General features: G+C 39.6%; 1 protein-coding gene across 2 annotated transcripts; it reads right to left on the bottom strand.

Annotated features, from left to right (window-relative positions):
- Positions 1–6,705: 6,705 nt before the first annotated feature.
- On the bottom strand, positions 6,706–337,123 carry LOC149182193 (ABC transporter A family member 7-like). Of its 2 annotated transcripts, XM_089416796.1 has the most exons (12): positions 336,774–337,107; positions 248,657–248,825; positions 174,162–174,543; positions 173,328–173,407; positions 173,080–173,218; positions 172,864–172,983; positions 172,635–172,759; positions 84,422–84,580; positions 9,213–9,375; positions 8,989–9,114; positions 8,765–8,848; positions 6,706–7,158 (listed from the first exon to the last, which is right to left on the bottom strand). In XM_089416796.1, the coding sequence occupies exons 2-12, from the start codon at positions 248,768–248,770 to the stop codon at positions 6,785–6,787; spliced, it is 1,866 nt and encodes a 621-aa protein (XP_089272922.1). In that variant the 5' UTR covers positions 248,771–248,825; positions 336,774–337,107; the 3' UTR covers positions 6,706–6,784. The 2 variants fall into 2 exon arrangements, with proteins under 2 accessions (XP_089272922.1, XP_089272923.1); XM_089416797.1 differs by lacking the exons at positions 8,765–8,848; positions 8,989–9,114 and having other exon boundaries at positions 336,774–337,123.
- Positions 337,124–490,416: the final 153,293 nt, after the last annotated feature.

Here is a 490,416-nt window from a genome sequence, read left to right as displayed (position 1 = left end):
ATAAGAGGAGGCTTGAGGGTCACTTGGAGGGTACACCAAATGATTAGTCATTCTATTCTCTAGAGTGGGGTTTGCTAAGAGAGATGGAATCAGTATCGAGTTGCAGCTGAGGGGTAGTGAGTACAGAGAGACAGAGAGGCAGAGATAGTGTCGGGAGATCAGCGCAAGTGCCGGAGACGTTGACGCAGTAGCAACCAAGGCTCATGCAGGGCCACACAGAGGCAGCCAAAAGCTGCGCAATGTTTCAGAGAGGCCATCGTTGCAAACGCAGAGGGCCAGAAGGCTAACGCAGGGCCTATTGAGGCTGACGTTGACCCATTCAGGGTGACACAGGGCCAGCGTTGGGCAAAGAGAGGATGACGCAATCCAGAAAGGCTGACGCTGGGGTTTCTGGGGCAAATTGGCGCTGAGAAGCTGCCGGATTTTTTATCCGGGGTTTCAGCTGGGACATTTGTCTCAGACTGAGAGGTACCACTGCCAAGGGCATTCTCCGTTGGGTAAGCCAGATTTGGCACCCAGACTTTACTCTGAAATTGCTTAATAAGAAAACCCTCAGATAGTTGCACTGGTGTTCCCGCATTGGGTTTTTCCGGGGACATTGGTCCAAAATAACGATGTCATTTTATGTGCTTGTTTCTGTTTCCTTCAGTTGATGATCTGTAATATGTTGAGCATGCACTAGTGTTTATTTCCAGTATTTACATTGTAAATAACTTGTTAAATAACGGAACAAGTAGGTAGGAATAAATCAGTAAAGTGCATGGAGGGTTTCTAACTAGTAGACTTAGAAACTTCAACATGGTATCAAAGCGTGGTTGCAGATCACAGGACAACTGAGGACATCAGTTGAGCGGAGCAATAGCAGCAAAAAACAGCTGTCCTGAGTGACAAAAGTTGTTCCTAGCAGAGCAACAACAAGGAAAGGGTGACGCAGTGTATGTGTCATAAAGGGTGAGCCAAGGAAGGCAGCGCAGAGGCCAAAGGAGGCAAAGGGAGGCTAACGCAGAGCCATGTAGAGGACCAGAGGGTTGTGACGCAGTTGGCTAAGGAGGCCAAGTTGCTGTGTCGGGATTGCGCAAAGCCTAGGAGCTCTCACCTTCAGGTTGCTGGGGTTTAGGAGGTTGTGGAAAAGTTGCAGAGTGGAGTTGGTGGGGTACTATAGCCAGAACAATACTTGACAGGGCAATGCCAAGGAGGAGGGAGTTGCTACCGAGGGTTTCTAGTCGAGAAATTCGAAACAGTGGTGCGGTTGCATAGACGATCAAAGTAGGGGCATCTCGACATCGACAGAAGGATTTCTAGGAGGGAAATCGAGACTTAGAGGAAGTCACATCAAGAACTTCCAGGAGGGAAGTAGAAGAGCAGCATGGCACTACATGGAGTAAGAGACCTGGACAGACTGGACGGAGCCTCAAACTTCGCATTCTGGAAGTCTAGAATCTTAGCCGTACTTGATAGAAATTGTGTCAAGCACTTCGCCTTGAGGACGATAGCTATCCCAGTCGACCCAGTTGAGAACGATAAGTATGAGGAGGCAATGGCGAGGGCCAAGAGCATCATCCTTGACGGGGTCAAGGACCATGTAGTACCACACGTTGCCGAGAAGGAAACGGCAAATGAGATGTGGGAGGCCCTAAAGAAATTGTACCAGCATACTTCTGTGCAAAGAAGGATGTTACTAGAAAATCAGATGAGCTCATATCAGATGAAGAAGGGAGAACCTATTGACACCTTCCTCGAAGGACTGAATGAGATTCGAGACCAGTTGACTTCCATAGAAGCCACGTCGGATCAGGAATTGATGGTGAGGACAACCCTGAATGTAGTCTTAGAAGACTAGGAGGTATTTTTCGAGAGTATACTGGGCCGAGGGACACTTCCACCTTGGGATGAGATGTGGGCAGCTCTTCGCCAAGAAGAGATCAGATGACAGACAAAGGTGAGAAGCCGCAGTAAGGGGATCAAAGTCAAAAAGGAGGAGGAGGAAGATGTTTCCCTAGCATCTGAGGGAAAGCAAGAACAACAGAAGAAGAAGGATCTCTGCAAGATCAAGTGCTTCCACTGTGGGGAGCTGGGTCATTATGCGACCCAATGTCCAAGGAAGAAGGTAAGGGAGAGTCTTTCGAGATTAAGGCTGCGACAACAAGGGTAGAGAGAGAAGTGGAGATAAACAATGACTGTGCCATGAGTGCACACGCACCACTTGAGCAGAAGTGGGGAGACATCAAGCTGTAGTCAGGCGGACTATAGGTGATGAGGGGCAGGATCCTCGAGGTACCCAGCCCCTTGGATTAGACCTTGCTATGGGAGCCCCGAAGAGGAGTAGCAGGATTAGCGGATATGGGTAGAGACAGATGAGGATGAAGCGGTAGAGAGAGCTACAGTGCAGGATTCCCAGGACAGCGCGAGGCTAGCAACTTGCAGCAGTGCAAGAGGCACAAGAGTGTTGCACCAATGCAGGATGGCACAGAGAGGTGTGCAACAGTGCGAGATGCAGGGAGTTGTTGCAGCAATGCAGAGGTCAGAGAGGGAGCACTTGTCAACAGCAGAGGGAGCTTCATCATCAGCGGGTGTCTCTAGCCCAACAGGGAGGTCAGAGTTGGGAGATCAGTTACTTACTTCTCAGTAACTGAGTTGCAGTGCAGTAGTGGGCAACACGATGCAGCATGATGAGAGGAGTTGTAGTGCAGATGTTGTGGTGGGAGAAAGGACCACCAGCAGCACAGATGCAGTAGTGGCAGTGGCAGGCCCATGGGTAGCAGTACAAGATGCAGCAGTGCAGAGGATAGTGGGCAGTAGGCCTAGAATCATCACAGGGATCGATGCTGGATGACCAGAGTAATACTCAGTGAGGAGTATCGCTAGAGCACAGTCCTCGCTAAGAGGGAGTGTTGATTTGTGGTAGCATCGGATGTGCTGTAGCCATGAAATTTGGTGGAGAGGTTGGGGCACATGAGATCTCCAATACCCAGAAAGGGTTTGGGCAGATTCTAAACAGTTTAGGATATATTAAAATAATTAATATTTTTATTGGAGTCCCTAAGTCTAAATTTAGGAAAATTAAAATATTAATGTGGATTAATATAAAACTGTGTTAGAATGGTCCAAAAGACATGGATCAGGCCAAATCTAATCTTAGCCGTTGATTAGGGACTTAATCTCGGTCGTTGATATGTCAATGAAAAAGTATAAGAGGAGGCTTGAGGGTCACTTGGAGGGTACACCAGATGATCAGTCATTCTATTCTCTAGAGTGGGGTTTGCAAAGAGAGATAGAATTAGTGATCGGAGTTGCAGCTGAGGGGCAGTGAGTACAGAGAGGCAGAGAGGCAGAGATAGTGCCGGAGATCAGTGCAGGAGCTAGAGAGGGTGACGCAGTAGCAGCCAAGGCTCACGTAGGGCCATGCAGAGGTAGCCAAGATTTGCGCAGTGCTTCAGAGAGGTCGCGTTGCTGATGCAAAGGGCCAGAAGGCTGACGCAAACCCATTCAGGGTGACGCAGGGCCAACGCTGGGCAGAGAGAGGCTGACGCAGTCCAGAAAGGCTGATGTTGAGGTTTATGGGGCAGATTGGAGCTGAGGAGATGCTGGAGGGTTTATCCAGGGTTTCAGCCGAGACATTTGTCTCAGACTGAGAGGTACTACTGCCAAGGGCATTCTCTGTTGGGTAAGCCGGATTTGGCACCTAGATTGTACTTTGAGATTGCTTAATAAGAAAACCCTCAGATAGTTGCACCAGTTTTCCTGCGCATGGGTTTTTCTGGGGACATTGGTCCAAAAATAACGATGACATTTTGTGTGCTTGTTTTTGTTTCCTTCAGTTGATGATCTATAATATGTTGAGCATGCGCTAGTGTTTATTTCTAGTATTTACATTGTAAATAACTTGTTAAGTAACGAAACAAGTAGGCAGGAATAAATCAGTATAGTGCATGGAGGGTTTCTAACTGGTAGACTTAGAAACTTCAACATTTGCTTTATATCACTTGTATTCCTATTTAGGATCATTACACAGTGATATCAGATAAACATTTGCTTTATATCACTTGTATTCCTATTTGGGAACAAAGTTTACAATGCACAAAAATGAGGGGAACCTGGGTTTTCACTTCAACAATTATATTCTTCTCATATCAGTCCCTCCAGTAAGCCTATCTCAGCCACAAATGTAGAATATTAACTCAGAAAATTATTCTGCACAAACAACCCCTTTCCATTTAAATAAAAATATATAATGTCTAATAAGAGTGGAGGAACTTGAAACTCATTTTAGTGAATAAATCTTCAGCATATTAGTCATATAAATAGAGTAAATCTAGCAGAATATGCTCACTAATATAAGCTCCAGAATGGCTATAGCAGCGGCCTTTAATTTTGATATAACACCCAGAAATCCTTCAATAGGTCAAACTAAATGTTGAAACTTGAAGCAGAGAAACTCGTCCTCCACGCTCACTGTATAAAAAATATGACCTTAGAGAGAGCTCAAAAATATACACACAACCAACAAGGAAGGGAGACTTCGTCCTCTGTTATGCCTGACACCAGCAAGAGATAAATTCGACTCAAACTTCCAGAGATCACCAGAATGACATGTCCCTTTCCTTCAACATTATGACCACATGATTAGGGACTGAACTTGGTCATCTATTAGCTTTAAGTACGCACTAGCAAAGAGAGAGAGTCCGTCCAGCAATAAGGAGAAGTAACTCGACCCCTCTGCAGTGAGGAACTTCTCCCTATATGAACAGAACTCGGCCAACCTAATAATGAATAAACTCTGCCTCTTTAAAAGGAACTTGACCCTTGAACTTATGGTTGAGCTTGGTCCCTCTTCAATAGTAATATTGTCTTTAGATTTGGCTTGTAACTTTCACCTATAAGAAGATATATAGAATGCACAAAATTAGAAGATAAAATCAACTAATAAAACCATAACCTTCATTATCTTCCAAAACGCACAATGGTGAAATCTGAGTGATCCCGCTCTTCAAACTACCAAGGGTGTATGGTTTCAACACCGAAACTAGCAACCAGACTTAGGGTTTCCAAAACCCTAGAATCTTCTCCAAGAGCTCTCCAAAAATTCTTTTCCTCAAATGGCAAAATGTTAGAATGAGGAGAGACCCCCTCACTTCCCATTTTTTATAGCTCACTTGATTCTTTTGCCGTCCTTTTTACTATTCCCTCCAATTAAATAATAAAAGCATTTTTCCTTTCTTATTTAATAAAGTAACTTTTATTAACTAATCAAAGTCAATTTTAGTGCCGGAAAATGCTTAATTCACCTCCATGGTCACATTGGCCACCCAAAGCCCCTTTTCATCATCCTTCTCTGTAGATCTTTTTCCCCCCAATTCTAATGAGCTATTACACTAAGGTGTTTCTCCAAGTAATTAGCCCGAAACAACACTTGAAGTGAAATTAATTAAAATATGTCTATTAATAACTTTGGTTTATGGGAATCATCATAATGCAACAAAACCAATAATGCACTGTGTGAGACTGATCCTGATGATCAAATATGGTAAACGATCCCAGTCAAACCCAAAAAACCTCCTCTAAAACCCTTCGGGCCCACCAATGGAGTAATCTCACTCCTATGACCAGGCTGACACAAGCTCTGGAAATCTCTCCTAATCGCCTCACAAGGTAATCCAATATTTGGGGACATTACAAAGGGGTAACACATTGATAGCTCACTCAGCTGCTACTTTTCCTTCCAAATATTGAAGCTAATTAATATTTATATGAGCTTATGTTTGTTTTTTACAATATCTTATTGTTTTTTTCTGAAATGAAAAATCATTGATTTTTTTTTCATATGTAATTTTGAATATTTTATGAATTTCTTATCTACCGAGTTATTGTACAAAGTCGTTGAGTTGACTCTTTTTGGTGCATCTGCTGAGCCCTTGCTAAGCCCATCATATGTCACGCTCATTTCTCTATGGTGATATTGTATTTCGAATATTTTATGAATTTCTTATCTACTGAGTTATTCTACAAAGTCATCAAGTTGACTCTTTTCGGTGCATCTGCTGAGTCCTTGCTAAGCCCATCATATGTCACGCTCATTTGTCTATGGTGGTATTGTACGCTGTTTTCCCATTTTACTCCTTGACTAACATGCAAATCTGCAAGAGACATAATTGGCTGTCTAAACTATTTTAGGCACTACTGATTCTTTGATTTTTAGGTAACCCAAAACTTCATATCATGTTTGGCCTTTTTGACCTGAGAAATATAGAATTTGCTTATGCATTGAGAGACTTTCAGATTTTTCTGTGGATTTCACTGTAAAGGCCTTATTTTCTTAGTTTCCTCAATATCTCGACGAGATCCCCTTCATGTTCTCAAAACTGAAAATTCGATCTTTAGCTTAAGGATTTTAGGTTTATGTTCAATATCTGAAGCTTTTGTGTTTCTAGTTAATATAAATGATGAGGCCATATCATAGTACGTTCTTGCTATAGCCATGTAAACCTTCCAAATAAAAAATTTCTGGACCGTGAGTACAAAGATACGAGAAATTTTCTCAAATGAAACACAAAACAGTAATAGTTCATGTTTAAAGACGTAATGCAAGCTAATAATGATAGCAAAAACTCAGGTAGCAAGTTTTATTATAAATGCATAAAGCCAATGATTTGTATTTACGATTTTTTCACACCCAAAGCTGACTGTGTCTGCTCTTCAATTGACGTGTTAGACAGAAGAATGTTTTTATTTATTTCTTGACAAATAAAAGATATGCACACATAAGGGGGCACAAGGAGTGATAGCGTCACACCTCTTGTGCAACATCAGCTTTCTCCATCTCCACTGCCACTGTAGAACTTTGTTGTTCTAAGCTTGGTCTCCTGATGGACTGCTTACTTTTCTTCCTCATGTGATCTAAGAAAAATAAAGGATGCCTCCTGATTCCACTTCCTAATGAAACTACTTGATCTAAATAGTATGCACCTGGAAGTATAATAAGCCACTCTACTGACATTATGATCAGAGCTTCCTTCATGCCATTGTCACGATCATTCAAGTTTTTCCATTGCATACCCACAGTGCCTTGATAGACCCCCATTAAAGCATAATTTGCTAGCTCAGAAAGCCCTCGATACAAAGAGAACCCTGGTATAATCTCCATAACATAGATCCAGATTCCTGTTTAAAAGAATAAAGAAAATGAAATTCTTTGAAGGTTTTAGTCAAAGTGCTTGAAATTGAAATATTTGTTTCTTTCAAAGCATACATAGATAAATAATCAAATATTAATAACATACATTTGGTATGTAATAATATCATTCATAATTGGGAGAGTTTGTTACAATGAACAGTATTTTATTTAAGCTCTAAAAGTTGAGTTGTTGAAGCATGAATAAAGCAACATCATGTTCAAGACATATTTTACTACTTGGCAGTCAGGTAATAAGGATTAACATAGGGAAAAAGTATAATAACCAGGATACTCTGGTTTTTGTAATCAGCCATATTTGAAAAATCAAGCCTACCACCTTATTTACAAAAGTGTTTCAATGTTGCAATCTGTCCCTATTCCAAAACCTTGTAAGTTTGAACCTAAGTTGCAGGAAACGTGGGCAGAGGGAAATCTGTACGGTACGGCCCAGAGACGCGTTTCCGGCCATACTGGCCCATTTCTCGAGGAGGAAACGTGGCCAGTACGGCCAGAAACGCGTTTCTGTGCAGTACGTTGGAGTTTCCTCTTGTAACTTGACTTTTTCTTGTATTTTTATTTTTATTTTTTCGCTTCTAATTTTTTATTGGGCGACTCAAATATCCTCTAGATGCTTCTAGATGTCTCTCAAGTTATAAAAAGGAGTTTTTTGAGTGGGGCAGCCGAATGTTCAAGCCTATGGCCCTAGTGTTGATATGCAGTTCATGGTAATGTTAAATTCTTAAAGTAGAAGTGATATTCTCATTTATTTTAAAAGTGATATTCTCAAAGGAGAATATCACTTTTAAAATAAAGGAGAATATTACCTTTACTTAAATTTTTAACATTACCATGAAATGACTCAGGATGTTTGAGAGTGCTTTCGACCTCATTGGATTTCATATGGAGAAAGTAGAATTTTAGATCTCACTCAAAATCCAACAGACTTATCTGTTTTTCAGGATTTTAGGATTGGGGGGATTGCAATGTTTCCATTAGATTTTATCATGTACTAAGGTATGGAACTTGTATTTAATCAAGAGAACCAAACCCTCTATGCAAGGGAGACTCCCAATAATCAAGAGCATGTAGGGTACTAGGGTATGAAACTTGTATTTAATCAAGAGCACTAAGGTCGTTCGACTATGTAGGAGGAGACTCCCAATCAAGCATGAGACAAGAAATTAGAAATTTCTCGTGGCTGATTTTGGATATTTCTATTTTCATTATGTGATCATTCATGAGTAAATGTGATGTAAATTTAGAGACTTATAATTTATGTATTGACAATTGACAATTTTATCATAATGTAATAAACTAGAATGTATCATATATGCTTTATGATTGCACATATTTCTTAAATGTCTTTATATATATATATATATATATATATATATATATATATATTCACGTTTCCCCGTTTCCAAAATTTGGAGGGGTCACGTTTCATACCCGTGCCCGTTTCGGAAACTCGTACCCCGTTTCCCCCCTTTGTTTCATGCAACTTAGGTTTGAACACTTGTAATCCCCATAGTATTTTAGAGGTTGGATTACTTTCTATAACTTCAACAAGTCCTTGAGCATTCCGAGACTTACTTGGAAAACTCATATCCTCTGCAAAGGTTATAAAAAGGAAGTTTGCCAACAGTCCAACGCCAAAGCTATAAAGATATCCAACAACTGCCAAATTAAAAAATAAGATCAGCATAGACATCATAATGTGTGAATAGAAGCAAAGTACCCATGCTGGTGAACATGTAATCCATATAAATTTGACCAAATAATGAAAAGAGTTTCATTTCTGACATAGACTGTGCTACCTGTAGCCGTTTTAACATCAGAGAAAGCATTTGCTGCTAAAAATCCAAGTGCTATCTGTAAGTTTATGTAGATGAAATAGAATACAATCTGTATACTGTAATCATTCAACCTGAAAAACTTCAACCCTGCACCAAAGGAGTTGGTTTACATGAAATCTGAACCCGGGATAATATTTATTATTTCATGATTCTATTAAAAAATCTGCAAGACAAATTTAGCTTACCTACAGCACTGCCAAAACCCACGAAGCATACCATATAGATAATTGAAAGGACCAAAAAATAACCATATGTAATTATCCAATATGGCCCATCTCCTAATCCATGCATTTTCATCATAATCCGCTGATTATTTTGCTTCTCGTATACCAATGATGCTAAAATAACCTGAACCAATGTATGGCACCGAATTTTGTAAGTCAAGCATGCAAAGCGAATCTTATTCCAAAACTAGAATTTCTTTGCAACATTATCAGAATGTATGTTACGAGGAATTTCCCACTTTCTCTGTAATATTCCAAACGGAAAATTTTGGTAAATTCTCGGAATTTAACTCAACAAAATGCTTCAAAATTTTCATCCATTTAATAGAAAAATTGCCAGTAAAATGCAACAAACAAAAGACGGCAACTGATAAATGGAAATAAACTCAGCTTTATGATATTAACTAGATAGGGTATACATGCTGATACAAAATAGCTGAGATAAATAACCTGGCCACACCAAAATAATCTGCTCCAATACTGAAACTGGGCCTCCAAAACTGAACTGCAGAATCAATACGTGCACCTGTGAATTCTAAGTGAATTCACCAAGGGGAGAGATGGGTACTCGTCCACTCTCGTTGAATCACGAGTGTTTCCATTCTAGGGCTACAACTGAAGTTGAGAACTTTAGGTTCTCCAAACCTCTCCACAAGAAAAATACTCAACTCCAAGATGTCCCAAATGATCTTCTCCTTTTAAAGATCCAATAGATAGATCTCCAATCTTCTAGAAGTGTCTTATTTTATTATTTTATTACTATTCTAGAAGCTCCCTCTTGATTCCATCTAAGTGACATTTTAATTTTAATTTACTTAAGTCACTTTTAGCCTTTTTTTTTCCCAACTAGTCATTTTCCCATTTTATATTTAATTAATTAAGTGACTAATTAAAGTTACTTTTAATCTGGGGAAATAGAAAATCACCCACCATACTTTCTCTAGTCACTAAAAGCAACCCTTAGCATTCCATTCAGTAGATCGTTTCGTTCCAGTTCCAATGAGCTATTATATTAAGGTGTTCCATCAAATATTCCTCCTGGAATGCCACTTCAAGCGTACTTAATTATGTCAGGCCCAATAACAATCATGTTTTAGAAAAGTTGTCGGAATGCAATGGTACAAAGACAAGTTGTGCAGATGATGGAATATGCCAAGTGAATGCCATCAAATCTCATAAAAAGTTAAAACTCCTCAAAACTCCCCAGGGACCTCTTATAACATAATCCTACTCCCATGACCTGACCATCCTGTGCCCTAGAAATCCACCCTGGTTGTACTATAAATGAAAATAAAAATGGGGACATTACATTCTCAAAGACAAGTGTTGCAAAGTGCATACTAATGGCTATTTAACTTTATGACAGACATTGAGAAATCATTTTAGAGATTTGTTACTAAATTGGAGAAAGAAATAATACTAAAATGTAGGTTTAATTTCTTTTTGCATATTCATTTTGTGGGTTTCATCATTCCCTATGAATTGAATGGTCACAGACTTTCCCAGGACACAACATAAGAAACTTTGCAATTTTCATAGATTTGAAACAATTGAGCTTCGCAACATCCAATCCACTGAGAAATGGGTCAATTCTTTAGAATACCATGTCATTTCTCATTTAGAACTAGGTGAACCCTTACCTAAAATTGTATAGAGGGCATGGTTATGACAAGAGGGAGGTATATAAAGGAAATCTATGAATCATAATTACATACATTTTACTTTTCTCTTTCTAAAATTATCTCACCTCATCTTCTTTTGTCTCCTAGTAAGGCTTCAATGTGCTTGGAAGAGGATTTCAAGACACTTCAACGTGGCTAATTCAAAATGGAATGGTGTTTATTGTTGATTTGGAGTAGCATCGGATGTGCTCTAGCCATGAAAATTGGTGGAAAGGCTAAAGCACATGAGATCTCCAAGACCCATAAATGGTTTCAACAGATTGTACCCGGTTTGGGAGATATTAAAATAATTAATATTTTTAATGGAGTTCCTAAGTCTAAACTTAGGAAAAATAAAATATTAATGGGTATTAATATAAAACTGGGTTAGAAGGTTCCAAAAGTCATGCATCAAGCCAAATCTAATCTTAGCCGTTGATTAGAGATTTAATCTCGGCCGTTGATGGACCAACCAGAAAAGTATAAGAAGAGGCTTGAGGGTTAGTTGGAGGCAATGTTGCACGAAGCGGGAGCGAAGCGAAGCGCGAAGCGGAAGCGCGAAGCGCGGAAGCGTCATTTTCCAAAAATCTAGGGAGCGAAGCGTCCGCGGAAGCGTCTGCTATATATATATATATATTTTATATATTTTTTTGCATTTATACTCAAAACAAACATCCCAAATACCAAATTAATTGTAGAAGACATGAAAACATGTATATTTTTGCATAAATCAAGATAGATATGGCATCCATGATTCCATTGTAGTTACTAGTATGTACAACAATCATCTATATTCTAGCTATTACAAACATACATCAAATTTTTAAGCATATTATAAAACATAAAACATTTAAGCATATTATAAAACATAAAACATAGAGCATATTATGATTTATCTAGCAAGTGAGCAACTGTCAACATTTGTCATGTCCAAAATTCAAATAATAATGTTTACAAAATATGTCACTTGGTCACCGCCAAGCCAAAAAGGTTCAAAATTCAAATTCACAAGTCTACAAGTCTAATGAGTAATCTATAGACTATGACAAAAAGAAGTAGATTGTGAATATATCTACTAATCTCTCCTCCTTCCACCACGAATAGAACGTGATGGCGTGCCTCCACGTGGTGGCAATGAAGAAAATGGTCCCTGTGTAAGTCGTGCACTGGAACTGATGAAGAAGAACCCCCTGCTGTTGGTGTTGAACCATGGAACCTAGGACCAGATGGGGGTGGGGGTGGTGGCATATCAACACGGTCATCATCATCCTAGAATCGCTCAAAAAATTCATGCAAAAAAAAAAAAACACTAGTTAACAAAAAAATTAAAAACATGAATTAGAGAAATGCTTTATAAGGGAAAATTGGAAAATTCATACCACAATGGACATACCTGGATAAGAGCATCCTCTAATTGCTCTAGTTGCAACACTCCATCCTCCAAATTGGGCTCCTCTGGATGCTTGTCCCAAGTCAACAAGTCTTTATTAGACTTTGCATCTTCACAGTAATGGGACAACAATCGCAAGTTGTAATGAACATAAACCAAGCTCTCTGCCCGGTCTAAACTCAACCTGTTCCTTTTAACACTGTGGATGAAAGAATAAGAGCTCCAACACCTCTCTGCAGAAGAAGTGTTTACCACCTGTGATAGCACCCGCAATGCCAAACTCTGTAGAAGTGGAGTAGGCCCTCCATGCATGTTCCACCACTCAAGAGCAGAAAAATGCTCTCGATCTTCAATTGAATGCATGCTCCCAAATGGACCAGTGTTGAGCGTATAGTTGCTCACCTGTCTCCGTACCAATGCAGCCTCCTCATTATCAGGGATTAATCTACTCAATGCAGCCATATATTTTTCGTGAACCTCTTTATCTTGGTGTGGTTTTTTCCTGCTTCCCCCCCCAGGTGCTGGTTTTGAAAGCCATGATGGATGATAGTACCTAGGTGTCAAAACATATGCTAATGCATGCAATGGAACATTTAGCATATCCCATCGCTTTTCCACCTCTTCACGAATATAATTGTACAAGGTGGTATCTCTAGGCTCAACAATGTCTTTAATCTGCCCCAACATGCTATCCATTTGCTCATACACCTCCCCAATTACTGGTCGATCTGAATCTGCAAACTTGATCATGTAATAAATTGGTTTGGTGAATTGCAAAACATATTTAACCTGTGACCAAAAGTAAGTGTCAAGAACAGTGTCCTTGACTACATTAGCAGTAGCACCATCTGTACACTGGTTAATTTCATCCCATGTTTCAGCACACACCAGATTAGTTAAAGCTTGTCTCACCTTCACTAGCCGCCTAAAGGTGAGGTAATAACTAGCAAATCTTGTCTTTGCAATTTTAAGCAATTGCAACTTGGAGTAAGTGCCATAGAAGTAGTTTACCCTTGTATGCCCTGTGATGAATTTAATGAGCTGCTTCCCTTTCCTGTAAACCTCAGCAATCCACCCACATTCTTTGTGTTTCACAATATCATGCATCAAAAGGTTCAATGTGTGAACCAGGCACCCAGACCAAAAGATGTGTGGATGAGTACGCTCAATAATTTTTCCTGCTGCCTTACAATTTGCTGCATTATCTGTGATCACTTGAACCACATTATTCGGACCAACATCTTTGATTGATTTCAATAGGAGATCTGCAATGTTTTGTGCAGTTGCACTGATGGAGGAGGAGTCATGACATGCAATAAATACTGCACCCTTAGAAGAAACACCAAGAACATTTATCAAATGTTGGTTTCTAATATTTGTCCACCCATCTGATACAATGGATACCCCATAATCCACCCACTCATGTGTAAAACGTGTCAAAGCTCTTTGAACCTTAGCTTTTTCTCTTTCTAATAACACTGTTCTAGCTTTCTCATAGTTGGGGGCCTTGTATCCTTTTGGGGCTTCATTGATGGCCTTTACCATGTCATGCCAATAGGGAGAGCGAAGCACATTGAATGGTACACCGCAAGCACAAAGAAAACGGACTACCTTTCCATCCACATCATCCCTCCCAGAAACATTAAGGAAATCCCCTATTGTTTTTCTACCTCCAGAGGTTGCAGAAGTACCATGAGGAGATGGGCAACTACCAAATTTAGAGTTTGCACTTGATTCTGAATGAGTTTTTTGTTTCTTGTTTTTTTGTTGTGCAACCATCTCTATTTTGATGTATTTTTGTCTTTGTTCACTTGAAATTTTTGGGCAAATGGCTACCCCCACAGAACCCTTTTTTTCATCACTCTCTAGCACCCCACAAAAGATGCCTCCTCAGATGGGTATATGAACCCGTATATGGTTTTCCTCCATGACAATCATGAGGGCACATCCATTTGTAAGATCCACCACCCTTTCCCCCTTCAAGTTTGGTCACATAGTTCCACAAGGGATTTGATGTACCTTTCCCATCTTGTGCTTCAGTGTCCTCTTCAAGTTCATCCCCTTCCTCTTCAAACCCTTCCTCCTCATCATACATTGGGTCACTACTATTAGGACCAAGTTCATCCCTTCCTCTTCCCTCTATTCCTCACCCTTGCCATCATTAAAACCAAGAGTGGAATGATACATAGAAGCCAAAAGAACACCATCTTGGAATATGGATATAGGTGGTGGACAACCTGTAAATAAAGGAGCAAGTAGAAACAATGGGAAAGAGTAGGAGAGGGAGGAGAAAAATACAATTTTTTTTCAAAAAAACAAGGGAGTTTGGGGTTTGAACTTACCTCTTTAGCTCTTGTAGATGAAGTCCTCCAAGCTCTTGCTCCAAGCTCCTCCTCCTTCTCCTAGCTCCTCCTTCTTCACTCCTCCAAGCTCTCCTCTCTTCTCCTCTCCTTTCCTCTCTTCTCTTCTCCTCTCCTCTCTTCTCTTCTCCAACTCTCATAAACTCAAAGTGAGAAAATGAGAAGAGAATGGGGGCTTTATTCTTTTCTAAAGTCACCCTAGACTCACCCTAAACTCACCTAACCCACCCCCTCATGCTAGTTAAGTTACATGTTAAAACAAATTTAAAAAAAATAAAATAAAAATCCGCTGCCGCGGGGTTGCGTCCGGGTGCGCCTGGGTGGCGTGCGGGTGGCGTGCGGTTCCGGGCAGGAAGCGTGGCGCCACCCCGTGCCCGAACCGCCCTCCGATCCGCGGTTCCGGGCGGCCGCAACCCAAAATGCCAGGAATCGTTTTTTTTTTTGCGGATCCGCGCCACCTCCAAATCCGATCCGCGCTTCCAACTTGGATTCCGGGACGCTTCGCTCCGATCCGCGGTTCCGGTTTGGATCCGGCGGGGGGGGGAGGCGATTCATTTTGCTAGAGCAGGGTAGCTAAGAAAAGTTGAATCAGTGATCAACAATGAGGGGCAGTGAGTACAAGGTAGAGAGGCAAAGACAATACTGAGAGACCAACGCAGAAGAAAAGAAAGCGAGAGCAGCAGCTAGTCCAGGCCCAGCAGAGTCAGCGCAGAAGCCAGAGGGACTGCGTCATCCACGCATAGGCTGCAAGAGTGACGCAGAGGGTCCCAGAGGTTGCGGAGTGTCTCAAGGGGTTGACGCAGAGGGTCATGGGCCTGAGGCAGGTCAGCAAGAGGCTGACGCAGAGGCCAAAAGGGCCAGCGCTAAGCTTCAGTTGTGCTTGAGAGGGTTTCGTGGGACAGGTTTTCTGAATACCTGTTTCCGAATATAGAGGTACTGTTGCCGTGTATTTTTCTCTGTCAGGTGAGACAGTTAGGCACCCAGTTGTACTCAAAAAGACTGCATAATAATTTAACCATCAGAATTAGCTGCACCAGTTTTCCCGCATTGGGTTTTTCCGGGGACATTTGTCCAAAAATAATGTTGTCACTTGTGTGTTTGTTTTCTTTTAGCTATTGATCTATAGATGTTTTGACTGTATTGTGTTTATTTTGGTTATTAACTGTATTAAATAACTTGTTCGAATTTAAACAAGTAGAAGAAATAAATCAGCAAAATACAGATTAATTTTCTAATGGATAAACTTAGAAAATTCAACATTGTATCAGAAAGTGGTTGCAAATCACAGGAAAACTGAAGGCATCAACTAGCAGAGCATTTGCAGCAGATTCAGCTGTCCCGAGTGACAGAGTTGATCCTTGCAGAAGGTGACAGAGGAAGGAGTGACACAGAGGGACTGCATCATCAGTCTAGGCCAGAGAGAGGCCAGCACAGAGGCTGAGGGAGGCAAAATCAGGCTCACGCAGAGCCACGCAAAGGCCAGGGGGGCTGACACAGTTGGCTGAGGGAGCTGATTTGCCGGTGCTGGGATTGCACAGAGCCAAGTGGCTCAATCCTTCAATTGCTGGGGGATAGGAGGCTATGGGTAATTTGTGGAGTGAAGCTGGTGGGGTACTGTAGTCAGAACAATACCTAACAGGGTAAGACCAAGGTGGAGGGAGTTGCTGCCAAGGTGGATTTCTAGCCAAGGAATCCGGATCAGTGTTGAAGGGAAATCGAGACTCAGAGGGAGTCTAGAAGAGAACTTCCAAAAGGGAAGTAGAGACTCTCGGAGGAGTCGAATTGAGAACTTCCAGACGGGAAGTAGAGAGACTTGGAGGAGTCGACCGAGAAGAGCAGAGAGATGGCCGTGAATGGGCCGAGGGATCAGGATAAGCTGGACGGAGCGTGCAACTTTGTGGTCTGGAAGGCCAGGATCCTATCCATTCTGGACAGATATTTCACAAAGGCCTTCGCTTTGAAAGCAGTGGCAATCCCAGTTGACCCAGCTGAAAATGAGAAGTACAAGGAGGCAATGGCCAGGGCAAAGTGCATCATCCTTGATGGGGTCAAGGATCATGTGGTCCAACATATTGCTAAGAAGGAAATGACAAATGAGATGTGGGAAACCCTGAAGAAATTGTACCAGCATACTTCCGTGCAGAGGAACATGTTACTTGAGAATCAGTTGCGGTCATACCAGATGCAGAAGGGGGAGAAGATAGATCACTTCCTCGGTTGATTAAAGGAGATCCAGGACCAGCAAACTTCCATAGGAGCCACACCTCATGAGGACATGTGGGTGAGGACCACACTTAACACAGTCTCCAAGGAGTGGGGACATTTGTCCAGAGCATACTGGGCAGGGCGAGTCTTCCAGATTGGGAAGAATTGTGGGCGGCTCTTTGCCAAGAGGAGATCAAGCGGTTGAACAAGGTGAGGAGTAGCGGGAAAGTGGTCAGGATCAACAAGTAAGAGGAAGAGGATGCGGCTCTGGCATCTGCGGGAAAGCAGGAAAAGAGGAAGAAGGACCTCTCCAAGGTCAAGTGCTTCCATTGTGGGGAACTGGGTCACTATGCGAACCAGTGTCCGAGGAAAAGAGTAAGGGAGAGGCGTCTAACTCTAAGACAACGCCAATGAAGGCAGAGAAGGAGGTCGAGGAGGATGACGATTGTGCCATGAGTGCTCATGTACCTCTAGAGAAGAGGTGGGGAGACATCGAGCTGTAGTCAGAAAGATTACAGGCGATGAGGGGTAGGATCCTTGAGGTACCCAACCTCTTGGTTTATGCCTTGCTACCGGAGCCTTGAAGAGGAGTAGCAGGACTGGTGGATGTAGGTAGAGACAAATGCGGATTAGGCGACAGAGAGTGCTGTTGTCGCACAGATTGTCACGACAAAGCTCAGACCGAGGGTTGTCACTCTGATCCCCGATCTCTCCGTTTAAGCTGTCTCCCGAGGCTAAGGTAGGTAGACCCTATGGGATGAATGAAAATCAACTGTGGACTAGTTGGGTTGGGAGACACAAAAAGGCAACTTAGCACTTGATTGATTTTAGAAGTTAATGGACCAGTGCCTTATGGAGTTAATGATTAAATAATTGTTTATCAAATGCTGAAAAAATATGATCTTTGTAATTCCACCATTAACAATCATTTATCATTAAAAAACCCAAGCAAAATGCAAGATATTCAACAAAAGTACAATGCTTTAATAATGATCCAGCAATTAAAATTCAAAGGATTATATGCTTAAAATAACCACGCAATTTTAAATGCTAATCAGTGATCACTTTCATATAGCTAATCTGCAAATGAACATTTAAGCATGTTTAACCACATGAAAATGATAAATTTTAATCCCACATCAGAAATCTGTTAGCCTTAGTGAAATACATCAAAATTTGGAAAATGTGGCAAAATATGCTAAGACAGAAAAATATTTCATGAAAAACAACTTTTTTATGATTTTTATATATGTTTTTTTATATTTTTATATTTTTTATAAAATTTTAAATCTAAAAAACAAAACTAAGATCCTAAAGAAAATCTAATCTAAACTAAAGTCTAAAAAATAAAAAGAAACTTTTTAATCTTTTATGATTTTTATTTTTTTTATTTGATTTTTTGATTTATAAAATAAAACTAAATTTTTAAAAGAAATTCTAAATGTCAAAACTAAAGCCTGAATAAACAAAATTTAAATCTAAACTAAATATAACTAAACCCAAAGCTAACACCCTAAAATAAAACTAGAACTTAAGCTAAATAAATCAAAAGCTAAAACTAAAATTTAAAATCTAATCCGAATTAAACTAACATCTAATATATGTGAAACAAAATGTTAATTTAGCAAATTAAATAAAAAAAACAAAATAAAACAAACGAAAATGAAAATTCGAAATCTTTATGTTTTTATGATTTTTATTGTTAAAATCTAAATCTAAACAAAATTAAATCTAAAATGTTAGCACAAAATTTTATTCTACAACTAAACCAACGGAAGTAAATGTGAAAGCCAGCAACCCTAGCCCGTAAAATTTTTTGAAAGGTTGTTTGCCTGGAAGTTTGCTTGACGGCGGTTTGGTTTGCAGGTGATATTGCCGCAGGTTTGCGCGGAAATGGACACAACACAGGTCAGCGTGAAGGAGCTGGAACGGATTTGAGGGACTGAGGGAGCCGAGTAGTTTGAGGAGGAATGCGGGTGTGCATTGTTTTCAGGTGAAATAGGCGGTGAAAGAAGCACGACGAAGTAGCAAGAGGGATGACGGATCACAGAGAATGAAGGAAGCTACGGGGAATGCAAATGGAGATGCAGATAAAGCTGCGTGGGGATAGATGACTGCGGCGGATTTGGTTTTCTGGTTCGCTCAGCAGCTGATGGGAAACTGAGGATCGATGAGTTTGCTGACTTGTTGCATGTGCAGGTTCAATGGCAGCTAAAGATCATGTGCAGGTACGCGTGGAACCGAGGCAGCTGCGTGGAGGTGGAAATAAGAAAGCTGCATGAGGTTTCTGAGTTGCGTGGGTAGCACAATGGGCGAAGGGAGCTGAGAGCTGGACACAAATTTGGACTGCGTATGGAGCAGAAAATACTGGAAGGGATTGCTGAATGAGGAAATTGAGTGAATTGCAGGTTTGAAAAAACACAGAGAAAGGTGATGAAATGGCTGCGGATTTGGAGTGTTTTGCAGCCTGTTAAAAAAAAATAAAAAAAATAAATAAATTAAATTAATTTTTTTCCTGCAATAAAAATGAAACCCCGAGTAGTAGAGAAACCGAAACTGGTGGCCCAGAAATCCCAGGATGCCACAGCATAAAAAAAAAAAACGAAAATTTCTGTCAAAATGAAATCCCAGGCAGCAAACAGATAGCTTGGAAAAACCCTCGAATTTCTTCAGAAAAACCTGCAAATTCTCCAGTAAATTTTAAATTGCCCTACATTCAGATTTGTCTAATGAAAACCCTGAAATTTTTTAAGATCTGTACCTGCAACCTGCAATGGCAAAAACAGAACACCAAGAGGTAAAATGTGCAAGAAACAAAACTGAAAACCCTAAAACCAGCTAAAAAAATACAATATTACAGATTTTCGACTCTTAAGCAGCCAGATTTGTCAATATCCACAGTAATATTTTCAGAATTTAAATTTAATGTGAGATACTTCAGAAAACCTTTCATGCATTCATAAAAATTTTCAAATGATAAGCCCGGGATCAAAACTAGCTGGGTTCTTTCAGAAAACACAATCCAGGAGTTGGCTGGTTCAGCCGAGAACTTCCCCTAACGCCTGATAAACTCAAAACTAAGATTTCCTGCACAGCTTAAAATCAACCATTAACATAGAAAGAGAAAACAATAATGAAATCCAGATCAAATGGAGATACATGCCATTATATTTCAGAATCTAAACTATCATTCAAACCCCAAATATCAGATAAGATACCTGTGCCTAAATCAATCTTCATCAAGCTATTATCAATAGCTGAAAATAAAATCATGCAAAAAAATAAATCATCTTACAGCACTTTCAGAAGAGTAACACCAGCAAGATTTCAACCCCAAAGTCTTTCTTTATTGCACAAAAAATGACTACAAGAGAGCTTTCTTTAGCACCAGACTTTCAGATCGAATCTGATTTCAAATGATCCCTAGCACCCTATTTAAAAGAAAAATTCCCAATGGCTAGTTCGAGTGATTCATGTCAAACTAATCTCGACCGTCGATGAGGGTCAAAATTTCTTTTAATCTCATCCGTCGAATTTTTAAATGCATTTTAATATATTAAAAAATTAAAATTTTGCATTTATTTACTCAAAAATTTGACTTATTATTATTTTATTATTATTATTATTATTTTAATTTATTTATTTTCATTTTTCATTTTTTTAGTTATTTTTAAATTTTTATTTATTTATTTATTTTTTATTTTTTTTTTAATTTCTTTAAAATTTTTTTTTTTTGGATTCTTGAACTTAGCCTTTGGAAAAATTACCTAGGACCTAGGACTTAAGACTTATGAGGGGATTAAAACATTTTCTAACCCCCAAGACACTTTACATCATGACTTTTACAATTTTACATCTCAAGGGGGAAAACCCATAGACCCTCATAGACCACCCAATTCTGCGACACAAATATAATCTAGCAAATCAACACACTAGGATTCCCCTAAAATTATAATGACAAAATTCATTCCGGCTTTGGGGTTAGGTTGAAAGAAAACTCTGCCGATCATCGATCGGTGAGACAAAAAACCTTCCGGAATGTAGATTATCACTAGAAAATTAGGTCCACCTAGGCAATTTACATACATGAATCAGATTTGCTAAGATTACTTACAATTTACACATGCAGACTGGGTTTACAACATAACATGATTAGTTCGACGATGACTGTCGAATGGCACGGACATGTCGATCAAGCGCTATCCCTTTTGCGAAGAAAAGGGGGTGTACTGCTATGGGTAGTTGACACGTAGTGGTCAATAAGTGCTACAGTGCAGGAGTCCCCGTACAGCGCAAGGCTAGCAAGTTGTAACAGTGCAAGAGGCATAGGAGTGTTGCACCAATGCAAGATGGCACAGAGAGGTTTGCAACAATGCGAGATGCAGGGAGTTGTTGCAACAGCGCAGAGGTCAGTAGAGGGAGCACTTGTTGGTGGCAGAGGGAGCTTCAACATCGAGAGTGTTTCTAGCCTGACAAGGATGTCAGATGTTGGGTGGATCAGTTACTTACTTCTCAGTAAATAAGTTGCAGTGCAGTAGCAGCATGATGAGAGGGGGATGCAGTGCAGATGCAGTGTTGGGAGGATGGACCAGTAGCAACACGGATGCAGCAATGGCAGTGGCAGGGCCATGGGCAGCAATACAAGATGCAGCAGGGCAGAGGATGTTGGGCGGGGAGGCCTAGCATCAGCACAGTTACCGATACCGAATAATCAGAGTGATGCTCGGTGAGGAGTATTACTAGAGCACAATCCTCGCTAAGAGGGAATGTTGATTTGGGGTAGCATCGAATTTGCTCTAGCTATGAAAATCGGTGGAGAGGCTAAAGCACATGAGATCTCCAAGACCCATAAATGGTTTGGACAGATTGTACCTGGTTTGGGACATATTAAAATAGTTAATATTTTTAATGGAGTTTCTAAGTCTAAACTTAGGGAAAATTAAAAAATTTTGGGTATTAATATAAAACTGGGTTAGAAGTTTCCAAAAGTCATGGATCAAGCCAAATCTAATCTTAGTCGTTGATTAGAGATTTAATCTCGCTCGTTGATGGACCAACGAGAAAAGTATAAGAAGAGGCTTGAGGGTCAGTTGGAGGACACACCAAAGTGGTCAGTCATTCATTTTGCTAGAGCGGGGTTGCTAAGAAAAGTTGAATCAGTGATCAGCAACGAGGGGCAATGAGTACGAGGGAGATAGGTAGAGAAAACATTGGGAGACTAGCGCAGATGCAGAGAGAGTGAGAGCAACAGCCAGTCCAGGCTATGCGAAGCCCAGTAGAGTCAACGCAGAAGCTAGAGGAACTGCATCATCCACGCAGAGTCTACAGGAGTGACGCAAAGGGTCTCAGAGGCTGGGCAGTGCCTCAAGGGTTGACGCAGGTCAGCAAGAAGTTGACGCAGAGGCCAGAAGGGCCAGCGCTGAGCTTTAGTTGTGCTGGAGAGGGTTTTGTGGGACAGGTTTTTTGAATACCTGTTTCCAAATATAGAGGTATTGTTGTCGTGTATTTTTCTCTGTAGGGTGAGCTGGTTAAGCACCCAGTTGTACTCAGAAAGGCTGCATAATAATATAACCCTCAGAATTAGTTGCACCGGTTTTCCTGCATTGAGTTTTTCCGGGGACATTTGTCCAAAAATAATGGTGTCACTTGTGTGTTTGTTTTCTTTTAGCTGTTGATCTGTAGATGTTGTGACTGTATTGTGTTTATTTCGGTATTTAACTGTATTAAATAACTTGTTCGAATTTAAACAAGTAGAAGAAATAAACTAGCAGAATATAGATTAATTTTCTAACAGATAGACTTAGAAAATTCAATATTTATATGGTTCCTTCTAGGTTCTAACCTACATGTTCCTTTCCAACCTTTGATCTATATGCTTATGCTAGGGTTTTGCATGGAAATACTATGCAGTATAAGCATATTGTTTTGTAAGGATTTTTATCCTTTTTGAAATAGTTTCAAGTCTGGAATAAACATGAAATTTGTTTAGAGGAATGGGATTTTACATTAGAATTTAGAATGATGTTAGGTTTTGCATCCAAGTTTGTTGGGATGGATGCATTATATTTACATTTGTTTGTTGTTATGAAGGTTGTGTGTAAGATTTATAGATGTACTCAATATAACTATATGGCATGCTAATGACTATCTAATGCATTAGTAGAAATAATACTTGAATGATGTGACTATATGAAGGTAATTGAACTTGAAAATGTGTTGAATCATACTATTGTAACAAAATAATGCATATATTGAACAAACTTAATATATAGGAATTACTTTTTGCAATGATATATTTAATGATGAATTAAAACCAATGCCGCGAATATTGGCAATATATCACGATTCTCTCATCTCAACGTTACCGCTACAAAATCATGAATTTTCAAACTTTAAATCTATCAAAATATATTCAAAAATCATGTTTTAATGGGAAAAATCACCAAATCCATTATAGGTTGCTTATAAGATCCGATTTTTTTACTTTTTAGACTCAATTTGAAAAACAAAGCAAGGAATTGAGAGCAAAGGAGAAATTCAACATTTTTCATTGTTAGGGCATTACAACAATGTAATATAATCACATTCATCATATAAGTGATCAATATAACAATAATCAAATATTATAAAATACAATAGTTAAGTTATAGGGGCAGAACAACTACTAACCAAATAAAATACAACGAGGAAACCCAAATGTATTAAATGATTTCATGAAAATAAATGTTATATTTATAATTGGAAAATAATAGTAAATACCAACAAGTTAAAACATGAACTAGGAACAACAATTAAAATTAAAGTCCAAGCACTCAAATCAGACGACCATAGAAAATAAGCAAAATAACTGTGTCATTTTATTAATCAATGGGAATCTAAGAACATAATGAGTAAGAACAATGGAACATGGGCTCGCTATGCAAGCTATGTAAACCCCAGGTGAAATCTCGCCGACCCGACTTCTGAAATGGCTTCAAACTGATAATGAACACTTCTCAAAAAATCTGCTATTGCTGCCTAAAGGAACTGGAACTTGCAAGTTTTGCACAAAATGCTCGGAATGCTCTGAAATTGCAGCCAGGAGCTCCTCTCCTCAAACCCGAAAACACCCAGAAAAGGTTTGGCCTATCACCAAGCCAAAATCGAACCTACAAAGTGATGCAAATTCCCCAACTAACTAGCAATTCGCCCTGTTATAAGAATGAGTATTTCAAATCCGAATATCGCAAAAAAAATTCTATAAAATTAGCTAAAGACTCCTCTCAATAAACCCACAAAGACTAAGAAAGGGTTTGGGATGAATCCACTGACCCCCGGTGACCCCCAACAAGTGCAAATTGCCCAATTTGGCCAAAAAATGCCCCATTGCCTTGATACTACTAAATTAAGCCCAAATACACCACTGAAAATCTCTCCCAACTCTAGCTAAATTCTCCCTTGAGGTATACCTCCAATATCTAACCCTTATCTCTCCTCAACCTCTATTCCTCTAGTCCCATGTGCAAGACTCACTGGAGATCCCTGTGCACTTCCAGAAATGTAGAATTTTGGCCCTGTTACCCACCATTTTGTGGGTAATACCCCTAGAATTCTTTTTTTCTTTCTAGAAGATGGTCCACAGTCGGCAGCTAACAGTCCCTTACAACCACCAAATAGCTCGTTGTGTCATTACTCCACCACTTGAGCTAGCTATGTGGTCCCTCACCCATCTATCATGGTCGTTTGTTTGAAGGTGGGCCTCCCAAAACTGAAGGTATGCCTTATCATTTGGTAATTGAGTATTGTAGTTTACTTATCATGGAAACTTTTGGGCATGGATTAATGGGGGGATTCGCCGGAAAGAGTGAGCTAGGTCTATGCTCTTGTCCCCTAGACCTCTTTTGGATGTTAACCTTGAACCCTAGTCCAGTGGGATATCTTTTACTGACCTATAGGATTTAGGGATGGTCCTTCATGGAAAACCCTGATTTTGGTTGCATGGTCCCGCTCCCTCATCCACATATACCACTCCTCTTCTGCTCATTATAACCCCATTCATCATTCCTCCCACCTAGGTCCACATTCCTCCACTGGGTCCACATAGGGTTAACCTTCCCCTTCCCCTTGTCCACACTTTAGGTCGGGCCTGGAACGATGCCCCGGAGGTTGAAGCGATTGAAAAGAAAAATAAAAGCATAATTGGCCACATTCAATAGGAAAATGTACCACAAAATGCAAAAGATGGTTGGGACAAACACATTTAGCATGTGGGAAGAAGTCAATACATGAGCTCTACCTCATTATCATGGCCATCACCCTAGTTCCTACAGGCCCTAAATGAGTCTCCTTTATCATTCAGGAACCCATGGTTGTCCCAACCCCTAGTGGACAATGAATTGCTCTACCCTAAAGGGGGTATTCACTTCTATACCTTACACATCATGTTCTTATCCCTTGAGCCCCGAGCTGATAATCAAAGAAAAATCATAAAAGGAAAAAGACATATAAAGAAGGGTGGAAAAATCAAGGTCGAGGCACCTCATGTACCACGATTTCTCTCTCCTATACATTATATACACAAGTGTGGGCTTCTCTTTTGCTAGCTACCCTAGTACCTCCACATGTGGCCCAGGGTTGCCCCTTTTCATTCCCTACATTCATCTCTTTATCACATGCCACCACCCTTTAAAGGATGTACCTTGGGCATACTATCCCCTTTAAATGTAGAAACCACCTAATAGGATACTTGGTTAACCCCATTTGGAGCTTGGAGACATTAGCACATGCCAAAGCCCACTATGGAAGGGCATGTCATTATGAAGTGCCCACCTATTGTCCATGGTTTGTAAGCTCTTTAACTCGATTTCCTTTGATGATTTGTTGTACTGGAAGGCTAGGGGATGCATTGGATCTTATGCAAGATTGCAAATGGTCTCCATTTTGGGTTTGGTCTTCCTATACGAGGTCCTAACCCTCGTGAGGGCTATATTGACACATGTAGGGTGTGTGTTGAGAGCCATGGACCTCCACAACAGTAGACAACACTCCATGGATCCCAGAGATATTCAAGATTGCTCGACATTCACCTATTAGATGAGGAAGATGCACCTGGTTCACCATGCCCAACTGACCCCACAGTTGTACCATACACTTGGCAAATGACCCAGGAATTGTATGCTGATGTGGCATCACTTACACCATCATTTGAGCCCTTACAGATGGTCTACAGGCATCTTCGATCTACTTGGAGGCCCATGAGGTTACTTGTGTGCCCTCATACCCATTGGGAGCACCACAGGTTTATTATTTGGAGAACAAGGGGCCAACCCCTTGTACACTAATTTTGGGAGTCCTATTCATCATTATGGCACTTATGGACTTCACGAGGCCTCTTAGAAGGCCCAATGACATATATTATTGATTATTCGACCTCTTGAGAGGCTTATTCTTTTGTTTATGAGCTTTAGCAAGTGACCCTCTAGGACCCCCTGCTAGTTTGAGTCATAACAGGCCCCAAGAATTCCCTCAAACTCAGCCCTATTAATCACGACAAAATCTCTAGATAAAATAATGGAAAACACTTGCAAATCCTCCGATGTTTGGCTCCTTCTTAATTGATCTCCACAAAAGTAATTTGAACAACTTATGGGCCCGGGAAGAAACACACACTGGCTGTAATAACCTGCAAATATGCCCAATGGAAACTCTAAATTGAGATACCCAAATTTTCCTCACTAGGGAGACACTCGAAGTTCTCCAAAATGAGGGTGGAATTCCACTTGGAACCCATGTGTTAAACAACACTTCTCTTCTTGTGTTAAACAACTCCAAGAGAATTTGTAATGTGAAGTGTAATAGTCAAAAAGATGTTCAACAAATGAGTCCCTTCTTTTATAATTTCTCCCAATGCTTCTAGACCCCCATTTTAATTATTATTTTAATGGTGGGGGTCATTTTCCACTGACTTTTTCCTTTTTAATAAATTAATAATTTTCCTCTAATCTCCAATAAAATAATACTTGTCACCTTTCTCCAAAATAATATTTGTCCTTTTAATTAATATTACCAAAATTAGGCAAAATTCCCAAGCTCACTGTTGTCGTTCAAATTGTACAGGCACGGTACAACAATGACTCAGGGCAAGGGTTGTCACTCTGATCCACGACCTCTCCGTTCTAGTTGTCACCCAGCAACAGGTTATGAAGGATAGTCCCTATGGAATATGAGGGTGTGAGATCTATGTGAAAATTCCAAAACTGGAATCCTATTGCCGCAACTGGAAATTATTCTCCTAATTGTTAATTTTATTTAACAATTTATTTGTTGTTTGCTATGGCAAATACTAAATAAATCACACTACAACCTTCACAAATAAAATATTGCGGAAAAATAAAATACTGGAAACTAAGAAATGTTAGCATACATAAAAAATAACAAAATTACTTTTGGACAGTCCCCAGAAAAACCCAACTTGGGAAAATCGATGTAGCAACTGAGGGTTTTATTATTATGCAGCAGTGAGAAATTTTGAGTACAACTGGATACCGAAATCTGGAAATCCTATAGAGAAAAATACTGGCAAAAATCTAGTGAGGAATTTTCCTCACCCCATAGGCAAACTCCCAACACAACTTGCCTTCAGAAATTTGGCCCTTTGACCCTCTGCGTTGCTCTATGCAGCCTACTGGACGTCTAGTCTCAAAATGGTCTTTGATGAAGTTTTTCTGCCTTCTACTAACTGGAAATATGCTTCTTCAACACTCAGGGACTCATTCCCAACCTCTAGAAATGAAGACGTCTCTCCCTCTCAGCGAATCGATCTTACCTCTAGAGGATGTTGCGCTGCCCCAGCGTCAATGTCTCTGTGGCTCTTCTACCTCTGCAAATGAACTCACTAGATCTAGAATGCATCCTCCAGCCTCACTGTCTCTGCCCCTCTCACTGCTTCGATCTCTGGCTCTCTTTCCAACAACTAAATGTTGCTACTGTGGAAATCGATCTGCCAAGAAATCAAATTGCTAAAAGTATATTCTCCATCACCACATCGACTTCCTCTTATAATCTTTTGTTGGAGCACAAACGACCAATATTAAAACATAATCGACGGCTAGGATCATCTCTGGATCAATCCGTGTGAGTTTCTAGATGATTCTTGCCTTGACTTAATTAATACTGATTAATTAACCATATTCCCTAAGTTTAGACTTAGGAAATATTCAAAAATTGGTTGATAGTCTAATTAAGTCATTTTTGGGTGGAATCTCAAGAAATGATTTCTAAGTTTTTGAGATCTCATGTATTCTAGCCTCTACACCAAATTTTGTGGCTAGAACACATCTGATGCTACAAAAACTAACACTCCCTCTTAGCGAGGAATGTGTTTTAGTGCTGCACATCCTGCCACAACACCCTATCTTTGCATCATCTCCTGTCACGGTGTTGATGTATGGCCATACTACCCACCAACCATTGTGCAACTCTGATATACGCTACATCTGTATTGGTGTTGACCTTGTACTGTTGCCAACACTGCATGTGCATTGTAACTCCCTCTCACCTGTTGTTGTTGCAACTGCAACTGCAATATCTGCAATTGAAAAGCATCAAAAATACTTAATCAACTGTGATCAATACGATGCTTTGTCTCTTGAGTCTCTGACTACTACTAGCATTTGCACTTTCACTGAAGAATTTGCATCATTGTTGACTCAGCGTTGTACCAACTGCACTGTGCTCCCCAACATCTCACTACTACTAGTTTCTGCGACTGTAACTCTATCTCTGATTGCATCAACTCCCACTGATCCATCCTGCTACTGAATATTGTGGGCCCCCGTAGCTAGGTACTAATCCATGAGGTGGACTCCTCAAGGATCCTACCCATCTGTAGCACTCTGGGGCTACAACACCAAATCTACCCACCTCACCCCTGGAGGTATATCAACAAACATGGCGAAGTCTTCCTCCAACCTGGAGGAGAGTCTATCGATCTTTGTTGAAGTTGTCTGTCGTTCCTGCTTTTCCTCCTTGTCCTTCTTCCTGGGAGGACACTGGGTACTATAATGACCGATCTCATCACACCTGAAGCATTTGACCTTTGAAAGGTCCTTCTTCTTCTTCCTATACTTCCCTTTCCCTGACTAGGACCCTTAGATGCGAGGGCCACATTATCCTCCTCCTTCACCTGCTTATGTCCTCCACCACTGTTGCCACTGATGGAGCTCTTTAGAAGAGCTCGCCTCAATTCCTCTTGCTACAAGTCAGCCCACATCCTATCCCATTCTAGTAACTTGTCTCTTCCCAGTATGCTTTGGACAAAGACCTGCTAGTCCTCAGAGACACTATTGAGTGCCAATCTCACTAGCTCTGTGTGTTGAGGCGCTGCCCCAACAACTGAAAACTGGTCCCGGACCTCCTAAATCCGAGTGAGGAAGGGGTATATGCCTGCCCCATTCTACAGCTCAACTTCTCCTCGAGGTACATCTTTTGTTGCCCGGAAGTACCCTAATATAACGTGGAGAGAGCATCCCACATCTGTTTGGCAATATATTTGCCAACTATATGCAATACTATATGATCCCAAACTCTGTCTAAGATCAACCACTTCGTTCGCGCCATCTCCTTTCTGTACACTTTCAGCCAATCTGCATCCTCAGGAAATGCCACCATTGCATCAATATAAGCTTTCAGGCCATATTCAACTAGAAGGAAGCACATCCTTTCCTTCCAGATGATGTAGTTGGAAGCTCCATCCAACCTATCTTGATCACGAAGCCTAAGAGTGCCCATCTCAACAAACCGTCAAAAAATTCCTCTTTCCTTCTGCTTGGCTATTGCTCTACTACTTGCACTCCCTTCTAGAGTGAGAAGATCGAATCACAACGACTGTTGATTTGCAAGGAAAAATTGAACTCCTTGAGACTAGAAGTTCCCTGAGGAAAATTTTCCCTCTGTGTGTACTCTTCTCTCTTCCAACCTGATGCTGGCTCTGCTCTAGCGAACTGATGCAATAACCACTGCGTCTAGCTAGAGATTTGCCAGACATAAAATTTGGGCTGCTCCCTCTACCTTTGGAATCACTCGATTTGGTACGGTCAAATTTTTCTGCCTCTCACTTAGAAAAATCGAACCTCCACAAGTATCTCGGCCTCCTAGCAGAATGACTATGTTGCCCTTGGGAATTTTTGCCCTTTGCCCACACCGAGCGGCGAAATTCGTTCTTTCCACCTTTCAGCTCTTCGGTTGATCAACTGCGCTCTGATACCATGTGAAAATTCCAAAACATGAATCCTATTGTAGCTACTGGAAATTATTCTCCTAATTGTTAATTTTATTTAATAATTTATTTGTTGTTTGCTACGACAAACACTGAATAAATCACACTGCAACCTTCACAAATAAAATAATGCAGAAAAATAAAATGTTGGAAACTAAGAAATGCTAGCACACACACATAGAAAATAACACAATTATATTTGAACAAAAGTCCCCGGAAAAACCCAACTTGGGAAAACCGATGCAACAACTGAGGGTTTTCTTATTATGCAACAGTGAGAAATTATGAGTACAACTGGATACCGAAATCTAGCAATCCTATAAAAAAATACTACAAAAATATCTAGTGAGGAATTTTTCTCACCCCACAGGAAAACTCCTAGCACGACTTCCCTTCGGAAATTCAACCCTCTAACCCTTTGCGTAAGCCTCTGCGCAGCCTGCTAGACGTCTAGCCTCAAACTGGTCTCTGATGAAGTCGTTCTACCTTCTACTAACAGGAAAGATGCTTCTTTGGCACTCTGGGACTCCTTCCCGGCCTCTAGAACTAAAGACGTCTCTCCCTCTTAGCAAATCAATCTTACCTCTAGAGGTTGTTGTACTACCCCAACGTTAGCCTCTTTGTGGCTCTTATGCCTCTCTGCAAATGCACTCATTGGATCTGGAATGCCTCCTCCAGCCTCACTATCTCTACCCCTCTCACTACTTCGATCTCTAACTCTCTCTATGAAAACTGACTGCTACTACTCTCGAAATCGATTTGCCAAGAAATCAAATTGCTAAAAGTATATTCTCCATCGATACATCGACCTCCTCTTATAATCCTTTGTTGGAGCACCAACGGCTAAAATTAAAACATAATCGATGGCTAGGAATATCTCTGGATCGATCTGTGTGGATTTCTAGATGATTCTCGCCTTAACTTAATTAATACTGATTAATTAACCATATTCCCTGAGTTTAGACTTAGGAAATATTTAAAAATTGGTTAATAATCTAATTAAGTCATTTTTAGGTGCAATTTCCAGAAACGATTTCTAGGTTTTGGAGATCTCATGTATTCTAGCCTTTCCACCAAATTTTGTGGCTAGAACACATCCGATGCTACAAAAAAAAGCAATCTCTTGGTAACCAACAAATTTGGGAGACACGATTGAATGGCCTAGCCACTTGGTTGATTTTAGCAAGTTAATAGGTTAGATTATTATGTGAGACTAGTGCCTCGTGGAGTCAACTACTTGCTTTATATTGATTAAGTATCAAATGACTGGATGAGCAATCGCTACTTACGAGAGGCTTAGCTATCCTATATGAGATGCCAAGTCTCACAATCTAGGTGAGATGCAAAAATCTTGGTTTATTTTAGTTAAATGCCTAACTAGGTAAATAGCTTAATCTTTAGTTGTTTTGAGGCTAGTCTCTAAAGTAAGTTGTAGAGAGAACTCAAGGCGAAGAAAGCAATGGCTTGCTTAATGACACCTCCCTTTGAAATCTAACTACTCGGTGCATTCGGCACTGCAGAGACTAGCTCTGACGACTGCAAGGTCACCGTGTTAACCACTAGAGAGGGTTTATCCTTCGCAAGCTACAAGATGAAGGGTGGCCCTATATGTCTATCAACCAAGCTTATGCTTGGATGTTAATTAATTAATGCAGGTCTAGGCCTAGGATGCAAATGCAAGATGATGAGTGCTTCTTAGGGTGAGATTATTTAATGTTCTTCAAGTACTTAATTACAAATGCTCTTTAGATATGACAAAAGAGTACTTAAATGACGAATGAAGGATAATCTCAACCACAAGATAGAGTGCTCAAATTCAACAGTGCCCAAAAGATATATTCAATGTAACCAAGAGATAATTGCTCAAGCGATAGATGGAAAACAAGATTAATGCTCTTTAAAATTATAACAATTTACCAATATGCCAAAGATAAATTATCATCCACAATAGATATTCAATTTAATCATGAACAATAAACCCAATGACAATAATGGCTATGAGAAAGATTAGAGCACTTATCCACGATATTACTTAGAACAATTAGTCAAGGTTCTTTAGAGACAATGCAAGGATGAAAAGGATACCAATAAACAATTGCTCAAGAGATTGACAATTTAGATGATTTATGTTCTTTACACGCAATTAGCAAATTTTCAAAAATATGACAACAAATTATCACAATGCCAATTTCATGTAGAAGAATTAGATCTCCAATTCAAATGTTGATATGCCCAAGTCCAATGACCAATTCAAACAATATTAACCATTCAAGGAGATATTAGATCTTGAGATTAAATTGTCAAGTGCTTTTATGAGTGAGTTACTTAGTGCAAAATTATGACATCTTATATTATGAAACTCACAAGAAAGCAATATGTTAGGATTCTTATTAAAGAAAAATGCAACAACTTAACCAATTTTCCAATCACTTCAACAATCCAATGTTATCAATGTAAATAATCCTTTCCACAATGTGCTATGCTTATCAATAGAGCATTAACCAATATCAAGAACCTTTATGCAACTTATGCTCAAATTTTATGACAGCAGTAAACAAAAGATGCCAAATTATAACCAATACTTATCTCTTTAAATGAGATCACTTTAAGATGAAAATGCAAATAGTGAGAAATGTCTAAAATAAAAATGAGGCAGCCAATGAAAGACTTAGGAAGCATCGCTCTTAAACTACTTTGCCAATGTGTAATATTCCTAATTGGAATTTAACAACTAATACCAAGCAATGGACTAGGAACAATAAATAAATTGGAATTCATACACAATAATTAAAACACCAAAATGTCCAACAACACAATCTAAGCCATTTTATTTAATTTTATGATAAAAGAGTACATAAAATGAGTTCAAGTTTTGGAACCTTGCTATGCAAGCTATGCAAACCCCATGTAGTACAACTCTAATCTAGAGGAAATATTGGCCCAAACTGGTACTGCACGCTACCCAGAAAATCACTGCTACTTTTGTTGGAATGGAACTAAAGATTTTGCCCTAAAGAATGTTCAGATCACCCTAAAATTGGAACCACATACTCCCCTCCAAAACTCCAGAAATGCCCAAAAAGGGTTTGCCCAACTCCAAGCCAAAATTGAGCCCACCAAGTGATGCAGATTCCCCAGCTAACTAGAAATTCGCCATGCTATAAGAATGAGTATTTCAAGCCCAAATATTGCTCGAAAAATTCTATAACATTAGTCGACGACTCCTCTCAATAAACCCACAAAAACCCAGAAAGGGTTTGGGCTGAATCCAATGTGCCCTGGTGACCAAAAGAAATGTGTATGGTACTAACTAGTTGGAAAAAAGCCTTGTAGAAAGAATTCCGCTGTAGAAGACCAATCAATTAGTGGAAAAATCTCCTACAACCTCAGTGTTGTCACTCAAAGCATTGTGGATTTCAATTGGTCAAGGTTGCCCAAGAGCAGTGAAATTTGGAGCCACTATCCCAGGCCACAGAAGATCTCAGAGCTCGATCAGCCCCCCTCCAATGCCTAGTGCTCAGAAAAATCTTTCCAATGGTATATAGAAGTCCAAAAATGGACTCTTGGAGCAGTAGTTAAAGCACTTTGAAGATTACCATGGAAAAACCTAGCACATGAAGAAAAATGGCTAAGTATGAGAAAAATCTGCAAATCGGTTGTCACTGCAGGCTCGCAGCCACAGCAAACCCCAAAGACTTTGCGGGGGCCGATTTGCGACAAAGTGTTACACTGTCGAGGGAGGGCCGAAAGAGTTCAACACAGGAAAAACAGGCAAAACAAAGTCTGGCCACCCTCCCTTCTCTCTCCTCCACGTGGCGGGTTCCCACATCCTGACAATCCCGCAACTCGTCACATGGGCAGGTTCCATACTTAACAAACCTTTGCGGGGGCCGATCTGCGATATAACGTTGTGTCTCTGGGGAAGGGCTAAAGCAGTGTAACACAGGAAAGTGGGACCAAAACAAGAATGGGACGCCCTCCTCCTCTCTCCTCCACGTGGCAGGTTTCCTGATCCCAGCGACCCCGCATCCTGCAATCCCACAATATCTATGGATCGGTGGGGTTATGACACTCTAAAACCTTGCGGGGGCCAATATCGCGATGTGATGTAAAAGTTTCGGGGGAGAGCCGAAAAGGTCTAACACAGGGATGGGCGGACCCCCTTTCTCTCTCCTTCGAGGGGCCATGTGTCACTCTACCCACAGGTCCGGCATCCCACATCTCGGTGACCTCGCAATCCCACAGTTACAGCAAAATCCAAAACATCGCGGGGCACCAATATTGCAATATAGAGCCAAATCGTCAGGGAAGTTCTGATGCTGAAACACATAGGAAATGCCTACAAAACAGGACCTGACTGACCTTTTTCTCTCTCCTCCAGGAGACCACGTGGTGGCCTCTGATTGGTCCACCGAGCTGACATGGCAACTGACGTCACCAGTGACGTGGCGCGTACAGAGGATGACAGGGTAGGTGGAAATGTCTCACTCATTTTTTTGGCATTTTTAGGGGTCCTATGTGGCTGTTTCCGGATGCCACGTGTCACCACTCACAGGGTGGCATGTGGTAGTGATGACGTCAGCAGTGATGTGGCAGTGATGATGTCAGCGATGATGTGGCAGTGATGACATCAACAGGTTCATCGCAATCAACGATTGCATAATGTAAAGCTTCTCTATTTCCTCCTCAGCTACGATTACGATAAAGAAATGGACCCCCCCCCCCACAACCTCGGTGATCCAGGTGGATGTTGGTGGCCACCCACCTATCCCATTTGGACCCCCACAACTGTCTCCTTCAGTTTTTTAGTTTCCTTAATTATAGCACAGTTTACTATTTTTAGCAGTTTTTCGGGTCCTAAACTTCCGGAGCCGTTTTGAGGCCCTAAACGACGTTTTTTGGGAAATCTACCTCCGCGATTTTTTAACATAAAAAATCGTCTTTTCCGTCGTAGTCCTCGGAGAGATCTTTCCAACGGGCTATCATGCGCGTCAAACGGAGATCATATGCCAAAGTTACGACCCCGGGAAGTCGATATACCAATTTACGCAAACGGGGCCCATAGTTTGGCGTTTCACCTTCTAGGGTTAGGTTTTGGAATGTTAAGGGTTTTCCATTGTTTCTCAATAATAAATAGGCCTTCGAGCCTCATTGGAAAGACAGTTCGAAATAGTTTAGAGACATGTAGCTGACACATCTCTTCTCAGAGATAAGCTACCATCGCCCTAGCTGGGTTATTTCTATTTGTAAGCATATTTCAGTATTCTCCATTAATGAAATGAAGTATTATTTCTGCTGCATCTCTGTTTTTATGGTTATCGCATCTCTGTATTTATGGTTATCTCTGTAATCTATTGCGTTCCTGCTTAAATCCGGATCAGTGGTATCAGAGCCGCCTTCCCTACAGCATCAAGCACTTCACAGATGAGGTATTGTGTGATGTTACACCTCTGGATGTTTGTGATGTACTATTAGGCCAGCCATACTTGTGGAAGCGACATGCTGTGTATGAGTCAAGGCCTCGCGCTGTCATTATTTCTTTGGATAATTCAGTATACAGGATACCAGAGGTAGCTCCACCTACCACCACCTCTTTGATCACTGCTAAGAAAGGCAGCAAGCTCATCTCACAGACTAGGAAATTTATTTTCTGTCTGGTTCGCTCCCAAAGTAAGGGGAAGATCGTTGCTACATCCATGACCCCTGCAAAGGGTTCCTCCACGCAGCAGCAGCAACATAGGGATACCCGGATTCGTCCAAACCCCTGGACGAATCCCGAATCGGACGAATCGGACACGATTCTGTCCTGACACGTGTCATGTTGCAAGGACTCGTCGTGTCATATTCGGGTACGTCGTGTCCTGGGCGTGTTCAAAAAATGAATAACGTGTCACGATTTTGGAATCGAGTCCTGGTTTCGGATTCGTTTTTCGGGCTGCTGCTAGGTTTAAATTCGCTGTTGTCATTCCCATTTGACCGCATTTGCAAAGGAAACAGCGATTTGGAGCGATTTGCAAACCGTAACTTCATTACATCATTGCAGCGAGGAGCGGCGGACCGCATTGCAGGTTAGTTTGCTGAGCTGTTGTGCGATGCTACTGTTAATAGATGTAATGACTTGTAATTTTTAACTGTACAGTGTATTCCTATCGCTATAACTTTATAAGTGTATAGAACGGAACCCTTATCACGCCTGCCACTGTAATACGAACTGTAGAGGGATCCAAATTCCCTACTTATCCAAACTCTGTCTTGAGTTCTGTTCACGTGCAATGGCCGGCATCAAAAGGTGGATTTAAGTATATATTCACGTGCAATGTCACTGTGCGATCCTTAGAGTGAATCACTGTAATGGTCCTCAGAGCTAGGCACTGTAATGATGTCACATAGTCAATTTTTTTGTTACAGCCGTGACTTGAAGTTGATACTAATCAAAGGGTACTGTGAAGGTTTAAGAAGGAAAGAAGCATTACTTTGTAGATCCAAGAGGCTAGATTAATAGCCCTTTTAAGACCAAATCCCTTGATGAAAGGATCAAAGACCTGGGCATAAATACTATGATCTGAAACCTCTATTGGAAAAAGATCTGAATTCGCTGTGCTATCTCAGAAATCCAAATTCTGTGCACTTCTGTGGATGACCAAATTTACAAGTCAAAGTGTGTTTCAATAGGAAGATCCTGAAGTTACAAGGAGACTCCCTCAATGTTCTGAGGATAAGTGTGCATCTACCAAAGAAGCTGAGAACCTGTGCATAGAAAAGGACCCATATTTGGAGTTAATTCACAGTTCTATATCTATCCTAAACAGTTGTATAAAAGCCAAGATATCTGAGACAAATGTTGGCAGTCCTGTAAGTATCACTGTGGGTACCTGGCACATATCTGAGACAGTGAGACCTATGCGTTGAACTGTCAAGAAATGTGATTCAATGATGTACCTGTCCGTGGATCAGCACATTCAAGACTTTGAAGACCTAGTGTGAAGCCTACAAATTATGTGAATTCAACGAATAAGTAACTTCTGCACACAATCTCAATTCTGCACCAGACTTATATTCACTACAAGTTCTGCTCTTGACTACAAAAATACTTAGACCTTGGCCTGTCCTGGCAGTGTAGAACACTGTCTTTTATAACACTCAGACCTTGGCCTGTCCTGGCAGTGTAGAACACTGTCTTTAATTTTTTATACAGCAACATAGAATACATTATACAGCCAGTGAGCCACTGCTATATACTATAAAATGAACTTGATTCTTGTTCATTTCTTTTGCTGTTTGCATTTTTAAATTTTTACAGCAGTTTGACTGTTTGTTCATTTTTTTTACAGGTTGAGGTAACATGGCTCAATCAACGGCAGGGGCAGCAAGGAAGGGCAAGAATGTCATGGGTAGAGATGCTCTTCCTCCCCCAATATCATCAGAGTCTGCTGCAAGTAATCTTGAGGGAAGAGGAGTTAAAGACAATGAAAAATATCCATTGTGGAAATATGTCGCAAGAGAGGATGGGTCAAACAACAAGGGAAAGGGAGGAGGCAATGTGCAATGGAAATGCAGCTTTTGTAACATTTCTTTCACAAGCACATATCACCGTGTGAGAGCACATTTGTTGGCTATACCTGGTAAGGGGATTGGAGCTTGTAAAGATATTCCTTCACAAAAGAGAAAAGAATTGGAAAAGGAGGCCCATGTTGGTATGGAACATGTGGCACTGGCTTCAAAATCAAAAGCACCCAAGGGCAAGAATGAAGACCCCCTTCCATTTTTGAGGAAAGCCACCACCAAATTTCCATTTGAGAGTTCTACTTCTACTGGGGGACAAGCATTAAAAAGAAGATCACTTAGTCCAATGGACAGGATTTTCCAAAAAGAGAGACGGGACGAGCTTGATCTCACCATTGCCTTCTTCTTCTATCAAAACTTCATATCATTTAATGTTGCACGTTCACCTTTATTTGTTGAGATGTGCCGAGCTCTAACTCAAGGGGCTCCAGCAGGGTATGTGCCTCCCGGGTCAGAGAAGCTGAGAACCACATTGTTGACGAAGGCAAAAAAAGAGGTGCAAAAAATGCTCGAGCCTATTAAGGCATCATGGCCAACATCTGGGGTTAGCATTGTTTCTGATGGATGGACAGATCCAGCACGACACCCAATCATCAACTTCATGGTGTCTTCCTTGAATGGTCCAGTTTTCCTGAAAGCAGTGGATACACTTGGCGAATACAAGGATGCACAATTTATGGGTGAGTTATTTATTAGAGTTGTTGAAGAGGTAGGTGTTGATTCTTGTGTGCAAATCATTACAGATAATGCACCTGTTTGCAAGGCGGCTGGCATGATTGTGGAAGCTAAATATCCACAAGTGTTTTGGACACCTTGCATTGTCCATTCATTGAACTTAGCACTGAAATCCATTGCTTCTGATGTGCTTTGGATTGGAAGCATTATTGAGGATGCAAGACATATCCGTAACTTTGTGCAAAATCATACAAATGCCCTCACTATCTACAAGGAGTACAACAATCTATCATTGTTGAAGATTGCTGATACACGGTTTGCATCTTCATTCATGATGTTGAAGAGGTTGAGGGAGGTCAAGACTGCTCTTGGGTCCATGGTTATTTCTGAGTTTTGGTCTTTTTGGAGAAAGACAGATCAGGCAGCCTCTAAAAGAGTGAAGGACACGGTACTAGATGATGCTTGGTGGGAGAGGGTAGATCTAATTATTCGGATCATGGACCCTATCATCTCTTTGCTTCGAGTTGCAGATACAGACAAACCCATCCTAGGAGAGGTTTATGAGGGATGGGATTCCATGATTGAGTCTGTGAGGAGCATTATTCTACAGAGTGAGTGCCCCCCGTATGAGACATCACCAGAGGCCTTCTGCGATACCATACATATATTCTTGTCCGCAGATGGGACAAGAATTGTACACCTTTACATTGTTTGGCTCACTCATTGAACCCCAAATACTACAGCCATGAGTGGCTGAATGGTGGACCTTCCCGCAGATTCCCTCCTCACATGGATGGTGAAATCTCACAGGGGAGGAAAGAGGCATTGAAGCGGATTTATCAGGATAGTGCATTGCTTGCTGAGGTGGAGGATGCCTTTGCAGAGTTTTCCACTGGCACTGGTCGATTTGGAGGTTATGATGTGATTAGAGACAGGGGGCTTAAGAAGCCCTACTCTTGGTGGGCAAATCATGGGGCAACAAGCCCTCCTCTTCAGCAGTTAGCCATGAGGCTCCTCTCTCAGGTGACTTCATCCTCTTGTTGCGAGAGGAATTGGAGCACATATGGGAATTTGCATACTGTGAAGAAGAACAGGCTTGAGCAGTCCAGGGCAGAGACAATGGTGTATGTGCACACCAACCTTCGTCTTATTTACAGGCAGAGGGAAGAGTGGTTGAGGGGAAAGACAAAGATGTGGGATGTCTTTCCTGAAGATATGGGTCTGGACGCCACTGTTGAGTTGGCATTGGCCAACATGGATCTCGGTGATCCAGTGCTAAACCCTAATAGTTTTGATGACTTAGAGGGGTCAACCTCCATACCAGCAGATGCAGAGGCGACTATGGATACAGGGGAGGAGGAGGATGCAGAGGAGAGCAGTGGGGACCATGATGATGGGGACAGTGATGCTGATTCTGATGCTGATTGATGCCTTGAGGCTTGTATACCTATAGTTGTTTTATATTTTCTATTTCTATTTGCCATTGGCATTGCACCAACACTACCTATGTAACAGATTTTGATTTGATGACTTAATGAGAAAACTACAGTTGTCAGTGTGTTTATCTTACTATCTAGTATCTTGTAGTTGTAAGTTGTCTTTAAGTTATGAATTATGAATCATGATTTAAATTTTTAATAGATTTATCATTTATCATTTATGTGACCAGTACCACTGACATTTATTTGACTTTTGTATGACTATGTACTATGCATGCTAATAGCTATAGATGGATGAAGATCTATGTTTGAAATCAATAAATTTGTATCATTAATTAAAATTTGTGTAAGAAATATGCTAATAACTAATTTTTAATATATATATATATATATATATATATATATTTTTAAATATATATATATATATTTTTAAATATATATATATATATATATATATATATATATATATATATATTTTTAATAAAATAATATATAACGTGTCCTAACGTGTCATGTTCCGGGGGTCAGCGTGTCCCGAATCTGACACCACGAATCCCGAATCCTACGTGTCCCAAATCCCCGTGTCAGGTGACTTAGGTCATGACAGAACACAGGAACAACTTCTCCTTACCCAGAGGGGTACCACACAAGTTTCAGGTGGGCGAAAAAGTTTGGTTACATCTGCAGAGAGAACGCCTTACCAGAACCCATCAGAAACTCAGACCGCTTCGACATGGTCCTTACACCAGTAACAAGGTTGTGGGAAACAATGCTTTGAAGCACAGCATTCCTCCATTCCTTCGCTTGCACCGATTGTTCAATGTGGACCATCGCCGACCATGCTTCCCACCATTTCTGGACACATCAGAGATTGCAGAACAGCTCACTGGAGACCCAGCTCAGCAGAAGCTTCCTCATCTCAAGGAGGAACTCAACGCAATGGGGACCATTACTTCCTAAGGGGGGAGGAATGATCCAGGTGGATGTTGGTGGCCACCCACCTATCCCATTTGGACCCCCACAACTGTCTCTTTTAGTTTTTCAATTTCCTTAATTATAGCGCAGTTTACTATTTTTAGCAGTTTTTCGGGTCCTAAACTTCCGGAGCCGTTTTGAGGCCCTAAACGACGTTTTTTGGGAAATCTACCTCTGCGATTTTTTTAGATAAAAAATCGTCTTTTCCGTCGTAGTCCTCGGAGAGATCTTTCCAACGGGCTATCATGCGCGTCAAACGGAGATCGTATGCCAAAGTTACGACCCCGAGAAGTTGATGTACCAATTTACCCAAACGGGGCCCATAGTTTGGCGTTTCATCTTCTAGGGTTAGGTTTTGGAATGTTAAGGGTTTTCCATTGTTTCTCAATAATAAATAGGCCTTCGAGCCTCATTGGAAAGACAGTTCGAAACAATTCAGAGGCATGTAGCCGACACATCTCTTCTTAGAGATAAGCTACCACCGCCCTAGCTGGGTTATTTCTATTTGTAAGCATATTTCAGTATTCTCCATTAATGAAATGAAGTATTATTTCTGCTGCATCTCTGTTTTTATGGTTATCGCATCTCTATATTTATGGTTATCTCTATAATCTATTGCGTTCCTGCTTAAATCCGGATCACTCGGATGCAATAGGTGATGTGTTTTATTGTATAAGGACCTCATGTCCGGACTATTGGCCCACTCCAAAGAAAAGGGTAAGAGGCCTTCTCCTCTAACCTACGATTGCAATATGCGGGCACTCCCTTCGGATGCAATAAAGGATTAAGGCATGGTTTATAGGGACTTCGCGTCCACACTGTCAACCCAAGCAAAGGAAAAAGCGTGGAGCCGGGTAAAACAGTGTTGAAGCGTCGATATGTGGGAGAAATCGATAACAAAGGAAAAGGCCTCCAAACATGGGTCTGAGAACCTTAGCGCTTGAGGGCTCAGCCCCTGGTCCCAACTCTCGGTCATATGAGGAAAGGCACATGAAGGGCTACGATAAGGGGGGCTAAAGGGGAAATCCAAAAAACGCTTGTTTTCACCTGTTTCAGAGGAAAAAGCCCGCGCCCATGTGACTATGTTGTTTCCATGGAATGCAGCTCACCCACCATGTCAAGGCACTAGTTGTGCAGTACAGAGGCTTAATGGGCGGATGGGCCGGCAGCTAGGAGACTTTAAGGGAGCATGGTGTAGCGATGGAGCGGTACACAGGATTCAGGAGGATTAATGGTTCAGCATGGGGCCTCGTCCCTCTGCACAGCAAAGGACTGCAAAGGCAAGCGCTTTCAGTTGACCCAACCCCCACTTCACAGAACAAGGCATCTCAGCAGTAAAGGCAGAAGCGATAGGGGCAATTGAGCAGCACAAGAGGCCATACCATGAACAAATTACAGCCTGAGGCTGATGTGATCACAGGATGGGCACGAGACTTTCATTTACTGTTATGTCTGGTTATTTACTTAGTTTTGTCCTGTAACATGCCTTCCTTCCAATGAGGCATTCATTTTTGTAATACCTTTTTGGGCCACAGAGCCATTTAGGATTGATACAGCTAGTTGACTTGACAGCTGAGTCTAGGGATAGATATTTTTGTTGTAATGTAGCTTCTTGTTCCCCTCTGATAAATAGGGGAAAGCAAGACTTAGTTCAAGTTCAGAAATTCTAGTGAAAACACTGCATGTTATAATTTCAGACTATATTTCCTTTACGATACAGATATTTTCAGAATGTCAAGGAAACAGTGGTGATTCCCTCTTCAAAGGATTATAGTATGTTTTCCCATTTGTCTAACTCATTTTATGTTCATGCTTCTTCCCTAAATTCATGTAATTATTGTTGCTAGATGTGTTTCAATCTCTCTCACAGATTCATTAGTATCTATATGTTAATGAAAATTCTTGTAACGGTTTCACAGATTCATTTGTCTAAACATTGTTTACATATATGCTCGTGAGGAATATTGAGATTAGACCTTTAAATTTGCAGCACATGAATCATAGCTTTCAACTCCCTCTTCATTCATTATTTTTGCTTGTAGCCCAAATAAGCATAGAAATCCTTAAGGTCTTAAGCTCTGTGTGTATATAGATGTCTTGAAGCCTTATGCTCTATGTGATGAGTTACTCTTCTCCCTTCTTCTCTCTCACACACTCTGCAAAAGATTATTAGATGTACGACCTTAAAGGTCTCGGCCTCCGTTATTTTTATGCTTATTTCTGAGATCTGAACGCATGAAAAAATACTAGAAATCCATGTTTTATTTCTTTGGATTAATGAACCAATCCATTTCCTATGTACATATGTATCTATAGATCATAAGTGTTGTCTCCAGTATCTTGTAAATCATTTGAGACACACCATTTTAGATGTGCCCAGGCATTGGTCTTGAAGCAATCCAAGGTTGTCTCTGGGAGATACAACATCTTTTGGCGTCATTGTCGGGGAGCTTATTGAAGGATTCTTTCCCCTAGGATACGACAAGCTGAAACACTCTTTGAATAGGTGATCAAAGTCTGTTATGATTGCATCCATATCACCTTGGCGACTCCACACCCCTCTCATTATCATTCATAACCCTAGATTTTAAAAGGCCTCATACTCGCTCAGATACATCCCAATAGAAAGCCCCATTTGTATTTGACCCTGAAAAATTGATTTTTAAGAAAGTCTAGAAAGAGAAAACTCCCCCAGACTGTGCTACCATCTCATCAGCCTTCGAAGTTCCCTCTTCTAGTTCTTAGCCTGCTACTGCTCAGTATTCAGGACTTACTCCTAAGGCCCTGACATACCCTCCTTCCCCTACAACCCCTGTGGTCTTAACCCTAGTCCCTCAAGCAAATTTGAGTCTTCCTCCACTAGTCCAGATGGCTCTCCCAGGATTTTTGCTCAATAAATATGCACCCCTTGACCTTCCTCAACCTCTGAGTGCAATGCCCCAAGACTACCTAAAGCATCTACCTAGGTTCAATGGGGAAGATGATAACACGACACAAAGTCACATTGAAACCTTCAATGCTTTTGCCGAGAACATAAATGTGGAACAGTTGGATGTGGTTATGAGACTGTTTGTACAATCCCTCGATGGAGAGGCTAGAAAATGGTTCAAATCCCTACCTGATGCCTCCATCACTACATGGGAGCAACTTGAAAACTCCTTCACCCAGAAATGGGGAGAAAAGAGGAACCATGAGTACCTCCTTACTAATTTCAATGCAATAAGGAAAAAGCCGAAGGAGGATACTACATAATTTATCAAAAGATTCAATAAGTAGTTCAATAACCTACCAACTGACATAAAGCCTCCCCCAGCTACAACTCGAGTGGTTTTCTTGGGAGCCTTTGACTCTGATGTTGGTTTTACCCTGAGAGAAAGGAAATCTACCACTCTGGACCAACTTCAGATCAATGCTCTCGAAGTGGAAGCAAATCTGGCCTCGGCAGGGAAGTCGAGGGCAAAGCAAGAACCTGCCGAACCCAAAAGAGGAAAAGAAGAGGCATCCTCCTCTGGTCGAGTTGGGGAATCATTAGACCCAAAGTGGGATGATCTAGATAAATTCATCAAGATCTTATCCTGCTGCACATCTGTGGCCTGGTGCCCACGACTCCTGACAGGTGAAACACAATTTCCTCCACCAAAGGTTTCTCGAGTCTCCTCGTCTAGCTGCCCACGCCCCTGATTGGCCCTCGGTGGTGGAGCCTTGGTGTCTCTTCCCCTCTGCTAGAAACCCTGTCTGGGGGGTAGTGGTGCTCAAGCCCTAGGTAAGGCATCTTGTAGGTCTCAGGCTCTCACTACTGCGTCTTGTAATGTAGTGGGCCTATTGGACCTCACTAACCTTCGGAATGGCTCTGATATCCCCTCTATAAACATGTATATCCTCCTAGTGTCTGACAAATATGACACCATCACACACAACCTCAGAAACTCTGAAATATATGCCTCAGCACTCTCGGTCTGCTTGAGCCTTGTAAGCTCCCCAAAATACTCCTCAAGATCTTTCCTCTCACACTGCTCCAACACCCTCTTGGTGAAATCATCATAAGCGGTCACTCTTGCATGTCCCAATGCGGTTAGCCCATGCAACAACCAGCCATGAGCTTCCCCTTCCATATGCAATGTGGCAATCTTGATTGCCTCTCCCTCTGCCATCTGATTCAGCTGGAAATAGACATCCAACTTTTTGACCCACGCTTTGGCTGAGATCTTGGAAGAGCCATCGAAAGTTGGGAGAAACAACCTCCCCATAGTGCGCTGCAAGTCTGTCCCCTGCGTGTAGCCTCCTCCACTCTGTCCCTTGGACCTATTGTTGCCCTTCAACTAGTGGAAATCCCTGAAAGTGATGGCCTTCCGAAAATCAGGTCCATAGGACTGATACTCCAAGAAATAGTCCCCATAAGGCATATCCTCCTGCTCCGGTTGCCCACCAGTGCCAGATTTTAGGAACTTGGGAATGGTAAACCTATGGGGTGTGTTGGGAATAAGGGGTATGTTGGGATTAAAGGATATCTGGTGCTGCGAAGTGCCAGATCCTTCCCCAATTGGAAATCCCCTTGGACTCCCTTACCCTTGTTGTTGTTGCTATTCCTCTGGTCCATTTCTTTAATGTTCTTGGACAAGTCCTTCACTACCTTCAATAGAAGATGAGGAAAATCCTTTTCCTCGCTCCTTTGGTCTCCCTCATTGTCCCCCATGCTTGATTCTACAACCTCTGGTTTGATTGTCACAAGATCAGGGGTAATCTGCAACTTCCTTTCTCTGCTCCTATACCTTTGCCTTCGGTATGTCACGTTTTGCCTATCCTCCAGTGTCATAAACTACGCTGCTCCCACAGTTTGTGCCAAATCTATGAGCTCTGATACCACTGTAATATTCCTAGGGAAAATTTACAATAAATAAACAAAGGAAACATAGACAAAAAGCCATAAAACAGTGAACACACAATTAGATCATGAACTGTACCAAAAACTGTGATGTTGAGCTCTTTTATTGATAAATAAAGGGCATACAATATGGTGCTGGAAGGAATGCACTTGGGCTTGCTCAAGGCAAGCTAGCAAATCCCCAAATGATAGATAAGTCACCCCTCTCCAATCTGTCGCTACGTTGCTCTAGCTTTGCACTGAAGATGCCCAAAAATACGCTGCTAGTTGAATAGTAGTGCTGCTAGGGCCCTCTTCGGTGCTCAGAAAATTCTAGGAAATTAATCTCGACCTCTCCACCAAATACCCAGAATAACCCACGAAGGACTTGGCCAATGATTGACTTCGGAAATTCGGACCTATTTTCCCTCAATGGCTCAATTGTTGGGTGATTCAACCCACCTATAAATCCTGCTGCAAATCATCTCCAAAATAGTTGCAATGCTCACCAAAATACTTCCCTGGCCTTCTCCCTAAGTTTCAGCCTCAACCACACCTCACTCCTCAACCTCCCGGAGTGCCTCCACCATGAATTGCGTAATCCCTACACTGTTGTAGTTGAATCTCTCACTAAAATTGGACTTCCTATTGCTGGTACAAACTGATAAGGGTAGAACTCCCTCCTTGGACTAGCACTCGAAGTCCACTGAAGCAAGGGTTGAGATCTCCGCTCAAAGACACTTGTGTGCTAAACAACACTTGTAGACTTGGCTTCAGCGCAAGCGTGCTATTGTCAAAAGACAGTTTTGCAAATGATGAATGAATGAGGAATTGAGTGTCTCTTCATCTTTTTGTCAAGAAGCCTCCAAAATGCCCACGTGGGCCCAGCTTCATTTCTCCACACCAAATCTGCTCCAATGAGAGTGCATTCCTCATGTGGGCTGAAATTCCCATGAGGTGGCCCCCACAATCCACTAACGATGCAATATTTTGTCCAAATCTAATGTTTGGGTGTGATCTAAGCCAAAAATCATGTGTGGGACATCTAAACCCACATTTCCTACATGTAACCTTGCAATATAGCAAAACTGATCAAAATTGATATTTCACTTAGCAAAATGCTAAGTGGGAATATCATAGCTAGGGCTTGTGATATCTCACAATCCCATCGTTGGAATTTCTTCAAATTTGGAGGGGACAGTGAGGACACCAACTCAGGGGAGGCTAGGGGATTGAGATTTTTCTATGGCTACTTTGTTGGGAAAGTGATGTCCTAGATGGCATAGCGTGGCTAGACCTATAAAGGAGGGGGACAAGGTGAGGAAAAAGGTTTTAAGGTGATCACCTTATGGTGGATCAGTGCCTATTCCTTTCGGGGATATGGAGTTGGGAAGAACTACGAAGACATGTCTCATTTCTAGCTCAAGGAGGCTCTAAGGGAAACTTCGTCAAATGTTAGGGCAAAAAAGGAATGTGTTTATACTTCGCTTGCAAATGAAGATGGCTTATCAAGATAAATTTGATCTCCACGAAAATTCGTTCAACAAACATGGCGCATACATAGAGATATGCTATATAGAAACATAATTCCACAATGAAGCAGTAAATGCATGCAACAATTAGCCCTAAAATAGCGAAAATACCATGATCAATGTATGTGATGGATTAAAAGAAAATAGCATCAACATCGTACTTACATGTAAGAGAATATATCCAACCATAAATGCATATGCCAATAAAGAAGCTCCGGAGAATATATCCAACCATAAATGCATATGCCAATAAAGAAGCTCCAAGATAAGAATATCCAATCCAAACATCAAAATTCATACATGCTCCAATTTGTCCTCCAAGAAAGAAATGTGAAATTCTCAAGAGAGAGAATGATCCAACCCAAGTGATGATACAAATGAATTCATGTCTCTCCTATTTATACACTCATTAGGAGTTCAAATTACCTAATTTGAGCCTACATTAACCCATCAACTAAAATAATGTGCAAATAACTATCTATTGGTGACAAGCCCACCAAACTAGCTTTTAAATAAAATAATAAGCCTCCCAATAGCTCAAATGATCAGTAATGCATGTCGTTGGGCTCTCTAAGAGGCCTCATGAAGTCTAGAAGTGCTAAAATGATGAGTTGGACTTCCAAAAGTAATGGAAAAGGGTTTGGCCCCATGTTTTCCACATAATAAACCTGTGGTGCTCCCAATGGCTGTGAGGCAAGACAAGTGACCTCATGGGTCTCCAAGTAAGCCGAAGATGCTTGTAGACCATTTATAGGGGCTCAGATGATGGTGTAAGTGATGCCACATCAACATACAAATCCTCGGTCATCTGCCAAGTCCATGGTACAACTATGGGACAGGCTGGGCAAGGGTGAACCAGGTGCATCTTCCTCGTCCAATAGGTGAATCGCGAGCAATTTTTGAAGATATCTAGGGATCAATGTGTTGATTTGGGGAAGCATCGAATGTGCTCTAGCCACGAAATTTGGTGGAGAGGTTGGGGCACATGAGATCTCCAATACACAGAAAGGTTTTGGCAAATTCTAAACAGTTCAAGAGATATTAAAATAATTAATATTTTTAATGGAGTCTGTAAGTCTAAACTTAGGGAAAATAAAATATTAATGGAAATTAATATGAAACTGTGTTAGAATGGTCCAAAAGACATGGATCAAGCCAGATCTAATCTTAGCCGTTGATTAGGGACTTAATCTTGGTCGTTGATATGTCAACTGGAAAAGTATAAGAGGAGGCTTGAGGGTCACTTGGAGAAGACACCAAAGTGATCAGTCATTCTATTCTCTAGAGCGGGGTTTGCTAAGAGAGATAGAATTATTGAAAGGGAGTTGCAACTGAGGGGCATTGAGTACAGAGAGACAGGGAGGCAGAGATAGTGCTGGAAGAGCAGCACAGTAGCTAGGGAGAGTGACGCAGAGCCAGCCAGGGCTCACACAGGGCCACGCAGAGGCAGCTGGGAGTTGCGCAGAGCCTCAGAGAGGCCAGCGTTGCCGATGCAAAGGGCCAGAGGGCTGACGTAGGGCCTCCTAAGGCTGACGTAGACCCATCCGAGGTAACGCAGGGCCAACGCTAGGCAGAGAGGGGCTAACACAGTCCAGAAAAGGCTGACGCTAGGGTTTCAAGGGCAGATTGGTGTTGAGAAGCTGCTGGAAGGATTATCCGGGGTTTCAACGAGGAGATGTGCATGGAGGGTTTCTAACTAAGTAGACTTAGAACTTCAACATGGTATCATAGGGTGATTGCAGATCACGGGAGGACTGAGGACATCAACCAAGCGGAGCAATAGCATCAGAAAACAACTGTCCCGAGGTGACAAAAATTGTTTCTAGCGGAGCAGCAACAAGGGAAGGGTAACGCAGTGCCTGCATCATCAAGGGTGAGCCAAGAAGAGGAAGTGCAGAGGCTAAGCAAGGCAAAGGGAGCCTCACGCAGAGCCACGAAGAAGCTGGAAGGGCTGACACAGTGGGCTAAGGAGGTCGAGTTGCTGGTGTCGAGATTGCACAGATCCTAGGAGCTCTCACCTTCAGGTTGCTGGGGTTTAGAAGGCTGTGGGAATATTGCAGAGTGGAGCTGGTGAGGTACTGTAGTCAAAACAGTATCTAACAGAGCAAGGCCAAGAGGAGGGAGTTGCTACCAAGGGTTTCTAGCTAAGGAACCCGGATCAGTGATGCGGTTGCACAAGACAATTAGAGTAGGGGGCATCTCGACATTGCAGAAGGATTTCCAGGAGGGAAATCGGGACTCAGAGGGAGTCCAAAAGAGAACTTCCAGACGGGAAGTAGAGACTCGGAGGAGTCGAACAGAGAACTTCCAGGAGGGAAGTAGAAGAGCATCATGGCACTACACGGAGTAAGAGACCAGGATAAATTGGACGAAGCGTCAAACTTCGCAGTCTGGAAGGTCAGAATCTTATCCGTACTTGACAGAAACCATGTCAAGAACTTTGCCTTGAAGGTTATAGCTATCCCAGTCAACCCCAATGATAACGACAAGTACGAGGACGTAATGGCGAGGGCCAAGAGCATCATCCTTGACGGGGTCAAGGACCATGTAGTACCACACATTGCCGAGAATGAAATGACATATGAGATGTGGGAGGCCCTCAAGAAGTTGTACCAGCATACTATTGTGCAGAGAAGAATGTTACTAGAGAATTAGTTGAGGTCGTATCAGATGAAGAAGGGAGAACTGATTGACACCTTCCTTGGAGGACTGAACGAGATCTGAGATCAGTTGAATGCTATAGAAGCCACACTGGATCAGGAATTGATGGTGAGGACGGCCTTGAATGCAGTCTCAGAAGACTGGGAGGTATTTGTCGAGAGTATACTGGGCCGAGGGACTCTTCCACCTTGGGATGAGATGTGGGAGACTCTTCACCAGGAAGAGATCAGACGGCAGTCGAAGACAGGTAGCAGCAACAAGGGGATCAAAGTCAAGTAGGATGAGGAAGATGTTTCCCTAGCATCTGAGGGGAAGCAGGAGAAGCAGAAGAAGAAGGATATCTCCAAGATCAAGCGCTTCCACTGTGGGAAGCTGGGTCATTATGCAACCCAGTGTCCAAGGAAGAAGAGTTAGGGAGAGCCTTCTGAGACTAAGGCAGTGCCAAAACAGGCAGAGAAGAAAGTGTTTGACAGACAATGATTGTGCCATGAGTGCACACACACCACTTGAGCGGAAGTGGGGAGACATCAAGCTGTAGTCAGGAGGACTACAAGCGATGAGGGGCAGGATCCTCGAGGTACCCAGCTGCTTGGATTAGACGTTGCTACGGGAGCCCCAAAGAGGAGTAGAAGGATTGGCCGATGTGGGTAGAGACAGATGCAGATGAAGCACCAGAGAGAGCTACAGTGTAGGAGTCCCGAGATAGTGCGAGGCTAGCAGGCTATAGCAGTGCGACAGGCACAGGAGTGTTGCACCAGTTTAAGATGGCACAAAGAGGTGAGCAATGGTGTGAGATGCAGGGAGTTGTTGCAGCAGCGCAGAGGTCAGAGGGAGCACTTGTCAGCGGCAGAGAGAGCTTCAGCATCAGTGGGTGTCTCTAGGTCAACAGAGAGGTCAGTTGGGAGATCAATTACTTACTTCTCAGTAACTGAGTTGCAGTGCAGTAGTGGGCAGCATGATGCAACATGATGAGAGGAGGTGCAGTGCAAATGCAGTGCTGGGAGAAAGGACCAGCAGCAGCACGGATGTAGAGGGAGTTGTCGTACAGATGCAGCAGTGGCAGTGGCAAAACCATGGGCAGCAACATAGGATGCAACAATGCAGAGAATGTTGGGCAGGAAGGCCTAGCATCAACACAGGTACCGATGCCGGACAATTAGAGTAATACTCAATGAGTATTGCTAGAGCACAGTCCTCGCTAAGAGGGAGTGTTGATTTGGGGTAGCATTGGATGTGCTCTAGCCACGAAATTTGGTGGAGAGATTAGGGCACATGAGATCTCCAATACCTAGAAAGGGTTTGGGCAGATTCTAAACAGTTCAGGAGATATTAAAATAATTAATATTTTTAATGGAGTCCCTAAGTCTAAACTTAGGGAAAATAAAATATTAATGGGAATTAATATGAAACTGTGTTAGAATGGTCCAAAAGACATGGATCAAGCCAGATCTAATCTTAGCCATTGATTAGGGACTTAATCTCAGTCGTTGATATGTCAACAGGAAAAGTATAAGAGGAGGCTTGAGGGTCACTTGGAGAAGACACCAGAGTGATCAGTCATTCTATTCTCTGGAACGGGGTTTGCTAAGAGAGATAGAATTAGTGATCGGGAATTGCAGCTGAGGGGCATTGAGTACAGAGAGACAGAGAGGCAGAGATATTGCCAGGAGATCAGCGCAGTAGCCAAGGAGAGTGACGCAAATCTAGCCAGGGCTCACACAGGGCCACGCAGAAGCAGCCGAGAGCTGCACAAAGCCTTAGAGAGGCCAGCGTTGCTGACGCAGAAGGCCAGAGGGTTGACGCAGGGTCCCAAGGCTGACGCAGGCCCACTTGGGGTGATGCAGGGCCAACGCTAGGCAGAGAGGGGCTGACACAATCCATAAAAGTTTGACGTTGGGGTTTCTTGGGCAGATTGGTGCTAAGAAGCTGTCGAAAGGATTATTTGGGGTTCAGCCAGGAGATTTGTCTCAAACTGAGAGGTATTACTGCCAAGGAAATTCTCTATTGGGTATGCCAGTTTCGGCACCAAGATTGTACTCTGATATTGCTTAATAAGAAAACCCTCAGATAGTTGCACTGGTTTTCCCACACTGGGTTTCTCTGGGGACATTGATCCAAAAATAATGGTGTCATATGGTGTGATTGTTTCTGTTTCTTTTAGTTGTTGATCTATAACATGTTGAGCATGCACTAGTGTTTATTTTCAGTATTTACATTGTAAATAACTTGTTAAGTAGTGGAACAAGTAGGTAGGAATAAATCAGATAAAGTGCATGGAGGGTTTCTAACTAAGTAGACTTAGAAACTTTAACACAATGAAATGTTGTCTATTGTTGTGGTGGCCCATGGCTCTCAACACACACCCTACATGTGCCAATGTAGCCCTCTAGAGGGTTAGGACCTCGTATAGGGATACCAAACCCAAGATGGAAACCACCTGCAATCCTGCATAAGATCCAATGTGTCCCCTAGCCTTCCAGTACAACAAGTCATGAAGGAAATCGAGTAAAAGAGCTTACAAACCGTGGACAGCAAGTGGGGATTTCATAATGGCATGTCTTTCCATAATGGGCTTTGGCATATGCTAATGTCTCCAAGCTCCAAATGGGGTTAACCAAATATCCCATTAGTTGGTTTCTATTTCTAAAGGGGATAATATGTCCAAGGTACATCTTTTTAAAGGTGGTGGCATGTGATAAATATATGAATGGAGTAGGGAATGAAAAGGGGCAGCCCTGGGCCACATGCTAGGGTACAAGGGTAGCTAGTAAAAGAGAAGCCCACACTTGGGTATATAATGTATAGGAGGGAGCAATTGTGGTACATGAGGTGCCTTGGCAATTGTGGTACAGAAAAACTCTATCCCCGGCAACGGCGCCAAAAAATGTTGTCGCGCAAACTGACACGACAACGCTCAGACCGGGGGCTGTCACTCTGATCCCCGGTCTCTCCGTTTAAGCCTGTCTCCCACGGCTAAGGGGGGTAGACCCTGAGGAAAGATGAAGGCCAACTGCCAAACAGTTGGGCCGGGAGACGAGATGCACTAAAATGGTTTTATTTATTTGATAGACCAGTGCCTAAATGATTACTTTCTAGGTGATATAAGAGCATAAATCATAAACAGCAATCACCATTCATCAAATGATCGGAACAAAGCTTTAAATATCCAGCAAAAAAAAAAAAAAAAACACAAAGTTCCTCGAATAACGATATCCGGCAAACTAAGAGAAATAAATTGCTTCAAATAACAATGAAAATAGATATCAATTTCGTGCTCAGATCTCAGCTTAAAAGGTACAGCATAAATGAAAAGACTGAAACTGGCAAAATGAATTTTCCAAAAAAAAAAATTATTATTATTATTTTTTTTTTAATTTTTTTTTTTTTTTTTTTTTTAAACTAAAAATAAAAATATATAAAAAATATCAAATCTAAAGAAAAAAAAAAAATATATTTAAAATCTCTAAAACCTAATTCTAAAAAAAAAATTTACAATCTAAATTTAAAAGCTAATAAAAATATTTTTCCCTTTTTTATTTTTTATATTTTTTTTATTTTTATTTTTTTTCGAATGAAAATTCTAAATCTAAACTAGACTAAAAGTAACAAATTAAAATCTAAACAAAATAAATAAATGTTAAAATCTAAAACTAACAGATAATCTAACTCTAAACTCTATGGAAACCTAACATAAATCTAAAGTCTAAAACATAATAAAAATAAAATCTAATTTAAAAAAAAATCAAACCCTCCTAAATGGAAACCTCACGACGCCTCTAAAATTAACACACAATGTCTAAGCTAAATAACACCAAAACGATGACTAAAACCATGAGCGTGAGGAACTATGGCCGCAACAACAAAAAAAAAAAAAAAAAAAAAAAAAAACGTGAAACGCAATTGCTGGGGGTAACTCGACGGCAAACAAGGATGCGGTGATGGCTGGGGAAACACGCAGGGGATGGCAGGCAGGACAAGACCGCAAATGAGGAATGGCACCAGACCGAAAACCCAAAAAAAAAAAACACGCCTGCGTCTAATCTGAAGCCGTGGTGGAAATACGCCTGTCCAGAAACACTCAAGCTAGAAAAATACGCTCGTTACGTGACCGAAACACAGCGTGTAAATTCGAAAAAAGATGCAGACTCTGAGGTCGAACGGGTTTCGCAGGTATGCTGAACAAAGGAGGGGTGACCAGAGGCGTTTAAGGGGGCTAGCTGAATGCTGCAGACGGAGAGGGAAAAGCGTATTTCCTTTAAGCTGACAGCCCGAAAACACAAGAATGGAACTCAGGGATGCGTGAGTGATACGCCCAGTCAGCAGACATTTGTGCAACGATGGAGGGCCTGAGGAAAGGAAACTGCGCCCACGCTGGAGGATTCACCACTTAAAAAAAAATGAACAAAACTAAAATTTTCGATGAAGCGAAACGACGACTGCAGATGAATCCAGAACCTGGAACGAAAATTTAAAATGAAATGCGGCCGCAGGATAACAGAAACAGCCAGGCCAGGTACACGAAGCTAGAAGAAGCAAAGACTTCGCTGAAGGGAGCAAAGATTAGATTTCGTTGACGGGCTCGGAGGAAGATTTATGCTGACATTCAAGCTAAAGACATGAGCTGGCTTTCAAGTGTTAGGGAAAGTGAAAGCGTACCTGGCTATTGGAGATTAGACGTGCCACAACCGCTGATGAATTGATTTATGCCACAGACACGCAAATTTCCCAGATATCCTTGACAGCAACACGTTTCAAGCTGGTCTTTTGCCACTATTATCTGCTGATCTGGAAACAAGAGCCTTGTCTCTGCAAGAGGAAAACAAAAAACCCCGACAGATAATATGCAAAATTTAAAAGTGAAAACCTTCAAAATTTACCAAAAGTTACAGAAATTTACAGCTCTAGACAGCTAGATTTGACAATAATTGCAGTAATATTTTGAAACATCAGAAACTTGAACTTCACTGTGAACATAAGAAGATCTCTCAATGTAAAACACGCAAGAAAATTCAAAAGATTAACCCAGGGCACAAAAATAGCTGGGCTCTGCACAGAAAAGCCTGTGGGAGTCGGCTGGTTCAGCCCAGAACTTCCCCAAACGCCCACAAATACCCTTCACCTAAAAATCTCCTGCAGACCTCAAGCAAACATCAGTAAAGAGGGCAAGAAACGCTGCTAGATTTCAAGAAATAATGGAGATACCTGCCATTATTTCAGAAACCCTACAACATTCAAACCCTAGCACATGAGCAAGATACCTGTACCCACAATGCTCTGAAACCCAGCTATTATTAACTGCTGAAAACTGAAATATGCAGAAAAATGAAAACCTCACAGCAATTCCAGAGAGTAACACCAGCCAGCTTTGAACCCCAAAGTCTTTTTATTAATCAGAAAATCAGATTACAAGAGAGCTTTCTCAGTACAGACTCACAGATCAGATAAAACTGTAAAATGACCCCCTAAGACCCTATATGAAGGAAATGATCCCAACGGCTAGTTTTGGGTGATCCATGTAGAACTGATCTCGACCGTTGATGAGGATCAAGACATCTCTTGATCTCATCCGTCGATTTTATTTGAAAATGTTATTTTGCATGTGTTCACAAAAAATATTATTATTTTATTATTTAGGGTTTTTGCTTTGTTTTATGAATTTTTTATTATTATTATTATTATTATTATTTTTTTTTTTTTTTTTTTTTTTTTTTTTTTTTTTTTTTTTTTAACTTTAATATTTTATTTATTTTCTAAATGGATCATTTGAACTAAACTGTTGGAAACATCCCCTAGGACCTAGGACCTAGGACTCACGAGGGGATTTAAACATTTCTCAACCCTCAAGACACATTACATCATGACTTTTACAATTTACATCTTAAGGGGATGAACCCACTTAAACATAGACCCTCATAGACCACCCAGATCTGCGACACAACTATAATCTAGCAGATTAACACGCTAGGATTCTCCTAAAGTCCTAATAACGAAATGCATCCCGGCTTTGGGGTCGGGTTTGAAGGAAAACTCTGCCGATCCATGGATCGGTGAGACTAAAAACCTCCCGGGACGGAGATCGTCATTAGAAAGTTAGGTCCACCTAGGCAACTTTACATACATGACTCTGATCTGCTTAGATTATTTACAATTCAAACATGCAGACTGGGTTTACAACAGGAAAGATCAAGCTGTCGATGACTGTAGGCTGGCACGGACATGTCGCTCAGGAGCTACCCTTCTCTGCCAACAGAAAGGAGGTGTACTGCATGGGTAGTTGACCAGTAGTGGTCAACATCTGGCTCTACTTGGGGACACGTTGCTGCACTGGTAGGAATGTGAGAATCCAGAATCTGCATCCATACAACACACAAATAAAAATAAGTAGCGTCCATTCCCAAATCATCATATGCATTAAGTACAGGAAAGATAAAAGCTCTTCATTTATTGACTAACTAATAACATGAAAAGTAAATCTAATCTTAAAAACAGAAATGAAATGCTGAAAAGACAAGGAGTAGGGATAGAAATACAATACAAAAGATGCCCCATGGCATCAGATATCATCTCTGAAGAACAACTTGAGCATTTGGCCGTTCGCTGGTAGATGAAGTGGCTCACCATCCAATCTGCTCAAGTGGAATGAGTTTGGTCCAGCTTTGTCTCTAATGATGTACGGTCCCAACCACAAGCTGTCAAACTTTTTATGCTTTCCTGGTTTTTCATTTTTGCGATCCCAAAGTAAAACCATATCTCCAACCTGCAAAGATCTAGATCTAGAGCATTTATCAAAGCTTTTCTTAATATTAGATTGATTTTTGCATATAGTTTCAAAAGCTGTCCGACGAGTCTCATCTAATTCCACAATCTGATCTATCCTATTCTGAACAACATCTTTATCAGTGGAAAAATTTTGGAGAAGCTGATAGGCTGGCAATTTTAGGTGCACAGGTAAGGTAACATCCAAGCCATAAACCAATTCAAAGGGAGATTTACCAGTAGATTTCTTCTTAGTAATTCTGTCTGCCCACAAAGCATACTTGATTTTGCTGTCCCAAGACTTCTTGTTATCTCCTACTATTTTCTTGATAATGGTTATGAGATTTTTATTACTTGATTCAGCCAAACCATTACCCTGAGGATAGTAATTCGACGAATGAGATAAGACAATGCCATATTTGAAACAGAAAGATGTAAACTCTGAAGAACTAAAAGCTTTGGCATTGTCCGTAGTGATTTTAGCGGGGACACCAAATCTAGTAATGATGTTATTCTCAATGAAATCCATAATCACCTTTTCAGTGGCATTCTTAGCAGGAATGGCTTCTACCCATTTAGTGAAGTAATCAGTAGCAGTCAAAATCCAAGAGCAGCCATTGCTAGAATTTTCATGGAACTTCCCTATGAAGTCCAGACCCCAATGCTGAAAAGGTGCCTCTACAATAACAGGCTGTAGAGGAAGGGCAGCAAGCTTCTGCTTCCCAATGAACAGTTGACAGGCTTGACACGTTCTAACAAACTTGTGCACATCAGAAAAAATCGAAGGCCAATAATAGCCAGCTCTCAGGATTTTGTGGGCAGTAGTTCTAGCGGCATAATGACCACCACAAAATCCTGAATGAAATTCGGAAATTAATCTTTTGGACTCAACATCGTCAACACACCTAAGCACTATGCCCTCTGGATTTCTCCATCCAAGGCCATCCTTCATAAGGCAGTACTTAGTGGCTTTTAGTCTAAGAGCCCTTCTCTTATGAGCGACTAAGTGATTAGGACATGCAAGATTTGTTAAGTAGTAAACTATGTCCTTATACCATTCATGCTCAGCTAACCTTCTTAATTCTGGTGAAGAAAGATCGTCAAGGCAGAACAAACCAAGAGTCTTTTCATTACTTTCAGTTAACATTTGAGCTAAACCTTGGCCTTTGATCAGCTTGGTGGGTCTAATTTCTAAATCATACTCCTGTATCTTAGTAACCCACCTAGCACGAGTCCCTAAGCAATCAGTTTGAGTTAATATGTCCTTAACAGCAGAATGTGGGACGAAAGCAATGATCTTAGAATAACCCACATAAGTTTTAAAATGCTTAAGAGACTTGATCAGGGCATAAGCCTGCTTTTCCATGGTATTGTACTTCAATTCGGAGTTTTGAAGTGCTCTACTCATGAAAGCAATAGGCTGCTCGTGACCCTCTCTATTCTTTTGAAGTAAGACACCGGCAATGGTATCCTCAGAAGCGAAAGAAAAAATCATGAAATCTTTGGAGTAATCAGGACTAACAAGGACTGGAGCCTTCGCGATAGCAGACTTGATTTCTTGGAAAGCCCTTTTGCCCTCTTCTTGCCAGACAAATTTCACATCCTTCTTCAGAAGACTTTGAATGGGCTTAGCTATTTCCGCATAATTCGGGATAAATCTTCTAATAAAATTTATCTTTCCAAGGAAAGACTGAAGGGACTTGAGGTTGTGCGGGAGAGGAATCTTTTGAATTGCTTCAACACGTTCAGGATCGACCTTGACTCCTTCCTTAGAAATGATATGACCCAGAAGTTTCCCTTCAGTTACCCCAAAGACAGATTTAGCCGGATTCAAAGAGATTCCATATTCTCTGCATCTATCGAAAACTTTCCTAAGATGATCTATATGGCTGATACCATCTTTAGAGAAAACAGTAAGATCGTCTTGGTAAATTTCGATAATTTTCCCGATTAATCCTTTGAAGGCATAATCCATGGCCCTCTGGAAAGTAGCCCCAGCATTTGTTAACCCAAATGGCATTCTGATGTATTCAAAAGTGCCCCATGGTGTTGTGAATGTGGTCTTGTGTCGATCTTCCTTTTTAACCCAAACTTGATTATACCCCGAAAAACCGTCTAGCAATGACATCATCCCAGACCCAGTTACTCTTTGCAACAAAGTTTCCATTTTTGGCAAAGGGTAATTATCCTTTTTGCACGCTAGATTAAGGTTTCTAAAATCGACACAAAGTCTTATTGTACCATTCTTCTTCCTGACAATCACCAAATTCGAACACCATGTCGAATGCCTAGTTTGAGCGATGATTCCTGCTGCAAGCATCTTCGCAAGCTCTTTTTGGACCAGGGGGGCTAACTTAGGATTAATCTGCCTAAGTTTCTGCCGAAAAGGTTTAGCATTTTCGTCTTTTAAGGGAATAGTATGCTCCATAATATCTTCCCTATAGCCCTTCAACTCATCATAGGAAAAAGCCAAAACATCTCGATATTCACGAAGTAAATCAATTAACTTTTTCCTTTCCTCCAGACTAGTACCTTTACCGATTTTAACCATTTTCGGATTTTCAAAAGTACCAATGTTAACTTCAAGGTACTCGCCTGGGTCCGACTTGTCTTCTTCTCTCAGCTTCGTGGCATCATGCCGATCAAAATATTGCTCTAAGGCAACTACATTTCTGGGAGTGGGATTTATGATATGTCCTTGATCTAAAGACCCATCCTCGCCAGAAACTAACCGGAAATCCTCAAACTCATCTAAACTATTGAGAAAACGAACGACTTGCTTTTCATCATTAAAAATTTGCCAATGCTCTGAGTTGTCTGGAACAGATGGTCTGAATATTACTTCCATTTTAATTTTATCGTTAATTAACTCGTCAGACAACTGGAAAGTGGTAGCAGCTACGGCAAGCTCATCTGCCAAACTATTTAGACCTCTAGGAATTGCTTCAAGGTTAAGGGCATCGAAGTGCTCCATAGTATCCCACACAGCATTTCGATAGTTTCTTAATCTCTGATTTCTACATGTGAATTTGTTTTTAAGCTGCATGATAACCAGATCGGAATCCCCCTTGATGCTAAGCAATTTGACCCTTAAAGCCTTGGCCAATTCAAGACCCAACAATATAGCTTCGTACTCAGCAACATTGTTGGTTGCTTCAAATTCTAAACGATAGGCAAACTTAAATACGTGACCGAGGGGAGATTTAAGCACAACTCCCGCACCTTTACCATGACTAGAGGACGCACCATCGAAATACATATACCAGACTTCATCCTTAAGATCTTTAGTCTCATCATCGGGAGGAATTATGAAATTGGACATGATAGCATAGTTCCCGATGTCAGATTTTTCTTTAATTATTTCGTTATGAGGCTTTTTAGGATTTTCAACATGAAATTTCCTCTCAGGCTCTCTATTTAGTCTAACAAAACCGTCACCGCTAGGAGAAGGAATCATAGCATATGACCAATTCATCTGAATGCTTCCCCCTAGATCAGAGGCCCACTTTCTGGATAACAGCATACCCCAAGCATCAGGTACATCAACGACAACAATATCCATAACAACCATGATGTCTGGGTAAACCGAAAGATGGACTTGCAAATCCTTGATTAAACCATGAACTTCGATTTTCTTAGAATCCATGGCACATATATTATAGTAGGGTCTGGAAACTCTTAAGTTAAGCTGTTCCATAACCCTTTTAGTCATAACACAAGCAGATGCACCTGAATCCAACATGCAGTTATTCAATTTATACCCATTGACTAACAAGGTGATAAAGAAGGGTTGATGATCCTTGTTATCAGCATCCACGCTTTGCAGATAAATAGGAGCATCATGATAGTCAACCTCACGAATCTTCTGTTGAGAAGCGTTGACTTGAGGACCCTGAATTGCTTTTAGTAATTTGTCTCTTTGGGAAGGGATCTTAGCGATCTCAGAGACGGGAACCCAGATTTTAGCATTATTAAACCAACTCCCCAAATCGACATCTATTCCCGAATTTATACCAGGGTTTAAAGTTCGAGGAGGAATTTGATTCCCGCTCTGATCCTTATCCCTTCTCTGGTATGTCAAACCCTTATCTCTAGCAATTTCCAGAATTTTCTCAGGAGAAGGCTTCTCACCATATAACCTAGCCAAAATGTCATCTTCGTCTTCAAGGTTATTTATACTAAAAGCGGATTGAGGATTCACAACATCATAGCTTCTTTCCTTAACCTCTATCCAATCATTCATGGGCAAAGGAAACTTGCTACCTACCACGTTTATTTGCTCACCTGTCCCAATCATTCCATTATCGAAAAGTCTTCTGATAATGGGACAAGAGGATTCTTCGTGAAAATCAGCACAAGCACGACAGTAAGGAGGAGCATCATCCACCAGATTGGTAAGCGGATTAGGGGGCCTCTGCTCACTCGATTGACCCTTTCTTTGCCAGTTACTATTTCTGTTATTATTATTTCGAGGCTGAAAATTCTGCGGTTGCGCTCTTTCCATTTGAATTAACCTATTCTGCAAAGTGTTTATCTCCTTATTATGATTGATTTCCATGGTTTCAATTTTTTGAAGCAATTTAAGAACAAGCTCACTTTCTGGCTCCTGGGCTGCTTTTCCCTTAGGTTCCTTTAGTTTCGTAGCAGCCCTATCAAACCCTGGGATTTCAGACTTCCCAGAAGCTGCCTTGTCCTTCTCAAGCTCTACAGCTAAGGTTTGGCAAGCTCGATAATCAGTAAGTTTAGCACGCCTTAACTCATAAGATGGCTCAGGACCAAAGGCATCAATATAAAAATCTTGGAGAGTTTTATCTGAAGGTTTATAGTCTTGAGGTAATTCTCTAATAATGCTATTAAACCTTCTATTAAATTCCTCAACAGTTTCGTCTTCTCTCTTTCTCATCAGAGTAAGAGCTCTTACAAGATGTCGTCCCTCTCTTTTATCTCCATATCTTTCTCTAAATGAATTAATGATTGATTGTAAAGAGTCAAACGAATTAGGAGGTTTTTCTGTAAACCAGTCATGAGCATCACCTCCTAGAGTCAAGATAAAAAGGGTCATCCTGACATCCTCATGATCAAAATCAGGAGATCTAGCGTACTTAGCCATCCATATGTTGAAATCTCGCAAATGGGAATTAACAGTAATGGCATTATCTCCATGAAAGCTAGGCAATTTGTCTATCCCAACAGATGGAATATCATTGGGGGCTCCAGGAATGTTAGAGAAATCACAAGGACCCAACAGACTCATGGTGTTGCGCCTAACTTGACCTTTAAAGAGCAAATGAATATCGGAGAGGGCTTCTTGTCCAAGATTTCCAAGAAGTGTACGAGAAGCGAGTTTGTGTGATCGCACCCTATAAACCTTTTCAGGATCAGGAGTAGGATTGCACAGACTGCTTGGATGTCTTCTAGTGTACACTCTTGTAGATAATATAGGAAGTGGAGTCGCCACTTGAACAAGAAGCTAAGCACAGAAAAGCTTGAAAAGCAAGAACCAAGGACAGAAAAACTCTATCCCCGGCAACGGCGCCAAAAAATGTTGTCGCGCAAACTGGCACGACAACGCTCAGACCGGGGGCTATCACTCTGATCCCCGGTCTCTCCGTTTAAGCCTGTCTCCCACGGCTAAGGGGGGTAGACCCTGAGGAAAGATGAAGGCCAACTGCCAAACAGTTGGGCCGGGAGACGAGATGCACTAAAATGGCTTTATTGATTTGATAGACCAGTGCCTAAATGAGTACTTTCTAGGTGATATAAGAGCATAAATCATAAACAGCAATCACCATTCATCAAATGATCGGAACAAAGCTTTAAATATCCAGCAAAAAAAAACCACAAAGCTCTTCGAATGACGATATCCAGCAAAACTAAGAGAAATAATTTCGCTTCAAATAACAGTGAAAATAGATATCAATTTCATGCTCAGATCTCAGCTTAAAAGGTACAGCATAAATGAAAAGACTGAAACTGGCAAAATGAATTTTCCAAAAAAAATAATTATTATTATTATTTTTTTTTTTATTTTTTTATTTTTTTTTTTTTTAAACTAAAAATAAAAATATATAAAAAATATCAAATCTAAAGAAAAAAAAAAAAAATATTTAAAATCTCTAAAACCTAATTCTAAAAAAAAAATTTACAATCTAAATTTAAAAGCTAATAAAAATATTTTTCCCTTCTTTATTTTTTATATTTTTTTTATTTTTATTTTTTTTCGAATGAAAATTCTAAATCTAAACTAGACTAAAAGTAACAAATTAAAATCTAAACAAAATAAATAAATGTTAAAATCTAAAACTAACAGATAATCTAACTCTAAACTCTATGGAAACCTAACATAAATCTAAAGTCTAAAACATAATAAAAATAAAATCTAATTTAAAAAAAATCAAACCCTCCTAAATGGAAACCTCACGACACCTCTAAAATTAACACACAATGTCTAAACTAAATAACACCAAAACGATGACTAAAACCATAAGCGTGAGGAACTATGGCCGCAAAAAAAAAAAAAAACGTGAAACGCAATTGCTGAGGGTAACTCGACGGCAAACAAGGATGCGGTGATGGCTGGGGAAACACGCAGGGGATGGCAGGCAGGACAAGACCGCAAATGAGGAATGGCACCAGACCGAAAACCCAAAAAAAAAAAACACGCCTGCGTCTAATCTGAAGCCGTGGTGGAAATACGCCTGTCCAGAAACACTCAAGCAAGAAAAATACGCTCGTTACGTGACCGAAACACAGCGTGTAAATTCGAAAAAAAATGCAGACTCTGAGGTCGGACGGGTTTCGCAGGTATGCTGAACAAAGGAGGGGTGACCAGAGGCGTTTAAGGGGGCTAGCTGAATGCTGCAGACGGAGAGGGAAAAGCGTATTTCCTTTAAGCTGACAGCCCGAAAACACAAGAATGGAACTCAGGGATGCGTGAGTGATACGCCCAGTCAGCAGACATTTGTGCAACGATGGAGGGCCTGAGGAAAGGAAACTGCGCCCACGCTGGAGGATTCACCACTTAAAAAAAAATGAACAAAACCAAAATTTTCGATGAAGCGAAACAACGACTGCAGATGAATCCAGAACCTGGAACGAAAATTTAAAATGAAATGCGGCCGCAGGATAACAGAAACAGCCAGGCCAGGTACACGAAGCTAGAAGAAGCAAAGACTTCGCTGACGGGAGCAAAGATTAGATTTCGTTGACGGGCTCGGAGGAAGATTTATGCTGACATTCAAGCTAAAGACATGAGCTGGCTTTCAAGTGTTAGGGAAAGTGAAAGCGTACCTGGCTATTGGAGATTAGACGTGCCACAACCGCTGATGAATTGATTTATGCCACAGACACGCAAATTTCCCAGATATCCTTGACAGCAACACGTTTCAAGCTGGTCTTTTGCCACTATTATCTGCTGATCTGGAAACAAGAGACTTGTCTCTGCAAGAGGAAAACAAAAAACCCCGACAGATAATATGCAAAATTTAAAAGTGAAAACCTTCAAAATTTACCAAAAGTTACAGAAATTTACAGCTCTAGACAGCTAGATTTGACAATAATTGCAGTAATATTTTGAAACATCAGAAACTTGAACTTCACTGTGAACATAAGAAGATCTCTCAATGTAAAACACGCAAGAAAATTCAAAAGATTAACCCAGGGCACAAAAATAGCTGGGCTCTGCACAGAAAAGCCTGTGGGAGTCGGCTGGTTCAGCCCAGAACTTCCCCAAACGCCCACAAATACCCTTCACCTAAAAATCTCCTGCAGACCTCAAGCAAACATCAGTAAAGAGGGCAAGAAACGCTGCTAGATTTCAAGAAATAATGGAGATACCTGCCATTATTTCAGAAACCCTACAACATTCAAACCCTAGCACATGAGCAAGATACCTGTACCCACAATGCTCTGAAAACCAGCTATTATTAACTGCTGAAAACTGAAATATGCAGAAAAATGAAAACCTCACAGCAATTCCAGAGAGTAACACCAGCCAGCTTTGAACCCCAAAGTCTTTTTATTAATCAGAAAATCAGATTACAAGAGAGCTTTCTCAGTACAGACTCACAGATCAGATAAAACTGTAAAATGACCCCCTAAGACCCTATATGAAGGAAATGATCCCAACGGCTAGTTTTGGGTGATCCATGTAGAACTGATCTCGACCGTTGATGAGGATCAAGACATCTCTTGATCTCATCCGTCGATTTTATTTGAAAATGTTATTTTGCATGTGTTCACAAAAAATATTATTATTTTATTATTTAGGGTTTTTGCTTTGTTTTATGAATTTTTTATTATTATTATTATTATTATTATTTTTTTTTTTTTTTTTTTTTTTTTTTTTTTTTTTTTTTTTTTTATAACTTTAATATTTTATTTATTTTCTAAATGGATCATTTGAACTAAACCGTTGGAAACATCCCTAGGACCTAGGACCTAGGACTCACGAGGGGATTTAAACATTTCTCAACCCTCAAGACACATTACATCATGACTTTTACAATTTACATCTTAAGGGGATGAACCCACTTAAACATAGACCCTCATAGACCACCCAGATCTGCGACACAACTATAATCTAGCAGATTAACACGCTAGGATTCTCCTAAAGTCCTAATAACGAAATGCATCCCGGCTTTGGGGTCGGGTTTGAAGGAAAACTCTGCCGATCCATGGATCGGTGAGACTAAAAACCTCCCGGGACGGAGATCGTCATTAGAAAGTTAGGTCCACCTAGGCAACTTTACATACATGACTCTGATCTGCTTAGATTATTTACAATTCAAACATGCAGACTGGGTTTACAACAGGAAAGATCAAGCTGTCGATGACTGTAGGCTGGCACGGACATGTCGCTCAGGAGCTACCCTTCTCTGCCAACCGAAAGGAGGTGTACTGCATGGGTAGTTGACCAATAGTGGTCAACATCTGGCTCTACTTGGGGACACGTTGCTGCACTGGTAGGAATGTGAGAATCCAGAATCTGCATCCATACAACACACAAATAAAAATAAGTAGCGTCCATTCCCAAATCATCATATGCATTAAGTACAGGAAAGATAAAAGCTCTTCATTTATTGACTAACTAATAACATGAAAAGTAAATCTAATCTTAAAAACAGAAATGAAATGCTGAAAAGACAAGGAGTAGGGATAGAAATACAATACAAAAGATGCCCCATGGCATCAGATATCATCTCTGAAGAACAACTTGAGCATTTGGCCATTCGCTGGTAGATGAAGTGGCTCACCATCCAATCTGCTCAAGTGGAATGAGTTTGGTCCAGCTTTGTCTCTAATGATGTACGGTCCCAACCACAAGCTGTCAAACTTTTTATGCTTTCCTGGTTTTTCATTTTTGCGATCCCAAAGTAAAACCATATCTCCAACCTGCAAAGATCTAGATCTAGAGCATTTATCAAAGCTTTTCTTAATATTAGATTGATTTTTGCATATAGTTTCAAAAGCTGTCCGACGAGTCTCATCTAATTCCACAATCTGATCTATCCTATTCTGAACAACATCTTTATCAGTGGAAAAATTTTGGAGAAGCTAATAGGCTGGCAATTTTAGGTGCACAGGTAAGGTAACATCCAAGCCATAAACCAATTCAAAGGGAGATTTACCAGTAGATTTCTTCTTAGTAATTCTGTCTGCCCACAAAGCATACTTGATTTTGCTGTCCCAAGACTTCTTGTTATCTCCTACTATTTTCTTGATAATGGTTATGAGATTTTTATTACTTGATTCAGCCAAACCATTACCCTGAGGATAGTAATTCGACGAATGAGATAAGACAATGCCATATTTGAAACAGAAAGATGTAAACTCTGAAGAACTAAAAGCTTTGGCATTGTCCGTAGTGATTTTAGCGGGGACACCAAATCTAGTAATGATGTTATTCTCAATGAAATCCATAATCACCTTTTCAGTGGCATTCTTAGCAGGAATGGCTTCTACCCATTTAGTGAAGTAATCAGTAGCAGTCAAAATCCAAGAGCAGCCATTGCTAGAATTTTCATGGAACTTCCCTATGAAGTCCAGACCCCAATGCTGAAAAGGTGCCTCTACAATAACAGGCTGTAGAGGAAGGGCAGCAAGCTTCTGCTTCCCAGTGAACAGTTGACAGGCTTGACACGTTCTAACAAACTTGTGCACATCAGAAAAAATCGAAGGCCAATAATAGCCAGCTCTCAGGATTTTGTGGGCAGTAGTTCTAGCGGCATAATGACCACCACAAAATCCTGAATGAAATTCGGAAATTAATCTTTTGGACTCAACATCGTCAACACACCTAAGCACTATGCCCTCTGGATTTCTCCATCCAAGGCCATCCTTCATAAGGCAGTACTTAGTGGCTTTTAGTCTAAGAGCCCTTCTCTTATGAGCGACTAAGTGATTAGGACATGCAAGATTTGTTAAGTAGTAAACTATGTCCTTATACCATTCATGCTCAGCTAACCTTCTTAATTCTGGTGAAGAAAGATCGTCAAGGCAGAACAAACCAAGAGTCTTTTCATTACTTTCAGTTAACATTTGAGCTAAACCTTGGCCTTTGATCAGCTTGGTGGGTCTAATTTCTAAATCATACTCCTGTATCTTAGTAACCCACCTAGCACGAGTCCCTAAGCAATCAGTTTGAGTTAATATGTCCTTAACAGCAGAATGTGGGACGAAAGCAATGATCTTAGAATAACCCACATAAGTTTTAAAATGCTTAAGAGACTTGACCAGGGCATAAGCCTGCTTTTCCATGGTATTGTACTTCAATTCGGAGTTTTGAAGTGCTCTACTCATGAAAGCAATAGGCTGCTCGTGACCCTCTCTATTCTTTTGAAGTAAGACACCGGCAATGGTATCCTCAGAAGCGAAAGAAAAAATCATGAAATCTTTGGAGTAATCAGGACTAACAAGGACAGGAGCCTTCGCGATAGCAGACTTGATTTCTTGGAAAGCCCTTTTGCCCTCTTCTTGCCAGACAAATTTCACATCCTTCTTCAGAAGACTTTGAATGGGCTTAGCTATTTCCGCATAATTCGGGATAAATCTTCTAATAAAATTTATCTTTCCAAGGAAAGACTGAAGGGACTTGAGGTTGTGCGGGAGAGGAATCTTTTGAATTGCTTCAACACGTTCAGGATCGACCTTGACTCCTTCCTTAGAAATGATATGACCCAGAAGTTTCCCTTCAGTTACCCCAAAGACAGATTTAGCCGGATTCAAAGAGATTCCATATTCTCTGCATCTATCGAAAACTTTCCTAAGATGATCGATATGGCTGATACCATCTTTAGAGAAGACAGTAAGATCGTCTTGGTAAATTTCGATAATTTTCCCGATTAATCCTTTGAAGGCATAATCCATGGCCCTCTGGAAAGTAGCCCCAGCATTTGTTAACCCAAACGGCATTCTGATGTATTCAAAAGTGCCCCATGGTGTTGTGAATGTGGTCTTGTGTCGATCTTCCTTTTTAACCCAAACTTGATTATACCCCGAAAAACCGTCTAGCAATGACATCATCCCAGACCCAGTTACTCTTTGCAACAAAGTTTCCATTTTTGGCAAAGGGTAATTATCCTTTTTGCACGCTAGATTAAGGTTTCTAAAATCGACACAAAGTCTTATTGTACCATTCTTCTTCCTGACAATCACCAAATTCGAACACCATGTCGAATGCCTAGTTTGAGCGATGATTCCTGCTGCAAGCATCTTCGCAAGCTCTTTTTGGACCAGGGGGGCTAACTTAGGATTAATCTGCCTAAGTTTCTGCCGAAAAGGTTTAGCATTTTCGTCTTTTAAGGGAATAGTATGCTCCATAATATCTTCCCTATAGCCCTTCAACTCATCATAGGAAAAAGCCAAAACATCTCGATATTCACGAAGTAAATCAATTAACTTTTTCCTTTCCTCCAGACTAGTACCTTTACCGATTTTAACCATTTTCGGATTTTCAAAAGTACCAATGTTAACTTCAAGGTACTCGCCTGGGTCCGACTTGTCTTCTTCTCTCAGCTTCGTGGCATCATGCCGATCAAAATATTGCTCTAAGGCAACTACATTTCTGGGAGTGGGATTTATGATATGTCCTTGATCTAAAGACCCATCCTCGCCAGAAACTAACCGGAAATCCTCAAACTCATCTAAACTATTGAGAAAACGAACGACTTGCTTTTCATCATTAAAAATTTGCCAATGCTCTGAGTTGTCTGGAACAGATGGTCTGAATATTACTTCCATTTTAATTTTATCGTTAATTAACTCGTCAGACAACTGGAAAGTGGTAGCAGCTACGGCAAGCTCATCTGCCAAACTATTTAGACCTCTAGGAATTGCTTCAAGGTTAAGGGCATCGAAGTGCTCCATAGTATCCCACACAGCATTTCGATAGTTTCTTAATCTCTGATTTCTACATGTGAATTTGTTTTTAAGCTGCATGATAACCAGATCGGAATCCCCCTTGATGCTAAGCAATTTGACCCTTAAAGCCTTGGCCAATTCAAGACCCAACAATATAGCTTCGTACTCAGCAACATTGTTGGTTGCTTCAAATTCTAAACGATAGGCAAACTTGAATACGTGACCGAGGGGAGATTTAAGCACAACTCCCGCACCTTTACCATGACTAGAGGACGCACCATCGAAATACATATACCAGACTTCATCCTTAAGATCTTTAGTCTCATCATCGGGAGGAATTATGAAATTGGACATGATAGCATAGTTCCCGATGTCAGATTTTTCTTTAATTATTTCGTTATGAGGCTTTTTAGGATTTTCAACATGAAATTTCCTCTCAGGCTCTCTATTTAGTCTAACAAAACCGTCACCGCTAGGAGAAGGAATCATAGCATATGACCAATTCATCTGAATGCTTCCCCCTAGATCAGAGGCCCACTTTCTGGATAACAGCATACCCCAAGCATCAGGTACATCAACGACAACAATATCCATAACAACCATGATGTCTGGGTAAACCGAAAGATGGACTTGCAAATCCTTGATTAAACCATGAACTTCGATTTTCTTAGAATCCATGGCACATATATTATAGTAGGGTCTGGAAACTCTTAAGTTAAGCTGTTCCATAACCCTTTTAGTCATAACACAAGCAGATGCACCTGAATCCAACATGCAGTTATTCAATTTATACCCATTGACTAACAAGGTGATAAAGAAGGGTTGATGATCCTTGTTATCAGCATCCACGCTTTGCAGATAAATAGGAGCATCATGATAGTCAACCTCACGAATCTTCTGTTGAGAAGCGTTGACTTGAGGACCCTGAATTGCTTTTAGTAATTTGTCTCTTTGGGAAGGGATCTTAGCGATCTCAGAGACGGGAACCCAGATTTTAGCATTATTAAACCAACTCCCCAAATCGACATCTATTCCCGAATTTATACCAGGGTTTAAAGTTCGAGGAGGAATTTGATTCCCGCTCTGATCCTTATCCCTTCTCTGGTATGTCAAACCCTTATCTCTAGCAATTTCCAGAATTTTCTCAGGAGAAGGCTTCTCACCATATAACCTAGCCAAAATGTCATCTTCGTCTTCAAGGTTATTTATACTAAAAGCGGATTGAGGATTCACAACATCATAGCTTCTTTCCTTAACCTCTATCCAATCATTCATGGGCAAAGGAAACTTGCTCCCTACCACGTTTATTTGCTCACCTGTCCCAATCATTCCATTATCGAAAAGTCTTCTGATAATGGGACAAGAGGATTCTTCGTGAAAATCAGCACAAGCACGACAGTAAGGAGGAGCATCATCCACCAGATTGGTAAGCGGATTAGGGGGCCTCTGCTCACTCGATTGACCCTTTCTTTGCCAGTTACTATTTCTGTTATTATTATTTCGAGGCTGAAAATTTTGCGGTTGCGCTCTTTCCATTTGAATTAACCTATTCTGCAAAGTGTTTATCTCCTTATTATGATTGATTTCCATGGTTTCAATTTTTTGAAGCAATTTAAGAACAAGCTCACTTTCTGGCTCCTGGGCTGCTTTTCCCTTAGGTTCCTTTAGTTTCGTAGCAGCCCTATCAAACCCTGGGATTTCAGAATTCCCAGAAGCTGCCTTGTCCTTCTCAAGCTCTACAGCTAAGGTTTGGCAAGCTCGATAATCAGTAAGTTTAGCACGCCTTAACTCATAAGATGGCTCAGGACCAAAGGCATCAATATAAAAATCTTGGAGAGTTTTATCTGAAGGTTTATAGTCTTGAGGTAATTCTCTAATAATGCTATTAAACCTTCTATTAAATTCCTCAACAGTTTCGTCTTCTCTCTTTCTCATCAGAGTAAGAGCTCTTACAAGATGTCGTCCCTCTCTTTTATCTCCATATCTTTCTCTAAATGAATTAATGATTGATTGTAAAGAGTCAAACGAATTAGGAGGTTTTTCTGTAAACCAGTCATGAGCATCACCTCCTAGAGTCAAGATAAAAAGGGTCATCCTGACATCCTCATGATCAAAATCAGGAGATCTAGCGTACTTAGCCATCCATATGTTGAAATCTCGCAAATGGGAATTAACAGTAATGGCATTATCTCCATGAAAGCTAGGCAATTTGTCTATCCCAACAGATGGAATATCATTGGGGGCTCCAGGAATGTTAGAGAAATCACAAGGACCCAACAGACTCATGGTGTTGCGCCTAACTTGACCTTTAAAGAGCAAATGAATATCGGAGAGGGCTTCTTGTCCAAGATTTCCAAGAAGTGTACGAGAAGCGAGTTTGTGTGATCGCACCCTATAAACCTTTTCAGGATCAGGAGTAGGATTGCACAGACTGCTTGGATGTCTTCTAGTGTACACTCTTGTAGATAATATAGGAAGTGGAGTCGCCACTTGAACAAGAAGCTAAGCACAGAAAAGCTTGAAAAGCAAGAACCAAGGACAGAAAAACTCTATCCCCGGCAACGGCGCCAAAAAATGTTGTCGCGCAAACTGACACGACAACGCTCAGACCGGGGGCTGTCACTCTGATCCCCGGTCTCTCCGTTTAAGCCTGTCTCCCACGGCTAAGGGGGGTAGACCCTGAGGAAAGATGAAGGCCAACTGCCAAACAGTTGGGCCGGGAGACGAGATGCACTAAAATGGTTTTATTTATTTGATAGACCAGTGCCTAAATGATTACTTTCTAGGTGATATAAGAGCATAAATCATAAACAGCAATCACCATTCATCAAATGATCGGAACAAAGCTTTAAATATCCAGCAAAAAAAAACCACAAAGCTCTTCGAATGACGATATCCAGCAAAACTAAGAGAAATAATTTCGCTTCAAATAACAGTGAAAATAGATATCAATTTCGTGCTCAGATCTCAGCTTAAAAGGTACAGCATAAATGAAAAGACTGAAACTGGCAAAATGAATTTTCCAAAAAAAAAAATTATTATTATTTTTTTTTTTTTTTTTTTTTTTTTTTTTTTTTTTTTTTTAACTAAAAATAAAAATATATAAAAAATATCAAATCTAAAGAAAAAAAAAATATATATTTAAAATCTCTAAAACCTAATTCTAAAAAAAAAATTTACAATCTAAATTTAAAAGCTAATAAAAATATTTTTCCCTTCTTTATTTTTTATATTTTTTTTATTTTTATTTTTTTTCGAATGAAAATTCTAAATCTAAACTAGACTAAAAGTAACAAATTAAAATCTAAACAAAATAAATAAATGTTAAAATCTAAAACTAACAGATAATCTAACTCTAAACTCTATGGAAACCTAACATAAATCTAAAGTCTAAAACATAATAAAAATAAAATCTAATTTTAAAAAAAATCAAACCCTCCTAAATGGAAACCTCACGACGCCTCTAAAATTAACACACAATGTCTAAGCTAAATAACACCAAAACGATGACTAAAACCATGAGCGTGAGGAACTATGGCCGCAACAACAACAAAAAAAAAAAAAAAAAAACGTGAAACGCAATTGCTGGGGGTAACTCTACGGCAAACAAGGATGCGGTGATGGCTGGGGAAACACGCAGGGGATGGCAGGCAGGACAAGACCGCAAATGAGGAATGGCACCAGACCGAAAACCCAAAAAAAAAAAACACGCCTGCGTCTAATCTGAAGCCGTGGTGGAAATACGCCTGTCCAGAAACACTCAAGCAAGAAAAATACGCTCGTTACGTGACCGAAACACAGCGTGTAAATTCGAAAAAAAATGCAGACTCTGAGGTCGGACGGGTTTCGCAGGTATGCTGAACAAAGGAGGGGTGACCAGAGGCGTTTAAGGGGGCTAGCTGAATGCTGCAGACGGAGAGGGAAAAGCGTATTTCCTTTAAGCTGACAGCCCGAAAACACAAGAATGGAACTCAGGGATGCGTGAGTGATACGCCCAATCAGCAGACATTTGTGCAACGATGGAGGGCCTGAGGAAAGGAAACTGCGCCCACGCTGGAGGATTCACCACTTAAAAAAAAATGAACAAAACCAAAATTTTCGATGAAGCGAAACGACGACTGCAGATGAATCCAGAACCTGGAACGAAAATTTAAAATGAAATGCGGCCGCAGGATAACAGAAACAGCCAGGCCAGGTACACGAAGCTAGAAGAAGCAAAGACTTCGCTGACGGGAGCAAAGATTAGATTTCGTTGACGGGCTCGGAGGAAGATTTATGCTGACATTCAAGCTAAAGACATGAGCTGGCTTTCAAGTGTTAGGGAAAGTGAAAGCGTACCTGGCTATTGGAGATTAGACGTGCCACAACCGCTGATGAATTGATTTATGCCACAGACACGCAAATTTCCCAGATATCCTTGACAGCAACACGTTTCAAGCTGGTCTTTTGCCACTATTATCTGCTGATCTGGAAACAAGAGCCTTGTCTCTGCAAGAGGAAAACAAAAAACCCCGACAGATAATATGCAAAATTTAAAAGTGAAAACCTTCAAAATTTACCAAAAGTTACAGAAATTTACAGCTCTAGACAGCTAGATTTGACAATAATTGCAGTAATATTTTGAAACATCAGAAACTTGAACTTCACTGTGAACATAAGAAGATCTCTCAATGTAAAACACGCAAGAAAATTCAAAAGATTAACCCAGGGCACAAAAATAGCTGGGCTCTGCACAGAAAAGCCTGTGGGAGTCGGCTGGTTCAGCCCAGAACTTCCCCAAATGCCCACAAATACCCTTCACCTAAAAATCTCCTGCAAACCTCAAGCAAACATCAGTAAAGAGGGCAAGAAACGCTGCTAGATTTCAAGAAATAATGGAGATACCTGCCATTATTTCAGAAACCCTACAACATTCAAACCCTAGCACATGAGCAAGATACCTGTACCCACAATGCTCTGAAAACCAGCTATTATTAACTGCTGAAAACTGAAATATGCAGAAAAATGAAAACCTCACAGCAATTCCAGAGAGTAACACCAGCCAGCTTTGAACCCCAAAGTCTTTTTATTAATCAGAAAATCAGATTACAAGAGAGCTTTCTTAGTACAGACTCACAGATCAGATAAAACTGTAAAATGACCCCCTAAGACCCTATATGAAGGAAATGATCCCAACGGCTAGTTTTGGGTGATCCATGTAGAACTGATCTCGACCGTTGATGAGGATCAAGACATCTCTTGATCTCATCCGTCGATTTTATTTGAAAATGTTATTTTGCATGTGTTCACAAAAAATATTATTATTTTATTATTTAGGGTTTTTGCTTTGTTTTATGAATTTTTTATTATTATTATTATTATTATTATTATTTTTTTTTTTTTTTTTTTTTTTTTTTTAACTTTAATATTTTATTTATTTTCTAAATGGATCATTTGAACTAAACCGTTGGAAACATCCCCTAGGACCTAGGACCTAGGACTCACGAGGGGATTTAAACATTTCTCAACCCTCAAGACACATTACATCATGACTTTTACAATTTACATCTTAAGGGGACGAACCCACTTAAACATAGACCCTCATAGACCACCCAGATCTGCGACACAACTATAATCTAGCAGATTAACACGCTAGGATTCTCCTAAAGTCCTAATAACGAAATGCATCCCGGCTTTGGGGTCGGGTTTGAAGGAAAACTCTGCCGATCCATGGATCGGTGAGACTAAAAACCTCCCGGGACGGAGATCGTCATTAGAAAGTTAGGTCCACCTAGGCAACTTTACATACATGACTCTGATCTGCTTAGATTATTTACAATTCAAACATGCAGACTGGGTTTACAACAGGAAAGATCAAGCTGTCGATGACTGTAGGCTGGCACGGACATGTCGCTCAGGAGCTACCCTTCTCTGCCAACAGAAAGGAGGTGTACTGCATGGGTAGTTGACCAGTAGTGGTCAACAAACCCCAAAGTCTTTCTTTATTGCTCATAAAAATATTACAAGAGAGCTTTTCGCTTAGTACACGATCAAGAGATCGGATCCTCTCAACTGACAAATGACCTCCTATTTAAAGATAAATCTTCCGACGGCTAGTTCGAGTGATCCTCATCAAAGCAATCTCGATCGTTGATGAGGATCAAAATTTCTTTAATCTCATCTGTCGAAATTTTAATGTAATATTCCTAATTAGCCATGGCTAATTAGAATATTCAATTTTGCTCGATTTTGCCTTCTATAGTTATTTATAAGTAAAAGGGTGAGGAAAAGGGGACATAACTCACTTTTAGAATAAAAGTCACTCCCTAGTAGCACAACGTTGTGACTTAAAGGGGAGCCAAGGGGGCCAAAGGACCACGTAGATATGGGGCCCACGCAGACACTTGGAGGTACTGCGCAAATGGAAAAGGAACATGTGGCAAGAGGAGATTACGTTGGAGAAGGTGAGCCTTGGGATTGAGAGAGGCCAATGCTATAAAGGAGGGAGGAACCTCCTCATTTTGGCATTCGATTATGTGCATTTGAGCTAGTCACTTCGACTTAGAGCACGCTAGCTGTTTCGCTGGTCTGCAGCACTGTTTAGTGCATTGAGTGTCTCCGTTCGAAGATCTCACCCTTAGCCCCGGGGGACTTCGAGTGCCTGCTCGGGTAAGGTATTTCCATCATTTTTTTGCAGTAGTTTCATCAGCATTTGGCAGGAGGATTGAGCATCTTGGATGACTGCGTAGTCTTGAGAGGGATGACGCAATTCATTCTGGCAGGAGTTCTGGATTGAGGGTTTGTGGAGGATTTGAGCTGGGAGATTGAGCATGGGATCAGCCCTTGCATATTGGAGGATCTTGGCAGAGTTTTAGGCAGAGTTCTGGAGGATTTTCTTCAATGGCAACGGAGAGCATTTAGGGACTGCGCAGATCCCCAAGGGGGTGATTTTTGGGGATCAGTTATTTCAGAAAAGCTTTCTGGGTTTTTCTGGGTTTCTTGAGTAGAGTCTGATTCCAGAGTTTCAACATTTTCTGAGGAGGGGAACAGCCCCAAATCCTCATTTGATTTCCAGCAGTAGCAGCAGCACGACAGTTCTCCAGCAGCTTGGACGCAGTTCAGAGAGAGGCCATTCCTTTACTATTCTGAGTGTATTTCTTCACTTGCCTTGTGCAAGTCGAGGTGCCATCTTTCTGATCACCTCCTGTACTCATTCTATTACTCAGTATAATAAAATGGCTTAGCATTTCTCTCTGCATTTCTTGAGTATCTGCTCATATTTCATGTTTACATTATTCTATGTTGCACCACTGTTATTTTTATCACTTTGAGCTTTCCGGTTACTATATCATTTGTACATATCTGGTTGGAGTTTGCTTGGGTTTGAAGGATATCCCGGTAAAGGGATATTACAGTGGTATTAGATCATAGATCTGGCTCAGCCTGTGGAGCTAGCAATTTATGACACCGGGGGAAAAGCCCTACATCTGTTACAGAGGTAGGAGATACAAAGACATTGGGCGTAGGTTGGAGAACACTTACAAAGAGGGAGACTGTGTTCGGGTGATGGACACAGAACAGGAGGCGCCTGCAGTAAATGCAGAATAGGAGGAGCCTGTGGTGGACGCAGAGCAAGGGGATCCGATGGCAGATGATGACGGGAAGAGATTTGCGGATATGCTCCTCAAATCAATGCAGGATTTGTCGAGGCAGATTGAGGTGATGGGGCAGAGATTTACGGCAGTAGAGGCTAAGCAGCGTGAGAGCCCACGGGTTTTCCAGGTTGGTGAGGGATCGGGTACATCCCACCATTGCTAGAGCAGTGTGATACTACACAGTAGGTGGCCTCGCATGCCCCTACACACTCTACCATACCCACTTTCTTAGGAGCAAACACAGGGGTCGGAGCCCAATAGGAGGCAGAGCCCGGCCATATGGGCGATTATTTTGCAGAGTACCAGGCCTATGGGCAGGAGTTCAGGGATGCACTCTCATTCAGAGACTTTGTTCAACTCCAGCGGGATAGTAGACCCCGCGACCATCACAAAGGACACCGACATTATCACGATGGAGACACCCACCGCACAACTAGTAGATTCCACTTGCCTGCGTTTGATGGTTCATCAAACAGTTTCGCAAGGTCTTGGGTGGAGAAGCTGGACATCTATTTCCAGCTTAACCAGATGTCGGAGGTAGAGGCCATCAAGGTGGCGACATTACATTTGGATGGTGAGGCCCAGGATTGGTGGTTCCATGGGATGGTTACACTCAGACATTCCACAGTGACGACATATGTCGAGTTCACCAAGAAATTGATGGAGGATTTGATCGGAGGGATCCGGAACAACACTTTGTTGAGCTAACAAGGCTCAAACAGACAGGGAGCCCAGAGACCTACATTGCAGACTTCTTGAGGATTTCAGTGATGGTGCAAATCTATCCATGGCACGGAGGATCTACATGTATGTTGAGGGGTTAGTAGAGCCACTTCAGGGTCTAGTTAGATCCACCAGACCAGCCACACTCCAGGATGCTATTAGCAGGACCCAGGACTTACAGGATGCTTCACCCAGGACTCGGACACCTTACCCCCAAAGACAGACTTTCCAGCCTAAGGGGAAGGATGTGAGGATTCTGCCTCCAAAGAGGAATCCAGGATGAGCACAGATTGATGATGATGCCAAGAGGGCGCTGAAGAAGAAGCGGTTGTGCTTTACCTGTTAGGAGCCGTGGGCACCGGGACATAGATGTGCTGCTGGAAAAGCACATTTTATTGAGGTTTTCTCCGAGAGCAGCGGGGAAGAGGATGAGGAGTATGATGTGGAGGCAGGAGATAGTCATGCAGCGCAGGATCCTTTGCCACCTCCACCACCACCAGCAGGTGGTGCAGCTTTTGCACCTACCGGAGGGGCCCTTGCAGCATTGCGAGGAGTTCCCAAGTATTTGACGCTGCGCGTACGAGGGACAGTCTGTGGCCAGTGAGTGTCAGTTTTGGTTGACAGTGAGGCAACCCACAACTTCATCAATGCACAAATGGTTGAGCGAAGAGGCATACAGACAGAGAGCTTCGATGGGTTTTCAGTTTTGGTCCCAGGAGATCAGACCATGATGTGTGCTCATTATGTTCCAGAGCTATCAGTGACGATGGGCACCTACACATTGACTGACCAATTTTCGTGGTCGATATTCCTGACACCAACATGATACTGGGTGTTCAGTGGCTCATTACTCTAGGGAAGGTCACGACCGATTGGAAGACCCTAGAGATGGAGTGGGATGATGAGAAGACAGGGAGGCATGAGAAAATACGGGGACATCACACATATTCACTTCAGACTATTTCGACTCATCGGATGGAGGCAGTCTTCCGGAAGGGAGACATAGAGTGGGCAATGGAGCTGCGTGCATCAGATGCAAGGGCCACAGGGCAGACGGTGCATCCGGAGATACAGTCCATCCTTGACCAGTATGCCATAGTGTTTGGGGAGATTCCGCCGGGACAGCCACCGGACCGGGGGTTTGAGCATACCATTGAGCTTGAGCAGGGCATACAGGCAGTGATTACTACCCCCTATAAGCATCCCAAGGCCTATCGGGATGAGATTGAGCGGGCCATTCAGGAGTTGCTAGCTCTTGGGCACATTCGGTTGAGCACGAGTCCTTTTGCTTCTTCCATGGTGTTGGTGAAGAAGAAGGTCGGCACATTGAGGATGTCCATTGACTACAGGGTCTTGAACAAGAAGACATTGAAGAACAGGGACCCCATACCCAGGATCGATGAGTTGATGGATGAGTTGAGAGGAGCACAGTTCTTCTCAAAGATTGATTTGAGATCTGGATACCATCAGATTCACGTGAGGGAGCAGGACATTCCCAAGACTGCCTTCAGGTGTCACTATGGGCACTTTGAGTTTTTGGTGATGCCCTTCGGGCTAACCAACACCCCAGCTACATTCCAGTCTTGCATGAATCACATCTTCGTAGTCACATAAGGAAGTTTGTGTTGGTGTTCTTTGATGATATCCTCATTTATAGCAGGACTTGGGAGGAGCATCTCCAGCACATTGAGACAATATTGCGCATCTTGGAGGAGCAGCAGTTCTATGCCAAGCTCTCCAAGTGTGAGTTTGGGTTGACGGAGATGTTATACTTGGGACACATCATAGGGGTGGACGGAGTGAGGGTCCACGAAGAGAAGATCAGGGCCATCAAAGATTGGCCGGAGCCGAGAAACGTGACAAAACTTCAAGGACTCATTGGTATTTGTACTTACTACCGGAAGTTCTTCAAGAGTTTCTCACAGCTTGCTGCACCCCTGACAGATCTGACGAGGAAGGGGGCATTAAGTTGGTCGGATACAGCGCAGCGAGACTTTAACAGGCTCAAGGAGGTTATGAGCAGCTGCCCAGTGCTTGCATTTCCGGATTTTACGCAGCCATTTGTTTTGGAGTGTGATGCATCAGGAGAGGGGATCGACGCAGTGTTGATGCAGGGAGGTCACCCTATAGCCTTTGAGAGCCGGAAGCTCCTTCCACATGAGAGGCTGTATTCTATATACGACAAGGAGATGCTGGCCATCATGCATGCATTGGCCAAGTACCGGCAGTATTTAGTGGGTAGCAGGTTCAGAGTGAGGACTGATCACAACAGCCTCAGGTTCTTTTTGGAGCAGAAGCAGCCACAGGAGAGGCAGCAGAAGTGGATCAGTAAGATCCAAGCGTATGACTTTGACATTGAGAATGTCAAGGGTAAGAACAACGTGGTAGCAGATGCCCTTTCACGTAGACCAACCACGTTGTCTCTTATGAGCTTGGACACAGACTGGAGGGCTCGACTCTTAGTTGAGTACTCCAAGGACAGATTTGCATGTGAGGTTCTGGATGGGCATGTGGCGGATGATAGGTACAGGGTGATAGATGAGATCATCTACTATAGGGACCGGATCTTCTTGACTAAGGGATCTTAGCTCAAGAAGAAGATACTTCAGGCATCACATGATTCAACATTGGCCGGCCATCAGGGGTTTACCAAAACCTACAAGGCCATTAGAGAGAGGTTCTCATGGAAGGGCCTCAAGGAGGACGTACTCTAGCATGTCCGGGAGTGCAATGTTTGCCAAAAGAACAAGGGGGAGATGAGCCATCCTGCAGGATTATTACAGCCTCTTCCCATTCCGGAGGGCAAATGGGAGAGTATTTCGATGGACTTCATCACAAGGTTGCCCATGGTACAGGGCAAGGATTGTATCTTTGTTGTCGTTGATCGACTGACAAAGTACGCACACTTCTTTGCCATATCCGCACACTACACAGCAACACAGGTGGCCGAGCTATTCTTCAGAGAGGTCTTTAGGGTACATGGTCTTCCTAAGACCATCGTCAGTGACAGGGACAGCCGTTTCATGGGTAGGTTTTGGCAGGAGCTTTTCCAGTTGGTGGGGACGGAGTTGACACCGAGTACTAGTTATAACCCACAGACGGACGGGCAGACAAAGATAGTTAACAAATGGTTGGAAGGCTACTTGCGTAACTATATCAATGGGCAACAGAGAGCATGGCTGAAGTGGCTGCATTTGGGAGAGTACTGCTACAACACTACACATCACATATCCATCGGTATGTCACCATTCTATGCTTTGTATGGATATCATCCTTTATCTTTTGCTGACGTGATGTTTGGTGCTAGCAAGGCTCCGAGAGCCAAGATTTGGATCCAAGAGAGTCAAGATATTCTCCGAGCTCTCAAGGATAACATGGCTACAACGTAGAACCAGCAGAAGCTGTATGCTGACAGGGGTCGGGTGGAGAGACAGTTTGAGGTAGGAGACTTGGTCTACCTATGATTACAGCCATACCGACAGTCGTCACTGAAGCAAAAGGGGGCTGAAAAGCTCAAGCCCCGCTTTTATGGGCCATACAAGGTGATACGCAGGATTGGACAGGTTGCTTATGAGTTGGAGCTGCCCCAAGGCAGCAAGATTCGTAACGTTTTTCATGTATCATGCCTGAAGAAGGCGTTGGGACAACATGTGATAAGTGACAGATGAGCTACCACCCATGGATGATGAGAAGCATTTGGTGTTGCGCCAGAGGCTATTATTGATACCAGGGAGAGGCAGCTGCGGAGCAGGACGGTCCAGGAATTTTTAGTGAGGTGGAAGAATTTACCGGATGAGGATGCAACTTGGGAGAGCGAGAAAATTTTGCAGCATCCATCACTTCAGTTGCTTGAGGACAAGCAACATTTTACCGAGGGAGACTGTAATATTCCTAATTAGCCATGGCTAATTGGAATATTCAATTTTGCTCGATTTTGCCTCCTATAGTTATTTATAAATAAAAGGGTGAGGAAAAGGAGACATATCTCACTTTTAGAATAAAAATCACTCCCTAGTAGCACAACGTTGTGACTTAAAGGGGAGCCAAAGGGGCCAAAGGACCACGTATAGATGGGGCCCACACAGACACTTGGAGGGACTTCGCAGATGGAAAAGGAACATGTGACAAGAGGAGGTTACGTTGGAGGAGGTGAGCCTTGGTATTGAGAGAGGCCAATGCTATAAAGGAGAGAGGAGCCTCCTCATTTTGGCGTTCGATTATGTGCATTTGAGTTAGTCACTTCGACTTAGAGGACGCTGGCTGTTTAGCTGGTTTGCAGCACTGTTTAGTGCATTGAGTGTCTCCGTTCAGAGATCTCACCCTTAGCCCCAGGGGACTTCGAGTGCCTGCTCGGGTAAGGTATTTCCATCAGTATTTTTGCAGTAGTTTCATCAGCATTTTGGCAGGAGGATTGAGCATCTTGGATGACTGCGCAGTCTTGAGAGGGATGACGCAGTTCTTTCTGGCAGGAGTTCTGGATTGAGGGTTTGTGGAGGATTTGAGCTGGGAGATTGAGCAGGGGATCAGCCCTTGCATATTGGAGGATCTTGGCAGAGTTTCAGGCAGAGTTCTGGAGGATTTTCTTCAGTGGCAACGCAGAGCATTGAGGGACTGCGCAGATCCCCAAGGGGGTGATTTTCGGGGGTCAGCTATTTCAGAAAAGCTTTCTGGGTTTTTCTGGGTTTCTTGAGTAGAGTCTGATTCCAGAGTTTCAGCATTTCGTAAGGAGGGGAACAACCCCAAATCCTCAATTGATTTCCAGCAGTAGCAGTAGCATGATAGTTCTCCAGCAGCTTCGACGCAGTTCAGAGAGAGGCCATTCCTTTACTATTCTGAGTGTATTTCTTCACTTGCCTTGTGCAAGTCGAGGTGCCATCTTTCTGATCACCTCCTGTACTCATTCCATTACTCAGTATAATAAAATGGCTTAGCATTTCTCTCTGCATTTCTTGAGTATCTTCTCATATTTCATGTTTACGTTATTCTATGTTGCACCACTGCTATTTTTATCACTTTGAGCTTTCCGGTTACTATATCATTTGTACGTATCTGGTTGGAGTTTGCATGGGTTTGAGGGATATCCCGGTAAAGGGATATTACATTTAAATTATTGAGGAAATTTCAAATTTTTCAATTAAATGCATTTTAATTTTTAATTAAGTCAAAAATTAAAATTTTGAATTAATTTCTTCAAAATTTTGACTTTGACTTAACCCCAGGGACCGAAGGCTTAAAATTTAGAAAAAAATCAATTAACCTTAGTCCCTAGACCTCTTTAAAATTTAATTTTTAAAGGACCCGCGAATTTTGTCTTTGGAAAATTTAAATTTACCTAGGACCTATTATTAATTAAAATTTTGGATTAGGATTTTAATTAATTTTGGCCAGAAAAATTTAATTAATTAACCTATGAGGGGATAGATTATTTTTCTAGCCCTCAAGACACTTTACATCATGATTTTTACATTTTTTACATCTCAAAGGGGAAAACCCATTTGAAATAGACCCTCACAGACTACCCATTTCTGCGACACAAATATAATCTAGCAGACTAAGCAATTTGTAATAAAATAACCTAACCAAATAGTTAGGATTATTCCCAAATCACTTTTATAGAGACTCGATCTATAACATGAGGACTCCCCTAAGATCCCAATGACAAAATCCACTCCGGCTTTGGGGTAAGGCTGAAGGAAAACTCTGCCAACCATCCGAGAATGGATCGGTGAGAGAAAAAACCTCTTGGAATGTAGATCGTCACCAAAAAAGTAGGTTTACCTAGGTGATTACATACATGACATGGATCTACTTAGATTATTTACATTATACACATGCAAAATGGGTTTACATTATAACATGATCCTCAGGCTGACGATGATAGCAAGATGGCAGGAACACATCGATCAGGCGCTATCCCTTTTGTGAAAAAGGGGGTGTACTGCTATGGGTCATTGACACGTAGTGGTCAACAGACCCCGTTAATTCAAACCCCCTTGAGCCTCTCCCTCCTTGTGGATCAAATTTCTCCTAAGGATTCGATTTCTCCCTTTGTGTGGCCACCGGTACCCACCAACCTTTTAATTTTTCATTTCCTCCTAAGTTGGACTTCCTTCCTTTCTGCAAAAAATAAATTAAGTTTCCTACCCCTTTTCTCCTAAGTCCAATTGCCAAAATACGCATCAAGTGTCAAAGTTGCAAAATTGGGAATTTATCTTAGCTAATTTATTTGTTGGGGACATGACTATAGTTATAATTGTAAATCTGATTCACAAATAAATTTAAATGCCAAATTATTCATGCCCAAATCCTTATCTGCCCTCTCTTCTTCAAACCAAACTTTAGCTTATTCTATTTAAATATTTATAAAACTTCTTAATGGTTACTGCCTACAGTTTTGGGGCAGTCCTTTCTCTAATTTTTTTGCACAAAACCCAAAGAAACTTGTTATAATAAAAGACTCCCAAAATAATGATAATATCTCATAGCCATGTTGTGAACGATTCAACTCCACAGTTACTATCATCAATATTACAATCTTTTAATCCTTTTTCAGAAAATCTCTAGTCTTGCGTTCAATATTATTTGAGTACATATAAAATCCCCGTAAAATAGTTTTAAGTCTGCTACTAATTTTGGAAGCCAAGCAAAACGTTTGTGCTAATGTTTGTTGTTGATCTCTACAGTAACTGATGTTCCTTCTATGGCCAGCTAACTGCATCAAGTTTATCAATATGATAGAAACCATCATCCCAACAAGAATGATTGTTTAGGTGACAGACTTTGAAATCAACAAGTATTTTAGACATTCTTTTAAGAATATATCTAGTAATAGAATTAAAATGAAGCTTTTCAAAATTTTCAAATGTAAGTACGAATTGGCGCTTGTTAGGTGTACACCAGTTAGCATTATGCATGCCTATTTGTAAGTTTCATCATATCCACCTTACGTAAACCAAATATGTAATATGCATAAGCATGCAATATGTGTGAGAATTCTATTGCATTCTGGACTCTTTTCATTCACACTTCTATACCTTCATAAATGCGTGTAAAAGAATTCAACTTATATCTTTACTATAATTATTTAATTAAACTTATAATTCAGTATATTGATACTTACAGGAAATAGTAGCTCAATAACCCATACGAAAAATAATGGTCCAAGAATTGAAGAGAAATCAATAACAGTTCTTGTTGCAGCTTTCGGCATCTCCTTGACAAACTCAAGTGGCATTTGCACATTTGCACCTTTCACTAGATGAAGAAAGGCTTGTGAAACCTGAATTTGAAATATGAAGAAATATTACTACGAAAGCATATTCCTGCTCTTCTTTCTTCCTCTTCTTTAATTACATGTTCCATGCATAAAGAAAATTCCTTTTTCAGCAGAATAATTATTGTAAGACAGAAATGTTATAACTGCTGGATACCTTGACATGTTGAGAAAAAACCAAGAGATTGACAAAATAAATGAAATCTAATGTGGCAAGATTGCCTCATGTCTAAGAACAGAAGGCATAAAATGTGATTTTGCCTGAAAAATAACTCACTTTCATCAAAAAAAAATAGGAAATAGCTACACTTGGCAAAGATATGATGCCTGCCTGCATAATTACGAAATGAGGTAAAACATTTAACCCACTCCTATGAAAAAAATTATGTGCCTTTGTAAGAGGTTATTTTCTAGGAATGCTGTTCTAGAGATTTGTTTCGAGTAATTCCATGACCGCAGATTGCATTGAATCTGGAAATACAATTCAAATTTCATATACTTTTCTACCAGCAATCAGGTCAGAATGTTGTTGAGCTGTACATAGGAAGCCTTGCTGCTTGTAATATCCCTTCCCATAAAAATCTGCTAAGTGTCTTTCTCAATTTTTTTAAATTATGGATGCGGAAAATTTTGGATACAGACTTAAGAAAAACAGGTGGACATTAATTAAATTAATGTTGTGTGGTAGAGGAGGCCACAAACATTAGACAAAGGGAAGATTCATCATGTAGTGGGATGTGGGGGCCACCCCATGATGAAATACGCAGCCCTTGATGGAGAAATTCGAATGGCTAAGGAGGGCGCTCGAATTGCTTGGTGAAGGGGCCCACCTGAAGGAAGAGAGCAGAAACTATAAATAAGAGGAAGGCAGCATCATTGAACACTTTTGATCATTTGATATTTTACACTTTGTTGCTCAAGTTGTTCAGCGGAATCATAGGTGTTGTTTGGCACTAGAGGTTTCCAAGGGGAAATTTCATCCTCTTCTTCGGTGGACAACGAGTGCCACCCTAGGGAGGAAAATTCTAAGCATTTTTGGAGTTGGAAGGAAGACCAAACATGCAGCACGAATTTTGAATTAGCTGGGACGGAGTTTAGGGAGCCACGCAGAGATTGGAGGAGAGAAGAGTCGGAGTGGGGAGTTGTATTGTTGTTGGGCACTCTTTGATCAATTTATCGGCATAGGAGGGATATTTGCAGGGACAGAAGCATCACACCACAACCATTGGAATTCTTGGAGAAGGGCCTGCGTCATCTTGCTTAGGAACTACGTAGTTTTTTGTAGGGGCCAAGTGTGGGGTGGCTTGTGGAAGGAATTGAGAAGTTGGAATTGCTTGGAATTAGATTGGGGGAGATTGTAGGGGATTTTCCAGCATTTTGGTGGAGCAGAAAACCCGGAATCTGCCGCAGGTTACATTTTCTGCTTGTGGAGGAGGGCCAAGCATTTGGGGTCAATTTTGGAGCATCAAAACTATAACAAACTATTTTTGGGTTTTCTGGGTTTATTGAGGAGAGGCCAATATTAATTTGGCATAATTTTCTGGGTAGATTTGACTAGTCAAACAAGGGTCCTAGCTCAGCTTGCAACTAGAGGAGCTAGGGAAAATTGGGCTGAAATTCCGAGGTCAACATTTGGCCAATTCCTTCGTGGGTTTTTGTAGGTTATTGGTGGAGACCCTGGGGTTAATTTCCTGGAATTTTCTGAGCACCGGAGGAGGCCCTAACAGCTATTCTTTGCAGCTAGTAGTGTAGTTTTCACTGGGACACACAAAGATTGTTAAGGACACCCACATTGCATGTTAGAGCACCTGATTTCATCACCTGAACATTGTTAGCTTGCCTTGGGCAAGCCCAGGTGCATGCTTTCTGATTTTACTTTCATACCCAACAATTATATCAATAAAATGGCTCATCTTAGCACAGTTTATGGATATTTCTGGTTGTTTAATGTGTTTTAAATTTTGTATGTGTTTTTGCTATGTTTGATTTGTTTATCATTGTAAATTTCCATTAGGAATATTACAGTGGTATCAGAACCATGATCTTGGCCAGCTATGGGGCAGCCAACTAGATCAGGGAAGATTCGTACATTTTTTTTCCCCTGGAAAAATCGGGAAGATTCGTACATGTATACACAGTGACGGGTTTAACCATAAATGACCCATGGCTCAAACGGGGTTTAATATGCGCGAATTCATGATCCAGTGGATGCAGGTGTCAGACCAAATCTATCCTCTTCCTTACAGAAGAGACACAAGAGTTGCACAGGCCGCGGGGGTACAACCATCTACATAGGATTGTGGGGAGTGTGAACATTCCGCAGATCGGAATTCCTACTGCAGCAACTGATTAAACATATCCTATTTGTTAATTACTGAAACAAATTATTTATCACTTCCTACAACAAATATCGAAGCTAATACACTGCAGCCAGCACCAATTAAATAATATGCCCAAAACAAGAACAAAACAATAGAGAAAGATACAACACAAATAACACAGTTCCTTTAGGACAAATGTCCCCGCAAAAACCCAATGCGGGAAAACCAGTGCAACAGATTTGAGGGTTTTATTATTATGCAGTAGTAAAATACGAATACATCTTTGGAAGCCTTCCCGACAATCCAGTTACAAAGAATAATCCTGACAGAGAGATTTGTTAGGTTACCTCACACTATCACTGGGAATCCTTACTGATCCAACCCCCGAAATATTGCCCCCAACTTTTTTGGCTGCCTTTATGCTGCCTCTGCGTAGTGTCTACGTTAGCCCAGTGTCAAGATCACTAGGGACAATGTCAATCCTCTGGCTGGTCGATTTGCTGCCCAGATGATTCGATTTCTGCCTCCTGATCTCACACCCCAGCTCCCAGCTTCTAAAACTTGAATTCCCTCAGCAAATTTTAGACTCCCTCTTGGCTTCTCCGCTGCCTGTGCATGGCTCTACGTCAGCCCCTCTGGCTCAACGCTAGCACTGCTAGATCTCCCTCTCCCTTCTTTGTTGAGTATCCTCCGACCGGGAAAGATTTCCCTTTGGATACTATCCTTGCTCCTCACTGCAAAATCTCACTATCGAAATTCTCCCGACAGCTGCTCTGCTTCAGAAAATCAAACTTCTGAACTCACTCTCTGTCTTTCCAAGTGACCCTCAAGCCTCCTTAAATAATCTCCTTGTTGACATTCAATGGCCCAGATTAGAAGTTAATCAATGGCTAAGATCATTTACGCTTGATCCTCGTCTTCTTCTAGAAGTTACACCCATAGTTAGATTAATACCCATTAATTATTTTATTTTCCTATGTTTAGACTTATGATCCCATTAAAAATAATTATTTTAATAAAATTATTTTCGGGTGGAATTTCCCAAAACGCTTGCTGGGTTCTTTGGAATACATGTGCCTAAGCCTCCCTGCAAAATTTGAGACTTAGAGCACATCCAATGCTACCAGAAATCAACACTCCGTCTTAGCGAGGAATGTGCTCTAGCAATGCAACTTGTTGAAGCATCACTTTGTTCTGTAACATCTCCTCTGCACTGCTAATGTTTGACAAGTTGTCCACCAGCCACGGCGCAAATGTTGCATCTATACAGCTGCTGACCCTACGACTGCCAACCCTGCATCCGTACTGCAACTCCCTCTGAATTTTTGCATCCGTGCTGCCACTGGCACTGGCACTGCCAACTGCCCCTACACTGCAAATTTTGCTGCTACTGCATCAAAAACGGAAAAACATCCCAAATTACTGAACTAAATGTGTTCAGTGCAATACCATGTGAATACTGGAACCTGGCTGCAGCTAGTCTCTGTGCTAACCCTTTGAATCTTTTGCGTCACTGCTGACCTCTGCTCTATGCCATCTGCATTACTACCAACTCTGCTCTACGTTGTTCAGTCTCTGGCGCTCCTAGACACTGCAACTATCTCTCCAACACTCCTCAGCACCATCCGACACTAGTCCATCCTGCTACCACAAAACTGGACTCCCGTAGCAAGGTAATGATCTAAGAGGTGGGCTCCTCAAGGATCCTGCCCATCTGTAGCTCTTTCGAACTACAACTCCAAATCAGCCCACCTTCCTCTTGGAGGTATCTCGGTTGTCATGGTGAACTCCTCTTCCTCGATCATCACGGGTGCAGCCTTCGGGTCGTGCTTCTCATCCTTATCCTTCTTCCTAAGACGACACTGAGTTGCGTAGTGACCCATCTCACCACACCTGAAGCACTTTATCTTCGAGACATCCTTCTTCCGCCTCCATTGCTCCTGCTGCCCCTTCGATGCAAGGGCTACATTCTCCTCCTCCTCCTTGGGCTTCGACCCACTGCTGCTGCTTTCATCAAGCTTACACTTGACCAAGTCTCTCCTCAGCTCCTCTTGCTTGAGAGTTGCCCACATCTCATCCCAATTCGGCAAAGTCGCCCTGCCCAAGATACTCTAGACAAAGACTTGCCACTCATCTGAGACAGAATTGAGGGCCAGTCTAACCAACTCAAAATCTTGAGGTGTAGACCCCACAGTTGATAACTCATCTCGGGTCTCTTGAAGCTTCGTGAGGAATGGATCTATGCGCTCCCCCTTCTGCATTTGAGCAGATCTCAGTTTTTGCTCAAGGTACATCTTCCGCTGCTCGGAAGATCCCTGATACAGCGTAGACAATGCATCCCACATCTCCTTAGCAGTGCCTCTGCTAGCGATGTGATAGACAACATGATCCTTCACTCCATCAAGGATCATTCTCTTTGCCTTTGCCATTTCTGCCTCATACTTCTTCAACGGATCTGTATCTGCAGGCACAGCCACCACGCTATCGACATATGTCTTGAGAGCATGCTCATCTAGAAGGAATGACATTCTCGCCTTCCAGATGACGTAGTTGGATGCCCCATCCAACCTATCCTGATCTCTCAAGCCACTGGTTGTCATTTTTGCCACGAAAATTGTCGAAATCTCCTACTGTTGCTAGTCAGCCAATAAGAAAACAGACTTCTTGGTGAGAAGTTTACTAAGGAAAAATTCCCTCACTGTGCTTCTCTTCTCTTCTGACGTCTTTTTGCCCAGCAAAACAGCATGTAGAAAAACTGCGTCGCACCAGCTCCTCACACTGATACTTCAACGCTACTCCCTCTGCCACGGCAAGATTTCGATCTAGTAGCCCTTCTCTCTGTCAACTCACTCAAAGAGAGAGTGCCTTGAAAATCAGCCCTCCGTCTAGGACTGCGCAAACCCCTCTGGAGATTCGAACTGTTGCCTTCTCCAGCTTTTTGACCTCCCTTTTCTGCTCAACGATGGGTTCTCTGGCACTGTTCTTCTTTCTTCACCTACACTAGCTCCGGTACCTTGTGAAAATTCCGTAGACAAGAATTCCTACTGCAGCAACTGATTAAACTTCTCCTATTTGTTAATTACTGAAACAAATTATTTACTACTTCCTACAGCAAATATCGAAGCTAATACACTGCAACCTACACGAATTAAATAATATGGCCAAAACAAGAACAGAACAATAGAGAAAGATACAACACAAATGACACAGTTCTTTTTGGACAAATGTCCCTGGAAAAATCCAATGCGGGAAAACTGGTACGATAGATCTGAGGGTTTTATTATTATGCACTAGTAAAATCTGAATACATCTCTAGAATCCTTTCTGACAATCCAGTTACAGAGAATAATCCTGACAGAGATATTTGTGAGGTTACCTCACACTATCACTAGGAATCCTGATTGATCCAGCCCCAAAAAGAGTGCCCCCGGCTTTTCTGGTTGCCTCTGCGCAATGTCTGTGTCAGCCCAACATCAAGCTCACTAGGGATAGCATCAATCCTCTAGCTGGTCGATTTGTTTCCCAGGTGATTCGATTTCTGCCTTCCGGTCTCACACCCTGGCTCCCGACTTCTGAAACTCGAATTCCCTCTGCAAATTTCGGACTCCCTCTTGGCTTTTGCGCTGCCTCGACATGGCTCTGCATCAACCCCTCTGGCTCAGCGCTGCCACTATTAGATCTACCTCTGCCTTCTCTGCTAAGTATCCTCCGACCGAGAAAGATTTCCCTTCGGATACTATCCCTTCCCCTCACTGCAAAAGCTCACTATCAAAATTCTCCTGGCAGCTGCTTTGCTTCAAAAAATCGAACTTTTGAACTCACTCTGTGTGTCTTTACAAGTGACCCTCAAGCCTCCTTAAATAATCTCCTCGTTGACATTCAACAACCCAGATTAGAAGCTAATCAATTGCTAAGATCATTTCTGCTTGATCCTCATCTTCTTCTAGAAGTTACACCCACAGTTAGATTAATACCCATTAATTATTTTATTTTCTTAAGTTTAGACTTATGGTCCCATTAAAAATAATTAATTATTTTAATAAAACTGTTTTCGGGTGGAATTTCCCAAAACGCTTTCTGGGTTCTTTGGAATACATGTGCCTAAGCCTCACTGCAAAATTTGAGATTTACAGCACATCCGATGCTAGCAAAAATCAACTGGGAGCAAGTAGATACACCCAATATGGCACAGAGGTCACTCGTGTTGGAGACTTCCTTGACCGTTCCGATTGACATCTTAGTTGACATGAAAGATCCCCTCATATAGCAATATTGGAGACATCAAAGTGATGTAGGTGATAAACTCATTCTCTAAAGATGCAATGAATCTATTCTTCATAAAAGTAAAAAGGATATTAAGGGATGTAAGATATCTTCATAAGATCCCACCTACAAGATCTAGGAAAGAAGATAATCATCATCGTTCTAACTGATCGGCAAAGTACCAAATGTCCATAAACAAGAAGGTTACCTCATTCAACAACTTGTGGTCTCTATGCTAGATAGAGAAAGACAAGTTGATGGCAAAAATATTGAAGGTTAAAAGAACTCAACCATGTGCAAAAAAGAAAGGCAAGGTTGGTCCTCAAGCAAGACAAAAATAAGTATAGTTAAGATTCAATGCTATAGAAAGATTTTGGAATCTCATATCACTGAAAGATGGAGGAAGCTGAAGAAAAGGGCCAAGGAAAGAGGGAGTAACAAATCTCTCCTATGAGTAAGATAGTATCCCTCACAAAAGGGTCCTATCATAAGCTCCTAAATCTTGTGTTATAAGATATGACAATGATAAGAAGATGCATCATGGCATCATGGAAACATTAGAAACAAGAGCTCGCAACATCTATATAGGGATCATGAAGGACAAAAATTCCATGGCATACAACATGTAGGATATATATCTCTTCGGAACCTCAGTGGACATTGAAGGAAAGAAAGGAGTCATCTAAGGCTCATCATACATCAAGTCAAAAAGGAATCATCCGCCAGCTAGGGATATACAAGATCCTCAAAATTCTTTGATGGAATCATCATCGTAGGGTTCACTAATCTAGAGAGGAAGCAAGTGTTTCAAGTTTCAACAAGAACTCCAACGTATGGAATCCATGAGATGATGATATGACATGAAGCAGATCAAGGGATTGAAGATCTTTTCAATCAAGGAAGATGTTGGAAGAAGCCTCGATGACCTGAAGGTAAAATAAGGTATGTATGCTTGTGTTTAATATTATAATGGCATTTCGTATGGTTGCAGGTAATATGGATCTTTGCTTCTATCTTAAGAAGCATGATCAAGAGAAAATTGATCTCTTCCTCTCAAAAGATGCAAGAAGGCATAAGTAACACTAGATGAAATCAACATAATATATCCTCATATGAAGTATGAAGTGATTGATTACAATAAAGAAACTCTAATTGAAAGCTATGGAATGTGTGGGGAAGGAAGAGATCGTGAGATATGCAACCATGATGAAGGCAATCAACATCCAAAAGACCAAGAAGATTTGACTAGGAAATCTCCTAGAAATATATGAAGACTCTGATGAAAGTGTGAAAAGAATGAAGACCCTTTATAATGGATATCTTTGGGAGATGTGATAATATGTGTGCAGGATGCTGATTGTAGTGCCCACTCTAGTTTCTTGACCCTAATATGACATTATCTTAGATACTTTATTCTTTGAGGACCTCAGGTTGAGGATCCGGACACATGACTCTATTAGTAGTGATTGTGATATTAGTGGTTGTGATGTTTATGTATGTTCTCCATTGACATTATGATGATGATAGTATTAATGGTTAGGTATGTTCTCTATTGGTATTATGATGATTGTAACATTAATGGTTATGCACGTTCTCTATTGATATTATGATGAGTGTGGCATAAATGGTTATGTTTGTTCTCTATTGAATTTATGATGATGATAGCACTAAAGGATATGTATGCTCTCTATTGATATCATGATGATGATAGCTTGGATGGATAGGTATGTTTTCTACTGATGTTACGATGTTGATAACTTTGATGGATATGTATGTTTCCATTGATGTTATGATGATGATAGCCATGATGGATGTGTCCCCTATGTTACCTACTTGCATTAGTTCTAGTTCACAATGAACAATGATACGAATGACTAGGTGATGGCGATGATGTTATTATGACAATGGCTAACACTGAGAAACCTTGTTATTGATGGTTATTGAGTATGGCAATAAATCACCAGAGGCACTCGCATATGACGAGTTGATGACACTTGGTTTGATGAAAATTTATATTATTTTATCTTTGAAATACTAAGTCAATTTTGAAACCTGCTATATATGTTTATCTATATTCTGATGATATGTTAGTGGTTGTAGACACAGATTAGTTGCTTGGCCAAATGACTCACATGTGGGTGATGGTGTTGTACAAGTGGATGGAACTACATGGGAGGGGTGGAACAGTGTCCCTGATCTCACCCACTAGCACTCCCGCCGTGACTTAGGCTGGAAAGGTTGAAACACCTTCACCTTGAAGATCACGATGTCATGAGGGCAGGTCCCAAAGTTGGGTCGCTCATGAGGATTTTACCGGGGGGGCGCGCATCAAGGCGGATTCCTTGATCCCCGACACCATTAGTCTCACTATAATAGGCAACATAAGAGATGATAGCAGTCTATGACGTTGCATCTATACTTTCCCATCGTAGTCACTAAATGCTTGAAGGGCAAGTGGTGTGGCACCCTTGGAACTTCAAGGGAATTTCTTGAAGGGCACGACCAACTTGGCACCCTTGGCATCACAAATAAACTATTAGGCGTGGCACCCTTGGAACTTCAAGGGAAGTTCTTGAAGGGCACAACCAAACTTGGCACCCTTGGAATCATTAAAAATAAATAAATTAATAAATATAATCAAGAAATGAAAACTAGGTAAATTTACATCAAGGGTAAATGATGTTAGAAACCGAGGTAATTAAATCAAAAAAAAAAACTTGGGTTAAGAGAATCATAGGAAGAAATACAATGGGTTACCTTAAAAACTCTACCCTTCCCATGTTGGAAAATAGTAGGTAGATTATGTAGTTTAATTAGGTAAAAGGGGAAAGAGGGACATAATTGTAAGGATAAAGATTAGTCCTAAAATAGTTAAACTAATTAAGAGAAGAGGATGGTAAATTAAAATAAGATTAATAAATTAAATTTTAGAGAAATGTAGATAACCTCCACGTGGCAACAACCAAAATAAGAATATCCATCTAAGAGATAACTTGAGTTAAATTAGGGAGTAGATAGGGGATCAAATCTTGACTCATTAATTGACTTTAGTAATGAACACAAATTAAGGAGTAAAAAGGGGGATCAAGAGGCAACTAGGAGAGAGGTGAGGAAAACAGTAGTTTTAAATTAAAATTTAAGTAAATAATTTTGGAGACCCTTGATGAGAGAGTGACACATGGGTGGGTGAATAATCAAACTATTGAATTATTAAAAAATAATTAATTATGCATGACATGCCAATTGTCACCTATGAGAACTCCTATAAAAGAAAGGGCAAGCCATGGGAGAGGGGACTTTTGGGAACCCTATTGTTGGATGGATGAGACTATGTCAGTGCAGTGATTACAAAACTATAGTGAGTTTGGTGAGGTAGAGGATTTTAAAGAGGGGACTCTTGAGCCAAAAAGTGCTCTCCTATACCAGCTATTGCATTCCTCCATTGTACAACTCCATTGCAGCTCGGGGGTCCGCAGGAAAGAAGAGTACCCAAGGAGTAGGTTGGGAGGTTAACCGGTGAGTCATCACATTCAGATCAAGTACATCGTCATTCACTCTCGAAGGTAACCGACAACAAGGGAAGACAAGTAACGGCAAATCAAATGGAGTCTCGTCTTCTAGTGAACGGTGCATATGTGTTGCAATATTATTTTTGTATGATTTCTTTATGGCCTTAGTTAAATATATGTAATTTTATGATATGTTCAGTGAAATAAAATTTAGGGATGTGTTAGACAGTGTTGGATAAATTTGAATTCCCAATGTTTTCCCTCTTCTGGTTGTATTTTATTGTGATATATATATATATATATAGAGAGAGAGAGAGAGAGAGATGGTCCTTACACTTGGTATCAAAGCCATGTTGAACTCTTGAGACCTATGAGCCCATGCATGTACGCCGTAAGTATCACAACATTGTTCAGGTAAATAATGTTTCTTGCTTTTAGGTATTTGAGGATGACAATGAGCTCAGTGAGTATGACGACATTGTTCATGTGAAAAATGTTTCTTGCTTTTGGGTAGTTGTTTATGTACGAAACTGGCCATTGCTACTTGTAAAAATAAAATCCATGGATTGGCGTTTACATATACAGAAACCAATGCGAATACACAGGACAATAATTGATCAAATATGTGACCTATGGCTAATTTTACACCTTTGGGGTCGAGGAAAGAAATCCCAGAGGAAGAGGTCAAATTAAATTAAAAAAAGGTAGCATGGTTACAAAAAAAAATAAAAAATAAAAAATTGCTCGTGAATCACATGACTCCCATAGATGTTGATGTTAGAATGTGCCAAATGCGCCATGTTGTTTGATCTTTGGCCATAGAAACTGGGTGTTAGTTAACACACAGACTGTGTGGGGAGAGCTTATGATCCTGTGAACTCACTGAGAACAGCATTGCATTCGACTGTGGGAAGAGTCTATTAGTGTTTCTGTTGCTTTCCATGTTGAGAACCGTTTTAAACTGTTTTATAGTTCTCATCTGGGGGCTTGGCTCAGAATTCAGAAGTTTTTTGAATCAGGCTGTTCCTAAATATACCTATGTGTTTTTGGGTCTTGGAAATCCGCATTAAAATTTAAACTCTTCTTGAGGATTTCCAAGGTTCAAAGTTACGAACACTAAGAATTATGGAGCGTTGCATTAATCGATGCCTTTTACAGAGCCAATCTATAGTCTCTGGGTCGTATGGAGTTTTCCAACCAATTACGAAGGCCAGAGTTTACTCATCTACTCTCCCGTCAGATGTTCCCGACCCCAGTTTAAAGCAAAATCAGTTGAGATTTTGTTCTGCATCGACTACGCCTTTCAGACACAAACATTTGCCCAAAAAGAAAAAAAAAAAATCAAATGGTGGCCTCATAAATATGCCCAGACTTGCAAATTAGTGTATCCAGAGCTCATGTTCTGAATCTCTTGTGTTGATCTGAAACGCAAATCAATTCAAGTAACCAAGGTGACTGCAATAGCTGTGTATTTCACCTGTAACTGTCTTGAAGTTCTGGCCATTGACTGAGCTATGTATCTGCAATAAAAAAATGAAACCACATGACTAAAGTCTAAAACCCAAAATACTATGAATGAATGCCCTGTTTAAGCATTTCAGAGCACTTTAAGAATGATATAGTTGCAATGCAACTGTAATGGCAGGGGTTTGAGTAGTGGCATTCTCTATGTAGATTGCTACCATCTAATGCCATAGCCTTCTCTCCCAAAAGTAGGATCTTTCAGCACATATATTCATCTAATGCCATAGCCTTCTCTCCCAAAAGTAGAATCTTTCAGCACATATATTCAAACGTGTAGCAATGTTTCATTTTCAATACTCATCAAGAAGTTTTGCTGCTTCAGTTGTCTTCTGTCCCATTCCAAGAGCATAGCGAGCAAAATTTTTGTTAGTTTTTAAGCATAGAATCATGCACCTTCCACCATCAAGCATGGGCAACATCACTGGAAAATTTTTAAAGAATGTCCAAATTCCAATTTGCAATCATAAAATCGAAACTAAAGCCATGGTTTTATTTCCTTAGTGCAGAACATACAAGATTGGAGGATCAGCTTCAAAGAGATATGTTTTAGGCTTCTTATCTCCTGAGTTACTTGACCAGAAATGTTTCAAAAGATCATGGGTTTTGGCAGACAATGTCACCATATCAATATTTCATTAAGAATCCCTAGTCACCACCATCGTATGGCTCTATGCCATTGATATGATCCATAAGCAGCTAGATGGAAGGTACAAATTGACGGTTCTATTACTATCACACCATCGTTGAAGAGTGCTCCATTATTTCCTGTGGCTGTTAAATCCGGCATACCAAAAGGAAAATCTATGTTCCGAAGATTACGTCAGTCTGCATCAACAGAAATTATCATTCCATAGTTCCACTCATTGTATGCATCACGCTCACCCCACTTTGGATTTTGAATCCTTTCAACTTGCCGCAGTTTCGAACATGTCCCTTGAAGTGCCTCCTTGCGCTCTGGACTAATTGACCCATACACAAGTGTCAGTAGATCTCTGTTAGAACCTGTTAGGAGAATGCCACAGACATAAAATTCTTCCGAGTGCAGAATTAGAAATAACGTAAGTTTCAGCAAGATAGGTTTTGGTTCTGGTTTTGGAAGGCCTTTAAAGGCGCAGGTGCAGGCACAGGCATCTCTGTTTCCCTTCCTAAACAAGAGAAAAGACACAACTGTTGTGAAAGAGGAGCTGTTGGAAGCCATCGGACCATTGGACAGAGGAGCTGAAGCAACTCCCGAGGACAAGTACCGCGTCGATCAGATTGCACAGGAACTAGAAGTGATTAATCCAACTAAAGAACCTCTTCAGTCTCCCTTGTTAAATGGAAAATGGGAGCTTTTGTTCCTGAGATGGCCACTGTACTAATTTGTTCATCAAAAATTGCAGGCTTGAGCCTTGACCTGCCTCTCCTGCTGCAGATCTGCCCCAACAGAAATGTTGTAGTCTGCTCAGACAATACCAGCCAGCCCTTGAGATTGGTCTACTCCAAAACAAGGAGAAAAATACGCTTGACAACTCAGTCCCTTTTCTTTAGTTAGCACAGCCCTCCACCAACTTGCTGTTGCTGCTACCAAAGGTGTCTGAGGGTAGGCCCTGTGGCCCGCACACCTGGGCTGCACCTGCGGTCTACAAACAGGTCTATGGTCCCAAAATTTCGGCCTAGATGATCACAGAAGTTCAGCGTTGTTCTTTACTGTAGAGAATATCCTAGACAGACCTTGCAAAACTCAGATTTTGCACCACATAATCACAGAATATACCTGAGAAATTCTTCTTTAGAACAAACCCTCAAAATTTTCCGCGAATTTCCTCACTGGATTGGGCCGAACGCAGTGACCTAGGGTTCAACTCCATATCAAACAAAATCTAACAATGGCGTTGCGTGTGTTAAACCCCAATGCCGAGATTCTGAACAAATCAGCAGCATTATATATGAATATCAATGCCGCCAAGGGCTTACAAGACGTTCTCAAGACAAATCTTGGACCCAAGGGCACTATCAAAATGTATTTATATGCATTTCTCATCTCTGTCGTTGTTTCTGTTCTCACTTCTAATCTAAGAAGTTAATGCATTTGGCCGCCCTTAATATCAATGGTTTCAATGGAGCTTGTTGTTTATCCATTTTTCTTTTAAATTTAGTGCGGTGTCTTTTTAGCCTGTCAATGGCGGAGAGAAGAGCTGTTGGTTAAGCTAAATGTAATTCCATAAGTGGGGTGGGTGATAGAGTAGTACATTTTGATGCATCTTTTAAAAATTTAGCACATTAAACGGTTTGAAAGTTTCGGTCTGTTGCGAGGGTAGTGTCTCAGTCTTTGTAATTTTTAAATTCTTTTTCCGGAAAGAGAAGTCTCCATCTGGCCTCTTAGTCTTTCAGTGCAAGGAAGCTGGTACCTTGCTAACGCCCCTTGGATTTCCCCTTTTCCGCTGTCCGCGTATTAAGCATTCAGAGTGGGGAAGTTGGTACTTTGTCAGCCTCAAGCATCTTGTGGATTTTCCCTTCTTCGTGCCTCAACAGGTCGAACCAACTGAACCATCCCTCGTGCTTTTAGGTTTTAGATACATTTTCCTTTTTTTTTAAATCCAGTCTTCTTCTGCTCACGGTGTAATTGTCATTTGGACTGGATTATAGCGCCTTCGCATTTATATTACAAATTATGGCTTTCATCTTATTCTTTCATGTTATGCATTCAAGACCTTCATGGAAGAAAAAACTTTCCAACATTTTTATTTTTATGTTTTGTACATTGATTCACTAGGGCTTATTCTCTCTGCTCGCATTTTATGGTTATAGGTTCAATCTTATCCACATTAATATCATTTATTGCCCCAGTCACTCGCAAGTACCAATGGGACTCTTTCAATGAATTTAACCAATTAAGAAAGAAGCTTTATTTATGAATTAATGGATTATGGAATTTATTTTACTATTGAACTGCTAAAGTTAAAGAATCATATACTTTGCTTAAGGTTGTAATGAAACATACAGTGGAAAAGCATTCATCCTTAAAATGAATTGGTTAATGCACAAGTTTTATGACAGCTAAGGACGTCTAAGTGCTTAATATATTTATAATAATTAAATGATTAACAATCACCAAAAAATAATAACAATAAAATAAAACATACAAATAAGTTTGACTAATGAAACTAGTTCCATCTGATTTCAATAAGTTGTCTTTTTCATCATATAATACCAAAAACTTAATATTGACCTTGCCATACGTTAATTTTCTTGGTTTAGGGTTTGAAATTGGATGAGTGGTTGGATGTGAAGCATTTTTAATGCTCTAACACTAATCAAGCCATTTTTTTTAAATTAATGGCGAGTTACAAGTGCCACACTATAGATTGACATATGGAAATTATGTTTGTGTAGTAATATCTTCGTTAATAAATTTAATATTTACATCAATTGTATAGAATTTTTATATAATGGTATGTATTAAAGAGAAGAATTAAATGTTCATTTCAAAAGGATTTTTTTTTTTTACATGCGTACAGGAAAAGTTATGAGTATATTTTAAAATATTATTAAATTTATTTGTTTTGAAAATTTTAATAATAACTTGAATAGCTTTCATAAATATAATTATTGATGTAAATATATATTACAATTTGGACATAATAATTTTAATGTGTTGTCAATTTATTTAATTATTTATGCATGAGTGAGTGAAGTTTTAATTATTTATGTATGAGTGAGTGAAGTGGAGTGGTCACTGGTCATAAGTTATGACCACTTAATAGTATCCTTGGGTTTTCTTTGAGAGAGGTTGTGATTTTTCTTTTGGGATGAACCTTAGTGATAGTAGGGGATGTCATTATCTCTTTCTTTATAAGTGAGGCATGGTAGGTGTTATAATCAATTTGATTCATCTCGATAGTTTCTATGTAGCTAAAACAAAATTTTCCCACCTTTGCAACTAGAAGACAACTTCCTTGGATTGGGAAGTATGCTTTTCGTTTGATTGGCATAAGTTCCTTATTTAGAGTATTCTTGTTTATTTCTCAATTCAATGCTCGATATATTATCAACTGCATGATTAGATCCTTCAATTGTTAGGTCATGTGTCACATCATCTCTAACTAGTTGAGACACTAACATCATCGCTTACTAGTTGGTGTAACAAGGATATTATCTATAATCAATTAATGTGGTGATGTTTCAAAGAGTTTCTTGGTTGGCTGAACTCATAGGAACTATTCCTTAAACACTACATCTTGACGCACAATCACTTGATTTGTACGGTATCTATTTATTCATTTATTTACAACTGCTACTAAAGATGTTTTAAGTTTTAGCACTTTTGACATCAAAATCATTCATCTTTTTGAATAAAAAAAAGACTCATTGAAATAATTTGTATGCTCTTTTCTTCTATGACAATATTATTGCAACATCTATGACAGTGAACTTTAACATATGCAATGATGATCATACAAATCACTTTTTGTTACATATTGTCCCCGACATTGTCACTTATAGGGTCATGTAGACGTAGTTTGAAATGAACTACTATAATTGGAAGCTACAGGAGTACAGTGTGTGAATGACTTTACTTGGTTGAATGCATCATATATTAATTGTACCATGAGATGAATATTGATTGTGATTGTCCTGCTTCTTGTTTTGTTGTTTCTTAATACATAAATAATTGTGGGTTGCAATGATCACCAGATATAGTCCTTTAGTTTATAATGGAATCCATGGTATAGATACCTTGGGAAATTCTAACCTGCCCACTAGAAAGTAAATCAATTTGGATATTCACTTACTAAAGAGTCATTATTTCTTGGAATAACCCATATTCAGATTCCAAGTCAAACTAAAATGGTAGATAACTATGACGTCTACCAATGTGAGCTTAGATTGGAGGGATTGCATACCTACTATTAATTTCCTTGAGAAATGGCCAACAAGAATGAAGAAAATGGGGAGCAAACTTTTGATGAAGGAAAAAAAAAAAAAAAGAACTTGCATTATGAACATAGTATGAAGGATGATCATAACAAGGACAATTGTTGGACATTACATCTCAAGCTCATGTTCGAAGGAACTATACTAGAAAGACATTCTTGAATATTCAAGAGGTTAAACGAATGAAAATGAGAAGCATTAGATTTTATGACAATGTTTCATGAGGGCCTAATAGAACTAATTAGGTAAAAATAATAAAAATTAATATATAAATAAATTTGTTGAGAAAATTACTTAATCCAAAAGATGAAAACAATTTTGTTGATTGATTTTAATTCATTAGCAAAAATTCGCTTAATTTAAAAATTAGAGATACCTATTATCAGAAAGTTAGCAAGAGTTTCAGGAAGGGTTCCTAGGATATGTCATCGTTTTTCCTTTATGTTCTAAGCACTTCGAGACGAAGTCCATTGTTAAGAGGGGGTGTATGTAGTGCCCACTCTAGTTTCTTGACCCTAATATGACATTATCTTAGATACTTTATTCTTTGAGGACCTCAAGTTGAGGATCCAGACACATGACTCTATTAGTAGTGATTGTGATATTAGTGGTTGTGATGTTTATGTATGTTCTTCATTGGCATTATGATGATGATAGTATTAATAGTTAGGTATGTTTTCTATTGGTATTATGATGATTGTAACATTAATGGTTATGCACGTTCTCTATTGATATCATGATGAGTGTGGCATAAATGGTTATGTTTGTTCTCTATTGAATTTATGATGATGATAGCACTAAAGGATATGTATGCTCTCTATTGATATCATGATGATGATAGCTTGGATGGATAGGTATGTTTTCTATTGATGTTAAGATGTTGATAACTTTGATGGATATGTATGTTTCCATTGATGTGATGATGATGATAGACATGATGGATGTGTCCCCTATGTTACCTACTTGCATTAGTTCTGGTTCACAATGAACAATGATGCGAATGACTAGGTGATGGCGATAATGTTATTATGACAATGGCTAACACTGAGAAACCTTGTTATTGATGGTTATTGAGTATGGCAAGAAACCACCAGAGGCACTCGCATATGACGAGTTGACGACACCTGATTTGATGAAAATTTATATTATTTTATCTTTGAAATTCTAAGTCAATTTTGAAACCTGCTATATATGTTTATCTATATTCTGATGATATGTTAGTGGTTGTAGGCATAAATTAGTTGCTTGGCCGAATGACTCACATATGGGTGATGGGGTTGTACAAGTGGATGGAATTACATGGGAGGGGTGGAACAGTGTCCCTGATCTCACCCACTAGCACTCCCGCCGTGACTTAGGCTGGAAAGGTTGAAACACCTTCACCTTGAAGATCACGATGTCATGAGGGCAGGTCCCAAAGTTGGGTCGCTCATGAGGATTTTACCGGGGGGGCGCGCATCAAGGCGGATTCCTTGATCCCCGACACCATTAGTCTCACTATAATAGGCAACATAAGAGATGATAGCAGTCTATGACGTTGCATCTATACTTTCCCATCGTAGTCACTAAATGCTTGAAGGGCAAGTGGTGTGGCACCCTTGGAACTTCAAGGGAATTTCTTGAAGGGCACGACCAACTTGGCACCCTTGGCATCACAAATAAACTATTAGGCGTGGCACCCTTGGAACTTCAAGGGAAGTTCTTGAAGGGCACAACCAAACTTGGCACCCTTGGAATCATTAAAAATAAATAAATTAATAAATATAATCAAGAAATGAAAACTAGGTAAATTTACATCAAGGGTAAATGATGTTAGAAACCGAGGTAATTAAATCAAAAAAAAAACTTGGGTTAAGAGAATCATAGGAAGAAATACAATGGGTTACCTTAAAAACTCTACCCTTCCCATGTTGGAAAATAGTAGGTAGATTATGTAGTTTAATTAGGTAAAAGGGGAAAGAGGGACATAATTGTAAGGATAAAGATTAGTCCTAAAATAGTTAAACTAATTAAGAGAAGAGGATGGTAAATTAAAATAAGATTAATAAATTAAATTTTAGAGAAATGTAGAGAACCTCCATGTGGCAACAACCAACATAAGAATATCCATCTAAGAGATAACCTGAGTTAAATTAGGGAGTAGATAGGGGATCAAATCTTGACTCATTAATTGACTTTAGTAATGAACACAAATTAAGGAGTAAAAAGGGGGATCAAGAGGCAACTAGGAGAAGAAATAGGAATCTTGTTGAGGTGAGGAAAATATTAGTTTTAAATTAAAATTGAAGTAAATAATTTTGGAGTCCCTTGACGAGAGAGTGACACATGGGTGGGTGAATAATCAAACTATTGAATTATTAAAAAATAATTAATTATGCATGACATGCCAAGTGCCACCTATGAGGACTCCTATAAAAGAAGGGGCAAGCCATGGGAGAGGGGACTTTTGGGAACCCTATTGTTGGATGGATGAGATTATGTCAGTGCAGTGATTACGAAACTATAGTGGGTTTGGAGAGATAAAGGATTTCAGAGAGGGGACTCTTGAGCCAAGAAGTGCTCTCCTCTACCAGCTATTGCATTCCTCCATTGTACAACCCCATTGCAGCTCGGGGGTCCGCAGGAAAGAAGAGTACCCAAGGAGTAGGTTGGTAGGTTAACCGGTGAGTCATCGCATTCAGATCAAGTACGTCATCATTCACTCTCGCAGATGACCGAAAACAAGGGAAGACAAGTAACGACAAATCAAATGGAGTCTCGTCTTCTGGTGAATGGTGCATATGTGTTGCAATATTATTTTTGTATGATTTCTTTACGGCCTTAGTTAAATATATGTAATTTTATGATATGTTCAGTGAAATAAAATTTAGGGATGTGTTAGACAGTGCTGGATAAATTTGAATTCCCAATGTTTTTCCCTCTTCTGGTTGTATTTTATCGTGATATATATATATATATATAGTATAGAGATGGTCCTTACACTGATATCTACAAGAAGATGTCATGATGAAGAGCCATCTCGTAAGGTACGATTTAATTTAATATAATATTTTAATTTCCTGAATAATATCTAGATGAGTTCATGCATGGCTACTAGAAAAAGACTTGTAAGTACAAGTGCAACCAACATTCATGTGATGGATGGAAACTCCTAAAAGAAGCATGCAGATAAAAGTAGTCATATGAAGAAGGTTCCAAATATGTACCAAGAAGGCCACTTTCCATGAAGAAAGGAATGACATGATGGAATGAGAAGGAGAGTGATTGATGGTTGTTGCCCTAGAAGGAAGAAGCAACTAAATGACATTACATCAAGGAGAGAAGTTGATCAAGCAGCTGAAGGACCCACAAAGAAAAAGTTGTTGATATATAGAAGAGTCCCTAGCTAAGAGGGAGTTCTGATAGGTCCCTAATCAAGAGGGATTTGAATTAAGATCACCCCTAATTACAAAGGAGTGACAATTGTGTTTTTCCATGTCATGTGTCATGCACTAGACCAAGACTAATAGTCGTAAGTCTAGATGAAGGCCATGAATGGAAATGTAGACACATGATAGACACAACATTCTTGTCTTCGCTTGGGAAGAAAGAATGGGAGGATTGGGTAATCATCTGGCATCCGATACTCTTTGAGGATGTGTAGGGCATCCAAGATAAGAGTAGGCAAGAGGATCGATATTCTTTGAGGGTTGGGAACCCAAGATAAGAATAGTCCTAGAAGGTCATACTCATTGAACACCAGGGTGGGTATGTACCTTGAGAGACAATGATGAAGGTGTCTATAAATCATTGGTCTCGCCAGCATTGTATGGTCTCGTGGAGAGATGGAGCTGTTAGTCAAGGCCTTGCACTATGACAATGTTGATTGATATGATGCTATACAGATGGGATTACCAATCCGATTCTTCTTATGAGAAATTCTTCAGATTGAGAATAACCAAGTACCATTGTAAATACCTCCCTAGTTAAGAGGGAGTGTTGAAGAAAAGTGTAACTAGGTTCGGTATTTGTCAATGTAATTTTGATCTTTGTACTTGTCAAGAAAAAGAAATATTATTTTTATAAAATTATATGAATGAGTTTCTTGCTCATTCCATAGGTCTAGGAAAGTCAAAGAGTCAAGATTATGTTAAAGAGCTCTTTATGAGCATTTATGTAATGTACATGGGTCAACCTAGTGTCAAGAAGCCCTCCAAGACAAGCACCATTCTTCAACAAAGAAGACTACAAGCAAAACGATGAAGAGAACATCATGTCAGCCTGCAAAAATGAATTAAACAACTAAAAGATGACATGTCGGCTCATATAAATGACACAACACTTCACTTGTTCAAGTCGGCTAAAAAATGGAGGCATAACCACTATATATACCCAATTAGGGTCACCGAAAAAATGAAGTACAAAACTCGCATTTTTTTAGATGATTCGGTGAAGAACAAGGACTGTAATTTGAATTATAGGAAGGTATCAATTTTGGACATCTATGAATTTCGGATGGGTGCAGGACTGCAATTCCGTATGGGTGCTAGACTAAATTTCAGATGGGTACAGTGGTGCAGGAAGAACAAAATTTCGAACAAGGTACAGTGGTGCAGGAAGAACATAATTTCAGACAAGGTACAATGGTGCAACAAACTCAGATCACTGTGATTTTCGGATAGGCATTACAGTGTTACACTTTCTCGGCATAACTGTGATCTCGGTGCAAGGAGAATACAATTACAGTCTCGGTGGAGCATGCTACTAAATGTTGTCACAAGTCTCAGTGGAGTGCAGCAGTAGAAAGAACTCGTTGACATGGTGAAGCAAGCAATGGTGCAACAAGTAAGGACCTCTGTGGTACTACGATAATGATCTCAATGAAGGTGCAAAGATGATCTCAGTAAAGGCACAATGGTGATCTCAAGTAGTAGTCATGGTGCAACAATGATGATCTCGATGAAGCAATAATGATGATCTCAGGAGTTAGAAGTGGATTGGTGTCTTGGTCTTGGAGTGGCTTAATAGGTCAAGGGTCATGGTCTTGGTGTTCGTCAATTGGAATCTCTATAAGAAGAATTATGTGTGAGTTTTCCTCTCCAAGAAGGAGAGGTTTTGAACCTGGCAGAATGCCCACATCTTGTGTTCTTGTCTCTTTATTTTTGGTAGCAGTTTGATGAAGAAAACACACACACTAATAATAAGAAGAAGACTAAGCTAAGATAAATTGTAAAAGCACTTCACAAATTGTTATCAAGTCTAGAATAATCTTACTAATGGGTTCACCGATGTAGATTGGGTAGGTAATTCAATAGACTGAAAAAGTTCCTCAGGGTACTGCTTCAGTGTTGGATTAGGGATGATATCTTGGTGCAACAAGGAGCAGAAATTAGTAGCACTACGTTCAGCAGAAGCAAAATATATGGCAGCCAGCACAACTACTTGCGAAGCCATATGGCTCAGAAAATTACTTGTGATCCTATTTAGAAAAAGGATTGAAGCAACCAAGGTTTACTGCGATAATCAAAGTTGCATCAAACTCTCTGAGAATCTAGTATTTCATGATCGGTAGAAACATATAGATATCCATCGTCACTTTATTAGAAACTATGTTCAGCGTGGGGCAGTACAACTACAGTATGTTCCCACAAGAGAGCGGGTGATCGATATACTCATAAAGGCTCTCGGAAGAGCTAAGTTCACTCAGTTCAGAGAGAAGTTGGGTATGGTTGAAAATATGTTTCACTAGCAACAGCGGTTTGTAGTGCAAGGACAGTTGGCAGTGACAGTGCCAGTAGCAGCATAGATGCAGAAATTCAGAGGGAGCTATAGCACAGATGTAGCATTAGAAGTGGCTATGTCAAAGGCAGCAGTACAGTTGTAGTAGCAACAGAGTAGTTGGTGGACAGCATGTCAGACATTAGAAGCACAGAGGACGATGCTTTAGAGTCAGAGCAGTATGCAGCAGTGGTATATTGCTAGAGCACATTCCTCGTTAAGAGGGAGTGTTGATTTGGGGTAGCATCAGATGCGCTCTAAGCCTCAAATTTTGCAGGGAGGCTTGGGCACATGCATTCCAAAGAACCCAGAAACCATTTTTGGAAATTCCACCCAGAGATGATTATATTTAAATAATTAATATTTTTGATGGGGTTCCTAAGTCTAAAATTAGGAAAATTAAAATATTAATAGGTATTAATCTAATTGTGGGTGAATCTTCTAGATAAATATGGAGATCGAGTCAAAATGATATGAGCCTTTGATTAGGAGTTAATCTAGGTCGTTGGTTATCGAACATGAAGATATAAGAAGGGGCTTCAGGGTCATTTAGAAAACACACCAGGCAAATACTCAGTTGCCCAAGTAAAATCATTTTTTCTCACTGGTCGAAGTTCGGCAAGAGAAAAATCGATTCAGAGGGAGAGTTTCAGGTGGAGGAGAGACGGAGAGGGTCCAGCGTCAGTCAGAAAGACAAGGACAAAGATGCAGAGCATAAAAGGGGCAACGCTAGGCAGATTGATGCTGGGAGAGGCAGCGCTAGCTTGGGTGACGCAGGCATTGCGCAAGCCAATCCAGGGGCTAGAGAAAGTGACGCTGGGCAATCCAGAGAGATGCAGAGGGTGGAGGAACTTCTCTCTCGGGTCAGATACTTGTTCAGGAACGTCTGTAAATTTTTCTCATAAAGCCTTGTTCTATACTGCTGGGTGTAATTTGTACATGAAGATTTTTGCTGAAGAATAATAAAACCCTCATATGCTACACTGGTGTTCCCGCATTGGGTTTTTCCATGGACGATTGTCCAAAACTAATTGTGTCATTGTGATTGTATTTGCGCCTGCATTTTACTTTCTACAATGTTTTAATTGTGAAGGCTGCAGTAGAATATATTTCAATATTTACTGTAAGAATGCAATAGATAACTTATTTCCGAGGTAATAAGTAGAAGAAATAATATTAATCACTGCAGTACGATTTCTATTTAGATATTTTCATATTCACAAGGTTCCTCCAAGAACTTGTGTCGTATGAGAGCAAGCATAGCTGGTTTTTGAGCCCAAATAAGTTTCTTCCCTTCTAACTGGCTCACTTTGGAAAGGAGGGCATCTAGTTCATCAAGTTTGAAGAGAACTTTCCATGTGACCCTCATGTGCTTCAAATATGTCCCAAGAGCATAAATCTTGTGTCGTATTTCCTACCCCTTCTACACATCCTTTGGTTGTTCTCTCTGAAGAATGACATAGACCTTCTTTGAGAACGGTTTGCTGACTTCTGCTGCTAGTTTATGAAGGGTGTTTATAAAGGTTTGATCCATGTTTTTGCTGGATAATGATAGGTACATCAAGTTGTTTTGGATGATAGACTTTTCTCAATTCACAACACAACCTTTAGCAATATTTACAAGGGCAATAAGACACTTCACTAGATATAGCAAGCAACTCTAAACAGACAAACAGTTCTGAATCATGCAATCAGCATTAATGGTGTCAAGATAGACTCAACTATATATACTCTGTTTGTGGCATCAGACAGACCCAAGGACACTCAAATAAGACTCAACAGTACGCTCATCATTCAACCATGACATTTCTATAATATGACCAACATATCACGTCAAGGGCATATTGCAAGTAGCTACTCTTCATCAACAATATGACTATACAAGGCACATCAACAACAGCGTTACCCAACAATCTGCCAAACCCTCACTCAATCAACCAACACCAATATTGTTAATATACTATACAAGCCAAAACATTGATTTTCTAAGAATTACTCTCTCTCTCTCTTGCAACGTTAGACCTTAATAGAGAAATGATTCAATACAAGGAATTAAAGGAGAGAACCTGACTTAAAGATAGATGTCGATAGAAATGCTGACATCCAACAACTTGATTTAGAGATGCGATGCCTAGGTGGAAGTTAGCATACTAAATTCCCATACTTTTAAAAGGTAGCAGCTCAGTGTCCTTATTTGGTTTTGGAATGAGCTCAATATTGCTGAGTGAGTGAAAGACACCAACCTTGGCCCCACCAAGAGTACGCAGCCCACGCAGTCTTCCTGCTCAGTTTAATCATGTCAAACTTTTGTCTCGACCTTCGGATAATAACGCTGGCTTGAATACTGAATTTCAGTGACACGACTATGGAGAGGTCCCACTGATACGCAGCGCAGCTCTCATAGTCCTGAGAGAAAATGACACTAGCTTTGATGCCTCACTCACATGTAACTTTCTCGGGTAGTGACTCCAGCCCTCCAGATTCGAGCACCAAAACTCCACTTCAATAGAAATCCTTGCGCCCAAGTCAATATTCCCATACTCCAGGTGAACAACACATTATGTCAATCGCCCCCTTTGCTCTTGGAGTGCGGCCTTCATGTTGAGAATGACTCTGTTCCTTCAAGAAATTCTCTATTAATTTCCAGGCAGTTCACCTAGCGGCCTCGGTTGTTCTAACAACAAAACGTGGCACATTGATATTCATAGCAATATGAATATTTGGCCAAATCAAATGTGGCCTCCTACTCGCACAACAACACAACTTCAACTTCAAAAATGGTGGCTGCTGTAAATGAATTTATCGGTCCTTCTAGTGTCTCCTTGTGGCTTACACCCTCTATACGAACATCCACATGCACACAATTGACTCCCAAAGTCGTAGCCAGATCACAATCCCTCCTTTGAAATGGGATCCGATCCTCCGATCAAGCCACGAACACTTAACTTCTCCGGAAAATTAATACTTGGCCCGAATTCAATACTGATCAAGGCCGACGTAATTGGGATGTGACTCCAGTCAACCTTTGAAGGATTTTGATAGTCGTGCTGTTGCCCAAAAAAACTCAGCTCCAAATGAATTCTGTCGACAGTGACGTGGAACAATTGATCAATAATTTAACTTTGATCAATGGATCAGCGTTGATAGGTCCGTCGATACTCAATTTGGCACAAAAACTGATCTACAGGCGCACACGCAGATCCACAGCTACTGTTACTGGGATCGATAAAATTTACTCGCCCAGTATTCTCGCAATGGACCAGATTTCTCTGCACAAATTTGGTATTCTTTAATACAGGCATATATAATCGTGTTCTCTGTTACACGATGGAAGTCCATAGTTCGAACTCTTCCTAAAAATGCGGCTTCCTTCCACCGCCCAATCAACCGATCCATCTATACTTCCTTTGCTCCAACAATCCACAACATGACAAATCCATGCACGTCGTTCGTCACACCGCAAAAAACGTTTCACACACACACCATCTTTCAATTCAATGCCACATGTGCTTGATCTGGACGTGAGGAATTCGGCTCGAGATGGCTTTGAGTTTTGTTTGTCCTAGGCAATGGATCATACTCAAGCAGAAACACGGATTTAAATTTGGAATGGCGGCATAAGAGTAGTTTGATTGATTTGCTCAAAATATATTTCTGAGCTCGACTGTCGAATTCCTATCACATTTGCAGTCGTGCCTTGCAATCGACGCAGATGAAATTTCAGCCCAATGGTGTGTCACAACAAGAATTGGCACATAGAATGGCCTTCACTCTGTCATGAACAACGTTTGATCTTCACAATCACCACACACAAGCACCATGTATGCTTCAGATCCTGGGCATAGGCACAACAATTTGACCCGGTGGCTTCCAAAGTATTTTCACGGCTCTCCAATACAATTTTCACAGCCTTGCAATTTAACAATGGGCCCTTTAAGCTTGGACAAAATTTTGACTGATGACTTCTATCAACTCATCATTAAGCGAGAGACAAATTCGACAAAACTTCCTTGATCGAGCATATCAAACTCTGTTACTAGAATCAATTTTGTCCCATGACAAGATTAAAAATTCAGTTATCAGTCCCAATAAAACTTGGAATAATAATCTTCTCCACAAACTGAACTTGACCAAAATTAGTAATTAAATTGGCCTCTTGCAATAAACCCTAGGATCATAATAGCTGTGAGTCGTGACTAAAACTAAGAAACCAACAGGCTAAGCCAAGAACTCGACTCGGATACCACTGTAATGTCCCAAATGTAGAAAATTTGGAACAAACCCTTCAAATCAAATTATCAAGCACTTGACAGGAAATTGCCATAAAAAACCCAAACACTAGAAATTTGATTGAAACCATAAACCCACAAATTGCATAAAAATCTCATTAAAAATCACAACATGAGGAACAATGAGAAATGCAACAACAAAATCCAACTTTATTATATATAGATATATGCCAATACAATAGTTGGGAATGACACTCAGGTCTCTAAATTGGAACAGAAAAACAATCACTACACCTGTGGATTTTGAATGAATCCACCAAGGGGAGATAGGTGCTCACCCAATCTCTCTAAATCACCCTAGGGATTTCTGTCTTGGGGCTACCAATGGAGTGATCGCCCAATCTCTCTAAATCACTAGAGGGTTTCCATTCTCACCCTCTCATACAAGAAACAATACACAATCCAAGACATCCTCCAATAGCCTCCCCTCCATTTTCCCTCTAGAACCTCCTATTTTATTTTTATTTTAATCATGGAGCACTTTTCCCTCTTATTTTAATTAAAATATTCCTTTTAATGAGGGAAAATGGTAAATTGGTCAGCATGTCTACCCTGGTCACTGAAACTTCAATCTAACATTCTCATCATGTAGATCTTCTCGTTCTGGTTCCAACGAGCTATTACACTAAGGTGTTCTGCAACATATTCCTCCCGGAATGCCACCTTAAGAATAATTAATTAAGTCAAACCCATTAATAACTCAGTTTTCTGAACGTTGTCGGAATGCGTCGGAACAAAAGGAAAAATGTGCGGACGATGGAATATACCAAACGAATGCCATTGGACCTCATAGAAACTCCTCAAAAATCCATCCAGGGCGGTGATGGCATAACCTGCTCCATTGACGTGGCCATCCCCTACCTTGGAAATCCACCCTAGTTGTACTATGAAGAAGAATAAAAATGGGGACATGACACTAACCTTGAGAGGGTCAAGGCAATCCAAAAGATTCCTCTCCCTCATAATCTCAAATCCCTTCAGTCTTTTCTTGGGAAAACCAATTTCCTGAGAAGATTTATTCCGAACTACATAGAAATAGCTAAGCCTATTCAAAGTCTTCTGAAAAAGGATGTTAAATTCTTATGGAAAGACAACGATAAAAAGGATTTTCAGGAGATCAAAGGTGCTATTGCTAAATCTCGTCTTAGTTAGTCCCGATTATTCAAAGGAATTCATGATTTTCTCTTTTTCTTTTAAAGATACCATTGCTAGTGTCCTGTTACAAAAGAATAAAGACGGTCACGAACCACCTATAGCTTTCATGAGTAGAGAGCTTAAATTATACTACCATGGAAAAGCAAGCCTATGTCTTAGTTAAATATCTTAAGCATTTCAGGACTTATGAGGGTTATTCCAAGATTATTGCTTTTGTCCCACACTCTACTGTTAAAGATATATTAACTCAAATTGATTGCTTAGGGACTCGTGCTAGGTGAGTTACTAAGATTCAAGAATATGATTTAGATATTAAACCCATCAAGTTAGTCAAAGGTCAAGGTTTGGCTAAAATTATGACCGAGGGAAATGAAACAGCTCTTGGTTTGATTTGTCTTAATGATTCATCTTCGCCTGAGCTGCAAATATTAGGAGAGCATGAATGGTACAAGGATATTATTTATTACTTGTTAAATCTTACATGTCCTAACCATTTAGTTTCTCATAGGAGAAGGGCTCTTAGATTAAAAGCCACTAAGTATTGCCTTATGAAGGATGGCCTTGGATGGAGAAATCCTTAGGGCATTGTACTTAGATGTGTTTATGAGATAAGGTCTAAAAAGTTGATTTCCAAGTTTCATTTGGGATTTTGTGGTGGTCATTACGCTGCTAGAACCAATGTTGCATTAATCATTATCGGGATTAAATCGGCACGGGGAAAAAATAGTAAAAATCAGGAAAAAATCAGTAAAAATTGGGAAAAAATCGTAACATACAAAAATATTCATTTTTTTTCATTTTTTTAATATCTAAAGCATCTACAACATAAAATAAATACATTGACACATAAATATGATAAAATAACTAATATATAAGATGTTTAATATCATTTCTCGTGCTACATCACACATAACAGTGAATCATGCCCTGAATAGTAAGTCCTGAATCATGACTCCCAACTCAGCCTCAAAATATCAACAAAAAATATAATAATGTATCTCATGAGTCATAATGTCATATACAATGAAATGAACCAAATAACTAAAGTCTAATACTAATGATTTCCTCTGCCCCTCTTGCGAGAAAATGCAATAGCTTTCCCTTTCCCTCTAGATGTAGATGTCGATGGAGTTGGCAGTGGACTCTGCTATGCTCTAGAAGCTGAAGAACTAGGAGTAGGAGCTATAGGAGGTAGACCACGTCCTCTACTAGTGGCAGGGGTAGCCCGGGTAGGTGGTGTCACCTCCTCCTCCTGTTGCTCTGCCTACTCCTCCTCCTCCTCCTCCTCCTCCTACACTAACCAATCATCAGTAGACTCCATGAGAGGCCTCTCCGCCTCAACCCTCAATGCAACAATGGTGTCAATCCCATCCAATGAGATGGCCTCCATATCAGGTGTCCTCTCAAGTTGCCTCACCCACAATCGAAGATTGTAGTAGATGTAGACCATGTCATTAAGTCGCTGGGAGTCCAACCTGTACAAAGATCATGAAATAATAATTATAAAAAAAATATTGTTTAATGAATTCAAAAAATTATTTGGAAATTTGCAATATTTTAAGTGTTAACCTGTTGCGCTTCTTGTTGTGTATTTTTTCAAATACACTCCAGTTGCACTCACATCCTGAGGAGCTACATGTTTGGTTGAGGATTCGAATGGCAAGCTTTTGCAGAAGGGGTACCCTAGCACCATACATTCTCCACCATGCATCTACAACAAAATTACAAATAAAATTTTAAATAAACATAAGAAAAAAATGAAATTTGAAAGTTGAATCAAAGTATGAAGTTATGAACTTGAAGAGACAATGAAATTTGAAACAAACTAAAAAATACCTGGCATTTTAGTCGTCCTATCAGTCACAGCCATGTCAAAGCCAAATGTGCCACCTGCCATCCTGTATGTCTCAATTTCTTTGGAGATTTCTGTATGTTCTGCTAGAGATTGCACCATCCTCTGAACATAGGTTAAGAATCCATCCATGATCTCAGCATCAAATATGAACCCACATGCGTAATAAAATGCAGGGTTTAGGTACATCCCTGCAGCGTGAATGGGACGATGGAGTGTGTTGTTCCATCGTTCATCAATCACTCTCCATAGGAGGAGTTGTCTCTGAAACCCCTCATCTCCATTATCATCATAGTAGGCCCGAATGGATTCTTTCGCCCTATCCATGGCCTCATACAAATAGCCCATTGCGGGCTTCTCACCATCAACTAATCGAAGAACCTTTACCAAAGGTTCAGTAACGGTGCACACCTCCTGCACTCCTGCCCATAAGTCTTCCTGGTATGAAACTAATCTACATATGGCCTCTCCCTCTGGTTTGTGGCTCATTGTCAAAGCACGCCACTCCTCTGAAAAGAAACATTCTCTTCACATCCCACATAGAATTCAAGAGGGATTGAAGAGATATGAAACTGGTGGCAAACCATGTAATGGCAGGGCGCACCAACTCTTTTTTGTTGGTGAATTTTCTCATCAAGCTAAGCAGAGATGTATGATTATATATAAATTTTGTAATGTTTTTTTATGACTCAACAATATCTTTGACAAAGGAAATTTTCCCTATGTCCTCCGACATCAAATCAATACAATGTGCAGCACAAAGTGTCCAAAATAAAGTAGGATGCCTCTCCATAAGCATCCTGCCAGCAGCAACATAATTTGCAGCATTGTCCGTTATGACTTGGACAATATGTTCCGCACCCACCTCCAAAATAAACACATCCAGCAAATCACATAAGGTTTTTGCATCTTTGACATGTGCAGATGCATCAACAGATTTCATAAACATAGTCCCCTTGAGATAATTAACCAAGAAGTTTATAAGGGTTCTCCCCTTTTGGTTTGTCCAACCATCTGACATCACAGCGCATCATGTCTGTGCCCATGATTCCCTAAACTCCTCCAATCTTTTGGTGCAGTCAACCTTTTCAATTTGAAGAATCCGGCCTCTAAAGTCATGATAAGAAAGGATTTTGTACCTTGGGCCAACAGTTGCAATAGCATCAACAACAAGCTGGAAAAATGGATTATTCCTTACAATGCTGAAAGGAATATCACTCCAAAGGAGAAATTTGGCCAACAACTTGTCAGCTTGTTCTTTCTCAATTTTTTTAATCATTGAAGTGATAGATGGCTGTGAACCAGGCATGGTTCTAGGAACAAAAAATGATGAGGCAGCTACCAGGTTGGTTGATGCTGAAGTAGAACCAATGCCACTTCCTTGTTCACCTGACTTTGTTAGTTGCTTCTTCATTTCTACTTTGGCCTCTCTAGTGTGCTCTAAATTTTCCAATGATCTCATGGCTCTTCGGATGATTTCCGGATTTGTATTTGAGCAAGGCCCTACATCAAATCCAGGGATTTGTGCAAGGTGATACTTCAATCTGTACACCCCCTCGACATATGCTGCCCACACAACTTGCAAGACAAGTTCATTCTATCAATCCCTCCATCAGGGTCACCAAATTCCCACAGAGGGTCCAATTTCCTTGGCATGTTTGACTTTGAACTTTGAACTTTGAACTTGAAGTTGAATGGTGATTCGGTGAACCTATGGCAAAATAAGGATTACAATTTACAAGTTACAAACTTACAATTTACATTGTACAAAAACTAAAAAAAAATTCATACATGAGTAACATAAGTTATAACAAAAGTAAAACACATGGAATTTTTGACAATTTAAGAAATTTTAACAAACAAAATGAAAAATCAAATGACAAAAACCCCATCAAAATTCAAATAAATTCAAAAATATTTGATAGCCCATTGAATTCTTTTGATAAACAATGGGTTATCCAGATTCCAAACCCAACCAAAAACATAGAAAAAAACCAAAACAAAGTTACAAAACAAAAAATGTTGGTGCCCATACCGGGTTGATGGAGAAAATTCATCTCCTCCTTAGCTCTCACTCCGTTTTCTCCTCCAATCAGCGGATTCAGCTCCGTTTTTCTCCTCCAATCAGCGGATTCAGCTCCGTTTTTCTCCTCCAAGTCTCCAAAACCCCGTCGCTGTTGGTGTGCCACTCTCTGCTATGCAAATGAATTACAAAAATCGTGGTATTTTTTGTTATATAATGTGTTGTTGGCAAGGCCAGCGATTATTTGAAATCGAATCGCAATTTTTTCATAAAAATCACCAAAAAAAATATGTGTATTAATCGGCCGATAATATTGCCGATTTACGATTTAATCGCGATCAGTGCAACACTGGCTAGAACTACTGCCCACAAAATCCTTAGAGCTAGTTACTATTGGCCTTCTATTTTTTCTGATGTTCATAAATTTGTTAGAAGTTTCCAAGCTTGCCAACTGTTCACTGGGAAGCAAAAGCTAGCTGCCCTGCCCCTACAACCTATTGTTGTTGAGGCACCTTTTCAGCATTGGGGTCTAGATTTCATCGGGAAATTCCATGAAAATTCTAGCAATGGCTACTCATGGATCTTGACGGCTACCGATTATTTCACTAAGTGGGTTGAAGTCATTCCTGCTAAGAATGTCACTGAAAAGGCCATAATGGATTTTAGTGAAAATCATATTATTACTAGATTTAGTGTCCCAGCTAAAATCACCACCGATAATGCCAAAGCCTTTAGTTATATTGAGTTTTCATCTTTTTATTTTAAGTATGACACCGTGTTATCTCATTCATCTAACCACTATCCTAGGGGTAATGGCCCAGTTGAATCAAGTAACAAGAATCTTATAACCATTATCAAGAAGATAGTAGGAGATAACAAGTGGTCCTGGGACAGCAAAATCAAGTACGCTTTATGGGCATATAGGATAACTAAAATGAAAGCTACTGGTAAAATTCCCTTTGAACTTGTCTATGGCATGGATGTGACATTACCCTTCCATCTTAAATTACCAACTTACCAACTCCTTCAACATTTTTCTAGTGATAAAGATGTTGTCCAAAACAAGATTGATCAAATCGTGGAGTTGGATGAAATGCGCAGGAAATCTTTTGATAGTATATGCAAGAATCAGTTTAACATTAAGAAAAGCTTTGACAAATCTTCTCGGTCTAGATCTTTGCAGGTTGGAGATATGGTTTTACTATGGGATCACAAAAATGAAAAACCAGGAAAGCATAAGAAATTTGACAGTTTGTGGCTGGGACCTTACATCATCCGAGGCATTGCTGGTCCAAATTCATTCCATTTGAGCACATTGGAAGGCGAACCACTTGACTTACCTGCAAATGGCCAAATGCTCAAGTTGTTCTTCAAAGAAATCATCTGATGCCATGGGGCATCCTTTGTATCATATTTCTAACCCTACACCTTGTCATTTTAGCATTTTATTTATGTTCTTAGATTAAGTTTACATTTCATGTTTGTAGAATTGTTACAGAGCTTCTATTTCATAAATATAATGTTATATGATGATTTTTGGATTATATTTGGATGGACGCTACTTATGTCATTCTGTGTGTTCTTTGGGTGCAGATTCTGGATTCTCACATTCCTTCGATGAAGAAACATGTCCCCAAGTAGAGCCAGATGTTGACCACTCCATGTCAACTACCCCATAGCTATACATTTTTTCGCGCAAGGATTTCCATCATGTCTGAGCACTCAAATGATCCACAGATTCATCATTATCAACTATATGTACACTGGAGTTTTGTAAACCCATTCTCCATTTGGTAATGTAAATGATCCTCATAAGAAAAATGTATGTAACAACCTAGATAAATTTATTTTTTTATGATGATTTCTATCCTAGGAGTTTTTTAGTCTCACTGATTCATGTGTGTTTCTAAACACGGATGATCGACAGAGATTTTCCCTTCAGCCTCACCCCAAAGCTAGGGTGGATTTTGTCGTCAAGATCTTAAATGAGTCCTAGTGTTATTTATCAAGTCTCTGTAAAAGTGATTTGGGAATAATTCTAACTATTTGGTTAGATTATTTTATTACAAGTCACTTAGTCTATTAGATCATATTTTGGGTCGCAGAAATGGGTAAATGTTGAGGGTCTATAAAGAACGGGTGTTCCCCCTTCATGTATTAAATTGTAAAATTTTGATGTAAAAAATATTTAGTGCATGGTCCCTCATATTTAGACACCATGACTAAATATTAGAGGGTTGAAAAAATTATTAATCCCCTCATGAGTCAATTAATTAATTTTTCTGGCTAAAATAAGTTAAAAATGCTAAGCCAAAAATTTAATTAATTTAGGTCCTAGGAAAAATTAAATTCTCCAACATTTAAAATTTGTGGGTTTTTAAATTTAAAATTTGTGGGTTTTTAAGTTTTGGAGGTCTCCGGCCAAGGAAATATTGAAAATTTCAAGATATTTTGGACCCTTGGGCCTTCGTAGTTAAGTAAGTAAATTTTTTGAGACAATGAACTCAAAATAGTCATTTTTGAATTAATTAAAAATAAATTAAAAGTGAAATTTCAATTTCCTCAAAAAGTAACTTAATTTCGACGGTGATGATTAAAAGATCATTTGATCTTCATCAACAGTTGAAATTACTTTGACAGGGATCAAGCCATCTAGCTGTTGGAGAATTTATCTATAAATTAGAGGTCTCTCTCCATTATTTGGATCCGATCATTGAATCATGTACTTACTTTGAGAAAGCTCTTGTAACTTTTTTTTGGTTATTAAAACGCAAAGACTTTGGAGTTTCAAACCGTGGTTTTCCTCTTTCAGATTTATGTGGTAATATTGCTCTTAATACTCTACTGCTTTTATTTGTATTTGCTGGATAATAGCCTTTGAAGATTGATCTGTGCACATGTATCTTGCACAGATTTCTAGGATTTTTTAAAATATCCTTTTGATTTGATATAATTAGCAGGTATTTCTATTTCTTGATGATTTTATGGTTATTTTGAATCTCTATTAATCTAAAAATCATATCTAAGTTTGCAGAAGTTATTATTCAGGATTTGGGCTTTTGGGGAAGTCCTCAGCTGGACCAACTAACTCTCAGATTACAGAGTCTAAAGCGCTAACTGTTTTTTAATTTTTGAAGTCATCTTACAAAATATTTTATTTGCACGGTTGTTCTTGGGCTTGTGTAATGTCTCTTCCTAAATTATTTTTGAACAGGATTAATCTCTACATTTTGAGGCCAATTTTGGAGGTGATGGGGCCCATTCGATTTTATTAAGAAGCTAGATTTAGTAGAAGTTATTTCAATGTGTTTAAGTTATACATGGGACGCACCCACACTAGGAGAATAAACATTCCCTAGTTCTATTTGCATGGAGGGAAAATCGATGGTTGAGTGAGGGACCCACGATAGAGGGAAAATGGAGGGAAAAGTGCTCCACAAAATCTATATAAGGAAGGTAGCTCTCCTCATTTCATCATCTTTGACATATAGAACTCAATCTTAGTTGCTTGAGCTGCTTAGCCAGGTCACTGTGATGTTTAGCACACGAGTGTCTCTGAGCGGAGATCTCAACACTTGCTTCGGTGGACCTCGAGTGTCAGCCCTAGGAGGGAGTTTTTCTTCATCTCAGTTCGTAGCAGTAGCAGGGAGACGAGTTACAACAAACTATGGTCGATTTCCAATAGTAGTGAGACAAGTTACAACAGTTGTAGTCGAGTTCTAGCAATAGGGGAAGTAACAGCAAGGAGGCCGAGTTACAGCCGCAAGGAAAGGAGCAGCAGGAGGATTGAGTTACATTAGCAGGAAAATAGCAGCAAGGAGGCTTAGTTTCAGCAGCAGGGAGAGTAGCAGTAGCGCGGAGTAGGGAGAGTAACAACAGCACAAAACAGGGAGAGTAACAGTAGTGCAGGGACAGTGCAGCCATTGGAATGAGATTTGTTGGGGCAACATTATCCCGAGGATTTGGAGCTGGGGAGTTGGAGAGCTGGGAGATCATTTGGAGGGCCATTTGAGGAGTATTGTTGGAGCTGGGAGTGCATAGATTGAGAGGATCAGTCACAACAACAAAATTCGTATTTGGAGGAGGGCCAAGCTCTAAAGGATCAATTTTTGAAAGTTGGTACCAAGAGAAACCCTTTCTGGGATTTTCCGAGCTTTTGGCAAGGACTACACTCCTAATTTTATAGAATTTTCTGAGGAGATCTGAGGGGTTGAATAGGGGTCCCAACTCAGCCAACAACTAGAGGAGCTAGGGAGAATTTGGGCCAAATTTCCAAGGTCAACATTTGGCCAATTCCTTTGTGGGTTATTCTGGGTTTCTTGGTAGAGGTTGGAATTAATTTCTCGGAATTTTCTAAGCAACAGGAAGGCTCTAACAACAGATCATTTCAGGTAGCAACACCTTTATGGGCAGTAACAACGCAGCTCTTGGGCTAGATTACCAGCAAATTTGAGGAGGGTGTTCCATTGTTCATTTTTGTAAAAATTTCTCATTACCCACCCCGGTTTTCAGTTTTACATTATTTCTCCAAAATAGTTAAATTCTCTTTCCCATATCCATACATTCAACAACTGGAAAATAAATTTTGCTGAAAACACAAATTCTGAAAAAATTACAGAATGCTGGAAAATGCAAAAATAAATATCAGCACATACAAACAGCCATTCAACACATTTAAACACAGTGATTTTTGGTTAAGGTGACCCTGGAAAAACCCCCTACAACTCTTGGGGAAAACCAGTTCGAAAGCTCCTTCTTATTTCTGGAAAATGCTTGTTACAGTGAGAGAAAGTATTCAACGAAAATTAGCAAGCAAACTTGTACAACTTATCTCGTTTTCTGTGCCTCACAGCCAATTGGAAAAACTTGCAAATAGCAAAACTGAACAGCAATAAACGCTATATGGCCTCCTCGATTTGTGTGCCAAATTTCAGCATTAAATGCTGTTGTACGACCTGCCTAGAAAAGCATGCAAGCTGCCATAAATGCTGTTGTACGGTTTCCTCGATTTCTGTGCAGAAAAAATAGCAGTACAATGTACGGATTTCTGCCTAGAAATGCATGCCAAGGTACAGCCACTTGCTGTACGGCCTCCCTTGAAAAATGTGCCAGCAAATTTCAGACTTTCTGCTCCTCGATTTCTGTGCTAACTTGCTATACGACCTCCTTGGAATTTGAGCCAAAACTGTTGTACGGCCTTTCCAGAAAAACATTCCCAAAACCTGCCTTTCACTGTGTGCTAACTCAGCTATACGGACTTGTTGGAATGTTGCCTTGGAATGTGTGCCAAGCTGCTGCCTCCTTCTCCTCACTGTCCAGAAATCTCCCTTGCTCTCTTGCTCTCCCTCTCTCAATCTGCTCATGAAGGAATGAATGATCTTTTCCTCCTTTCCCTCCTTTAATCTAACCCTAAGTGACTTTTGGGAAATCTCTAAATCCAATGAATGAAATAGATTGAGATCTAGGGCTGAGATTAAATGCTCATTTAAATCTCACTTTCTATTTTTTAATTCACCCCACTTTAATAAAGACCCACTTAGTCATTTATTTCCAAAGTCACTTTTCCTTTCTAATTTTACATTGACTTTATTAAAGTCACTTTAAAATTAGACTTTAGTAACTTTATCACTTAAAGTCACTTTTAAATTCGATTTGACTTTATAAAAATTATAAAGTCACTTTAGGAGAAAAATTAAATTCTTTTGGACACTCTTCCCTAGGCCAAAGATCAAAGCCTTAGGGAACCACCTGTCCTCCGATACCAAATTTCAACACTCCCTCTTACCAAGGAAGGTGTTCCTCACCACACCCATCTTGTCTCTGAAGTAGGCATGCTTGCCTCGTGGTAAGGCTTTGGTAAGAATATCTGCAACCTGCTCATCAATGGGAACATACTCAAGCTTCACAGCTCCCTTCTGAACATAGTCTCTGATGAAATGATATTTGATCCCGATATGCTTTGACCTGTCATGAAATACTGGATTCTCCGTGAGTTTAATGCAACTCTGATTATCACAATAAATCACTGAAGGTCTCAACGGCTGACCAAATAAGCCAAACAACATCTTGTGAAGCCAGATGGCATCACAACTAGGAATATTGGCTGCCATATACTCTGCTTCCACTGAACTCAATGCTACTGACTACTACTTCCGGCTGAACCATGACACTACTGCCAAACCCAACCCAAAACAGCACCCTGAAGTGCTCTTCCTATCAGAAGCACAACCTGCCCAATCAAAATTAGTATAACCTACCAATCTCACTCCATCCCCCTGCCTGTAGTCCAGACCATAATCCACTGTCCCCTACAAGTACCGCAAAATGTGTTTTGCAGCCACCCAGTGAACCTTCCTAGGCTCACACATAAACTGACTCATCGTGTTGACTGCAAAACAAATATCTAGTCTAGTGTTGACCAAATACATCAAGGAACCAATCAACTACCTATACAATGTGGGATCCACCAACTCGGAATCCGAAGCATGAAGCTTCTTCCAGTTGGTGATCATCGGTGTCGACATGGGTTTACAATCCTCCATGTGGAATCTGCCAAGGATGTCCACAATATGCTTCCCCTACCCCAGGAAGAAATGCCCCTCCTCCTGCCACACCTCCAAACACAAAAAGTAATTCATCAAGCTGATGTCCTTCATCTCAAACTCCGCCGCAAGATCTCTCTTGCAGTGCTCTATGAGTCTCTCTGCACCTGTAGTGACCAAGTCATCCACATACAGCACCAAAATGAGAGGCTCCTCACCTATCACAATATAGTAAAGGTTCAGATCTGCCTCACTCTTTGTGAAACCCATCCCCTGCAAGTATGTATCTATCCTGGAGTACCAAGCTCTGGGAGCTTGCTTCAGGCCATAAAGGGCCTTCTTCAGTCTGCACACATGGGACTCCTTCCCATGCACCTCAAAGCCCTGTGGCTGCTCAATGTACACCTCCTCCTATATGAAGCCATTGAGAAATGCAGTCTTCACATCCTTCGGGTGGATCTTCCAACCCATCTCTGCTGTTATCGATATAATGGAGCGTATCGAAGTATATCGAGCCACGGGAGCGAAGGTCTCCTCATAATCAACTCCCTCTACCTGGGAGAACCCTCTAGCCACAAACCTCGCTTTGAATTTCTCAATGCTACCATCTGCAGCATGCTTTACCTTGTAAAGCCATCTGGAAGTAACCACGGATTTGCCCTCAGGCCTCGGCACCACCTCCCAAACATAATTCTTCATGATAGAAGAATACTCGTCCTGCATGGCCTCTCTCCAGACCTATTGGCTAGCTGCCTCCTCATAGCTAGAAGGCTCAGAGTCAAGGATGCTGGTAGCCATTGCCATATAGCTACAAAACCTCTCAGGTGGTCTACTCTCTCTGACCGGCCTCTTAGGCTCAGCGACAGATGTGGCATCTCTCAAGGTGTCCTGAAGCCACTTGGGCTTCCTCTGCCCTGAGCGCACTTCTCCCATTGGAGAATGAAACTCCTCCTCTTCATCATCATTAGGAGCCTGAACTCCTAACAGTTTGTCTGATGTCCTCCTGCCTGCACCTGAACCTGTAGAAGCTGAGGTACCGTGTGAACTGTACATCAGTGGACTCCCTAGTGAACTGCTCTATGAACTGCTCTGCATGCTGCCCGGAGCACCACCCCTCTGGCTCGGCAAGCCACTGCTCACTCACGGACTTGACATCCTCATAGATGTACCTCCGGAGCCTCCTAATCCCTGCCCACTGGATCCCTGCGACTGACTCAACTGCTGCTGAGGGTCTGGCTGATCCAGATACTCTAACTCCCGTGACCTCCTAAAGGCCCTGTCCTTGTCGAACTTCACATCCCGCCTGACAACAACTTTCCTCTGTGCAGGAATGTAAATCCGAAAAGCCTTTGAGGTCTCACTGTAGCCCACAAAGATACCCTTCTCTGCAGTGGGCTCTAGTTTGGTCCTCTTCTCCTTGGGTATGTACGAGTATGTAATGCACCCAAAGATACGAAGATGACCAATATCAGGCTTCTTCCTAGAAAAAGCCTCCTCTGGAGTCATGTGCCCCAAGGCATGATGCGGACTCCTGTTCTGCAAATAAACATCTGTGTTGCAGGCCTCTGCCCACAAGAACAATGGCAACCCCTGATCATGTAACATGGCTTTGGCAGCCCCTCCGATGGATCTGATCTTCCTCTCCGCAACCCCGTTCTGTTGGAGGTTGTAAGGAACAGTGAACTCCCTCCTAATGCCTGCCTCCGCGCAATAGTCAAAAAACTCTCCAAGGGTGTACTCTCCCCCATTGTCCGACCTCAAGGACTTGATCTTCCGACCTGTCTGTGTCTCCACAAGATCTCTAAACTCCTGAAACCGCTTGAAGACCTCACTCTTGGTCTTCAAGAAATAAATCTCGGTCCTCCTAGAGTGATCATCAATGAATAAAACATAGTACTCATATCCACTCAAGGAAACATGAGACATCCAACCACTCACATCGGAATGAATCAAATCAAGTATCCCAGTCGCTCTACTGTCACTGCTGGGAAAAGGGGATTTGGCAAACTTGCCCATCGCACATCCTCTGCAAGTATCAAAGTGATCAGTACTAAAATCTGGCACACCTGTAGTGATCTCCCGCAAGGTCCTCAAGGTTCCATGATACATATGCCCCATCTTGCGGTGCCAAATCTCACACAGCTCAGAACTGCTAGCTCTGCTATCGGTACTACTGATCAATGCCAAAAGGGGCTGGAATGCAAACTTGTACACCTTTGCATGGTGTACACCTATCACTCTAGCTGAATCAGCTGGAGTGCCCCTACGATACATCAACACCTGTCCTCCCCTGAATAGTAACTCATATCCTCTGTCCTCCAAAGCTGAGACGGATATGAGGTTCTTCCTCATCCCTGGCACATAAAGAACATCTGACACCTTCAAGGGAGGTTTGGACTCTCTCTGAAATGTCAGTGTCCCCACACCGACTGCTCTAACAACTCTGTCATCACCGAGTACTATTTCTATATCAGTGCCACTCTCTGAAAGCTTTGAGAAGTACTCACGGACTCTTGTCATGTGACGTGAAGCCCCACTGTCCACATACTAGATACCTGAAGATGCTCTGTTAATTGAGGGAAAAGCATGCTCCCTCTGAACCTGTGTGGCAGGTGATCCTGCACTAGAGGAATCATACGCAATGAACCCAAACTCCCGGTCAAAACAATCTGCAAAGTCCTCAACCTCTGCTGAAGCTGCCATGCTCTGGTTCTTCCCCTTCTTCTTCTTCTTCTCCGGACACACAACTGCATAGTGTCCCATCTTTTGACAATTCCAGCACTTCACCTTGGAATAGTCCTTCTGTGTGTTACCCTGTTTACCTTTACCTTTCCCTTTGCCCCCACCATTGCTTGTGGAAGCCTGCTTCTTCCCTTTGCCTTTCTTGCCTCCTGCCAACAGTGCTACATCCTCATCCTACTCAACTGGCTTGGCTGCCCCAAGCTGACCTTTCCTGATCTTTGTCTGAATGTAATCATCCCAAAACCTCTCCCATGTGGGAAGGGTCTCACGTGCACAAACCCCATCAGCAAAGTTCATCTATGAACGGGGAAGGCCATTCACTGCAATCCGCACCAACTCAGTGGGTGGAGTGACCTCTCCAACTGCTGCCAACTCATCTCTCACATTAGTAATCTTTGTGAGATATCCAAATGCACTATCATTACCCATCTTAATGGTCTTCAGCTTCTCCTTCAGGACCATTTTCCGGTTCTCATTGGTACTCTGATAGAGATTGGACAATGCTCTTCACATCTCATGGGCATTTCTCTTTCCTCTCACATGAGGAATGCAATGGTCTTTGACTCCGTCTAGAATTAGTCTCTTACCCTTGTTGTTCTTTCTATTATAAGCAGCCAACTGAGTGGCATCAGTAGGCACAACAACAGGGCTCTGTGTGGTATGCACCATAATGCCCCAGACTTCTGCCTCCTCAAAGATACTCTACATTCTCTCCTTCCAAACGCTATAATTGGTATGCCCATCCAACCTATTCTCCACCCTCAATCCTAAAGACATCGTGCTGTCCTAAAACTGAAAAATAGCACTGCTGTAGTAAAGATAAAACTATTGTTTGTGAAAAATCAGCTTGCTGGAATTTTCTGAGTGAAAAATCAGCAGGCTGTAATTTTCCTCCTTGCTGTCCCAAACTGCACTTTAGCACTCAAACTCTAATACCGTGTAAAAATTTCTCATTTCCCACCCCGGTTTTCAGTTTCACCTTATTTCTCCAAAATAGTTAAATGCCCTTTCCCATATCCATACATTCAACATCTGGAAAATAAATTTTGCTGAAAACACAAATTTTGGAAAAATTGCAGAATGCTGGAAAATGCAAAAATAAATATCAGCACATACAAACAGCCATTCAACACATTTAAACACAGTTATTTTTTGTCAAGGTGACACTGGAAAAACCCCCTACAACTCTTGGGGAAAACCAGTTCGAAAGCTCCTTCTTATTTCTGAAAAATGCTTTTTACAGTGAGAGAAAATATTCAACAAAAATCAGCAAGCAAACTTTTACAACTTATCTCGTTTTCCGTGCCTCACAGCAAACTGGAAAAACTTACAAATAGCAAAACTGAATAGCAATAAATGTTGTACGACCTCCTCGATTTTTATGCCAAATTTCAGCGTTAAATGCTGATGTACGGCCTGCCTAGAAAAGCGTGCAAGATGCCATAAATGCTGCTATACGGTTTCCTCGATTTCTGTGCAAAAAAAAAAAAACAGTACAGTGTACGGATTTCTGCCTAGAAATGCATGCCAAGGTACAACCACTTGCTGTACGGCCTCCCTTGAAAAATGTGCCAGCAAATTTCAGACTTTCTACTCCTTGATTTCTGTGCTAACTTGCTGTACAGCCTCCTTGGAATCTGAGCCAAAATTGTTGTACAGCCTTTCTAGAAAAACGTGTCTAAAACCTGCCTTTCACTATGTGCTAACTCGGCTGTACGGACTTGCTGGAATGCTGCCTTGGAATGTGTGCCAAGCTGCTGCCTCCTTCTCCTCACTATCCAGAAATCTCCCTTGCTCTCTTGCTCTCCCTCTCTCAATCTGCTCATGAAAGAATGAATGACCTTTTCCTCCTTTCCCTCCTTTAATCTAACCCTAAGTGACTTTTGGGGAATCCCTAAATCCAATAGCTGAAATAGATTGAGATCTAGGGCTGAGATTAAATGCTCATTTAAATCTCACTTTCTATTTTTTAATTCACCCCACTTTAATAAAGACCCACTTAGTCATTTATTTCCAAAGTCACTTTTCCTTTCTAATTTTACATTGACTTTATTAAAGTCACTTTAAAATTAGACTTTAGTAACTTTATCACTTAAAGTCACTTTTAAATTAGATTTGACTTTATAAAAATTATAAAGTTACTTTAGGAGAAAAATTAAATTCTTTTGGACACTTTTCCTTAGGCCAAAGATCAAAGCCTTAGGGAACCACCTGTCCTCCGGTACCAAATTTCAACAATTTTGGGCTAGTGTTTCTAGAGCAAGCCCAGGTGCACACATTTCAGCACCTTGTTGTACACCTCTTCCCATTTAATAAAATGAGTAGACAATGTAGTTTGGTTGCCAATTTTGTTGTCTGATGGTCTGATTTAATTTTATGGTGTTGTTTTTATTGTTCACTTTGAATAGCACTATTTTTCCTAGTTTGAAACATTACAGTGGTATCAGAGCATGATCTTGGCCCAGCTGTGGGAAATTAGCCAGAAGATCATGGAAGCTTTGGGTATGAGCGCATAGTGACAGGTGAAACCGGAGACAAACTCATGGCTCAAGGAAAATCCAGTATGCAAAATTTTTGGGGTAGAATTCATTGAGACGATGGGAGGTTGGCCCAGTTGAGGAGGGTGACAAACCAAACCCATCCTCACCCTTAAAACAAAGACGTTAGAGGTGAGCAGGTCGTGGAGGTGCAACCATCTACATCATGTGGGGAAAGCCAACCAGATCAGGGCACCAGATCTCCTAAAAAGGAGTAGGCAGGATAGAGACGGTTAGAGGGTGAAACCAGGGGGCACTTTTGCTAGTGGAGACCTAGCTTTAGATATCAGGAGCTTGAGGAGGAAGTTGAGCATGATGCTGAGAGCCTATAGGATGGTGAGGAGCACATCGATATACCCGGTGTGGCGTAGGAGTCACCTGTATTAGAGACCTCTTTCATAGCCTCAGTTGATACTTTGGTGGAGAGGATAGAGCCTACACACATAGAGCCATCTATTGAGGGGGTGCCACCCATGGACAAGATGCCAATAGTTGCTAAGGTATCTGGAGTTGTGACCGAGTTTACAAGTGATAGATGCCCATGGCAGTTCCACTAGTTTCAGGCCGACCATCTAGAATTACAGAGGAAGGTCGCATTAGTGCGTAAGGCTATTCTACAGCAGAACGAGGAGCTGGAGGGCATGAGAGCGGTTTGTGCCAAGTCCACAACCAAATTGACTCATGTTGGGGAGTGGTTGGATTCCCTACTGGTGCAGCTAGAGTGCACATTGGGGCGTGAGAGCATCCCTCTTCGAGCATACATAGACAGGGTTGGCAGCAATATTAGGTTACGTTGGCCCATTGGACAGAGAAAGAAAGAGCTACCTAGTTAGATCTCATGTATTGACCTTGATAGCGAGATGAGACGACCTGGGTTGCATAGGGTGCAACACCTGCATGCTAGGATTGTTCTATGTGCAAGAGTTCGTGCATTAAATCCTTCTCTTGGGGTTCGATGGTGAGAGATTCTGAGTTGGTACCTTGTGGAGTGGGCTATGGCGATGGTGGTGGACCTTGGTGTAACTCAGCAGGAGCTTCTAGGCATTAAGGATACCGACAACGCAGACTGGTAGCGGGTTCCCGGTGGGACTACTTATCATTTCCCAGGTATGTCGGTTGACTACAACATGGATGGTACATTTGACCTAGCAGTTGAGCATGCACATTCGCTAGGGGAGTCTTGGTTAGCACCAGTGGCCAACCAGTTTATGGACAGACTCTTTTGGTTGTCCTGGTATGGCATTTGTACACGGGATCATTGGGGATCATCATACTCTAGCAGGAGTTTTTCGGAGGAGGTGGCATTGGCAAGCCACCAGACAGTGCCTTGTATGGAGCTAGGGATTCTTCGTGTGTGGGACATAGAGGAGCATAACAGTGGTGGCATCACTACTGACACCTAGGGAGATTCAGTGCTTGGGTCCCTTAGGGAGGACTTGGATGGGAGGTCACCTCATCAAAGAGCATGGTGATGCGACAGTGGAGGTGATGATATGGGTTGGATGCGGGCCGACACATATGGACACAACTTTAGGCCATCTAGCATGGAGCAGTGGTCTATAGATGGACATGGAGACACATGGGGGTGTGTCGTAGTATGTTGGATTGCGCTGTGGAGTGGGAGTGCCTCACATCGCATTGAGTACATTCAGGGAGTGATAGGTACAGTGACACAAGACGGTACAGGATGGCATAGTCATAGCCGAGGGTATCGAGCGGTGTACAAGGTAGGCCACGGTGTATAGTAGCATGTCCAGGAGTACTGGAATGATTGGTGGTATACAGGGGTGTATAGTGCTGCACAGTGAGGCCTTGGTGTATTGCCTCCAGGGAGACCCTTGGACGGAAACACTGAGCATACCTTTGGATGTACTTCACTCAGGATTGACTGGGACATAGATGAGAGATACTTGATGGTATTTGGGGGACTCACACGCCTGATCCTCTTCTACATCCCTCACAGGCACAATCGATTTTGTTGTCGACTTTCTGCACTCTGGGCATAAGCAGTAGCAGACGAGGAGCTCACTCGATATATTTCGGTGACACTCATCTCACTAGGGGGAGAATTTTCAGTAGTGGCATTGGGTTGGTGCGTCAGTTGACAACCACAGGTTGGGGGATGAGGTGATCATCTGCCGGGGTGGCATATTGTTCATCACCGAGCCTACGTCTAAGGAGCTAGTCATCAAAGATTGTTAAGATTAGGTATGTTCTATGCTAGAGCAATTTATTTAAATTTTCACAGTTAGCAATCACATCAGCATTACGATAAACTGCAGATAGAACATAAATATAAAACGCAAAAGACAAGCCAAGACAAGAGGACACAAGATATGGCGCGAGCCAGGGACAAACCCCACAATGTGTGGGGAAACCCTTGATCAATTCTTCTTTTATCTTCAAAGTTCAGCAGAGAAAGAGAGAGAGAGTACATTTACAACAGAAGTCAACACTTTGACTTGTCTAGATCTGAGCATAGATCATTTCGTATCATGATGAGATCAGTTGAAGACATTCTGCTTCAACTGATTCTCAAGGTGACTCCTTCACTTATCATCGTGTTGCATCTCGTCCATTTGCTACACCTTACTGTGTAGCACCATCATGCTGCCCATGATGCTCATGCTCTCATACATCACTGTACTGCCCATGATCTTCATCATGTTGCGCATACATCATGTTGCCCATAATCTACATCTTCCATCATCATGATGTTTCATTCATCATCATTCATCACTTGATGAAAGGATTTTACACCATGACTATTCCGAGAGGCTGAGATGATCTTTGTGCCTTCATATTAGTGTCATTGAGATCAAGTTTGCAAGATCATCTTCTATACCACCATTCACTGAGTTATGAGAGTTATATCGAGATCAAGTCATGATCTTATAACTATCATAAGACTGTAATTAATAACATATCACGAAGATAATTCCTTACCATTAACATATACATTGGTCACCAAGTATAAGTAATCATATGTACGTTAATATCCTTACAGATCTGACTGGGAGATCATCATGATCTTCTATACTAAGATCTGTCGAGAACGTGCCTCTGTTTACTCATGCGAAGATCTCAATGATTGTCTGCGTTGGAGGTGTATTTAATCCGTCTGTCCTTATATGCATCCGAGGTGGAGATATACTCTTAAGCACTTGCCCTAATGCGGATCTGCTTCTGAGTTCTGTCCCTTCTTGTTTGTGGGTCCTGGCATTCATATTCACATGAAATTTCAGAGATGAAACTTCTCTGTTAGCTTGAACAGGTTTCCTGTGAACAGGTCTTTCTTTTGACTGCGTTCTCATTTATCTGCGTATTAGTGTTATCATGTACAGCACATATGAGACTCATTGATCTGCGTATTAGTGTCAACATGTACAGCGTGAATATTGACTACGTGAATATCTCCGATGACGACGTGAACATTGACTGTGTGAATATCTCCCATGACTGCATAAACATATTTGTTATGACTGCGTGAAACCAACGTATATCATCCACAGCCGATATCATTCATTATAAGCAGTGTGTATGTACACCGTATAAGGTCTCCATGATTTGCGTATAAGAAGTCTTCATGATCTGTGTAGAATCCTGATCATGAACTGTATATAGGTTTCCATGAACAACGTAAGAATGTCTTCCCTTACTGCGGCTAGGAGACTCCATTACAGGACTGTGTTTAGATGTGTTAGGGCTTCTTGAACAGCATGTAGGCTAGGGCATCATCTGCGTATAAGTTAGGGCATCATACTTGGCCCAATGTACTCTTTAGTGTTTCTCCTTCTCCAAAAACCCAAGACGTGGAGAGGAGATCACTTAAAGAGTGTGTCCAAATGACTTCAAATCCTCTTCTATTTATACTAAAGGTGGATGATCGAATAGACATGACGTTTGGGCTTCTAGAGCCTACATAAGAGCTGGTCGGTTTGATAATAATTATATAAACAAAATAAATTCATATCTCCATAAATACTTATCGGAATCGGATGATCTTTGGATCAATCCTACAGCTCTCGATGAGAGGGATCCAATAAAAATATCAGCTGCCATAAATAAACCGACGCACATGGAGTTTGGCCCTAGTTTCCAATTTAACAAAGATACATGTGTCACTCTTTTATCAGGGCATGTCAGGACCATGCATGAGCAGAGGATACCAGGTATGGCTGAGGTAGTTTCCCAATATGTGTTCGGGCTCCAGACCTTATATTGGCACATTATTGAGAGGGCGAATGGTAGACCCAGGGGAGATGGTTGGCAGAGACAGGAGGGATCCACATACCCTAACTCAATTACGAGTATCAGATACCCATATTTTGGTTGCATTTAGGGGGTAGCTATTTGGCACACGTGGCTTCCAGCGATCATCAGTACTACACAGTGGCAGGCACAAGGCAGATTAGCATGCATTAGATTAGCCCACGATATATGGAGCCTATATATTGATCACATGCAGGGACTAGAGATGAGGCATGGAGGGATTCCTGTAGTTGTTAGAGCTATGTTGCAGCAGGTCCAACTAGGGGATGCAAGGATTTAGTTGAATGATAGATAACTCTATCTCGTGATGGTCGGAGTCATGGCAGAGAAAGGTCTAGTTCACTCTGGAATTTGCACCTCGAGGTACACAGTGGCCTTCATCGGATGGTGAGGCAGGCCTTCTTTGTGGCTGCACTGGTTCAGTGTTAGATTTAGATGGGTAGACTTTGGCATCATGGATATGTCGAGGCAAGATGTTTCTCGCCTCTATCAATGATCCACCATCGATTTCCAGGAGAGGAGGATACTATATGTGCACGATGGGAAGTATGTTATAGTCATAGTAGCGCAACATTAGCATGGTGACACCACTCCGGGGCTAGCAGCGAACTGGAGCATCACAACTCTTCACGCTCAATAACCTTTAGGGATGCGCTGGCTACTAAAGGGGGAGATCATACAGATCTTCCATTGGGCCTTAGCGAGTCACTGATGGAGTAGGGGACTTCTGGTACCTGCACCAGGCAGGATAGTGAGTGGAGCGAGGGGAGCTTCATGTTGGACAGGATGGCTTGGGATCCGAGTATTAAAGGATTCTTTCATATCAAGACAGTGCCGAGGTTAGGGACGACTTAGTGGCACATATAGGGACCTAGCACATTTTGCAGTGACAGTGAAGAGTAGCAGTTAGAGAGGATGCTCGTTCAAGCATTGCTTGAGGACAAGCGATTTTTGGTGCATTGGAGGAACTTGCCAAATGAGGATGCTACTTGGGAGGGCGAGCACATACTTGAGCATCCAGCACTGAAGTTGCTTGGGGACAAGCAACATTTGGGAGGGGAGGACTGTAATGTCCCTTCCTAAATTATTTTGGAACATGATTAATCTCTACATTTTGAGGCCAATTTTGGAGGTGATGGGGCCCATTCGATTTTATTAGGAAGCTAGACTTAGTAGAAGTTATTTCGGTGTGGTTAAGTTATACGTGGGGGCCACCCACACTAGGAGAATACACATTCCCTAGTTCTATTTGCATGGAGGGGAAATCGATGGTTGAGTGAGGGACCCACGATGGAGGGAAAATGGAGGGAAAAGTGCTCCACGAAATCTATATAAGGAAGGCAACTCTCCTCATTTCATCATCTTTTGACATATTGAACTCAATCTTAGTTGCTCAAGCTGCTTAGCCGGGTTACTGTGCTGTTTAGCACACAAGTGTCTTTGAGCGAAGATCTCAACCCTTGCTTCAGTGGACCTCGAGTGCTAGCACTAGGAGGGAGTTCTTATTTATCTCAGTTCGTAGCAGCAATAGGAAGACAAGTTAGAACAAGCTATAGTCAAGTTCCAACAGTAGGGATACGAGTTACAGCCGTTGTAGTCGAGTTCTAGCTGTAGGGGAAGTAACAACAATGAGGCCAAGTTAGAGCTGCAGGGAAAGGAGTAGCAGGAGGGCTGAGTTAAAACAACGAGAAAATAGCAGCAAGGAGGCTGAGTTCCAGTAGCAGCAACGCAAAGTAAAGAGAGTAACAGCAACACAGAATAGGGAGAGTAATAGCAATGCAGGGACTGCACAGCCATTAGAGTGAGATTTGTTGGGGCAACATTAGTGCAGGGATTTGGAGCTAGGGAGTTGGGAGATCATTTGGAGGGCCATTTGAGGAGGATTGTTGGAGCTAGGAGTGCATAGATTGATAATATTAGTCACAACAACAGAATTCATATTTGGAGAGCCAAGCTCTAAAGGGTCAATTTTTAAAGGTTGGAACCAAGGGAAACCCTTTCTAGGTTTTCGGCAAAGAGTACGCTCCTAGTTTTATAGAATTTTCTGGGTAGATCTTAGGGGTTGAACAGGGGTCCCAACTCAGCCAGCAGCTAGAGGAGCTAGGGGGAATTTGGGCCAAATTTCCGAAGTCAACATTTGGCCAATTCCTTCATGGGTTATTTTGGGTTTCTTGCGTAGAGGCTGGGATTAATTTCCCAAAATTTTCTAAGCAACAGGAAAGGCTCTAACAGCAAATCATTTCAAGCAGCAACACCTTTTTGGGCAATAACAACGTAGCTCTTGGGCCAAATTACCAGCAAATTTGAGGAGGGTGTTCCATTGTTCATTTTGGGATTTTGCTAGCTTGCCTAGAGCAAGTCCAAGTGCACACATTCAAGCACCTTGTTATACACCTCTTCCCATATAATAAAATGAGTAGACAACGCAGTTTGGTTACCAATTTTGTGGTATGATGGTTTGATTTAATTTTATGGTGTTATCTTTATTGTTGGCTTTGCATAGCACTATTTTTCCTAGTTTGGAACATTACAGCTTGTGCCTCCTTAAAATTTCCAGTTTATTTATAAATTTGTGCAAAATTGTTTAGATCTGGATAATAGAGGGCTTTAATCTGCTAGATCCATAGAATATTGTTGTATATTTGTAAATTTCAAATTTTTTAATTCATTGGGGTTTTGGGTATTCCATATTTTTGTATATACATGTTTTGGGATTTTTTATCTTTTGTTTGTGCAGGAACAGATTTGAAGATTGCAGACGATTTTTGTGGATTCTGGAGACAAATCTAGGCCCTAGAGGGCAAGATCAGATCTCCATTTTATTTGCAGGTTGAAGAAAAATTTATAGAAGGGAAACTCGTAAGATTTCAATTCCGGTGCTGCAAATCTCATGGAAGATCGTGGGAAAAAAATTTTTAGGGCTTGGAGGCCTTGCACTGGTCATCTCTAGCCCCCTGCTCCCCTTCTTTCCTCTTGGCCTAGCTCTTGGCCCTCTTCTTTCCTTCCCTGCCTAGTGTACGACTTCCCTTTCTCGGCCTCCCCTCTTCTCCTTCTCATCCTCCCTTTCTTGGCCTCCCTCTTCTCCTTCTCAACCTCCCTGATCAGGTGTTTAGTGTTTAGCTCAAAAATCAAAGTTCTCATACTGGCTTGAAACCTAAACAGCAACGTCCCTCTTGGAAAAACGATCCTAATGCAACTCGTTTCGTCGAAAACTGAGTTCGTATGAGAAATTTATTGTGTTCTGATCGCTTTGCTAAACAAGCGAAATTTGCAAAAAAATGCTAGTCAATGCACAGTCAACAGTCCATATTGCTGACGTGGCGGTGACTAGACATGGTCAACGTGGGTCAACAACAAATCAGGGATGGACAAGTGGCAACGTTTGGTTGGGTTGTACAGGTGATGTGTTGGCGCGTTTCTATTGGTTTAATTATGGACCATTGGAAGAATGCCACGTGGCAAGCCCGAAGGCCGCCATGTGGCACCCCTCAAAGGTCGGGTTGGAGGTTTATACAGTGGAACAAAATTATGGTTGGAGGCCGGGTCGAACCTGCAACCTCTGGCCTACCGTTGTAATACCTTAACTGTCTCTGCTACCATCGTGGTTCTTACCATGAAAGATCTCCGCATTTATCTAAAGTCAAGCGGTTTGGAGGTTGGCAATTAGGGGAGGGCCAGCCTGCACCCATGTGAACGCATATATATAAACTATTGGCGGTTACAGTTACAGAAATCAGCAGCTATACAACCCACCAACTCCAACGGTTAGCGTTACCACGTGTGAACATGTTGTTACAAACCGCAAATGGTTGCAATCTATTTCGACGGACCATCACCACAACAGTTAATGCGACGTTAAAATTGCATGTGAACAACTCATTAAACCGCCAAACATAATGGTTTCAGTTTGCGTTAATCCGGGGTTAAAAAATAATTAAGTGCAATTCACCTTAATTAACTCCGAGATTAATCTGGCAGAGGTTTTGGCAGTGCCCCCAAATTCGGGCTTGCCTCCAAATTTAGTGCACTAACTGGAGTCATTCCAGATTTAGCAAAGCTTTTCTAGGAAAAGACTGACTGATCCATAGAAAAGTCAATTTTCGACCAAATTGACCTCAGGAAGAGGTGTTCTTGGCTAATTTGGACATTCTGAACACATTGGTGCAGGTATCAGGAGCCATAGAGCTTTGTAAAACAGCATTTTGCCACATTGAGCTAATACAGAGGCCCAAGCCATGGAAGTTGGACGAAGGAGATTTAGCCCAGGAGGGGTGAACTCCTTCATCAAAACACTGTGTTAAAGTATCTCTTTGATGGTTTGTTGTACTTTGAATGTCTGTTGTTTAGTATTTTTTTTAGAACCTATTTTGCTCATGAATGTCATTTTAAACTTAAGGAAATTTACCTGATTGCATATACAAATAGCTAATGAAACCTTAGCACAAGAAGCAATAAGCAAGCATATGTTTAGAAATCTATAATTGTTATTAGCACAACAAAACTAATCATACAAAAACAGATCAAGTTGGTATCAGAGCAAAGGTTGAATTGCTTGATTGCTTGAGTTTGTGCAATTAGGGTTTTAATGGTTGCAAAATTGTGATGCTTACAAGGTTAAAGTTGCAGAAAGGAGAAGGGAAGCTATTGGTTGCAACTCCTGAGGTAATGCCCAGAAGAAGGAGAGCCACAAGGCCATAATCTCCACCATCCAAAGTTCCAATTCCAGCTGCACTTGAAACTCCTCAAGTTTTGCCTTCAACTGAGATTGAAGAGGTACAAGCAGTACCAATTTCTGAGCCTGAATCCATAGCCATTATGTCTAGAGAAAGAGAGCCTGAAGGTCCCTCTTCAGAAGAGGAAGAATTCAAGAAAGCTTTCTTCACTTTAACTGAGATGGTTAAAGTCCTCTATGAAAAGAGGAACACTAGAATGGTTGGAGAGAGTTCTAAACCTCCACATGGAGAAGGAAGCTCAAAGGACAAAAAAGATGAGAAGAAGGATTCCAAAGGGAATGGTGGAAAGCCACTTCCATCTCCACCATCCTCATCATCTTTTTCATCATCTTCATCATCTCACACAACATCATCTTCCACTACCACCAATGAAACTGCGCATACTCATTCAAAAACCCCAAAAGGAAAGACTCCATTACTTAAATTGGACATAAAATTCGAACTTCCCATGTACAATGGAGAGGTGAATGCAGAAAAGTTGGACAACTGGATTCGACAGTTGGAGGTATACTGCAAAATTCAGAACCTTCAAGAAGATGACATAAAGATCCAATTGGCTTCATTGAGACTAGAAGGAGATGCACTAGTTTGGTGGGAAGCAAAGACTTGAGAGGAAATGAGAATCCATGGTAAGATATCCATTACTTGGGTTGAATTTGTTTTTGCAATTAAAAGACAGTTTTATCCTTTAGCCTATATGAAAAAAGCCATTATGAGTTGACAGAATTTTAGGCAACTTAAAGGCCAAACAGTCCAAGATTATACACAGTATTTTAGGAAAAGGGCTTTGTTATGAGGAGTGAATTTGAATTCCCAAGATACACTGTTGAAATATATTGGGGGTTTACATTCTTATCTGTAACATACTATCCTTATGTTCAATCCAGACAATTTAGATGAGGTATGTGTGCAAGTCACGCACCTTGAATCTAGAGGAAAAAACATTCAGGAAGAGGTTAGTAAAAGGAAGCCATTCAAGGGTAAGCAAAAAGAAAAGGATGGAAAATGGAAGGGAAAGAAAAATGCAAGTGTGAAGAAAGAAGGGGAGAAAATCACATGCAAACACTGTTCCAAAGAGGGGCATGATGAAGCCCACTGCTGGAAATTGCATCCCGAATTAAGGCCTAAGAAACAAAACAATAAGGGAAAACAAAAGATGACCGCTACCACACAACATGACCTTGGTTTAGATTCTGGTGATGAGACCAAGATTTCAGCCATGGTTAGAAAAGGAAAAGAAATTGTTGCAAGCACTAGTTCATCACATAGTCAAAACAACACTCCAAATGAAAAGTCAAGAATAGAGTTGTTTCATGTAAGAGTGATTTCAAATCATACAAAGATTGATGCATTATTTGATAGTGGGTCACAATCAAACTTGATTTCAGAAGACTTGGTTAAAAAACTAAACCTTAAAACTGTATCTCATCATAAGCCATATCCATTGGGTTGGAGAGTTAACAATGCAAACTTACAGGTTACAAAGAAGTGTTTATTCAAGTTCGCCATTATTGAAAAGTTCATTAATGAAGTTGAGTTAGATGTAGTTCGACTTTACATCTCAGGAGTCATTTTCGGTAGTCCTTATTTGCATTATAGGAAAGTAGTATTTTATCGCCATGAAAACAAATACATATTGCTCAAGAATGGGGTGGAGTACATAGTGAGAGCCCATCACAAAACGCTGAACATTTCTTTGGTTAATGCAGGGCAGATGAAGAGACTAGTAAATGCAAGTAAAAATTTTGTGCTTCTCATGATCAAGAAAAAAATTGATATTGATTATAAATATTTTGAAGTTTGTGATGATAAATTGAAATCTGATTTGTTTGATGTGGTAAGCAAGCATGGCGAGATGTTTCAGGAACCAAAGGGGTTACCTCCCAAGAGGGGAATTCAGCATGAGATTCAGTTGCAACAGGATGTTCCACTTCCGAACATAGGCATGTATTGCATGTCGATTATGGAGAGCATGGAAATCAAAAAGAAAATTCAAGAATTGCTTAACAAAGGTATCATATGCCCATCTACTTCGCCATGTGGTTCGCCCATTGTCTTGGTTCCAAAGAAGGATGGAACTTGGTGCATGTGTGGATTTCCGTGCACTGAACAAAATCACAGTAAAGAATCGTTATCCACTCCCAAGAATTGATGATTTGCTTGATTAGTTGAGGTATGCAAAGTATTTCACTAAGTTAGATTTACAAAGTGGTTATCATCAAGTTAGGATAGATGAAGAAGACATTTGGAAAACCGTATTTAAAACTAAACAAGGATTGTTTGAGTGGCTTATTATGCCTTTCGGTCTTACAAATGCTCCAGCTACTTTCATGAGGGTAATGAATGATGTATTGAGACCATTTCTAGATGATTTTGTCATTGTCTACTTAGATGATATCCTCATATTCAGCAAGTCAAGAGATGAACATGTCATGCATGTAAACAAAGTACTTGATGTCTTGAGAAAAGAACAGTTGTTTTTAAAGATGTCGAAGTGTGAATTTGGCAAGACTTCTTTAGTGTATTTGGGACACATTGTTGGAGGAGGTGAGCTGAAGATAGACCCCTCTAAGGTTGAGGTCATTCTGAATTGGCCCAAGCCCAATACAGTTACAGAGGTAAGAAGCTTTTTAGGGGTAGCACAATATTGGAGAAAGTTTATTGCTAATTTTTCTTCCATTGCAGCTCCATTACATGCATTGACAAGTGTCAAGAAAGTCTTCCATTGGGGAGATGTACAGCAAAAAGCATTTGATGCTTTGAAGCAAAAGATAAGTTCAGCATCGGTATTGGCACTTCTTGAGCTTAGAAAGCCATTCAAGATTCAAATGGATGCAAACAATTATTCCATGGGAGCAGTTCTATTGCAGCATGCTAAGCACATTTCATTTCATTCTGAAATCTTTAATGGAGTTGTAACTAACTATCCCACATATGACAAAGAACTTTATGCATTGGTACAAAGTGTTAAGAAATGGAAGCACTATTTGATGGGGAAGGAGACCATCAACCATTGCAGTACTTACAGTCACAGTCAAAGTTGCAGCAGTCACGACATTTCATATGGATGGGTTTTCTACAACAATTTCATTTGGTTATCAGGTATAAAAAGGGAATCTACAATAAGGTAGTTGATATGCTTTCAAGGCCTATTGTAAATTCATCTGTTATACTCAAGCATAATTATGTTTTGCATGAAAGTTACATAGAACAATATGCAAATGATAGTGACTTTCAAGAAGTATATGCAAGCTTGAGTCAAGGAAATCAAATTGAAGAGTTGGATTATCATGTACATAACAGTTTGTTGTATCACTTAGGAAAGCTATGTATTCCACATGGAGAAAGAAACAATATCATAAGGGAGGCGCACACTTCATTGATTGCTGGACACTTTGGTGTAGGCAAGACAATAGCGAATCTTCAAAGGTATTGTTATTGGCCACGCATGTTGGATAATGTTTCTCATTTCATAAGAGGATGTTCTTTATGTGCTACAAGTAAGCCTAACAATAGGAAACTTGGTTTATACACTCCACTTCTGGTACCTTCACGTCCATGGGAGAGTATCTCAATGGATTTTGTAGGAGGTCTTCCATTGTCAAGGAAAGGTCATGATTACTTCTATGTAGTTGTAGACAGGTTCAGAAATATGTGCATACTAACACCACGTAAAAAGAAAATTATAGCTGAACAAAAAGCTCATCTTTTCTTCCAAAATATTTCGGTTCATTTTGGTCTTCCTACTTCTATTGTAAGTGATCGATATTCTCGATTTGTTGGGAAATTTTGGTCAAATTTGTGGGACATGATGGACACAAAGTTGAAGAAGAGTATAGCATTTCGTCAACAAACAGATGGACAAACCAAAGTGTCAATCGAACAATTATTCATCTTCTTAGAGGATATTGCAGCAAACATCCCAAGTTGTGGGATGAACAGTTGCATTACATACATCTGTTGATTTGGGGTAGCATCAGATGTGCTCTAGCCATGAAAATTGGTGGAAAGGCTAAAGAACATGAGAACTCCAATACCCAGAAATGGTTTGAGTATATTCTAAACAGTTTGGGAGATATTAAAATAATTAATATTTTAATGGAGTCCCTAAGTCTAAACTTAGGGAAAATAAAATATTAATGTGAATTAATATAAAACTGTGTTAGAAGGGTCCAAAAGTCATGGATCAAGCTAGATCTAATCTTATCTGTTGCTTAGGGACTTAATCTCGGCTGTTGAATTGTCAAAGAGAAAAGTATAAGAGGAGGCTTGAGGGTCACTTGGAGAATACACCGAGTTGATCAAGAATTTGATTTTCTGGGACAGGGCTTGCTGAGGAAATCGAAGCAGTGATCAGAGTTACAACTGAGGGGCAATGAATACAGAAGTAGAGAGGCAGAGAGGGTACCGGGAGCATCAGCGCAAAAGTCGGGAGAGAGGGACACAGAGCCATCTAGAGGCCACACAAAGCCAGTCAGGGCCCACGCAGAGTCAGCCAAGAGCTATGCAGTGCCAGAGAGAGCCAGCGTGGGTGACACAGAGGGTATAGGAGCTGACGCAGTGCCTCCAGAGGTTGACGCAGGGCAAGTTGGGGTGACATTGGGTTGACGTTGGGCCAGAGAGGCTGACACAATCCCTAGAGGCTGACGTTGGAGATTTCATGGGGTAGATTGGAGCTGAGAGTTGTGGGATTGTTCATCCGGGGTTTTAGTCGGAATATTTTTCTTCGACTGAGAGATACTACTGCCGAGATCATTCTCTGTTGGGTGAGCCGGTTTGGCACCCAGATTGTATTTTGAAACTGCTTAAAAATAAAACCCTCAGATCGTTGCACCGGTTTTCCCACATTGGGTTTTTCCAAGGACATTGGTCCAAAAACAACGGTGTCACTTGTGTGCTTTTTTTCCTTCAGTTGATGATATGTAATGTGTTGAGCATGTATTTGTATTTATTTTCAGTATTTACATGGTAAATAACTTGTTAATTAAACAGAAGAAGTAGGCATAAATAAATCAGAAAGTACATGAAGGATTTCTAACAGTTAGACTTAGAAATTCCAACAACAGCATGCGTACAATAGGCAAAGCATTCTTCCACAAACACATCGCCATTTGAGACATGTTATGGGTACTTGCCAAGATCGCCATTGGACTTCATCTTTAAGAAAGATGTCACCATCGATGGTCACAGTGACATCGATAAGGCAAGGAAGTTCATAGAGCAAATTCAGTTGATACATCATACAGTGCAAGAACAACTTGAGAAAAGTCAAAGCAGCTACACGGCAAGGCATGACAAACACTGGGTTGATCACAAATTTGAAGTTGGCAACGAAGTTTGGTTATATATTAACAAAGAGAGACTTCAAGGGGAAGGTAAAAAGCTTAAACCAATCCGTTATGGTCCTTTTAAAATTCTAGAAAAGATTGGTAACAATGCATTTAAGCTTGATTTGCTTCCTTAGATGCAAATATACTCTGTTGTTAATGTTGAGAATTTGAGATTGTTTGAGCCTCCTTTGAATGATGATCAAGGAGAGCATGTTCAGCTGCCATCAATAGATGATTTTTTGGCAGAATATCTTGATGAACTTCAGCAGGATCTCATACTTGACAAAAGAACCAGGACTTCAAAGAGAGGGGATGTCGAATACCTTAGAGTGGGACTCAAGGGACAAAAGCCCTCTCAAGCCAAATTGTTGCAGACCGAGAAGGTGAAGGAGTTGTACCCTCACTTGCTGAACAATTGATAGTATCTTTTGGTGTCCAAAAGGCTTCTAGTGGGGAGGAATGATCAGGTACTTAGTATTTAGCTAAAAAATCAAAGTGCTCAGAATGGCTCGAAACCTGAATGGGCGCGTCCATATCGGAAAAACGATCCTAACGCAACTCGTTTCATTGAAAACCAAGTTCGTATGAGAAAGTTATTGTGTTCTTATCGCTTTGCTAAACAGGGGAAATTTGCAAAAAAATGCCCAGCCACTACACAGTTAGCAGTCCATACTATTGACGTGGCAGGTGACTAGGCATGGTCAATGTTGGCCAACGACGAATCAGGGATGGAAAAGTGACAACGTTTGGTTGGGTTGTACAGGTGATGTGTTGGCACGTTTCTATTGGTTTAATTATGGACCAATGGAAGAATGCCACATGGCAAGCCCGGAGGTCGCCACGTGGCACCTCCCAAAGGTCGGATTGGAGGTCTATACAGTGGAACAAAATTATGGTTGGAGGTCGGGTCGAACCCGCGACCTCCGACCTACCGTCGTCATACCTTAACCGTCTCCGCTACCACCGTGGTACTTACCATGAAAGATCTCCGCATTTATTTAAAGTCAAGCAGTTTGGAGGTTGGCAGTTAGGGGAGGGCCAACCCTCCCCCATGTGAATGCATATATAAAAATTGTTGGCGGTTACAGTTACATAAATCGGTAGCTATACTGTTGGAAATACTAAGAGGGGGGGTGAATCAGTATTTCTTACTTTTTTATTCTAGTGATTACCAAAAGCATGTATAGATATGTATATGTATACACAAAACACAGAAACCACCAACTGGAACAAATGCTTTTATCAAAACTCAAGAAGTACAATGAAGTAAATACAATATAAGTATATATCTGACTGTGAATAGTTGCCAAGCTCCAACTTGGACTTCAGTGAGGCTCCAACCTCCAAAGCACCAATTCTGTTTAGCAATGGTTCTGCACTTAGGAGCACCTACCCCTAATGACTTTAGTCTTGTTCAGTTCTGAGGCTCCAACCTCTTGGGCTCCAACCCAACCTTGATATAAACTGTTCTGCTGTTGTTCTCTACTCACAAGCTTGCTGGGCTTCTGCTATTCTCCTGTTCTCTTGCTTTTCTAGCCTTTCCTTCTTCTTGCCTGTTCTTCAGCTTCCTCTTTCACTATTATCTATCCATCAAAAAATCACCATCTTACTTTGTTTTTATGTTTTTATGTATCTCAGACGTCCCTGACTCTTCGTTTCCGCTTTTCCTCCTCGGTCGCTGTCGTTTCCTCTGACTCGCTTGATCTTTCAGCTTCCCGATCCATGGATTCCTCTGTCAATTTGGATTCATCAAATTCTTACAAGTCACGTTAATGCGGAAGAGAGGCCGAATTACAATTGTTAGCTCTGCTATAATCCAACAATTCGAGGATCAAATAAACCCTGCTACCTCCATTTTTACTCTATAACTCTGTGAAAAGTCACCATTCCTCGCCAAATCCTCAAATTCACTGTTTCCCTGTCATAACAGTCGGAAACCCATGCGATTGAACCCGCACAATTTGATCATCGCATCACAATCCGACGGTCGTTAAACTTCTCTGTCGTTCTCCTATCACATCAATCAAATAAAAACACGTGAAGTTAAACCCAGTTTATTTCCCCCCACCATCGATCGCGTTCACCACAATCTAATGACGTTCGCTCCTCCCGATGCCGTAACTTAACCGCATGTTAACACGCGATAAAGCGGTTTTCCGCCGCGTCCCGTCATCCACGTGTCGTGCAATGAATGGTATCGCACGCCATGGTACGTTTACCACCCACCTCCGAAAGCGGTGCGGGGAATACCGCTTACCGTCGTCCCCGCTCGCTATCTCCCGTGCATCTTCATCGCCCGGTAGCCGTCGGATCTTTTCGCTGGAAATCTGATGGCTCATGTTTGTTTGCTGTTAAATGCGTCCACTGCTCCTCCGATGGCACCCGATAGTGCAGTTGCACGCATACATGTGATTTCTGCTCCAGTAGTTGTTAAATGCATGCGTATAAGCTCTTTGATCGCTCTGTTTCTGTGTTTCCTCCATTTGCTCTGTGTGCTCCTCTTCATTGGCATATATATCTGACATATACATATATATGGCTCCTCCAGCTGTTTGCGTCCTCTGTTGCTCCGATAGCTCTATGTGCTGCCTCCCATGGCTCTATTCTTCTTTGGCATATATATATATATATACATATATATATATATATATATATACATATATATATATATATATATATACATATATATATATATATGTATATATATACATATATATATCTATATCTATATGTATATATATATACATATATATATATACATATATACATATATATATATATATGTATATATATATGTATATATAGATGTGTGGCTCCTCTTGCTTTGATATGCCTCCTTGCTCTGATATGTCTGTTTCCACACACACACACACACACACACATATATATATGGCTCCTCCTGCAGCTCCTCTTAGTCCAATGTGGCTCCTCTGGCTTGGCAGTGTCTTTCAAAGACCTCCTTGCATATTGCCATATTGACATCAATGACAATCCGTGTCCAACAATCTCCCCCTTTGTTATTGATGGCAATATTCTTCTGCTCTCTCCCCCTTTGACATCAATGGCAAAGGAATGCATACGGACTCCCCCTGTCAAACTGCATCTTTATGAATGAACTTGAGTGATGATAAAGAAATAATCCCCATCTTTTGACGCAGATGTTTGAATGCTTCTCGAGGAAGAGGTTTTGTGAAAATATCAGCTATCTGCTCCTTTGTACTGATATATTCCAGGACGATGTTTTGTTCAGCTACTTGCTCACGGAGGAAATGATACTTGATTGGTATGTGTTTGGTTCTTGAGTGCATCACTGGATTTTTGTTGAGACTGATAGCACTTGTGTTGTCACAATAAACGGTAATTGGTTGATCTGTACATATGTCGAGATCTTTTAGAGCTTCCTTCATCCATAGTATCTGAGTACAACAGTCTGCTGCAGCAATATACTCGGCTTCGGCTGTGGATAATGATATGGATGACTGTTTTTTGCTGAGCCAGGATACCAAACAGTCTCCTAGGAAGAATGCATTTCCACTAGTACTTTTCTGATCATCTATACTTCCAGCCCAATCAACGTCGGTGTATGTAGTTACAGTCAGTGTTGAGTTCTTTGGGTACCAAAGACCAAAGTCAGAAGTTCCCTTCAGATATCTAAGAATTCTTTTTACAGCTAATAAATGGGATTGTTTGGGAGCAGATTGAAATCTTCCCACCATTCATATTGCTTGCATTATGTCTGGTCGTGTAGCTGTTAAGTATAGAAGGGCACCAATCATTATCCTGTAATGAGTTGCATCTACTAGAGGGGAGTCATCATCTTTGCTCAGTTTGCAGTTTGTGGTCATATGTGTGCTCATGGGTGCACAATCCTCCATTCCATTTTTTTTTAGCATGTCTTTTAGATATTTGGTTTGAGATATACACAATCCTGCTCTGGTTTGAGATATTTGAAGTCCAAGGAAGTGGGACAGCTCTCCTATCATTGACATCTCAAACTCTTTTGACATGTTTTGAGAAAATTCATGGCTCATTTCATCATTATTACTAGCAAAAATCAGATCATCGACATAAACAAGAGCAACTAGTAACTTACCTTCATCTGTCTTTATGTATAGATTACTTCCAGCCACTCCCTTTCTGAAGCCTTGTTGTTGTAAATAGTGATCCAGTGTTGCATACCAAGCTCTAGGAGCTTGTTTCAACCCATATAAAGCTTTTTTCAACTTACAAACTAAGTCCTTTCCTGCTGTTAGATCAAAACCTTCTGGCTGCTCCATGTAGACTTCCTCCTTGAGTTCCCCATTTAGAAATGCTGATTTCACATCCATTTGATAGATTTTGAATCCTTTTGAGCAAGCAAATGCCAAGAACATCCTGATAGCTTCCATATGAGCCACTGGTGCAAATGTCTCCTCAAAGTCAATTCCTTCAATTTGTGAATAGCCTTTGCAGACAAGTCTTGCCTTATTTCTGATAACCTGTCCTTCCTCATTCATTTTATTTTTGAACACCCATTTGGTTCCTATTATGTTTTTGTCCTTTGGACGAGGTACCAGCTCCCATGTCTTGTTCTTCTCAATTTGGGTCATTTCTTCTTCCATGGCTTTTACCCAATGAGGATCCTTGCTTCTGCAAATGTTTCTGGTTCTATCATAGATAAGAGGGCAATGACTTGTCTCTTGGGTGTGATTGTTATCCTTCTTCGGGTCTGCACACCTTCATCTTTATCGCCAATGATCTGCTCCTCTGGATGATGTCTTTGGACATACTTCATCTTTGAAGGGGTATTAGGTGGTTCTCTTTCCTCTTCTTCTTCTTCTTCCTCATCTATTTCTTCTTCTTTAGGTTCTTCAATGAGAGAGTCATCTTCATGTTCTTCAATTTCCCTTTCTAGAAGATCTTCATCAATCTTTACATCAATGCTTTCCACTATTTTCTTCAATCGATAATTGTAGCACTTGTAAGCCTTGCTCCGTGTAGAGTATCCAAGAAATATCCCTTCATCAACCTGAGAATCAAACTTTCCGGGTGAGCCATCATTTATTTTTATGAAGCACTTGCTTCCAAAGATCTTGAAGTGCTTCACCGAAGCAGGTCTTCCTTTCCATAGCTCATAAGGATTTTTTTCACAATTTGGTCTTAATTGAGTTCGATTCAGTGTATAGACAGCTATTCCTACTGCTTCTCTCCAGAATTTAGGTTGTAAGTCTGCTGCTAATAGCATAGTTCTTGCCATTTCTTGGACTGTTCGGTTTCTTCTTTCAACTACCCCATTTTGCTGAGGTGTTCTGGCAGTCGAGAATTCCCTTTTAATTCCATGAATATTACAGAACTCACTAAACTCGTTTGATGTGAATTCTCCTCCTCTGTCTGTTCTGAGGCACTTAATTTTTGAATCTTTTTCATTTTCTACAAGGGCTTTTAGATTCTTAAAACACTCAAAAGTTTCAGATTTATACTTTATGAAATATATCCACATCATTCTAGTATAATCATCAACAAATAACACAAAGTACCTTTCTCCTTGGAGTGCTTGATTTCTAGTTGGCCCACACACATCAGCATGGATGATCTCCAAGGGCTTCGATGTATAGAGCTCCTTTGTCTTGTGGCTAGTTCTAGTCTGCTTTCCATGTTGACATGGACCACACACTGCTTGATTTGGTTTGGACAGCCTTGGGATGTCTCGTATAGCTTTGATCTTGCTGATATTGATCAGATTTTCGAAGCTTGTATGTCCAAGTCGCTTGTGCCACAGCCAACTCTCATCTGTCTGACTTAAGTAGCATTTATTTTCTTGAATCTTGTTTAGAATGTAAATGTTGTCTGATGTTCTCACCCCTTTTGCCACAAGTTTCCCTGAGGCAGAGTTCCTTATTTCACAGTCTTTGGTGCTGAAAATGACCTTATGTCCTTGATCACAGATTTGGCTGACACTCAGGAGGTTGTGTTTGAGCCCGTCAACTAGCAGAGCATCTTGAGCTTTTCCTTTTCCATTGATCAGAGTAACTGTTCCTTTTCCTGCAATTCTGCCTGATCCGCTTCCAAAAGACACATTCCCTTCCTTTTTGCTCAGTGAGACAAACTTCCTTCTGTCTCTTGTCATGTGTCTGGAGCACCCACTATCTACAAACCACTGGTATTCATTATTTTGAGCATATAGAGCCAGGCCGCATTTGTCCATGCTGGATTTCTTGCTACTCGTCTTTCTTCCTTGGAGTGGGCAGTCTTGTTCATAGTGTCCATTATTGTAGCAGAAAGAGCAAATCAGATCAAATTTGGTCAAGGGATCAAATGAATTGAACGTTTTGATTTGTCCCTGCCTTTTGGGGGCATATGAGTTGATTATTCGGTCCTTTAGATTTGTCTTTTCACTTCTGCGAGCCATACAATGTCTGGCTTGATGATCGAAGTTTTTACAGTGAAAGCAATATCCAAGAAAGATGGTTTTGTACTTGTTGAAGCAACCACGATTTGAGTCGATTTCCATCCTGGGAATTACTCCTCCCTCGTTCTTCGGATTTGCGATGGGCCTTTGGTGGAGTATAGGTTTGTATTTGCTGTAGTGTCCATGATTCGACTCCACATTCTTCTTTGAAGCAACTCTCTCTTCATTCTTTGGATCCGGGATGCACTTTTGATAACATATTTTTTTATCTTTTGGATTCCAAGAAAGTGCATTGGCATAGCTTTTCACATTATTCTCAGTGCTTGAGGATTCTCCTATGAAACCTATTCTAGACTTGTCATGTTGAGGTTTTTGATTTTTCATAATAGTCTCAAGTATTTGAGAGCTTTTACAACCCTTTTTAATTTGCTCTAACTCCTTTCTCAGAGACACTATTTCGACCTTGCGTTCTTCACAAGTCTCTTCCTTTTCTTTAAGCTTTGCTTCAAAGAGATCTTCTCTCCTTCTTATTTCCTCGTTTTCCACTTTGAGAGAAATGATTTTGTTCCGTAGTTTCTCATTTTCTTCAATGGCACTTATTAACAATTCATCTACATTTCCTTCCAGCCCTAAGTCATCCTCATCTGCGAGTGCCATGAATAATGCTTCTTGGCTTTCATCATGATCACTTTCCTCATCTGATTTCCTTTTGATGACCATAAACTCATCCTCATCAGACTCATCTTGCTTGGAGAAGAAGTTTTTCTTATTGAACACTTTCTTTTTATGTGCCATTCTTTTAAAATTTCCTTCATCATCACTGTCATGTTTATGAGGACATTTTGCTGCATAATGACCTATTTTACCACATTTAAAACAGATAAGAGGATACTTGCCTTTAAGCTTAGATCCTCTCTTCAACTTTCGTACAAATTGAGCCAATTCGGATTCCACATCTGACTCATCACTACAGTCATTCCTTTCTTTCCCCTTCTTTGACTTTGAGGCCTTGAATGCTACATCTTTGGAGCTTGGGCCACCTTTCCTCATTTCATAGGTAGTGAGAATTCCATAGAGTTCATCCATTTTGAGGGTATCTAGATCCTTTGCTTCTTCTATAGCGCTTATTTTGGAGTCAAATCTGTCTGGAAGAGACCTTAATACCTTTTGAACAATGGTACTTTCTTCCACTTTTTCGTCCAATCCTTTCAGGGAATTTACCACTTCAGCTACTCGAAGGAGGTATGCTGCAATATCTTCTTCATCTTCCATCCTCAAACTTTCAAATTGTCTTCTGTGAGTTTGAAGCTTTGCCTTTTTGACTTTTGAGTCTCCATCATACAAGCCAACTAGCTTCTCCCACATTTCTTTGGCAAAGGTACAGTGCATGATTTTTGTAAACTCGGAATCAGTGATTCCACTAGTGATGGAGTTCATGGCCTTTGCATTTGCGATGTAGGCTTTCCTCTCATCTTGGTCTGTTGGAAGAGTGGAAGTAGTTTTGTATTCATTTTTAACAAAATGCTAGACTTCAGGTCCAAGGGACATTAAGTAGTAGGTCATTCTTTTCTTCCAGAAGCCAAAGTTGGTGCCATCAAACAAAGGAGGTCTTCCTAATGCTTCGTGATTTCTCATCATGGCTGCGGATCCTTCTTCAAGCTGTTAGGCTAGTATGAAGAAACTTGGCTCTAACACCAATTGTTGGAAATACTAAGAGGGGGGGGGGAATCAGTATTTCTTACTTTTTATTCTAGTGATTGCCAAAAGCATATATAGATATGTATATGTATACACAAAACACAGAAACCAGCAGCTGGAACAAATGCTTTTATTAAAACTCAAGAAGTACAATATAAGTATATATCTGACTGTGAATAGTTGCCAAGCTCCAACTTGGACTTCAGTGAGGCTCCAACCTCCAAAGCACCAATTCTGTTTAGCAATGGTTCTGCACTTAGGAGCACCTACCTCTAATGACTTTAGTCCTATTCAGTTCTGAGGCTCCAACCTCTTGGGCTCCAACCCAACCTTGATATAAATTGTTCTGCTGTTGTTCTCTACTCACAAGCTTGCTGGGCTTCTGCTATTCTCCTGTTCTCTTGCTTTTCTAGCATTTCCTTCTTCTTGCCTGTTCTTCAGCTTCCTCTTTCACTATTATCTATCCATCAAAAAATCACCATCTTACTTTGTTTTTATGTTTTTATGTATCTCAGATGTCTTTGACTCTTTGTTTCCGCTTTCCACCGCCTCTTTGGCTTCCTCCTCGATCGCTGTCGTTTCCTCTGACTCGCTTGATCTTTCAACTTCCCGATCCATGGCTTCCTCTGTCAATTTGGATTCATAAAATTCTTACAGGTCACGTTAATGCGAAAGATAGGCCGAATTACAATTGTTAGCTCTGCTATAATCCAACAATTTGAGGATCAAATAAACCCTGCTACATCCATTTTTACTCTAAACTCTGTGAAAAGTCACCGTTCCTCGCCAAATCCTCAAATTCACCGTTTCCCTGTCATAATAGTTGGAAACCCATGCGATTAAACCCGCACCGTTCGATCATTGCATCACAATCCGACGGTCGTTGAAGTTCTCTACCGTTCTCCTGTCACATCAGTCAAATAAAAACACGTGAAGTTAAACCCAATTTATTTCCCCCCACCGTCGATCACGTTCACCACAATGTAACGACGTTCGCTCCTCCCGATGTTGTAACTTAACCGCATGCTAACGCGCGATAAAGTGGTTTTCCGCCGCGTCCCGTCATCCATGTGTCGTGCAATGAATGGTATCGCACGTCATGGTATGTTTACCACCCACCTCCGAAAGCGATGCAGGGAATACCGCTTACCGCCATCCCCGCTCGCTATCTCCCGTGCATCTTCATCGCCCGGTAGCCAGCGGATCTTTTCGCTGGAAATCTAACGACTCATGTTTGTTTGCTATTAAACGCGTCCACTGCTCCTCCGATGGCACCTGATAGTGTAGTTGCACGCATACATGTGATTTCTGCTCTGGTAGTTGTTAAATGCATGTGTATAAGCTCTCTGATCGCTCTGTTTCTGTGTTTCCTCCGTTTGCTCTGTGTGCTCCTCTTCATTGGCATATATATCTGACATATACATATATATGGCTCCTCCAGTTGTTTGCGTCCTCTGTTGCTCCGATAGCTCTATGTGCTGCCTCCCATGGCTCTATTCTTCTTTGGCATATATATATATGTGTGTGTGTGTGTGTGGCTCCTCTTGCTTTGATATGCCTCCTTGCTCTGATATGTCTGTTTCCACATATATATATGATATATATATATATATCATATATGGCTCCTCCTGCAGCTCCTCTTAGTCCAATGTGGCTCCTCTAGCTTGGCAGTGTCTTTCAAAGACCTCCTTGCATATTGCCATATTGACATCAATGACAATCTGTGTCCAACATATACAACCCACCAACTTCGATGGTTAGCGTTACCACATGTGAACACGTTGTTACAAACCACAAACGGTTGCAGTTTATTCCAACGGACCATCACCACAACAGTTAATGTGATGTTAACATCGCATGTGAACAACCATTAAACCGCGACATAACGGTTTCAGTTTGCACTAATCCAGGGTTAAAAAATTAATTAAGTGCAGTTTACCTTAATTAACTTCGAGATTAATCTGGCAGAGGTTTTGGCGATGCCCCCAAATTCAGGCTTGCTTCCAAATTTAGCGTGCTAACTTGAGTCATTCTAGATTTAGCGGAGCTTTTCTAGGAAAATACTGACTGAGCCATAGAGAAGTCAATTTTCGACCAAATTGAGCTCAGGAAGAGGTGTTCTTGGCTAATTTGGACATTTTGAACACATTGCTACAGGTATCAGAAGCCATAGAGCTTTGTAAAACAGAATTTTGCCACATTAAGCTAATACAGAGACCCAAGCCATGGAAGCTGGACCGAGAAGATGTAGCCCAGGAGGGGTAAACTCCTTCATCAAAACATTGTGTTAAAGTGTCTCTTTGATGGTTTGTTGTACTTTGAATGTCTATTGTTCAGTATTTGTTTTTGAAACTATTTTTCTCATGAATGTCACTTTAAACTTAAGGAAATTTACCTGATTGCATACACAAACAACTAATGAAACCTTAGCACAAGAAGCAATAAGCAATCATATGTTTAGAAATCTATAATTGGTATGAGCACAACAAAACTAATCATACAAAAACAGATCACCCCGTTTCTCAGCCTCCCTCATCTCACTCTCGGCCCCCTTCTTCTCAGCATCCTCCCCTTCACTTTCTCAACCTCCCTCATCTCACTATCGGCCTCCCTTATCCCCCCAGCTCTCGGTCTCCCTTACCTTTTAGAATTTGCACCTAATTGTTGTGATCTGAGTTTAAACACTTAATTTAATTCCTGAAGTGAATTTGTTTTTACATGCTCATTCAAGAAGGACTAATTTAGTTTTACTTATGCATCAAATGATCTCTGATTGAGTACCTCATAAAAATGGATTTCTAGATATAAAGTGTTTTATTTCCATAATTTTACATTGGTTTCCTATTGTGTTTTCAGTAATTACTTGTGCAAACTTCATATTTTACATTGTTGGTATAAATATTTGCTTTCACATTAAGATCATTTTTTTGAGCCTTAAGTTAAAAAAACACTCACGAAATATTTCAGAAATAACTCATATTTTAGGCCCTCCTTCCACCATTACATCATTTCACTTTGCATTTGCATACTAAGCTAGTACTTGCACATTAAAATTTTACTTCCAAGCATAAACTTGGTCGATAGAAACATTAAGGGATCAAACTTAGAACAAGCATTTAACTAAAATTAACCAAGTCCTTGCATTTCACATAGTTTTAAGTTTTTCATTTGCATATAAGATAGTCGAATCATTTAGCAGTAGTTTCCCATCCATTACATGGTCTTCATTTCCTTCGCAAGATAGTTAACTCCACAAGGCATTGGTATCATTTTCCTCAAATCAAATTGAATCCTTCAAAATCTTGCAATATAAACAAGTATTGGTCGCTTAACTATGTCTCTCGGATTGGTTGGTTCCCAACTGATCTTCTCCCATTCCATTTCCATAGGGTCTACCCCCCTTATTCTGATATTGGGAGAAAACTCAAACAAAGACATTGGGGATCAGGGTGACAACCCCCAATCTGAGTCGTTGTCGCGGTGCCTAGACATTATGTGCGACAACACATTGCATACTGAATCAGAACTGTTTACACTTCAACCAATATGCCAACGCTAATGATGCCAATACAGAATTAATATTGAATACCAATATTAATCATTGAGCGTTACTATGTCCATACTGTCGTGCCACATCAAAGCAAATCACTATTGCAAAATCTGATCAAAATCCTAACTTGTTATCACTGTGAATTCAATCAATCCATAAGCCAAAACATATCTATGAACTTGTCAAAATTCCAATACTACTCATCTATATTAAGTCAAACCAATAAGCTAAATCTTTGTCAAACCCTTGCACTCGTAACCAATTACTTCCATATACTAGAGTCAATGATCAAATCAAGACAAATGACATATTGATATGCATACTACAGACTTCTGCAAACACAAGATGAGTCAAGACATTCACTTTCTCTACAACAAGTCAAACATTATGTAGATTTCAAAGTTCCTTGCTCATAGAACTCTATCATCTACTTCATGTTTGTAGATATGTCATCCTCTTGAAGCGCTTCTGATTTTCATGCATAGGTTTTAATTTTTGTATCCTACAGGCTCAGTCGCACCCATAGGCCTACTTCTGTGCAGTTGGGAAGCCTATAAGTGCACTCTTATGCCTTTCTCCTAGCGGTTGGGGCTCGAACTAGGAGAAACCTTTTCTGCTCAGATAAGAGCTTGCCAAAACTTCTTCAACGACAACGACATCAGATGGTTATTTATGTCTAGTCATCTTGCTTCAATGATCAAGAGTCATCTGCAAATAATAATAGGTATTGGAATCTTAAGGATTGTTTCTCTCTATGGGAAGCCACTTCAATCAACATTAATCAAGGCATCAACTTGTCTATCATAATACCGCTATGCATCACCAAAACTGTTAGATCATGGAGTCAAACTATATCAGGTTCTAAAACATATATTCATCATAGTCACAACAAATCATCATCAACTGCTTCATGGACATGTCATTAAATATTCATCAAAGGTTAGTTTCATATAATTAGGGCAGCTGACAAGAGTATCTTCATACTACAAGAATTATAATCACAACATCACTTATTCATCATATTACTCAGCCATCAAGTCAAGGCATCCAATTTTGTCACATTGTCAAAATTACTAAGCTTATCAAAACCTAACCAAGAAGATCTTGAATATCAATCTTATTGTTACACTTCGCCCATCAAGGTTTCAATGCTTATCACAAGCATTATCAATAGAATTAAGTTTCCATATATCAAAATCAAATGTATCTAGCTTGCTCCAGGAAATCCATCATGTCTAAAATGTAAGATACTTGCCAAATATCAAGTGTACCAATATATCACATGTATCATAAATCAAACTTTCATATGCATACATGAGTCATTGATGAAGGTGATATTTTCATCATACCTTAGGGCTTACCTTGCCATCCAATATTGCAGCTAATAATGTACTATACATACCTTGTAATATTAATCTATCTTTGTAACTTGTCGCTTTTATTTGTCATTGGCAGTTGTAAGACTTACATATTGCAATTTCTAGATGCTACTTTGAAAAACTTTCCTCAAGTACTTCTTTCCCTTTATAGTACCAGCTCTTCTCTACCTACACTAGCTCTCTTTTCCTACACCTTAGATGATCCTCAAGAAGGATCTACTTATCACATCTCATTTGGAGGTTGGAAGCATTTAGACACTTCAATATTCATGCAGGAAGTATAAGAAATAATCAAAACAATATGTCTAGTATCACAAAAAAAATAACATAAATCTAAAAGGTACTTATCTTTAACGAAAAGTGATCATCTCCCTCTTGAACCAGCCTCCAAGAGTTAATATTTTCCATTATCCATGTAACAATGTTTCCTTCAATATATCCAATCATCTTCATCAACAACAAGGCCCAATTGAGACTAGCCCAATTAAGGTTATACTGAATCTATCACAAGTGCTAGAACAACTCCTCATTGATCATGCTAGGGTTTCAAAACTGCAAAAGTCAAGCCTTTATCATATTCTAGGGTTTCTTACAAACCCTAATCTCAAGATATCCATCAAACTCTAATAATCAAATTACCTAGGGTTTCCTTCAAACCCTAACATTCTTTTAGGTCTCCTCTATCTTCTCTTGCTTCCATCAATGACGTATTCACAAGGGTGATCTTCAATGACTTTTATTCAGCCCAACTCTAATACCATGTTAATTTTTCTTAAGGCTATATTGTTCTTTGCTTTGATAATAACATTTCATTATTTACATATTGAATTCACCCTACAACATTGTAACATCATTAACAATATATGTAATTATATAGAAATAAAAATATCATCATCAATACAACAAACCATAAAGGAACAATAAAAGAAAAACATTCACACATAAAAACACCAAGATTGGTCGGATACTAGGGAAAAACCCCACAAGGAGGAAAACCCTTTCAAATTCTTCTTCTTATTAGATTGTCATTGAATATTTCAGCAAAGAGAGAGTACAATGATCCATTTCTTCATTCACAAGACTATCCAGTAAAACCAACCAAAAAATATCCCAGAGATGAACCTAGCAATAATATTAATCAAAATCATGATTCGGAAGCCCGTGGTCAACTGTCAACATCTGTAGTCTACTATTCAGATCTGCGATCAACTGTCAAATGAAACCCTAGTTTCCAGCCACACAGAGAGAGAGATAAGCATGCGGCTGAAATGTTCCAACCGCACACAGAGGTTGGTGTGTGTGCGGTTGCAATTGAAAATATCTTGTGGCATACGTGCGGCTGCGAACCAAAAACCATAATCACATGTGTGAGCTCTGAACCCTGCAATTTCAAACCTATGCGAACCAACTTTAGACTTGTGCGAGCCAAACCAAAGCAATAAGAATGATTGACGATCTCCAATGAGGGTCACTTGACTTGTATTTATAGCCATCCAAGGGTGTCCAAATTCCTTTTGGGCCAACCTGTCCTTTTTGTGCACATGTGGGTTTCCATATTAAAATATATTTTTCCTTAACCAAATTAAATTTTTCCAAGGGCTAGTAGGGGTCTTCCTTTATGAGGAAGATTTTCCAAAGGTGGGAATTTGTTCTTAAGCTGCCAAAATTAACATTTTTGAGGGCTTCTTCATCATCTAGATTTATCCCAAACCAATTTTGGGTTTTTGTGGGTTTGGTGAGAGGAGTCCGGGTTAAATTTTCGGAGCATTTCGAGCAGTATTCAGCCCTAAGATTAGTATTTCAACCAGTAGCCAACAATGGATTATTTTTGGGTAGTGTGCAGATCACTCTAAGGACAATTCCACACTTGGGTTCGGGCTATCTTTTTTGGGTTTTGCTCAGTTTGCATAGCAAGCCTTGGTTCTATCATTTCAACTCATTTTATGTGCCCGTTCTCAGTATATTAATAAAATGATACAAAATCCTTTACTAGTGTCTATTGTGTTTTGATTTGGGCTGTGATTCTTTATCAATTTCGTTGTTCCTTTGACATTGTTTTGGTATTACGGTTAATTTTTCCATTAAGAATATTACAGCCAACTTGTGGACTAATGACTCAATAAAAATTCAAATTCCTTTTTCTTACAAATGTCCAAATAGGACATGACTCAATTACATTTTCTTTTGACTCATAATAAATTCTTTTTGACTCCTTTTGATTCTCTAATCATGAAGAACATTCTTTGAAAAAAATATAATAAATATAAATATACGTCAATGGAAAATTTACATTATGAAGACCAACTCTAGTTACAACATCAACAGTGAATGCATCTCATAGCATTCAATTTCACAAAGATAAGTTTATAGGTTTAGGTTTCCTTTAAATTATTGTGCATAAATTTCTAAGTGTTTATATAGTTATAATAATTTCAACAAATATATAAACATGTACTTATATATGTGCTGGTATACACATGTTAGTCATAAGATTATTGTGCTTTCATAAGATATTTTACGGTTTTTTGTCTAAATTTTAGAAAGTTATTGGACCGGTCCATTGAGGGGCTACATATTCATGTGGAAAAGAAAGGTTGGAATACTAGGTCTCACCTTATTCTTGATGGACTAGGGTTATTAAAATCCAATTTTTGGATGAACCCTCATCAACGGTTCCTCTTTAAAGGATTATATCCCTCTTAGTTTTATAGTTGATTCATTGGCTAAAGGTATTCCAAATGGAATTGCTCCTAGTTGAATTTGGAATCTATTAAAAGTATTAGACAAGAATGGGGCAACTAGTGCAAGAACTTCAAACTCACTACCTTTCCAAATAATAAAGAGTTGATTTAGGGAGGGTTGTGATCACAATCTGACACTGGAAGAGGTAATTAAAAGGGCACAAGGTAAGCCTTATCTTCACCTCATCAAATTTCAAAATTCAAGATCTTTTTTCAAAATTCCTTGTATATTATTATTTGAAAATAAAAATCAAAAACAAAAACAGAAAAGATAGTTAACTAGCTTGAGCTTAAGTTTTCATCATTTAGCTAGTTTTGGCACTTGGCTTTTGCTTCAAAGATTTATTTAATTGTCCCAAGAAACGTATATTGACTTGTTGTGTGCAAGAAAAGCTAATTTCAAACCAAACAAGTTGTTGTCCAAGGGTTTTGAAGGTAATTAACAACAAATTACAGCCACTATTTCACATGGTAAGTGAAGCGCTTTCAAGGGGATTTTGCATCTAAAGGTATATCTCTTCAATCCTCTTCATTTCTTCACTTTTGGAAGTCTAATAAACATTATTTGAAGTGAATAATCAATCCCAAGATGTACTATTCCTCTTATATGATTGACTTAATCTCTATAAATTTAATGGCTAGTTGTCGGTGATAGAGAAACTTGTAGTGGATATATGAAATGAAATGAAATGATATTTTAAGGTCCACGAGACTGAAAATAGTCTATGAGACCATTAGTTCCCTGTTTTTTGCTCTTTGCAATTCAGTCCTTTTTCGATTCAAATTGATGATGAGCTGACCCAACTTTCCAACAATCCCCTCGCTAAAAAGACAATGCCAAGAAACTAATGCTAACATGTTCTCATAACTTTCTCTGATGTCTTTGAATGCATCACATTCCAAAACGAAATGTTTTTCTGATTCCAGAGCCCCAGACGTGCAAAATGTACACACCCGTTCTTCCCATGCTTCTTTAGGCCTTTTCTGCCGTCTTGTTTCACACCGAAGTTGATGTGAGTTGGTCCTTAATTGAGCAATAAGAACCTTTGCCCTCCACAAAATGCTAGCTCCAATGAACTCCTTTTGTTGTAAATCACACGTAGGGTTGAATTCCTCAATGTAATATTTCTTCTTTCTACCCAACTCTTTTCCCCATACCCTTTTACGAAACTTCTCCATAACAAAATTGTAACGACCCATCTATATATATTATATATTCCAGATTATTGATAAAATGATATTAATAAATTAATAAAATAAATGTTAAGTATTAATAAATTAATATTTTAAATGTTAAAATATATGTAAGTAATTAATTAAAAAAAGGGGGATCCAAGTATAAAGTTTATAATGTTTAATATATATTAAATCCTAATGTGGTACATACGATTTATAAGATATTACAAGAATATTTAATAAAATATCATAAGGTTTCAAAACATAAAATATATTCATTCACGACATTAAATGAGACAAGGGAGGGATACGTAAGACAAGGCGTGTCATCAATAGGTTGAGCGGTGGCTGCAAATGGGAGGGCGGCCACCGCCAAACACGAGAATAAAACCACGGGACATGGATTTGGGAAGGAAAAAAAACGAGAGGGAAGAATTCTGAAGGAGGAGGTATTCAGCCACAAGAAGAGCTTGATAATTCTGAGGTTCTAGGCACGAGGGACAGTGGGCTTCTGTTAAGAAGCTTATTGGATTGAACAGCCAGGTCCTGCTCAGTTTGGCTAGGTGGTATTGGTCATTTGGTAACTGTAGCAGCGCAGTCGGAGGCATCTTCAACAGCAGGGACACAGCTTATTCAACCGCAGCGACACAGGTAGGTAACTCAGCAGTTGTGTTAATTGCTTTGTCAATTACAAGAAATTGTTTACAGGTTCGTGATAAATCCCTTACTGTTTTCTTTGCATCTGTTCTCGGCTCTTACATTTGGTATCAAAGGAAGGTTGAAACCCTTTGACCTTACAGGCCTTACACCCACCTGCGTTTTCCTGATTCTTGACTTGAATACTGTCTCTAAATTCTTCAATTCTTCACTGCCCTGCCCTGCCTGTAAATCTCGTTCTCTCTCCTTTGCTGCCATTCGGGCCACCTTCTAGGCCTCAAAATGCTGCCCTACAGCCCCTTGTTCACTCAATACCTGACCTGCGGCCTACTGCTGCTCCTCGCCCTCCTGAACAAGTCACTTTAGGCCTGCGGCCTAACTATAGGTGCTCCTCCTAGCTGCGGCTGACCTATAGAAGAAAGATACCATAAAAATCAAGGCAAAACACCACCCAGAACTGCCCTTAAGCAATGTGGCTGCCTCTGTGAGGACTTGGAGCTGCATTCAGAAGATAAAAATGCCAGAATAGCCCATGACTCCAGGATCAATAATATTGTTTATTAAGATACTCAAAGAGATTTTGTCCTGCTTTATCTTATAATTGGTTAGGCATGATAGGTTCTCCAACAAACTACCAAAAAACTACATGATGGATCGTCTCTCTATGAAATTTCTATTTCTTATACATGAGAATGGATCCATACGAGGAAAATATTTGATACAGCACCTCCAAAACCCTAAAATAAATTGGTTTTAGATACAACACCTAGCTTTTGGTTAGTCCAGCCCTTGCTTGAGTACAAGAAAGTCAACCAAGAGAAAGTGGCTAGCTTGTCTATCAAACTAACCAAGAGAAGGCATAAAGAAGCTCCAGGCCTTGTCCTCAAATCAACTCGCTAACTCAGAGATGTGTTATCACAAGAATGGGTGCTCAAAAATGATGCGAAAATGGCTTACAACTCTCCTTAGATGACTTGGAGCTGCATTCAGAACTGACAGCCATTGATAAAATGTGTTTACTACCCAGTTTTCCCCAACAGCAACCGTGACTAGAACTGTAGGACGAGATCCATCTTTCCTGTGTTGTGAGCTACCTCAAGCAATCACACAGAAATCCATTTCCATAACCCGAATTTATAATAAGTGGAATGCGTGGAATTTAGGAATGGTTGGTTGAATTTCCGGATATAAATCAAACTAAGAACCTTTTGTTTAACTTCTCCAAAGTCCTCGAATCTTCGTCCTTTCGTCCTGGTGACAACATCAGGGTTACGTGGAGGGTGGATAGAGTAAATACCGGGTACTATGTGACACAAGGATTCATTTTTAGTGTTTTCGAATGTGGCTCGGAAACGCGTTAGGGTTACAAACACTCCTTGCGTGGATTGAACCTGTGCGATAGAGCCCACATATTTACGTCCTATGCAACCAAATACCAGTTTTATACATCATAGGGTATGTCATAATAATAGGCATTCATAGTAAGCTTCTTCTTAATAAACTTGTAAGCTTCTTCTTAATAAACTTTAGTTCTCCTGTGGATAAATCATTTTTTTCTATAAAAATTTGAGCGTGTGCAGTTTTGTTAATTTATATTTTGAGTTGTGCCACGATAAAGCACCATCTTAATTTTTGTGCCTCATTTTTGTGATTGAATGGATGTAAAAGTTTAATATACAATAAGAAATATAAATAAATTAATATTTAAGAAATTAATATAAAGTTACAATCTTAATAATATTTTAATACCGATTGATGTGTATATATCATATTCTAGAGCCACCTGTGAAATATGAAACAACTATTTTGACGCAGAAGTGGTTTGTCGAGGCTTTCGGAGCGTTGGAGCCCAGTTAATGTAGGCCCATCGGGCCTCCAAAAATCCCCTGACAGTCGATTTTTCCCTGAAACCGGACAACCCACCTCTTTTCGAGGGCACGAAGAGCCTTTGGATGAGTAGGCTACTCTCATCACTAAAATTGAGTGTGGAATAAACAGTATTCAAATCGTTTCGATTTTATGTTTTTAATGAAAAATATAAAAAATATTCAAATCGTTTCGATTTTTTTTTTTAATGAAATATAAATCGTATTCAAATCGATTTTTCGTTTTTAATGAAATTTGAGTTGAATTATGATAAAACTCAATATCATCTTATCTGATATATACGTTCTGCAATAATGCAAACAATAGATTGAATTTTGTCCTTCAAAATTTTGTCTATTCGTCCATAATAGTAATTTTGTCATATACCTGTGATAGGAATCTTTGAAATTTTTGCCAATATGACTGTGATCATTGAAACAAGAACGATCAACGAAACATGAACGCGTGAAATTTTGACATTAGGAAAAGAAAATCTTTGAAAATGGAGAAATTTAAATGTTGAACAGTCGGGGCCGAAATAAATAAATATATATATATATGAATGATATTTTGTTTAAATGGGTACCAAGTTTAACCTAAAAAAAAAACGTTATAATTGATATTCCAGTAGCATACATTTAAGTAATTGATGTTGATGTTGTTCATTATAAACAAGATAATTAATATTTAAAATATTTAATTTTGCAATTGTTACTTAGTTATTACTTTTTGGATGATCTACCCTAGGCGTTAATAGCCATACCCTTCTGCATTGTTTCATCTTAGGATAGAATACCCTGCATTAAGACAAGGAGGTCGCGAGACCACCCTCCTTGACCTCGGTACTAGTAAGATCTGCCTAGTAGATAAAAATAGAAAAAACTATACCCGTTTATGAATGTGAAATTGCAAAAGAAAATTATATGTTAAATTCGATTGTCTACCTCAAAAAAAATTAGAATTTTTATTATGTACACAGGAAGCATTACAATGGTAAAGACATATGAGCGATGACGACGTGATCGAGTAGCATCACCGTCATTAATGCCGCCACCGTCGCCATCATCATCCCCATCGCCACCACCATCACCATCATCACCACCAAGACCATTATCAACATCAATCACTCCAGCACCAGAGTTGACCGTGATAATAAACTCATTGGAAGCCTTATTGGAGACATTAAAAGAATCAACTAAGGCTAAGACCAAAGAGGAATTTCAACCTTTAGCTACCAATTCAGCGGAACCAAAGAATTTTGAGCCCAAAAAATCAAAAGAAGACATTTCTAGGGAGCTTCAGAAAATTAAACTCCCAAAATTCTCAGGAGGTCGAGCAGGTGAACGCGCTGAAGCATGGTTAGAAAGAATGAACAGATGCTTTAGATTAAGAGAATATTCTTCTTCGACAAAAACAAAAATTGTTGTATTTCAATTAAAGGAAAGTGCCTTGATTGGGTGGGGAAATCTGGAAAAGCAGCTGCACCTTACATCGGATAATGTCCCTTGGGAATTATTTGGGGAAAGATTTCGCGCAAAGTATTTACCTCCATACTTTCAACAACAGCAAGCCAAAGCCTTCCATACCTTAGTTCAAGGTAATAAAACAGTGGAAGAGTACGAGATAAGGTTTATGGAGCTTGTAAAATACATTCACTACTTAGATTTTGATGAACGTCAAGTTGAACGCTTCATATTTGGGTTAAATCCTCGCATCAGAGCCTTGGTAAGCATGTGGAAACCATCATCAGTAGCTGAGGCGGTTGAATGTGGTCGTTATGCAGAAGAGCACCTTGGAATCAAAAAAGATATAGGGCCAACAAAACCTTTACAATCAGGATTTCCAGGAAAGACTCCCCGAAACTTCTTCAGAGGAGGTAGCTCGAGGCCACCTTACGGTAACAGGTTTACCCCAAGAAATATAGGAACAAGAGCTCCCATGGCAGTAAACACTATAGCTGTGGAATCATCAAACACCAGTCCATGGACATCTCGAGGGACTGCCAGTAGAGGAAGAAATTCGAGAGGAATCAACATGAGAGGACGAAGCTCTTTCTCTAGAAATTCACATCCTGATTCAAGAGGATCAACGCAGCTTAATTGTTGGGGATGTGGGGGACCGCATTTTCAACGTGATTGTCCAGAAGCTTCGTCAAATATATTGCATAGGACTGGAAAGGAACCAATATCAAACAATCAAGGTAATCATAGAATTCATGCAGTAGTCAGCAACGACCAAGCAGTGCATCAATCCACTGTAGTGGAATCTTCAGGTATTATCAATGGTATAAAACTCAAAATCTTATTTGATACTGGTGCCACAGATAGTTTCATTTCGTCATATGCATTAAACAAATGTGGGTTGGCAGCTCGCAGACAAAATGATTTCAAACAGGTGGAAATGGCCTCAGGAGAACTCCAATCCGTGGGCTTAAGTGTGGATCAATGCAAAATTGACCTAGGGGTCTGTACGACTAAACTGAAAGTTTATGTCACAGCCTTGGGAACTTATGATCTTATCATAGGTATGGATTGGCTAGAAGCTCATCAAGCTTGGGTAGACTGTTATGGGAAAAGAATTCTAGGTATAAATGATGAAGGAGAAGTAATCCAAATTCAAGGAATCAAGAGAAAGGTATCTTTACGCTACATATCAGCAATGAAAATGAAGTGTTGTTTAAGGAAAGGTTGTCAGGCTTATGTAATTCAAGAAGTAAGCGAAGAAAAAGGACCATCCTTAGGACAATATTCAGTGTTAGCCGAATTTCTGAATGTATTTCCAAAAGAACTACCAAGATTACCTCCTGTAAGAGATCTAGATCTCACCATTGAATTAAAACCTAGTACCCAACCGATCTCTAAAACGCCTTATAGAATGACAGCCCCAGAACTTCAAGAATTGCAAATTCAATTGAAGGAACTACTGGATATAGGGCATATTCGGCCCAGTATATCACCTTGGGGCGCTCCTGTAATTTTTGTGAAGAAGAAAGATGGATCTTTAAGATTATGCATAGATTATCGAGACTTGAATCGAGCTACAGTAAAGAATCAATATCCTATGCCTCGAATCGATGATCTTTTCGATCAAATGAAAGGAGCTGTTGTCTTTTCAAAAATTGATCTTCGATCAGGCTATCATCAGCTAAGGATTTCTGAAAACGATATTTCTAAGACTGCATTCTGGACACGTTTTGGACATTATGAATTTACTGTGGTACCATTTGGATTAACAAATGCACCAATGGTATTCATGAATCTTATGAACAGTGTCTTTCGCGAATATCCTGATCAATTTGTACAAGTCTTTTTAGATGATATTCTCATCTATTCCAAGAATAAGAAAGAGCATGAAGATCATTTACGGATAGTATTGTCTTGCCTTAGAGAACGTCAGTTGTATGGAAAACTATCAAAGTGTTCATTCTTTCAGGAAAAGATTCATTATTTAGGTCATATCATATCAGGTGAAGGGATTTCTGTAGATCCTGAGAAGGTAAAAGCGATCATGGAATGGCCAATACCGAAAAATGCACATGAGATACAAAGCTTTATGGGTTTAGCCGATTATTACCGAAGATTTGTGAAGGGATTCTCCAAAATCGCAAAGCCGATTACAACCCTTCAGCGTAAAGGTATTAAGTATGAATGGACTGAGGAATGTAATAAAGCATTCTCTGAACTCAAAAGACTATTCACCAGTGCACCAATCCTAAGAGTCCCAAATATGGACAAACATTTTACGGTATGTACTAATGCATCCACACAAGGGCTAGGTGCAGTGTTGATGCAGGTTAGAGGAGTGATAGCATATGCTTCCAGAAAGTTAAAACCTCATGAAGAACTCTATGCTACTCACGATTTAGAATTAGCCGCTGTAGTGCTAGCTTCAAAGATTTGGAGACACTATCTAGTGGGACAAAGATTTACACTTAAAAGCGACCATCAAAGTTTACAATATTTGGTCACCCAAAGAGACTTAAATGCCAGACAAAGGCGATGGAGTGAATTCCTAAGTGAATATGACTTCAGAATATCATACATTAAGGGAAAAGAAAATGTGGTAGCAAATGCTTTAAGCAGAAGACCTCGGATATTTTCTCTCATACCCATTAAAATAGACTTAAGACAACGAGTACTGGAACATCTCATAAAAGATAGCTGGTATTTAAAGGTGAGATCTAGTCTTGAGGGTAAAAAACCAAAAGAATCTAAATTTGAGGGATATGAATTAGAAAACGATGGAATCTTATGATTCCATGGAAGGATGTATATTCCTGATAATAAGGATCTTCGAGACACTATCCTTAGGGAAGCCCACAGAGCAGTATATTGTGCACATCCTGGAGTAGGGAAAATGTATGCGGATACCAAGAAACTCTTCTTCTGGTCAGGCATGAAACATGATATCACTCAATTTGTTGCAAAATGTTTGGAATGTCAGCAAGTAAAAACAGATCATTGTCACCTAGCAGGTCTCTTGCAACCTCACGACATTCCTATGTCTAAATGGGAGATCATTTCTATGGATTTTATCACTGGGCTACCTCTTACTTCTCAAAGACACAATGCCATTTTGGTAGTAGTGGATAAATTAACAAAAAGCGCCCATTTCATTCCCGTAAGAGATACTTACGATGTTGCTGACGTAGCTCGAGTATTCATAAATGAAGTTATCAGATTTCATGGAGTACCTAAGAAGATTATATCCGATAGAGATTCGCGATTCACTTCTAGATTCTGGACTTGCATGCAATCAGCCTTAGGAACTCAACTAAATTTAAGCACCACTTACCATCCTGAGACTGATGGGCAAACAGAAAGAGTAAATCAAGTACTTGAAGACATGTTGAGAATGTATGTTATGGATCAGCAATCACACTGGGAAAAGTATTTACCCTTAGTCAAATTCGCATACAATAACAGTTACCACAGTTCGATTAAAATGTCTCCATTTGAAGCATTATACGACAAACCTTGCAGAACACCGTTAAGTTGGGACAGGTTAGAAGATCGAGAGATGATAGGACCAGAATTAATCCAAGAAATGAAAAGCAGGTAAGACAAATTAGACAACGATTAAAGGAAGCACAGGGTAGACAAAAGAGTTATGTTGATGCTCACAGAACTGATAGGAGGTATGAAGTAGGGAATTAGGTTTTCATCCGCATCAAACCAAATAAAAGTACTATTCGATTCGGAAAAGGGACAAAGTTGTCACCCCAATTTATTGGACCATTTAAAGTCGTGGAAAGAGTTGGACCTGTTGCCTATCATCTTGCCCTGCCACCTCACCTGCATAGAATTCATAATGTATTTCATGTTTCTGTATTAAGACATTATATAGCTGATCAATCTCATAACCTTCAATGGAAGGAATTGCAGGTATCGGATGAGGGAGTCGTATCAGTCGAACCATTACGTATACTGAACGTAGGGTTCGACAGCTCAAGAATCGCCTGGTGAACCAAGTTAAGGTCCAATGGGACAAGTATAGTCCTGGATCAGCTACTTGAGAAGATACAGAGGACATATGTCAAAGATACCCTAATCTATGTCAATTTTGAAGAACTTTAAACTATGTTTAGTATATATTTACTTCACTGCAAATCAGAGACTCAGAACCATTTTGAATGATTATATATAAACGTGAAATTTTGTGACATAATATATGTTTAACTTCTGCTGGTACATGGATACTAAAACGATATATGTTGTTGATCTTACTAAATTATAGTTGTCAAAGTAAAGTTTAAGACAATAAAATGATTTTACTTCTGATAGAAATTAAGATATTATAAATCTGTTTTATTTATACATGTCAATATAATCAATGGAATAGAAATTAGGAAATAATTACATTTTAAATGAAAGTCAAATGACATGCATAGAATATGGCAAAATATGTTATACTGTAGTTGACATATGTGAATTATACATGAGTTATTTTGAAATGCTAATGCACATTTTATGAATGCATGGATAAGTGTATGATTGCAGATAATAAACAGTTACCAGAAAGACCACGTGATGACAGAACCTCAGAACAATTAAAGTTCAAAGAGATTCTATGATAGGGTATTAACCCTAATTCTACTGGGAGGGGTGGAGGTGTTGCCCACTGTTTATCCTCCGAACCCTAGAGTCATGGGAGGACTGTGCGAATCATGCTCCCCTAGACGTGTGATGATGGTTGTCGAATGCCTACTGGGAATCAGGTCGATATAACTGATGTTGTCACCTTAGAGTTTATGAATGGTTAGGTCAGCAAAACTGACGCCATGGCATACTCCAGTAGAGGACGGATAGGATGGGAGTAGAAGAGATTAGGAAGGATAGGATGATTTTAGAATAGCTTGGGAACCTAGATAGGGCAAGGCATGGCCATTAAAATTGTAAACCTAAAACACTAATTTTATAGTCTCCTTATCTTAAAATAAGAATTTTAAACCTCGGTTTACAAACCTAAGAAGGATGTACTAATTGCTATTATAAGTAATCAAATAAAGATAAAAACTCTAACTTCGGGACGAAGTTTTCTGAAGGGGGAGTGTATGTAACAACCCATCTATATATATTATATATTCCAGATTATTGATAAAATGATATTAATAAATTAATAAAATAAATGTTAAGTATTAATAAATTAATATTTTAAATGTTAAAATATATATAAGTAATTAATTAAAAAAAAAGGGGATCCAAGTATAAAGTTTATAATGTTATATTAAAACAAATATATACTAAAACAAGGTGATATGTTAAAAATAATGTTTATAATGTTTAATATATATTAAATCCTAATGTGGTACATACGATGTATAAGATATTACAAGAATATTTAATAAAATATCATAAGGTTTCAAAACATAAAATATATTCATTCACGACATTAAATGAGACAAGGGAGGGATACGTAAGACAGGGCGTGTCATCAACAGGTTGAGCGGTGGCTGCAGATGGGAGGGCGGCCACCGCCAAACACGAGAATAAAACCACGGGACATGGATTTGGGAAGGGGACACAAAAATGAGAGGGAAGAATTCTGAAGGAGGAGGTATTCAGCCACAAGAAGAGCTTGATAGTTCTGAGGTTCTGGGCACGGGGGACAGTGGGCTTCTGTTAAGAAGCTTACTGGATTGAGCAGCCAGGTCCTGCTCAGTTCGGCTAGGTGGAATTGGTCATTTGGTAATTGTAGCAGCACAGCTGGAGGCATATTCAACAGCAGGGACACAGCTTATTCAACCGCAGCGACACAGGTAGGTAACTCAACAGTTCTGTTAATTGCTTTTGTCAATTTTAGGAAATTGTTTACAAGTTCGTGATAAGTCCCTTACTATTTTCTTTGCATCTGTTCTCGGCTCTTACAAAAATCCTTTAGCTCCTTGCTATTTTGGGGACAGGCATTGAGGTAGATATTCCATTTTTGCATCCATGTGTAGTTTTGTTTCATCCATGTTTTTTTTCTTTCACTGATGCCTTCATTGAAGATAACATTAGGCCATCTACCTACTCTCATTTGTTCAATTCTTTTTAGGTATCTTATGAGCCACACCATAGCAATTTACTATTGATTATGAAAAAGCGAAGTGATTTAGAATACGAAAAGACATGTTCAAAAGACAAAATCGCAAAAACGAAAACAAAGATGCGTAGCGTACCTCGATCCAACGCTCAGTCGCAATCACGAGTTGTAGTGGCAAGGGCGATCTGCGACGGGAATTTACACTGAGCATTCAGAGGCCTCAGAGCAAAATGACATGATGAAAATGAAATGGGCGATGCCCCATACATATAGATTTTATCCACACAAGTGTTGATAGGCACAATAAATGTGCCCTCGTGGGGAAAATTGTGACTTGAGCTAGGGCGGTGCGAGAGGTTTCTTTGGTGCAAGTTAGTATTGCAAGATGTGATTGCGACTAGGTTGAAAAAGTGCGTTGAATGAATTATGAGTTGAAAGTGCGATTGTGACTAGTCGCAAAATTTTTAGATAAGATGTGATTAAGTTTTTGTGCAAGATTTTGCTAAGTAGAAGGGACTTAGAAAATTGAGAAACTTATTCCTTTGAATGTTCAATATGGGGGGGGGGGCTACTAATTTTAATGATGTCGAAAATTTGGGGAGCCTGTTGTAGCGTCTGCAACAGGTACCTCCCAACAGGTAACAAGGCATGACAATTGTTCATAAACAATGTATGGTTTTGACTACAAAATGGGTTGTAAAAGTACTGCAAGTTGATGCCCACAAAAAAGTTCTTCTCAGCCACTGATTAGTTCAGCATCTCAAATATTTGGGATTAAAGGAAGCTATAGCCTGGCGAATATGGTTTCTAATAATTTGTTCTTCATCATTAAGAGCTCTGCTATTCTGAAGAGCATTTGGAATGCTTGGCAAGTTGCCTTATCTTTCATGGAAGTTTCAAGCACTCAGAAATGATAGACTTGGGCTTCAATAACATCTGGTGCTATAAATGTTTTTCTAGTATTGGGCCTCTCTTTAAGGGTGAATAAAATTTCTTACTGCGAAAGGCATTTTTACAAGGCCAGATCTTTGGGAACTTGACAAAGGGGATTTGTTTTCCTAAAGGAATATTTCTAGGAATTCGTTACTTCATGCAAAATATAATTATATCAGGTTTTGACCTAGGTGATAAACATTATTGGATTTAATTTAAAATTATCTTAGTTGAAGAGAGAATAAGTGGCCTGATGGCAGGCCCAATAAAAGATATAATACACAGGCACAATATATGTGGATAAGAGTCAAAACAAAGACTTTTGATTTCTGACATAGTAAAGTAAATGGTGGTTGAATGACTCAGAATATAGGTGGCTAACAAGAATTGATGTTATATGGATATCTGACATTACATTGCTTTTTTATCTAGGAGATAATCTTAGCTGGATTGAAATTATAATTATCTTAGTTGGGGAGAGAATATCTCGCCTAATGGCAGGCCCAATAAAAGATATGATACACATGCACCATACATGTGGCTAATAGCGAAAACGAAGATCAGTAATTTCTGACAAAGTAAATTGGATCGGGGTTGAATGACCCAGAATATAGGTGGCTTACGAGAATTTATGCTCTACGAAGATCTCCATTTGCTTTTGAAATTAGAGTAACTGATTGGTGTATTTTTGTTCAAGCTATGTTGATCAAATAGAAGTTATCTAGTATATAACTTACAAGTGGTCTTTGTGTGTAGTATGGAAGAAAGGAAGACGTCAAGCATGTCATTTTGGAAGACATATTCCTTCATTTTTTCTCTCTGTTTTCTTGGCTCTCCATTGGAAGGCAGATCTTGGTGATTCTTCTTTAAGAACCACTGTCTTCCAGAACTTATGGTCCATATTTAGATTGGAAATTCCCTCTTTTCTCTGGTCTAATCAACGTAAATATACTTTTGAAGGAAGCATATTTTGTGAAAGTCATTTAGTGTCTCATAGGCTCTTCCATTAACAAGCAATTCAAATTTATAATAATGACCACCTTTTTAGTGTTGATTTTGTGTAGCATTGGATGTGCTCTAGCCACGAAATTTGGTGAAGAGGTTGGGGCACATGAGATCTCCAATACCCAAAAAGGGTTTGGGCAGATTCTAAACAGTTCAGGGGATATTAAAATAATTAATATTTTTAATGGAGTTCCTAAATCTAAACTTAGGGAAAATCAACTATTAATGTGTATTAATATGAAACCGTGTTAGAATGGTCCAAAAGACATGGATCAAGCCAGATCTAATCTTAGCTGTTGATGAGGGACTTAATCTCAGCGATTGATATGTCAACGAGAAAAGTATAAGAGGAGGCTTGAGGGTCACTTGGAGAGTACACCAGAGTGATCAGTCATTCTATTCTCTAGAGCGGGGTTTGCTAAGAGAGATAGAATCAGTGATCGGAGTTACAGCTGAGGGGCATTGAGTACAGAGAGACAGAAAGGCAGAGATAATGCCAGAAGAGCGGTGCAGTAGCCAGGGAGAGTGACGCAGTAGCAGCCAGAGCTCACGCAGAGTCATGCAGAGGCAGCCAAGAGCTGCACAGAGCCTCAGAGAGGCCAGCGTTGTTGACGCAGAGGGCCAAAGGCTGACGCAGGGCTTCCTAAGGCTGACGCAGGGCTTCCTAAGGCTGACGCAGACCCATCCTGGGTGACGCAGGGCCAGCGCTGGGTAAAGAGAGGCTCACGCAGTCCAGAAAGGCAGACGTTGGGGTTTTGGGGATAGATTGGAGCTGAGGAGCTGCCAGAAGAATTATCCGAGGTTTCAGCCAGGAGATTTGTCTCAAACTGAGAGGTATTACTGCCAAGGAAATTCTCTGTTGGATAGGCCAGTTTCGGCACCCAAATTGTACTCTAATATTGCTTAATAAGAAAACCCTCAGATAGTTGCACCAGTTTTCCCACATTGGGTTTTTCCGGGGACATTGGTCCAAAAATAACGGTGTCATTTGGTGTGATTGTTTCTGTTTCCTTCAATTGTTGATCTGTAATATGTTGAGCATGCATTAGTGTTTATTTTCAGTATTTACATTGTAAATAACTTGTTAAGTAACGGAACAAGTAGGTAGGAATAAATCAGATAAAGTGCATGGAGGGTTTCTAACTAAGTAAACTTAAAAACTTCAATACTTAGAAGTATATTTTGGACTCTGAGTATGGGACTCGGTCTAATATGTTAGCTTTTCTAGCCTGGGTTGGAAAAGGGTGAAAATATGTCAAGTATACATAATGCATTTCTGTAATTTGATAATATAAGATTCAGTTTTTGCACTGCAATAAATTATTAGCTATGTACTCTGCAACATTATCCTACTATTTAGCTTGTAAAAAGGCATACCAGATTTACAGACCGCGGTAACCGCAGCAGGTCATATGGGTTATTTCCATTTGCATTATTAAATGTTGCATTGTACCCGACAGTCACATTGAAGTTCTTTGTGTTTGAGTTCATGAAATCATAAGCTGCAAATAAGTAGCTAGAACAATTCAATAATTGAAATAATACAAACTAAAGCAGAGAAAAATCCAAAATTAGATGACATGCAGCTAGAGTAAATTTGACTTACCAGCAACAAATTCATTGATTTTCCTAGCATTATTTCCTTTAAGATAACCTTGGAAAAGTTCGTCGTTTATAACTGAGGAATTATCACGCCATAGCACTTGACTTTCCACACATTGGAACTCTGCATTTGCAACAAAAAAGCTATAAAATCTTAAAATCCTGTGAAAATCGAACATGGGAGAAATCTTAAGCCACAAAGGAGGCAGCAAAAGCATACCAATAGTAAATGTATCTTGCTGAAAGGAAACTGAAGAATGCGGACTTCCTAAGCATGAAGATTGAACCACATATGATGGAGAACTGGACGTAAAAGCAGGCTCAATGTAGTTTGTTTCTAGAGTCGTGCTATCAGTTCCCTGAAATAACGAGTCAGTCCTAAAATTTCTGATTTCTTACCCCCTAGAAATTGCTTTAACAGTAAACAAGGCAATTCAATTACAGAAGCAAAGAGAACAAAAAACTCACAGGAATCAGAACTGAGAATGTTTCTAGTAGACCTGAAGAATTTGTCAGTGAAGTATTTGTTACGAGATTCCCAGCCAAGGCTGAAAACATAATTAATTATATCAGTTATCATATTGATCACCAGGAATACAGATAACATGCTAATCCATGGTTCACATGGCCAATTGAACATCTCTTGAGTAATAATTATTTGGTGCAGACTCCAAAGACCCAAGACATACAAAAAATAAAATTGTCAATGGTGGCTTGCTGGGTTGGTAAAAGCAGTGATCTGTTAAGGCCCCCACGAAGGTTCAATTCTCACCTAGGACATGCCTGTGCTTGTTCTTGCATTTGTCGTACTAGTACTTGCAACAGCAGTTGGGGGCAGGTGCAAGCCCTGGGAAATTTGGCAGAAGAGATACCCCCCAGTCTTGGCAGTTTAGCCAAAGGCTTGCTTTCACATGTCAACATACATGTGTTCATGTTGACATGAAACATCCATTAAAAAAATGGGCAGCATCTTATGATGGGTTTCCAACAAGGGTGAGTGGTATTTATTTGGTATTTCAAAATACTATAATGCATAGCCCCCCATATTTCAGTCATAGAGGATAAAAAAATAATATTAATAGATCAAAAAACTCACAACGTTCCAGTGCTAATTTACAATTCACTCTACATTTCTGTAGGCTAGTGTGAAATATCTTTATACCATATGCCAAAAAAGAGCAAATATCAAATAACTACAAATCTGTGCTGTGGTGATAAACATAAATAGCAGATCATGAACGAATAAATTATTTCCATCATGTTAATGAACAAAAATAGAGATTATCTGCCAGGAAAACATACTTTCTGCCATTGATTTATTCTGCCCTGTGTAAAGTAAAGTCACAGGGCAAGAATTGTTTATCAAACAAGAATCATCTGGCAGGCCTGTGAACCTGCTTGAATTAGTTTTTACAGCTCGATACTGAGGCCCTGGAACTTGTAGGAATGCAGGCCACTCTGAAGGGCGTGGTATGGAACAAAAGCCAGCTTGATCTAAATTTGAGTATTGTCTACCACAAATATCTTGAAAGACACCAGTCCCATTTGTTTGTACATGTTTGCAACCACAATGATTACTTGGGGAAATCAGTAAAATGTTAACCACCACTTCCAGGATGAAGAGCACGAGACATAGTAGAAGTGGGAAGATGATAAGACATGCATTTGTTCTCAAATTGCGCTTCTGCAACAAAAAGCATTCTATCAATATATGTCTTATTGCATAAAATACAACATCCTTCTTAGCATTAGAGTCCAGCCAATACACTAACTTACCATGTTACCATACCCAAAATTTCTTTACATTTCAACCATTGAAAAATTGATAAACAAATTAGCCATGACGAATGTTGCTTTAGCTGTTCTTGACAAATATCTAAATAGTCTATGATTATAATATGAATTATTTTTATGATAAACATGTTGTATTCCATGGACCATGGATTAATATTCTTAGACATATTGTTTAGTGTAGGAACATAAAGAATTAATTGGCAAAATTTGTATCATTTCATATTGGCAAGCATTATTTTCCACAAATAGAATATAACACTCCATTTTGAGTTCCCATATTTTCTGGGTGATGTATCAGCTTTTCTTGTTCCAACCCTATTCTCAAAAATGTTAGGGTTTCCTATCTTTAGGAGTGTCTATTTTTACACTATTGATGGACTAGTGATTAGCCATAGTGTCTTTCATTTCTTATTTTTTATAGTTTTCTACGTTCAGCAATTATATTTTTAGACTCTGGTTCATTGTTTGACTAGTTATTAGTCATTGATGAGTTATTCATAACTAATGATGAATTGAGTTCTTTAATTAGAGAGACTATAGCACCGCTCTCCTCATGCTTCGTGCATGTTGTTTGAAAGGATCTCAGATCTACCCAAGATTACTCAATACATATCAATGAATGTTTAGTATGTTGATCTCTCAAGTAGGGAACCCCTCTTAGAATGGCTACTCTACGAATGTAGAAGTGTTGAGTGTGACTTTTGGCTTTTTCTGCCCCACATCTAGGAGTTACTAGAGTGGATTTTTTCTCCAATGACCCTGATCATAGACAACAATTCTACATATTACATCCAATGTTCTCCATAAATAGTAGACTGATGATGCTCCTTGTCACCGCAAAATCTAGCAAGCCTTGTAGAGGGGTAACCATACAAGGAAGGAACTAAACTAAGTGACAACAATGGGGTAATGACCCACTGTCACCACAGCCAAAACCCCCTTCTCTTTATGGATTTTCACCAATGGGAGGAGTCCTGGTATATAAATAGGTCACCTAAGAGATATTCTAGGTTGATGGGTGAGGTGACACAAACGTCCTCCACAAGATGACACAACTTAGGAACAAGGCTTAATCAATGAAGAAGAGGCAAATTGCATCCCTTAGGAAGGCTACACTAGGGTATGCTAGACTTAGGGTTTGAGTAATAATGTGAAAAAGGGAATGTCCCAAGGTAAAGGAGCAAAGAAAAGGTTCCCAAATATGAATACTAGCAAGACGTGAAAATTCTATCACTGCAACATCTGATTTACTTTTCCTACTTATTCTTCAATAAGTTATTTATGAAATTCCTTCAATAAACATTAAAGTAAATTCTGATGTAGATATCACACCGTAATACAGAAACAAACACATGTACAAGAATCAACACATTGACACGGATATTTTGGACAACAGTCTCCAGAAAAACCCAATGTGGGAAAATCGGTGCAGCAAGGGAAGATTTTATTATTCAGCAATTCTTCAATACAACAGGGTGCCAAATTGCCTTACCCACAAAGAGAAAAATTATCAACCACTTCTCCCAGTCCCAGCGTCAGCTTGGCTGACCTCTGTGTGGCTCCCAAACACTCTGCGTCAACCTTGAGCCTCTCTGTGTCACCCACCCAAGCCCTCTAGTGAATGCGCAATCTCCTGTTGCCTCTGTGTCTGCCTGAAATGCCCTGCCTCTGCCTCTCTTGCCTCAGCGCCGGTCTCCAATGGCCGATCCTGTCTCTCTGTTCCATACTTGCTGCCTCCTGACTGCTCACCAGACCACGAGTTCGAATTTCTTAGCTAACCCTGCTCCAGAAATTGAACTGACTAGTCTCCCTCAGTGTGTTCTCCAAGTGACCCTCAAGCCTCCTCTTATAGTTTTCTCGTTGACAAATAAACCGCCGAGATTAATTCCCTAATCAATGGCTAAGATTAACTCTGGCTTGATCCATGACTTTTGGACCCTTCTAACATAGTTTTATATTAATTCACATTAATATTTTATTTTCCCTAAGTTTAGACTTAGGGACTCCATTAAAAATATTAATTATTTTAATATCTCCCAAACTGTATAGAATCTGCCCAAACCATTTCTAGGTATTGGAGATCTCATGTGCTTTAGTCTCTCCACCAATTTTCGTGGCTAGAGCACATCTGATACTACCACAAATCAACACTCCCTCTTAGTGAGGACTGTGCTCTAGTAATACTCCTCATTGAGTATCACCTTGATCATCCGGCATCGATCCCTGTGCTGATGCTAAGCCTCCTTGCCCAACATCCTCTGCACTGATGCATCCTATACTGTTGCCCATGACTCTGCTACTGCCACTGCTGCATCTGTACAACAACTCCCTCTGCATTCATGCTGTTGTTGGTCCTTTCTCCCAACACTGCATCTGCACTGCAACTCCCTCTGCATCCGTGCTGTTATCACTCCCATTTCTGCTACTGAAATGGGTTCTTTACCATCCCCATCTTTTCCATAAAGTAGTCAAACTTGGTCCTTCCAAGGGCCTTGGTGAGGATGTTCACCACCTGTTCTCCTATAGGAGTGTAGCTCAATTGTACAGCTCCTCGTTGGACACAGTCCCTAACAAAGTGACACCAGATGTCAATATGCTTCGACCTATCATGAAACACTAGATTCTCAGAGAACTTGATGCAACTCTGATTATCGCACATGATCCTGGTCGCCTCCATATTCCCTTGAATAGGTTTGCAAGCAGTTTTCTAAGCCATATCGCCTCACACGAAGCTATGCTCGATGCCATATATTCTACCTCAAATGAGATCAGAGCCACAGACTTCTGTTTCCTACTGCACCAAGAGGTCATTCCTGATCCAATTTTGAAACAGTTCCCAAAGGTACTTTTCTGATCCACTGAACTTCCTGCCCAATCTGCATCAGTAAATCCACTCAAACTGATATCCTTACCTTTGGTGTACAAGAATCCATAATTGACTATTCCCTGTAAATACTTGAGAACGTGTTTGGCTACTGCCCAATGTGCCCTCTTCGGTTCCACCATGAACTGATTGAGGGTGTTAACAGCATAGCAAATGTCTGGCCTTGTATTGACTAGATACATTAGGGACCCTATGAGTTGCCTGTATAGGGTGGGATCAACATCCTTGTCATCTGATGCATCAATCTTCTTCCAGTCGGTGATCATTAGAGTAGCCATGGGTCTATTGTTGATTTGGGGTAGCATCGGACGTGCTCTAGCCACGAAAATTGGTGGAGAGGCTAAGGCACATGAGATCTCCAATACCTACAAAGGGTTTGGGCAGATTCTAAACAATTTGGGAGATATTAAGATAGTTAATATTTTTAATGAAGTCCCTAAGTCTAAACTTAGGAAAAATAAAATATTAATGTGAATTAATATAAAATTGTGTTAGAATGGTCCAAAATTCATGGATCAAGCCAAATCTAATCTTAGCCGTTGATTAGGGACTTAATCTCAGTCGTTGATTTGTCAACGAGAAAAGTATAAGAAGAGGCTTGAGGGTCACTTGGAGAACACACCAAGAGATTAAGATTTCGACTTTCTGGGGTTGGGTTTGCTGAGAAAGTTCAGAGTGTTCAGAGTTGCAGCTGAGGGGCAGTGAATACAGAAGCAGAGAGGCAGAGATAGCACCGGGAGGATTAGCGCAGTACACAGAGAGAAGGATGCAGAAACAACAAAGGGTTCACGCAGAGCCAGCCAGGAGCTGCATACTGCCTCAGAGGGCCAACGTGAGTGATGCAGAGGGCCAGCATGGGTGATGCAGAGGGCCAGAGGGTTGATGTAGTGCCTCCAGAGGCTGACGCAGACCAGGGCAGAGTGACGTTGGGCCAGAGAGAGGCTAACGCAGTCCCTAGAGGCTGATGTTGGGATTTCGTGGGGTAGATTGGAGTTTTGGAGCTACCAGAGTGTTTATCCGGGGTTTCAACCGGAATATCTGCTTCCGAGTAGAGAGGTACTACTGCCGAGATTTTTCTCTGTTGGGTGAGCTGGATTTGGCACCCAGATTGTATTCTAAAACTTCTTAATAAATCAAACCCTTAGATAGCTGCACCGGTTTTTCCGCATTGGGTTTTTCCAGGGACATTATTCCAAAAACAACAGTGTCACTTGTGTGCTTGTTTCTATTTCCTTTAGTTGATGATCTGTAATGTGTTGACCATGTACTTGTATTTATTTCCAGTATTTACATGGTAAATAACTTGTTAATTAACATAACAAGTAGGTAGGAATAAATCAGTAAAGTGCATGAAGGGTTTCTAACGTGTCAAACTTAGAAACTCCAACATGGTATCAGAGCGTGGTTGCAGATCACAGGAGAATTGAGGACATCAGCCGAGCAGAACAGCAACAGCAGAAAAAAGTTGTCCCGAGTGACAGAAGTTGTTCCTAGCAGAGTAACAGCAAGGAAGGTGTGATGCAGCGCTTGCATCATCATGATTGAGCCAGGAAGAGGCAGTGCAGAGGCTGAGGGAGGCAAAAATAGGCTCACACAGAGCCATGCAGAGGCCAAGAGGGGTGACGTAGTTGGCAGAGGATGTTGATTTGCCGGTGCGGGATTGCGCAGAGCGTAGGAGCTCTAACTTTCAGTTTGTTGGGGTTTAGGAGGCTGTGGGTAAGTTGCAGAGTGGAGCTGGTGGGGTACTGTATTCAGAACAATACCTAACAAGGCAAGGCCAAGGAGGAAGGAGTTGCTACCGAGGGTTTCTAGCCAAGAAATCTAGATTAGTGGTGCAGCGGCACTAAGGATCGGAGTGGGGGAATCTTGACATTGGCAGAAGGGTTTCCAGGAGGGAAATCGAGGCTCAAAGAAAGTCACATGGAGAACTTCTAGGAGGGAAGTAGAGAAGCAACGATATGGCAGTGAACGGGGTAAGAGACCAAGATAAACTGGACGAAGCCTCAAACTTCGTAGTCTAGAAGGCCATAATCCTATCCATTCTAGATAGGAATCGTGTCAAGCACTTTGCCTTGAGGACGATAGCTATCCCAGTTGACCCAGTTAATAACGACAAGTACGAGGAGACAATGGCGAGGGCTAAGAGCATCATCCTTGACGGGGTCAAGGACCATGTAGTACCACATATTGCCGAAAAGGAAACGATAAATGAGATGTGGGAGGCCCTAAAGATATTGTACTAGCATACTTCTATGCAGAGAAGGATTTTACTAGAAAATCAGCTGCGGTCATGCCAGATGTAGAAGAGAGAACAGATCGACCCCTTCCTCGGTTGATTGAAGGAGATCTGGGATCAGCTGACTTCCATAAGAGCAACGCCGGATTGAGAATTGATGGTGAGAACAACCCTGAACGTAGTCTCAGAAGACTGGGAGGTGTTTGTCCAGAGCATAATGGGCAGGGAAACCCTTCTAGATTGGGAGGAAATGTGGGCGGCTCTTCGCCAAGAAGAGATCAGAAGGCTGAGCAAGGTGGTAAGCAGCAGCAAGCAGATAAGAATCAAGAAGGAGGAGGAGGTGGACGCTGCCCTAGCATCTGAGGGAAAGCAGGAGAAACGAAAGAAGAAGGACCTCTCCATGGTCAAATGCTTCCACTGTGGGGAGATGAGTCATTATGCGACCCAATGTCCATGGAAGAAGAGCAAGGGAGAGGCCTCTAAGACCAAGGCTGTGCCAGCAAGGGCAGAGAAGGAAGTGGAGACAGACAATGACTGTGCCATGAGTGCAGAGATACCACTTGAATGGAAGTGGGGAGACATCGAGCTGTAGTCGGACGGACTATAGGCAATGAGGGGCAGGACCCTCAAGGTACCCAGCCTCTTGGATTAGACCTTGCTACGGGAGCCCCAAAGAGGAGTAGCAGTGCTGGCAGATGTCAGTAGAGGCAGATGCAGATGGAGCGACAGAGGGAGCTACAGTGCAGGATTCCCAGGAAAACGTGAGGCAATAGTGCGAGAAGCACGAGAGTGTTGCACCGGTGTAGGATGGCACAGAGAGGTGTGCAATGGTGCGAGATGCAGGTTGTTGTTGCAACAGCACAGAGGTCAGAGAGGGAGCACTTGTCAGCGACAGAGGGAGTTTCAGCGTCAAGGGTGTCTCTAGCCTGATAAAAATGTCAGAGTTGGGAGATCAATTACTTACTTCTCAGTAACTGAGTTGTAGTGCAGCAGTTAACAGTATTAGTGCTATGGCTAGCACAATGCAGCATGATGAGAGGAGTTGCAGTGTAGATGCAGTAGTGGTAGGGCCATGGACAACAGCATGGATGCAGAGGGAGTTGCAGTACGGATGCAGCAGTGGCAATGGCAGGGCCATGGGTAGCAGTACAGAATGCAGCAGTGCAGATGATGGGCAGTGTTGACCACTACGTGTCAACTACCCATAGAAGTACAACCCCTTTTTTCGCAAAAGGGATAGCGCTTAATCGACATGTCCGTCCCATTCAATAGTCATTGTCGACCTGATCATGTTATGTTGTAAACCAAGTCTGCATGTGTAAATTGTAAATAATCTTAGCAGATCTAAGTCATGTATGTAAATTGCCTAGGTGGACCTAATTTTCTAGTGATAATCTATGTTCTGGAAGGTTTTTTGTCTCACCGATTCATGATCGGCAGAGTTTTCCTTCAGCCTAACCCCAAAGCCAGAATGAATTTTGTCATTAGAATCTTAGGGGAATCCTAGTGTGTTGATCTGCTAGATTATAGTTCTGTCGCAGAAAAGGGTACCCTATGAGGGTCTATGTCAAATGGGTTTTCCCCCTTGAGATGTAAAATTGTAAAAGTCATGATGTAAAGTGTCTTGAGGGTTAGAAAATGTTTTAAACCCCTCATAAGTCCTAAGTCCTAGGTAATTTTTCCAAAGGCTAAGTTCGAGGATCCAAAAAATAGAAATTAAAGAAAAAAATAAATAAATAAAAATGATAATAAAATAATAATAAAATTTAAAAATTTAAAAAATAATTAAAAATAAAAAATAAAAAAATAGTAATAAGTCAAATTTTTGAGTAAATAAATGCAGAATTTTAATTTTTTAATATATTAAAATGCATTTAAAAATTCGACGGATGAGATTAAAAGAAATCTTGATCCTCATCAACGGTCGAGATTAGTTTGACATGGATCACTCGAACTAGCTGTTGGGAATTTTTCCTTTAAATAGGGTGCTAGGGGTCATTTGAGATCAGATTGGATCTGAGAGTCTGGTGCTAAAGAAAGCTCTCTTGTAGTCATTTTTTTGTGCAATAAAGAAAGACTTTGGGGTTAAAAATCTTGTTCGTGTTACTTTTCTGGAAATGCTGTAAGATCTTTTATTTTTCTGCATAATTTTATTTTCAGTCATCGATAATAGCTTGATGAAGATTGATTCAAGCACAGGTATCTTGTCTGATCTTTGGGATTTCAATGATAGTTTAGATTCTGAAATATAATGGCAGGTATCTCCATTTGATCTGGATTTCACTATCGTTTTTCCCTCTATGTTAATGGTTGATTTTAAGCTGTGCAGGAAATCTTAGTTTTGAGTTTACCGGGCGTTCGGGGAAGTTCTCGGCTGAACCAGCCAACTCCCGGATTATGTTTTCTAAAAGAGCCCAGCGAGTTCTTGATCCCGGGCTTATGATTTGATTTTTTTTATTTTTTATGATTGCATGAAGGGTTTTCTGAAGTATCTCACATTAAAATTAACTTCTGAAAATATTTCTATGGACTATTGATAAATCTAGCTGCTTAAGAGTTGAAAATTTGTAAATATTGTAAATTTTTTAACTGGTTTTAGGGTTTTCAGTTTTTTGTTTTGGCACATTTTACTTATGGGTTTTCTATTTTTGCCATTGCAGGTTGCAGGTATAAATTATAAAAGTTTTTCAGGGTTTCCAGCAGGGATAATCTTCAGCGGATTCTCTAGTTTTCTGAGGGAATTTGATGGTTTATCAAAATTATTTTGCTGCTCGGGGTTTATTTTTATTTGCAAGAAGAAATTTTCGAAATTTTTTTTTAGAGCAGGTTGCTGCTTCACATCTGCACACCTCACACAGTCACCCTTTGCTCATACAACTCCTTTAGATCCTCACTCATCTACGCAATCCATTATTGCCTTACGCAGCCTCACTTGCCCAGCTTGCATGCGTCCTTCCTCCATTCTTCACTACTCGCTCTTCTCACCGCAAACTTGTCGAGCTACCATCGCTACTATTCCACCATCAGGCCACCGTCCTACTCCTCCCTCCTCCACGATCTCTCTGAAACCTTCGCAGACCTGTGTGCAGCCTTCCAATCTATACTTTCGGTTCTCTATTCCGCTACCAGACCTGCAAACGTCCAGCAAACCTTTTCCTTGCTCGATTTTTCCAACAGTCAAGCCCGTCATCCTCTCTTCTGCAATATCTCCTCTTCCTCACGCGTGATTGCCTCATTGCGTCTGTCTAGCTCCCTCACGTTGACCTGTGCGCATCCATTCGCAGCTCCCGCAACCTCTCCAAACCCTCTCCGCCATTGAAAACCTGCAAGCAACTGTAAGCACGTTTTGGTTTTTAGCATGAATACGTATATTGATTTTCATTTTTTTCTCTTTAGTTAGGTTGCATATATATATATATATATATATATATATATATATATATATATATTTAGTTTATGAATTCATGTTAAAATCTTCAACGAAAATCAATTTTGATTTGATTTATTTTTATTTACTTTTATTTTTTCATAAAAGTCAAATTTAGGTTTTTTTATTAATTCTTAGTTTAAATCAATTTTTTTTAGATGCTTTAGATTTTAGCTTTGTATATGTCTCGGTTGATGTAGTTATGTTCAATTCTTAGGATAGTATGTTTTAATATATATTAAAAATCAAAAATTTCGTTTTCCTTTTTCTTTTTAATTGTTATATATTTGATTAAGTTAAGATTTAGTTCTTTGTTCTGCGTTTTTTTTAAGTTTAGTTTTATTTTATTTAAAAAAAATAAAAATTTATAAAAGATTAAAAAGTTTCTTTCTATTTTTTAGACTTTAGTTTAGATTAGATTTTATTTAGGATCTTAGTTTTCTTTTTAGACTTAAAATTTATAAAAATAAAAATAATAATAATAATAATAATAATAAATAAATAAATATAAAATATAAAAATTTTGAATTATTTTTTGTGTCGCTTTTGGTCTTAGCATATTTTGTCACGTTTCCAAATTTTGCTATATTTCGCTAAGGCTAATAGATTTTTGATGTGGGATTAATGTTTATCATTTTCATGTGGTTAAACCAATGTTTTAAAACTCCGACTCCGACTCCGACTCCGACTCGGCCGAGGGTCGACTCCGACTCCGACTCCGACTCGGCCGAGGGTCGACTCCGACTCCGACTCCGACTCGGTATCAACTCGGTCGGCTCGATTTCAATGACTCGGTCATTGTAAAAAATACATTAAATATTTATTTTTTATAAAAACACATAATTTTAAAGATTTTCATTCATGTTTCCAAACACACAGCATTAGAATATAGATAGAAGACAACATATGATCAAAGTAGGCTCATGAATATATCCATTATATCAAAATGGCACCCAATGCATTGTCCAATACATACACGATGATGATATAGAGATCAAAACAAAAACACATAACCAAGGAGGCTATAAATGGCCTCTACAACAAAAGTCTGTGACCAGTACTACTGGCTACTGCTAGAGTTGCCAACATCATCTGGCTCAATGTTACTTGGAAGTTGGGAGCAGGAGCGAAAGTGGGGAGCGAGAGCGAAAACGGGAGCGGGAGCGACATTTTCAGAAGCTCCTGGTTTGGGAGCGAATCCCAGAGGAGTTCGACAGCCAATGTCACTAACATCAAGGTACATAGAGGGATTGGTGCTCTTGATTAAATACGAGTTCCATACCCTAATACATGACAAAATTCAATGGAAACACTGCAATCCTCCAATTCTGAAATCCTGAAAAACTGATAAGTCTGCTGGATTTTGAATGAAATCTAAAATTCTACTTTCTCCATATGAAATCCAATGAGGCCGAAACCACTCTCAAACATCCTGAGTCATTTCATGGTAATGTTAAAAATTTAAGTAAAAGGATGAAAATGAAGATTAAGGAGAATGTCACTTTTACTTTAAGAATTTAACATTACCATGAAATTTGAATAGCATATCAATAGTAGAGAGCATTTGAGTGTGTTAAATAGGGTTTGGGAGGGGGAAATGGACCCCAAATAACATTTAACTAATTCATAAAACACATTGGAGTTCAAACCAATCAGCAAACACTTCAAAATTTCATTAAAAAAATGTCAAATCGTTGTTTTGATGGGGTTACAGGCCACTGGTTATGACTCGGCCGAGTCAATACAGAAACGGCCGAGTTGGCCGAGTCATGGCTGACTCGGCCAGTCGAACCGTTCCAAGGGCCGGGTCACAGCAGAGGGTAATGGCTCGGATCAACCCGGCCGTTTCGGTATCGAAACGGCCGTTTCTTAAAACAATGGGTTAAACATGCTTAAATGATCATTTAAAGATTAGCTATATGAATGTGATCTCTGGTTAGCATTTAAAATTGCGTGGTTATTTAAAGCATTTAATCTTTCGTATTTTAATTGCTGGAATATCGTTAAACCATTGAACATTTATCGATTATCTCGCATTTGGTAAAAGTTAATCTTTGTTTGAGTTATTTGATGGTAAATGATTGTTAATGAGTTCATATTTCTGCAAGCATTTGATAAATAATCATTCAGCCATAACTCCATAAGGCACTGGTCTATTAACTTAAGAAAATCAAATAAGTGCTTGTTTTCCCTCGTGTCTCCCAACCCAACTAGTCCACAGTTGGTCATCAATTGTCCCATAGGGTCTACCCCCCTTAGCCGCAGGAGACAGGCTTAAACGGAGAGATCGAGGATTAGGGTGACAACCCTCGGTCTGAGCGTTGTCGTGACAATCTATGCGACAACATTTTTTGGCGTCGTTGCCGGGGATAGAGTGTTTTCTGTCCTTGATTTATTCGACATTCATCTTCTCGTTTCTCATCATTCGTTCATCTTTCTCATCTCTCATTTGAGTTGGCAGATTCAACATTTTTTGGCATCATTTGGATCTTTTCATCACCTTATCTTTCGTCATATCAGTACCTACTCTTTAGTTCGTTTCTTGTTTGGGTGGCGACTCCATTTCTTTTCATTTATTTTTCCCAGACAAGAAGCCTCTTTCATATCAGCTTGTTTGTTGCTTTTTGGATCCTAGAATTAGATTCATTGTTCAAGTGGTGACTCCACTTATTTCATCTCTTGATTTTCTTGAGCAGAGATCTCTTTCTATCATCCATTTGGTCCCTCGTTATTCATCATGGATTATTCATTTAAACCATGTCATTTTACTGATGATCTCCATGATATTCTGGAAGTGGCCATTTCTAAATTACCTTTGTTCTCAAGTGGTGATTCAGTCGCTGTTAAAAGACATCTAGGCTTGTTTACTCGTATAATGATCATATATTGTAGACCCCCTCAGTATAATCATGAAGATGTCAAAATGTGTCTTTTTGTCCTCTCTTCAGAGGGTGATGCTTTGAATTGGTTTAACAATTGTCCTAAGGATTCTTTCACTTCTTTACAAGACATTGTCAATGCTTTTAAAGATAGATATGGTAATCCAGATAGCTCGCCTTGTGCCCCTAAAATTGTGCAACAGAATGAAATAATCTTCTGAAAGGTTCAGCGATCGGTGAAAGATTCCAAGACAATTCTTCATATCAGAATGTGCCATCCACCTGTACCATTTCAGATCAAATCCATGATAATGGAAAAGCAAGGACAAATGACAACAAAAAGGAAGATCAAAAGCAAATTATACAAGAACTAATGCTGCTGGTAAAAAATATGGAGATTAATCAAACTAATTACGCCAATGAGGTGAGAACTTTATGCACCCACCTGGAAAAACGTAATAGGGAGATGGAGATCATGCAAAATCAGCATGCTAAGGAAATTGAGGCCATGAAGACTAATCATGACACAGAAATTAGTTTTATGCAAAGCAAGTTATCAGGCTTAGAGGAAAATATGACGACCATGAAAGCTAATCACGATAGGGAAATTAATTCTATGCAAGACAAGTTGTTAACTATGGATGAAGAAATGACTATCATGACATTCGATCATAATAATCAATTAGCTACCATGCAAGCAAATCATAAGGAAGAGATAAACTCTATGTAGCATTGCTTGATGACCATAAAGGAAAAGACAATAAAGTAATAAAAGATATGGAAGCTAATCAAATATGTCTTCAGAAAAATTCATTGACAATGGAAGAAGACCATGCCCGGGAAATCAGTGCTATAAAGGTTGAACACTCTAGTCAGATAGATGCCATTAAAATACAGGTTCAGAAATTTCAACAATGGTCAGAGGATGAAGGAAACCAGGGAACGTCACTAGATCAGGAGCCTCCTTATCTGTTGCAACAAGCTCCATCTTATTATGAGGTCCTTTGTTCCATTGAAAAGTGGATAATTGAAGGTGACCTGGATAAAAAGGAAATTAATAATAAGGTTAATGCTCACACGGTTAATCCACCAGTCATAGAAGATCAAGTTATAACTCATGGCACCTGTGAGATTGGTCCATCATCCTTGACAGGGCAGATGCAGGATGAAGAAAGACATGTCACGCACATCTTACATACTTCATCTGAGAGCTTTGAAGCAGAAAGTTCCACGTCATCAGTGATACAGCCTGCCACAAAGAAAAAACGCAAAAGAAAGAGAACGAGAAGAAGATTTGATGCATCAAACGGCCACGAGCAACTTGACTTTCGGATAGGAAAAACTCCTACCATATGCAGAATTGGACATGGCACATCCAACAAGCAGCCAACAGATTTGCCTGAAAGCAGGTAAATGCTCAGTATACACTATATTGAACACATCTGATGCCATGGGGCATCCTCTGTATTTCTAACCTTACTCCATGTTTTTTCAGCATTTTCATTTTTGTTTTAGGATTAGATTTACTTTTCTAGATAGTTAATAAATGAAAAGCTTATATCTTTCCTGTGCTTAATGTTATATGATGATTTTTGGATGGACGCTACTTATGTTTTGTTTTGTGTTGCATGGATGCAAATTCTGGATTCTCACATTCCTATAGTGTAACAACGTGTCCTCAAGTAGAGCCAGATGTTGACCACTCCGTGTCAACTACCCATAGCAGTACATCCCCCTTTTTCGCAAAAGGGATAGCGCTTAATCGACATGTCCATGCCATTCGACAGCCATCGTCGACCTGATCATGTTATGTTGTAAACCCAGTCTGCATGTGTAAATTGTAAATAATCTTAGCAGATCTAAGTCATGTATGTAAATTGCCTAGGTAGACCTAATTTTCTAGTGATAATCTATGTTCCGGAAGGTTTTTTGTCTCACCGATCCATGATCGGCAGAGTTTTCCTTCAGCCTAACCCCAAAGCCGGAATGAATTTTGTCATTAGAATCTTAGGGGAATCCTAGTGTGTTGATCTGCTAGATTATAGTTGTGTCGCAGAACTGGGTGGTCTATGAGGGTCTATGTCAAATGGGTTTTCCCCCTTGAGATGTAAAATTGTAAAAGTCATGATGTAAAGTGTCTTGAGGGTTAGAAAATGTTTTAATCCCCTCATAAGTCCTAAGTCCTAGGTCCTAAGTAATTTTTCCAAAGGCTAAGTTCAAGGATCCAAAAAATAAAAATTAAAGAAATTAAAGAAAAAAATAAATAAATAAAAATGATAATAAAATTTAAAAATTTAAAAAATAATTAAAAAAAAAAAATGAAAAAAAAAAAAATAATAATAATAATAAGTCAAATTTTTTAGTAAATAAATGCAGAATTTTAATTTTTTAACATATTAAAATGCATTTAAAATTCAACGGATGAGATTAAAAGAAATCTTGATCCTCATCGACGGTCGAGATTAGTTTGACATGGATCACTCGAACTAGCTATTGGGAATTTTTCCTTTAAATAGGGTGCTAGGGGTCATTTGAGATCAGATTGGATCTGAGAGTCTGGTGCTAAAGAAAGCTCTCTTGTAGTCATTTTTTTTGTGCAATAAAGAAAGACTTTGGGGTTAAACATCTTGCTGGTGTTACTCTTCTGGAAACGCTGTAAGATCTTTTATTTTTCTGCATAATTTTATTTTCAGTCATCGATAATAGCTTGATAAAGATTGATTCAAGCACAGGTATCTTGTCTGATCTTTGGGGTTTCAATGATAGTTTAGATTCTGAAATATAATGGCATGTATCTCCATTTGATCTGGATTTCACTATCGTTTTTCCCTCTATGTTAATAGTTGATTTTAAGCTGTGCAGGAAATCTTAGTTTTGAGTTTATCGGGCATTTGGGGAAGTTCTCGGCTGAACTAGCCAACTCCCGGATTGTGTTTTGTGAAGGGCCCAGCCAGTTCTTGATCCCGGGCTTATCATTTGATTTTTTTTTTATGATTGCATGAAGGGTTTTTTGAAGTATCTCACATTGAAATTAACTTCTGAAAATATTTCTGTGGACTATTGATAAATCTGGCTACTTAAGAGTCGAAAATTTGTAAATATTGTAAATTTTTTAACTGGTTTTAGGGTTTTCAGTTTTTTGTTTTGGCACATTTTACTTATGGGTTTTCTGTTTTTGCCATTGCAGGTTGCAGGTATAAATTATAAAAGTTTTTCAGGGTTTCCAGCAGAGATAATCTTCAGCAGATTCTCTAGTTTTCTGAGGGAATTTGATGGTTTATCAAAATTATTTCGCTGCTCGGGGTTTATTTTTATTTGCAAGAAGAAATTTTCGAATTTTTTTTTAGAGCAGGTTGCTGCTTTACATGTGCACACCTCACGCAGTCACCCTTGGGCCTTTGCTCATACAACTCCTTCAGCTCCTCACTCATCTGCGCAGTCCATTATTGCCTTACGCAGCCTCACTTGCCTAGCTTGCATGTGTCCTTCCTCCATTCTTCACTACTCACTCTTCTCACCACAAACCCGTCGAGTTACCATCGCTATTGTTCCACCATCAGGCCGCCGTCCTACTCGTCCCTCCTCCACGGTCTCTCTTGAACCTTCGCAAACCTGCGTGCAGCCTTCCAATCTATGCTTTCAGTCCTCTATTCCGCTGCCAGACCTGCAATCGTCCAGCAAACCTCTGCCTTGCTCGATTTTTCCAACAGTCAAGCCCGTCATCCTCTCTTTTGCAATATCTCCTCTTCCTCACGCATGATTGCCTCATTGCGTCTGTCAAGCTCCCTCGCGCTGACTTATGCGCATCCATTCGCAGCTCCCACAGCCTCTCCAAACCCTCTCCGCCGTTGAAAACTTGCACGCAACTGTAAGCACGCTTTGGTTTTTGGCATGAATACATATATCGATTTTCATTTTTTTCTCTTTAGTTAGGTTGTATATATATATATATATATATATATATATATATAGATATATATATAATTTATGAATTCAGGTTAAAATCTTCAACGAAAATCAATTTTGATTTGATTTATTTTTATTTACTTTTATTTTTTCATAAAAGTCAAATTTAGGTTTTCTGATTAATTCTTAATTTAAATCAATTTTTTTAGATACTTTAGATTTTAGCTTTGTATATGTCCCGGTTGATGTAGTTATGTTCGATTCTTAGGATAGTATGTTTTAATATATATTAAAAATCAAAAATTTCGTTTTCTTTTTTCTTTTTAATTGTTATATATTTGATTAAGTTAAGATTTAGTTCTTTATTCTGCGTCATTTTTAAGTTTAGTTTTATTTTATTTAAAACAAAATAAAAAAATAAAAATTTATAAAAGATTAAAAAGTTTCTTTTTATTTTTTAGACTTTAGTTTAGATTAGATTTTATTTAGGATCTTAGTTTTGTTTTTAGACTTCAAATTTTATAAAAAAATAATAAAATAAAATAAATAAATATAAAACATAAAAATTTTGAATTATTTTTTGTGTCGCTTTTGGTCTTAGCATATTTTGTCACGTTTCCAAATTTTGCTATATTTCGCTAAGGCTAATAGATTTTTGATGTGGGATTAATGTTTATCATTTTCATGTGGTTAAACATGCTTAAATGATCATTTAAAGATTAGCTATATGAATGTGATCTCTGGTTAGCATTTAAAATTGTGTGGTTATTTAAAGCATTTAATCTTTCGTATTTTAATTGCTGGAATATCGTTAAACCATTGAACATTTATCGATTATCTCGCATTTGGTAAAAGTTAATCTTTGTTTGAGTTATTTGATGGTAAATGATTGTTAATGAGTTCATATTTCTGCAAGCATTTGATAAATAATCATTCAGTCATTAACTCCATAAGGCACTGGTCTATTAACTTAATAAAATCAAATAAGTGCTTGTTTTCCCTCGTGTCTCCCAACCCAACTGGTCCACAGTTGGTCATCCATTGTCCCATAGGGTCTACCCCCCTTAGCCGCAGGAGACAGGCTTAAACGGAGAGATCGGGGATCAGGGTGACAACCCCCGGTCTGAGCGTTGTCGTGACAATCTGTGTAACAACAGGCAGCAAGCCTAGCATCAGCATAGGGACCGATGCCGGATGATCAGAGTGATACTCAGTGAGGAGTATTGCTAGAGCACAGTGCTCGCTAAGAGGGAGTGTTGATTTGGGGTAGCATCGGATGTGCTCTAGCCACGAAAATTGGTGGAGAGGCTAAGGCGCATGAAATCTCCAATACCCAGAAAGGGTTTGAACAGATTCTAAACAGTTTGGGAGATATTAAAATAATTAATATTTTTAATGAAGTCCCTAAGTCTAAACATAGGAAAAATAAAATATTAATGTGAATTAATATAAAACTGTGTTAGAATGGTCCAAAAGTCATGGATCAAGCCTGATCTATTCTTAGCCATTGATTAGGGACTTAATCTCGGCCATTGATTTGTCAACGAGAAAAGTACAAGAGGAGGCTTGAGGGTCACTTGGAGAACACACCAAGAGATCAAGATTTCGATTTTTTGGGGCTAGGTTTGCTGAGAAAGTTGAGAGAGTGATCAGAGGGGCGGTGAATACAAAAGCAGAGAGACAGAGATAGCACCGGGAGGATCAGCACAGTAGACGGAGAGAGGGACGCAGAAGCAGCCAAGGGTCACGCAGAACCAACCAGGGCTCATGCAGAGATAGCCAAGAGTTGTGCAGTGCCTTAGAGGGCCAACGTGGGTGACGCAAAGGGCCAGAGGGTTGACGCAGTGCCTCCAGAGGCTGACGCAGACCAAGCCAGAGTGACATTGGGCCAGAGAGAGGCTGACGTTGGGATTTCATGGGGCAAATTGGAGCTGTGGAGCTGCAGGAGTGTTTATCCGGGGTTTCAGCCGGAATATCTGCTTCTGAGTAGAGAGGTACTACTGCTGAGATTTTTCTCTGTTGGGTGAGCCGGATTTGGCACCTAGATTGTATTATGAAACTGCTTAATAAATCAAACCCTCAAATAGTTGCACCGGTTTTCCCGCATTGGGTTTTTCCAGGGACATTAGTCCAAAAAAAACGGTGTCACTTATGTGCTTGTTTCTATTTCCTTCAGTTGATGATCTGTAATGTGTTGAGCATGTACTTGTATTTATTTCCAGTATTTACATGGTAAATAACTTGTTAATTAACAGAACAAGTAGGTAGGAATAAATCAGTAAAGTGCATGAAGGGTTTCTAACGCATCAGACTTAGAAATTCCAACATCTACAGTCCTCCATCCTGAATCTTTTCAGGATTTCTGGGTTCTTTGGAATACATGTGCCCAAGCCTCCCTGCAAAATTTGAGGTCTAGAGCACATCTGATACTACCTCAAATGAACACTACCTCTTAGCTAGGAATGTGCTCGAGCAATATATGATGTTGCATACTTCTCTAACTCTGAAGTATCATCCTCTGCGTTGCTGATGTATGACATGTTGTCCACCAACTACTACATTGTTGCTGCAACTGTACTGCTGCTGACACTGCCACTGTCAACACTGCATTCGTACTACAACTTCCCTTTTTGCATCTGTGCTGCTGCTAGCACTGCCATTGCACTGCAAATTGTTGCTGCTACTTTATTAGCGACGAAAAATTCCAAAATTACTGAACTAACTATGTTCAGTATGATACCACGTGAATGTTGGAGCCTGACTGATGCTAGTCTCTACACTGACCCTCTATATCTACTACGCTGTTGCTGACCTCTGCTCTGTGCCATCTTTACTGTTGTCAACTCTGCTCTAGCTGCTCAGACTCTGGCACTCCTAGCCACTGCAACTCTCTCTCCGACAATCCTCGGCACAATCCGATACTAGTCCATCCTGCTACTACTGATGTGGGCTCCCATAGCAAGGTATCTATCCATGAGGTGGACTCCTCAAGGATCTTGCCCATCTGTAGCTCTTTCGAACTACAACTCCAAATCAGCCCACCTCCCTCCTGGAGGTATCTCGGATGTCATGGCGAACTCCTCCTCTTCGATCTTCACGGGTGCATCCTTCAGATTGTGTTTCTCATCCTTGTCCTTCTTCCTAAGAGGACACTGTAGCGTAGTGACCCATCTCACCACACTTGAAACACTTGATCTTTGTGATGTCGTTCTTACGTCTTTGTTCCTCCTGTTGTCCCTTCGATGCAAGGGTTGCATTATCCTCTTCTTCCTTGGGCTTCGACCCACTGTTGTTGTTGCTTCCGTCAAGTTTGACCTTGACTAAGTCTCTCCTCAACTCCTATTGTTTTAGAGCTGCCCACATCTCATCCCAATTCAACAATGCTACTTTACCCAAGATACTCTAGACAAAGACTTGTCACTCATCTGAGACAGAATTGAAGACTAGTCTAACCAACTCTGAATCCTGAGGTGTATGCCCCGCAGCAGACAACACATCATGGCTTTCCTTCAGCTTCGTGAAGATTGGATCCACACACTCTCCCTTTTTCATTTGAGCAGATCTCAGCTTCTACTCCAAGTACATCTTCCACTGCTCGGAAGATCAGGATTGGATCCACACACTCTCCCTTCTGCATTTGAGCAGATCTCAGTGTCTACTCCAAGTACATCTTCCACTGCTCGGAAGATCCATGATATAACGTGACCAAGGCATCCCACATCTCCTTAGCAGTCCCTCTGCTAGAAACATGACACACCACGTGATCCTTCATTCCATCCAGGATCATCCTCTTAGCCTTCGCCATCTCTGATCTGTACTTCTTCAACGAATCTGGATCTACTAGTTCATCCACCACGCTGTTGACGTATGTCTTGAGGGCATGCTCATCTAGAAGGGACGACATTCTAGCCTTCCAAATGACATAGTTGGATGTTTCGTCCAACCTATCCTAATCCCTCAAGCCACTCGTTTCCATATCTACCAAAAATAGAAATTCGAATGACCTCCTCTCTCCCGTTGCTGCTCAGCGAATGAGAATTCAAATTCCTTGGCTAGGAATTCTCTGAGGAAGAAATTCCCTCAGTCGTGCTTCTTCTCTTTTTTTTGACGATCTTCTGCCCAACAAACTGCCTGCATAAAAATCTGTGTCCCACCAGCTCTCTCACACTAAGGCTTCATCGTTGCTCCCTCTACCCTGACAAAAGTTCAAACTGGAAGTCCTTCTCTCCGTCAACTCACTTGGAGAGAGACTACCTCGAAAATCTGCCCTCCCGACTTGGAACTTCGTCAACCCTCTGGGGGTTTCGAAATGCTGCCTCCTACAGCTTTTTCGAACTCCCTCTTCTACGCAACGTTGGATCTACCGGCTCTACTCTTCTTACTTCATCTGCAGCTCTGATACCATGTGAAAATTCCTTAACCGAAATCCCTACTACAGCAACTGATGATATTACTCCTATTTGTTAAATTCCTTCAAACAAATTACTTGCAGTTTCCTATGGAAAATATCGCAATACATACACTGTAGGATTCACTTAATTAAATATTATGCGAAAACAAGATACTGAGCAAGAAAGAAAATATAACACAATAGACATTGTTATTTTCAGACAAACGTCCCTGGAAAAACTCAATGCGGGAAAATCGGTGCAATAGAACTGAGGGTTAATTATTATTAAGAAGGTGCAAAATCTAGATACATCTTTGAATACCTCTCCAGTTATTCAGTTACAGAGAGAAATACTGGCAGAAAGATTTGTGAGATTACCATTGGCAAGCCCTACACTGCTCTGCGCAGTGCTCACACAGTCTCTGTGTCAACCTCTCTAGGCTCCATGTCACCCAGTCTGTTGATCGATTTGTTGCCCAAAGTCTCTGCTCTTAGCCTCTCGATCTCACACCCCAACTCTCGGCTTCTGAAATTGACTCTCCTCAGAAAAATCTCGGACTCTCTCTCACCCTCTGCATTGCCTCTTTGTGGCCTTGCGTCTAGGCTACTGGATCGCTCTCTGCCTCTCTCTGTTGATGATTCTTCGGCTAAGAAAATCTCTCTCTCTCTGGATGTTATCCCTGCCCCTCAACTACAAGAAACCTCCTCGATCGAAATTTCGTCCCGAGAACTTCTCACTTCATAAATTTGATCTCTTGATCTCTTGCTGTGTTTTCCAAATGACCCTCAAGCTCCCTTAAATAATCTTCTCGTTGACATTCAACGGCCCAAATTAAAAGCTAATCAATGGCTAAGATCATTTTAGCTTGATCCTCTTCTTCTTCTAGAAGTTACACCCACAATTAGATTAATACCCATTAATATTTTTAATTTTCTAATTTTAGACTTAGGATCCCATAAAAAAATATTAATTATTTTAATAAAATCGTTTCTGGGTGGAATTTCCCAAAATGCTTTTTGGGTTCTTTGGAATACATGTGCCCAAGCCTCCCTCCAAAATTTGAGGCCTAGAGCACATCCGATGCTACCCCAAATTAATAGAGGAGTGAGGAAATTTCCTGACTAGGTTTTTCTTGACAATATTTCTCTCTAGAATAGCCAATTTCGGCATCCAGTCGTACTCAGATTATTTCACTGCTGCTTAATAGTAAAAGGTTGTTGCACCAATTTTCCCAAGTTGGGTTTTTCTAGGGACATTTGTCCAAAAATAGCTGTGTTATTTTATGTGTGTGCTAGCATTTCTTCCAGCGTTTATTCTTCCGCAGTTTTATTTGTGTAGGTTGCAGTGTGAGTTATTTAGTATTTGTTGTAGGAAAAGGTAAATAAATTGCTAAATTAAAATAACAATTAGGAGAATAATTTCCAGTTGTTGCAATAGGATTCCGGTTGTGGGATTTTCACATGGTATCAAAGCACAATTGAACAACAAGAAAGCTTAGAGGCAAAGAGAGGGGTTTCATTGTTCAGTGTGAGTAGCAGATCGAAACTCCCAGAGGAAGTACAGTCACCTTTCTAGGAAGGTCAAGTTACTTGAGGAGATTCGATTTTTTCTGAGAGGTATAGAAAAATTCGATCTCTCCAGATCATGTGATTCCAGAGACAGATGAAGCAACCTAGCATTTTCGCAGAGCAAATCTCTAACTAGACGCTTTGCAGCAGTTTGCTAGAACAAAGCCAACTTCGGGTGGAACAAAGAAGATCACACATTGAGGGAAAATTTACATCAAGGAACTTCTAGTCTCAAGAAGTTCGTTTTTCCTTGCAAATCAACAGTCGTTGTGAACAAAGTTTCTCACTCCAGAAGGGAGTGCTAATCATTAAGTAGCAGTTGAGCAGAAGGGAAGAGGAGATTTTCGACATTCGTTGAGATGGCCACTGCTAGGCTTCGTGGTCAAGACAGGTTGGATGGAGCTTCCAAGTTCCAACTATGTCATTTGGAAGGCAAGGATGTCCTTCCTTCTAGATGAGTTTGGTCTGAAGATGTATATAGATGCAATGGTAGCAGTGTTGATTTTTTGTAGCATCAAGTGTGTTCTAGCAACAAAATTTTGTGGAGAGGATAGAATACATGTATTCTCCATAACCCAGAAATCATTTTGGAAAATTCCACCTAGAGATAATTTAATTAAAATAATTAACATTTTTAAATGGTTCCCTAAGTCTAAACTTAGGAAATCTGGCTAATTAAAGGGTATTAATTAAATGAGGTGTGAATCTTCTAGAAGAAGACATGGATTGATTTCTAGTTAATCTTAGCCATTAATTATGTTTTAATCTTGGCTGTTGGTGCTCCAACAGAAGATTATAAGAAGAAGTCGACTTGTAGATGGAGAATATGTTGATTTAGGGTAGCATCGGATGTGCTCTAGGCCTCAAATTTTGCAGGGAGGCTTGGGAATATGTATTGCAAAGAACCCAGAAAGCGTTTTTGGAAATTCCACATAGAGATGATTTTATTAAAATAATTAATATTTTTTAATGGGACCCTAAGTCTAAACTAAGGAAATTAAAAATATTAATGGGTATTAATCTAATTGTGGGTGTAACTTCTAGAAGACGACGGAGATCAAGCCAAAATGATCTAAGCCTTTGATTAGGAGTTAATTTAGGTCGTCGAATGTGAACAAGAATATTATTTAAGGAAGATTGAGGGTCATTTGGAAAACATACTAAGAGAGATCAAGGGATCAAATTTCTGAAGTGAGAAGTTCTCAGGAGGAAATTCGATTGAGGAGTCTTGCAATTGAGGGGCAAGAATAACATCTAGAGAGAGAGATTTTCTCAGCCGGAGAATCGTCAGCAGAGAGAGGCAGTGAGTGATCCAGTAGACCAGACGCAGAGGTTGACACAATGCCACGAAGGGCCATGCGAAGGCAGCGTAGAGGGTGAGAAAGAGTCCGAGATTTTGCTGAGGAGAGTCAGTTTCAAAAGCCGGGAGTCGGGGTTTAAGATCGAGAGGCTAAGAGAAGAGGCTCCGGGCAACAAATCAATCAACAAACTGAGTGACGCAGAGCCTAGAGAAAGAGTCCGAGATTTTGCTGAGGAGAGTCAGTTTCAAAAGCCGGGAGTCGGGGTTTAAGACCGGGAGGCTAAGAGAAGAGGCTCCGAGCAACAAATCGATCAACAGACTAAGTGACGCAGAGCCTAGAGGGGTTGACGCAGAGCCTGCAGGAGGACTGCACAGAGCAGCGTAGGGCCTGCGAGAGGCATTCATTCAGTATCGAGATCAGCCGGATTTTCCCAGTGATTGTGTGAGGTAATCTCACAAATATTTCTGCCAATATTTCTATCTGTAACTGAATAACCCTGTGAGGTATTCAGAGATGTATTCATAATTTGCTACTTCTTAATAATAATAAACCCTCAGAGTTGCTGCACCGGATTTCTAGCATTGGGTTTTTCCGAGGACATTTGTCCAAAAATAACGTTGTCTATTGTGTTTTATTTTCTTTCTTGCTCGGTATCTTATTTCTTCTTATAATTTAATTAAGTGAAGACTACAGTAGTATTTACTTTGATATTTGTCGTAGCACACAGTAAATAACTTGTATGGATTAACAAGTAGGAGAAGTAACATCAGTTTACTGCAGTAGGGGTTCCTGTTGTGGACTTTTCACATCAAAGCGTTTGATGTGAAATAGGAAGAACATATCTAGCACTGAGGCAAGGACCAACTTGTTGCAGCAAGCAGCAGTTCGAATCCCCTGAGGGATTGCGCAGTTCTAGCTAGGAGGGCTATATTTTCGAGGTTGTCTCTCTCTGAGTGGGCTGACAGAGAGGTAAGACTGTCGGATCGAGAATTTTACAAGGCAGAGGGAGCCACGCAGGGCCTCAGTGCAGAGCTAGAAGGATGCAGTTTTCTGCACGCTGAGTGTTGGGCAGAAAAGCCGTCGGAAGAAGGAAGCGGATCGCATAGTGAGGGAATACTTCCTCAGTGGTTTCTTGCCGAGGAAATCAATATTTCTCATCTGCTAGGCAACAGACTTACCAGCTCCATCAGGGAGTATGTAAGCCAGCCTACATGTTACGTAGTAGAGAGAAAGAGAGAGTTGTTCGACAATTTTTGGAGGAGATGGCAACCAATGGCTTGAGGGATCAGGACAAGTTGGACGAAGCATCCACCTACATCATTTTGAAGGCTAGAATGTCTTTCCTTGTAGATGAACATGCCCTCAAGCGTACGTCAATAACATGGTAGTTGAACCTGCGGATGTAGATCCGCTGAAGAAGTACAGAGCTGAGATGGTGAAGGCCAAGAGGTTGATCCTCGATGGAGTTAAGGATCACGTAATGTGCCATGTTGCTAGCAGAGCAACTGCTAAGGAGATGTGGGATGTCTTGGCCATGTTATATTAGCGAGCTTCCGAGCAACAGAAGATGTACTTGGAGCAAAAGTTGAGATTTGCTCAGATGCAGAAGGGAGAACGTGCGGATCCGTTCCTCACGAAGTTGAAGGAGACCCATGATGAGTTGTCGGCTGCGGGCATACACCTCAAGATTCAAAGTTAGTAAGACTGGCCCTCAATTCTGTATCAGATGAGTGGCAAGTCTTTGTCCAGAGTATCCTAGGCAGAGCGGCATTGCTTAATTGTGATGAGATGTGGGCAACTCTAAAACAAGAGGAGCTGAGGAGAGACCTGGTCAAGGTCAAACTTGACGGAAGCAGCAGAAGCAGTGGGTCGAAGGCCAAGGAGGAGGATAAGAATGCAACCCTTGCATCAAAAGAACAACACGAGTAACAAAGACGAAAGAAGGATGTCTCCAAGGTAAAGTGTTTCAGATGTCGCAAGATGGGCCAGCATGCATCCCAGTGTCCTTTGAAGAAAAAGGACAAGTATGAGAAGCACAATCCTAAGGTTGCAGCGCAAAGATCGAACAAGAGGAGTTTGCCATGACAACTGAGATACCTCTAGGATGGAGGTGGGCTAATTTGGATTTGTAGTTCGAAAGAGATACAGATGGGCAGGATTCTTGAGGAGTCCACCTCTTAGATCAATACCTTGCCACAGGGGCCCAGTTTTGGAGTAGCAAGATGGACTAGTGTCAGATGGTGCCGATGAGTGTCGGGGAGACAGTTGCAATGGCTAGGAGGACCAGAGACTGAATAACGCAGAGCAAAGTTGGCAGCAGTGCAAATGGCACAGAGCAAAGGTTAGCAACAGCGCAATAGATTCAGAGGGTCAGTGCAGAGACTAGCAGCAGTCAGTTCCAGCATTCACGTGGTATCATACTGAACACAGTTAGCTCAGTAATTTGGGATGTTTTTCCATTGCAGAAGGAGTAGCAGCAACAGTTTGTATTGCAGTGGCAATTGGTAGTGGCAGTGCTAGTAGCAGCACAGATGCAGCACTTGAGAGGGGGTTGTAGGATGGATGTAGTGTTGACAGTGGCAGTGTCAGTAGCCACACAGTTGCAACAACAACGCAGTTGTTGGTGGACAGCATGTTAGACATCAGTAGCGCAGAGGACGATGCTTCAAAGTCAGAGCAATATGCAACAACGTATATTGCTAGAGCACATTCCTTGCTAAGAGGGAGTGTTGATTTAGGGTAGCATCGCATGTGCTCTAGGCCTCAAATTTTGCAGGGAGACTTGGGCACATGTATTCCAAAGAACCCACAAAGCGTTTTGGGAAATTCCACCCAAATACAATTTTATTAAAATAATTAATATTTTTAATGGGACCCTAAGTCTTAACTTAGGAAATTAAAAATATTAATGGGTATTAATCTAATTGTGGGTGTAACTTCTAGAAGAAGATGGAGATCAAACCAAAATGATCAAAGCCTTTGATTAGGAGTTAATCTAGGTCGTTGAATGTCAACGAGAAGATTATTTAAGAAAGCTTGAGGGTCATTTGGAAAACATACCAAGAGAGATCAAGAGATCAAATTTCTGAAGTGAGAAGTTATCAAGAGAAAATTCAATTGAGGAGATTTCTTGCAGTTGAGGGGCAGGGATAGCATCCGGAGAGAGAGAGTTTCTCAGCTGGAGAATCATCAATAGAGAGAGGCAGTGAGTATTTACAGTAGCCCAGACGCAGATACTGACACAGGGCCACGAAGGGCCATATAGAGGCAGTGCAAAGGGTGAGAGAGAGCCCAAGATTTTGCTGAGGAGAGTCAGTTTCAGAAGCCAAGAGCCAGGGTGTGAGACCGGGACGCTGAGAGCAGAGACTCCGAGCAACAAATCGATCAGTAGACTAAGTGACGAAAAGACTAGAGGGGTTGACATAGAGCCTTCATGAGGACTGCACAGAGTGGTGTAGGGCCTACTAGAGGCCATTCATTCAATATCCAGATCAGCGAGAACTTTCTAAGTGATTGTGTGAGGTAATCTCACAAATCTTTCTACCAGTATTTCTCTCTGTAACTGAATAACCCTGTGAGGTATTCATAGATGTATTCAGAATTTGCTACTTCTTAATAATAAAAAAACTCTCAGAGTGGTTACGTCAGTTTTCCCGCGTTGGGTTTTCCAGGGACATTTGTCCAAAAATAACGTTGTCTATTGTGTTGTATTTTCTTTCTTGCTCAGTATCTTGTTTTCGCTTATAATTTAATTAAGTAAAGGCTGCAGTAGTATTTACTTCGATATTTGTTGTAGCACACAATAAATAACTTGTATAGATTAACAAGTAGGAGAAGTAACATCAGTTTGCTGCAGTAGGGGTTCCTGTTGTGGAATTTTCATAAAATACGCCAGCGTAGATACTCAGTTGCTCAAGCAGATTGATGTTTTCAATGGCTGATGTTCGGCAAGACAAAATTGAACCACAGAGTGAGTTGCAGGTGGGAGAGAGAGGGCATCAGCATATTCTGAGTGCAGGACAAATCTGGAGGGGGCAACACAGAGGAGAGACACAGATCAATAGTGCAGAAGGGTTGACGCTCATTGCGCAGAGGGTGATGCAGGAAGGTCAACGAAAGGGGAAGGAGGTCCTCTTCGGGGTTAGAGAAATGCTGTGGAGTGTGAGAAATTCACCAGTAAATTTCTCTCAGTGACTCTTCCTCTATTTTGTCTTGTACAAAAATTATTGCTAAAGATTAATAAAAGAAACCCTCATCTGTTGCACCGGTTTTACCACATTGGGTTTTTCCGAGGACAATTGTCCAAACATAATTGTCACTATGGTTATATATGTGTTTGTATTTTCCTTGTATTTACTTTCTGCATAATTTTTATTGTGAGGGCTGCAGTGTATGTATTTTGATATTTGTCATAGAAAACTGCAAATAATTTGTTTAAGTAATTTAAAAAATAGAAGAAATATGATCAATTACTTCAGTAGAATTCAGAATCACCAAATTTTCACATGGTATCAGAGCACTAGTAAAGCAGGGAAAGCTCGTTTGCAGACGGAAGAAGGATTTCGAAAAGCACTGCCTAGGTAGAAGTTCGAAACCCCAGAGAGGTTGCGCAGTCCATGTGCTAGGTGAACAAATTTTTCATGGAAAATTTATTCTTTGAGTGGCTCAACAAAGACTAAAAGTTTGGGATCAAGATTTGTCAGAGGCAGAAAGAGCAGCGCAACAGTTTCCATGCAGAGCAACGAATTCAGTGTTGGGAAGGAAATAGCACAGAAAATTATGGATAATCAAGAAGCCTCAGAATTATCTTCCAGATTGGAAGATGAGTTTGCGTGTCTATCAGGATCAGCTTCAGCTGGTGTCTGGTATATTGATAGCGGAGCTTCAGCTCACATGACTAGAGTAAGGGAATATTTCTCGAGCTATCAAGAGGAGCAAATGGACTTCCAAATCACTATGGGAAATAGAACTAAGTGTACTCCAGTAGGGAGAGGCACCATAGATTTTCAGACGAAAGAAGGAACCAGTATTAGTGCCACGAATATACTGAATGTGCCAGGATTGGGTATGAACGTAATTTCAGTGTCCTAGTTGCAGAACAAGGGATACGATCTATACTTTGTGGGAAAGAAAGTATATGTCAAGCATCCTACCTAGAAGAAGGTGAGACAAATTGGAGCTAGAAGCAATAGGCTATATAGATTGCAGATCAATTCTCCAATGGCACTGATAAGCAATGATAACAACAGTAGGAAGGAGCTGAATGAACTATGGCACAGGAGGATGGGACACTTGCACCATGGAGCACTCAAGATGCTCAGAGAGACTATAACAAGAGTTCTAGCTCTCAGCGCCGAGCACGATGATCTAAGCCGAGGATGTGTACTTGGAAAGTACACAAAAGTAGCATTTCCCAGAAGTGACAGTAGAGCCAAAGGCGTGTTGGGATTGATACACTCAGAAATATGCAGACCTATGTCCACCAGAGCTCTTAGCGGCGGTGAGTATTTCGTCACCTTCATTGGTGACCATTCCAGAAAAAACTAGATCTACTTCTTAAAGACCAAGGATGAGGTCTTTGATTGGTTTCGAAAGTTCAAGGGTCTCGTAGAAAGCATGACAAGGAAAAATATCAAGGTAATGCATTCAAATAATGGTGGAGAATACACGGATAAAGACTTCACAGATTTCTGTGCAAAGGAGGGTATCAAAAGGGAGTGGACAACTCCCCTAATCCGCAGCAAAATGGAGTAGCAAAGCAGAAGAACAGAACTATTGTTGGGGCAACAAAGGCCATGTTGTATGATCAGGATTTACCTAAATGCCTATGGGCAGAAGCATGCAACACAACAATGTACATTCAAAACAGGACACCTCATAGAGCATTGGGGAAGAAAACGCTAGAGGAAATCTTCACCGAGAAGAAACCTAAGGTAAGTCACTTGAGGATACTCAAGAGTTGGGCCTATTTTCGCATTCCAGATGAGAAGCGTAGTAAGTTAAATCAGACTCCAAAAAAGAGGTATCTCGTGGGATATAGCGAGACCTCAAAGGCATACAAAATCTACGTTCCTAGCAACAGGAAGATTGTAGTAAGGCAAGATGTAAAGTTCATGGAAGACAGAACTTTCAGAAAATCTCGAGAGATGCCTGCAGGAGATCAATCATCAGATGTTCCTTTAGTCCAACAGCAACAGGGACCGTAGGTAGAACAAGTAGGGGGACAGTCACAGGATTCGAGTACAGTGACTAGTACCAACATCTCCTCAGGGGCAGGAGATCTAGGAAGTTCTCAGTAGACAGAGCTGCAAGTACAGGTAGAGGAACAGATTGAACCTCCCACCACCAATGGTAGGACCAGTAGGGAAGTGCGTCAGACCTTGAAGGACGCATAAGAGTTTGTCGGAGCTCCTAGAACTAACAAGAGGCAGCGCAGGCAACCTAACAGATACTAGGCCTTGGTGGCTCAAGTTGCAGAACCCTCCAATTTTCAGGAAGTCGCACAACATCAGTTGTGGATGGATGCCATGGTAGAAGAATACAGTTCTATCATGACAAATGATGTTTTGGAGGTGGTGCCTAGACCAAAGGATAGATCATTTGTAGGTTCCAGATGGATCTACAAGATCAAGTACGCTGCATATGGAAGTGTAGAGAAGTATAAAACTAGATTTGTGGCAAAGGGGTATGCACAAAAAGAAGGAATAGACTATGAGGAGATCTTCACCCCAGTTGCCAGATATACCTCTATCAGATCCATCATATCCCTAACAGTGCAGATGGGATGGGAAATTCACCAGATGGACGTCAAGACAACATTCTTGAACAAGGTGATAGAAGAAGAGGTGTACATAGAGTAGCCTGAAGGCTTCGAAACTCATGAGAAGCACACTCATGTATGCAGATTGAAGAAAGCCCTATATGGGCTCAAGCAAGCACCCAGGGCGTGGTACGGTCAGATTGACAGTTACTTGCAGCAGTTGGGATTCATCAAGAGTGATGCAGATCCCAATCTCTACTATCTGATGGTGGAGAATGAGCCTCTCATTCTAGTTTTATATGTAGATGATTTGTTTTTGACAGGATCATCAAGGCTCATAGAGGACTGCAAAAGGAACCTTGCAGCAAAATTTGACATGAAGGATATGGGGTTGATGCACTATTTTTTGGGTTTGGAAGTATGGAAGAAGAATGGGGAAATCTTCCTTGGGCAAGGGAGATATTCTACAGAAATTCTGAAGAGAATCATAATGCAAGATTGCAGAGCCATGACACCAATGATTACCAACTGGAAAAAGATAGATGTCTCAGGGGACAGGGAAGTCGATCCCACCTTATACAGATAGCTAATTGGGTCACTCATGTATCTGAGCAACACCAGGCCAGACATTTGCTTCAATGTCAATACCCTTAGTTAGTTCATGTGTCATGTCCCCATTTTTATTCTTCTTCATAGTACAACCAGGGTGGATTTCTAGGGCAGGGGATGGCCAGGTCAGTGGAGTAGGTTTATGTCATCAGGGGTCCCGATGGAGTTTTGAGGAGTTTTTATGGGATTTGATGGCATTCGCTTGGCATATTCCATCATCCGCACAATTTGCCTTTCATTCCATCACATTCTAACAACTTTCAAAAATCAACGTTATTATTGGGCATAACTTAATTAATTATGCTCGAAGTGGCATTCCAAGGAGATTAATTGATGGAACACCTCAGTGTAATAGCTCGTTGGAACTGGAATGAGAAGATCTACAAGATGGGATGGTTAGATATGAGTTTTAGTAACCTGAGGAGACGTGGTGGCCAATTTACCCCTTTCCCGCATTAAAAAGAATATTTTAATTGAAATAAAAGAGGGAAAAGTGCTCCATGATTAAAATAATAATAAAATAGAAGGTTCTAGAGTAGTCCATCGAATCTATAAAAGAGGAGGAGACCATTGGAGGACATCTTGGAGTTGATATTGTTTCTTGTATGACAGGTTGAGAACCTAGTTCTCTACTCCATTGGTAGCCCCAGGACGAAAACCTTCGGGTGATTTAGAGAAATTGGGCGAGCACCCATCTCCCCTTGGTGGATTCATTCAGAATTCACAGGAGCTCTTATTGGTTGCATGTTCATTTTGAGAGGCCAGATCCAGCGCCATAGTATACCCATTTTGGGGCTAGATGTAGTTTGCAGTAGTTGTTTGACCTTCTTAGCGATTGCCAGCTATTTCATAATGTTATGTACCCCTGTTTTTGGTTGATATAATAAAGTTGAGATTTCCTTCTGCTCATCAGTGTTATTTGCATGTTCTATGTTGTAAAATCTTACATGCAATCTTTTGTTTATGAATGAAAAATTTATATTGAAGGTTTGTTCCAAATTTATTTTATTTGAGACATTACAGTGGTATCAGAGCTGGTTTTCCTACCAGCGTGAGGGTTTCATTGCAGATCCACTTCAGAAGAAGATCGAGGGTTTATTGTTTTGAGGCATTATTAGATCCAGGAAAGTTATGTGTCAAGTGTTTGACAAAACACTCGAGAAATTATTGTCTCATGAACAAATTGTCTAGTAAATATTAATTATTCGATGAAGTTGAATCGAATGTTACGGGGCCCAAAAAGCTACAGATCAAATTTTATTTATAAAAAGGCTGAAACATTAATTGTGTTGTTGAGCCAATTTTGAAATATTGGTGGCCAAATTACTAAGAGCCGAGAATTTGTGGCCAGGCAGAGATATAGTTTCGGGCCACATTTATGGTGCAATTTGGGGGCAAGTCATCGAATTGATTTTCGAAAAAAATTGATCGAAGGCCCACTCTTTGTTTTGCCAAGCCACAATGAGGAAGCTCCAGGCTGAGAAGTTCGTGAAAGCTGATCTAGGGACGCGTCATCTTAATTCTCAGAGGAAATTAACCCAGGGCGAAAACTAATTGGGAAATTGACGACAATTTTGTGTAGAACGATCGACAGCCAAATCCCTTGATCGAATTTCCAGTTCCGAGAGTCGGGCCACATTGCAGGTGTGTTATGATGAATTGATGGAGTGCGGCTCAAATGGGCGGTGATCTTCTGACTGAATGCAAGTAGAAACTATTACAGCTGTAAAATTTTGAGGTTATGAGCTAGCGAGAAGGCCAACAATGACGCCATGTCTGTCATTCAAACTGTATGGAAACGAATTTTCTTCTGAAGAGTGCAATATGCCATGTTGATAATCGTTGGCGCAGCTAGGGTTGTAAATTCTCTGTAAGAGGATAGACAGATTGTAACAATACACAAAGATGTTGGGTTTCACCATTGGGGCGACAACTTTGAATGACCGAGTTCACCAAGCATCCAGTGAACGAGTTGAGGACAGAATCGCACACACAAGACTCAGGAGAATTCAGAGGTGCCTGCGCCAATTGATGAGTGCCAAACCTCAAATTTCTTGCAAGGAGCCGAGAAGCTTGAAGCTTTAATTTAATTTCTAGGGATTGAAGCTTTAATTCCGTGGTCATTTGTTTCTCAACTACACCCGCATTGGAGACATAAGAGGTCGAAGGCATATAATACACAAGATTGTTTATTCCAAATTTGAAGATTCAAAGCTTATTTATAAGGGGCGCTCATTAGTGAAGACCGAATTGGTTTTCGAGACATCTCCAGCACAAGCTCTGCCAACTGATAATTGTTCCAGACCGAGTTAGTTGGAGCGTTGCGATGGCAAGCTGATCTGGTGGACAGTTGTTGTGCATGGGAAGACAAATTTTCACTGTTAGTTAGCGTGTTGGTGGAATGGATCGAGCGGGAAAAGGTTAGACAGAGCGATTAATTTTCCTGTGACGAATACGCATGCTCGGGTTCAGTAGACAGTGTCGGTGGAGTTGTTAAATTAGACAGACAAATTTGTTTGTACTAATATCCATATTTGTCATTGTTTAGTGGCTAGTCGTGTAATCCTCTGTGGTTGTGCGAGTGGCAGAATCATGGCTTGGGTAAAGGTTGATTGAAATAATGTTGCTCCTACAGTTCACAGTCAGACAATACCTAGAAACCAAATTGCCAGAAGGGGATCGGACATATTGACCGATTGATTGTTTATCTCAAATACTGAATTTCGTTGCCCAGATTGACATTCATTGTTCTCCACGGGTTCGCAGCGCTAAGAAGGAGGTTCGAATTAGCCATGGGTAGCCTGTCAGAGCCATTTGAGGTTCGACTTTCCTAGTGGAAGTGGAACGTACTGCTATCCCTTAGTCCCTGAATCAGTTTTTCTTGAAGGACGAGATCCACCTACCATTCGGGGCATCTAAACATCAATACAAAGACCACTGTTAGGCTAGATTGTTGAGTATTAAAGATAAGGAAAAATTGATAATTGAGCTCGAAGATCAGGTTCCTCATTCTATTTTCCTAATTTCCTCTCTAGAACTGGTTTCTCGGTGATTTATATAATTGTTGTTCACTGATATCTTCCTCAGTATGCTTCTAGTTGCTTATTCTCATAAAATTACTTGTTATCACATGTGAGCCAGAAGACCCATTTTAATTGAAAAAAAAACCCACTGTGGGTGGGGGAATTGAAATTGTTTAAAACTCAGAAATTGTCTATCATTTGGTGATATTTTACAGTGACCAGTTTTTCACTAGTGTACTGGCATGAGCCCTGTAATACCTATATATTGATGGTAAACTACAAAGCCTCCCAAAACGTCAAGGCCAGCCAATGTAAGTTTGAGTCTCATACTGTCCCGCTGAGTCCATATTGTATGTGTTGATCTCTAGGGGCTGATGCTTGAAAAGACAGAGATGTATTATCATTGTTGTGTGAGTTTGAGTTTATAGTTGTTGTAACACTGTATATAGGGTGCTAGTAGAGCTGCTATCTGATGGAGATTCTAAGACACCTCATAAACCAACACAACAATACAAAAGTTGATGTCGTAAGTCACAATGTTTCTATAGACCAGAAAACCAGGCAGAACAACAGACCCTTCTCAAAGGGAGTTTATGCCATTCTTCAGAGAGAATAACCAAAGGATGTGCAGAAGGGGCAAGAAATAAGACACAATATTTTTGCTCTTGGAACATATTTGAACCGCATGAGGGTCACATGGAAAGTTTTCTTCAAACTTGATGAACTAGATGCCCTCCTTTCCAAAGTGAGCCAATTAGAAGGGAAAAAGTTAATTTTGGCTCTAAGACTAGCTATGCTTGCTCCATACAACCCAAGTTCTTGGAAGAACCTTGTGAAGGGGTTAGAATTCCAGTAGCATCTTGTTTTAATAGCATCACGAGACTGACCGCACCTATAGCTCCATACAATGATGATGTGATGAGAAGAGTTTTCAAACTGAGAGTAGAAACTTTCCAGGACTTGGACAACAGTATAGGCTCTATCTTTGGGAAGAAGCTTGATATTCTAGGAGGCATGGCCATGACTAGGACTTACGAGATCCTGTTTGATCTGTAGTATGAAGATTTGACCCTACAGATGTTCCAATGCTTCTTCAGCATTAGGAAACATCATCTTGACAGAGTCATAGCACACATGAGGTCCATCATGTCCTCATGTATGAGAGGCCATGTCCCATGATGACATTTATCGGGAGTTGCAGTCTCTATTGTTGTCTGTTTGGAGGAGAGAGCAGTTGGTCTCACCTGCTACTTATGAGCTAGCCAAGAGGTTGGTTGAGCAAAACATTGGGTTGTTCAGGAGGCAATTGACCAGGGAGGAGCAGCTCAAGATTGGGGGATCATGCAGCAAGAATGAGATGAGGAGGAAGGGACTTTGCTTTGTCTGCAAGGCACCTTGGGGACCTAGCCACTCATGCTTGAGTGATGCTGGGGAGATGGTGTGAAAATTCCTAAACTGGAATTCCTACTGCAACAACTGATGATATTTCTCGTACTTGCTAGATTTACATGAACAAGTTATTTGTAGTTTCCTACAGCAAATATTGAAATACATACATCGCAGCCTTCACTTAATTAATTTATATGCGGAAACAAGAGATTGAGAAAGAAAGAAAATACAACACAATAACACCATTATTTTTGGACAAATGTCCCTCGAAAAACCAAATGCAAAAACAACAGACTAAGCAAGAAAGAAAATACAACACAATAACACTATTATTTTTGGACAAATGTCCCCGGAAAATCCAAATGCGAGAAAACCGGTGCAGCAGATATGAGGGTTTATTATTATTAAGCAATAGAAAATTTTAAATACATCTCTGAATACCTTAAGGGTTGTTCAGTTATAGAGAGAGAAATACTGGCCAAAAGATTTGTGAGATTACCTCACACTATCACTGAGAAAAATCTCGGTTGATCGGGTCAATAGATGAGGTGCTTCTGGTAGGCCTTGTGCTGCCTCTGTGCAGTCCTCATGCAATCCTTGCATCAATCACTCTAGGTACTGCATCACCATCTAGCTGATCGATTCGCTACCCGGAGTCACTGCTCTCAGCCTCCCGATCTCACACCCCGACTCTCAGCTTCAGAAACTGACTCTGCCGCAAAATTTCAAACTCTCTCACACTCTGCGCTGCCTCTGCGTGGCCCTGTGTCAGCCTCTCGTGAGAGTTGCTGGATCACTCTCTGCCTCTCTCTACTGATGACTCTCCGGCTAAGAAAACATCTCTCTCTCTGGATGCTATCCCTGCCCCCCAATTACAAGAAATCTACTCGATCAAAATTTCCTCCTAAGAACTTCTCACTTCAGAAATTCAATCTCTTGATATCTCAATGTGTTCTCCAAGTGCCCATCAAGCCTTCTCTTATAATCCTCTCGTTGATCAATCGGCGGCCTAGATTAGAGCCTAATCAATGGCTAGGATCATATTGACTTGATCTCCACCTTCTTCTAGAAGTTTCACCACAGTTTATATTAATACCCTTTAATTATTTTATTTTCCTAAGTTTAGACTTAGGGTCCCTTTAAAAATAATTAATTATTTTATTAAAATTGTTTCTGGGTGGAATTTCCCAAAACGCTTTCTGGGTTCTTTGGAATACATGCATCTAAGCCTCCCTGCAAAATTTGAGACTTAGAGCATATCCAATGCTACCACAAATAAACACTCCCTCTTAGCGAGGAATGTGCTCTAGCAATGCCTTCAATTTGAAGCACTACTCTATTCTATAACATCTCCCTCTGCAATGCTGATGTCTGACCTCCTATCCATCAACCACTACGCAAATGTTGCATCTGTACTACTACTGACCCTGCCACTGTCAACACTGCATCTGTACTGCAACTCCCTGTGAAATTTTGCATTTGTGCTGCCACTGACACTGCCATTGCCAATTGCCTCTACACTGCAACCTATTGTTGCTACTGCATCAGCAACATAAAAACATCCCAAATTACTGAACTATGTTCAGTATGATACCATGTGAATGTTGGAGCTTGACTGCTGCTAGTCTCTGCACTGACCCTCTGAATCTACTGCACTGTTGCTGACCTCTGCTCTGTGTCATCTGCACTATTGCCAACTCTGCTCTGCGTTGTAAAGCCTCTGGCGCTCCTAGCCACTGCAATTGTCTCTCCGACACTCCTTGACATCATCCAACACTAGTCCATCTTGCTACTTCTGATCTGGGCTCCCGTAGCAAGGAAATGATCCTAGATATGGGCTCCTCAAGGATCTTGCCCATCTATAGCTCTTTTGAACTACATCCTTAGATCACCCCACCTCCCTTGTGGAGATGTGGCTTCCATTTCTACCACAAATAGAAAGTTGAATGACCTCCTCTCTCCTCTGTGCTCCTACTGGGCTAGCCTACACACTCCCTGCCGGAGCTAGTAAAACTGTTGCCCCTTGTTGCTGCTCAGCTCTAGAGAATTCGAATTCCCTGGATAGGAATTCTCCGAGGAAGAAATTCCCTCAATTGTGCTCCTCCTCCTAACGATTTTCTGCATAGCAAACTGCTTGCAGAAAAATCTGCGTTCCACCAGCTCTCCTCATGCTGAGATTTCAGCGCTGCTCCCTCTGCCCCAACAAAAACTCAATCCGGAAGCCCATCTCTCCGTCAACTCACTCGGAGAGAGACTGTCTCGAAATTTCAACCCTTAGGCTATGAACTGTGCAAACCCTATGTGGTTTCGAACTGCGGCCTCCTACAGATTTTCGATTTCCCTCTTTTGCTTAGCGTTGGGTTCTCTGGCACTGCTCTTCTTGTTCCACCTGCAGCTCTGATACCATGTGAAAATTCCTAAACCAGAATTCCTACTACAACAACTGATGATATTTCTCCTACTTGTTAGATTTACATGAACAAGTTATTTGCAGTTTCCTATGACAAATATTGAAATACATACACTGCAGCCTTCACTTAATTAATTTATATGCGGAAACAAGAGACTGAGCAAGAAAGAAAATACAACACAATAACACCGTTATTTTTGGACAAATGTCCTCGGAAAAACCCAATGCGGGAAAACCGGTGCAACAGATCTGAGGGTTTATTATTATTAAGCAGTAGAAAATTCTAAATACATCTCTGAATACCTCAAGGGTTATTCAGTTACAGAGAGAGAAATACTGGCAGAAAGATTTGTGAGATTACCTCACACAATCACTGAGAAAAATCTCGGTTGATCCAGTCACTGGATGAGGTGCCTCTAGTAGGCCTTGCGCATACCTCACACAATCCCTGTGTCAATCCCTCTAGGCACTGCGTCACCCAACCAGCTGATCAATTTTCTACCCGGAGTCACTGCTCTCAGCCTCCCGATCTCACACCCTGGCTCCCGGCTTCTGAAACTGACTCTGCTCCAAAATTTCAGACTCTCTCTCACCCTCTGCGCTGCCTCTGCGTGGCCCTGCGTCAGCCTCTGCGTGAGAGTTGCTGGATCACTCTCTACCTCTCTCTGCTGATGATTCTTTGGCTGAGAAAACATCTCTCTCTCCGGATGCTATTCCTGCCCCTCAATTGCAAGAAATATACTCGATCAAAATTTCCTCCTAAGAACTTCTCATTTCAGAAATTCAATCTCTTGATATCTCAGTGTGTTCTCCAAGTGCCCATCAAGCCTTCTCTTATAATCCTCTCATTGATCAATCAACGGCCTAGATTAGATCCTAATCAATGGCTAGGATCATATTGACTTGATCTCCGCCTTCTTTTATAAGTTTCACCCACAATTTATATTAATACCCTTTAATTATTTTATTTTCCTAAGTTTAGACTTAGGGTCCCTTTAAAAATAATTAATTATTTTAATAAAATTGTTTCTGGGTGGAATTTCCCAAAACACTTTCTAGGTTCTTTGGAATGCATGTGCCTAAGCCTCCCTGCAAAATTTGAAACTTAGAACACATCTGATGCTACCAGAAATCAGCAAATGGTAGAGGTAGAATAGGAGGAGATTCCTTTTGACTTTCAGGGTAAGGAATCTTCTTTGGACGAGTCCATGGGTTCATATGATGATACCTCTGAGGAGCACGAGCAGTCATGTGGAGTTGATGTCAGTAACCCGGATGTGCATCCATGTGTGGTAGAGGAGTATGACGGGCAGCTGATTATTCCTAGGAGGGAAGGAGACTCGGGAGCCAATGAGCGACTAGTGATTCAGCATAGGGAGCAGCAGGCAGATGACACACCCAATGTGTGGGACAGGCGAGTGTTGGAGAGTCAACTAGTGGCTCATGTTGAGTCCACGATGGAGGATGAGCAAACACCCTTCGGGCTAGCCATTGGAGTGGAGCAGACAAATGTGCAAGCAACCTCTAGGGAGGCAATATTTGTAGACACTTGTCTTCATGAGGTGTTGGAGGTTGACAGGGTAGTGTTGCAGAAGGCTAGCAGATGGCAAGAGCGTGGAGTCTCCGATTAGAGGAGGGAGGAGCTGTTGGAGATGGTGGTGTATCCATCTTTGGGCTAGCCCATTGGTAAGGTACCGATAGGTGCAATGGTAGCTAGCAAATCTAGAGTGTTTTCGAGCAACAGACCTCTCCAGGAGTTCATAGACAGGGCGTGCAGCTCAGTTTGGCCACTCGTACCTATTGTAGGGAGAGAGACAGGGTTCTCTTAGTGGATATTGTCGACTGACCAAGTAGAGAAACATGGGTTGAGTATGGATCAGCATCAACATAGTATACTTGTTCCTTACATTGGAGTCCATGGCCTAGATTGGCAGGAGATCATGAGTTGGTATCCTATTGATGGTGTGATATCCTTAGTCAGAGGCGTAGTAGAGCAGAGACCCCCAAACATGTCAAAGACTACATGCTCTAGTTGGTAGTGGGATACAGGTCAACAACTCTCCAACATTCCATCCCGGCATCAGGAGAGCAGGATTAGCGGTGGATTGAGTCAGGGGTTGGACTAGAGAGAGGTGATGAGTTGGTACGCAGTTGGTGGGGCAACATTCACAGCTAGAGCTATAGCACAACACGAGCCATGGAGCATTGATGCTCCTTCTTGGTGGCATTGGGATCCAGGTGGATCTACTAGTAGCAGGTTGAGTCAGAGATGGACATGGGATCCAGGTATTGGAGGATCCAATCATGTTTCGATAGCTTGGAGGCGTGACGTGGACCAGTGGTTTGTATGGGATCTGAGCATTGGGTCTCAGTTGTGTTGGGCCACCAGATTGGTCCATAGATTTGGATTGCTTGAGGGCAAGCAATCTTGGGAAGGGAGGACTGTCATGTCCCCATTTTTATTCTTCTTCATAGTACAACCAAGGTAGATTTCTAAGGCAGGGGATGGCCAGGTCAGTGGAGCAGGTTTATGTCATCAGGGGTCCTCATGGAGTTTTGAGGAGTTTTTATGGGATTTGATGTCATGCGCTTAGCATATTCCATCATCTACACAGTTTGCCTTTTGTTCCGTCGCATTCCGACAACTTTCAAAAATCAACGTTATTATTGGGCATAACTTAATTAATTATGCTCGAGGTGGCATTCCAGGGAGATTAATTGGTAGAACACCTCAGTGTAATAGCTCGTGAGTTTCAATGATCTGAGGAGACGTGGTGGCCAATTTACCCCTTTCCCACATTGAAAATAATATTTTAATTGAAATAAAAGAGGGAAAAGTGCTCCATGATTAAAATCATAATAAAATAGAAGGTTCTAGAGGAGTCCATCAAATCTATAAAAGAGGAGGAGACCATTGGAGGACATCTTAGAGTTGATATTTTTTCTTATATGAGAGGTTGAGAACCTGGTTCTCTACTCCATTGGTAGCCCCAGGACGAAAACCCTCAAGTGATTTAGAGAGATTGGGCAAGCATCTATCTCCCCTTGGTGGATTCATTCAGAATTCATAGGAGTTCTTATTGGTTGCATGTTCATTTTGAGAGGCCAGATCCAGCCCATAGCAGACCCATTTTGAGGTCGGATCTAGTTTGCAGTAGTTGTTTGAGCTTCTCAGTTATTTCCATCTATTTCATATTGTTATGTACTCCTGTTTTTGGTTGATATAATAACACTGATATTTCCTTTTGCTCATCATCTTTATTTGCATGTTCTATGTTGTAAAATTTTACATGGCAATCTTTTGTTTATGAATGAAAACTTTATATTGAAGGGTTGTTCTAAATTTATTTTATTTGGGACATTACATCATGGTGGAACCTAAAAGGGTACAATGGGCAGCAGCTAGGCACATTCTCAGATATGTGTGGGGAATATTCGGACTCGGGTTGAAATATACCCAAGGAGATGACATCAGGTTGAGCGGATTCACAGATGCAGATTGGGCAGGTAACTCAGTGGACAGGAAAAGTACCTCCAGGTACTGCTTTAGCGTTGGATTAAGAATGATCTCTTGGTGCAGTAGGAAGCAAAAGTCAGTAGCATTGAGCTCAGCGGAAACAAAATATATGGCAGCTAGCACAGCTACGTGCGAAGCCATATGGATTAGGAAATTGCTAGTGAGTTTGTTCAAGAAGAAAATGGGAGTGACCAGTGTTTACTGTGATAATCAAAGTTGCATTAAACTCTCTGAGAATCCAGTATTTCATGATAGATCGAAGCACATTGATATCAGATGTCATTTCATTAAGGATTGTGTTCAATGTGGGGTAGTTCAACTGCAGCATATCCCCACAGGTGATTAGGTAGCAGACATACTCACTAAAGCTCTAGGGAGAGTTAAGTTCATCCACTTTAGAGAACAAATGGGTATGGTGGAGAATCTGTCTCAATAGATTCTCAGCAATTGCAGTTGAGAGGGAGTTGCAGTAGTTGACAGCAGTTTAACAGGGTTAGCAGCAGCACAGATGCAACACATATCAGAGTTACACAATTGTTGGTGGGTAGCAGCATCCAGACATCAGCAGCGTGATAGGAGATGATGCAGAGATAGAGTGATGCTTCAGTAGGTTGCAGCATTAGAACACATTCCTCACTAAGAGGGAGTGTTGATATTTTGTAGCATCTGGTGTGTTCTAGCCACGAAATTTTGTGGAGAGGCTCGAATACTTGTATTCTTCATAACCCAGAAGTCATTTGGCAAATTACACCTAGAGATGATTTAATTAAAATAATTAACATTTTTAAATGGTTCCCTAAGTCTAAACTTAGGAAATTTGGTTAATTAAAGGGTATTAATTAATTCAAGTGTGAATCTTCTAGAAGAAGACATGGATTGATTTCTAGTTAATCTTAGCCATCGATTATGTTTTAATCTTGGTCGCCGATGCTCCAACAGAAGATTATAAGAACAAGTCGATGGGTAGATGGAGAATACACCAGAGCAGATACTCAGTTGCTCAAGCAAATCGATTTTCTCAGTGGCTGAAGTTTGGCAAGAGAAAATCGAATCAGAGAGTGAGTTGCAGGTGGGAGAGAGAGGGCATCAAAATAGTTTGGGAGCGCAGGACAAATCTGGAGGGGGAAACGTAAATGTCATGTCCCTTCCTAAATTAATTTGGAACAGGATTAATTATTACATTTTGGGGCCAATTTTGGAGGTGATGGGGCCCATTCGATTTTATTAGGAGGTTAGACTTAGCATAAGTTATTTTGTTGTGGTTAAGTTGATGTGGATAAGTATACGTGGGGGCCACCCACACTAGGAAAATATGCACTCCCTAGTTCGATTTGCATGGAGGAGAAGTCGTTGGTTAAGTGAGGGACCCACAATGGAGGGAAAAAGTGCTCCATGAAATCTATATAAGGAAGGCAACTCTCCTCATTTCATTCATCTTTTGGCATATCGATTTCTCTTTGGTTGCTCGAGCTGCTTAGCTGAGTCACTTGCTCTTCAGCACGAGTTCTTCAAGCGAAGAGCTCACCCTTTCTTCAGGGGACTTCGAGTGCCACCCTAGGAAGGTTTTTCTTCATTCTTGTGGGGGAGGATTTCGTTATGGTTTCTAGCAATTGCATTCATCTCCAGGTGGTGCGTATTGATGGAGGATGCAGTGAAGAGGAGGCCGAGTTTTCTTGTGGTGTCTTGCAGTGGAGTTTAGTTGGGAGATTTTCTAGAGAGGAGGAATAGGAGGTTTGCTGCCATTTTGGAGAGTTTGGGAGCTAGTGAAGAGTGCTTCTTTGTAGTACGACTTTCACACTTCCTTGTTGATTTGTGGTAGCATCGGATGTGCTCTAGCCATGAAAATTGGTGGAGACGCTAAAGCACATAAGATATCCAAGACCCATAAATCATTTTCAGAAATTCCATCCGGATGAAGAGTTATTGAAATAATTAATATTTTTAATGGGTTCCTAAGTCTAAACTTAGGAAAATAAAAATATTAATGTGTATTAATAAAGATAAGGATGAGAAGCCTCTAAGAGACGAGGATCAAGTTTGTTTTAATCTTAACCATTGATTAGAGACTTAATCTCGGTCGTTGATTCGTTAACAGGAAAAGTATAAGAGAAGACTTGAGGGTCATTTGGAGACACACCAGCAGATACTCAGTATCCCACGGAAAATTGATTTTCAGCAAGTGAAATCGATTTCCAAGGGAGAGTTGCAGGGTGGAGGAAGAGGGGGTGATTAACAGCAGTCAGGCAACTCAAAAGAGGTGAGACGGGGACTCTGAGAGACAGCGTAGAGGGAGATGCATATCACAGTGACTCAATGGATGATGCAGAGAAGGACAGAGCAGCGCAGAGCCATGCAGTGTGACGTAGTAGGGAAAGAAAGTCCTCCAAGGTGTCAGAAAGTCTCGGAGAAAAGTCTAAGGTGTTTTCTCCCAGTGTCTATGCAAAAATTTTCTATAAAAGTGATTGTTGTTGAAGATTAATAAAACCCTCCTCTGCTGCACCAGTTTTCCCACGTTGGGTTTTTCCGAGGACAATTGTCCAAAAATAACTGTGTTGATGTATTTGATTCTTGTGCATATATTTGTTTTTGTATAATGGTGTGATATTTGAAGTAGAATTTATTTTAATATTTACTGAAGGAATTTCATAAATAACTTATTGAAAAATAAGTAGGTAAAATAAATCAGTTGTTGCAGTAATAGAATTTCTGTTTAGAAATTTTAACATGGTATTAGAGCAAGAATTCAGAGACAAGAAGGGAAAATTAATTATGGGTGAAGGGCATGATGCAAAGGCATCCTCGACAGGAGACTCGTGTAGATTTTCAAAAGAATTGCACAAGAGATAGAAATTTCAATTTCTCTATGCTGGCTTCCAGATTGGAAGAAGAAGTTGCTTGCGTAGCAAGCTCTGCATTATCAGGGGTATGGTATATAGATAGTGGATCCTCATAGCATATCACAGGAATCTGGGAATGTTTCTCAAATTATCAAGAGGAAAGAATGAATTTTCATATCACCATGGGGAGTAAGGCAAAATGTACTCCAGTAGGGAAGGGTACTATAGTTTTTCAAACAGAATCAAGAGAGAGACTCCGAGCTACCAATGTGCTGCATGTGCCAGGACTGGGGATGAACTTACTTTCCGTATCTCAACTTCAAAGCAAGGGCTATGACGTTTTCTTCATTAGGGAGAAAGTATACGTCAAACACCCGAGTTGGAAAAAGGAGGTACATATCGAAATTAGAAGTAACAGGTTGTACAAGTTGTAGCTAGAATCACCAATGGCACTGATAGGTAGTAATGGAGACAAGGATTTGAATGAACTATTGCACAGAAGGATGGGACATTTGCACCACGGAGCTCTAAGAATTCTCAAGAAAACTGTAACAGGAGTTCCAGATCTTAGTACTGAACGAGATGATGTATGCAGAGAGTTGTGCTTTAGGCAAGTATGCCAAAGCAGCGTTTCCTAGAAGTAGCAATAGGGCCAAGAGTGTACTAGGATTGATACACTTAGATATATGCGGACCGATGTCCACAAAGCTCTTAGTGGTGCCGAATGCTTCATCACCTTCATCGATGACCATTCCAGGAAGACTTGGATCTATTTTCTGAAAACCAAGGATGAGGTTTTCTGTCGATTCAAAGGGTTCAAGGCTCTAGTGGAGAATCTGACAGGAAAGAAAATAAAGTGTTGCGCTCAAACAATGGTGGAGAGTATGTCGACAAGGACTTAACCGATTTTTGCACTAGGAAGGGCATCAGAAGAGAATGGACAACTCCCTACAATCCGGAGCAGAATGGAGTAGCAGAAAGGAAGAACAGGACTATTGTGGAAGCAGCTAGGGAAATGATGTATGATCAGGATATGCCAAAATTCCTGTGGGCAAAAGCATGCAGCACGACAGTCTATGTCCAGAATAGAACTCCTCATAGGGCATTGGGCAAGATTACTCCAGAGCAGGTCTTCACCGGGAAGACACCTGAAGTTAGTCATTTTAAGATATTTGGGAGTTTAGCATATTGCCGTATACCCGAGGAGAAGAGGAAGAAGTTAGATCAAACTACAGAGAAAGGATATCTTGTGGGATATAGCGATAATTCTAAGGCATAGAGAATCTACCTTCCAGGGAGCAGGAAGGTAGTAGTTCGGCGAGATGTGAAGTTCATGGAGGATAGGGCCTTCAGAAAATCTTGAGAAATGCCTTCCGAGGAGCAGTCAAAAGATGAGTCGTTGGTCAAACCACTTCAACCAGCAGAAGCCAGTACCAGAAATTCTCCTTCAGAACAGGAGGAATCACAGGAAGAGGAAGAGCTAACAGATGTACCTACTACCAAAGGAAGAACAAGCCGGGAACTCCAACAGATTCTATAGGATGCAGAAGATTTCATTGGTGCACCCAGGAACAGTAAAAGGGAGTGAAGATAGCCAGACAGATATCAGGCCTTACTAGCTCAAGTTGGGGAACCTTCTAGTTTTCAGGAGGTCATTCAACATGAAGTTTGGATGGATGTAATGGTGGAGGAGTACAGCTCTATAATGGTGAACGATGTCTGGGAAGTAGTACCTAGGCCTCAGGACAGATCAGTGGTAGGTTCGAGATGGATCTACAAGATCAAATACGCTACAGACGGCAGTGTGGAAAAATACAAAGCCAGGTTTGTGGCTAAGGGGTATGCTCAAAAGGAAGGAATAGACTACGAAGAGACCTTCACCCCAATAGCCAGGTATACATCTATTAGAACCGTGATATCTCTTGCAGCATAGATGGGGTGGGAGATTCATCAGATGGATGTAAAGACGACATTCTTGAATGGGGTGATGGAAGAAGAAGTATACATTGAACAACCAGAAGGCTTTGAGACACATGAGAAGAAATTTCATGTATGCAGATTGAAGAAAGCCTTGTATGGGCTCAAACAAACGCCTAGAGCATGGTATTGTCGAATTGATGGCTACTTGCAGAAGATGAGGTTCGTCAAGAGTGATGCAGATCCCAATCTGTTAAAATTGGCAACTAGGGAAAAACTCCATGTGGGTCATCTTATTAATGGAACCTGACATTTTTCTTGGATCTATCTCATCGAGAGGTGTAGGATTGATCTAAAGATCATTCGATTCCGATAAGTATTCATGGAGATATGAATTTATTTGTGTTATGGGACAATTCATCAAGGTCGGCCAGCAACCAAATAAACCCCACTCGTGCTCAACGTTTTAGTATAAATAGAGGTGGACTTCAAGTCATTTCAACACACTTGGGATCTCTTCCTCTCTACTTGTCTTTGGGTTTTAGTAGGAGAGATCCTAAGGGATAACGCTGCCCTAATCCAGAGGGCAGAAGCTGGAACTACCAGAACTGCCAGAACAATCGGGAAAGCTGACGCAGAGGGCAGAAGCCGAAACTGTCGGGAAAAGCCGGGAAAAGCCGGAACTGCTGGCAATAGTCGGGAATAACCATTAATTGCTGAAACTGCAGGGAATTGCCAGAACTGCAGGAACTGCCGGAAAAGCCAGAATAGCCGGAATTGTTGGAATTGTCGGAATTGTCAGAACTGCCAAGAATAGCCGGAATTGCCGAAACTGCCAGAACCGGCGGGAAAGCTGATGCAGAGGGCAGAAGCCGGAACTGCCGGGAACAGCCGGAATTGCCAAAACTACCGGAACTACCAGAACTGCCGAAACAGCTAGAATTGCCAGAACTGTCAGAATTGCCAGAACTGCCGGGAACTGCCGGAACTGCCGGTAATTGTCGGAATTGTCGGGAACTACCAAAACAGCTAGAGCATCCGTCTCTAAAGGAAAGCAGCATGCAAGGGACAACTAACTAACTTTGGGACAGTTGTATGGTACTTAGCAGCAAATACACCAAGCATGCAATGTTACAGCTAGCATGCAGGGGACAGTTAGCATGCAACAGCAAGCATGCTAAGGACAACAAGCATGCTAGGGACAACAAGCAAGCAAGGGACAACAAGCAAGCAAGATGCAACAAACACATAGGTCAGTATGGCAACATGGTGCAGCAATGGCACATAATGCAATACAGTGATGGGTACAGTCATGATTAATGAAGCGTGATAAGATGCAGCATAGTTATGATGGGTGCAGCATGGTGCAGCGCGATGAGATGCAACATGATGACGAAATGCAGCACAACGATAGGTGAAGGAGTCACCTTGGAGAATCAGTTGAAGCAACATGTCTTCAACTGATCTCATGTATCATCTTCTTAGAGATGATCTATGCTCTTATCTAGATAAGTCAAAGTGTTGACTTCTGTTGTAAACGTACTATCTCTCTCTGCTGAACTATTGAAGAACATATAAGAAGAATTGATTAAGGGTTTCCCCACATTGGGGTTTGTCCCTGGCTAGTGCCACATCTTGTGTCCTCTTGTCTTGGCTTGTCTTTTGCGATTTATGTTTATGTTCTAACTGCAGTTTACTTTAATACTGATGTGATTGCTAATGTAGAAAAAATATTGAGCTAACTGTGAAAATTGAAATAAATTGCTCTATGCATAGAACATACCTAAAATTAACATGGTATCAGCGCTGAGGTGAAGACAATGCCCACGCAAGAGTGAAAGAGCAATCACCGAAGACAGTTGGGAAAGGACAAAAGGATTAGTGGATTCCTCATCCCTCTTCAAATTCACCGAGGGTGAAGTCGGAGCAGGGAATATTATCAGAATGGCGCAGCGGAACTTTCTGATGGCCTACCTAAAGATCACTTCATTGGGAAGTCTGGATCTAAGGGTGGAAGGAAAGGCAAATGCCTTGGTTGCAATAAGTTCGACCATTATGCGAAGGAGTGTCTGAATGGCAGAGACACATCTCTTGATGAAGATAACAATCATTTCAGGGACATCTTCAATGATCAAAGGAATGACAAGTAATGCAGGTCATCAAGGAAATGGCCGACTCTTCAAAGAAAGAAAGAAACCCCAGGTATGAAGAATCAAATGTTGTTTTTGATAGGATAAAGAAGTGTTATCTTGTATTGGCCCTCTCCTTCAGATTCTTTGGGAATCTGGCTTATTGATCATAGTGCTTCAAGGCACCTCATCGGATAGAAGGGTGCTCTCTCGAATTTGGTATAGACAGAAACAACCATGGGATTTTACATGGAGTCGATGCCACCTATCCCAGAAAAGGTGTAGGGAATGTTACCCCTCAATTGAATTAGGGTAACTCTATTCATTTACAAGAATATCTTTTATGTACCTAATCACAAGAAGAACCTGGTGTCCATCTCGGAAATGGAAGTCAAAGGTTTTAGGGTGGCATTCATCGATGGAAAGGTACGTGTTAAAAAATAGAATTTTCAAAGATGCTTTTTCTCATCGGTTCAGGGTTGGCAATTTGTATCAAGTTGCAGGATGGTCCATTGGGGATCATGTCAATTGACATATCCAATCTATAACACAGGAGGTCTACCTTTGGGGCCCTACCCGTTGTGAGTCAGATGGTGATAGGGATGCCTGAATTCAAGAAGAGCATGAAAGTACATGTCTGAGATGTATCGAAGGAAAATCTTATAAGGGGACCATTCCCCTCATGTAGCAAGTCCACAGGTTTGGAACAACCCAAGGAGTTTGAGATTCATGATCGGGAATCTCATGTATACAGGTGGAAGAAATCCCTCTATGGCTTGAATCAAAACATGCCGGCCGTAGTATGAGAGGATTGATAGCTGTCTGATGAAGCTGAGATTCACTAGGAGTGAAACTAATCCAAACCATTACCCAAAGGTTGTGGATGATAGACCTCTCATACCGGCACCTTATGAGGACGACCTATTTCTGATAGGTGTAGACCCTCTCATTTGCAGAAGTAAGAGGGAGTTGGATTCCGGATGTGGAATGATAAACTGCAAGCCTGTGACTACCTCAAGGATCTTAACTTTCAGAAGTTATATGGTAGTGATGTCGGACCAGATTTGGGAAATGCCTCTAAGTTTCATAAACTCATTCGCGTTGATGTTCTTGGTGAACTTCCGTCCGAACATATGTTTTGCAATTAGCATGGTGGGCTCATATTTGGTTGAGCTTCACTGGACTGGTGCCAAGAATCTTCTGAGATATCTTTGGGGCACAATCTCTCATGGATTAAGTTACACTGCCGGAAATATGAAACTGCATGATTATTCGAATGCCGACTGGGTAGGCAGTGTGGAGGATCACTAGAGCATTTCTCAGCGCTGGTTCTCTTTGGATTCTTCTTCGATATCATGGATGAGCAGGAAGTAGAAATCGGTTGCTATAAGCACCGTCGAGACCGAATACATAGCTACGAGTATGATCTCATGTGAAGCTGCATGGTTGCAGAAGCTCTTAAGTGAGCTATTTGTACACATGATGAATACCACTGTGATTCTCTGTGACAACCAGAGGGAGGATTCGATTATTGAGGAATCCCGTATTCGATGATTGCTCCAGCAGATAGACATCAGATACTGCCTTATCTGGGATATCGTAAGTCGATGAGTGAGGAGGCTCCATCGCATTGAGACTGATGTACAGGTCGCAGACATTTTGTCAAAGCTCCGGGGAAAGGTAATATCTATGACTTTCCCGAATGAATTGGAGTTGTTGAGAGACCTTTTTGTAAGGGTCCTGCATGTTGCATGCATTGAGCTCTGGGAGCTCTGGGGGGCTTGGGGTACTTACTGGAGCAACATACGACCACAGGGCGACTCACCCTCCCCTGGTGGTGCGTTATGTACAAGATGACAGGTTCAACCTTCCCCTGTGATACCCCGTGGCGACTGTGGAACAGGATGATTAGTTCTCCCATGGCAACTGTGGAACAGGATGATTAGTTCTCCTGTGGGCCAGGATGATTAGTTCTCTCGTGGCAACTGTGGAACAAGATGATTAGTTCTCCTGTGGGCCGGGATGATTAGTTCTCCCGTGGCAACTGTGGAACAGGATGATTAGTTCTCCTGTGGGCTGGGATGATTAGTTCTCCCGTGGCAACTGTGGAACAGGATGATTAGTTCTCCTGTGGGCCGGGATGATTAGTTCTCCCGTGGAAACTGTGGAACAGGATGATTAGTTCTCCTGTGGGCCAGGATGATTAGTTCTCCTGTGGGCCGGGATGATTAGTTCTCCCGTGGCGACTGTGGGGCAGGATGATTCGTTCTCCTGTAGACAGGATGATTAGTTCTCCTGTCAAAGCATCCTACCCATGCAGTCTGAGACTCATGGGAAGTACCGCTCATCTGATCAATGAGTAGGGAAATGGGGTTAGGGACAATAGTAGTACTATTGATGGACGCATCAATGTATCTACCGTACTCCCTATGCTAGGATGACTTCCATTGATCTAGGATCAATGAAACTGATCTGGGATCAGTATGAGTGGTTTGAGACACTCTTGTGATATTGATCTAGGATCAATAAAACTGACTTCGGGCCAGTAAGAGTGATGTGACACACTCTCTTCAAATGAAACTGACTTATGCTCAGTAGAGAATGGTATGAGACATTCTCGATCAATTCTTCTTCTTCATGGCTCAGCAGAGCAGAACATAGCAGAGCAAAGCAGAGCTCAACATAGCAGAGCAGTGCAGGGCACTGATGGTAGAGATAATATAGTCGAACATATGGATCAGCGAATGGAGTTCTCCCTAATTGAGAGGAAGTGTTAAAATTGGAAACTAGGGCCAAACTCCATGTGGGTCATCTTATTAATGGAAGCTGATATTTTTCTTGGACCCCTCTCATCGAGAGGTGTAGGATTGATCTAAAGATCATCCGATTCCGATAAATATTCATGGAGATATGAATTTATTTGTGTTATGGGACAATTCGTTAAGGTCGACCAGCAACCAAATAAACTCCACTCGTGCTCAACGTTTTAGTATAAATAGAGGTGGACTTCAAGTCATTTCAACACACTTGGGATATCTTCCTCTCTACTTGTCTTTGGGTTTTAGTAGGAGAGATCGTAAGGGATAACGTTGCCCTAATCCAGAGGGCAGAAGCCGGAACTGTTAGGAATTGCCAAAACTGTTGGGAAAAGCCGAAACTGCCGGAACAACCAAGAAAGCTAACGTAGAGCGCAGAAACTGAAACTATCAGGAAAAGCCGGAACTGCCGGGAATAGCTAGGAATAGCCGAGAATTGCCAAAACTGCTAGGAACTGCCGGAACTGTTAGGAAAGCCCGGAATAGCCAAAATTTCCGAAATTGCCGGAACTGCCAAGAACAGCAGGAATTGCCGGAACTATCGGGAACTGCCAGAACAGCGAGAATTTCCGGAACTGCCCGAACAGCTAGAATTTCCGGAACTGCCGAAATTGTCGGAACTGCCAAGCATTGCCGGAACTGTCGGGAATAGTCGGAACTATCGGAATAGCTAGAGCATCTGTCTCCAAAGGAGAGCAGCATGCAAGGGACAACTAACTAACATTGGGACAGTTGTATGGTACTTAGCAGCAAATACACGAAGTATGCAATGTTACAGCTAGCATGCAAGGGATAGCTAGCATGCAACAACAAGCATGCTAAGGACAACAAGCATAGGGACAACAAGCAAGCAAGATGCAGCCAACACATAGGTTAGTATGGCAACATGGTGCAGCAATGGCACATAATGCAATACAGTGATGGGTACTTTCATGATTAATGGAGCGTGATGAGATGCAGCGTAGTGATGATGGGTGCAGCATGGTGCAGCGCGGTGAGGTGCAACATGATGACGAGATGCAGCACAATGATAGGTGGAGTCACCTTGGAGAATCAGTTGAAGCAGCATGTCTTAACTGATCTCATGTATCATCTTCTTAGAGATGATCTATGCTCTTATCTAGATAAGTCAAAGTGTTGACTTCTGTTGTAAACATACTATCTCTCTCTCTGCTAAACTATTAAAGAACATATAAGAAGAATTGATCAAGGGTTTCCCCACATTGGGGTTTGTCCCTGGCTAGCGCTACATATTGTGTCCTCTTGTCTTGGCTTGTCTTCTGCGATTTATGTTTATGTTCTATCTGCAGTTTACTTTAATACTAATGTGATTGCTAATCTAGAAAAGATATTGAGCTAACTATGAAAATTGAAATAAATTGCTCTAAGCATAGAACATACCTAAGATTAACACAATCTCTACTACCTGGTTGTAGAGAATGAGCCTCTAGTCCTAGTATTATATGTGGATGATATCTTCCTGACAGGATCATCCAGGCTCATCGAGCACTGCAAGGAGAATCTAGCCACAAAATTCGACATGAAGGATTTGGGACAGATGCATTATTTCCTAAGGTTGGAAGTTTGGCAACAGAAGGGTGAGATCTTCCTTAGACAAGGGAGATATGCTACAAAAATCCTGAAGAGATTTAGGATGCAAGACTATAGGCCTATGGATACTCCAATTATCACCAACTGGAAGAAAATTGATGCATTAGAAGACAAAGATGTTGATCCCACCTTATACAGGCAACTCATAGGGTCCCTAATGTATCTGGTCAATACCAGGACAGACATTTGTTACGTTGTCAACACCCTCAGTCAGTTCATGGTAGAACCTAAGAGGGCACATTGGGCAACAACCAAACATGTTCTCAAATATATACGAATAGTTCAGTATGGACTATTGTACACCAGAAGTAATGATATCAGATTGAGTGGGTTTACTAATGCAGATTGCGCTAGAAGTTCAGTAGATCAGAGAAGTACCTCTAAGTGTTGTTTCAACATTGGATCGGGGATGACCTCCTGGTGCAGTAGGAAATAGAAATTTGTAGCTCTGAGCTCAGCTGAAGCAGAATATATGGTCGCTAGCACAGCCTCGTGTGAAGCCATATGGCTTAGAAAATTGCTTGTGAACCTATTCTAAAGAAGGATGGAGGCAACCGGGATCATGTGTGATAATCAAAGTTACATCAAGCTCTATGAGAATCCAGTGTTTCATGATCGGTCGAACCACATTGATATTCGGTGTCACTTTGTCAGACACTGTATCCAACGAGTAGTACAGTTGAACTACACTCCTACAAGAGAACATGTGGCAGACATCCTCACCAAGGCCCTAGGAAGAACAAAGTTTGTTTATTTCAGGGAGAAGATGGGGATGGTAAAGAATCCATTTCAGTAGCAGAAATGGATATGTATCAAGGGTGCAGTGTAGCAGTTAGCAGTGGTAGTGCTATGGGCAACATGATGCAGCGTTTGAGAGTAGCAGTGCAGATGCAGTGTTGGGAAGAAGGACCAGCAGCAGCACGGATGCAGACGGAGTTGTAGTACAGATGTAGCAGTGGCAAAGCCATGGGCAGCAGTACAAGAGGCAGCAGTGCAATGGATGTAGGGCAGTAGGCCCAGCATCAGCACAGGTACCGGTGTTGGAGGATCAATGTGATGTTCAATGGTGGAACATTACTAGAGCACATTCCTCGCTAAGAGGGAGTGTTGATTTGTGGTAGCATCAGATGTGCTCTAGCCATGAAAATTGGTGGAGAGGCTAAAGCACATAAGATCTCCAAGACCCAGAAATCATTTTGAGAAATTCCATCTAGATGAGGAGTTATTAAAATAATTAATATTTTTAATGGGTTCCTAAGTCTAAACTTAGGAAAATAAAAATATTAATGGGTGTTAATAAAGATAAGGATGAGAAGCTTCTAAGAGACGAGGTTCAAGTCTGTTTTAATCTTAGCTATTTATTAGAGAGTTAATCTCGGTCGTTGATTCGTCAACACGAAAAATATAAGAGAAGACTTGAGGGTCATTTGGAGACAGACCAGCAAATACTCAATATCCCATGGAAAATCGATTTTCAGAGAGAGTGAAATCGATTTTAGAGGGAGAGTTGCAAGGTGGAGGAAGAGGGGGTGATTAGCAGCAGTCAGGGAGCTCAGAAGAGGTGACACACGGACTCTAAGAGATAGCACAGAGGGAGACGCAGATCACAGAGACTCAGTGGATGACGCAGAGAAGGACAGAGCAGTGCAGAGCCACGCAGTAGGGAAAGAAAGTCCTCGAGAGTGTCAGAAAGTCTCAAAGAAAAGTCTAAGGTGTTTTCTCCTAGTGTCTATGCAAAAATTTTCTGTAAAAGCGATTGTTGTTGAAGATTAATAAAACCCTCCTCTGTTGCACCGGTTTTCCCACATTAGGTTTTTCCAGGGACAATTGTCCAAAAATAACTGTGTTGATGTGTTTGATTCTTGTGCATATATTTGTTTCTGTATAATGGTGTGATATCTGCAGTAGAATTTATTTTAATATTTACTGAAGGAATTTCATAAATAACTTATTGAGAAATAAGTAGGTAAAATAAATCAGTTGCTGCAGTAATAGAATTTCTGTTTAGAAATTTTAACACTGGGCCGGTGTAGAGGCAGCACTTGGTGCACACGTGGGAGGTAGAATATCAGTCTTTGAGGCTCAGCTTTGCCGAGGAAGTTAAGGGAAGAATTTGTGGAGGAGATTGCTTCGTTTCTGGAGATTGGGAGGAGGATTTCGCTGGTGTTCCTTGCATCCTGTATCATTGAGTAGTTTGGAGGGCATAAGGCATATTGGAGGCCAAATTTGGGAGGTTGGATTCAGACCAAACCCTCTCTGGGTTTTTGTGGGTTTTCGCCAAGGAGCTTGGGGCTAAAGTTTTAACATTTTCTGAGCATCGAAGATGGGGTTTCTTGCAATTCCTTTCCAGCTAGCAATGTAGTTTCTAGGGGACAGCGCAGAGCATTAGAGGAGTAGTCATTTCTAGCTTGTGATTATTGTTTTATCACCTAGGTTCTATCACGCTTGCCCTTGAGGCAAGCCCAGGTGCATTTCTCCATACTATTGTACTTGCTCCATTCATTAATAAAATGGCTCAGCTAGTTCTCACTTCTGGAGTTTTATGAGCATTTGTTGATTGTTTCAATTTTCTGTGTTGTAAATCAATTTTTCTTTTGCATATCATTGTTTGTTTAAGTTTGGAACATTACAACAGAGGAGAGATATAGATCAGCAGTGCAGAAGGTTTGATGCAAGGCTTACGCAGTCACTGCGCAGAGGGTGATGCAGAAAGGCCAGCGAAAGGAGCAGGTGGTCCTCTTTGGGGCCAGAGAAATGTTGTGGAGTGTGAGAAATTCACCAATAAATTTCTCTCAGTGAATCTTCCTCTATTTTGTCTTGTACATATATTATTGTTGAAGATTAATAAAAGAAACCCTCATATGCTGCACCGATTTTCCCACATTGGGTTTTTCCGAGGATAATTGTCCAAAAATAACTGTCACTGTGGTTATATATGTGCTTGTATTTTCCTTATATTTACTTTCCGCAGAATTTTTATTGTGAAGGTTGCATTGTATGTATTTTGATATTTGCAGTAGAAAACTGCAAATAATTTGTTTAAGTAATTTAACAACTAGAAGAAATATATCAGTTACAGTAGTAGGATTTGTGTAATATTCCTAACCCATAATATTCCTCAAACCCCAGCAAAAACTCCAACCAAATATATGCAAATGATATAATAACCTAGAAGTGATAAAATAACAGTGGAACAACATATAATAATGTAAACCGGAATTATAAGCAAATACACAAGAAATGCAGCGAGAAATGCTAAGCCATTTTATTATACTGAGCAATAAAATGAGTACAAGAGGTGATTAGACAGATGGCACCTCGACTTGCACAAGGCAAGTGAAGAAATACTCTCAGAATGACAAGAATGGCCTCTCTGCTTGGATGCTACTACTGTGCTACTGCTGCTGCTAGGAAACAAGGATGATTCGGGGCTGCGCCCCTCCTCGGAAGAAGCTGAAACTTTGGATTCAGGCTCTACTCAAGAAACCCAGAAAAACTCAGAAAGCTTTCTTGGAATGGCCGAACCCCAAAAAACACCCTCTTGGGGTTCTGCGCAGTTCCTCAATGCCCTGCGCTGCCACTGAAGAAAACTCCCTCTAAACTCTGGCTGAAACACTGCCCGAAACCCTACCAAAAATCCTCCAATGAGACAAGAGCTGGATCCCTGCTCTATCTCCCAGCATAAATCCACCTGCAAAACCCCAATCCAGCACTACAACCAAAAAGAATTGCGTCCCTCTCCAAGTGCTGTGTAGTCCTCCAAAATGCTGATGAAACTGCCGTTGAAACGCTGATAAAACTACTGCTGAAATACCGATGGAAATAACTTGCCCGAGCAGGCACTCGAAGTCCCCCGGGGCTAAGGGTGAGATCTCCGAACGGAGACACTCAATGCACTAAACAGCGCTGCAGACCAGCTAAACAGCCAGCGTGCTCAGAAGTCGAAACGACTAGCTCAAAATGCACATAACTGAATGATCCAAAATGAGGGGGCTCCTCTCTATTTTATAGCCTCTGTCTCTCACAATCCCTAGGCTCACCTCCTCCTGCGTGATTCCCCTCTTGCCATGTGTTCTTCCCTCTTGCGCAGTCCCTCCATGTGTCTGCGTAGGCCCCATTTCTGCGTCCCCTTTTGCCCCCCTTGGCTCCTCCTTAAGTCACAATGTTGTGCTACTAGGAAGTGACTTTTTTATTCTTGAAGTGAGTTACATCCCCCGTCCTCACTTTTTATTTATAAATAACTATAGTAGGCAAAAATTGGGCAAAATCGAATATTCCAATTAGCCATGGCTAATTAGGAATATTACATCTCCCCTGGCAAAATGTTGCTTGTCCTCAAGCAACTAAAGTGACGGATGCTGCAAGATCTTCTCACTCTCCCAAGTGGCATCCTCATTTGGCAAATTCTTCCACCTCACCAAGAATTCTCGGATAGTCCTTCTCAGCAGTTGCCTCTCCCTGGTATCAATGATAGCCTCCGGCTGCAATACCAAATGCCTCTCGTCATCCATGGGTGGTAGCTCATCTGTCATTGTCACCTGCTGCCCCAATGCCTTCTTTAGGCATGATACATGAAAAATGTTATGAATTTTGCTGCCTTAGGGCAGCTCTAACTCATATGCAACCTGTCCAATCCTGCGTATCACCCTGTATGGCTCATAAAAGCGGGGCTTGAGCTTCTTAACCCCCTTCTGCTTCAGTGACGACTGTCTGTATGGCTGTAATCATAGGTAGACCATGTCCTCTACCTCGAACTGCCTCTCCACCCAACCCCTGTCGGCATACAGCTTCTGCTGGTTTTGTGTTGTAGCCATGTTATCCTTGAGAGCTTGGAGGATATCCTCACTGTCTTGGATCCAAATCTTGGCTCTAGGAGCCCTACTATCACCAAACATCACGTCAACAAAAGATAAAGGATGATACCCATATAAGCCATAAAATGGTGACATACCAATGGACATGTGATGTGAAGTATTGTAGCAGTACTCCCCCAGATGTAACCACCTCAACCATGCTCGCTGCTGCCTGCTGACATAGTTACACAAGTAGCCCTCTAGCCACTTGTTAACTATCTCTGTCTATCCATCCATCTGTGGGTGATAACTGGTACTCGGTGTCAACTCCGTCCCCACCAACTAGAAAGGCTCCTGCCAAAACCCGCCCATGAAACAGCTGTCCCTATCACTGACGATGGTCTTAGGAAGACCATGTAGCCTGAAGATCTCTCTAAAGAATAGCTCGGCCACCTGTGCTGCTGTAGTGTATGGATATGGCAAAAAAAGTGCATACTTCGTCAGTCGATCAACGACGACAAAGATACAATCCTTGCCCTATACCATGGGCAACCCTGTGATGAAGTCCATCGAAATACTCTCCCATTTCCCCTCCAGAATGGGAAGAGACTACAATAATCCCGCAGGATGGCTCATCTCTCCCTTGTTTTTCTGGCAAACATCGCACTCTCGGATGTGCTGGAGTACGTCCTCCTTGAGGCCCTTCCATGAGAACCTCTCCCTAATGGCCCTGCAGGTTTTGGTAAACCCCTGATGTCCTGCCAATGGTGAATGATGAGATGCCTGGAGTATCTTCTTCTTGAGCTGAGACCCCTCAGTCAAGAAGATCCGGTCCCTATAATAGATGATCTCATCGACCACCCTATACCTGTCATCTACCACTTGCCCATCCAGAACCTCACATGCAAACCTGTCCTTGAAGTACTCTACTAAGAGTCGAGCCCTCCAGTCTGTATCTAAGCTCATAAGAGACAACATGGCTAGTCTACGTGAAAGGGCATCTGCTACCATGTTGTTCTTACCCTTGACATACTCAATGTCAAAGACATATGCTTGGATCTTGCTGATCCACTTCTGCTGCCTCTCATGTAGCTGCTTCTGTTCCAAAAAAAACTTGAGGCTGTTGTGATCAGTCCTCACCCTGAACCTGTTACCCACCAAATACTGCCGGTACTTAGCCAATGCATGCATGATGGCCAGCATCTCCTTGTCGTATATGGAATACAACCTCTCATGCGGAAGGAGCTTCCGGCTCTCAAAGGCTATAAGGTGACCTCCCTGCATCAATACTGCGTCGATCCCCTCTCCCGACGCATCACACTCCAAAACAAATGGCTACGTAAAATCTGACAACGCAAGCACTGGGCAACTGCTCATAACCTCCTTGAGCCTGTCAAAGGCTCGCTGCGCTGTATCCAACCAACTGATTGCCCCCTTTCTCGTCAAATCTATCAGGGGTGCAGCAAGCTGTGAGAAGCCCTTGACGAACTTCCTATAGTAAGTACAAATGCCAATGAATCCTCGAAGTTCCGTCACATTTCTCGGCTCCGGCCATTCTCTGATGGCCTTGATCTTCTCCTCATGGACCCTCACCCCGTCCACTCCTATGATGTGTCCCAGACACAACATCTCCATCAACCCAAACTCACACTTGGAGAGTTTGCATAGAACTGCTTCTCCTGTAAGATATGCAATGCCGTCTCAATGTGTTGGAGATGCTCCTCCCAAGTCCTGCTGTAAATGAGAATGTCATCAAAGAATACCAACACAAACTTCCTCAAGTGACTACGGAAGATGTCACTGAAATGTAGCGGGGGCATTGGTTAGCCCAAAAGGCATCACCAAGAACTCAAAGTGCCCATAGTGACACCTGAAGGCGGTCTTTGGAATGTCCTGCTCCCTCACGCGAATCTGATGGTACCCAGATCTCAAATCAATCTTTGAGAAGAATTGTGCTCCCCTCAACTCGTCCATCAACTCATCGATCCTGGGTATGGGGTACCTGTTCTTTAGGGTCTTCTTGTTCAGGGCCCTATAGTCAACGCACATCCTCAATGTACCATCCTTCTTCTTTACCAACACTACAGAAGAAGCAAAAGGACTCGTGCTCAGTGAAATGTGCCCAAGAGCCAGCAACTCCTGGATAGCCCACTCAATCTCATCTTGATAGGCCTTGGGGTGCCTATAGGGGGTGGTGATCACTGCCTGTATACCCTGCTCAAGCTCGATGGTGTGCTCAAACGCTCGATCTGGTGGCTGTCCTGGTGGAATCTCCCCAAACACTATGGCATACCGATCAAGGATGGACTGTATCTCTGGATGTACCGTCTGTCCTGTAGTCCCTGCCTCTGATGCCTACAGCTCCACTGCCCACTCTATGTCTCCCTTCCGAAACACTACCTCCATCCGATGAGCTGAAACAGTCTGAGGCGGATATGTGTGCTGTCCCCGTATCTTCTCATGCCTCCCTGTCTTCTCATCATCCCACTCCATCTCTAGGGTCTTCCAATCCGTCGTGACCTTCCCTAGAGTAATAAGCCACTAAACACCCAATATCATGTTGGTGTCCGGAATATCGACCACGAAAAAGTGGTCAGTCAATGTGTAGGTGCCCATCGTCACTGAAAGCTCTGGAACATAGCGAGCACACGTCATGGTCTGATCCCCTGGAACCAATACTGAAAACCCATCGAAGCTCTCTGTATGAATACCTCTCCGCTCAACCATTTGTGCATCAATGAAGTTGTGGGTTGCCCCACTGTCAACCAAAACTGATACGCGTTGGCCACGTACTGTCCCTCGTATGCGTAGCGTCAGATACTTGGGAACTCCTCACAACACTGCAAGGGCCCCTCCGGTGGGTGCAAAAGATGCACCACCTGCTGCTGGTGGTGGAGGTGGCAAAGGCCCCTGTATGGCATGGCTATCTCTTGCCTCCACATCCTCCTCGTCATCCTCTTCTCCACTGCTCTCGGAGAAGACCTCAATAAAATGTGCTTTGCCAGCAGCACATCTATGTCCTGGTGCCCATGGCTCCTGACAGGTGAAGCACAATCGCTTCTTCTTCAGCTCCCTCCTGGCATCGTCGTCAAGCTATACTCGTCCTGGATTCCCCTTTGGAGGAGGAATCCTCACATCCTTCCCCTTAGACTGAAAAGTCTGTCTCTGGGGGTAAGGTGTCCGGGTCTTGGGTAAGACATCCTGTAAGTCCCGGGTCCTGCTGATAGCGTCTTTGAGTGTGGCTGGTTTAGTGGATCGGACTAAACCCCGAAGTGGCTCTGCTAACCCCTAAACATACATATAGACCCTCCGTGTCGTAGATAGGTTTGGCACCATCGCGGAGACCCTCAAGAAATCTGCAATGTAGGTCTCTGGGCTCCCTGTCTGTTTGAGCCTCGTCAGCTCAACAAAATGCTACTCTGGATCCCTCCGATCAAATCGCTCCATCAGTCTCCTGGTAAACTCGGCATATGTCGTCACTGTGGAGTGCCCCAGTGTAACCATCCCATGAAACCACCAATCTTGGGCCTCGCCATCCAAATGCAATGTTGCCACCTTGATGGCCTCTGCCTCCGACATTTGATTAAGCTGGAAATAAATGTCCAGCTTCTCCACCCAAGACTTTGCCGAACTATTTGATGAACCATCAAACATAGGCAAGTGGAATCTACTCGCTGCACGGTGGATGTCACCATCATGGTAATGCCAGTACCCTCTGTGATGGTCGCGGGGTCTACTATCTCGCTGGAGCTGAACAAAATCTCTGAATGAGACGGCTTCCCTGAACTCCTGCCCATAGGCTTGGTACTCTGCAAAATAATCGCCCATATGTCCGGGCTCTACCTCCTGCTGGGCTACGGCCCCCGTGTCGGCTCCTAAGAAAGTGGGTATGGTAGAGCGTGTAGGGGCATGTGAGGCCACCTACTGCGCAGTATCACGTTGCTCTGGCAAATGGTGGGATGCACCTAATCCCTCACCAACCTGGAAAACCCGTGGGCTCTCACGCTGTCTAGCCTCTACTGCCGTGAATCTCTGCCCCATCACCTCAATCTGTCTCGACAAATCCTGCACTGATTTGAGGAGCATATCTGCAAATCTCTTCCCGTCCTCGTCTGCCATCTGATCCTTCTGCTCTGCGTCCACCACAGGCTCCTCCTGTTTTGCGTCCACCACCGGAACACAGTCTCCCTCTCCGTAGGTATTCTCCAACCTACGCTCACTGTCTCTGTATTTCCTACCTCTGTAACAGATGTAGGGTTTTTCCCCTGGTGTCATAGATTGCTAGCTCCACAGGCTGAGCCAGATCTATGCTCTGATACCACTGTAATATTCCTAACCCAGAATATTCCTCAAACCCCAGCAAAAACTCCAACCAAATATATGCAAATGATATAATAACCTAGAAGTGATAAAATAACAGTGGAACAACATATAATAATGTAAACCAGAAATATAAGCAAATACACAAGAAATGCAGCGAGAAATGCTAAGCCATTTTATTATACTGAGCAATAAAATGAGTACAAGAGGTGATTAGACAGATGGCACCTCGACTTGCACAAGGCAAGTGAAGAAATACTCTTAGAATGACAAGAATGGTCTCTCTGCGTGGATGCTGTTGCTGTGCTGCTGCTGCTAGGAAACAAGGATGATTTGGGGTTGCTCCCCTCCTCGGAAGAAGCTAAAACTCTGGATTCGGGCTCTACTCAAGAAACCCAGAAAAACTCAGAAAGCTTTCATGGAATGGCTGAACCCCGAAAAACACCCTCTTGGGGTTCTGCGGAGTTCTTCAATGCCTTGTGCTGCCACTGAAGAAAACCCCCTCTAAACTCTGCTTGAAACACTACCCGAAACCCTACCAAAAATCCTCCAATGAGACAAGAGCTGGACCCCTGCTCTATCTCCCAGCATAAATCCACCTGCAAAACCCCAATCTAGCACTACAACAAAAAAGAACTGCGTCCCTCTCCAATTGCTGCGCAGTCCTCCAAAATGCTAATGAAACTGCTGCTGAAATGTTAATAAAACTAGTGCTGAAATACTGATGGAAATACCTTGCCCGAGCGCACTCGAAGTCCCCCAAGGCTAAGGGTGAGATCTCCGAACGAAGACACTCAATGAACTAAACAGTGCTGCAGACTAGCTAAACAGCCAGCGTGCTCAAAAGTCGAAACGACTAGCTCAAAATGCACATAACTAAATGATCCAAAATGAGAAGGCTCCTCTCTATTTTATAGCCTTTGCCTCTCACAATCCCTAGGCTCACCTCCTCCTGCGTGATTCCCCTCTTGCCATGTGTTCTTCCCTCTTGCGCAGTCCCTCCATGTGTCTGCATGGGCCCCATTTCTGCGTCCCCCTTTGGCCCCCTTGGCTCCTCCTTAAGTCACAACATTATGCTACTAGGAAGTGACTTTTTTGTTCTTAAAGTGAATTACGTCCCCCATCCTCACTTTTTATTTATAAATAACTATAGTAGGCAAAAATTGGGCAAAATTGAATATTCCAATTAGCCATGGCTAATTAGAAATATTACAATTTGGGATCACTGAATTTTCACAAACAGTACCCCAGAATGCAGATTAGCTGAAGGAGTACAGAAAGGAGATGGTGCAAGTGAAGAGATTGATCCTAGACGATGTCTGGGATCAGGTTGTATCACATATAGCGATCAAGGGAACGACCAAGGAGATGTGGGATACACTTTCCACGTTGTACCAACGAAGTTCCAAGCAACGGAAGATGTACTTAAAAGAGAAGCTGAGATGCATTAGGATGCGAAAGGGGGAAGGCATAGACCCCTTCCTCACCAGGATTTAGGAGGTCTGAGACCAGTTGTTAGCTATTGGGGCAGCGCCTTAACCCACAGAGCTAGTGCGATTGACACTAAAGAGTGTCTCTGAGAAGTGGCAGGTATTCGTCCAAAGTATATTGGGCAGAGATACCTTGCCAAGGTGGGACAGGATGTGGGCCGATTTGCAGCAAGAGGAGTTGAGACGAGCTATATTGAAGAGCTCTATCAGTACACGAAGGAAATGGCAACTTTTAACATTACCATGAAGTGACTCAGGATGGTTGAGTGTGGTTTTGACCTCATTGGATTTCATATGGAGATAGTAGAATTTTAGATCTCACTCAAAATCTAGCAGACTCAACAATTTTCCAGCATTTTAGGATTTGGGGAATTGCAATACCACATTAGTATAATTTTAGATCTCACTCAAAATCTAGCAGACTCAACAATTTTCCAGCATTTTAGGATTTGGGGAATTGCAATGCCACATTGGATTTTCTCATGTAAGAGGGTATGGAACTAGTATTTAATCAAGAGCACCAAGCCCTCTATGTATCTTGATGTTAGTTGCATTGGTTGTTGAACTCCTCTATCATGATCCTACTAAAAAAAAATACCCATCACTCTAAAAAAAATTGACTTGACATGCTATCATTTTCTATCTTATTTTAACGCTTAAAGAGTGATATTTATTACGAAGATGCCAATATAGGCAATGATTTTGATCATATGTGGGTATTTGTTGTAGCATAATTTTTTTTGTATGCTAGAGGCCATATGGAGCTTGTTTGTTGATGTATTTTCGGTTTAGAGATGGATTGCACTCAGTGCTATTTTGGTTATGTGTACCCTTACATGCCATATAAATGAGAACATTTGCTTATTTCTGTATAAATGGTTTGGATTCATATGGATGCACATGAATATATATGTTTTTCTTTAAAATTTGAACATTTTATGTGTTTTTGGTTGACCGGTTTTTTGGTCCGGTTTTTGTACAGTTCTGACTGGTTCCAGGTCTGGGGGGTCTATAGGTTCAAATGACTGGTTCGAGTCTAATAACTATGGGCTAAAGTAGGCCAAAGTAGGCCAATCAAACTAATTAGAGATTGTATAAATAGATGAGAGGTGATTTATTCTCTCATCACTTGGATTGGGATTTAGTAGCTACTTGAGAATTTTGCATTCCCTTTTGGAGAACGAGTTTGGATTGCATGGATGAATTTTGATGTTTGGATCTATTTCTCTTGTTTTGGAGCTTCATTATTGGCATAATTTGATGATTGGATATACTCATTTGTACATGTAAGTGATCATTTTCATGCTTATTCTTGTATTTACTTTGTCACATGGAATGTTGCTAGGATTTTCGCTATACAAGTCTAAAATTTACTGTTATTCTATTCGAAATTGTGGAAATTTTGATCTTTTGTAGCGTTGCATCATTGCATGGGCCATATATGAATATTCCAATAGATTATTGTTCTTAAATATATCTTGACAAGTCATCAATTTTTGCATATCGAAGTATAAAGACCTTAAGTAGCTTCTCTCATGTCTAATGCCATGCGAAGTTGCTTGATGGCCTCCCTGATTAGGTAAATCTTTTCCAAACACCAAATTCTCTTTGACTCCATCTCACGCAAAGGATAAGGCACTAATCTTTCCATATGTGATCACTTTTAAGGGATATTTCATGTAATATTCCTAATTAGCTATGGCTAATTGGAATATTCGATTTTGCTCAATTTTGCCTTCTATAGTTATTTGTAAATAAAAAGGTGAGGAAAAGGGGACATAACTCACTTTTAGAATAAAAGTCACTTCCTAGTAGCACAAAGTTGTGACTTAAAGGGGAGCCAAGGGGGCCAAAGGACCACACAGAAATGGGGCCCACGCAGACACTTGGAAGGACTGCGCAGATGGGAAAGGGAACATGTGGCAAGAGAAGATTATGTTGGAGGAAGTGAGCCTTGGGATTGAGAGAGGCCAATGCTATAAAGGAGAGAGGAGCCTCCTCATTTTGGCATTCAGTTATGAGCATTTGAGCTAGTCACTTCGACTTGGAGCACGCTGGTTGTTTAGCCTGTCTACAGCACTGTTTAGTGCACTGAGTGTCTCCGTTCGGAGATCTCACCCTTAGCCCCGGGGGACTTTGAGTGCCTACTCGGGCAAGGTAGTTTCAGTAGCCTTTTTGCAGTAGTTTTGATCTTTGGCATTGAGGTGGAGCTAAGCATTGGAGGACTGCGCAGTGTTGAGAGAGAGGGATGCAGTTCTTTTGGGGGCAGTTCCGGATTGAGGGTTTGTGGAGGAGTTGAGCTGGGAGATTGAGCAAAAGATCAGCTCTTGCATATTGGAGGAGCTTGGCAGAGTTTCAAGTAGTATTTTGGAGGATTCTACTCAGTGGCAGCACAGAGCCTTGAGGGATTGCGTGATTCCCCAAAGGGGCGATTTTCAGGAGTCGGCCATTTCAGGAGAGCTTTCTGGGTTTTTCTGGGTTTTCTGAGTAGAGGCTGATTCTAGAGTTTCAACATTTTTTGAGAAGGGGAACAACCCCAAATCTTCATTTGATTTCCAGTAGTAGCAGCAGCACGACAATTCTCCAGCAGCGTCCATGCAGTTCAGAGAAAGACCATTCCTTTGCTATTCTGAGTGTATTTCTTCACTTTCCTAGGGCAAGTCGAGGTGCCATCTTCCTGATCACCTCCTGTACTCATTCCATTACTCAGTATAATAAAATGGCTTAGCATTTCTCTATGCATTTCTTGAGTATCTGCTCATATTTCATGTTTACATTACTATATGTTGCACCACTGTTATTTTTATCATTTTGAGCTTCCTGGTTATCATATCATTTGTGCGTATTTGGTTGGAGTTACTGGGGGTTTTAGGGGAATCTCTCTGAAACAGGATATTATAGTGGTATAGGAGCATAGATCTGGCTCAGCCTGTGGAGCTAGCAATCTATGACACCGGGGGAAAAGCCCTACATCTGTTACAGAGGTAGGAGATACAGAGACACTGGGCGTAGGTTGGAGAACACCTACGGAGAGGGAGACTGTGTTTGAGTGGTGGACACAGAACAGGAGGAGCCTGTGGTGAATGCAGAACAGGTGGAGCCTATGGTGGACGCAGAGCAGGAGGATCCGATGGCAGATGATGACAGGAAGAGATTTGCGGACATGCTCCTCAAATCAATGCAGGATCTGTCAAAGCAAATTGAGGTGATGGGGAAGAGATTCACGGCAGTGGAGGCTAGACAGCGTGAGAACCCACGAGTTTTCCACATTGGTGAGGGATCAGGTACATCCCACCATTTTCCAGAGCAGGGTGCCGCTCAGCATGATATTACTCCGCAGATGGCCTCACATGCCCCTACACGCTCTACCATGCCCACTTTCCTAGGAGCAGACACAGGGGCCGGAGCCCAGCAGGAGGCAGAGCCCGGTCATATGGGCGATTATTTTGCAGAGTACCAGGCCTATGGTCAGGAGTTCAGGGATGCTCTCTCATTCAAAGACTTTGTTCAGCTCCAGCGGGATAGTAGACCCCGCGACCATCACAGAGGACATCAGCATTATCACGATGGAGACACCCACCACACAGCTAGTAGATTCCACTTGCCTACGTTTGATGGTTCATCAAACAGTTCGGCAAGGTCTTGGGTGGAGAAGCTGGACATATATTTCCAGCTTAACTAGATGTCGGAGGCAGAGGCCATCAAGGTGGCGACATTACATTTGGATGGTGAGGCCCAGGATTGGTGGTTCCATGGGATGGTTACACTCGGACACTCCTCAGTGACGACATATGCCGAGTTCACCAGGAGATTGATGGAGAGGTTTGACCGGAGGGATCCAGAACAACACTTTGTTGAGCTAACGAGGCTCAAACAGACGGGGAGCCCAAAGACCTACATTGCAGACTTCCTGAGGATTTCAGTGATGGTGCCAGATCTATCCACGACATGGAGGATCTACATGTTTGTTGAGGGGTTAGCAGAGCCACTTAGGGGTCTAGTCAGATCCACTAGACCAGCCACACTCCAAGATGCTATCAGCAGGACCCGGGACTTACAGGATGCCTTACCCAGGACCCGGACACCTTACCCCCAGAGACAGGCTTTCCAGCCTAAGGGGAAGGACGTGAGGATTCCGCCTCCAAAGGGGAATCCAAGACGAGCACAGATTGATGACGATGCCAGGAGGGAGTTGAAGAAGAAGTGGTTGTGCTTCACCTGTCAGGAGCCGTGGGCACCAGGACATAGATGTGCTGCTGGCAAAGCACATTTTATTGAGGTCTTCTCCGAGAGCAGCGGGGAGGAGGATGAGGAGAATGACGTGGAGACAGGAGATAGTCATGCCGTGCAGGGTCCCTTATCGCCTCCACCACCAGCAGCAGGAGGTGCAGCTTTTGCACCTACTGGAGGAGCCCTTGCAGCATTGCGAGGAGTTCCCAAGTATTTGACGTTGCGGGTACGGGGGACAATACGTGGTCAGCGAGTATCAGTTTTGGTTGACAGTGGGGCTACCCACAACTTCATCGATGCACAGATGGTTGAGCGGAGAGGTATACCGACAGAGAACTTCGATGGATTCTCAGTTTTGGTCCCAGGAGATCAGACCATGGTGTGTGCTCGTTATGTTCCAGATTTATCAGTGACGATGGGCACCTACACACTGACTGACCACTTCTTCGTGGTTAATATTCCGGACACCAACATAGTACTGGGTGTTCAGTGGCTTATCACTCTAGGGAAGGTCACTACAGATTGGAAGGCCCTAGAGATGGAGTGGGATGATGAGAAAACAGGGAGGCATGAGAAGATACAGGGACAGCACACACATCCGCCTCAAACTGTTTCGGCTCATCGGATGGAGGCAAGTCTTCCGAAAGGGAGACGTAGAGTGGGCAGTGGAGCTGCGTGCATCAGAGACAGGGACTACAGGGCAGACAATGCACCCGGAGATACAGTCCATCCTTGACCAGTATGCCACAGTGTTTGGGGAGATTCCGCCGGGACAGCCACCAGACCAGGGGTTTGAGCACACCATCGAGCTTGAGCAGGGCATACAGGCAGTGATTACTACCCCTTATAGGCATCCCAAGGCCTATCGGGATGAGATTGAGCGGGCCATTCAAGAGTTGTTGGCCCTTGGGCACATTCGGCTGAGCACAAGTCCTTTTGCTTCTTCCGTGGTGCTGGTGAAGAAGAAGGACGACACATTGAGGATGTGCATTGACCACAGGGCCCTGAACAAGAAGACACTGAAGAACAGGTACCCCATACCCAGGATCGATGAGTTGATGGATGAGTTGAGAGGAGCAAGGTTCTTCTCAAAGATTGATTTTAGATCTGGGTACCATCAGATTCGCGTGAGGGAATAAGACATTCCCAAGACCGCCTTCAGGTGTCACTATGGGCACTTTGAGTTTTTGGTGATGCCCTTCGGGTTAACCAACGCCCCAGCTACATTTCAGTCTTGCATGAATCACATCTTTCGCAGTCACTTAAGGAAGTTTGTGTTGGTATTCTTTGATGATATCCTCATTTACAGCAAGACTTGGGAGGAGCATCTCCAGCACATTGAGACAGTATTGTGCATCTTGGAGGAGCAGCAGTTCTATGCCAAGCTCTCCAAGTGTGAGTTTGGGTTGACGGAGATGTTATACTTGGGACACATCATAGGGGTGGACGGAGTGAGGGTCCACAAGGAGAAGATCAGGGCCTTCAGAGATTGGCCGGAGCCGAGAAACATGACAAAACTTCGAGGATTCATTGGTATTTGTCCTTACTACCGGAAGTTCGTCAAGGGTTTCTCATAGCTTGCTACACCCCTGACAGATTTGACGAGGAAGGGGGCTTTCAGTTGGTCGGATATAGTGCAGCGAGCCTTTGACAAGCTCAAGGAGGTTATGAGCAGCTTCCCAGTGCTTGCATTACCAGATTTTTCGCAACCATTTGTTTTGGAGTGTGACAAGTCGGGAGAGGGGATCGGTGCAATATTGACGCAGGGAGGACACACTATAGCCTTTGAGAGCCGGAAGCTCCTTCGGCATGAGAGGTTGTATTCTATATACGACAAGGAGATGTTGGCCATCATGCATGCATTGGCCAAGTACCGGCAGTATTTGGTGGGTAACAGGTTCAGGGTGAGGACTGATCACAACAGCCTCAAATTCTTTTCGGAGCAAAAGCAGCTATAGGAGAGGCAGCAAAAGTGGATCAGTAAGATCCAAGCGTATGACTTTGACATTGAGTATGTCAAGGGTAAGAACAATGTGGTAGCAGATGCCCTTTCACGTAGGCCAGCCACGTTGTCTCTTATGAGCTTGGACGCAGACTGGAGGGCTCGACTCCTAGTAGAGTACTCCAAGGATAGATTTGCATGTGAGGTTCTAGATGGGCAGGTGGCGGATGACAGGTACAGGGTGGTCGATGAGATCATCTACTATAGGGACCGAATCTTCTTCACTGAAGGGTCTCAGCTCAAGAAGAAGATACTTCAGGTGTCACATGATTCACCATTGGCAGGTCATCAGTGGTTTACCAAAACCTACAGGGCCATTTGAGAGAGGTTCTCATGGAAGGGCCTCAAGGAGGACGTACTCCAGCATGTCCGGGAGTGCGATGTTTGCCAGAGGAACAAGGGGGAGATGAACCATCCAGTACGACTATTGCAGCGTCTTCCGATTCTGGAGGGGAAATGGGAGTGTATTTCGATGGACTTCATCACAGGGTTGCCCGTGGTATAGGGCAAGGATTGCATCTTTGTCGTCGTTGATCCACTAACAAAGTACTCACACTTTTTCGCCATATCCGCACACTACACAGCAGCGCAGGTGGCCGAGCTATTCTTCAGAGAGATTTTCAGGTTACATGGTCTTCCCAAGACCATCACCAGTGACAGGGACAGCCGTTTCATGGGCTGATTTTGGCAAGAGCTTTTCCGGTTGGTGGGAACGAAGTTGATACCGAGTGCCAGCTATCACCCCCAGATGGACGAGAAGGCAAAGATAGTTAACAAGTGGCTGGAGGGCTACTTGTGTAACTATGTCAGTGGGCAGCAACGAGCATGGCTAAAGTGGCTGCATCTGGGGGAGTACTGCTACAACACTACACATCACATGTCCATTGGTATGACACCATTCTATGCTTTGTATGGATATCATCCGTTATCTTTTGTTGATGTGATGTTTGGTGCTAGCAAGGTTCCGAGAGCCAAGATTTGGATCTGAGAGAGTCGGGATATTCTCCGAGCTCTCAAGGATAATATGGCTACAGCGCAGACCCAGCAGAAGTTGTATGCCGACAGGTCACAGGGGTCGAGTGGAGACACAGTTCGAGGTAGGGGACTTGGTCTACCTACGATTACAGCCATACTGACAGTCGTCACTGAAGCAGAAGGGGGCTGAGAAGCTCAAGCCCCCGCTTTTATGGGCCATACAGGGTGATACGCAGGATTGGGTAAGTTGCATATGAGTTGGAGTTGCCCCAAGGCAACAAGATTCATAACATCTTTCATGTATCATTCTTGAAAAAGGCATTGGGGCAGCATGTGACAGTGACAGACGAGCTACCACCCACGGATGATGAGGGGCATTTGGTGTTGCAACCAGAGGCTATTATTGATACCCGGGAGAGGCAGCTGCGGAGCAGGACGGTCCAAGAATTCTTGGTGAGGTGAAAGAATTTACAAATGAGGATGCCACTTAGGAAAGTGAGAAAATTTTGCAGCATCCATCACTTCAGTTGCTTGAGGACAAGCAACACTTTGCTGGGGGAGACTGTAATATTCCTAATTAGCTATGGCTAATTGGAATATTCGATTTTGCTCAATTTTGCCTTCTATAATTATTTGTAAATAAAAAGGTGAGGAAAAGGGGACATAACTCACTTTTAGAATAAAAGTCACTTCCTAGTAGCACAACGTTGTGACTTAAAGGGGAGCCAAGGGGGCCAAAGGACCACATAGAAATGGGGCCCACGCAGACACTTGGAGGGACTGCGCAAATGGGAAAGGGAACACGTGGCAAGAGGAGATTACGTTGGAGGAAATGAGCCTTGGGATTGAGAGAGACCAATGCTATAAAGGAGAGAGAAGCCTCCCCATTTTGGCATTCAGTTATGAGCATTTGAGCTAGTCACTTCGACTTGGAGCACGTTGGCTGTTTAGCCTGTCTACAACACTGTTTAGTGCACTGAGTGTCTCCGTTCAGAGATCTCACCCTTAGCCCCGGGGGACTTCGAGTGCCTACTCGGGCAAGGTAGTTTCAACAGTCTTTTTGCAGTAGTTTTGATCTTTGGCAGTGAAGTGGAGCTGAGCATTGGAGGACTGCGTAGTTTTGAGAGAGAAGGACGCAGTTCTTCTGGGGGCAGTGCTAAATTGATGGTTTGTGGAGGAGTTGAGCAAGAGATAAGCTCTTGCATATTGGAGGAGTTTGGCAGAGTTTCAGGCAGTATTTTGGAGGATTCTACTCAGTGGCAGCGCAAAGCCTTGAGGGATTGCGTGATTCCCCAAGGGGGCGATTTTCGGGGGTCGGCCATTTCAGGAGAGCTTTCTGGGTTTTTCTGGGTTTTCTAAGTAGAGGCTAATTCCAGAGTTTCAACATTTTCTGAGAAGGGGAACAGCCCCAAATCTTCATTTGATTTCCAGTAGTAGCAGCAGCACGACAGTTCTCCAGCAGCATCCACGCAGTTTAGAGAGAGACCATTCCTTTGCTATTCTTAGTGTATTTCTTCACTTGCCTAGGGAAAGTCGAGGTGCCATCTTCCTGATCACCTCCTGTACTCATTCCATTACTCAGTATAATAAAATGGCTTAGCATTTTTCTCTGCATTTCTCGAGTATCTGCTTATATTTCATGTTTACATTATTATATGTTGCACCACTGTTATTTTTATCATTTTGAGCTTCCTGGTTATCATATCATTTGTGCGTATTTGGTCGGAGTTACTGAGGGTTTTGGGGGAATATCTCTGAAACGGGATATTACATTTCATTAATCCTTCCATATGTGATCACTTTTAAAGGATATTTTTCTCACCTCTACTTCTCTTTCTACGCCTAGCCTTCATAGGTCACCTAGGGTATCATTTTTATTCCATTGTAATGATAAAAAAAGTTTGATCTCTTGTCCATAACTGCGCTAGGGTTTTCTCTACAAACCCTCCAAATTCCAAGAAATTCTGAGGGTGGGATCTTGAGATACAGTGAGCCCTAACTCAAGGATCATTCCTTGCCCTAGGTTTCCCTTGGCTAGTATCTTCATTTGGAATATTGCATTAAATTCTCAAAAAGAAGATCTGTCCTTTGGTCCTCTTCTCTTCCATAATCCCCTCCTTGGTTGATCAACTCCACATCCTTGACCTAATTCTAGGTCCACTTGGTCCCATGTGGTCTCGCAACCTTACAACTCTAATTCCACAAAGATCACACAAAGGCCAATTCTCCACAAGGATTCTTGGTTGTAGGAAACCTCTTGACAAGATATACTCCCAAACCCTAGCCTCAAGAATCCTCCTAGCCTTTCTAGAGAGCTTATCACCTTGCTTTTCAAGCAAGAAAACCATATTATTGAGTCTCTCTTGTGAATGGGCCTTGGGAATCACCTTTCATCCTTTCATTGACCTATTCATTCTTCCGATTCCTCATATTGGGTCTCCTCCCATCAGTGAAAGTCCGTAAAGAGAAGGGAGCCTTAGCTGAGGTGACAGTGGGCTATCGCTCCATTGTTGCCCCTTGACCTAATAGTTGCTCTATAGGATCCCCTCCTAGGACCCCTGCTAGTTTGAGCGGTAACAGGCCCTAGTCTCCTCAGTTTAATCCATAAAGAAAATAGACCATTTTGAAGAAGTGTTTCTTCTTGACCTGATAAGCCCTTGTTGGATAAGGCACTTTTCTTCTCCCATCAACTTCAAAATCTGAAATATATATATATATACACCCTTTTTTGTTTATTTAGAAATCTGAAGGAAATATCAAAAATATTTAGTTTATATTTCTTCTTTCTAGGCTAGTGCTTAATTAATTGGATATCTCTTTTTCCTAGACTAGTATCAATTAGGGTTTGATCTTCATTTGTTTATCTTGAAACCCTAATTTCCAAATTGGCCCTAGAGTTGTTTGTGTAAAGTATATATCCATTTCTTTGGGTAGTCCTTAATGTTTACATAAACATGAAAAATTGTGTAAATGATAAAATTCAGATTTACTTGACCTCAAGTCTATATTTATTGCATTCATAGAACATCTGGCATGGGCTTTGCACAAAATTCATAAGCTAGAAATGTTTTATCAAGTTCTATTTCCATTTTCTGTTGTGAATCTTCCTTAAGGTGATTTTACTTGCATATCTTCTACTTAAGGACATACTTGGTAAATTCCAAGTAATTCTTGCAAAACCCCAAAGTGAATTTACTCTTTGATTCAAGTTCTTCTTATTTCATAATGAATAATATATTGTGGTCTTGTTTCAATTACTACTGGGACATTATTACACTGAATTTACTCTTTGATTCAAGTTCTTATTTCACAATGGATAATATATTGTGGTCCTGTTTCAAGTACTATTGGGATGTTATTACATTAACTATCATAAAGCCCTAATCTATAACCTAGGATGTGTTGCTCTAAAGCGATTATCTACTATTTCTTGGGTTGATATCTCTTTAATCTCAATGCTGGAATTCACATGATTTGACACATTGAATTGCTTTTAATATCACATCATCTAAAATCAATTTGTGTTGTCAGATTGCATCTCTTGTGATTTCACTTAGCTCTAAGTAGTCCCTATTGCAAGTTACATTTACTAAGTTGTGGATAGTTTAGTTCTTCAAAGTTTATCATTAGCTTAAGATGGTAACCAATATATTACACATTTGAAATATCTTTATTTCCTACATCACAAATCAAATTTGAGGATTGATCCTCTTGTTTCTAACTTATGAAAGTATTTAAGTGGATTGTAATGAGTTACGCTCTTTCTCTTGAACGCTCATATTGAGGCATTAAGCCACTAAGCTATTGGAATGCTTTACCCTTTTGTGTTATACTTTTGTGTGGTTTCAATTGCATCATTGAAGTAAATATTCATTCTCCTTAAAATAAATTATAATTAAAATTTACTTGGGCTCTCCTAATAATAGATCATGTATCAAATGGATATCCATTTGGCCTCTCTGAGAGCCAACCAAAAGTGAAGAGGAAGTCATATTGAGGTGACATTGATATGACTCAGGGATTTCCACTTGGATTCTAGTTAAGCAGTAACAAAGCATATAGGGCCAAACCCACCTTCAAAAATAATTTGAATTGTGGTTGGAACTTGGGTTGCACAGATGCATAAATTCATTAGTATTAATATATTATGTATACAGGGTACTATATGTCCATGAGAGTATGTATATAATATTTTTGGGGTGGGTGTTTTAAATTTTGAATTCTTGATTAGGAACCAAGTATGAATATATCATAGTAATCTGAAAATAAGTACAACCTATGGAAATTATTCAGCACAATGATCCCAAGAAGAAATGCTTAATTCTAAATCTTCGGTGAAAAGCTTGATGATTTTAGGGACAAGGTAACGAATCCATAAACTTCCAATGGACCTTATTTATAATTTAAGAAGATTATAAATTTACTCTACGCTAAAAATCATCTTCTATGGTGCATCTAAATCTACAGCTTGGCTCAGCAATTAATTTAACTAATCAGAAAAATCTTAAAGAAAAAAAATAAAAAAATGAAATTCATATATCTCAATTGAAGGTGGCCTGAACGGGAAGGGAATTAATTCGTACCTGCAAGGTGGCATTTTTTCTCAATAGTGCATTTGCCTGTGTGCCGAATGTAGCCGGGCCTCTTCTCTCTAATGCTTGTCGTGATTCCAATTGTTGCCCTGTAGGGCTTGCCATATTGTGTGTGTGTTGAAATTTCCTTAATTGAATTTCCAGATTTGGAAAATGGTTCCTGCGTATGTTTGATGGTAGTTAGGACCCTACAAGAAGGCTGAAAATTTCTGTAGTTTACATCTAATAAAAACATACTTTGTTGTCCCATACAATTTATAGCCAAAAAAATTACCATTTCCAACTTGATTTTACATAAAATTTCAGCACTAACTAAAAACAATGGTGGCTGGAAAATTTGTGTTAAATGAATTCAAATCTAGAAACTTTTTGAATTGATTGTTGGAAATTCACTAATATAACTGAAAATCTTTAGGAATAATTTCTAGTTTTATATCTATATCACTTCATTAGAGGAATCATAAAAGGATTTTCCATGACTACTCAATATTCATCATCCATTTTATGATTAAATTTCCAGACATGCATATAATCTTTTGTCATGTCCCTTCTCAAACACATTTGTAACAGGGTGTTTACACACATTTTTGCACAATTTTGGCTAAGGGAAAGAAACCATCATTTTCGACTTAGGGACCTAGGAGGAAATTCGACTAAATGAGGTTGCTACTGGAAGGTGGGGGCCACCCATGTGGGAATTCGAACTAGGCCATTCGAATGGCTTGGAGGGAATTCGAAGTGCTGGATGGAGGGGCCCACGTGAGGCAAAGAAGGCGCACAAAGATAAAAGGAGGAGAGAGCTCTCATTTGGATTCATTCTTACATCTTGCAATCAAAATTACTTGATTGTTTGTTATGTTGTTTAACTGAGTCAACCCGTTGTTTAGCCACGAATTTCTCAAAAGGGAGATTCAACCTCTACTTTGGGGGACCATCCGTGCCCACCCTAGAGAGGCAGTTCCATAAGTATTTCAGGAGTTTCAGGACTGTGTAAATCACTACCATTCAACCACAACAGGGAGTGCGTATTTCTGGCTAGCTAGAGAATACGGAGGGGGAGTTTGGAGCTATCAGTGATCAAGCATTTTCTGGGAGAGTTAGAGGATTGGGATAGCAACAAAGGGCTAGCCTTTCTTGTGAGCTTTGGAGCCAACAGATTCATCATCCCAGCAGTTCGATTTACGATTACTTGGGGCCTGCGCAGAGAGCCATCACTAGGCTCATGTCGGAGTTGGAGGAAAGAATTGTAGAGTTGGAGCTGGCTGAGAGAAGTAGGAGATCACTTGGAGGGCCATTTGAGGAGGATTGTTAGATTTGGGAGAGCAGAGATTGACAGGATCAGTCACAACAACAAAATTTGAAATTGGAGGAGGGCCAAGATATGAAAGGTCAATTTTTGAAGTTTGGAACCAAGGGAAACCCTTCTTGGGTTTTTGTGGGTTCTAGGCAAGGATCACACTCGTGATTTTATAGAATTTTCTGGGCAGATCTAAGGGGTCAAACAGGGGTCCCAACTCATCCATTGGTGGGCTCCAGTATTGTAGCAATAATGCTACAACTCCTGGAACTCCCTTCTTTAATTTTATCAACCCGGTAGTTCGTAACAAACTTGGAAGCGACGGTGTTGTATGCACAAGTACTAGCTCTTGCCGCAGCTGTCACTTGATCAGCTGGCACAAGTCTGCTAGGAGCTTAAGCCAACTTCTATGAGCTCTTAGAAGAATCGTTTTAATTGATGGATGAAAGCTAACTTGAAGAAAGCTAATCTAATTGCAAAAAGAAACTGAAAGCCAAAAAGAAACGCAAACCCTAGCAAACCCTAATTCTACCAGCTAGTCCTACTGACGCAAAGGAGAGCATGCAAACTACTGAAGGAGATGCCATTACTTCTATGAAGGTAAAATACATGTGTCTAGACTACCTCTATCTGAAGAAAACATCTTTTTGTATTTTTGTTTAAGTTGTTGGAATTATCATGCATGTGCTTCTAAATATTTTTGACTGTGCAGAGGTGGATCAACGAGGAGAAATGCTTGGGAAAGGTTGGGAAGGTTCAGAGAGGGTCTAAGGGGTCCCTAACACCCTTCCAGAGAGTCTCACAAAGTTTGGCTGCCAAGAAACCGTGTTTATGAGCTTCTACAGGAAGTTTGCAGGGGTTCTACAGGATGTTCAGGATTTCTACAGGATGTTCTGTAATTCTTCTACAGGATGTTTCGAAATGGGATTTTGGAGCATGGATGGAGGGAAAAAGATGATGGAATGAGTATGGAGGTGAAATAGGGGTGTGAAGAGGTCCAGGACTTGGGGAATGGAGTTGAGGAGAAGGTGTAGATGGTGAGATTTGTTCAAGGAGGGATGAAATGATGTTGCACAAGAAGATGAGAACCATGGCAAAGTAAGCGAATGAGGTAAATGTAACGTAAGGGTTCTGAGTGAATGATGAAACAGGTAGGTTGGATGGGGTATGTGCAGGTAAGGACGGGTAATAGGTACTCTGCAAGTGGTATTTCAAACTGAACACACAAACACTTATAAAACCTATGACCTAGTTACTTTACTCTATTCTGACCTAAGTAACAACAAAAGGAAATGAACAGCAGTTTATTCGAAATGAAATGCATGAACTAACTTATGCCACTAAGAAATCATCAACTGAAGCATTTAAACACTACTAATATCAGCATCTACAAAAGAGGATTCCAACACTAAGAATTGCATGGCAAAGCAAAACAGCGTTTTTGTTGGCAGCAAAGTCACATTGGTCCCAGCTCATGATTCCACTGAGGGGGAGGTGAGATCCAAGGTGTTTGTTGGCCCTTTTCTTGAAGCTTTTTCTGTTAACGACCTATCAACTAAATCTGAGCATGAAAAGCTATTTTACTCATCAAAAAACAAACTAAATAACAAAACAAGATTTAGATCTAAATAACATATTTTACTCTTAAGAATGCAGCGAAAACACATAAAGATAATCAAAGGAGGTATTGGGCGCTTGAGATGGGCCCAACGCCAAGAGCTATAGCCTCCTAAGAGAGATTTAGAGCTGGTGCAAAGCTGGATTCATCTTTATTGAGAAAGAAAAGAAGAGTTACATCAAAACTGTCCACAAGGAGAACTCGAAAATGAGCTGACAGCAAAACTAATCTATTGCCTAAAAATCGAACTACAAAATGACTACAACAAGACTATGAAATGACTAACTACCAGCTACAAAATGACTAACCACTAGCTAACCCCAAAATGAGGCCCTAAGCCTTCTTATTTATACAAATTGAGGACCCCAACAGTCCTCCTAAACTTTAGGGACTCGGCTGCCCAAGACTTGTAGTTAACAGCAGTCCTACTTGACTTGCTTGGCTGCCCTTGTGCTGATTGATTTGGTGGCACTTGAACTCCGAGCTGATGGTGGAGAATTCGAGGTAAGGGCCCATAAATGAAGGGAACACCTTCCTAAAAATACTCTCCACGAATTTGGCTGCCAAGTGCTCATTTCAACCATTGACTTTGTCTCCAAATTGACCAAAAAGGCTACACAAAGCACACATTAGACTTTTTGGCATAATGACTAACCCAATTCACTCTATTAGCATAAATATAATCAAAAACATGCAATAAACTAATGAGAATGGTGGATTAAGTCGAATTAGGTGGTTGAATGAGCCCAAATAATCATCCATTTTTGGGGCTCATCATCACCCCCCTACTGAAAGTGTTGCTCATCCTCTGAGCAACCAATCTCTCTCCTCATCTTTGATGGCCCTGGTGGCCTCCTTGTCATGCCAAGCTTCAAATCCCTCCGATTTCTCCTTTTGCTGCCCCTTTTTCCAAACTTCCTGTAGAAAGTCCTGTAGCTGAGTTCTGGCTTCCTGTAGAAACAGACAACACCACTATATCCTGCTTGGCTGTGGGTGATTTTCCTTTCAGCTTGGTTGTGGCTATCCTAGACTCAAGCCTGTAATATCCCATCCCGGGGTAAAGCACAAACCATTTCGGGATAGAGCACATAGCCACGATCAAAACTACTCAAGAATCTGTTAAGCGGGGAACGATAAAACCTCATCTGCTGCAATTTCAAACCATCAACAGCCCATACTGTAACTCCTCGGCCCTATTTGCAAGACTGTCAGCTTCAGTGTTTTCTTCTCTGTAGATATGTGAGGAACTGCTGTCATTAGCCATCCTTATTGCATCCGGAAGCAGTAGGTTCTGATTATTGTATATCCTCCCCTCATCCATTCCATCAACGGCTTTGAGTCCTCAAAGAATCGCATATCGTCCACCTGCCTCTCCTTTGCGACTGCCAAAAGAACAAAGACGGCCCTAACCTCTTTCCAGTTATTCGTGTCAATTAGATGATGAACAAAGTTCAAATCCTTGCTTAAAACTTGAGCAATGGCAACAGTCCCTATTGTTGCTTCCACCTCAGAAATGACTCTCCACCAATTTTCGAGCCAACCCTTATAAGCATTCTCATTGTAGCTCCTATTTTCCTTTACCCTGGCACCAAAACTTGATGCTTGGGGCTGAATAGCATGACCACAGACAACCGTATTAACTCTCAATCAGTAAGGCAGCTCTTTGATAATGTCCCCTTAGAATATGATAGACCAAGCCATCTGCCACCAAAGACAGGTACCAATCTTCATAACTTTTCGACTGACAGCTACACCTTGTTTGAGTCCATCTGTTCATTTTTCACTGCAGCGCACAGGACCTTGCAATCATTTTCAACTGAGAAAAGATCTTACAGGCTCAGATAAAAAAGTGAAAAATGACTCCTCCATACTTCACCTTGCAATCTTGAACATTTCCTAATGCCAATCACAACACATGCCAACGATAGGTACCAACATTGCAAGTTTGGACTGAAGTCTACAACTTACTTTAGTCCATCTGTAATTTCCAGGCACCACTGATCTCAAATTTTGCAAATGACCTTGATACCTTGCAGCAAGCTTTAAAATGCCATCACTTAAAGGATGTCCCATGAGTACTTGTTCATTTTTCACTTTGTTGCACAGGTACTTGTAAAAAAATGTCAAAGCACACAGAGAATGCAGCATGCACGGATTGAAGCAGTTGAGAATTGGTGGTCTTTTTGGGATAACAAGAGACACCTTTAGAAGCTGAATTACCTTTTAGATGGTGGTTTACAGTGGAAGAGATTGTTACTAAAACCAATTCTTATCCTAAAGCTTGCAAATATTCAGTTTCATATGATGATGACAGTAGACTGGATGATGGAAGGCTTGTTTATGACTGCACCACAGAAAGTAGCCAAAACAAAAAGATCAGAGTTGCAGAGTCTCAGGGTTGTATGTTTTGCATTGGTTGTTGTCAAGAACGTGGAAAAATTAATCAGCGGATGGTGAGAGTCAGCCGAGCATTTTTAATTGAGGCGTGATTTGTGGCGAGGTGGCAGAGACGTGTGCTGGCCCATGCAAACTGTTGGTCCTCTGCAGTGCTTAACTGTTTGTTCTCTGCCTGTAATCTCATCCATCAATCACGCTGAAGTTTAACTGTCCATCACTACCTGTTTTCCAATATTCTTCCTGAGATGGCTGAGCACACGTGTTGATTGCACCCACCGAGCGCTGTTTGACTGGACGAGGGTGGCCAGTTAGCTGGCCACCGATTTTTTTAATCCCAACCATCTCATTCGTTCATGCAATGCTTAGATTAGATTCATGCAAACAGAGGAACAAGTTTAGTCACGTACCTGCAAGTCGTGTGTGGTTGCTTTGCTGCATGCATGTGTTGATCTTCATTTGTTGCATGCATGTGTTGATGTAGTTGCATGGTGGCTTGATTGATGATTCATGGTTGTTTTTTCTTGTGCAGGTGTCCTCTGGACGGATCCAAGCTGCAGGAGTTCATTTCCACGTTCAGACCTCCACCTTCAAGCTGCTGCTGCTGCATTTTCACCAGACCAGAACTTATTTTCGCCATTGCTCCCAAACGATAGATCGGATCATTCTGAAAATTGTTGAGCATGTTCCTATCATCATGATGCACCTCCCATAGCAAAATCGTGATCAATGGATGCACGGATTTCGAGAAAAATGGAAAATGGCTGAAGATTTCAGAGATCGATTTCTCGGAAACCGTGCGTCGGAATCGGCTGAAACTGCTTGGGTAGGTTACCATCACTCATATGCATATCCCCATGAAACAGGTTTTGAAACGGATGCACGGATATGGAGAAAATGCAAAAATGGCTGATGGTGATGGAGGCTGATTTCTTGGAAACCGTGCATCGTAATTGGTTGAAACTGCTCAGGCATGTTGCCATCACCCTTGTACAATTCCCCATAAAACGGTTTTTCAAATGGATGCATGGTTTTCAAGTTAGGGCAAAAACAAATTCTGTTCTAGCTATTTTTGCTTCAAGGCATTTTGCATTTTTGTTGCATGGTATGAAAAATGAATTTTGGCTGTGATGCAGATATGGAGATGATGGAGGAGAAGTTGGAGGATTGCATGAGGACTTCTGAACCCTTAAGGAAGCTACCATGTTTGCCAAACCACTTTTTCCAATCCATGTCTAGTTTCCCATAATTTCTACAGGAACTTCCTGTAGAAGCACAATGAGAAGCACAATGAGGTGGACAAATGATCGAGAAAGGCAAGGGATGGACACACAAGTGCTTGTAGGCCTAATCAACAGATTCCCACCATCAGATTCCACTTTAAACTTGAATTTGGTTCGTCCAAAGGTTCTACAGGATGTTTCCTGTAGAAATACAGGACTTCCTGTAGAAGGCACAAAACTCCCTTGGACTTGGTTGTGAGTGATCCTCTTGCCCTGCAATGTCCTTGCTGCAACCTGAAATTAGTCAATGGAAATTAGTTTTATTTCTCTTTTTCTTTTTCTCTTCTTTTTTTTTTTGAAAAACAACTAGGGCGCCTCATGGAGGTTTTCACCCTAATTGCCTGCCTTGGGCGCCTCCAAGGGAGGTTTTCACCCAAGGATCTTATTCCCTTTTTATTTTCTCTTCTTTCCAACCCATTGACCGCCTCATGAAGGTTTTCAATCAATGAGCCAATCTAAGGCGCCTCCAAGGAGGTTTTCACCTTAGATTCTGATTTTCTTCTTATTTTCATTTTTTCTCTTTTTCTTTTTCTACCCTACCCTACTTTGAAAAACAAAATCATTTTCAAGTATAAGAATACTTCCAATGGAGCCATGTGCACATCAAGATTAGAGAAAAAATGATGTGAAGGCTCGAAATGCATGCTTTGACAGGTATCCGGATTTCAGAGACCAAATGATCTGACTTTGAAGGGATCAAACATAGCTGAGGAAGAGAGTACTGCTGCAACTTAGTGACTGTCTGGAACCATGTCTCAATATAGCTTTGATATCCTTGGTCCTTTTGCTGATCTGGATCATTCTTCATGTCACCTTCTATCATGACCTTCTCATCTTCCTCTTTTTGCTGATCTTTCTCTTGAGTACATGGAAGGTTTGATGGTAACCATGAAGGAACTCTCTCGATCTCTGATTCTGATCTCTTCTCTTCATCAAGTGCAGCCCATGGTTCTTTGATCTCCTCTTTGGAATCTTCTTTTTCCTTTGGTCCTTCAATGTTGTCAATATAATCTCTGTTTTGCAACACTCTTCCTGAGCTTTGGTGAACATCATTGAGCTCAAAAGGAGTCATTTGCACATGTTGTGCCTCAGCTTTGCAATTGGGTTGAGCTACTCCATTGTATGGCTTTGGAAATGGTACGGGTAGTTGAGTGGAGGTGTGAAATTGAGATGGAGATGGATGGCATTGTGGTTGGGTAGGCATTTGGGGTTGCCTTGGTGGAGGAGGAGGCGATGGTTGTGGATGAGCAGGTGGTGGAGGAAAATGAGCGGGATGAGAGTTGTACTGGGGCCTCCACTCCTGATAAGGTGCATTCCACTGAGGCTGTGGCTGAGCATAAGAGTGAAATGAATGAGCAACTGGTTGGGCATAATATGGATCTGTGAAGGAACAAGGAGGAGGTGTGAACCAGGAAGGATGAGCAGGGGGACCCCAAGAAGGCATGAAAGTGGCTTGGTAGGGGTCATAATAGGTCTCAGGTGTCCCTTGCAGTTCCTGCTGGTAAGATCTAGGTCCATGCAGCCTCCTTTGGTTTATATGATAGAGTGGTTCAGTGGCTCCTTTGGCTCTCTGGTATGCAGCTTTGAGTCCAGGCAAGGAAGGGCACTGATTCGTAGGATGGTATTCTTCACAGACGAAACACACTTCTAGAGAGTGCATTGGACATTCGTTCCTAGGATGCTTTCTAGTGCACCTAGGACAAAAAATGGCCAAAGCCCTCTTGGCTTCTTCTTGCTTCTTTTGGATCCGCAAGGTATCCAGTTGCATGGCAAGAAACTGCCTCATATCACTCTTGAAATCTTCGATCTGATTTGCAAATTCATTTTTGGATAAGGTACTGCTCCCAACATTTCTGCTTGTAGCCATTTGCTCCAGAGGAATGTTTTCTTCTTCTTCTCCCCTAGAGGTTCTTCAGATATGTCTTGATGTCCACCCAGGGGTTCTTCTTAGTCACAGCCATCGAAGAAGAGAGAAGGTTGGCTGTGTGAAGCAAAGGGGGGTGTTGTGAAAATATTTTTCTAACTTATCTCTACTCCTACCAGGCATGAAAGGAAATCTTTTTGGTTGATTTTTTCTTTTTTCTACTTCTACCTGCAAAACTGAAATAGATTGAACTGCAACTAACTATCTTGCTAAAATGAAAATGCGGAATTGAAATGAAAGCAGGAAAGGACTAATCTATTTTGCTCAAATGAAATTGCAGGAATGAAATGCTAGTCTACGCTTGCGGAATTGAAATGCTAATCTACGCTTGCAGAAATGAAATTGCAGAATTGAAATGCTAATCTATGAAAGCGGGAAATGCTAATCTACTTTTGCATAAACGAAATTGCATAATGGAAATGAAATAAACTACTTAGCAGAAGATTGTAGTGGAAAATAGAAGAAAAGCGGCAATCACCAATACTCTGACGCTTCCCCGGCAACGGCGCCAAAAAGATGGTGGGCTCCAGTATTGTAGCAATAATGCTACAACTCCTGGAACTCCCTTCTTTAATTTTATCAACCCGGTAGTTCGTAACAAACTTGGAAGCGACGGTGCTGTATGCACAAGTACTAGCTCTTGCCGCAGCTGTCACTTGGTCAGCTGGCACAAGTCTGCTAGGAGCTTAAGCCAACTTCTATGAGCTCTTAGAAGAAGCGTTTTAATTGATGGATGAAAGCTAACTTGAAGGAAGCTAATCTAATTGCAAAAAGAAACTGAAAGCCAAAAAGAAACGCAAACCCTAGCAAACCCTAATTCTACTAGCTAGTCCTACTGACGCAAAGGAGAGCATGCAAACTACTGAAGGAGATGCCATTACTTCTATGAAAGTAAAATACATGTGTCTAGACTACCTCTATCTGAAGAAAACATCTTTTTGTATTTTTGTTTAAGTTGTTGGAATTATCATGCATGTGCTTCTAACTATTTTTGACTGTGCAGAGGTGGATCAAGGAGGAGAAATGCTTGGGAAAGGTTGGGAAGGTTCAGAGAGGGTCTAAGAGGTCCCTAACACCCTTCCAGAGAGTCTCACAAAGTTTGGCTGCCAAGAAACCGTGTTTATGAGCTTCTACAGGAAGTCTGCAGGGGTTCTACAGGATGTTCAGGATTTCTACAGGATGTTCTGTAATTCTTCTACAGGATGTTTCGAAATGGGATTTTGGAGCATGGATGGAGGGAAAAAGATGATGGAATGAGTATGGAGGTGAAACAGGGGTGTGAAGAGGTCCAGGACTTGGGGAATGGAGTTGAGGAGAAGGTGTAGATGGTGAGATTTGTTCAAGGAGGGATGAAATGATGTTGCACAAGAAGATGAGAACCATGGCAAAGTAAGCGAATGAGGTAAATGTAAGGTAAGGGTTCTGAGTGAATGATGAAACAGGTAGGTTGGATGGGGTATGTGCAAGTAAGGACGGGTAATAGGTACTCTGCAAGTGGTATTTCAAACTGAACACACAAACACTTATAAAACCTATGACCTAGTTACTTTACTCTATTCTGACCTAAGTAACAACAAAAGGAAATGAACAGCAGTTTATTCGAAATGAAATGCATGAACTAACTTATGCCACTAAGAAATCATCAACTGAAGCATTTAAACACTACTAATATCAGCATCTACAAAAGAGGATTCCAACACTAAGAATTGCATGGCAAAGCAAAACAGCGTTTTTGTTGGCAGCAAAGTCACATTGGTCCCAGCTCATGATTCCACTGAGGGGGAGGTGAGATCCAAGGTGTTTGTTGGCCCTTTTCTTGAAGCTTTTTCTGTTAACGACCTATCAACTAAATCTGAGCATGAAAAGCTATTTTACTCATCAAAAAACAAACTAAATAACAAAACAAGATTTAGATCTAAATAACATATTTTACTCTTAAGAATGCAGCGAAAACACATAAAGATAATCAAAGGAGGTATTGGGCGCTTGAGATGGGCCCAACCCCAAGAGCTATAGCCTCCTAAGAGAGATTTAGAGCTGGTGCAAAGCTGGATTCATCTTTATTGAGAAAGAAAAGAAGAGTTACATCAAAACTGTCCACAAGGAAAACTCGAAAATGAGCTGACAGCAAAACTAATCTATTGCCTAAAAATCGAACTACAAAATGACTACAACAAGACTATGAAATGACTAACTACCAGCTACAAAATGACTAACCACTAGCTAACCAAAATGAGGCCCTAAGCCTTCTTATTTATACAAATTGAGGACCCCAACAGTCCTCCTAAACTTTAGGGACTCGGCTGCCCAAGACTTGTAGTTAACAGCAGTCCTACTTGACTTGCTTGGCTGCCCTTGTGCTGATTGATTTGGTGGCCCTTGAACTCCGAGCTGATGGTGGAGAATTCGAGGTAAGGGCCCATAAATTAAGGGAACACCTTCCTAAAAATACTCTCCACGAATTTGGCTGCCAAGTGCTCATTTCAACCATTGACTTTGTCTCCAAATTGACCAAAAAGGCTACACAAAGCACACATTAGACTTTTTGGCATAATGACTAACCCAATTCACTCTATTAGCATAAATATAATCAAAAACATGCAATAAACTAATGAGAATGGTGGATTAAGTCGAATTAGGTGGTTGAATGAGCCCAAATAATCATCCATTTTTGGGGCTCATCATCCATCAACTAGAAGAGCTAAGGGGAATTTGGGCTAAAATTACGAGGTCAACATTTGCCCAATTACTTCGTGGGTTTTTTTGGGTTTAGGCCAAGGAGCGAGTTGAATTCTCATAATTTTATGACCACGGGAAATAGTGATTCCAGCCCTTCAAAGTCAGCAGACAAAGCAATTTTCTGGGGCAGCGCAATTCAGTTTGGTGCAGCGATTGTAGCGGCCTTCAGTTAATCATTTTCTCACCTGGGTTTTGTCATGCTTGTCCATTGAGACAAGCCTAGGTGCACCATTCTATTTTACTATTGTATTTTGCTCCTGAAGAAGTAATAAAATGGCTCAGCAGTTCTCTATTTCCAATGTTTCCATGGGTGCTTAATGTATATTTCATTTTTCTGATTGTTGGATTGTTTGCATGCTTTGTATATCACTTACATTCCTATTTAGGATCATTAAATCTTTTCAGTCGCCCATTGCAGAAGTAAACAAATATAAAACTAACTCTTCTTCAAATTCTTCAATAGATGCATAGTTAAGTTAAAAAAATTTAAGAGCATTATACATTTGTTCAATATGTGATAAGGTGGATGAAAAAGATGTTGCTTCCTCAAGAGTTGGTTGTTGATATATAATTCTTCTTCTTTAATAGAGACACATACTTCTTCATCTTTATTCTCGTGTCCTTGGCCTTAGCAAAACTTTGACCTTAATCTTCAATCTTTTCATTAAATTATTCATGGATAAAAACAAGAGTTGGCTCTTGATCTTCTTCATCATCACATTCTTCAATCTCTTGGTATTCATGCATGGAATCAAGAGATGGCTCTATTACTGCTCAAACTAGCAGGGGACCTAAGGGGATCCCTAAAGGGCAAATGCTAGGCCAAGGGCAACAAATGGAGACTTAGCCCACTGTCACCTCAGCTAAGGCTCCCTTCTATTTACGGAATTTCACCGATGGGAGGAGACCCAGTATATATGGAGTCACCAATGAAGTATAAGTCAATGGATATGAGTGACCCAAATAAACCCTTTCCCAAAAGAGTTTGAAAGATGGAGCTTGCTTGCTCACTAAGCAAGGTAGTATAGATTCTAGGGAAAGGAAGAGAGGATTTTGGGGGTTAGGTGTATGGGAATAGGCTTTGTGAAGGAGTTCCCCAAACCCTAAAATCCTTGTTAGAATTGGTATCCCGGATGGTTCTTGAATAATGGTCCTTTGAAGTAGTGGGACCACACGGGGCCAAGTGGACCCGATTAAGGGTATGAGGAAAGTGTGTAGCAACCAATGATACTCTTACCCTAGACAAGGTGGGGAAAGGATCAAAGAAAGTATTTTCACTCAAAGATGTTGTTTTGACCCTATGAGGCACTAGCCTTGGGGATGGCAGGGCAAGTTTTGATCCCGGAGCTAGGGCTTGACTTTTGTTCCAACTCCACAGTCGGAATGGCTTCAAAATTGGAGGAGGGCTATAAGAAAGGCCAACGCAAGAGACCCTAGGAGATCAAACTTTTTTGATGGCTATCTTGCAGGAAATTGATGCCCTAGTCACACCAATGTGGCTAGTCCTAGAAGGATGTGAGAAAATATGGATTTTAGTGACCACCCTTGGTAGATCATTGCCTTAATCTTTGGGAGAATGGATTCTATGTTGAGTACGAGTAGGATTTCTTGGTTCCCAGTCAAGAAGGCCTCAAGATCACCTCATTTTCCTTCTAGGTTAAGATGAAGCAACCTTGCAGCTTTTATACTTCGATGTGCAAGAGGAATGGTTTTCCAAGGTCAAATTTTACCCCTAGGAGATTTCACTATCATTACATGGCCCATACATTGAAGGAAATGCTATTATAGAGACAAATTCCACAATATTAAGCAGTAAATGCATGCAACAATTAGCCCTAAAACAACGAAAATACCAATCCAACATATATGACAAAAGTAAACAAGAATAACATCAAAATCACGTACTTACATGTAATAGACTATATCTAGCCATTCACAATTGACAAGAAAGAAGCTCCAAGAGAAGATAGGCCAATATCCACACATCAAAACTCATCCATAAAGCTCCAATTCATCCTTAGAAAAAGTGCGAAAATCTCAAGAGAGATAAGAGATCCAAACCAAAGTGATCATGAGAAATGAACTCATCTCACTTGTATTTATACACAACTTAGGCATTCGATTTAGCCTCCTTGGCTTACATAAGCCCCAAAAATAAAATAATGTTCTAATAATACAACTTTTGGTGACAAGCCCACCAAATTAGCTCATAAATGAAAAAATAAGCCTCTCAAGAGGTCAAATAATAAGCTTCGCATGTCGTAGGGCCCTATAAGAGGCTTAATGAGGTCCATGGGTGCCACAATGAAGAATAGGACCCTCAAAAGAAGTGGACAAGGGGTTGGCCCCTTGTAATAACATGTGGTGCTCCAAATGACATGTGGGGGCACACAAGTGTCCTCATGGGTCTCCAAACAAATCAAAGATGTTGTAGATGGTTTGCAAGGGCCAGGATGATGGTGTAGATGATGCCACATCATCATGCAAGTCCTAAATCATCTGCCAAGAGTATGGTGTAGATCTGGGGCCGGCTGGGCATGATGGATCAGGTGCATCCTCCTCGTCCAATAAGTGAACCACGAGCAATCTCTGAATGGCTATGGGGATCCATGGAGTGAAATCTACTGTTGTGGAGGCCCATGGCTCTCAACGCTCACCCTACATGTGCCAATGTAGCCCTCTATAGGATTAGGACCACGTATAGGGAAACCAAACCCCAAATGGAAACCATCTGCAATCCTGCATAAGATCCAATGCATCCACTAGCCTTCCAGTACAACAAGTCATTAGAGAAATCGAGTAAATGAGCTTACCTAATCATGGACCACAGGTGGGGACTTCATAATGGTCCGCCCTTTCATAATGGACTTTAGGATGTGCTAATGTCTCCTAAAATCCAAATGGAGTTAATCAAGCACCTTATTAGGTTGTTTCTACTTCTAAAGGGGACAATATTCAAGGTAAACCGTTTAGTTATGGTATGTTCTATGCTTATAACAGTTTATTTTTTTTTCTTATTATATTCCACAGATTAGCAATCACATGTACATAAAGTAAAGTGCAGATAGAACATTAAAAGATCGACATAAAACAAGCCAAGACAAGAGAGATGTGGTGGTTAGCCAGGGACAAACCCCACAATGTGTGGGGAAACCCTTTGATCAAATCTTCTTTTATCTTCAATAATTCAGCAAAGAGAAATAGTACAATAAATATGATTTATATCAGCAGTAGCAAACCCTAGATCAGCGGCTTCATCATCAAACTAGGGTAGACGAAATCTCACAAACCGACTGTCGGATCGGCTTGATTCTGCCACCAAAAGTTGCGGCTTCCAAAGGAGGTTCAAATGAACCTACAACGCAGTTCAGATGAGGAGATATTCTAGTCCACGCAGGTCAAACTTTACTTTTGCAGTTGCAGCTTCAGTTTCAGTGTCTGGCTTCAAACTAGGGTAGTCGATATCTTGCAAACCATCTGTCGGATTGACTTGATTCCACCACCAAAAGTTGCGGCTTTCAGAGGAGGTTCAGATGAACCTACAGCGCAGTTCAGATGAGGAGATCTTCTAGTGCACGCAGGTCAAACTTTACTTCTGCAGTTGCAGCTTCAGTTTCGGCAGCTTCCGGCTTCACATGTGTGAGGGAGAGATCATTTTCTGCGCAGTAGAGAAGAGACTCTTTTCTGCGCAGTAGAGAGAGAGAGATGTGATGAGATGAGTGAGTCCAAATGAGGAAAAGTCCCCCTATATTTATACACAACACTGGTGTTTGAATAGATGCGACTGTTGGGTTTTTGAGCCTACATGAGTTGTAGGTCGGCTTGATAATAATTCCATAATCAAAATAAATTCATATTTCCATGAATACTTATCGGAATCGAATGATCTTTATATCAATCCTACACCTCTCGATGAGGGGAATCTAATAAAAATATTATCAGCCATGAATAAGATGACCCACATGAAGTTTTTCCCTAGTTGCCAATTTTAACACTCCCTCTCAACTAGGGAGAACTTCATCTGTAATCTGTCTATCGGTTGTTACTATTCATCCATCAAATGCACTGCCCTGTACAACCTGACCCTTGCCATGCTCTGCTCTATTCTGCCTGTTCTGCTTTGCCTTGTTCTACCTTGCACTGATCTGTATTGTTCTGCTCTGCTCTTGCATTGTTCTGTTCTGCTCTTCATTGTTCTGTTTTGCTCTGCTTTTGTCCGAATTATGAAGAAGAATTAATGATCGAGGATGTATCATACTGACTCAAAGTCAACCTCAGAGTATGTACCACTGGTTCCAGACCAGTCTCGACCAACCCGAAGTCAGTGTCATAGTGAGTACAACTCCACTGGTCCTAGACCAGTATCATCCTCCACTGACTCAAAGTCAGTCTCAGAGTGCATACCACTGGTCCCAGACCAGTCTCAACCGACCCGAAGTCAGCTTCATAGTAAGTACCACTCCTACCACTGGTCCCAGACCAGTATCGCAGTCTCAGAGAGTGTACCACTGGTCCCAGACCAGTCTCAACCAACCCGAAGTCAGCGTCATAGTATGTACCACTCTCACTGGTCCCAGACCAGTACTGCACTGACACGAAGTCAGTCTCAGAGTATGTACCACTGGTCCCAGACCAGTCTCAACTGACCCGAAGTCAATGTCATAGTATGGTACAACTCCTACCACTAGTCCCAGACCAGTATCGCAGTCGCAAAGAGTGTACCACTGGTCCCAGACCAGTCTCAACTGACCCGAAGTCAGCGTCATGGTATGTACCACTCTCACTGGTCCCAGACTAGTACTACACTGACACGAAGTCAGTCTCAGAGTATGTACCACTGGTCCCAAACTAGTTTCAACCGACCCGAAGTCAGTGTCATAGTATGGTACAACTACTACCACTGGTCCCAGAGCAGTATCATTGATCCCAGATCAATGGAGGTCATCCTAGCGTAGGGAGTACGGTAGATACAACGATGCGTCCATCAGTACTACTATGGTCCCTAACTTCATTTCCCTGCTCATTGATCAGATGAGAGGTACTTCCCATGAGTCCTAGACTACATGGGTATGATGCCTCGACAGGAGAACTAATCAATCTTGTCCTCATAGGAGAACACATCAATCCTGCTACAATCGCCATGGATAACACATCAATCCAGGCCGCCATGGAGAACACATCAATCCAGGCCTCACAGGAGAACACATCAATCCTGCTACAATCGCCATGGAGAACACATCAATCCAGGCCTCACAGGAGAACACATCAATCGTGCTACAGTCGCCATGGAGAACACATCAATCCAGGCCTCACAGGAGAACTAATCATCCTACTACACAGGAGAGCGAATCATCCTGTTCCACAAGAGAGCAAATCATCCTGTCCCACAAGATAGCAAATCATCTCGTTCCAGTGCGCACCACCAGGGGAGCGTGAGTCACCTTGTGGTCGTATGTTGCAAGCCCTCAGAGCTCTCAGAGCTCAATGTATGCAACATGCAGGACCCTTGTACAAGGGTTTCTTGATGACTCCAAATCGTTTGGGAAAATCACAGATTAGATCTTTCCTCGAGGCTTTGACAAGGTGTATTGACATGTACATCATCTTAATGCGATGGAGCCTCCTTGCTCATCAACTTACCATATCCCAGATGACGTCTATCTGCTGGAGCAATCAACGAAAACGAGATTCCTCAATAATCGAATCCCACCTCTGGTTGTTACAAAGAATCACAGTGTTATGTGTTCAAACAGCTCACTGAAGAGCTACCCGAACCAGGCAGCTTCATACGAGATCATACTCGTAGATATGTATTTGGTCTCGGTGGTGCTTATGGCAACCGACTTCTACTTCCTACTCATCCATTATCGAAGCAGAATCCAAAGAGAAACAACACTAAAAGTGCTCCAGTGATCCTCCACACTACCTGCCTAATCAGCATTCGAATAATCATGCAGTTTCATATTTCCGGCAGTGTATCTCAATCCATGAGAGATAGTGCCACGAAGATATCTCAACAGATTCTTGGCCCCAATCCAATGTATGTGGTGGGGTTCAACCATATGTTGACTCAACGTGTTGACTGCGAAGCATATATCTGGACAGGAGTTCACTAAGAACATCAACGCGAATGAGTTTTTGAAACTTAGAGGCATTTCCCAAATCTGGTCCGACATCACTACCATATAACTTCTGAAAGTTAAGATCCTCGAGGTAGTCACAGGCTTACAGTCCACCATACCAAATCTTTTCAGAATCTTCACCACATATTTTCCTTGAGATAGGATAATTTCCCTTGGCTTTTGCCACACTTCAAGTCCTTGGTTCTTCATTTCAAATTTAGAAGCCAACTCCCTGTTACATTTGAGAATGAGAGGGTCTGCACCTGTTAGAAAGAGGTCATCCACATACAACACCAGTATGAGAGGCTTGTCATCTTCAACCTTAAGGTAAAGGTTAGGATCGGCTTCACTCCTAGTGAATCCCAGCTTCATCAAGTAGCTATCAATCCTCTCATACCATGCTCGGGGTGCTTGCTTCAGCCCATAGAGAGCTTTCTTCAACCTGCATACATGAGATTTTCACTCATAAATCTCAAATCCTTCGGGTTGCTCCACATAGACCTCTTCTTTGATCGAACCATGCAAAAATGCGGTCTTGACATCCATCTGATGCAGGTTCCATCCTTATGAAGCCACAAGGGCTATGATCACACGGATGGTCGTATATCTGGCAACAGGTGCAAATATCATAGTCTATACCTTCCTTCTGGGAGAAACCACGAGCAACAAAATGAGCCTTATACTTTTCCATACTTCCATCTGCTGCATGCTTTATCTTGTAAAGCCATTTGGAAGTAACAACTGTCTTGTCCAGGGGTCTGGGAACTACTTCCCAGACATCATTCTTCATAATGGTCATAGCATCTTTCCATACTTGATGCTTGACGGCATCTAAGAATGATGAAGGCTCATTTTGTATGATTGTGCTCATGATGGTGAGGTATCCCTGATACCTGTTAGGTTTCTTACTTTGACAGAAGGTTCCTCAAGGTGTAGCATATCCTTCAGCATCATCAAGTATCCCCCTAAGCCATGAAGGCCTCTTCTTAGAAGAGGAAGGCTCATGTGGATGAGGATCAATCGGATCCATGGGTTCTTCTACATCAGGGATTGATTCATCATCCTTTTCTTTCGGTTCCTTGGTGTCGGCTTCTTGAGATCTCCTCAAAGTCGAAAGATTGTCCACCTTACTGAGAGCCATATCTTCGTCAAAGGTGATATCATGACTAATCACGACTTCCCTTTGACTGGCAGTGAACATTTCTTCAGGAGTCTTCGAACCCAATGCTTGATGAGGGCATCGATTTTGTACATATACGGCGATGTTTGCAGCTTCAGCCCATAGAAACTTTGGAAGTCTTTGATCATGTAGCATGGCCCGGACAGTTTCCATAATCGTGCAGTTCTTCCTTTCTGCCACACCATTCTATTTAGGAGTATGTGGTGTAGTAGTCTCCCTCTGAATGCCAGCCTCAGATATGCCTGAGTGAACCAACTGTAATATATCAGAGGTCTTGCTTCGACTTGAGGGGAATGGTCCCTTTTGAGCTTTCCTTCGGCACATCCCAGACATACACCTTATTTCTCTACTCGGAATTCGGGCATCCCTGTTACCATTTGTCTTACACCGAGTAGAGATTTACAAAGAAGGGGGGAAAACCTCCGATGCCAAAGTTCAGACTGAAGAGATGTGTCATAAAACATGACACCTAGCGGACTTCCATCGACCTGATAACATGAAACCCAAGAGTAAAGGCATCTTTAACATTATTTTTTCATATGCGTACCGTGCCATCGCTGAAGGTTACCTTGTAGCCTTTGTCTTCCATTGCCGAGATGGACACCAGGGTCTTTTTAAGGTCAGGTGCATTTAATACATCCTGGAATTTCTAGCCTTCTTGAATGGTTGTCCTCTTCCTTGATTTCCAGCATTCCTTTTACCTTTGCTATTGAATTTTCCATCCTTTTGATTTCCATCAGAGGGATTTTAATCATCGTCCCAGTGTGAGTCCTTTCTATCAGGGCACTCCCTTGCATAGTGACCTACTTTATCGCAGATGTAACATCGTCCTTTTCTTCCACCCTTAAGTCCAGCCTTTCCTTTTGATTTAGTCCCGGAATTATTTCTTTTCTTAGCATCAGAAGAAAAAGCAGCAGGAGGACCTTTAGGCATGGGCATTTCTTGCTGTTCTACCCTTGTTTCTTCTTGAATGCATCTAGCCATTAATTCCTCGAAACCAAGAATTATATTATTGTTCAGAAGAGTAGTCCTGAACACGTACCATTCGAATGGTAATCCTCCAAGAGTCGTGAGTGCCATTTCCCTATCAGTGATAGTCTCCCCAATAGATAGGAGATCGTTCCTGATCTCGGTGATTCTTAAGAAGTATGCTTGCATACTCTCATCTTTACCCTTCTTGATCTCCCTCAGCTTATTTCTAAGAAACAAAACTTGATTTGCATCATTAACTTTAAATAAACTCACCAGTGTATCGTAGATTTCCTTGGAGGTGTCCAGTTCAGAGATGTAGGCCACCAAGTGCTTGTTGATAGAGTCTCGGATGATCTTCTTTGTTTTGACTTCTCCGTTATTCCATTTGTTCCAGGCAGTAGCGGATGCATTTGATGGAGGCTCAATAATATTGCTTCTCACATGATCCAACACTCCTTGATCCTCAAGGGTTAGATTGATAGATATCTTCCATCTGTGATAGTCAGCTTTCTCACGAAGCTTGTCTTCGGCAAGAAAGAGTGTTGAGGACCCCATCGTTCTTTTAGGATAGCCTTGCCAATCTTCTCTTCGGTGATTGCTCTTGCTCTTGCTCGGGCTTTGTCTTCACCTCAGCTCTAATACCATGTTAAGTTATGGTATGTTCTATGCTTATAACAGTTTACTTCTTTTTCTTATTATATTCCACAGATTAGCAATCACATGTACATAAAGTAAAGTGCAAATAGAACATTAAACGATTGACAAAAAACAAGCCAAGACAAGAGACACAAGATGTGGTGGCTAGCCAGGGACAAACCCCACAATGTGTGGGGAAACCCTTTGATCAAATCTTTTTTTTATCTTCAATAATTTAGCAGAGAGAAATAGTACAATAAATCTGATTTATATCAGCAGTAGCAAACCCTAGATCAGCAACATCAGCATCAGCGGCTTCATCATCAAACTAGGGTAGACGATATCTCACAAACCGACCGTCGAATCGGCTTGATTCCACCACCAAAAGTTGCGACTTCCAGAGGAGGTTCAAATGAACCTACAACGCAGTTCAAATGAGGAGATCTTCTAGTCCACGCAGGTCAAACTTTACTTCTGCAGTTGCAATTTCAGTTTCGACAGCTTCCGGCTTCAAACTAGAGTAGTCGATATCTTGCAAACCGTCCGTCGGATTGACTTGATTCCACCACCAAAAGTTGTGGCTTTCAGAGGAGGTTGAGATGAACCTACAACACAGTTCAGATGAGGAGATCTTCTAGTCCAAGCAGGTCAAACTTTACTTCTGCAGTTACAGCTTCAGTTTCGGCAGCTTCCGGCTTCACGTGTGAGGGAGAGATCCTTTTTTGCGCAGTAGAGAAGAGACTCTTTTCTGCGCAGTAGAGAGAGAGAGATGTGATGAGATGAGTGAGTCAAAATGAGGAAAAGTCCTCATATATTTATACACAACGTTGGTGTTTGAATAGATGCGACTGTTGGGCTTCTGAGCCTACATGAGTTATAGGTCGGGTTGATAATAATTCCTTAATCAAAATAAATTCATATCTCCATGAATACTTATCGGAATCGGATGATCTTTATATCAATCCTACACCTCTCGACAAGGGGAATCTAATAAAAATATTATCAACCATAAATAAGATGACCCACATGAAGTTTTGCCCTAGTTGCCAATTTTAACATGCACCCTTAAAAAGGCAGTGGCATGTGATAGACAGGTGAATGAAGTAGTGGATGAGAGTGGGGAGCCTTAGGCCACATGCTGGGGTACAAGGGTAGCTAATAAGAGGGAAGCCCACACTTGAGTTTATAATGTGTAGGAGGGAGAAATCGTGGTACATGAGGTGCCCCAGCCTTGATTTTTCCACCCTTCTTTATATGTGTTTTTCCTTTTTATGATTTTCTTTGATTAACTGCTCGGGGCTCAAGGGGTTAGAGCATGATGTATAAAGGTATAGCAGTGAATTTCGCTCCTTTAAGGTGGGGCGGTTCATCGCCCACCAGGGGTTGGGACAATCATGGGTTCCTATATGATGAATAAGGCTCATAGAACCTGTAGAAACCAGGGTGATGGTCATGATGATGGGTGGAACTCATGTATTGGCTTATGCCCACATGCTAAATGTATTTGTCCCAACCATCATTTTCATTTTGTGGTACTTTTCTTGTTGTATGTGGCCATATATGCTTTCAACTTTCTTTTCAACTGCATCAACCTCCAAGCTTCATTCCAGGCCATGACCCAAGGTGCAAGCAAGGGGAAGGGGCAAGCTAACCCTATGTGGACCCAATGGAGGAATATGGACCCAGGCAGGAAAAATGATGGATGGGGTAATAGTGAATGGAAAGAGGGTAATATAAGCAGATAAGGGAGCAAGACCACGCAACCAAAATCAGGATTTCCCGTGAAATACCATTCTTGGAACCAAATAGTCAGTAAAAGAGATCCCACGAAACTAGAATCCAAGGTTAATTCCTAAAAGGGGTCTAGGGGACAGAAGCACAGACCTAGTCCATTCTTTCCGCCAAATATGCCCAATTAATCCATGCCTAGAAGTGTCCATGACAAGCAAACTACAATAATCAATTTCTAAATGACAAGGCATACCTTTAGATTCGGGAGGCCCACCTTCAAACATATGATCATGGCAGATGGGCGAGGGACCACATAGCTGGCTCAGGTGGTAGAGAAAATGGCACAATTAGCTAGTTGGTGGCTGCAAGGGGCTACTAGCTGCCGGCTGAGGACCATCTTGGAGAAAAACTTCTCCTAGGGATATTACCCACAAAATGGTAGGTAACAGTCTCTTGATCTTCTTGCTTTGAAGCTTGGGATTATTCCTATCATCTTCAAAGATGTTGATGTTGATAAATTTCATATTTTGATCATAACACTTCAAACCTCATTAATTGCTAAACATGGTAAGTAGGGAATGATAGCCTAAATTTATAAACTAAGGAAACTTATAAACGTCATATTCATAAAGTCTTAACATAAAAGAAATTATTTAATTTTTTTATGTTTTCCAAATTGATCCAGGTGGATATTGGTGGCCACCCGCCAATTCCACTTGGACCCCCACCATTTCTTCTTTCAATTTTTCAATTTCCTTAATTGTAGCACAGTTTATTATTTTTAGCAGTTTTTCGGGTCCTAAACTTTCGAAGCCGTTTTGAGGCCCTAAACAACATTTTTTTGGAAATCTACCACCAACGATTTGCTACCTAAAATCATCTTTTTTGTCGTATTCCTCAGAGAGATTTTTCCAACGGGCTATCATGCGCATCATACGGAGATAATATGACCAAGTCACGACCCTGGGAAGTTGGCTGTCCAACTCACCCCAACAAGGCCCATAAACTCTTGGTGTTACATTTAGGGTTTTAGTTGTTTAGGGTTTGATCTTATTGTTCAATAATAAAAGGGCCCTTGAGCCTCATTGTAGTTCAGTTCAAAGGCATGTACCCGCCACATCTCTTCTTAGAGCTAAGCTACCATCGCCCTAGCTGATGTATTTCCATTTCTGTTTGTAAGCATATTTCAGTGTTTTACATTAATGAAATGAAGTATTATTTCAGCTGCATCTCTATGTTTATGGTTATCTCTGTAATTTGTTGTGTTCCTGTTTAAATCCAGATCACAAATTTTATAGATTTTGTTTGCCTGGGGTAGCTCAAGTGGCAGTGGTCGTGGAAATGAAGTCTCACCAAACCGAAAGTCTTGGGTTCAAATCTTGTGCTACCCTCCCCTCTTAGCGGGGTGAATAATGGACATGTAAAAACATGAAAAGAGGAGTCCTACCAAGCTTACAATTTTTTTTATAGATTTTAAATAATATAATTTAGTAGAACATATGAATATACACTAAAAGAATTATAAAGAACTAAAAAAAACCAATTTTACAAAAAATATTAGAAATATACTTGGATATAAAATACATGAAAACCTAAGAAAGGTAAAGAAACTACAACAACATTAAGTGATATATAGAACAAAATTATAAGTATGCGGAACTGAAAATAAGTCACCAAAACTGTGAAAATATACTTAATAATGAAACAAAAGGAACTATCTTCTAATTAATTGACCATAAACTAGTTCGGACAAAATGATTTATTAAAGTTCCTCGAGAACTTGGACCAAAGAAATGTTTGAAAGTCTTAGATGTAAATAAAATCATGCAAAGGCAGATATGTGCCTGGAAAAAAAAGAATATGATCTAACTTGGACTACTTCAAGTAGTGTGATGCACATAGATTACAATCCACATATGTATTGTTGGTTAGCACTAAAATAAACCAAAACTTCTAAAAAGGAAAAACAATGTAGAAAAATAAACAACGTCAAAAACAAAGGCCAAATTAATCTCACTTTGTGTTTCTCTACCACTTTTCAAAAAATCTTTTCTATCAAGAAAACTATTAATACCACAGGAACACTGAGTATGGATGTGAGAAATAATAAAGTGAAAAAATACTCTCAAAGCTCTAGCATACCTATATTCGTATTCCCCTCTTTCACTGATCTTTCCATCTCCTTTTGTATCCTCCTCCAACAGTTATTTAGTTTCAACCATTTTATTTTTAATAAATAAATATTTATGGGAAACAAAGAAGAAAAAATGATCAAAGAAGTAACTTTTAATCAATAAAGGAATTACGGCAACCAAAACCCTAATGGCGGCAAGGCGGTAAAATCGGTGGGGAGGAATAGAGAAAAGGCCAGGGTGTAGACTACAGAGAGATACAGCAGAAGATAAGACAGACATCTGAGAGACAAAAGTCATGACAGAAGGCGTCAGGAGGGGAGAGATCCCCTCCTATCGGGATACCGTGACAGGAGACGGTCAGAACAGTCAGCTGACAAAGGAGAAACAGAACGGTGGTCCGGTTCTGGGAGCGACTTGGCAGGCGGGCAGAAGGGGAAGATGCCTGCCATGTGCAGAGGAGAAACCCAGGTTTGTGATTCCATCGAATAAACTGGAAAAGTACAGAAGTTATATGAAAGATCATGCCCTTATCTGCAAGTTTGTAGGCGTTTGGCCGTCGGAACGAGACCTAACCAAGTGGATTCAGCAAAAATGGCAGCCCCAAGGACACATTGAGCTCAAGCTGGGAGCGAAGGGCTTCTTTACGGTAATTTTCTCAAACCTGCAAGATAAGGAAAAAGTATTTGAAAATGGCCCTTATTTCTATTATAATGCTGGTCTTTTCATGCGCTATTGGGAGGAATGCTACAACCTAGATAAGGAAAAATTTCTAGCAGCGCCGGTCTGGGTTCGTTTATTTGGGCTACCTATTGACTTCTGGGACCCAAAAATATTGGAGGGGATAGGAAACTCAATAGGTAGTTTCGTGAAAATAGCAGAAACCACGAAGAAAGGAAGGTATACTTCGTACGCTAGGATATGTGTCTATATGAACTTAGCAAACCCTATCCCAGATTCTGTGGAACTAGAGTATCATGAAGAAGTCTGGCAGCAAAACTTAGACTATGAGCACATCCCTTTTAGATGCCGTAGGTGCCATGACCATGGCCATCTGGCTAAGGAATGCCCGATTATAATGGAAGAAGAAGAAAGGAAAGTAACCTGCAAAAGAGAGGGCCAGTTGACCAAGAAGGATTCCAAGAGGTGAAAAGCAAACGGAGAATAAACAAAGAATTCCCCAAGGAAGATAAGAAGGAAAAACAAACAACCCCAGAGAAATCAAACAACTTTGAAATATTACAGGAAGAGGGAGAAGAGGAAGACCAAACCATGGAAAATCAAGATGATAAGGAGTCAGACAATAGCGCTAGCAGTGAAAGAACCCACACAAAAAGGAAAGCCCCGAGTGAGACCATAGACAAAGGTAAGGAACAGGAAGAACTAATAGAACAGATGGAGACAGACATGGAGACAACCAGGGAAGAATTAAGTCAAGAGGAAGAAGTCTTAAGAAAATTATTGAATGAATGGAGGAATCTGGACGAGAGGTTTATCCCGGAAGACCAGAAGAGGTTGTATGCGGAAACCTTTCAACAGTATAAGGCTAAACAGGAAAAAGGTAAAGCTACGCCAGAAGAATACCAAGAGAGCCAGAGGGAAAACAGATCAGATCAGCAAGGACAAGGTAAGGGGGGGAAAAAAAAGGAAGGAAAAATCTTAAGGACTCCATCCAAATTATGGGTGAAATGCTGGTGAACACAGGGAGAGTGGTCCCGCTGTCAGCAATGTTTCAAAATCTATCTCAACCTCATCAATGATTTTGACAACATGGAATATTAGAGGCCTAAACAGTAAAGGGAAACAGAGACATCTAGCGGCAAGACTGAGGAAGGACAAACCTCAAATCATGCTTATTCAAGAAACTAAAATTTCAGGTCAGAAGATGGAGGAAATCCTCAATAAAATAAAACCAAGATACAAACAAGTAACCATAGACGCCAAAGGAAGTGCAGGAGGGATAGCCATCATTTGGAATCCAGCAGAAGTCCTATCAGATTGGTGGATAGGAATGCCAAGAATCCTGACTGGAAGATTTAGACACATTGGGCAGAGTGAATGGGTGGTGGTGTCGGCTATTTACGGGCCTCATACCCAAGCTGATAGAGGCATATTCCTTAGCCATTTAGAAAAACTAAAAAATATGCACCAGGAGCTGTTGACCTCTACTGGTCAACTACCCATGCAGTACACCCCCTTTTTCTTTGCAAGAAAGAAGCAGCACCTGATCAGCATGTCCGTGCCGTCCTGCCATCATCAGCAGCTTAATCATTTTTGTTGTAAACCCAGTCTGCATGTATTAACTGTAAATAATCTTAGCAGACATGAGTCATGTACGTATTTTGCCTAGGTGGACCTAACTTTCTGATGATAATCTACGTCCCAGAAGGTTTTTCGTCTCACCGATCCACGGATCGGCAGAGTTTTCCTTCAAACCTGACCCCAAAGCCGGGATTGATTTTGTCATTAGAACTTTAGGAGAATCCTAGTGTGTTAATCTGCTAGATTATAGTTGTGTCGCAGAACTGGGTGATTTGTGAGGGTCTATGTTAAAGGGGTTTTCTCCCTTAAGATGTAAATTGTAAAAGTCATGATGTAATGTGTCCTGAGGGTCGAAAAATGTTTTAAATCCCCTCATGAGTCCTAAGTCCTAGGTCCTAGGTGATGTTTCCGAAGGCTTAGTTCATGTGATCCATTTTAAAAATTTAAAAATTTAAAAAATAAAATAAAATAATAAATAATAAAAAATTTAAAAATTTAAAAAATAATAATAATAAATTATTAAGTGAATAAATCGACGGATGAGATCAAGAGATGTCTTGATCCTCATCAACGGTCGAGATCATTTCTACATGGATCACTCGAACTAGCCGTTAGGATCATTTCCTTTATATAGGGTTTTAGGGGGTCATTTTCAGATCATCGGATCTGTGAGTCTGGTGTTGAAGAAGCTCTCTTGTAATTCATTTCTTGTGCAATAAAGAATACTTTGGGGTTAAAAATCTTGCTGGTGTTACTCTTCTGAAAACGCTGTAAGATTGTTCTATGTGTTCTGCATAATTTTATTTTCAGTCATTAATGGTAGCTTAACGAAGATTGATCTAGGCACAGGTATCTTGTCTGATCTTTGGGGTTTGAATGATAGTTTAGATTCTGAAATACATTGGCAGGTATCTCCATTTGATCAGGGTTTCACTATTGTTTTCTCCTTCTACGTTGATGGTTGATTTTAAGTTGTGCAGGAGATCCTTTTTTCAGATTTACTGGGCGTTAGGGGAAGTTCTCGGCTGAACCAGCCAACTCCCGGGTTGTGTTTTCTGAAAGAGCCCAGCCAGTTCTCGATCCCGGGCTTATCATTCGAAATTTTTTTTTATGAATGCATGCAGGGTCTTCTGAAGCATTTTACATTTAAATTGTTTTTTCTGAAAATATTTCTGCTCTTATTGTTAAATCTGGCAGTTAAGGGGCCAAGATCTGTAAATTAGTCAGTTGACCTAGGGTTTTGTATTTTTTGCTTTGCACAGATTTTTCATTAGGGTTTCAAATTTTTTTGTTAGGGTTTTCCTTTTTCTGCAGGTGCTGGTATTTGAGGAATTTTTGAGGTTTCAGTTCATCAGCCGTCGGATCGATGTAATACTGGGCATCAAGCCGTCTACAAAACCTGCGGATCTGGAGTTTAAGCATTAAACCTATCGTTGTGGGCATCTTACGAAGGAATAGCAATTTGCAGGTCCTGGATTATACACGGTGGATTATCATTGCATTATTTCAGCTTCAAAAGAATCGATCTAAACACACTGTCCATCTGCAAGTATAGATTCTTTCTGCATATTTACCGAAAATCTTCAGCGTGGGCATCAGAAAGAAGTTACGGTGGACTGTTCTGTCGATCTTGCAAACAGTACAATTCGTCCATTAACAAATCTCTGAATGATTTCCACCGGGCCAGAGGAAACGCGATCTCGAAATTTTGTGGTTGAAATCTCCATTCGTCAGTTGTCATAAGTCTGCGTTGAAGGCGTGGTTACAATCCGCCTGGCGTCCTCATTACTGTGCCATTGTCTGCGTGTTACATGGTGAGTGAATCGTTTCCGGAAAACGCCCATCCCGTGTCTAAAAACCTTCCGAATCGATCATTTCTTCTGCCGCCAACGGGTTCTCTGCATAACGGAAGGCAAAAGGTAATATCCTGAAATCGTATGCTGATCCTTCTGAAACTCGCGTGGGCATCAAAGCATCGGACCAGGTAAGCTATTGTAGAGGTAAAAATCTTAGACAGTCTCAGTTTCCTTTCATTTTCCGCGGAAAGCCGAAGCGAATCAATCTATTCATCAGAGCTCTCTCGGCCCGTGTTTCCTTCAGAACTCACGCACAGGTATTTTTTTTACTGTTTCGGTTTTACGTCTTGGTATAGTCACGCTGGGTTCGCTTGAACGCAGAAGTTTCGTTTTATTAATGTGTATACAGTTACGTTTCATGCTGTAGATTAGGGTTTCATTTAATTTCGTTTTTTTTTTAAATTATCGTATATGCATTCGCGTAATTTTTTTTTTTTTTTTTAGGTTTAATTTTAATATAGTTCCATTTGTAACTATAGCCGTATTTTAATTTTAGTTTGTGCTAGGTTATAGTTTAGATTTTAAGTTTTATTTCTAGATCTCATTTAAAATGTTTTTATATTAGTTTAGGTTTGTTTTATTTTTTATATATTTTAGTTTTGATGTAATTTAGTTTTAGAATAAGATTTTAAATTTTAATTTTTTGATTTTAAATTTTCATTTTATAAAAAAAAAAAAAAAAAAAAAAATTAAAAAAAAAAAAAATTATTTAGTTTTATTTTTAATATAGTTCAATAGATTTTAAATTCTAAATTTTATAGATTTTTTTTTATTTTCGTTTAAATAATATTGAAAATAAAAAATTTGAAAAAAGATTTAAAAATTTTTGAAAAAAATATAAAAATTTTGTGGAAAATTCTCTTCGTTAGATCCAGTCATTTTCGGGAATTGTCATATCTTTCATGCTGAGATCTAAATTTTCAAGTCGAGACGCGAAATATGATATCTGGTTAATGGTTTCTGATTCGTGGTGGTTTAAAGCATTCACTTTTTTCAAAATTTTCAGTTGCCGGATATCATTTTGATCATGTGATTTAGCTGATGACAAATGATTGTTGTTCACGGTTGATGTTTCTGTATCATTTAAAAAGTAATCATTGTAATAACAATCTTATAAGGCACTGGTCTGCTCAATTAATCAAATCCATCGAGTGCTTTTCATATCGTGTCTCGTGTCTCCCAACCAGCTGGTCATCAGTTGGTCTCATCATCTCACAGGGACTACCCCCCTTAGCCGCGGGAGACAGGCTTAAACGGAGGGATCGGGGATCAGAGTGACAGCCCCCGGTCTGAGCGTTGTTGTGTCAATCCGCGCGACAAAATTTTTTGGCGCCGTTGCCGGGGATACTTTATTCTCGGTGTTTCAAACGACTTCTTATCAATCATCCTTATCTTTTCATCTGGCCCGGCAACGCCAACATTTTTTGGCGCCGTTGCCGGGGATAGAGTTTTCCTGTCCTTGGTGTTTCAACGACTTTTCATCATTCATCGTTCATCTGTCTATCATTCGTTTGAGCCGGCAACGCCAACATTTTTTGGCGCCGTTGCCGGGGAATACTTTTTCTCGGTGTTTCAAACGACAAATCAATCTTCCTTCTTTTTATCTTTTCATCTGGCCCGGCAACGCCAACATTTTTTGGCGCCGTTGCCGGGGACGGAGTTTTTCTGTTCCTGGATTTTCATCGACATTCATCTTCTCATCTTCTCATCTCTCATTTGAGCTGGCAGATTCAATATTTTGGCATCTTTTCATCCCATATCAGCAGCATCTCTTGGGTTTGTTTCTTGTTTGGGTGGCGACTCCATTTTCTTATTTTTCCCAGACAAGAAGCCTACCGCATATCTGTTTGTTGATTGCTTCTCGGATCTTAGAATCAGATTTATTGTTCAAGTGGCGACTCCACTTCTTTCATCTTTTGATTTTCTTGAGCAAAGATCTAGTTCTATCATCCCTTATTGTTCATCATGGATTATTCATGTAAACCATGTCGTTTTATTCATCGTCTCCATGATTTTCCGGAGGAGGCCCTTCCTGAATTACCTATTTTTTCAGATGGTGATCCAATCGCTGCTAAAAGGCATATTGACTTGTTTATTCGCATCATGATCATATATTGCAGATCCCCTCAGTTTAATCATGACGATATCAAAATGCGTCTATTTGTCCTTTCTTTAGAAGATGATGCTTTGAATTGGTTTAACAGTTTTCCTAAGGATTCTTTCACTTCTTTGGTTGATATTATCAATGCTTTTGAAGATAGATATTGTTATCCGAACAGCTTGCCTTCTACCTCTAAAATTGTTGAACAGAAAGAAAGTAATTCCGCTGTTGAAGAAAGATTTCAAAGTCAGAATGTGTCATCAACCGAAAATATTGCAGATCAAGTTCATGATAATGAAAAATCAGGGGAAAATGACAATGAAAGGGAAGAGCAAAAGAAAATTTTATTAGATCTAATGATGCTGGTGAGAAATATGGAAAACAATCAAACTAATTATGTCAATGATGTGAAAACTTTATGCACTCATCTGGAAAAACGTATTAGGGAGATTGAGGTCACGCAAAGTCACCATGCTAAAGAAATTGAGGCCATAAAAACTAAATATGAAACAGAAATTGGAAACATGCATAGCAAGATGTCAGTCTTAGAGGAAAATATGGTGACCATGAAAGCTGATCATGATAGGGAAATTGACTCTATGCAAAATAAGTTATTCACTATGGATGAGGAAATGACTATCATGACATTCAATCATAACAATCAGTTGGCTGACATGCAAGCAAATCACAGAGAAGAAATAAATTACATACAGCACTGCTTGATGAACATAAAGGAAGGAAATGTTAAAGTAATAAAAGACATGCAAGAATACCATGCCAGACAAATCAATGATATAAAGGTTAAACACTCTAGACAGATGGATGCCATTAGAATGCAGGTTCAAAGGTTTCAGCAATTGGAAAATGAGAGAAACCAGGGAACATCAACAGATCAGGAGCCTTCTCATTTGTTGCAACAAGATTCATCTTATTATTGGGAGGCTGTTGATTCGATTGAAAGATGGTTGATTGAGGGTGATCCAGACAGACTTAAGAATGATAAAGATCAGATGCAAGATGAAGAAAGACATAGCACGCATATCTTACATACTTCATCTGATAGCTTTGAAACAGAAAGTACCAGGTCATCAGTAATTCAACCAGCCAGAAAGAAAAAGCGCAAGAGAAAGAAAATAAGAAGAAGATTTGACTCATCAGACGGCCGCGAGCAGCTTGATTTTCGGATAGGAAAGAGTCCTACCATATGCAAAATTGGACATGGCACATCCGACAAGCAGCCGACAGATTTGCCTGAAAGCAGGCAAATGCTCAGTATGCACTATATTGAACACATCTGATGCCGTAGGGCATCCTTTGTATCGTATTTCTAACCCTACTCCTTGTTTTTTCCGCATTTTCGTTTCTGCTTTAGATAGTTAATAAATGAAGAGCTTTTATCTTTATTGTGCTTAACGTATATGCTGATTTTTGGATGGACGCTACTTATTTTTTTCTTTTGTGTTGTATGGATGCAGATTCTGGATTCTCACATTCCTGCAAGCAGCAACGTGTCCCCAAGTAGAGCCAGATGTTGACCTCTACTGGTCAACTACCCATGCAGTACACCCCCTTTTTCTTTGCAAGAAAGAAGCAGCACCTGATCAGCATGTCCGTGCCGTCCTGCCATCATCAGCAGCTTAATCATTTTTGTTGTAAACCCAGTCTGCATGTATTAACTGTAAATAATCTTAGCAGACATGAGTCATGTACGTATTTTGCCTAGGTGGACCTAACTTTCTGATGATAATCTACGTCCCGGAAGGTTTTTCGTCTCACCGATCCACGGATCGGCAGAGTTTTCCTTCAAACCTGACCCCAAAGTCGGGATTGATTTTGTCATTAGAACTTTAGGAGAATCCTAGTGTGTTAATCTGCTAGATTATAGTTGTGTCGCAGAACTGGGTGATTTGTGAGGGTCTATGTTAAAGGGGTTTTCTCCCTTAAGATGTAAATTGTAAAAGTCATGATGTAATGTGTCCTGAGGGTCGAAAAATGTTTTAAATCCCCTCATGAGTCCTAAGTCCTAGGTCCTAGGTGATGTTTCCGAAGGCTTAGTTCATGTGATCCATTTTAAAAATTTAAAAATTTAAAAAATAAAATAAAATAATAAATAATAAAAAATTTAAAAATTTAAAAAATAATAATAAAAAATTATTAAGTGAATAAATCGACGGATGAGATCAAGAGATGTCTTGATCCTCATCAACGGTCGAGATCATTTCTACATGGATCACTCGAACTAGCCGTTAGGATCATTTCCTTTATATAGGGTCTTAGGGGGTCATTTTCAGATCATCGGATCTGTGAGTCTGGTGCTGAAGAAGCTCTCTTGTAATTCATTTCTTGTGCAATAAAGAAGACTTTGGGGTTAAAAATCTTGCTGGTGTTACTCTTCTGAAAATGCTGTAAGATTGTTCTATGTGTTCTGCATAATTTTATTTTCAGTCATTAATGGTAGCTTAACGAAGATTGATCTAGGCACAGGTATCTTGCCTGATCTTTGGGGTTTGAATGATAGTTTAGATTCTGAAATACATTGGCAGGTATCTCCATTTGATCAGGGTTTCACTATTGTTTTCTCCTTCTACGTTGATGGTTGATTTTAAGTTGTGCAGGAAATCCTTTTTTCAGATTACTGGGCGTTAGGGGAAGTTCTCGGCTGAACCAGCCAACTCCCGGGTTGTGTTTTCTGAAAGAGCCCAGCCAGTTCTTGATCCCGGGCTTATCATTCGAAATTTTTTTTTATGATTGCATGCAGGGTCTTCTGAAGCATTTTACATTTAAATTGTTTTTTCTGAAAATATTTCTGCTCTTATTGTTAAATCTGGCAGTTAAGGGGCCAAGATCTGTAAATTAGTCAGTTGACCTAGGGTTTTGTATTTTTGCTTTGCACAGATTTTTCATTAGGGTTTCAAATTTTTTTGTTAGGGTTTTCCCTTTTTCTGCAGGTGCTGGTATTTGAGGAATTTTTGAGGTTTCAGTTCATCAACCGTCGGATCGATGTAATACTGGGCATCAAGCCGTCTGCAAAACCTTCGGATCTGGAGTTTAAGCATTAAACCTATCGTTGTGGGCATCTTACGTAGGAATAACAGTTGGCAGGTCCTGGATTATACGCGGTGGATTATCATTGCATTATTTCAGCTTCAAAAGAATCGATCTAAACACGCTGTCCATCTGCAAGTATAGCTTCTTTCTGCATATTTATTGAAAATCTTCAGCGTGGGCATCAGAAAGAAGTTACGGTGGACTGTTCTGTCGACCTCGCAAACAGTACAATTCGTCCATTAACAAATCTCTGAATGATTTCCACCGGGCCAGAGGAAACGCGATCTCGAATTTTGTGGTTGAAATCTCCATTCGTCAGTTGTCATAAGTCTGCGTTGAAGGCGTGGTTACAATCCGCCTGGCGTCCTCATTACTGTGCCATTGTCTGCGTGTTACATGGTGAGTGAATCGTTTCCGGAAAACGCCCATCCCGTGTCTAAAAACCTTCCGAATCGATCATTTCTTCTGCCGCCAACGGGTTCTCTGCATAACGGAAGGCAAAAGGTAATATCCCGAAATCGTATGCTGATCCTTCTGAAACTCGCGTGGGCATCAAAGCATCGGACCAGGTAAGCTATTGTAGAGGTAAAAAAAATCTTAGGCAGTGTCAGTTTCCTTTCATTTTCCGCGGAAAACCGAAGCGAATCAATCTATTCATCAGAACTCTCTCGGCCGTGTTTCCTTCAGAACTCACGCACAGGTATTTTTTTTACTGTTTCGATTTTACGTCTTGGTATAGTCACGCTGGACGCAGAAGTTTCGTTTTATTAATATACAGTTACGTTTCATGCTGTAGATTAGGGTTTCATTTAATTTCGTTTTTTTTTTAAATTATCGTATATCCATTAGCGTAATTTTTTTTTTTTTTTTTTTAGGTTTAATTTTAATATAGTTCCATTTGTAACTATAGCCGTATTTTAATTTTAGTTTGTGCTAGGTTATAGTTTAGATTTTAAGTTTTATTTCTAGATCTCATTTAAAATGTTTTTATATTAGTTTAGGTTTGTTTTATTTTTTATATATTTTAGTTTTGATGTAATTTAGTTTTAGAATAAGATTTTAAATTTTAATTTTTTGATTTTAAATTTTCATTTTATAAAAAAAAAAAAAAAAATTAAAAAAAAAAAAAAATTATTTAGTTTTATTTTTAATATAGTTCAATAGATTTTAAATTCTAAATTTTATAGATTTTTTTTAATTTTCGTTTAAATAATATTGAAAATAAAAAATTTGAAAAAAAATTTAAAAATTTTTGAAAAAAATATAAAAATTTTGTGGAAAATTCTCTTCGTTAGATCCAGTCATTTTCGGGAATTGTCATATCTTTCATGCTGAGATCTAAATTTTCAAGTCGAGACGCGAAATATGATATCTGGTTAATGGTTTCTGATTCGTGGTGGTTTAAAGCATTCACTTTTTTCAAAATTTTCAGTTGTCGGATATCATTTTGATCATGTGATTTAGCTGATGACAAATGATTGTTGTTCACGGTTGATGTTTCTGTATCATTTAAAAAGTAATCATTGTAATAACAATCTTATAAGGCACTGGTCTGCTCAATTAATCAAATCCATCGAGTGCTTTTCATATCGTGTCTCGTGTCTCCCAACCAGCTGGTCATCAGTTGGTCTCATCATCTCACAGGGACTACCCCCCTTAGCCGCGGGAGACAGGCTTAAACGGAGGGATCGGGGATCAGAGTGACAGCCCCCGGTCTGAGCATTGTTGTGTCAATCCGCGCGACAACAGGAGCAAAGGTGGATTATTGCAGGAGACTTCAACTTGATAACATCTAGAGAAGAGAAGAAAGGCAAAATAAGTAGAGAAGACCCAGAGATGGAAAGATTCAGAGATGTCCAAACAGAATTAAGGATGGTAGATATACCTACTATAAACGGGAAATTCACCTGGAACAATAGAAGAGGCGGGGACAAACAAATTGCGTCAAGACTAGATCGATTTCTAGTCTCTGAGTACATAATAGGGATGGATATTTTCTACGAAGCCTCTATCCTACCCTCTATAGGGTCCGACCATTGGCCAATAAAGCTGGAAATAGCTTTGAACAATCAGAATAAAAAGAGACCTTTTCGTTTTGAGTCCTTTTGGCTTAGAGCTCCAGATTTCTTAGACAAAGTAAGAAACTGGTGGCAGGAAAGCAGGAGGGGAACGGAAGGCCGGAACAAAATGCACACTTTCCAGCTCAGACTTAAGGAAATAAAGGGCAAAATTAAGAAATGGAATAGGGAAGAATTCGGAAATATCCAGCAGGAGAAAGGTAAACTACAGACTAGATTGGAAGGAATACAACAACAAATCATCAAGGACGGAAGAAGCGAGGAGTTGGCGGAAGAGGAAGGCAGGGTAATCAATCAACTGGAGGAAAGACGCAAACAGGAAGAAATTCTGTGGAAATAGAAATCTCGTGTCCAATGGCTAAAAGACGGGGAAAAGAACTCCAAATTCTTCCACAAAGCGATGATGAATCACCGTCATCACAATAGAATTTTCTCACTGAAAGATAGTCAAGGAAACAGAGTGCTGCAGCAAAAAGATATGGAACAGCTCCTGGTGGAATATTTCAAAGGACTCCTAACAGAACCTAACATTAACAGGACAGAGGAAATAGACAAGGTCTGCCAACATATCCCTAAGAAAGTTACTAGAGAACAAAATATGGCACTGCTCAGGGTTATCACTAAGGAAGAAGTAGAGGAAGTGGTTAACAAAATGGCGAAGAATAAGGCCCTAGGCCCCGACGGCTTTACCATTGAGTTTTACCAAGCAGCCTGGAGTTTTATGGGTAACGACTTGTTGGATTTAGTGGAGGAATCAAGGTGTTCTAAACGCATGCATCAGGGACTAAATGCCACTTTCCTGGCCTTGATCCCGAAGAACGAAAAATCGGACGAACTGCAGGGGTTCAGGCCTATATCCCTCTGTAATGTAGTGTACAAAATCTTAGCAACAATTATGGTGAATAGACTCAAGCCTATTCTGCCGGACCTTATAGCGCAGGAACAAACAGGCTTTGTCAAAGGGCAGCAGATTACAGACGGAATTATAGTGGCCCAGGAAGTGATCCACTCCCTGAAAAACTCTCGAAACCCAGGTATGCTAATCAAATTAGACCTGGCTAAGGCGTACGACCGCCTTAGTTGGGGGTATCTGGAAGGCATTCTCAAAGCCCACGGTTTTGATCCAAGATGGGTGAAATGGATCCTGTCAATGGTAAGTACTCCGGTGTTGTCAGTCATGTTGAATGGTACCCCCACCGAAGCCTTCAATCCCTCACGAGGGCTAAGGCAGGGAGACCCCTTGTCTCCGTTCCTCTTCATCTTGGCAGCGGAAGGATTAGGCAGGATGATAAAGGCCCAAGTAGCCAGCGATCAGCTAAAGGGGCTACGAATATGTGGGAATGATCTCCCTGTAACTCACCAGCAATTCGTAGACGACGTAATGTTATATGGCCAGGCCACACTCAAGGAGGCCCAAAAGATTGTTAAAACCTTATCCGAATTCAATCAAGCTTCCGGGACTGAGATTAATAAAGAGAAATCTGAAGTTTTTTTCTTTAACACCCAGCTAGCGGCACAAAGATTCTTGGCGCGCACAATGGGATTCAGAATTGGAACCTTCCCGTCAAAATACCTGGGTATTATGCTTAATGAGCATCAATACAGGGCCGCTAACTAGGAACCTCTAATTAAAAAAATCAGGAATAAGATGGAAAACTGGACCTTCCGCTCACTGAATGCTCCCAGTCAGCTAATTCTATTAAAAGCTGTTCTGCAGGCTATTCCAATCTACCAGATTTCGTGTCAAGCTATCCCCAAGTCCATTAGTCAAAAGTTGGTAGCCATGTTTAAGAAATTTCTGTGGCAGGGAACCAGCAAAACCAGAAAATGGGCCTTAATTTCGTGGGATTGGCTAAGTAGGCTTGCCAAAGATGGAGGCTTAGGATTAAGGGACCCCTACGTTCTTAACCAAGTGATGGGGGCGAAGCTTTGGTGGAGATGGACGCAGGGTGGCCAAGATTTATGGAAGGCAATCTGGGAAAGGAAATATGAGGTAGTAGGGGAACCCGAAAACAGAATGAGAAGCCAGACAGAGGCCAAAGGCTCCGCAATTTGGAACCTGGCGAGGGGTAACAAAGAACTGATTAGAGAATATAGCTTTTGGGAGATAAGAGCAGGAGATAAAGCCAGGTTTTGGGAGGAATCATGGCAGCAACGTGAAAGGCTCATTTTTAAGGAAAACCTTCAAGTCATCCATGATTTCACGTCCCAGGCAGAGGGGAATGTTGTAGGCAAATTCTGGAAACAAGTGTAGGCGATTATTGGCGTAATTGGAAACAGAAAGAGGATTGGGCAGGGGCCCCTGACTCAGACAGATGGCAAGATTACTACAAGGAAATGGCATCCCGTAAAGTGGCGAGGAAAACAGGGCAAGACATCCTAAGATGGGGCACCCGAATTCAAGGTACTTTTTCAATAACAGAAGGGTATTACCTAAAAGCCAAACAGAATCAACAGGCAGAGACGAAAAAATGGAAAAACCTATGGAAAATCAAACACTGGCCGAAAGTGTCTTTCTTTGTCTGGATTATGTTACATGGCAGGGCGCTTACCTGGGACCAGCTACAGAGGAAGGGGCGACAAGGACCATCACGCTGCGCGCTCTGCAATTCACAGGAGGAATCAATGGAGCACTTGATGAACCATTGCACAGTCAGCAACACCCTGTGGGAAAACCATTACAAGTTGTTTGAGCGCCGTCACAGGAATTATCAAAATATCATCAATACCATAGAAAACTGGCCGAGGAAACCTTACCAAAACCCGGTGGTAAATCGTGCATGGCTGCTTTCCACTAGTTTCTTGATATGGAACATCTGGAAGGCATGGAATAGTGTAATTTTCAAGGCTGAAAAACGCACTCCAGTAGACATTTGGGAGCAAACCATCAGGAACATGAGAGAAACAATCTTAACGGAAAGATGGAAGGATGAGGACTGGAAGGCGCCGCAAGCAGAGGAGGAAATCCTGAAAAGGCTAGCAGTAACCCAGAGTATGCTAAGCGGGGGTGACCAAAGAAAAGGCCAAGTCAGAGAGGTGGCAGAATCTAAACAGTACAGGCACCCCCCACAGGGATTTACAAAACTAAATTTCGATGGTGCCGCCAAACACAACCCGGGGGAAGCAGGTATCGGGGGAGTCTTCAGGAATGACAGAGGAAAAACAGTGAGAATCTTTGCGATGGACTGCGGGGAGGCAACGAACAATGAAGCGGAACTGCACGCGCTGAAGCGAGGCCTGGAAATTGCGATACAGGTAAAGATTAAGAGTCTCCAAATTGAGGGGGACTCAAAATTGGTGGTGGATATGGTAAGGCAATTGCAACAGCAAAAACCAGTGGAAAAAATCAGTAAGAGCTGGCGAACGGCGTGGCTCATCGGAGAAATAGGGAAGCTATTGACCAAAATAGACTATCTAATCCCTACCCATGTAAGGTGCTCACGAAATAAACCAGCAGACTGGTTAGCAAATTGGGGTAGTCAGAACAGGGGAAAGCTGATAGACAGTGAAGGAATGGAGCCGCTGCACCGGAGGAGCGAGATAGATTACAGAAACTTCTCGACGTCGACAAGGGTGATCATGGCAATTCCGAGGCGAATGGCCAGGAAATGATAGTAAGTGGCAGATACGAGGAAAGATTACAGCGGGTGGGGATGGACAGCATATTCGTGAGAAAGGACAGGAGCGGTATAAGTGACGGAGCAGGGCAGCTGACGGGGCAAGGTAGGATAGGGTCATTAGACGGGGAAGGAGAGAGAACCGAGACGCCATTAAGGAAAGAATTAGAGGGAGCGTGGGAAGTCGGGATAAATGACAGCGGAAGGATGACAAGTGGCATCAGCGGTACAGAAAGGATATAGCAGGAGCAGCCGGGAGAATGTAGTAGTTATGAAGAATAAAGAAGGACAGACAGGTAGTGGCAATTCCCGAGGAAGGGATGCGGGGATGAGAGCTGGGGAATCACATGGCCAAGTGGAGGTCAGGACGGAAGGACAAAGGGGAGTTTACAAACAAAGGCCTGAGGTGGCAGCCGGAGTGCTCATGCAGTATAGCACGAAGCAAGAAGGAAAGACGAAAGGTGGCAGCAAGGCTCAGCGACCAGCCCACACCAGCGAAGAAAGGTGGTATGTTTATTCATTTCCCTATCTTACAGCCCTTGTGTTAGTTAGAGGTAGAATCGTCTGCTCTTTTTCAGAGATGTCCAGAAAAAAGAAGTCGATAGATAGTAGTAGGAAAGGAGGAGGCCATCCCGGAAACGGGAAGAAAAACCTTTACCCTACCAGAGCAGAGGCTGTATCGAGTAGAGAGATTTTTGACCCTCGGAGGAGGGTAAAACTGAAGTCCAGAAAGGAATGGTGGGAGGGGAGGGTCACCATGTCGGGTCAAGACAGGTTCTCTGCTGGTCACAGGAACCTCACCCATGTCTGCTGTCAAGAAAAATCCCGAAAGGCTAAGGCCAGAAATCCAATGGGTAATTGGAGGGTCAGCATTTCTCCCTATCATCAGGGGAGCCGAGAGATGATGGCATCAGATAGCCACCAAGTTGGACAACGAGAGGATTCCAGGGAAGTAGAGAGAGGGGTGAGGGTCTCGGGCCGAGAAGTTAGAAAGGTAGAGACGTGGCTCAGGACCGTGAGCCAGAAGAATCAGCGGGAACATCATGCTAAGACTAGGGGGGTAAGTGAAGGGATTGAAGCAGAATTACGAATTAAAGGTACTGACTTGTGGTTTGTTGTCTTGATAGGTAGGCAAGACATAATCAACAAAAGATTTCAGGATCACAGTAAGATGGCTCCGAAGAAAGCAAAACAAGCTCGGACCCGGGAAGAAGGCTCAAGCAGCAATCCGAAGCGGAAAGGAAGGAAGCCAGAATCAGAAAAAAGAATGTACATGGTAAACGCGTATATGGCGGGGAATTCTCCGGAAATACGAGAGCAAATCCATGGGTGGGAACGGGAGCTGAGGTCCATTAGCGAGAACAAGGAAATTCCCCGGGGGGAATGGGAGGATTTGGTTCCAGACCCAGGAAACACCAGGAGTCGAAACTCTCTGTTTAATAAGTCGCTCCAACAGTATTGGATTATGAAACACGTGGTAGCTCGTGCCATGGAAATGAACCAGGCAGTCCGGGAAGAAGAGGAGGAGGAAAGAAAGCAGAGAGAGGAACAACTAAAGAGTCAGACTATGGAAGAAATAGAAAATCTAAAGGCTATCTTCCTGAAAGAGATTGTGGCCGTCCAAATACAGGCAATGAGAAATCACCTGATGCTGGGAAAAATGGAACAAATGATGCAGGAAATGAAATGGGTTCTGGAGCAGAAGAAAGCGAATCCTGGGTCTAGCGCCACGACGCCTGCCCTAGTTAATTCCTCAGACGAGGAATGACGAAGCTGGGTCCTTTGCTATTTTGTTTAATATGTGTTTAGAACAAAACTGTGTCTGGTTGTCTTGTTATGGTCTAGTAGATAGATTAGTTAGCAATATTCGAAAACATAGATATGACAGTATGAAGGAGAAAAACAGTTTCAAATTTTGGTCTGGATATAATGCTGATAGGTGGCGGTCTGGTTTCTTGCGGGCAGGCTAGCCACCTGAAACTAAGTTTGCTGTAAGATTTTGTTATCGTAATATAGAAAGAAGGAATGCCTAAGTTTACAAAAAAAAAAATAAAGGAATTACGAGATTATATTCATGGCTTCACTTAAGATAGGCAAGGGTCCTGTTGACCATGTACATGACAACAATTTGAGAAGCAAAGTACAAAGCAATGGACAATTCTTTTCAAAGATCATTGTCATCATTCAACATCATTTTTGCCACTGTAAACCCAAATTCTGTTTTTATATTGTAAATGATTCTAGTATGACTATTAAGCCATTTAATAACACCTAGGTAAGCCTATGATTATTCTCAAAGGGTTTCATCCTAGGGATTTTTTTTAACCTATCTGAATTATGTGTGTTTGTAAACACAAAAAATCGCCAGAGTTTTTCTCCCAGCTATACTCCAAAGCGAGGGTGGAATTCTTTGACGAAGTCTTAGGTGAGTCCTAGTGTTTATCGAGTCTATGTAATTTTCATATTAGATCATGTGTCTTGTCATATAATTGGGCGAAGTCTTGAGAGTCTATGTCAAATGTGCATTTCCCTTGCTAAGGGTTGATAATATAATTTTTGATGTAGAAGTGTATCTAGGAATAATTAAGTGCATGGTTACTCATAATTAGACACTATGGCTAGATTATTTTAGTATAAACACACTTGGAGGGTGGAAAATTACTTATTCCCATTCAGTCTTTTAATTACTTTTTGAGGAAAAAATAAAAGAAATAATTAGCCAGAAAATTAATTAAATTTGAGTCAAAAATTAATTTGATAAAAATTAAATTCTCTCCAAGTGGAAAATCATCAAAAATTCGTGGGTCAAAAAAGAAAAAAAATTTGGAGGTCCTCCACCAAAGGAAAAATGGATTTTTAAAGAAAAATTAACCCCTTGGACCTTGGTGGTCAAGTCAAAGTGAAATTTTTGAGGATAAAAGTCCAAAATATTATTTTTTGGACTAAGAAGAGATTCAATTTTTTCCTCAAAATAAAAAATAAATCAATAGAGGAGATCATGTTATTACAAATGAAGATCGATGGATGAGATTATTTTGATGAGGATCAAGCCAACTAGTCGTTATTTTCCATTTGGAGGGTTTTCTTCTCTCATTTTCCATATAAGAAAGCTACGAAGCTCCTCATTTGATCTTTGGATGATGTAATAATTATCTAATGTACTAAGCAAGGCTCTGCTGGAATTTCTTTGCACTTAATAAAAAAGTCTTTGGGGTTAAATTCAAGATGTCTCTCATTTGTTGATCTGTGGTATGTGTTGGATGATTTATTGATATGCTTTGAACTATTATAACGTTGATTATTATTTCATTTATCAGTAGCAGGAACATATATTAGCACAATATCATACTTTAGGTGTTGGGCGAGAGTAAGCATTCTAGATCTAGCGAAGTCTGGCAGGTATCTCCAGATTTATAGATCTATTGTATGAAACAAACCCCTTTTCTTTAATAATCTATCATTTGAAGCTCATTGAATTACAGGTTGCTCCAACCCTCGGCCTACATGTTCACAGACTGTGAAGGGATAACACCCTTGTTTGGCTCCAAGTCTTGATCTAACGAAAATCTTATGTAAGAGGGCATTGCAAAAAAATTTAAAATTATTTTATCACTATCTTCAAATTTATTTACTTGTGCCATAAAGTCTTATTATGCTAATGACAACAAAGTTTATTTTGTAAATATTTGCTAAATTATTTTTCCATTAACCCTTGTATTTTAAACTAACCCATCTTTCTATTTTTTGTATAGTTTTTGGGTTTTTCGAGTTTTTGGGGTTTTTGTATATATTGGGTTCTTGGCTTTCTATTTCTCATTTTTGCAGGTACATTAGCTGAAGGGTTTGAAGATATTTTTATTTTGAAAAAGCATTAGCCTCAACTAGGCTAAATGGCTAGGGTTTGAGGGGTTATTAGCGCATTTGAAGGGGTCATCCAGTCTTTTTGGCCAAATCATGCAAGAGAAGAAGGTTTATCTAGGTCCTAGAGGGTAAGATCTAGCCCTCCCAAGCAACATTTTCTCAACGTCCAGCCCAAGAAAGGAAGCCGCAACTCTTGGAGGCAATTTTTGGCATTGGTTTGAGGTAAAAATTGTGATTTTTTCATGATCGCAGTGGTGTCTTGCGGTCTTAGAGCCTCTTGGAGGCTAGCCGCAGGCCTTAGAGGCCCTTCCTCATCGAGCCCCAGCCTCTAGGGGCTTTTTTTCCCTTAGTTGCAGCCCTAATAGGGCTTGTTTCTCTAGCGGCAACCCTTTTGAGGGCTTTTCCCTCTAGTCACAAGCCTTAAAGACCTTTTTCTTGGCAGTCGCAGGCCTTTTGGTCTTGATTACCCATGGCTACAAGCCTCTGTGGGATTGTGGCCCTAGGCCGCAGGCCTAGGTGGCCTTTTAACCCTAGCCGCAAGCCTATTTAGCCTTTTATCCCCTAGCTGCAAGCCTATTTAACCTTTTATCCCTAGCCGTAGTCATTTTTGGGCTTATTTATGAGTTTGGCACTTGATTTTGGAATTAATATTTGTGGTTGTAGGATTATGGTAAGTTGTAGGTACAGTTGTCAAACATCAGCAGCGTGTATGGGAGGATGATGCAGAGACACAGTGTTGTAGCAATGCAGCGCTAGAACACCTTCCTCGCTAAGAGGGAGTGTTAGTTTTCATAGCATCGTCTGGTTTTCTAGTCTCAAACTTTGTGGAAAGGGTTAAACACATGAGATCTCCAAAACCCAGAAATCATTTCTAGAAATTCCACCTAGAAATAGCTCAATTAAATTAATTGATCCATAATTAAAAAATTCCTATGTCTAACTTAGAAAAATTGATTAATTAATAGGAATTAATTGAGATAGGTGAGAATTCTCTAGAGAATCACATGGATTGAATTAGAGATGATCTTAGCCATCGATTAAGATTTAATCATGGTCGTTTAAGTCTCAACTGGAGATTATAAGAAGAGGTTGATGGGGTATATGGAGAAGACATGAGTTGCGGACAGTGTTGCAGTAATCGTTATCGGGATAATATCGGCGAGGGAAAAAATCGTAAAATACAAAAATATTCATTTTTTTTCAATTTGTTTAATATGTAAAGCATCTACAACATAAAATAAATACATTGAAACATAAATATGATAAAAGAACTAATATATAGGATGTGTAATATCATTTCTAGTGCTACATCACACATAACAGTGAATCATGTCCTGAATAGTCAGTCCTGACTCCTGAGTCCCAACTCAGCGTCAAAATATCAACAAAAAATATGGTAATATATCTCATATCATGAGTCATAATGTCCTATACAATGAAATGAACCAAATAACTAATACCACTGATTTCCTCTGCCCCTCTTGCGAGAAAATGCAATAGCTTTCCCTCTAGATGTAGATGTTGGTGGAGTTGGCAGTGGACTTTGTTGTGCTCTACACGCTGAAGAACTAGGAGCTACAAGAGGTAGACTATGTCCTCTAGTGGCGACAAGGGTAGCCTGGGTAGGTTGTGTCACCTCCTCCTCCTGTTGCTCCTCCTCCTCCTCCTCATCAAATAATAATAATAATAATATTCAAGATTTTTTCCCAAAAAATCGCAATTTTTTCCCAAAAAATCGCAATTTTTTCGTAATAATCACGATAATTTCAAGTTATCACGATTATTTCGTGATTTTTTGCGGAAAAAAAGATTCACATAATAATCGGGCGATAATATCACCATTTTCAAAAAACCGCGATTTTTCGATATTATTGCGATTTTCGCAACATTGGTTGCAGATACTCAGTGATCAAGGCAGTTTGATTTTCCAATGGCAAGTGATTCAACTGCGAGATCGAGCCAGTGATCGAGTAGCAGGAGGCAGAGAGGCAGAGTAGCAGATTTCCAGAGGAGTTTCCAGTTCCGGAAGAGTCAATAGAGGAGGTCGTATTATTTCTCCAGGAGGTTGTGTATAGCCTCAACAGGACAATTCGATTTAGTTGAGCAGGAGGAGGATTCAGTTGCCGGAGTATGGAATAATTTCCCTGTCAGATGAATAATTCTTTCCAGCGTAGCAATAGTCAATTAGAGGCAGATTCGAGGTAGGATTGGTTTGAGCATTTGAGGGCCTACGCAAGGGTGATGTAGGAGATATGCATAAGAGTCTGATTTTTTCAGTTCGAGTGGCCACAGTAAGCCAGGATTGCTAGAGGAGGAGGGTAAATTCCCTCAAATATTTTTGTCAGTATTTTTCTCAGATTGGATTGGTAGTTTGGCATCCAAATTATTATAGTCAAATTTACTACTGCATAATAATAAAACCCTCATCTATTGCAACAATTTTCCTACATTGGATTTTTCCAAGACAATTGTCCAAAAATGACAGTGTTAATTTGTGTGTGTGATTGCTCCAAGTTTCTCAGTTCCGCATATTTTATTTCCGTAGTGTAATTTTTATTTGTGAAGAATTGCAGTGTGAATTATTCATTGTTTTTTGTAGCAAATAAACTGCTTAATAATTAACCAATTAGAAGAATAATTTCCAGTCATTGCATTTCAAGGAATTTTCACACCTTTGCCCTAGGGGCCCACAATATTTAGTAGTAAAAGGATTAGTGTCAACAGGTGCAATCAGATCTTGAGGGACATTGCAAAGCTAGCTGCAGTCAGATACTAGATAGGTGCAGAGACTGTTGGGCATAGTCAGATGCTTCCTTGCAACATGTGTTGGATTGTTTCGAGGAGGCTTATCAAGCTCAGCAACTCTCATTATAGGAGCTATGTTTTCTTCGTGATCTTCGCAACCAAGCAATTTAGGAATCACTAGAAGAGGATCTATATTGTTGTTGGAAGAATCACCTCTTCAAAGATTTGACCAAGGAGGGAGACCAACTTCCTCCCTAACAATGGCGCCAAAAATTTTACCACACAACCTAGCAGCACCCTAAGGAAGGAAAAGCCTAAAAGACAACTACAAAACTAAGTGACAACAATGGGATATTGACCCACTATCACCTATATCAAAGTCCCCTGCTCTTTATGGACTTTCACGAATGGGAGGAGCCCGATAGGAAGGGAATCACTTAGAATGAATAGATCAATGATTTAGGTATGACGTGATTCCACAAATCCCATTCAAGGAGAGACACAACAATGGCTCAATGCTTCAAGGAAGCTAAATGCTCTCCAAGAAAGGCCTAGGAGGAGATCAAGACTTAGGGTTTGAGATTTGTGATGATAATATATATTCCTAAGATCAAGACTCCAAATGATGAGGTAGGACCTCTCAAAGAAGCTCTATGTGATGCTTTAACACTTCCAAGAGGCTCTTTGCTCTTTTTGAGGGACCTAGGAAATACTTGCACTAGACCTAGGGTTTTATGAATAATCGTGGGAACAAATACTTCCAAGGTACTCGCTACGTCAAGGAAAGGGAGGAGAAAGGGTTTCTTATGATTAATTCCAATGAATACTATGCTCATACAACCATCAAGAAAATCCGTTGGTCTAGCAGAAACAACCAAGGGTTTCCCTTCTAGGGCACAAGATTTGATGGAGGAGGCACCATGAGAAATCCACCAAACTTGGAGATCCTCTAGGAAAGACCCTAAGGAAGAGTCTTGTCCTTCCAAATCCCAAAATTCACTCTCTAAAGGAATTCGCTTAATGCCCTAGCCTTGCTGCCCTAGAAAAAGGGGCCAAAATTTTGAGGAGAAGAAAATATGGAGAAGAGAGGAGTTGATCACCAAGTCTCTTGGACTAGTGCCTAGTCCTTTGGGATATGGAGTCCTAGATGCTTTTAAATTGGCCAAAATCATCCTTAAGGAGGCTAAAGGTTGATGCCCTAGCTACCAACCTTCAACATTTACCCACTCAAGATTTATGGAGTTTTGTGGAAGAATGACAAAACTTCATCCACTGAGAAAATTAATCATTTGTTATACAATGAGTAACATATGCAATTGAGAACCAAATAGCTTTCCAAAATGATATTCAACAAATTAGGGCACAAGAGCATTAACCTAGTTACAACAATTCCATACATTAGACATTATTCCCAGAAAATATTCAACAAGAAGCACTTACAAGATGACAATATGATATATCCATCCACAAATCATGAGATAGCTCCAAAGAAGATCGAAAATTTCAGCGCCAAATCTCAAAATGCATCAAAGAATCTCCAATAGCTTCCAATGAAAAGGTGTGACTAATTCTGCAAGAGAATCCAAGTGATGATGATCATCGCTCACAAGTGAGAGTGAGTTCCATTTATATGAGTCTCACCAAGTCAAATTAGCCTAACTAGCCCCCAAAATATTAAAATAATGTGCAAGAACATACCCTGGTCACACGTTGACCAAGTAGCTTTTTCAAATTATGATTACCCTTCCAAATGCTAGCTAAGTTGATGATGTCATGCTGATGTATGGCCATTGGAGGGCCACGTTGAGTCCTCTAGGTGCCAAAATGAGAGAGAGGGCTCCATAAATCACCAATTAGGGGATGGCCCCTATTTTTTCATGTAAGTCATCATGTGGGGCCCCAAAGTGGGTTTGGGGCACAAATGCTAGTCTCATGGGTCTCCCGATGAAAGATAAGCATGTAATGCTCCAATGATGAGGGCTTTGATGATGGTGATTTACCTCCCTTGTCTCAAGGGTGAGACAAACCTCCTTTAGGCCTTGGATCAACTGCCATAATATGCTAAGTCGATCAAGGCACACTAGTCCAAGTGCATCATCTTGTGAATAATATGGGGCAATGCGCAGACTACTGAGGGTGCTGAAAATGCCCATAGCATGAAATGATGCTTCAAAACATGATGGAGTCCCATGACTCTCAACGCATTCCCCAGGAGTGCCAATATGATCCTCTGGTGGGCTTGGTCCCCAATTAAGTTTACCAACCCATAATGAAACCACTTGCCAATTACATATAAGATCCAATGCGCTTCCTCACCATCAGGTACAATAATTCAATAGTGCATCTAAGTGAACCAAGTTTGTTAATCAAGGGCACATTGAGACTTCATAGTGGACTTCCCTTCCAAATTTGGGGTTTTAAGCTTGTAATAGTGTTACCTCCCTAGGTAGGAGTGGCTAATAAACAATCTTATTAGATGTTCACATCTCCTAAGGGAAAAGACGAGTCCAAGGTACATCCTTTTATTGATAGGGGTCATGTGAATAATAATGAGATGGGTGGGGACACAAGGGTCTCAAAGCCAAATGCCATGGGTTCAAGGACGGTAATGATGAGGGATGTGCACATATTTGGGTGTACAAATGTAGGAGGGAGCCATCATGGATACATGAGTTACCCCAACCTTTGTTTTCCCACCCTTCATTATTTTCCTTTTGCCTTTTTTATGGCTTTTCTTTGTATTACTGCTCGGGGTTCTAGGAAATAAGAGCATGCTATGCGAAATATGCAACAACTATTACCCCTTCAAGGTGGAGCAGTTCATCGCCCACTATGAGTTGCAATGCGCATGGGTTCTTTAATGGTGTGTGGGGAACTCAAGGGTCGTAGGAACCAGGGTGATGGCCATGATGAAAGGGTAATGCTCATGTTTGGCTTTTTCCCACGTGCTATATTAAATGTCCTATGTCATATCCCTTCCTAAATTAATTTGTTACAAGTTTGTCTATTCTACAATTTTGACAATTTTGGAAGCCATGGGACCCATGTAATTTTTGGGAAGACTTATGAAGGAAAAAGGGGTCGAAATGTCTTGTTGGCAAAGCATGGGAGCCACCCACATGAGGAAATACACACCACCTTAGAGGGAAGTTTGAATGGCTAAGGAGAAAAGGTCAAATTGCTAGTTGGAGGGGGCCCACATGAGAAAAGAGGCCCACGAATTATAAATAGAGGAGGCCCAACCTCATTTTGCATCTTTTGCCTATTGAACTCAACTTTAGTTGCTCGAGCTACTTAGCCGGGTCACTTGTTGTTTAGCACGAGCTCTCCAAGCAGAGAACTCAACGTCTCTTCGATGGACCACAAGTGCCACCCTAGTGAGGTTCCTTTCTATCATTTTGGGAGATTGTGTGAAAAATTGCTGCAATAATTGATTTATTTCTCCCACTTTCCACTGCAGACAAGGGCATCTTTGTGGGTTATAGCGAGACCTCGAAGCTTATCGAATTTATATTCCTGTGCAGAGGAAAGTGGTTGTCAGGCGGGATGTGAAGTTCGAGGAGGAGAGAGCTTTCAGGAGGTCACGGGAGTTAGAGTATCCAAACTCTAGAGTCACCAAACCCTCAGGAGCAGCTAAGTCAGTCACAGGGATCCAACGGTCAGGGATCAAGAGGTACATCGATTACAATGTCAAGTTTATCAGTGAGCAGTGGCTCTTAGAGTCAGGTGGGTGGTTCTTCGGTCAGCATGCAGGGTAGTCCACTAATGGACAGTTCGCACGGTACTTCAGCATCTACAGGCACAAATGCAGGCATGAGGTCAGTTGGCAGGCCTTCAGAAGTTCAAGTTTCTGATGATGATGAGGATTCTTTCACTCTGGTGGGAGAAGTATGCTCAGGGAAGAGGAAGCCCAAGTGGCTTCAAGATACCTTGCGCGAGGCCACATCAGTTGCTGGGCCAAAGAGATAGGTTAGAGAGAGTAAACCACCTGAGCGGTTCTGTAGTTACATGGCATTGGTAACAAGCATTGTTGACTCCAAGTTTTCTAGTTATGAGGAGGCAGCCAGCGAACAGGTTTGGAGAGAAGCCATGATGGAGGAGTGTTCTTCTATTATGAAGAACGATGTTTGGGAGGTAGTGCCGAGGCCTGAAGGTAAATCAGTTGTTACTTCCAGATGGCTCTACAAGATAAAGCATGCTGCAAATGGCAGCATCGAGAAGTTCAAGGCTCAATTTGTGGCAATAGCATTCTCACAGCTAGAGGGAGTTGACTATGAGGAGACCTTTGCTCCCGTAGCTCGGTATACATTATTCGATCCATTATATCGATTGCAGCAGAGAAGGGTCGGAAGATCCACCAGATGGATGTGAAGGCCACATTTCTCAATGGCTTCATTCAGGAGGAGGTTTATATTGAGCAACCATAGGGCTTTGAGGTGCATGGGAAGGAGTCCCATGTATGCAGATTGAAAAAGGCACTCTATGGTCTGAAGCAAGTTCTTAGAGCTTGGTACTCGAGGATTGATACATACTTGCAATAGTTGGGTTTCACAAAGAGTGAGGCTGATCCGAACCTATACCTCATTGTGGTGGGTGGGGAGCCTCTCATTCTAGTGTTGAATGTTGATGACTTGATCATCACTGGTGCAGAGAGACTCATTGAGGGTTGCAAGAGAGATCTTGCTTCAGAATTTGAGATGAAGGACATCGGCTTGTGTTAATTTTTGGTATGTTCTATACTAGAGCAATTTATTTAAATTTTCACAGTTAGCAATCACATCAACATTACGATAAACTGCAGATAGAACATAAATATAAAACGCAGAAGACAAGCCAAGACAAGAGGACACAGGATGCGGCGCAAGCCAGGGACAAACCCCACAATGTGTGGGGAAACCCTTTGATCAAATCTTCTTTTATGTTCTTCAAAGTTCAGCAGAGAGAGAGAGAGAGATAGTACATTTACAACAGAAGTGAACACTTTGACTTATCTAGATCTAGCATAGATCATTTCGTATAACGATGAGATCAGTTGAAGACATTCTGCTTCAATTGATTCTCAAGGTGACTCCACCTATCATCGTGCTGCATCTGATCCTCTCGCTGCACCACTGCATACTGTCATACCTTATCCATGTAATACGAAGACTGTCATACCAAGGGCTAGGTCTCCATGTAGTTCAGACCTTACTACAATTACCTCATTCGAGATCTATACTTCTTCGTTCATCGGAGCATGGATCCATAGGTAGAATATCGATTAGTTATGCATCCATATCATACTTATGAGTTCTGGTCATGAATGCACCTCATACCCTAACCGAGGTGCAGTCAGATCCTGCTTTTCCATGCGATATCTAGCATGTGTGCTTTCTGCTTTCTAGACTGCGGCTTGACTGCGGCTGCGTTAACCTTACTGCGGTTGTTCCTTATATGACTGCGGTTGTTCCTTTTCGGATTAGATTCATGTTCACTGCCCAACGTATATATGTTAGGTGTAGAACGTTGACTATCTTATGAATGTTGTGTGTAATATTGCAATACCATGACTACATTTATCCTTTGCGTGAACAGGACTGCGTGTATCCATTGTGTGAACAGAACTGCGAGTATCCATTGCGTGAACAGGACTGCGTGAACAGAACTGCGTGTATCCATTGCGTGAACAGAACTGCGTGTATCCATTGTGTGAACAGAACTGCGAGTATCCATTGTGTGAACAGAACTGTGTGAACAGAACTGCGTGTATCCGTTGTATGAATAGAACTGCAAGTATCCATTGCGTGAAAAGGACTACATTTATCCTTTGCGTGAGTTAGGATGGCTCCATTTCAACTGCTGCTATGCCTTCTTTTATCACTGCGACTTGATGACAGTGGCACCCTAGACTGCGTATAGAAGTTCCTTAAGGGCTTCGTATATAAGCTTCCCTTCACTGCGTTTATCATATGGCCAGCATAATGCTAGGCGTATGGCCAACGCAATGCCATGCGTATATGTAAGAAATGTTTCCATGAAAGGCGTAGGGTTTCACTTCCTGAACAGCGTAGAGAGATTCATCATGAACAGCGTATAGGTTTGCATACTAACTGTAATTTAGGGCATCATCTGCGTGTGAGCTAGGGCATCATCTAGGCCAGCGTATTTTATGTTCTCTCCTTCTCCAAAAACCCAAGACGTGGAGAGGAGATCACCTCAAGAATACATGTGTGAAATGACTTCAAGTCCTTGCCAATTTATACTAAAACGTAAGTGATGAATAGGCGTGACTATTGGGCTTCTGAGCCTACTCAAGAGCTAGTCGGCTTGATAATAATTATATAAACAAAATAAATTCATATCTCCATAAATACTTATCGGAATCGGATGATCTTTGGATCAATCCTACACCTCTCGACGAGAGGGATCCAATAAAAATATCAGCTGCCATAAATAAGCCGACCCACATGGAGTTTGCCCCTAGTTGCCAATTTAACACTCCCTCTCAACTAGGGGGAACTCCATCCGCTGATCCATATGTAAGACTGTACTATCTCTGCCATTAGTGCCTTGCACTACTCAGCCTAGCTCTGTTGGCTCTACTCAGCTCTGCTGGCTCGGCTCTGCTCTGCTCAGCGCTGCTGGCTCTGCTAGCTCTGCTCTGCTCAGTGCTGCTGGCTCTGCTCTGCTCAGCTCTACTGGCTCTGCTCTGCTCAGCTCAGCTCTGCTAGCTTTGCTCTGCTCTGCTCTGCTCATCTCCGCTGAACTATGAAGAAGAAGAATTGATCGAGAATGAGTCATATCATTCTCCACTGACCTGAAGTCAGTCTCAGAGTGCATACCACTAGTCCCAGACCAGTCTCAACTGACCCGAAGTCAGCTTCATAGTAAGTACCACTCTCACTGGTCCCAGACCAGTACTGCACTGACACGAAGTCAGTCTCGGAGTATGTACCACTGGTCCTAGACCAGTCTCAGCCGACCCGAAGTCAACGTCATAGCATGTACAACTCCTACCACTGGTCCCAGACCAGTATCATTGATCCCAGATCAATGGAGGACATCCTAGCGTAGGGAGTACGGTAGATACAACGATGCGTCCATCGGTACTACTATGGTCCCTAACTTCATTTCCCTGCTCATTGATCAGATGAGAGGTACTTCCCATGAGTCCCAGACTGCATGGGTAGGATGCCTCGACAGGAGAACTTAATCAATCTTGTCCTCACAGGAGAACACATCAATCCTGCTACAATCGCCATGGAGAACACATCAATCCAGGCTGCCATGGAGAACACATCAATCCAGGCCTCACAGGAGAACACATCAATCCTGCTACAATCGCCATGGAAAACACATCAATCCAGGCCTCACAGGAGAACACATCAATCCAGGCCTCACAGGAGAACACATCAATCCAGGCCTCACAGGAGAACACATCAATCCTGCTACACAAGAGAGCGAATCATCTTGTCCCACAAGAGAGCGAATCATCTTGTTTCAGTGCGCACCACCAGGGGAGGGTGAGTCACCCTGTGGTCGTATGTTGCTCCAATAGAACTGCAAGCCCCCCAAAGCATGCAGGACCCTTTTACAAAGGTCTCTCGACGACTCCAAGTCATTCGGGAAAATCACAAATTTGATCTTTCCTCAGGGCTCTGTCCTGTACATCATCTCAGTGTGATGGAGCCTCCTTGATCATCGACTTACCATATCCCAGATAAGGCAGTAATTGATGTCTATCTGCTGGAGCAATTGTCAAATACGGGATTCCTCAATAATCGAATCCCATCTCTGGTTGTCACAGAGATTCACAATGGTATTCATCATGTGTACAAACAGCTCACTGAAGAGCTTCAGCAACCAGACTACCTCACAGAAGGCCATACTATCAGCAATGTATTCTGCCTTGGTGGTGCTCAGAGTCACCGACTTCTGCTTCCTGCTCATCCAGGATATCAAGGCAGATTCCAAACAGCACTGAGAAGTGCTCTAGTGATCCTCCATACTTCCTGCCCACTCATCATTCGAATAATCATGTGGTTTCATATTTCCGGCAGTGTATCTCAATTCATGAGAGATTGTGCCCTGAAGATATCTTAGAAGATTCTTGGCACCAATCTAGTGAGGCTCAACCAAATATGAGCTCACCATGCTAACTGCAACACAGATGTCTGGACGGAGGTTCTCCAAGAACATCAACGCGAATGAGTTTATGAAACTCAGAGGCATTTCCCAAATCTGGTCCGACATCATTACCATATAACTTCTGAAAGTTAAGATCCTCGAGGCAGTCACAAGCCTTATCTTCCCACATTCAGAATCCAACTCCCACTGTCTCCTATAAATGAGAGGGTCTGCACCTGTCAAACATAGGTGCCGGTACGAGAGGTTTATCATCCACAACCTTCGAGTAATGGTTTGGATCGGTTTCACTCCTAGTGAATCTCAGCTGCATTAGACAACTATCAATCCTCTCATATTATGCCCGAGGTGTTTTTTCTTCAAGCCATAGAGGGCTTTCTTCCACCTGTATACATGAGATTCCTTGATCATGATTCTCAAACTCCTCGGGTTGTTCCAAACCTGTGAACCTGCTGCATGAGGGGAATGGTACCCTTATAATATTTTCCTTTGGTACATTTCAGACATGTACCTTCATGCTTCCTTTTGAATTCAGGCATCCTAGTCACCATTTGACTCACAGACCTCTAGAGCTAAGTCAATGGACATGGTCCCCAGTGGACTTCCTGCAACTTGATACAACCCTGAACACAAAAACATCTTTAAAAGATCTATTTTCAAACACGTACCTTTCCATTGATAAGTGCCACCCTGCAACCTTTGACTTCCATTTCCGAGATGGACATCAGGTTCGATCAGGTACATAAAAGAGATTTTGGGGTTCCTTGCTTTCGTGGAAGAGTCGACCATTTCCTTGATGACCCGCATTACCAGTCATTCTTTTGATTATTGAAGACAGGGAAAATTTTAAGAACCCCCCGTAAATTTATAAATATAATAAATGGGCGAATCTCCATGGTATATAAGAAAAATTGAAGGCGATTTTATCAATAATATAATATGTATATATAATTTTTTGGCGAATCTCTCACCAGGCATGGCGAATATTTTACTCAATTATAAAATCTTGTAAGATCTTGGCGAGTCTTTCACTAAATAATAAAACTTTGTAAAGTCCTAGTGAATCTTAGCATAGGCTACATGATGGTTTAATTCCCCCATTTAAATAGGCTACATTCCAGGTGAATACCATGGGTCAATACCATGTGCCATTTTGGTGAATACCATGGGTCAATACCATGTGCCATTTTTATTTTTATTAATTCTAATATTAGGGTTAATAATGGTTTTTTGCATGGTATTAATAACAATCTAGTCCATGGTATTTGTCCCATAGTATTTTGGCCATAGGTTTCACCTAAATATAACCCATTTTTTGAGTGTTCGTAATATAAGGTGACTTATGGAGTAAATATAAAAAAATATTTTATTTGTTTACCATACCTCTCGTTTATTTATATTTTATTAATTTACCATACCTTTTTTACAAATATGGTATTTGGCGCATAGGATTCACTTAAATAAAACCTCTTTCTTGAGCCTTCATAAATAGAACGAGGGTTATGGACTAAATATAAAAAGAGGTTTTATTTATTTACTATACGTCTAGTTTATTTATATTTTTATTTATTTACCATACTTTTTGGGTAAGTATAAAAAGACGTTTTATTTATTTACCATACCTCCACTTTACTTATATTTTTATTTGTTCACACCCTTACATGTATATAAGGTGACTTATAGAGTAAATATAAAAAATGTTTTATTTATTTACCATACCTCTCATTTATTTATATTTTTATTAATTTACCATACCTCTTTTATGAATATGGTATTTGGCCCATAGGATTCACTTAAATAAAACCTATTCTTGAAAATGGGCGAACGGATTCACTTAAATAAAACCTATTCTTGAAAATGGGCGAATGGAAGGTTGTAAGTCCTAATTTCAAGGGCTAAATTTACCATTTTTACCCTCTCCCTTAAAATAAGGTGGGCTATTTGAGGTGATTTGTAAAAATGTACTATGATACAAAATATTCGCCCACTAAAAATTTAAAACCCCTTAATTTCGCCAAAGGGCGAACATTCGCCCCTAAAATTATCCTTGATTGAAGATGTCCCAGGAATGATTGTTATCTTCATCAAGAGATGTGTCTCTGCCATTCGGACACTCCTTCGCATAACGGCCGAACTTATTTCAACAAGGCATCCGCCTTTCCTTCCACCCTTAGATCCGAACTTCCCAATGAAGTGATCTTAAGATGGACCATCAAAATCTTCCACTGCGCCATTCTGGTAACATTCTTTGCTTTGAATTCACCCTCGGTGAATTATGAGGAACCCATTGATCCTTCTGTCTTGTCCCAACTGTATTTGGTGATTGCTCTTTCACTCTTGCTTGGGCATTGTCTTCACCTCAGCTCCGATACCATGTTAATTTTTGGTATGTTCTATGCTAGAGCAATTTATTTAAATTTTCACAGTTAGCAATCACATCAGCATTACGATAAACTGCAGATAAAACATAAATATAAAACGCAGAAGACAAGCCAAGACAAGAGGACACAGGATGCGGCGCAAGCCAGGGACAAACCCCACAATGTGTGGGGAAACCCTTTGATCAAATCTTCTTTTATGTTCTTCAAAGTTCAGCAGAGAGAGAGAGAGATAGTACATTTACAACAGAAGTGAACACTTTGACTTATCTAGATCTAGCATAGATCATTTCGTATAACGATGAGATCAGTTGAAGACATTCTGCTTCAACTGATTCTCAAGGTGACTCCACCTATCATCGTGCTGCATCTGATCCTCTCGCTGCACCACTGCATACTGTCATACCTTATCCATGTAATACGAAGACTGTCATACCAAGGGCTAGGTCTCCATGTAGTTCAGACCTTACTGCAGTTACCCCATTCGAGATCTATACTTCTTCGTTCATCCGAGCATGGATCCATAGGTAGAATATCGATCAGATATGCATCCATATCATACTTATGAGTTCTGGTCATGAATGCACCTCATACCCTAACCGAGGTGCAGTCAGATCCTGCTTTTCCATTCGAGATCTAGCATGTGTGCTTTCTGCTTTCTAGACTGCGGCTTGACTGCGGCTGTGTTAACCTTACTGCGGTTGTTCCTTATATGACTGCGGTTGTTCCTTTTCGGATTAGATTCACGTTGACTGCCCAGCGTATATATGTTAGGTGTAGAACGTTGACTATCTTATGAATGTTGTGCGTAATATTGCAATACCATGACTGCGTTTATCCTTTGCGTGAACAGGACTGCGTGTATCCATTGTGTGAACAGAACTGCGAGTATCCATTGCGTGAACAGGACTGCGTGTATCCATTGTGTGAACAGAACTGCGTGTATCCATTGTGTGAACAGAACTGTGAGTATCCATTGTGTGAACAAAACTGCGTGAACAGAACTGCGTGTATCCGTTGTATGAATAGAACTGCGAGTATCCATTGCGTGAACAGGACTACATTTATCCTTTGCGTGAGTTAGGATGGCTCCATTTCAACTGCGGCTGTGCCTTCTTTTATCACTGCGGCTTGATGACAGTGGCACCCTAGACTGCGTATAGAAGTTCCTTAAGGGCTTCGTATATAAGCTTCCTTTCACTGCGTTTATCATATGGCCAGCGTAATGCTAGGCGTATGGCCAACGTAATGCCATGCGTATATGTAAGAAGTGTTTCCATGAACGGCGTAGGGTTTCACTTCCTGAACAGCATATAGAGATTCATCATGAACAGCGTATAGGTTTGCATACTAACTGTAATTTAGGGCATCATCTGCGTGTGAGCTAGGGCATCATCTAGGCCAGCGTATTCTATGTTCTCTCCTTCTCCAAAAACCCAAGACGTGGAGAGGAGATCACCTCAAGAATACATGTGTGAAATGACTTCAAGTCCTTGCCAATTTATACTAAAACGTAAGTGATAAATAGGCGTGACTATTGGGCTTCTGAGCCTACTCAAGAGCTGGTCGGCTTGATAATAATTATATAAACAAAATAAATTCATATCTCCATAAATACTTATCGGAATCGGATGATCTTTGGATCAATCCTACACCTCTCGACGAGAGAGATCCAATAAAAATATCAGCTGCCATAAATAAGCCGACCCACATGGAGTTTGCCCCTAGTTGCCAATTTAACACTCCCTCTCAACTAGGGGGAACTCCATCAGCTGATCCATATGTACGACTGTACTATCTCTGCCATTAGTGCCTTGCACTACTCTGCCTAGCTCTGCTGGCTCTACTCAGCTCTGCTGGCTCGGCTCTGCTCTGCTCAGCGCTGCTGGCTCTGCTCTGCTCAGCTCTACTGGCTCTGCTCTGCTCAGCTCAGCTCTGCTAGCTTTGCTCTGCTGGCTCTGCTCTGCTCTGCTCATCTCCGCTGAACTATGAAGAAGAAGAATTGATCGAGAATGAGTCATATCATTCTCCACTGACCTGAAGTCAGTCTCAGAGTGCATACCACTAGTCCCAGACCAGTCTCAACTGACCCGAAGTCAGCTTCATAGTAAGTACCACTCTCACTGGTCCCAGACCAGTCTCAGCCGACCCGAAGTCAGCGTCATAGCATGTACAACTCCTACCACTGGTCCCAGACTAGTATCATTGAAGATCAATGGAGGACATCCTAGCGTAGGGAGTACGGTAGATACAACGATGCGTCCATCGGTACTACTATGGTCCCTGACTTCATTTCCCTGCTCATTGATCAGATGAGAGGTACTTCCCATGAGTCCCAGACTACATGGGTAAGATGCCTCGACAAGAGAACTTAATCAATCCTGTCCTCACAGGAGAACACATCAATCCTGCTACAATCGCCATGGAGAACACATCAATCCAGGCCTCACAGGAGAACACATCAATCCTGCTACACAAGAGAGCGAATCATCTTGTCCCACAAGAGAGCGAATCATCTTGTCCCACAAGAGAGCGAATCATCTTGTTTCAGTGCGCACCACCAGGGGAGGGTGAGTCACCCTGTGGTCGTATGTTGCTCCAATAGAACTGCAAGCCCCCCAAAGCATGCAGGACCCTTTTACAAAGGTCTCTCGACGACTCCAAGTCGTTCGGGAAAATCACAAATTTGATCTTGCCTCAGGGCTCTGTCCTATACATCATCTCAGTGTGATGGAGCCTCCTTGATCATCGACTTACCATATCCCAGATAAGGCAGTAATTGATGTCTATCTGTTGGAGCAATTGTCAAATACGGGATTCCTCAACAATCGAATCCCATCTCTGGTTGTCACAGAGATTCACAGTGGTATTCATCATGTGTATAAACAGCTCACTGAAGAGCTTCAGCAACCAGACTACCTCACAGAAGGCCATACTATCAGCAATGTATTCTGCCTTGGTGGTGCTCAGAGTCACCGACTTCTGCTTCCTGCTCATCCAGGATATCAAGGCAGATTCCAAACAGCACTGAGAAGTGCTCTAGTGATCCTCCATACTTCCTACCCACTCATCATTCGAATAATCATGTGGTTTCATATTTCCGGCAGTGTATCTCAATTCATGAGAGATTGTGCCCTGAAGATATCTTAGAAGATTCTTGGCACCAATCTAGTGAGGCTCAACCAAATATGAGCTCACCATGCTAACTGCAACACAGATGTCCGGACGGAGGTTCTCCAAGAACATCAACGCGAATGAGTTTATGAAACTCAGAGGCATTTCCCAAATCTGGTCCGACATCATTACCATATAACTTATGAAACTTAAGATCCTCGAGGCAGTCACAAGCCTTATCTTCCCACATTCAGAATCCAACTCCCTCTGTCTCCTATAAATGAGAGGGTCTGCACCTGTCAAACATAGGTGCCGGTACGAGAGGTTTATCATCCACAACCTTCGAGTAATGGTTTGGATCGGTTTCACTCCTAGTGAATCTCAGCTGCATTAGACAGCTATCAATCCTCTCATATTATGCCCGAGGTGTTTTTTCTTCAAGCCATAGAGGGCTTTCTTCCACCTGTATACATGAGATTCCTTGATCATGATTCTCAAACTCCTCGGGTTGTTCCAAACCTGTGAACCTGCTGCATGAGGGGAATGGTACCCTTATAATATTTTCCTTTGGTACATTTCAGACATGTACCTTCATGCTTCCTTTTGAATTCAGGCATCCTAGTCACCATTTGACTCACAGACCTCTAGAGCTGAGTCAATGGACATGGTCCCCAGTGGACTTCCTGCAACTTGATACAACCCTGAACACAAAAACATCTTTAAAAGATCTATTTTCAAACACGTACCTTTCCATCGATAAGTGCCACCCTGCAACCTTTGACTTCCATTTCCGAGATGGACATCAGGTTCGATCAGGTACATAAAAGAGATTTTGGGGTTCCTTGCTTTCGTGGAAGAGTCGACCATTTCCTTGATGACCTGCATTACCAGTCATTCTTTTGATTATTGAAGATGTCCCAGAAATGATTGTTATCTTCATCAAGAGATGTGTCTCTGCCATTCGAACACTCCTTCGCATAACAGCCGAACTTATTTCAAGAAGGCATCCGCCTTTCCTTCCACCCTTAGATCCGAACTTCCCAATGAAGTGATCTTAAGATGGACCATCAAAATCTTCCAATGTGCCATTCTGATAACATTCTTTGCTTTGAATTCACCCTCGGTGAATTATGAGGAACCCATTGATCCTTCTGTCTTGTCCCAACTGTATTTGGTGATTGCTCTTTCACTCTTGCTTGGGCATTGTCTTCCCCTCAGCTCCGATACCATGTTAATTTTTGGTATGTTCTATGCTAGAGCAATTTATTTAAATTTTCACAGTTAGCAATCACATCAGCATTACGATAAACTGCAGATAGAACATAAATATAAAACGCAGAAGACAAGCCAAGACAAGAGGACACAGGATGTGGCGCAAGCCAGGGACAAACCCCACAATGTGTGGGGAAACCCTTTGATCAAATCTTCTTTTATGTTCTTCAAAGTTCAGAGAGAGAGAGAGAGAGATAGTACATTTACAACAGAAGTGAACACTTTGACTTATCTAGATCTAGCATAGATCATTTCGTATAACAATGAGATCAGTTGAAGACATTTTGCTTCAACTGATTCTCAAGGTGATTCCACCTATCATCGTGCTGCATCTGATCCTCTCGCTGCACCACTGCATACTGTCATACCTTATCCATGTAATACGAAGACTGTCATACCAAGGGCTAGGTCTCCATGTAGTTCAGACCTTACTGCAATTACCTCATTCGAGATCTATACTTCTTCGTTCATCCGAGCATGGATCCATAGGTAGAATATCGATTAGTTATGCATCCATATCATACTTATGAGTTCTGGTCATGAATGCACCTCATACCCTAACCGAGGTGCAGTCAGATCCTGCTTTTCCATGCGAGATCTAGCATGTGTGCTTTCTGCTTTCTAGACTGCGGCTTGACTGCGGCTGCGTTAACCTTACTGCGGTTGTTCCTTTTCGGATTAGATTCATGTTCACTGCCCAGCATATATATGTTAGGTGTAGAACGTTGACTATCTTATGAATGTTGTGCGTAATATTGCAATACCATGACTACATTTATCCTTTGCATGAACAGGACTGCGTGTATCCATTGTGTGAACAGAACTGCGAGTATCCATTGCGTGAACAGGACTGCGTGAACAGAACTGCGTGTATCCATTGTGTGAACAGAACTGCGTGTATCCATTGTGTGAACAGAACTGCGAGTATCCATTGTGTGAACAGAACTGCGTGTATCCGTTGTATGAATAGAACTGCGAGTATCCATTGCGTGAACAGGACTACATTTATCCTTTGCGTGAGTTAGGATGGCTCCATTTCAACTGCCGCTATGCCTTCTTTTATCACTGCGGCTTGATGACAGTGGCACCCTAGACTGCGTATAGAAGTTCCTTAAGGGCTTCGTATATAAGCTTCCTTTCACTGCGTTTATCATATGGCCAGCGTAATGCTAGGCGTATGGCCAACGTAATGCCATGCGTATATGTAAGAAATGTTTCCATGAACGGCGTAGGGTTTCACTTCCTGAACAGCGTAGAGAGATTCATCATGAACAGCGTATAGGTTTGCATACTAACTGTAATTTAGGGCATCATCTGCGTGTGAGCTAGGGCATCATCTAGGCCAGCGTATTCTATGTTCTCTCCTTCTCCAAAAACCCAAGACGTGGAGAGGAGATCACCTCAAGAATACATGTGTGAAATGACTTCAAGTCCTTGCCAATTTATACTAAAACGTAAGTGATGAATAGGCGTGACTATTGGGCTTCTGAGCCTACTCAAGTTGCTGGTCGGCTTGATAATAATTTCATAATCAAAATAAATTCATATCTCCATAAATACTTATCGGAATCGGATGATCTTTGTAACGACCCAGCTAAATTGACCCATTATATAAAGTTTTAAAACTTATAATAAAACCAAATATGATGATATTTAAATAATAAATGTGTCTAGTTTTATAAATAAAATTTAAAATTTATAAAGCATATATAAGTTAGAATTTTATCAAATATATAAATAAACTTTATAAATATATATTAAAGTTACAAAATACATAGTTGTACTTTATAATATAAATTTTATATATACTATATAATGGAACCTTTATGATATATATATATAACTTAAAGGTTATAAAATTATACAGCTGAACTTATAAGTATGATATATATATATATAACTTAAAGGTTATAAAATTATACGGCTGAACTTATAAGTATGCATATGCTAAAACGGGAAACAACCTAAATCGTTAAAAGATCCATTAACCAGGGCACGTCGAACCAGCTGAGAAGTTATGGCAGAGCGGCTTTGCCAGGACAGGATCAGAGAGACTTAAATTGCATGCGGAGGCATGTCAGGAGGTAGAAGAGCGGTGGCCGGAAGCAGGAGGGTGGCCACCGCCAAGCCTGCCTTTATAAATCGCTATCCTGAACCGATGAGGGGGGGGAAAAAACCAGAGAGGGGCAGCAGAGAACGAGAAGCATGAATTCACCAGGAGGAAACCGGGAGAAGGGAATTATCCATTGAAGAGCTTTAAGTGGTTTGAGGTTCTGGGCACGGAGGGACAGAGAGCCTCTGTGGAGAGCTTTCTGGATTGAGCAGCTAGGTTTGCTCAGTCTGGTTGGGTGGTATTGGCCTCCCGAAAATTGGGTCAAACAGCCACGGCATCACCAGCAGTGGAATCGCCAGTTCAATAGCAGAATCAGCAATCAGCTAGCAGTTCAGGTATGTGCAAATTACATTTTTATGCATTCTTGTTTTCCAGTTTATGAGTATTTACATGTTTGTTGTATTTCGAATTATGGGCATTACAATCTTTGGATCAATCCTACACCTCTCGACGAGAGGGATCCAATAAAAATATCAGCTGCCATAAATAAGCCGACCCACATGGAGTTTGGCCCTAGTTGCCAATTTAACAGCTTGATGCATTATTTACTGGGATTGGAGGTGTGGCAAGAGAAGGGGCATTTCTTCCTGGGACAAGGGAAGTACATTGTGGATATCCTTAGCAGATTTCACATGGAGGACTGCAAACCCATGTCTACACCTATGATCACTAACTGGAAGAAGCTTCACGCTTCTGATTCCGAGTTGGTGGATCCTACTCTATACAGACAGTTGATTGGTTGTTTGATGTATTTGGTCAACACTCGACCAGACATATGTTTTGCAGTTAACACAATGAGTCAGTTCATGTGTGAGCCCAGGAGAGTGCACTGGGTGGCTACAAAACACAGTCTTCGTTGCTTGCAGGGGACTGTGGATTTTGGTCTGGATTATAGACAGGGTGATGGAGTGAGACTAGGGTACACGGATTCAGATTGGGCAGGTTGTGCTTCAGATAGGAAGGGTACTTCCGGGTGCTGTTTTGGGTTGGGTTCGACAGTTGTGTCGTGGATCAGCTGGAAACAACAGTCAGTTGCATTGAGCTCAGCTGAGGCAGAGTATATGGATGCTAGTTTGGCTAGTTGTAAGGGCATATGGCTTCACAAGATGTTGTTTGGTCTATTTGGTCAAGCATTGAGACCTTCAATAATTTACTGTGATAATCAGAGTTGCATAAAACTCACGAAGAATCCTGTTTTTCATGACAGGTCAAAGCATATTGATATCAAGTATCACTTCATTAGAGACTATGTCCAAGAGGGAGCTGTCAAGCTTGAGTACATTTCCACAAATGAGCAGGTAGCGGACATTTTCACCAAAGCCTTACCAAAAGGCAAGCATGTCTACTTCAGAGACAAAATGGGCGTAGTGAGGAACATTTTCCTCGATAAGAGGGAGTGTTAAAATTTGGGTACTAGAGGACAAGTGGTTCCCTAAGGCTTTGATCTTTGGCCTAGGAAAAAGTGTCCAAATTTATTTTTTACTTTTCTCCTAAAGTGACTTTATAAGTGGTAAAGTTACATTCTAATTTAAAAGTGACTTTATAAGTGGTAAAGTTACATTCTAATTTAAAAGTGACTTTATAAGTGGTAAAGTTATATTCTAATTTAAAAGTGACTTTATAAGTAGTAAAATTACATTCTAATTTAAAAGTGACTTTATTAAAGTCAATGAAGAATTAGAAAGTGAAAAAGTGACTATGGAAATAAAATGCTAAGTGGGTCTTTATTTAAATGGGTGATTGAAAAAATAGAAAGTGAAAATTAAATGCACATTTATTCTCATCCCTAGATCTAAATGAATCTCAGCGATTAGATTTTAGAGTAACCCAAAAGGTCATTTAAAGAATATAAGAAGAAGAGAAGAGGAAAAAATCAATTCATTCTTTCATGAGCATTTGAGAGAAAGAGAAGAGAGAGCAAGGAGAAAATTTCTGAGCAATGAGGAAGTGAAGGAAAGCAGCAAGGAGACATTTCAACAAATCTGGGCAACAACATTTATTGGCACGCATTCAAAGGCAAAACCGTATAGCAGGAGAAAGGCATAGAAATCAAGGAAGAGGGACAGCATAGAAATCGAAGGATAGTAGAAAAGGCACAAATTTCAAGGCAGATTTGGGCACGAATTTCAAGGCAGTCGTATTGCTGAAATCCATACAGTCCATACAACAAGTTATAGGCACATTTTCGAGGCAGCCATACAACATTTAATATTGCTTTATTGCTGGAAAAAAATTTGTATTGGTTGTTTGCTTATTGGCATGATTTTCGAGGTGGAGTTAAAGCACAGAAATCGAGATAAGTTGTAATTTGTGGTTGCTGGAATTTTCACTGTGTATTTCAGTTTCTCTGTAAAAGCATTTTCAAAAATAAAGAAGATATCTCACACTGGTTTTCTCCAAGAATTGTAGGGGGTTTTTCCAAGGTCACATTGACCAAAAATCAGTGTTATTTTCTGTGTGGCTGTCATAATTTTGCTGTGTTTTATTTCTGCAATTCCAACAGTTCTGAAATCTCTAAATTTGTGTTTTCAGAAAATATTGTCATTTCCAGATTTTAGAATTTTTATCATGCTTGGATTTAAAACTAAATGCATGGAGATTTTGATGTCACGGGAGCGATGGAGGCTACGGAGACCATTTCGTGTCGCAGCTACGGTAAACTGTGTTTTTTACCCTCTGTTTTACTGCTGGTACTGTTCCTAGGGTCCATTGTCACTCTGCTAGCTGTTGCCTCCGTTTCTCACCCGCTGCTTCCCCCGTCGGTTGTGGTCGCCCCAATCCTGCTGCAGCATGGAGGACATGGAACATGATGCGGTCAACTATTCTGTTGACCCAAACCCCAACCAGCGAATCTTCCGGCGACCTAAACCTACGTTGGTTAGCCGTTCACCGTAACCTAGCCGCCTCTTATCGCACCAACTCGCCTCTTGTGGTTAGCTTACCCGGAACTTCTGCCTCCAACCTTCATTTCGACAACCTCTCCATCGATTCACTGGACCTGGATTTCCCACTGCTCTCACCTGCGACCCTACACCTCCTAGCTGAGTGCTCACCCTCCTCTCCACCTTTCGAACCCTCGCCTCCCGGTGATTATCTCCGTGCATCTCACCACCCTTCCCCTTCGGGACCTTCCCCTCTAGATGTGCCCGCGCAACAGTGCCTGACAACAGATATTCCATCCACCACAAAGGCGGTAGCATCCACAACTCTACCTTCAGGGTGCTTCGAAACCCCAGTCGTCAAAGTTCATCACATTGCACAGGGCCCTCAGCAAGAGACACAGGGTACATTTGACCCTCTATTGGACCACCCAACAATGCCCAGATCAGGGAAAAGAAAGACAAAGTGTGTGAAGGCCTCTGGGAAGGACTTCACCCTCAAGTTCAGAGAAGGTCTCAACATGGGCGAGGTGGTTAACACAGTTGGAAAAGTCCTGGTGGGTAGGGTTAGAGGCCGCGCCTACACTACTAAACGCCTCAGCCGTTGGGTCAAAGAAATATAGGGCAATATTTTCAAGGACTTCCCCAAAGTACAGAACCTGCCCTGTGGCTGGTTTGTGCTACACTTCTCTCTGGAAGAATACACTACCTTGGCTCTCTCCCGTTACTGGCACATCGAAATGGCCCCAGTCTTATTGAAATGTTGGAGCCCACTCTTCGACCCTGAACGAGAGTAGATCGGGGTCGGGCCGCTTTGGGTCAGATTACCTGGTCGAAGCCCTGCAATACTGGTCTGAAGATGTCTTCATCCACATTGGAAACGCCTGGGCACTTATTTGGATTATGAAAAGTCCTACATTCAATCCAGGAACAGAACATTAGCTCGCATCCTGGTGCACCTGGACACGAGAGAAGGACTGGAGGAAAAAATCACTCTTCAATGGCGGCATTTTATCAGAATACAAATCCTGGATTACGAAGGTGTACCCTTCAGATGCTGAAGGTGCCACAAAGTGGGGCACCTTTACAAGGAATGACCTCTGGTGCATAAGGCCACGGACCCTCCTATGGGCACTGAAGACGTTGCAGGGAAGACCACTACACCCACCCCGGGGCCGACTCCACCAGCTGTTGCGACAACAATTGGAATGGTAACACCAACAAATCAGGCTGCATCCAACGAACCACGCCCGCACTCCCCGCCGATGACCAGATCGCGGGCTGCTGCAGAGGTTGCTCGCTCCTCGGGTACTCCTCCTCCTCCGATCTCTATTTTTATTTCTTCACATGCATTCTCTGCATTGCATGTGCATTCTGCATCTGCATCGGATGGCACCCTCTCCTCCATCCCATGTCCCCTTATCCCTCAATTACAGGTTTTCTCCACCACCACCCCATCCTTCCCCCTCGACCTCCCAGCTACCCCCTCATGCACCCCATCTCTCCCCTCTGATACTCCCCATCCTTACAACCTTAGGTCATGTCTTCGCTCAATCTAGGATGGCAAATCCCCATCTGGACTGGCCTAATACCCTCTCCTCCCCCCACAAGTCCAACCATGGCAGAAAATCACATCTATCCAAAGCTATTCTAATCGCTGGAGCAGAAGTTGCCTCTGGAAGACAAGCCTCTCTTGACCGAGTACTTAGAGCTTCGAACACCCATGCACAGTTGCCCCCATGAAGTGGCTCTCTTTCAACTGCAGGGGCATGGCTAGCTCGCCCAAAAAACTAGCCCTTAGAAGACTATTTGAATCTGAGTCTATTGATATCATTTTCTTACAAGAAACCTTGGGACAAGCTAACCTTACCTCCCATACTCTCAGCTCCCTGAAGCCTGGCTAGATATTTCAATCCTTGGATGTAATAGGGCATTCAGGCGGTTTGGCCTTGGGATATAACCCTCGCACCATAAACCTGAGGACCTCCTGGGAGGGGACGACTTCATCGGTATGGATATTTTCTCATCTGAGTTGGGGATGGACCTCTGCATTATCAATGTATATGGACCATGTCACAGCAGAGAGGCCTACTAGAATCGATTTCTCAACTTATCGATCACATCCTCGGAAAATCTCATCATCGGAGGTGACCTAAATTTCTCCATTGGATATGGAGAATCCTAGGGGACCAATGCACAAGTGGACAGGCTCACTGAAACTATGGAGATGTTGCTGGAACAACATCATCTGAGATCATTCCAATGATCAAACCCCTTCCCACTTGGAGAAATCGGAGAGTAGGTGAAGCTGCATTGGCTAGGAGGCTGGACAAATTCCTGATCAAGGACTCTTTGATTAAAAAGATATCCCTTTACAGACAATGGTTGGGATTAGGTGGGATTTCGGACCACCCCCCATATTCTTGGAGATCTCGGATCCACAAAAAAAACAGGGGCACATTTCAAATTCAAATCCACCTGGTTAAAAGACCCATCCTACATCCAAATGGTTAATGATTTCTGGCGACTCCATCCGCCATCCAGAGGCAAAACTTGGGCAAAAGGGTTCTTCTCCAACCTCACAATGCTAAAAAAACTCTCTATTAAATGGGCCAAGGAAAAAACCAAGAGGGATGACAATACCCTCACTGTAGTGGAGCAAACTTTGGCATCTCTACAGGACGACCAGAACAGAGGTTTTGCAACTGCTGATGCTAAGGCCCAGCTAATCAAACTAGAAAATTAGAAAGCCAAAATACTAAAGGAACGGGAAGAAACTTGGTGACTTCGAAGCCGAGGAATCTGGTTACAAGCAGGGGATGAAAACACAAAGTTTTTCCAAAATTATGCAAAAGGAAGGAAAATCTCCAATACTATCTGGAATATGCCTATGGACGATGGAAGCATGGCAACTACCTTTAATCAACTCTCACATCTGGAGAATTCACACTTCAGACATCTCTTCATGCCCCCCCGAGAGGCAACCATTGCTGAAATTGTCCAAATTGCAGGACACTTCCCCAGATTTGTGGATGAGGACTCAATCGAGGATCTCATTTCCCCGGTCACACAGGTGGAGCTAGAAGGAATGCTGAAATGGTTCAAGAAAGACAAGAGTCTAGGCCCGGATAGATGGACTATCAAATTCTTCCTTGCCTTCTATGAACTCATTGAACTTGATTTGCTTAAGGTGGTGAAGAATGCAGATCTATTGGGCGTATGTATGAGGACATTAACTCTAGATTCATTGCATTAATCCCTAAATCCGACTCCCTCGCATCCTTCAATGACTTTCGCCCTATCTCCTTATGTAAGTGCTTGTACAAAATCATAGCCAAGATCATTGCAAATCAGCTCCGACCCATCCTGTCTCGCCACATCTCCCTTGAACAATTTTCTTTCATTCAGAACAGACAAATACATGAAGTAGTTGGAACTGCACAAGAAGCCCTCCACTCTATCATGCTCAAAAAGATTATAGGAGCCATTCTCAAAATTGTTCTTGCCAAAGCATTTGATAAGGTCAGCTGGCTTTATATCAAAATGATCCTCACCCATCTGGGCTTTCCCCCTCCCTTCATCAGCTGGATCATGTGCTACATCAACTCGGCATCCTTCAGTGTCCTCATTAATGGCTCTGCCTCACATTTCTTTCATGCTGAGAGAGGCCTTCAGCAAGGATGCCCTCTTTCCCCACTTCTCTTCCTGATTGTTATGGAGGGCCTCAGCAGACTCATTGCAACAGTCAAGAGGGAGGGTCGATTACATGGGATACAAATGAATGACCTCTGCCACCTCACCCATCTTCTTTTTGTTGATGATGTCCTCATTTTCCTCGATGGCAGCCAGCAGGACTCATCTACTTACCATGACATTCTCAAACTCTTTGCTAAGGCCACCGGTATGGAATCCAATCATACCAAATCCACCATCACCCTCTCATATACTCCCCCCCAGGAACCCAAAATTGCACATCAATGTTTTCCTTTCCAGCAACATCACCTAGAGGATGGTCTCAAATACCTGGGGTTTTGGCTCAAGCCCCACTGCTATCGCATTGCGGAATGGATTTGGCTTGTAGTTAAGATTGAGAAGAGGTTGAAAAACTGGAATCACCGTTTCCTTTCAAGGGTAGGTCGCCTTGTCCTCATAAAATCTGTCTTGGAAGCCACCCCTGTATACTAGATGACGTTGGCTTGGATCCCTAAAGGAATTCTTGCCTACATACAGAAGACTTGCTGCAGATTCCTTTGGAATGGATATAAAGAGGGCAAGCCCTATGCATGGGTTGGATGGAAGCAAATCGCTCTACAAAAAAAATGGGGTGGTTGGGGCTTAAAAGACCTCTCTGCATTTGCTCATGCATTAGCAACTAAGATGGGATGGTCCTTGCTCACTTCATAGAACCTCTGGACCGAAGTCACATACCACAAATACATCTGGCCACAACATCTCATGGATTGGATTCGCATCCCAACCTGGCCTCACACAGGGATATCTATTGTTTGGAAAACTATACTTCATTCTATGCCCAGCATCAGAGAGGGTCTTGCTTGGAAAATCAATGAAGGCAATATGGCCCGAATAGGCATGGATCCATGGTCCAGTGGGGGCAACATGCACCAGCTACCTCCAAAACTCATACATTTCTTGAACCAGAGGCACTTTAAGGTGATCGGCCAGATTGCAGACATGGAGAACGGATCAATATTTGAACAAGCCTAGTTATCTACACGACACCTGGGCATTCCCGATCACTCGCACCAGAGTTGGGAAGGATATATAAATGCCCTTAATGAAGCACATGTACGCATCAAGGAGGGACCTGACGAGCTCATATGGACCCCAGCTGCACACGGGATATACTCACCTAAAGCAGGCTATCCAAACCTCCTCTTGGACCGTAAACCACCTATTCTTCTGCACTAGTGGTGAAAAATCTAGAAGCTCAAAGAACCTCCTCGGGCTAGACTCTTTATGTGGAATGTGCTCGACAACAAGACACCTACCAGAGAAAATCTTATGCCAGATATCACTATGGGCCGCATTGGTGTGTCCTCTGTACACAAGCTGAGGACACTAATGAACACCTATTCTTATTATGCCCATTCAATGTTCAATTTGGGCAACAAGTAATACACCTCCTCTCCAAGCAGGGCAAATGGCATGACCTCTCGATCACCGAAGCATGGAACAATTGGAATGCTGAGCAACAGGATAACAAGACTCGATGCTTACCTCTCCACATTTGTTGGAAGATCTTGCTGACCAGAAATGATATCATTTTCAAAGGATCTCTAACACGTTGGCCACTCATAACAGAAAAGATCGTTGTCGCCTATCATGAAATCCCTGAGGAGCCACAGACTACTACATCACGACCACATACCACCAAAACTATTGATCGATCCATCCCGTGGGCATACTTCGATGGAGCAGCCCAATCTCATGGATGTGGGGGTGGTATCCTAGTACACCTATCTGAACAACACCATTACCAAATCAAGATGGGTTTGGGGGAGGGAACAAACAATTTTGCAGAACTGATTACACTTAGATACCTATTGCATTTTGCACTGGCACACTCATGCAATAATTTACAGATATTTGGAGACTCCAAAATCATCATAAACTGGTTCAACAATATAAATAATTGTCATGCTCATACACTTAGAAACATTCTAGATGAGATTGTGGTTTTCAAGGCACAATTTAACACTATCATCTGTCAACACATTTACAGGGAACATAACGAGGTTGCTAACAAATAATCCAAGGCGGCCTCAACACAACACAGAGGTTTTTGAATGATACAGGAACAACATGGAGCAGAACAATATTAGTACTACCAACGACCATACATAGACAGAGCATATCCTCGGGTGGACATGGCCTAAATATTGATGGGTTTATTATCTGTTGATACACAGTATCATTATATGTATATATTTATGTTTTTAAATTTGTATCTGCATGCTAGACACAGATCACCCTATGAGGTGAATATGTACAACTCTCTTTTGGTATGTCTTCGACAAACTAATTATTTTTGACAGACCTTTGAACTGGCTTTGGCCAGCAGTTTATGCATATGCCAATGGCATCTACTATATGTAATTTTTCAAATTAATGGAAGATTACGATTTTTCCTTGGGAAAAAAAAAACTAAATGCATGTAGTGATAAGAAAAACTGATAACCGGAGTGGGGGTTGAAATTCTTCATACATTAAGATCTAATTGTTACACATTAATTTTGGCATTGTGATAATTGGTTGACATAACTTGGATATTTGTTAATAGTGTTGAGAACATTAATCATCTAATCATCTATCTCTTGAGCAATTTGCATTATTGTGTTATAAGTGAACCTTGGCTAATTGTTCTAAGTATAATTTTGAATAAGTGCTCTAATATCTTTTAATTCTCATCATTGTTTCATGGTTAATATCTATTTATGAATGATAATTCTATCTTGAGCATCTATCTTGTTTCTTGTGTTGATTTGGGGTAGCATCGGATGTGATCTAAGTCTCAAATTTTGCAAGGAGGCTTGAGCACATGTATTCCAAAGAACTCAGAAAGCGTTTTGGGAAATTCCACCCAAAAGTGATTTTATTAAAATAATTAATATTTTTAATGGGTTCTGTCTAAACTTAGGAAAATTAAAATATTAATGGGTATTAATCTAATAATGGATGAAACTTCTAGAAAAAGACATGGATCAAGCCAAAACAACCTGAGCCTTTGATTATGATTTAATCTAGGTCGTTGGTTGTCTAACTGGAAGATATAAGAAGGGGCTTGACGGTCATTTGCAAGACACACCGAGAGATCAAGGAAATCGATTTTTTGAAGTGAGAATTTCTCAGGAGGAAAAATTGATTAAGGAGATTTCTTGCAGCAGAGGGACATGGATAGCTTCCGAAGAGAGAGTGATTTTTCTTAGTCAGAGAATCATCGGCAGAGAAAGACAAAAGGTAATCCAACAGAGGCAGCGCTGAGCCATAGGGGCTAACGCAGAGGCAGCACAGAAGCCAATGAGGAGTCAGAAATTTGCAGAGGAATTCGATTTTCAGAAGACGAGACTATTGAAGTTTCTAAGTTTACTTAGTTTAGAAACCCTTCATGCACTTTTTCTGATTTATTACTACCTACTTGTTATTTTTCTTTAACAAGTTATTTACAAAGTAAATACTAAAAATAAACACCAGTGCATGCTCAACATATTACAGATCGGCAACTAAAAGAAACAAGAAAAACACACCACATGACACCAATATTTTTGAACCAATGTCCCTGGAAAAACCCAATGCGGGAAAACCGGTGCAGCTATCTGAGGGTTTTCTTATTAAGCAATATCATAGTACAATCTGGGTGCCGAAATTGGCCTACCCAATAGAGAATTTCCTTAGCAGCTATACCTCACAGTTTGAGAGAAATATCCTGGCTGAAACCCCAAAAAATCCTTCCGGCGGTTCCTCAACACAAAATTGCTCTATAACCCCAGCGTCTACCCAATCTGGACTGCGTCAGCCCCTCTCTGTCTCACGCTGGACCTGCATCAGCCTTTCTAGGCCTGCATCAGCCCCAGGAGGCCCTGCATCAGCTCTGGGAGGCTCTGCATCAGCTGCGCTATCCACTCTGGTGCTCTACGCAGCACTTGGCTACCTCTACATGAGCCCTTTCTGGCTCTGCGTCAGCCTCATTGGAATCTGCGCTGCTCTCCCGGCATAATCTCTGCCTTCTCTATTTCTCTGTACACAATTCCCCTAAGCTACTCTCACGATCACTGATTCTATCTCTCTTAGCAAACTTTGTCTAGAGAATAGAATCACCGATCATCTGGTGTGTTCTCCAAGTGACCCTCAAGCCTCCTCTTATACTTTTCCTGTTGACATCTCAACGGCCGAGATTAAGTCCCTAATCAACGACTAAGATTAGATCTCGCTTGATCCATGTCTTTTGGACCACTCTAACACAGATTCATATTAATACACATTAATATTTTATTTTCCCTAAGTTTAGACTTAGGGACTCCATTAAAAATATTAATTATTTTAATATCTCCTAATATGTTTAGAATCTACACAAACTCTTTCTGGGTATTGGAGATCTCATGTGCCCCAACCTCTCCACCAAATTTCGTGGCTAGAGCACATCCGATGTTACCCCGAATCAACACTCCCTCTTAGCGAGGACTGTGCTCTAACAATACTCCTCATTGAGTATTACTCTGATCATCCGACATCGATACCTGTGTTGATGCTAGGCCTTCCTTCGGAACATCCTCTGCACTACTGCCTCCTGTACGGCTGCCTATGGTTCTGCCACTACCACTGCTACATCTGTACGACAGCTCCCTTTGCATCCATGTTGCTGCTGGTCCTTTCTCCCAACATTGCATCTGCATTACACCTCTTCTCATCAAGTTGCATCGTGCTGCCCACTACTGCAACTCAGTTACTAAGAAGTAAGTAACTGACCTCCCTGTTGGGCTAGAAACACCCGCTAATGTTGAAGCTCCCTCTTTGACCTCTGCGCTGCTGCAACAACTCCCTGCATCTCGCACCATTGCACACCTCTCTGTGCCTTCCTGCATTGGTGCAACACTCCTATGCCTCTTGCACTGCTGCAGCCTGCTAGCTCTGCGTTGTCTCGAGACTCCTGCATTGTAGCTCGCTCTGCCGCTCCATCTGCATCCGTCTCTACCCACTCAACCAGTCCTGTTACTCCTCGACGGGGCTCCCGTAGCAAGGTCTAATACAAAAGGTTGGGCACCTCAAGGATCTTGCCCCTCATCGCCTGTAGTCCATCTAACTACAGCTTGATGTCTCCCCACTTCCTCACAAGTGATGCTTGTGCACTCATGGCACAATCATCGTCTGTCAAAACTTCCTTCTCTGCCCGTGCTTGTGCTGCCTTAGTCTCGAAAGACTCTCCCTTACTCTTCTTCCTTGGGCACTGGGTCGCATAATGACCCATCTCCCCACAATGGAAGCACTTGATCTTGGAGAGATCTTTCTTCTTCTGCTTCTCCTACTTTCCCTCAGATGTTAGGGCCACATCCTCCTCCTCCTGCTGAACTTTGATCCCTTTGCTACTGCTACCTGTCTTCGAATGTCATCTGATCTCTTCCTGGCGAAGAGCTGCCCACATCTCGTCCCAAGGTAGGAGAGTCCCTCTGCCCAGGATACTTTGGACAAACACTTCCCAATATTCTGAGACAACATTCAGGGTTGTCCTCACCATAAGCTCCCGATCCAGTGTCGCTCCTATAGTAGTCAACTAATCTCGGATCTCATTCAATCCTCCAAAGAAGGTGTCAATCGATTGACCCTTCTTCATCTGATACGACCTCATCTGGTTCTCGAGCAACATTCTTCTCTGCACAGAAGTATGCTGGTACAGGTTCTTGAGAGCCTCCCACATCTCAACTGTCATTTCCTTCTCGGCTATATGTGGTACCACGTGATCCTTGACCCCATCAAGGATAATGCACTTGGCCCTCGCCATCACCTCTTCGTACTTGTTGTTATCATTGGGGTCGACTAAGATAGCTATAACCTTGAAGGCGAAGTTCTTGACACAATTCCTGTCAAGCACTAATAAGATTCTGGCCTTCTAGACCGCGAAGTTCGATGCTCCATCCAGTCTACCCTAGTCTCTTGCCTCGTGTAGTGCCATGACGGTCCTCTACTTCCCTCCTGGAAGTTCTCTATTAGACTCCTTTGAGTCTCTACTTCCCATCTGGAAGTTCTCTTCTGGACTCCCTCTGAGTCTCTATTTCCCGTCTGGAAGTTCTCTTTTGGACTCCCTCTGAGTCTTGATTTCCCTCATGGAAATCCTTCTGCCGCTTGTCGAGATGCCCCCTACTCTGATCGTCTTGTGCAACTGCATTGCTGATCCAGATTCCTTGACTAGAAACCCTCGGTAACAACTCCTCTGGCCCTGCTCTGTCAGGTACTCTTCTGACTACAATACCTCACCAGCTCCACTCTGCAATATTTCTGCAGCCTTCTAGACTCCAGCAACTGTCTCTCTGTGAACTGCATCAACCCTTCTCTGCCTCATGCTGGCTCTGCGTCAGCCTTGGGACGCCCTGCATCAACCCTCTGGCCCTCTGTGTCAGCAATGCTAGACTCTCTAAGGCTATGCACAGCTCTCGGCTTCTTCTGCGTGGCTCTGCATCACACTTCTGCATTGCTAGAAACAGCTTTTGTCACCTCGGGACAACTGTTTTCTGCTGCTATTGCTCTGCTCGATTGATGTCTTTTAGTCCTCCTGTGATCTGCAATCACGCTATGATACCATGTTGAAGTTTCTAAGTTTACTTAGTTTAGAAACCCTTCATGCGCTTTTTCTGATTTGTTCCTACCTACTTGTTATTTTTCTTTAACAAGTTATTTACAAAGTAAATACTGAAAATAAACACCAGTGCATGCTCAACATATTACAGATCAACAACTAAAAGAAACAAAAACAAACACACCACATGACACCATTATTTTTGGACCAAAAACCCAATGCGAGAAAACCGGTGCAGCTATCTGAGGGTTTTCTTATTAAGCAATATCAGAGAACAATCTGGGTGCCGAAATTGGCCTACCCAACAGAGAATTTCCATAGCAACTATACCTCACAGTTTGAGAGAAATCTCTTGGCTGAAACCCCAGAAAATCCTTTCGACAGTTCCTCAGCACAAAACTGCTCTGCAACCCTAGCATCTGCCCAATCTGGACTGCGTCAACCCCTCTCTGTCTCACGTTGACCCTGCGTCAGCGTTTCTAGGCTTGCGTCAGCCCCAAGAGGCCCTGCGTCAGATCTGGGAGCCTTTGTGTCAGCTGCTTTGGCCCCTCTGGTGCTCTGTGCAGGATTTGGCTGCCTCTGCGTGGCCCTGTGTGAGCCCTTGCTGCCTCTGCGTCACCCTCCTTGGCTGTTGCGCTGCTCTCCCGACACAATCTCTGCCTTCTCTGTTTCTCTTTACTCAATTCCCCTTGGTTGCTCTCCCGATCACTGATTCTATCTCTCTTAGCAAACCTCACTCTAGAGAATAGAATGATTGATCATCTGGTGTGTTCTCCAAGTGACCCTCAAGCCTCCTCTTATACTTTTCCTGTTGACATCTCAATGGCCAAGATTAAGTCCCTAATCAACGGCTAAGATTAGATCTAGCTTGATCCATGTCTTTTGGACCACTCTAACACAAATTCATATTAATACACATTAACATTTTATTTTCCCTAAGTTTAGACTTAGAGACTCCATTAAAAATATTAATTATTTTAATATCTCATGTGACCCAACCTCTCCACAAAATTTCGTGGCTAGAGCACATCCGATGCTACCCCAAAGCAACAGAGACCCGGGGTGTGAGACCGAGAGGAACAAATCAAATCTCCTGGGCAGTAGATCGACCAACTAGAGAAGTGACGCAACACCCAGAGAGCTTGACGTTGGGCTGACACGGACACTGTGCAGAGGCAGCCAGAAAAGTCGAGGGGCAATCAGTTTGGAGGTGGATCAGCCAGGATTTCCAGTGATAGTGTGAGGTAACCCCACAAGTCTTTCTGCTAATATTTCTCTCTGTAACTGAATAACCCTATGAGGTATTCAAAGATGTCTTCAGAATTTTCTACTGCTTAATAATAATAAACCCTCAGAGCTGCTGCACCTGTTTTCCAGCATTGGGTTTTTCCGAGGACTATTGTCCAAAAATAACGATGTCCTGTGTTTGTATTTCGTTGCTCAGTTTCTATGTTTCAAAATCATATTTAATTTGGTGTAGGCTTCTTCAGTAATTTACTTCAATGTTTCAAGAAGAAATCTGAAATAAGCTTGGAATGTAATTTACAATCTAGGTGAAATAGATTCAGTTGGTTGCAGTAGGATTCCTAAGATTGTTAGATCTAGGAATTTTCACATGGTATGAGAGATGTTGATGTGAAACAGGGAAGAGCAGATCTAGCACTGAAACAAGGGCCAACTTGTTGCAGCAAACAACAATTCAAATCCCCTGAGGGATTGCACAATTCTAGCCAGGAGGGCTATATTTTCGTGTGTGTCTCTCTTTGAGTGAGTCGACAGAGAGGTACGACTGCCAGATCGAGCATTTTCCAAGGCAAAGGGAACCACGAATAGCATCAACAGAGACCTAGAGGGATGCAATTTCTGCAAGCTAAGTGTTGGGCAGAAAAGTCGTCAGAAGGAAGAAGTAGATCACATAGTGAGGGAATACTTCCTCAGTGATTGCTTGCCGAGGAAATCAGTATTTCTCAGTTACTGGGCAGTAGAGGCGCAGCAACTTACCAGCTCCATCAGGGAGTGCGTAAGCCAGCCTAGCAGCTACGCAGTAGGGAGAAAAAGGGAGTTGTTCGACAATTTTTGGAAGATATGGCATCCAGTGGCTTGAGGGATCAAGACAGGTTAGACGAGGCTTCCAACTATGTCATCTAGAAGGCTAGAATGTCGTTCCTTCTAGATGAGCGTGCTCTCAAGACGTATGTTGATAGTGTGGTAGTTGTCCCCGCAGATGCAGATCCGGTGAAGAAGTGCAGAGCTAAGATGGTGAAGGCCAAGAGGATGGTCCTAGATGGAGTCAAGGATCACGTGGTATATCACGTTGCTAGCAGAGGGATTGCTAAGGAGATGTGGGATGCATTGGCCACATTGTATCAGGGATATTCCGAGCAGCGGAAGATGTACTTGGAACAAAAGTTGAGATCTGCTCAGATGCAGAAGGGAGAACGTGTGGATCCATTCCTCACGAAACTGAAGGAGATCCGTGATGAGTTGTTGGCTGCGGGACACACACCTCAGGATCTGGAGTTAGTGAGACTGACTCTAAATTTCGTCTTGGATGAATGGCAAGTCTTTGTCCAGAGTATCTTAGGCAGAGTAGCATTGCCAAATTAGGACGAAATGTGGGTCGCTCTGAGACAAGAAGAGCTAAGGAGAGACCTGGTCAAGGTCAAACTTGACAGAAGCAGCAACAGCAGTGGGTCGAAGCCCAAAGTAGCGAAGGAGAATCATGTAGCCCTTGCATCGAAGGGACAACAGAAGCAACAAAGACGAAAGAAGGACATCTCCAAGGTGAATAGTTTTAGATGTGGCGAGATGGGCTACTATGCATCCCAATGTCCTTTAAAGAAAAAGGACAAAGATGAGAAGCATGATCCTAAGGTTGCAACTGCAAATATTGAAAAAGAGGAGGAGTTCGCCATGGCAACCAAGATCCCTCCAGGAGGGAGGTGGGCTGATATAGCACTGTAGTGTGATATAGCTACAGATTGGCAAGATCCCTGAGGAGCCCACCTATTGGATCATCACCTTGCCACGGGAGCCCGTGATCATTAGTAGCGGGATGGTAGAGTTTTCAGTTGGTGACATGGAATGTTGATTCGACAAATGTAGTAGTTAGTAGCACCAGAACATGAGCAACACAGAGCAGAGAGGCAGCAATGCGTAGAGGCACAGTGCAGAGCTTCAACAACGCAGTGGCTTCAGAGGAAAGCGTAGGACTAGCAACAGTCAAGATTTCAGCACCAAGGAGTATCCACTGGATACTTGTCCAATTTTGGGTGTTTTCAGTTGCTTTTCTCAGCAGCTGAGTTGCAGTACGAATGCAATGTTAGCAGTGGTAGTGCTAGCAACATAGCAGATGCAACATTTGAGAGGGAGTTGTCGTACAAATGTAACATTTGCAGTCGCAGTGTCAAAGGCAACAGTACAGTGGCACCAACAAAGCACTAGTTGGTGGACAGCATGTCAAACATCAGCAGCGCAAAAGATGATGGTTTGGAATCAAAGCAGTATGCAGTAGCAGTGTATAGTTGGAGCACATTCCTGGCTAAGAGGGAGTGTTGATTTGGGGTAGAACGAGATGTGATCTAAGCCTAAAATTTTGCAGGGAGGCTTGGGCACATGTATTCCAAAGAACCTAGAAAGCGTTTTGGGAAATTCCACCCAGAAGTGATTTTATTAAAATAATCAATATTTTTAATGGGCTTCCTAAGTCTAAACTTAGGAAAATTAAAATATTAATGGGTATTAATCTAATCATGGGTGAAACTTCTAGAAAAAGACACGGATCAAGCCAAAACAATTTGAACCTTTGATTATGATTTAATCTAGGTCGTTGGTTGTCCAACAGGAAGATATAAGAAGGGGCTTGATGGTCATTTGGAAGACACACCGAGAGATCAAGGAAATCGATTTCCTGAAAAGTTCTCAGGAGGAAAAATCGATTGAGGACATCTCTTTGCAGTTGAGGGGCAGGGATAGCAACTTCCAGAGAGAGAGATTCTCAGTCGGAAGTTTCAAATGGGGACTTTCCTGTAGAAGTGTCCACTGCTATGTTATAATAATGTTGTATATATACCATATTTTCATCCCAGGTCTTCGGATGCTTCTGGTTGTATCGCTTTAGAAGTTGGACCAAAGTCCTGTTGACTACTTGGTCTGCCCATCTGTTAATGGATGGAATGTTGTAGCTATCTTCAACTTTGTGTCCATCTTCTCCCACAATGTAGTCCAGAATGCATAACAAATCTTGTGTCCCTATCAAAAATGATGCTCCTTGGTATCCCAAAGTGCACCCAAACCTTTCCAAAGAAAAGGTTTGCTGCTTCTTGTCTGTTGATGGTCTTTTTACAGGGCATCAAAACACACATCTTGCTAAACCTATCAACTACCACGAACAGGTAGTCATGTCCCTTCCTAGTTGTCAATAAACCTCCCACAAAGTCCATGGAAATGCTTTCTCAAGGACGAGTAGATACAAGTAAGGGATGGTACAACAAAGCATGCATCCCCTTCTGAACCTAGCTACCTGCTCTTGCATCTTGGGCCAATACACATACCTTTGCAAGTTAGCCACAGTCTTCCCTACACCAAAGTGCCATGCAACCTTGGAGGTATGAGCCTCTCTAATCAGTTGCAAATGCTCACCTTTAGGAACACATAACTTATCCAGCCTGTAGAGTAACCCATCCTGGAGATGGTAGTCAACGATGTTGTCGCCATAGTGCACATGACTCTAACTCTGAAACTACTGATACACCTCCTTGAAGTCCTCATCTTCTAAATATGCCTCTCTGTATGCTTTGGGTGAATGGCTCCATGTGCATAAGAGTCCAAAAAGCTGTAATCTTTTATGTGGGTGGTCTTGAAAGCATATCGGCCAACTTGTTTGTGTTGCCCTTCTTATACTTGATCACCAAATGAAACCGCTGTAAAACCCCATCCAGTTGTAATGTCTAGTCTGTTGTAGCTTACTCTGGGCTTGCAAGTACTATAATGACTGGTGATTTGTGTGGATTACTATCTCCTTTCCCATCAGATAGTGCTTCCACTTCTTCACAGCTTGCACCATGGCATAGAGCTCCTTATCGTAGGTAGAGTAGTTAAGAACTGCCACATGAAATACTTCATAATGGTAGAAAATGGGCCTTCCTCTTTGCATCAAGACAACTCGCATCTGTCTCCACTTCAAAGGGCCGCTGCAAGTTTGGTAATGCCAAAACTAGTGCTTGACTGATCTTCTTCTTTAACTCCTCGAAAGCCTTCTGCTAACCTTTTCCCCACTGGAAACTCTTGCCACTTGTTGTTATGGCGTGGAGCGATGTTGCTATTGTTGAAAATGAGACTATGAATTTCCTCAAGTACTATGTTGCCCCAATGAAACTCCCAACCTCAAAAACATTAGTAGGCACTGGCCATTTCATGATGGTCTCCATCTTGGAAGGATCTATCTTCAACTCTCCTCCACCGATCACATACCCCAAATACACCAAAGACAGCTACACAAACTCAAACTTAAGATTTACTAGCACCTGGTGCTTCTTCAATGTTTCCAGCACCTGCATGAATTGTGAAATATGCTCCTCCCAGGTAGCACTATATACTAGTATATCATCCAGATAGACAATAACAAATGAATCTATAAAAGGGCGTCGTATATCGTTCATTAATATCATAAATTGGTTGGTGCATTACATAGGCCAAATGGCATAACTAACCACTCATACAAACCCTGCATGGTTTTGAAAGTGGTCTTCCATGTATCCTCTTCTTTGACTCGAACCTGGTGATATCCAAACTTCAAGTCCAACTTGGTGAAATACTTTGCTTGTTGCAAATGATATAGCAGATCATTTATCCTACGCAGGGGGTATCTGTTCTTGAGCGTGATTTTATTCAACACCCTGTAATCTATACACATCCACCAAGTCTCATCCTTCTTTGGCACAATGATGATGGGTGACCCACATGGTGATGTACTTGGTCGAATGACACCCTGTTCCAGCAGTTGCTGCAATTGTTTCTTCACCTCACTTGCTTCTATAATAGACTACCTATACAACCCAATATTTGGCAATAGATGGATCTCGTGCTCCACTTCTCTCTTATGTGGTAACGTTTAGGTTCTCAGAACACATCCTTGTATGCCTATAACAACTCCTCCAATTGTTGTTTATGTTTCTTAGTACACCCCTCCAGGGATGCCTTGCCTCTTATTGAGTACCCTTCAAACTGAGTTTCTCTTAAAAACAATAAAACATACTTCTTGCTCGAATTGATCAATTTCTTGGCCTGGTTGGCACTTACGTGTGAAATTTTCGACTTGCCTTTGTGCGCATTGATGTGAACGATTTTCCATCCTTGATGAGCCAATAATGGTTAGCTATCCTCATGAATATTGCATCACGCATGTACATGTATGGACTCCCAAACACGACTCCAGATACATTAAGGGGAACCACATGCAGATCTAATCATCTACTTCATTAATAAAATCAACACTGATAGCAAATCTAATTTTGCACTGTATTGTTCCCTTCAACTCTGCACCCTTATTTACCCATCCCAGTGGATATGGGTTTGGATGATCACAAACTTCTAGCCCAAACTTCTTGACTAACTGCTACAATGAGATTCATTTGTGATCCTGATTCAAATAGAGCATCAATCTTTGTCTTCTTGACATGTATCTTTATATGGAAGAGTTTGATCATTTCTTTCTCTTCCTGTTGTTGAAGGCTACTCAGATTCACCTCCTTCTACACTGATCTACAGATGATCTTCTCATCCATGTTCGAGCTACTTTCAACTTGGTTGCTCGAATCAGTGGCTATGAAATTCTTCTTCTTATTATCTTTCTTCTTGTTCTTTGGGTTTAGCTCTGAATGCAACTTCCAACACTTCTCCTCTCTGTGGCCATCAATGTTGCAGTGGTTGTAGTGGTTGCTAGGATCTTTTCCGGGTGTGTTATGGTTGTCATATTTTTATCTTTTCCCCCTTTTTGCTTCTTTTTGTCGCACAGAGTGTCTGAGCATCACGACAGCGCTCAGATCGGGGGATTGCACCCTGATCCCCGATCTCTCTGTTTAAGTTGTCTCCCTATAGCAGGCTAAGGGGGGTAGACCCTATGGGAAAAAGGAGAACCAGCTGGGAATCAGCCGGTTTGGGAGACACAGCGAAGCAAATCGAATACTTAATTAAAGCTTAGCAAGATTTAAAATTTGATTAAATTTTAAATGATTAATACCAGTGCCTTATGGAGTTAATGATCTCACTAAAATGAAAACCAAGTAATTGATTAGCTGTTGCTGCCTATGAAACAGAGATATAAAAAAAACTCTTTAACAATCGCTTGAAAATATTTGCAAAGTATCTAGCATGTAATGAGCATTAAATAATCCAAGCAATGACGATAGATTTTCTATAGATAAACAATGTCTTAGCAATTAAATTTCAAGAGATGCAAATGCTTTAATCAACCACGAAATTTAAAAGCTAACCAGTTCAGATCCTAGAATTTAAATGATTATGCTCAATGACCCAAATCTAGGAAACTCACCACTTTCAAATAGTTAATCCTCAGATATAAAAATTTAAGCACATTTAACTATAGTAAAATGATAAATAATGATACCACAACAGTGTTTAACACAAAAAGACACCCAGAAGGAGATTTAAATTTGACAGCTTAATTATCCCCTAGGTGAATTTCTCGATATGTGCTAAGCTTAAAAAAAAAATTATATTTTTTCATATTTTTATATTTTCTTAATTTTTTAATGTTTTTTTATTTTAGATGTTTTTTAGGATTTTTTAGTTTTAATTGAAATCATAAAAAATAAAAGAAAAAGAAATAAAACTAAATCGATATAAATATTTTGATTGAAACCTAACCTAAGTAATATGATCAAAATAAAAAAATAAACTAAAATCTAAGAAGATGAACTAACGTAAACTAAAAAAAAAACAAGACCCAAAAATGGGAAATGCCCAACCCTAAATCGAAAATCAAATAAGGCTAAGAAAACTATATCATGAATATGCTAACTTAAATAAAACCCTACAACACAAAAACAATCGAAATGCTTTGCTGCAGGTTGTGACGGCGAAAAGAGTTTGCAGGTGAACACGCATGAGGAGCAGCTCTAATGGAGGCTACGCGCGAGTGGAGAGGGACGATGGGGAAGGTTGCGGATAGGAGAGGGCTTCACGTAGGAGAAAGATAGCTACATGATGGGTATGCAATGGCAAAGAGATGTGTAGAAGGAAAATGCGTGGAGGAGAAAAAAGATTGTGGGTTTGAGGAAACACAGAAAAGGAGGGTTCGAAGACAGCAAAGGAAGGAGGCAGCGTGGATGGCGTGGCGGCCTTGGCAAGAGGGAAGAGGGCGGGCGCAGAGATAGGAATCGACGAACAGGGATGATGCTTTATGAAGAAAGAGTTGCATACAGGCAACCTGGAAATGGACCACGCATGGAGAGGATTTGGCAGCGAGGAGAAAGGCTTTGGCAGCACGTTGAGGGTAAAAACCACAGAGTTTGATGAAGATCACGCACAGGGCAGCAAGAAAAGAGCTGCGATGAGGGGAGAGGAATGACGGATTGGGCAGCGATAGGAGGAAAAAGGGCACGCTGGAGGACAGGGAGCAATGGAGAAGCAGATATATGGCTGCTGTGAAGCTGCGATTTTGACGAGGGTTAAGAGCAGAAAAAGCAAAGGATATGGCAGCGCAGAGAAGTGGCGTTGGAATGAAGAAGAGGGTCTGCGGATGCAAAGATTTTGGCAGGGGTCTGAAAGCAGCGTGAGGGTTTTACACAGTTCACCCAAAATTTTCGAAATTTTCCCGCAAATGAAAAACCCCAGGGAACAACAAATAGGTAGCCCAAAAAACCCTCAACAATTTTCCAAAAATCTTTAAAAAATTTAGAATTGTCCTGCTTCAGATTTGCCTGATAAAAACCCCACGAAAATTTTCCAGATCTAAAATAAATATCCTTGCAAGAATTGTTTCTGAGGCCAGATCTTACCCTCCAGGGCCTAGATCTGGCTTCAAACAAGAATTCCCCTTCAGATCTGCAACCTGTGATGACAAAAACAAAACACCCAGAAACAAAATATACAATGATGAAATTAAAACCCCAAAAACCTAGTTAAATAATTACAGTAATTACAAGCTGAAGGCTCTAAGTAGCCAGATCTATCATTATGCCACACATATTTTTAAAATTTTAAGTTTAAAGTGAGGTGCTTCAGAGAAAACCCTTCATGCATCAACAATGGAAGTTCTAATGACAAGCCTGGGATTCAATCAAGCTGGGCCCTTCAGAAAATGTTGATCGGGAGTTGGCTAGTCCAACTGAAAACTTCCCCGAACACCCGATGATCTTAAAATCAAGAATTTCCTGCACAACTCAATTCAACCATTAACGTAGAGAGAGAAAATGACACTAAAATTCAGATTTAATGGAGATACCTGCCATTATATTCAGAACTTAAACTACCATTCAAACCCCAGTGATCAAGCACCCTGTGCTTAAATCACTCTTCATAAATCTATCATCAATGGCTAAAAGGAAATCTATGCATGAAAATAAAGGAAATCTATGCATGAAAATAAATCTATGCAAACCGCACAACCAAGAAAGATTCTACAGGTAAAAGTCCATTTGAGCTTGTGTATGGGGTTGATACTACATTGTCTATTCATTTGAAAATCCTAGTATATCAGATTTTGCAACATGTTTCTACTAGCGTTGATGCCTTACAAGAAAGAATCTCACAATTAATCGAATTGAATGAAAATAGGAGAAAATCCTATGATCAAGTTGTCAAGGGTTTGAAGGAGAGATTTACAGATAGGGGATCTTGTATTTCTATGGAACAAAAGGGCCAAGAAACCTAGAAACCATGGAAAATTTGATAGTTTGTGGTAAGTTCATTATATAATTGTTGAATTCGCATGTGAGAATTCATTCCACACTGGCCATCTAGATGGCTAGAGGCTGCCTTTTCCTGTTAATGGGAAAGCTTGAAAACTATTCTACAAAGGTATAACTTAGCGTTGTTAGGGGCACATTTCATTCTGTAACATAGTTTTCATTTTTGCACATGTGATTTCATGTTCATTGATGTGTTGTTATTTACTTTCCTTCGTTATATTTCACATTGTTTTTATTTTGTTAGTTGTTAATTTATTCCATGGAATAGTTGTCATTTCATTTCTATCTTATTCCTATGTTAGGGAGGGATAGGTATTTGGTCTAATTCTCTCATAGGGTACTAATGTTTTAATGATGAGTTTCCAGGTGACAGGTGGAAGATTCTAAGGTTTCCACATCCTCAGGAATAGAGCATGTGTCCTGTAGGAGAGTCTTATTAGTTGTTAACTACCATTACAAATTTTTCAATAAAAGGCTAGGCTCTCCTCTATTATAGTTATTGTTGTTCACTTAAAAAAAGATCTCATCTATTTTCCAACTCCTGTACTTTCTTGTATAATTGTACAGTGGTTTTTGAATCCTTTACCTTTTTGTGTTATATCTTTGTGTAGATCCAAATGTATCATTGAAATGAAATTTTGTTTTCCTTGAATGAATCATAATGAAAGTTTACTTGGGCTCTCCTAATGATAGATTGTATATCAAATGGATACCCCTTGCCCTCTTGAGAGCCAACCAAAATTGAAGGGGACGTCATATTAAGGTGACATTGATATGACTCACATCCATCACCCCAAGGTGGCATCCCTTATTGGACTTTCCACTTAGACGCTACTTTAAGAAGTAGTAACAGGGCCTATAATGCCAAACCCGCCTTCTTCATAATATAGAGTACTATATGTTCATGATAATGTATGTATATAAGATTTGGGTGGGTGTTTTAAATTTTGAACTCTTGATTAGGAACCAAGTATGAAAATATCATAGTACTTTGAGAATAAGTATCACTTATGAAAAAATCTTAGCACAATGAGCCTTTGATAGTTTTAATCCCAAGGGTTAGCTCACTTGGTCGAGTCCCCATCATTAAAGCACCTCTGCTATTGAGAGGTCATTGTTTCAATTCTCTCAACACACTTGGGTTCAGACTCCATGGTTGAGCTGGCAGGAAGTGATCCTTTCAAGTAAATCTGCCTGGTACAAATATTTCGTGAATGTTAATAGTCACTGATTTCTAATGACCATAAACCACATAAAAACAAAAACAAAAAACAAAAAACAAAAAATCTAATATTTTCAAACTCTTGTATTTTCTTGTATAATTGTGAAGTGGTTTTTAAATCCTTAACCTTTTTGTGGTATATCATTGTGTAGATCCAGATGTATCATTAAAACAAATCTTTGTTTTCCTTAAATAAATCATAATGAAATTTTACTTGGGCTCTCCTAATGATAAATTGTATATCAAATGGATACCCCTTGCCCTCTTGAAGGGGAAGTCATATTGAGGTGAGATGACATTGGTAGGACTCACATCCATTACCCCAAAGTGCATCACTTATTGGACTTTCCATTTAGACGCTACTTTAAGAAGTAACCGGGCCTATAACGCCAGACCTGCTTTCTTCAAAAATCCTTCACATGGGGTGGTAGGGTTGCACAAATACATGAATTCAGTAGTATTATTATATTATGTATACAGAGTACTATATATTCATGATAATGTATGTATATAAGAGTTGGGTGGGTGTTTTTTATTTTGATCTCTTGATTAGAAACCAAGTATGAAAATATCATAGTATTTTGAGACAACCTACAAACACAATGAGCCCAAGAAGAAATGCTTAATTTTAATATCCAAAATTCTGGATAGTTTTAGTTTTGAGGGTTAGTTCACTTGGTTAGTTCTCATTGTTAAAGCATCTCTGTTATTGAGAGTTCACGGGTTCAATTCCCTCAACACTTTCAAGTCTGGCTCAACCAATCCCTCAACACTCTCAAGTCTGGCTCTGTGGTTGAGCCAACAAGAAATAAATCATTTCCAATAAATCTGCCTGTGCAAATATTCCATGGACATAACAGGCACCAATTTCTAAGGACCATAAATCACATAATAATAAATAAAACAAGAACAACTCAACTCAAGACCATAAATCACATAAAAAAGAAAAAAACTCTAATAATTTTAGGAAGACGTGTACAATTTCAGCCGACTTTAATTAAAATTTAAGCAGAAAAATAGCTTTATTCTAAGCTAAAAATCATCTTATGTGCATGTAAATATGCAGCCGTGCTCTGCAACTAAACTAACTTATCAGACAAATCTTAGAGAAAAAAAATGAAGATATATCTCAATTGAAGGCGGCCTGAAGGATGAAGGTAAGTAATTGGTACCTTCAAGGTGTCATGCTTTCCCAACATAGTGATTTCTTGTGTGCCGAATGTAGCAGGGCCTCTTGTAACCGGCGCTTGCCATGATTCCTCTTGTTCGCCATCCTGTGGGTGTGTATTGAGAATTCCTTACTGGAATAACATATTAAAAAGGAATGGACAGTAATGGAGCATAAGGCCAACGCTCAACTTTCTCCCGCTATCTCTTGTAAAACAAATTAATAAAGGAGATGCCTAGACCAGACCAGGAGGGTGGCATTCATAAAGTTCCTGCCAAACATCTTGCTATTCATTAATGAATCAAAGATACATGCTCAGCAGGTCGGACTTTACACACTTTGCTGAGTTTTCCATCCTAAGCCTCGTGTATTAAACCCATCACCATCCTTTATGTTAAATAATAATAATCATGATACATGCTGTTTATTGCTGGGGCTGATGTTACGCCATGAAAAGGAACTCAAAAGTCAACTGCAATTTGATTTGATACAATAGAAATATCAACTAATGTTTATACATACCTATATGGTTTCCATTTTCCAAAATCGAACTGGTTCCTTTATTTTTCTATTTTGCCAACCCGCTGGTATTCGATAAATTTTTGGAGACATTTCAATGCAATTTCCACTTTGCGTAAATTCTAACTAAAGCATAGATCATATAGGACAAGGCTTTTTATCTTCTCCCCTTTTTTTATCCCAAGTCCATTTTCATTAACTTGCTGAGAGTCATGGAGTGTCGAATTTAGAATTAAACTATATATGTCCAAGAAATCATGAGACTATCTTAGAATTAGAATTAATCATGAGACTATCTTAGAATTAGAATTATAATTCGTAGGTAATATTATATTATAGTAAGAAAATATTTTATTCTAATTTTAATTTTTAATTTATAAAAAAATTTCCCTCGGGTGAAGATATCAGCCTCTAAAAGGAGTACCGGGCCAACCTGTTATATTAAAATATATACAATTTAAATTAAAATATTTTGTAAATTTTAACAAAAACATAAACTTTATAAAATAAAAATAAAAAAAATTATCAATTCATTTGTATTAATTATATTAATTTGTTTTTATGGACTTTTACATAGTTACGATTTCTTTGAAATTGAAAATAAATTAGGTAGTTAAAAAAAATATAAATTTCTCATCTTTATATATAAAAGAAAAAGAATTTTTAATTTTATTAAATTTGATTTAATTTCTATGGAATATCCACGGTGGTATTAAGGATAGAAGGTTTAAGTATATCAAAAGTAATTATAACATTTTTATTTTTATTTTTTATTTTAAAAAATAATAACATTAAATTAAAATAAAATATTTATAAAATATTTTGATTGTGAAATGAATTATGATTTTAGATATGTGGTCTTGGTAAATTATGACCATGGTAAAGCTGGGGTGAACATCCATGATTAAGAATCAAAATTACAAAATAACAAATTAAATTTTATTATTTTTATTACTTTTTAACTTTTTATTATTAATTGAGTCAATATTTAAATGTTTATACTTATTTACCATACTACAACATCTCCCCATACTAAGATCTATATTACTTTTAACATTTTAACTGAGCCGATATGTAAATGTTTACAAATATTTACACCACTACAACATTGCCCCCACACTTAGAATCAAAATTACAAAATAACAAATTAAATTTTATTATTTTTATTACTTTTAACTTTTTATTATTAATTGAGTCAACATTTAAATGTTTATACTAATTTACCATACTACAACATCTCCCTATACTAGGATCTATATTACTTTTAACATTTTAATTTAGTAGATATGTAAATGTTTACAAACATTTACACCACTACAACATTGCCCCCACACTCCGTTGTAGAGTGCCTCTAGACTCAAGAGTACAAAGATTCAATACATAATGAGTAAGAGCATAAATGAGTTGAAAATTTTAAGGCATTTTAATTCAATTACACTTAATATGTATTAAAGAGAATTTTCCTTTAAAATTTTAGTAGAGATATTTTATAAAATATATGAAATAAATTATTAATTTAAACTTTTAGTAATAATAAATGTGTATGGCATTAGCAGACATATTGGCAAATGAAGGAGTACTCTACTCCAAGAGCTACATGAAATATGAATGGACAAGGACTCCCCATGGAAGGTTGAGGGAAGAGTGTGACAGACAAGCGCACTTAGACAGGGAGTTCTATCATAGCAGAGGAAATCAACTGGATGGAGAATGACGGAAACAAAGGAATTTTGGTCTACAAGAGGAAGAAGCTCATGGTTAATTATGAGTGGGATATACCCGAAACTCCTAGGGTCTACATTACTAATGAAGGCCTTGGTTTTTTTGGGTGGGAAAATGCACTCGGAACCACATAAACCAAGGGTTCTCGGGCTGGAAAACTTATGCAGGACAAGTCTTCGCACTGGCCCATATCACATACAGGACAAGTCTTTGTTGGTTAACGTGTGGGCAGGTTGGCGAATTCAAAGCAATCTTGTGCATTTCGCGGAGCAAACAGCGAGCCGGTTAACAGCCCACACGGACCCGAAAATTGTTTAAACTATGTCTCAATAAGACTTCGAGTCCGCAACTGGTGTTAATTTCCATGCTAGTTGCTTGATCCTTCGAACTGCTCGCATCTCATGGATTTCGGGCAATTAAAATGCCCGAGAGTTATCCCCCTAGGTGGACCCGAAATGGCTTTAGAGTCGGTTCTGGAATCTTTTTGGGTCCGATTAGTTTGTTAAAGGGTGAGCTAGAAGAGTTCCCGAAATAGCCCATCGACCGTTAGATCTTCAAAGCCAGATCACATGGTTGATGGTGGTTTATAAAGTTTTGTGGGCCCGATTTGCGAGCTTATGGCTCGGTAATCAAGGTATGGTGGGACCCAACTATTTTTTGGGCCACAGTGCCTTGGGTTGTAAAATAGTTTTGTAATTTTATTTTTATATAATGGAAGGGAAGGACCTACTCTTGCTTAAGCAAAAAAATAAAAATAATAAATGTGTATGGTCCAGGGGTAGTTCAATGGTGAATGTTTTGATAATGAAGTGTTATGTTCCTTGAGATACAAATTCAAACCTCCTAGACCCCTTGTTTGTGGGACAAGAGACGATTTTGACTACTAAGTCTAAAAAGGCATATATACAACGATTTTCACTGCTAAGTCTACCAAGGCATACATACTCTACCCCCGGCATACATACTTTATCCCCCTCTCGTTTTGAACTTGTGACCTTTTAGGAGGAAGCACATGCTCTTAACCATGATCTTAATTTAATGATAATTAATAGAGTAAGTAAAGGTTTACAACTAGAGAGATTTGATTCCTCTCATTGCTTGGTAGATCTTTAGTTAAGATGGATCTATGCTGGATTTATTACAATACCATGGCTTATAATACCATATGCCTAAAATCCATAACTCATTTCACAATTAAAATATTTTATAAAAGATTTAATTAAAAAAAATTTATAAATTTTTTAATTTTTAATTTTATAAAATTTTTAATTAAAATTAAATGTAGAAAAGTTATAATTACTTTTGAGATATATCTAAACTCTCAATCCTACGTGCTAATAAAAATAATATGAGGATATTCCATAGAAATTAAGACAAGGTTTTAATCAAATTAAAAATAAAAATACATAAAATTTGTAATTAAAATTAAAATATATATATATATATATATATATATATATATATATATATATATATATATATATATTATAATTACTTTTGAGATATATCTAAACTCTCTATCCTCATTATTAATAAAAATATTCTCATGATGTTTCATAGAAATTAAATCAAAGTTTTAATAAAATTAAAAATAAAAATACATAAAATTTATAATTAAAATTAAAAGAAAAAATATTATAATTACTTTTGAGATATATCTAAACTCTCTATCCTCATTATTAATAAAAATATTCCATAGAAATTAAGTCAAATTTTTAATAAAATTAAAAATGAAAATATTGTTTTATATAAAAATGTGATATTTATTATATAAATTATTTTTTCCTTAATAATATAATTTACATCATATAATTTCACATCTTTAATCTATAGAATATCTAAACAATATTTTTAATATTCTAAACCATATTTTTAATAATATGATTTAGAGATATCTTAAAATTAATTATAATATTTCCTATTTTAATTTTAATTTTAATATATATATATATTAAAATGTAACCTAATTTTATTTTATATTAAACATTAAAATATTTATTTTAAATTTATTTATAGTATTGTTAAATATTCAATCTAATTTCCAATTTAGGAAATATTATGCAAAATCTATTATTAACCTAACCTAGTTAATTTCCAATTTATGAAGTATTATGCCAAACCTATTATTAACATGGTTTTGTATTTATTGAAAGTTAATTAAATATTAAAACATGGCATGACTTTACATTATATTGAATTATTAAACATTTAAATAAACTTATTTAATATTAAAATATATGGTGTATAAATTTTTTTTAATCTTATATAAGAAAAATATTAAATTAATTATTTTATTTTATTTTTATCATTAATTGTGGTTGAAGTTAATTATTAAAAATTATAAAAATTATGCTTTTTAATTATAGAAGTATTTAAGAACACCAAAAATTCTAAATTGAATATTTATTACGTATGTTTGATAAACATGGTATATTTATATATATGTTAAATACACCTTAAAGTAACTAATGGCATAAATAAAAAAAGATTATTATGCTAATATTGAATATTTATTATGTATGTTTGATAAACATGGTATATTTATATAAGTCAAATGCATTTTAAAGTAATTAATGGCATAAATAAATAAAAGATTATTATGTCAATGTTTTATATGGATAGTTTTTATAGATAGAAATAATTCGCAAATCAATTTAATATAGCCACATGAGGCAATATATTAATCCAAAAGGAAAATAGTTTATATATCAGTTTCTTCCAATAAATTATTGGAAAATGTTGGGCTCCATACTCTTTAAATAAAAATGATAGACCAATGAGGAGCTAAGTCATGAATCATTATATTTAATAATATTGAGAAGAAGATGAATCATTGAATCACTTTACATCTAGAATATAATGGTATTGGATTCTAAAGAAACACACTTTACCTAAACATGTATTATGTGTTTCATCTAAGGCTTTTGTGATTCATAATATTTTTTGTAAAAGCTTTCGGATAAATCACATAGGTAATAATTGATGGTCAATGTTTCAAACGTACTAATGAGGTTCATCTTCAGGTTCAATAAAAATGATGGACCAATGAGGAGTTAAGTCATGAATCATTATATTCAATAACATTGAGGAGAAGATGAATCATTGAATCACTTTACATCTAGAATATAATGGTAATGGATTCTAAAGAAACACACTTTACCTAAAGATGTATTATGTGTTTGATCTAAGGCTTTTGTGATCCATAATATTTTTTGTAAAAGATTTCAGATAAATCACATAGGCAATAATTGATGGCCAATGTTTCGAACCTAATAATGAGGTTCATCTTGGTCCTGAAGATGAACCTCATTAGTAGGTTCGAAACATTGGCCATCAATTATTGCCTATGTATTACGCGTCTAAATATTCTGATATCCCTCCCTAAGAACACCTTGGAATAGAATTATAGGATTTACAAAAGTAATAAAATAGGAAAAAGAAATATTAGAGTGTATCCCCCATTAATGAAAATTGTCTAAACTCCTAACATAGATTGAAGTTTGGAAAACTTTGCCTTTATAAGAGGCGTTGTGAAAATATTTTCAAATCGATCATCTATATGGGAATAGAGCATTTTGAGAATGGGATACTAAAGAAGTTTTTTTAATGAAGTACATGTGCATCTCCTAGTGTGTTTGTTGCATTGATATTTAACCATATCTTTGGTGAGTTGAATGACTCTCTAATAATTGCACCAAAGTGAGATGGAATATTTTTGGTAGAATCTAGACTCTAAGAGGATCTATTGAAGCTACAAGACTTATTCACTTGCACTAACTATTGCTTGATGCTCTACTTATGTTGAAGAAATTGATATATCATCACCAATAAATATTTTTATGCTATTACATTCATCAAAAGAAGAAAATATGAATTTATCCTTAGGCATATGATAAAATACTCTAGAATCAATAAGCTACTCAAATAAGAAATAGATGTTACAACATATCCATGGGAAGAATAATTAGATGAAGAAGAATCAAAATCGATGTCATGCTTCTTTGTTGCTACTTCAAAGGGTTCCATTTTCTTGAAACATTTAGGCCATAGATGACCATATTTCCCACAAAAATTAAATGTCTCTTTGTCTTCTTGCCTTTATCTTATCGCTATTTGGAATAGGAGTTGGATGAGAAAATTTGAAACACTTGTTTTTTTGTTTTTCAAGGATGTTGCTTCCTCAAATTCTTGGCTTTATTCTTCTATTGTGTCACCAAGGATTTGTTAGATCTAAGTACAATGTTAATCACTCCAACATGCAAGAGCATATCTTTCTCTCTAAGCAAAGAATTAAAAAGGGGTTTAAATGTGGGCATTTTGTAAATAGTTGATTGACTAATAAGAGTTTCTCTAGTGGAGTGAAAAATAAATACAAAAACATAATAGGGAGTGTCATGCTTAACAAGAATAACATATATGAGCAGATCACCTGTTTTGGTTATTTTACATTATGCAAGTAAAAGTCTTAATGTTTTAAACATAGATATCTAAAATTTTCAATTGAAGATAAATAACTGGGATTTAGACTCCAAAAGGCCATCTTTTCCATAAAAATTACAATGTCTCTCAATATTATTGCCTTTCAACTTAGTTCCTTTATCACAATAGTAAGTAGAAGCTAGCTAAGTGAGTATGGAACCCTTGTTTTGTTTGTTATTGCATGGATATTGTTTCCTAGAATTATTAGATTTATCCTTCTATTATGCCACTAAGGATTTTTTAGATACACATACAATATCAATCAATCTAAAATGCAAGAGCTCATCTTGTTCTTTAATCAAAGAATAAAAAAATCTTCAAAAGTGGAAAATTTGTAAGTTGTTCCCATTAACTAATCAGAGTTTCTCTAATGGAGTGAAAAATAGATGAAAAAACATAATAAGTAGTGCATGCTTAGTAAGAATAACGTATATAAGTTGTTCATTTGTCTTAATTATTTTACATTTTGCAAGTAAAAGCTTAACTGATTTGAATTTAGATAGAAAATATTCAATGCAAAATAAATTACTAGAATTTAAAGCAATTGATTTTTGAGTTGTTGGGATTAAGTCTCATTTGTTCATTTGACACAATTTCTAGCTTTTGTCATGATTCATACATGGTCTTAATTCCTTGAAGTTGAAACTAAATATCACTACGGATGATATTATTAGTAGTCCACATGCTTCGCCATTTTTATTATCTCATTTAGTTTTATTTAATGCATTAGATGGACATTTTATGTTCACAAAATAATCTAGTAAAATTCCATGCTTCATAATATATCCTCTATACAATATTTCCATGAGAAGTAGTTTGAACTAGTAAGCAAGAGATCACCCAGACTATCCATATTACAATAAGCAAGCAATATGAATTCAAAAGAAAAAAAAAAAAAACTATTTATCTAGGTGGAAAGCTCTCAAGAAAAAAGGTAGTTTAAAAAATGGCACTATAAACAGTCTTAATGTCAAAATTATGCCCTTTTGAAGAAGAACATAAAATTGTTTTAAAGTGATTCATGGAAAGTGGAAGTTGTTGATTAATGTGTTAATAAATGCATAATGAGGTTGTTTAGTAAAAAAATTGCTTTCCTTATCCAACTGTAATCTCAATAAGTTACTTTTATAGTGTAAGTGACCCACTATTTTGAAATGAGAACCATTTTTATGAAATTATTTTATAATTTAAATCTTGCATGTAAAAAGTTATATTAAAAATTATTTTATCATAGTTTCACTTTTACAATTTAAGTGAAATACACTCTATTATAAAACTATGTTATGACTTAAAATTATATGAACTTCATCCAAAAATAACATAGTAGAAAGAAAGAATTGAAATCAAGACCTCCAATTTAATAAAATAAACTCAGTAGATAGAAAGAATTGAACTCAAGACCTCTAATTTAATAAAATAAATTTTAATCGATTAAGTTAATACAATATATATATATAAATGTTAGAAAGAAAAAAAAGGAATTTTTTCTTAATCTTTACCTCAAATTATGTGTTTTCCCCCAAACTGTCATTTTGGCCTATAAAATCTTTCAACATAGCTACATACAAGATTAAACACAAATTCTAATAAAAGTAAAATCCAAAACTTTATAAGCTTGGGGTTAGACTTCAATTATTTTACCTAGAAAAAATAAAATTTATGAAATCATAGAAAGAACAAGACAAAGAACACACACACACACTCACTCCATGTTAGATTGCACAAATTGCAAAACAAGATCATACACAAACTAGAAAGAGAGCAAACTTTAAAAAAGAAAAAGAAAAAAAGATAAATAAAACAAAATTTGTAAGAATTTTTATACCCATAATGAAGTTGTATACCTTTAGATACGATAAAAAGGTTGTACTTTATGCAAACATAAAAAAAATTAGGTGAAACAAAAAGGGTTTTCCATTGAAAATAATGCTTTGGATGGAATGAAACCATTTTTTCATTCCATAAATTATTGGAAACCATAGAATCTAGAAGTGCTTTGATTCATGCTGCAACAAAGGTTCAAAATCTCAATTAACAACATTATTTACACTTCATAGGGGCTTAGATATCATTTTCAATAAATAGGTTGTATCAACATACATCACATAAATAGATCAAAGATCAATACACTAATATATTACATGGTTAAGACCCTCAGAAAGGGAAATAGTCCATGGTCCAACCACTTGAGAAAATATATTAATGCAAAATAAAATTAATTTACATATAAGTCTCTCATAATCTATCATTAGAAAATGACCCTCCACACTCTTTACATAAAATCGTGGGCCAATAAAATATTAAATCACCAATCAATATAGTTGTTGATATCGAATAGATAATAAACCATAACATCATTTTATGTTGAGAACATAACGTGACCACTAAATCAATATATTAAAGAAACCTACTAACCAATTAACACTAACTAACTCACAAGTATTTAAATATCTTACCGATACAATCTATATAATTAATATTTATAATTTCATCCAATAAAAAAAATATTGTGAAATTCCAATCACAAATCACTTAGGTTAAAAAGTTGGCCCATTATACTATTGGTTATATATGTAGTTGGCTATCTTTTTATTTGGCTAAGAACATCACATGAAAACATATTATAATTAGATAAGATCTTTAACTCAGCATTTTTTTTAAATATTGAATTAATTTGAACATTTTCAAAAGTAGTCTTGAAAATAGAAATTGTTGCCTAACAAATTAGTCAATCCATAAATTCTATGAGTTGAAGAACAAGGTATCTCTCATTTCCCTTTTCTAGATGCATCTAACATAAAATTTTCAAAGACTAATACTAAAATATATGAATATATGAATGGAAGAAAAAATATATATATATATATATATATGTTGAACTCTTTTTTTATATATGTTGGACTCTAGTATATATAGTTGTACACCATGAACACAATGAAGTTACAATGTATCACTTAAATATATATGTTTTGAAAAAGGGAGTAAATCCTTATAGGTTCAAGGACATGAAATACATATAAATTTTTAAATAGTATAATTTATATAAATTTATAATAAAACAGGTTAGGTTTAATAGAGTGAAAATAGGTTTTAAATTAACAAGTATGTTTTTATATAATTTTGTTAATAAAACTATAAAAAAATTGTAATTAAAATTATTTTATTGTGTTTATAGGTGTGTTGTGTTTATTTTGAAATAACGGTTTTAGAATTTAAATTTAATTATCAATAATTATTAAGTGAATCATAGAGATTTAATTTTTATACAATATTCACTCTTCAATAGGTGTTAATGTGTTTAAAGAGTGGGTTTTGGAGGTTGTGCCCGCCATCCTTGGATGTGATGTGCATTAATGAGGGGGGCACGACCAACCCCTTGCATGCAAATCCCCATACGTAAAGGATAATTATAAAGCAACTCAATTGAAGTTTCTAGAGTTTGCTCGGAGTGGTTTGAGTGGAGGTGAGGGTAAGTCCTTGACCTCCCTATGCATGCCTTTTGTTTCAATTGGTAGTGCAAGGAGTTTTGCGTTTGGGCTTGGGTTTGAGAGTGAGGCGGTGAAGACTAAGTTCACTAGCTTACGAAGGTGTTGGTGACAACAATGGAGTTTCCCTGGAGTCGTGGCCTATGTCTGGATGCTTGGAACCTAGGAGTTTGACTGGATGGTGTGGGCATCATTCACAACTCCTTGTGCTAGAACTCAGGGTGATTACTCTCTTTGTCTAGTAATTGGTTTTAATTTGGGTTCTTTGGTAGGGGTTGAGGTGGTAGGTATAATTTATATGGGTTGCAAGACTTTGTTTCTGTCTTATGTTTGGGGTTGGGGAGGCTTGGCAGCCAATTCACATCCTTTGTTCTAGGGTTTCCTCCAATTGGTAATGTCTAGGTTGTGGGATATAATTTGTGATAATAATGATGTGTGCCATAAGGTGAATTATGTAGAGATGGCTGAAGGGCTCCTGTGGGTTGGTTTTCTTAGGTGTATGAGAGTCTTATGTGTCTAAGTTCTCTGTTCTGTGTGATTATGAGTATTTGTTTAATGGTGTTGGGGAATTGCTCCTCTGTAAAGGTCATCGTGACCTATGTTCAACACTCAGGGGCTTCTTTCAAGTCTGAGGTATGTGTCACGAACTTTGGGGATAATATAGTGGATTGGAGCTTTGGTTTTGTGGTGGATGTGTTTGGATTTTTCTCGTGTTTTTTCACAGGAAAATGTATTCATAGTAGTTTCTCCAAGTGGGCCCTCCTGGCCTCAATCATGTCCCCAAGACAGTGAATGCATTGTAGGTTGGGGGGGAGGGGGCAGTGGTCCACAGGTGTAGAGAGGAGCGAGGATTTTCAATTCTGACTTGGCTATCACTTTCTTCAATGCAATTCCACTGGAAACAAGGAAGAAAATTCACAAATTGGAGACTCAAGTTGGGGCATAGAGACAATCCCACTCAGATTTAGAAACCTTGGAGTATAATTTGACTTGGGTTCCTAACCCTGGGAACACCAGGGGCAAGAAGAAACAATATTTGAACTCTATGGCCATACATTAGCAAATGAAGACATTGTTGGGTTTGGTCTTGAAAGGAAAGCAAGTGGAGTAGTATAATGTCTTCACCACCCTCTAGGACATAAAAAGGATGCTCATGAATCAATGCTTCTACTTGGATAAGATTTATTTTTGCCTTGCCCATGTGGAGGGGCACATTGCATGTGAATCTAATAGCAAGGATCTACCAAATCCACTAGGTTCGAGCGCGAGGTTACTAGCGATGATTTCATCTTTAGATAATGATTAAAGTTCTTGTTGGTTGACTTTGCAATTCTATGTTCTCTATGTTTTGGTTCTACCCAGTCAGATGGGTTTTTGACTTTATGATGTATTTAGTTTAGAGTAGTCTATGTGTTGGTTATGGTGTAGTGTTATGGTTTGTGAATTTTGTATCCAAGGTTGTATAGAAATATGATGTTATATATTTAGTTTAGAGTAGTCTATGTGTTGGTTATAGCGTAGTGTTATGGTTTGTGAATTTTGTATCCAAGGTTGTATAGAAATATGATGTTGTATTTAGTTTAGAGTAGTCTATGTGTTGGTTATGGTGTAGTGTTATGGTTTGTGAATTTTGTATCTAAGGTTGTATAGAAATATGATGTTGTATTTAGTTTAGAGTAGTCTGTGTTGGTTATGGTGTAGTGTTATGGTTTGTGAATTTTGTATCCAAGGTTGTATAGAAATATGATGTTGTATTTAGTTTCGAGTAGTCTATGTGTTGGTTATGGTGTAGTGTTATGGTTTGTGAATTTTGTATCCAAGGTTATATAGAAATATGATGATGTATTTAGTTTAGAGTAGTCTATGTGTTGGTTATGGTGTAGTGTTATGGTTTTTGAATTTTGTATGCAAGGTTGTATATAAATATGCAGACCTGCTAAGGAGTAATAGTTTGAGGAGGATTAAAATTTTCATGACGCAATCTGACAAAAATACGTAATCTTTATTTTTTGGCAATACAATGTATTAATTTACAAACAAAAACAAACTTTCATAGGATATCCACATAATATTTTTAATAGTAGTTAAGATAAAGGAATGAGATTTATTTTAAAAGTAGTTGTGCTCTTTTTTTCTTTTCAATTTAATTAAAAAATATGGCATTCACAACTGTTATTAAACTCTTTTCTTTTTTTTGGTTATTTTACTATATTTTACTTGATACATATATTAAATATATATATATATATATATATATATATATATATATATATATATATATATATATATATATATATATAATAACAATATTAATAGAGTTTACTCTTGTGCTTTTTAATTTTGGCAATGTGAAACATATTATAAGATAAATCTCTTGAAGTCTAATCTATCTCTATATATATAATTAAATTAGTTTAATAATATTTTATTACCAACTTTAATATGAATTGATATTTATTGATATTTACCAACCATCTAATTTATATATTTAATTTAATTTAATAAATAATTTATTAATAATAAATTACCTCTTCTCTAGGAAAAATATTATAAAAAAAAATGATCCCTTATCTTCAGTAACTTATATCTCTGCCTCTAGTTAACTGAAACTATATACTGTCTTTCCTAATGACACAGAGACGTATTCAAGAGAGAAAAAATACTTATAACTCAAAGGCATGAAACATTTATAAATTTTTAAAAGTATGATTGCTATAAATCTACGAAAAAAACAACACTCTGCATGCAATATATTTAAAATAACATGCAACAAGTCTAAAGTGATCCATCAAACGTTTTTATATTAATTTCATTATTAAAAATAACATGCAACAAGTCTAAAGTGATCTAACAAACATTTTTATATTAATTTTCTTACTAAAAATAAGAAAATAACTGTAATTATAAATACGATATTTTTAAAATAACATGTAATTAGTCTAAAAGTGATCTAAGAAACGTTTTTATATTAATTTCCTATATTTTATTTAACAATTGATTCATTATGAAATAATGATATATTAGCATAATTTAATAATGCTATATTATCGTAACTTTGTCATTAATAATAATCATATATATATATAATAATAATAACTTTAATAAATTTTAAAAATAATTTTATTTACTAATAATAAAATAATTATTTTTTATCATAATTATTTTATTATTCTTTCTTATCATAATTTGTATATAAAAAATTATATATTTTTGAGAAGAGAAAGTAAATCTCTATAAACACATATATATTAAAAGTATATATGTGTTTATAGAGATTGAGCAAATCCAGAAGCGTTTTATAACTTATAACCTGAAAATTAAAAGTAATACACCATATCCTATTCTCCTTATAGAAGCAAATCTTCCCCTATTGAGAGCTTAGCTATGATTAGGTTTCTGTTGTACAAGCACAAACTCAATAACATAGACGATCATAGACTTCCTAAGCTAGCTTTAAATTCCAGCCAAAACCACCTAAGGCTCAATCGGGGGTGGCATAAGGACACAAGGAACTGGTTAAACTATTGGGAGATCAACGAGAATGATGCATTGCAAAACATAAATAACATTAAAGATATTGTTACCGCTAAGTTCAAAGAAAAAATGTGGTGTGAGAAAGATTTAACGGCTAAAAGAAAATTAAGTTATTATAAGAAGGTCAACCCCACCCTCGAAGATCAAAAGTATCTCTCTATTTTAACTAGCTCAAAGAAGAAAATTAATATAGCAAAGATTAGAAGGAATTCTCATGAGCTCATAGTGAAACAGGTCGTTGGGCAGTTCCTAAAACGCCATGGATGGAAAGGATCTGCCATATATGTGAGAATAGGAACATCGAGGATGAAAATCACTTCCTATTAGAGTGCCCGGCGTACAACCACATTAGATCTCAGTTTCACAATCTTTGTTACAATACTGACCTTCCTAGCCTTTTACAATGTCAAAATTATAGCGAGCTCGGGAGACTTCTCTCCAAGCTTTTTGAGCATAGGAATAAAATCTTAAATCAAAATAAATAATTTATTTCTTTAGGTTGATAGACCAATGTTTGGTCTCAGTGAACGTTAATCATCATCATCATCATCATAATATAAATCTATTAACCAAGCATATTTCCTGCAATGCATATTTAAATTAATATATAATATAAATCTATTAACCAAGCATGTTGCATCAATGTATATTTAAATTAATATATTATAAGTTCAAAATAATCATTAAAAAGAAAATTATTATATAATTTTGTAAATAAAAATTATTATATAATTTTGTAAATAAAAATTACAAAAATAATGAAATTAGAATTATTTTATCTGATAATTATTTTATTATTTTGATTTTAATATTTTATTACAAGTTTTCTATTGCTATTAAATTTATATTTATAGATATGAAACTAATCTTTATAAATTTAAAAATATGAAGTATATAAATATTTAGGAATATCATTGTATAGATTTATGAAAAAAATAATATGTTTGATACCATCTAAAATTTTTATATTAATTATGTTAATAAATATCAGAAAAAATATTATAATTACAATTATTTTATTTAATAACTAATTCATTATTTTGATTATAATATTTTAACAAGGGCTTATAGTAACTAGTACCTCTCTAGCTTAAACATAATTTAATTAAACAAAAAAAATAAAAGCAAAGATTTTATCACAAAAATAAAACAACTAATAAAATATTGTATTGTTGAATCACATCACTAAAAATTAAGAAATATGATTAATTAATATTGTTTATATAAACATACATATATCTATGTGTGTGTCTTTTATTTTTATTAATATATATAATTGTTTATACTTAAATCTATTAAAATATGTCATCACTAAAAATTAAGAAATATGATTAACTAATATTGTTTATATAAACATACATATATCTATGTGTGTCTTTTATTTTTATTAATATATATAATTGTTTATACTTAAATCTATTAAAATATATTTTTAATAAGTCATTTTAAATTGAAAATATTGTGAAAAAATTATAATTTATGAAAATATAAATTTAAAAAAAAAAATTAAAAAAAAAGAAGAAGAAGGAGGAGGAGGAGGAGGATAAGGAGGAAATAAAGCTAAAAACAAAACATTAATAACTAATAGAAATGGAAGTTACTAAACGACACATAATAAGACCTCAACCAATCACATTACAAATAAATAAATTTAAATAATAATTAAAAATAACAAAAATTTAATTCCTAATATTAAACTATGCATAAACGTCATAAATTTTTAGTCAAAAACAAACCAATAAAAAACAAAACTGAATACCTAATACCATACCTCCAACAATATAATAATATTTTTTTATTGATAATAAATTTATATATTTTGAAAAAAATAAAATATATTATCACATACTTACATACATACAATGAAATATATATAATTATATATAATTGATATAAACCTATTACATTCAACATATTCAAAATAACAGGTTAAAACTAATTTTAGAAAAGTTTTTAATATTAATTTTATTAATAAAAATCATAAAAATATTATAATTAATCTATTTCATTGGATGATTTCTGATTTTGATGATGACATTTTTATCATATTTTTTTTAATATGATTCAAAAAAAATAAAAAATAAAAATCCACATATATTTAAAACGTTTTGACTTTAATTTTGTTATAAAAATTAAAACATATAATTATCATTTTTTAAATAATTAATTCTTATATATATAGTCAAAAACAAACCAATACAAAAACAAAACTGAATACCTAATACCATACCTCCAACAATATAATAATATTTTTTTATTGATAATAAATTTATATATTTTGAAAAAAATAAAATATATTATCACATACTTACTTACATACAATGAAATATATATAATTATATATAATTGATATAAACCTATTACATTCAACATATTCAAAATAACAGGTTAAAACTAGAAAAGTTTTTAATAATAATTTTATTAATAAAAATCATAAAAATATTATAATTAATCTATTTCATTGGATGATTTCTGATTTTGATGATGACATTTTTATCATATTTTTTTTAATATGATTCGAAAAAAATAAAAAATAAAAATCCACATATATTTAAAACGTTTTGACTTTAATTTTGTTATAAAAATTAAAACATATAATTATCATTTTTTAAATAATTAATTCACATATATATATATTAATAATAATTATTATTATTATTTTTTTATAAAATAAATGGGATGTTTTATAAAAAGTATTCACAGTAATATACAACTTATTAAGGTTTTTTTATATGAGAGTAAAAATCATAAAAATATTGTATTTAATTTTTATTATTAGTTAATAATTGGTTTAATATTTTAATGATTATATCTTATTATAAGAGTAATGGTTATCTTGTCTATAGTCTCATGAATGTATGTGAATAAAAACATCTATAGTCTCTTGAACTTAAAGGATACAAAATAATTCACATTCTAAAAAAAATAATATTATAGCTACCTTAAAACATATGAATATAATTAAAATCAACTTTAAATTCATCAAATATCTACCTGTAAAACCCTATCTTGGTGAAACTGGGCACTCCATAAGGACCAGGATAAAAAACACCTAGCTAACATAGTGGCACACTAAATAATGCCTTTAATTTGACTACATATTGGAAAATACCTCTAAAAATCACTTTACTTAACTCTCTACCAATACGAACCCAATACACCTTTCCAATTAAAAAAAAAACCCTACTTTCACTAGTTTTAACCCTCTACCAATACAAACCCAATACACTTTTCAAATTTAAAAAAAGAAACCTACTTTCACTAGATATTATAGGTATCCATTTTTCACTAACACTTTTATACCCCTTTATATTTTTCATTAACTTTAAGCTCCATTTTTAATGTACACAACATATAAAAACCCATTACCCCCTATTATATGCTCAATATATTTGTCATTTTTCCTCAATATATATCCCCCAATTTGAATGCATGTGACATCGTATTTCTCAAGTCCCTGTGCATACAACATAATATTTCTAAAACCTATACATTAGTTGAACATTCAAATAAGACTAAACACCATATTTGCATTGAAAACACATGCAACCTTGACAAAAACCATATTTGCATTGACAACACATGCATCCTAGCCAAAATCGATCATTATCGCCATAAAGAATTCAAAGAAGCTATCAAAATAGGTAAACACCCTAACAATCTTAATAAACATGAAGGTTGGAAAATTAGTGAGAACTAGATTTCCACATAAGGTTGGAAAAATAGTGCGATCTGGATTTCCATATTAACCTCTAGATTAGTCTGTAACTAAACCCTTCTCTTTCCTCTTTTTATATAAAATTTGTGATATTTAATATAATATTAAATTATTTATATAATATAATAATTTACATTCTTTAATATATTATATTCTATATATCATATTTTACCAGTTAATATTATATCCTAATATAACATATCTATATATATCTATATATCTATCTATCTATATATATATATATATATATTCTATTGTAACCAAGTAAAAAAAAATTATATTTTCATAAATTTACATAAAGTACAATTATAGAAAAACTAGAGTAGACATGTTCAGGACGAGGCATTGTGTGCAAGAAAACATGTTTGTCGCTGAGAAGAGTATAGGAGAGAACATCTTCGCATGAGAGGGATACCCGATGGTCCCCCAAGGAATTCTGAGTGAAAAGTGAAATAATACGGCTCCATAACAAAGTAAATATAGTTGACACTAAGGAGACAAGAACAAAAAATCAACATGGAAAACTAAGACGTTGAGTAAGCCTTCACTAGGAAATTAGTGAGACTGGGTTAGCTAGTCCATTACCTAGTCATTCTTGATATTTTTGTGTTGAGTTTGCTCCGTTGAGTAAGTCTTCACTAGGAAATTAGTGAGCCTGGATTAGCTAGTCCATTACCTAGTCATTCTTGATTTTGTTGTGTTGAGTTTGCTCCCTTTGAGCCTTGTCTTGTTGAGCCTTGTCCCTCTGATCATGTTCCTTCTATTCCAGGTAGAGGAATGGATCATTAAATCCTTCAAGAAGCCATGAAGGGTGCTCCCACTCAACATGCATAGTCCTTGTGTAGGATTCTGCTTCCCTTCGTGAGGTTTCTCCCTTGGATTGACCTTAATCTTCAGTCTGGTTGGCCAAATTTGGCGTTTATTCTAGGAAGCTGTGGTAACCTACAAGCTTTTGAATCTTATTCTAAGACTTTGGGTGAGCAGGTTTGGAAGGTTTGTTTCCCTAATGAGTAGAACCAACTATTTTTTTCCCATCATGTGAATTTGAGGAAGCCAGAGGAGGGGCAAAATGAATTCCCAATGCTCTGGATAGATTTCACAAGGCCGTGTGTATATGAACCAGATAGGAATTGATTTCTACAATTTGACCTTCAACCCTCTCACTAACTTCTTCCTATTCCGGGAGATGTCTACCTAACAGGTTCTGTACGGCCCATTAACCATTGCTTATATTCCTTTGCTCATGTGCCTCCATGGCAACAACTAAGTGGCAGATGTGCATCAGCAAGTCCTCATCAAATTGCTCTTCACCTTGACCATGCCAAGGAGGTAGAAGTTGACACCCACATCCTTTGCTACCTCTCTTGGTATGACCCCTTTCATGAACCATGATGATTAGACTTAAAATGATATACCTCTAACCTAAAACACCTTGAATCTCTCAACTCTGCTAGACCCACAATCACCAACCACCCGTGGAACAAGGAAACTAAGGGAATGAATTTCATTCTCCATGTTAATGGTGGAATTCATGTTTATCGCCACCAGTAAATGCCTTGTCCTCGACCCATCCCCCATAACCTATCCTTCAGTGTGCTTAGATAATGGTCACCACCCATCCCTTCTCATTATTGAGTCATGCAACATTGTAATTCAAAATATTTCGCACCTAAGTTAAAACAAATACACTCGGATTTAGGGAATTATATTATATTCTTTATATACTATTATATCATATTATACTTTTTAATAATACTTTATTATTATATTGAATAATATAATATTTTATTATTATATTAAAGAAAATAATATTCCTTTTTTTTCCAAGAAAAAAATCATAATTTTCATTAGAAATAAGAAAATTACATGTTGTATCATCTACATGTGAATATGAAAAATCTCATAAATGGACCAAGCCATTCTATCCAGATCAGTGTTCATATAGACCATCCATTATATACATTAAAAGACATAAATATATACAAGTAGTAACATAAACTGTTCATATAGTTCAAAATAAAAAAACAGAAAAATGCTTATAACTGTCGAATGATCATGGCAAATCATTTGGAATCTTCCCCATCCAGTTCAATGAATGGATGATGGAAGTACTGATAGGTCTCCAGGTCTCAGAATTCTTGAATCATCCACTGCCCCCTGTGCTGATGTGTGGCCTCCTTGGAAAGAATGTCAACGATCGAATTCCTTTCCCTATATATATGTGAGCATACAACAAAATCAAAATGTTATTTTAAAGTGATGACTTCATCGAGTAAACCCCTGAGTGTGTGCATGTGACAATGAGATGTGTAGTTGATCCAATTTATGACAAGATTAGAGTCCCCAAAGATCTTAATCCTATTGTAGTTTTGTTCCAGTGCAAAAATCAGGTGTCTGAGATTCTTGATTTCAACAAAATTGTTGGTGCCTCTCCCCAATCCCATTTTGAGCTTGAAAAAATGTGATTCAGTAATGTGAAGTACAACTCCACCCCCACATCCAGTGTCCTGAGCCGACCCATCAAAATATGCCCAAGGGAAATTCTTATCAATAACTTCAAGAGTGATGACATAGCCGGTTTTTGTTGCCTTTTCCTCACGAATCAAGTGATATAATGAAGCAATGTGATTGCACGTAGCTTGCCATAGGATAGGAGCATCCTGAAAAATAGTTCAATTCTTGACCATCCAAATACCCTAGCAAACTAGCAGAGAGAGGTTCCTGATTTTTTGTGATGCTGCAAAATTCCACCAAGATTTCTAGGAAATTGATAGATGAGTCCCATTCCATCTATGCATGATTTTAAGGGAACTAGTAATCTGTAGCCACACCTCACTTGTCATAGGACAATGTAGGAAAAGATGATCAATATCTTCGGCCCGGTCTTTGCAAAGACAACATCGAGATGGACCATGAAAGGCATGACGATTTAGGTTATCGTCCGTGGGCGCTCTGTTTGATAGAATACACCACATGAATAGACGTGCTTTGTGTGGTGCCTTAAGCTTCCATAGTGGACGCCACCACCAAATCGCCTCCATTGGTTCCTGTGCTGATATAAGAGAAGTGTATCCATCCTGGGGGGTGTATCGACTATGTGATGCTGCAGCCCAAATGATTTCATCCTCCTGAACAATAATCCTAATATGAGCTTCTTCAAGTGCCCCAATGAAACGGTTCCAATCCATGCTCCACCTCTCCGGTATCCTGAGGTCCTGTGCATTTAACCATTTCTGAGAGATCCAGGATGTGTTCCTACCATCTGCAATATGTGAGAGCTGAGTGATACCATCCAGTGCAAGTGTCTGTCTGAGCTCCAGTGGTAGGATGTGTGCATTGCCACATCCCGACCAAGCATCAATGCCTAGTCGAACCAACTCACCATTTCCAACTCGCCAAGCCAATCCTCGCTTAATGACATTTATGGAGTGTGTGATAGCTTTCCAAATGATGGAGGATCCAGTATTGCCCCGGATCGGCCTACGAATCCAATCCATTACTGATAGTGGGTGTATATATTTATAATAAACCACCTCTTTCCATAAACTATTGGATGTGATAATCTGCCACCCCATCTTCGCTGCAAGCGCCTTTGCAAATAAGTTCAGATCCTTTATACCCCATCCTCCCCATTTTTTTGGTTTTCCAATTCTTTCCCATTTAACCCAAGAAAAAGTCCTCCCAACATTTTCCCCTCTCCATAAGAATCTACAACAAATTTGTTGTATTATGTTGATGATGCCTTTTGGAATCCATGCAAGCGCCATCCAATATATTAGGATGGCCTCCAAAACAGATTTTATAAGTGTTACACTTCCCGCTCTAGAAAACCATCTCTACTTCCATATGCTGATACACCCTTTGATTTTTGCAGTAAGCCATTTCCAATCCGCTATGCGATAATCATTTGGCTTGAGCTTGAAGCCAAGGTATTTAAGTCTTGTCTCCATTTCATGCCCAACGAAATGAAAATGTTGAAGTGCATGTCTTTGCTCATTTTGTAAATAGGACACCAGCATAATGGTGGATTTGTTGTAGTTGGGATCCATACCTATAGCTTTACAAAATAGGGATAGAATATTCTTGAAGCAAGTGGTATCATGGATAGAACCATCTAAAAAAAAAGTACATCATCTACAAATAATAGATGCGAAAGATAGGAAACATCTTTCATCTTTACACCACCTAATGACCCTTCAGTGCGAGCTTTTGATATAAGTCTACTTAAACCCTCCATGATTAGGAGGAATAATAGGGGTGATAAAGGACACCCTTGTCTTAGTCCTCATTCAACACGGAAAAAATCGGATGCAGACCCACTAATGAGTATGCTATATGATGCAGATGTGAAACAACACATAATCCATTTAATGAATGAGTGAGGAAATCCAATATGGGTCAGAATAAGCTGAAGGTAAGTCCAACTAGCTCTGTCAAATGCTTTTGATAGGTCAATCTTGAGTATGATACTCTTAGAATTCTTGAGCTTAATAGAGTGGATCCCTTCTTGTGCAGTCCCAATGGCTTCATGAATCTGGCAGTGATTGAGGAATGCAAATTGTTCCTTGGAAATCATCTTGGATAAAATAGGCTTGATATGAATTGCAATGATTTTTGATATAATTTTGTATATGCAATTACATAAGGATATAGGATGATAATCATCAAATGATTGAGGGTTATCAACTTTGGGTATGAGAGCAATAAAATTTGAATTGAACCCCTCATGCATCTGCCCCAAAAGTCTACAATCCTCAATTGCAATTAGGATATCAACACCAATATGCTCAAAGAAGGTAAGGTAGAATTCCATAGGCCAACCGTCTGGTCCCGAGATTTTATCTCTTTTAAACCACTTCAGAACAACTTCAATCTCCCCCAAAGTCACCGACTCATTTAGTGTCTCTATATCCTCTGCCTCTACAAATCTAGGTAATGTCCCTGCAATGCAGAGTACCTCTGCAATGGTAGCTTCTCTAGGCACCCTGTACATTTGGGAGAAATGTCTAATACCCATATCAGCAAGTTGATTGAAAGTATTGGCTTCCCTTCCAGTATGGTCTCTTAGAGTCCAAATTGTATTACTTAGTTTCTGCCCCCTGGCACATTGTTGAAAGAATTTCGAATTTTCATCCCCAACCTTTAGCCAAGTGGCTATGCTCTTCAATCTCCATGTCTCCTCTTGCTGTCTCAGAAGGCGAATCTTTTCTGTTTCCAACCTTATCAAGTGCTCCTTACTATCCATAGATGAATAACTAGCAATACGAGAGCCCTCCAACTCCGATATGTCAGATTCAATTTTCAGAATAGTAGCCTCATCCCTTTTCTTATTTTCTTTAGCCCAACTTATAGTCTCGTGTTTAATTCAAGCTAAATTGCTAGTAACCAACATTGCCGGAGTGGAGTTGTTGTCTTGTCCATAGTGAATCCAGGATTCCATAACTATTTTGTGAAAGTCTTCTTCTACAAGCCACGTTGAGTTAAATTTGAAAGGAGAATTTGGCTTGTAATTGGAATTCATAATTTCCAAATAAATTGGGGAGTGGTCAGATATACCCCCTGATCCCACCCATTGTCTAATTCTGTCCAGCTTCTCCACCAGAGGTGCTTTAATAATAAAACGATCCAATCTTCTAGCCGGTAAATCCTCACTTGTTCTCCTATTATGCAAATTCAACAACATCTTGGCCAAGTCAATGTTCATGAGGTTATTGTAGTCCAACAAGTGTTGAAAGTATTCTGTCAAGGGGTCAGTCTATGCCCTATTACCCCAAGATTCGGCATGACCCAAGGAGAAGTTCAGGTCTCCTCCTATGATGATATTTTCATTATTCATAAAATATGTAGTCATCAACTTATCCCAAAATCCCTCCCTATTATGACAAGGTCCATAAATATTTATCAATCTGAGAGGTACATCAATTTCAGTGGATGTAAAATCAGCCCCCAAAAATCATTCACCACCCCAAATATTGTCGATTTTGGTATTCTTGTTATTGAAACCCAATGCACATCCCCCGGATCTCCCTCTCACATCCAGAGTATGGAAAATATAGCCCAGGATCATGTTCAACAAGATAGTGTTGATAGCACCCACTTCTCCCAATGTCTCTTGTAGCAGTAATACATCAATCCTAATCGAGCCTAATAGTCTTCTGAGTGCCAGTTTCTTGTCTAGATTGGCCAAACCCCTATAATTGAAAGAAATGCACTGCATGGGATAAACTGATCAGGGTTTCCTTGTGCTCTAACTGGTCAATTGGAATCTGGATACCAGTCGCCACCTCAATACCCTCTCTTAGGATGGCTTTAAAAATATTGGATTGTATGCCCCTGGGCAATTTCTGAGCTCTAGTGGGGGGGTCCTCTCCCAGTCCGAAAGTGAGGGGTAGGGGGTGGGCCTGTGATTTGAGGTTGTACCTATGAGAGTTATTGCAAGAATATTCCTCCCTATCAGGTATAATTGAGAGAGAATCCAAGGTAATGGTAGGTGCAGTAACCAGATCAGTGGGGGGAGCCGATGCAACAAGACAATTAATGGGACTCAATTTACATGCATCTAAACCCAAACCCGAAGCAGCTAAAGATAACATAGCAATGCCAAAATTCATAAAATTATGAGAAGAGGGAGGAGAGGAATTAAGAGTACCCGGTAGAAATTTAGGTCCCTTTGAGCGTGATTGAGTGACCCAAGCATCAGGAGTCCGGGTGCTCGCATGATGAAGTTCCTCCACAACCACCCTCCGCCTCCTCTGCGGTTCCGCTGCTATGTTCTGTTCAGGTTTTGAATCAAATTCCGTTTGTGTCTAGATACCAATAGTAAAAAATATTATGAGGGGCTCGCTATGCACATTTGTAATCAATGGAAAATCCATATACAAGTTCCCCACCTCATGACACCTCTTGCACCAGAATGGGATCCCTTCATAATCAATGATCTTCCATCTTATTATCTCCCTGAGTTGAAGCCGATAACTTTCAACTAAACCCTCTCTAGTATCCAGGTGTACCAGAATCCTGGCAATGGCTAAACATCCAGTTTCCATATATGATCTATCGTGGTCGAGATAGATGCCAAGGTCGTCCCCAATGCACCTGAAGACCTCTTCCGACCAAAATTGTAGCAGCAACCATGGGAGTCTAACCCATATTGGACCCACCCCCAATTTCTCTTTCTCTGGGTTGAAGAGTGGCGACCACCTCTTGAGGAGAACCGGGGTCATCTCGATATGCCAATATTTGGACAGGACCTAATTGGCTTGGTATGATTGCGGAAGTATAAGTGCAAACCAACCTCTCGTCATGGTAATAATAACCGGCAACTGGTCCAGTAAGTGTCCTCATATTTCCGTTGTCCAATGCTTCAACCGAGCAGGGGTATAATTCCAGCCTCGAACCCTGCCGACAAGCACAGTGCTCTTAGTGACGACAGCTTATGCCATACTAATTCCTTCTCCAAATACCAGCAAATGCCCCTAGTAGAGGTCTAGTAGTGGAGTAGTGCACCATGCATCACTAGTACCACACTAGTTAACTGAAGATTCTTCATAAATAACTCATGCATGTCAGTTCAGAGGAAGATCAAGTTTAGATTAGAGTTCAGGGACAATGTACTATCAATTTTATAATTTTCCGAGTTGTATAGATGGTGCATGTTCCGCTCATGCACCTTGGTACATTTTGATTTTCTCTTTCCCCCCTTACCTCTGAGAGTGGTTTATTGGGTTTTGATCATCCTCCGGAGGCTGATACTCCTCTGAGTCCGAAGCTCTAGTGTCCTCATTACCTTGTTCCTGACGATAAATTCCAACAAAACATCTTGATGTCCGTGCTGCGGGAGGAGGTCTCCAGCCTTGGGGTCGGCTCATGTTAAGCCTTGTACATTTTGCCCTAAATTGAAAAAACCATATGTGTCAACCCCATAATCGCTCGTGCCCCTACCCGCCATGAACGACACACCCTGTACATTTGTCTCATATCCTTGTTTTTCGCGTTTCCAATACTGTAGCTCCGATGGCGATGGTATATGCAGAATCGGGTGAGCTTGGTCCTCCAATAGCTGAAGAAATTCCACATTCACCATCGAGCTCGGGTGAGTAAACCTTAGGGAATTTAAGGACACCTCCCCATCATCCAACTTTGAGATATAAGCGTCAACTTGGAGCTCTGGTTCATGGGGTGGCTCCGGTGGAACCTGAGTTCAGTGTCGATGTGGCTTCTCCACCCATATTTGGGAAGCCTCCATTGTATCTGAAGAATAATCATCAAGTTCCTCGTCCATGCAAAAACGACGTTCTCACTCTCATCGTTTCACTGTCCCTATGCTCTGTTGTGCACAACACCCTCCGACAGACACTTGCCCAGTTGTTCTACCATCTTCCTCCGTTGTTTGATCCCCTTGTCTGTTGACTCGACAAATCCACGTGACCAAGTGGTTCCAAAATTTTGCGATTAAAAAATACTTGATGCTTCGTGCCTTGTCTTCTAGCGACATTGACGTTCCCCTCACTCTGCTTCCACTCTCGAGTTCAGGAGAAACCCCATTTTCGCACTAGGTCTATGCTAGGGTTTCATAGACACGCACCCGCAAGGGTTTTCCATTGGCTTTTTTTTATCATTCGTAGAAGATCTTATCGTCTTGTGTCAACGAGGTTGACAATTCTGCGACGAGAAAACACTCCAAACAAGAAAATAGATCAAGCCCTTTCCAAAGAAAATAATATTCTATGTGTTACGTTATAATATATAATATTTTATAATCTTTAATATTAATAATATTATAAAGTCATCATTTAATATCTGCATATAACTATTAATTCATATTTTAAGGTTTTCTTGGATTCATATTTTAAGGTTTTCTCGGATTTTGGTTTCTAGTCGGCTCCCTCATTCTCATTCCACATTTAGGTTTCACCTTTATATATTATTTCATGGTGGATCAAACTCTCCCATATTTCTTATATTCATTCTGGTGATAAGGCACGTAGGCTAGTTGGAAACGTCGAAAGACAAATGGATCTATAAACAATTCAAATATATAAGATTTGACCATTTTTTAAAATAATAATTAATATTTTTATATAAATATAAATATGCTTCTCATCGGAAATATGTTGATATATTATATAATAGGTTATAATGAGTAAAGTTTATAATAATAATTTATATTTATTTAATAATAATATGAATATATTATATAATAGTTTATAATGAGTAAAATTTATAATAATATTTTTTATATAAATATAATAGGATGATGATGAGTAAAAATTAATAGAAATCTTTTAACATGTTATTTTGATGTTCAAAGAGAAGTGATAGAAATTTTCTGTGTAATAACCCCTGGTTATATTTCCATGTAAAAAGGCAAAAATCAACCAAGATCATGGGACACATTTTCCAAGTTGAATGAGGGGGGAAAACATCACATTGGAGGTCACTTGTGGTTAATTAATAGCTATGGAAATTGGCACTGGCATTAGAAAAAGGAAAAAGGCGATAAATGGAAATTAATTTGAGAAATAAAGGAAAATAGGAGAAAAGGAAGATGACGAGACAAGAATATGCATGCAAGGGAAATTAGAGATAAAATAAAGGAAAATGAAATAAAGAGGAAAGGAAAGGAATAGACACTAGACATCAATGATAAAAAAGTACCTAAGAAACAATTAACAACTTTTGATCATTTTCATCTTTGGACATTTTTAGTTTTTCTAAGGAAGAAATTGAAATCCAAGAGAGAGAACAAGCAATGGAGCGAGCAAGCAAGGAAAGTAAGGGAGCACAAGAGGAAGTGTGGTCAACAACGAGTAAGTGCGGAAAATAGTTGTGGATTTGCAAGTAACTATGTGCATGTGTGATTTATCATGCTGGGACTTGATGCATGGTGCATTCATTGGTTTATTGTTTATGTTTGTTGTCATTTTCATGGGATTTTCCTATATTAACAATGTTTTCAACCTTGCCTTGCCATTTCCTAAATAGTCATGATGTAGTGAGTTCCCGGTTTTGGTTAAGCTTTGGATGGCCAGTAGATTCTGGATCGTGATGAGGTGGTCTCAAGAAAACTCCCAAGGGTCAAGGGTGGAGATGGGGATTCTCTAGAAACCCTTGACGAATGGGTGGAGACAGGGAAATTCCTCTGGGTATGGTGATGAAGTCGAAGGCATCCAAGCTAGTTTTGGTTTTGGTGATTTCTAGATTGGTTTAGGTGAAATCACTGTGGTGGAGGGTTGAGGTGGTTTAACTTCTGGAAGCCATGGTTAGTTTTGTTTTGGTTTATCCCATGTGATCCCACATTCATGCTTGGAATATGGCACGAGGGTGATTATATGAAAGAGATATTTGGTGTAGCCCAATCTATGGTCAGGTGGTATGTGGAAGTCCCTGACTTGGTTGGATTTATGCATATGTTATTATGTGTTATTTCTTATTGAGATCAATGAGAACATGTATTGGTTATTGTGTTGATTTTATGACTGATTTGTCATGGTTTCATTCTGTTGAATGTTGGTTATAGGCGTGGTTAAATGATGTGCTCTTGTTCTAGATCTTGTTCATGATTCGATAAGTTATTGAAGGGTTATATAACTAGTGTTGTTGCAACTAGCTTGAGAGGGAAGTGAGTCTTTTTTATGATTCTCTGATGAAACTAGGTAATAATGTACATAAATGAATTCATGACCTGTAGCTACCATGTTTACCATATGTTTGTCTAAATGTTTATCATATGACTAGCATTTTTGGGCAAGATTTGAGCCTAAGTATAGGTTATGCATACTTGTGATTATCTTAGACTTGATTCTGGAGAGTTTTGCGTAGTTCTAGGCAGTGGCCTGTAGGCTAGTCCTGAAAATGTGGCAATAATTTTGCAATCACAGTCTCTTAACTGAGGAATCTCGACTTTAGTTGCGTGGAGGAAGGCATGTGCATGCAACTGAATCCTTCTGACCGCATGCACAACTTGGCATGCCTACGGCTGGGTTGTGAGGTCAAGTGAAAAGATATTTTCAGCTAAAGGTAAGATCATCAGTGGATGTTGTTTGACATATAGGTGGTCTGGTGTCCCTGATATGTTTCAATAAGTATTTTAGTTAATAGACCCCACTTCCATAACTGGAACTTGGATGTTGGGTCATGTCATAGTAACTCTCGACTCATGTTTACCCTGGAGAGCTTGTAAAAGCTAGTAAATGTGGGGTGGGCTAGTACAGGGTGGTATTAGCGTGAGGTTGCAACACTGGACCTCAGGATAAATGTGGATTGACATGAAGGTTTATAGGTCTGGCATGCATGCATGGAAGTTAATTGTTTTTAAATGAATTGTGGTCATATACATATTGATTATTATCATTGTGGTTGCTTGCATGATATTTAATTTCTTGATATTATTATGTATCGTGCTAATATGGACTAACTTGTGCAGATGTAATAGCCTCCCTTGAGATACATTGAGATATGATTTTGATTATGTCTTCTTTTTGGTTTACCTAACATGGTATGTTTGCAAGATAATAGAAGACTAAGGATGAAGAACATAATAGTTGAGTACAATTCATATGACTCTCTGTATAGGCAAGAAGATACATTGGTAGGATGGGAGAGATCAATTGAGTAGTAGGGAGAGTGAGACTCTCTTGATCTATCAGATACATTGAGAAGATTGAAGGCAGAAATCATAAGTTGCAAGGCATAAAATGAACAATTTTTTTTTGTTTTTCTGAATTGGACTAATTCTATTAATCAAAAATATGGTACAAGATGATACAATCAAGATAGACAGAAAACCGGCAACCAGAAATGATAGGACTATCAACCTCGGTTTCGGAGAAGGAGTGAAACAAGCAAGAAGCTACAACATATGGCTGGAAGCAAAAAGACTGACTTCTACCCAGAATGGGCAGAAGCCTCAACACAAAGCTTTTTCCCTTTCCTTTTTTTGACTTCGACCCAACCATCCTGGGGTGAATGAGCAATAACAACTTGAAGATTGGGGTTCTCCACAGGGGGGCCCTCCTTTTCTGAGTCAGAGGAGGAGGTCAAATGGACGCGTTTCTGGGTGATGGCTGTATCGGAGGAATGCGCCGGACCATCGGTGGGAGGGACCATGGAATGAGGGGCTTGATCCAAATCTGCATCGCTACCTTCATCTTCAGAGCTAGAGGATTTAGAATCCATAACTGGAGGTGGAGAGCAAGGAGCCCATCGTTTGGACTTGGGCTTGGAGAAGTTATCCTTATTATTTTTTGCCGGGAGAGATGGGTAGGTGTTCCGCAGATGCCCTCATTGGTGGCAATGGCGGCAACAGAATGCAGTGTTTTCATAATCCAGTGTCTGGGTCTAGACAAAGTCGTTTATCTTGAGATTGATTTGGTCTGGAAGTCCTTTGCTCAAATCTAACTCCGCACATATTCTGGCATATGTGTAGAGACCTTTATTTTCCCGCCAGTAATCTCCCATAATGAAACTGCCCAAGGTGTTGCCTATAGCTTTATAGACTGCACCATGCCATAAGTGGGCAGGTAAGTTTGGAAGCTTGATCCATACAGGGGTCCTGGTAATGACTGCAGTTGTTGGGTCAAAATCTGGGAACCAAGGAGTCAAGAAGAGCCCTGCAGTTCCCATGAACCAAGGGCCTTCTTCTAAAGCCTTTTCATAATGCTTACTGTCATAAAATAGAACAATGAAGTATCCTTTTGAACAGAAACTGATCTTACAATGATGAGTCCAGTTTGCATGGATCCATGCATAGAGATCCTGAGATCGCGGCCACAGTCCGTTAAATCTACATATAATGGCTCTTTCTGCAAAATCTTGAAGTTGGATTGCAAGACCTTCATGGGTGATTTCAACAGAGGGAACTTCCTCTATCTTGTCAACCAAAAAAGGCTTATGTTTAAGGGCTTCTGGGGGTTTGGGGTTCTCAGAGTGTACTGCATCTTTGTAAGAGAAAGGAGGAGCAGAGGATGACTGTCCCGCTGCACCTCCTCTCAAACGAAGGGTTAACACTAAAGAGTTGTTTCTGGTAATGTTGTAAGAAGAGAGGGGAAGAAGGTCTTCAAGTTGTTTACCTTGAAAGAGAAGTCTCTGAAGGCCTGAAGGGATCCCAATCCGCCGTTCTAGAACCAGTTTGAGATCCAGCACCAAATCTGAAGAACTGACCCATTGCAGGATGGTTCTGCCTGAAGGTTGAGAAATTTGGATCTGAAAGGAGTTAAAGAAGTGCCTAGACACTGTCCCAGGGCCTCTTGTGTGTCCGAGCGCAAATCTGTCATGGCGATGATAGGGAGGGGATTTCTCCTCTGCATGCATATCTGGCAAGTTCGAGAAGCAGATCCGTTGCTTGCTTACGGCAGAGATGAAATCTGAGGGATCTCTATACTTCACAGTGCCAAAAGAAAGCTTTTGCTTACGCCCATTCAGCTTTATCGATCCCGACTGAAACGCGTTAGCAGCCAAGCTACCTGCAAGTGCATCCAGAAGCGTGGATTTCCCAGATCCTGAAGGACCCATCAGAGCCATGAGGGTTCCGGGCTCTGCATACCCTGTCATTCCCTTGAGAGATGAAGCGCGGGTGGCCTTTGCCTACTTCCATTTGCGGCCTGAGATTTTGCCAGTGATGACACCGTCGTAGGAGGGTTTGCCATAGACGGGCTTGTCTTGGCCTACAACTGCAACGGGCGATCGCTTGGCTGATGGCTGCTCGATCTCCATGGCGATTTCATTGTCGGCTGAGCGTTTTCGCTTGTTCCACTCGCTGCCTAGGCCTTCGTATAAACTTATGAAGTCTAATGTGCCCGCCATGGATCCTGTAAACACACTCGGCCCTGTCAAAAAAATCTCTGTATCGATCACCAACGCCTGGCATAAAATGAATAGTTGATTGAGGCACAGGAAATGATTGTGAAAGCTCAAGAGAAACAAGTCAAGGTTAATTTAGTCATCCTCCAAAGTCTTTCAGATTTGCAAAATTAGGGATAACTGGGGATCAATCACGAGGACAAAAAATAAGAAAATCCTAATGGTACATATGGAAGCATGTCTCAGAAAAGGTACATGTTAGACAAGGATGATACAATGAAGAGTGGTAGACTCTTGGATACACCTAAGAGGAGGGCTATCACTCTTGAATTTTATTCTTGGTTTGCTTCCACGAGACATCATCACCATCACCGGTAAAATCCTTATAAGAGGAGTGAGATGGGGTACTTGTCAGAGGAGTTCAAGAAAGCCAAGCCTCCTACTTTTGATGGTGAGTTGACTAAGTCAGAAGATGTAGAAGCATGGTTTCTTGGGATGAGGAAATTATTCAGACTTCAGGATTACTCAGAGAACATGAAAGCAAATATAGCTACCTTTAGTCTCAAGGGAAAATCATATATTTTGTGGGAAGATGTTAATCATGTCAAAGTCGTATCAAAGAAGAGGAGATGACTTGGGATGAGTTTGAAAGACTCTTAAATAAATTGAAGCATTGTTGTGAGCAGTCAAAGCACAAGCCTGAGTTCAAGCGTGAATGTAATGGTAATGAGAAGACTAAGGGAAATGGCTTAGGAAGAAAGGAAGATCTCAGTATGCAGGTGACAAGGAAAATGTGGCACCTAATAAGAAGTTCAATACAGTTGAGAAAGGACATGGGTATTAGTCCGAGGAGAAACATAATAAAAGTAATGGTAGGGAATCACTTAAGTGTTGGACTTGTGATTAAGATCACTGCAGTAGGGATTTCCCATCATATTAGGGTGGAAGACCTCATATCTACAGTGCTTAGGAGGTGAAAACAATTGGGGATGTAGGCCAAAGCATTCCCTAGATCTATTTAGTAGTAGTTAATAGGTAGGTAGATCATTAAGCATCCATTATTGAGATGGAATATGGAACCAGAGGGAGCGTTCCAGACAAGGCCTCAATGCATCCTGCAGCGGAAGAAGCTCATGCTCCAAAACCAAGAAATAGAGAAATTTAAAGTGCGTGGAAGCACTTTGGGCTGAGGAAGCTACATGGAAGATGGTTGATCTGATGCATACATGATAGCCAATTTCTAATTATAGCTGAATTCATTAAGGTAATTGGAATCCCTTGAGAGATTATATGTGAAGGTTTTCAGTTGCAGGGAAACATGTTGGGTACAACAGGGTAAGGTAACTGTTATATTATTATATTTATTAATGCACTGACAATTGTGTGTTTATGGCAGTATGATGCAAGGAATTACATGGCAAAAGAGACTTCAAAAATATTGAAGAAGGATGGGTTGTGCTTTCACTCATGAACCCTTGGAAGCACCGAGAAACCATGGGGGTTGAGTCATGGTGTCTTGTGAAAGTTTTGTGCTTTCAGTGTTTTTTGATTTGTTTGTGCTTGATTTGTGGTTTTGACTATGACTAGTGCATGCCCATGCCACTTTGTTTGTGTTGTTGTGTTGTTGTCTGGATTTCTATGTTTTTTCATATTTTCTGCTTGTTCTTTCCTTTTATGTTTTGAGGGTCTTGGGATTTGGTTGGGGAAATAGGGAAGCTAATGGAGCATAGGGAGAGCTAAGTGAAACCCAACAAGTAATGTAATATATAGATGAAGCTCGATACATGAATAAAGGGCAGTTGAAGGAAAAAATATGACAACCAGTTGGCTTGGTTGGGTCCATTGACGTATATGGACAGTGGCAAGACATCCACGAGAAAGGTTGCATGAAAGGTAAAGTAAATGGATTTGAGGTATCAGATGCCTTGCATATGTTGGGAACTGTCAGTATCAATGTTGTGGATGATTTTCACAGATGAAGGAAGTTCTCTTAACCTTGACCTTATGAACACTGGTAATTGTGTTAAGATCATGATTATGTTAGTGTTTATATGTGTATGTGCATGTGTGTGTTTTTCATTGTCTAACAGGGTCATCAAGGATCATTCTTGTGGGAGAATGATTGCTTTATGCAGGTGAATGACATGAAAAGGTTCCTGGTTTATGAGGAATCAAGTGGGAAGAGTAGCGCTGGAAGATCTATGATTTTAATATCATGTGGTTATGATCTTGATATTGTGTGTTTATATCTATGCCTATGTTTATGTTATGAACAAGGAAGTGAAGGGGGTCAGTTATTTGGATCCTTGGAGGCTGTGGGTTGAGATAATAGTCCCTAAAGCCCTGGACATCTTGGGAAGAGACCAATCTTGAGTTAATATCCGCAGAGATCTTTTTTGAAGATTTCCACATTTATGCTTTGATTTTAACAGTGTGATCTGCGACATATTGGGACAAGAATGAATAATTAAAACACTACAGATCCTAGATTTGGATTGTGAATGCACACAATAAGACGTGGGGAAGACATAAGAGGCAAGGTTGCCTGGTAGAGACGGTGCGGTCTCTGGATGTGAAATTGTTGTTGTGTACATGTTGTGTTGTGTATATATGAAAGTGTTGTGGTACACCGTGTGTAGGTATAAGTGTTGTATAATGTGTTAGGACAAGAAGGCATGTGAATTTCTGGATTCTCTTGTTGTTGATATTGAGGGAGGAGGCGGTATAGTCTCCAGATTCTCTTGTTTCTTTGGAAGAGGAGAGAAGAGAATCCACTGGGTGCTTTCCAGGTTTGGAAATAGATCCTTTGTGTGTACGTGGTCAAGAGAAGAGAAGGCATTGAGTGATTTCTAGGGTTGGAAACCGATTTAGTGCTGGTTTAAAAGGGCAAAGAACAAAGGCATAAGAAAAGAACCATTTGAAATATAAGTATCAACATTTCATTTCAGTTTTTATTTTCAAAATTATGAACATAATATAGGATTTTGATTTATGATGGTTGGGTTTTGAGCTAACCGGATGTGATACTTCTATATATGATGATTTGTTTAAGGAGCTAACTTGTTGTGACATGGATTAAATATAATTGCAAGTGTCACCTTATTGACGAGCTATTAATGAGGTATGATTTAAATTTATTACAATTCCTTTTGTGTCTAATGGAAATTATGTGCTTGGTATAGGAAAGCATGGAAATGCCCATTTGGGTGATTGGAACTAACTGCAAGAGAATTAGCAACAACAAAAAAAGGAATTAGAATATGCAATAATATGTTGGTAAATCATTTCAGGAGTAGGGATATTGTGGGACACTTGTAACCAATAGTGTCCATTGATTTCCATAAGCATGCTATGACCAGTATGATGGTTTTGAGGCAAGGACATGCCTTTGTTTTTGGACCTTCCAATGTGAGGAAACCTTTCCAAGGGATGGATCACCCAAGGCATTGGGAAGCAGAGAAGTGGATGCTGAGGAACTTGGAAGGTGAGTGACTGCACAAAAGGGGGTGACCAGATTAGCCGAGGGATTGGGAAGCAGAGAAGGGAAGGTCGATGAATAAATTTGTTTTTGTCAATAACATTGTTGATTGAATCAAAAGCACATTGGAAGTGTTCCCAAAAACAATGAGTCGGTAATTGTTCGCTAAGAGAACAAGGAGCGCAACGATTGTAGCGTTGGCCATTAAGGTAGGATTTAATTTTAACAATGGATTCTAGACTTCCTGGGAAGGAGGTGAATTCTTGGTACTATTTTTGAGGGTGGAGGTGTGACACGAGGGCTTCACTCATTGAACCTCTGACATAACATATGCGTTCATGGCATACTAAACAATACCCTTAATTTGACTACATATTGGAAAATACCTCTAAAAATCACTTTATTTAACCCCCTACCAATATGAACCCAATACACCTTCCCAATTTAAAAAACCCATACTTTCACTAGATATTGTAGGTATCCATTTTTTCATTAACATTTTTATACCCCTTTATATTTTTTCATTATCTTTGAGCTCCATTTTTTATACACAACATATAAAAACCCTTTACATTTATTATATTCTCAATATATTATTTCATTTATTCCTCAATATATATCCCTCAATATGAATGCACATGGTTTGGTATTGCTCCCCCAGTGAATCCCCCGTGAGGTGTGAGCCTTTGGACTCCCTTGTTGTTGATGCAGGCATCGTATCCTTTTATTTGTTAATTGAAGCAAATATGCATATGTATATATGTGTATATTATTGTAAATACTGCATCAAGTTGTGTTTATATAGCTCCATAAGTAGTATGTTTGTCATGTTTTTGGTAGTTTGTCATTGTAAACAATGCATCAAGCTGTGTTTATAAAACTCCATAAGCAATATTTTTTCCAGTCATACATGTCATATAACACCAAGGACGATGTTCCCCCAAGGGGGAGGGGTTGGTAACATTCCCGAGTTTTATTTCCAAGTAAAAAGGAAAAAATCAACTAAGGTCATGGGACACGTATAGGGGAAACATCACATTGGGGGTCACTTGTGGTTAATTAATGGTTATGGAAATTAGTATTGGCATTCGCAAAAGGAAAAAGACAATAAAGGTCAATTAATTCGAGAAATAAAGGAAAATAGGAGAAAATGAAGATAAAGGTACAAGAATATGAATGCAAGGGAAATTAGAGAGGAAACAAAGGAAAATAAAAGAAAATACGAAATGAAAGGAAGAGACACAAAACATCAATGATAAAAAGGCATCTGAGAAACAATTGATAGCTTTTGATTAGTTTTAGCTTAGGATAACTTTAGTGTTTCTAAGGAAGAAATAAACTCCAAGAGAGAGAATAAGAAAGGGAGAAAGTAAGCAAGGAAAGAAAGGGATCTTAAGAGGGAGTGTAAACAACAACAAGTAAGGGCAATTGGTTTTTTTAGATTTGCAGGTAACCGTGTGCATGTGTGATTTAACATGTTGATACTTGATGCATGGTGCATGCATTGGTTTATTGTTTATGTTTGTTGTCATTGGCATGGGATTTTCCTGGATTGATAGTGGTTTCAACCTTGCCTTGCCATTTCCTAGATAGCCATGATGTAGTGGGTTCCCTATTTTGGTTAAGCTTTGGATGATCGGTAGATTTCAGATCCTGGTGAGGTGGTCTCAAGAAAATTCCCAAGGGTCGAGGGTGGAGATGGGAATTCTCCTAGAACTCTTGACAGATGGGTGGAGACAAGAAAATTCCTCTAGGTATGGTGAAGAAGTTAGAGGCATCCAAGTTGGTTTTGGTTTTGGTGATTTCTAGACTGGTTTAGGTGAAATCACTGTGGTGGAGGGTTGAGGTGGTTTAACCTCTGGAATCCTTGGTTAGTTATGTTTTGGTTTATCCCATGTGATCCCACATTCATGCTTGGAATATGGCACGAGGGTGATTGGCTGAAAGAGATATTTGGTTCAACCCAATCTATGGTCAGGTGGTACATTGAAGTCCCTTACTTAGTTGGCTTTATGCATATGTTATCATGTGTTATTTCTTATTGAGTTCAATGAGCACATGTATTGGTTATTGTGTTCATTTTATGATTGGTTTGTCATGGTTTCATTCTGGTTGGATGTTGGTTATTGGGATGGTTAAATGATGTTCTCTTGTTATGGATATTGTTCATGATTCGATAAGTTAGTGAAGGGTTATATGAATGCATAAGCTAACTAGTGTTATTACAACTAGCTTGAGAGGGCAGTGAGTCTTCTTGACGATTCTCTAATGAAACTACAAAAATAATGTACAAGTATGCATTCATGACCTGTATCTACCATGTTTACCATATGTTTCTCTAAATGTTTATCTTGTGACTCGCATGTTTGGGAAGGAACTAAGCCTAATCTTAGGTTATGCATATTTGTGATTATCTTAGACTTGATTATGGAGAGTTCTAGGGAATGGCCTGTGGGCTATCCATGAAAATGTGTCACTGATTCCACATTCATAGTCTCTTAACTCATGAATCTCGATTGTAACCGCATGGAGGAAGGCCTATGCATGCAACTGGAGCCTTCTGGCCGCATGCACAAATTGGCATGTGTGCGACTTGGTTGTGAGTTCTGGTGAAAAGATAGTTCCAAATGAGTGTAAGATCATTAGTGGATGTTGTCTAACATCTGGGTTGTCTAGTGTCACTGAGAGGTTTTAGTAAGTCTTTCGGTTAGTAGACCCCATTTCCATAACTAGAAATTGGATGTTGGGTCATGTCATAGTAACTCTTGGCTCATGTTTACCTTGGAGATCTTGTAAAAGTGGGTAAATGTGGGGCGAGGTGTTACATCCCCAACCACATTTCCCAAATCTCCATAGTTTTTATGCCTTAACAAGTTAATATTTGACTATAAGCTGGGAAATCTAAGAGAAAGTGCTTTTCATCTTCAACCCTCATAGTATATCACAGGTGGCAAAGTCTTTCTTCCCATGACATTCTGGGAATAAACCAACACCAAGTTTCACTATAAATCTCATGAGATTTAGTTTTCATCTTAGAATTTTTCATTTTCTTCTTAACATTAGTGAATACATATTTATCTGGATTTCAAGATTGGGGTTGATCACCTCCTTATAATATCTGAGTTTCCTCTTTCCCCCTAACTATTTATTGCCTTGGAATTCCTCCCGAAATTTGTAAGTAATAATATTTTTAATATTATCCTTATTCTATAAGATGATCTCCTCCTATATCCCCCAATGGTCAACCCTAGATTGGTCATCCTTATGCCATCCTAACTTGAGTTGAAGGTGTGAGTTTTTGCTAGAGTTAAAAGAAATTTTAGGAAAAATCTTGGCTTCCATGTTGCATAACTTCTTCTTCTACGTGATATACCTAGTCATAGACATGATTTCAATAGGGGAAAGGTTAGATCCAATTATGAGGATAAGGTATGGAGTATTTCATTTAATCTTGATGTTTCAAGTTATAAACTACTTTTGAATCAGCTCAATCTTCCTCCATGATTATCTGGGTATAATGCAACCCCAAATCTCACATCCATATAAAATAATAGGGGTGAAAATAGTCTCAAAGAGGAGATTTTTGTATCAAAAATCCAAATATTTGCTGACTTACAATTTTTCTCGAGCCTATAATAACCTTTCCATCCTCCACTTATCCTTTTCTCAATGCTATAATTCTAATTGAGTTGATGATGTATGTCAATTCCAAAATATTTGTTTGAAGGAGCTTTGTCCAAGTAGCTATTATCATAAATGGAACTATCATAGGTAATCTTTTTGAATTTAATTATCATGACTTTAGTATTTTCGATTTTAATAATCATACCCATCTTGGAGCAGAAATCTTGGAGGATTCTTAGTTGCTAGCCAAAATTGTCATGGCTCCTTGCCAAAAGAGAAATATCATCAACATAAAGGAGAAGATTTATGACTATACAGTGAGTGTGGGGCCAAGATATCTTTCATATTATAACACTCTTCAAGCTTATGTAGATATTAGTCTTTCGAATTAATCTGACCCTGGTTTGGCACTGAAACAGTGATCAAGTGCAGTCAATAAAGATTAGGTTGCAACTTTAAACAACTGGGTTTGCGCGCTAATCTTTTTAATTTTTGATAAATTAATGAATATTGGGATGCACATGTCTGGTTGTGAATATGACCCTGGTTTGGCAATGATACTGTCATCAAGTGCAGCCAATAAAGATCAGGTTGTGGCTTCAAACAACTGGGTTTATGTGCCAATATTTTAATTAGACCAAATCCTAACGATGTGATTAATTTGAAAGACCGGTATCTACATTATGGATCACAAAAGTCTTAGATCTAACAATACCCTTCAAGCTTATCAATGTAAATTTCAAAAAGGGTAGAGAATAGGGGATAAGAAACACCCTTGCTTGACTCCAATATTGAAATTAATTTCTTTTGACCAGACCTCAATAATCTTAAGCTTGGAAAAAACATTCTTATACAACTTGTCACAACAACCCTCAACTTGATATGAACCATTGTCTCTTCCAACCTCTTCCATAGTTTTTTCCTAAGAATGAAGTCAAATTTTTTTCTAAAGTCCACAAAACAACATAAGAGATCAATCTTATTATTGTGGCATTCCTCTCCAATGATCTTGAGAGTAACAAGATGGTTAATAGTTAAATGATGTCTCCTAAACCCAACTTGGTTTTTAGCTCTTTTACCATGAATTTTATATAATATTTTTATATATAATATAGATATGTTTTTTTTTGGGACAATAACGGTTATATTGAAATGGGCGGTAAACCAGCTACCGCGTGCTTTACAATTCTGAAGAGTCCATGACAGAGAACAGGGGAATATAAGAAATTGCAGATCGAATCCGAGAGAGATGCTGGTCAAATCGAGGTTCTGAACTGGAGAGATAAACTACTTCGGCATATTGATGGCTGTAGAAGAGACGGCGCCCCATGCAAAGTCCTCAAGCGGAGCTTGAGCTAACTGTAATCAAACTTTGCTTCAGATGGGCTGCCTGCGGATCTTTGAAGTGCTGTTCCAGCAGACATCCTTGGCACAGGAAACTGAGTGACCGCAGAAAGAGGGGAAGTCTTCAACAACTGGAATCACCAACGCAGAATTTGGGAGAAGTCACCGATGCTATATATAATATAGATATGTTATTTATAATTAATATGTTTATATATAATGATTTTATAATGGTACTTAAAATTTTTAATTTTTCTATTACTAGTATAAATATAAAATAATTAATTATTAAATTTAGTAGGTGAATTTATATAAATATAGAAAATTTCCAATATATCTATTTATAATTAATAATAGTAATTTGTGTTAATATATAAATGCGGTAATAATATGTTATTATTATTTATTTTCTGAGAGGTTTATATTTTAAAAAGTGATTAATATATATTTCATTATTCTTTGACTAATAAATCTCATTATTGAGATATGTCTTTTATTGCTGATTTTCAAATAAATTTCACTCAATTAATCAATAAGATATACTAATATATTTTAAATATTTCATATATATAAAGGAAAAAAATATATTATAAATTATAATTAATTATATTTCAGGGAAATTATTTTAAAATGAAAATAATGTTATTTTTATGTTTTTAGAAGAAAAAAATATTATAAAATAAAACTGATCATTTGTAAAAAAATAGATAAAAAATAATCCATGGTGTGTAAATTAGTTGCGTTGAGAGGTTAATCTTATGAAGTACTACATTTAAATTTATTAGGTAAATTTAATATAAATAAGAAAAAACCCATGATGTGTAAATTAATTGTTTTGAGAGAGGTTTAATCTTATTAAATATTATGAGAGGTTTAATTTTATGGGAGGAGTTGAGGATGGAATCTATTTTTGGGAAAATTAGACTATCCCAAGGGGTTTTCAAGCTAGATCAAGCTTCATACATGAATCCATCTTAACTCCAGATCTATCAAGCACCTAGAGGGATCAAATCTCTCGAGGTGCAACCTTTGAAGAAAGGTTTGAACCTCAAGATATTTGATCCCTCTCTTCGCTTGATAAATCCAGAGTTAATATTAATGATTTTATTTTAATATGGCTCAGTTACCTTACTATATAAAGAAAATAGAGTGTATTATATTCATTCAAATACCTTGAGATGCAATCCTCTTTTAGAGTGAAAAGAGATTTGGTTTCTTTCAACCCATGGTAGATCTATAGTTAAGATGGATCTAGGCGTGTATAATATATACATATAAAAATTCTTACATATCAAATCTATATGAAGAATTAAAAGAATTATCCCTCGTACTATGAATTAGAAAGCAACTATTAATGGAATAAGAACTCTCTCTCTCTTCATGTTAATATCTTTTACTCAACCTGTTTATTGAAATATTTTATTTATAACTCATATTAAGTTTTTATTTGTTATTGATATTTTTAAAATCTTATATATCAACTCTATATTAAAAATGAAATAAATTACACAGCTCCCACCTGAAAATATAAAGTAGATGCAAAATTATGTTATTTGATAAAGACATTGATATATTTTAGTTATGATTGAAAATAAAATATATTTTGTTATTAATAAATTTTTGCTTTAAATATCACATGTAAATTGAATGTAGAATGAATTACACATCATGTAATTTTTTTGTCATCTCCATATATATATATATATATATATTCTATTTATTATTTTTTTTTTTTTTTAAGTTTGGTTGGTGAGACATGTGTATGGGATTGAAATTTCAATCACTTGGATACACAAGAGCTTGCCAACATGCTTTTTGCCAATTGTGCTACCACCTACAGACTACCATCTCTATATTTGGTTGTGAAGTTCCTCATACATAAGATAAATTACTATTTTTTTTTTTTTTACTTTTGGTTACTCTATATCTCTATATAGAGTTATGTAAAATCAAGGTGCAAATTGAAGTATTTTAATTATGGGTGGCATTAATTTCTTTTCTTATTACTATTTTTAATTTGTAAATTTAAAGTATTATTTTTACTATTTTTAAATATAACATTATGTGACAACATAATGTGTTGTAAATCCATCGATATATGATGATGATGATGATGATGATGATGGTTAACGTCCGCTGAGACCAAATAATGGTCTATCGGACCTAAAGAAACAAATTATCTATTTTGATTTAAGATTTTATTCCTATGCTCAAAAAGCTTGGAGAGAAGCCTCCCCAGCTCACTATAGTTTTGACATTGTAAAAGGCTAGGAAGGTAAGTATTGTAACAAAGATTGTGAAACTGAGATCTAATGTGGTTATACGCGGGGCACTCTAAGAGGAAGTGGTTTTCATCCTCGATGTTCCTATTCTCACATATATGACATATCCTTTCCGTCCATGGCGTTTTAGGAACTTTCCGTCCATGGCGTTTTAGGAACTAACGACCTGTTTCACTATGGAGCTCATGAGAATTCGTTCTAATATTTGCTATATATATTCAAATCAAAGCATTCCAACAATATTCACTGAAAATCAATGCAAACAATTAATTCGATCGCACTTAAAATAATGCAATCCAATAGTATTCACTGAAATCAATGCAATCAATTAATTCAATCACACTTAAACTAATGCAATCCAATAGTATTCACTCAAATAAATACAATGAATTAATTCAATCACACTTAAACTAATGCAATCCAATAATATTCAGTGAAATAAATGCAATCAATTAATTCAATCACGCAATTCAATAGTATTCAATAAAATCAATGCAATGAATTAATTCAATCACAATTGTATGCAGTAATATTCACTGAAATCGATGACTTATTTTACATTGTTTATAATGTATTATTTATAAGGTATAAATTAATGAGTTTAGATAGGATTGATTTTTTATTAGATTGTAATTATATGCTTAGTAGAGTAACCCATGTATATGAACTAAAAATTGACATCTATCTAAAAGCAATTGACCTTTATCAAGTGTTGCATATCCAAATTATCTTAGTAAATAAAATGTAATTTTTAATTTACAAATTATATATTATAAAATATTTTAAATTTTAGTTCAAACTTTTCTGAAAAATATAATAGCATTTGAAGTACAACAATTCAATAACCAAATAAGTAGCCCAAAAAATTCAGTTTTTTTTTTTTTTTGCTCGAACTTTGATGTATTTTGGCATATTTTACAACAATGTTCCTCTTGTAAAGTTTATTTATGAGGATACTCCTTTGCTTTTTCATACTCATTATTTCATTTTCGTGTATTTCACTTTAGTTGGTCAAGTGACACTTTCATCAATTGTAGATTCGGTCATGCTCATTGTTCTTCAATACTATTTTTGTTCCAAATACCATATACCCCTATATAAAAAAAATTAAATGCAATATATTCACATATATTCACTGAAATCAATGCAAACAATTAATTATCAATGCAAACAATTAATTTAATCATACTTAAATTAATGCATCCAATAGTATTCACTAAAATTAATGCAATTAATTAATTCAATTCCACTTAAACTAATGCAATTCATTATTTTTCACTGAAATCAATGCAATCAATTAATTTAATCACACTTTCATCCAATAATATCCATTGAAATTAATAACTTGTTTTACATCATATTTAATATCTATCATTAGAATAACCACTATGCATACATATATATTTTTATGAAAATGTGAATTCTTACGTGGTAAGTTAACGATCGAATCTTAGATAATTAAATTTGATCCCTCAATTTTTTAATTTTCATAAATTCTTCTTGATTTAAATTGTTTTAATTTTCACAATAATTTATATCGTTGCTGTAGTTATCCGTATAACCTGACCCTAAACCAATAGCTCAATTCCAAACAAAAGGATCAGGATGTCATGTGTGCATTAGTCGTTATTGTTCGTTTATTTATGAATTATGATAAAAGTTACGAAGAAATAATTTCTCCGCAGCCGATCTGGTTTGAACGTAATCATTTTACTTTGTTGGAATGGTCAACATGTATACATGTTATTGGATTATCGAGGGAAAAAAAAGCCCTAGTTTCCATGGAAGGTTATGACACATAAAAGTTGGTCAATTATGATGGATTGATTTATTCTTTTTTATTATTATTATTTTTAAACGTTAAGTTCGATATTGTAATTCCATTGAATCAAAATTATTTTTATATTAATTTTGATTTTAATTATTTTTATATTATTAATTATATAATTAATATATAAAAATAGTATTAATTATCTAAAAGAGTATAAAATAATATGGAAGAGAAATTATTCTAAAATGAAAATTATATTTATTTTTAAATTGGGGTTTTCCCCCTCCACCACGTGGCAGTCATGCTCATATTAATGAGTGGTTTAACTATTCAATATGCCTGCAGGAAGAATTTTCTAGACGATGTAGTGGTAATGTTAAGAGGAAAGAGAGCAATTAACTCACAGTTGGAATTTTGGGTGATGAATTTAGAAAATCTCAAAGGGGTTTTGGCTCTGGATGAGCAGCACAGTGGCATACCGATCTGCATTAGATTAGTATGAATTCAACTCTCAAACAAGTTTCTGGGATCCTAGAACACCCCAGTGCAAATAATTAGGTCTTGGTTTAGCCTCAGGCTGGAAGTTTCAATACCCATGCTTAATTCCGCTTTGTTGGCTCTCGGTGGTCTTCTCTGCTGTTGTTGAGCAGGTAACTTTGTCTTATTGTTTCTTCCTAGCTAGGTGGTCTATTTTCTGCCACCTGAGTCATCACTGGGGGTCTTGGGAAGGGGATTATTATGAATTCTGGTTATTGCATCTGCAAGTCTCCAAAGTGTCCCATTGTGTCTTTGTTATTAGCTATAGTCGTGGGTTTCATCAATCTGGCTTTTGCGAGTGGTCTATTTCTGGTTCGCCTTCAGAGGCCCTTTCTGTTTGTTACTTGACCACGGGTCCATTCATTTCTCCCTTACGTGCCCTTAGCTGTTTGAATTGGTATTACCCCGGGGCAGGAGTTTCATGGGTTTACTCTCAGCTCGTTGGGGTGGTAGTTGTCTGCATCAGAGGGTTAGTGGGTTGGTGGGCAGAGTCTTTTATGGTAAGTTGTTGGGATCCGGGGGTGTCCCTCTCAGCCTGTCCTCGAACCTTCTTTGGTGGGGTTTCTGTCATCTTCAGGACCGACAGTTCGTATTTTGTTTCTGGTGTTTGTTCTCACCTTTGCTCTAGCAGGGGATTTGAAGGGTACTCCAAGACCCCGTCGACCAACCCTTTTGCAGTGAAAAAATTGTCGCGCCAAAGAGGGATGCCTCGACGTGTGGGAGGTCATCACATCAATGCAAGTCGCCCAACTTCTAGTCACAACTCATCTTCAGGGAACTCGACCAACCTAGAATGTGAGGGCGCACTCTCCAGCCTGCTCTCCAGGCTGTATCATGGCTCCAACAACCATGGATTCCATAGCAGAGCAACTTCGAGATATCCAAGTTAATATGGATATTCTTCGTGACCACAGGTATGAAGACTGCAATGAATTAGTTGCATATATGAATGATATACAATTCAGTCAGAATGAGATATTAGAGCAATTGGATAGCCTCCGTCGAAGCCACAGAAAAAATTATCACCTCTGCAACCTAGAATCTCAGGTGGAACATATTGATTTTCATATGCATGAACGTGCTAGATGTCTTGCAGCTCCCCCTGTACTCCCTCCCCATACCCCTCCTTGATATGTTGTTGTTAGTTTTTGTAATCTTTTTGTCTTAAGCACCATGTGGCTACTAAGCCTGGTGGAAATAAAGTATGTAAAGACTTATTTGTGGCATCCTTTGACCCCCAATTCCAACAAGTCTGGTAGGAATGAGGAAAAAGGGGTCATTGAGACATCTTATGTAATCACTATTTTTATGGAAATCTAATGAAAGAATTTCGACCGACAATTTTTTTATAGTTATTTTAATTTCATTTTTAACATAAATTAAAATTAAGTGAAAAGAGATAACTAATAACATTCTTGATAAATATAGAGCGATTTGAGCTAGGGTTTTTTCATAGTTGAGCAGGAATTTGCAAAAACTATCTTGGCTGGCTTTGGTTGGCTAGATCACCTCTCCCACATCAACTGGTAGGCGCAGGCATACCTCATATCCAGCAGCATGGTGCTCTCCCCATGAGTGGCCCCTTAATCAGGCGAGGGGGGCCTCCCTCCTTCAAGGATATCGTTAACCACACGTCGTTCGTCTAAGGAAACAAGCCGCCGCAAGGAGATTCTGATTCAACCTCGACGATCATGGAGTCCCTTGTCATGGGGCCGCAGTGGCAGGCCCGTGGAAAAAATTGGTGCCTCCTAAAAGTAGAAACGAACCCTAAGTTCGTGATCCCTAATAATTGACTAGAGAAATCATGACAATACATGAAGGACCATGCCATTATTTGCAAATTCTTAGGCATCTGGCCCCGTGAACAGGATATCCTTTAGTGGATCCAAAACAAATGGGAACCTCGAGGTTGGATCGAACTTCGTCTTAGAGCCAAAGAATTCTTCACAGTTATCTTTGCAGATCTGGAAGACATGAAACACATGAAACACGTATTTGAGAATGGGCCATATTTCATGAGAAACATGGGTCTTCTTTTGTGTTACTGGGAGGAATGCTACAATCTTGATAAGAAAGAGTTCCAGGTGGTCCCAGTATGGGTAAGTCTATATTCTCTCCTACATGATTACTGGGAGTCAAATATCTTGGAAGGGATTGGCAATGCTATTGGCTAATTTGTGAAAGTATTAGAGATAACCAAGAGGTCAAGGTATGCAACATATGTTTGCATCTGTGTCCACGTGAACATTTCACAACCACGTCCAGAATCAATAAATCTGGTTTACCATGACTCCATCTGGAATCAAACCCTAGATTATGAACATGTTCCATTCAAATGTTGGTGATGCCATGAATATGGCCACCTGTTCCAGGACTGCCCACTCACCATTGTAGAAGAAGCACCCCATGTCGCCCAACAGAGAGATGATGAAGGGTTCCAACAAGTAGGTGGTAGGTGGAGTCAGCCTATTCGGACTCAAACGGGACCTCCAAACGATCACCCACTATTATATAACCATCTCACAAAATAGAAGAAGAGATAGATCAATTACTTCAAAATTAGCCTCTTCGAGGGGGCAACCTCCTTTACATTACACAAATGAACAATTATTGGATGATTCAAATGACAAAACCTCCTTTCTATATATAGGAGTCTAAGGGGTCACAATATAATCAGAGCCGACATAACAATAATAATGTAAGGGCACAACAATAACAATAGTGGGCTTCTATGGGGCACAATAATAAAAATATGGGGACTACATGGGCACAACAATAACAATAAGGGAGCTACACTGACAATAACAATGAGGGAATACACTAGTATTATAGGGACCTAACATGCACCTCTCCTTCAAAAAAGTGTTGTCCTCAACGCTTGAGTAGTTCTAGATACTTCTGTATAAAATTATCATCCTCCCATGTGGAATCTTCAGTGGGTAAGTTCTTCCACTTGATGAGATACTATGAAATTGATTGATTTCATAGTTATCGTTCTGTATAAAATTCTCATCCTCCCATGTGGAATCTTCAACGGGTAAGTTCTTCCACTTGATGAGATACTATGAAATTGATTGATTTCCTAGCTATCGAGTTCTTATTTCCGTGACTGCTTTAGGTTCCAATATGATTTTTCCTTCCTCATCAAGTTCTGGAAATATTGTTTGAACTGGGAGCTTATCACCTTAACCTTATTTAAGAATGAAACATGGAAAATTAGGTGCACTCAGGAAGATGCAGGAAGCTCCAATTTTTATGCCATAGTACCAATCTTTTGCAACACGTTGTAAGGACCATAATACTTTGGTGATAATTTATTATCCTTCTTAGCTTGCTTAAGGGACATTTTTTTGTATGGTTGTAGCCATAAAAATACCCAGTCACCTAAATCAAAACTTCTTTCACTGTGATGTTTATATGCCTGTTGTTTCATTCTATTTTGAGCCAAAGTGAGGTTATCCTTTAATAGTTGGAGAACTTGTTGTTGATGCGTGATGTGATCTTCCACTGCTTAAATCTTGGAATTTTCTCTTAAAGATGATGTGATGGATGGTGGATGATATCCTGAACGAAAATCCAACTTGGTGAAGTACATTGCTCCATGTAATTCATCCAATAATTCATCAATGATAGGAATGGGAAATTGATCTTTAATAGTGAGCTTGTTGAGCTCCCTATAATCCAGAGACATGAGCCATGATCCATCCTTGTTGTGCACCAATACTACTGGAGCAAGGAAAGAAATTTGACTAGGTTGAATTATACCAACCTCTAACATTTCTACAACCATACGTCAAATTTCACTCTTTTGGGCATAGGGATATTTGTAAGGCCTGATGTTTGGAGGAACACTTCCTGGAATCAAATGAATAGCATGATCATGATCACGAATAGGTGGGAGGACTTTGGGAGTCTAAAATAACTTGGAATGATTGTCCAAGACTTTTTGGATATCTAGAGAAATAAATTATTTCGATGTTTGAACCTCTAGTAAACATAATTGTGCAATTACACCTCGTTGTTCTTTCTTTAGAAGCTTTTCCATGCCATTAGATCTGATTATCTTTCTTGGTTTCCCTGCGATGCCCCTTAAATCAAATTCCTTTCCTTCCCAAAAAAAATTCAAGAAAAGTTCTTGAAAATTAAAAGCTATCATACCCAAAGATTGTAACCATTGGAATCCTAGTACAACATCAGCACCACCCATTGGAATGGAAATCATTGGACTATTCAATACATATTCTCCCATGGATAGCTTGATATTATGGAACTTTCCATATAAATTTATGGTTCCTCCATTTTCAATCATCACTTGACACTCTGGTGCTGGATATAGGAAGCAATTGAATTCCTTGGCTATCTTACAATGAATAAAATTATGGGTACTACCCGAATCAATCAACACTATTAACTTTTTCTTCTTGATATGTCCTTCTATATTGAGAGTTTGAGGAGTGGTAATTCCTGCCAATGCATTACAAGATATGGTCAGATTCATTTCTTCTTTCTTTGGGGTTGGTTCCTGGTGTATATCCTCTTCTTTTGACATTTCTTGTTCCTTTTCTTCCTCCTCTTCAAAATCTATGTAAATTAATTTCTTCTCAGCACACTTATGACCTTTAGTGTATTTTCTATCAAAACTATAACAAATCCCTTTTGCTCTTTTTTCTTCTAATTTTTGTGGTGTCAACCTTGTAGGTTGTGGAAGGCTAGGAGCAACAACACTTCCATATTTATAGTTGTGAGTGGTAGGCTTCCTTATTGCCATAATTTTTCTTTCAATTTTTCTTGCCAACCTGAATGCCTTCTCCAATGAATCAGGTTCCCAAAGGCGAACCTCATGTTGGATGTTATCCTTTAAAGTCCCTATGAAGACATCAATCCTATGCTCCTCTGGAATATCATTTATCCTTATATTCAATTTTTGGAAGTCCTTAATGTGCTCCACCATTGAACCCTTTTGTTTGAGATTTATTAATTAGCTAAAGAAGGTGTTTCTCTTTGCGTCCTCATAATGTGCTATCATTTCCTCCATAGAAATTGACTAGGTTACAATTTCTTTACGAGAGAAAAGCTATTGATACCATGCAAACTGATTGGGTTCTAAATATAAAGTTGCAATGCATACCTTTTGTGTGTTTTTCACATTATGGAGATCAAAATATTACTCCATCTGTAGTATCTATGTTACAGGATCCTTGCCATCAAACTTCCTGATATCGATCTTTGGAATATGGTGGGTCTTCAATCTAATGTCAGAGTCAATGAAATATTTATTAACATTTCTTTTGTTCTCATCATGAGTTTCATTTAATACCTTTTCGCCATTAGGAATATTTTTTTGTAACAACTTTGTCAAACCTTCCTTCAAACCTTCCATGTCTGCTTTTAAACCATTCTTCAAATATTCCATGTTGCCTTTCATTTTTTGCTTCTATGTCATCCTTCAAACCTTCCATGTCTGATTTTAAACTATTCTTCAAACCATCCATCTTAGCTTCCATTTCATTTTTGGTTACTCTTTGTGAGAGCGAAATTTGTTGCACTTGGTCTTGTAATTTTGATATATCATGTTGCATTTATTCCTCTTCTTCATGCGCCATAGTAGAGATTTATGGTTGCTTACTAGGTGTTTCCATTTTCTTTCTTTGAGGCATTTTTAAATCAAGCAATGATATCTATGCTTCACTATACCCTTTGAATCACTTCAAACTGATTTTTCAAACAAAAGTTATGCATTTTTTTTAAAGTACAAACAATTTTTATTTCTTTTAGGAGCTCGATCTTGAAACGATTGTAACTCTATAATTTCGAATCTCCAAGTTCTAAAATTTCTTCTTGTGGTAGAGCTTTGAGTCCTCTTTCCAATCCCACAAGTTTGATCAAGATTAGATTCTTCAAGAAAGCGTTATGCCAAATCTCCCACGATGCCCTAATTATGGATTGGTTCAGTAGAAAAAAGTTGTATGAGATGTCACGTGTCACTGGTTCAACCTTCAGCCCTGAAATTGCTACACAAAAAACTACAGTTCGTGAAATTTTAACTGCTTTTTACAGAATCCAAATCCTATCCCTAAAACGAAAATTATGATGATTTTTCCTAGGTCACCTGTTTGAGACAGAATTCTGGAGTCCGCAAAAACCCTAACTTTCTCAGAGAATATATACAAAAATATAGCCAACCAAGATCTAAAGTTTTTACATGAAGTTTTTTGAGATTTTAGCTCCACGCGGTAAGAATTTCAGCATTTGAAGCCTCATATAAAAAAAGTTATAGCGAAAATTCCAAGATGACCTATTTGAAGAAGTGAAACCCTAGAATCCAAAGCTATGATACTAAATGTTATGCAACCAACTCACAAAATAGAAGAAGAGATAGATTAACGACTTCAAAATTAGCCTCTTTGAGGGGTAGACCTCCTTTAAACTACACAAATGAGAAATTCTTGGATTATTCAAATGAAAAAACCTCCTTTCTATATATAGGAGTCTAAGGGATCGCAATATAATCATAGCCGGCATAAAAATAATAATGTAAGGGTACAACAATAATAATAGTGGGCTTATATGGGGCACAATAATAACAATATGGGGACTACATGGGCACAAAAATAATAATAAGGGGGCTACACTGACAACAAAAATGAGGGAATACACAAGTATTATAGGGACATAACACCCACCCCCACCGATGCAATCACAATCACGATTTGCAATTGTTCCACAACCACTACAAAAAACCCCGACCCCCGGGTATGAAAATCCTTTTGCAATATCAGAAACCACTATATCAGAGAAAGATCATCAATTCGAGGCACCCAACTAATCTCAACGGCCACTTTAGGTAATGGAAGTGGACAAACTAATCCCACACTAGGGGGATAAAGCGGTATCCAAGAGGAAAACGCCAAAAACCACTGAGAATAATCGTAGGTTGAAGGAGATCATTAATAAAATTAGGAGAGTCTTGGAGACGAAGGAGAAGCTCAATAGACTTGGGCCAGAGGAGCGGAAAATGTTGGAAATATTTCGAATATGGATCAAAGAAGACATCAAAGATATCCCTACCAACCAACTGAATCACTTTGGAAATATCTTCAATCAATGGAGTGTTAGATCTGGAAAGCAAGAATTCGAGCCAAAACCTATGGGCTCCACTAAATATGTTGTCTTGCTTGCCATCACCTTCCCAAATCCGAGTACACTAGAGAAAGGCAAGAAGGGGAGGAAGATGACAAAGGGAGTGATTAGAGAAGTAGGTGAACTTTTGTTAAACTTAGGATAGATGGGACAATTGACAGATTATTTTCCCAGATCTGTCCCTCATTCTCAATGAAAATTGTATCTTGGAACATTCGAGGCTTAAATAGAAAAGGTAACTCTGTTATCTAAAAGAAAAGATACTCGAGTAAAAACTGGACATAGTGTTGTTTCAGGAAACTGAGATGGTAGAAGAAAAAATATTGGACGCTAGTCACCATTGTGAAGCAATGACGATAGATGCCATAAGTTCGGCGGGAGGGATCGTGATTCTGTGGAACCTGAACCAAGTTATATTTAAAGACTGGATTGACTCTTGATTCACTCTCTCAGGCATATTTCGGCTCATTGGATCTGAAGCATAGTACAGTCTGATAGTGGTCTATGGCCCCTCAATCCCCAAGAAAAGGAATCCTTTATGAAGAATATCCATGCCTTCAGCCTTAATATGACTGTTTCATATTGGATCATTGGAGGGGAATTTAACATAATTCAGAATCTAGAGGAAAAAAGGGGAGGAATTAGACGATTAGATGCCAACTCCATGGCTTTCAATGAGCTGATCGAGGATCTCTAGTGGCCGACATGAATACTAAATCGGGGTTCCACACATGGAACAATAGGCTAGGTGGACTACACTAGGTGGATTGTCATCTAGATCACTTCCTTCTGTTGGAAGATCTTATCTTGAAAGATAAATCTATTTAAGCTTCCATCCTACCCTTGATGGGTTCTGACCATTGGCCCATTTGCCTCAATTTGACTTCCCACACCCCTCCCAAAAACAAGCCCTTTTGCTTTGAAAGTTTTTGGTTGCGACATACAAGCTTTGTGGGAAATATAGAAGAATGGTGGCAAACTCTAGAAGTGCCCCCAGGATCATGCATGCAGAATTTTCAGAGCAAACTAAAGGCTCTGAAGCTAAAAATTAAAACCTGGAATCGTGAAGAGTTTGGGGATATCTTCGTAGAGAAGCGCAAGATTGAGGAACAGATGGAGGTGATCCAGATGAAGATAGTATGTGAAGGACGCACTGAGGATCTGGCAACAAAGGAAGGGCACCTGGTTTCGGAATTGGAAGAACAAAGAATTCAGGAGGAATCCCTCTGGAGGAAAAAATCACGAGTCCAATGGCTTAGGGAGGGGGAGTGGAATTCAAAATTATTTCATAGATCTATGATTAGTCATAGACAACATAACCACATTACCTTTCTCATATCAGAAGAGGGTATCTTCTTTGACCAACATGAAGATATGGAACAAGAGTTGATTTCTTTCCACTCCACACTATTGACTGAAGAAGGCAATGATAGATCAGAAGACATTGAATGTGTTACCCTTCATATCCATCCTCTTGTGATTGCGGAACAAAATGAGGCCTTACTGCGGCCAATTTATTTAGATTTGAGGAAGTGGAATTGATGGTCAAAGACATGCCCTCTAACAAGGCACCTAGGCCAGATGGGTTGACCTTGAAATTTCTCAAGGTCTACTGGTTGTTTTTGGGGCTTGATATTATGGATCTAGTGGAGGAGTCCCTGTGTACAAGCAAGTTTAGTCAGGCCTCAATGCAAATTTTCTCACGGTCATTCCCAAATCCAAGGAGGCCAACACCCCAAGTGGGTTCAAACCCATCGCCCTATGCAATGTGATTTATAATATCCTCTCCTCCATTATGGTTTGGTGACTAAAGCCAATTCTCCACCATATCATCAGTCTGGAGTAGTTGGGTTTCATAGAAGGGAGATAGATTTTGGATGGAATAGTATCAGCCCATTAAATTATCCACTCATTTAAGAGTCACAAGAAGCAAGGGATGCTACTAAAGCTATATTTGTCAAAAGCATATGACCATCTCAGCTGGTCTCATCTCTTATAGATCATGATAGAATTTGGCTTTGCTGAATATTGGGTTTGTTGGATAAAATCACTGATCTCCACTCCTTTTTACTCCATTATGGTAAATGGTTCCCCCTCAGCCACTTTCAGATTGTCCAGAGGCCTCCGATAAGGGGACCTAATCTCACCCTTTCTTTTTATTATCACAGTAGTGGGACTAAGTCGGTTGATCAAAGATGCGAAGAGTAACAATGATTTAAGAGGTCTTCACCTTCCAGGAACAAATATCGCCATGACACATCAACAATTTGTTGATGATAATCTCTTGTATGGCAAAGCCACTATTCGAGAAGCTCTTTAGTTGACATAATCATTGCAGAATTCCACGCGGCCTTAGGTATGCTCCTCAACAAAGAAAAATCTAACATTTATTTTTTCCATACCCCTCGTCTTGTCCAAACATTTCTTTCCTGGGTTCTAGGCTTCTCTATCGGATCTCTTCCATCGAAATACCTGGGAGTCCCCCTCCTAGAGAATCCCCTTCACATTTCTCCCTGGAAGGAATTATGCTCCAAAATCATGAAGAAATTATCGAATTGGATCTTTCGAGTCCTAAATCTGGCTAGATGCACTGCTCTATTGAAAATTGTCTTGCAGACGATACCGCTCTATCAACTCTTCGTTCTCCTTGCCCCGAAAAGCATCTACAGAGAATTTAGAACTATCTTTCAGAGACTTTTATGGAATGGCGCAACCCTAGAAAGAAAATGGCCCCTAGTGGCCTCGAAAAAGCTTTGTCTCCCCAAAGCTTTAGGAGCACTAGGATTGTGAGATCGTGAAGATCTGAATGCGGGCATTTGGGAAAAGCTCTGGTGGCATTGGATCCAAAGGGGTGTCGAGCAATGGAAATAGATATGGACACAAAAATACAGATAGGAAAAATACCAGGGTGCGCTCTTCCGAGACCACTCCTTTCCTTCTATCTCGACGATATGGAACTTGGCTAACCACAATAGAAACCTTATCTAGGACCACTTTTTTTGGTAAGTAAAAGATGGCCAATCTGCCTTATTTTGGGCATACTCTTGGCAGCAGATCCCTCGCCTTAATAGTGAGTTGGAATTGTAAGACCTTAAAGTCCTCCTTCAGTACCAAAGTGCAAGTCACATTGTTGGCTACTGGGTTGAGAAATAATCTACCCAAGGTCTGAGGCACTGGAAAACTAAGTAGGATTAGCAAGTGGAAACCTCTAGGGAAGCCTGGGAACATATTTCCCAAAAGCTACACCAATGTTGGATTCCTCATTTGTAGATCTCTGATAAATTAAGATGGGGGTACTCAACAGTTGGGAATTTCTCTCTTCAAGAAGTATACATCATAAAAAGGAATGCCATCAACAGCCCCAGAAGGAAAATATGGAACAAAATATGGGGAGGAAAAGTCTAGCCAAAAGTGGCACACTTTCTTTGGCTAGTGGGGCACAAGAAGATCCTCACATGGGATAGATTATTGAAACATGGATACTTGGGACCATCCAGATGCCCTCTTTGTAAGAGCAATGAGGAAACAATGCAACACCTTTTGAATGCTTGCCCAATATCTGGCAATATCTGGGAGAAGATCACCACTATTTTTAGCCCATTGGACCATACCCGAAGGATATCCTGGAGACTATCGAAGGATGACCAACTCAACGATTTTGGAACCCAATTGTCAACAGAGCATGGTGTCTAACCTTGGGATTTACCCTCTAGAATGTGTGGAAAGAATGAAATAGAGCTATCTTCCATGACCAGCCCCCTTCAAGCTCCCTTATCTGGACCCAGGTGAAAGAAAATATGAGGGAAACCATCCTCTCGGAGAAATGGTACCATGATGATTGGCAGACAGATCCTCAAGAATTGGTGATCCTTCTCTCCCTAAATATTTCTTAGGAAATGATCCACCTAGTGACCTCTGCAGTAAGGGATCCCCTTACTGCATCTCCGTCGGTCTTCCTCAGGCCCCCCTCTGGTTGTATGCAAATCAATTTTGATGGTTCTTCAAAGGGAAACCCTGGTCTCTCGGGATACAATGGAGTATTATGGGATTCACAGGGCCGCCCAACTAGGGTATATGTTGGATATTGTGGCTCTACCACTAATAATGTTGTAGAACTAATGATGCTTGAAAATGGTTTAATTTTAGCCCAACAATAGGAATGGTCAAGGATCCACATCGTGGGAGACTCCAAATAGATAACATTAATGACCCAAAATATTATCAATGGCTCTCCCACCTCCAAAATTTCTTGGATATGACGTCTGGAGGCCCAACTTGAGACGACAAAATGTCTCTTGGAATGCTTTGAATATGTATCCACTGGACACGTCCTCCATGTTGGAAACAAAGTTACGAACTAGTTTGCCAATCGTGGATTGATGAGCTCCCACAAAGAATTTACCGCATTATGGCGTGATGTAAAAATAAAGGCAGACTTGGACCTTAGAGAAATCCAGACCCTCCACGACCTCATGGATACAAATTCCTCTGTCCCTGATGGGGGTGTACATCTCGATGGCCACTTGGTAGTTGAACCGCCACAGGATCTCATTCGGCCTCCACACACGCCTTTACCTCACCATGGCAAACTAGACCAACTCTAAATGCTCGCGAGTGGAGACCTTGCTCGAATGCCTAGTGGATAAATACATGACTTGCAGTGGTAGTTCCTTCAGTTTGTTGTTCCGAAAGATTAATTGGCATTGCACGAAGAATAATGGATTTGAGTCCCAGGATGCCTCGACGGGGTCAAGACCTTGGGTGAGAAGAGAGGCAGTGGCCTAGGATTGCTGGGGGTGGTGTGATACTGAAGTTCGAGATTGTCCCTGGGACCATGGAATGCGAATCGTTGGGGTGCCTTTTCACCTTCCCGCCTACAATTTCCGCTCAAGAGATGAAAAGTATGTGGAGGCGCTGGAGCTTGTGCATGTTGTTCGGGGTAAGGCTGTTCCCATATACTTCTATTTCGCTCTTAGAATTTGGGGGTTCCCAGCTAACTTATAACTGGGATTGCACTAGTTTATGGGTCATTCTAGTCCATGTTTTTACTACAATTAGAGGGAGGGGGATGTCCTAGGATGAAATACGCTCCTCTGGGGGCTTGAAGGATGGCCTTAGTGAAAGGTGAAAAGTAAGTGTGTGGGATCACTGACGCCGAGGGGAACGCGCCTTTCCATTTTCTACTCTAGGTGGTGGAGGAAGGTGCCTCGAGTAGTCGTGCCTTGGGACTGGTTCTACACAGACTTTATATGTGTTTTAGTGCATGGTTTTGGGTTGTTTTGTTACACTCCTCATAGGTTGATTTTCTCCAGGTTTGGCTATTGTGTTTCTTACACGTTTTGTGAATTGATATCCCCTGCCTTCCCTCTCCTTTGGCAGTTTTTTCTCGTCTATCTCAGTATGATTCGTCAAAGGGGACGATCCCGTCATGGGTGAGGCAACCACCTTCGTGTCAGGTAGCCTGAACCGAGCATAAATTCACCCTTGGACACTTCTGGTAGCCAGGATATGGAAGAGGATTCTTCCATCTCTCCAGATCGCTCCTCAGGCCATGTGGTAGCCCCTGCCACACTATAGTTCATTGTTGAACAACTGCAAAATGTCCAGTTGAACATGGATATTCTCCAAGAACATCGATATGATGACCGTAATGAGTTGGTGGCATATATCAATGACATCTAGTAAAACCAGAATGAAATACTAGAACAATTGGACAACCTTCAATGCCAACATCGTTGCACCAATGAACACCTCCACAACCTGGAAGCGAGGGTGGAGCACATTGATTTTCATATGCATGAACATGTAAGCTATTTCATAGCTTCTCCTATAATACCCCCCAACCCCCCTCCTTAATATGCTACCATCACTTCTGGTTAAATTTTTGTTTTCTTTATGCATGCTAAGGCTACAAGGCCTATCGTAAATAATGTCTATTATGGGTGAAAACGTGAAGTTGGGTTACACTTTTCTGAGAAATTCCTCCAAAAATTTCACATTCGCAATTTTTCGGCTGAACAATTTTTTTTTTTGGCCGAATTTTTTATTTGGCTGAACTATTTTACTAACGTTCGGCCAAACTTTTTTCCGTTTAGACTAGCGTCGACCGTTAAACAAAATTTTTATCGAAGTTGAAAAAATAGGCAAAAATTAAGTTCTTCTAAACCAATAATTCTATTGAATAACTGATTTCGCCAAACTAATAGTTTGGCCAAAAAAACGTTTTATATTTACGATGGGCTAGACCTTCCAATGGAGTTTTTGACACTGTTGATTTGTCATGCACTGTGGGGTCTATTGATTTTTAGTTGTGTTGTCAAGTGTTGTGAGGTCTCTTGATTTGAGCTAAAGCCCTGCTCAGCATTGTGAGCTTGGTTTGAGTTGAAGCCCTGCCACGCATTGTGAGGTAAGTTAATTCAAGTTTTTTGTAATTTAAATTTTTTATTTATAGGTTTTATTGGATTTTTTAATGACATTTTTAGTTTTTTTGTAGCTTGGCGCCAGAGGAATTGGTTGGTTGCACTCGTCGTTGATAGTTTTCTCAGCCTCCTCGTCTAGCCTCCTCATCTGGACTAGGTAAGTCTCTTGGGACAGTTTAGACTGTTCTCTATTTTTTGAAAAACATTAAACCCCCCTAGGGAATTCCAGTGAGTTTTTTTATTGTTCTTGGCCTAGTGTCTCTAGCCTAATTGACGTCTCTGCCACAATATTTGTTATTTCTGGTTATGTTTATATTAACTATTTTACTACATGGATATTGTCTGTATTATCTTCCGGATACATCGCATTAGAAATATTTGTTATTTCTGGTTATGTTTATATTAACTATTTTACTAAATGGATATTGTCTGTATTATCTCCCGGATACAATGCAAGAGAAATATTTTAGTAAATGGATATTACTAAAATATTTCTCTTGCATGGAGCTTACTAAGGTTAATAATAGTTCACTAGTCCAGTCATCGACCGAAAAATGGCCTGTCATGACTTGAAACTGATCCTGAGCTTCCGATGCTGGTAGGTCCCCTTCCTGTTCTCTCTATGTATGAAAGAAAGATTATCATACCTTATTCTCTTTATAGTGTCAACCCAATGAAGAGAACTGAACTGTTGCTCTGCCCTGCCTACTTGATATTTGAATGCAATGAAAATAAGGAAAGAGTAACTTCCATTTTTCCTATCTAGTACATGAAAAGACAGTTTGGATAAGGGACTGACGTGGCCCTTTGGCACCATGGAGCGAAAATAATTAGCGCATAGCCAACACAAATCCAAACAAATTACTGCCAAACAGATTACTACTGTTTTCTTCTTTTTTCACAATGTAATAGTTTTCCCCATGATTTCTTTCTTTATATCTATATATATATCTATATATATATATATATATATAAGTATATATATATATATATATATATATATATATATAAGTATATTAAACAAGATATAAGGTTTCACTGATACAAAAATGATATGAATTTTTATTTGGAAAAAAAAAATTGATAATGTAAAAAAATTGAAGCATGATGTAAATCAATTATATGAATTTTTATTTATTTATTATTTTATTTATTTATTTTATTTTTATTTTTAAATTGAAATATGATTGAGAACTATTTTTTTAATCAAAGTATGGCTTAAAATTATTTTTTATTGATTAAAAATTTATTTAAGAAATAAGAAGGAAAATAGGGTTGCGGAATTTGAAAAAAAAAAAGAACTAAAATCATGATAATAAATTTAGATTGTTAAAATTTGCTCTTACACCGAGATTTTACAATCTTTATATCCATTCATGCTGACGAAATCCCTCAAACAGAACCACTTCGCTTTTTAATGGGATTCTCGTTATTTTTCACGTATCTAACTTTCCAAACAAAACATTGTAAAATATATACTTCCAATAATCTTATATGAACGACATCAAAATAATCATTCATTGCTCTTATGTAATTTATAGTTTGGGTTCTTTGTGCGGCGATATCCCGCGTGGCTGGGACGGCACGCTATTTGCCTCCCCACCCGGGTTCGACCCACTGTTACATGTTGCGCTTCCGTCATTTAACGCAACTATATTAAGCATCGGACTATTGTATATATTGTAAATTGTGTTATGGGGTTAATATAAAGCTTCTTCAGAGGGACTACCCCCATCATTTTTGAAAAAATAGTTTAAGTTCTCTATTAAACACATAATTCTACAATACTATAAAAAGGATTTTTACATTTTCGGAATATTCTAAATAACCGATCATAGCTTCCGATAATTTTCAAACAGAAAGATTGCAAAAATATAAAGCGATTATTTTCGTTTGATTATTGTCTGCCTACGTTGATGTTGAGATTGCCAACGACAACGTCAACCAACAACATAGCCAACAAAAATCCAAACATATTATTTCCAAACAGATTACTACCGTTTTCTTCTTTTTTCACAATGTAATACTTTTCCCCATGATTTATTTCTTTCGGATTTCGAATTGAATTCGTTCTAAGATTTCTTTTCAATTTGTGTCTTAATGAGAGCCAGGCGATTATAAGTTTCAGGGGAATTCCAATGAGTTTTTTCACTGTTCTTGGCCCAATGTCTCTAGCCCAAATGACGTCTTTGCCATGATTTTCGTTATTTCTGGTTATGTTTATATTAACTATTTTACTAAATGGATATTAATAGAATTTCAGTGTTTTTTTTTTTTTTCCCTTGCCAATTCAACGAATTTTTATTTTTTAATTTAAAAATGGATTTTTATTTTTATTTTTTTTTATTATGAATTTAGACACCTGAAAAGCTAGGACTGTGAAGTGATTTCAAGAAATTTGATTCCAGAGAAAAATATGCTGAAAAACTTTCCAAAACTTATAATGGATAGACTATCAGTAATTGTGTTGATGTGTATTAAGAGTCTTAGTAATAAATTTCCACTTAGTTTGAAAAACATTAAACCCCCCTTGGTTGAGGCACCACCCGAATTTGGGTTGATAACCATAGAAGGTAAACCCAGAAAATACTTGCATAGACCACCATAAAGTGCCATGTTGATCCCGAGGAAAAGAGAACTTGGCCAAATGTGGTACCTGGCTATTAGTCTCAAGAATCGAACTCGTAATTGATCTCACTAAATGAAATGGAAATGAAATTGAAATTGAAAAATGAAATTGAAACTGATAAATTTCTTGCATATCTAAATCAAGTATTTAAACCCTATTTAAATTATTTTTTACCAAATTGTGATTAAAAATTTGCCGCACCTATTGTTGGGTGCATGAGATTGAAGCTAATTAGAGTGTTGGCATTTTTTTGTTATCTATTTTTGGTGTTTTAATTTTAATGTTATTGGGTTGACTTATTCTACGTTGATTTACTTCGTAGAACAACCTTGATGTTTCTTGGTAACATACTTTCCTTGCTTTTGTTGTTATATGTTCATTTATGTTTCATTTTCCATTATGTGTAATTCACTTCAAGCTTCCCTATTTTCTTGGAACATGGGTCTTATTAGCTTTCTAAGATGAGGCAGAATACACTTAATTGAAGGTTCTTGTACTTGCTCTTTTCAAGTAGTAGTTTCTTTTTGAGATACATATTTTTCATTTCTATTTTGTTGGGTGCATGAGATTGAAGCTAATTAAAGTGTTGGCATGACTTTGCCATCTATTTTTGGTGTTTTAATTTTAATGTTATTGTGTTGACTTGTTCTACATTGATTTATGTCATAGAACAACCTTGATGCTTGTTGGTAACATACTTCCTTGCTTTTGTTGTTATATGTTCATTCATGTTTCTTTTTTCATTATGTGTAATTCACCTCAAGCTTCCTTATTTTCTCAGAACATGGGTCTTATTATATTTCTAAAATGAGGCAGAATACACTTAATTGAAGGTTCTTGTAATTTCTCTTTTCAAGTAGTAACTTTTCTTTTTGAGATACATCTTTTTCATTTCTATTTTGTTGGGTGCATGAGATTGAAGCTAATTAGAGTGTTGGCATTTCTTTGTCATCTATTTTTTGTGTTCTAATTTTAATGTTATTGGGTTGCTAATTAGAGTCTTGGCATTGATTTTTCATCCATTTTTTGTGTTTTAATTTTAATGTTAATTGGGTTAACTTTTTCTACCTTGATTTATCCTGTAAAACAACCTTGGTGCTTCTTGGTAACATACATTCCTTATTTATGTTATTATATGTTCATTTATGTTTCCTTTTTCATTATGTGTAATTCACTTCAAGCTTCCCTATTTGCTTGGAACATGGGTCTTATTAGCTTTCTAAGATTAGGCAGAATACATTTAATTGAAGGTTCTTGTATGTGCTCTTTTCAAGTAGTAGTTTCTTTTTGAGATACACCTTTTTCATTTCTATTCTTCTGGGTGCATGAGATTGAAGCTAATTAGAGCATTGGCATTCCTTTGTCATCTATTTTTGGTGTTTTATTTTTAATTTTATTGGGTTGCTAATTAGAGTTTTGGCATTGCTTTGTCATCTATTTTTGGTTTTTTAATTTTAATGTTATTGGGTTGACTTGTTTTAACTTGATTTATCTCATAGAACTATGGTCCAATCCAAATGCTTCAAAACGCTCCGAAGAGAATCCCTACGATTATTTGAAGCCCCTATTTGATCAAAAAGTTCTATGTTGAGAATATGGGCATATGATGCAGTGCCAAAGAACTCGAAATGATGGACCTATCATTAATACTAGTATCATATCCCCATCTTCTTAGCACATAACATTTTAATTGACATAATGTAATATTTGATCAATGAAGAGGACGCCAATGAAAAAGAAGATGATATAATGGTCATTGAACAACCTTAATGCTTCTTGGTAACATATTTTCCATGCTTATGTTTTTATATGTTCATTTATGTTTCCTTTTTCATCATGTGTAATTCACATTGCTTCCCTATTTGCTTGGAACATGTGTCTTATTAGCTTCCTAAGTTGAGATAGAGTACACTTTTTTTTCCTTGGAAAAAGCGTAATTTTCATTATAAAGATAAGAAAATTACATGTTGTATGATGCTGCATATATGAATTGCTGTCACGAATAAAGGAGTGTTGTTTAGAGCTATTATAAGCTTTACAAAAAACCATTATGATGCATACTGATAATAAAATTCAGAGAAGTCCAATAAGTTTAGAACTATATGTTTTGTCCAAAAATAAACTGAAACTAGACAAGTTATATACATAGAAAGAGATGATAAAAGAAAAATTGTTGAATGAACTAGCGTTCATTCGGAGAAGAACCATTCATGTCCATGAATGGATGATGATAGTAACTGTAGAAAATGCTACCCCTGTATTCCTGTATCTGCCATTGACCTCTGTTCAACTGCGCTACCTCTTTAGATAAACAATCAGTGATCTCATTCCTTTCCCTATATATATGTGAGCATGCGAATGAATCAAATTGAGACTTTACAGAAAGGATATCAGTCAAAATATCTCTAAGTGTGTGCAAGTGACAATGATTAAATTCATTTGTCCAGTTAATTATGAGCTGTGAGTCTCCAAATATCTGAAGTTGTTGGCAATTTTGTTCTTTTGCAAAAAGGAGAAGGTATTTTAGACTGCTCAATTCAGCATAGTTGTTTGTGCCTCTGCCTAGGCCGACCTTGATTCTATAAGACACTATATTATCCATATGCAGCACCGCCCCACCACCACAGCCTTCAGCTTGTGCCGAGCCATCAAAATAACCCCAGGGGGAGTTTATGTCTATGGATTCCTGGGTAATGATCTGAGGGGGTCGAATGTCCTGGTCCTCCGGGAGCAAATTGTATATGGCCAACAACGAAATACTGGAGGAATCCCAATCTATTTTGGCATTCATGAAGATGGATTTGTTCCTGTTAAGCCAGATTCCCCAGCAAATTAGCAGTGGAAGGCATCTAGTTTTCTGTGAGTTGGCTTTTATCCACCATCTTTGCCAAGCCTCTTCAATATCTTGTCCAGACCAATCAATATGTAATTTTAGTGAAGTGAGGATCCTTAACCAGAAGGCTTTCGAGACAGGACAGGTAAGGAAGAGATGAGAAGTATCTTCCTCATGCATCCTACACAGACAACATCTAGAAGGCCTGAAATTTGCATGATACCTCAACATTAGTTCAGTGGGAACCTTGTCCTTTAAAATGCACCACATGAAAAGCCTGGATTTAGGAGGGGCCTTTAATTTCCAGATATGACTCCACCACCAAGAGAAATCACCAGTGTGTCTGGCTGCCATTGCATAAGCATAACCTGTTTTGGGGGAATATCTGCCATGGGGATCCAATGCCTAGATAAGGACATGTTGATTTTCACTTATTCGCACATTGGCCTCCTCTAATGAACCTATGAAATCCTGCCAATATTTGACCCAAACATCTGGAATGTTGAGCATTCTATGGTCCTTCCAAGTTTGGTTTTGCCAACTGTCCTAATTTGCAACTGCTATATGTGATAAGTTGGTGATGCCTGAGACTTGAAGGAAATTGCAAAGAGGTCGGGGAAGAATATGGCCATTCCCACAACCACTCCATGCATCCAAACCAATCCTCACTTGAACTCCATTGCCAACTTTCCAAGCCAGACCTCGCTTGATCAGAGAGATAGACTGAGATATTGCTTTCCAAATTATGGAGGAGCCAGACGTAGGAACTGAAGGTCTACGGATCCATTCCAGAACTAAGAGTGGATATATATACTTATAATAAGTGATTTCCTACCAAAGACTTCTGGATTTTATAAGTTTCCAGCCCAATTTTGCAGCCAAAGCCTCAGAGAATAAGTGCAAATTTTTTATGCCCCATCCCCCCAGTTTTTTGGGTTTATCAATGCTATCCCAATGAACCCATGCAAAGGTTCTTCCTGGATTTTGTCCGCACCAAAGGAAACGACAACATAATTGTTGAATTCTTTTTAATATGCCTTTGGGGATCCAGGCCAACGACATCCAGCAAACCGGAATAGCTTGAAGGACCAACTTGAGGAGGGTGAGCCTACCTGCTCTAGAAAGCCATCTTTGTTGCCAAATATTGATTCTGCTTTCAATCTTGGCAATAAGCCAAGTCCAATCTGCTATACGATAACCATTTGGTTTCAATCTGAAACCCAAATATTTAAGTCCCTCATCCAAATCTTGACGCTCATATTCAAAAAGTTGGCTAGCTAATCTTGCTTCATTTAGGTGGCAGGAAACTATGATAATAGTTGATTTTGCAATATTTGGCTGCATGCCTGTAGCTTTACAAAAGAGATCTAGAATAGCCTTGAATGCATATGAGTCTTGAAAAGATCCATTTAAAAAAATTAGAACATCATCTACAAATAAGAGGTGGGTTAAAGGTGACATATCCAAGATCCTTACACCAGCGAAGGAGCCTTCCTCTCTACCTTTTTTTATCAGTCTGCTAAAACCTTCCATGATGAGGAGAAAGAGCAGCAAGGAGAGAGGGAATCCCTGCCTAGGGCCTCATTTCGCATGAAAGAAACCTGAATCCACTCCATTGATGAGAATACTGTAGGAGATTGAAGTAAGACAGCCCATGATCCAATTGATGAAAGAAAAGTGGAAGCCAACGTGAGTGAGGGTAAGCCTAGGGTAGGACCAACAGGTACGATCAAAGGCTTTGGAAAGATCAATTTTTAGGATGAATGACTTTTTATGGAGCTTCTTAATTGAGTGGAGAGCTTCCTAAGCAGTGCCAATTGCTTCATGGATCTGGCGATGACTGAGAAAGGCAAATTGTTTCTTGGATATATTTCGGGAGAGAAAAGGCTTTATACAGAGGGCTATTGTTTTGGAGATGATTTTTTAAATTCTAATGAAGAGGGATATGGGTCTATAATCGTCAAAGGAGGAAGGGTTATCAGATTCGGGGATAAGGGCCAGGAAAGTCGAGTTGAAGGCCTCCACAATTCTGCTAGATTATCGACTTTCTTCAATGGTCTGGATGAGATCATCTCCAATTAATTCAAAGAAGGAACTGAGTAATTCAACCGGCCACCCATCAGGACTCGGGCTCTTATCCTTATGAAAGCACTTCAGCACAAATTCAAGCTCTTCTTTAGTAACCTGAGAGTTTAGATCTTCAATTTCATCCAGCTCGATAAATCTGGACAGAGCTTCGGCAGTGCAAATGATTCTTGGAAGGGTTATTCCAATGGGGGTTTTGTAGATATTAGAGAAATGTTTAATCCCCATATCAACCAATTGCTCAAAATGTCCGCTTTCCTTCCTTCCGAGTCTTGTAATTCCCAGATTGTGTTAATGGCTTTCTGACCCCTTGCAAATTGTTGAAAGAACTTTGAGTTTTCATCCCCTGCTTTGAGCTAGATTGCTCTACTCTTGAGCCTCCAGGTTTCTTCTTTTAAATGGAGAAGTTTAATTATGTTTGTTTCCAGCTGAATCAGCTGCAACTTTTGTTCAGCCGAGTTCGAGCCAGTGGGAACTGATTCTTCAAAGGCTAATAGAGCCTTTTCAATCCTTTGTAGATAGTCATCTTCTTTTATTTGTTCTAATCTGGCCCGGGTTATTGTTTTTCCTTTTAGAACTGCTAGATTTTTTGCAAAGAGCTCCCTTGGAGAGGAATTTTCATTCTGAGAGCAATGGATCCAATATGCTTTGTGTTAGGTAAACTTGACTCAGGATAGAGTCGAAGTTGACCAGGTTAAACAATGATGGTTTTGGGGCACATGGTATTGTGCACCCATAGTATTCTGCCTATGGTATTATATGTAATGGAGCTTATAAAAGGCTGAAAGGACTTCATTGTAATGCAAGACCTGGAGGTGAGTGGTGAAGGCTCACTTGGTCGGATTGGCCAGGGTTTTGGCCAATGCTAATAAGATCTTATTAGGTTGGGTTTTTCCTCGGATTTGGGGTTTTCTGGATAAACATTTGTGTTTATGTGTTTATGGTTGTTGCTGGCTATTTTTATATTTATTCCTCTTAGTAATTATTTATGTTATGCAGTAAATTTCTTAACAACTGGTATCAAAGCCAGATATTGGCTTCAAAGGGATTCTTTGATGCCAGGGGTTTATAGTGCTTGATGAGATAAATGCAGCAGATCTGGGTCTAGAAAATTATGGTGGAATAATCGTACGTGGAAGAACCTTAAGGAGAATATGCGGAAGATAGTGCCGTAACTGCCACGGATCGCAGTGCATTTGCGATATTTACCGGTTTGGAACATATTGACGAATTGTTCGGGATTCATGCAGCTTCGAAAATTGTTTGTTTTTTGCTATGTGAGGCCACCGGTGCTGGAATCTACGAGGTTCTCATCGGGCTCACAGTTGGAGCGGTTTGATAGAAGTTTTTGAGAAAATCAAATTGAGAGAGGATGGATCAAAATCGCAGCAGCAATAAACAAAAAAAAAATTAATGAAGTCAAAATTATTGCATGTAAATGGGCATACTACTGTAAGACCTGGTAAGGCATGTGTACCCCTCAGTGATCACCGGTAAAGTCTGGGTTAGACCTAGGTGATAGGGGGGATGTCGGGTTAACAATACCCCGGGTAAAAACTCTGAGGGGGGTAAGAGCTAGAGTGAGCGGGATTGTCTCACTTAGCAGGTTTGGCTGGAGTTAGTCAAGGAACCCCAAGTCAAGTTTAAGGGGGGAATTGTTAGGTAAACTTGACTCAAGATAGAGTCAAAGTTGACCAGGTTAAACAATGATGGTTTTGGGGCACATGGTATTGTGCACCCATAGTATTCTGCCCGTGGTATTATATGTAATGGAGCTTATAAAAGGCTGGAAGGACTTCATTGTAATGCAAGACCTGGAGGTGAGTGGTGAAGGCTCACTTGGTCGGATTGGCCAGGGTTTTGGCCAATGCTAATAAGATCTTATTAGGTTGGGTTTTTCCTCGGATTTGGGGTTTTCCGGATAAACATTTGTGTTTATGTGTTTATGGTTGTTGCTAGCTATTTTTATATTTATTCCTCTTAGTAATTATTTATGTTATGCAATAAATTTCTTAACACTTTGACCAAGTTCCTGAAACTCAGCTCCAGCAACCAAGAGGAGTTGAATTTAAAAGGTGAATATGGTTTAGAAAGATTACCCTTGAGTTCCAAAAAAACAGGAGAGTGATCAGAGATCCCACCACTCCCCACCCATTGACGAAAGAGATTTAAACTTGCCATAAGAGGGGCTTTGATCAAGAATCGATCCAATCTTCTAGCAAAGGCATCTAACCCCAATATGCAATTCCTCCAAATTGGATTCATAAATTCAACCTCCATAATTCTATTGCAGAAGAATTCTCTATTCTGACAAGGGCCATAGATGTTGATAAGCCTAAATGTTCTGTTGAGCTCCATAGACAAGATATCTGCACCAAGAAAACCTTCTCCTCCCCAAACATTGAGGATTTTTGTAGAACGAGTGTTAAACCCCAAAGCACAACCACTAGAGTGACCCTTCACATCCAGAAAGTGAAATTCCCAAGTTGGGAGAAAACTTAAGAGAAGCTTATTAATCTGGTGACCTTCCCCTAGAGTTTCTTGAAGGAAAATAACATCCAGCTTTTCAGACAGACAGAGCCTCTTGAGAGCCAGCTTTTTGTCTGGGTTGGCTAGACCCCTACAATTAAAGGAAAGACAGATCATGGGGGTGAGGAGTGAGGGTTGCTCTTTGCTCTAAGAACCCAGTCGATTGGGGATTGGACCTCGAAGGCTACTTCAACACTAGCCCTTTTAATAGCCTTAGAAATTTTTGATTGGCGGCCACAAGGGGGTTTGAGGGTAATTGAAGGAGAGGGGTCTAAGTCCAGGCCTAGGACCGAAGAGGGTGCAGCAGGAAGGGATCTGAGGAAATATCGGTGCGGCCCACTTGATAGCGGGCGATCATCGAGCGGGCAGGTGGTCCTATCCACAGAGGGTTGGGGAATGGGGGAAGACAGTGAGGGAGGGGAAATGGGGATAGGACATATTGAGGAGCATAAATTATTAACTTCAGCTTGAGAAATTACATAGTTTGATGAAGAAGATAAATTTACTGAACCTTCAATAGAATGAGAAAAATGAGGAAGAGTGGAGTAGGGAGTACCTGCCAAAGCTATGTCCTGGATTCTGGTTTTTTTAGGAGGGCGATCTGATGCCCTTACATATTGGTGAGCAACTATCTGCTGTGGAGCCTGACTAGAGGGCAGAATGCTTTCTTGGAGGTCCACTAGAGAGCGGAAGTCTAAATCCAGAGTTTGAGTGGAGGCTGAGACCAATGCCTTGGCTGGGATTTGATTCTGCCCTAAAATTCTTGGATAGTCTTTATATAAATTCCCCACTTCATGACATTTGCGGCAATGGAAGGGAATGCCTTTGTAGTCTAATATTTTCCCCCCAAGTTATGTCGCCCATCTGAAGCAGACAACTCTCTACTAGACCTTCTCTGGTGTCTAGGTGCACTAGAATACGTGCTAATGCTAGGCAGCCTGTGTCTTGGTATGTTCTATCATGATCCAGATAGACACCCAAATCATCTCCTATTACCTTGAAGATCTCTTCCCCCCAAAATTGTATCGGGAGAGCAGGCAATCGGACCTAGATTGGCCCCGTTCCATGATTTTCCTTTTCTAGGTCAAACATTGGTGACCATCGTTTCAATAACACTAGTGTCATCTTAATGTGCCAATACTGAGTGAGGACCTAGTCTACCTGGTCTGGATGAGAAAAAATTAGAGCAAACCAACCCCGGGAAAGCGAGAGGATACTTGGAAGCTGAATGAGGAGATTCCCCCAAATTTCCGCTATCCACTTTCGAAGGCGCATCAGAGAGTAATTTCGGCCTCTCACCCTTCCAACTAACACCGTGCTCTCCGTGAGGGCCGCTTGTGCCATAGAGATTCCTTCTCCGAAGATTAACCGCCTGTCCCTTTCTCTGATTTTTGAATTCCTTGATTTTTTTGGTTGCTTTGGCCGCGTCTTGGCTGCTTGCTCTCCTTCCTCGAGGCCAATGTCTTCTGAATCAGAACGATTTCCTTTCGATGCTTGGTCCTGTCCGGGAATGCCTATGAAGCAGCCTGAAGGAGGGGCTGAGCCGACTGGTTGGAATGTTGTATAAAAAGGGGCAGTCCCGAGGATTCCGACTTGTTCAGGTAGCAATCCTTGTGTTGTTTGTCCCAAATTACTCGGTCCTTCTCCAGAAGCACCCGCACCACCTTGGGTATTTGTTGCTGCTGGGAAGGCCTGCGACCATGAGTTCAGATCCGACGGGGAAGGGATGGGTAGGAAAGGTAACTCCGGGCCTTCTTCTGGGATAAATATTCCTTCCGTAACTGTCAGGGGTGGAGTCGAATCTAGGGTCTGTGGAGTGACCTCCATATCTTCCATTTGAGTTATAACTGCCTCAACCCCTGTGATCAGTAGACTAGCTATCACCAGCATAGTCAAAGCTGGAACCGATTGGGTGAAATTGACCCAAATATCCTTAGCAGCAAGGGAGTTAGAGGTATAGTCAAGTAGCTGTTCATCCATCCGGTAGCCAGTTGCCCAAGAAAACAGTGCGACGTTCCTAGAATATTGATAAGATGACTGTTGACCTAAGGCAGGGAGACAGAGAACGATGTTCCGTTACGAAGTAACCCGTAAAAAATATCTTACCGCCGCCTCTTCCCGTGAGGGATACCCTCGCCCGAGACTGTCGTTTCTCGATAAACGCCCTTGTAATCTGCTTCAAACCCTCTTAAAAAAATGGTCCCTGTTTTGACACAAAAAAGACAAGGGTTTATTTTAATGCTCCTGCCAGACTGACCCACAGTCCCGTAAGCTTCCAGCAGAAAACACGTGACCACAGAAGTCCACCCTTGGTTGCAATGTGAAACTGTAGTTAGAGTGGGAAGGCAGGAGGTAACAAAACAGTGGTTTGTAACCTTCACCCTTCAAGTGTATCCAATGTCGCTCATCACCGTAAACTGTGAAAAAACCGCTGCAAAACGAGTACTTCTAACCATGAGCACCCCAGACAAAGAGTTGTAATCTCTTGGAGCTCGAGTCCCTCGTTCAGTTCCTGCAGATGGTCCCGACTTCGAAATCTACACTCTGCGGAGACAGAATAAACTTAATTGAAGGTTCTTGTACTTTCTCTTTTCAAGTAGTAGTTTATTTCTAAGATACATCTTTTAAAATTTTATTTTGTTGGGTGAATGAGATTGAAGCTGATTAGAGTGTTGGCATTGCTTTGTCATCTATTTTTTGTGTTTTAATTTTAATACTATTGTGTTGCTAATTAGAGTGTTGACATTGCTTTTTCATCCATTTTTGGTGTTTTAATTTTAATGTTATTGGGTTAACTTGGTCTACTTTAATTTATCTCGTAGAACAACCTTGATGCTTCTTGCTAACATACTTTCTTTTCTTCTGTTGTTATATGTTCATTTATGTTTCCTTTTTCATTATGTGTAATTCACTTTTCTTCCCTATTTGATTGGAACATGGGTTTTATTAGCTTCCTAAGATGAGGCAGAATACACTTAATTGAAGGTTCTTGTACTTGCTCTTTTCAAGTAGTAGTTTCTTTTTGAGATGCATCTTTTTCATTTATATTTTGTTGGGTACATGAGATTGAAGCTAATTAGAGTGTTTTCATTGATTTTTCTTTTATTTTTGGTGTTTTAATTACAATGTTATTGGGTTGCTAATTAGAGTATTAGCATTGCTTTGCCATGTATTTTTGGTGTTTTAATTTTAATGTTATTGGATTGATAATTAGAGTGTTTCCATTTCTTTGTCATCTATTTTGGGTATTTTAATTTTAATGTTATTGGATTGACTTGTTCTACCTTGATTTATGTCGTAGAGTTCAACCTTGATGCTTCTTGGTAACATACTTTCCTTTCCTTTGTTGTTATATGTTCATTTATGTTTCCTTTTTCATTATGTTTAATTCATTTTGCTTCCCTATTTTATTGGAACATGGGTCTTATTAGCCTCCTAAGATGAGGCATAATGCACTTAATTGAATGTTCTTGTACTTGTTCTTTTCAAGAAGTAGTTTTTTTTTAGATACATCTTTTTCATTTCTATTTTGTTGGGTGGATGAGATTGAAGTTAATTAGAGTGTTGGGATTTCTTTGTCATCTGTTTTTTGTGTTTTAATTTTAATGTTATTGGTTTTCTAATTAGAGTGTTGGCATTGCTTTGTCATCCATTTTTGGTGTTTTAATTTTAATGTTAATTGGGTTGACTTGTTCTACCTTGATTTATCTTGTAGAAAAACCTTGATGCTTCTTGGTAACATACTTTCCTTGCTTCTATTGTTATATGTTCATTTATGTTTTCTTTTTCATTATGTGTATTTCACTTTGTTTCCCTATTTGCTTGGAACATGGGTCTTATCATCTTCCTAAGATGAGGCAAAATACACTTATTTGAAGGTTCTTGTACTTTCTCTTTTCAAGTAGTAGTTTCTTTTTGAGATACATATTTTTCATTTCTATTTTGTTGGGTGCATGAGATTGAAGCTAATTAGAGTGTTGGAATTTCTTTGTCATTTATTTGTGGTGTTTTAATTTTAATGTTATTGGGTTTCTAATTAGAGTGTTGGCATTGCTTTGTCATCTATTTTTGGTGTTTTAATTTTAATGTTATTGGGTTGCTAATTAGAGTGTTTCTATTGCTTTGTAGAAATTCTTACAAATTCTCTACAAATCTACCTCTGAAATCTATGTAGAAAATCTGACTGTAGATTAACTCAATAATGCAATATACTAAAGCAAAATACTATAATCTACTTCTACTATCAAACTTGCGGAAGCTTAAAATATTTGAGCAAGATTAAGTGGAACACATATAACCAGAGAAGAAGAATCAATACATATGAAACACAGAAAATACTCAGGGGAAAGCCTCAGCTAAAAACCCCACTGTCTATATTATCATACAAGGTGGAAATAAATCAAGATTAAACAAAGCCTTAGCTCTCACAGCTAGCCAGGTCTCAGTACAATCCTCCTGGATGCTCACAGGCAAGCAAGGCTTCTCACAAACCTTCTCCTCTGCCCTCCAAGCCTCCTATTTCCTTGCGTAGTTTCTCCTGGGTGATTCTCCTGTTACCAAGAGTAACACTGATCTCACACCCTGTAAAACTGCGCAATCCTCAAGGAACCTTATTCCTTCTGCATACATGAGTTTCCTTTATAGTAGAAAACATGCAACTAATAGTACATTGTCCCTATCTTTAATCTCAACTGTGTATTTCTCTAAATAGACTTGCATGAGTTACTAATGAGAGAATCTCCAGATATCTGGAGTACACTGGTTGGATGCATGCTTGCATTAACTGATTGAACTCACAATTAGTCCCTCAAATAGTTTGGAACTAATTTAACTGGACTTAACTTAGTAAATTGAGCTAACTAATTACAACTCAAATATAACTCATCCTTATCTCCTTAATTAAGGAATAATCTCCTTAATTTAAGGGATAACTGTTGCATGACTTCAGAAAGACTTCTAGCTTGAATTTCTCCAACTAATTAACTCAAGATGAATTAATTAATTACTTTTCAAGCAGCTGGTGAGACTAAATTTGAATTTAATTCACAATTTTAATTCAAGGACAAATTAAAATTGGAATATTCTGGATTCTATTCTTATCATTTCTTGTTGCTATTTTGAACACTCCCTCTCAACAAGAAATGAATTCAACTCGATCCCGATCGTGAACCTTTGGAATGTTATGCATGCAACACTTCTCTCTAGTGTTGTTTCTCCAGCAACTCTAGAAACAAAAAAGAACATCCAACCTGAATAAGTATGATGCATCTGTCATCAAATTATCTGACTGCTATTACCTCTGTCAACTGAAAACTTTGCGCTTCTGCTAACTCAACCTTTCTGCACTGTTGTCAATCCTTCTCCGCTCTTCAGTATCTGACTTCTCTAGCCTCTATCACTTTGATCTCTGACTGCACCAATCCCACTGATTCCTCCTGCTACTATGTACTTTGGGCTCCTGTAGCAAGGTACAATCCATCAGATAAAACCTCTCAATAGTCTTTGCCCAATTTCATCCTTCTTGGGACAATCACTTGACATTGCCCCACCTCACACCTACAGGTATGGCTGCATGTGATCCCTATACCCACTTGGCTCGAAATTTCCCCCTACTGGAGGTCTCTGCATGAGTGGATGCCTCCACTCAGTCTCCTCTTAGCATCTCCAATTTGTGGCTCCTCCATAATTGTTTGATACTTCTTCTGGGACTGCATGTTGAGAGGTAATTTTGTATGCATCTTGAACCTCTAGAGCATACAGGTTCTTAACTCATGAACTGATCTGTTTCACCTGTCTCGTGGTGATGTGTCTAAGGAAAACATTTCCCTTACTAAAGACAACATCGTAGCCTTTGTCCTCCAACATCGCAATCGATACCAAATTCTTCTTCAGTCTAGGCACATACTTCACATCTATTAAGGTGATAAGAGCTTCATGCTCCCTCTAAAAAGCAGTCGTTCCCACTCCTGAAACACTATATCTTTCATCGTCACCCATATCTATGTGCATCTTGAGGTCTTTCTCCTCCAAGGTACTAAATAAACTTTTATCGCCGGTCATGTGGAATGAGGCTCCACTTTCAAGAAACCAACCACAACGCATCATCGATGACACCATGCATGGGATGAGGGTGAAGTCCATTTCGAACTGAGAGGCTAATGCCTCACCTTCCGATCCTTTCGAGGATCCATTCTTGGACTTCTTCGATGGGAAATTAGTCATGTAATGACCCATCTTGTGACAATTAAAGCATCTCACTTTAGAATTGTCAACCTTCTTCCCTCCATGAGAAGAATTCGATTCGGAATGGTATGCCTTCCCCTTCCCTTTCCTTGCCTTACTTGTTAAGGCCAGATTTTCTTCGTCATCCTTGGATGAAGAACCATATCATGTGCTCCTCCTGATCTCCTCCTACATGAGATTCGACCACAGTCTTTCCCAATCTGGCAGTTTCTCCCTTCCATTCACAGAGTCCTGGTAGCTCTTCCAGCTCTTGGAAGGCCAAGGAGAGTGAGGCTCACCATATCATCATCAGTAGTTATTCCCACACTGAAAAGCTCATCTCTGCAAGTGGTGGGCTTGTTCAGATATGTGGAAATAGTATCGCCATTCTCCATCTTGATTCTTCGAAGCTTGTCCTTGAATGCCAATTTCCTCTAGTCGCTACTGTTTTGCTAGAGGTCCTTCAATGTCTTCCACATTGAATATGGTGTATCCTTCCCATGGAGACTCGAGACAATATGGTCTCGAACTCCCTCAAGGATGATCCGTCTCGCCCTCACCACACACTTCTTCCATTCAACCAACTCTTGTGCATTAGTTGAACCTGGCTTGGGGGTTTCTTGATCAATGAAATCCTTCAAGTCGTTGCCTTCTAATACAGCCTCCATGCGATCATTCCATGCTATTTAATTTGAGTTGCCTTCCAAGGCATACTCGAGTCTCAAGCCATAGAGTGCCATTGACCAACCTTGAAGTATGATAAGTATTTGATTTGCACATGCAACCCCGAACTTCAAACTTTGAATTCTCTTCTCTGTATACTGTTCACTACTTCGATAAACTTGCCTCTGATACCATTTAGAAATTCCTGCAAATTATCTACAAATCTACCTCTGAGATCTATGTAGAAAATATGACTGTAGATTAACTCGATAATGCAATACACTGAAGAAAAATACTTTAATCTACTTCTACTATCAAACTCGCGGAAGCTTAAATGATTTGAGCAAGATCAAGTGGAACACATATAACCAGACAACAAGAATCAATACACATGAAACACAGAAAATACTCAGGGGAAAGCCTTAGCTAAAAACCATACTATCTGTGTTATCATACAAGGTGGAAATACATCAAGATTACACAAAGCCTTAGCTCTCAATACAATCCTCCTGGATGCTCACAGGAAAACAAGGTTTCTCACAAACCTTCTCCTCTACCCTCCAAGCCTCCTATTTCCTTGCGCAGTTTCTCCTGGGTGATCCTCCTGTTACCAAGTGTAACACTAATCTCACACCCTGTAAAACTGCACAATCCTCAAGGAACCTTTTTCCTTCTGCATGCATGAGTTTCCCTTATAGGAGAAAACATGCAACTAATAGTACATTGTCCATGTCTTTAATCTCAACTGGGTCTTTCTCTGAATAGACATGCATGAGTTACTAATGAGAGAATCTACAGTTATCTGGAGTACACTAGTTGGATGCATGCATGCATTAACCGACTGAACTCACAATTAGTTCCTCAAATAGTTTGGAACTAATTTAACTAGACTTAACTCAGTAAACTGAGCTAACTAATTACAACTCAAATATAACTCATCCTTATCTCCTTAATTAATGGATAATCTCCTTAATTTAAGGGATAACTGTTGCATGAATTCAGAAAGACTTCTAGCTTGAATTTCTCCAACTAATTAACTCAAGATGAATTGATTAATTATTTTTCAAGCAGCTAGTGAGACTAAATTCGAATTTAATTCACATTTTTAATTCAAGGACAAATTAAAATTGGAATATTCTGGATTCTATTTTTATCATTTCTTGTTTCTATTTTCAGCATACTTTATCATCTAGCTTTGGTGTTTTAATTTTAATGTTATTGGGTTGACTTGTTCTACCTTGATTTATGTCGTAGAGTTCAACCTTGATGCTTCTTGGTAACACACTTTCCTTCACTATGTTGTTATATGTTCATTTATGTTTCCTTTTTCATTATGTTTAATTCACTTTGCTTCCCTATTTTCTTGGAACATGGGTCTTATTAGCCTCCTAATATGAGGCATAATACACTTAATTGAATGTTCTTGTACTTTCTCTTTTCACGTAGTAGTTTCTTTTTGAGATACATCTTTTTCATTTCTATTTTGATGGGTGCATGAGATTGAATATAATTAGAGTGTTGGCATTGTTTTGTCGTCTATTTTTTGTGTTTAATTTTAATGTTATTGGGTTGCTAATTAGAGTGTTGGCATTGCTTTGTCATCCATTTTTGGTGTTTTAATTTTAAAGTTAATTGGGTTGACTTGTTCTACCTTGATTTATCTTGTAGAACAACCTTGATGCTTCTTGGTAACATACTTTTCTTGTTTCTGTTGTTATATGTTCATTTATGTTTCCTTTTTCATTATGTGTAATTCACTGTGCTTCCCTATTTGTTTGTAACATGGGTCTATTATCTTCATAAGATGAGGTAGAATACACTCAATTGAAGTTTCTTGTACTTGCTCTTTTCAAGTAGTAGTTTCCTTTTGAGATGTACATCTTTTTCATTTCTATTTTTTTGGGTGCACGAGATTGAAGCTAATTAGAGTGTTGACATTGCTTTGTCATCTATTTTTGGTGTTTTAATTTTAATGTTACTAGGTTGACTTGTTTTACCTTGATTTTCTCATAGAACAACCTTGATGTTTATTGGTAACATACTTTCCTTGTTTATGTTGTTATATGTTCATTTATATTTCTTTTTTCATTATGTGTATTTTACTTTGCTTCCCTATTTGCTTGGAACATGGGTCTATTAGCTTCCTAAGAAACACTTTCAAATTTGGATGATTTGAAGCTAAGTTTAATTAGAAAGATTTGTATCTGTGGAATCAACATAAAAATAAATTAGTAAATACTTTAAACCTTCAGTTGAGTTGAAGCTAAGTTGAATGAATTAGAGATTTGTAGTTGAGTTGAATTAAAGATCTCTAGTTGTTTTGTTCTTGCAATTCTCCAACCATCCAACCATGTAGAAACAACCTTTCTTGCTAACTAGCCTTCCGACAGATTTGCCTAAACAATAATATTTTGCATAGCCTAACAATATATGTATAAATATATTAAATTCATTTTATTGAATTTGTTTATTTACATGAATAAAAAAACCCATTAAACATGGTTGAAAAATGGACATTATCCATAGAAGTTTCTTGCTATCCCAATCCAGGGCAAGCAATGATTACTTATGTGCTACGTAATATCGTGATGAACAAATTCCTCCAAAGGAAAAGGAATGTACCTAGAAGAACAACAAACAATGTAGCATATTATATTGCATCGATAGAAGGCTTAGGCAAATATAGGGAGTGGATTAAATGGAATTGTGGTCTTCACCAATTTTGAAATTGTGTGCAATCAGATGAAAGACGTGTACCAAGTTAAAAAGGAGAGGTTAAAACCATTGCATGGAGAAGTAAAAAATATTGTCAGTCAATTTCAATCATTTAGCATAAGACATTGTGCAAATGTTAGTAGGATGTCTAGTGATCTATTTTATGGGGCAATGCTATTTCAACTTTTGTGTGTGAAAGATGAATTATTGTTAAGAATTTCTCCATCAATATTTATTGATGGACATTGTAAGATATCTTTGATATGTGTGTGGTTTTTAGTTATCAATGTGTCATTTTTAATGACCATGTGTTTTTTTCAATTCTATAACAGGTGTGCCCCCACTATGTAAGCACAACTTGATGAACTTGACATGTTTTAGAAAATTTTATATTTAATTTTCCAAATGTGCATGCTTCAACATTTGTGTTTTTAGTCTTGAGTATATTTTAAATGAAGAGCTTCAGATTGTTACATTAATTTTCTGAATTACTTCAATTTTTTTAAAAAGCAATTTTAAGATCTTAAAATGCATGATGTAATTTCAAGGGTTAAATAAATTAAATGCATGAGGTAAATTCAAGGGTTATCTCAATTTTTTGAATTTTTAATATTTTAATTAGAAATTTCAAGATTTTTAAATGCAAGTCGTAACTTCAAGGGTTACAACAATTTTCTGAATTCTTGATCTTTTTAAATAACACTTTTAAAAAAAATTGTAAATCCACGAGGTAAATTTTTAAATATCATGCATGTCTATATCTATAGATATCCACATCATAGATGAGAATTTGCCACATGATTCTTCGAGGCGAACATCAATAGAGTCTCATGCATCGACTAGAGCGGGAGGTCGAGGTCGTGGATCAAAGAGAATATCAAATGACTCGGGGAGGTCTAGATGAGAATTTGCCACATGATTCTTCGAGGCAAACATCAATAGAGTCTCATGCATCGACTAGAGCGGGAGGTCGAGGTCATGGATCAAAGAGAATATCAAATGACTCGGGGGAGGTCCATCTTGGTATATATATATATATATATATATATATATATATATATATATATATATGTATGTATGTATGTATGTATGTATGTATGTATGTATGTATGTATGTATGTATGTACACATAAATATTGAAAATTGATTTTCTATTTTTTTAGATGCTTTGCTCATAATGTCATCGTGTGACGGTGGTTAACATTCTCTGAGTGGTCAAAATCATTTAGGTAAATTATACATGTCTATATTGCATACATGTATGAATACATTTGTTCACATGTTTTTATATTTATGTAATTTTATATATTGATCCAGAGGGTGAAAATGTTGGTCCAAGTAGATGTAAGCGAAGCCGGACGTTCAAGAAGAATGCCAGACACAAACTACCTTTTATGCATCTAATATTCTGAATGAGATTCCTTGGGAGAAAAGTGTCCAACAATGCATGTTACAAAAGTGCAAAACTCATTATTCTAAATTGAGGAAAGATATTGGGAGTTTGGAGCTCCCTGCACAGAGTAGAGAAGGCTTAGAAATAGTTACGCACTCTCTAAGCTCATTTCTTGATGTTTATGAGAACCTGGGGCCAACCTCGGATTCATTTATAAATATGATGATGCATAGAATGGAAGCAGTGATGGGTCCCAATAAATGGGTCGAGGTTAATAAAATGGTTACAAAAGAAGATGCAAAATCTATGTTTAATTTCAAAGAAGGGACGAAAAGAAATATGCTCAAGGTGTAATATTTCAAGCACCCTGATATAGCATTCCATTTGTATGATAGGTTCCTTGTAGCGTATGGAAAGCTACAATGGAATGATGAGGTTCCAGTTTATTTTGCAAAAAACAAATGTGCAGAATTTTTTTGGGTATGAAACCCAATTATAATGACATTCCATCTGAATATTACAGTACTGGGAAAGGTCGGTTATATAATCATAAGGGCGCATTACATGATACTGAATTTCCTCCCCCTCAGCCACCTTTGGTATGCCAACCTCCTCGTCTGGTAACTTTGCGGGAAGAGATGGATGTCACTTCTCAAACTAGTTGAAAAGGAAGGGATGCCATTATAGACAACATACAAAGTGCATTGACCGGAATTGATATCGGTCTAAATCGGAAAAGAGCACGAGCTAATGCATGTGCTAATTTTGTATATAAAACAAATGAGGAGATAGATAATATGAATACTGAGGAGCTTAAAGAATATGCAAAGGCTTGTTGTAATGGTTGGCAAGGCCTAATTATTCATGAAGAAGAGGGTGTGGGATCGATATGTGTCAATGGTCAAGGTTGATATTTTAATGTAATTTTCAATGTATACATGTTAATGTCGATTCACATACATTTTGTTATTTTTGTTCCAGATATAATCTAACAGAAATGTATCATATGTTCACTATTTGCAGTTAACCCGTTTGTTGAATGAAAATTTTGATAATGTCACGGTCCTCGGTTCAGGTTCCAATGAAGATATTTTGAGAGTTGTTAGTGTTTTTTAAGAGTTCATGTTGATACAATTATTATTCTACTTTTATTATATTGGTTTATTGTGACCTGACATATTTTTAAAATAAATAAATATGTTTATATAATTAAATGTTGACAAATTCTAATTCCGAAAGATCTTTTGGACATAGCGCCACCCTCTTCCTCCCTATTAGGAGATGTGCCACAAGTATTGAATATTTCACTTATGTTTTCTTATAAATTGAAGTGCAAGTTTCATTAAAAAATGATTTATAGATTTATCTTATAATTTTAAAATTTTGGAATTTTAGGTTTGGGGAGATGATTTCCATTTTCTAGAGACTTTAGCGATGGAGTTGACAATGGGGATAGGATCATCGAAACAATTTGAAAAAATCCTGTAATGATTTTTTTAAAATATTGCGAGTATACGAATTTTCATATATGAAATTTAAAATTTATAATCTATACATGTACATGTATTGTACAAGGCATCCAGGACGGAGCAATGCAAAACGAACACCAAAAGGGCACAATGGAGGGCGAACACCGTGAGGTATTGCATGGAATTTGATTCTTTTTATAATTTTGTTTTGATGATTTTACATTCTCATTTAATTTTAAAGTACATAATCTTATGTATATATGCAATTACACATATTGTGCAGGGCACCCATGATTCAAAGGAGAGCACGATGAGGTTGATAGATCATATATTTGAGCAAGATTATCTAAATTGATGCAACTTTTTATTTGACATTTTTTTAATGTTATATTCACTTTTATCATGATATAAATTTTGGAGATATTTAAAGTAAAACTCTTTATTATGAATTGATGCATCTTATTATTTGAAATTTTTTTATTATATATTTTAAAATTTTGGACATATTTTAAATGTTGAACTCTTTATTATGATTTAATACACGCTTATTTTAGAGTTTATGTACATTTTTCATGGTACAATTTGCATGATGTATGGTTTTATGCTTAAAACTTGGTTTTACATAATTAAGTTCATGAATATTTAGTGAAATGAAAGTAAATTTGCATTTAATTGTTACATTTTGCATTCAGTAATTCCTATACCTATAATGTTAGTAGATTATTCTTAGGTTTTGTTTAAAGTTGTTTTGTCCGGACTTATTTAAAATTAATCTATTAAAATTACAAATTACAAAATGTGCTCTACATTTTGTATTTGAATGAATCAAGTATAATTCGATGTAGATGTCTAAAACAATGATAACTTAAAATTGCATTATAAAATATGGTACATGTACATTCATGTATAGAAAAGCTATTATGGATGTCGGTTGATAGTTAAATTTTAATATAAAGTTGTTTGAATGCACATTTACATAAGTTAGATAAAATTGCATTATGAAACATGGCCCACAATTTGCATGATGCATGCATGGGTTGATGCTTTTAATGTTTTACATATTTGCATGTAGTTGGTACATTTTGCATTTAATCATTCCTATAATGTTAGTAGATGATTCTTAGGTTTTGTTTAAAGTTGTTTTGTCTTGACTTATTTAAATTGAATCTATTAAAATTGCAAATTACAAAATGTGGTATGCATTTTGCATTTGAATGAATCAAGTATAATTCGATGTATATGTCTAAAACAATAATAACTTAAAATTACATTATAAAATTTGGTACATGTACATTTTGCATTCATGTATAGAAAGGCTACTATGGATGTCATTTGATAGTTAACTTTTAATATAAAGTTGTTTGAATGCACATTTACATAAGTTAGAGAAAATTGCATTATAAAATATGGCCCACAATTTGCATGATGCATGCATGGTTTGATGCTTTTAAATGTTTTACATATTTTCATTTAGTTGGTTCATTTTGCATTCAATAATTCCTATAATGTTAGTAGATGATTCTTAGGTTTTGTTTAAAGTTGTTTTGTCTCAACTTATTTAAATTGAATCTATTAAAATTGCAAATTACAAAATATGGTATGCATTTTGCATTTGAATGAATCAAGTATAATTCGATGTAGATGTCTAAAACAATGATAACTTAAAATTGCATTATAAAATATGGTACATGTACATTTTTCATTCATGTATAGAAAGGCTACTATGGATGTTGGTTGATAGTTAACTTTTAATATAAAGTTGTTTGAATACACATTTACATAAGTTAGATAAAATTTCATTATAAAACATGGCCTACAATTTGCATGATGCATGCATGGCTTGATGCTTTTAAATGTTTTACATATTTGCATTTAGTTGGTACATTTTGCATTTAATCATTCATACACTGTTAGTAGATGATTCTTAGGTTTTGTTTAAAGTTGTTTTGTCTTGACTTATTTGCAATGAATCTATTAAAATTGCAAATTACAAAATGTAAAGTTGTTTAAATGCACATTTACATAAGTTAGATAAGATTTCATTATAAAACATGGTCCACAATTTGCATGATGCATGCATGGGTTGATGCTTTTAAGTGTTTTACATATTTGCATTTAGTTGGTACATTTTGCATTCAATCATTCCTATAATGTTAGTAGATGATTCTTAGGTTTTGTTTAAAGTTGTTTTGCCTTGACTTATTTAAAATGAATCTATTAAAGTTGCAAATTACAAAATGTGGTCTGCATTTTGCAATTGAATGAATAAAAAATAATTCGATGTAGATGTATAAAATAGTGATAACAATTTTCATGATGTATGTGCATGGTTTAATTATTTTAAAGGTTTTACATATAATTTAAGTTCATGACTATGTAGAAATGCAAGTAAATTTGCATTTAATTGGTACATTTTACATTCAATCATTCCTATAATGTTACTAAATGATTCTTAGTAAATGACCCAACCAACCACAATCAAAAATTAATAGAGAAGTAAAAGCGCTCAACACAACCAACCACAAACACAAATTAATAGAGCAGTAACAACGTAGTATACATCACAAATTAACATAACAATGAATCTCCAATACAGGTCTACATAACAAGTAGTATACATATAACTTTGTAGCTCAATACAAGACCCAATGAGTATCGTTTTCACATCATCACATTCTTAAGAATGTACAACTTAAGAGTGCACAAAAAGAAAGGCTAAAAATGTACTTGAACTCAAAATTCTCAAAGATGACTCCAATTAGAAGAAATTGTAGGGCAGTTCAATTAAAAAAATTCTAATGGAATGCTGCCTTCAATGATCCATTCATGGTCAACTTTTGACATTCTCCATTTTTTTTAACTTTCAATTGTTTTTAACTTCTATCAACTTTATTCGTGTTGCACACACCAAATGACTATATTGACAACTTATGACATCGGGTTGATAGTCCTGAAAGTAAAAATTACTCTTAGTTTGGTGGGTCTATTGGAAAAAATAATGTTTCTTGGAAAAAATAACCTTTCACTATAACAGACCCTCTTTCATATATAAAACCGTTATCATCATAGTCTTCCAATAACTTCATCTTTCGTTCAGTGCACCACATCAAATAATACTTGACATTTTCTATGTTGTTAGTGGGTGCAACTACAACAAAAACATCTCCTACACAATAAAACAAGTCTAAATTCAGATCATAATTTACATGAAATTAACTTTATCAATATGGACTTGATTTTATTATCTAATTCTAGAGCTCTATATTTTAACTATTATCTAGATACTTATACACATTGATTTTAAAAACATAATGTGTGTGTGTGTGTATATATATATATATATATATATCAATTGAAAATTTACCTTCTCTAACAAGATCAGAAACTCGATCACCTTCAGATGATACTATAGTCTCCTCTGATTCCATCTCTTCGAAGCTTGCAACTGACATTTTTCCCTTTGTATTTACTTATGTGTGTTGCCAAGGTTTTACATACACATTTTTTTCACAAACATCATTGGATTGTGTGTACTCTATGAAAACATGACAAAAACAAGAATATTTTCTTTTATCAAATGAAAATGAATTTTGGTAATCCTTTGTTTTAATTGAATGCAATTTTCGAGTCCCTTTTACTATTTCAGCTTCATATGTAATTGATCTATCTACATCTTGGACTCCAATATGCCAAAAAAACCTATAGTAAATTCAAACAAGAATTTAAATATGTTATTTAATAAACAATTTATATATGTTGAAGATAATCATTGTCATATTGTTTAAACTATATAATTTATAAATGTTTAAAATTAGAAAACTAATAAAAAATTATCATATATTAAAACTATATACAAGTTAATTTGTACATATGTGTACATACCTTCGTAGCTCCCTTGATGGGTTAGTATGATATCTTAGTGCAGCATCACGCCATTGAACAACTTTTTCAGCTAAGACAAGCATGTCTACTGAGTGGTCCATTTGATATATTCAAAGTGCTTGTTTTATACATGTCGTTGCACCATCATGTTCTCATTTTCTATGACCAGTAGCAAAGAAATTCCAACGATGTTTAATGTGGGTTTTCTTATGAAGTTCACACAACCAAAAGAATGATTGTGAAGATATAAATTGACACATGCATCCATCTGATCATATCCAATGTTCATTGAATTTTATTCTACAACCTTTCAATGAGTCATAAATCTTATCAAAATAATGTTGTACAAAATATGTGTCATGTGTACGACCATCGTTGATATAAAAGTGATATTCTTTAATAAGATGTCGATTCTCACTAGTGCTTTCTATATCATCAAATTTGTTTTTTCAGCATGTCTATATAGAATATGGACAAGCATAGAGACTTCAGGTCAGAATGATAATATTCACTATTTACTTCATTTTTTGCAACCAATGTGTAATTCTCTGCAAAATCAACTATTGACAAAATGGAACCTGAAGGAAACATTTATTGGGTTTTTTGAATTTCATATCCTTCCATCGAGCTCTATGTGAATGCTTGGTGTACTTATAAAGTTTTTTCTCAAATTTCTTCAAAAAATCTATCACAAGAATTTATTCTTCTTGTAATTCAATCCTTTTAGAACTTGTACTATTATTTGAACTAATCAATGTATGGATATATTCATATCTCTTCCATTTCACTTTTAGGTTAGACAATGATTGATCATTTATATCAATAGAATATTTGTTGTGAAATAAAGTCAAATTTCCACAATGATCACTTTTTTTACCACAACACATTTCTTTTGGTAAAATAATTGAAGAATTTTTCTTTCACATAGAATTTCAGATATGAAACCATGGATAGTGGAAGGAGGAGGTGAATTTTTCCAAAATGTTTTTACCAAAATTAAGGAAGGTGTCAAAATATAATTGAAATTCCACATGATAACGACAACAACAAGTGTAGCGTACAGTGATAGGTTTAACATACCATGGTTTTTATTGTACAAAAGTACTGATTGAGACATTAATTCCATGAATCTTTTCTATGAACTTATTGAACAACTCTATCTGAGTGGTTTCCAAGATATGTTTTGCATGTTCTTCATACCGATTTCGTGCTATTCTTCGTTGCGTCACATCCTTTTCTTTTGGAGAAACACGTGAATTTTTCATCCAATATTCATATATTATTTTTTTAACATATTCTCCAAGTTTATCTTTGTATGGTTGCTTACAAATAACTGTCCAAAAAGCGAGCTCATCATTTACATCCATTTGTAATCGAAATTTCCCATGTTTGTGTAATGTTTTTCGTGATGTCCCTAATATTTTTTCCATAGATTTTACCAAACGATTTTCTTTAGTACTTGAAGAAACCACTGTCATTTGTACTGCTCTATGTGCAGATAGATCATTTTTCTTTCTAGATCTTCCAATTTTTTGCAGAGCACTATTTATATTATGAATCACATTTCCTTCACCTTTTTATCCTTCATTGATTTTTGAATACCTAATAGAGTTGTAGCGTCTTTTAATTTCTTTGATGTTAAGAGACCTCTCAAAATTTGAGCTTGAAATGTCACACTTTCATCTTTGAAGAACTTATCAGAAATGACCTTAACACGATATCATATAATATGGTCAGCATTTTATTTCCATATATGCCAGTGTCAACTTTTCTAAAATCTCATTATCGATATTAATTTCATATGTATACATGAAAATTAAATGTAAATGGGTATAAATATTCATCAAATAAAAAAATAGAGTTTGAATGAAATTGAAATTAATAAATATGTATAATTTCAATTATACACATGACACACACATATACACTTGATGGTGATTCAACTTCTTCATTTGAATCTCTTTCAACATCTTCAACAACACTATCAATCATTGGTTCATTATCTTTTTCACTTTGTCTTTCAACATTTTCAATCTCATCATCAATGTTATGAGGAATATTTATCTCTATTTACATTGTAAAATATTTTTCAAATTAGTTCATAAAAAAAAATTAAATTTCACAATACACTAGTTAAATTTTAAATATCATTTATAATATTTACATTTATATTCCTGCTTCAACTTCTACTTGAGATTGATTTTCCTTTTCAATATTTGCACGCTCTTCCTTCTTTTTTTGTAATAGTTTCTCCAGTGTTCTCTACGAGCCATAATGTCTCTTGCTCGATCATATTTTCTCTTGTAATTTCTTTGATTTCCCATGATAATACAATCTATGTAGATTTTTAAAATCCAACTCAAAAAAGTCAATTTCAAAAAAATCTTGCAAAAATAACTCACTGTCAAAAATTTAGACCAAAAGCTCACTTTAAAAATTTAGCACAAAAGAGTTACTTAAAAAAAAATTCACTTTAAAAATTCAGCGTAAAAGACTTACCCTAAAAATTAAGCCCAAAAAACTTACTTTAAAAATTAAGCTAAAAAATCTCAATTTAAAAATTCAGCCCAAAAGACTTACTTTAAAATTAAGCTAAAAAATCTCACTTAAAAAATTCAGCTCAAAAGACTTACTTTAAAAATTAAGTTAAAAAATCTCATTTAAAAAATTCAGCCCAAAAGATTTACTTTAAAAATTAAGTCCAAAAAATTTCTTTCAAAACATTCAACCCAAAAAACTTACTTTCAAAATTAACTCCAAAAAATTCAACCTAGGAGATTTACCTTAAAAATCCACTCCAAATGAGGAAAGTGTGTGAAAATGAAGTTTCAGCTTCATTTATTTAAATCGTTTCAGGCGAAACCTTTTTTCGGAGGGTCACATCATTTCATTTTTGTGGCCAACAGAAAATGTCAACACATTTTCGATCGAACTTCTAAAAATAATTTGGCCGAACTTTTAACATAATTCAGTCGAATTATTTTTCCATTTATTTTAATGGGCGTCGATGACAAATGAAAGTTTGGCCGAATGAAATTTTAATTCGACCGAATAGTTTTAACCTGCAACTCTGCAACAACTCCACTCTGGTCACCTTTCTCCAACGTTAGAATGCCTAAACTCCATCAATTTTGGTGAATTTACTATCGGAACAAAAACCAAAATTTGTAGAATTGAATCTATTTTTAGTAGATATAAATTTTATGGAATTCATATAAATTTGCTAATTTTAATTAATTTTCTAGGAAATTGTGTACAAAAGATTTTTGAAGGTCAATATGATTCAGTGAAATAAAAAATTTGTATCCTCCAAAATACACTATAAAAAAATATGAAAAAATTATGGTTCATTACATTAGTTCGTCTTCTGTAATGGGTAGTTTTTAGATTTTTTCATGTGTCATGTCCCTTCTCAAACACATTTGTAACAGGGTGCTGCTACACAATTTTTCACAATTTTGGCTAAGGAAGAGAACCCATCATTTTCGACTTAGGGACTTAGGAGGAAATTAGACTTAATTTGGTTACTAATGGAATGTGGAAGCCACCCACATGGGAATTCGAATTGGCCCATTCGAATAGCTCGAAGGGAAAGTCAAATAGGTGGATGGAGGGGCCCACATGAGGAAAGGGAGGCCCTAAGAGTTATAAGGAGGGAGCAGCGCTCATTTTGGGATTCATTCATACATCTTGCAAACAAAATCACTTTACTATTCACTCTATTGTTTAGTTGAGTCAACCGGCTATTTAGCCACGAATATCTCAAGCAAGAGATTCAACCTCTACTTCGGGGGACCATTTGCTCCTGCCCTAGAGAGGAAGTTCTACAAGTATTTCAGGAATTCAGGGGCAATGACATAGCACCACCAACCAGCACAGAACAAGGAGTGTGTATTTCTGGGCAACCAAGAAACACGCAGAGGGAGATTGAGGAAAACGTAGATCCGATTTCTCGTCCAGGATTTGGGGAGCTGAGGTAGAAACATTACACCAGCGTTCTTGTTGGATTTTACAACCATCTGAACCGACATTCCAGTAATTCGAACCACTGGACTGGGGGACAGCGCAGAGGCCACACAACAGATTTTCTTGGTACTTGGGAGTAGCTGAGTTGGGCCAAGAGATCATCCGGGGAGTCAGGGATTGGATAGCATGTGTGAACTCAACATTTTGGAGAAGTTGTTAGGTGGATTTACAAGCAGTTTCCAGCAAGTCGAAATTGGCAGCTAGAGCTGAAGTAAGGGTCCAAGGGAGTCGAAAATCAGAAGTCTAAACCAGCTAAAATCCTTTCTGGGTTTTTAACAAGAATCCAAAATATTAATTTTCACAATTTTTTTAGCACTGTAGGTGGGGTTTTAAGTTGTATCTTTGCAGAATACAATGTAGAATTGTTGCGGATTGAATAGCGCCTTTGGGGGTCAATTTTGGGAAGTCCAAATGGGGCCAAACCATTTCTGGGATTTTGTGGGTTTTGGCCAAGGAGTTCGAGGTTAAAAGCATATAAATTTTTGGGTAGTTTGAATGCACCTTCCAGCCATTTGAACTTCAGTAGAGCAATAGTTTCTGGGTAGCGCAGTGCAGATTGCTGCAGCAGTTGGACAACTTTCAACTCAACCATTTTCTTACTTGGGTTTGGTCCTACTTTTCCTTTCAGACAAACCCAGGTGCACCATTCCATCATCTATTGTATTTGACTTGTAGAAATATAATAAAATGGCTGAGAATTTTTCCTTTGCAGCTTTTATATGGGTGTTTGTTGAATATTTCATTTTTGTAATTTGCTGCATGTATTATTTGCTTATTATCACTTGTATTCCTATTAAGGATCATTACAATGTGAAATATACCACATCAATGGCCAGAAAGAGTAGAATGCCACATTGAAAACAACTTATATTTCCATTATATTTCGTCGAAATGGGACCACTCTTGATAGTGGGTGTGCACCTTGGGACCTTTGACTTTGTGCAACCATGAATGTTTCTTTGTCAACGATAGTAATAGGCTCAAAAATGAGGGGCCTAAGGGTTAACATAAGAGAACATTTTTGTAATTGCGTGTGGTGATGGAATCCCAAAGGTCCAAGGTCCAATAAATTTTTAAAGAGATAAAATAAGACTTTTAAGTTTCATACTAATGTTCACCAATGGCCCGAAGGACTAAGGATGAAAGGGGCACACAATAGTAGAGTTATTTTAACCTATAATCAACACATGATAGTGGAAATCTAAAGTTTTAAGAATGTATTGACGGGGCTCGAAATTGCCAACATACAAGGGGTCTCCCCAATATGAAATTCCAATTAAACCTTATACTGTTTGGAGTAAGAGCCCCATTCGGGAAATGAGACCGAATGCCATATTATGAATGATTTGTCTCAACTGCAATAAACGACACGAGAGAAAGCACATATACTTTTGAGATGAACAAGTAAGTTGTCCTTGTGGTGTATTCAATTGCAAAGTGTATAATGGTGCTTTCACGAAAGGGAAGAGGAAGTGAGTTTTTAAGAGAAAAGTAATAGTATTATCTTAATAAAGATACATGCATACATCTAAAAAAAATGTTAGTAACCTTGTGAAATAATGCATAAAGAAATAATGATCATGGAAGCAAAATACACACAATTGAAGGGTCTAGGAGAGGCTCCAATGTCCACTGTGATTGTGCAGTGCACAGGGAAAGGCTAGGCTGATCAAAGACTGCACATTGAGCAAGTGCAACTAGAAAATCCGAGTGATTGAGAACTAGGAACAATGTTAACTATGAAATGGGAAATGTAAACTCAAAATGAGAAATCTAGCCTCAAAATCCCAAAAAAACATGAAAAACAACCCGAAAATGAAAAATGTTGATTTTGGAATAACGTTTTTTTTTTTGGTAAATTTTCAACATTTTTTTAAAAATGGCAGTAAAAGCCAATAAAAACCAATTTTTTTTATACAAAAAACACCTTGAAAACAAAAACTGTTGATGTTGTAATGTCTTTTTTTTCGAGGTAAATTTTCAACATTTTTCGGCAATGTCATTAAGGATAAAATATCATGACTCCGGAAAACCTTGAAATTCCAATGATTTTCAAGCATGACATTAAAGATAAAACTTCATGTGTCTGAAAAGCCTTAAAATTCCAACAATTTTCAGCGATTGTGTTAAAGATAAAATATCATGACTCAAAAAACCCTTAAAATTTTGACAAAGTTTCAACTATGGAATTAAATCCAAAGATCATGACTACATAAAACCTTGGGTTTTCAACATATTTCAACCATGGCATTATGAAAATTTTCTATGACTAATTTTTTTTAAATGAATAGTTGAATGAAAGAGTCATTATACCAAGAGTAATTTGTTTTTCAAATGTTAAAAGTATAAGAACTTTGAAATCTTAGCCTAAGAAAACTTGACACATTGCAACAAAAATTTAAAAATCAACCAGCAAATTAACACACAGTGTAGGCAAATTGACCCATTGTAATGAAATCTTAAAGACCAACCATGAAATTGACACATTGTGAGTTCAGACTTGATCTATTATAACAAAAAGTTTAAAATCAATTATGAAATAGATACATAATGGGATCGGGTTGCTAGTTGAGGATCCACATAGGCCCTGCAGGAAAAAATAAAATAGAACAACATAATAAATAAATATATAAAGAAATAAAAAAGAAAAATACAAAAGAAAATAAAAATAAAAAACATTAAAAAAAATAAGAACATAAAAAGGTTAAAAAATAATAAAAAAAGTAAATATATATATATATATATATATATATATATATATATATATATATAACTTAAAAAAAATAAAAATTAAAAGAATGGGAAAAATAAAAACCAAAACAAAACACAAAACACAAATTTTTTTAAAAAATAATAACAAGTAAACAAAAATATATATTAAAATATAATAAAAATAAAAACATGGCCAAAAAAAAACAAATATATAAAATATATATAAAAAATGACAAAATAAAATAAAATAAAAAATAACTTATAAATGATAAAAAATAAAAAATATATATTAGAAAAAAACACAAAAAAAATTAAAAATACAAGAAAATATTTCTAAAATAAACTAATTTAAGAAAAAAATGATATTAGATAATTTAAATAAAAAAAATATAAAAAATGAAAAAAATATAAAAATCATAAAAAGTACTAAAAACATTAAAAGAAACTTAAAAGAAACCATTCAAAAAAAGAAAAAAGCATTAAAAAGAAATTAAAAAAAATGAAAACAAAAAATATTTAAAAAACATTAAATAAAAAAAAATTTGCCCACATTGTTGCCCAACGAGCCCCGGGTGTCATGCCCACGAACTGGGTCAGGCATGCTCACATGTGCGACGGGCACCTGAGCTCGGTTAGGTGGGACAACGTACATTCTCAGTTTTATGCAACGAGTCGTGAGGAGCGGTTATGTACGACAAGTCGTGCAGAGCGGTTATATGCGATGAGTTGGCATTTCGGTATTTTGCGACGTCGGTCAATTAGGTGGATGTGATGGCGAGTTGAACGAGAGTTGAAAAACTGAAGAAGTGAAAAAATGACTAAGTATGGAAAGCGTGGTCGTGAGATTATACGGCGGATGAATGGGTAGGTGGACCTGGTGGGCCGACCTGTGAGGGTGAGGTGACATCAAGATTTGGGGTGCAATGGGCAAGTTGGGCAGGTCGGCTTGGAGGTCGTCGCCTCTCCATCCGCACAAGAGCACACGTATAAATGGGCGAGAATTGGAAGCATTCAACAACCAACTAATGATCTCCAAGCATAAGTAACACACATTAGAGTTCATGTGTTTTGGGAGTCATAAGGCATAAATGAACCAACGATAGGAGTAGATCAGGGAGGACGAGCTGTAGGAACGACAGGCGGAGGTGCAAAACTGGCGGGTGCGGGTGCGGAAGGGCAGGCATGTCTGCACGACTACAGGCGACCCAACTCGGGTGACACGACCAGACTGGGCAGGTCTGCATGACCCGACGGAGACTTGACCCGGGCAGTTCTAAATGACCGGACAGAGCTGAATGAGGGGCGAGTTAGGTTGAATGATGATTGTTAAGGCTGCACAATACAGTGGGCAGGGCTGCACGACACAGCGGGCAGGGCTGCACGACACAGCGGGCAGGGTTGAACAACCAGTGCGACAGTGATTTTTTAGAATTTGTTTGAGGCAAGGAAACTTGGGGTTTCCTCATATTTGTGTGGGCAACAAGCAGCTGACAGTTGTGAGGTTGTAACACAACACTTGGTGGATTGTGCAGGCCAAGGCAGTTGGCAGCATAAGACTTGTAAAAAATTGTAATTGTATAGTTTTGCACATTACTGTTATATTACTGATACAGGCAGACTTTATGGGAGTTGCCCCTCCTAAGTATAATTGTGTATACTTGTATGAATGTTGGTTTTTGATGCATACTGATAAATGAAGATGATTAATGTTAACACTTGAAGAATTGGAAAATTGGTTAAGTGTTGAGAAGTATGCGTAGTCCATACACTCTAGTATTGGTGAAAAGAAAAAGTGTAGTGGTGCCACACCCGCCTATGTGTGTTTGAAAGACTACCACCAGGATAGGGGAATGACAGGTGGCATCAGAGCCCATTTCCACAGGGCTTTGGTGATTGAATATTTGAAGCAGAGATACAACTGTAGGGTTGTAGATGGTATTGAATCTTTAGCACTTAAGTGTGACAGGTTTAACAGGGGTGAGGCATTGTACTTGGGCCAAGCTGAATGACAGGATATGGAAATTTGGGAAGAATTCCAAGGGAGGCTTTTGCTGAACTTATACAGGTTAAGGCATATGAAATAAGAGAACCCATAGATTCAATATGAACTTGAGGTCTTGGAAAGGAATGTTGAAGAAGAGCTTCTTCAACTTGGTTGGGAAATGGAGTAGGATGTAGCTGCATATTGAGATGAAGAAGAAGAAGCCTTGATACATGAGGAAGATGTTGTTGCAGATGTGATAACGATCGAGGAAGAACTTGAGGCACCTTTGATTGCTCAAGTTGGACCAGGATCGTACATATTGAAGGCATTGATGGATGAAGGCACTCACATAGAGGAGCCTCATGATGAAGAAAGTATTCCTATTGCTACTTGTGTTTCATTAGAGATTTTGGAGGATGGGCCACATGCAGAGAAGGGAAAAAACAGTTTCCTAATGTGATGGACAACCTTACCATGGATGTCTACAATGAGACCTTGTGCGAAGAAGCAAGGAACATTGATTGTTGCAGAGCTTGTTGGGACAATTTGCGACCTCATGGAAGGTGGTGCAAATGCTTGTGACAAGGGAGGAACATGTTGATCATTGCGAGGATGGGTCATGCTTTAGCCATGTGAAGAATTGGCTAAGTGCCCAGCATGACTCATGGACAGATTAGAGAAAGGGAACACCAGAGTTATGATGATATGATACTTGGGTGGACTTCTTCATGGTTGTGACCAAGAGGCAGTCTTGGGGGACCTTTAGTGGAGGAGGAAGCAATGATGGAAGGAACCTATGATGTGACATGATATGATGATATATGTGGTTTGAGTGATCGAGGGAACTAAACTTGATTGAGGACTAGGATGAGATGACCGATGTTGTGATGAGTCTTCTTAGTTAGACAACATGGGCAGCTTGAGTCACTGACATTGAGTTGGATAGATGGAGCATGACAGTCTTCTTGCAGGGACATTATGTAGGAGCACTTATAGAGATGTCGCTTATGGGCATCCAATGAAAAGTGCTAAGGGAGGATGTTGTGCGGATAGACTTGCTGAAGCACATGGAGACATTTTATAGAGGAGATGATGGGGATGTTGTGCACTTTTGTGTAAACAAGGCCATGGACTGGTTCGATTTGTGAGCAGACTATGGGAGTATCCATACTACATGGAGTGGAGATGCATATTTTCGTGGCATTTGAGACCGAGACATGTATGCTTGCCGAGATGTTGGATGGATATGATTCATGGAGCTCATGATGACTTGAGATTGTTGCAGCCATTAGAGGCTTTAGCTTATAGTGGTCTTGGAGTCTCTGATTCATTGAGGAACTAAGGTCAGTGGTGTACCTAACTTTGATGCAGAGTGACTTGATAGATGTGATTGAGACAAGACACTTTGGAGTTGATGGAGTTGCAACAATGATGATGCCCTGGCGGCAACACTTGGGCATGGGTTGAGTTGATGAGACTTGACCACTTTGATAGACATGGTGGATGATTGGTTTATGAGCATGGGCAGCACATGGATGATGAGATAGATGTATACTTGTCTCTTTGACAAACTTAAGGTATGACATATTACAGATGTGATGGAGGTTGCTTCATGGACCTGGATGTGGCACATTGAGAGTTGGTTTGATGGGAGGATCTCTTCATTTTGAGGAGATGAACCTCACACGTATGGATGATGATGCTTGGATAGATGCGACTGATTGATATGCAACCTATCGACACTAGCATCATGGAAAACATGTTACATACCAGATGGAGACTACTTCATCAACCTGGGCATGGCTTACTTACATTTTTATGGAGATGGTATGGATTCTTGATTGAGCTAATGTTGTGACGGGATGCTGAGAGAAATGACTGATGATAACATGAGGAGGTTCATTCTCATGGTTTGAGCGTGACAATTGGACTGGCCATCCGACTAGTTCGAGTCATGAGGGTCGACAATGTACCGAGATATGTTTGAGTTGAGTTGGAGTATCATGGCAACAATTCACATGATGGCGATACATGATGGGGTCGACATGATATATGTTGCAGTGATATCATGTAGCTTGAGTTGGAGGGACCAACCTTCCACAGTGGGGCAGCATGTGGATATTGCGACGGATGTGGTTGATGATTATGGATTGAGGAGACTTTCCTATTCATGGAGTCATGAACCTTTGTGGTTTATGCGATGACAGAGCAGAGGTGGGTAGCATGGACATTTTGGAGATGTTGGAGCTAGCGACACTTTGCGATGATGTATGATGGATTTGTCGAGGACAAAAACCTTATTTAGAGTGGGGGAGTATGTCACGCCCATGCGCTGATTTGGGAATGCCCACATGTGCGACGAGCGCTCGAGCTCAGTTATGTGCGACTGTGGTCATTCTCTATTTTATGCGACGAGTCATGAGGAGCAGTTATGTGTGGACGGTTACGTGCGATGAGTCGTGTGAAGTGGTTATATGCAAAGAGTTGGCGTTTCAGTTTTATACGATGGCAGTTGGTTGGGCGGACATGATGAACGAGATGAACAAGAGTAAAAAAACCGAAGAAGTGAACAAACGACGAAGTATGGAAAGCGCGGTCATGAGCTTATATGACGGACGAATAGGTAGGTGGACCTGGTGGGCCGACGTGTGAGAGTGAGATGACGTGAAGAGTTGAGTGCGATGGGTGAGTTGGGTAGGTTGGATTGGAGGCTGATGCCCCTCCATTTGCACGAGAGCACACATATAAATGGGCAAGAGTTGGAATCATTCAAAAACCAACTAACGATCTCCAAGCATAAGGAACATGCATTATATTTCATGTGTTTTTGGGTCATGAGTAAACGAACCAGCGGGCAGGAGTAGAGCAGGGCGGACAAGCTATAGGACCGGTGGGCGGAGGTGCAGAACTGGCAGGCGCAGGTGTAGAAGGGTGGGTAGGTCTGCACGACTACAGGCAACTCGACCCGGGTGACACAACACAATGACCCGACTGGGCAAGTCTGCACGACCCGAGTGCGTCATAGGGCGACTTGACCCGAGCCAGTCTGAATGACCGGTCAGAGCTGCACGAGGGGCGAGTCAGGTTGAACGACGGTGGGCAAGGTTGCACGAGATAGTGGGTAGGGTTGCACAACATGGCGGGCAGGGTTGAACGACCAGTGTGACAGTGATTTTTCAGAATTTTTCTAAGGCAAGGAAACTTGGGGTTTCCTTAGATTTGTGTCGGCAACAAGTAGCTGGAAGTTGTGAATTTGTAACACAACACTTGGTGGATTGTGCAGGCCAAGGCAGTTGACAACAAAAGACTTGTAAAAACTTGTAATTGTATAGTTTTGTACATTACTGTTATATTACTGATATAGGTAGACTTTATGGGAGTTTCCCCTCCTAAGTATAATTGTGTATACTTGTATGAATGTTGATTTCCGCTACATATTGATAAATGAAGATGATGAATGTTAACAGTTGAAGAATTGGAAAATTTGTTATGTGTTGAGAAGTAGGTGTAGTCCATACACTCTAGTATTGGTGAAAATAAAAAGTGTAGTGGTGTTGCACCTGCCTATGTGCGATTGAAAGACTACCGTCATGATAGGGGCGTGACACTGGGGGTTGTAGGGTCGATTCTCAGAATCGGCCTTGCCACCCCCTAGGCTCATTGGGCCACTTGGTGGGTGATTTATTTATTTATTTTTTTAATTTTATGTTTCTTTTATATATATATATATATATATATATATATATATATATATATATAAAATTGTTTTTAATGTATTTTTTTCAATGTTTTATTTTAGGATTTTTTAATGTTTTTATTATTTTTCATGTTTTTTCTTTAAGTTAAATAATCTAATATATATTGTTTGTTATTTATATTTATTCTTGGGTTATTTTTTTATTTTTATTTTATTAAATGATGTTTTTTTGTTATAAATATTTTCGTGTATTTTTATTTATTTTTAATATATTTCTTTAAATTTTTATCAATTATAAATTATTATTTTTTTTGTTTTTTTGTTTTTGTTTTGTTTTATATATATATTTTTGTATATTTGTTTTTTTTGCCATGTTTTTTTAATTTTGTTATGTTTTTATCTATGTTTTATTTACTTTTATTATTATTTTTTAAATTTTTGTGTGTGTTTTTTTTAGTTTTTTATTTTTCTAGTTGATTTTATGTTTTAAATTTTTTTGTTCGAGAATTAGACAACTTAAAATATGGTTAAATAACCAATATTTAAAAAAAATTGTGCATACTTAGGACAAGAAAATTTAAAGTTCCAAAAATGCCTTTAAAGAAATGTTGATACTTTTGAAAAACCACATGAAAATTACCAAATTAAAAAAAATTAAAAATAAATAAATATCCACACTGAATACATTAAAAAATTTAAAGTGTTAAAAATAAGCCCTCTAAAAAAATGGGTTGATGCCTCATCAACATTTTTCAAAATCAATATGAAAATCATTAACATTTAAAAAAAAATGTTAATACTTAATACATAAGAAAATTTAAAGTGTAAAAAATATGCTAAAAAAATATATTCTACATCAACTTTTTTCAAAAAACAGGAACTCAATACAATTCTTGTTTGATAATTTACATTGTTTAGGATTGCGTAGTGCATAGTTGAGGGAGACTGTCCTCTAGGAATACACAATGTGTAGTTCTAGGAGGGAGAGGGTGCTTCATTGTGGCTTAGGGGAGTGCAATGCGTAGTTTTAGGGCGGAGCAGAAAGGTTGGTCGAAGATCGAGCAAGTTGCAAAGATAGTGAGAACTCTAAAAATGACTAAGTGTGGGATCAGTGTAACAAGAGAGTAGTAATGAAAGCATAACAAGACTGGAACATGATCAAACACTCATAAGAAATCACCCACATGTCAAAGAAACCCTTAGTACCTAAAATCAACATGCATTTAGTGAAACAACAACAAGACGACACTTACCTCCAAGTGCAACACTTAAGATATACGTTATGATACAAGTGTCTTCTACAAAGAGAAAGTGTGTAATACCCTGGGACTGAGTCCAATGCATATCCCCTTCATAAATAGGATGAATTTATGCATGAGAATACACCAGAGTTTCCTCTTAAAGATGTGCCAAAACTATATTTGACAAAGAACAACATTTCCCTTAACAAAAGACTGACACTTTGGATTTCTTTAGAAAGGGACTTGAAACATTTGAAAGAGAGTATTATATCACTCTAATAACCTAAAATGACAGTTCACATAATCAAAGGAAGGCTTCGAAATTTGAATGTAAGCCAATATTTGGAGGGTGTTGTAGCAGCGACAACAACATGCAGTCATATAGTCCCTTTAATGATTATTTTGATAATCACTAGTATGAATATAGGTTTTACAAGGAGGATATTTTACTCTTTTTTTTATAGCATGAATATTTTTGAAGTTATTGCAAAAAGGAGGGGAATTTAATTTTATTTCAAACTAGGCTCAAAATGGATGATACAGGTGATGAAGATAGAGTTAGAGAAAAGAAGACCAACACCCATAATGGCTTGCAGAATTTTAAAATTGTTGAGGTGCGTCAATAGTTAAGAAAGCTCACAACAACCGGGGGCTAGAAAACCATTATGAACTTATAAAGTCAACAATCGCTAAGGCATACCACTAAAACATCTACCCACCAGCTACTAATCCATGAACCATAATGGACTGAGCTGTAATGTCCCCTAATAGTAACAAATAATAATATTAAATAAATTAAATAATATTAAAATATAAGTAAATAAATGATAAACAATAAATAAAAGATAATAATGGTAAATAAATAGTAAAAAAATAAAGAAAAGATAATAATAGTAAATAGTAAATAAATAATAAATAATGAAGAAAATATAATAAAAAGAAATAAATAAAATAGTAAATAATAAACTGGAGCTATATATATATATATATAAACTATAAAAATAGTAAAAATAGGTAAAGTTAACAAAAAATAAAAAGGAGTAGAATAAGAAAGAGTTAAATTAAGAGAAATATTAAATTAAGTAAAAATTAAAATAAAGAAATAAAATTTGCATGTTGACACATGGATTGTGTGCACACTGATCCCTTTCGATTTTTTGGTCTATTTAATGGACGATGAGGAGGATGAGATTCATCCATTCTCTTGGGAGAAAAGTATTGTGAGACAAAGGATTGCTTGGTAGTAGTATGTTGATTGAAGGCTCAGGGGTGGCTAATTGTAGAAATATTATGTGCAGCTGAGCCCATGGTTGGGTGGAAGGTCGTCCCCAAAACTTTGTTGTGGTCAACGAGGTTCAAATAACATTCAACTCCGAAATTACAAAGGAATATCATCGCTACACGTAAGTTGTCTTTGCTCATATTTCTAAAAAATTCTATGCTAATTAGTTGAATAGAGGTGTGTTGATTAATTAGTTGTATATTTAAATCAGGATTGTTACATGAGCATCCTCAATATCGTTGGGGGAAGAAGGCTAGGAAAAGAAAAAGAAGGAAAAATCCAAAAAACAACCTAAACTATGCCACCAAAATGTTAATTTTTGGCAGTTTAGTGACAAATTCCAATAATGGAACTAGATTCCTCTTTTCGAGAGGAATAATTTTGACTATTGAATCACTCAATTTGGACAAGAGAAAATGTATTTTTGAATTAAAACCCACATGTGCACATTTTATTAGGTCAAACATAAAGCAAATTGGACACCCTTGGAAGACTATAAATACAATTCAAGTGGCCCTCATTTGGAGACCAATCATGAAGCATTCTTTTATTTCTTCTTTCTTTAGTTTGGCTCACACAGGTCTGAAGTTGTGGGGTCTAAAGCTCGCATGTGTGCTATGGTTTTGGTTCCCGACCGCAGCCATGAAACAGGAAGTTTTTAGTCACAACCGTAGGTTTCGTAAGTTGACTATAGACAGTGAAAATTGATGAAACGCTTTTGAATCAGGGTTTTGATTATCCAAATTTTTGGGTTCATCTCATGATGTTGTTTAGCTGATATTGTTGGATAGGATTATGGTTGAAGATATGGATCATTATACTCTCTCTCTCTCTTTACTGAATCATTCAATAACAATCTAATAAGAAGAAGAATTTGAAAGGGTTTTCCTCGTAGTGGGTTTTTCCCTGGTCTCTGACCAATCCTAATGTCTTTATGTGTGAATTTGTTTCTTCTATTGGCCTTTATGTTTCGTTGCATTGATGACGATGTTTTTATTTCTATATAATTCCATATGTTGTGGAATAATGTTGTAAATCTGAATAATGTTATGATTCTATGGGGTGAATTCTATATGCAAATGGTAAAATGCAATTATCAAAGCAAAGAACAATATAGCCCTAATAAAAAAATAACATGGTATCAGAGTTGGGTTGAAGAAAAGTCATTGAAGATCACCCCTATGAAGACACCATTGATGGGAGCAAGAGAAGACGGAGGAGACCTAAAAGAATACCAGGGTTTTAAGGAAACCATGGGAAATTTGGTTATTAGTGTTTGATGGATATTATGAGGTTAGGATTTGGAAGAAACCTTGGATTATGACAAGTATTTGAGATATGCAATCTAAAAAGCCTAGCATGATCAGTGTGAAGATGTTCAAGCACTTGTGGAAGATTTGATGTAGCCCTAGATGGGATAGTCTTAGTTAGGCCTTGGTTATTGATGAAGTTGATGAATATATTGAAGGAAAAATGTTAGATGGTCAATGGACAATCATGACTCTTGAAGGTTGGTTCAAGAGGGGGATGATTACCTCTCATTGAAGATAAGTACTTTTTCAATTTGTGTTGCTTCTGTACATCTTTACTTTTGTTTAGATTTATTGAATTAATCAGTGATTATAATTCTTACATGTATATTGGAGTATTTGGATTCTTCTAACGTCCTAATGAGTTGTGATAAGTGGATCCTTCTTGAGGATCATGGCTAGTGTAGGAAGAGAAGAGATAGTGTTGGAAAGGAGGAAACTGATTAAGAGTTGACAAACTACTAATGTTGAATAAGAAATTGCACAAGTATATGAATGCTACAAGGTACATATGGTGTTTCAATGTTTTAGCTGCAATATTGGATGGCAAGGTAAGCCCTAATGTATGATGGAAATATCACCTTCATTAATGACTCATATTTCATATGAAAGTAAGTTTGATTCATGGTACTTATGATGAGATGGTGCACTTGGTATTGGACAAGTATCTTACATGATGATGTTATGAAGCAAGCTAGATACATTTTTTTATGTGGTGACTTGATACTATTTTTAATGCTTGTGACAAGCATGGTAACCATGATGATAGAAAAAAAGTGTAACAATAAGATTGTTGTTCAAGATCCCCTTGTTAACCTTGGCTTAGTAATTTTGACAATGTAGTAAATATGGATGCCCTGACTTGATGAACTAAGCTATGTAAGTGATATTGTGTTCATGATCTTTGAGTTCTGTTGATTCATGATAGTATTATGATAGATGAGTTGACAATGATGAATTCTAAAGTGGTTTATCATTAAGAGGGAGACTCTTCATAAGATCCCTACACCTATTATCATTTGCATTAAATATATGGAAGATTCTTTACTATTGAAAAATGTTTTTTGGACATAAATAGATAAATATCGAACATTGTGTGTCTACAACAAGTTATGGTTTAAGAAGAGAGGGTTTCTCCTAGTCTAAGCCCCAATCGCACAAAAACAAGCTTATCAGTGCAATTATAAGCCTCCAAACTGCATGGAAAAATCCTATGGGTACGATACTCACAAAAATTGAATTCTCATGGATGAGATCTGGAGCACACCAGGATCATGAAAAACCTTCAGACATGGGGCATATGATGGAAGAGTTCTATGAGAAGGGAAGTTTCTAAGAAAATATGGATAGTCAGTTATTGAAGCCTGGAAGCAATATTGATCCAAACCTCTAAGTTGATACAAGGTATGCCTTTGATTTTGGTTTTATATGCAAACAATTTATTCTTGATAGGTAGTGAACCTTTAATGATCAAGTGTAAGAGGCAGTTGGACATTGAGTTTGAGATAAAAGATCTTCTAGAGATATGAGTTTGCATGGATACACTGAAAGTTGGAAGAGAAAATTGAGTACATTGTTGCTAGCGTGGCTAGCTATGGGGTTGTTTGTTTAAGTAAGCTCCTTGGAGAGATGTTTGAGCAGCTTCTGGATATGACTATGATATATTGCGATAACAAGACTAGCATTTGATTGGAAAAGAATCTCATATGTAGTAAGATATCTTCATAGATTGAGAGAATGCTACTGCAGGAGACAAGCTTAGGCTTGTGGTTGCTGCCTCTGTGAGAGGGAGGATGGATAAGGTATCCTTTGTGTGGCATATATTTTTGGTCTCACATAATGTTTTATTTTTATGTCTTGTATGAAAAGGAAAATAGAGGACTGTTACTCTTGGTGATGTTTGAGGAAACTCTTCATTGAGTTGGTTAAGTTGGTACTAGATATGAGCACATTCATATGTTTATGGTCTACAAAGAGAAACATGGATTGATGAATGTGACCCTCCTGAAGTAAGGATCTGGATTGGTCAAGGATGCTAAGTTGGATCTTTCCCCCCTGTTTGAGCTCCCAGAGTGAGGAATTGAGATGTAGGGCTCCTGGGGTTGATGGATCTCTGGACAATAGGGTATCACCCCTATCTATTACCCATAGGGCCAGAGATGTTGTTCCTCTATCTTGGTCTATGTAGAGTATACCCCAGTTAGCATCTGTCTTTCCCACCCATCTGGCCAATGGGTGTTGGCTGCTTGAGTTAGGCGTGATTCTTACTATTTATGGTAAGTGGCATCCAACTCAAGCTAGGGATGCAGGTGTTCTACCACTAACTTTTAAAGGTCATGTTGGGAAGATAAGCATAGTTTCCCAAGATGTAGTGTTAGCTCCTCACTAATAGAGGCTTCGTGCGTTATATCAATGGCTCCCCGCTAGTAGAGATTTCCTGAGTTGTAGCATTGGATCCCCATTGGCAGAGGTTTCTCGGGTCATATCTTTGGTTCCCTACTTGCAGAGTTTCCTGGGTCGTAGCTTTGGCTCCTTATTGGAAGAGTTTCTTGAGTTGTAGCTTTGGATCCCTATTAGAAAATTTTGTTGGGTCGTAGCATTGGCTCCTCACTGGTAGAGTTTCCTGGGTCATAGCATTGGCTCCCTGCTGGTAGAGATTCCTGGGTAGCAACATTGGCTTCCCACTGGAAGTGATTATGGGTGGTAGAAGTGGCTCCCCAATGGATAGAGGGTGGTAGGTTGATCTCCGCTCTGATGTCAAATTCTTCTTCTTTTATATTCAAGAATGATCATCATATGAGCAGAGACAAGAAAGATATAAGCAGGGATAAGTAGAGATGAACCGAGATGAGTAGTAATGACATTTGATGACAAGATACTTGAGATGGGATATAATATAATGACAGGATTGGAATTTCTCCCTAAATGAGAGGGAGTGTTAATTTTTGGTAGCTCAGTGACAAATTCCAATCATGAGACTAGATTCCTCTTTTCGAGAGGACCAATTTTGACTATTGAAGCGCTCAATTTGGACAAAGGAAAGTGTATTTTTGAATTGAAGCCCATATGTGCACATTTTATCAGGTAGTCGCTAAAGGAAATTGGACACTCTTGGAAGGCTATAAATACAATTTAAGTGACCCTCATTTGGACAAAAATCATGAAACATTCTTCTATTCTTCTTTATTTGGTTTGGCTTGCACAGGTCTAAAATGGTTCATGGAAGTTCGCTCGCACAGGTCTGAGATCACAGAGTCCGAAGCTTGCACGTGTGGTAGGGTTTTGGTTTCCAACCGCAGGCATGACACAAGTAATTTTTGGTCACAATTGCAGGGTTCAATAGTTTACCGCAAACATCGATAGTTGATCACAGGCTTATGAATCAGGGCTTTAATTATTGGCGTTGTTGGGTTCACCTCATGATGTTGTTTAGTTGACATTGTTGGATAAGATTATGGTTGAATATATACATCATTGTAATCTCTCTCTTTATTGAATCATTCAATGACAATCTAATAAGAAGAATAATTTGAAAGGGTTTTCCATGTAGTGGGTTTTGCCCTGGTCTTCGACCAATCCTGGTGTCTCTATGTGTGAATGTTTTTCTTCTATTGTACTTTATGTTCGCTTGCATTGATGATGATGCTGTTCTTTCTATATAATTGCATATGCTACTGAATAATGTTGTAAATCTGAATAATGTTATGATGCTATGAGGTGAATTCTATATGTAAATGGTAAAATGAAATTATCAAAGAAAAGAACAATATAGCTCTAAGAAAAAATAACACTAAAATAAAAAATTCATTCAAATTCAAGGAGCTAAACATAGAATACCCAAGAGATAAACTCATCCAACATTGAGACATGAATTGTAACCACCCATAATAATAAAACCATACCTAACAAAGCCTCCCCGGAGTTAATTTTCCTTTGTCTTACGACAAAAGGCAAACATTTGAACCTCCATCATCCTAATTGGTCCTTGATACATCAAGTAGAATCACATAAACCAAAAATACAACTACTCGCCCGATTGTAACACCTTTTATACAACAATCCAACCTCTCAACAATCTCAAAAGCACTCCTTGTCATGATACCTCTTCTCCATGGAATAATCATGAGACAAAATTCCTTCATCCAAGGTATGCCCCTTCTGCACCTATAATCGATCCATGCAACAAGTTGGAATAAGATCCCAACCCCTACCTATGTCATTATCACTCCATAAGATGTCAAAATCCCCTGCGACTAGACACAATCACCTTGCTTGTCACCTTCCATTCTCACTCGCACGATGCCATTATAACCTTTCTCTTCTTAAATTAATTCACAGAAGGTAACTCCCACATGCATACCATAGGGAAATCTCCCGTAATGATAGGTGGGTGCCCCTCCCCCTTTCTCAAGAAACAAATTTCCCCAAACCTTTTATGTGTCATTTGGATAAGCCCTAAGGGATATAAGATTTGGATGAATCCCCTTGGAAAATTAATTCACCTTTGGGAAGAGTTGACCACAAATTAGCTAGCTTATTAGCATTGGAATTATTACTTCTTAAGTTGTGGACACTTGTCTCCTTGGGATAAAATGTAATAGTTGATGTATCCTCTTAAGAATCTAGGAGAGCTTCATATCAGGGGGAAGGGATGTGGAAGGGATTCATTAATTAAATGAGATATTATAATTATATATTCTCCAATGATAATCATGTCATGTATCCCCAATTTAAGAAGATGAATCAATCCTTGGAGAAGAGCATATGCTTCATCAACATTATTTGAAGTACTTCCAAGTCCTTAAGAAAAGTTATATTCATTTTGTTTCTCAAGGTGGAAAATCACCCCCCCTTCTCTTGTTACTGCTAATTTTTATGATAAAGAATTTGTAGAATATAAGATATCACAATTAAATTATATGAGTGCATTAATCATAATGGATGAGAGGAAATTGAGTTTTCCGATCTGTGGATCATGGTAGGGTTGCTAGTTGGAAAAATTCAACATAGGATAAATAATTTCTCCTAGGGTTAACCATGTATTTGAGTGAGTAACAAGGACAATGATGATGCAAACAATCTTAACTATCCACTGGGAAATTGTAGAGTTAATCTAGCAATTCTACACTTCATCCTCCACTTTGAGAAAAAAAATCTAAGAGTTCTATTTTTTTTGTGACTAGTGTTATTGGCGAGTGGGGAAGCCTTGTAATCGTGTGACATAGGGTTGATTCTATTCACTATCACTATAACCACTAGGTGCACCATGCTACCCCTAATATATACACAAGTTAATTAGGGGGATAGAGCCAAAGACCTCATAATATTTCACATAACATATTTATATGTTTTGCCAAGTGAAGTATACCCCCAAAGACAAGAAATTCTAAATGTTAATATATACTTATGGATATATTTAATAATTACAATCTTTTATATCAATTTTAGTTATTATGATTTTAACTCACCTTCATTTTTAATGTTTTGTAAATATGTTTTTATGTTTTCTATTTGTTCTTTTGATTTTGAATCTTACTATTTTTGTGACCTAAGTTTTTGGTTATCAATCATCTTAGGACTCACATAATTTCCTCAAAATATTGACTTTAACTTGACAACCAAGGTCCAAGGGTCCAATTTTCCTTGAAATTTCCAATATTTCCTTGGTGAGAGACCTCCAAAAATTAATTTCTTCAAGACCCACGAATTTTTCCACTTGGATAATTTAATTTCTCTAACATTTTAATTTTTTGACTCTAATTAATTACTTTTTTGGCTTAGGATTAATTTTATTTTTGACAGAAAAATTAATTAATTAATTGACACTTGAGGGGATTAATTATTTTTCCATCCTCAAATATTTTAGCCATGGTGTCTAAGTATGGCAGACCATGCACTAAAATACCTTCAACAGGGGGATACCCATTTGTTATAGATCCTCAAAGTACATACCCAATTCTACGACACAATATGATCTAGTAGACCAAGTGACTTGTAATAAAATAATTTAGCCAATTAGCTTAAATTATTCCCAAATCACTTTTACAAAAGACTCGACTAAAACATTAGGACTCACCTAAGACTTTGATGATAAATTCCACCCTAGCTTTGGGGTGAGGTTGGAGGGAAAAACTCTGTTGATCATTTGTGTTTAGAAACACAGATAAATCAGTGAGACGAAAAACCTCCTAGGATGAAATTTGTTGCCAAAGTAATAGGCTTACCTAGGTTGTTACATAAATACACATTCTTACTAGCATATTTTACATTACAAATTTGCAGAATGGGTTTAGAATGACTCAAAAATTGATGGCTGATGATCTTTGATCCTTTGAAGAAAAATATGGTACTGCTGCTTCCTTGGAACTTTGACAAAATGAGTGCAACAGGAGGCTAGATGACCCAATGGGAGGCAGATCCAGGGCTATGCATATTTCCCAGAGCCAACAGTGTGAATTCCAGGCAGAGCGAATCTGCCAGTGTGGGGCCCGAGCAGGCCAATAGATGCTGATTTGATTACAGAAGGAGAAAATATTCTCCAAATAATTTTCCAGTGTAAATGCTGGAGCGTTACCAGTTAGGCATTTAGATTATTGTACTCGTTAATTTGCTACATAATAATAAAAATAAATGCTCTTCTGCTACACTAATTTTTCCTTCGAGGTTTTTCCAGGAATTTTTAGTCCAAAATAATTGTGTTGATTTTTATGTGTGTTCATGTATTTCTCAGTTCTTGATTTTACTTTCGTATCGTATTTTTTATTGTAAGAATTACAGTGTGATTTATTTTTTATCTGTTGTAAGACAAATAAATTGCTAATCAATTAGAAGAATAAACTCCAGTTGTTGAAATTTCAAGGAAATTTCATTGCACATATTTTGCAGCCACCTAATCAACTCTCTTAAGCTCCACCATGAACTAACTAATAGTGTTGACTACTGAACAAATGTATCGCCTAACGTTGACTAGAATCATCAATGAAATAATCAAGTGACAATAAATTGTGGGATCCACCAACTCTGACTTAGAAGCATGAAGCTTCTTCCAGTTGGTAATCATGGGTGCGGTCATGGGCCTACAGTCCTCTATATGAAATCTCCTTGAGATGTTTGTTACATACTTTCCCTATCCAAAAAAGATATGCCCATCCTCTTGTCAAACCTCTAATCCCAAAAGATAGTGCATCAATCCAATGTTTTTCATTTCAAACTCTAAAGTAAGGTCATGCTTGTAGTGCTCTATGTTAGATTTTGGTAGCATCGGAAGTGCTCTAGCCTTGAAAATTGGTGGAGAGGCTACGGTGCATGAGTTCTAAAGAACCCAAAAACCGTTTGGTGAAATTCCACCCGAATTGTATTTTATTAAAATAATTAATATTTTTAATGGAGTTCCTAAGTCTAAACTTAGGGAAATCAAAATATTAATGGGTATTAATCAAAATATGGGTGAGAATGATCTAAAAGGAGGATCAAGTCATGTTTAAATCTTAGCCATTGATTAGAGACTTAATCTCGGCTGTTGAGGACTCAACAAGAAAAGTATAAAATGGAGGCTTGGGGTTCATTTGGAAACACACACAAAGAGATTGAGGAAATCAATTTTCTAAGGTGAGAAGTTCTTAGGAGGAAAATTGATTGGGGAGATCTTGCAGCTAAGGGGTAGTGAGAAGAAGGACTTCCCAGAGAATACTGACAAAGAGGCGAAGAGAGCTTGCAGAGAAGCAGCGCAGTAGCCAAGAGAGTTAACGCAGAAAAGTTGCCTGTCACGCAAAATCCAGAACTAGCGGAACAACTGGGAGAGCTGACGTAGAGGCAGAGAAAGTGACGCAACGCTGATGTAGAGCCAATGCAGAAATAGTCGGGTTAGCTAGTCTTGTGCCGGATCAGCCAGAATTCTGCCGGGTGAAGTGAGGTAAAACTCACTCAACTTTCCGCCAATATTTTCTCTGTAAGGAATCGCTAGATGAGCATCCTAGATTTGTATTTAGATATTTCTCCTGCATAATAATAAACCCTCAGAACTGCAACATCAATTTTGCTGCATTGGGTTTTTCCCTGACTATTGTGTCCAAAAATAAGTGTGCCTTATCCTGTTCTTTGCTCTGTTTTTCATGAGATCAAATATTTAATTAGTGTAGGTTGCAGAAGTAATTTGCTTCAGTATTCAGAATAATAACTTGATGAATGTAATTTAAAAATCAAGTAGGTGAAGTAGATTCAGATTTGTTGCAGTAGGGGTTCCTTCAAGTTTAGAAAATTTCACATGGTATCAGAGCATTGATTTTGAAACATGAAGTGTAGATCCAGTACTAAGCAGTGAGGCCGAAAGCTGCACTTGGCAGCAATTCGAATCCCCTTGAAGGGATTGTGTAGTCCTTGTCGGGAAGCAAATTCGAGGAAATCTCTCTCTCAATGAGATGACAAAGAGGTACAATTTCTAGTTCATGAGTTTGTAGAGGCAGAGGGAGTGACCTAGAGCCTCAACCCAGTGCTTGAAGGGCACAGTTTCTGCCGGGGCAAAAATCCATTAGAAAAGAATGAAGACACGTAAAAGGGGAATTTCTCCTCAGAGAACTTTCCGCCAGAAAGTTCGAATTTCTCACTTGCTAAGCAGTTACTAGAGGAGTTAGTTCGACAGCTGAGTGAGATGGCATCACATGGGCTCAGAGATCAAGACAGGTTGGAAGGTGCTTCCAACTATGTCATATGGAAATCCAGAATCTTAGCTGTTCTAGAGGAATATGATCTTGAGGCCTATCTCAAAAGTGTTGTTGTTGTTCCTGCTGACAACGATCAAAAGAAGAAGTACAAGGCCGAGTAAGGGAAGGCAAAGAGGCTCATTCTCGATGGAGTGTGAGATCATGTGGTCTCACACTTGTAGGGTAAGGATACAACCCGAGAGATGTGGGAAGCCTTGTCTGTTTTGTATGAAGTCTCTTTTGAACAATGGAAGATGTATTTAGAGCAGAAGTTGTAGCGGACTTTGATGCAGAAAAAAGACGGGGTGAAACTCTATCTTCAGTGTCTTCAGGACACTAGAGACCAGCTTGTTGCAGTGGGGTCCACTCAGCCAACTGTGGTGGTGAGGATAACTGTGAATGGAGTCTTGGATGAAAGGCAAGTTTTTGTCCAAAGCATATTAGACGGAGAAAAACTACCTTCATGGGAGGAGATGTGGGCAGCTCTTCAACAAGAGGAGTTAAGGAGGGACCTAGCGAAGGTCAACCTTAGTGGTAGTAGTGGGAGTGGCACAAAGACGAAGGAGGAGGAGGAGATCGCAGCTTTGGCAGCGAAGGGACAACAGAAGCCAAAGAAAAATGACATTTTGAAGGTGAAATGTTTCAGTTGTGGCAAGATGGGCCACTATGCATCCCAGTGTCCTTTGAAGATAAAGGACAAGGATGAGAAACATGATCCTAAGGCTGCTTCAGCAAAGATTGATGAGGATGAGTTTTCCATGAGTGCCCACTCATCTCCAGGAGGGAGATGGGGCGATATTGAGCTGTAGTTAGGAGCACTACATGTGGGCAGAATCCTTGAGGAGTCCACCTCTTGGATCAATTCCTTGCTACAGGAGCCCAAGTTTCAGCAGTGGCGAGATGGACTTAGTGTTAGATGATGCAGTAGAGTGTGTGGAAGACAAATGTAGTAGATGGGGACCAAAGACTGATCAACGCAGAGCAAGGTTGGAAATAATGCAGTTGGTACAGTGCAGGAGTCAAGAACAGCGTAGAAGATTCAGAGGGTCAGAATCGACAATAGTCAAATTCCAACATTCATTGTATTATGTTGAACACAGTTAAGTTCAGTTAATTTTGGATGTTTTTTAGTTGCTTCTCTCAACAACTAAGTTGTAGTACAGAGACAGTGTTAACAGTGGTCGTGGAAGCAGCATAGAAGATGTAGCCTAAGTTACCAAGATATGGATTCGTTGGTTTTTTAGAAAGCCAGGATCTGGATACGACAAGTACAAAAAATTTAATAATATTTTTTACATTTTATAAAACATAGTTCTAAATCAAAACCATTACCAAGTCACAACATTAGAATTAAATCATTAGATAATTTATGAATCTAAACAATGAAATGATGCATGTTGCCTCATATAAAAATGATAGTAGTAATACAAAAATGAGTGCCTAAGTGGTCACTCTACTAATATGATAATATAAAGTAGGTGCATACCAACACACATAATGTTAATATTTAATATTATATTTGATATATAATTAACATTATAAATTAATGTGAATGAAATATTAATAATACTATATATTGATTATAATAAAAAATTAATTAAAATTGCATGCACAAATATTAATATAAATTAAAAAAACTTAATAAAACAACTTGTCGTACGAAATATTAATAATAAGTTATATATTGAATATAATAAAAAATTAATTAAAATTGCATTCCTAAATATTAATATAAATTAAAAAAAAAACTTAATAAAAAAACTTGCTGCCAATGCCTATGCCCCCTCCAGCAGGCGTCACCGTTGTTGAGCTGCCCATGGCCCCGACCAAGCCACTGTTGTGTTACCAAAGGTGTCACGTGCTGCTGACACCCCGACCACACTACCTCCTGTGATGCGTTGCCGCCCCAAGCACGAGATGATTTTTGCTTACACGCATTGCCTTAATCAAAGTTTGCCTGATCTGCTGCAAACCAAGAGGGTGGGTAGGATTCTTAGCATAAGACTTCTAATAGGTTCGAAGGCAAGCTTATAAAATCCTCAGAAGGCGGCGTGCCTAACCAATCCAATCTATGCTTTGGCAACAACTTTGCCAAGCGAGATAGTGGTTAGCAGCTTGTTTACGTAGCTGCCATAGTAGTGTACGCCCGTGTTAGCTGCTGGTCTCATGGTGCTCGACCAGGCAACCTTCCATAGTGCACTGTCAACGCCCATTCCATCTCCAAAACCACTGAATCTGCCACCAAACTAGATAAATTGTCCCCTAAATACAAGGTGAGGTTTCGTTTGACGCTGAAACGCCACTTTGGCGGATCATACACGGATTCAGATCCGGATCTGGTTCAGATGCGGGGATCCGTGTTTCCTTCTCTTGACCCCTGCGGATCCAGTAACTTAAGATGCAACATTTGAGATGGAGTTGTAGTACAAATGCAGCAGTGAGAATGGCAGTGTCATGGGCAACAACAATGCAGAAAGGAGGTGCTTCAGAATAGAGCAACATGCAGATGGACATTGTTGTTAGAGCACTTTCCTCGCTAAGAGGGAGTGTTATATTTTGGTAGCATCATAAGTGCTCTAGCCTTGAAAATTGGTGGAGAGGCTAAGGCACATGAGTTCTAAAGAACTTAGAATCTGTTTGGTGAAATTCCACTCGGATTGCATTTTATTAAAATAATTAATATTTTTAATGGAGTTCCTAAGTCTAAACTTAGGGGAATTAAAATATTAATGGGTATTAATCAAAATATGGGTGAGAATGATCTAGAAGGTGGATCAGGTCATGTTTTAATCCTAGCCGTTTATTAGAGACTTAATCTCGGCTGTTGAAGACTCAACAGGAAAAGTATAAAATGGAGGCTTGGGGTTCATTTGGAAACACACACACAGAGATTGAGGAAATCGATTTTCTGAGGTGAGAAGTTCTTAGGAGGAAAATCAATTGGGGAGATCTTGCTGCTGAGAGGTAGTGAGAAACTGGAAGAAGGACTTTCTGGAGAATACTGATAGAGAGGTGGAGCGAGCTTGCAAAGAAGCAGCGCAATAGTGGAGAGAGTTGATGCAGAAAAGTTGCGTATCACGCAGAATCCAGAACTGTCAGGAATTGTCGAAATAGCCGAGAAAGCTGATGTAGAGGGAAGAGAAGGTGACGCAGGGCTGATGCAGAGCCATCGCAGAAATAGTTGGTGTTAGCCAGTCTTTTGTCGGATCGACCGACTTATGCCAGGTGAAGTGAGGTAAAACTCACTCAGATTTTCCACCAGTATTTTCTCTATAAAGGATTGCTAGATGAGCATCCTAGATTTGTATTCATATATTTCTCCTACATAATAATAAACCCTCAAAACTTCTGCACCGGTTTTCCCGCATTGGGTTTTTTCGGGGACTGTTGTGTCCAAAAATAAGTGTGTCCTATGTATCTTGTTCTTTGCTTTGTTTTTTGTTTCATAAGATAAAATATTTAATTATTGTAGGCCACAGAAGTAATTTTCTTCAATATTTAGAAGAATAACTTGATGAATGTAATTTAAAAATCAAGTAGGTGAAGTAGATTTATATTTGCTGCAGTAGGGGTTCCTTCGAGTGTAGGAATTTTCACACTCTATGAGTCTTTCTTCTCTTGTAATACATAAATCATCCCCATATAGTACAAGAATAAGAGGACCCTCACCAATCATAATGTGGTAGAGGTTTGGATCTGCATCACTCTTGCAAAAATCAAAATGCTGCAAGTACTCATCTATTGGATGGTGTTGTCATTGATGTCAACCCATGGAGTTGACTGGGTTTGACTTTGATAAAAAACACCAATAATTGATGTCAAATGTTTAATGAACACTTCTTAGTAATTTTTGTTGGGTTGTGTTATATTCTTTCCACGTAGTTAACAGGGGGTTTGAAGGGCATCCATAACCCTATGTTAGGTTGGGCAGACCCACCTATGGTTTTGTGCATGATTTTCGCACGTTTTTTGGACGCGATGGTTTTCGGTCCATGGTATTGGATGCGATGGTTTTCGGTCCATGGTATTGGATGCTTCGGCATGTATAAATATGTATTGTAACATTGAAAGGAACATAATGAAAAATCAAGCTGGTAGTCTCAGTTTTGGGATCTAGGGGAAAATCTCTGTGTATATGTGTTTTATGTGTTATGATCTCGCATTGCTTATTTTCTATTTTCTGTGTTTTAGAATTCGTATGCAAGTAATTTCTGTACAGGGTTAAAACCTACATTTGGTATCGGAGTTGTTTTGGCTTCAAGGGGACGCCTTGTTGCTGAGGGGTTTCACTTGGGCCTGTGGTAGACCTTGTTTAGTGGGAGATCTGTGAGATCGATCTTGGTGGTGAAAGAAGATGGCGAGCAGTGGAAAGATAGAGATCGAGAAATTTAATGGTTAGATTTTTGAGTTGTGGAAACTCAAGATGGAGGATCCGTTGGTGGATAAAGACCAGTGGATCGCGGTAGATCCGGGTACTAAACCAACGGGAGTGTCCGATGAAGAATGGAAGAAGTTGGATCAGAAGGCAAAGAGCACAATACGATTCTGTGTCTCAGATTCAGTATTGCTGAAGGTATCAGGGGAAGCTACAGCGAAGGCTTTGTGGGACAAGTTAGGGACTTTGTACCAATCTAAGTCTCTGGTGAATAAACTGTTCCTGCGAAAAAAGCTGTATAACCTGAGGATGAAAGATGAAGACTTCGTGACAGAGCATTTGAATGCATTTAAAACTGTGGTAAGTCAGTTAGCATCTGTTGATATTAAAATTTTAGATGAAGATAAGTGCATTAGCTTGTTGTGTTCTCTACCAGATTCCTGGGATAGTCTAGTTATTGCAATAGGTAGCAATGCAACTACCTTGCATTTTGATGAAATAGTCTCATCCTTGCTGACGGAGGAGATGAGATGGAAAAACACAAAGAGCCAGAATGGTGATGCCTTGTCTGTACGAGGACGGTCCCAGAATAGAAACAAAAATAAGTCATCGAGTGGGAGATCTAAATCTCCAGGAAAACTTGTAAAGGTGGTGTGCTGGAAATGCGGAAAGGAAGGGCACTACAAAAGGGACTGTAAATCTAAAGCTCCTGATAAAGGAAAGGGATCTGATGATGCTCCTTCTGTAGAGGCGAAAACCACCTCAGATGAAGGTGGGGATGTGTACTTGGCTTCTTCAAGTACACATGTAGATCATGAGGCATGGTTGATTGACTCAGGTGCATCCTTTCACTTCACTCCCCATGGAGAGTGGTTTTGTGAGTATTAGAAATATGATGGTGGTGATGTCTTCTTGGGGGATGACAGGAAGGCTAGAATTGTTGGTAGCGGAAAAGTAAAGTTGAAGTTGCAAGGTGGAAGGTTTAGAACACTTCCAGGTGTTCTACATATTCCTACATTAGCTAGAAATCTGATTTCTGTTAGCAAGCTGGATGATGCAGGTGTAAAAACAGTGTTCGAGAAGGATACCTACAAGATGGTTCGGGGAGCACTGGTATTGATGCGGGGAGTTCAGATTGGAACTCTGTACAAGCTGCAAGGTAGCACTGTTGTTGACGGGTGCAATAGTTCTGTGGTTCCTGAAAGTGGAGCAGAAAATCTAGTGGTCTCTGGAGAGAAGACCATGTTGTGGCATCAAAGTCTTGGACATATTGGAAAGAAGGGCCTTTGAATACTTCATGGTAAAGGTATGGTAGAAGGTATGAGTAATAACTCTCTGGATTTTTATTTCTATGAAAATTGTGTATATGGGAAGTAGAATCGGGTGAGTTTCCCCTTTGGTAGTAAGAGGGCAAAACAAATATTAGAGCTTGTGCACAGTGATGTGTTGGACCTGTGAAGGTTCCATCACTGGGTAAGTATGTGTACTATGTATCATTAATAGATGACTTCTCAAGGAATACATGGATATATTTCCTTAAGAAGAAATCTGAAGTCTTTGACAGGTTTAAAGAATTTAAGGCTCTCGTGGAAAATCAGACAAAGAAGAAGATAAAGGTGCTGAGGACAGATAATGGTGGAGAGTTTTGCAGCAAGGAATTTGAAGAATTCTATAAGAAGTGTGGTATAGCATGACAGAAGACTACTCCATATACACCTCTGCAAAATGGAGTTGCAGAAAGAATGAACAAGACGTTGATGGAAAGGGCAAGAAGCATGCTCAGTGGTGCCGGGTTAGGACATGAATTCTGGGCAGACGCGGTGGATACTGCATGTTACTTGTTCAACAGATCACCTTCATCGGCGTTGGAGGATAAAACTCCACAAGAGGTATGGACTGGTAAGAAACCCTCTCTTTCACATCTGAGAGTATTTGGATGTGATGCATATGTACATGTTCCAAAGGAAAACGAACCAAGTTGGATAGTAAATCTGAAAAGTGCATCTTTATTGGGTATAAGGATGGTTTAAAGGGTTATAAGCTTTGCAACCCAGTCACACGGAAGGTTGTGTACAACCGAGATGTGGTGTTCAGAGAGGTGAAAGATGTTATTAAACATGAAGTCCAACGAAAGGAACCTGAGAAGATAGAGTTTGAGCTAAAGGAGGAAGAATCAATCTCTACAGTAGAGGAGGAATCAGAAGATGAAGAGCCACAAACTTCGGTTGTGAGAAGATCAGTTCGAGAAAGAAGGCAGCCAGAAAGGTATAGTCCATCTGGTTTCTATTCAAATTTTGCTTTGTCTGTCACTGATGATGATCCCAAAACTGTGAAGGAAGCAGTGGATTGAGAGGATGGAAAACTTTGGAAAGGGGCCATGGTTGATGAAATGGCATCTTTGCACAAAAATGAGGCTTGGTATCTGGTGGAGTTACCGGTTGGAAGGAAACCCATTGGCAGAAAATGGGTGTTTAAGAAGAAGACAAATGCAGAAGGAAAGGTGGAGAAATACAAAGCTCGGTTGGTAGCAAAAGGTTATTCCGAGGTGCCGGGAATTGATTTTGGTGATATTTTTTCTCCTGTTGGCAAGGTAACTTCTATTAGATTACTTTTATCTATTGTTGCTGCTTTTGATTTTGAGGTAGAACAGATGGATGTGAAGACAACGTTTCTTCATGGGGATCTGGAAGAGGAGATCTACATGAAGCAACCTGAAGGCTTTGCGGTGAAGGGTAAGAAATAACTAGTATGCAAGTTAAAGAAGTCTCTGTATGGGTTAAAACAGTCACCAAGGATGTTGTATCAGAAATTTGATACATTTATACGGGGACTTGGCTTTACCAAAAGCAAAGCAGATCACTGTGTGTATTTTTAAATTAATTGGTGACCGTGTTATTTATCTGGTATTGTATGTGGATGATATGTTGCTGGTTGGAAATGACAAAGAAATTATCTAGGATTTGAAGACCCAATTGTCCTCCAAATTCGACATGAAATATCTTGGTACTGCAAACTATATTTTGGGCATGGAAATTAAAAGAGATCAGGAAAACAGGAAGCTCTGGTTAAACCAGAGGAAGTATGTCGATACAATACTACAAAGGTTTAATATGCAGTATAGTAAACCGGTGAAGGTTCCTATTCCTATAGGTGTGAGGTTCTCTGCTAAACAGTGTCCCAAGACATAAGAAGAGGAAGAGGACATGTCCCGTGTTCCATATTCAAATGCAGTCGGTAGCCTGATGTATGTAATGGTCTGTACTAGATCATACATTGCACATGCAGTGGGAGTATTGAGCAGGTTTATGTCAAAACCAGGAAAGGAGCATTGGACAACAGTGAAGCGGGTTTTCAGGTATTTGCATGGCACTAGTGATTATGGTCTGTGCTACCAAGGAAGACCAGGATTGGACAGAGTGTTGTATATTCATGGCTTTGTTGATGCAGACTGGGCTGGAGATCTGGATCAGAGAAGATCTACAAGTGGGTATGTGTTTAACCTATTTGGAGGTGCAGTTAGTTGGATGAGTAAGAAACAATATGTAGTGGCACTATCAACTACAGAGGCAGAATACATGGCAACCACTCATGCATGCAAGGAAGCATTTTGGTTGCATAGATTGTGTTCAAGTATGGGGTTAGTACATGAAGCTATAAGGATAGACTGTGACAGCCAAAGTGCAATTTTCTTGGCAAAGAACCCTGCATATCATTCAAAGACAAAGCACATTGATGTTCAGTATCACTTTGTGAGGGATATGATAGAAGACAAAAAGGTGTTGCTGGTAAAGGTGGACACTTTGAAGAATACTGCAGATGCATTGACAAAATCTATGAGCTCTGAGAAGTTCTCTTGGTTTAGAGAGACAATGGGCATTTCAGGGCTGGGAAAATGACTAAGCTCTCTTGTGGCCCCTTGTGGAAAGAAAACAACAAGTGGGAGAATGTTGGGTTGTGTTATATTCTTTCCACGTAGTTAACAAGGGGTTTGAAGGGCACTCGTAACTGCACTTTATGGGGTCCGGGGCAACGCCCCAGAAAATTTTGGTTTTGGACCCTATGTTAGGTTGGGTGGACCCGCCTATGGTTTTGTGCATGATTTTCACACGGTTTTTGGACGCGATGGTTTTTGGTCCATGGTATTGGACGCGATGGTTTTCGGTCCATCGTATTGGATGCTTCAGCATGTATAAATATGTATTGTAACATTGAAAGGAACATAATGAAAAATCAAGCTAGTAGTCCCGGTTTTGGGACCCAGGGGAAAATCTTTGTGTATATGTGTTTTATGTGTTATGATCTCGCATTGTCTATTTTCTATTTTCTATGTTTTAGAATTCATATGTAGGTATTTTCTGTACAGGGTTAAAACCTACAATTTTCGGATTACATCAAGATGACAACTATATTGTTGGATGGTTAAAAACCCAAGTCCTAGGGTTTGTGTTCCCTGGACTGAGGATGTGCCCCGAATTTGTCGAGGGTTTTTGGTAGGTCAAATCATTGAGTTTGGGTTAGAGATCTATGTCATTAGATTCTCCTCGAAAAGATGTTTTTGTTGATATGTGGTACGCCCCGAGAGGCCTCCTGGTTTGAGAGATATTCACAATTGAAGTTAGTGACCACAGTTTCTGGGCTAAAACCCCCAGGGGTAGTGACATGACACCTCCTCCTACGATTGTCAACATATGACATTGTTTATCACTGTAATCTCACCCCATATAAGTTACATAACTTCAAAACCAAAGACAATAAATCAATCATTGACTTAATACACTCATGTGTCACCTACAAAACACACCAAAGAGGATTAGTGTACAATTACTTGGAGTTTAATAAACAAGTTATTAACAATTACTAAATTAAATTAAATTTATTAAACATCTAACTTAAAGAATAACATCAAACTACCTTCACTCACAAGGAGTGTCCCTTCCTTGATTTACAAGTCTGATCTAATCATTTTAATGGCAACATTAAATTACAAGGCTTACAAAATCATTTTTTTAATAATTAAAGCCCTGTAACGTCTACCTTAAAACCCCTTCCTAAGTTCTCCAATGGTCACTTAGAAGCCCCTCCTAAACTAAAAACAAATCTATAAAAGGGAGACCTATTCACTCTCAAGACATATCATATCTCAACGATTTATCTTGGTGTCTATCTCTGAAATAACTTCGACCTACCTGTGGTTGGGACGTCTAAGGCAGAAAAGGAATTCAGACTTCCTGAAGTACATGGACAACTTTTAAGACAGCGAAGTCAATCCTCTTCTACTCGGTTTATTTAGGTAAGTTCTTTTGCTTGTTGATCTCCTATTTCATGTTTGGTTGGGAAACTTTCTTTGTGTATATAGACCATGCAGTCAGGGCATACTTTTAGGAATAGCGAAATATCTGAGTTGGTTAGGATTCCTTTGTTTCCTTTTACTTTGGTGATTCATTGACTTCGTTTATTGGGTTTCGGTTGAGAAGAATAACTTCAGGACCTCGGTCCTCATACAACAGCAAGAAGGAATCCATTTCATAACCTTGAATAAACTAATTTAGGATTCAGACCTATGTAGTAGGACATATTTCTAAGCACATTACACAGACCTATTGAAGGACAACAAGGCATGGCATGATCATTAACTCCATGACCTTGGTTCTCTGTTGAAACATCACTTATCAAATCCTGTACGAAGTATTGTGATTTAGGAATTTCAGTCCTCAAGCAGACCTAAAACTAGGGCACAATATAGTGCCATTTTGTCTCTAAGAATTCAGACATCGTTGTCATCAAATGTTTTGTCATCCTTGTATAGATCATCATTGAGGTACTTTATTAATGCAGCCATTTGAGGGTTCAGGCAGAAGTCTTATTATTTTATCATATTAGCCACAATAGTATGTTCTTCACTGACATAAAGAGTAATCTACAACAGAATACTCTTGGTACCATCTTTTAATACTTATTGAAGCAAACAGTGTGGAAGAAAGGTACTTGCAAGGGTTCTGATCAGCACTCACTATAGTTGGATCAAGTGTAGTGACATACCCTTAAACAGTCATTGTAGCCTTCAACAGTCAATAGAGCTTATTGACATAGAGACATTCTATAATATATTAGCAGTGAGAAAGTAACTAGGGCAGAGGAACAAGTAAGAGGATCTAATTTTGACATGATAGCTTCTACAGTGAGGATGACTATATAACTATCCTACAAGTGACTTAGTATATGAGAGTATAGTTATGGGCTAATTACATAAGATACTATAATTTTGAATGACATAGTAATCATCTATATGACAAGAAGTTTGATATGTCACCTTGAACAAATGTAAGTACAACACTAGTGACACTTTGTTGATTTGGGGTAGCATCGGATGTGCTCTAGCCACGAAATTTGGTGGAGAGGTTGGGGCACATGAGATCTCCAATACCTAGAAAGGGTTTGGAAAGATTCTAAACAGATCAAGAGATATTAAAATAATTAATATTTTTAATGGAGTCCCTAAGTCTAAACTTAGGGAAAATAAAATATTAATGTGTATTAATATGAATATGTGTTAGAATGGTCCAAAAGACATGGATCAAGCCAGATCTAATCTTAGTCGTTGATTAGGGACTTAATCTCGGCCGTTGATGTGTCAACAGGAAAAGTATAAGAGGAGGCTTGGGGGTCACTTGGAGAATACACCAGAGTGATCAACCATTCTATTCTCCAGAGCGGGGTTGGCTAAGAGAGATAGAATTAGTGATCAGGAGAGCAACTGAGGGGCATTGAGCATAGAGAAACATAGAAGGCAGAGATTATGTCGGGAGAGCAGCGCAGTGGCCAATGAGAGTGACCTAGAGCTAGCAAGGGCTCACGCAGGGCCACATAGAGGTATCTAAGTCTTGCGCAGTGCACCATAGAGGCCAGCGTGTTTGACGCAGAGGGCCAGAAAGCTGATGCAGAGCCTTCTGGGGTTGACGCAGGGCCAACATGAGACAGAGAGGGGCTGACGCAGTCCAGATTGGGCAGACGCTGGGGTTGCAGAGTAGTTTTGTGTTGAAGCGCTGCTGGAAGGATTTTTCGAGGTTTCATCTAGGAGATTTCTCTCAAACTGTGAGGTATAGCTGCTAAAGAAATTCTTTGTTGGGTAGGCCAGTTTTAGCACCCAGATTGTACTCTGATATTGCTTAATAAGAAAACCCTCAGATACATACGCCGATTTTCTAGCATTTGGTTTTTCTGGGGACATTGGTCCAAAAATAATGGTGTCATGTGGTATGTTTGTTCGTGTTTCTCTTAGTTGCTGATCTGTAATATGTTGTGCGTGCACTGGTGTTTATTTTCAGTATTTACTTTGTAAATAACTTGTTAAAGGAAAAATAACAAGTAGGTAGGAATAAATCAGAAAAAGTGCATGAAGGGTTTATAACTAAGTAAACCTAGAAACTTCAACATGGTATCGGAGCGTGATTGCAGATCACAGGAGGAATAAAAGACATTAGCTAAATGGAGCAATAGCAGTAGAAAACAGTTGTCCCAACGTGATAGAAGTTATTTCTAGCAGCGCAGAATCCAAGGAATTGTGATGCAGAGCTAGCCAGAGCCACACAGAAGAAGCCGAGAACTACACAGAGCCCAGAGAGGCCAGCGTTGCTGACGCAGAGGGCCAGAGGGCTGACATAGGGCATCCCAGGGCTGACACAGAGCAAGCGTGAGGCAAAGAGGGGCTGACTTAGTTCACAAAGAGGTAATTGTTGGGGTCTAGAAGGCTGCAGGAATATTGCAGAGTGGAGATGGTGAGGTACTGTAGTCAGAATAGTACCTGACAGAGTAGGGCTAGAGGAGTTGTTACCGAGGGTTTCTAGTCGAGGAACTCGGATTAGAAGTGTAGCTACACAAGTCAATCAGAGTAGGGGGCATTTCGACAAGCGGCAAAAATATTTCCAGGAGGGAAATCAAGACTCAAAAAGTCCAAAAGCGAACTTCCAAATGGGAAGTAGAGACTCAGAGGAGTCAAACAAAGAACTTCCAGGAGGGAAGTAGAGGAGCATCATGGCAGTACATGGGGTAAGAGACCAGGATAGACTGGACAGAGCATCGAACTTCTCAGTCTGGAAGGCCAGAATATTATCAGTGCTTGACAGAAATCATGTCAAGAACTTCGCCTTGAAGCTAATAGTTGTCCTAGTTGACCCCAATGATAATGACAGGTACGAAGAGGGAATGGTGAGGGCTAAGTGCATCATCCTTGACGGGGTCAAGGACCATGTAGTTCCACCCATTGCAGAAAAGGAAACGACATATGAGATGTGGGAGGCTGTTGAGTCTTGAAAATGTCATTTATTTCCATTACACTTTCACTATTATGTCCATTATATCACCTCCATTTCACCTCCATTTCACTACTATGTCACTACACTCATCCCACTTTCATTATCATTGGGCCACATTTATGTTTTTCTAAACTTTATTAATTCTTAGCCTTTTTAAGTGAATTTGTGGTTAAAAATTAGAAAATAATGTGCATATGCTTATACCTAACAAATGGGTTGAGATTGTTGACATGTGTAGGTTGAAAGGAGGCTTCTAAAAGACCCTTATGTGGCACTCTAAGGCCAAATTCGAATTTGAGTGGAAAGAATCATGGGATCATGAGGATATGTGTCACATCTCCTAATTGTATTGTAACTCTAAAAATACATGTGTCTTATTAGTTCCTATTTTGATTAAGACTCTAGAGGTAGAGGGAGAGATTCATGGACTCTCATTAATGAGATGGCTTCTTATCTTTTTGTATAAATAGGTGATCTCTCTCCATTTGTTAGTTTTTGAGCTTAGAGTTTAGAGCTTAGCTTGGAGTTTGTAGTTCTTCCTTGATGGCTTTTGAAAGCTTTGGAGACCTTTGTTGTACTTTGTAATTTTGAAGAATTTGAATAAAGCTTTGATGTTCTCAACATGGAAGGAGATGTGAATTAGATGTCATGGAGCATATTAGAATGTAAGGTAGAGTAGATTTCATTTTGTAATTTTTTTTTGATTTCATTATGTCATTTGATTGCTTTCAAGTTTGATAGATTAGATTTTCCATTCATGCAATTTTAATTCATGTAAGTGTGTTCAACCGGTTGATTGTAGATTAGTTTTTCTTTACATGTTTTTGCATCAACTAGTGACATGAGATTAACCTCTCTGCTGAAATTGCTTTTCTTAGTTTTTTTTTAATTCCAGTTCTGTTTTTATTTCAGTCTTCTTTATTTGCTTTGTTAGTTAGTTTAGAAATCAACTTGCTCATATCATTGAAGGTTACCTCCGAAAGCCATAGCTAGACTAACTGGCGAGGGATCGAAGTATGAATGTGTGATTTGATTTTAGTTTTACTTTTTTGCAATTAGATATTATATTGCTCATATCATTGACGGTTACCTCCGAAAGCCATATCTAAACTAACTGGCGAGGGATCGAATTATGAATGTGTGATTTGATTTTAGTTTTACTTTTCTACAATTAGATATTAAATTGCTCATATCATTGATGGTTACCTCCAAAAGCCATAGCTAGACTAACTGGGGAGGGATCGCATTATGAATGTGTGATTTGATTTTAGTTTTATATTTTTTTGCAATTTTTGATTTCTTTGAGTGAAATAGCTTAAATCACTTTTCTGTATTTAGACAGCAGCAAAGATAATAGTTTCATGATCAGTAGTTCATTATTTACTTGTTTTAAATAGCAGCACATTTTCCATTCTTGTTCAAGCATTACTGTCATCACTAGTACATTCTAAGACCTTTTGAAGTGTTAAGTTCTGGAAATCATTATAGAGGACATAATTTCCTTAAAATCTGTATCCATACTTGCCTTCTAGAGACTTAGGAATATGATTTCCATTTGCATTAGACACTTTAGGAGATCAACAAGAACAAAACCCCAAAACAAAACAAAAACTATAAAACAACGAAGTAAGAAAAAGGTTAACTAAGCACATATGGTGCACCACACTTCATCAATTTACGATACCCGAATTGATAATTTATGTAGAGAAATTTAAGACGTTAAATTGACTAGACATTTTGGCGCCGTTACCGGGGAAGTGTAATTAGGAGACCTTATTTTTTACATCTAAAAAATTTAATAATTCTTGAGTATGCTCTCCTCTTGCACTTTGTGTGATTTGAAAGATCAGAAAAAGAATTGTTAACAAAAAAAATTAATAATTCTTGAGTATGCTCTCCTCCTGCACTATGTGTGATCTGGAGGATCAGAAAAAAGGATTGTTATGTAAAAAAAAGAAAAAAAAAAAAGAAAAAAAAAGAAAAAAAAAAAGAAACAAAAATAAACTTCATCATTTCATTTGATTCAAAAAAAAAAGAAAGAAAGAAAGAAAGAAAAATAAAAAAATCATTGTTTTGTTTAATGAAATGTATATGTATATTTTTAATTTTTGAAAGTATAACATATAATTTTATTAACAAAACAATTTTAAAAATATACATAAAAAAGAATATAATAAATTTTATTATTTTGTTTAGTAAAATATATATGTATATTTTTAATTTTTGGAAATATAACATATGTAATTTTATTATTAAAAAAAAAAAAATCTCCATGAAAACCACGTAGGGCTAAGAGCATAAAAGTTTTTTTTTTGGTAAACGAAATGAAGTATAACAAGGGATTGCACTTGGAGTATAAACAATAAATTAAGGATTGAAACCGTAAAACAAAGAGCCAAGAAAATGAATTGTGACATGCAGCGACGGCGAATTGATGCTTATCCTCAGTTTCGGCTTCAATATGTCAATTGTTCCCAATCCAACGACTTCAATTCAACATTACAAACCCCATGCGTAGTCTCTCGGTCATGGTTTTGTTCAGCGATTCCCTACTCATCTTTATGAAATGGTTTCACGACTCTTCAAATAATGCGTTCTCCATTAGTGTGCCTTTCCTGTGGTTGGATTGGAAATTTTTTGTCTCCCACATAGATTTCCAATAAGGATAAACAGTGTGTACACTACCACTATCAAACAAAGGCGTATTGTTTTACCTCTGATTCGAAATTTCAGGCCGAATGCAACAACCCAGGAAAAACGTAAACAGAGAAAAACATCAAACTTTGAGAGCACGATTTGGCCAAACGGAGGTGAATTTGGAAAAAATAAAACAAGGGTTTTTTCTCCAGTAGGGTCAATTAGATAACCCAGAAATCGTTTTAATAGATTTGTGGCGGTCTATGAGAATTTCTCGGTTATTTGGAGCCCATTTTCGCCTGCCGCGTGTAAAAAAACGGATTTTTTGAATAGGTTGTGATTTAATTCGGCATGCCTAAGGAAGGGAGTTCTAATTAGGAATCAACTCTGTGCTAGCATCTAAAACTTGATTACACGCCTCCCATCTTTACTTCATCACACCTGTCAGACGTGTCCGAATCCACGAAGACTTCCATAACCGTTCCACGACCTTTATATGATTCCTCCACAACCCTTGCATTTCTTTTCAAATGGCTTCATGATCAGCCTCCGGTTTTAACTCATGTTGGATATACTTTGAAACTCCACCTGTAATTACGTAATTGATTTGATCATGGCTCTTCTCCGCCACACAAATTCCACAGCCGTCCAGTTTAAAACTCTGTCGGGCTCACTTTACTCCCCTACTGTTCTATTGAAGTTACATTTGCATTTCTACCCTGTTCACATAAGCCTCCACTCCGTTCCGTGAATTAATTCCTGCCACTTGTTCTATGTTTCTCCATTTACCATCACTGGATTTTTCTCCATAAAACCGTGTCAATTCCCCGCTAACACATAATGGATTTTTCTTCATCCATCATTCACGCAGACGTATTTTAAAGGCAGGAGGAAAGGAATGGGTCTTTTGTTGAGAGCAGAACTGGACGGGCCTAAATTCATGGAGGGGTATCCACAATTGAAAATCATGTTAAGGAAGGCATGTATATGCATGCCTGAACCAAAAATAGCGAAACTCTATCAAAGGAAATGTAAAAAAAAAAAAAAAAAAAAAAAAAAAAAAAAAAAAAAACATGGCTATCTCATTCAACAACTATGAAATTTTGGGAAATGGTTTCTTGAGAATTGTCAAAACCAAAACAAGTTTGAGTGTTGCAGTAGTTGGTCTGCGAAATAATCCTCTATACATAGCAAAAAAAAAAAAAAATTCAAAACTGATGGTTGACTGTCTTTTAGCTGCGAAATGCAGCCACTTTCTGCAGTTGATTCAACTTTCCGCAGCTGCTTTTGTTAAACTCTAGGTTGCAGGTGTCATCAAGAAAAACAAGCCACATGGGTAGCTGGGGGAATGTCAATACATGGATGGTGTCCTATTCATTTGATCCAATTCGATGAAAAAGACCCCGGTCAAAGGGAAGTCCAGTTGTGTGTTATCACTAAGTCGCCACATGTCAAGAAAAAAAATAATAATTTTGAATCAATGAAATGAATAAGTTATTTGCTCACTTCTGAAGGTATTGATTAATTTTGGACTGATGATGAAAGATGAATGGCTAATTTTTTATTCAAGATTTTTAGCTACAGAAACCGTCGACATTCCGCAGCTAAAGTCCAATACCGCAACTGAAAAACCTCATTGTTCAAATCAGCCTAACTTTCTCATACAAAATCAGATTTTGATGATCCAAGTATCATTGGAAAGATTTCAACAAGATCTACACAATGAGAAATCCATCATTAGGGTTTGAAATGGAAAATAATGAAATAAATTGCTGAAAAGAAGCAACATTCAACTTGGGGCACCAATTCCAAAGCAGGTATAAATTCTTTTGATTTTTCCTTTAAGAACTTGTTTCATTAATACAAATTCTTAGTTTTGTGTGTAAATATCATAACTAGAGAGATTGATAACCTCTCTCCTTTGATAATCTTACATTCCATTGCAGAAGAAGTATTAGTTTTTTTGCAGGTTCTAGGAGGAAGAACAAATGACTACAAGAGAATAGTGTCTCTCTAAGAGACCAATTTGTTTCATAAGAGGATGATCAGCAACAAAGAGGAAATATGCTGATGCAAAATCAGATCCAAATACTTGAAAAACTTTCAGATACTATTGTGTCCATCACATCCATACTTCATAATAAACCATTCACCTCATTTCACTCCATATTTTCCATTTACATTCACATGTACTTTCCATCTTTTTTTTTCCATTCATAACCCACAAATAAAAGCAAGAGGCTCATTCACATGCTTATTTTCCATTGCCATCTTCCATTCCTTGTCATTTTCATTTCACAAATAAGCCCTGCTTCAATGCAAATTATTGAGTCCATAGTCCTTTGAGTCTAAGTTCTTTGTAAAAACACCTTGGGGCTTGCATGCCTTAATGGCAAGTTCTCATGCTGAAAAACAATGGGAATACATTAATGTCCCTTGTTCGTCAGATCTTCTAGGTGATTCGACATCGGCAAAATCATTCGTACCTAGCAAGATGTGTTTGGGCATCTTGACTCTCATTGTCATCAACGGTGAGAGTTCTCGTGTTGACTGGTGACATCCATTAATGGCCACTAAGTCAACAATTTCCTACTATGTTCGACACCAGAACATCTTTTCACATAGTAGGAATTGTGCCAATGAGTTTTTAAGACATGAAGACTATTATTTTCATCATTTTGGAGCAGATTCAGCAAGTTTTAGTAGAAGCAATAAAAAGTCATCTTATCTCTTTATCCATGACTCCTCTTGTTCAGCCACTTGAAGAAGAATATGATCAAAATTTTGCAGCCACCACACATACAACTCATACATTCCAAAGGGTAAGTTAAGGTACAACATTTTCTAACTTTTGACCATAGAATTCCATAAAGCTAGAATGATAATTTTTGGAAAAACATTTCTCTTCCTCATTTCATAAAACTGCCAATACCATCAGTTGGGGGGGGGGGGGAATACATTAAACTTCATATTTTTCCATTTCCATATCATATTTAGGAGCCCACATACTTTCAACATATATCAATTATTACATTGCTATTTTGAGCATACAATGGCTTTTGAAAAAGTGTTTAAAGGATAAATTGGATACAAACAAAATCATGGTTGTCACACAAGAACCAACCATCATGCAATCCAATAAAGATATACTTTGCAACAATAATCAAAATATCATTATGCAAAGTTCAAAGATCAAGATAGAATGCAACAACAAAAAATTGGTTGTAACACAAGAACCAATCATGTTGCAATTCAAGTAAAACACTTTGCAAAAATATGAAGTTATCAAATGATATCATACAAAGTTAAGCCAAAGCTCAAGGATCAAAAGAGTTAGTGTAATATATATTGCATGAGGACATGCAATAGCTTCAGTTGGGGGGTATGTTGAGTCTTGAAAATGTCATTCATTTCCATTACACTTTCACTATTATGTCCATTATATCACCTCCATTTCACTACTATGTCACTACACTCATCCCACTTTCATTATCATTGGGCCACATTTATGTTTTCCAAACTTTATTAATTCTTAGCCTTTTTAAGTGAATTTGTGGTTAAAAATTAGAAAATAATGTGCATATGCTTATACCTAACAAGTGGGTTGAGATTGTTGACATGTGTAGGTTGAAAGGAGGCTTCTAGAAGACCCTTATGTGGCACTCTAAGGCCAAATTCGAATTTGAGTGGAAAGAATCATGGGATCATGAGGATATGTGTCACATTTCCTAATTGTATTGTAACTCTAAGAAGACGTGTCTTATCAGTTCCTATTTTGATTAGGACTCTAGAGGTAGAGGGAGAGATTCATGGACTCTCATTAATGAGATGGCTTCTCATCTTTTTGTATAAATAGAAGATCTCTCTCCTTCATTTGTTAGTTTTTGAGCTTAGAGTTTAGAGCTTAGCTTGTGAGTCTTAGCTTAGCTTGGAGTTTGTAGTTCTTCCTTGATGGCTTTTGAAAGCTTTGGAGAGCTTTGTTGTACTTTGTAATTTTGAAGAATTTGAATAAAGCTTTGATGTTCTCAACATGGAAGGAGATGTGAAGTAGATACCATGGAGCATATTAGAATGTAAGGTAGAGTAGACTTCATTTTGTAATTTTTCTTTGATTTCATTATGTCATTTGATTGCTTTCAAGTTTGATAGATTAGATTTTCCATTCATGCAATTTTAATTCATGTAAGTGTGTTCAACCGGTTGATTGTAGATTAGTTTTTCTTTACATGTTTTTGCATCAACTAGTGGCATGAGATTAACCTCTTTGTTGACTTTGTTTTTTGTTTTTTTTTGTTTTTTAATTCTAGTTCTGTTTTGATTTCAGTGTTCTTTACTTTCTTTGTTCGTTAGTTTAGAAATCAACTTGCTCATGTAATTGACGGTTACCTCCAAAAGCCATAGCTAGACTAACTGGCGAGGGATCGAAGTATGAATGTGTGATTTGATTTTAGTTTTATTTTTCTGCAATTAGATATTAAATTTCTCATATCATTGACGGTTACCTCCGAAAGCCATAGCTAGACTAATTGGCGAGGGATCGAATTATGAATATGTGATTTGATTTTAGTTTTACTTTTCTGCAATTAGATATTAAATTGCTCATATCATTGACGGTTACCTCCGAAAGCATAGCTAGACTCACTGGCAAGAGATCGAATTATGAATGTGTGATTTGCTTTTAGTTTTATATTTTTTTGCAATTTTTTATTTCTGAGTGCAATAACTTAAATCACTTTTCTGTATTTAGACAGTAGCAGAGATAATAGTTTCATGATCAGTAGTTCATTATTTACTTGTTTTAAATAGCAGCACATTTTCCATTCTTGTTCAAGCATTACTGTCATCACTAGTACATTCTAAGACCTTCTGAAGTGTTAAGTTCTGGAAATAATTATAGAGGACATAATTGCCTTAAAATCTGTGTCCATATTTGCCTTCTAGAGACTTAGGAATAGGATTTCCATTTGCATTAGACACTTTAGGAGATCAACAAGAACAAAACCCCAAAACAAAACAAAAACTATAAAACAACGAAGTAAGAAAAAGGTTAAATAAGCACATATGGTGCACCACACTTCATCAGTTTACAATACCCGGATTGATAATTTATGTAGAGCAATTTAAGATGTTAAATTGACTAGACAGAGGTCCTCAAGAAATTGTACCAACATACTTCTGTGCAGAGAAGAATGCTACTTGAGAATCAGTTGAGGTCGTATCAGATGAAGAAGGGAGAACTAATTGAGACCTTCCTCGGAGGACTGAATGAGGTCCGATCAGTTGACTGCTATAGAGGTGACACCGGATAAGGAGCTGATGGTGAGGACAACCCTGGATGCTGTCTCAGAAGAATGGGAAGTATTTGTCCAGAGTATACTCGACAGAGGGACACTTCCACCTTGGGATGAGATGTGGGCAGCTCTTCACCAGGAAGAGATCAGAAGACAATCAAAGACGGGTAGCAGCAGCAAGGGGATCAAAGTCAAGCAGGAGGAGGAAAATGTGGCCCTCTCATCTGAGGGAAAGCAGGAGAAGTGGAAGAAGAAATATCTCTCCAAGATCAAGTGCTTCCACTGTGGGGAGATGGGTCATTATGCGACCTAGTGTTGAAGGAAGAAGAGTAAGGGAGAGTCTTCCGAGACTAAGGAAGCACTAGCACGGGTAGAGAAGGAAGTTTTGATAGACGATGATTATGCCATGAGTGCACATGCACCACTTGAGTGGAAGTGGGGAGACATCGAGCTGTAGTCAGGCAGACTACATGCGATGAGGGGCAAGATCCTTGAGGTACCCAACCTCTTCGATTAGACCTTGCTATCGGAGCCTCGACGAGGAGTAGCAGGACTGGTTGGGTGGGTAGAGATGGATGCGGATGGGGTGGCAGAGAGAGCTATAGTGCAGGAGTCCCTAGACAATGTAGAGCTAGCAGGCTGCAGCAGTGCGAGAGGAACTAGAGTGTTGCACTAGTGAAGGAAGGCACTGAGAGGTGTACAACGGTGTGAGATGTAGGGAGTTGTTACAGCAACGCAAAGGTCAGAGAGGGAGCACTTGTCAGCGGCAGAAGGAGCTTTAGCATCAGTGGGTGTCTCTAGCCCAATGGAAGGTTAGTTGGGAGATCATTTACTTACTTCTCAATAACTGAGTTGCAATGCAGCAGTGGGCAACACACTGCAACATGATGAGAGGAGGTGCAGTGCGGATGCAACACTGGGAGAAAGGACCAGCAACAACATAGATGCAGAGGGAGCTATCGTACAGATGCAGTAGTGGTAGTGGAAGAACCATGGGCAACAATACAGAAGCAGCAGTGTAGACGATGTTGGGCAGGAAGGCCTAGCATCAGCATAGGTACTGATGCTAGATTATCAGAGTAATACTCAGTAAGGAGTATTGCTAGAGCACAGTCCTCGCTAAGATGGAGTGTTGATTTGGGGTAGCATTGGATGTGCTCTAGACATGAAATTTGATGGAGAGGTTGGGGCACATGAGATCTCCAATACTCAGAAAGGGTTTGGGCAGATTCTAAACAGATCAAGAGATATTAAAATAATTAATATTTTTAATGGAGTCCCTAAGTCTAAACTTAGGGAATATAAAATATTAATGTGTATTAATATGAGTCTGTGTTAGAATGGTCTAAAAGACATGGATCAAGCCAGATCTAATCTTAGCCATTGATTAGGGAATTAATCTCGGTTGTTGATATGTCAACAGGAAAATTATAAGAGGAGGCTTGAGGGTCACTTGGATAATACATAAGAGTGATCAGTCATTCTATTCTCTAGAGAGGGGTTCGATAAGAGAGATAGAATCAGTGATAGGGAGAGCAGCTGCGGGGAATTGAGTACAGAGAAACAATGAAGGCAGAGATTGTGTCGGGAGAGCAGCGCAGCAGCCAAGGAGAGTGACACAGAGCCAGCAAGGGCTCACGCAGGGCCACACAGAGGCAGTTGAGTGCTGCGCAGTGCACTAGAGAGGCTAGCGTGTCTGACGCAGAGGTCCATAAAGCTGATGCAGGACAAGAAAGGCTGACATAGGGCCAACGTGAGACAGAGAGGGGCTGACGCAGTCCATATTGGGTAGACGCTGGGGTTGCAGAGAAGTTTTGTGCTGAAGAGCTGCCGGAAGGATTTTCCGTGGTTTCAGCTAGGAGATTTCTCTCAAATTGCGAGGTATAGCTGCTAATGAAATTCTCTGTTGGGTAGGCTAGTTTCGGCACCTAGATTGTACTCTGATATTTCTTAATAAGAAAACCCTCAGATAGCTGCACCGGTTTTCCTGGGTTTTTCTGGGGACATCGGTGCAAAAATAATGGTGTCATGTGGTGTGCTTGTTCTTATTTCTTTTAGTTGCTGATCTATAATATGTTGAGCATGCACTGGTGTTTATTTTTAGTATTGACTTTGTAAATAACTTGTTAAAGGAAAAATAACAAATAGGTAGGAATAAATCAGAAAAAGTGCATGAAGGGTTTCTAACTAGTTAAAACTAGAAACTTCAACACACTTCTCTTAAGAGCTTGTTAGGATTTGCACTATCTATATCTAGTGATACAGTGTTAAGAAAGTGATGTGATTATATGTAATGGGACAACAAGTAACACATTGACATTGATACAATATATTGACTTTGACTTAACACAATTACATGACTTTGACATCAAGTACCTTGATTATGATGTGAAGTATTGATTGACTTAGTGAGCATTCTATGATGAGACACTTGACTTGATGATCTATGCCATGAGACTGTATAATATATTATAGCAGTGCTAACAAATCTTTGGTGAATTGATACACATTTAGTGACTTGATACATTGAATAGTGAAATGAAAATGATTGTGACAATGACAATAACATCATATGAGCTGATTGACATGACACACATTGACACATCGATATATTAACTTGACTCATAGATTTGATATGTATAGACACTTGGCATAATGAAGTTGACCTTTGACTTTGACTTGATATCAATAGAACTATAATGAATGTAATTTGACATATTGACATACAACCTTGACATACTTGATATAGATTTGTATTATGTATCTTATAGTGATGACCTAGAGGGTGTACCATCATAATGACATGACTTTACATGGTAGCAGGTCTTTAAGGAAAATCTCATTTTGTTATACAACCTATTGGAGAAGGATGGATAACAGGGCTTGACCAGTCAAATAACGGTGTTTACTTATATGCTAGTAGCTCTTTGGGGACAAAGTTTGAAAGCACTGATTGCAGGGCATCGAGATGACTTGAGGCACCTTGGTTTGTGCCATCATTTGATAGCAGTGCCAGATGGTTGCAACATTGTAAGCGGTTTGGAACAGTGAAGCAGCATGAAGTATGATTGTCTGCACATGAGCCTTGATGCTTATTCATTTGTGACGTGTAGTGGTAGCCAATGTTTTGAGCTCTTGATGTTGAGCAGTGATCAGATGTGCAATGATCTATGTGTGCAACACTGCAGTGACAGTGATGTGCAGTTAAGCAGTGACAGTGATGTGCAGTTGAGCAGTGACTTTGATGTGCAACATTGTGCAGTGATCAGTTTGATTTTTCAGTGATCAGTGGCTACTAGGATTTGACTGATATACAACATCTTCTTTACAGCTCTACTATATTGATTCAAATCACAAGGGGATCTAGTCTGAAAATTGTGAAACGCGGTCCGTCGACTCTTCAGGGTGGCAAGGTGGTGCAAGGCAGGTGATTGGATTCACCTTTAGGTTGTGGCCTGAAAAACACTTCAGGCGGCAGGGTGGTGCTAGGGAAATTTGTGGCTTGCATAGGGCATTGTGGCGTCCATTCAGTTGTCGTTGATAAAATAATAGGGTAGCGAAGCATCCTTTCCGACAGTAGCTGGTAAGCAGAGTGTTGGGGCACTCATCAGGTTATGGCTTGATCTACAAGGCATTGGGGCGTTGTTCTGGTTGCAATAGGATATTAAGGTCTAGTAGCATCCTATAGGTTGTAACCTGTGAATTAGGTGGTTGACGCCTCCCTTAGTTTTATTTGAAATATTGATGTAATCAATTTTATTTTAACAGGGAGAAGAAAATTACTAAAGAACCGTTCGGTGGTTTTTGACGCAGAGGGGGTTTTCCACCTAAAAATATTTGTGTCCTTTGTTTTATCTTTTTGCATTGTTGTATGGTGTTGTCTACTGTTGATTATTGTTTATGATCATCTGAAGAAGAACAATAATAATAACTAAAGATTAACTAATGCTCTGAAAAAGATTAAAAAGTGCTAATTGCTAAGAAATACTTATTCACCCCCTCTCAGTATTTCCAACATATTGTGTCCAAAAATAAGTGTGTCCTATGTATCTTGTTCTTTGCTTTGTTTTCGGTTTCATGAGATCAAATATTTAATTAGTGTAGGCTACAGAAGTAATTTTCTTCAATTTTCAGAAGAATAACTTGATGAATGTAATTTAAAAATCTAATAGGTGAAGTAGATTCAAATTTATTGCAGTAGGGGTTCCTTCGAGTGTAGGAATTTTCACACTCTATGAGTCTTTATGCTCTTGTAATACATAAATCATCCACATATAGTACAAGAATGAGAGGACCATCACCAATCATAATGTGGTAGAGGTTTGAATCTGCATCATTTTTCCTAAATCCAAATGCTGCAAGTACTCATCTATCTGAGAATACCAAGCTCTTGGAGCTTGCTTTAGGCCATATAATGCCTCCTTCAACTTGTACACATGGGATTCCCTCCCATGCACCTCAAATCCTTGTGGTTGCTCAATGTAAACCTCTTCGTGGATGATCCCATTCAAAAATGTGGTCTTCACATCCATCTAGTGGATCTACCAACCCATCTCTACTATTATAGCCTGACCACTAATCTAATAGAAATATACCAAGCAATTGGGGTGAAGGTCTCCTTATAGTCAACTCCCTCTACCTGTGAGAACCCTCATGCCATAAATCGATCTTTGTACTTCTAAACGATGCCATCCACAACATACTTGATCTTGTAGATCCACATGGAAGTTACCACTAACTTCCCTTCATGCCTCGGTATAATATCCCAAACATCATTCTTCATGATGGAAGCATACTCTTCCACCATTGCATCCCTCTAGACTTGCTGGCCTTCTACCTCCTCATAGCTAGAAGGCTCAAACTCAACAATGTTTCTCATCATAGCTAGATAAGTACAAAATCTCTTTGTTGCTCTACTCTCTCTAACAATCCTCTTGGGAGGTCCCTCTAATTCTCGTGCTTCCTTCAGGTTCTCTTGAAGCCATCTTCACTTCCTCTTCCCAAATGTAGCCTCCTATACTGGTGTGGGCATCTCCCCCTCTAAAGACTATGAAATTGAATGAGATTCACCTATGGTATAAGGTGAACCTATAGTCTGAGAGCCTGTATCCTATGAAACCATACTCCGTGACCAAGTCAACTGTGTACTAGTCACTCCTGAAACTCATTATCCTCTTGATACCTGTGATCCTAAGCTCTGTGGTCAACTACTTTGTGATGAACTCGCTTGGTATGGAGTTTGTTTCTCTACCTGATCTAAGTCACATGAATTCTTCAAGGCTCTATCCTCCTTGAATCTCACATCCTCCTCACAAAAACTTTCCTTTGTGTAGGAATATATATGTGGTAGGCCTTGGAGGTCTTGCTATACCTCGCAAGAATATCCTTTTCAACTATGGGATCCATCTTTGTTCTCTTCTCCTCATGAACATGTGAATAAGTTAGGCACCCAAAAATCCTAAAGTGCCAAATCTAAAGCTTCTTCGTAGAAAAATCATCCTCAAGAGTCTTACTCTCCAACATTCTATATGAACTCCTGTTTTGTAGATGTATTGTAGTATTACATGCCTTTTCCCAAAGAAAGAAGGGTATCCCTTGATCATGCAACATAGATCTAGCTACCCCAACAAGGACTCTGTTCTTCCTCTCTGTAACCCAGTTTGGTTGTGTGTTGTAAGGTATTGTCTACTCCCTCTTGATGCCTTCTCTCGCATAAAAGTCCTTCATCACATTGGAGGTATGCTCGCCCCCATTGTCGGACCTCAAAACCTTTATTGATCTTCTTGTCTTTGTGGTTATTTATAAGAGTGTTAAACTCTTAGAACCTCTTGAAGACCTCAACCTCGGTTTTCATGGATAAAATCTAGGTAGTCTAAGAGAAGTTATCAATAACAGTGACATAGTAGTCATATTCATTCAATGATACCAAAGATAGAAGACCAAACACATCAGAGTGTATCAAGTCAAGTATATTGCTACCCTGCTATCACTGCTTGGAAAATCAGTCTTGGTGCACTTCCCAAATCACACCCCCTGCACACATCTTGGTACTTAGTACTAAACTCTAGTACTCTTGTAACAATCTCCCTCAATATCCTTAGAACCCATGATGCAAGTGGGCCATCCTCCTATGCCATAACTCACACAGATCATTGCTGCTAGTGGTAGAAACCAATGCACTAATAAGTTGAAACATGAACCTATATAGCTTCCCATGTTATACTCCAATCACTTTGTCTGAAGTGACACTAGATCCCCTGGGATACATGAGAATCTGTCCATCATGAAACACTGCCTCATATCCTTTGTTCTTAATAATAGACACTGATATCAGGTTCTTCTTCAACTCCAAAACATGTAAGACCTCTGTCACTCTCAAGGGAGGTTGGGACTCCCTTTCAAAGGATATAATCCCAATACCAAAATCCCTCATAGTAGAATCATCATTGAGCACTACCTCCAGATCTATCTCTCTCTCAGTAAGATCGGTAGAGTGTTGCTTGACACTTTCCATATGGCGTGAGGCTCCACTATCAATGTGTAGAAATTTTGAATAATTTAACACATATTCAACAGAGATTATCCTGATCATGTACTATTGCGGAATACATACACAATACATAAGCTCCTCTACGTTGATCATCAATATAGCAGCATCAATAACAATAAAACATCAAGAGCATTCACACATTAACACAGTATGTATCCCGGGGAAAGCATCTCGCTAAAAACCCCAACTATCTGTATATTAATGATTGAGTCATGTAACATTACACAACATAATACTTCTCACAAGTATCTCCACCTCTGTTACACACAATACAGCTCAGATCTGATCTCCAAATCTCTTCCACTGCTTGCCTGCCTCCACTGCTCAATACCTGCTCAAGAACTGATGAGAATGGATTACCAAACTCGTTTTTCACCTACAAAATAGTCACTCACTCTTTGTTGGACGTGAGCACAAGCTATAATGTGGGCAAATACGTGAGAAAACTCATTGGCATACTCAATCCCTTTATTGTGCAAGATCTGGTGCACAACTATAGTCACAACTGATAGCAATCTGATTCTCTACCACCTGTCCCTGTTGAATTGAACATGCACTGACATGCAACTGAGTTAACTGATGTATTCATTAGTTGTATTATGAGTTAATAACTTGTGAATTAATTAATAACTAATTCACCTAACTCATCTCTAGTCTATTTGCCAGTTAGACTAAATACAACCAGTTTAACAAAGCTAAACTGAACACAACTCCATCAACTCCACAATCAACTCCACCAAACTCAACTGATTGAGTTCTAACTGAAGTCATGCATGCAACAACTCAACTGACTCATAAGAAAAGCGTATTTCCTTCTGACAGCTGCATGTGCCACCTCTGTAGCTCAAACTGAAGTGCTCCAAGAGAATAAGATTAAGTTTATAGTCCAAATATTATTGTGAGATAATAATATTTGACTTTTCTATTTTTGACTTTGATCACTCACACTGTGATCACTCACACTTTCATCAAAAATAGAAGTCCATCTATTTTTTCCCAACTTGATCAATCATCCATAAACAGCAACCTGCAATCCATAGACATGATCCATATGTCTAAAAATAGACATAGTCTAAAAATAGACTTGCGCCAAAAATAGCCTGCGGGCCCACTTAGTGAAGGCGACTCTTTTCACTAAGCTCCATCATCTTGTTGCAATCTCAACACTCCCTCTCGACAAGATATGGATTATCAGCAATCCCTATCCTGCCTCGGTGGTACTCGAATTTGCTCCTGGTGAGAGCCTTCGTCAGAATATCAACATCCTGATCCTCCGTTGGAATGTACGAAAGTAACATGATCCTCCGCTGCACACAATCTCTGATATGATGGTACCTGATGTCAATATGTTTAGATCTATCATGAAATACAGGATTAGCCGAGAGTTTAATGCAACTCTGGTTATCACAGTAAATCACAGTAGGATCCAAATGAGAACCGAACAAACCAACCAGGATCTTCCTCATCCATATAGCCTCGCATGCAGCCAAACTTGCTGCCATATACTCGGCCTCCGCTGAACTGAGTGCCACGGATCTCTGTTTCCTGCTGTACCAAGAAACTGCTGTCGATCCAATACTGAAGACCCCTCCTGATGTGCTCTTTCTGTCTGTTGGGCTCCCTGCCCAATCTGCATCCGTGAAGCCACATAGCTTCACCTCATCCTCCTGTCTGTACCAAAAACCATATCCCGATGTGCCTCTCAAGTAGCGCAATACATGCTTGCCCGCCTTCCAGAAGAGCTTGGTAGGCTTAACCATAGCTTGTGAAAGCTGGTTAACTGCATAGCATATATCAGGTCATGTATTGACCAAATACATCAGCGACCCCACCAACTGTCGATAAACAGTGGCATCCACTTCTTCTCCCGAAGTGGCATCCTCCTTCCTCCAACCTCCAGGAAGAGGAGTATCAATAGGCTTGCAGCCATGCATGTTGAACTTCTCTAGTATCTCCTAAGCATACTTGCCCTGAGAAACAAACAGTCCACCACTGCGCTGCCATATTTCCAATCCCAGGAAATAGTGAAGGAGGCCCAAATCCTTCATCTCAAACTCTGTAGCAAGATCCTTCTTGCATGACAGTATCAACAGCTCATCACCCGTTAGAATCAAATCATCAACATACAGTACAATGATAAGCAACTTACCCTCCACCACAATCTGGTATAGGTTCGGATCCGCCTCGCTCTTAAAGAATCCAAGTCCTGTGAAATAGCTGTCTATCCGTGTGTACCAAGCACGTGGTGCTTGCTTCAACCCATACAGCGCTCTCTTGAGCCTGCACACGTGCGACTCGCTGCTGAAGACTTCAAAGCCTTCGGGTTGCTCAATGTACACCTCCTCCTCAATGACTCCGTTGAGGAATGCAGTCTTCACATCCATCTGATGAATGTGCCATCCCATCTGCGCTGAGAGAGCAAGAATCGTCCGTATGGAAGAATACCTTGCGACAGGTGCAAAGGTCTCCTCATAATCGATCCCCTCAATCTGTGAAAAGCCTCGGGCAACAAATCTTGCCTTGTACTTCTCCACACTCCCGTCATCTGCCTGCTTAACTTTGTATATCCATCTCGAACCCACCACTGATTTCCCTTTCGTTCTAGGAACAATCTCCCATGCACTGTTTCTGACAATAGAATCATACTCTTCCACCATGGCGTCTACCCATGCGGGATCCTCCACAGCTTCCTCGAAAGAGGATGGCTCAGTCACAACACACTTTCTCATAAGAGCCATGTATCCAGTGTACCGATCAGGTGACTGTCTCTGCCTGCGTTGGGCTGTAGGTGGTCCTACAACTTTCTCTGCATCTTGAGCCAGTCGCTCAGCTTCTGTCAAGCGCTTTCGTCCTCTGATGGTTGGTGCTGCATGAGTGGTCTCTTCCACTCCATGAACCTCGTCCTGTGGCTGATCCGCGTCCTGAAGCTCATCCTTAGGAACTAATAGCTCCTCATCTGCATGCAAGTGTAGCTCCCTCTCAAGCGAACACTTCATGGCTTTCTCCTCCTGAAATTTTATATCTCGTCGCACAACAGTTTTACCACTGTCTGGAAAATACACACGATAGTTGTGGGGCGTATCAGTGTACCCCACAAATATCCCAACCTCTGCGGTCGGCTCCAACTTCTTTTTGGCATCCTTCGTCACATGCATGTAAACGTTAGCACCAAAAATCCTCAAATGAGAAAGATTAGGCTTCTTACCAGAATAAGCCTCCTCGGGTGTACTCATGCCAAGTATCCTATGAGGACAACGGTTCTGCACATAAACTGCTGTATTGCATGCTTCCGCCCACAAGTGAAGGGGTAGGCCCTGATCATGCAACATTGCCCGTGCAACACCCACAATCGTTCTGTTCTTCCGCTCAGCTACCCCGTTCTGCTGTGGGTTATGGGGAGCTATGAGCTCTCTACAAATCCCTTCTGCCTTGCAGAAATCCTTGAACTCGTCCGAGATGTATTCACCACCATTATCGCTCCTAAGAGCCTTCACCTTCTTCCCCGACTCCTTCTCGACCAGTGCTTTGAATTCACAGAACTTTGAATATGTCTCGGTCTTCTTCTGCATGAAGAAGATCCAGCACTTACGAGAGAAATCATCAACAAAAATCACATAATACCTGTGTTTTGCTGTCGAAGCAACTGAGAAAGGTCCACACACGTCTGTGTGAATTCTCTCAAGGATCGTCGTGGCGCGACTATCCTTCTCGTGAAAGGTGGCTTTCACAAACTTCCCCAAAGTACACCCCTTGCACTGATCTGACTGCGCAAGTGTGCCTTTAGGAAGCCCTGTAGTGATCTGCTGCAGTATCTTCAAGGCTCCATGGTGAAGGTGACCCAATCTCTTGTGCCACAACTCGCCATCATCCCGGCTCACCAATCCTTCTGCCTTGCCCGCCATTGCTGCGCATCCATCTACATGCAACTGATAAAGGTTCCTCACTCGAACCCCTATCTTCCGGGTCTCACCAGTTGTCTTGCTGCGCAGGAAGGCCTTTCCCTCGCTGAAAACAACATCATACCCCTTGTCTTCTAACATCGCCACTGAGATGAGATTCTTCTTCAATCCTGGAACATGCATGACTTCCTTCAATACAAAGGGTTTACCAGACTCCCTCTCAAAGGAAATGGTACCGATACCGGTCGCACTGTATCTACCATCATCGCCCATCTCGATGTGCACTCCAAGATCTTTGTCCTCCAGATCAGAGAACAAATCTCTATCTCCCGTCATGTGAAAAGACGCACCACTGTCCAAGAACCACACTGATCCCATCACACTTGTAACCAAGCATGCGATCAATGAAAAATCAAGCTCAAACTGAGAAGCTAAGGCCTCTCCCCCTGCAGATCCAGCAGCTTGCTTGTTCTTCTTCTTCTGCGGACAATTTGTGGCATAGTGTCTGTGCTGGTGATAGTGAAAACACTTCACCTTGGACATATCCTGCTTCTTGCCTTTCGCACCGGAATGAGAAGCTTTCTTGTTCTTCCCCTTCTTTGCTTTGGCAACCAAAGCACAATTCTCTTCATCAAATACCTTTGATGAAGATCCATTCTCACCTTTATTGTTACTGAGTTTATCCTTGAGCGCCAGGTCGCTCTTGCTTTGGAATAACATTTGCAATCAGTTGAAAGACATTTCAACAACACTGCTGCAAATTCGATTTCCACCAGCTCAAACTCAACTGCTTCCGATCTAGAATTCGTGAGAATACAATATTTCTCGTACAGAGATTGACTGTATGGGCATTCACCAGATATCTCACCTTCCAAAGGAAGGATGAATCCAGAGGCTACCTGGCCCGATTACAGACTCTGCCTGAAGAAATAGAATGTAAACACTTCCTGAATAGTAGATCTGATGATCAATCCTCACTTGATATCCTGTAAAAATCTCTTCTACAAATCAAGCAGCTCTGATACCATGTAGAAAGTTTTTCTACAAATCATCTAGCTCTGATACCATGTAGAAACTTTTTCTACAATTATCTAGCTCGCTCTGATACCATGTAGAAATTTTGAACAATTTAACACATATTCAACAGAGATTATCCTGATCATGTACTATTGTGGAATACATACACAATACATAAGCTCCTCTACGTTGATCATCAATATAGCAGCATCAATAACAATAAAACATCAAGAGCATTCACACATTAACACAGTATGTATCCCGGGGAAAGCATCTCGCTAAAAACCCCAACTATCTGTATATTAATGATTGAGTCATGTAACATTACACAGCATAATACTTCTCACAAGTATCTCCACCTCTGTTACACACAATAAAACTCTAATCTGATCTCCAAATCTCTTCCACTGCTTGCTTGCCTCCACTGCTCAATACCTGCTCAAGAACTGATGAGAATGGCTTACCAAACTCGTTTTTCACCTGCAAAATAGTCACTCACTCTTTGTTGGACGTGAGCACAAGCTATAATGTGGGCAAATACGTGAGAAAACTCATTGGCATACTCAATCCCTTTATTGTGCAAGATCTGGTGCACAACTATAGTCACAACTGATAACAATCTGATTCTCTACCACCTGTCCCTGTTGAACTGAACATGCACTGACATGCAACTGAGTTAACTGATGTATTCATTAGTTGTATTATGAGTTAATAACTTGTGAATTAATTAATAACTAATTCACCCAACTCATCTCTAGTCTATTTGCCAGTTAGACTAAATACAACTAGTTTAACAAAGCTAAACTAAACACAACTCCATCAACTCCACAATCAACTCCACCAAACTCAACTGATTGAGTTCTAACTGAAGTCATGCATGCAACAACTCAACTGACTCATAAGAAAAGCGTATTTCCTTCTGACAGCTGCATGTGCCACCTCTGTAGCTCAAACGGAAGTGCTCCAAGAGAATAAGATTAAGTTTATAGTCCAAATATTATTGTGAGATAATAATATTTGACTTTTCTATTTTTGACTTTGATCACTCACACTGTGATCACTCACATTGTGATCACTCACACTTTCATCAAAAATAGAAGTCCATCTATTTTTTCCCAACTTGATCAATCATCCATAAACAACAACCTGCAATCCATAGACATGATCCATATGTCTAAAAATAGACATAGTATAAAAATAGACTTGCGCCAAAAATAGCCTGCGGGCCCACTTAGTGAAGGCGACTCTTTTCACTAAGCTCCATCATCTTGTTGCAATCTCAACACAATGTACCTTATGCTAGAAGGTGTGTCACTAGTGGAAAGACTCACCAACAAGGAGTCTCTCTCAAACTTGTTGGAAAACTCATCCACCTCTATTGAAGCTGCATCTTCCTTCTTCTTTTTATTAGGACACAACATCATACTGTCCCATATTCTAGCAAGCAAAGCATCTCACATTGCTCATATCCTTCCCCTTCTCCTTCTATTTACCTTTCTGCTTGGTCCCACTCATGGAACCCTTCTTGGAATTCTTTGTTCCCTTTGCTACAAGACAAACATTCTCCTCATCTCCCCCACCACGTTGCCCTCCACTCTTGGCATTCCACCTTATCTCTTGTTGATGGAAATCATCCCACATTCTTCCCCAATATGGAAGATTCTTATGGGCTACTATTCCATCAATGAAGGCACCTAAATCTTGGTAAAACCACTCATGGCTATTCTAACAAGTTTCTCATCAGTGATGGTTTCTCCCACAACTACCAACTCATGTCTCACTTGAGTAATTTTGGTGAGGTATGAGGAAACCATGTAAGTTTTGGTAATCTTGGTTTTCCTTAGTTTTTCCATAACACTATTTCTCTATTCACATTAGTGCTTTGGAAAAGTTTAATTAAGGTTTCTCACATCTCAAAGGCGTAAGTTTTCCTCGAAACATGTCTTTGATAGCATCAAGAAGGAGCTTATTGGCCTTAACATTCCTCTTATTAAAATCAGCCAGCTGTACTGGATTAGTGGGTATTGTCATTGCCCTCTCAACAATGTCCCACAGTTCAAACTCCTAAAGCACCAATACAAACCTCTCCTTCCATGGGCTAAAATTATCAGACCATTCAACCTATATTCCACTCTCAAACCTGTAGCCATTTAACCTGCTCAAACAATACAAAGTTAAAACTCTTCAGAAAGGTAAACATTGTTCCCTCTCAACCACAAAACTCTGTGTATAATGTTGGTTTTCTTACTATTTTGTTCATTGTCTTAGTTGGTTTGCCAACTTCGCTCTAATACCATGTGGAAAATCAATGTGTAGACCCACCCCAGTTTCAAATTCAGTGATTTGTCATCAAGTTTAATGCCCAACCCACTAAAAAACGTCGTTTTCATAAATAGGAATATTTTTGACAAATTGAAACACAATGTAGAATCTACTTCTACATTTTCACTTTTGCTAAGACAAACCACAAGCATACACATGCAAAATTTGACACGATTGTTTTTGGTCAGATGGCCTTGGAAAAACCCCTAAAGGAAAACTAGTAAGAGAGAGGAGGAATTTTTATTTCTTAGAAATATGTTACAACAATATAAATAAAAAATAAATACAACTTATCTCCCTTGGAAATCGTGCCCATATTTCCCAAAAAGATGTGTTAACTTTCTCCTCGTAGTCTGTGCTTCTTTTGCCTTGAAAATCATGCCACACTTTGCCTTAATTTTCGGTTTGTCTTCTACCTAGAACTACATGCGGCTTGTTATACCAATTGATAGAATTTAATGCTATTCAAATCTCCTAGAAACTCATGCCCAACTCCTCAAAAATTGTGCCAACTATAGGTTGCAACTAATGTAGTATAAATTTCCTTGAATTATGTGCGCAAGTCCTCAAAAATTGTGTTGTTCTCTTGTTATATGACCTAAGCAATTATTGCACAACACCCTCCTCAATTTTTGTGTTAAACCCCCTTGAAATTCATGTTGTTCTCTTGTTGTTCAATTGTTGTGTTATGTGCCTTGATTTTTGTTGTAACCCTTCCTAAGAAATCATGTCCTCCTTCAGATTCGTGTCATCTTGTTGTTGTAGATTCAACTCCGCTGGTGTGCTCTCTCTCCTTTTCTCTAAAACTTATGAAGAAAAATCAGTGTCTTCCCCTTCCTTAACCTTTTGTCTTCTCATAAGAAAATCCTGAGATCTAATGGTTGAGATTTAATCTTGGCCATTGAGATAAAGGGTGGAGATATAATATCTCATTGACCCACTTAAATCACTTACTCTTTAATACTCATAAAGTCATTTTATCCCCTCATTACCTTTTTCATTAATCAGACCAAAAAGTCACTTTATGACTTTAATGCTCATAAATTCATTTAAACCTTATTTTCTCATAAAGTTAAGGGGTCATGTTGGACACTTTTACCTAGGCAAGACACCACACCTTAGGGAACACTTTCCCTTCATACACTTTTCTAAAAAGGCATTCCTGCCATAGAATTTTTGACAGAGTTTGTGAAGGATGTGCTATTGGAAAGAATCCATAATAAAATTTGGGAAAGGGCATGCATGGAGAGCCTCCTTGGAGCTGTTTTATAGTGATCGTATGGGGCGATTCCCAAATCCTTCCATGAGAAAAGCCATATATGTACTAACATTCATAGATGATTACACTAGATACACATGGGTGTAGTTTCTCAAAACTCAAATTTGAATTGTGTGAGCATCTGAACATTTTCAAAGTGCATGCAGAGAAACAGTCTAGAAAGATGATCAAGATCCTCTATATAGATAATGTGGGGGAGTATGTCAACAAGGATGTCCAACATCTTTGTGATGAATCAGAAATAGAACATAGTTCCTTACACTCCCCCAAAAAATAGGGTAGTTGAGAGGAAGAACAAATCCTTGAAAGAGATGGTTAGTTGCATGTTGCATGCAAGCTCCCTTCCTTCCAAATTGTGAGATGAAGCAATCAGATTTTCTTTATACACATAAAATAGATCTCCTCACAAATTTGTCACAGGAAAAACACCTTTTGAAGCATGGAGTGGCATGCAACCAAAAGTCACACATTTTCACATTTTCAAATCTTGCTCATGGGCCTACATTTCTGTAGAAAAGAGGACGGATTTGGAGCCTTAAAGCAAAGAGTGCATATTTGTTGGATATCCATATGGTGTAGGGGATACAGATTGCTAGATAATCAACAAAAAATCTCTTCAGTGAGAGGAGTGTCTTCTTTGGATAAAGTCCCCTGCATGCATCTAAGGAACAACATGAAAAACTTTTGAGCTTCTGTTAGGTCCCTATACTACTAGTGTAACCCCTTATTGTTATTAGTACAACCCCCTTATTATATTGTTGTGGCGATGTAGTCCCCATATTGGTATTATTGTGCCCCATAGAAGCCCACTATTGTTATTATTGTGCCCTTACATTATTATTCTTATGTCGGCTCTAATTATATTATGACCCCTTAGACTCCTATATATAAAAAGGAAGTCTTTTCATTTGTATCATCTAAGAATTGTTCATTTGTGTAATGTAAAGGATGTTTCCCCCTCGAAGAGGCTTATTTATAAGGTGTTCATCTATCTTTTCTATCTTTGTGAGCTGGTTTCATAACATTTGGTATCAGAGCTTTGGATTCTAGTGTTTCGCTGCTCCAAACAGGTCATCGTGGAATCTTTGCTATAACTCTTTCGCTATGATGTTTTAGAAGCTAAAAAGAAACCCATTTGAGACCAATTCGTTCTGAACCTAGGCTCCAAATTTCAGAGCTTTTCACGCTATATCTGTTGAGATATACTCTGAGGAAGTTGGCCTTTTTGCAGACTCCCGAATTACATTACAAACAGGTGACCTGGGGAAAATAATCATAACTTTTGTTTTGAGCATAAAATTGAAATTTCATAAGAAGTTACAGAAATAGGACGGGCTGTAGTTTCCTGTGTATATTTTTTAGAGCTAAAGGTCAAAACTGTGACACGTGGTACTTCATACAAGTTCGCTCTTCTGAAAAGGTATATATTCAGGTCATCTTGGGATATTGTGCACAACTCTTTCTTGGAGAATCTAAATTTGATCAGACTAGTGGCATTAGAAAGAGGACTCAGAGGGATACTACATGAGACAATTTCAGAACTGTGAGATCTAAAAGTACAGAGTTATAGTCATTTCAAGATCGAGCTCCTGAAATCAAGAAAAGGTGATATGAGGAAGTTTGATGGAAAGGATCCAGTAAATTGGATACTACAGATGGAGCAATATTTTGATCTACATGGTGTACCACTGTTACAAAAGTATGTATTGCATCTTCATGTTTAGAACTGGATCAATTTTTATGGTATAAAGGGCTTTGTTCTCGTAAACAACTTGTTATGTGGTCAATTTTCACGGAGAAAATGATAGCACATTATGAGGATACAAATAGCAACACCTTCTTTAGAGCAACACCACAACAATTGGAAAAAAAGAAGAGAAAAAGGGATTTTTACAAAGTGGAAAGCAAAATTATGGCAACAAGGAAGTCTACCCCTCACAACTATAAAGATGGAAGTGTTGTTTCTCCTAGCCTTCCACAACCTACAACAGTTACACCACAACAATTGGAAGAAAAAAGAGAAAAAGGGCTTTGTTACAATTGTGATAACAAATACATTAAAGATCATAAGTGTGTTGAGAAGAAATGATTTTACATTGATTGTGGAGAGGAGGAAGAAAAATATCAAGAAACGTCAAAAGAAGAGTATATACACCAGGAACCAACCCCAGAGAAAGAAGAAATGAATCTGACCATATCTTGTAAAGCATTGGAAAGAATTACCACTCCTAAAACTCTCAAGATAGAAGGACATATCAAGAAGAAAAAGGTTCAAGAAGTGAAAGATCACATCGAAAAAGAAGAAATGAATCTGACCATATCTTGTAATGCATTGGACGGAATTACCACTCCTCAAACTATCAATATAGAAGGACATATCAAGAAGAAAAATGTTCAAGAATTGAAAGATCACATCGAGTCTCAAGAAATCAATCTGACCATATCTTGTAATGCATTGGAAGAAATTACCACTCCTCAAACTATCAATATAGAAGGACATATCAAGAAGAAAAAGGTAAGAGTGTTGATTGATTCGAGCAGTACCCATAATTTTATTGATTGTAAGATAGCCAAGGAATTGAATTGCTTCCTATATCCAGCACCGAAGTGTCAAGTGATGGTTGCAAGTGTAGGAACCATAAATTGCTCTGGAAAGTGCCATAATATCCAGCTATCCATGAGATAATATGTATTGAATAGCCCAATGCTTTCCATTCCAATGGGTGGTGCTGATGTTTTACTAGGAGTCCAATGGATACAATCTTTGGGTATGATAGCTTTTAATTTTCAAGAACTTTTCTTGAAATTTTTTTGGGAAGGAAAGGAAGTTGAATTGAGGGGTATCGAAGGAAAACCTGGAAAGATAATCAACTCTAATAGCATGACAAAGCTTCTAAATAAATAACAACGGGGTGTAATTGCACAATTATGTTCACTAGAGGATCCCACATCGAAATCATGTATTTCTCCAGATCTCCAAAATGTTTTGGACAATCATTCCAAGGTATTTGAGACTCCCAAAGGCCTCCCACCTATTCGTGATCATGATCATGCTATTCATTTGATTCCACAAAGTGTTCCTCTAAACATCAGGCCTTACATATATCCATATGCCCAAAGGAGTGGGAACTCATTCAAAAGTTGCAGAAGATCCCAGTTCAAACAGTATTGCGAGAACTTAACAAGGAAGGAAAAATCATATTGGAACCTGAAGCAGTCACAGAACCAAGAAATCAAAATCTATGAAATAGATCAATTTTAAAGTATCTCATCAAGTGGAAGAACTTACCCGCTAAAGATTCCACATGGGAGGACAAGAATTTATACAGAAGCATCAAGAACTACTCAAGCGTTGAGGACAACACTTTTTGAAGGGGAGGGGCATGTTAGGTCCCTATACTACTAGTGTAACCCCTTATTGTTATTAGTACAACCCCCTTATTATATTGTTGTGCCCATGTAGTCCCCATATTGTTATTATTGTGACCCATAGGAGCCCACTATTGTTATTATTGTGCCCTTACATTATTATTCTTATGTCGGCTCTGATTATATTATGACCCCTTAGACTCCTATATATAAAAAGGAAGTCTTTTCATTTGTATCATCTAAGAATTGTTCATTTGTGTAATGTAAAGGAGGTTGCCCCCTCGAAGAGGCTTATTTATAAGGCGTTGATCTATATTTTCTATCTTTTTGTGAGCTGGTTTCATAACGGCTTCCTCCTATAGTAGATCTAAGAGATGATGCATCTTGTCATTCAGATCAAATTTTAGATCTAAGTTTCAAGGTTAATTTAGAAGATCATGGACATGCATGTGAAGCTTTAGATTTTTGACCAATTTTGACATAGAAGTGGAACCTGATGAGTGATCTCTTGGGTGATAGGGTTATCCTGCAACGATTTCTCAATTTGAAGAAGCACCTCATACACTCATAGCTACAAAACCAGTTGTGCCCATGGATTGCTACATGTTATAGCACTTGACCCTCAGACTTATGTAGAAGCTATAGGGAGTTCTTTGAAGGATGCTGCTATGGACGAGGAGTACAACTCCCTCATTAAGAACTAAACTTGGGACTTGGTTCCACTTTCTCTAGATCATAAGCTTGTTAGATGCAAGTGGGTTTACAAGAAAAATAAAGTATCAAATGGACTTGTGAGCAAATATAAAGCATGGTTTATGGCTAGAGGATTTTAGTAGCTTCATGGGATGGATTATGATAAAACGTTTGCTCTAGTGGCCAAAATTGACTCTATTTGGTTAGCTCTTGCCATTGCAGTAACAAGAAGGTGAAAGGTTCACCACATGGATGTGAAGAATGCATCTCTTCATGGTGATCACAAAGAAATTTACATGGAGTAGCCACAACGATACGTAAACAAGACATTTTTAGTTTGATGACTTAAAATGTCTCTCTATGGCTTCAATAAGGCACGTAGAGAATGTTATGCTAAAATGGATTCCTAGTTACTCTTTCAACATTTCATTTTTTTGTAAATATGATCCAAATATTTATATGCTCAGAACATTTGACTTTCTGCTGATCATAGTGCTCTATGATCTACTAATCATAGGTAGTTCAACCTCAACCATTACTACAATCAAAACTAATTTGCATGACAAATATGGATTTGTTACACTTCTTCCTTGGAATATAAATCAGCTAGGATGATTCATAGATCAAAATTGCTTAGTACAATTTTGTAAGAGATCTCTTGGTTCACATTCACATGACTGACTACAAGTCGACAACTACACCTTTCTTATTGGGGGTACACCTTAAGGATGGCAAGGATACATGTAATATTCCTAATTGGAATTTAACAACTAATATCAAGCAATGGAATAAGAGCAATAACTAAACTGGAACTCATACACAATAATTAAAACACCAAAATGTCCAGCAACACAATTTGAGCCATTTTATTAATTTTATGATAAAAGAGTACATAAAATGAGTTGAAGTTTTGGAACCTGGGCTTGCTATGCAAGTTATGCAAACCCCATGTAGTACAACTATGATCTGGAGGAAATACTGGCCCAAACTGGTACTGTGCACTACCCAGAAAATTACTGCTACTGCTGTTGGAATGGAATTGAATATTTTTCCTTGAAGAAAGCTCGGATCACCTTGAAATGGCAGCCACAGAATCGCCTCCAAAACCCCAGAAATACCCATAAATGGTTTGGCCCAACTCCAAGCCAAAACTGAGCCCACCAAGTGATGTAGACTCCCCAGCTAACTAGCAATTTGCTGTGCTATAAGAATGAGTATTTCAGGCCCGAATATTGCCCGAAAAATTCTATAAAATGACTCACAGACTCCTCTCAATAAACCCACAAAACCCCAGAAGGCGTTTGGGCTGAATCCAACGTGCCCCGGTGACCCCAAGAAATGTGTATGGTTCTAACTAGTTGGAAAAACGCCCTATAGAAATAATTATGCTATACAAGGCCAATCAGTTACTATAAAAATCTCCTCCAAGCCCTACAAATCACTCCAAGCCTCTTTATTTCTCCTTAGCCCGTACTGCCCAAATCTCCCTGTCAAAATGTATGCATAGTCGCTGTTCAAAAACCCATGAAATACATAAATTCCACCCTCCAAAGTGCAGCACTCTTGGCACTGCAAATCACCAAAGAAAAACATGCCCACCCCCCCATTGGATAAATCTCTGCAAATTCTTCAGCCAAAACTCCACTATTTTCTAGCTTCTCTTAGCCCCTTCGAATTTCGTTCTACAACTAAGAGAAGCACGCTCCAACTGGAAGTGGTCTGCAATATAGCTTCTAGAGAAGCCCGGAGATGGACTCCTTAATTCCCTAGGGTGACACTCGAAGTCCAATGAAGGTAGAGGTGGAATTCCCGCTCAAAAATTCCTTGTGTTGAACAGCACGTTGTCTTGGATAAGCAGCTCAAGAGAACTAATGTTGAAATTGTAAAATGGCTAAAGATCCCCCAAAACAGAGCCTCCTTGCTCTATTTATAATTGTTGGCCTCTCTCTCCCTTGGTGGCCCCCACTTTCCACTAGTTCATCCCCTTTCTTTTTCTCTTTCTTGCTCCACAAGTGTGCATTCCCTTTTTGTCTCTCTTGTGGCCCCCACCTGCAAATAAGCTGCAATCTTGCCTTTTCACCCAAGCTCCTCAAGCCGAAATCATATCTGAAACTCGAACTACAAAATTGTGCTATGCCTAGCACCTCCCCAATAAACTTCGTTAATCTCCTCAAATGAAAAATCAAAATTGGGGATATTACAGTCCTCCCTGCCAAAAATTGCTTGTCCTCAAGCAATGCCTGAACAAGCACCCTCTCTAGCTGTTGATCCCCACTGTTACTGCAAACTATGCTAAGGTCCCAGATATGCCACTGAATCATTCTTGACATTTGCAGTGTCATATCATGAAGGAATCCCTCAATACCAGGATCCCAAACCATCATGTCCAACGTGAAGCTCCCATTGCTCCACTCACTATCCTGCCATGTATAAGTACCAGAAGCCCTCTGCATACCATGAATGAGTAGGGAATCACAATCATGATAATGTAGCACTCTATCCAACTCCTCATGAAGCTTCCCTACTAAGTGGTCCATCTCATACACTCCAAGAGTAAACTCTTGAAGATACCACCCAATCCCTGCAGAGATAAAGTCTCGCTCGCATGAACTTCCCTTGATATCTTCTTGTTGATGCCCTTGCCATGTTGATGAAGTCCCCCACGCCATCAGTGAATCACTAAATCCCAATGGAAGATCTGAATGATCTCTCCCTATAGAAATCGGTTCATCCCCAAGGGTAGTTATACTGCCAAATCCTATGATGCCCGGATCCCATGCTAGTCTAAAATGGGTTCCATCCAATGTTTTTAAAACCGGAACCGGTGATCGGACCGGTCCACCTAATGAATCGGTTTACCGACTAGAACCGGTCTAACCGGGACTGGTTTGGTCTAAACGAACCAGTTTTAGAAAAATACATTAAATAATTAATTTTTAATGAAACAAAACTATTTTTAAGATTTAAAACCATAATTCCAAGCCAATAGAGACAAAATATGCAAAGTTTGCTCATTTATATACCATGTAAAGGTGAATATATCAAAATGGCACCGAGTGCAATACATATCATCGACAAAATAGCAAAATACATAAGCAATGAGCCTATAAATGGCCTATAAAGTCCAAAAACATTGCTGCAAGCTATGAGGCCATTGGCCTACTACAAGTCGACAATGTACACATGATTAATCATCAAGTTCATCACCACTACTAGCCACAGGATCATCATCAAGAGCTACATCGATATCATTTGGTTCAGAGTTTGAGGATGCCTTAGCTTGATCTGCAACCTCAGTAGCAATGCCACCAATAACAATAGAAGTGGACCTAATGGAAGCACGAGTTTGTCGACCTGCATGACTAGTGCCTTCCATTTGTTCTTTACCTTTCCTTGATGCCGCTATTGATCCTGGTTCTGATGTCGCCACATAATCTGCTTCATCCCCCGCTAAAGCCATGTCGATATCAAAATCAGCCTCAAACACAGGATCTTTAGTCTCCTCCACCCATTCTGATGTTGGATCAATATCATCCAACATAATGGGATCTAGATCAAGTGTTTTGTTCATCATTTAGTTCCTCCTCATTCGAAGGTTGTATTGCATGAAAACAAAATCATTTAACCGTTTTTGTTCCAAACAGTTTCTCTTCTTCGTGTGTATGCACTCAAAAATAGACCAATTGCACTCACAACCGGAAGCATTGCAAGTTTGACTAAGGAATATAATTGAAAACCTTTGCAATTGAGGGCACTGGCCACCAAATGACTCCCACCAATGTGCTGCAAAGAAAAAGACATTAATTAGTAACTTAGTTTATAATTTGAGTTGTAAAGAACGTAAACAATTTTAACTTGAAAAGAAAAACAAATTGGAAATTGGAATTGCTTACCTGGTTGGTCCACATCTCTTGCCATCTTTGCCAAGTTTTTGCGAAAGGTACCACCTGTCATAGTGAAAACAGTAAGTTGTTTATGAATTTCCAACTGGTCTGCATGGGTAGCAACCATGCACTCCAAGCAATCAATCAATCCAGCTCTGACCTCCCCAACATGCAGATCTCCTAGCCGATTTTTGTAATGATACTTTGGGTTCAAAAAATACCCAGCTACATGTATAGGACGATGGAGTTGATTGTTCCATCTATTATCAATGATCTCCCATATACGGCCATATTTAGCTAACCTATCCTTGTAAGCTGCTCGTATCTGCTCCTTTGCCTGATCCATAGCCTCATAAATGTAGCCCATGGCCAATTTTTCCGCATCCACCATCCTTAGCACCTTAAAAAGGGGCTCGATAATTTTCACAAGCTCTACCGACCTTTTCCAAAAATAATTGTCTAACACTTTTTTTTTGGTGTCATTTCCATCTTGTCTATGAGCCCATCGAGATTCAGACCATTCTTCAGAAGAAAACATTTTCTGCAAGTTTTTATGTTGACTATTGAGACATTGCAATGTGAGGAAGTGAATTGCAAATCTCGTAATTGCAGGCCTAACAAGCTCTTTGCCCTCGGTGTTTTTCCTCATTAGGATCAATACCCATGAATGGTTGTAAATGTATTTTGTAATGCACTTGGCATGCTTTAAATGTTTTTTACCCACTCCACTTTGCCTATGTCCTCAAGCATGAGGTCTATGCAATGTGCAGTACATGGAGTCCAAAATATGGTCTTA

The sequence above is a fragment of the Pinus tabuliformis genome, chromosome 3_2 (assembly GCF_031772625.1).
Source record: "Pinus tabuliformis cultivar Carrire ecotype Pingquan chromosome 3_2, CPIR1, whole genome shotgun sequence".
Classification (NCBI taxonomy): Eukaryota; Viridiplantae; Streptophyta; class Pinopsida; order Pinales; family Pinaceae; genus Pinus; species Pinus tabuliformis.
The sequence above is the reverse complement of the archived record's forward strand: the minus strand, read 5'-3'. Positions and strand labels throughout refer to the sequence as shown.

Excerpts from the sequence above, each read along its gene's own strand:
- LOC149182193 (XM_089416796.1), bottom strand. The coding sequence starts at position 248,770 with ATGGCAAGCCCTACAGGGCAACAATTGGAATCACGACAAGCATTAGAG. Across the intron at positions 174,544-248,656 it reads GAAAAAATGCCACCTTGCAG|AAGCGCAATTTGAGAACAAA; the intron begins GTACGAATTAAT and ends TTTTTGTTGCAG. Across the intron at positions 9,376-84,421 it reads TTATTGAGCTACTATTTCCT|GTTATTTTAGCATCATTGGT; the intron begins GTAAGTATCAAT and ends ACATTGGTTCAG.